The 576716-nt window shown below is 44.5% G+C and overlaps 7 protein-coding genes across 14 annotated transcripts; 3 read left to right on the top strand and 4 right to left on the bottom strand.

Annotated features, from left to right (window-relative positions):
• Nucleotides 1-34786: 34786 nt before the first annotated feature.
• LOC134359679 (torsin-4A-B-like) lies at nucleotides 34787-70882 on the bottom strand. 7 transcript variants are annotated; one of them, XM_063073181.1, is made up of 3 exons: nucleotides 49430-49460; nucleotides 40740-40861; nucleotides 34787-36473 (listed from the first exon to the last, which is right to left on the bottom strand). In XM_063073181.1, exons 1-3 carry the CDS (start codon nucleotides 49443-49445, stop codon nucleotides 35196-35198), a joined length of 1416 nt encoding a protein of 471 aa, XP_062929251.1. In that variant the 5' UTR covers nucleotides 49446-49460; the 3' UTR covers nucleotides 34787-35195. The 7 variants fall into 7 exon arrangements, with proteins under 7 accessions (XP_062929251.1, XP_062929257.1, XP_062929254.1 ...); XM_063073187.1 differs by lacking the exon at nucleotides 49430-49460 and adding an exon at nucleotides 70766-70876 and having other exon boundaries at nucleotides 34790-36473; XM_063073183.1 differs by lacking the exon at nucleotides 49430-49460 and adding an exon at nucleotides 70766-70882 and having other exon boundaries at nucleotides 34791-36477.
• Nucleotides 70883-229226: 158344 nt separating this feature from the next.
• LOC134360093 (tetratricopeptide repeat protein 28-like) lies at nucleotides 229227-305446 on the top strand. Its single transcript, XM_063074173.1, has 13 exons — nucleotides 229227-229272; nucleotides 246510-246616; nucleotides 253129-253338; nucleotides 255016-255196; nucleotides 260416-260666; nucleotides 262021-262145; nucleotides 268203-268374; nucleotides 271166-272239; nucleotides 275047-275232; nucleotides 293751-293910; nucleotides 297583-297749; nucleotides 303921-304140; nucleotides 305385-305446. The coding sequence occupies exons 2-13, from the start codon at nucleotides 246524-246526 to the stop codon at nucleotides 305444-305446; spliced, it is 2901 nt and encodes a 966-aa protein (XP_062930243.1). The 5' UTR covers nucleotides 229227-229272; nucleotides 246510-246523.
• Nucleotides 305447-310495: 5049 nt separating this feature from the next.
• LOC134360091 (tetratricopeptide repeat protein 28-like) lies at nucleotides 310496-521416 on the top strand. The gene is made up of 10 exons (XM_063074172.1): nucleotides 310496-312695; nucleotides 443130-443277; nucleotides 445677-445843; nucleotides 447463-447606; nucleotides 455672-455938; nucleotides 491055-491140; nucleotides 494442-494599; nucleotides 503897-504686; nucleotides 513542-513733; nucleotides 521034-521416. The coding sequence occupies exons 1-10, from the start codon at nucleotides 312398-312400 to the stop codon at nucleotides 521262-521264; spliced, it is 2481 nt and encodes an 826-aa protein (XP_062930242.1). The 5' UTR covers nucleotides 310496-312397; the 3' UTR covers nucleotides 521265-521416.
• On the bottom strand, nucleotides 312561-332058 carry LOC134359678 (RING finger protein 224-like). The gene is made up of 2 exons (XM_063073180.1): nucleotides 331618-332058; nucleotides 312561-315364 (listed from the first exon to the last, which is right to left on the bottom strand). Exon 2 carries the CDS (start codon nucleotides 315362-315364, stop codon nucleotides 314855-314857), a length of 510 nt encoding a protein of 169 aa, XP_062929250.1. The 5' UTR covers nucleotides 331618-332058; the 3' UTR covers nucleotides 312561-314854.
• On the top strand, nucleotides 422022-424747 carry rnf208 (ring finger protein 208). The gene has a single exon (XM_063073179.1). It carries the CDS (start codon nucleotides 423044-423046, stop codon nucleotides 423779-423781), a length of 738 nt encoding a protein of 245 aa, XP_062929249.1. The 5' UTR covers nucleotides 422022-423043; the 3' UTR covers nucleotides 423782-424747.
• LOC134359676 (uncharacterized) lies at nucleotides 434266-436292 on the bottom strand. Its single transcript, XM_063073178.1, has one exon. The coding sequence runs from the start codon at nucleotides 436264-436266 to the stop codon at nucleotides 434707-434709; it is 1560 nt and encodes a 519-aa protein (XP_062929248.1). The 5' UTR covers nucleotides 436267-436292; the 3' UTR covers nucleotides 434266-434706.
• A 4533-nt stretch (nucleotides 521417-525949) lies between the features above and the next one.
• Nucleotides 525950-574650, bottom strand: zgc:92275 (cholesterol 7-desaturase nvd). 2 transcript variants are annotated; one of them, XM_063073177.1, is made up of 7 exons: nucleotides 574278-574650; nucleotides 552922-553110; nucleotides 552387-552565; nucleotides 550562-550687; nucleotides 545659-545778; nucleotides 540427-540603; nucleotides 525950-526350 (listed from the first exon to the last, which is right to left on the bottom strand). In XM_063073177.1, exons 1-7 carry the CDS (start codon nucleotides 574627-574629, stop codon nucleotides 526291-526293), a joined length of 1203 nt encoding a protein of 400 aa, XP_062929247.1. In that variant the 5' UTR covers nucleotides 574630-574650; the 3' UTR covers nucleotides 525950-526290. The 2 variants fall into 2 exon arrangements, with proteins under 2 accessions (XP_062929247.1, XP_062929246.1); XM_063073176.1 differs by lacking the exon at nucleotides 525950-526350 and adding an exon at nucleotides 536993-537459.
• Nucleotides 574651-576716: the final 2066 nt, after the last annotated feature.

Here is a 576716-nt window from a genome sequence, read left to right as displayed (position 1 = left end):
GACAGCTTACCGGTAGTTTGAAAGCAAAGGAACCCAATTAAAACTATTACTAATAACACTTTTTTTTTGGAGCAAATTGTGGTAAACTGTCACTGCAAACATTGAGAAGGTGAGAAATGGTGGGCCGAGTTCGGGAGACGTGCCCTGCTGGTGCGCTGCAAAATCGTCACACTTGAAGTTGGAGCCGCGCTGGTTGGAGTAAATGATTCGGAGGGGAAAAGCTGAGGCGGAGAAGCTCCGATGCCTCTCTACCGAAACCGAGCACGAGGGTAGATCACTCTAAGCACTAAGCTGATTTGGGGAGGTCAACGAAGGCTCCTTCGGCAGCAAAATCTAGGCCCGGGAATCGCTGGGTGGCATGTTCTAGGCCAGGAGCGATTTGCCGCAGGTGGAACCCGGGTCCTAACATGAGGCACGATTCACTGCTTGGACAGTTTAAACATGGGAAAGGCAGGGTGTCAAGAGTCCGCTGAGGTTGGATTGCTCTGGGTGCTGAGCCAATTTGGAGAGGTCAAGAACAGCTTCGGCAGCAAAATCTAGGCTGGAGCGATTCACTGCAGTGGGGCCTGGGTCCTAACGTGAGGTACTGTCCACTGTTCAGACAATTTAAATGCTGGCCCAGATAGAATTGGGTCCTCTCTCCATGACGCAAAGGCGGTGAGACTACCCCCGACTGCTGTGCTTCGTGTCTGTGAATCTTGCAGCGATTTACCCCGCTAACATGATGAACTGCATACTGAGGCCTTGGACCTACTCCGGGCTGCTCCAGGGATTTGGATCTCAGGACTCAATTTAGTTCGGAATGTTGTTGCCGTTGCTCCCTTCTACTATTTGCAAGATTTGTGTGTCTTTTTCTTTCTCTGTGCACATTGGGGGTTGGTCTTTTTTTATATAATTGGGCTCTTTCAGGTTTCTTGTTTTGTGGCTGCCTGTAAGTAAAAAAAATCTCAAGGTTGTGTAATTTATACATTCTTTAATATACTTTGATCTTGATGGTGATCTTTACTTCCTCATAAATTTGCGTAGGTTATGTCAATGCACTGTGGAGAGTATCCTGACTGCTTGTATCACAGCCTGGTTTCTAATTCCCTTAAACGTAAAAACCTACAAAAAAATAATAGATACGGCCCAGTCCATCACAGGTGAAGCCCTCCCCACCATTGAGCACATCTACATAAAAATCTGTTGCTGGAAAGCAGCATCCATCATCAGGGACCCTCATCTCTCTCTTCTCACTGCTGTCCTCAAGAAGATGGTACAGGAGCTTCAGGACTCACACTACCAGGTTCAGGAACAGTTGTCACCATCTTGAACCAAAGGGAATGACTTTACTCAATTTCGCTTGCCGCATCATTGAAATGTTCCCTTCAACCAATGGACTCACTTCCAAGGACTCTTAATCTTATATTCTCGATATTTATTGCTTATTTATTTATTATTATTATTTCTTTTTATATTTGCACAGTTTGTTGAGCTTTGCACACTGATTGTCCACCGTGTTGGTATGGTCTTTCATTGATTCTGTTATGGTTATTATTATTTCAATTTATTGAGTACACCAACAAGAAAGTGACTCTCAGGGTTGTATATACTGACATAAACAGTACGTACTTTGACAATAAATTTACTTTGAACCTGTATTGTAGCACATGATTTGAAGTCACAGAGTTGAGTGTAATATATTGTTAAGGATAGGGAATGGCTAACTAACAGAAGTTCAGGATGAATAGATCATTTTTGTATTGTATTACTGACTAGAGGCATATCACAGGGAACAGTGCTGGGGCCACAACTACTTACAATCTGTATCAATCACTGGGATGGAAGAACCAATGCACTGTAGCCACATTTGCTGACGATGCGATGATAGATAGGTTGTTAAGCTATGAAGAGCACTAGGAAAGCCTGGAAAGGTATATAAAAAGGCCAGCGAAAGGGCAAGAAATTGGTAAGCGGAGTACAATGTGGAAAAATATCATGCTGTCCACCTTGCTAGAAAAAAAGGAAAGCAACTTACTGTTTCAACAGGTTTGAACTGTGAAATGTTGCAGTGCATAGGGGATTATTGGTTCTATTACATGAAACAAAAAGTTAGCTTGCAGGTACAGCAAGTAATTCAGAAAACCAATGGAATGTTGACTGTTATTGGAAGGGGTTCGGAACGTCAATGTCGGGAAATATCGATGCATACTTATCGGCTGCTGGTGAGAATGTGTTTGTACAGTTTTGGTTTCCAGGTTTAAGGTGCTTACATTGGAGGCAGTGCAGAGAGGTTTCACTGGATTGATCCCTGGGTGAAAGGGTAAATATATGAAGAAAGAGTGGGTGAGTTGGTCTTGTACTCATGGAAGTGTAAATGTTTCTGAGGAGTTTCACAGGATGGATGCTGAGAGCAGGTTTTCCTAATCATAGTAAAAGACCATAAGATATAGGAGCAGAATTTGGCCATTTGACCCATCGAGTCTGCTCCGCCATTTCATCGTGGCTGATCCAATTTTCCTCTCAGCCCCAGTCTCCTGCCTTCTCCCCGTATCCCTACATGCCCTGATCAATCAAGAATCTATTAACCTCTGCCTTAAATATCCAAGGGGTGATTGATAAGTTCGTGGCCTATGGCCTAAGGTAGAAGGAGTCAATTTTAAAAAACCTAGCACATTTATTTTTCAACATAGTCCCCTCCTACATTTACACATTTAGTCTCATGTTCGTGGAGCATACAGATCCCTTCTTTGTAGAAGTGGTTCACAGCAGGGGTGATTGATAAGTTCGTGGCCTAAGGTAGAAGGAGATGAGTTATACGGCTCTCATTACATGCACGTGCAGTTCAACTCTTTGAGTGAAAATGCAGAAAGTTTGAAATTTCTCCTCATCTCCTTCTACTTTAGGCCATGAACCTATCAATCACCCCTGCTGTGGACCACTTTCTGGAGGTCCAAGACGCTGACTTCTACAAAGAAGGGATCCGTATGCTCCACGACCGCTGGACTAAGTGTGTAAATGTAAGAGGGGACTATGTTGAAAAATAAATGTGCTAGGTTTTCTAAAATTCACTCCTTCTACTTTAGGCCATGAACTTATCAATCACCCCTCGTACATAAAGAGTTGGCCTCCACAGCTACCTGTTGCAAAGAATTCCACAGATTCACCACTCTCTGGCTAAAGAAATTCCTCTTCATCTTCGTTCTAAAAGGACACCCCTCTATTCTGAAGCTGTCCCCTCTGGTCTTAGACTCTCCCACCATAGGCAACATCCTCTCCATGTCCACTCTATCAAGGCCTTTCACCTTTCAATAGGTTTCAATGAGGTCATCCCTCATTCTTCTGAATTTCAGTAAGTACAAGCCGAAAGCCATCAAATGCTTTTCATATGACAACCCATTTAATCTTGGAATCATTTTCGTGAACCTCCTTTGAACCCTCTCCCATTTCAGAGCATTCTTTCAAAGGCCCGAAACTTCTCTCAGTACTCCAAGTGAGGCCTCATCCGTGCTTTATAAAGTCTCAACATTACATCCTTGCTTTTTTTTCTAGTCCTTTTGAAATGAATGCTAACATTGCATTTGCCTTCATTACCATAGACTCAACCTGCAAATTAACCTTTAGGGAATCCTGCACAAGGACTCCCAAGTATCTGTAACTCGGGGGCACATTTCAAAATAAGTATTCACTAATTTATAAGAAAAATGTGGAGAAATTTATTGTGAATCTTCGGCATGTTGGACCCCAGAGAGCTTTGTTGTGATTGAACATGTTCAAGGCAGAGACCGACAATAGCCCCATGAGGGAGTCAGGGATCTGGAGAGAAAGGGAAAGTAGTGTTGAGGCCAACAATGAATCAGCAATGACTTTATTGATTGATAGACCAGGCATGTGGGTACAATGGGCCAACTCTCTCTCCTCATTCTTCCATTCTTAAGTGGGAGAGTGGGATAAGGCCTTGGTGAGTTTAAACAGACAGTCATTCAGTGCAAGTAAAATGGTAAATAATCAAGCTGTAGTAGTATTTTAAGTATATTCTCTGTTAGGTTAGTTAATTGAATGGATCATGGTCTGACTGCTTATCTTATCCTGTGGAATCACATCTTGCATTTGTGTGACTTCAGGATGTTTGCCATGTCACGGAAAACCCAGGAGCAGGAATTGTTGTCTCAAACTTTGGCACTGGAACTTGAGCACTGATGTCACTGCTCCATCCAGGAGGATGTGCATTTCCTCAATAGGATATTTCAAGCCTATCACTGCTAAACCCATCTATGTTAACACTGGCTGAGTTTTGAACTGAGTTCAACAAGAGACTGACCAATAGATCTATCATTTGATGACAAACCAAAATATTAGCCTGATGATGTACATAGATTTGTGTTGATAGATAACAATAGTAGCTGTCAATCCAACTTCAGAAAGTGTCTCTGCCCAAGTCACAGCCTTAATCCCTACAATTCATTGCCGTCCTGGAGATCAGTAAAACACAGGGATGAAGAGATGAGATCTTTTCCATAGTAGTCATAGTCATACTTTATTGATCCCAGGGGAAATTGGTTTCCATTACAGTTGCACCATAAATAATAAATAGTAATAAAACAATAACTAGTAATATGTAAATTATGCCAGGAAATAAGTCCAAGACTAGCCTACCTATTGGCTCAGGGAGTCTGACCCTCCAAGAGAAGAGTTGTGAAGTTTGATGGCCACAGGCAGGAATGACTTCCTATGACGCTCTGTGTTGCATCACAGTGGAATGAGTCTCTGGCTGAATGTACTCCTGTGCCCAACCAGTACATTATGTAGTGGATGGGAGACATTGTCCAAGATGGCATGCAACTTGGACAGCATCCTCTTTTCAGACACCACCGTCAGAGAGTCCAATCCCATCCCCACAACATCACTGGCCTTACAAATTAGTTTGTTGATTCTGTTGGTGTCTGCTGCCCCAGCACACAACAGCAAACATGACAGCACTGGCCACCACAGACTCGTAGAACATCCTCAGCATCGTCCGGCAGATGTTAAAGGACCTCAGTCTCCTCAGGAAATAGAGACGACTCTGACCCTTCTTGTAGGCAGCCTCAGTGTTCTTAGACCAGTCCAGTTTATTGTCAATTCATATCCCCAGGTATTTGTAATCCTCCACCATGTCCACACTGACCCCTTGGATGGAAACAGGGGTCACCGGTACCTTAGCTCTCCTCAGGTCTACCACCAGCTCCTTAGTCTTTTTCACATTAAGCTGCAGATAATTCTGCTTACACCATGTGACAAAGTTTCCTACCGTAGCCCTGTACTCAGCCTCATCTCCCTTGCTGATGCATCCAACTATGGCAGAGCCATCAGAAAACTTCTGAAGATGACGAGACTCTGTGCAGTAGTTGAAGTCCGAGGTGTAAATACTTGAAAGGAACAGGAAAGCAAAGAAGAAATCAGACCTTGAAGATGTAATCTCCTTATTGCTTCCAGTGCCAAGTGCCGGTGAGCATAGAAACAAAAGATATATATCTATAAGTGCGCACACACACGCAAAAGAAAAAAACGCAATGGAATACTCTTTAATTCACTTCATCCCTTGCTAAATACATTCAGTAGTGTTTAAAAAAATATTGCCACCCATACAATCTTTTGTTGTTTCACAGGTTTCCCCACTAGACCCAACTCCTCAATAACCAATGGAGGAAAGAGCCCAGACTGGTCCTTCTCCACAGAACGCTCGCATTGGCTGCAGTATGCTTCAGTGCATCGCCCAAGCAGTTCTCCTGCAGCCGGCTGCAAGTAACCGTTCTGCTGGAAGACCAAAGGAGGTCTCTCACCGGGCTGGCGACCTTGCAGCAGCTCTTGATGTCTGTCTGGCTGGCTGGCTCAGTGTGTATCCCTGTGAACATTCCACAGATCAGATAGCTGTACCCTGTAGACCTGTAGTTCTGTTGTGAGGCTGCATTGGTGTGATGTGATGCTTGCATCCATCTCTACATCCTCAACAAATCCAGGATTTTCCTCTTCAATGCAGTTGCCCTGAAGATAGTATGCCTGTAGAGTCCTTGTCCCATAGCATCTGCAGGATATTCCGTAGTAACCACTGATTGATGGACTTGTGGTTAAGGGCATTTGCCTGGAGAAGCATGAGAAGCAGATAGTATGGCAACGCCCACCTGACCCGGGGCATCGCATGGCAATGGGACCAGACCTATCTCCTGCAACACCAGGGACAAGTAGAATCCCAGTATGTAGTGATGCTCAGTGCCCACATACTTTGGTTCCATGCACAGTCTAATGCAGCCACACCACACAAAGTGGTAATCAGGTTATGGGCAATATTGGTTATATTTTTGCCACCATTGTCTGGGGATTTGTTCAGTTTGGTCCATCAGATCTGTTCCGTCTTGGATTCCCAGATGAACTGGAAGATGATCCAAGTGATTTTTTTTTTTTGGTGTGTGCCTGCGTGCATGCGAGTCTGTGCGGCTGTGTGTGCGTGCGTCCGTGATGATGTCTTTTTCATAGCTTTTTACAAGGCGCGGAACGAGAGAGAGAGACTGTGTGGCACACCACTCCTCATACAGACATTTTCCCAGTAATTTCCCTTTATTTTACGAGGTCGAGTCGCGATCTCGACACTCAACCCGGCAGGGATGGAAAGCGTACTCGGGAGTGGGCGTGACTGGTTTCGAACCCAGGAACCTCTGCTTCCGGGTCCGGCACCGATGTCATTGCGCCACCAGCCGGCCGATCCAAGTGATTTCTAAAGGTGGGGTAGTGGGGGACAGACCACAGATGCACCAGATACAGCAGCCTCGAGAGCATCTCACACCAAGTTCTTCCCAGTTATGGAGAGGGAAATCTGCTTCCATAGTACCAGCTTTGGTTTGACTTTTCACATCTGCTCTAGCCAAAACTTCTTGCATACCTTGGCCCCTCTAAACCAGATCCGCAGTTCTTTCAGGTAGTCAGACCTAGCGGTGTAGGAGGCATTTGATGAATAGTGTGACCTCACTCTCCCTGCAGTCGCTTAGGCCATCAATGCCCACTCAAAATAGTTACAGATGGCGATCAGTCTGTGAACTGATTGTGGATCTGAGCAGAAGATGGCTATGTAGTCCATATACAGGGAAGGTTTGTCCTGGATGCCTCCTCTGCCTGACAATGTCACCCCTCTTATGTTCTCATCCTTCCTGATGGAGAAGGGGAACATTTCTGGGGGAGGTGGGATCCTGACAGGCCTGACAGATTATATGTCAGCAAAACTGGAACCACTGCCATCACATAGAGTTTTATTAGTACTGTGGTGGGAGGTTTAAACTCCTTTGGGTGCAAGAATGTGACATTAACAAACAGGGAATAAATAGCACCAGAGCGGGAAATAGAAATCTGTGGATTGCAAACGCCAGGAAATCTGCAGATGCTGGAATTTTAAGCAACACATAAAAATTGCTGGTGAACGCAGCAGGCCAGGCAGCATCTATAGGAAGAGGTACAGTCGACGCTTCGAGCTATAGATCCTATAGATGCTGCCTGGCCTGCAGCATTCACCTGCAATTTTTATTTAAGTATGTGGATTGGTTGTGAAGAGAGAGCACAAGAAAGTCAAGAGAACACAAGGGCAAATTTCTTACTGATTGCTAGAATGGAACAACCTGGGAGATATAGGGATAGTTCATCAAAGGCTAAAAGGGTGATGAAGAACACACAGGACTCCATTTTAATAATAGAAGCATGGAGTGCAAAAGCAGGGGTAGACCTGTACAAAACAAGAGTGTTTTCTCCAGCACATTTCAGCAAGTATGTGAAGGCTTTGGAGGTGGTCTTTCAAGAGATTTACCAAAATGATTCAGGGATGAGGGGCTTTAGTTGTGTGGACAGACTGAAGAGCTGGGATTGTCATCCTCAGAACAGAGGAGGTTGTGAGATGATGTGATAAAGGAGTTTAAATGTATTAACAATACAGGTAACGTAGAGATAGATTCCCCCAATTCTTGACCCTTGGTGGATACAAGGGTTACACAATGAAAGGAATTGGCAAGAGAACTGACACTAACACAGACCAGCATCGGTAATTAACATCACATTCGGAAGATAGCTGGCCAAGTACATGAAAGGAAAGAATCAGAAGACCATGGGGCGAGGTGTACAGGGAGTGGTGTGTTTGAGCTGGACTGCTCTCAGAATCAGTGTTCGAGTCTCTACTAGCTCTGTTTGATGTTTCTGCCAACTGTGATAGTTATTCACCAAGACAACTATAGTATTCCAGATCCTAACCTTAGTTGCATAAAAATTTCCTCAAATAGTTTTAGTGCTGTAACTGAACTGTGTTCCCTACTGTCAAGAAAGACAGCAGGTGTATGCAATACCATAACCTGTAAGATTAGCCCTTGACCATTTCCCCCAAATCACACATCATCATCACGGAGTCTAAATCCTGAAACCTAACAAAACCAGAAAATCTACACATCAGTCTCCTTACCAAGGGCACTTAGGAATAGACAATATACAAAGTGAAATATAACAAATGCTGTCCCCTGTAACAGATTGAAGTTGTACCCTGGCATTGGATGCAGTTTGTATTGAGAGTCAGAATTCAAAATGAATGTGTTTATTAAATCATTCTGACTTTGATGTACCAACTGTCATGTCACAAAACTTCCTGTGTCAATGTATTTTGTCCTGTTATTGAGCAACTCGGAATGTTTTTGTCTGTAGCTTTTTACATTTGCTCCAGCTGAGAATTTGATACACAGACACGGTTTAAATTACAAAAACAGATTGCACAAACTAGGATAGTAATCCTTGGAATTTTACTGGTTCAATTCTGATTTAATTAAAGTTCTCAAATTAATGCTTTAATTATAGTTCTTTAAGTTCTCAAAATTGTGAGGAGCTGTTGCCAGTGCTGGGATTCTGCGAGTAGGGACGCTCGTACAACAGTGCTTGACCTCTTGGGAATGGTCAGGGTCAGCGCCATATGCTAAGTGAGGGGTTATTCGATCGGTCTTTTCTCACAATAACGGAGAGAGAAGATTTCTGATAAACATCAGCATTCAGTTATTGCAAGCAAAAGCCGTGCAGCCAGAACTAGGTCACAGTCAGCTGTAATCTCACTGAATATCGGGACAGACTTGATGGAGTGGGCAGGCTACATATGTCCCTGTGAGTGCGGATGCAACATTCAGCAAAGTTCTGCTTATAAATGACAATGACGTGAGAGGTTTGTGGTTGCAGAGAGACGATAAACTATATTCTCCAGATTGCAATGTTTACATCATTTTCAGTGGTGTGGTGAGATTGAAGGGCACTCGGCCTGGGTTCAAATACCCAAGTCAGTGCCCTCAGGCTCACGAATGCAGCGCTGGGTGCGGGCTCCAGGAGGGTTCCAGATACGACCTCGCATGTTCAAGTGGATGCCCCCACACCCACCCTGCCAGTCCCCAGTCTGGATTCCCTGTATGGTCTTCCTCAGTGAGGTTTCTGCCACAGAGCTGACGACATCATCACTTGCTCTTTTCTGTTTTGGCTGAGAAGGAACCACCCAGAGAATGGAGTGAGTGGTGAAAGGTCTTCGTCCAGCACAAGCAGATCTTTTGTTTATTTCAATAAAAAATTCATTCATAAAAATAGATGCAGGGGGTACAAAAGCAATGCAAGGCTCTCTTTACATTCCACTTCATACATTCCAAATGTCCTTGGTGTTGTACACTTGTACTGTGAGCACTCTGTGTACAGAGCCCCATTATCACCCACAGGACCCTTCCTCTCTCCCACAGGCCAGCAAACCCTTCTGGGCTGACCACTACCTGATGGACTTGTGGTCAAAATTGTTCTCCAGAAAGAACTTCCCCCGGGAAGGTCACATAGTGCTGCAATGTCTAACGAAGTGATGGGCGGGAGGAGAAGATGGCGGCGTGATGCAGCGCGCACGGCCTCTCCGGTGAAATGATATCATATTTGTTAAATGGGGAGTTGTGCACCATTCTGATTTGATGGAGACGGATGTGAGAAGCACTGAGGAACATCTGGAGAAACTTCTGAAACGCCTGGTTCGCTGCCGCTGCTACTGTGCAATCAAGAATTTCCGGAGGGAAGGCCCCAAATTCTTGGCTTTTCCTGTTGCTGGCGGCCGGGGCTGGTGTCGAAGCGCTCGGCAGAGATGGTGCTCGGTGTCGGAGGGCTGGTCGGAGGCTCGAAGTTTTCAGATGACTCAGAGTCGGACTGTGGTCGGGTGCTTCCAGGATGCTGCATCGGCAAGTTTGCGGCGCTGGAAGCTCATGGCAGGAGGAGAGTTTTCTTCCTTCTCCCATCTACGTGAGATGATGGGACTTTCGAGAGACTTTGAACTTTTTTTTTTTACTGTGCCCATGGCCTGTTCTTCATCAAGTTACGGTGTTGCTTGCACTGCAGTAACTATATGTTATAATTATGTGGTTTTTGTCAGTTTTTCAGTCTTGCTCTGTCTTGTGTTTCTGTGATATCACACCGGAGGAACATTGTATCATTTCTTAATGCATGCATTACTAAATGACAATAAAAGAGAACTGCGCGTCCTCATAATCTAATAATCTAATCTAAATGGGACATTGTGTGGCAATGTGGACAGGCCCATCCCTTGTAACACTGGGGACCAGCTGGAAGCTCTGCCTGTCTACTTTGCTTCTATACACAGCTTGATGTAACCACATGCAAAGTGGGAGAATCTTTCAGCTGAATCTCACTGAGCTCAAAATGCATTGATTTTTATATTCTATACTCTTAAGAGCAGCCATAACTGTCAAATACAAGTTACAATGCATTATTCTGAATAGTCCCATTGAATTGCATATTCACAATTGGAGCACATTGTAACCAACAAGACATCTCTGAATATTCACACATCTTTGCTGGGACAAACTAACTTACAGTACAAGGCTGGTCTGAAAGCTTCTGGGTCAGCACTATGCACAAAGTGAGGAGAAATTTGATTGCTCTCTGAAATTAGTTTAACTTTGAATACAGACTTACCCCCAATTGATGAACAATGAAATAGATGTGCCTATGACCATGATTTGATGAGACAAATGACCGCTCACCATGACCTTTATCACAAAGGTGCAAAATATTTCAGCTGAAGGTGCCTGTTTTAATGAAGGCCAGTTAACACATTACCTGTCTGTTTAGACATATGGTCACATCAGCTTTCAAAGTAAAACACACAAAATGCTAGAGGAATGCAACAGACCTAGCAGCATCTATGGAAATGAATTAACAGTTGACGTTTTGGGTCGAGATCTATCTTCAGGACTGAAAAGGAAGGGGGATGACTCCAGATTAAAAAGGTAGAGGGACTAGCTGGAAGGTGATAGGTGAAGCCAGGTGCTTAAGAAAGATAGAAGGAGGAATCTGGTGGAACATAGCACATCTCTTAAGCAGCCTCCTGATGTGAGCCAGGAGTCTTCAGACAGTACTGTACTGTCTGTTTACGTAAAGCCATCCTATTAATTTAAACAGTTAGTACGGCTTGTGGTTTAGATTTTGAAATGTTTCACAGTGACTGTTTCCTGTTTGTATCAACAAGTTTGAAGATGACATCACAGTAATGGGCCGGATCGCAAACAAACCAGAGAAGGAGATGGAGAGCCTGCACACTGTCAAGACAACAATCTTTCCCTCAATGTCAGCAAAACTAAAAAAAACTGGACATTGACTTCAGAAAATGAAGTGCATCAATGATACTGAGATGTAGCTGGTTGAGAACTTCGAGTTCCTGACTCCAGATATTACCAACAATTTGTCCTGGACCAGTCACATGGATACTATGGCCAAGAATGTCACAAAGGGGTGCTGGGAACAGACCCAAATGCCAGACACAAACACTGAAGTACAAGGAACAGGACTTGGCTAGAGTAGGGACATGAAAGGATTCAGACCAGGAGCAGGGACAAGAGCGCAAACTTGGGCTAGGGAAAGCGGGACCAGGACTAGGAACCATGGACTAGGAGACAAGGCTTGGACTCTGAGCTCAAGACTGGACAAGGACCCAGAACCTGGGTCTTGCCTCGGCCTCCAGAACCAGGCAAGGACATGACATGGATGCAGGACAGGACATGGCTGGGGTCTAGAGGCCTAAGCTTGGCTTGAGGCTGGGGTCTTGGGTCTTGGGTCTTGAGCTTGGCTTGAGGCTGGGATCTTGGGTCTTGAGCTTGGCTTGAGGCTGGGATCTTGGGTCTTGAGCTTGGCTTGAGGCTGGGATCTTGGGTCTTGAGCTTGGCTTGAGGCTGGGATCTTGGGTCTTGAGCATGGCTTGAGGCTGGGATCTTGGGTCTTGAGCTTGGCTTGAGGCTGGGATCTTGGGTCTTGAGCTTGGCTTGAGGCTGGGATCTTGGGTCTTGAGCTTGGCTTGAGGCTGGGATCTTGGGTCTTGAGCTTGGCTTGAGGCTGAGGTCTTGGGTCTTGAGCTTGACTTGAGGCTGGGATCTTGAGCTTGACTTGAGGCTGGGATCTTGGGTCTTGAGCTTGACTTGAGGCGGGGGTCTTGGGTCTTGAGCTTGGCTTGAGGCTGGGATCTTGGGTCTTGAGCTTGACTTGAGGCTGGGATCTTGGGTCTTGAGCTTGACTTGAGGCGGGGGTCTTGGATCTTGAGCTTGGCTTGAGGCTGGGGTCTTGGGTCTTGGGCTTGGCTTGAGGCTGGGGTCTTGGGTCTTGGGCTTGGCTTGAGGCTGGGGTCTTGGGTCTTGGGCTTGGCTTGAGGCTGGGGCCTTGGGTCTTGGGCTTGGCTTGAGATCCTTGAGGCTTGGAATGCAGAGGCTGATAACTCGGAGGCTGGAGCTCGGAGACAGACTGGGAACTCTACATCAACAGAGAGCCGGGACTTATCCTTCAAAAAGCTGGGACTCTCTTTAAATCAAAACTAACACGAGACTGGACAGTACATAGACATAGAGCTGGGACTCATCCATAGACAAGCCGGGACTCAACCTCATCTCCACACCAACGTGGGACAGGTCTCTCTATCAGGTAATGGCAGAACGGCCAGACTTACCCAACAGAGGCAAGGACAAAACAAGACAGTTCCCTCTGCAGGGCAACAGCAAAACGGCCTGACTGACCCCACAGAGGCGAAGACAAGACAAGACAGGACCCCCCCCCCCCCCCGCAGGGCAACAGCAAAGTGGCCTAACTTACTCCACAGAGGCGAGGACAAGAAGAGAGAAACACCAAAGAACAATGGACAGCTCCATCTCTGCTCCAGGGTAGCTCCAAGTCTCAGTTCAGCCAGCAACCTCAGCTGGCTACAGAAACAGTCAGATCCCTACCTAGCTCAGAGTGGCTGGCAGCCACTCAGCTGGCCCAGGAAACAGCCGAATCCATACCACAAAAACTACTCCAACAAGTGGCAACAAGGCTCCATAAAGCAGTGGTCCTCCAACCAGGCCTAGAGATCACAAATGGTTTCACTAGCCTTCCATCAGCAGGTTGCTCCAAGGGGGACTGACAAGACAAATCAGCAGCCCACACTCAACCCCAAAGCTACTTATATTCCAAGCCCCAAGATGGGAATCAGGTGCCTATGATTAACTCAATCAAGGGACAGCTGAAAGACCTGGAGTCCTGAGTCCACGGACCAGACCGTGAACTGGAATGCGGATGTCACAGACCGGACCATGACAAAGAAAGCCTGTTGACAGCTCTACTTCCTCAGGAAATTTGGCTCAGATAATTCTTACCAATTTTTAGAGATGCACCATTGTAAGTATGCTCTTTGGAGGCATGACTGCTTGGTATAGTGACTGCTCTGTCTGAGAATGCAAGGTCTTGTGAACAAACCCTATGCAAACCATGTTCTCTCCTGTGACTCTATCTATTCCTGACACTGTTTGTGGAAGGCTGCTAACATTATCAAATATCCCACTACCCCAGACCTTCTCCCCCCTTTCATCGAGCAGATAATACAAAAGTTTAAGGGCACATACCTTCAGACTCAAGTACAGCTTTTGTTCTACTGTTATCAAACTCTTGAATGGACTTCACTAAAAGCTGAACTCCAACTCTTAATCTTCCAATCCACCTCAATATGCCCTTTGCACTTTATTTATCTTACCTATCTTGTTGCCCCTCCTTGAACAGCTGAGTTATAGGGAAAGGCTCGGACTTTATTCCCAGGGTGTAGGAGAATGCGGGGAGATTTGAGAGAAGTATACAGAATTATGAAGGGTATAGATTGGAAAAAGCCTGTTTGCATTTATCCTTTGAGGTTGGGTGAGACGAGAACTAGAGGTCATGAGATAAGGGTGAAAGGTCAAATGTTTATGGGGAACTTTTTCATTAGAGGATGGTGAGAGTGTAGAACAAGCTACCAGAGAAAGTGGTGAATGTAGATTCAATTCCAACATTTAAGAGAAGTTTGGATAAGTACATGGATGGGAGGGGTACAGAGGGCTATAGGACAGATGCATGTAAATGGGAATTAGGGAGAATAATGGTTTGGCACAGACTAGATGGGCTGAAGGGCCTGTATCTGTACTGCAGTACTCTATGACTATGACTTCTCTGTAACTGTTGCACTAAATTCTGCATTTTGTTTCCTTTTATAACCTCTGAAATGGAAATGGCCCGATAGTGAATCAAACTCAGGTCGCTGGGTTGAAAGCCCAGCACTCCGCCACAGTGGATTATGAGTGAACCCAACTGCAGAAACCACGATGCAGGCGGTAGTTGATGTGCAGATTCAAAACCAAGTTTGAATTTCTTTTAGCCAAGATGGAAAAAAAAAACACAGGCTTGGTGAAAAACAGGCAAAGAGTCCAACTCTTGTATCATTTCTTAATGCACGTATGCATTTCTCAATGTTGGTAAAAGAGGACTGAGTGTTCTCATAATCTAATCAAAAATGCAGTGGTCCAACACAAATTCAGTAATCTAAGATCTTGAGGCGCAAGTAGGATCCAGAAATGACAGACTGTAAGCAGACATAAAAAACACTTAGAAAAGACCACACACATACACCAAGGTACAGGAAGCAGGGTTCAAATACACAGTTGTTAAATGCTCAATGATCAATAACAAGAGAGTCTGAACAGTTCTGAAAAACCCTGAGGGAACTATGTCTGCCCCTGCTGGCCAACACCGGAATAGAGCGGCACCCGAACAACCTCAGAGTTATGTATTATTATTATTGCAACATGTCCAAGGTACAATGTTAATCTAGCCTTGCATATGGTCCACACAGTCAATTTATGACAACAGTGCACTGAGGCAGTACAAGGCAAAGCCATAACAAAGTGCAGGGTAAACTGTTGCAGCACAGAGAAAGTGCAGCACCTAGTAAGTACCCAGTCGGCAAGGTACAATGTCTCAACGAGATAGATTGTGCAGTCAAATCTTAATCTTGTCATTCTAGTGAACGACTTCTTATAACTGTCGTATAAGAGCAGGGTAGAAGCTGCCCTTTGAGCTGGTCTCTCATGTTTTCAGGCTTTTGTACCTTCTGTCCTATGGTGGAGGGGAGAAGAGAGAATGTCTGGTGTGGTTAAGTCTGTGATTAAGCTTGTTGCTTTACTGAGGCAACGGGAAGTGCGAGGAGAATCAAAGGAGGGGAATAATCTGCCCGGATTGAGCATGAGAAGTCTTCACTGTATCTTGGTACACGTGATGATAATAAACCAATAAGCAAAAGGATACTCTATCTTAAACTTTGCAGTTTGATTATGGCTGCTCTGATCTATCAACAATGTTGAACCGAAATTCCAGATGACCTCCATGTTATAGAGGGGTTGCTTTCCCAGAAAACTGTCCATATTGTGATTTTTCATAATTCTATGATATACGTGGAGATGAATTTGGGTATTTATATATATATATATATAAAGCTATTTTATTGGCAATGACAAAGTGACGCACTGTGTTATTTAACAGCTGAGGCCAACATTAGACTCAGTGGCGAGGTGGGGGCAGAGCAGGGATAAAGCACAAGGCTCCAGGATTAGGGAATTTAAGAAACAGGGATATCAGAGAAAAGGATGACTGAGATTCACAGGGCAAAAGGCGGTGGGGAAGGACTTTGGTGGTGGTGGGGGGGTAATGGGTTAAAAAACGGTGACTTAGTAGAGGTGCACTAAAGGTCGAGGGATCACTCTGAGGAGTTAGCCATGGCCACTGTGGCTTCCCACAATGCAGCGCTGTAGAGAAAGTGCCCTGCAGATGAAGCGCGTGGCCGCTCTATACTCCAAGACATCTATTCACACGTCGACTGGAGGGGTGTGGTAAAGGAGGATTTTGGTTTTCATGCTGCGATGTTATATCCAGATTTTATTACCTAAAGCTGCTGAGTAACAAAAAAAAAAGCAGACAAAAATTGCTTTTTCTATTTCATTTTGTGTTTATTTCTTTCTACATAAAATTTCATTCTACATCTCAATTTTTTGGGGTGCGAGTTGTGAATTCCTTAAGGGCAAACTGCCAGTATCGATGGGGGTCGCCCGCAGTCCACGGATCATAAAATCAAAGAAAGGAACATTCCCATATCCATCACCAGAGGGTGGGAATTACTGGTGGTTTATCACTGTTGGAGCCTCTGTCAAACTCACTTAAATTGCTCGGTGTTGATACAGGAACTTCATGGCGTGCTGCATATGTTTCCTGGATTACAGCAACATTTATACCCGATGCCTGCTTGGTAGGTCAGCCTTTACCCAGCAGTAACTTGCCCCATCACTGAAACGTTCTCACAACCTATGGACTAACTTTCAAGGACTCTTCATCTCATGTCCTCGATATTTATTGCTTTTTTTTGCAACTGCGCAGTTTATTATCTTTTGCACACTGGTTGTAAACTCAGCTGGTGCAGTCTTCCGTTGATTCTAATATGGTTATTGGATTTATTGAGGATGTCTGCGAGAAAAAAATGTCAGGGGTGTATATAGCGACATATATGTACCTTGCTAATAAATTTGCTTTGAACTTTGAACGTGGGCTTGGTGGTCATCTGTTAATGGTGGGAGGGCTCATACGTACCAGATCTGGCTGCTTTCCACCAGCCTCTCCTTCATCTCTATGGCAGCCTTTCCTCCAGCAGGTACGTAGCTGCCTGGGAGTGGAGTTCTTTTAACGTCATAACATCTCCCCAGCAACAACTGCCAGCAGAAATTGCCCAATGTCCAGCTCCCACTTCAGTGTTCCCTCTCACATAGCTTTGAGCAACTTTGCAATTATTTTGCAATTAATCACAGAGCGCACGTTTTCATTGCAGGGTTTTGTGAATAGTGGCCATCGATAGGCACAAATGGATGTCTGTACCCAGTTAGTTCCTCCAGCAACTTGTTTGTTGCTCCGTATTCCTCTATCTGCAGTCTCTTGAGTTTCTAGATGTAGGTTGGGTTCAACCATTTATTGTGAGGTAATCTCAGCTACACTGATCCCAGGATATAAACTGGAGATGACATTACAGCTCTGGACTGCACCGTGCCCTCAGGCCCACTCCTTGCTCCCTGTAGTACCACAGCCCTCTTGTCACAGTCCTCCCGCTGTAGTGGCCCTGTCCTGCAACCCAGATTGCTAGAATGGGGCAAGGACTGGGCTGGAGGCAGCTTCTCAATCCTGGAGATTAAAGGTGCTCAAAGTGGCACCAAGGGGTACTTCTGAAAGGCACACAAACATGGGCCCTTTATAGAGTGAGCCTGCTGTAGAAACCACTCACCATGTTAAGAAACCTTAACAAAAATATCATTTTGAAAAGGAGTTCAAAGATTCTAAGTGCATTTTTTTAAATCAAATTACGGACGCAGTATACAACTGTGAGGTTTGTCTTCCACACAGACAGAAATTAAACAAAGAAAAATAAAAATGGAAACAACAGGAATTCTGCAGATGCTGGAAATTCAAGCAACATACATCAAAGTTGCTGGTGAACGCAGCAGGCCAAGCAGCATCTATAGGAAGAGGCGCAGTCGACGTTTCAGGCCGAGACAATCAGAAGGGTCTTGGCCTGAAACGTCGACTGTGCCTCTTCCTAAAATAAAAATGGAACCCATTCAAATCAAAAGATCAACCTACTCCACCATCCATCCTGCATACAAAGAAACAACTTGCGCAAATGGCAACAAAAAAAAAGTGTGAAACACAGAATATAAAACACCAAGCCACAAAGTTCTTCGAAAGAGTCCAGGCATATTTTGGTTCAGTTTAAGTCCATCTTATCTAAGGGAAAAGTATATATTGTGTGGGGTGAATATGTGAAGTAGGTAGGGTGGCCTATGGCCGAACATGTAATGGATGGGAAATATAATAGACTGAATAAAGAGCAGGGTGTAAACACGAGAGATTCTGTAGAATTCCTTGTGTTTAAGATCCTGTAGATGCTGGCAATCCAGAGCAACACACACAAAATACTGGAGGAACCCAGCAGGTCAGGTAACGTTAATGGAGAGGAATAAAAGATTGTCGTTTCAGGCTGAGACCCTTCTTCAGGACTGGTAAGGAAGGGGGAAGATGCCAGAATAAGAAGATGGAGGGAAGGGAAGGAGTATAAGCTAGAAGCTGATAAGTGAAGACAAGTGAGTGGGGCAGGGGGAATGAAGTAAGAAGTTGGGAGGTGATAGGTGGAAAAGGGAAAGGAGAGGAGAAAAAGAAATCTGACAGGAGAGGACAGTGACCACTGGGAGAAAAGGAAGGAGGAGGGTCACCAGGCAGGTGAGGAGAAGAGGAGAGAGAGAGTGGGGGGGGGGGAGCTAGAACGCGGAATTGAAAAAGAGAAAAGGGGAAGGGGGAAACATTACTGGAAGTCGGAGAAATTGATGCTCATGCCAACCAGACGGAATATGAGGTGATGTTGTTCCACTCTGAGAATGGTCTCATCTTAGAAGGAGAGGAAACCATGGACTGACATGATGGAATGGCAATGAGGATTGGAATTAAAACAATTGGCCTCTGGAAAATTCTGCCCTTTGCCAATGGAGCAAGAGTGCTCGGCAAAGTGGTCCCCCAGTCTGCATCCAGTGTAGAGACGGCTGCATTGGGGGCATTGGATACAATAGATTCATAGGTGAAGTGTTGCCACACCAGGAAGGACTGTTTGGGACCTGGACTGGAGGCGAATGGGCACCTCTTCTGCTTGCAGGGAGACTCGAGGGGCGGGAGGAATAGACAAGGGAATCACAGAGGGAGTGATCCCTGCAGAAAGTAGAGAGGGGGGTAGGTAAAGATATGTTTGGCGGTAGGGTCCCATTGAAGACGTTGGAAGTTACAGAGAATGATGTGTTGGACACAGAGGCTCATTGGGTGGTAGGTGAGGACAAGAGGAACTCTATCCCTGTTGAGGCACCTGAAAGATGGAGTGAGCAATGACGTCTGGGAAATGGGGACCATGTGGGACAGGCATCAATGGTGAGGAAGAGAAACCCTTTTCTTTGAAGAAGGAGGACACCTTTGATGTCCTGGAAAGGAAAGTCCTATCCTCTGAACAGATGTGGTGGACACAAAGGAACTGAGAGGGAGGGTATAAATTGGGGAACAAGTAAAGCAGGTCTGGTGTATAATGGGGAGGTGAGTAATGAGTTGTATGTATAATGGATAGGTGAGTAATGGGCTGGGTGTGTAATCGGTTGTATGTATAATGGATAAGTGAGTAATGGGCCGGGTGTGTAATGGGTTGTATGTATAATGGATAAGTGAGTAATGGGCCGGGTGTGTAATGGGTTGTTTGTATAATGGATAAGTGAGTAATGGGCTGGGTGTGTAATGAGTTGAATGTATAATGGGTGGTTTGTATAAGGGGCTGGTGCTATTGGGTAAGACTTATAATAAGTGATATGGGTGGGATGGAAAATGGGCAGAGTGTGTAACACTTACAGATGATATGATAGGATGTTATGTATAAGAGGTACAGTATATATAACAGCGAGGACGAGTAATGTGGGCAGCCATGTAATGGGTGAGGTACATAAAAGGTAGATGCATCATGTTAGTGTCTAACAATAGGCAGGATGTATAATGAGTGGTGCATATACTGACTGACAATGGATTGATTGAAACTGTGTATGTGTACGTGAGATGGTGTGCATAATGACTGGAGAATATAACATCGGAAGCTGAGTGCAGTGTATGGAAAACACTTGTAGTTGCACGTGTACGCTGGGTCATCATCAGCCTGCTCTCTGAGGTACCTGAGAGTATGGACCTTAGACTCTGTGCAGGCCCTTTACCAATCTGCTCCTAGTGCACAACACCACCCTCCAAAAAAGAAAGATTCACAATGAGACCATGGAATAACAGACCACATCCCATTTTTTAAAAAAGGAGGGAGAGAGAAACCGGGGAATTATAGACCGGTTAGCCTAACGTCGGTGGTGGGGAAACTGCTGGAGTCACTTATCAAGGATATGATAACAGCACATTTGGAAAGTGGTGAAATGATCGGACAAAGTCAGCATGGATTTGTGAAAGGAAAACCATGTCTGACGAATCTCATAGAATTTTTTGAGGATGTAGCTAGTAGAGTGGATAGGGGAGAACCAGTGGATGTGGTATATTTGGATTTTCAAAAGGCTTTTGACAAGGTCCCACACAGGAGATTAGTGTGCAAACTTAAAGCACACGGTATTGGGGGTAAGGTATTGGTGTGGGTGGAGAATTGGTTAGCAGACAGGAAGCAAAGAGTGGGAATAAACGAGACCTTTTCAGAATGGCAGGCGGTGACTAGTGGGGTACCGCAAGGCTCAGTGCTGGGACCCCAGTTGTTTACAATATATATTAATGACTTGGATGAGGGAATTAAATGCAGCATCTCCAAGTTTGCAGATGACACGAAGCTGGGTGGCAGGGTTAGCTGTGAGGAGGATGCTAAGAGGATGCAGGGTGACTTGGATAGGTTGGGTGAGTGGGCAAATTCATGGCAGATGCAATTTAATGTGGATAAATGTGAAGTTATCCACTTTGGTGGCAAAAATAGGAAAACAGATTATTATCTGAATGGTGGCCGATTAGGAAAAGGGGAGGTGCAATGAGACCTGGGTGTCATTATACACCAGTCATTGAAAGTGGGCATGCAGGTACAGCAGGCGGTGAAAAAGGCAAATAGTATGCTGGCATTTATAGCGAGAGGATTCGAGTACAGGAGCAGGGAGGTACTACTGCAGTTGTACAAGGCCTTGGTGCGACCACACCTGGAGTATTGTGTGCAGTTTTGGTCCCCTAATCTGAGGAAAGACATCCTTGCCATAGAGGGAGTACAAAGAAGGTTCACCAGATTGATTCCTGGGATGGCAGGACTTTCATATGAAGAAAGACTGGATGAACTGAGCTTGTACTCGTTGGAATTTAGAAGATTGAGGGGGAATCTGATTGAAACGTATAAGATCCTAAAGGGATTGGACAGGCTAGATGCAGGAAGATTGTTCCCGATGTTGGGGAAGTCCAGAACAAGGGGCCACAGTTTGAGGATAGAGGGGAAGCCTTTTAGGACAGAGATTAGGAAAAACTTCTTCACACAGAGAGTGGTGAATCTGTGGAATTCTCTGCCACAGGAAACAGTTGAGGCCAGTTCATTGGCTATATTTAAGAGGGAGTTAGATATGGCCCTTATGGCTACGGGGGTCAGGGGGTATGGAGGGAAGGCTGGGGCGGGATTCTGAGTTGGATGATCAGCCATGATCATAATAAATGGCGATGCAGGCTCGAAGGGCCGAATGGCCTACTCCTGCACCTATTTTCTATGTTTCTTTTTTTTTATATATAATTTTTATTAAATTTTCAAAAAGAATACATGAAAAGATAAAATCTACCCACCCCCCTCCCCTTAACCCTCCCCCCCCCCATATATATATTCCTACCTAAAAGAAAGAAAGAGAAAAAAAAAAGAGCCGCCTGGGTATTGGAAGGTTTCCACATGCTCCATGGGATTCAAAATAAATTTGGTATAATTATTCGTTATTTTCCCCAAGTAACCAAATTCTTTGTCGGAGCACTTAAATATGACATCCTATCTTTTGTAAATAAGGGCGCCAAATATTCAAGAATGTTACATAATTATCTCTTAAATTATAAGTAATTTTTTCAAGTGGAATAGAACTAGCCATTTCATTATTCCAACGATCCATACTTAAATACGAATCAGATTTCCAAGTAACTGCTATAGTCTTCTTAGTTACTACCAATGCAATTTTTATAAATTCTTTCTGATATTTATTCCATTTAAGTTTCAGTTTTATCCCTTCAATATCACCTAATAGAAATAATACAGGGTTATGTGGAAGTTGAATTCCAGTAATTTGTTCCAATAAGACTCTTAAATTTATCCAAAAGGGTTGAATTTTAAAACAAGTCCAAGTAGAATGTAAAAAAGTACCAATTTCTTGATTACACCAAAAACATTTATCAGATAGATTTGAATTTAATCTATTTATTTTTTTGTGGTGTAATATATAACTGGTGTAAAAAATTATATTGTACTAATCTAAGTCGAACATTTATTGTATTTGTCATACTGACCAGACATTTTTTCTATGTTTCTATGTTTCTATGTTTCTATATCTCAGGAGACACCTCTTGGTGAAGGAAGAGAATGGAGAACCTTGAGTCAGTTTAGGAAGAGTCAAGCAACTCAGGACCAGAGTAGAAGGAAGTCATCCTTAATCTCAGTGTTATCATGGGCCAAGTGGGATCTATGATAGGTGGGCTACATGATTGGTGCAACACATTTTGGAATTAGAAGGATGTTTAATTTGAGGCGTCTATTAAAGGAGAGGTTGCATGAAGAGCTGTTTTTATTACTGGCAAGGTAAACTGGGCTAATTACATCAGCTGAGTATATATTAGGTGGACCTCTCACAGGCTGTGTTTTTAACTTGTGGAGTGTAAAGCGTGTGTTGTGTTTAAAGGATGATGTTTATAAAGGACAGTAGGTTTAGTGGTGGAGTATACAATGGATTTGAACTATAGATGAGATATGGAATAGGTGTTTGGAATATTGAACAGGTGTATAACATGTGAGTTTTTAACAAGAAAAGTATATGTGGGCAGGAGATATACAGAATTTGTACTGACTGTGTGGTGTGACATGTCAGCCCCCACCAATACCTACTCTTTGCCCTTAAACCGGTGATTATACTCACTGGAACGGAGAAGGATAAGGTGGTAAGGAATGGAAATATTTTTAAAGAGTAGATTCTGTGGTTGGGAAATCAATAAAGGAGTTAACAGCTAAAACAAGTGCAGTCAGGAGAAGCTTGTGGAGGACACCTTCAAAAGACAATCCCTCAGAAAGGTGGCATCCATCATTAAGGACTCTCATCACCCAGGACTGCCCTCTTCTCATTGCTACCATCAAGAAGGAGGTACTAGAGCCTGAAACCATACACTGAACATTTCAAAAGCAGCTTCTTCCCCTCCACCATCAGATTTCTGAATGGACAATGAACCCACGAATACTACCTCACTACTTATTTTTGCTCTCTTTCTGCACTGCCTATTGAAGTCAGTGTGGGCACGTGGCCAAGTGGTTAAGGCTTTGGACTAGCGAACTGAAGGTTGTGAGTTCGAGCTCCAGCCAAGGTAACGTGTTGTGTCCTTGAGCAAGGCACTTAATCACACAGTGCTCTGCGACGACACTGGTGCCAAGCTGTATGGGTCCTAATGCCCTTCCCTTGGACAACGTTGGTATCATGGAGAGGGGAGACTTGCAGCATGGGCAACTGCTGGTCTTCCATACAACCTTGCCCAGGCCTGCGCCCTGGAGAGTGAAGGCTTTCCAGGCACTGATCCATGGTCTTGCAAAACTAACGGGTGCCTTTAAATTTAAGTTAATTTTTATACATTCATAATTTATATTTTTTTATTATGTATTGCAGTGTACAGCTGCTGCAAAACAACAAATTTCATGACATGTGCCAGTGATAATAAACCTGATTCTGATTCTGAGAACGAAAGTGACTAACGTGGTGAATAACGTCAAGAGAAGGGACTATGTAATTTTATTTTCTTAAAATGACACATCGGAAACCATGTGGCCCATTCTGTCTAAACCAAGTCTTTACTCACATCCCTCCTGCTGTTCTGCCAAGACCTTAGACATTTTTGCTTGTCAGTTATACAACCTTAGCTGTCTGCGTTGCTGTTGGGAGACGGTATAGTGGATTCACTAATCTCCCATTGTGCTGGAAATGTCGATGAATTTAAGGTTATTTGTTTAGCAGGAGGTTGTGTTACGCTTCGTCAGACTCTGATCCGAGTGAATGAATTTACTGGTCAAACAATCAATGTATTAATGTTGCCAGTCCCCAGCAGAGCTTGTACCAGGAACTGTGAAAGCACGGCCTCAAACTGGTGATAAACCGTGGTATATATTTCAAGTTATGCCTAGCACTCTCACAGAGCGATTGTAATGAGCATGACAGGTTTACGAGAAGACGTACAGTGCTTGCTTCCCCTTTTGCATTAAACATCCTGCGGGTCTGAATTTGATCCTGTTCTGAGTCACCGTTCCTTCAATACTCAGACTGTAACATTTTGTTGAGAAATTGCATCTCAGTCATTTCTTAACGTGCTATAGGGGGGCTGGGTTAGGCTGAAAAAAAAAGAGTGGGGGACACACGTGAAACATTGGTGAAATTAACAAAAAAAAGGTTTGCCCCATCTTCCTTCAATGAGGCACTGTCAATGTGCCCATGACTTTCCCATCAGCAACCGTGCATGGCTGAAGGGGATAGAAGGCTGGCTGGTGAAATAAAGTTACAGCGTGAGAGTTCTGTACCTGATGATAAGCTGGGACTATCAGTTCTCCCAGTGGTATTCATTGGACTTTCCAGGAATTCTGTTCCAGAGTTGTGACTGTGAATTACTGGTCCACCTCCGGCTGACTGCTCACCCTTCTCTGAGGGCAGGAATGAGAGAAGTTAAATCCGGCGGCAGGCTGGAGTGAGCAAGTATCCGCTTCACACACAGGTGAGAAACGGTCACCAGCACAGGGAGAGTGGAAGAGTTGGCCTGCTGAACACTCAGCGCCCACTTCCACTGAACCAGTTGGACTTTAGAGGTCCAATTTCCAGAACGTCCAGCCAGCAAATCAAGAGTTTAATTTTGTTTTCCCTCTTTCATTTCCTACAACGTCCGTGCTTACCAGAGACAGTTTGGCTCCTGGGATCTTCACTTTTATACAGAGTTTGTCTGGTCCTACTCACAATGAACCAAGGCCACAACAAGCTGAGAACACAGGCCCAGCCTGTGTGCATACATATTTGTGAACCTTCTTGACTTCTGTGTTGAACCCTGATGCTGAATCCTGTTTCTCCGTGTGTACCACCATGTGCACCTTGCGTGTACCATCGAGTCTGATTGAATCTGTGGCATGTCTGAAAGTGGCACCACCAGTAGAGAGGGTAATAAAGAAGACATAAGGCATACTTGACTCCATTGGTCAGGATGTCGAGTGTAACAATTGGGAAGTCACATTGCACCTGTATACAGTGGAGCTAGAAAGTTTGTGAACCCTGTAGAATTTCCTCTATTTCTGCAAAAATATGACCTAAACCATGATCAGATCTTCATGCAAGTCCTAAAACTAGATAAGGAGAACCCAATTAAATAAACAACACAGAAAAACATTATACTTGTTCATTTATTTCTTGAGAAAAATGATCCAATATTTCATGTATTTATTGGGGAAGTATGTAAACCTCTGGGGTATTGCCCTCTACAAAAGCTATTTGGAGTCAGGAGTTCCAGTCAATCAGATGAGATTGGAGGTGTGGGTTGTTGAGGTGCCCCACCCTATTAAAAAGATACACAAGGTCAGGTTACTGACAGAGCCTGATCTTCTCAAGGAAGATCTGTTTATGTGCACCACACCTTGATCAAAACAACTTTAAGAGGACCTTAGAAGAAGAATTGTAGAAATGCATGAAGCTGGAAAAGGTACACAAGCATTTCTAAAGACCACATTAAGAGAAATTGTCTACAACTGGAGGAAACTCAGTACTGTTGCTACTCTCCTTGGGATTAGGCATTCTGCAAAGATCACACCAAGTCCACAGTGTGCAGTGCTGAAGGGAGTGAAAAAAAACCCCAAGGGTTAACAGCAAAAGGCCCGCAGAAATCTCTAGAACTTGCTAAGGTCTCTGTTCATGTGTCTACTATAAGAAAAACACTAAACACAAATGGTGTTCATGGAAGGACTCCATGGAGGAAACCACTGCTCTCCAAAAACAAAACATTGCTGTACATCTCAAGTTTGAAAAAGTCCACCTGGATGTTCTACAACGCTTCTGGGACAATGATCTGTGGACAGATGAGACAAAAGTTGAACTTTCTGGCAGAAATGAATATTGCTATGTTTGGAGGAAAAAGGGCACAGCACACCAACACCAAAACCTCATCCCAACTGTGAAGTATGGTGGAAGGAGCATCATGGTTTGAAGCTGCTTTGCTGCCTCAGGGCCTGGGCAGTTTACAATCGCTGAAGGGAACAATGAATTCAAAATTGTATCAAGACGTTTTACAGGAGGATGTCAGGGTAGCAGTCCATCACTTAAAGCTTAATAGAAGTTGGCTAAGGCAACAAGGCAATGATCCGAAAGACAAGAGTAAATCAACAATAGAATAGTTCAAGAAGAAAAAGATTTGTGTTTTCGAATGGCCGGGTCAAAGTCCTGACCTTAAACCTATAGAAATGTTATGGAAGGACCTGAAGCAAGGAAGCACACCAACATCCCAGAGGTGAAGCAGATTTGTAAGGAGGAATAGCCTAAAATTCCTCCAAGCTGATGTGCAGGACTGATCAACAGTTACTGGAAATATTTGGTTGAAGTTATTGCCGTACAGGGTTGTGTGGGGGGGGTGGGGGGTGGGGTTCATACCAGTTACTGAAAACAAAGGTTCACATATTTTTTTCCAACAAATACATGTAATATGGGAACATTTTTCTCAATAAATAAATTAACAAGTATAAGGTTTTTGTGTTATTTATTTAATTGGGTTCTCTTTATACAGTGTAAGGACTTGTGTGAAGATCTGATCACATTTTAGGTCATGTTTATGCAGAAACAGGGGAAAATCTGCAGGCTTCACAAACATTCTAGCACCTCTGTACAACTTTGGCTGGAGCACATCTGGTATATTGTCTGCTGTTCTGGTTTTTACATTACAGGCAGGATGTGGAAGATTTGGAGAGGGTGCCAAGGAGCTTTGCCAGGATGTTGCCTGGATTAGATAGTATTAGCTCTAAGGAGTGGTTGGGCCAACTAGGATTGTTTAGTCAGAAGTTTTGAAGGCTGTGAGGAAACAGTCAGAGTCTTTATCCAAAGTTAGAAATGTCAAATACTAGAGGACATAGCTTTTAAGGTGAAGGAAGAAAGTTTAAAGGAGATTTATGAGGCAATCCTTTTACAGAAAGGGTGGTAGGGGCCTGGAATGAGCTGCCAGGGCAAGTGATAACAATATTTAAGAGACATTTAGACAGACACACGAACAGGCATGGATTGGGGAGATAGGGACCTTATGCAGGAAGATGGCATTAGTTTGGACTGGAATCATGGTTAGAACAGAGACCATTTGGTATACTCTTTTGTTGTACTGGGCTAGTCCATGAATCCTGTGCTCCCATGTGTACTAGGGTCTGTGCGACACCTGCCTGGGAGTATCGGCCTGAGACCCACGTACCAACCTTGTGCCTGAGTTCTATGTTCCTCTGACTGAAGAGCCTGAATCCTGCATTACCACTGTATTGACCCTTGTCCCTTAGTCATCTCCTGTGTATCCCTGTGTGATTGTACTTTAGGTTTCTGTATGGACCAGTTCCTTAGCCAGAATCCTGTAAGAAACAGAAGCAGAGGGGGACAATGTGGCCTGCTCGTGACTGCTCCCCCTTCTGTGATCTTATATCCCTGCACTAACTCCATACCCCTTGTTTCTCTCCAGAGTCAAAGATCCGTTAGGTTTTCCTTCAGTATCCTCAGCGCCTGAGCCCCAGCACCCACTGAGTTTGTTCACAACTCTCGGGGAGAAGAATATCTTCCCGAACACTTCCTGAGGCTGTGACCAGTGCCTTGGGACACCCTGCCCAAGTGAAACTTCTTCCCTGTTAACCAAGTTTTTTAAGAAGGGCTGACAAATATACCTGAACCCATGGGTCCTGTACGTTTCAGTCTATACTTGAACCACCTGCTCCTGACTGGATTGATTCCTGTCATCCTGGTAGCAGGAGCTGAAAACGTCCTCTGTTCCTTAAATCGACCAGCCTCTGAGACCGCACCCTGTGTATCTGGGTGCACTGCCCTTATATATAAATCCAGTCTTCCCAATTGCAGAGGTACCCGGCATTGACCATGGAACGCTGCATTGACCGTGGAACCCCTGTATAAACTAGTTAATATCTGGAAGCATGTGCTTTAATCCTGACCCCAGCTAACCGTTCCTGAGACTGCCTGGGGCAGAAAGCTGGAAAACTTGCATCGACTGAGAAGCAGCAGAGATTGTATCAATAAACAGGATCTATTTATAGGCCTGAGGGCTGCTGAGCAGACTATCAGCCCGATCTGTTGAGGCTAAACGGAGCAGCTCTGTGTATGTTAGCTGCAAAATCCAATACTACATAGCTGGGTAATTTGATCTCTTTCCCTCAGAACCCCTCAGTCACTCCTCTCCCAGAAACCCTTCACCCTCCCCTCCAGAACCTCTCACAACTATTCCCACAGAATTCCTCATCTTCTCCTCCCGCAGAACCCACTCACCCTATCTTCCCTCAGAGCTCTCCCACTCCTTCCTCCCTCAGAACCCATACCCTGATACCCCCCATGCTCTCCTCCCTCAGAACTGCAGACCCTCAGAGACCCCACCCTCTCTTCCCTCAGTACTCCCTTATCTTCTCCTCAGAAGCTTCTCACCCTCTCCTCTCTCAGAACACCCTCATCCCCTTCTCCCTCAGAAACCCCTTACATTTTCTTCCTTCAGAATCCACTCACCATAACACCATAAGACATAGGAGCGGGATTAGGCCACTTGGCTCTCTGCCTGTCTTTTCCATCATTCTATTATGACTGATTTATTATCCCTCTCAACCCTATTCTTCTGCTTTCTCCCTGTAGCCTTTGACGCCTGCTTTAAATAACCTCTGCTTTAAATATTCCTAATGACTTGGCCTCCACGATCATCCATGGCGATGAACTCCACAGATTCACTAGCTCAAGAAATTCCTCCTCATCTTTGTTCTAAGTAGACATCCCTCTGTTTTGAGAATGTGCTCACAAGTGTTACTTCCTCTGAATCACCTCACCTTTTCCTCCATCTAAACCATCTCATCCTGTCCTCCTTCAAAATCTCTCACACCCTGAGAAACCCCTCACTTTCTCTTCCCTCAGAGCCCCCTCATCCCATCCTCCCTCAAAACCCCTCATCCGCAGAACACTGCCTCGCAGAAACCTTTTACCCTCTCTTCCCTCAGAGTCCCTCATCCTATCCTCCTTCAAAGCCCTTCACACCCTCAAGACATTGCCCTTCAGAAACGCCTCATCCTCTCTTCCCTCAAAATCCACTCACCTCTCCTCCCTTAGAAAACCCTCTCCTTCCCTCAGATCCCTCATCACGTCCTCCCTTGAACGCCCCCCTCTCGATTCTGGCCCCCACCCCGTTTCCTCGTCTTGGCCTCTCCTGCCCACCCATCACTTCCTCCCAATCCCTTCCTGACACATACTCCCATTTCCCGGTCCCTTTGAATACTCATCTTGGACCTGCCTTCACCTTCTTCTCCTTGACACAAGTGTCCGTCTCCCCTCCATCTTCCACTCTCAGCACCCACCCCTCTACAATCCACATTGCCCTTCTGCTCTTCTGCTCCTCCGCTCCCTGCACTCCCTGTCCCCCCTCCACCCTCCACACTGACTGTATCCTGTATTCACTGAACTCTCCCCACCATTACACTGGCCATTCTCTCTACACTTCCCCTCTCCCTTCCACTCCTCTGCCCACTTTTCCATTTATCATTGGTGGCAATTCAGCCCATCGAGTTAGTGCCAGCCCACTGAGTAGTCCCAGGCCCCACTAATTTTCCCTGTAACTTATTCCCATTAGCTCCCCCCACATTCAAACCCTCATCTGCACGTTAAGGGCAATTTACAGTGGCCAGTTAGCCTACCGATTGGCATGATTTTTGGGACATGGAAGAAAATGGGCATCTGGAGAAAACCTACAGGGAGAACATGCAGACTCCACATAGACAGCATCTCTGGTCAGGATTGAACCCAGGGAGCTGAATCTGTGAGGCAGCAGCCCACAAAACACCTCCTCCCCACTGCCACCTCACCTTCCCCTTCCTTCCTCCCTCCTCTCCACTCACTCCTCCCTCATCACTCTTACAACTTCATTGTTACAAAAATTAATTTAAGTTCAACGTATCTCCAGGGTTAATGTCCTTGTACTGCAAGGTAGACCTGTTTCCGAGGCACAACGGAACATTACACACAGAATGCTTAGGGCAAAGGAGATGGCTGTCAGCTTTTCATTTCAAAGTCCAGATAGGGTTTGGCAGCACTGATAGATTTAATTACAGACAGTTTAATCCCCGATTGACCATCTACGTCCAGTTCAGCAAAGCCTCAGGACCTGCACTGACACAGGGGCAGCTGCTGTTAAACAGTGCGGACACTATCGCTGTGTTGGGGCAATACCCCCTCCCATAGCAGAGCAGGGAAGGGGATGTGGACCTATGGGATGTCTACCCCAGTAGCAGGCCTCTACACCTGCCAGAAGCAAAGAGAAACTTTATAAATTAAACCTCCAGGAGGACCACAACCTCGACATTGGGTTTTGAGGCTTGCATGCCTCACTGACCTGGAGAGCTATGTTGGCTGGTGTCAGGGCTTTATGCTTTGGCTCTTGGTAGGGTCACCCATGTCAAACAGGGCAAAGAGTAGAGGCCAACCTAAGAGTGGTCCATCGGTCCTTCAGGTTTGGGGGTTCAGCTCAGAGCTAACAACCCTGACTGGTAAAACAAAATAGTTACAGAAACAGCAATGAAGAATCCTTCTACATCTGACTGTGTCGGTATTCCTGAGTCTCCACCCAGGACTTGCACGACTGACAGTAGTGAAAACTGAGAGGAAGCTACTGACACGGTGAAGGAAGCCCTGAACACCGCCAGAGATGGAGGACCTTCATTGCTGCCCGAAACACCAATGGCATAACGAGCAGTAGGTAAGTTATAATGTAAAGCCTGAAACACATACCACCAGGCTTAACAACACTTCTAACCCATTGTTATCAGCCTACTGAACGGTCCCCTAGAATGATAAGGTGGACTCGAGACTTCACATTTGCCTAACTGCAGTGCACTTTCTCTGTAATTGTAACACTTTATTCTGCACTCTGTTGCTGTTTTGCCTTGTATTACCCCACTGCTCTGTGCAATGAATTGATCTGTATTGATGGTATTCAAAACAGGTTTTTTGCAGGACATTGCTATATGTGATGATAATAAACCAATTTACTACTTTACTGCTTAAATATTTACCCATCATAGAGCTAATTCGTGTTCAGCACTACCTGGGGTTAACTTCCTTGTACTGTAGAGTGGACCATGGCAGACACAACACTTACTGTGGGATTGGCACTTGTCCAGAGGGGAAAGGAGGATGGCCAACTATTCCCTTATTCCCTCCCCCTCCCATCTCCCTCACCCTTCAGAATGGTTTTGGCAGCTGGGGTGGTGGTCTAGCCTTAGTTAAACCAAAGTGGCCAGTGACAACAGTTTCATAAAGGGGCAAGACGGCAAGTTGATAGGGACCTGGGGCAGCTCCGTAGAGTTCCTCACTCAGTCACAGGAGAACATACAAGCTCCTTACGGGCAGCGGCGGGAATTGAATCTAGGGCCGCTGGGTTGTGTACTGTAAAGTGTTGTGCTAACCACCACACTACCGAGCCACCCGAGTGAGGGTCAATAGTATTTGCATTTCTTTAAACACAGTGAGCGCTGCCTGTGGTAACTGGCCCTAGGGAGACACAAATCTGGGTAGGAAGTCAGACATTTCAGGAATTTGCATTCTAGGCAAATGGGCCTCTGCTTTTCCATTATTCACTCTCAAAGAGCATTGCAAACGTGAAGTCGCACCTCACATACAGCAGCAACGTTCACTGGCCCAGTGAAACGGAAGAGATGAGAAGCGTGGTAAAGTTTCCCAGTGGCTCACTGGTGTATACTGCGGCCTTACTCACTCCAGAGCTGGTGCACAGAACAGTTGAGAGGAATGACAATTTTCATTTTAAAACCAAAGAGGGCTCTGCAGCACCAGCAAATTTAACCCCAGACAATTCTATCCCTGATTGACCATCCACGTTAAGTTCAGAAAATTTAACCCCAGACAATTCTATCCCTGATTGACCATCCACGTTAAGTTCAGAAAATTTAACCCCAGACAATTCTATCCCTGATTGACCATCCACGTTAAGTTCAGCAAAGGCTCGGCCTCAGCTCAGCACCGTTGTACATTTCAGCACGTATTCAGTAACACCCGACCAGACACGGTGTAGAGTTCAGTACAGACACTAACACCCGACCAGACACGGTGTAGAGTTCAGTACAGACACTAACACCAGACCAGACACGCTGTAGAGTTCAGTACAGACACTAACACCAGACCAGACACGCTGTAGAGTTCAGTACAGACACTAACACCCGACCAGACACGGTGTAGAGTTCAGTACAGACACTAACACCCGACCAGACACGGTGTAGAGTTCAGTACAGACACTAACACCAGACCAGACACGGTGTAGAGTTCAGTACAGACACTAACACCCGACCAGACACGGTGTAGAGTTCAGTACAGACACTAACACCAGACCAGACACGGTGTAGAGTTCAGTACAGACACTAACACCCGACCAGACACGGTGTAGAGTTCAGTACAGACACTAACACCCGACCAGACACGGTGTAGAGTTCAGTACAGACACTAACACCAGACCAGACACGGTGTAGAGTTCAGTACAGACACTAACACCCGACCAGACACGGTGTAGAGTTCAGTACAGACACTAACACCAGACCAGACACGGTGTAGAGTTCAGTACAGACACTAACACCCGACCAGACACGGTGTAGAGTTCAGTACAGACACTAACACCAGACCAGTCACGGTGTAGAGTTCAGTACAGACACTAACACCAGACCAGACACGGTGTAGAGTTCAGTACAGACACTAACACCAGACCAGTCACGGTGTAGAGTTCAGTACAGACACTAACACCCGACCAGACACGGTGTAGAGTTCAGTACAGACACTAACACCCGACCAGACACGGTGTAGAGTTCAGTACAGACACTAACACCAGACCAGTCACGGTGTAGAGTTCAGTACAGACACTAACACCAGACCAGTCACGGTGTAGAGTTCAGTACAGACACTAACACCAGACCAGACACGCTGTAGAGTTCAGTACAGACACTAACACCAGACCAGACACGGTGTAGAGTTCAGTACAGACACTAACACCAGACCAGACACGGTGTAGAGTTCAGTACAGACACTAACACCAGACCAGACACGGTGTAGAGTTCAGTACAGACACTAACACCAGACCAGACACGGTGTAGAGTTCAGTACAGACACTAACACCTGACCAGACACGGTGTAGAGTTCAGTACAGACACTAACACCCGACCAGACACGGTGTCGAGTTCAGTACAGACACTAACACCAGACCAGACACGGTGTAGAGTTCAGTACAGACACTAACACCAGACCAGTCACGGTGTAGAGTTCAGTACAGACACTAACACCAAACCAGACACGGTGTAGAGTTCAGTACAGACACTAACACCAGACCAGACACGGTGTAGAGTTCAGTACAGACACTAACACCAGACCAGACACGGTGTAGAGTTCAGTACAGACACTAACACCAGACCAGTCATGGTGTAGAGTTCAGTACAGACACTAACACCCGACCAGACACGGTGTAGAGTTCAGTACAGACACTAACACCAAACCAGACACGGTGTAGAGTTCAGTACAGACACTAACACCTGACCAGACACGGTGTAGAGTTCAGTACAGACACTAACACCAGACCAGACACGGTGTAGAGTTCAGTACAGACACTAACACCAGACCAGACACGGAGTAGAGTTCAGTACAGACACTAACACCAGACCAGACACGGTGTAGAGTTCAGTACAGACACTAACACCCGACCAGACACGGTGTAGAGTTCAGTACAGACACTAACACCCGACCAGACACGGTGTAGAGTTCAGTACAGACTCAGTACAGACACTAACACCAGACCAGACACGGTGTAGAGTTCAGTACAGACACTAACACCAAACCAGACACGGTGTAGAGTTCAGTACAGACACTAACACCCGACCAGACACGGTGTAGAGTTCAGTACAGACACTAACACCCGACCAGACACGGTGTAGAGTTCAGTACAGACACTAACACCAGACCAGACACGGTGTAGAGTTCAGTACAGACACTAACACCAGACCAGACACGGTGTAGAGTTCAGTACAGACACTAACACCCGACCAGACACGGTGTAGAGTTCAGTACAGACACTAACACCCGACCAGACACGGTGTAGAGTTCAGTACAGACACTAACACCAGACCAGACACGGTGTAGAGTTCAGTACAGACACTAACACCCGACCAGACACGGTGTAGAGTTCAGTACAGACACTAACACCCGACCAGACACGGTGTAGAGTTCAGTACAGACACTAACACCCGACCAGACACGGTGTAGAGTTCAGTACAGACACTAACACCCGACCAGACACGGTGTAGAGTTCAGTACAGACACTAACACCAGACCAGACACGGTGTAGAGTTCAGTACAGACTCAGTACAGACACTAACACCAGACCAGACACGGTGTAGAGTTCAGTACAGACCCAGTACAGACACTGGTCTGAGGCACAATATTCACATCCACTCACTTTGTTTTTGAAATGGTTACTTCATTTTAGTATCATCAAATATTTTCCTTGACAGAAATTTTACAGTGGACAGAAACCTCGCAGACTGTCCCGCCCTTCCCACAGAGATAATCAAAGTCCATTGCGTAGTCCGGTCAGAACTGCTGCAGAGAGCGAGTAACCAAACCCTCTGCCCCGTCGACCATTTCTCCCAGTAAATGTACACACGGGGTGACCAGAGAGAACAGACTGAATGTTCTCACAGACTGACCCAGTGACACGTGGTGTTTTCACTGATCCCTGACAGACTGCATGTTATTGTTGAGCATCAGACTTGGCCGTCAGTGCAACAAGTTTACTTTGGCGTCTACATGCTTGCAGCCGTTTACAGAGTACTGGTGCTCTCCAACAGAGTAATAATTCAGCTCGCTGGACAGCTTGTCCAGGTGGGCCGTGTCTGGGTAGTACCCTTCTGTCATCATCTTTTCTAAAAAACACTCCAAAATGTGGTCCCTCTCCAGCAAGGAGAACGGGACGATGTTGGCGTGATTCCACAGTGGGTGGATTTCTACCAGCAAGGACTGGACGCTAAACAGGAGGTCCTCGGATTTGGCCAGCTGCCTCGCCACTCCGCTGGAAGCGTTGTGGAGAATGAACTTGGTGATCTCGCCCTGGCCGTAGTTGCTGATTAAGATGTACACCACATTGAGGAACTCGTTGGTCTGGTTGGACTGGAAGTAGCCGTGCAGGATGTCCAAGAGGGCCGGCTGCATGAACTCCACCTCGTCAAAGATGAGCACGGGGATCTTCTCCTCCTCCTCGGCCCGGTTCACCATCTGGGAGATGCCGAGCGCCAGCTCCTGCTGGCAGCTGGTGACGTTGTCCTCGGCCGGGCAGTGGTGCAGCACGAAATACTGGTACACCAGGTCATCGCTCAGCACCGAGCGGAAGTGCTTGGCCAGCAGTCGCCCCACCAGGCTCTTCCCAACACCGATGGGGCCGTTGAGAGACAGGACCAGGGGCTTGTTGTGGATGTGAGTGGCCAGGTAGTCCTTCAGCAGATCCATCACACTGTCAATGGCAACTGTCTGGCCAAAGACCTCCCGCTTCAGTGTTTTCTCCAGCCCCATCAAGTCGTACTTGAGCACATTATCATCTAGATTCTCGATGGCGTTGTATATTTGGAAGAAGACGATGATGCTCAGCAGTAAGAGGCAGTTCTTCGCCTTGCTTTTCTTTTCTTCAGGCAGGTACTTCCTGCCACCGTTTGGGTAGAGCACTTTGCACTTCTTGTTCGAGCGGCGCCTCCGCGAGGACTTGACGGGGACCTTCTCGAAGGTGAAATACTCGGCCGCCTTGGCCCTGCTCCTGACTCCGCAGCCGGGGGGCTCCTGGCTCTTGCCCGGTAGCCTGCTCTCGCCCGCCGCCCCCGGCCTCTCCCCGTCCCTGGCCTCCCGCTGCTCGGCACTGACCCGCCTCTTCTTCAGAACGAGATACTTGTGGCGGATGCGGCAGGCCGCCCTCAGCGGGGAGGCGACTACCGATATCCTTTGCTTGTGCTCCGGCTCCATCGGAGGTCTTCTTACTTCCTCAACCCCCCCTCGGAATTGGTCACCGAGCTGCCTGAAACAAGCACAAGAACAAGGGCTTAAACAACACTGCAAATCCATCCCACAACACTTAAAGGACACAGAGTATAACCGGGCAGCACCAGGGCAGGCATTAGGGTGAGTGACCAGCAGCATGGCTAAAATGGTACGGAGGAGACAGGAGGAGGGCTGAGGAGCTGAGGGAAGGTAAGGCAGGGTCGAGGGCAGGGGTACAGGCGGGGTACCTATAAGCACTAGGCTAAGTAATCCCACAGCTCTGGAGTCAGGCTGCAAATACAACTCCTGCAGGATGAGGCAAGAAAAGGCCCACTGGATGTGCCTGGCCAACGCTCACCCTCCAAAGCACGGGCTCAGCCCCAAATGCCGTCCCAGCGAAGGGTTCCGGGCGCTTCTTTAAGCACAGCCAGCCACCGCTGAGAAGCCGTATACTGTCCACACAATATCAGGAAGTCCTGTTGCAGAGAGCTGCTTCTGCTCTTCGGAGGGCTGGCTCCTCCCCCTTCCCCCTCCAGCACGCACTTTAGTGCACAGCAGCAGCGACGTGCTGGGCGGCTGAAACTGCAGAGGCTGCAGTTCTCACTGACCAGGGGTGTCCAGACGCAGGAGGGAGAGGGCTGTACCATTGCACCTCCCTCCAGTGCAGCCACCTGCTCTGGCCTCTGGGACCCAGTGGACAAGTCACTCCAGAATGTGAGACAGCCAATTCATTATCTGAAAGCTTCTTACTTAGCACCATGCCATGCTATTTTAGAAAACAGGTTATATTTCACAAAGGGCTTTCATATTTCACAACTTCAGGATAAAGTGCTTTTAAAATAAGTGAAGAACTTTCAAAGTTCTAATATTAGTCATCTGATAAAACCTTGGGAGGCACTTCACCAGCATGAGACAATTTGCTGCGGACATTTGCTTTAATTCATGGGCTCAGAAAAAGTTCAACTTTTAAGTATTTATCTCCCCGCCCCCCCTGTAAAAGTTATTATTGAATCTCTTCCCAGTGACAGTGCATTCTGGACCACTATATCTTTCTGGGGTAACTCTCATCTACCACATGAACACAAAATCCTGCTGGAATTCGGAAATAATAGGAATATGTTTTGGAACTACTTGGGTGGATTAACCAGTATTTGTGGAAAGGGGAACTATGGACGCTCTTCAGCTCCAAGTTGCACAGAGTCCTGACTTGGAAGTAGTTGTCTGCTCCTCCCGCATTGCCGTATGTCCAGCCTAGAACTTCCAGCCCACTAACACCACAGCAGTACGAACAGACTTCAGCAGGTTCACGGAGGTAGCTCAACGAGCAGAGTTAGGGATGGGAAATGAATGCTGGACATGCCAGTGACAGCAGACCCTGTTAATGGATTATCAGATCTATAACCTTTTACCAGGAGGAACTGGATCTACTGAATACCTCTCCCTCTGTTTTGGAGCTTTGGTCCGTTATGTTAAGCCTGCGCCCTTCACTACTAACTTTTCTGTCCGTCTCACTATCCTCCCTCCAATATCAGAACCCCAGAATCTTGAGCTCTTTTTAAAGAATCTCCCCCCTCGGCGCTTACATTACAGTCCCACCCTCCCTCATTGCTCCACACAAACAAGCCGCACAGAGATGGGCCGAATGTTCCACTGGGTTAAGCAACCATTCCTCTTACACCAATCGTATTTCATTACCATCAACCCCATCCAGATTCCACCACTGTCCTACACACCAGAGCCAACTTACAGTGGCCAATTAACCTACTAACTGCATGTCTTTTGAGATCTGAGAGAAAACCAGAGCACCTGTTCCCACACAGTCATAGGGGAGCTCAAAAATTCCACTCTGACAGCACCCAAGTCAGGACTGAACCGGGTTCCCAGGATCTGTGAGGCAACACCTCTGCTAACTGAATCACTCCATCCCCATTACTGACACCTTGGTGTATGGTTCTGGTGTCTACATAACACAGGATTATGAAAGCAGTAAAGATAACAAGTAAAAGGTTTATTTGATAACACTTAAGGAGAAAGGTTGTCACTTGCCAGGAGAACGGATAAGGTGAGCTGTTACGGAAAAGTGAAGAGTGAGAGGTGAGGAGATTTTGAAGAGATATGGCAGAGTTTCTGTTTGTGAGGGAATCAAAAAGTAAAGGTTAAAGTTTTGAATTTGAAAGAAACTTCATGCAGAGCACAGTTAGAATATGGAAGAAGTTGTCAGGAAGAGTGTTATATGTTCAGGGAACTAAAATAAAATCAGGAAGGGAAGAATACAAGTACCTATGTAAATTAATGTGGTTGATTAGCCACAGTGAGAATGTGAAGGGGGCCAGTTTGAGAGATTTGACATTGTTGTGGGGCAGAGTATCACAGTGGTCATCTAACTCGAGGTTCTGTCTTATCACTAAGGGAGGTCACAGGACATAATGGTGCTCAGCTCATTCACCTCTCTCTGCACGTGACCGCTGCCTGTCTGGGGCCGTGCCAACCCACTAGTGATTCAGCGGACTTCCTGTAGTGTGGGAGCACCGTCTTGCTCCAGCTCCTGGTCCTGTTCTGTCTAGTATGTGTGGACTATAACTCCACCTTCACTGGTGTTATGGCCCAAGCTTGGGGCACTGGCGAGACATGGCGACGTTTCGCAGGCAGTAAACGAAGCCACTAACTATTTTACTGCAATCTGCAGCCTGTAATTTCCCTTTGGGAGCTGTGCTTTTGAACCTACTGTACGACCTGCCGTTTTTGCGGTATCCTGAAGGATTCATTGAACTGGACACTCAAGAATGCAAGTATGGCGGCGATGGCCAGTGCTGGAGGAGACTGGGGGCTGGATCGAAGTGGTGGGGCCAGGGCCCAGCAGTGCAAAACAAACCCATGTTTAACTGATTTTAGCACCAAGGCAGATTAAGAAGATAAAGGCATGGAGGCCAGGGGCAAAGGACACACCGGTGTTCAACTGAATACTCAGTGAGGCCTTGCTCGCTTCAGCACCGAACTGGCTCTGTGGCCGTGGCCTGCAGCAAACGGACTTCTGGACCGGCTGTGCGCTGAACTAGCTCTGTGGCCGTGGCCTACAGCAAACGGACTTCTGGACCGGCTGTGCACTGAACTGGCTCTGTGGCCGTGGCCTACAGCAAACGGACTTCTGGACCGGCTGTGCACTGAACTAGCTCTGTGGCCGTGGCCTACAGCAAATGGACTTCTGGACCGGCTGTGCACTGAACTGGCTCTGTGGCTGTAGCCTGCAGCAAACAGACTTCTGGACCGGCTGTACACTGAGCTGGCTCTGTGGCTGTGGCCTCGCTTTCGGGGTTCTGCAGTTCATATTCTGTGTGTTCCTTATTTACTTTTTTATTGTTTGCGCGATTTGTTCTTTCTTTCACACTAGGTCTTTATCATATGGGGTTTTTCATGGATTCTATAGCATTTCTTGTTTCGAGGCTGCCTGCAAGAAGACGAATCTCAAGGTTGTATTTGGGATACATACTTTGATAATATATCTATTTGGAACCTGAACACACACACACACACACACACACCTTGTCCATAAATCTCAGCTAGAGTGGGGAGATTCGGAGCCCCGGGGTCTGGCACCGTCTGTACAGTGGATGTAACCAAAGCCAGCCAGCCCAATACCAAGTGAACTGAGATTTTACTCCAGTAACATTGGGTAACATCAGCTCAGGCAACACCACCCCACCCTCCCCTTCCAAACGGGGAACTGCAACTATGGCAGGAAGCCATCAGTATGCACCCCACACACGTACCCCCTTCTCTCTCAGGATTCAGCTTCTTTCCTCATAAAGTCCCTCAGCTTTCCATCACTGCTCCTCTCCGGCCGCTGGAACGCAACTCCAGGACTTCCTCTCTAATCATCCTTTCTCTGCTCAGCCCTTCAGTCTTTTCATTAATAGACCACAGCCTCCGAACTACATCTTCTGCTGCACAATAAGAATCTCTTTCTCTCTCTTCACTTGGAACTTTTGTTAAAGTCTCCCTTACGTGCTTGAACCCTGAAGCCTGCAGTGTCGCCTCCAACACTGTGAAATGACATAAGTAAGAGGCCCCTGTTTGACTGCAGTCCAGCTGTGGAACATCTGTTGCTGGCACACCCAAAGACTAATTTGCTTCCAATCGGGAGGTACCAAGTGTGGCATAACGAAAGGAATCATTCTCGTATACCCCTGACATATGAGCTGTGACTCTACGGGTCAGAGCTGATGCCTGCTTACATGTTTGACTGACAGCGCTCCCCATAAAACCGCACGTCCCTCTACATCCCTTACACCTTACACCTACCTTACCAGCACAGGCAAGCACCCGTACTTTGACAAGTTGCTTTGCGGCCACCCCCCGTGCACCAGTCCGACCGTAGCTCCCGTAGCCTCCGTTAACACGACAGCCTGAGCTTAATACAGCCACTGCGTGCAGAAAGAAGATGCAGAGTCATAGAAGCTTAGAAGTAAAACCACTTCCTCTCCCTAGAGCCCTTTCTCAGTGCACTGTGACTGCTGAGCACCAAACATATGTGTTGACTGAGTGACTGCTAACATATCACAGTCACTCCCTCGGACACTGTATTGGGTTAATCACTAACAGCTAGCCGCCTACAATTCAACAACATGCAGGGTCCAATTTAGTTAGGAATAAGTATACATTGATCCACGCACTGGCAGGTGTTCACTGAGATGCCATCCAACTTATTCACAGAACCGCACCTGAAGGAGACCATTCAGCCCATTCAGCCTCTGCCAGCTCTCGGGGCACTTGCGTCAGTCCCTCTCCTCAGTTGCTTCCCCTCTTCACCTCCTTCCCTGCCCCCGCTTATATCAGTTCACCCACAGAACGCGCACGTCTTTGGGATGGTGGGAGGAAGCCAGATCATCTGGAGGAAACCCACGTGGCCACAGGGAGGACATGCAAACGCCACACCGACAACCCTGGGGTCAGGACCCACACTACGTCGCAGAGCAGGGAAAGAGGCCGTTCGGCCAGGTGGATCATCCTGTCCCCTATGGATTGCACTCCACATAAGCCACCATTTCAGTCTGCTTCCCCTCACACTACCACTCCCCACTCCCTACTACTGCATGCTCATTTCACTCCCCAGTCCTGCGCAATGATTGTCCCATGAGATCAAAGTTCTAATCACTGGCTGGATAAGAAACTTCCCCTATTTTATTTCTGGTATCATCTTGTGTTTAGTTAAGGGACCTCAGTTTAGTCCATAGATATTTATAGATATTGAAGAGATCTCTGTTTTATCAAAACAGCCCCACTTGCCTTATCTGCTCTGTTAATCTGTCTGCTACCATTGGCCATTTGTGTCAATTACACACCCCATCTGCTAGAGCCTATTTAGGTTCTTACATTCCAAGAAATAGGCGGTGTTGTCAATTCTTACAAAGTAGACAAATTCATGCTATTTTGTCTGTTACCCACCCATTCTGTGAGGTTATCACTACAGTCCTTCTCAAAGCAACACCACAATGCCAGTTGCCATGTTTTATAAATCATGAAAATATGTTTCCGGCTTCCAAGTCTCCTAAAATGTGATTAATGAACAATAGTAATTCCAAAAGTAAATAAAATCCTGCAGCTGCTGGAAATGGTAATAGAGACTAGTCAAAATATTCAGAGGGTGGGGTCAGGGTTGCTGTGGGGATAAGTTGACTGTGTTCTTAGATCCTGCACAATTCAGTGGGCGTGGGTATTTGCTGATATTTTTAACCTCTTACTATTTAATTCTGATGCTCCACCTGCTTTAAATAGACCACAATCATCCCGGGACCTGAGAAAAAACAGGTAATGTGTCTTCCATCTGGAGGCTCTGACGTCCATCATTGTGAAGTGCTTTGGGAGGCTGAATGTGGCAGGTTTGACAGGTGGGGCTACAACTGGAGGTCATGGGTTAAGGGTGAAAGGTGAAACGTTTAAAGGGAATATGAGAGGAAACTTTTTCACTCAGAGGCTCGCGGGAGTGCGGAACGAGCTGCCAGCACAAGTGGTGCATACGAGCTCGATTTCGATGTTTAAGAGAAGTTTGGATGGGTACATGGATGGTAGGGGTATGGAGGGCTGTGGTCCTGGTGCAGGTCAATGGGAGTAGGCAGTTTAAATGGTTTCAGCATGGACTCGATGGGCCGAAGGGCCTGTTTCTGTGCTGCACTTTTTTATGACTACCTTCAGCCTTGACCCACTAAAATTTGAAAGCCACTGAAACTGGTCTATGGTAGATGCCATTTCCCTGGCTCTACACTCATCTCTGGAGCAACTGAACTGTAAAGCCACCCACGTCAGACCTTTATTTATTGACTTCAATACAATAGCTCCAAGCAAACTCCGAGACCTGAGACTCAACACATCCCTCTGCAACTAGATCCTTGACTTCCTGACCATCAGACTGCAATCAGTAAGGACAGATAGTAACACCTCTGCCTTGATTATTCCGAACACTGGAGTTCCTGAAGGTTGAGTCCTCAGTCCCCTACTCTACCCCCTGTACAATCATAACCACCTGGACAGACTCTGCTCTAACGCCATTTATTGTAGTAGTGTCATCTGCAAATAATGTCATGTCAGAGTTCAGGAAGGAGATAGAAAGCCGAGGGGTACAATGTCATGAGAACAATCTCCTTCCCCCAATGTCAGCAAAACAAATGAGCAGATCATTGGCTTCAGGAAAGGGGGGCGGTGCACATTCTCCTGTCTACATCAATGGTGTTGAGAGCTTTAAGTTCCTACGAGAGGACATCACCAATAGTCCGTGTTGTTCCAACCACATTAGACCAGAAGGCAGGCAGGGTGCTGGGACCGAAGGCAAGGGTCTACTCTCCGTGACGCTGAGGCTGTGATACTGCTCCTGCTGCTACGTGCTTCATGTCTGTGATCTTCGCCGTGGCTTGATGAACTTGAGACTGAGGCTTTGGGCCTACTCTGGCTGTTCCAGGGATTCGGGTCTATGGACTCAATTTGGTTCGGAATGCTGTTGTTTGCTTCTATTGTTTGCATGATTTGTGGTTTTTTTCCTCTTTCATTACTCATTAGGTGTCAGGCTTTCTTTTTATTAACTGGGTTCTTTCGGGTTTCTTGTTTTGTGGCTGCCTGTAAGTAGACAAATCTCAAGGTTGTATAATTTATACATACTTTGATAATAAATGTACTTTGAATATTTGATATAGGAGCAATATTAGGCCACTTGGCTCATCGAGTCTGCTCTGCCATTTCATTATGCCTGATCCATTTTCCCTCTCAGCCCCAATTGAAGCTCAAAGGAAGCTCATTAAGAAAGTTCTTTCACCTTATTGTTCACCTGCACTACGGGCTTGCACAAGGCCTGTCACCTTATCGTCCACCTGCCCAAGGCCTGTCACCTTATTCTCTACCTGCACTCCAAGACCTTTCACATTATTGTGGACCTGCACAAGACCTTTTTCATTGTACTACCTCAATGCACTGTTGTAATGGATTCATCTGTATGTGTATAATGCAAGTTGTTCCTTGTAGCTCAGTACATGAGACAATAATAAAGCAATTTACAAGCTTACCACTGTGCTGAGTTATTGATGTAACAACTGGTTGATGGATTAATTAAGACAGTTAAGCAGAGATAACACAAAGATAATTTATAGAAAAACATAGAATGAGGGTGGTTAGAGGGAGAAAACACAAACAAATGTAAAGCTATAGAATGCAGATCTATATGCCTCTAGGAAAAGAATCTCAGGGTTGTATGCAGTGACCGGTATGTACCCTGATAAAGAATTTTAATTTGAACTTTGAGAAGCACCTCAGGCATATCAGGCCAGGTTAATGGAAAAAGAAACACAGAGCCCATATTATCAATGGATTCCCTACCACAGAAATAGTAATTTATGGTTTAAACAGGGAGAATTTGTTTAAAGTTGCAGAATTCAGCATTGGGTTCAGATGACTGTAACATGCCTAGGAGGAAGATGTGGTTACCTTTTCTTTATTCCAGCAGTGCAAGAACCACAGGTGGATAGGTCACGGAGGGAATAGCTTGGAGAATTAAAGGGGAAGGCCACAGGAGTTCTGAGAATTGGCTTTCTGAACTGAATGCAGTCGCTTTGCCAAAGTTTTACTTAATCTGCATTTGCTTTCTCCAGTGCAGAGGACAGCACATTGTGAGCACCAAATGCATGCCGCTAGATTGGTAGAAATGTAAGTGAATGGGAGCTTCATCTGGAAAGATAGTTAGGCTCATTGAGTAGAAAGATGACTCATTGAACGCGAAGGCTCCTGTGGTGCAAGTTCCAGACCAGGGCAATCTCTGTTCTTGTTCTCTTTATGAGGAGAAGGGAGAGATATAGTAAAGGGCGTTGATGCACGATGGTGGAGAGGAAGCCATTTCCAAGGGAGGAGGATATTTCAGATGTATCTGCATCAACATTAGAGAACACATGGTGGTGCTGTCACAACCACGGACTCTGCTGTAGGTTCTACGCATACCCACAGGCGGGCTGCACAGCAGGTTCAGCCATTACACTCATGAACGTGCACGTTTCATTATGGCGGTATTTAACTCCTTTCTTTTCACTGGAGTCTTGTCAAGACTTGAGCAAAGCTCAGCAACCTTACGCTTGCCTGCTTACATTTGGCCTGGCCTGAGGAAATGGACTATCGGGTGGACTGACGCTGGAGACTACATTCTATATTTAGATACTCCTTTCAGCCGCGGTGTTCGCACCTAGTTTACCATGTGAGAGTTTTAGTTAACGGCCCTGTTTGGCCTAGCGTTTATTGTTTTTCATTCCAGTAAAATCCTGTTCACATTAAAGTCTGTGAACTATCGACCTCAGTGTCACTTTGTCCGCACTTGGGCAGTGTCCGAAGGCCTTGACACAGGCACAGGAAGTGCAGAATGGAACAGGTTCCTCGCAGGAGGTCGTGTGGGAGGATAAAAAGTCGAGGTATCTGTGTGTTTGTAATGGATGATTGTCACTAGCCTAGTCTCTGAGGGAGAGGCACAGAGATCTAGAAAGGAAAGTGAAGTATCGGGTGAACTGTTTACTTGGCAACTCTCCAGTCTGTTCTTCTCTCTGCACCAACCACAACTCTTAATGCAGCATTTCCCCATGCAACCACAGGCAATGCAACACCTGCCCTTTTAGTTCTTCACTTCTCCACATTCATAGCCCCAAGCACTCTTTCCATTTGAAGCTGCAATTCACATGTACTACTTCCAGTCTAATGTACTGTGTTCAGTGTTTATAATGCGGTCTTTTCAACGCTGGAGAAACCAAATGCTGCTTTGTATAACGTGTGCGTTCAGTCTGACTGGTTGACTCTGAGCTTCCACTTGTTACTTCACTTTTTCATCTTACTCTTATCTGGTACCATATAACCCATATAACCATAACAGCACTGAAACAGGCCATCTCGGCTCTTCTAGTCCATGCTGAACTCTTACTCTCACCTAATCCCACCGACCTGCATTCAGCCCATAAACCTCCATTCCTTTCCTGTCCATATAGCTGTCCAATTTAATTTTAAACGACAACATCGAACCTGCCTCGACCACTTCTGCTGGAAGCTCGTTCCATACAGCTACCACTCTCTGAGAAAAGAAGTTCCCCCTCATGTTACCCCTAAACTTTTGCCCTTTAACTCTCAACTCACGTCCCCTTGTTTGAATCTCCCCCACTCTCAATGGAAAAAGCCTATCCACATCAACTCTATCTATCCCTCTCATAATTTTAAATACCTCTATCAAGTCCCCCCTCAACCTTCTACGTTCCAAAGAATAAAGACCCAACTTGTTCAACCTCTCTCTGTAATTTAGGTGATGAAACCCAGGTAACATTCTAGTAAATCTTCTCTGTACTCTCTCTATTTTGTTGACATCTTTCCTATAATTTGGTGACCAAAACTGCACAATACTCCAAATTTGGCCTTACCAATGCCTTGTACAATTTCAACATTACATCCAACTCCTATACTCAATGCTTTGATTTATAAAGGCCAGCATACCAAAAGCTTTCTTCACCACCCTATCCACATGAGATTCCACCTTTAGGGAACTATGCACTATTATTCCTATATCCCTCTGTTCTACTGCATTCTTCAATGCCCTACCATTTACCATGTATGTCCTATTTTGATTAGTCCTACCAAAATGTAGCACCTCACATTTATCAGTATTAAACTCCATCTGCCATATTTCAGCCCACTCTTCTAAATGGCCTAAATCTCTCTGCAAGCTTTGAAAACCTACCTCATTATCCACAACTCCACCTGTCTTAGTATCATCTGTGTACTTACTCATCCAATTTACCAGTCCATCATCCAGATCATTAATGTATATGACACCACTAGTCACCAGCCTCCATTCTGACAGTTATCCACCACCACTCTCTGGTGTCTCCCATCCAGCCACTGCTGAATCCGTTTTACTACTTCAATATTAATACCTAACGATTGAATCTTCCTAACCAACCTTCTGTGTGGGACCTTGTCAAAGGCCTTACTGAAGTCCATATAGACAAACATGACCTTCCACGCACAAATCCATGTTGACTGTTCCTAATCAGACCCTGTCTATCCAGTTAACTATATATAGCATCTATAAGAATACATTCCATCAATTTACCCACCACTGACAACGAACTCACAGGCCGATAATTGCTAGGTTTACCCTTAGAATCTTTTTTAAATAATGGAACAACATGAGCAATACACCAATCCTCCAGCACCATCCCCGTTTCTAATGGCATTTGAAATATTTCTGTCAGAGCCCCTGATATTTCCACACAAACTTCCCACAAGGTCCTAGGGAATATCCTGTCATGACCCAGAGACTTATCCACTTTTATATTCCTTAAAAGCTCCAGTACTTCCTCTTCTTTAATCATCATAGTTTCCGTAACTTCCCTACTTGTTTCCCTTATCTTACACAATTCAATATCCTTCTCCTTCGTGAATACCGAAGGAAAAAAAGTTGTTCAGAAGTTCCCCCATCTCCTTTGGCTCCACACATAGCCGTCCACTCTGATTCACTAAGGGACCAATTTTGTCCCTCATTATCATTTTGCTATTAATATAACGGCAAAAACCCTTGGGATTTATTTTCACCTTACTTGCCAAAGCAACCTCATATCTTCTTTTAGCGTTTCTAATTTCTTTCTTAAGATTCTTTTTACATTCTTTATATTCCTTGAGCACCTCATTTACTCAATGCTGCCCATATTTATTGTAGATATCTTTTTTTTTCCGAACCAAGTTTCCAATATCCCTTGAAAACCATGGCTCTCTCAAACGTTTAACCTTTCCTTTCAACCTAACAGGAACATAAAGATTCTGTACTCTCAAAATTTCACCTTTAAATGACCTCCATTTCTCTATTACATTCTTCCCATAAAACAAATTGTCCCAATCCACTCTAAATCCTTTCACATCTCCTCAAAGTTAGCCTTTCTCCAATCAGAACTCTCAACCCTGGGTCCAGACCTATCCTTCTCCATAATTATATTGAAACTAATAGCATTGTGATCACTAGACCTGAAGTGCTCCCCAACACAAACCTTTGTCACCTGACCCATCTCATTCCCTAACAGGAGATCCAACACTGCCCCTTCTCTAGTCGGTACCTCTATGTATTGCTGCAAAAAACTATCCTGTACACATTTTACAAACTCCAAACCATCCAGCCCTTTTACAGTATTTGCTTCCCAGTCTATGTGTGGAAAATTAATATCTCCCACAATCACAACCTTGTGCTTACTACAAATATCTGCTATCCACTTACAAATTTGCTCCTCCAATTCTCACTCTCCATTTCAGTTACTACACCTTTCCCATTCCTCAATTCCACCCAAATAGCCTCCCTAGACAGGCCCTCTAACCTATCCTGCCAGAGCACCGCTGTAATATTTTCTCTGCCGAGCAAGGCAACACCTCCCCCTCTTGTCCCTCCAATTCTATCACACCTGAAGCAATTAAATCCAGGAATATTTAGTTGCCAATCACACCCCTCTTGTAACCACGTTTCACTAATAGTTACCACATCATACTTACAGGTATCAATCCATGCTTTAAGCTCATCTTATAATCTATTTATTTTCTTATAATTAAAATAAATGCATTTAAGAAATTTTGCACCTCTTTCTCTCTCTCTGTTTATCACTAACGGTGCAAACAACGTGACCTTCTGCTACAGTGAGACTCAATGCAAGCTTGAGGAGCACCATCTTGTCCTTCTGGGCACACTGCAGCCTCAGTATCAAATTCAACACCTTCTCTGCATGCATCGCAGCTGATCACTTCCACTGCGCACACCGACCTGCGAATTTAACCCAGTTTTTACTCACCAGTCTCTGAGGTGCTCTGACTTGGTTAATTAGAGCACAGATTTTGAGTGGATAGAGGCATTTCCTGCTGCTCTGTGTTTCATAACTTTTCTTTGTGTCTTCTCTCTTTAACTTCACTCATTAGCGCACCAAGGAAGGGTGGGAGTTTCTATAACACTTCTTCAAAACACTTTCTTATAAATAAAGGAACCTTTCACTCCAACCTTCCAGTATATTCCACACCACACCCTAATCTCTATTTTTTAATGAAAAAAAACTTCCACTAAATTCCATTTGGTACAGTAGATTGTACTGCATACTGTGCAAACTATTCTCTTAAATGTTCAGGTGTAACTAATTTCTAATATATGTCATTCCATTTACAAATGAGCAGAATTGGAAGAGACACAAGAGTTTGGAGATGTTGGGATCTAGAGCAACAAACAATCTGCAAGGGAAACTTAGCATTTGTGGTGGGAAAGGGATTGTTGATGTTTTGGGACGAAACTTCACAGTCTTGATGATTGAGCCAAAACGTCAACAATTTCTTTTCCTTCCCACAGATGCTGCCTGACCCACTGAATTCCTCCAGCAGATTGTTGTTGCAACTGAGTCTACAAAATGTAAATCCAGTCTGTATGTTAAGTTCTGTAGCACGATGCAATACTTCAATTAGCTTACCTCTGTTCTGCAACATATAAACTACACAAGCCTCTCTCCCATCACCAACAATTTACAATGTGACTCGAGGCTCTCCAACATTTCCATCTCCAGACTTTAACCTCATTAGGTTTGTCATTAACAGAATCAGAATCAGGTTTAATATCATCATGAAATTCATTAACTTAGCAGCAGCGGTATAATGCAATACATGATAATATAGAAAACAATCAATTACAGTAAGTATTTTTATAGTAAGTAAAATCAAGTACAGTAAGTACCTACAGAAAGTAATGCATATTAAATAGTTAAATCAAAAAAAAGAGCGAAAACAGAAATAATTTTAAAAAAGTGAGTTAGTGTTCATGGGTTCAGTGTCCATTTTGGAATCAATGGCAGAGGGGAAGAAGCTGTTCCTGAATTTCTGAGTGTGTGCCTCCTTCCTGATGGTAACAATGAGAAGAGGGCATCCCTGGGGTGAAGGGGGTCCTTAATAATGGACGCTGCCTTTCTGAGGCATCAGTCCTCGAAGATGTCTTGGATGCTACAGATACTAGTACCCATGATCGAGCTGACTAATTTTACAACTTTCTGTGGTTTCTTTCAATCCTGTGCAGTAGCCCTTGCACCCCCACCCCCAGCTACCCTTACCAGATGGTGATATGGTGATGCAGCCAGTTAGAATGCTCCCCACGGTACACCTGTAGAACTTTCCAGTATTTTAGGTGTCAAATCAAATCTCCTCAAACTCCGAGTAAAATATAGCCAGCCATATTATAACCCACTCACCGGTATCTCCTGTTGAATATATAAACTATCTTCATCTACAGTTCAGGTTCTAGACTGTACCCCACTCCATTGTGCCTGTGGATAAACTAACTAATTTTAGCCAGAAGCTCTGTACTTTTTTAATACATAAACTGTTCATACCTCGTATATATCCATAATTGGACATCCTGCTCGAAGTAGTTCATAGATATCTGCAATGCAGTGCATGTCACTTGAACACTAAATGAGATTACAAGATAGAACATATTTCTAGAGTTCTGGTATTTCAGGAGCAATTCACACAAAGCCAGATTAAATCATACCTTCTAATTGATCACTACAGACTGCTTATTTCTATAGAAGGTGAAAGAAACAGTCCTGTCCTGATCTTTCCATGTGTTAAACCCTGAACTTCTCAATTGGATTTCAGCCCTCAATACAAATGAACCAATAGAAAACCTGGATTAAATAACTCATTCCAATCTATTTTTCTATGCATAAACCTTTAAGGTGCATTTCAGCTGTGCTGTAGGATATCTGTACAGTGCAGAGGATCAGAAGGATCTGTAATTACAAGTGTACCAAATTCCAAAACTTGTCTGGCAGCGAAATGAGGCACACTGGGTGCTTGTGGTTATTCCTTAACAATGGTCTCCAGGCAACAAGAATTGAATAGCAGGGAATTATTCTAAACCCCGATTGACCACTGATTAAACCACAATGGATGCTCTATTCTGGCAGATCTATGGCAGAAGAAAAATGAGGCTTGTAAAGATGGGCACAAAATGTTAAGCTGACATCTCTCAGCGAAGAGGAGAGCTGGGGTTGGCTTCCTGTTATTACTTTTCAACCATTAGGCTCCAAAACCACTAGAGTTTACTTCACTCACCTCAAAACTGAACTGATTCCCTAACCTACTGGCCCACTTTCAAGAACTCTACAAATTGTGTTCTCCGCCCTATTTATTTATATAACTATTTATTATTTTTTTGCATTTGCATTGTTTGTCTTTTGCATTTTGATTGTCAGTCTTTGTGTGCAGTTTTTCATTGATTCTGTTGTATTTCTTCATTCTACAGTGAATGCCTGCAAGAAAATGAATCTCAGGGTAGAGTATGGTGACACACTGTGAAGTACTTCGATGATAAATTTACTTTGAACTTTCAATTTCATCGAAAAGCAAAGTCTGTGAAGTGGTCCAATGGGGAGTTTTGAAATGATGGAAGGTTTTGATAGGGAAAGGGAGAGTGCTACCATTTGCATACAAAAGCAAAACTACAAACGATTAACTTCACCAGGAATTCAGAAGTCAAACAATGCAGTAGAAGAAAGAATGAATATGGATCTCACCACCGAGAGGATATTGAAATGAATCATAAAACTGCATAGAAGGGGAAGCAAATGATGGAGAGTGTCAAGGAAATGAGTGGGTATTAAGGAGATTGAAACAGTGATGGGGCTATGGGCCTGTAATGGTGCTAGTGTCCTGGGCATTAATTGCCACAGGATTTGAATGCAGACTGATTTGATGGGGACTGGTGGTGATGGGTGTGATGTAAATATAATTATGGATGGGATGCTGAGTTTTTCTAAGCTACTACAACATGTCTCCTGAAGGACTCTGACTGTGCTCTTTGTGGTGAGTTCCATGATTTTGATGAGATGAAGATGAAGGAACATTGATGGACACCCAATGCAGGATGGTGTTTTACTGGGAGAGAAGTGAAAGCAGTGGTGTTGGTAAATGCCGATCCTATTTTCTCTGGCCTTGGATTCGGTAGGTGTTGCTGAAGACATTGAGGTGACCTGCTTGAACACCCACTTGCAGTGATTATCTTGTGGAGGGCATATCGGTTGGTACGTACACTCTGTGAACTTGTGCCTGTCTCCATCTCTCACTGGAAGCTGAACAGTTTGATGGAAACATTTGCTGACCTTCCTACCATTCACTTCTAGGCAAAGAGGGTCCTGCACCATGTAACGGAGCACATTATGAATCTCACAACCCTTGAGAGGGCTGGCTGTCTGCTCTTGTAGTGATACAGGTTCTGCCGAAAACTCTCTATGCAGCAAACTGTTGGATAGTGTGGTTCCTGAATTAGTGGGAGTGCCTTTTGAACCCGGACAAAGAGGATTCTGCAAAAGAGTTGCTTTCAATATTATAAATGTGACGTACGCCAAGGACAAAATGTTAAAAATGGGTTGGGCGATTGACGTTTAAAGAAACACACATAAAAGTTGCTGGTGAACGCGGCAGGCATTTAAACGTTTAAAGACGTTTAAAGAACTATTGCAATAAATATTGTAATTTCTTGAGCAGTGTTACAACTGTCTGAAACTTGACAACTTTACAAAATCTGTGTACACAGGGATGGGTAGGTGTAGGAGCTTGGGTGGAGAGAGAAATTATTGTACTAGACCTTGTCTAAATGTCATATCTTATTTATACATTTAGCGATACATCGTGGAGTTGGCCCTTCATCCTTACAAACCACACCATTCCATCAACCTCACAACCCCTATTAATCTTAACCTAGTCGCAGGACAAATTACAATGACTAATTACCCTACCCTGTACATCTTTGGACTGTGGAAGGAAGCTGGGGTACCCAGGGAAAGCCCGTGTATTCCACGGGGAGGATAAACAGAGGCTCCTTACAGATTGGTGCCAGAATTAAACCCCAAACTCCGGAATACCCCAAGCTGTAATATCGCCGTGCTAAATGTTTCATTACCATGGTGCCCCAAGCCCATCTTGGGAGCTAATGTTTCCTCTTGGATAATCATAATTTATTAGAATAGTATATCAATGAGTGAATTAGATTAGATTATGAGAACACTCAGTCTTTTATTGTCATTTAGAAATGCATACATGCATTAAGAAATGATCCAATGTTTCTCAGGAGTGATATCACAGAAAACAGGACAAACCAAAGACTAACACTGACAGAACCACATAATTATAACATATAGTTACAGCAGTGCAAAGCAATACCATAATTTGATGAAGAACAAACCATGGGCACGGTAAATAAAGTCTCAAAAGTCCCCGAGTCAATCGACTCCCAAGTCTCTGATAGCAGGCGGCAAAAGGGAGAAACTCCCTGCCATAAACCTCCAGGCACCGTCAGCTTGCCGATGCCTTGGAAGCAGTCGACCACAGCCGACATTGAATCCATCCGTCCGAAAACTCCGAGCTTCCGACAGGCCTCTCCGATATTGCCTCCCGAGCACCTTCGACCTCGCACCGGCCACCAAAACAAGCAAAGCCGAGGATTTTGGGGCCTTCTGTTCCGGAGATTCCAGTCACCACACAGTAGCAGCGGCAGCAAAGCGGGCATTTCAGAAGTTTTAATCAATAATATTATAAAGGTAGACATGGAATTCAACTGAACATGCAATGTGATAGAGTTCTCTGTGGATTTAAAATTCTTCATTGGGCAGGTTCCCCCCCACCCCCCACCCCTGGTCTTGTTCTTCTTTGATGAACTCAGGATGGTGTATGGAGAAATATTCCTATGAACACCCTTTGGGATACTTTTAAAGCTTATCTTCATGGTCAGATCATCTCGTATTCTGCTGCTTTGAGGAAGAGGTTGAAGGAGGAGGAGCTGGTTATTGTGGACAAGATTAAGGAAATTGATAAGAAATATGCTACAGCTCCTTCTGAGAAGTTGTACAAACAAAGAACTGAACTTCAAATGGAACACAGTTTATTACTTTCGTCCTCTATTGCAAATCAATTAATGAAAACAAGAAGTGAATTTTATATACATAGTGACAAAGTTGGTAAACTGTTGGCTAATCAGTTGAAGACTAATTATACTAAATTTCAAATTAATCAGATTTATAATCAAAAAGATCAACTGATACTTGATCGAGCTGAGATTAATCAATCCTTCTTTGACTTTTATTCCTCCTTATATCAATTAGAGTCTCCACGAGACTCTAAACATATGTATGACTTTTTAGATAACCTAGACTTCCCTAAGATTTCACATGATATATCTTCTATGTTAGACACTTCCTTTACCACTGATGAGATTAAGAATGTTATTTTTTCTATGAAGCCGGGGAAAGCTCCTGGTCCTGATGGGTTTAGCGCGGAATTTTATGAATTTTTTGCATCCTCATTAATTCCTTGGTTATTCAGGGTTCTGGAGGCCTCATTAAAACTTGGTAAACTTCCCGAATCCTTTTATAGAGCATCGATCTCTTTAATATTAAAGAAGGATAAAGATCCTGCTCAATGTGCATCTTATAGACCAATATCCTTATTAAATGTTGACTCTAAAATTTTTTCTAAATTATTAGCAAACAGATTAGAAAAAGCACTTCCTTATATTATTTCGGAAGACCAAACGGGTTTTATTAAAGGTCGTTACTCATTTTATAATATTCGTATACTGTTAAACATTGTCTATACCCCGTCACAAAATGATCCTGAGTGCATCATTTCCCCAGACGCTGAAAAAGCCTTCGACAGAGTCGAATGGCCTTACTTATTTAAGGTGCTTGAAATGTTTAATGTCAGACCGAAATTTATATCCTGGATCAAATTGTTATATCATTCTCCTATGGCCTCAATTCGTACTAACTCTTTAAACTCACCTTTTTTTCCTCTTTTTCGAGGTACCAGACAAGGTTGTCCTCTTAGTCCTTTATTATTTGAAATTGCATTAGAACCTCTTGCAATTGCTATTCGAGAATCTCCAAATATATTGGTATAACTCATGGTTTAAAGTCTCATAAAGTTTCACTTTATGCTAATGACTTACTTTTATATATTTCTAATCCTCAAAAATCTATTCCTGCTGCTTTAGATTTATTAGCACAATATAGTCTTTTTTCAGGTTATAATTTAAATCTCAGTAAGAGTGAACTTTTCCCGATTAATAAGCAAGTTCCCTTATATCAGAACCTCCCGTTTAAATTGGCTAATAACCATTTTTCATATCTTGGGATTAAAGTTACCTGTAAACGTAAGGATTTATTTAAGACTAATTTCCTACCCTTAATTGATCACATTACTCAACTTTCATTTAAATGCTCTCCACTTTATTTAACTTTGATTGGTCGTATTAATGCTGTTAAGATGTTTATTCTGCCAAAATTTTTATATGTATTTCAGGCACTACCGATTTTTGTTCCAAAATCCTTTTTTGACAAAGTTGACTCTAAAATTTCTTCATTTATTTGGCAAAATAAAAACCCGAGATTGGGTAGAATACATCTACAGAAAGCTAAGAGAGATGGAGATTTGGCATTACCTAACTTTAGATTCTGTTATTGGGCAATTAATATTCGACACATGAAATTTTGGTTATTTGACCAAGATACACTATCCATTCCTAAATGGGTAGTATTGGAATTACAATCTGCTCAAGGTTATGCACTTGGCTCCATTTTATGTTCTTCTCTTCCTTTCGATTTGAAACGCCACAAACAGGTTTGTAACCTGATAGTTAAATATACCTTACGTATTTGGTTTCAATTCCAAAAATTTTTCGATCTTAATCAATTTGGGCTTGTGATTCCTATTTTAGGCAACATATTCTTTCCCCCCCCCTTCCATGGACCGTGCCTTTCAAATTTGGAAGACTAATGGTATATCACAGTTTTTGTATTTATTTTTAGATGGCTCCCTTTTGTCTTTTGAACAATTATCCAACAAATATAACTTACCAAGAATACATTTTTTTAGATATCTCCAAGTTAGAAATTTCCCAAGTACTATACTCTCTTCCTTTCCGACGTTACCTCCTACATATATTTTAGATACTGTAATTAACCTTAACCCATGTCAGAAAGGTGTAACGGCTATTATTTGTAATACTACCATGAAACTTCGGAAAGCTCCATTCGATAAGATTAGGTCAGATTGGGAAAAGGGATTGGGTTTTATTATTTCGGCGGGTGACTGGGCACGTATTTTACAATTCGTCAATACTTCCTCTATCTGTTCCAAACATTCCCTAATTCAATTTAAAGTTGTTCATAGAGCACATATGTCTAAAGATAAATTAGCTCATTTTTATTCTCATATTAACCCTCTTTGTGACAGTTGTTATGGGGAGATAGCTTCCTTAACTCATATGTTTTGGTCCTTTCCTACTTTGGAAACTTTTTGGAAAGACATTTTTAATATTATTTCAAAGGTATTGGATGTAGACATTTCTCCCCATCCTATTACTGCTATCTTTGGATTACCTAAAATTTCCAGTAATCTTTCCCCTTCAGCTCGTAGAATGATTGCATTTCTTACTTTCTCTTTGCCCATATTTACATTCCCTTCTTGCTTTTTAACTGTTTTTAATAGAGGTCGGGTTTGAGGACATGATTGTTTTAAGTTGTTTAAGTCTACTTGATACCTAGTTAGCCCATTGCTTTGCTTTGCTTTTTAGATTAGTTGCACGGTGGGTTTTTTTTGGGGGGGGTTTGGGTTTTTCCTCCTCTTTATTGATATGTATGGAAAATTAGTATACTATTATATTACCTTGTTATTTTATATCTAAACTGCACTGTTTGTACTAACTTTTTTTGTGTATTAATATCTCTTGTAAATTTATATTGCAACGGTGTATTAGTGTCTACATGGTTTACCTTTTGTGTACTAATTCAATAAAAAGATTTAAAAAGAAAGAAAGAAAAGAGAAATATTCCATAGAAATATGCAGTGGTGTATTTAGTAGAGCTGCTGCCTCTCAGCTCCGATGGCCCTGGACCAGTCCCAACTTCGGGCGTTCTCCGCGGAGTTTTACACATTCTCCCCGTGACCACATGGATTTCCCCTGGGTGCTCCGGGTTCATCCCACATTGAAAGATGTGCAGGTTGATAGGCTAATTTGTCACGGTAAGTTCCCCCCCCCCCAATGCGCAGGTGAGGGGTAGAATCTGTCGGAGTTGGAGTAGTCAGGAAGACTTAAGAGTGGGATTGGTGCAATTGGGAGGTTGATGGTCGGCACAGACTCAGGGGGCCGAATGGCCTGTATCTCTCTATTACTAGGGTACCATTTTCAAGTAGATCATCATCAACTGAGCATCATACCCTGGGTGAGATCCCTCTGCCAGATTTACCCACAACTCTGCAATCAGCACACTCTCTGTCTTGGCTGCAAATTCGAACACTACCCACTGCTGTCATAAATTATTTCAACACTATACCATCTCGCTTGAACGCTCCACACTGAAAATAATTTACAAAGCTTGGTGGTGTTCCCTATCAAACACTTTAAAAGCACTCTTGGCAAAGGGTCCTGAGAGGAACAGAAACGGCCCAAAGTAACAGTTTATGCAGTGTTCCCCTTAGCACCCCTCACCTGCTTCGGGGCAAGCTGCCTGTTCTCAAGCATTTCTACCTGAAGCTCATCCTAGTTCATATGAGTCTGGCATCGGAGAAGTCCAAAATACATAAACATGGACACCGAAAGCCACATAGGAAATGATGGTTTTAAAGTTCTGGTAGCAGGAGTTTACTCTAATCATTACAATGACAAAGCATTTTCACTGAACTCTGTTGCGACTGCTAGTTGGTCCAAAATCAGTGACAACAGCAGAATATTTGCAATATAAATAGATAAGGAAACAGGAGCCAGATAAAAGGCAGAGGAAGGGCTTATTCCAAATAGGAACATAAATTGCATTCATTTCCTCTTCATTATTAACTGTCAGGGTACAGCTTTTAACTTGTCAGCTGTTTCAGTTTATGTTGAATGTTTTTAGACCAGTTTCCAATGGATAAATATTAAAAAAATCTTCTCTGAATAATTCTGGCAAATATTTTATTCCCACATATTTTTATACAGGAGATTCAGGGGGTCAAACCTTGCTGTGAAGACAAAATCCTGTCTTTTATGGAGTGGGGATTTTATGTCGACATCACCAGTGTATAACATGACCTGTCTTGTGACTCCTGCTCGCTGTCGGACTGCACTAACGATTGGAGACTGGTGCGGAGGTCACCACGGGGCCAGGCTGTTGAAACCACATGGCTCATTGACAGCTACCTGCTGGTGTGTGCCTTGGTGCACGGAGACAGTGAGTGGTGACTGGTGAGCAGTGTTGTTTCAGTCGAGTCCTGAGTGGGAAGGCACTCGTCAGACAGGGGTATCACCCAGACCTTACAGAGAAGGCACGATGATTCCACTGACAATGGTTGGACTCTTGGCCGTGCTCATGATCACAGAGTGGATACAGCATGGAAGGAGGCCTTTCAGCCCATTGATCTTCAGTCTGTCCCTCAATACTTACACCTGCAGCATGGACCAAGCAGTCGGCAGCGTTCCCTCACAGACATCTCACGGTGCGGGTGTGTGCAAATGTCTGGAGCTTGGTGCATCCAGTGCCAAGGCTCTGTGGGGAAGGACCACAGTTTAGGCTTCTTCTTCTACCACACAAGGAGGGGCAGGGATTGGGTGGGGAATCCTCCTGAACGTTGAAAGCAGGATCTCACCGCAGGGGGCCAAATTGTGGAAATTATGTTTGTTCGTGCTGTTTTTCTCTCTCTCTTACACGACATAATGTATCAACTGAGAATGTAAAGGTTTTTGCACTGTTTGTTTCCTCTTGTATATATTTTTCATCATGACTAAAGTTTATTTTTGAAATTGTAAAGATTGATCCATTGAGTCCACAAGAGAATGATCAAGGACTCCCACTCCTTCTCTGCATAGCCCCGCAAACTCCTTCCTTTCAGGCCATCACCCAGACCCACACAACTATCCCCTTCCACACCAGAACCACGCACCACATTAAAAACATCTTACCTGGGCCACACTTGTTCTGTGTGGCCTGTTTCCTGACCACCAGTGGGAACAATTTCTGTCCACACCTGCCTTAACCCTTCCTGGTTTTAAATACTCTTACACCAGATCTGCTCGCAACCTTCTCTGTTCCAAGGGGAGCAATCCCAGCCTCTCCAGCTTATGAAATCCCACCCCATCCATTCCAGCACTCAAGCAGGAAATATGGGAGGTGCTTAGCAAGTCAAACAGCAACCAAGGACAGATGGGGTTATTGTTTCAGGTCAATTGAACCATAAAAGCAGAACAATCACATTTCAATGCAGAGAGTAAGTTGCAGACTCCATGCTGAGTCTGTAGATGTTTGAACCATTTTGGCCAGTGCCTCTTCAATATCCTCCCATTCCCCCGACGGCATCTCTGGATGTATCCCACTTTAAGTATAGCTGGCCTTTCCAGCACGTCCTCTTTATCAATGTATCTCAACTGCTTCTTCCTCCTGCAGCATCTCCCTCTCTGTTGAAAACCTGGTGTAACCAGTTCACTTAGCAGCCGTGCGAGTAAGGAAAGGGAACAACTGAGAAGGAAATCCACAAATCAGCAGAGGGCAGGGCTAGGGAAATAAACAAGCATCTCACACCAATCTGGGAAATTGCAACCGTCACATTCTTGTTCAAAAAGAAGTGCAGGGATAAACACAGTGGACAGTCCAACCTTGGTGGTGGCGGGGGGGGGGAAGTTCTAGAAGCAGTCATCAGGGCAGACACAGCAGTCACTGTGACAAAGTTGAAGAAAAAGATGGCGGCGGGACGACAGCGTGTGCAGCCTCTCCGGTGATGAATATCTGTTATCTGTCAAGTAGGGGACAGTGCACAATCCTGATCTGATGGAGACAAACGTGAGTGCATTGTGGAACATCTGGAAAATTTCTGAAATGTCTGCTTTGCTACCGCTGCTACTGTGTGGTAACCGGAATCTCTGGAACTGAAGGCCTCAAAATCCTCGGCTTTGCGTGTTTCAGTGGCCGGGCAGAGGTCGAAGGCGCTCGGCAGAGGATGGCACTCGGGAGGCTGTATCAGAGAGGCTGCTCAGAAGCTCGGAGTTTTCGGACGGATGGACTCAGTGTCGGCTGTGGTAGGCGGCTTCCAAGGCATTGGCAAGTTGACGGTGCCTGGAGGTTTATGGCAGGGAGTTTCTCCCTTTTGCCGCCGCTATCGGGGACTCGGGAATCGATCAACTCGGGACTTTGAGACTATTTTTTTTTACTGTACCTATGGACTGTTCTTCATCAAATTATGGTATTGCTTTGCACTGCTGTAACTGTATGTTATAATTATGTGGTTCTGTCAGTGTTAGTCTTTGGTCTGTCTTGTTTTCTGTGATATCACTCCGGAGAAACATTGTATCATTTCTTAATGCATGTATGCATTTCTAAATGACAATAAAAGAGGACTGAGCGTTCTCTTAATCTAAAATGATGTCCAGGGCAGTTATTCTTGCCTCCCTCCTGAATCCATCGCTTATGGCCAGGTTGGGTAGAACAATCTGTTCTGGTGGCATTTCTGAAGGAACCACACTGGGCTATTAGTGGGAGGCTCTTTGTAGCCGTGTCAGTGGTCAGTTTCAGGACTTTGCTGAGAGCAGAGTGAGGGTACAGCACCTGGTCTGGCGGTGTTGTCCTGATTTTCGTGCACAGGATGTGTCTGAGCTATTACCAAAGTGGTCGGAGAGATCCTGCGTCACAGCCTGACTGAAACAGGAGAGCTGAGGACCTGGACCTCGGGGTGCGGCCAGCGTCCATCTGTGCTCCCAGCCCATTCCAGCTGGAGCCGTTTCAGTGGGTGAAAGACTCAGGCGCCGGAAAGCCAACTCTGCTGAAGACATGAGGAATCTGAGCAGGAGGAGGCCATTCGGCCCTTGGGCCTGCTGCACCATCAACAAGATCACGGCTGAATTACTTGTGCTCTGGGACACTTTCCTGGACAACTCCTTGATTCCCTTCAGACCCAAAATTCTACCCAGCTCCATCTCGAACATAGTAACTGAGCATCCAGAACCCTCATAAGTAGAACATTCCAAATATTCCATCAGTGGAGAAGTTTCTTCATTCTTTATACTAAGTAGCTGACCTTTTACTTTGCGGCTATGATCCCCCAGTTCCAAACAGGGGAAGTATTTGCCTTCTGAGAAATGTAGTACTTCTCAAAAAGGCCCTCTCACTTTCTCCTACATTGAGAGATCAGGCCAACCTGCACAAGTTCTTCTCAAATGGCAGCCCCACCCTCCCAGCCCAGAAAGTAGTCTGACGAACCACTGCTGTGGGGAGAGGGGAAAGTCTATCCATCCTGAGGTGGGGGGGACCAAACTCTGCACAATGTTCTAGACCAAGTCCATTCAAGGATCTTCATAACTGACCAAAATGTCCTGCCTGAAAATCTTCTTGCAATAAAAGCCAGCGTATGGTGCCTGATCTAGTATTGCTACCTTCCTCATAGTCTTCTGTACCTGTGCATCTGCTTTCAGTAATTTGTATATGGGAATGCACAGGTTTCTCTGAATACCAACACTTCACAATCTCTCACCATTTCAAAAGCGCTCCATGTAGATGACTGAGCAGTTAATTTCAGACTTTTCTCCACTTCGTTGCACCTGCCCTGCCCTTGCACAAGAATGTAGCCAGTCAATAACCCCTTGAGTTCTCCCTGCAGTCCACACTATAACCTAGCTATGTATATTAGTGGGTGTGGATATTTACATTTCATTTCCTCATCCAAATCATTAATCTGGATGAGACCAGCTGGGGCCCCAGCACTGACCTCTGCGTCACCGCACAAGTCACAGTTCCTAACAAAAATTACTCATTTATTCCTTTCTTTCTTTCCTCTCCATTAGCTAATACCTAATCCACACTGATATATTATCCTTGATTATGTTGTGAACTAATTTTGCTTAATGTGCAGCATTGTATGAAAAAAATCCATCTGTACTCCATCCACAGCTCACTGCCCCATCCAAAGACCTTGAGTAAACCTTCTGTTAATTGCAGTCTCTGAAAACTCCAGCATTCTTGTCAAACTGGCTTCCTCTTCCTTACATTCATATTGACTCTTCCTTGTTTTATTGTCATTTTCTAATTGCCCTGATAACTCTTCAAGTTGATATACTTCTATGACAGAGGTTCCCTACCTTTGCGCCATGGGCCAATACCATTAAGCAAGGACCCCACGTTGGGCAGCCCTGTTCTATACGGTCACTCTTCAGCCTCCAATGATCCAAAGAAAACAAACTAAGTTGTTCTACCTCTCCATGAAGGTATCTCTCTCTAATTTAGGCAACATCTTGGTGAACTTCATCTGTACTCTCTCCAAAACCACCACGTCTTCCCTGTAGTGTGAGGACTAGAACTGCACACAATACTCCAAGTGAAAATGATTTGCCAACGTTTATATTCAGTGCCACAACCAGTGAAGGCAGGCTTTGTTACTGCATTGTCTACTTCTGTCGCAATTTTCAGGAGCTGTGTACTTGCACGACAAGTGATCCCTCTGCACATCAGTGCTCCAGATGGTCCTACCATTGTTGTTGCGACGACACTGAGCTGCAGAATCCGTTGAGTTCCTGAGTCAGTCTTAGTTGTAATGATGGCTTTGGGGACAGGGAGATGAGTTAGGGTTTAGGGACAGTGATGTGAGGAGTTAGAGGTCAGGTTACGGTTTAGGGACTGGGATGTGCAGGAGTTAGTTCGAAGTTCAAAGTAAAATTCATTACTGTATCAGAGTATATACATGTCACCACAGGTTTCCTCTAACTCCTCACATCACTGCGGGCATACTTAGAACAGTACTGTAAACAGGATCAATGCATAACAAACTGTGCAAATGCAAATATAAAGCAATAAATACCAAGTATGAAATAAGAGCATGAAGTATCGAGATAAAGAGTCTTTAAATTGGGGGGAACATCGACTCAGACCATGAGAGGCCTGTGTCGGGCATTTTCATGCCTTACAAGGTGCAGATTGGAAGTCTGTGTGGGGCGCCACTCCTCGCACAGACTAGATCAATGTGTGATTAAGTGCCTTGCTCAAGAGCACAAACACGCTGCCACAGCTGGGGCTCGAACCAGTGACCTTGAGATAACTAGACGAATGCCTTAACCACTTGGCCACGTGCCCAACATGTGAAAATTGAGACCACCTGAAAACTCTTCAAGACACCCAACACTTCCTCTGTGGCTCAACATCCAACTCTGTACTGTCTGTGCAGAAGAAAACTCATTCTCCTTGATACCAACATACCCTAGAATGTCAATATACCCCTCCCTGATATCACTATCCTCTACGTCCTTCTTGGTGAAGATTGGTGTGAAATACTCAATAGGAGCTCACTTCTAGCCTCTGACTCCAGTCACAAAGTCCTTCCTTTGACCCGAATGGTTTTGCCCTATCCCTAGTTACCCTTTCATTTTTAATGCATTTACAAATTGCTTTGGGATGTTCTTTATTCTAACCCATTAGGGACATTTCATTGCATCTTTTAGGCCTCCCTGATTCCCTTTTGACATTCTCTCCTGCTTCCTTTATGTTCCTCAAGGATTTCAGCTTCCTAGACATTCCATATGCTTCCAGATTCAGTTTTATTGAACACATGCATACATTGAAATGTACAGTGAAACACGCTATTTGCATTAACAACCAACACAGCCCGCAAGGGTCGCCACACATTCAGGTGCCAACAATACACAGCAGAACACAGAACATGACAAAATGGAACACACCAAACAACAAAGCAACAACAGCAAAATAAGCCCCATTCCTCCCTCCCCTGTGCACATACACGGCCCTCTAAGCCCAGGAGAGGCCTTCTTTGTCCTCCAGTGGACTCATGGATTTGCAGACATTGGCCTTTGGCCTCCCCAGCAGACTTGCAGAGATCTACAGATTCGGGGCTCCATCCGCTTTTCTTTCTCCTTTTTCCCTTCCTGACTAGATCACGTCTATTGGTATCCAAGGTTCCTGAACCTTGCCATCCCTGTCTTTCTTCCTCACAGGAACTTGTTGGTCCTGAATTCTGACCAGGTGGCCTTTAAATGACTCCTACATGTCAGATATGGGATCAGAGCCCACAGATATGTGGTCAGATCCCAATAATAGCTGCTCTCAGTTCCCATAAGGTCCTTGGCATGAGTCATATCTCAGTCCCACTGATTTCTCCAACACTCTATTCCCACCAGTGCTAATTTCTTCGAGCTCCAACTTCACTCTCGATCTGTATTTCCCCAATGTTTCTGATGCATTTTCTTTCATGAAGATAGATACAAAATATTGGTTCAATGTTTCTGCCACGTCTTTATCTCCAATATAATTCCTTCTGTCTCAGCTTGGACCCATTTTAACTCAAGCAGATCTGTTCCTTCTACATATCAATAGAAGCTTTTACAATCAGTGTATGCTTTTCACATTTCCATGTTCACTTTTCCCTTTCTTAGTTCTCTTTAGTCGAATTCCAAAATATTCCCCATTGTCAGGATAATTGCTTTTATTACTGACGATGTAAGCCAGTGCTCCCAACCTTTTTCATGCCATAGATCCCTATCATTAACCGAGGGGTCAGTGGACCCTAGCTCGGGAACCCCCGTTGTAAACCCTTTCCCGTAATTTAACATTACCCTTAATTTTGCGTTTCCTTTCCATTTTTCCTTGCATTGTTCATATGTTATGAATTAGTTCCCTAAATGTTAGCCATTATTCACTTACATCATGTTTCCCAATCAGATTAGCCATCTTACATCTCATACCTTTGGAGCTTGCTTTATTCAGACTAGGCCTTGGTTTCACATTGAGCTAAATCACTTTCATTTCTTGGATCAAATTTTGTCTTTCAGAGATAATATTTTACCAGTACATAAGTATATTGTGGAGTTTTAGCCTTTATGGATGTCATAGAACGAGCTCCAGGGGGTTCTCAATGTAAGGAGAAGACTTAGTCTCCAGCACATCAAACAGTGAATGCTTTTTTTAATACTGTTGAGGAGAGAAGTACCTGTGATTGCCTGGGACATTTACCTCTTACCTTCTGCTGCAGACCCAATATCTTTCTGCCAGGCCTTGAGTTAGAGGCTGGAAGGTTGGGATTGTATTCCCTGGAGCAAAGGAGGCTGATGGCTAAACTTATAAAAGTTTTTAAAATCATGGGGGCATAGAAAAGGTAGGTCTTTTCCCCAGTGCAGGGGAGGTTAAAACTAGAGGATCTAGATGTAAGATGAGAGGGGAATAATTTAAACTGGAACTGAGGTGCAAGATTCCATACAGAACGTGATAGGTATGTAGAACATACTGCCAGATGAAGTGGTTGCGGGGTCAGTTGCAATGCTTAAAGATACTTGGGCAGGTATAAGGATAGCTACTGGCTTCTTGTTGTCACGTATTCTGAGGTACAGTGAAAATCTTGTTTGCATATCATCTAGACGTATCATTGCATGCTTAAATACATCAAGCGAATACAAAGCAAAAAGCACAGAGTGCAGAGTATAGTGTTATAGCAACAGAGAAGGTGCTGTGAAGATAAGTAGATAATGTGCTGGGGTCATGCTCGTGTTAACTGAGATATTAAGAGTTCATCTTTTTCATATGAGAGGCCTGTTCAAGAGTTGCATAACTGGATAGAAGCTGTCCTTGAGCTTGATAGATTCCCTCTGAGGTTTTTATATCTTTTTGTCCAGTGGGAAAGAGGAGAAGAGGCAATAACCTTGTCAGGAAGGATCCTTGATCGGAGAGGAAAAGTTTCAAGGGATGTGGGCCAAAGGCAAGTGGGACAAGCCCTAGTCAGCAGCTTGGACAATGTGGACAAGCTGGGTGGGACAGTCTGTTTTCATGTTGTGTATAATAATCTATCATTCCGTGACTCTGTCAAGCAGATTAATGAGCAATGAACTGTTGTACGTGGTGTCACAGAGTCTCAGAGAGATACAGCACAGAAACGGGCCCTTTGGCCCAGTGGGTCTGCACTGAGCATCAACCAGACATTTACACTGATCCCATTTACACTCACCGTACTCCTCTCAATTCTCCTCTGATTACTCCACTCATGTAGTAGGTGAGTGGGTATTCACTGAGTGGACACGGTGTTGGAGTGAGTGTGCAAGATGTGAACCTGGTGCTGAGAAAGTGTGGGTGAGGTGATGTTTGCCCAGTACCACTGTGTGCTGGTTTTTCAATAGTGTACTCCTAATTTCCTAAACAGGAAAGGTTTGGGCTCAGCGATTTGGAGAACAGTCTTTCCCACTGACAGCTTGGAGTTGGGAATCGTTTGCAAATACTCAATTGGCTGAATGGTCTTATTCTACAGTATATTGTAAGGACTATGGGAACGTGTCCCTGCTCTCTCACCAGTTTCTTCAGAGGTGAAGTAATAAGGGAATCAAGCCAAAGAAAATCCATGATCCTGCCGTATTAGAACATGGCGGCGGAAGACTGGAGGGAGATGGTAGCAAGACAGAGGTGAGGTGTGTGAGGATGATGTAACCCACCACTTCAATAGAAACCTCAGCCTGCCTTTCTGAAGGATCTGATCCAGCATACATTCCTTCCCGAGACCTTACTTGTTAGTAACACCCAGCTCCGGGCTGTCAGCGGGGAAGAAGGATCATTCTCCAAATTCTTCAGCACAAAGCTTGCCCGTTTCAGAAATGCAACAGCAAGTAAAGAGAGGGCAGCTGTTACAGACCCAACACAAACACTGCACTCACTGACACCCAGGAAACCCTCTCAACACAGTGTCCACATACTGCACACCCTTTGAATGCACACTCACCATTGCGTGTGTACTCACAGCTGGACACACACACACTCCTGTATCTCCTTCATGATGATAACAATGAGGAAAGAGCATGTCCTGCATGGTGGGGGTCGTTAATGATGGACGCCGCCTTCCTAAGGCACCGCTCCGCTCCTTGAAGATGTCTTGGATACTATGAAGGCTGGTACTGATGATGGAGCTGACTAATTTTACATGCTTTTGCAACTGACTTTGATCCTGTGCAGTAGCACCACATCCCCCGCCTCCCCACCAGACAGTGATGCAGTCAGTCAGAACGCTCTCCACGGTACATTTGTAGAAGCTTTCAAGTGTTTTTGTTGACAAACCAAATCTCCTCAAACTCCAAATGAAATCTAGTCACTGTAGTGCAGGGAGTTGGTGGACAAAAGTCAGATTTTGCAGTGAGAATCCAATTCAGGTCTCCCCAGTCCTTCAGGTCAATTTTTAGAAATAAACTTTTTCACAATATACTGTATGTGGTAAATACATTGAAAACTTATCAGATATCCCCATTCATTGTATCAAACAATCCAATACTTCTCCTACAATATATGAACCCCACTAGTCTTTTACCAAACACTGCCCCAGTGAAAGGGCTGAGAATCTGTTGCAGAGAGCCCAGTCTCCTGATCTCACGCTGGGTGTCAAACAAGTGTCCAGGGAGAAAAGGAAGCAGATCTGTTGGGCCGTGGGCAGAGTCTGATGTGCATGAGAGGGGGGACTAGGTTGAGACGTGAGGTTGCCCGGAGAGGGGAGGGATTTAAAAGACAAACAGCGTGCCTGCCTGAGACAAGAAGTTCGTGCAGATTCCACAGGCAGCCAGGAGAATGAGAACAAAAAGAAACTGTGGATGCTGGTTGTCTGTGGAGAGGCTAAAACAGTTAATGCTTCAGCTTGCAGGCTCTCGCTCAGCCCTGCAACATTAAATCGTTTAAAGGATGTTGCCTAATCTGCTAAGTGTTTCTAACACTTCCTGTGTCTATTGCACTTTAAGAAGAAACTGGAAAAGTACATAAGAGAGAAAGTCAACAACAGATATTGATAGGGTTAGATAAGGAACGGGAAGGTGGGGCAAAGTGGTGAGAATCATCATAGCTCTGGTAACAACCTGTTGAAAGGAATGCAGATCTGAGCTGCAAGTGCTGCAATCTTATCTAATTTGTGTGTGGATAACAGGATACAACATTAATTATTGACAGAATTAAGTTTGTAGTCATTAGAACCATAGAAACCATAGAAACTACAGCACAGAAACAGGCCCTTTGGTCCTTCTTGGCTGTGCCGAACCATTTTCTGCCTAGTCCCACTGACTTGCACACGGACCATATCCCTCCATACACCTCCCATCCATGTATCTGTCCAATTTATTCTTAAATGTTAAAAAAGAACCCGCATTTACCACCCTCGTCTCGCAGCTCATTCCATACTCCCACCACTCTCTGTGTGAAGAAGCCCCCCCTAATGTTCCCTTTAAACTTTTCCCCCCTCACCCTTAACCCATGTCCTCTGGTTTTTTTCTCCCCTTGCCTCAGTGGAAAAAGCCTGCTTGCATTCACTCTATCTATACCCATCATAATTTTATATACCTCTATCAAATCTCCCCTCATTCTTCTACGCTTCAGGGAATAAAGTCCTAACCTATTCAACCTTTCTCTGTAACTGAGTTTCTCAAGTCCCGGCAACATCCTTGTAAACCTTCTCTGCACTCTTTCAACCTTATTTATATCCTTCCTGTAATTTGGTGACCAAAACTGAACACAATACTCCAGATTCAGCCTCACCAATGCCTTATACAACCTCATCATAACATTCCAGCTCTTATACTCAATACTTCGATTAATAAAGGCCAATGTACCAAAAGCTTTCTTTACGACCCTATCTACCTGTGACGACACTTTTAGGGAACTTTGTATCTGTATTCCCAGATCCCTCTGTTCCACTGCACTCCTCAGTGCCTTACCATTAACCCTGTATGTTCTACGTTGGTTTGTTCTTCCAACATGCAATACCTCACATTTGTCAGTATTAAACTCCATCTGCCATTTTTCAGCCCATTTTTCCAGCTGGTCCAAGTCCCTCTGCAGGCTCTGAAAACCTTCCTCACTGTCTACTACACCTCCAATCTTTGTATCGTCAGCAAACTTGCTGATCCAATTTACCACATTATCATCCAGATCATTGATATAGATGACAAATAACAATGGACCCAGCACTGATCCCTGTGGCACACCACTAGTCACAGGCCTCCACTCAGAGAAGCAATTCTCTACCACCACTCTCTGGCTTCTTCCATCAAGCCAATGTCTAATCCAATTTACCACCTCTCCATGTATACCTAGCGACTGAATTTTCCTAACTAACCTCCCATGCGGGACCTTGTCAAAGGCCTTACTGAAGTCCACGTAGACAATATCCACTGCCTTCCCTTCATCCACTTTCCTGGTGACCTCCTCAAAAAATTCCAACAGATTGGTCAAACATGACCTACCACACACGAAGCCATGTTGACTCTCCTGAATAAGCCCCTGTCTATCCAAATGCTTGCAGATTCTGTCTCTTAGTACGGCCTCCAATAACTTACCTACTACTGACGTTAAACTCACCGGCCTATAATTTCCTGGATTACTTTTCGATCCTTTTTTAAACAACGGAACAACATGAGCCACTCTCCAATCCTCCGGCACTTCACCCGTAGACAGCGACATTTTAAATATTTCTGCCAGGGCCCCCGCAATTTCAACACTAGTCTCCTTCAAGGTCCGAGGGAACTCTCTGTCAGGTCCTGGGGATTTATCCACTTTAATTTTCCTCAAGACAGCAAGCACCTCCTCCTTTTCAATCTGTACAGTTTCCATGGTCTCACTACTTGATTCCCTCAATTCCATAGATTTCATGCCAGCTTCCTTAGTAAATATAGACGCAAAAAACCTATTTAAGATCTCCCCCATTTCCTTTGGTTCCACACAAACCCTACCACTCTGATCTTCAAGAGGACCAGTTTTATCCTTTACAATCCTTTTGCTCTTAATATACTTATAAAAGCTCTTTGGATTATCCTTCACTTTGACTGCCAAGGCAACCTCATGTCTTCTTTTAGCCCTCCTGATTTCTTTCTTAAGTATTTTCTTGCACTTCTTATACTCCTCAAGCACCTGATTTACCCCCTGTTTCCTATACATTTCATACAACTCCCTCTTCTTCTTTATCAGAGTTGCAATATCCCTTGAGAACCAAGGTTCCTTATTCCTATTCAATTTGCCTTTAATCCTGATAGGAACATACAAACTCTGCACTCTCAAAATTTCTCCTTTGAAGGCTTCCCACCTACCAATCACATCTTTGCCAGAGAACAACCTGTCCCAATCCACGCTTTTTAGATCCTTTCTCATTTCTTCAAATTTGGCCTTCTTCCAGTTCAGAACCTCAACCCTAGGACCAGATCTATCCTTGTCCATGATCAAATTGAAACTAATGGTGTTATGATCACTGGAACCAAAGTGCTCCCCTACACAGACTTCTGTCACTTGCTCTTATTCGTTACCTAACAGGAGATCCAATATTGCATCCCCTCTAGTTGGTCCCTGTATATATTGATTTAGAAAACTTTCCTGAACACATTTTACAAACTCTAAACCATCTAGACCCCTAACAGTATGGGAGTCCCAATCAATGTATGGAAAATTAAAATCCCCTACCACCACAACTTTATGTTTCCTGCAGTTGCCTGCTATCTCTCTGATTACGACATTAACATTCCTCTTTGCTGGTATTAATTATCGACAGGCTTGCAGTATTATAAACCACTTCAATTGCAGTTACAGGGAGAATGCATATAAACCAGGAGCAGCCAATGCACACTGACTATTACAAAGTGCTATATGCCCACTGACCCTGAGTATCCCACTGAAGCTGTGTTTTTTGATGCTGTTGCACCCCAATCAGAGCCTGCCTGCCTGAGTCAAAAGGTTCACGCAGATTCCACAGGCAGCAATGGCTGAATCTCAAATGTACCACTTAAAACAAAACTCTACCTCTTTTTTTTCCAACAGGAGGCTGGAGCCGGGGTTCCGATGGAGGATCTGGTCTTGCTGCCACTGTAATCACCTCTCCATTAGTTGAGACAAAAAGGTGCAGCCTCCACTTCCAACAGAACTAGAACAAAATGCAAATGAGCTCCCCTGCACAAAGCTTTTCTCAGTGCTATTTTCTGACTAGTCAAGACACGTTTCCCTCTCGCTGGAATAGATCAGCCCACTTCCTGGAATTGCTGATGGAAATTGTTTTACTCTACAAAACATTTCAGTGTCTCTAATTTCTGCAGTGTTTTGCATTTAATTTGCCTGAGCTGATCTAGTCTTAAACTGCATGTCCACAGTCCGCAGGGGAGATGCTTGGGAGGTTTGTCCATTTAACTATTCCATGCAGCTATAGTAACAGTTCAGGAGTTAAATGGCAGTACTGCCATAGAGTGTTACAGTACAAAAATGGGCTCTTCAGCCTTTGAGCTATCCAAACCAAAAAGTATCTAGTTACACTTTTACACTGGTATACCGTTACACTTTGACACTGGTGTGGAGGCCTCAATGCCCAAGATTAAAAGAGGCTGCAGAGATTGTAACCTCATCCAGGTCTATCATGGACGCTAGCCTCCACACCCTCGAGCTCATCTGCAGAGAGGAAGTGCCTCAAAAGGGCAGGATCCATTCTGAAGGACCCTCATCATTCGGGACATGCCCTCTTCTAATCAAGAAGGAGGTGCAGGAGCCCAAATACGTACACTCAACATTTTAGAAACAGTTTCTTCTCCTTGGCCACCAGATTTGTGAATGGACCATGAATCAATGAATGGCGCCTCACTATTCCTCCCTTGCCTTTCATATTTATTTATGTTTGTTATTGTAACTTACATTTTTTTTATGTATTGCACTGTACTGCTGCCACAAAACAACAAATTTCATGGCGTATCAGTGATAATAAACCTGACTTTGACTCTAATCTATTTTATTCTGCCAAAATCCCCATCAAGTCGCCCCCACACACCCACAAAGTGGCAAATTAATCCACCTACCTACGTGCCTTTGGAATGGAGACGGAAACCTGAGTGTGGGAGAACATGCAAACACCACACGGACAACGCCTAAGGTCAGGATTGAACGTTGATCTCTGGAGCTGAGAGGCGTAGTTGCACCAGGTTGGCCTTCATTACGGGAGACTGGCATCCAGGAGAGGGATGATCTTGCTGAGAACGTGTGTGGTACTCTGGGCAGGTTCACTCTCTGTACCCACAGACCTGAGGGTCAGCACATTATAATGAGCACGGCTGGTTCCTGGGAGGAGGCGGGGCCAGCTGATAAGCTGGTAAAGAAAGTTGACCTACCCACTCTGCGGGTTAGAAGAATCTCATCATCTGAAGGAAGGAGGGATAATTATATCTGAGGAAGACTGGACAATAATATGGAGGTATCAATGGAAGTGTACCAATTCACAGAAATAGAGGGAGTTCGGGTGGAAAAACTTGATAAGATATTTTATTACACCCTCTCAGAAATCCCATTATGATAGTAACCCCCCTGTTTGCTGGAGAAATTGTGGAAATCAAAATGCAAACCATTACCATATTTTCTGGGGTTGCCCCGTTATCGAAGACTATTGGAGTGGGATACAAAATGTCCTACAAGACATCTTCAAATGTGAAATACCCTTAGAGAGTAAGATCATATATTTTAGGTGTATACCTCAAAAATGGTTGAAAAGAGATAAATGTTTAATGAATGTACTACTGGTGGCTGGTAAAAAGACACTTACCAGGAAATGGTTATCACAGGCTAGCCCAACTTTAAATGTATGAATGGAAATTATAATGGATATTTACAAAATGGAGAAAATAACAGCATCTGTTAATCATAAGTTGGAACAATTTGATTCATAGACATAGACATAGAATAGTACAGCACAGTACAGGCCCTTCGGCCCACAATGTTGCGCTGACCCTCAAACCCTGCCTCCCATATAAGCCCCCACCTTAAGTTCCTCCATATACCTGTCTAGTAGTCTCTTAAACTTCACTAGTGTATCTGCCTCCACCACTGACTCAGGCAGTGGATTCCACGCACCAACCACTCTCTGAGTAAAAAACCTTCCTCTAATATCCCCCTTGAACTTCCCACCCCTTACCTTAAAGCCATGTCCTCTTGTATTGAGCTCTGGTGCCCTGGGGAAGAGGCACTGGCTATCCACTCTACCTATTCCTCTTATTATCTTGTACACCTCTATCATGTCTCCTCTCATCCTCCTTCTCTCCAAAGAGTAAAGCCCTAGCTCCCTTAATCTCTTAATCTCTGAATTCATACTGGAAAAATGGTTTAACTACATAACATTTTATAGGCCTGATTTTATTCTCACAATCAATGAATATGTTTTTTTAAAAAAATCACTCCCTACTCTGTACATAGTTTTCTTCTTTTGATTATTCTTCCTTTCCTCTCCTTTCTATAAGTGTATATCTCAGATAAATATTATGTGGAGATTTGTGACAAATCTGATTAAATGATTTATTTGCACCGTATCTGAAATACATCTTATGGAAATGTTTATTTGATGATGAAATTCAATAAAAAATAAATTACAAAAAAAAGAAAAATCTCATCAACTGATGGGAGATGCTAAGAGGAGTGGATAGGTAGAGTCTGATCTATCCCATTGAGTCCCCAAACTCTGGAGCAAACCTCAGACCAAAGGGAACCGCCATTTTGGACTGAGATCAGGAGACGTTCCCTGAGGCAGAGGGTTGTAAGTCCTTGGAATTCTCACGTAAAGACTCATTTGTCTTTTGTATTATGAGTAAGTTTGCATAAAACACCAAAATTGGTGGTGCTGTAGTCAACAAACAAGGTTGTCCAAGGGTTTGGATTAGCTAGAAAGTTGATAGGAGTGTTGGCAGGCAAGTGTGAAGTGAGGCACTCTGGGAAGTCTGATAGAGGTAGGACATGTGCAGTGAATGGTAAGAACATCGATAACAGAGGGACCGTGCAGCTTTAGTCCGTAGTTCCCTGGATAGATGGTGTGGTTGACTATGCAGGCACGTGGCATAATTGCTTTCAAAGGTCAGGGTACAGAGCGTAAGAGTTGAGATGTAGTGTTACAAACACCAGTTAGACTGTACAGGGTATTTCGGTCACCCCTGCTTGCCACACTGTAGGAAGGAGAATGGTGCTGAAATACAAGGAGATCCACCAGGCTGTCACCTGGATAGGAGGACTTAGTCTGAGTAAGATGGGATTGTTTTCCCTGGAGTGAAGGAATCTGAGGGGAGACCTAAGACAGGTGCATAAGATTATTGGAGGCAGAGATAGGGTTGATAGGGTCTTTTTTTCCATGGAAACTGATTGTTGTTCGGAGCTCGCCTCCAGAGCAGGTGGTGGAATCAAACACAATCACGAAGTTCAGGTGACATTTAGACAGGCACTTAAATTGGAAAGTCATCGCGGGATGTGGTCGTGGTGCAGGCACAGGAGTAGATCGATGTGGATGGATGTCGTGGGCTAAAGAGCCTGTGTTTGTGCTGTACAGACGTGTGACTCCTTGATGGTAGATTTCTGGAATCAGAGGATACAATGATCAGACAAAATACTGGCTTTAAGGTACCAAGTCAACCATGGTCTCCCCGAGTGCGAGGCAGGATAAAACCTCCTGTTTCCTGTCTCTATACTTAGTCCCAAACAATCCCTCACTGTTGAGAGGAGACGGTCAGCAATGAATAGCCAGATTGTCATGGGTGAGGGACAAGATGATGACAGGAGTGCTAAGGAGAATTAGGTGGTGAGATGGGAGCATGCTGGGTCCATCACCAGAGGCCAATGGATTGAAACCATCCTCTGTGGTGCTTTGGCTGAATACTTCACAATGGTGCTGACTGGTTGCAAGATGAGGGATGCACTGAAGATGGGTGCAGCCAATCCAAAGTCCTCCGTTTCCAGATACGATCGTTTCTCTGCAGTGAACCCAGCACCCAGGCAAGGGTGGACACACACCAGGTTCCCGCCGACCGTGCCTTTCCACCCTGTGCGTCTATGGCCCGGTACTTCCCACCGACTTGTGAGACACGCACGGCTTCCAGGGTCTTGTTACCTCGGGTGTCATGTGTGTGTCCTGCCTTAGCGAACCTGTCCCTTTTTATCCCCCTGCTGGGATGTCGCCTGTCCATCACTTCAAACAGTTCGGGGTTCAAAGGGGGAGCCGATCTTGACAGCTCTCCTTCCTTCATTAACATCTCCAAATGCTGCTCCATTGTTTTCCTTATCTCTCTCTCTCCTGAAGACAGGTGGCAGACCAACTGCTGATTCCACTGGTGCCAGCCCAGGCCAGCTACATCTTAATCTATGTGTATTCTTGTCACACTTCCCCCCTTTAAGGATTTTTACCGGGGGTAAAAATTACAAACATGAATACATTATTTGATACACACAAATATACATCTTTATCAGCTATTTGGCTAATACAGCGAATTTGAAGTTGTCAACACCTGGACGCAAAGTGTCCGACTTTCCCGCAATTATAACAGACGACCCCAGGAGACTTCCTACCAGACTGCTCCCGGTCTACCTTATCCTTCTCACTAGTCCCCAGTTTACTTTCTGACTTTTCCGGCGGACTCTCCCCGCCGTCCTGACTACCATTCTGGTAGCCTTTACTCGGGGCAAACTTCATTTTATGCGTCAACGCATACTCATCCGCTAACTTAGCAGTTGCGGCTAACATGGCTGCCTCTTTCTCATCTAGGTAGGGTCTCATACCCTCAGGGACACAACCTTTAAACTGCTCAATCAGGATCAATTGTAGCAGTCTGTCATAATCCCCCTCTACCCCCTTTGAGGCGCACCAACGCTCACAATATGTTTGCATCTCACGGGCAAACTCCAAATATGTGCAGTCCCACTGCTTCCTCGCATTCCGGAACCTCTGTCGGTATGCCTCCGGGACCAACTCATAAATCCTGAGGATGGCCTCTTTCACCACCTCATACCTCTGGGCATCTTCCGCGGACAAAGCTGAGTAAGCTTGTTGGGCTTTCCCTTTCAGTACACTCTGAAGCAAAACAGCCCACTTATCCCTCAGCCAGTCCTGACTTGTAGCAACTTTTTCGAAATGGAGAAAGTACCGATCCACGTCGGTATCGTCAAATGGGGGAACCAGCCTAACCTCCTGGGTCGCCTGGAACCCTCCACCTTGGTTCGGCACGGGCCCCTGCTCTGCCCTTATCTTTAACTTCTCCAGCTCAAATTCCCTTTCCCTCTGTTTCTCCAACTGCCTCTTTTCTCGCTCCAACTGTCTCTCTCTCTCTCCTACCTTTCCAACTTTCACTCTTCGTGTTCGTGTTCTAACTGCCGTACCCGGAACTCATACTCGAGTCTCAATTTTTCAAGCTGCACCTGTACCGCGTCTCCAGCAGGTTTTTCAATAGGCACCACCTCCAGCTCCCCTTGGGGAAACACACCTTTAGATACATAGTGCTCTACGATAGCTCTGTGTATCTCCTCTCTCCTCATTGTCGATTTCCACTTAGCAAGATTCAACCGTTTGGCCACAGCTGCCAATTCCGCTTTCCTGGCATCCTCTAATGCCTCCAAGGTCGGCACCTTTATAAATTCCTCAACCTCCTTTTCTGCTGTTTGTCTTTTCTTTCTTTCGGGAATTTTAACCCAATCAATTTACTCCGTCCTAAATTTAGCGTTCAAAATCCCGGACGAGCCCCCACTTATGTTATGTACCCCGTAACTGGGTTGCGAAACCAGCAGAAATGGATCACTCAGTTGGAGTCTGGATTACTAGAACTTTTATTAAAGAAACAAGCAACACAGTACTCTAATCAAAAGGATAGTAAATGCAACAGTTCAGCAATGATAAACACACATGTACACAGAATTAGGATAATAGGATCAATCAAGCTCTATCGTCGTCTAGGGGTAAATGACCAGTTTCAAGGTGACGCAAAGTTTAGTTCAATTGAATTCAGTTCAGTTCGCAGTAATCACTGCCGTGGGAGATGGACAGTGGGGGAAAGGAGAGAGAGAGCAAAACGAATGAATATTCAAACGACTTCCACACAGACCTTCGATATTCTTCGCAGTCAGCTTTCGGGCGAGCCCTTTGTGATGTCTTCTGAGGTCACCGACCGTGACCCTTCCATTTCCAGATACGATCGTTTCTCTGCGGTGAGCCTGGCACCCGGGCAAGGGCGGACACACACACCAGGTTCCCGCCGATCGTGCCTTTCCACCCTGTGCATCTATGGCTTGGTCCCATGACCAGCCCTCCAAAACTTCCCACCGACTTATGGGAGGCGCACCGCTTCCAGGGTCTAGTTACCTCGTGGTGTCGTGTGTGTCTTGCCTTAGCGAACCTGTCCCTTTTTGTCCCCCTGCTGGGGTATCGCCTGTCCATCACTTCAAACAGTTCAGGGTTCAAAGGGGGAGCCGATCTTGACAGCTCTCCTTCCGTTAAACTCTCCCGTCACTTCATTAACATCTCCAAATGCTGCTTCATTGTTTTCCTTATCTCTCTTTCTCCTGAAGACAGGTGGCAGACCAACTGCTGATCCCACTGGTGCCAGCACAGGCCAGCTAACATCTTAATCTATGTGTATTCTCGTCACAATACCAACACTCCTTGTGTACAGAACCAGTTACACTGACCTATTGACCAAATGACAACCGAAAGAATGTACTTTTAAACTGTGTTCTTCTTTTGCATACATTTATTATATTGTGAATAAAGTATAATTTTGAAATTAAATAAAATCTCTCTACAACATCTCACATGCTGTTTACATCTGGCTGGGGGGACAGAGACAGTGTCCTGTTAACTTCCCTCGAAAGGACAACAATGCCACGTTGTCTAACTACTGGCTTGGTGTATTGGTCTGGATTACATGCTCTGGTATCTGCAGTGTGTCTTGAACCCTCAACCTGCTGGTTAGGTGGTGAGTAAAGTCCGTATTGATCTACCTGTGACTGACACGTACAGAGTTTCAGTCCATGGACAGAATCATAGAACATAGAACAGCACAGAATAGTACAGGCACTTTGGCCCATGATGTTGTACCAACCTAAAACATCCTATGCCATGATCAATCTAACCCTTCCCTCTAACACAGCCCATAACCCTCTATTTTCCTTTCATTCATGTGCCTACCCAAGATTCTCTTAAATGTTCCTATTGTATCATCCCTCTACCTTCCTGGCATTCCAGGCATCTCCCACTCCTTGGGTTAAAAAATTACATCTGGCATCTCCCCCCACCTTAAGTGGATGTCCTCTGGTGTTGACCGTTTTTGAAATGGGAAAAGACACTGCTTGCCCACTCTATTTGTGCTAAAATTCAGCAGATTTAGCAGGTAACTACAAGGCAGATAGATGTTCCTTATTTACTCGGGAATAAGGAAGGATGGAGCTGGAGTCAGAACATACAAAGCCCCAAACTTACACTGGCGGAGTCCTTGGAACGGCATGAGATGCAGCTGGTGGTTGCAGCCCTGGTCACCGGAACAGGGCGGGCTTTAACCACTTGTCCTTGAGTGTGCACAAGGGCAGAGACCCTCACTGACTCGTTCCCTCGACCCTGCTGCCACTCACAGCACCACTGCCATCTCACTGACAGCAGACAAAGGGACTCGACACACAACATCGAATGCCCGTTTTCCTCCGCGGATGCCGCTTGATCCACAGAGCTCCTCCAGTAGCTTGTGTGTCGCTCCAGCTTCCAGCACCTAACGCTTCCTGCGTCTCCAAGCTGCAGCCGATGCTGAAATCGGTGCATCAGCTCACATGGCTCCAGGCAACAAGCAGGCTGAGCACGATGGGTCTTCCAGAGAGCAGGGATAGAAACATAGAAACATAGAAAACCTGCAGCACAATACAGGCCCTTCGGCCCACAATGCTGTGCTGAACATGTACTTACTTTAGAAATTGCCTCTATTTTTGTAAGCTCCATGCATCTATCCAGGGGTCCCTTAAAAGACCCTATCGTATCCGCCTCCACCATCATCGCCAGCAGCTTATTCCACGCACTCACCACTCTCTGTGTAAAAAACTTACCCCTGACAACTCCTCTGTACCTGCTTCCAAGCACCTTAAAACTGTGCCCTCTGACTATCCACGCGATCAATACCTCTCATCATCTTGTACCCCCCTATCAGGAATAATGGGCCCAATAGTCTCCCTCATGCCCTGCAATATTCTGTGACCTCTCACCCTAGGGCTGGCCTTGCTCCTGCACACACAGCACGAACGTCACCTGTCAGCATAGGAACCAATCCCTTGCCTGCAGGGTGGTCCAATAAGATGGCAAGTTAAAACAGAGCACATTGCACATCGCCTGGTCCTATATGACATTATTATGAGAACACCAGGGCCACCTGATCTCTCTTTCCCAAGCCTCCCATCGGAAGCCCATTCCTGAGGCCCCTCCCCTCCCACCCCACGGCCCATTAGCAAGCACTATGATCTATGACCCACCCAGAAAGACCCCGGAACACTCTGGCAGAGCTGGGCACACAGGTTGTGGGATCGCTGCTTTCTAGGAAATTCCCATTGATGCAAGTCCACTTGCTCTCGTCTCGAGCCACTCATGTCCCTCCTGCAGCCTCAACTCTTGCCTTTCCCATCACCTACCACCTCGTTCTCTGCTTGCCTCCCTGCTCACAGGGTGGGGACTGCTGTCGGGAAGAAGACGGGGGCTGGGTGCAGGGTGTCAGAGGGTTCACTCTGTGGATGGGGAGTATTAATGTTTCGTAACTGCAAAACGTAAAATCTAATTGAAAGGAAAACAAGGGAGCCAGGAGATAATTCAAATATATTCAATTTTACTTTAAGGAAGGTGCCCACTTGTCACGTGGTATCATCATGACATATATAATTCACATATTTTTCACATATAACCATAAAAATATTATTTAAACAAATAAAGAATGCTTACTCATACAATATATTTATGTTACTTAAATATTAATGAAATGTTAAATATTATAACTCCTCCCTGTGTAAATTCCAACTCAATAGAGAATGAATCTCCACTATGTACACAGAATGCCACATAATTCTACTGTATACAGATATCCACCACATAATAAATTTGAAATTGTCCCATTCAGGCAAACAGATTTAATCGCTGTGGAGGATTTCTTACTTTTGTGGGATAACATATTTCCTAACAAGGGGGATCACTCTGCTTGGCAGTTGAGACTTGTGGCGGTGAAAAATTCTCAGGTTCTGGGTCCTCCTTTGTGGTGGTTGTAGGAGTTGACTCTGGGGCTGCAGGAAGTGGTTCTGACAGCTCTGAATACCACAAATTCTCTTGAATATGTAGAACATAATGTGTGAGTACAGTGCCCTGACACCACCATTTCCTTTGCCTTTCAGAAAGCCAGTTCACACTGCTTTGTCCATTACCACTTCTTCCCAATCTGTACAGGTGGAACATAGTAGCCAGGTTTGGCAGGGACCTGTTATAGTAATTAGCAAATCATACAAAGGACTGCAACTCTGATATGTCTTTTGGCCTTGGGGAATCACCCACTACTTGAATTTCTCAGCGCACTTGTGTGACGCTCATGTGTCAATGGACCACAGTAACTGATACTTATTTAAAGAATTCACACTTGATGCTTTGTGGTCTGAGCCCACAATCTTCTAATCTCTTGTCCTTCCTGGTAACAATGAGGTCATCCAGGCAACATTGAGCACCTGGATAGTCTTGCAGCACCTGCTCCATAGTTTCTGCCAGAGCGCAGGTGCACCGCTACTACAAAAGTAATCCTATTATAGCAATATGGTGAGAAACAGTTCGGACTTTTCTTCCATCTCCATCTGTAGGTTGGCCTCAGCTAAGTCCACTTTGCTGAAGCGTTTCCCTCCAGGAAGGTTTGCAATGATATCCTCTAACCTGGGCAGAGGCTATTGATCTACTTTCAGTACTGTGTTAATGGTGACCTTAAAATCACCACTGATCCATTTTACTTATCTACTGGAACCATTGGCATTGTCCAAGGGCTCCATTCAACCTTGGAAAGAATTCCTTCAGCCTCCATGCGATCTAGCTCACTGCCTATTTTAACACAGATGGTATAAGAAACTGGACAGGCTTTGCAAAACTTGCATGTGGCACTTTCATTCTGCACTATTTTACCCTTGATATGTTTGAGTTGTCCAATGCTATCTTTAAGCAGTGCCGTGGAATCATCCAGTATCATTTATTATTTGCTTTCAGTTGACTCTGTTACAGGGGATGTGACATGCAAATGGTGGACAGATCTGCGATCAAGTCATAATTGTCTGAGCCAATCATACCTCCACAATGCTGATACTTCTGCTTTCAGCGCATACAAGCCCAATGTGGCTTGTTGATTGATGTATTTCGACGTTATGAATGTCATTCGCACAGGAGTTCTCTTTTCTTCAGTGTGAGTAAATAGAATACCTGCCATTCAAATTCATTTTGTATAATGACTGAAATGGCCAAGCCAGTATCCAAATCAATTTCAATTAATTTGCCGTTCACTTCTGGTGTAAGCCATATTGCTTGTCTCCTGTTAGTTTTCTCAAGACTGCACAGTCCTGTGCCACTCTCATCATGATCAGATTTTTCATCAACAGCATGCAGACTAGTGCTTTTTTGAAACAGCAATGACTTTTTATCTTGTTTTTTTTTCCCCTGCGCAGTCCATTTATTTCGTCAGCCCAACATGCTCTTTGTATGTGTCCTACTTTGTTTTATTGTCTGCAAGTTTCGGCCTTTAAACCTGCATTGGTCTGGGTTATGTGAGCGCCTGCCACAATGGTAACATGGTTATTTCAGTCAGGTCAGCTTCTCTTTAGATGCTGCAATTTTGTTCATGCTCGCTTTCATTTCTAACGGCAATGCAATTGCGTCTCTGTCTGCTGTCACCATTGATGCAGCGATTTCAACTGGTCTTTTAAATGTGTTGTGTTTTTTGAATGCTTTCCACAAACTAAATGATCTATTTCTGCATCAGTAAGCTAATTACTAAATTGACAATGCTCAGATAACTTTCTCAATTCAGTCGCGTACACTGAAATGGACTCCCTTTCCTTTTCATTCCGCTTATGAAACCTAGACCTTTCTGCAATCAACAGTGGTTTCAGTTCTAAATATTTCTGCATTACTTTCACACTGTCAGCAAAGCTCATTTCGGCTGGTTTGGTTGGAGCAGTTAGATTTCTAAGGAAGCTATATGCTTTTAAATCCAATGCACTGAGCAAAATTGGCACTGGCTTCTGATTGGATTTTTAATTTGCTTCAAATACTACTGAATTTGCTCAGTGTACAATACCCAGTTATCTCATATACAATTGAACACGTCAATCTTTCTGATATTTATCATTATTATTAACCAGTTCTCACTGTTTATGAACTTGTCTGTTTTCAGCCTTTATTTAAATTGGACGTCTTCTCTCTCTCCTTCTGAAGAGACATGTGCTGCTCTGCTTTTCTTAAACTCGAATGTCTTGTGCTTTAACAGGTAGGTAGTTGTCCTGAGTTCATTTTAAAAATACCCCGTCACCACCATTAGGCTTTGAAACTCCAAAACATAAAAAGACTAATTGAAAGGGAAATAAGGGAGCTGGAAGATAATTCCCATATGTTTATTTTTACTTTAAACAAGGCAAGCACTTATTGTGTGGTAGTATCATAACATATGCAAATCATATATTATTACATGCAACACATAATTAATTATTTAAACAAAATAAGAATGCTTACTCAAACAATACATTTACAACATTAATCAAGTATTACTGAAATATTAAATACACAACAGGGAGTGTTGTAACAACTCACTGAGGTGAGGGAAGAGGGCATGAGGGTTGGGTGAAGCAACAATAGTGTGGTACAGACCATGGAGAAGTGGGGCAGTGTGGGTTAATGGTGTTTGTGTGGGGAGGGGTGAGTCTGAGGAAGTGGAGGTTAGCTTGGGCAATGGGACGGTGTGAGAGTCAGTATCTGGGGGCTGGAGTGGAGTGGGGTCAGCATGGAGGACTGGGGTGTGTGAGTATTGGTACAGTGAGAGGGACGGGTGATGGACAGAAGGGCATCACTGGGGAGCTGCCGGGGTCCAGGTTTCTGTTTGGGGTTGTCAGCTTCCCACCTGAAAGGTTGATCTGGGGCACTGGGGTGGGGACAGTGACTGTGGGATTCCCATCTTGCCGGGAACTGAAAGAAAAGCCTTGCTCAGCACTTCGAGACTGGGCTGCACTTCCTCCTGCTCTGTGGGGCCCGTCACTTAAAGGTACAATGACCCTCTCCCATCCTCTGCCCTGCCCAGGGCAGGCTCTGGGATGCCCACAACAAGCATTCACACATGTCACCAATTTCAGATCCAGCTCTGACCACAGAACTGAACAAAGAACAAGATTTGCTCGAGATCTCCCTATCTTGTTCTGTCCTCTGCCGATGAAAAGAATACTTGGATACGTCGAGAATTCGGAGCCGTGGCTGGCTGCTCTTTCATCTGCAGGACAAGGGCAAGCATTGCCCTCAACAAATCCTTCCTCCTGTCTTTGATGGGATTTTATAAGAAACTGTTGGCATTTGGCAGGAAAAGGGAAATGCACAGGACGTCCTGTTGTTGTCACTTCTGGAAATGTGTCTTACAGAAAATCTGGGAAAGATTCACCGCGGCCGGACACCTAGCTAGCATCTCTGGAAAGGAAAACAGTTGGCGCAGGCCTGGGCAAGGTTGTATGGAAGACCGGCAGTTGCCCATACTGCAAGTCTTCCCTCTCCACAACACCGATGTTGTCCAAGGGAAGGGCAAAGGTCGATACAGCTTGGCACCGGTGTTGTCGCAGGAGTTGCCAGAACGAGGTTGAAGGCAACGTCGGACTGCCTAAGGGACTCCAGCTCCGGATTTGTCCTCAGGGTTTACTCCCGAAGCCTTTCCCATGAGTGGGTATGGCCGCAAGGCAGCGGTGGTTTGAAATCAGAGTTTTCCCTCTCCTAGATAGACTGCCTTCCCAGGCTGACAAGCTCCATCTACCTGAGGCGATTTATAGAGGTTTATAAAATCATGAGGGGCACAGATAAGGTGGATGGTCATAGTACTTTTCCCCAGGGTGGGGGAGCCTAAACCTAGAGGACACAGAGAGAGAAGGCTTAAGGAATGAGCTGCCAGAGGTGGTCACTGTCTCCTCTGAGCTGCACAGATGCACAGCCGCTCAGTAACCAAAATGCCCCCGCGCACATAGCCTTTGTTGCCACGCAGCTTGAATTTTATTTATATAATGTTTTATTAAAGTGCCATGCAGTTTCTATTTATTTATTTATTGAGATACAGTGTCCCTTTGAGCCACGCTGACCAGAAATCCCCCAATGTAATCCTAGCCTAATCACGGAACAATTCACAATGACCAATTAACCTACCAACCGGCAGGTCTTTGGTCTGTGGGAGAAAACCCACGCAGCCACGGGGATAACATACAAACTCCTTACAGGCAGCAGCGGAAATTGAACCCGGGTCGCTGGTACTGTAAAGCATTGTGCTAACCACTAACGTGCTGCCCCAAATAGAGCCATGTAAAAACTTCCTGCTCAGAGCAGTGGTTGGCCTGTGGAGTCGTAAAATTAATTAAAGGCAAATGTTGGAGGAGGTGTTAGATACAGGTACGACTAAAACATCTAAAAGATATTTGGACGGGTACATGGACGGGAAATGTTTAGGGGGATAAGCAGGCAAATGGGGGCAGCTTAGGCGACCGCCTTGTTCAGCAAGGATGAGCAGGGCCAAAAGGGTAGTTTTTGTTTTAATTCTATGATTACTTCTGCATAAGGTTCCTCAGAGGCTCTGAGAGAATTCCAATTACTGCTCAGTATTCGTCTGTTCACCCTGGTGCCTTGGGCACCCGCATGTGGCATTTTGGTCATTGAACTGGTAGCTGGCACCAGGGTCAAGGAGAGAATCGAGAGAGCGATCCTAATCCCACAGCGAGTGAGCAGGTAGCAGTGTTCTGGCAAGGAGGTTTTCCATCGAATGAAATGCCAAGTAATTACAAACTGTGATTGACACAGGGAAAGTCAAGGCTGCCTGTCTCAGGGACGGTGTTTGGATAGAACGCATCCTGAGCTATAATCTGGCTCCGTGCAGTAAGAAGAAAATATTTTAGGAAACTTGGTGGTCCATTATGGTGCTAAACCTTGTGCTCTATTTTCATGGTCATCATGAGCAAAGAATCAATACTATCGGCGTTAACTGAGGAATAACTATTGATTAGGTCACTGGTCAGGGTTGCAAAAGCAAAATGATGCAGATACTGCAAATCAGAAATAACAATAATAGAAAATGCTAGGAATACTCAGTAGGTCAGGCAGCAAATGTGAAGAGAGAAACAAAGTTTCAGGTAACCTGCACCCTGTGTTCCTTTCTTTCCCCTGATAACCCAGGTTCTCTCGTTGTGTCCACTCCAACCTTTCCAACCAATCCCCAGCCAGCCTCTCATTACCCAGTGTAAGGAAAGAATTAAATTTAATACGTGCTAAAATACGTGTAACACAAAATGGAGGTTTATGAAACAAATGGTGTTAGTCTGGAACATGGGAATGGTTTGAGGAAATATAAAGGGACCAGTCCACAACAAATGTGTTAAGAACTAGCATGAGTACTCGTCTACCGCCCTGAGAGCAGATAATGGTGGAAAACATGTTTGTCTGGGAAGGGGAGGATGATTAGACTATAAGACCACAAGACAGAGGAGCAGCATTAGGCCATCCAACCTATCAAGTCTGCTTTGCCATTCAATTATAATTGATTTATTTACCCTCTTAATCCACTCTCCTGCCTTCTTCCCAAAACCTTTGGTGCCTTTACTAATCGAGAACCTATCAACTTCCAGTTAAAAAATACCCTGGTGCAGGTACCAGCTGCTTCTGTCCCATGGTAAAGCACCAGGTTAAGGGGATCTGAAAGGGATTAAAATGGAAAAAGACTTTGTGCATGTGAGAATCTTCTCTACGAGGGGTGATTGATAAGTTTGTGGCCTAAGGTAGAAGGAGTCAGTTTTAGAAAACCTAGCACATTTAGTTTTCAACATAGTCCCCTCCTACATTTACACATTTAGTCCAGCGGTCGTGGAGCATACGGATCCCTTCTTTGTAGAAGTGGTCCACAGCAGGGGTGATTGATAAATTCGTGGCTCAAGGTAGAAGGAGTCAATTTTAGAAAACCTAGAACATTTATTTTTCCTACATTTACACACTTAGTCCAGCGGTCGTGGAGCATACGGATCCCTTCTTTGTAGAAGTCGGCATCTTGGACCTCCAGGTGGTCCACAGCAGGGGTGCTTGATAAGTTCGTGGCCTAAGGTAGAAGGAGATGAGTTATACAGCTCTTGTTACATGCAAGTGCAGTTCAACTCTTTGAGTGAAAAAGCAGAAAGCATGAAGTTAATAACTCATCTCCTGGAGGTCCAAGACGCCAACTTCTACAAAGAAGGGATCCGTATGCTCCACGACCACTGGACTAAGTGTGTAAATGTAGGAACAGTAAATGTGCTAGGTTTTCTAAGATTGACTCCTTCTACTTAGGCCACGAACTTATCAATCACCCCTCGTAAGTCTGGATAGAGATAGAGGCGAGACAGCGGAAGAGAGGGAAAGACAGACAGGAAAAGCTGTAGCACACTTGTGCTTCCTTCCAGCAGTGCAAATGTATCGTGGCTTAGCAACTGGTTATAAGTTTTATTTCATTTCATTCACTACCTTATTGACTATTTTTCGTTATATTACTCTAATTATGTAATCCCTTACAACTTTGAATATGTGCAATGTCTCTTTTGTTCATAGACATCTCTTGCTCCTGAATCAGAAATAATAATAATTAAATAAAAACATTTTTGTTGCACCCAGTTTAGTTCCAAGCCCCCCACCCCCACAGGTTCCATCTGCCCACTGTCCCTCCTTTATCTGGTCCCACTCATTACTTTCCAGCTTCTTCCTCTCTCTCCACCCTCCCCTACCCCAGAGGACTCCATCTGCCCATCACCCCCACCCTTGTCATCTGTTCCTACCTCTCATCTGCAAGCATCTGCCTCGCCCCTCCCTTGTTACTCTGCCCATCTCCTTTCTGCCCTCCCTGTCCTAATGCAGGGGCTCAACCTGAAACAGCAGCCATCTCTCTGCCTCCATAGATGCTGTCTGATCCGCTGAGTTCCTAGAGCTGGCTGTTTGCTGCTTCTACATTCCAGGTTATGAGTTTCCTCAGAGCCAGAGAAAGACATTGACTTGAAGCATTAACTCTGTGTCTCTCTCCACAGATGCTGCCTGACCCGCTGACCATCCCCAGCGTCACTGATGAAAAATCCACAAGATCCCTCTTCCAGTCCTGCTGCAGAATCCTTTATATACCCCTGGGCGAACAGACGAGGCTTCACTTGATGGAAAGGTGACCCAATTGGTATAGTTCCACATTCTGTGAATGCTGCATTGGAGCACTCCCTTGGATTACAAGTGCAAACCCTAGGAGTTGAACTTGAATCTGTGACCTTCTGAGTTAGGGAACTTCTGACAGATCCTCATAAACAAAAGCTTACACAGAATATTCAGTTAGTCCTGACGCAGGGTCTCTGCCCGAAATGTCGACTGTACCTCTTCCTAGAGATGCTGCCTGGCCTGCTGCGTTCACCAGCAATTTTTATGTGTGTTGCTTGAAATTCCAGCATCTGCAGATTTCCTCGTGTTTACAGAATATTCAGAGCCTTGTTATGAACCAGCAACAATAGATATGAAATTGAGTCAGATTTTTATGAATAAACAACAAAATTTATTAACCTCTACTCCAAAAACATAGAAAACTAAACAAACAACTAACTTAAATGGAAGTTAACAGTGTTATGTGTCTTTAGTTATCACAGTCGAACTTAAAGGCAATTCTTAACAGATCTTACTCAAACACAGTCTTAAGGTGGTAGTTCAAAGAGTCCAAGTGATTTATGAAATAAGTGACAGGAGAGACTTCCCGAACCAGTGATGAAGAAAAGACGAAACTGCGGACGCAGATCCCAGCCGAGAAATGCCTTGTCCGAAGAGATCACGAAGAATAAGATTTCTCACAGTAACTGACCTTTCGCCGGAGGTGTTCACCACACAACCCCCGAGACCATGCAGGGGTTAACTAAAAGTGTGTGCCACAATACCCGTACGGGCCATACCAAATGTCAACCACAGAACGCCGTTGATTTCTTGGGTTCGTACGAAGCTGGTAATTCTTCACTCTCTCTTTCTCTCCTTCCACGATTACGTAACCACTGACTGTGACTCCCCAACAAAACAACTATGCAACAAACTGCGGTCTTCCCTTATACCAGTTGGAATATGCCGTCACATGACATCACATCATCCCAATATCAGAGACAATTACATCATGCCAGTATCACAAGACAATTACATCATGTTTACGAGATACTCATGGGACAGGTAACAGTCTATGAATAGGACAAAGAATCTATCCTACACCCAACATTTATACCCTGGCTGACCTGTCGGGGTTATATTGTTTCACTCAGCAATAGGATGCCCTGAGAGATCTGCGGAATGTGTCACAGCAATTCCTGCCCAAAAATGACTTTGAAAGTCTGCATTAGTCATGATATATTTGGACAACTTTCTCCTCACGTATTGTTTCAGCAGTTCTCTGCATTCTTTCACAATGCGTCAATGTCCCTGATTTCACCACCTTACGCGATGCACCCATGAAGTGTCTGAGAAACTGACACACGGGGCTCTGCCCTCAGTACCCGTGAGTTTAGATTGTGGTCCTTTCCTGTGGAGTCTTTGGGGTGGCTGTGCCAAACTTCAGTGCGTCCCTCAGCACGTCCTCCTGCACTTTGTGGACTTCTCCTTACACTGGGCGGCCAGTAAGCTTTGGGCAAATCAGAGAGTGTCCCCTCACCACAGCGGATCCGACACACACGTGCTATCCTGTCCCTTCGCGACAGGGAGTCACGGTCCATGCTGGGCACAGGTGGTGGTTGTGATGATGGCGACGGACTATGAAAGCCCACGGGTCCAGTTGTCAGATTGGCTCTCATGGGGGAGGAGCAATGGCTTTCTGTCAGTCACTGGATCCTGTTCTCCGAAGTTTACCCAAATGTTCCCATATCTACCACATCTCCCCGGTGCGTGAGCCGATCCAAGCCTGCGTCCTGATGCCGCTGTCTCAGCACCATCCTGTTCTTCAATTGGTCCCGTTCCTGACCTCTTGCATCAGACACCAGAGGTGCTGCTTGTTTTCCACAGCCAGAAATATTACATGTAGATCAGACCCCAGGCCATACAACTTATTGAGAGCATGCTGGAACTTTGACAGACAAAACAGCCCCAAGGCCCTCATCTTTCCTAACACTTAATTCGTTTGCAGATGACATTAAAAATTGCAGAAGCTATGGAGAGTGAAGAATGCTGTCAAAGGAATACCAGATGGACTTTAATCCAGACAAGTGTGATGCATTGCACTTTAGGAGGTCAAATGTAAGATAAATATAGTAAATTATTAAGTTTAGCTTTATTTGTCACATGTACGTTGAAACATCGAAAGATACAGTGAAGTGTTTTGTTTTTGTGTCAACGAACGATATAGTCCAAGGATGCTGTTCGATCAGCCTGCTATTGTCAACATAGCACGCCCACAACTTACTAACTGTTACTAATTGTTAAATGTCTGGACCCTTTGGAGCACTGATGTACAGAGAGATCTTGAGGTGCAAGTCGATAGCTCCCTGATAGAGGTGTATAAGATGATGAGAGACATTGATCATGTGGATAGTCAGAGGCTTTTTCCCAGGGCTGAAATGGCTAACACAAGAGGGCACAGTTTTAAGGTGCTTAGAAGCAGGTACAGAGGAGATGTCAGGGGTAGGTTTTTTACACTGAGAGTGGTGAGTGCGTGGAATGGGCTGCCAGCAACGGTGGTGGAAGTGGATACGACAGGGTTTTTTAAGAGACTCCTGGACAGCTACATGTAGCTCAGAAAAATAGAGGGCTATGGGTAAAGCTAGATAACTTCTCAGGTAAGGACAAGTTCAGCACAGCTTTGTGGGCCGAAGGGCTTGTATTGTGCTGTAGGTTTTCAACGTTTTTCTATGTTTCCCTGAAAGTAGACTGTCTGGTGTATGTTTGCTTGCCTTTATAAGTGAGGGTAGTGAGTTTAAAAGTCTATAAGTCATGATGGGCCACAATTGTGCACAGTTCTGGTTTGCCATATTACAGGAAGAAGTTGGAGGCTTTGGAGTGGGAACAAAAGAGGTTCATTAGGATGCTCCCTGGATTAGAGAGTATGAGCTGTAAGAAGGAGCAGAAGTGTTTGCTGCAAAACTGTGGAGGTGGCCATATAGAAGTGTCGAAAATTATGACAGGCTCACTGTAGATAGGGCAGGTGGGTAATGTAAAGAAGATTTACAAGGAAGATTTTTACACAGCAAGTGGCAGATACTTGGAACATGCTGCCAGGAGAAGGGGACTGAATTGGATATAATAGTATCATTTAGACAGATACAGGAATGGGCAGGGAATTGGGGGAGGGATACATACCACGGGTAGCCACATGGTGAGTGGAGGAACCTGCTCCTGTTCAGCCATGTTAAGTGTTTATCACCTCTCCAATCCCTTACCTCCAACAGGTTACTTAGGCCATATGACCATAAGGCACAGTGTTGTGTTCTTTATACGTATCGTGGGTTACTAAGAACAAACCATATTCTGGAAGAATTAAAACTAGAACTTTTATTTACAACAGCAACAGCAACCACATTTTTCACATACAAGTTTCTAGATCATTCTGTCATTTCTGCACATGCTCCGAACTCTGTCCAATCACGTTCTTACACGTGACACGTGATATCACCACATCTTCCTTTCCTTAAAAAGAAAAACAATTAGCAACATTAATCAAAACAAATGCACAATTTAACATGTCTCTATCAGTCTCTCTGGGGGTTTACTAACACCAGTAGACCTTCTAAGTGGTTTGCACAGTTCTTGTGTTTCGTTGTTATTTTCATGTTTTATCTGGTCTGCATCAGTTAACTGAAACTCTGAAGTTGGCTCTTTCTTAAGGTCTTTGCGATTTCTTCTTAACACTGCTCCTTCTTCAGTTTGGACCATATATGATCTGGGTTGTACTTCTTCTTAATTCCTTCACTTCCTTTTCAAATCTTTGTATTATTATTATCCAAAATTATCACTAGTACATGGAAGTATGCAACACTTACAATGTCTCAAGAAAAAAAATTAATTTAAAGATTGAAAAAATATTGGTGATTAAAAAAACCCCTACTAAGCAAGAAAAAGTAGGGAAAAAACCCATTAGGTGTTCAACCCCGGAGCCATGCATCATACAAAAAGCTTCTAAAGATAAACATCAAACCGCCAGCAAGAAAAAAAAATGTACCAAAAATTTACAATTAGATCATGGAGGAAATCTATCAATTAACTCAAATGATAATAACGAGCAAATAACCAGCATCTTTTCTCAAAATCAAACATAGGTTCAAAGGTTTGACTTCTAATTTTCTCCAAACTAAGGCATAGCATCACTTGAGAGAACCATTGTGACAAAATGGGAGCCGATGTATCCTTCCACTTCAACAAAATGGCCCTCCTAGCTATCAATGTAACAAGTGCAATAACATGTTGGTCAGACACAGAAATACCACAGATATTTTGAGGAATTTTTCCAAAAAGCACAGTTAATTTGTTAGGTTGTAATTTAATTTTAAGCGCTTTAGAAATTGTCGAAAAAACTGACTTCCAGGACTGTTCCAGTATAGAACAAGACCAAAACGTGTGTCAGTGTAGCTGTCTCAGATTTACATCTATCACAATAACTATCAACATTAGTGAATATTTTACACAATCTCTCCTTCGTCAAATGGTAACGATGTACAATTTTAAATTGAATCAGTGAATGACTAGCACAGATCGAAGAAGAGTTAACCAGCTTCAGAATCTGCGTCCAATCCTCCATCATAAAAGTCAAATTGAGTTCCTTTTCCCAATCTTGTTTAAACTTAAATATAGGTCACTTATCCCATTGTAATAGTAGACTTTGAATTGAAAGCTGCGAAGCAGTTTTATTTAACCTTGTTATTGGGAGCTGCTTTACCTATACAATTAGCTAAAGTTGCCAATTTAAACTTATACCCTGTGATTAAGAATTCTTTACAAACATGGCTCCAGTTCTGCAATTTTTTTAATCTTAAAAAATTTAAACTTTGTAGTTTAATTTATCGAAATTACTTTTTTAAGCCTTCTTTGAGTGATCCAATTTTTTTACTTTGGAAAAATAGAGGTATTAATTCTTTTTTGGATTTACTTAAAGAAGATAGATTGATGTCTTTTGAACAATTAGTTGATAAATATTCTCTTTCATACTGACACTTTTCACAATACCTTCAAGTTAGACATTTCTTACAAAAATATTTAAGTAATTTTCCTTACATGTTGGATGCTGACCTGTTAGATACTATTATGAGTATGAACCCTTCGATGAAGGATTCCATTGGAAGAATTTATAATTCCTTCACTTCCATTTGTAATGAAATACGAATCTTCTTTTCTTCATCTAATTCATTCATTAACTGTGTAATCTCTTTTTTATGCTGAGACTTCATCATTCCAATAAAACTTCTCAATTCCTTCACTTGTGCTTTCAATTCTTCAATTGGATCCTGACTCTTGTCACTCTCCAAGACTAAAACCCTTTTCACCAAATTTAATCTCTCACAGGCAGATAAACCAAGTATTGACTGTACATTTTTGGCACCAGCACAAATGAAAGTGTGTGCACCATATTTTTGTGTGATACTTCTGCCACACATGTTCCTTTAACTGGAATGTCTGCACCTGAATACCTAGTCACTTTTATATTTGTCTGATGCAACTTTGGTCTTGGCTTTAATGCATTAAACTCAGATTCTGCAAGAACATTTATTTGTGCTCCAGTATCAAGTTTAAACAGAATATTATTTTGATTCACTTGCAATGGAATAGCCCAATCATTCTTATTTTGTTTGTTTTCACAAAGCACATCTATATAAAACTCCTTGCGTTCATTTTCAAGCACTGCATTTACATGTTTTATTTTCTTTCTACTTCTGCAACAGCTTGAAAAATGATTACTCTTACCACAGGTGTTGCACATTTTCTGATACGCTGGACACTTTTTTAGATGATGTTGCCACCCACAGCGATCACATAGTTTTTTTTCTTTCAGATGACGTCTTGCTCTCTGTTGGTTTCATTGTCACTGCATTATGTTTTCTAATATGTTCGCGTTTTACAGCATCTATGCAACAGTTCTTAATAAAAAGCTCTTTAGCCTGTGACATCATGGTCTTAGAAGCTTTGCAGAGTGCCACAGCTTTTTCCAAATTCAAATCTCGTTCTAACAGTCTTTCTCTGAGACCATTATCCAGAATGCCGCAAACAATTCTGTCTTTAATGAGAGAGTCTGTAAGCCCTGCAAACTCGCATCTTATACTGTGGTTTCTCAACTCCGTAACAAATTGATCAATCATTTGACCAGGTCTCTGCCAACATTTGAAAAATTTATAGCGCTCATATGTCACATTACGCTTCGGCATACAACATGCATCAAATTTGTCAATTATCGCCTTTAGATTCAAAGTATCTCCATTTTCAAAAGTAAAATGGTTATATACCTCAATTGCATCATCCCCTATCAAGTGGAGTAGAACTGCAGCTTTTGTTTTCTCCATTTTATTATCTGCTCCAATCACAGACAAATAAATTTCAAAACATTGTTTAAATCTTTTCCAGTTTTCAGCTATGTTTCCAGTCAGCTGTAGTATTGATGGGGGTTGCAAAACTTCTATTTTTAAAGCTGTTAGCAAACAGCAAAAAAGTTTGCGTTCTTTTTATCGCTTATCTTCACTTCTCCCTTGTTAGCGAAACCAATTATTCTCCCAGACCGACTTCTGACACCATGTTGTGTTCTTTATACGTACCGTGGGTTACTAAGAACAAACCATATTCTGGAAGAATTAAAACTAGAACTTTTATTTACAACAGCAACAGCAACCATGTTTTTAACATAAAAGTTTCTAGATCATTCTGTCATTTCTGCGCATGCTCCGAACTCTGTCCAATCACGTTCTTACACGTGACACGTGATATCACCACACACAGGAACAGAATTAGGCCATTTGGCCCATTGAGTCTGCTCCACCATTCAATCATGGCTGAACTATTATGCATCTCAACCCCATTCTCCTGCCTCAGCTTACTTTTCTCATTTTTTAGCTTTCACCTTCCCTTCAGACTCCTGCATGTCACACCTAGCAGATCACCTTTCCTTTGCCCGTGACAGGTTTATATAATGAATTGAACTTGACAGATCAAACAACATGTCACACCCAGAGTGGTTTTATTAGGACTGGTGCATCTACTGGACAAATTTCCCAGGGGCCCCACTAGTCAGGTCTGCTGGAATCCATTCCACCCCCCCCCCCTTGACAGTGGGGAGCTGCTGCTGGGGTTTGGGGTAAGGGGAAAACACCCCAGTAAGTCATTTGCACCATCATCCCAGTGGTTATCACAATAAGCAATTTGTAGGTTGTCCTGACGAAGGATTCCGGCCCGAAAAGTCGACTGATCGTTTCCACGGATTCTGCCCGACCTGCTGAGTTCCTCCAGCGTGTTGTGAGCGTTGCTTTGACCCCACCATCTGCAGATTATTTTCTGTAAGCAATTTGTAGTTAGCCTGACCTCTGGCTTTGAACATTATGCTCCACCCTGGCGTTACTGTCCATGTCATATGATGTGGGCGATCTGAGAAGTTATGATAAGCTCTTAGAAACTTTTCACAAACTAGAGGAAATCTGCAGATGCTGGAAATCCAAGCAGCACACACAAAATTCTGAAGGCCAAGCAGCATCTATGGAAAAGAGTACTGTATTGTCAATGTTTCAGGCCAAAACACTTCGGCAAGACTGGAGAAAAAAAATACTGAGGAGTAGATTTAAAAGGTGGGGGGAGGGGGGAGGGAGGAACACCAAGTGATTGGTGAAACCTGAAGAGGGAGGGATGAAGTAAAGAGCTGGGAAGTTGATAGGTGAAAGAGACAGAAGGCCATGGAAGAAAGAAAAAGGGGGGAGGAGCATCAGAAGGAGTCGGGTGGGCAAGGAGATAAGGTGAGACAGGGAAAAGGGGATGGGGAATGGTTTGGGGGGGGGCATTTCTGGAAGTCTGAGAAATCGATGTTTGTGCCATCAGGTTGGAGGCTACCAAAACGGAATATAAGGTGTTTTTCCTCCAACGTAAGTGTGGCCTCATCACGACAATAGACAATAGGTGCAGAAGTAGACCATTCGGCCCTTCGAGCCTGCACCGCCATTCTGAGATCATGGCTGATCATCTACTATCAATACCCGGTTCCTGCCTTGTCCCCATAACCCTTGATTTCTCTATCCGTAAGATACCTATCTAGCTCCTTCTTGAAAGTATCCAGAGAATTGGCCTCCACTGCCTTCTGAGGCAGCGCGTTCCACACCTCCACAACTCTCTGGGAGAAGAAGTTCCTCCTCAACTCTGTCCTAAATGACCTACCCCTTATTCTTAAACCATGCCCTCTGGTACTGGACTCTCCCAGCATCTGGAACATATTTCCTACCTCTATCTTGTCCAATCCCTTAATAATCTTACATGTCTTAATCAGATCCCCCTTCAATCTCCTTAATTCCAGTGTGTACAAGCCCAGTCTCTCTAACCTCTCTACGTAAGACAGTCCGGACATCCCAGAAATTAACCTAGTGAACCTACGCTGCACGTCCTCCACAGCCAGGATGTCCTTCCTTAACCCTGAAGACCAAAACTGCACACAATACTCCAGGTGTGGACTCACCAGGGCCCTGTACAAATGCAAAAGGATTTCCTTGCTCTTGTATTCAATTCCCTTTGTAATAAAGGCCAACATTCCATTAGCCTTCTTCACTGCCTGCTGCACTTGCTCATTCACCTTCAGAGACTGACGAAAAAGTACTTCTAGATTGCTTTGTATTTCTCCCTTACCTAACTCCACACCGTTCAGATAATTATCTGCCTTCCTGTTCTTGCTCCCAAAGTGAATAACCTCACACTTATTCACATTAAACGCCATCTGCCAAGTTTCTGCCCACTCACCCAGCCTATCAAAGTCACCTTGAATTCTCCTAACATCCTCATCACATGTCACACTGCCACCCAGCTTAGTATCATCAGCAAACTTGCTGATGTTATTCACAATGCCTTCCTCTAAATCATTGACGTAAATCGTAAACAGCTGTGGTCCCAATACCGAGCCCTGGGCACCCCTCTAGTCACCACCTGCCATTCCGAGAAACACCCATTCACTGCTACCCTTTGCTTTCTATCTGCCAACCAGTTTTCTATCCATGTCAATATCCTCCCCCCAATGCCATGAGCTCTGATTTTACCCACCAATCTACTATGTGGTACCTTATCAAATGCCTTCTGAAAGTCAAGGCACATCACATCCACTGGATCTCCCGCATCTATCTTCCCGGTTACATCCTTGAAAAGCTCCAATAGATTAGTCAAGCATGATTTGCCCTTTGTAAATCCATGCTGGCTCGGCCCAATCTTATCACTGCTATCAAGATATGCCGCTATTTCATCTTTAATAATGGACTCTAGCATCTTCCCCACTACTGATGTTAGGCTAACAGGGCGATAGTTCTCTGTTTTCTCCCTCCCTCCTTTCTTAAAAAGTGGGATAACATTAGCCATTCGTCAATCCTCAGGAACTGATCCTGAATCCAAGGAACATTGGAAAATGATCACCAATGCATCCGCAATTTCCAGAGCCACCTCCTTTAGTACCCTAGGATGCAGATCATCTGGACCTGGGGATTTGTTAGCCTTCAGTCCCATCAGTCTACTCATCACCATTTCCTTCCTAATGTCAATCTGTTTCAGTTCCTCTGTTATCCTATGTCCTTGGCCCATCCATACATCTGGGAGATTGCTTGTGTCTTCCTTAGTGAAGACAGATCCAAAGTACTTATTAAATTCGTCTGCCATTTCTCTGTTTCCCATAAAAATTTCTCCCAGTTCATTCTTCAAGGGCCCAACATTGTTCTTAACTATCTTCCTTCTCTTCCCATACCTAAAAAAACTTTTGCTATCCTCCTTTATATTCCTAGCTAGCTTGCGTTCATACCTCTTTTAAGCTCCTTAAAAATTTCCCAATCATCTGTCTTCCCACTCACCTTAGCTCTGTTATACTTCTTTTTAATGCTATGCTATCTCTGACTTCCTTTGTCAACCACTGTGGCCACTTTCGCCCCTTTGAATCCTTCCTTCTCCGGGGGATGAACTGATTTTGCACCTTGTGCATTATTCCCAAGAATACTGCCATTGCTGTTCCACTGTCTTTTCTGCTAGGATATCCGACCAGTCAACTTTGGCCAGCTCCTCCCTCATGGCTCCATAGTCTCCTTTGTTCAACTGCAATACTGACACTTCTGATCTGCCCTTATCCCTCTCAACTTGCAGATAAAAACTTATCATATTATGGTCACTACTTCCTAATGGCTCCTTTACTTCAAGATCACTTATCAAATCCTGTTCATTGCACAACACTAAATCCAGAATAGTCTTATCCCTGGTCGGCACTCGTACAAGCTGCTGCAAAAATGCATCCCATAGGCACTCTACAAATTCCCTATCCTGGGGTCCAGTACCAACCTGATTTTCCCAGTTCACCTGCATGTTGAAATCCCCCATAACTACTGCGACATTTCCTTTGCTATATTCCATTGTTAACTCCTTATTCAACTTGCACCCAATACCCATGCTACTGTTTGGGTGGACAAGGCCATGGATAGGCATATCGGAATGGGAACGGGAAGTGGAATTGAAACTTTTGCCTGTCCATCCCTTGATGCAACACGTGAATATCATGCACTGTCAACCACAACTGTTTCTTCCATCAGTTTTTCCCATCACTGCAAGATGTTCGAGCTTCTCTTTCCTCAGGCCATATCCCAGAAACTGCAGCTGCCATTTCCAAATTGACTTGTTTGCTAAAAAAAAATCTTCGCAGCCTACTTAAAAATATTTATTGTTTGCATGAGAGGGATGAATTAATTAATGAGGGAGCAGATATTCCTACAGGTGAAAATGTAGCAGGCAACCTTCCCCCTTTCGTGGATTAGGCAGCCCATCTGTACACCCACAGAGAGCTGCTGATGCAGGCTGAAGTTACCCAGGTTCTTTCCTGACATCCGGTGCCTTCTGTGCCGAGATTTCACCTCTCCCTGTGACTGAGTGGGTTTCCTCTGGGTTCTCCCGTATCTTCCCATATCCCAAAGAAGTGCAAGCTGGCAGGTGAATTGGTCAATTGCCCCTAGTGTGTAGGTCAGCAGTACAATCCGGAGTGGATGAATGGGATAGTGTGGGATAGTGTAGGTTAGTGTAAATGGGTGGTTGATGATTGATTTGGACTCGTCAGCCTATATTGTCTGTTCCGTGCTCTGTGATTCTAAGAAAATGCAAAACTTTACTATAAAAAAGGAAACTAGCCAGAACTCTACTTCCTACTGCTCAGTGTACTGGATAACCCTGCACTACTGAGAGGAGTGAAATCTGCTGCATGGTCCAGTAGCAATGAGCGGCTCATGTCCGAGTGCCCAGGGAACACTGGACAGTGCTCCTTATGGAGGAAAGCCCATTAAACTGGGAATTAGGAGCACTGATCCTTTCTTGACAGTCCAGTAATACTGGGGGCAGTTAGCGTTGCTCTCTATCCTGGATAATCTAACTATGCGGGGAATTTTGAACCAGCGTTGACCAATAAACTAGGAATTGTCAGGACTGATGCCTGACTTGACAGTGGCTGTGGAAATTGTTCCCTCTCTGGTTACTCAGAAACGTTGGGAATCATTACCACTGCTTTCTGTCTTGACAGCGTAATTCTAGGAATAATGAATCTGAACCCCTGAGTAGATAACCGTGCAATGGTGGGAGTTGTGAACAGTTTTACACTGCCCTGAATGTTTGAGTGATGCTGGGTACAGTGAACACTGCCTTCTGACTTGATGACCCTGTCAAGCTGGACAGAGTGAACGAGTTTGTTCTCAGTAGTATACAGTAATGCACCAAACACTGCCCCCTATCTGAAAAAATCGGTAATGCTGGGAAAAGCTAGCACTGCTTTCAATGCTGGAATACCACCAATACAGGGAATAACAAACTCACTCCTTTGTTCCTTATGTTGGGCACAGTGAAGTGCCTTTTATCACATCTGAATGTCTCCAGAACAAGGGAAGGACACAGGATTCACATCCTTGTGGCTCCATGTCACAATGAACTGAATAGAGCAGGACAGGAATGTGAACCGTTGGCTTTCATTTTAGCAAAGTTGGTCGGAGCACGACTTGGTGGCCAGTGAGAGGCACAAGGAAAGTTGGGTCTCAATGTGCTTGAATAGTTAGATTGTCTTCCTCAGTTAAAATATATTCCTGTTATAAATATGGAAGCATTTACCCACACTCAAAATATTGAAGTAGGTTATGTAACTGTGACAACTGAAATTGTATTTAATCATCTAATGATTCTAACAAGTATAAATATGAGGTGATTTGAGCTCAGGGAGGTTTCTCCCAGCAGATCTCCTCTGAATGTACTCAGTAAATTCCTGAATCAGATCCTGTCTCGTTCCCTGTCACATCAGGGCGAATGAAGAATGCGTGGGCCTGCACCTCGCCATCACAGACCTCCTGAACTCCCGGGCTCACTAATCAGCACAGCTATGGCAATAGCGAACTCAAGGAGCCCGGGAATTCAAGGAACGAAAGGTCTGGAAGCTGACACAGGAGAAAGCCCATAAATCAAACTATGCTTCCACTGGCGAAACCTAACACTAGATGTGACTTCAGAGTCAGCAGCCAGCGTTAGGGTATTTTGTTTCATTTCTTCACACATTGGTGTGACGCTGCCTTCATTTATTCCCCTTTCCTAATTGTCCCTGCGGAGCCAACTGCATGGGGGGAGTCAAGGGTAAATGATAAAGGCCGGAGAGTCCCTTTCCGCTGAAGAACATTGGGGTGGGGGGGTGAGCCTCACTGCAATCCAAATACTGAAATGAAGGTGAAACTCCTCATGCCAGGAACGGAGGGGACACCGTGTGATCTACTTACAAGTACAAGTCTTGGGGGCAAATGGGACGGAAGGAGACGTCGGTGATTTTCACTCTGGGATCTGTAACATCGCTGAATAACTGAACTCTGAGAGCTCGCACTTGTTCCTCATTCACACTTTATTCACTTGTGCGCAAGGAGAGCATTATAGCCCCTGCCACCACACTGCTCTGATGTTTGAACAAAGAAACGCCACTTTTATATGGAAATTGACCAGCTGTGTACAAATATTGATCCAGCAGAAACTCTGCGCACTTCTGAATCCCATCATTTGCACATACAAGTACCAATCGTAATACATATCTCAGGTTTTATTAGCCAAATAAATCTAAGTGTTAAAGACCAAGAATACTTGAGAATTAGTAAAATAATTGCCCATTAGTAAGAGCTGTCCGGGAATCCTTGGTCCTGTCTTGCTCTGCTTGGTGGGCTTGGTTCCTAGGCACGAACAGAAAGACTGTGCAAGAGTCTGACTTCCAAGGTTCAGTGTTCATGACTGCACATGTCTGTCACTGACAGTTTATCATCCTGACTGTTGCCTTGGTGAACTTTCACACAGAGAAAGGCTGTACAAAGTGACCGCCCTCTCCTCAGTTTACATATACTTTAACCACAGCAGGAAACGTGTAGGCAGCCATTTTCTGGGAACCTCACTCCATGAGGAAACTCAGCTTGCCCGAGACCCACCCTCTGGGCAGGTTAGTTCCGTCTACCCACATCCTTTAAAGAGTTTCACCTACCATAGCGTTGCTTTTAAGGGTTATTTTATTTGTCCAGCATATTCCTCTGCTCTCAAACCACTGTCCAGCAGCAACCCCCCCCCAAGACCTTCACCCCAGGATCCACTTGTATACTAGCTCCCCCCCACACCAAACTCTCCCCCACTCACTAACCCCACACTGAGTCTCTCCTCACACACTGATCCCTTCCCCACCACACACCTTCCCTTTCCTCATTGTCTCCTCTCCCACACTCACTCCTCCCTGCCTCACCCCCACCCCAACCCAGGCTCCTTTTCATCGACTACAGCTCTGCCTTTAATACCATCATTCCAAATAAACTGATTCATAAGCTCCGGAACCTGGGCCTTAGCACTCAGATCTGCAGCTGGATCTTCAATGTCCTCACAGACAGGACCCAGGCTGTAAAAATAGGAGACAGGCTCTCCTGTACAATCACTCTGAGCACCGGTGCCCCACAAGGCTGTGTACTCAGCCCCCTGCTGTACTCACTGTACACCCATGATTGTGTAGCCAAGTTTCCATCAAACTCAATATATAAGTTTGCTGATGACACAACAATTGTAGACCGTATCTCAGGTAATGATGAGTTTGAGTACAGAGAGGAAGATAAGAACCTGGTGGCATGGTGCGAAGACAACAACCTATCCCTCAACGTCAGCAAGACGAAGGAATTGGTTGTTGACTTCCAAAGGAGTAGCGGACCACACGACCCAATTTACATTGGTGGTGCGCAAGAGGAACAGGTCAAAAGCTATAAGTTCCTCGGGGTCAATATCACAAATTACCTGACTTGGTCCAACCAAGTAGAGTCCACTGCCAAGAAGACCCACCAGTGCCTTTACTTCCTGAGAAAACTAAAGTAATTTGGCCTGTCCCCTAAAACCCTCATTAATTTTTATAGATGTATCGTTGAAAGCATTCTTCTAGGGTGCATCACAACCTGGTATGGAAGTTGTCCTGTCCAAGACCAGAAAAAGCTGCAGAAGATCATGAACACGGCGCAGCACATCACACAATCCAATCTTCCGTCCGTGGACTCACTTTACAGCGCACGCTGTCGGAGCAGTGCTGCCAGGATAATCAAGGACACGACCCACCCAGCCAACAAACTTTTCGTCCCTCGTCCCTCCAGGAGAAGGCTCAGGAGCTTGAAGACTCATACGGCCAGATTTGGAAACAGCTTCTTTCCAACTGTGATAGACTGCTGAACGGAGCCTGACCCAGATCTGGGCCATACCATCCAAATATCCGGACCTGCCTCTCGGTTTTTTTGCACTACCTTACTTTCCATTTTTCTATTTTCTATTCATGACTTATAATTTAAATTTTTAATATTTACTAATTTTTTACTATTTTTAATATTTAATATGTGTAATCCAGGGAGTGGGAAGTGCAGAATCAAATATTGCTGTGATGATTGTACATTCTAGTATCAATTGTTTGCTGACAATAAAGTATAAAGTAAGTAAGTAAAGTAAAGTAAGTAAGTTAGCCCCAACAATAGAAATAGCTCCCACACCCTCCTCTCCCCCCACACTAATTCCCCCCTCCTCCTCCCCTCTCTCCCCAACCTCCTGCTCCCTCCACCTCAACACCAGCCCCTTCCCCAGTCTAAATGTCCTCACTGGTGCTGCCCCCCCCCGATGCCCCTCAGCCATAACTCCTCACCTCTGTAAATATATGTTGCCCGTGTGCCCATTCCCCCACTACCAACCACGGACCCCTGTGCTATTTCCTTTCGTCAATCCTCGCTCCAGTTCCATCTCACTGACTCCTCCCCCCCCCGCCCCACCCTCTCACAGATCTCTCCGTCCCACATCACACCCCAGATCCACCCTATGCTCTGGCACAGCCAATCCTTCAATTAAACTTGCCCACGTACAACTGTGCCGAGGTCCGAGGCAAGTGGAGAACTTGCGTCACAGTTGGTCGAGGTGGGTGTGGACCTTGTCACCCACAAGATAGGAAATGCCATTTGGCCAATCGTGTTTACACTCCAGTTATATTCTCCCATCTGAACTCTCTAATTCCATCACCAGAACTTCCAGATTCATTCCCTATCCGATTCCTGGCTTATTTTCTTGAAAATTTATCAACCCTTTGCCATGAAAGTGAATCCTGCATTCTAACCATGCTCAGGGTGAAAATAGGTCTTTTTTTCCTATTCATCCTACTGATTTCATTTTATGGCCTGTTCATGCTTTCCCCATCCTGTCCCGCATTCCAGATCTAATCCCAATTCACATCCTTTTCTGCTCACTGGCCAACAAATTATGTCCGCGTTCCACTGCCTCCTTCCCAGAGCTCACAGTGCCAGAGGCTCTCCTATCCATGCTCTCTGCCCCATCTCATCCTAATGCTGCCAGTCTCAGAGTACCCATGTGCCACCCCAGCTGGCAAAGGTTAACAGCGACAGCATGGATATTTGTAGTGTTAGCCAAGCCTTTGCTATTTCTGTGCATTGTAAGGAAACACAAGCCAAGTTATATCACGGCACAAACATCCGCGTTGTCTCTCCTCCCGGCTTATCAGTCCCTTTCAGAAGTCTGTTGTTCAGTAGATTGCTGCCCAAACCATAGGCAACGCAGAGTGTTTATTCCAGACCAACCGTATCCGGGGAATCCAGGAGATGTCAAACGAAGGACGCGAGAAGCTCCTGTTAATACTCGGGCAAAATCTGCAGTGCCAGGTTTCGCACGTGGGTGCAGGCCTCTGGTCAGGAAGGAGGGTATTTGCTGGCAGGAGTGGCCAATGTCATTTATCTGATGGCAGATTATGCAAACTCCTGATGCACTGCGCTATCCGTCCTGTCCCGAGGAGCTCACGGGAATGTTTTTCACTTGGTAAATCGCTATCATTAGACTGGGGGCAGGGGCCTGGTGTTAGGGAGAAAAGCAAGAACTCTCTCTCCATCCCCTCTCACTCGCAAGGCACAGACAAGCGATACACTTTGCACGGTGAGCTCTGATAACGTGGCTTGAACAAGCGGCGAGGGCAGCGTCTGCCAGAACCTGTGGAACAGCACTGGATACACAGCGTGCAGGGCTGGCCGGGAGGACGCAGGAGGATGGGACCAAGTCTGCCACAAGGTAAAAGTGGGCAGAATGGCCTTCTTTTCTGCTTTATCCTCTGTGAATCCAGTGAACTCAGAGACTGCCTGCTGGGGAAAGATTCGGGCTCTTGTCACATTCACTAAGAAGTAAGCATCTGCAGCAAATATCCAGCAGAAGGGCGTTTGGTCCATGAACCAGTTCCATTAGATCAGAGCTAGTTTTTTTTTACTGTGGACTCCATGCCCCCTGCCCTGTTCCTGTAAGTGTTTATACTCTTGCTCTCAGCACCAATCAGCTTCAGCATTTTAGTCCAGCCCCTGGGTTCAATCTGTGGGAGTGACCTTCAGAGTATGTACTTCCCAAAATCAACACCCAGTCTAACTTTGCTAGGGCACCTTGTGGATGGGCTCACTCCACCTGGGACATTGCTTCATCATCATCATCATCAGGTGCCGTGCCCAGCTTGAGCTTTGACTGCCATGGCCCACACACTCCTGTTTCGGGTCAAGTGGATCAATTCATTCGTATTCATTTCCGATTCTCTGGCTGCTGTCTCCATCATCATTTGTCTTTGTCTTCCTCTTGCTTTCTTCCCTTCAATCTTTCCCATAATTACCGTGCATTTTAACTCCTCTTTCCTAATCACATGTCCAATGAAGTTATGTTGCCTTTTCATAATCTCATACATTGTCTCATCATACATCTCATACATCTCATACATCATCTCGTACAATGATAAGACTGCTGAACGGATCCTGACCTGGATCTGGGCCGTACCCTCCAAATATCCGGACCTGCCTCTCGGTTTTTTTGCACTACCTTACTTCCCCTCTCTCTCTTTAAATCTTTTTATTGAATAAGTATACAAAAAGGTAAGCCATAAAGGCACTAATACACTGTTAGAATATAATAAAATTACAGGAGATATTAATACAGAAAAAATGATACAAACAATGTAATTTAAACATAACATAAAGGTAACATAATAGTATACTAATTTATATATATATATATATATCAATAGAGAAAAGGAAAAAAAAAACCCCAAAAAACCCACCGTGCAACTAAACTAAAAGCAAAGCAAAGCAATGGGCTAACTTGGAACCAAGTAGAGTTAAAGAACTTAAAATCACGTCCTCAAACCCGACCTCCATTAAAAACAGTAAAAAAAAACAAGAAGAGTATATAAATATGGAACAAAAAAGAGAAGAAAAAAAAGTACATTAAATGAAAATATTGAATAAAAGATCTCCAGGTCTGTTCAAATTTAAGTGAGGAATCATAAAGATTGCTTCTAATTTTCTCCAAATTCAAGCATAATATCGTCTGAGAAAACCAAAAAAAGGTATTTGGAGCATTAAGCTCTTTCCAATGTTGTAAGATACATCTTTTCGCCATTAAAGTAAGAAATGCAATCATTCTACGGGCTGAAGGAGAAAGATTACTGGAAATTTTAGGTAATCCAAAGATAGCAGTAATAGGGTGAGGAGAGATATCTATATTCAATACCTTTGAGATAATATTAAAAATGTCTCTCCAAAATGTTTCCAGAGTAGGACAAGGCCAAAACATATGAGTTAAAGAGGCTATCTGCCCCGCACATCTATCACAAAAAGGATTAATATGAGAATAAAAGCGAGCTAATTTATCTTTGGACATATGTGCTCTATGAACAACTTTAAATTGAATTAGGGAATGTTTAGCACAGATAGAGGAAGTATTAACTAATTGTAAAATCTGCCTCCAGTCATCCACGGAAATGATAGAACCCAATTCCTGTTCCCAATCTACCCTAATCTTATCAAATGGAGCTTTCCTAAGTTTCATAATAATATTATAAATCATAGCCGATGCACCTTTCTGACATGGATTAAGATTAATTATAGTATCTAAAATGTATGTAGGAGGAAGCATTGGAAAGGAAGAAAGTATAGTACTTAGGAAATTTCTAACTTGTAGATATCTAAAAAAATGTATTCTTGATAAATTATATTTATTAGATAATTGTTCAAAAGACATAAGGGAACCATCTAAAAATAAATCCAAAAACCGTGAAATACCCTTAGTCTTCCAAATTTGAAAAGCACGATCCGTAAAAGAGGGAGGAAAAAATATGTTACCTAAAATAGGAATCGCTAGCCCAAATTGATTAAGATCAAAATATTTTCTGAATTGAAACCAAGTACGTAAGGTATATTTAACTATCGGGTTAGAGACCTGTTTGAGGCGTTTCAAATCAAAAGGAAGAGAGGAACCTAAAATAGAGCCAAATGTATAGCCCTGAACAGATTGTAATTCCAATGCTACCCATTTAGGAATGGATAGTATATCCTGGTCAAGTAACCAAAATTTCATATGTCGAATATTAATTGCCCAATAATAGAATCTAAAGTTAGGTAATGCTAAACCTCCATCTCTCTTAGTTTTCTGTAAATGTATTTTACCCAGTCTCGGGTTTTGCCAAATAAATGAAGAAATTTTTGAGTCAACTTTATCAAAAAAAGATTTTGGAACAAAAATCGGTAATGCCTGAAATATATATAAAAATTTTGGCAGAAAAAACATCTTAACTGCATTAATACGACCAATCAAAGTTAAATATAATGGAAACCATTTAGATGAAAGTTGAATAATATGGTCAATTAAGGGTAAAAAGTTAATCTTAAATAAATCTTTGTGTTTACAAGTAATTTTAATCCCAAGATATGAAAAATAATTATTAATCAATTTAAACGGAAAGTTATGATATAAGAGAAGTTGTTTATTAATCGGGAAAAGTTCACTCTTACTAAGATTTAATTTATAACCTTAAAAAAGACTAAATTGTGCTAATAACTCTAAAACAGCAGGGATGGATTTTTGAGGATTAGAAATATATAAAAGTAAGTCATCAGCATAGAGTGATATTTTATGGGACTTTAAGCCCCGAGTTATCCCAGTAATATTTGGAGATTCTCGAAAGGCAATTGCAAGAGGTTCTAATTCAATATCAAATAATAAAGGACTAAGAGGACAACCTTGTCGAGTACCTCGAAAAAGAGGGAAAAAAGGTGAGCTTAAAGAGTTAGTATGGACCGAGGCCACAGGAGAATGATATAACAGTTTGATCCAGGATATAAATTTCGAGCTAAAATTAAACATTTCAAGCACCTTAAATAAGTAAGGCCATTCTACTCTATTAAAAGCTTTCTCAGCATCTAAAGAGATAACACACTCAGGAACATTTTGTGAGGGGGTATAAACAATATTTAACAGTGTGCGAATATTATAAAAAGAGTAACGACCTTTAATAAAACCCGTTTGGTCTTCCGAAATAATAAAAGGAAGTACTTTTTCTAATCTGTTTGCTAATAACTTAGAAAAAATTTTAGAATCAACATTTAATAAAGATATTGGTCTATAAGATGCACATTGAGCAGGATCTTTATCCTTCTTTAATATTAGAGAGATTGACACTCTATTGAAAGATTCGGGAAGTTTACCAAGTTTTAATGAAGCCTCGAAAACCCTACAGAACCAAGGGATTAATGAAGGTGCAAAACATTTATAAAATTCTGCGGTAAACCCATCGGGGCCAGGAGCTTTCCCCCAGTTCATAGAGGAAATAACATTCTTAATCTCATCAATGGTAATGGGAGTATCTAGCATAGAAGACATATCCTGTGAAATGTCAGGGAAGTCTAGGTTATCTAAAAAATCATTCATATATTTAGAGTCTTGAGGAGACTCTGATTGATATAAGGAAGAATAAAAATCAAAGAAGGTTTGATTAATCCCCCCATGATCAAGTATCAGTCGATCATTTTGATTATAAATCTGATTAATTTGAGATTTAGCATAATTAGACTTCAATTGGTTAATTACTTCCCATTTTTCTATTTTCTATTTATGATTTATAATTTAAAATTTTAATATTTATTAATTTTAACTATTTTTAATATTTAATATTTGTAATCCAGGGAGTGTGAAGTGCAGAATCAGATATCGCTGTGATGATTGTACGTTCTAGTACCAATTGTTTGGCGACAATAAAGTATAAAGTATAAAGTATTTCTCTTTTTGTGTTTGCTCTGTTCATGACATCCTCGTTAGATATTTGTTTTGTCCATGATATTCTTTGCATCCTCCTCAAAAACCACATCTCTGCTGCTTCAAGCAACGCACACAAAATGCTGGTGAACGCAGCAGGCTAGACTGCATCTATAGGAAGAAGTACAATTGGCGTTCCAGGTCAAGGGTCTCGAACCGAAACGTCGATTGTACTTCTTCCTATAGATGCGGCCTGGCCTACTGCGTTCACCAACATTTTGTGTGTGTTGCTTGAATTTCCAGCATCTGCAGATTTCCTCGTCTCTGCTGCTTCAATTCGTTTCCTCATATTACTAGATATTGTCCAACATTCTGAGCCATAGAACATACGTAACTGGATAAACGTAACATTTCAGTGCTCTGAGGCAGGTTGTCATGCCTAGTTTAGTATTGGTCAGTATACTCTTCATTCTCATAAAGGTGTCTTTTGCCATCCCTATTCTTCTTTTGGTGTCCATGTCGCACCTGCCATCTGATGTCACCCAGCTTCCTAAGTAGCAAAAGTTCTGTACGTGTTTTATGTCTTCCCCATTTATTCTCAGCCTGAAGATAGGATTCTCCTTCTTTTTGGATATCACCATACATTCTGTCTTTTTGCAATTGATGGGTAGACCCATTTTTGCACTTTCTTCAACAACTATATCAATTAAGTTTTGTAGTTCTTCCTCCGACATTGCTTATCTCTATTAAATCCATCAATAACTGTAATCAGCTGGAAAAGTTGCAGCCCTCTCCCCTCCTGTGACCCTCCCACTTTGCCCCCCACCACCCCCACTCTGCCCCATTGCCACCATTCCCAGTCCAGAGAACCTGTAAAAACATTACGGCAAAAGACTGAGTGGCGAGACAAAGTTGCAGAGTTGCAGAGTTGCAGAGCTCCATCCCCCAGCCACAGACAGAACTGAGAGCTGCCAGTAGGGCTGGTTGCTAGGATTAACCTTGAACCTTTGCCAGGCACATTTTTCAACTCCAAACAAGATTGTTACAACTAATAAATTAAGTTGTCCAAAGAAAATAACAAAAGAACAGAGAATCCTCAATGCTCCAGTGACCGGAGATCAATTCTGAATTCCCAGAACCACCTGGACAGGGCCCATGACATTATTATACTCAGTCTGAGGTAACATGGGGTTTGTCAAGGAGACGCTCATTTATATTCAAGGCTGCTTTCAGCTGAAAGAGGATTATGCTGCGTTACTGTGACTTGATTTACAATCAGATTGCCGGTTTGATATGACATCAAGGGCCTGCAGGCATTACTTGAGTAATTTTATGACCTGACTTACTGCGCACAAAGTTTTGATTGTACAGTTAACAGTCTGGCAGGGTAGTTTGTGGTGAAGTCCCATCCAGTGACATCCTAATTCACCTGGAAGGGGTACAGATACTAAGAGACACGTTGGCTCCAGAATAGAAGCAAGACAGCATCTACAACCACGATTCCACTTAGCTAGAGTTTCTAGACAAGACAGAGCTTGTGATCATAAAGTTGGACTGAGCTTTGCGTGGCAACAGGAGTGGGAAGCTAGGGGGGAGGGGAACGACGACTCAGACCATGAGAGGCCTGCGTCGGGCATTTTCATGCCTTACAAGGTGCAGATTGGAAGTCTGTGTGGGGCGCCACTCCTCGCACAGACTAGACAATGTGTGATTAAGTGCCTTGCTCAAGGGCACAAACATGCTGCCACAGCTGAGGCTCAACCTAGTGACCTTGAGATAACTAGACAAATACCTCAACCACTTGGCCACGTGCCCAACACTAGGGAAACGAGGTGTAGGGATAATGGCTGTGATCAGGGCAGGCGTAGGGGAAATAACTATCAACAGGGGCAGGAAAAGGGCCAAAGACTGGAAGCAGGAGCAGGGACTGTTTTCTGGTTAAGATGGCGCTGCCGAACGCATGCCAAATACTACCAGACTGGTAGCTCAAAGGGCAAGAAATTACACTAAAAATATCACTAAAAACACTTTTTCTGGGGTAAGTTATCACTGCAAACAGTGAGGGAGCAAGCGATGGCGAGGCGGGTTCGGGAGATGAGCTGGGCTGCTGGGCTGCTGGGCTGCTGTGCTGCAGAATTGTTGCAGGTGGAGTGAACCATTGGGAGAGGGAAGTCGGGGCCGGGTCAGAGGAGTTCTGATGCCTGTACAACTGGCCTGGGTGTGAGGTTGGATTGCTCTGAGTGCTGAGCTGATCTGAAGAGCTTGAGAGTGCCTTCGGGCCGAGTGACGAAATCTGGGCCTGGAGCGAGTCGCTGGGCAGGGTGGTCTAGGCCCTGAGCACTTCGCAGTGACCGGGTCCGAGTGCAAGGCAAGATCCACTCTTTAGACAGCTTAAACGCTGGCCCAGATCAGGGAAGAAGGCCAACTTTGCTTGCTGTCCTCAATGTTCACTCCTCTTTGCTGGGCACCAGAGCCTTTCACTGCAGTGGCTCCCTGGAACAATGCAAAATACGATCCATTGTTTGGTCAGTTCAAAAGCCGGCCCAGATAGACTGAAAAGGCAAGGTGTCAGGATATGTGCTGAGAGATGAATTTGCTCACTCTCTGCGTTGGTCACTTGCCTCTCCATGGCACTGAAGCTATGAAGACTGCTGCGCTCCATGCCCGCTAATCTGATGAACTGATAAGCGAGGCTTTGGGCCTACTCCGGCTACTCCAGGGTTTGGATCTCAGGACTCAATTTGCTTCTGAATGTTGTTGTTTGCTTCAATTGTTTGCATGATTTGTACTTCCCCCCCTTTCTCTTGCACATCAGGTCTATTTTTTTATTATTTCTTTAATTGGGTTCTTTCAGGTTTCTTGCTTTGTGGTTACCTATAAGCAAACAAATTTCAAGGTTGTATAACTTATACATTCTTTGATAATAAATGTACTTTGAATCTTTGAATCTTGGCCAGGGTAAGAACCAGGGGCAACAGCAAGAAGCATGGGTGGGGGAGAAATAGGGTCAGGGGCAGAGCCAGGAGCAAGGCAGGAACCAGGGGTAGAGGCAGCAGCTGGTCCCTTGGTATAAAGTGGAGAGGGACGGGACGAAGTATAATCACACAACAAGTTTAAGTGGTGAGTTGGCTGCCAGTCAAGCTGCCTGGTTTGTCCTGGCTCGTTTTGAACTCCTTGACCTCTTTCTGAACTAGATTTATCTAAGCCAGTAAAGAGTGTCTGATCTCACTCCTAACTTGTTCCTCATTGATAGCAGGAAGGCACTGAGAGGCCAGGAGGTGAGTCACTTGCTGCAGGGCACGCAGTTCCTTGTCTGCTCTTGTTTTATATGGCTGGGAAGTACTGAGTCCCAGGATGCTAATGCTAGGGAAATTGTTGGTGGTGGTAATGCCACAGAATATCAAGGCAACATAGTCAGGTGCCCACTTGTTAGAGATAATTATTGCTTGGCACTTTCATGACACAAACGATGAAGTTATAGAGCAGGGAAACAGGTCCCGTGGCCCAACTTATTAATGCTAACCAAAATGCCTCTCTAAACTAATCCTATTTACCTGTGTTTGACCATATTCCCCTAAACCATTCTTAGCCATGTACCTGTCCAAGAGTATTTTAAACGTCATAATTGTACCTCTCTCTATCGCCTTTACTGAATTCTTGTTTCATATCCTCTGTGTGGAAAAATTGTCCTTCAGGTGCCTTTTAAATCTTTCCCCTTACCTTATTCCTGTCATCTAACACCATATGGACCATATTTAGGCTACTTGGCTTATCGAGTTGTCAACCATTTCACATTGGCTGATCCATTTCCCTCTCAGCCCTAATTTCCGGCCCTCTTCCTGTATCCCTTCATTCCCTAACTGATCAAGAATCTAACAACCTCTGCCTTAAATATAATGTGTTGGCCTCCATAGCTGCCTGTGGCAATGAATTCCACAGATTCACTGCTCTGTGGCTAAAATAATTTCAATCCTGGAATCATTTTTGTGAACCTCCTTTGAACCTTTTCCAATGTCAGCACATTCTTTCTTAGAAAAAGGGCCCAAAACTGCTCACAATTCACGATTGATGCCTCAGCAGCACCTTATAAAACCTGAATATTACATACTTGCTTTTATATTCTAGTCCACTTGAAATGAACGCTCACATCACATTTGCCTTTCTCACCACAGAGTCAACCTGCAAATTCACCTTAAGGGAATCCTGCACAAGGACTCCCTAGTCCCTATGCACCTCAGAATTTTGAATTTTCTTTCAATTGAGAAAATTGTCTGCACCTTTATTCCTTCTATCAAAGTACACACACTTCCCTACACTGTATTCCATCTGGAAATTCTTTACCCATTTTCCCAATCTAAGTCCTTCTGCCACCGCCCTGCTTCCTTAACAGTACCTGCCCCCTCCAGCTAACTTCATGTTATAGAAACATAGAAACATAGAAAACCGACAGCACAATACAGGCCCTTCAGCCCACAGATTTGTGCCAAACATGTCCCTACCTTAGAAATCACTAGGCTTACCCATAGCCCTCTATTTTTCTAAGCTCCATGTACCTATCCAAAAGTCTCTTAAAAGATCCTATCGTTTCCGCCTCCACCTCCATTGCTGGCAGCCCATTCCATGCACTCACCAATCTTTGCGTGAAAAACTTATCCCTGACATCTCCTCTGTGCCTACTCCCCAGCACCTTTAACCTGTGTCCTCTTGTGGCAACCATTTCAGCCCTGGGAAAAAGCCTCTGACTATCCACACGATCAATGCCTCTCATTATATTGCACACCTCTATCAAGTCACCTCTCATCCTCCGTCGCTCCAAGAAGAAAAGGCCGTGATCACTCAACCTGTTTTCTTAAGGCATGCTCCCCAATCCAGGCAACATCTTTGTAAATCTCCTCTGTACTCTTTCTACGGTTTCCACATCCTTCCTGTAGTGAGGCGACCAGAACTGAGCACAGTACTCCAATTGGGGTCTGACCAGGGTCCTATATAGCTGCAACATTACCTCTCGGCTCCTAAATTCAATTCCACGATTAACGAAGGCCAATACACCGCATGCCTTCTTAACCACAGAGTCAACCTGCGCAGCTGCTTTGAGCGTCCTATGGACTCAAACCCCAAGACCCCTCTGATCCTCCACACTGCCAAGAGTCTTATCATTAATACTATATTCTGTCATCATATTTGACCTACCAAAATGAACCACTTCACACATCTGGGTTGAACTCCATCTGCCACTTCTCAGCCCAGTTTTGCATCCTATCAATTTCCCGCTGTAACCTCTGACAGCCCTCCACACTATCCACAACACCTCCAACCTTTGTGTCATCAGCAAACTTACTAACCCATCCCTCCACTTCCTCATCCAGGTCATTTATAAAAATTACTAACAGTAAGGGTCCCAGAACAGATCCCTGAGGCACTCAACCTGTTTTCATAAGTCACCGACCTCCATGCAGAATATGACCCGTCTACAACCACTCTTTGCCTGCTGTGGGCATGCCAGTTCTGAATCCACAATGCAATGTCCCCTCGGATCCCATGCCTCCTTCCTTTCTCAATAACCCTTGCAAGGGATACCTTATCAAATGCCTTGCTGAAATCCATATACACTATATCCACTGCTCTTCCTTCATCAATGTGTTTAGTCACATCCTCAAAAAGTTCAATCAGGCTCGCAAGGCACAACCTGCCTTTGACAACGCCATGCTGACTATTCCTAATCATATTATACTTCTCCAAATGTTCATAAATCCTGCCTCTCAGGATCTTTTGCATCAACTTACTAAAACACTGAAGTAAGACTCACTGGTGTATAATTTCCTAGGCTATCTCTAGTCCCTTTCTTGAATAAAGGAACAACATCCGTAAGCCTCCAATCCTCCAGAACCTCTCCCATCCCCATTGATGATTCAAAGATCATCGCCAGAGGCTCAGCAATCTCCTCTCTCGCCTCCCACAGTAGCCTGGGGTACATCTCATCCGGTACCGGTGACCTATCCAACTTGATGCTTTCCAAAAGCTCCAGAACATCCTCTTAATATCTACACGCTCAAGCTTTTCAGTCTGCTGCAAGTCAGCACTACAATCACCAAGATCCTTTTTCATAGTGAATACTGAAGTAAAGTATTCATTAAGAACCTTTGCTATTTCTTCCAGTTCCATACACATTTTCCCACTGTCACGCTTGATATGTCCTATTCTTTCACGTCCTATCCTCTTGCTCTTCACATACTTGTAGAATGTCTTGGGGTTTTCCTTAATCCTGCTGGCCAAGGCCTTCTCATGGACCCTTCTGGCTCTCCTAATTTCCTTTTTAAACTCCTTCCTGTTAGCCTTATGATCTTCTAGATCATTAACATTACTTAGCTCTCTGAACCTTTTGTAAGCTTTTCTTTTCTTCTTGACTAGATTTATTACAGCCTTTGTACACCACAGTTTCTGTACCCAACCATAACTTCCTTGTCTCATTGGAATGTACCTATGCAGAACTCCACACAAATATCCCCTGAACATTTGCCACATTTCTTCCGTACTTTTCCCTGAGAACATCTGTTCCCAAATTAAGCATCCAATTTCCTGCCTGATAGCCTCATAATTCCCATTACTCCAATTAAACACTTTTCTAACTTGTCTGTTCCTTTCTTTCTCCAATGCTATTGTGAATGAGATAGAATTATGATCACTATCTCTCTCCCACTGAGAGATCTGACACCTGACCAGGTTCATTTCTCAATACCAAATCAAGTACAGTCTCCCCTCTTGTCAGTTTATCTGCATATTGTGTCAAGAAACCTTCCTGAATACACCTAATAAACTCCACTCCATCTAAACCCCTCGCTCTAGGGTGAAGCCAATCGATATTTGGGAAATTAAAATCTCCCATCACAACAACTCTGTTATTATTACACCTTTCCAGGATCTGTTTCCCTATCTGCTCCTTGATATCCCTGTTACTATTGGGCGGCCTATAAAAAACACCCAATAAAGTTATTGACCCCCTCCTGTTCCTGACCTCCACCAACAGAGACTCCATAGACAATCCCTCCATGACATCCACCTTTTCTGCAGCCGTGACACTATCTCTGATCAACCGTGCCACGCCCCCACCTAGTTTTCCTCCTTCCCTGTCCTTTCTGAAACATCTAAAACTCAGCACTTGAAGTAACCATTCCTGTCCCTGAGCCATCCAAGTCTTTGTAATGGCCACCACATCACAGCTCCAAGTGCTGATCCACACTCTAAGCTCATCTGTTTTGTTCACAATACTCCTTGCGTTAAAATAGACACATCTCAAACCGTCAGTCTGAGCGCATCCCTTCTCTATCACCTGACTAACCTCCCTCACACACTGTCTCCAAGCTTTATCTATTTGTGAGCCAACCGCCTCTTCCCCAGTCTCTTCAGTTCAGTTCCCACCCCCCAACAATTCTAGTTTAAACTCTCCCCAGTAGCCTTAGCAAACTTCCCCGCCGGATATTGGTCCCCCTGGGATTCAAGTGCAACCCATCCTTTTTGTACAGGTCACACCTGCCCCAAAGAGGTCCCAATGATCCAAAAATCTGAATCCTTGCCCCCTGCTCCAATCACTCAGCCATTCACTTATCCTCCACCTCATTCTATTCCTATACTTGCTGTCACATGGCACAGGCAGTAATCCTGAGATTACTACCTTTGTGGTCCTGCTTCTTAACTTCTTTCCTAACTCCCTGTAGTCTGTTTTCAGGATCTCTTCTCTTTTCCTACCTATGTCATTGGTACCAATATGTACCACGACCTCTGGCTGTTCTCCCTCCCACTGCAGGATATCGTGCACGCGATCTGAAACATCCTGGACCCTGGCACCTGGGAGGCAAACTACCATCTGAGTTTCTTTCCTGCGTCCACAGAATAGCCTGTCTGACTCCCTAACTAAAGAGTCAGTCCCCTATCACTACTGCCTTCTTCTTCCTTTCCCTATCCTTCTGAGCCACAGAGCTAGACTCTGTGCCAGAGGCACGGCCACTGGTGCTTCCTCCGGGTTGGCTATCCCCCTTAACAGTACTCAAACAGGAGTACTTATTGTCAAGGGGTACTCTCTAGTACCTGACTCTTCCCCTTCCCCCTCTTGACTGTAACCCACTTGTCTGCCTCCCATGGCCCCGGTGTGACCACCTGCCTATAACTCCTTTCTATCACCTCCTCGCTCTCCCTGACCAGACGAAGGTCATCGAGCTGCATCTCCAGTTCCCTAATGAGGTCCCTTAGGAGCTGCAGCTCAACACATCGGGTGCAGATATGGCCGTCCGGGAGGCTGGGAGACAAAATTAGCCACAAAGCCATCAATTCCGTCATCCAAATCTTTGATAAATAATGTGAAAAGCTGGATTCCTAATACCGACCCCTGGGGCTGAGATAAACATACTCCAAAATCTATTTTCTAAATGTGAAGAAAATTCGAAAATCAGAGGTGCAGAGGGACTTGTGTGTCTTTGTGCAGGATTCTGCAAAGGTTATCTTTCAGTTTGAGTTGGTGGTAAGGAAGGCAAATACAATATTCACATTCATTTTGAGTAGACTAGAAAATAACAGCAAGGATTAATGCCAAGGCTTTATAAGATGTTGGGAGCAGTTATAGGCTCCTTATCAAAGAAAAGACGGGCTGGCATTGAAGAGGGTCTAGAGGAAGTTCACAAGAATGAATCCAGGAATGAAATGGTTAACATGTGAGGGGAACTTGATGGCTTTGGACCTCTGCTTGAGGGGAGATCTCACTGAACCTATTGAATATTGATAGAGTGGATGTGGAGAAAATGTTTCCTGGAGTGGGTGAGCCTAGGACCAGAGGGCACAGATTCAGTATAGCGGAACGTCCATTTAGAATAGTGATAAGGAGGAATTTCTTTTGCCAGAGGGTGGTGAATCTGTGGAACTCACTGCCTCAGATGGCTGTGGAGGTCATTGAGTATATTTAAGTATATCAAACATCGGAGGTGCAAAGGGACTTGGGAGTTATTGCGGAAGACTCCCAGAAGGTTAACTCTCACGTTGAGTCTGTGGTAAAGAAGGCAAATCCAATGTTGCCATTTATTTCAAGGGGCATAGAATATAAAAACAAGGAGATAATGCTGAAGCTTTGTAAACACTGATCAGGCTGCACGTGGAGTATGGTCGACAGTTTTAGGCCTCTTAATTCAGAAAGAATGTGTTGTCATTGGAGAGAGTCCAGAGGAGGTCTACGATGATGATTCTGAGAATGAAGGCATTAACATATGAGGAGCGTTTAGCAGCTTTGTACTCACTGGATTTTAGAAGAATGCATGGGGATCTCAGCGAAACCTACCGAATGTTGAAAGAACAAAAGATAAGGTGGATGTGGAGGGGATGTTTCCTCTGGTGGGGGTAACCAGAACTAGAGGACATAGCCTCAAAATTCAGGGCCGACCTTTTAGAACAGAAGTTAGGAGGAATCTTTTTTAGCCAAAGAGTGGTGAACCTGTGGACGTCTGCCACAGACTGTGATGGAGACCAAGTCCATGGGTATATTTAAAGTGGGAGTTTATAGATCACAAACAAGAGAAAATCTGAAGATTCTGGAAATCCAAGGTAACACACACGAAATGTTGGAGGAACTCTGCAGGCCAGGCAGCATCTATGCAAAAGGGTACAGTTGACATTTCAGACCAAGAGCCTGATCGGTCAGGGCATCAAGGGATATGGTGAGAGGACAGGTGTATGGGGTTGGATGGGATTTGGGGTCAGCCATGATGAAATAGCAGAGAGGACTTGGTAGGTGAATGGCCTAATTCTGCTCCTATGAATAATGGTCTTATGGTCTTATATTTAAAGTGGAGGTTGATAGGTTCTTGATTAGACAGGATGTTAAAAGTTGCAGGGAGAAGGCAGGAGAATTGAATTGAATTGACTTTATTTATTTTATCACATACATGAGGAATAAAAATCTTTACGTTACATCTCTGTCTAAATGTGCAATGTACAAACATATTAATTTATAATAATTTATAGTAAATAGAACAGTCAATGTAACATAGAATACATTCAAATCAGCGTGAGTTAATCAGTCTGATGGCCTGGTGGAAGAAGCTGTCCCGGAGCCTGCTGGTGCTGGCATTTATGCTGCAGTGCCATTTCCCAGATGGTAGCAGCTGGAATAGATTGTGGTTGGGGTGGCTCGGGTCCCCAATGATCCTCATACCTGTCTTTGTAAGTGTCCTGAATCTTGGGAAGTTCACAACTACAGATGCGCTGGGCTGTCCGCACCACTCTCTGCAGAGTCCTGTGAGTCCTGTGATTGCGGGAAGTACAATCCCCATACCAGGCAGTGATGCAGCTAGTCAGGATGTCAGTAGGGGTTAGCCCATCTCCATTCCTCCTGTAGTCCATAACCAGCTCCTTTATTTTTGAACGCAAACAACAGGAATTCTGCAGATGCTGGAAATTCAAGCAACACACATAAAAGTTGCTGGTGAACGCAGCAGGCCAGGCAGCATCTCTAGGAAGAGGTGCAGTCAACGTTTCAGGCCGAGACCCTTCGTCAGGACGAACTGAAGGAAGAGTGAGTAAGGAATTTGAAAGTGGGAGGGGGAGGGGGAGATCCAAAATGATAGGAGAAGACAGGAGGGGGAGGGATAGAGCCAAGAGCTGGACAGGTGATAGGCAAAAGGGATACGAGAGGATCATGGGACAGGAGGTCCAGGAAGAAAGACAAGGCGGGGCGGGGGGGACCCAGAGGATGGGCAAGGGGTATATTCAGAGGGACAGAGGGAGAAAAAGGAGAGTGAGAGAAAGAATATGTGTATAAAAATAAGTAACAGATGGGCTACGAGGGGGAGGTGGGGCATTAGCGGAAGTTAGAGAAGTCGATGTTCATGCCATCAGGTTGGAGGCTACCCAGACGGAATATAAGGTGTTGTTCCTCCAACCTGAGCGTGGCTTCATCTTTACAGTAGAGGAGGCCGTGGATAGACATGTCAGAATGGGAATGAGATGTGGAATTAAAATGTGTGGCCACTGGGAGATCCTGATTTCTCTGGCGGACAGAGCGTAGGTGTTCAGCAAAGCGGTTTCCCAGTCTGCGTCAGGTCTCGCCAATATATAAAAGGCCACATCGGGAGCACCGGACGCAGTATATCGCCCCAGCCGACTCACAGGTGAAGTGTTGCCTCACCTGGAGGGACTGTTTGGGGCCCTGAATGGTGGTGAGGGAGGAAGTGTAAGGGCATGTGTAGCATTTGTTCCGCTTACACGGATAAGTGCCAGGAGGGAGATCAGTGGGGAGGGATGGGGGGGACAAATGGACAAGGGAGTCGCGTAGGGAGCAATCCCTACGGAATGCAGAGAGAGGGGGGGAGGGAAAGATGTGCTTAGTGGTGGGATCCCGTTGGAGGTGGCGGAAGTTACGGAGAATAATATGTTGGACCCGGAGGCTGGTGGTGTGGTAGGGGAGGACCAGGGGAACACTATTCCTAGTGGGGTGGCGGGAGGATGGAGTGAGAGCAGATGTACGTGAAATGGGGGAGATGCGTTTAAGAGCAGAGATGATAGTGGAGGAAGGGAAGCCCCTTTCTTTAAAAAAGGAGGACATCTCCCTCGTCCTAGAATGAAAAGCCTCATCGTGAGAGCAGATGCGGTGGAGATGGAGGAATTGTGAGAAGGGGTTGGCGTTTTTGCAAGAGACAGGGTGAGAAGAGGAATAGTCCAGATAGCTGTGAGAGTCAGTAGGCTTATAGTAGACATCAGTGGATAAGCTGTCTCCAGAGACAGAGACAGAAAGATTTAGAAAGGGGAGGAAGGTGTCGGAAATGGACCAGGTAAACTTGAGGGCAGGGTGAAAGTTGGAGGCAAAGTTAATAAAATCAACGAGCTCTGCATGCGTGCAGGAAGCAGCGCCAATGCAGTCGTCGATGTAGCGAAGGAAAAGTGGGGGACAGATACCAGAATAGGCACGGAACATAGATTGTTCCACAAAGCCAACAAAAAGGCAGGCATAGCTAGGACCCATACGGGTGCCCATAGCTACACCTTTAGTTTGGAGGAAGTGGGAGGAGCCAAAGGAGAAATTATTAAGAGTAAGGACTAATTCCGCTAGACGGAGCAGAGTGGTGGTAGAGGGGAACTGATTAGGTCTGGAATCCAAAAAGAAGCGTAGAGCTTTGAGACCTTCCTGATGGGGGATGGAAGTGGCCACACATTTTAATTCCACATCCCATTCCCACTCTGACATGTCTATCCACGGCCTCCTCTACTGTAAAGATGAAGCCACACTCAGGTTGGAGGAACAACACCTTATATTCCCTCTGGGTAGCCTCCAACCTGATGGCATGAACATCGACTTCTCTAACTTCCGCTAATGCCCCACCTCCCCCTCGTATCCCATCTGTTACTTATTTTTATACACACATTCTTTCTCTCACTCTCCTTTTTCTCCCTCTGTCCCTCTGAATATACCCCTTGCCCATCCTCTGGGTCCCACCCCTTGTCTTTCTTCCCGGACCTCCTGTCCCATGATCCTCTCGTATCCCTTTTGCCTATCACCTGTCCAGCTCTCGGCTCTATCCCTCCCCCTCCTGTCTTCTCCTATCATTTTGGATCTCCCCCTCCCCCTCCCACTTTCAAATCCCTTACTCACTCTTCCTTCAGTTAGTCCTGACGAAGGGTCTCGGCCTGAAACATCGACTGCACCTCTTCCTAGAGATGCTGCCTGGCCTGCTGCGTTCACCAGCAACTTTTATGTGTGTTGCCTTTATTTTTGTGATATTGAGGGAGAGTTTGTTTTCTTGAGGCCACAGTGTCAGAGAGATGACTTCTTCCCTGGAGCACACCTCGCTATTATTTGAGATAAGGCCAATCAATGTAGCAGATTAGAGCTGTGGGTGGGATTGAGAGGGATAATAAATCAGACATGATGGAACAGTGGAGCAAAGCATGTGCTACCAGGCCTGCGAGGAAACGATATGATTTGGCGATATGAAATGATATGAATCAGCTGCACCTTTCCTCATTCCCTGTCACGCACTGTTGAACTTGAACACCCACCCACTGTCGGCCAGTCCGCAAGAATATTGTCAATATTAAACCGGTCTGCGGTGCAAAAACGGTTGGGGACCCCTGGGCTAAGTGGCTTAATTCTGCTCCTATCCTGATGTTCTTATGGTAGTCCCTAAGTCAAGAGGGTTTTGGAAGAATACGGAGACCAAAGAGCCTGAAAATACTGTAATATGGGGCAACAAAACAAATTGCAGGAGGAATTCAGTAGATCAGGAAGCATCTGTGGAGAAAAACAGATAGTGATGCTTCAATGGAGACGATTGTTCAGTCTCAGCCTAAAATGTCAAACATCCCTTTGATCCCACAGACGCTGTCTCACACACTGACACACTCCAGCAGTTTTTATTGCTCTGGAGGAGTAAGCTTACGGAATAGATTAATGGTCACAAGGCCAGACTAAACTGTGGAGTTCGAGAAGGGAGGCGAGATGACTCAAGGCATTGAGTGTGCTATAACCAAATGGATATCGCTGGGAAAAGACTCTAAAGACCAGAGTCACACCTTGCACAGAGGAAGGTGGCTGTGGATGTTAGAGTATATTTATCTCAGCCCCAAGACGTCGGACAGAATCCCTCAAAGTAGTGTACGAGCCTAACCGGATTCAATGACCTTCCTTCCATCACGAGGTCAGAATGGGGATGTTCACTGATGACTTTGTAATATTTCATCCCACTTACAGCTCCTCAGCAAATGAAGAAGCCCACAGGTACATCCGCCAATGCCTGCTCGCCATTCAGCTATCGGCTGACACCATCTACAAAGTACGTTGCAGTAACTTCGTTCAGCCTCTCAGACAGCACCTCCCAGCCATGACCTCTACCACTGAGGAGGAAAAGGGCGGCCAGCCCACAAGAATACCACCAGCTGCAGCTTCCCCTCCAAGTCACACGCCATCACGACTTGGAAATACGTCGCCAGGCTTTCACTAGTTCTAAATCCTCTCCGACAGCCCAAAGGCACTGTAGGATCACTTTCACCAGGACTATAGTGGCTTACCGTCTGCTTCCTGAGGGCACTTAGGGATGTACAACAAATGCTAGTTGTGCCAGTGATGTCCAGAAATGGAGAAATGATTAAAAACAAAAACAGACAGCCTCAATCTTCAGGACCACAGGAGCCAAAGCAACCTATAGCTCTTAAACCAATCAATCTCTCACAGGGTGGTGCATGTATATGCTGTTATTCTGTCCTACTGAAGAATACATTGATTTCCAGACAATAACTTCCTACCTCATTGAACACTTCTGCACCATTTCCACCAGTGTTGACCCTTGAAAACCCTACATAAGGCAGTGGATTTGGCCCAGTACATCACGGGTAAAGGCCTCCCAACCATTGAGCACATCTACATAAAACATTGCCGTAGAAAAGCAGCATCCACCATCAGAGATCCTCACCACCCAGGCCATGCTCTCTTCTCGTTGCTGCCATCAGATATAAGATACAGGAGCCTCAGGACTTGCACCACCAGGTTCAAGAACAGTTACTACCCCTCAACCATCAGACTCTTGAACAAAAGGGGATAACTACACTCATTCTACTTCTGGTGTTCCCACAAACAATTATGTCATTTTGAAGGCTCTTCACCTTGTTATTTCATGCTCTTCTTATTTATTGCTGTTTATTTATATTTCCATTTGCACTGTTTGTTGTTCCTTGATCCTGTTTACAGTTCCTGTTCTATAGATTTGCTAAGTATGACAGCAGGAAAAGACTCTCAGGGTTGTATGTGGTGACGTGTATGAACTCTGATAACACATTTTACTTTGAACTTTTGAACTTTGAACTTTGATGCAGTCTTCCATTCAGTTGCATAAGTATGTGTATGCATGAGTTACACTGAGAAATTTACATGTAGCAAAATCACAGACACATGGCATCATATAAGGAACATTCACAAGAATGCCATAAACATAAAAAGACAGGTTGTTTTTTTTAATGAGAAAACACAATTAAAACAAACGAAGTCCAAAAGTGATCAGAGTGTTCACAGTCACGAGAAAATCTGCAGATGCTGGAGAAATAGTAACACACACAAAATGCTGGAGGAACTCAGCAGGTCAGGCAGCATCTATGGAAGAGAGTAAACAGTCGACATTTCGGGCTGAGACCCTTCTTCAGGACTGGAAAGGAAGGGAATTATGATTATGACACGTAGTCCTCTTTTATTGTCATTTAGTAATGCATGCATTAAGAAATGATATATTATTTCCTCCCGTGTGATATCACAAAACACAGGACAAACCAAGACTGAAAAAACTGACAAAACCACATAATTATAACATATAGTTACAAACAGTGCACAATACCATAACTTGATGAAGAAGTCCGTGAGCACAGTAAAGTTCAAAGTTTCTCAAATGTCCCACATCTCACGCAGACGGGAGAAGGAAGAAAAACTCTCCCTATCATACCCAACCACGGGCCGACTCTGAGTCATCCGAAAACTTCGAGCTCTGATCAGCTCTCCGACACCGAGTATTGAGCGCCATCTCTGTCCGAATGATTCGACCTCCTTCTCGGTCGCCAAAAGCAGGCAAGGCCGGGGATTTTGAGGCCTACCCTCCGAAAGATTCACGACCACGCAGTAACAACAGCAGCGAACGAGCGTTTCAGAAACTTCTCCAGAAGTTCCTCTGTGCTTTCACGTCCATCTCCATCAAATCAGAATTGTCCACAGCCCCTATTTAACAGATACAATATCATTTGCACCAGAGAGCTGCGCACGCGCGGCGCGTCGCCATCTTCTCCTCCCGCCTGAGTCAGAGAAGGAAGGCTAAAGAAGGTCTTAGCCTGAAACATTGACTGTTTATTCTTTTCCCCAGAGGCTGCCTGGCCTGCTGAGTTCCTCCAGCATTTTGTGTGTGTTACAAAGTGTTCATAGTGATGTTGAACTATAGCGACTAGGGCTATGCCTGTTGGTTCCAGAGGCAAACGGTTGGGGGGAAGTAGTTGTTCTTGAACCTGGTCAAGGCTGCATCATTATAGAATCATAGGGTCATAAAATCTGGAAACATGCCCTGCCCCGCACTGAATCTGCACTAACCACTGATCACCCATTTACACCGATCCCATTTTACTCCCCCAAGTCCTCACCCTCACCTGCACACTGGGACACCTGGCAGAGGCCAGTTAACCTACCAACCCGCCTGTCTTTGGGTTGAGGGAGGAAACCAGAGCCCCTAGGAGAAACCCCCTCAGTCACAGGGAAAGCATGCAACGCTCACGAAGGCTGCACTGGCGTTCAAGGCTGAGCCCATGTCTCTGGAAATTTGAATGGAGCTGCTCTAAAACCTGCACCACTGTGCCGGCTTTGTGAAGGGGAAATGTTTCCGGCTATCTGAAGCAAATAATTTCCCACTTCCCATTCTCTGTAGCATGAATTGCAACCGACAATTCTATTCTCAATGCCAAGAGCCCTTCTTTATTAATTTGGAGCTGGACAATATTCTCTAGCCTAGACATTTGTACTCCATCACCAATGAACCTGGATGCTTGTTAAGGTATTTGCAAAGGAATAAACCACACTAGTGTGGGCTTGGGGGCTGTGATAGTAATTTTGGTATCAATTAAAGGAGTCACAATTTTAATTTTTTTAATTTTTATTTTATTTAGAGATACAGTACAGAATAAACCTGCCAGCCCTTCAACAACCCACCAATTCAAACCCAGCCCAATTACGGGACAATTTACAATGACCATTTAACCTCCTAACTGGAATGTCTTTGGATTCAGGAAAATTTCTTCCCCTCTGCCATCCAATCCCTGAATGGACTTTGAAGCTTTGGACACTACCTCTCTTTTTAAAATATACAGTATTTCTGTTTTTGCACATTTTTTAATAATCTATTCAATGTACGTAATTGATTTACTTGTTTATTTATTATTATGTTTTATTTTATTTATTTTTTTTCTCTCTCTCTGCTAGATTATGTATTGCATTGAACAGCTGCTGCTAAGTTAACAAATTTCACGTCACGTGCCGGTGATAATAAACCTGATTCTGATTCTGATTCTGACTGTGCGAAAGAACCACAGGGAGCATATACAAACTCCTTACATACAACATCAGGATTGAACTCAGGACTGATGTCCCGAGCTGTGAGAGCATTATGCCGGGAGATGGGGGTTATCTGGAAGATAGTGGATAATTTGCCTGGCAGTAATCCATTGCCTTACAAGTAACCTGTGTTGGCACGTGGCCAAGCGGTTAAGGCGTTCGTCTAGTGATTTGAAGGTCGCTAGTTCGAGCCTTGGCTGAGGCAGCGTGTTGTGTCCTTGAGCAAGGCACTTAACCATACATTGCTCTGCGATGACATCAGTGCCAAGCTGTATGGGTCCTAATGCCCTTCCCTTGGACAACATCGGTGGCGTGGAGAGGGGAGACTTGCAGCATGGGCAACTGCCAGTCTTCCATACAACCTTGCCCAGGCCTGCGCCCTGGAAACTTTCCAAGGCACAAATCCATGGTCTCATGAGACTAACATGCCTATAGAACAAGTAACCTCTATCCCTCGACATTATTTCATTATATTCCCTTTTATTTAATTTCCCTGTAAAGTGAATACAGTTTCCATAATCTTTGTAAATAATAATTGCTTACTTCAGAATTGTCACCCCTTTTAAGTCAGTACATGTGACTAACTGCTCCTGTACTGAAAGCACAGGAATGCTAGGAACTGAGAGACATGGTAGGGGTTGGGGCACGATTCTACACTTCCTGAAAGTGGCGACACAGGTAGACAGGGAGGTGAAGAGGGCACGTGGCATTCTTGCCTTCGTCAGACAGGGGAGTGAGTACAAAGGTGAATGTTACAGCTATAGGAGACAGTGGTGAGAACACGCCGAGATTATCTGTTTGACTTGTTATAGGAAAGATGAGATTAAGCTTGAGAGAGTGCAGAAAAGATTCATAGGGATGTTGCGAGGACTGGAGGACTTGAGTTGCAAGGACGAACTGGATAGGGTGGGCTGTTTTCCCTGGCGTGAAGGAGGTGACCTTATCGAGGTTTATAAGATCATGACGGTCATCAATAAAGAGGATGGGTCACAGTCTTTCCCCCAGGGGAGTCTAAAACCAGAGGCACGGGTTTGAGGTGAGGGTGGAAAGATTTAAAAGAGGAGCAACCTGCCCCTGAGTGCGAGGAGCAGCTTTTCACACTGAGAGCTACTGGTATATGGAAAGAACTGCCAGAGGAAGTGGTAGAGAGGAGTGCAATTATGATGTTTAAAAAAAAATATTTCGCCCAAATGCAGGCAAATGTGGGTAGCTCAGGTGGACACCTTGGTCGGCATGTAAGAGTTGGGCTGGAGGGCCTGTGTCCATGCTGTATAATTCTATAATTCTATTCAGTTTAAACACCTAACCATAGCTGTGGCTATTCGATTTCCTAAATCACTGGCCCTAGCTCTCTTCAAGTAAATTCCGTTCAAGTAGCACAGCTCTCTTTCCCCATTAACCGGAACCCTTTTCACCAATCATAGAGCCTCAGATCAATAACACAAACACAAGGAATTCTGCAGATGCTGGAAATTCAAGCACATAAAGTTGCTGGCGTCGGCCGGAAACGTCGACTGTACCTCTTCCTAGAGATGCTGCCTGGCCTGCTGCGTTCACCAGCAACTTTGATGTGTGTTGTTCAGATCAATAAGTTCAATCTTTTATCTCATTGACCTGAGCCAGTTTTTTAGATGATTCAGAGTAATCCACTGATTGCTGTCTTTTAATTTGGGCTCAAGTTCTCCCCTCTGAGTCACTGGATGTTTCCGTCCCCTCTCCAAACCACTTTGGATACTGTTGCGGGGGGCTACCCGGGAGAAACAGCAGCAAGCAGGTCTCTGGCACTTGATCTGTGGCTCAGCAGGGAAGGGGGGAAAGAGGCAAGCTGTAGAGACAGGGGGTTTGTTGGTTAGGGGAATGGAAAGGAGGTTCTGTGGACAAGAATGAGATTCCCAGATGGGTTGTTGCCTCCTGGCTGCCAGGATCAGGGACATCTCGGATCAAGTCCACAGTATTCTTAAATCAAGAGTAAGCAGTCAAAGGTTGTGGTCCACGCCGGTACCAAGGACATAGGTAGGTGTGGTGATGAGGTCCTGCAAAGCGAGGCCAGGGAGTTGAGTGCTAAGTTAAAGGACAGGAGTGTCAGGAGGAGGGGGAAAAGCTTTCTGCCTACATTTTTTGGCTGGAGAGGCAGCTAAATTGTTTTTAGAGGGGCCATTCTGAAGTGGATCAATTAAGACAGCTGAGGTGGATCAATTAAGAATGGACCAAATAGCAAAAGGCACCCAGTCCCAGAACCTGATCACTTGGGGTCTCAAACTGTCTCGTAAGACGTGCCCCCCTCCCTTGTTTGTTGAGCAAGTGCACTAGGATTCTTTCAGTTCAAAAGGAAGACCCAGGGTATATCGGCAGCTCCTGCGACCTTCCAGCATGTCATGGAGAAAATGGTGGGGAATATAAACTTGCTTCAGGTATTGGTGTATCTGGATGACCTCATTGCATTTGGGTCCACCTTGGAGGAACATGAAACAAGGCTACTGAAGGTGCTGGGCCACCTGAAAGTTGAAGGGTTAAAACTTTCCCTGCACAAGTGCCAGTTCTGCAAGATGTCTGTCAGCTACGTTGGGCACACAATCTCACAAATGGAATAGCTGTAGACCCATCTAAGATAGGCAGTGACCACATACCAAGGCCCCAGACTGTGAGTGCTTTGCATTCATTCCTTGGGTTCTGTCGTTACTATCAGAGGTTCATGAAGGGGTAGGTGAAAGTGAGTCACTCTTTAAATCAGCTTATGTGTGGTTACCCTCCCTTGGGGAAGAAAGGGAGGAGGACAGAAGGAGAGGAGGGTAAAGAGTATCTTAGCCCTTCGGAGCCTTTTGAAGCGAGGTGGGATGGAAATGTGAAGAGGCCTTTCAGTCGCTGAAGAAGTTGCTGATATAGGCACCTGTGCTGGCTTTTGCAGATTGCCGTATGTACTGCATTTGAATGCCAGCAGAGAGGACTTAGTGGGTGTCCTGTTTCAGGATCAGGGCACCGGATTGAGACGCGTTGTGTTTGTCAGTTAGAGTCTGTCGCCCTCTGAGAAAAACTATCCCACGCACAAGTTGGAGTTCCTGGCATTGAAATGGGCTGTGGTGGACAAGTTGAGTGACTACCTCTATGGTGTCAAGTTTAAGGTGAGGACGGACAACAATTCCCTAACTTCTATCCTGACCTCGGCGAAACTAGAGCCACAGGTCATCGTGGTTGGCGGTGTTATCTGCCTATGATTTCAGCCTGAAGTATCGGCCAGGAAGTAGGGACATTGATGCTTGATGCTTTGTCCTGACATGAGCATGAAGGGCTGGACAGGGACAAAGAGTGGGCGAGCGTTCCTGCCCTGGGAGTGAAAGCCATATGCCATCACGGTGAAGGCAGAGGGAAGGCAAGGGCAGGATCGAACGGTAGATCAATTGAGAGCTTCTGATGACACCACTCCACAAGCTTAGTGTAACCTGACTGCTCTGGAGACAAGCCAGTTACCACAATTGAGTCCTGGGGAAGTGGCAGCTGCTCAGAGAGATGACCAAGGCATTGATACCAATTGGTCAGCAGTCGAAAAGGGAGACAGGCCCCAAATGGAAAAGATGAAACATGATGTGGTGTCTCCATTACTGAGAGAATGGCCCAGATTGGAGTTGAGGAACCAGATCCTATACTGGGTCACATCCCCTCCGGACTGACCTCGGTGTTCGCAGCTGGTTCTGCCACAGAAGTATCGGAGGATTATGCTGAAGTCACTTCATGATGATTCTGGACATTTGCGGGTTGAAAAGACCTATGAATTGCTCAGAGGCCGGTTTCACTGGCCCTGAATGAAGCCAGAGGTCAAAGAATACTGCAAGTCATGCATTCGATGCATATGGAGGAAGATGATGCCTATGAGGGCCGTTCCGTTGTCTCACTTGCAGATTGCGGGGCCCCTTGACCTGGTGTATATGGATTTCCTGTCAATAGAGCCAGATGCCAGCAACATGGCGAGTGTCTAGGTCATCACAGATCACTACACCAGATATGCGCAGGCTTTCCCTACCAAGGATCAGAGGGCACCTATGGTGGTCAAAGTGCTATGGGAGAAGTATTTTATTTATTATGGCCTCCTCAGGTGGCTCCATAGTGATCAGGGATGGGATTTCGAGAGTAGGCTCATCCATGAGTTACTGGGCATGCTTGGAGTCGAGAAGTCGAGGACTATGTCTTATCATCCACAGGTTTAATCAGACCTTGCTAGACATTTTCAGAACCTTGGAAATCAGCAAGAACAAGTGGACTCAACATACTGGACATCTGGTCCACTGCTACAACCGTACACGAAATGAAGCTACCAGGTACTCGCCATATTATCTGATGTTTGGGCGCAAGGTGAGGTTGCCATTGACCTTTGTTTTGGGACTGGCGAAGAAGACTTACCACCGAAGACTTATCTGAGTATGGTGTCTGATATGAGAAGGGAGCTGAAGAGGGCTTATGTATTAGCTGAGGTTGCAGCCGCCAAGCAAAATCAAGGAAATAAGAGGAGGTATGATCAAAAGGTTAGGTTCTCCCAACTCCTGCCAGGAGACCGAATCCTCATAAGGAATTTGGGGCTACCTGGGAAGCACAAGTTGGCTGACCGCTGGGCAGCTACACCCTGTGTAATGGAGAGTCAGATGCCAAACGTACCAGTTTTCTGGGTGAAATCAGAGAATGGGAATGGGCCTGTCAAGATTCTCCATTGGAACCACCTTCTGCCTCTGGGAGAAGAGGTGCGGGTTGACCCAGCACCCGACCTGGAACCTACACCTAGAAAGAGGACTCTGCGACAAAGTGGAGCAACTGAAGGATCAACAGCTGGAGGGGTTAGGCCGGGCCCCACCTCTGAATGGGATACGGACTCGGAGGATGAGGAAATGGGGGTGTAGTACATGCTGCCTTTTGCTAACTCCCACTGATTAAGGAAGAGATTCGCAACTCTTCTCATGCTGAGTCAGGTGAACTCGGGGAGACTATCTGTGGACAGACTGGGTTTCAGCAGGACCATGAAAGGGATGAAGCGGGGCTCAGTCAAGGGACATAGCAGTCCAAGTTGCAGGAGGGCATGAGTGATAAACCAGGGGCGGCCTCGTCATGTAGACCAGAAGTATCCCAAGGAGTGTCTGAACCTGAAGGAGTAAATGATGGGGTAAGGAGATCTCAAAGAACCAGGAGACCAGCAGGTAGGCTGGCCTATGTAGCACCAGGGGAACAGAGTGTGGCCCCTATCCCCTTAGTGAGCTATGCCACTGCCATTTACACCTGGGTTGGACTTACATGCTTTGTATGAAGGGGTGGCAAGTTATCTCAATGTCATGAGGACATGGCCAATTTGGGTGGGGGGAGAGTGTAACACTCTGGGAAAGGTTTCACTGCTAATGCAATGATCTTTCTGTAGAAGCAGTGTTTGGGTTATGGTTAGAGATAACGGGTGCCTTGGAATGTGATCCATCCAATGAAGGGAGTGTGTTTTCGTGTTGTGTGCCTGACACCGGGGTGAGCTGGGTCGTCAGTTTGGCAGGAGGTGAAGAGAGGAGACGCTGGAGAGAAGTGATCGTAGGAGCCATGATTTGACGAAGCCCAGAGAGATCAAAAGAGGATTGGCGAAAGGGAAACTGTGAGCTCCAACTTGTGCACATCAGACTGTTTCATTAAAATGGGCCCTTTTCTTTTTTTTTTGCTTTTTCTTTACCAACCCTTTAGTCAAATTAATAACTATAAAGCTAAATTGTTTAATTGTCTGCAGTGTACTGCCTGTTATTTTGTGGCCCTTATTTGTAACAGGGTAATGAATCACGCAGCGTCCACACAAACAGGAGGTTCGGGCTGGGCTCGCGCCTCGAGCTCACATTTAGCGGGGCCGGAGATTGCCTTCCCCAGACTTACACAGCCGACGGAACCGGAGTGTTCCAATTGTGGGAATATCATCTGGGATCTAGTGTTTCGGAGTTGGTCTGAGTATACAGATGCATAATTCCTTGATATTTTCGTAAAGAAACCTTCTGGCACATTGTATCGAGTACAGGAGTTGGGATGTTATGATGAAATTGTGTGAGATGTTGGTGAGGTCTAATTTGGAGTATTGTGTGTCATTCTGGTCACATACCTGCAGGAAAGATGTATATACAATTGAACTTTACAAGGGGTTGCTGGGACTTGAAGACCTGACTTTTTGGGAAAGGTTGAAAAGGTTAAAACTTTTTTCCCTGGAAACTAGAGGATTGAGGGGAGATTTGATAGAGGTATACAAAGTTGTGAGGGGTATAAATAGGGTAAATGCAAGCAAACTTTTTCCACTGAGGTTGGGTGAAACGATATGGGTTAAGGGTGAAAGGTGAATTATTTAGAAGGACCCCGAGGGGGATCTTCTTCACTCAGAGGACGGTGAGAGTGTGGATCGAGCTGCCAGCACTAGTGCATGTAGGGATAATTCCAAATTTTAAGAGAAATTTGGATATGTATATTGATAAGAGGGGTACGAAGGGCTATTATCCAGGTGCAGGTCAATGGGACTAACCAGATTAATAGTTTAGCACAGACTAGATGGGCCAAAAGGCCTGTTTCTGTACTGTAGTGTTCTACGACTCTATGACTGAGTTTTAAATGTCTATTAAGAACTATTAGTCTAAATTTGTATTATTTCAAAAACTGTGTTTAAACTACTTTGTTAGCTGGAAGTATGGGTTCCCTGTCATGGAGGAGATACTTCCAGCAGTAGGTATTGGCAGCTAGACCTTGCTGCAAAGACTAGAGAGGGAAGTAAACTGTCTTTGAAGAGCAAGTTGATACAGTATAACCTCCTTATATTAAGTTTACCTGTTGTTATCTATATTGGGTAGGGCTTAAAGTCTCCTTTTGGGCTTAGGGCTTTGTGGACAATGAAACCAATATCATCATAGAATACCACAGACTGTACCCAGGAGAGGAGACCAGTCCATCACTACGAGAGGATTAGTACCATCACTGCTGTGTCTGTCTGTGCTATTGGACTGCTGGAGATCACAGCTATCAGAGTTGAAGGGTCATCAAGAGGTGTTTTGACTCGAAGGCATGGCTGTAGCTTTAAGTTTGCACCTCTTTAAATTGAGTTGTTCTCTGGGTCTGTGTGGTAGTGAGCAGAAGATTTCTGAAGTTATCTCTCAAACTTACGCATGATTGCACAATGGTGCTGTGTTGCACTCCTGCTGTGTGAAACTATTCATCTCCTCCCCAACAGGGTGACCCAAAGAAGCCAGCCATGGGGATGGAGCCAAAGTCAGCTCAGAACCTCAGGAACACAAGGGAAGTGAGCCAGCCGAGACATAGATTGTGGACTTCAAATGCGAGAGATTACCGACCAAACACAATACATACACCAGCAGGTTAGGGACTCAACATGAAATTGTTAAAACATTTGGTACCTAATTGGAATGCATGGAATAGATCTTTCTGGTCAAGGATACTTCAGAGCAAACTTGAGCCAAAGAGAGTGATAATGCATCCATTTGGGGGCTGACCTTCCAGTGAATATGGGCCCAGATATTTTTACCACATAAATTAATCCATGTCAGCTTTCCCCTACTCAATGCTCAGTTCATCAAAACTCTTGCAATGCTGTATACACATATCAATTTTGGAACTTATAAATTTAAACCAATCTCAAATTCACTGTGGAATTAAAGAACCTACTGCCTTCTTCCATGCCATCTCCCCACAGATGTTGTTGGACCTGCTAAGTTCCTCCCACTGATCGTTCGTCGATAATGCTTCCAGACAGCTTGGTCTCAGTCAACTCATGAAATGGTCATAACATGGAAAGAAGGCCATTTGGCGTGGCATGTCCATACTTGTCCCTCTCCTCACAGTGCTGAACTTTATCTCAATTCAGATACCTATTCAGTTTTATTATTGTTACAACTGGACTGCCTCCTATCCTCCCCAGTGGTTGATTCCAGACCCAAACACATGCTACATAAAAATGAACTTGGCTCTTTTGCCAATCACCTTCATTCCACATCACCCAGTCCTAACTCTCCAATGATAGTCGCAGGTTCTCTCTGTATGCTCTCCTTAAAACCTTTGTGATTTTAAACCCCTCTTCATTCTCCTTGCAACCTCCTCTGTTCCAAGGAGAACTGCCCCACGACATCTCCTCTCCACTCATAACCAAATCCCCTCAGGTTTGGTAACTCTCTTCTGCACCTTCTCCCAAGCCTTCACAGCTTTCCTAAAGTGCTCTGTCAGAACTGGGCCCAGCACTCGAGTGAAGTCAAGCCAGTGTTTCATCAACATTCATCAATACCTCCTTGTTCTTGTGCTCCATCACTCGATTTACGAAGCCCAGGACCTCAAACATTCTTTAACCATTTCTCAATCTGTCCTCCCACTTTCAAAGGATATTGAACCTTGTTTATAATTTTGTCTCCAGTTTACATTTCCTCGTTTCCCTTCCTTGCAAGTATGTAATACTTCACATTTCTCAGCATTTCATCTGCCTCCCTAATGCTCATCCCACTAGTCTGTCTATTCAATCCTAGTGGATTGCTATCCACCTGCCAGTGCATGGCATCTCCATGTTTCATATGTGGCCTCTTTGCCAATAAACGTAGTCAGCCTAAGGTCAGCAGTAGACATTTGACTATGCTGGGGCACTTCAGCTGCCACAAATATCATGTCTAAAACTGCCAGGGATCTAATGAGCATCAAGAGGCAGACTTGCATGTGTCTACTGTGAGCAAAACAGCCCATAAATGGCAGCACCTCCTGCAGCAGTAGAGGCTGGTAGCAAATGCTCACTCTTGAGTTGAAATAGATATTTGTGCTGTGCAATGCACTCAGCTAGGACACACTCTGAGCCCAGCCGCACCATGTCCAGGAGCCTGGAGACTAAAAACCCTCACTGAAATTCTAGACTGATGTCTCAACCTTGTGCTCTCCGAGAGGAAGACAAGGATGCTGCATATGATTCTACACCAGCACATGAGAGACCAGGGGCAAGCAGGGTAAAGGGTAAAGCTGAGAAAGTACAAGATGGAAAGAAAACATAAGAGAAGCAGAATGCTTTGCTGCACGCTTGAGTGCTCGGTGGAGGGTGTAGATGCTTTTTTGCTAGTGGGGAGGGGGGGTTTGTCACTTTGTTGCTGCTTATGCATGGGAGGGGGGAGCTGGGGGGCTTTGGGGTTCTAACATTTAACTGCCATTCATTCTTTAGGGCACTCCTCTGTTTTCATGGATGTTTGCAAAGAAAAAGAATTTCAAGATGTATATTGTCTTCAGTTCTCTGACATTAAATGTATCTATTGAAACCTCGACCCAGGCTAAAGGTAGAAGACAAGCTTTCTCTGTTTTTTGGAAACCAGAGCTTCTGAGCAACTGAAGCAGACGGTGAATGATTCCCTCCCTGGAAAGGAAGGACCAGTTATTGATGTCAGAATTGTGCCCAGTAACAAATTTGGTTCTCCCAGACTTAAAACTGCGCACCGGATAGATTTGGACCTCAGTGGGAGCAAACTGTTGAAGCGTAAACTCAGTGCAGGAAATCAGGCAGTAGGAGAGTAGGGTAAAAGAAGACCGAGGCATTGTATAACATTGTTTTTTAACAAGCTTCCACAGGAGTGATGCAGGATTGTTTCAAAGACATTTTTATTGCTACTCGCCTCAGGATACTTGTCACGGGAACACAAGGCATTCTTTATGTTGCACTTGGAAGCAAAGAGGCTGCAGAAAAATAGTGATAAAGAAGCAGGGTACTGAGGTCAAGGTCATGGTTCACTCCCCTGGCAGAAGTTATTCAATACAAAATGGTGATCTAATGAGACTAATCCCTGTTATGTTTTGTAACTCCAAGACACAAAACTAGTTGCAAGAAAAACAAGGGAACTCAAGAGATGTGTGTCTTAGTTTTGGCTTTACTTTAAGTGAGTTCTGTACTTATGACGCAGTGGTGTGATGATGTATGACACATATAATCATAGCATATTATATAAATAACAAAGAATGCTCAATCAAACAATATATTTACGACATTACTTAAATATTAAATACATGACACTGCTTACCCTTGTGAGATAATGTTTTTCCTGACAAGGGGTATCAATCTGCTTGGCAGGTGAGATTTGAGGCTGTAAAACAGTCCTAGGTTCTGGGACCTCCTCTGTGGTGGTCGTGGGAGTTGACACTGGGGTTGCAGGAAGCAGTTCTGATGCTCTGGACAACTTTCTTCTGGATGTACATGGCAAGCTTCACTGGACGATGTGCGACTACAGTGTCTGACGTCACAATGCTGGCTCTCCTGTTTTTACCACATAAAAACTCAATGTGGCTTGTTGGATTTTTCATTTCTTTGTTACAAATGTCATTCCCACAGAAATTATCTTTACTCCAGTTTAAGTTCTCAGTTAGATATCTGCAGGCCTCAGTTCATTATCCTTGAAATGCCATTTAAACTGATTTTGTGTATCAGCCGAGTTAGTGTCCAATTCCATTTTAATTAATTTGCCAATCACTTCTGGTGTAAGCCATATTACTTAGCTATTGTTAGTTTTCATATCTTAAATATTAAGGCTTCTTAGTCTTGTATCACATTCAGCATTATCAAATTTTTCATCATCAGCATGCAGATGAGTGCTCTTTTTGAAACTGCAATAACTTTTTATCTTTATCCCTTTCCTGTGCTGTCCATTTAGTTTTGTTGACCCAACATGCACTTTGTATGTGTCCTACTTTGCTGCATTTTTGGCAAGTTTTATCTTTAAATCAGCCTTGGTCTGGTGTATGTGAGCTCCTGCCACAATGCTAACACAATTTTCTTGGCCAGGCAGGTTTCTGTTTAGAAGTTGAAATTTTGTTCACACTCATTTTCGGTCCTGACTGCAACTCAGTAAATTCTCTGTCTGCTGTTTCCATTGATACAGTTATTTCAACTTCTCTTTTAAATGTAAGTATTGTCTCAGTTAGGAGTCACTTTAGAATGCTTTTTTTTAAGATTCCATAAACTAACTGATCTCTCAGTGCATCATTAAGCTCATCATTGAATTAACAAATTTCAAACAGCTTCTTCAATTCAGCCATGCATGCTGACATGGACTCCATTTTCTTTTGATTATGCTTATGAAATCTAAAGTGTTCTGCAATCAACAATGGTTTTGGTTCTAAATGTTCCTGCATTACTTTCATGATACCAACAAAGCTCATTTCAGCTGGTTTGGTTAGAGCAGCCAAACATCTAAGCAAACTGTATGCCTTTAAACCCAATGCATTCAGCAAAACTAGCACTTGCTTTTTATTGGCTATTTCACTTGCTTTAAAATACCGGTTAATTCACTTCGTCTGCATATACATTTATCTTTTTTCTGCAATTGAACATGTGCTTTCTTCTGATGTAGCCAGCAATTTCTACTTAAAAAAATGTATGATTATTATCCCCCAGTAATCATTGTTTAGGAACCCGTGAATTTGTCCATTTTCTGCCTTTCTTTTTAACTAGACTGTGTCTGTCCCTTCCCAAAGTGCGGCACTGTTTTTTAACTTGAGTGTTAAACTCGATCTTCTCACTACGTTTTAACAGGTAGGTAATTATCTTAGGTTTATTAAAAAATTTCTTGTCATTACTATTTTGTTTTGTAATTCCAAAAAATAAGAACTAATGAAGAGAAAAAGACAGGAGCCTGAGAAATGTGTGCCTTAGTTTCATTTTTACTTTAAGCGAGGCACGCATGATGCAGTGGCCTGGTGACATATGCCATTTACGTACTTCATACTTTCAACCAGAATGAATTATATATACAAACAAAGAATGCTTACTCAAACAGTGTATTTACAACATTACAAATATTACTGAGTTATTAAATACACAACAACCCCCAATACTGAGTGCTGATTCATTCTGCTGCAGGAATTTGGCTGCCCTTGTAAAATCAGAAGTTACTAGCTTGGATGTCATCCTTGATTCAGACGTCAATTTTAAATCTCACATAAAGAAACAAACCAGGGCAGCATTTCTACACTTCCAAAATATTGCAAAGGCATGGGCCTTTCTGCCACATAATGATACTGAAAAACTAATTCATGTCTTTATATTGAATAGACTAGATTACTGCAATGTACTTTTCACTGGCCTTCCAAAGCAATCTATTGAAAACTTCAACTCATTCAGAACGCTGCTGCTAGACTTTTAACCAAAACCAGGATGAGGGAACATATCACTCCCATCCTAAGTATAAATTTGCTACCTGTATCTTTTAGACTGGATTTTAAAGTTCTCTTGTTTGTTTTTAAAGCTCTCAATGGTCTGGGACTGGAATGCATCAGAAAATCGCTTTTGTATTATTACGCTGCTCGAGCTCTCAGGTCTTCTTCTGCCAGGCTCTTAAATTTAAACAACCTCCCTCAAAAGATAACTGGCTGCACATACAAAGTGCTGAAGGAACTCAGCGGGTCTCTCTGTCTCGATCCCTGGATTTGATTATTTGATTATCATTGTCTATTGTCTATTGTCTATTGACAGTTTATCTACTGATATCTTTTACAAACCCACTGATTCTCACAGCTACCTGGACTATACCTCTTCCGACCCTGTCACTGGTGAAAATGTCATTCCCTTCTCTCAGTTAGTCTGTCTTCACTGCATCTGCTCTCAGGATGAGGTTTTTCATCCTAGAGCGAATGAAATGTCCTTCTTCAAGTACAGAGGCTTCCCTTCCTCCACCATCAATGCTGTCTTCAACCACATCTCTTCCATTTCATGCAAGTCTGGCCTCACCCCATTCTCCCGCCACCCCAGAGGGTTCCTCTTGTCCTCACCTACCACCCTACCAGCCTCCGCACCCAGCACATAATTCTCTGTAACTTCCATTATCTCCAATGGGATCTCACCACCAAGCACATCTTTCTATCTCTCCTCCTTTCTGCTTTCCAAAGACATTGCTCCCTACATGATTCCCTTGTCCATTCATCCCTTTTGATACTTATACTTGCAAGCAGAACAAGTGCTACACCTGCCCCTACACCACCTCCCTCACTAACATTCAGGGTCCCAAACAGTCCTTCAAGGGGAGGTGACACTTCACCCGTGAGAGCCTGTTGGGGTCACCTACTGTATTCACAGCCTCCGGTGTGGCCTCCTGTATATCGGTGAGACCTGACATAGATTGGGAGACCGCTTCACCAACCCGGAAAAAAACAGGATCATCCAGTGACCACCCACTTCAGTTCTACTTCCCATTCCCATATGTCAGTCTATGACCTCCTCCACTGCTGTGATGAGGCCATACTCAGGGTGAAGGAGCAATACCTTATATTCTGTCTGGGTAGCTTCCAACCTGATAGTTTGAACATCAATTTCTCAAACTTTCAGCAATTCCCCTCCTCCACCCCCCCCCCCACTTCATCATTCCCATTCCCATTTCCCTTTCTCATCTCATCGCCTTACCTGCCCATCACCTCCCTCTGGTTCTCCTCCCCTTCCCTTTCTTCCATGGTCTTTTACTCTCTCCGATCAGATTCCCAGCCCCCCTTCTCCAGCCCTTTATCTCTTTCACCAATCAACTTCCCAGCTCTTTACTTCAACCCTCCCTCTCTCCCAGTTTCACCTATCACCTACTGTCTCGTACTTCTTCCTCCCCATCCCCCACCTTCTAGCTCTAACTTCTGATCAATTTATCCAGTCACGATGAAGTGTCTCAGCCTCACACCTCGTCTGTTTACTCTTTTCCACAGATGCTGCCTGGCCTGCTGTGTTCCTCCAGCATTTTGTGTGTGTTGCTCAGATTTCCAGCATCTGCTCATTTTCTTGTCTGTGAGCTAATTGGCAAGTCAGCTTTTTTGAACTACACCCCTGAACTGTTGAATTCAATACCTAAAATCATAAGGGATGAAAACTCAGTTGACACTTTTAAACGCCAGCTCAAAACCTATTCGCTTAACTTTGTTTTTACTTACATCTTTTTGTCTTTTTTCATGTTTACTTTTATTTTTAATTTTTAGTTTATTCTTATGTGTGTACTTTTAACCCATTGTAAAGCACTTTGAACTATATCATCTGTATGAAAAGTGTTCTATAAATAGTTATTATCCTCTGTCGATATTCTGAACAATAAACCCAAAGGGAAAACAGAAATGATCTGCAATTGTTCTTTGTCAAAGCGACACTGCAGGATTACTGTAGTAGAGCAGTAGCTGGTCTGTGAGAATGGAGAGCCTTGGGTGAGGATGTCTTTCTCACAATTTAAAGTAGATTTCCCCTTTCTATTCAGGGTGGCCTGGCATTTGTCCTGTTTTATTCGGACTTTCATGACCTTGCCTATCTATATCCCCCTCACAGCCCAGACTACCATCCAGTCTTGCGTCAACAAAAAACCTAGATTATATCACGATATCAGCTTTGTAATCACTGAAACAGACTTTAAACAGCTTGGACCCAGCACGGATCCTTCCAATTCCCAACCAAAACATTGCTTGTTTGTTTCTATTTCCTGTTTCCCCAATCCATGCCAATGAAAATCCACTTTTATTGAATCCAGTTATTGAACAGGATCCAAGAATGAAAAGCCTGCAAAGCAGATGCCACGATTCATGCATATTATGTTACAAGAATGCAGTTGCACAGCGGATGATGATGCCTTTGGTTGTTCTTGGCAGTTTGATGTTGGACAGCCTGGTCCAATTCGATCGTGATCATGCAATTCATAGAAAACTTATACAAAGGTGATTTGTGCAAATGAGAGAGAGAGATAGAAGATTGAAGATGCCAGTTACATTCCAAATACATGTTTGAGAAGGGCGTTATTGGCCAATATGAGGATTCAGAGGAAGATACAACAAAGGTCCAGTGAGACTCTGGGGAATGTCGAGGAGGGTGAGAGGATGGGTGGTGGAGGTCTAAGGATCAGGCAGACTACACCAACCTTCATACAGAAGTTTAAGGAAATGCCAAGACTCATAAAATGGTTAAAACTGTAATTAGAGTTGCAAAATATGGACACATTGAGCCTGCTTCTCACTGACACACTGGCACACATACAGTAACCAAACAACCTGTCTAACCTAATATCTGTGGGAAATGGGGGGAGCACCCCGAGGAAACCTGTGTGATTCCAGGGAGAACATACAAACTCCACATAGAGAGTTTAGAATTGAACGTGAGTCACGGGAACTGTAAGGCAGTGGCTTCACTAGCTGTGCCAGTGAATAATATTGTGTGAATGCTCTTCTAATTTTGCTTCCCCTTTCAAAACAAGTTGTGGCGTGTTCAGTTTTACAGAACCTGTGGCTTTAAGGATGCTACTTCATTAGGTACAGAAGTATTAGATCAATTGTTGTCAGGCGAGCATCACTTTCCACAGGGATTTGTTGAACTAATCTGGAGAATCCCTTGAAACAAACATTGTGTGTTGAGCCTTAGGTCCTAGTCCCTCACCTACAGTGTTTTCCAAAGAACCCAGCGCACGCGGTTAGCCTCAGAATTTCCATGGTAAAGAGGTAGAGCTTCATCTTTAAAATTCACTCCTCATCAAAATGTGTGGAATTATTGTCATTCTGAACAAGATATATTCCCACCGGATTAGGCAGCTCAAAATTAACCAACCAATGGGTTACAAATGAAGGAAATCTTGAGCAACACACACAAAATGTTGGAGGAACTCAGCAGGTCAGGCAGCATCTATGGAGGGAAACAAGCAGTTGGTATTTTGGGTCAAGTTCCTCCAGCAGATTGCTTGCTGAATGCAGGGCAAAGTGCACGAATGGTCATCATTCGCCACTGCTTTCATCCAGAAATCCACCTTGTCTCTCTTGGCAGGGCCTCCGACTAGCACTGGAACTAAGCTTCAGCCAATTCAACAGATTCAATGGAGCAATGGAAACAACAAAGGCTGTGGGACTGGGTAACATCCCAGCCATAGCGCTGATGACCTGTGCCTCAGAACAAGCTACACTTCTTGCAAAGCTTCTATGGTACAAAACCCCCGTCAACCCCACCAAGTGGAAGATTGTCCAGGTATGTACTGTTGTTAGTACAAAAAAAGTCTAGTCTTCCTTAGTAATATCCAATCAGGCTACACCAAGTAATCACCAAAGGATGGAGGGTGTCTTTGATAGTGTCAACAAGCTCGACTTACTCAGCTGGATCAAGAGCTTTACTGGGGTTCCGGAACTCATCACATCCTTGATCCAAACACAAACCAAAGAACTGAATTCCTGAGGTAAGGCCTGCCTCGATATTAGTCAGGAGTGAGATGGAATTCTCTCCATTGGCAGGATGAGTAGAGCACCGATGATGTTTAAGCCCAACTCCATTGTGGAGAAAGCAGCGCTGCCAGCACGTGCCCCTCCATCATCCTACACATTAGATCCTCAGCAGTAGGTGCAGTATTCAATATGCACAATAGTTATCCCCCAAAATCTGCTCTGACAGCACCTCCCAAGCTACATCTTCTGTGGCTAAGGATGACGGCAGCAGACACGTAGTGGTTTAAGAGGAAGGCTTATCATTCTCTGTTAATGGCAATGGGAATATTCAACAAATACTAGCCTTGTTGGCTAGTCTCCATAAATAAATGAAGAAAGAGAAGGCCAGTCTGCCTTAATAAATACCAGGTGCTTATCATAGGCCCAGAATTCAGATAGACGGCATTTTTCAACAGGCCCAACCCTGACAGTGTGTCTGATCTGATACTGACTTTCCTTGTGCTGGACTGTCCCAGTGTAGAGATCCAAACGAGTAGCCTAATGGTGCCTTACGTTTTTACGAGATTCTCTCTGATTGGATCTGTCCTGCTGAAGGGTCTCAGCCCGAAACGTTGACTGCACTCTTTTCCATAGATGCTGCCTGGCCTGCCTAGTTCCTCCGACATTTTGTGTGTGTTACTTGGGTTTCCAGCACCTGCAGATTTTCTCTTGTTTGAGCTCGGATTGGATGACTTGGGATGGTTCACATCATGAACCACACCTGGGCTTAAGCAGAAACAAAAAGCTGCTTCCCAGAAGACTAGGCGGTTCTAGATGATAAGAGGGGTTGTCTAAGCATTTATAGGTTGGTCAGCGCGGTATCATTACTGGCAAATAATCAGCAAAAAAATTCTGGGGGAGCAGTGGAAATGTACAAAAAAGTATAAAGCTGAAGTAAGCCATTCAGTCCCTCAAGCCTGTTTTGTTATTCGAGGTGAGCAACTCCTTCCTGCACTAAGCCACACATATCTTGATTATTCAATATCTAAAAGTGTATCAGTTTTCATCTTGACTATTATCCAGGTTGGAACCTCCATTGTGCCCTTGGGAAGACGGTCCCAAAAATTTACTACCTTCTCGATGAATTTACCTCTGTCCTGAGTGAACAAGCATTTGTTTTGAGATGGCAGCATCTGGTTTTGTACAGAGGAAGCATCATCCTTGCATCTACCCTCCCAAGCCCGTTAAGAATCTTGCATGTTTTAAGCCGATCAACACTCATTGATCCAATCTCTCGATATTATAGAGCCAGTTTGTTAATCTGTCTCCATTTGACAAAGGCATCCCTGACCCGGGAATCAACTGGTGAACTTTCATTCCACTCCCTCTACTTGCAATAAAGCATAAGTTAGGGATAGAGACCGCACTCCTATAACAATATCCAGTTTCACCAGATGCTATGCAATGCTCATAAGATATCGTTAATCTTGCATTCAATTCTCTCACAGAATAGGCCAACGTACTATTTGCCTTCCAGTCCTGAACAACCGTCTCAGCCCAAAATGTCGACTATTTATTCATTTCCATTAATGCTGCCTGTCCTGCTGAGTTTCTGCGGCATTTTGTGTGTGTTGCTGTGCCTGCAGGTTAGTGACTCCCAGTCACCAGCACCTTTCATTATCTCACCACTTAAAGATAATCTGCCTTTCAATTTTCACCATCACACTGAATAGTTTCACACTTTCCATATTGCACTCCACTTTCCATGACTTCATCCAAGCATTTTGTCTGTTCACAATCTCTGGAGGCTCTCTGCAATCTTCTTAAAATTCACATTACCAGCCAGCTACATTTCATCCGCAGACTTAGATATTTTATTCTCCATTCCCTCATTTAGGTTGTAAACAACTGGGGTGCCAGCACAGAAACCTGGGCCAAATCACAGGTCACAGCTCCCATCCCTAGAATAACCCATTTCTTCCTCCTCTCCATCAGTTAATCACCAGTCAACACAACGACTGTACATCAGCCCCAATCTCATGTGCTCTAATTTTAATTTAATAAACTCTGCTTGAAGATATTGCATTTAGAAAGGTGGTCTAATTAAGGATTTGTTTGAGAATGTTCACTTTGGATTAACTTGAATAAATAGTTTGTGGAACCAACAGGGGAAGTGAATTAATTTATTATATTTGATACATCTGAGGCAGTGGGGTTTGAGAAAGTCACTGCGGACGATAGTAAAAGCCCGTGGGAACCAAGGTGGATTCCTAATTAGCCAAGGGGTAGAAAGTAAGGAATAGCCACTGAGTGCTTGCCATCGAGATTCCTGAGGTTCAGTGACAGGACCCTTGCTGCTCCTGGCACTGTTGAAAGACCTGGGACCTGGATTATAAAAACTGTAATTTGATTTTGTTTACTTTGGTCGCTTGTCCTGGGATACAATGAAAAGCTTTGATTTGCATTCTATCTGACAGATCATTGCTGAAGTAAATACACTGAGGCAGAGCAAACAGGAAACAAATAGTGTGCGGAGTAGAGTGTTACAGTTACAGAAATCATACAGTTCAAGTAGGCAAATGAAGTTCAAGGCTGTGCTGAGGTAGATCTGCTGGACAGTGGGGGAATCTCATCCACTGCATACAACTCCTGTGGGGAAGCGAATCTGCCATTATTATAAGACCATAAGGCAAGCAGCAGAATTGGGCCATTCAGCCCATCATGTCTGATCTGCCACTCGATTAATTTACCCTCTCAACACCATTCTCCTGCCTTTTCCACGTAACCTTTGACATGGCTACTAATTAAGAACCTATCAATCTCTACCAACATGGTACCGGGACCCTCTACAGCTACGCTGACAATCCTCTGTACACTGCACAGCGGATTGCCAATGTTGGTCATGTGCTTCAAAAAACTAGAGGCATTGTCTCATCGAGTTGATTGGAGACCAAATTTGTGAAATGGCTTTGCTAATCCAGTCTTGGACTGCACAATGGTTGGTTGTTTGTGTGTCTGGTCTCATACTGGATTGTGTCACTCTGGCAGAGCTGTATCTGGACAGGAAGCTGTGGGTGTGCCAAATGGTTCAAAACCTAGGATGTTTTCCAGTCTCTCCAACTAAAAGCTGCCGTGACATCAGGCCAAGACTCGATCACAGGCTGCACTTGACGATACTCACAACTCTCTCCCGACACATCCCCCCCAGTCACATCACTAACTTGTGAGCCACATACTCTCCAGCAGGACGTTTGGATAGTACTGTGGAGTCTGCAGGCATTCTCCTGTTCACCGTCACATATGTGTCGGTGCAGCAGGGTGAGTACTAAACTAACACTCTGCAAGTTCCAGAGTGAAGCTAGTAAACATCATCGTTAGGGGTTATTGGAGAAACATTTCCTGCTGGGAAAAGAGGAAGGGAGAGGGGGGGAGAGGAAAGGAGAGAGAGAGGGGGGAAGAGGAAGTGAAAGAGAGGAGAGGGAGAGAGAGAGAGGGGGAGGAGGAAGAGAGAGGGTGGGCCTGTACTCACTGGAGTTTAGAAGAATGGGGGGGGTGGGGGAGTCTCATTGAAATCTACTGAATAATAAAAGGCCTAGATAGAATTGATGTGGAGAGGATATTTCCAGCAGTGGGTGAACCTAAGACCAGAGGGCACAACCTCAGAAGAGAAGGGCAGAGATGATGAGGAATTTCTTTGCCGGACAGTAAATCCATGGATTCACTGTCACAGATAGTTGTGGAAGCTATGTCATTGGGTATATTTAAAGCAGAGGTTGGTAGGTTCTCGATTTGTAAGGGTGTCAAAGGTTGCAGGGAGAGGCAAGAGAATGAGGTTGAGATGGAAAATAGTCAGTCATGATCGAATGGCAAGCAGTCTTCATGGGCTGAGTTTTGCTCCTATATTTTATGATCTTATGGCCTTATAATATGTCTCATGATGTCAATTGAGGGATAAATGTTGACTGAGGAAACCTCCCCTGCTCTTTTCCCAGTGGTATCTGGAGATCCATTCCATCCACCTCAGAGGGCCGAAGGAACCTTGGTTTAAAATCTTCTTTTAAGGCCAGTGAATTTGTCAGTGCAGTAATTCTGCATCCCAAAAACTTCATTCACTTCTTCAAATTATTCCATACTCCTTACATTCTGTAACACAAGAGATTCCACAGATGTTGGAGATCTTGAGCAACACACACACACAAAATGCTGGAGGAACTCAACAAGCCAAGCAGCAACTATGAAAGGGAATAAAGAATCAGCATTTAGGCAGAGTCCCTACTGGAGTATCTCAGCCCAAAAAGTCAACTGGTTATTCCTCTCCGTAGATACTGCCCGATTTGTTGTGTCCCTCCTGCATTATTGTGGGTTTGCTACTTCCACTCTATATAATTTCAAGATACAGTAAACTCCAAAATCCTAGTCCTTAATTGTTGAAAAATACTAATGATTTGGAATCAGGATCACTCATTAGTCTACATTATGAGCCTGGACTCCGAACTTTGAGGAGCTTGGGATCTGAATTACAGAATGGGTAAGTAGCTGGATTCACGATCAGGGTTGGGGTCAAGAAAACTAGGAGTCAGGACTATGTCTAAGGTGCTTGCAAGTTTCAGCTTGGTTTGACCAATTTAAACTTGATGGGATCCATTTCCTGTCCACTTTGAACTTACCGGGCTCATTGAAAAATTCATTATTCTTTAGTGGAACACGCAAAGCAAAAACTGCTTCTGTGCTTTATAACCTTATGACTCCAAGGCATTGTGTAGAGTTTGGCTCTTCTTCCCTAAAGAAACAGTACAGCGTTGATTAATTGGACTCACTCCTGGAGTGAGGGTTATCTCACATGGGAAGTCTTCAACTCATTCCCATCCAGAAGGATGAGAATTATTGAAATTCTGAGAGGGATTGGAAGGGATTGGAAGGCTGCTTCCACAGGCTGGAGACTTCAGAACTCAGCAGCAGAATCTCTGAACAAAAAATTCCTGTTAGACCCTTGACCTAAATATATTTCTTCACTTGGAGACGAGCAAGATTTTAGAATATTTTAGCAGTCACTTAGAATACAAGGTAGATTTATTCAATGTGGAGGACATACCTTTGGCACTCATTTTTGGGATTGAGAGGTAGAAAAGGGAAGTCAAAGACTCAGAGAAACACACACAAAATGCTGGAAGGACTCAGCAGGCCAGGCAGCATCTTTGGAAAAGAGTAAACATTGAAGTTTCAGGCCAAGACCCTTCATTAGGACACTTAAAGAATACTCAGTCTTTTTCAGTTCAAACCTTTGATTTAGAAGTAAGGAAGACTTACTGCATTGTACAAGAGGACTGTGGACATTGTACAAGGCTTTGGTGGACTGTACCTAGAGTACGGTGGACATTGTACAAGGCTTTGGTAGGACTGTACCAAGTGGACTGTGGATATTTATTCTTTCCTTACATAAAAGGACATGTTCATCATGGCAGGCGTGCACTAGTTCCAGGGAAAATGGCTATGTTCTATAGGGAGAGAATGAGTAACTGGGACAATGTTCTTCAAATCTTTGAAGAATGATAAGAAATTTCTTCAAGGCACACAAAATTCTTACAGGGGTTGACAGGCTGGATGCAGGGTGGGTGTTCCCCAACTCAGGGTCTAGGATAATGTAAAGAGTCTCAGGATAAGGGCAGGCCATTTCAGATTGAGGGGAGGAGAAGTTTCCATCTTGTCCCATTTCATCCATGCCAACCATGAAGCCTATCTGTAGTAATGCAATTTTTTCACAACAAGTCTTTGTCATTCCTATCTGAGTACCTTTCCAAATGCTTGCTAAACATTGCATTTGTATCTGCCTCCATCACCTCCTCTGGCAGCTTGCTCCAGATATTCATTAACCTCTGTTTGTAAAATTTACACCTTGATCTCCTTTCACTTTCAACCTGTGCCCTCTATTTCTGGACTCTTGAGCCTTGAAAGACAGATTCAAATTATATCCTATTTATGCCTCTCATAATTTTTATAAACTCTGTAAGGTCGTCCCGCAACCTACTATGTCCCGATGAGAATAAACCCAACCTATCCAATCTCTCCTTATAACTATAGCCTTCCATTCCAGGCAACACGCTGGCAAATCTCTTTTACATTCTCTCGAGTGCTACCTCATCCTTCCCGTAGGGTGGTGACCAGAACTGTACATAATGCTGTAACTGCAGCCTAACCAATGCTTTGTATAGCTGCAACAAGATACCCAAGTCTTACACTCGATGCCTCAGAGTATGAAAACAAGCACACCAAACATCTCCTCTTTACCCTATCTACTTGCATTACCATCAAAGAGCTATGGGTTTGCATCAGGGAACTATGTACTGTTTCTTGTAATCCAGCATCTCTTCCCCCACCCCCCACCTTCCCACCTATATAAAGACCAAGATACTTTGTTTTTTTTAGTCCATTGTGTTTTACATGTTGATGTCTACTGATCTGTACATCACATTTCCTAGTCCCTCATCATTTTAAGGATATTCCAGTTGTGTTCCTCTGACAACGGCAAATAACCTTATGTTTTCTTACATACTTTAAAACTTTGAGTTTTGTCCCCATGCACCTAAATGTTTCAAATTAACAGAGAACTTTGGCTAGAAATTGGAGCCATTTGCTCCATTTTTATAGGTGGATTATGTAGAGAAACAATACTTTATTCCAGTTTTGCTTGCTTGCTCCCATTTACTGCTAACCAAGAAATCATACTGAGCGTTTCCGATCTGAATGAAATTGCTAATCCACACCCCCCCCACCTCGCCATTTGTTGTGCATGTTATTCTGTCATCACAATGCATTGGACCATTGGATGCAGTTAATTATCAACGTTCATAACCTACATACAGGTTATTTTTTAAACTTCCAATAAAACAAGAAGTATAATATGCCTCCCTGACAGTCATACATCAAACACGTACTCATGGGAGCATAGAAACATATGAAGTAAAAGCGGGTAAAGACCATACAGTCCTTTGTAGCTGCTTTCCAAAGTCGATAGAATCCCAGTGCTCTTTGAGCTCAGCACCACTTTTCTGCACAATTCCTTGATTGCCTTAATATCTAAAACCCTACCTAATCTCAGATTGTTTGTGTAATTTGTCAGTTTCCTGAACGCAATCATTTTATTTTGTTAAAAAAAAATTGATGGCTGCACTGAGTGCAGATGGAAGCTGTTGAGTCTTGCTATCAGCAGGTCACAGTAGCTCCACTGGTTTCTGTCCAAGGGGAACTGTAAATGAAGCTCCGTGTCCCAGAGCTGGTCTCAATCTGGAGACCTGTATCACATTACCTAGTTACTCCCACCTCCCAACATCTATCCCCTCCATTTTATACTCATTTCCAAGGTAACTGTAGAGAATAACATGGCAGCCGCCTGCTTAATTGACTTGGCAGTTTCCAAATGAAAAGAACCGTGCTAATTATCTAAAAGCAAATCCAACTTTGCCATTCTTTTGGTGAGCCTGATTTAACACCAAGACAAAAGATAGCGACTGCTAATTGCACCAAAACTGGCTAAATATATTTTTAGGCATTTTTGTCAATATATTTGTACTCCCAACCAGCTGTTTATTTCTGGCAAACTTGAGTACTATGCATTCCATCAGCTTTTCTAATTCATTTATATAGGTCTATAAATATTTGACTGCGGCTTCCCTGGTAACATGAAAATAAAAGTCATGCAACTCCAGATGCTAGAAATTTGAAATTAACACTCAGCATTGACCTTCCATCAGAAGTCAACTTTGACGTAAAATGCTTTCTACATACAAATTATCCAGTTTTCCTCCCGGTATGTTCTCTGTCCTTTAATCATTCCTCTATACACATTAATGAACTCCCATAAACCCTAATTTTAGATAACCATTCCACGTGCACTGGCATTGAAATTTCTTTAATGCTCAACTGGAAAATGTTTGCTTTGTGTTTTGAAACACAATGACGACTGTTTCTGGGTTGCTTCATCTCTGCAGAGATATCACAGCACACCATGATGTAAGTCACCCCCGTGCAGCCAATGCAGTTTCTAAATCAGGGGTACATGAGATCATATCATATTGTATGCAACATTCCTTTTGAAGTATGGCAGTAAAGTGTCACAACTTAACTAGATTTTCATAATGATTAGTACTGCGGAAATTAATGGGACTGAAAACTGATAAATCCCACAGCACCTGATGATCTGTAACCTACAGTTTTGAGGGAGGTGCCCGTGAAGGTGGTCTTTCAGAGTTCCATGGATCATAGAACAGCTCCTGTAAATTGGAAGGCAGCAATATCCATTCCACTGCTTATGTGGGGAGTGAGAAAATACAGGGAACTACAGGCCAGTTAGCCTGATGCCAGTGGGAGGGAAAATGTTGGAATTTATTGTGAAAACTATACAAAAACTATTGTTTAGTGTCTTCATCACTTAGGCGGTGGTTCCCAACCTGTGATGTATTATACACTGCAGGGGTGAGGCAGTGGTGAATGCAGGTACTTGTGATTTTCATGATACAGTATTAAAGTAAAGTTCACAGAAAAAAAACCTGACTGAATAGTTCAGTTTGCCATCTGATTCAGTCATACTGCTGCTCACAGTTCCTGAAAGCTCTTTGTCAACTGTCTAAGCATGTTGTAGCCCTTGGGATTCAACATTGAGTCCAACTATTTCAGATCACCTGCTTCTTCAGAATAGGTCTGAACTGACAGTTCTGCTGTGAGTTCATCCACCTGGTGACATTAATTCTGTTTTCCTCTCCCTATTGTCGTTTCCTGATCAGCTAAGTTTTACCAGCATGTCATGCTTTTTTCCCCTCATTTGCCATTTTTCTCTCTCATCTGCTCTCTCTCTGTCTGCAATCCATCCACTCAGATTAGCTGCCAGTACAACCCTTCACCCTTTCTCTGTCATGAAGCATGCTGGCAAATGACTGTGTGGCTAGGTATAGCTCAAATACCATCTATAAATTTGCTGATGATACAACCATGTAGAATCTCCCCATAAGGAGCAGCCTGAAAAGGTAAGCCTATTTCTCTCTCTCCTGATGCCGCCTGACCTGCTGAACATTTTCTGTCATCTGTATGGACACAGGCCTCAACATTGCATTTCAGAGCGTCCCCTCCCAAAACTGGGCATCCCTGTGAAGAGATTGACAACAACCCGTGGGAACTACTGGGTAGATCAGATGATTCATTGTGGAGCCTACCACACATTACCCCAAGGCAATTTGCAAAAGAAGCATAAAATTTTCCTTGGGGTGGTAATCCCAAAGGGATTCCCACCAGCCAAAAGTTCTGTTAGTTTTAAGAACCTTCATAACATACAGCACTGACAGTCCAAGAAGCTCAGTACACCAACTGATAACCTGGTGAAGAGTTGCAATAACAAAAAGTTCAAGGCACACTGAGCATGGCTAAGAGTGAGAGGCACTACAACCCTGGAAGAGGGTGTTTGCAGACACAAGTTAAATGATACACCCCAAGAGAATTGTAGATTCAGCCTCCAAGCAACTGAGTCCACGTCGAGGTATCTGAGCCAGGCAACCTGTCTGCTGGAGCGGAATAACAATACCTCTCTCTACAGGCCTTTCCAACCCAAGGTGTAACAGATTCATCAAGTCCTCAATAATGAAAAAGAGGAGTGTGTGAAACAGTAAACACAAGAGATTCTATAGATGTTGGAAATCCAGACCAACACTGGCAACTTGTAAGAGGAACTCAGCAGGTCAGGCAGCATCTATGGAAAGGAATAGACAGTCGATGTTCCAGGCCAAGACCAAGGTTTATTCCTTTCCATAGATGTTGCCTGGCCTGCTGAGTTCCTCCGGCATTTTGTTAGTGGGATAAACAGAATGTGCTTAGTAAATACGAAGGAGTGGATTGAAACTTACATCCATTGCAAGTCCTCATGTAGAGCATCAGCAAGAGTATGATAAAGACACTGCAGCTCAAAAGTCCAAAGTAAATTTATTATCAAAGCACATATATATCACTATATGCAACCCTGAAATTCATTTTCTTGTGGGAATAAACAGTAAATCCATGAAATCCAATAGAATTAATGAAAACCATACCCAATAAGATGGACAGACAACTAATATACAAAGGACAAAAAACTCTGCAAATAGAAAGTAATAATAAATACATGAGCAATAAATATCAAGAACATGAGATGAAGAGCTCTTGAAATTGAGTTCAAAGGTTGTGGGGACAGTTAAGTGATGGGACAAGTGGAGTTCAGTGAAGTTATCCCCTCCGGTTCAAGGGTACTAACTGTTTTTGAACCGGGTGGTATGAGTCCTGAGGCTCCCGTACCTTCTTCCTGATGGCAGCAGTGAGAAGAGAGCATGGCCTGGGTGATGGTGGTCCTTAATACTTTTCTGTAACTGCTTCATGTATATATGTTCATTGATCGGAAGAGCTTTACTCGTGATAAATTGGGCCATCACTACTGCTTTTTGTAGGATTTTCCATTCAAGGGCCATGAGCGACCAGTCAATATATGCTCCACCATGCATCTATGGAAGTTTGTCATAGTTTTAGATGACATGTTGAATTTTCTCAAACTTCTATGGAAGTAGAGATGCTGCCGTGCTTTCTTCATAATGGCACTTACAAGCTAGGCCCAGATCAGTTCGTTTGAAATTATAACAATGAGGAATTTAACGTTGCTGACCCTCTCCACCTCTGATTCCCCAATGAAGACTGGCTTATAGATCTCCAGTTTCCTCCTCCTGTAGTCAATCATCAGCTCCTTGATCTTGCTCACATTGAGTGAGAGGTTGTTGTTGTGACACCACCACCCAGCCAGATTTTTAATCTCCCTCCTATATGCTGATTCATCACCACTTTTGATTTGCCCAATGAAAGTACTGTCATCGGCAAACCTGAATACGGCATTTGAGCCGTGCTTACCATCACAGTCATAAGTTTCAAGCGAGAAGAGCAGGAAGGCTAAGCACACAGTCTTGTGGGGCACCTGTGCTTAAGGAGATTAAAGGGGAGAAGACTTTGCCAGTCCAAACTGCAAGTGAGGAAATCGAGGACCCAATTGCACAAGGAGGTATTGAGGCCAAGGTCTTGAAGCTCATTGATTAGTTTTGAGGGGGTAATAGTATTGAATGCCAGGCTGTAGTTGATAAAGAGCATCCTGATGTACGTATCGTCACTGTCTAGAAGTTCCAGGGTTGAGTGAATGAAAAGGCATCTGCTATGGACATATTATGATGATAGACAGATTGGAGTGGATTCAAGTCACTTCTCTGGCAGGAGTTGATATGTTTCATCGCCAGCCTTTCAAAGCACTTCATCACTATGGATTAAGTGGTCCTGGATGATACCCATCGAAGCAGGTTACCATGTTCTTCTTAGACACTGGAGTAATTGAAGCAAGTGAGCACTCCAAACTGCCAAAGGGAGAGCTTAGAGATATCACTGATATTGGTTGACCAGCACAGATCTTTAGTACGCAATCAGGTACACTCTATCTAGGCTGGATACTTTCTCTGGACTCACACTCCTGAAGGATGTTTTCACATCAAACTCAGAAACTGAAATCACAGGGTCAATGGTGACTGAGGGAGTTGGAGAAGATTCCTTCATGTTTTGCCAGTCAAAGCAAATGTTGAAGGCGATAAGCTCATCTGGAAGTGAAGCCCTGTTGTCACTGACAGCACTTGATTTCACTGTAAGTAGTAGTAGCATTCAAGCCCAGTAACACAGCTGCCAAGCTTCCTTCATTGATTTAAGTTTAGTCTGGAATTACCATTTCGCCCTTAAGATGGCTTTCCAGAGAATGTACCTGGATCTCTTGTATCTTAATTGGTCACCAGACCTGAATGGCTTTGATCTGGTCCTCAGCAGATTGTGGATCTCCTGCTTCATCCAGGGTTTCCAGTTGGGGAAGGCTGAATGAATTTATGAGAACATGTTCATCTACAACATTTTTTTTTATAAAGTCCGTGATATTCACATCCACTGATGGATCCTTTAATATTGCCCAGTCCACTGACTTGGAGCAATCCCATATTTGCCCTAATGCCCCCTCAACCACCTCTTTGTTGGCCTAATCTCTGGAGCCTTGCACTTTAGCCTCTGCCAGTATGCAGGTCGGAAAAGGACAGCCAAGTGATCAGATTTTCTGAAACGCGGTCTAGGCAAAGAATGGTAGGCATTCCTAATCATAGTATAGCAGTGGTTTAGTGTGTTGGGACTTCTGTGCTTCAGGATGATAACTGGGCAGAAATTTCTTCAAACAAGCCTAACTGAAGTCCTCAACTAAGGTTTGAAAGGTGTCGGTAGGCAGTTTCTTGTTTGATGGTGGCAGCATTCAATATCTCGAGTGTCTGATTAACACGGCTTTTGGCAGTGTGTAAACAGTAGTCAGGATCACAGAGGAGAACTCTTGGTTGCACTTAATCATTTGATGTTCCAGTCAGGGGAATAAGAGTGCGAAAAGACCACTGTGTCCAAGCACCTCAAAGAGTTTATGAGACACAGACCCCACCTTTTGCCTCTCCGAATCAGCAGTCCAATCCATCCTGTGCATCAAGAAGCCCTCGGGTCTTACTGACATATCCAGTGTGTCCAAAGTGAGCCATATCTCCATGAAACACTGAATGCAGCAATTCCTCATTTCTCTCCAATACAGCATCATGTCTTTAGTCCTCAGTCTTGTTCTCCAGTAACTGTACATTTGCCAACAAGATGCCGGGTAGAGGAAATTTCATTTCTCAGCATTTCAGTCAGGCTAGGAGTTCTCCCTTCCTTCCTCTCCTTCGGCCATAATGTTGTACCTTCGTCCGTTTAAAGGTTGCATACTCGCACGCTTGAGAGTTAAATCTATTGAGTCCTTCAGAAGATCGTCAAATTGTTAGTTCATTAAGACAGTTCAAAAATATAGTGAGATTAGTTCTGAAGAAGTGTATTTAGAAGTTTTGAAGGCAGCCTGCAACTCGTCATCATCTTGCCTTGAAGCTAGACAGTTCAATCTGCCCAACCAACTGTATCCTGAAAGCCATATCTGTTCATGATGTCTCCAATCCATGCTTGGCCTCTCAGCTGGGTTGAAGCCTCACTCCTTGACCATAAGACAATAAGACATAGGAGCAGAATTGGGCTTTCGGCCAGAGGCTGCTCTGCCATTTCATCATGGCTGATCCCCGATCCCATTCAACCCCATTCACCTGCCCTCTCACCATATCCCTTGATTCCCTAACCAATCAGGAATCTATCAACTTCCACTTTGAATATACCCACGGACTTTGCCTCCACCGCAGTCTGTGGGAGAGCATTCCACAGATTCACCACTCTAGCTACAAAAATTACTCCTTACTTCTGTTCTAAAAGGTCACTCCTCAGTTTTGAGCCTGTGCCCTCTAGGTCAGGATACCCCTACCAGAGGGAACATCCTCTCCACATCCACCCTAGCTAGTCCTTTCAACATTCGATAGGTTTCAATGAGATGCCCAACCAATCTTCTAAATTCCAGTGAGTACAGGCCCAAAGCTGCCAAACACTACTTACATGTTAACCCCGCATTCCCCGAATCATCCTCATGAACCTCCTCTAGACTCTCTCCAATGACAATATATCCTTTGAGATAAGGAGCCCAATACTATTGACAATACTCCAAGTGCAGTTTGACTCATCTCTTAAAGTTTCAGCTGTATCTCCTTGTTTGTTTTCTATTCCCCTTGAAATAAATGCCAACATTACATTTGCCTTCTTTACCACAGATTCAACCTGTGAATTAACCTTCTGGCAGTCTTCCACGTGGACTCCCATGTCCCTTTGCACCTCTGATGTTTGAACCTTCTCCCCATTTAAATAATAGTCTGCACTATTGTTCCTTTTGCCAGAAAGCATTATCATACATTTCCGAGCACTTATTCTATCTGCCACTTTTTTGCCCACTCTTCCAACTCGTCCAAGTCCTGCTGCAATCACATTGCTTCCTCAGCACTACCTACCCTCCACCTATTTTCTCATCCTCTGCAAACTTTGCCACAAGGCCATCAATTCCACTGTTTAAATCATTGACAAACAATGCGAAAAGTAGTAACCCCTGAGGAACACCACAAGTCACCAGCAGCCAACCAGAAAAGGCTCCCTTTATTCTCACTTGCTGCCTCCTGCCTGTCAGCCATTCCTCTATCCATGCTCGTATAGTTCCTGTAACACCATAGGATTTTATCTTGTTAAGCAGCCTCATGTGAGGCACCTTTTCAAATGCCTGCTGAAGATCCAAGTAATTGACATCCACTGCCTCTCCTTTGTCCACCCTGCTTGTTACTTCCTTGAAGAATTCTAACAGATTTTAAGGCAAGATTTCCCTTTACAGAAACCATGCTGACTTTGACTTATTTTATCATTAGTCTCCAAGAATCTTAATAATGGACTCCAGCACTTACCCAACCACTGAGGTTAGGCTAACTGGCCTATAATTTCCTCTCTGTTGTCTTCCTCCTTTCTTAAAGAGTGAAGTGACATTTGCAATTTTCCAGTCCTTCGGGACCATGCCAGAATCAAGTTTTTCTTGAAAGTTCATAACCAATGTTTCAGTTATTTCTTCAGCAATCTCTTTCAGGACTCTGGGATGTAGTCCATCTGGTCCAGGTGACTTATTCACTTAAGACCTTTCAGTTTGCCTGGCACATTTTCCTTTGTAGTATTAATGGCACTCACAGACCTCTGGTACACTGCTAGTGTCTTCCACAGAGAAGACTGAAGCAAAGTACTTATTAAGTCCATCTGCCATCTTTCCCCCATTACTACCTCACCAGCATCATTTTCCGGTGGCCCAATGTCAACTCTCACCTCTCTTTTATTCGTTATATAACTGAAAAAAACCTTAGCATCCTGCTTTATATTATCAGCTAGTTTGCTCTCATATTTCATCTTTTCCCTTCTTATAGCTTTTTAGTTGCTTTTTGTTGGATTTTAATAGCTTCCCAATCATCCAACTTCCCACTCACTTTTGCTACCTTATATGCCCTTTCCTTAGCTTTTATGCAGTCTGTAACTTCCTTATCAGCTACGGTTGCCTACCCGTGCCATTTGAGAACAACTTCTTCTGTGGGACATACCTATCCTGCATCTTGTGAAATAGTCCAAGAAACTTTAGCCATCTCTTCTGCCCCACCAGTCCACCTGGGCAAGCCCTCTCCCATGCCTCTGTAATTCCCTTTATTCTTTTGTGATACTAATACACATGACTTATGCTTCTCCTTCTCAAATTGCAGTATAGATTCAATCACTGCCTCCTAAGGTTTCTTTACAATAAGCTGACTAATAAAATCTGGGTTATTACACAACACCCAATCTAAGATAGTCTTTCCCCTCTAAGGCTTGAGCACGAGCTGCTCTGAAAAGCCACCTCGTAGGCATTCAACAAATTCCCTCTCTTGTGGTTTTCCCAATCCCCTTGCACTCCTGACAGACCCTGGTGAGTGGAGATTTGAATATAACCTGTGCCCTTTCAAAAAAAAATGCCCTCCTGTGTATTCTTTCCAGAAACACATTCGCAGATGGTTAGGTCTTGATTACCCTTGTTAGTATGCTTTGAATACTGGCTTTACACCCAGATGATATCCTTGCTCACTCGACACTTCCCGTAACATCTCCCACATATTCCTCGCCTGCTCACATGCTCCAAATTAAGAGGGTCTCTTTTGGACTTCAGTCTGTCTGGAAGGCAATGTGACAATAAAACCTATGACAATCAAACCTGCCTCAAAGTCAATAGGAAACCTCATTATCTGCTTTTCTCCAGTCAATTATTTTACAATCCCTTGTGTGAGACTATAGATAGGATTACAAAAATTAGACAAATGGAAGTCTTCATTAATGTGTTTAATTATTTTGTGTTAATCTCTATAATTGACATGCCATTGTCAGCCCTCAGACCACTTCAGTGAGATATAGGAAGAAACAGGAGATTGCCCCAGAGGTGGTGATGAAATTAGGGAGAGAAATTTCAGAAAAAGGTATTGGCAGATGTTCAGTGAATGAGAATGCTGGCCTTGAGCAGCTGTTGCATAAATGTAATTAAACTTAAATACATATTATACGTATTTACCTTCTGTCCTCTAAATACTTGCAGAGGGTGTGTGTTTGAAAGAAATGATGATTGCAGTGACACCAACAATAGATAAGGGGCAGTGAGAAGTAGCTAGAATGGGCCAGTGGTCAGCCTCACGCACACCCTATGTGTGCTGTGTCCCTCTCTCAATTTGGTACCATGTTCCTCTTTTACAGCGCCGTGATCCTCCTCAAAGGCATTCTAGAGAAATAGGAGCATAGCGAGAAATGCAAGTGTACACTTGCAGCTACTTGTATCTTCAGCATAGGTATTTCAATAAGCCTGCTTTCATTTCATTCTGTCTTAAATATTCCAGAGTAACACTTACAAACATTACTTTTATATTTGCTGCCATTCTGTTCTCCTTGACTCACTGTCATTCTCTCTCTGCCTCATCTCCACCATGCGTACTGGCCAATGGGTGGGTACAGCTGCTAGTAGTTCACGGAATGCAAGATCTATTCAGTCCTGACCCCTACATTGGTTCATCCTGTGTTTAGGGGGTTCTCTGTCCTGCTACCAGTTTACTCCAAAAATAAAATACTGCCTGAGAAAAGCTTATCAGACAGTGAGAGACAGCAGCCAAACACATCGCACAGTGTGATCCAACTACATCAGTCAGTACATCAAGACTGTGCTTCAGTCTTCACCCAGCCATGCACTTTTGGGCAGAGGGATATCATCATTTTTACAGATTAATTCCATTAATCCACCTCCCTATAAACAGAACACAATCTATTTGCCCTGCTGTACTTTCCAACCCTTTGTTCACAGGCCCACTTTTCCTCATCTCTTGGGATTTACCTGCGAACTGCTCCCAGGGAATGAGAAGTCTGGAATCAGGGAATTCCTGGTAACCTGACTCGGTGCTAAAGAGTTAAGGGGTTTTGAAGACTTCACTAAATGACCTACTGCTTTGTGAAGTATAATTACCTGACAATACCTCACAGAGAGAGGCAGGGCACTGTTGCTTAGCAACACTAGCTACATCTAAACAGTGCGTTGCTGCACTGATCCTGATAAGGAGTAGAGAGACACATTTCGGACATGCACCATTATTCAGAGAATGCTGAAATAGCCAATAACAATGATTAGGGGCAAGAGAGACTGCAGATGCTGTATTCCCGAGTGAGAAACAAGCTGTTGAAGGACACATGAGATTCTGCAGATGCTGGAGTTCTTGAGCAATACACACACACAAAATGCTGGAGGAACTGAGCAGGTCAGGCAGCATCAATGGAGGGGAATAAACAGTCGACGTTTCGGACCAAGCTCCTTCGGCGTGACTAGAAAGCAAGGGGGCAGTGTAAGAAGGTGAGGGGAGGGGGAGGAATAGAAGCTGGCAACTAAAAGGCAAGACCAGGAGAGGGGGAAGGTAGGGAGTGATGTGAGAAGGAAGGGTGGGGGGGGTGTTGGTGAATGAAATAAAGGGCTGAAGAGAGAATCCTTTAGGAAAAAACAGTTGACCATGGAATAAAAGGATGGAAGTGAGAACCAGAGAGAGGCAACAGGCAGGTCATGAGGATGGGGGAGGAGAAGAGAAGGGGTGAGAGGGCCAGCAGAAGTATTGGAGGAACTCAGCAGTTCGAGCAGCATCTGTGGGCAGAAAAGGAATTGGTGGCTTTTCAGGCCAAGTAACTCACAAGACCACCTGAGTGAGATTGTTCAGGAGGATCCATCCAACACACACTGCTGACATCCATGGGAACTGGTGATTCTGATGCAACTGGACCAGTTTCTGAGAGGCTTTTCTGTCAGTAGATAGAGGTCAGGATGGTTCTGATGATGGTGCATTGGGTCATGCAGTTATCCATGCCAGTGGACAGGACTTGGAGTGGGCCTAGTGCCCTGGCCGAACAGCCCGGTATTTAGAAGCACCCTCGGGTTTCCAAGGAAAACAGTAATCAGGTTTGCATCTCTGAGCATAAAAAAATGGATGTGTGACTGAGGGGTTACACCAATTAAATCTTAAGTAAGCTGAAATGCCGTGATTAGATCACATTATAATCATCCATCATCACCCTCCTCTGTCTGGCAGAACTGGTCTTCACCCTCAATTTCTCCTCCAGGTCCTCATAATTTCTCCAGACTCAAGGGTAGGCATGGGCACCCACACGGGCCTCAGCTAAGCCTGGCTTTTTGCTGGTTATGTGGAACTGTCCATGATCCAATCCTTCCCTGGAAATGCTTCCAACTCTTTCTGCACTACATTGACAACTGTATTGGTGCTACTTCATACACCCATGATAAGCTCATCAATTTCATCCAGCTTTCACCCTGCCCTTAAATGCACATGGTCCATTTCTGACAGCTCTCTCCCTTTCTCGATCTCTTGAGACAAACTGTTTATGACATCTTCAATAAACCTACTGATTCCCGTGGCTATCTTGACTATGCCTCTTCCCACCCTGTCTCCTGTGAAAATGCCATTCCCTTTTCTCAGTTCCTTCATCTCCACCGCATAGGTTCCAAGGATGAGGTTTGCGTATTTATTAACATAATACTTGAGCACTCTTATTTCAATGATGCATTGTGGATTATTAGTAAAAGTGCATAAATGATATACATCAGCATGCCACCACATGATATGTGCATGCCTCACTGGAAATAAAAATGAACTACGACTCACATATTTTGGCTCCCTTGTTTTTCTTCCAATTAATTTCTTTATGTTTCGGAATTACAAAACAAAATAGTGATGACAAGGAAGTTTTAAGTAAACCTCAGGCGACTACCTACCTGTCGAAGTGTAACTTTGCGCTTGAGTTACAAAAAAAGCAAGTGAGAAACGGCCGAGTGAAAAAAAACAGCACAGCACGTTTCTTTTGGAGGGGCAGAAACCGTCAAGTTTTTAAAAAAGCAGAAAACAGAAAAACTCACGGGTACGTAAACAGTGAGTACAGGGTGAAAATAATTATAAATTTTTTTTTAAAATAGAAATTGCTAGCTACATCAGAAAGACTGACATGTTTTGTTGCTCAAAGGACAACTGGTTCATGTGTACTTAGCTAACTGAGCAGCATCTTGAAGCAAATGAAAAAGCCATTGAGAAGCAAATGCCAATTTTGTCTAGTACATTGAGTGTGAAGGACACAGTTTGCTTACCAACCAAACCAGCCAAAGTGAGCTTTGCTGATATCATGAAAGTAATGTAGGAACATTTAGAACGAAAATCATTGTTGATTATGGAATACTTTAGATTTCATAATCGGAATCAGACGGAAGGGGAAGATATTTCAGCGTGCACGGCTCAACTGAAGAAGTTCTCTGAGCATTGTCATTTCAGTGATGGGCTTAATGTTGTACTGAGAGATCATTCAGTTTGTTGTAATCTTACAAGGAAATGTTCAAAGACGGCTCCTAACTGAGCACAACTTGCATTTAAATGTATCAATGGAAATAGCAGTGAGAGATGCAACTGAGTTGCAGTCAGGAACGAAAGTAAGTGTGAACAAAACTCCAATGTCTAAACATAAACCAGTCTGACCAAACAAATTATGTTACCGTTGCATCAAGGGCTCACATACACCAGTGCAATGCACATAAAAGGTGAAACTTGCAGAAAATGCAACAAAGTAGGACACATACAAAGAGCATGTCAAGCAGACAAGAGTAAATGGACTGCACAGAGAGGGGTAAAATTAAAATCTGTTGCAGTTTCAAACAGAACACTAATCTTCATGCTGTTGATGAAAAATCTGATGATGATGATGAGAGTGACAGAACTGAGAAGCCTTGAGATTTGCAAAGTGAAAATTAACAGACAAACAATATAGCTTACACCAGAAGAGAACAGCAAATTAATTAAAATGGAATTGGACACTGGCTTAGCTGTTTCAGTCATTCCACAAAATAAGTTTGAATGGCATTTCAAAAGCACCAAATTGAAACCTACAGATATCCATCTAAGAACTTATACTAGAGAAAAGATCCCGCTGTGGGAATGACATTAGAAATGGTGAAATACAAAAACCAACAAGCCACATTCAGCTTATGTGTGGTAAAAACAGGAGGTTCAGCATCATGGAGATGTGAGTGGCTGAGACAATTACAACCTGACTGGAGATCCATCCACCATTTGCATGCCACATCCTCTGCAAAAGAGTCAACTGAAAGTGAATTAAGAAAGGTGCTGGATGATGCCACAGCAGTATTTAAGGATGGCATTGGGAAACTCAAACATATCAAGGAGAAAAACATGTTAAATTAAAATACCACACCCAGGTTTTACAAAACTTGTCCAGTTGCTTATATTATTTGTGATAAATTAGCCAGTGAACGCGATTGCATGGAGTGGAGCCCATGAATAATGACGTTAGTCCCAGTAGCCAGGATGAATGGGTCTGTCAGAACTTGTGGTGTAATTAAGGCCACCATCAACCCAGTACTGAAAGAAGTTCAATGCCCTCTGCCCAGGATAGAGGATATCTTTGAAAACCTTTCTGGAGGGAAACACTTCAGCAAGGTGGGCTTAGCTGAGGTCTACCTACAGATGGAGATGGAAGTGTCCAGGATTTTTCTCAACATTCACAAACGACTTTATCGGTATAGTAGGCTTATTTTTGGAGTTACATCTGCATCTGCACCCTGGCAGAAAGCTATGGACCAGATACTGCAGGGCTACGCAGGCACTCAGTGTTACCTGGATGACATCATTGTTACTGGTAAGAACAACAAGGAACATCTCCAAAATTTCAAGACGTTGTTTAAAAAGATTAGAAGATTATGGGCTCAGAGCAGAACGCAACTTGCGAATTGTTTAAACCAAGCATGACTTACTGTGGTCACACACCACTGACACACAAGCATTACACAAGTGTGCTGAGAAACTTTAAGCAGTGGTGGATACACCAAGGCCAAAGAATGTGTCACAGTTGCAGTCTTTTTTAGGATTTGCCAATTACTGCCAAACCTGGCTACAGTGCTCCACCCCTTGAACTCATTATAACAGATTGGCAAGAAGTGGTAGTGGACAAAGCAGTGTGAAGTGGTTTTCCAAAAGGCAAAGGAAATGGTGACATCAGACACTGTACTCACACGTTACGATCCATGTTGTCCAGTGAAGCTTAACAGAGATGGAGTTCCACTTGTCCTCACCTTCCATCCTAAGCCTCTGCATCCAACACATCATTCTCTCCAATGGGATCCTACCACCCACTCCACTTTTCACAGGGATTGCTCCCTCCGTGATTCACTTGTCCACTTGTCCCTCCTGATTAATCTCCCTCCTGGTATGTAACCCTGCAAGTGAGAGAAATGCTACACCTGCCCATTCACCTCCTCCCTCACTTCTATTCAGGGCCCCAAACAGTCTTTCCAGGTGTGGCAACACTTTGCCCGCAAATCTTCTGGGGCCGTCTATCGTACCCTGTATTCCCGAGGTGGCCTCCTCTACATTGGCGAGACCCATGGTAAATTGGGCGACTATTTTGTCAAGCTTCTCTGCTCCATCTGCCAAAAACAGGATTTCCTGATGGCCAACCAATTTAATTCCTATCCCCATTCTCTTTCCAACATGTCAGTCCATGACTTCCTCCTCTGCCACAATGAGATCACTCTGAGGGTGGAGCAGCAACATCTCTTATTCCATCGATATAGGCTCCAAACTGATAGACATGAACATTGATTTCTCCTTCTGGTAATTTTCTTCCTCTCCCTTTCTTTTCTTTTGCCTCTTTTTCTATTCCCCACTCTCGTTTCTTTCCTCTTCTCACCAGCCTTTCATCTTCCCCAGGTGCCCTTCCTTCTTCCCTTTCTCTCATGGTCCACTCTGCTCTCCCATCAGATTCCTTCTTTTCCAGCCCTTTACCTTTCCCACTCACCTGACTTCACCTATCACCTTTTAGCTTGTCCTCCTTCCCCTCCTCCCATCTTTTAACTTTAATGTTTTCCCCCTTCCTTTCAAGTCCTGATGAAGGATTTTGGCCCAATACATCAACTGTTTATTCATTTCTGTAGATGCTGCCTGACCTGCTGAGCTCCTCCAGCATTGTGTGTGTATTGTGCCATTTGCTGTGCCTGTTTCAGACAATCGAATTTCCCAAGTTAACCTTTACTCTTCTAGTGAAACTTCTTCGCTCTTTTCACCTTCTGGTGTTACAGGAGATATCAAGTGCTAGCCGAGCTGCCAATATTTGAGTTCAAATAGCCTAATCTCAGGAATCTGTCTGATAAACAAACTGCTGAGGGCATAGAGAGTACAGATAGCACGAAACATTTCTCTGAGACAGTGTGTCTGGAGTGAGAGGGCACAGGTTTAGGGGTAAAGGGTAAATGAGCAGGGGTTTACAATCTTTAAAGCTTTAAGTTCCTCGGCATAAACATCACCGAGGATCTCAAATGGCCTGTACATACCGGCTGTGTGGTGAAAAAGGCACAACAGCACCTCTTTCACCTCAGACGGTTGAAGAAGTTTGGTATGGGCCCCCAAATCCTAAGAACTTTCTATAGGGGCACAATTGAGAGCATTCTGAGCTGCATCACTGCCTGGTATGGGAACTGTACTTCCCTTAATCGCAGGATTCTGCAGAGTGGTGTGGACAGCTCAGTGTGTCTGTAGATATGAACAATCACTATTCAGGACACTTACAAAGACAGGTGCGTAAAAAGGACCCGAAGGATCATTGGGACCCGAGTCACCCCAACCACAAACTGTTCCAGCTGCTTCCATCCGGGAAATGGTACCGCGGTATACCACCAGGAAACCATAGAAACCATAGAAAAACTACAGCACAGGCCTTTTGGCCCTTCTTGGCTGTGCTGAACCATTTTCTGCCTAGTCCCACTGACCTGCACACAGACCATATCCCTCCATACACCTCCCATCCATGTATCTGTCCAATTTATTCTTAAATGTTAAAAAAGAACCCGCATTTACCACCTCGTCTGGCAGTTCATTCCACACTCCCACCACTCTCTGTGTGAAGAAGCCCCCCCAATGTTCCTTATAAACTTTTCCCCCATCACCCTTAACCCATGTCCTCTGGATTTTTTCTCCCCTTGCCTCAGTGGAAAAAGCCTGCTTGCATTCACTCTATCTATACCCATCATAATTTTATATACCTCTATCAAATCTTCCCTCATTCTTCTACGTTCCAGGGAATAAAGTCCTAACCTATTCAACCTCTCTCTGTAACTGAGTTCCTCAAGTCCCGGCAACACCCTTGTAAACCTTCTCTGCACTCTTTCAACCTTACTAATATCCCTCCTGTAATCTGGTGACCAAAACTGAACACAATACTCGAGATTCGGCCTCACCAATGCCTTATACAACCTCAACATAACATTCCAGCTTTTATACTCAATACTTTGATTAATAAAGGCCAATGTACCAAAAGCTCTCTTTACGACCCTATCTACCTGTGACACCACTTTTAGGGAATTTTGTATCTGTATTCCCAGATCCCTCTGTTCTACTGCACTCCTCAGTGCCTTACCATTTACCCTATATGTTCTACCTTGGTTTGTCCTTCCAAAGTGCAATACCTCACACTTGTCTGTATTAAACTCCATCTGCCATTTTTCAGCCCATTTTTCAGCTGGTCCAAGTCCCTCTGCAAGCTTTGAAAACCTTCCTCACTGTCCACTACACCTCCAATCTTTGTATCATCAGCAAATTTGCTGATCCAATTTACCACATTATCATCCAGATCATTGATATAGATGACAAATAACAATGGACCCAGCACTGATCCCTGTGGCACACCACTAGTCACAGGCCTCCACTCGGAGAAGCAATCCTCTACTACCACTCTTTGGCTTCTTCCATTGAGCCAATATCTAATCCAATTTACCACCTCTCCATGTATACCTAACGACTGAATTTTCCTAACTAACTTCCCATGCGAGACCTTGTCAAAGGTCTTACTGAAGTCCATGTAGACAACATCCACTGCCTTCCCTTCATCGACTTTCCTGGTAACCTCCTCGAAAAACTCCAATAGATTGGTCAAACATGATCTACCACGCACAAAGCCATGTTGATTCTCCCTAATAAGTCCCTGTCTATCCAAATACTTGTAGATTCTGTCTCTTAGTACTCCCTCCAATAACTTACCCACTACTGACGTCAAACTTACTGGCCTATAATTTCCTGGATTACTTTTTGATCCTTTTTTAAACAATGGAACAACATGAGCCATTCTCCAATCCTCCGGCACCTCACCCGTAGACACCGACATTTTAAATATATCTGCCAGGGCCCCTGCAATTTCAACATTAGTCTCCTTCAAGGTCCGAGGGAATACTCTGTCAGGTCCTGGGGATTTATCCACTTTAATTTGCCTCAAGATAGCAAGCACCTCCTCCTTTTCAATCTGTACAGTTTCCATGATCTCACTACTTGTTTCCCTTAATTCAATAGACTTCATGCCAGTTTCCTTAGTAAATACAGACGCAAAACCCATTTAAGATCTCCCCCATTTCTTTTGGTTTCGCACATAGCCGACCACTCTGATCTTCAAGAGGACCAATTTTATCCCTTACAATCCTTTTACTCTTAATATACCTGTAAAAGCTCTTTGGATTATCCTTCACTTTGACTGTCAAGGCAACCTCATGTCTTCTCCTGATTTCCTTCTTAAGTATTTTCTTGCACTTTTTATACTCCTCAAGCACCTTATTTACTCCCTGTTTCCTATACATGTCATAAACCCTCTCTTCTTATCAGAGTTGCAATATCCCTTGAGAACCAAGGTTCCTTATTCCTATTCACTTTGCCTTTAATCCTGACAGGAACATACAAGCTCTGCACTCTCAGAATTTCTCCTTTGAAGGCTTCCCACTTACCGATCACATCCTTGCCAGAGAACAACCTGTCCCAATCCATGCTTTTTAGATCCTTTCTCATTTCTTCAAATTTGGCCTTCTTCCAGTTCAGAACCTCAACCCTAGGACCAGATCTATCCTTGTCCATGATCAAGTTGAAACTAATGGTGTTATGATCACTGGAAACAAAGTGCTCCCCTACATACACTTCCGTCACTTGTCCTAACTCGTTTCCTAACAGGAGATCCAATATTCCATCCCCTTTAGTTGGTACCTCTATATACCAATTTAGGAAACTTTCCTGAACACATTTTACAAACTCTAAACCATCTAGGCCCCTAACAGTATGGGAGTCCCAATCAATATGTGGAAAATTAAAATCCCCTACCACCACAACTTGATGTTTCCTGCAGTTGCCTGCTATCTCTCTGCAGATTTGCTCCTCCAATTCTCGCTGACTATTCGGTGGTCTATAATACAACCCCACTAATGTGGCCATACCTTTCCTGTTTCTCAGCTCCACCCATAAGGACTCAGTAGACAAGCCCTCCAATCTGTCCTGCCTGAGCACCACTGTAACATTTTCCCTGACAAGCAACAGGCTCCGGGACAGCTTCTTCCACCAGGCCACCAGACTGATTCATTCATGCTGATGCAACTGTATTTCGAAGTTATATTGACTACCCTGTTGTACATAATATTTATTATAAATTACTATAAATTGCACATTGCACATTTAGACAGAGACGTAACAAAGATTTTTACTCCTCGTGTATATGAAGGTTGTAAGTAATAAAGTTAATTCAATTCAATGTGGAGCACTCTGTCTGAGTGGCAGAAACAAATCCTTTCAGGAAAACCCTTTTATAAAGCTTTAGTATTTGGACAGGCACTGAATCACAAAGGCATAGAAGGCTATGGACCAAATGCAGGTACATGGGATTAACACTGATGAGCAATTGCTGACTAGTATGGAGATCGTGGGCTGAAGGGCCTGGTTATGTGCTGTGGGTCTCGACAACCCATTGGTAATACAAGACTGGAACGTCAGGTACACAGCATTGTTTTCAGAAACTGATTTTTTTTTAATGGGTAGAGCACAACTTTGAGTCTCTCAGAAAATTGCTTCCTTTCATCTGTTGCCCTCATGACAGTGTGAGATGACATAATTCACCAGGCGATCTTTCGAATATTCTTTGGGCAAACTGAACCACACTGCTCGAAGAGCTGGAATGCCTGACCTTACATGGTTAGCTCCTGAAAACCAACCTAGGCCACCCATGGTTAGGTGCTATACTTGACTAACTGCCTAGTACCCTCCCCTGCATTAAAACCAGCCTTCATCCTCCCTCACAACGCCTGATCTCCAGGCAACACCCTATCCCATCTTTGGGCCTCTGGTCTTTGCACCTCCTCCAATTCCCAGCCTCCCGACACTTTCACACCCAATACAACGTTGCCAATGCAGTTATATCCCTCTTCACACCTTCCTCATCACCCTCCTACACCACCAGGGACCCTCCTCCATCCTCACACGCCATCCATGAGGCCAGAATAGCAAGTCAGATCTGGAGCTCCCCACTGTGAGCAGATTTAGAGAACCAAAGACAAAAAGGGGACTCTCATGTGTGACTCTCTGAGCTTAATCTAATATTAGCATATAGGCCCACCAGAGATTAAATTAAAATGGAAACAAAGAAACCAAAATGAAGGAAACAAATCCTAAAGTGTTTAAAAAGCCTTTTACCTGCCTCATTGATTCTCCATCTTTCTAATGCTATCCATCTTCTGCAGCATCCTGTTGAGGCCTGGGGTTGGGGAGCAACACTTCATCTTCTGCCTGGGTATGGTGCAGCCCCATCATTGTTGGATTGGACAGTGTTAGATGGTTTGCTTTCTCGATTTGTGTCAGAGCTGACCATTCCTGTCTCAGATTCTCCATCGGTAGTGTTGGCCTGGATTTCCTCTCTCCATTAATACAGCACAACCTGCTTAGTATCAGCAACTATTTCTTCCTTGAGCTTTTACGGCACTTGGCATCCACACTGTTGCATTACTGCCAACTACAGGATTTATTGTCCCTCATTGCCCATTCACTTTAAAGCCGTCTTTCCAGTCCCGTCGCCCTTAAAAAACTGAACAACCATTTCCTCCCCTGATCACTCTCCCCACATTCCAATAAACCTTTAACACTGTTCTCTACCAGTCCTATTTTGCGTAATTGTAACATTTGTTGTCTTTTCTGTGCAAATTTCCTGCGTGAAATAAGGATATGCTCTACTGTTTCAGTCTCCTGACATAGATCGCAGAAACCTGTTGATGTTTATTTATGATGGCCAGAGTACAATTAAGGTTGCTGTGCCCAATTCTCAGTCTACTTATAATTACTTGCTCTTTCCGCTTTACTCCCCTACTTCTTCCCATATCTACTCTGTTCTGAATTGAATGTAAATGTCTTCCTTTTATTGCTCTGTCCCAATGCTGCTGCCACTGTTGATTTATCCTTCTCCACACTATGCTCTTCCCCTCTGATTTTGATAGTTTAATATTGACCTCTATAGATCCTTTTTTGACGGCTACTTTTGCCAGCCTATCTGCTGTCTCATTTCCCATAATACCCGAATGTGCTGGAACCCACATGAACGCGATATTTTTGCCTTGTCTAGCCAGTCTTGAATTTGCAAACAGGATTTCATAAAGCAGATCCTGGTGACCTCTAGCTGTACCCGCCTTAATGCTTGCAAGGGCCAATACAGAATTGCTACATATCACAATATTATTACAATCAACCTGCTCACTCCATTCTAATGCTAACAATATGGCAAACATTTCAACTGCATATACACTCGAGCAATCAGGCGTTCTCTTGCTAATTTCCACTTGATCACTTGGCACAGCAATTGCAGACCCTGTTGCACCTGTTTCTGGATCCTTTGATCCATCTGTAAAAACCTGTATGTCTTTATATTTAAATTCCCTATAACTATGATATTCACTGAGTATACCAGCCATCTTATTACTGTGTTTAATCTTAAGCAATTCCGAATCTACAGAGGGATTTCCTAATACCCAAAAAGGTCTGACAGGCCACACCACACTTGGACAAAACCCTTTATCGCATACACCCATATCTTTTGCTGTTTGAAACATAGAAACATAGAAACATAGAAAATAGGTGCAGGTGTAAGCCATTCGGCCCTTCGAGCCTGCACCACCATTCAGTATGATCATGGCTGATCATCCAACTCAGAACCCTGTACCAGCCTTCCCTCCATACCCCCTGATCCCTTTAGCCACAAGGGCCATATCTAACTCCCTCTTAAATATAGCCAATGAACTGGCCTCAACTGTTTCCTGTGGCAGAGAATTCCACAGATTCACCACTCTCTGGGTGAAGAAGTTTTTCCTAATCTTGGTTCTAAAAGGCTTCCCCTTTATCCTCAAACTGTGACCCCTCGTTCCAGACTTCCCCAACATTGGGAACAATCTTCCTGCATCTAGCCTGTCCAATCCCTTTAGGATTTTATACGTTTCAATAAGATCTCCCCTCAATCTTCTAAATTCCAATGAATGTAAGCCTAGTCGATCCAGTCTTTCCTCATATGAAAGTCCTGCCATCCCAGGAATCAATCTGGTGAACCTTCTTTGTACTCCCTCTATGGCAAGGATGTCTTTCCTCAGATTAGGGGACCAAAACTGCACACAATACTCCAGGTGTGGTCTCTCCAAGGCCTTGTACAACTGCAGTAGTACCTCCCTGCTCCTGTACTCGAATCCTCTCGCTATAAATGCCAGCATACCATTCGCCTTTTTCACCGCCTGCTGTACCTGCATGCCCACTTTCAATGACTGGTGTATAATGACACCCAGGTCTCGTTGCACCTCCCCTTTTCCTAATCGGCCACCATTCACATAATAATCTGTTTTCATATTTTTGCCACCAAAGCAGATAACTTCACATTTATCCACATTAAATTGCATCTGCCATGAATTTGCCCACTCACCTAGCCTATCCAAGTCACCCTGCATCCTCTTAGCATCCTCCTCACAGCTAACACTGCCACCCAGCTTCGTGTCATCCACAAACTTGGAGATGCTGCATTTAATTCCCTCATCTAATATTCCCTCATATATATTGTAAACAACTGGGGTTCCATCACTGAGCCTTGCGGTACCCCACTAGTCACCGCCTGCCATTCTGAAAAGGTTCCGTTTATTCCCACTCTTTGCTTCCTGTCTGCCAACCAATTCTCTATCCACATCAATACCTTGCCCCTAATACCGTGTGCTTTAAGTTTGCACACTAATCTCCTGTGTGGGACCTTGTCAAAAGCCTTTTGAAAATCCAAATATACCACATCTACTGGTTCTCCCCTATCCACTCTATTAGTTACGTCCTCAAAAAATTCTATGAGATTCGTCAGACATGATTTTCCTTTCACAAATCCATGCTGACTTTGTCCGACGATTTTGCCGCTTTCCAAATGTGCTGTTATCACATCTTTGATAACTGACTCTAGCAGTTTCCCCACAACCGATGTTAGGCTAACTGGTCTATAATTCCTCAGTTTCTCTCTCCCTCCTTTTTTAAAAAGCAGGGTTACATTAGCCACCCTCCAATCCTCAGGAACTACTCCATAATCTAAAGAGTTTTGAAAAATTATCACTAATGCATCCACTATTTCTTGGGCTACTTCCTTAAGCACTCTGGGATGCAGACCATCCGGCCCTGGGGATTTATCTGCCTTTAATCCCTTCAATTTACCTAACACCACTTCCCTACTAACATGTATTTCCCTCAGTTCCTCCATCTCACTGGACCCATGGTCCCATACTATTTCCAGAAGATTATTTATGTCCTCCTTAGTGAAGACAGAACCAAAGTAGTTATTCAATTGGTCTGCCATGTCCTTGTTCCACATAATTAATTCACCTGTTTCTGTCTGTAGGGGACCTACATTTGTCTTAACCAATCTTTTTCTTTTCACATACCTATAAAAGCTTTTACAGTCAGTTTTTATGTTCCCTGCCAGTTTTCTCTCATAATCTTTTTTCCCTTTCCTAATTAAGCCCTTTGTCCTCCTCTGCTGGACTCTGAATTTCTCCCAGTCCTCAGGTGAGCCACTTTCTCTGGCTAATTTGTATGCTTCTTCTTTGGAATTGATACTATCCCTAATTTCTCTTGTCAGCCACGGGTGCACGACCTTCCCTGATTTATTCTTTTGCCAAACTGGGATGAACAATTGTTGTAGTTCATCCATGCGATCTTTAAATGCTTGCCATCGCATATCCACCGTCAACCCTTTAAGTATCATTTGCCGGTCTATCTTAGCTAATTCACGTCTCATACCTTCAAAGTTACCCTTCTTTAAGTTCAGAACCTTTGTTTCTGAATTAACTATGTCACTCTCCATCTTAATGAAGAATTCCACCATATTATGGTCACTCTTACCCAAGGGGCCTCTCACGACAAGATTGCTAATTAACCCTTCCTCATTGCTCAATACCCAGTATTGAATAGCCTGCTCTCTAGTTGGTTCCTCGACATGTTGGTTCAAAAAGCCATCCTGCATACATTCCAAGAAATCCTCTTCCTCAGCACCCTTACCAATTTGGTTCACCCAATCTATATGTAGATTGAAGTCACCCATTATAACTGCTGTTCCTTTATTGCACACATTTCTAATTTCCTGTTTAATGCCATCCCCAACCTCACTACTACTGTTAGGTGGCCTGTACACAACTCCCACCAACGTTTTCTGCCCGTTAGTGTTATGCAGCTCTACCCATATCGATTCCACATCCTCCCGGCTAATGTCCTTCCTTTCTATTGCGTTAATCTCCTCTCTAACCAGCAATGCTACCCCACCTCCTTTTCTTTCATGTCTATCCCTCCTGAATATTGAATATCCCTGATTGTTGAGCTCCCATCCTTGGTCACCCTGGAGCCATGTCTCTGTGATCCCAACTATATCATATTCATTAATAACAATCTGCACTTTTAATTCATCCACCTTATTGCGAATGCTCCTTGCATTGACACACAAAGCCTTCAGGCTTGCTTTTACAACACTCTTGGCCCTTATACAATTATGCTGAAAAGTGGCCCTTTTTGATTTTTGCCCTGGATTTGCCAGCCTGCCACTTTTACTTTTCACCTTACTACTTTTTGCTTCTACCCTCATTTTACACCCCTCTGTCTCTCTGCACTTGTTCCCATCCCCCTGTTGTAAACTAACCTCCTCTCTTCTAGTCTCTTTAATTTGATTCCCACCCCCCAACCATCCTAGTTTAAAGTCACCCCAGTAGCCCTCGCAAATCTCCCCGCCAGGATATTGGTTCTCCTAGGATTCAAGTGTAACCTGTCCTTTTTGTACAGGTCACACCTGCACCAAAAGAGGTCCCAATGATCCAAAAATTTGAATCCCTGCCCCCTGCTCCAATCCCTCAGCCACGCATTTATCCTCCACCTCATTGCATTCCTACTCTCACTGTCGAGTGGCACAGGCAGTAATCCCGAGATTACTACCTTTGCGGTCCTTTATCTCAACTCCCTTCCTAACTCCCTATATTCTCCTTTCAGGACCCCTTCCCTTTTCCTACCTATGTCATTGGTACCTATACGTACCACAACCTCTGGCTCCTCACCCTCCCACTTTGCTCTCCTGTCCAGCCAAAACTTTCTTTTTGTGTCCTCTCCTTCTCCCAGCATGTCTGCAACACCCTTTCTGTAGGATGGCTATCACCATGCCCCCTTAAATTAATCCAGTAATTGGCCTCCAGCTGATTACGCCGCAGCCCCAATGGCACTTCATTTGCTTCAACTTGGAGTGCATACATTGGGGAAGTTCTAACTGCTCCCAAACACAGCCTTAGGCCCCGAGCTTGCACGATATCCAGTTCTGCTAGCACAGATTTTGCTGCTGACCCGTATACAATACTTCCATAGTCTAATCTTGATCTTATTAACGCTACATAAATATACTTCAGTGATGCAAAATCAGCACCCCATTCCAATCCAGCAAGACACCTCATGACATTTACCACATTTTACATTTAGTAACTACATAACTAACATGTTCTCTCCATGTTAATCTCAAGTCAAAGTGCACTCCCAAAAACCGAAAACTTTCAACTCTCTCCAGGTTACTTCCATACAGATTCAAATTAAGTCCCCTGAGCTTTTTCTTTGTAAAGGACATGGCTTTTGTCTTCTCCACTGAAAATTTAACACCCCACTTTGTCCCCCACTCTTCAACTTGATTAATTCCATCTTGCACTTTCGTAAATATATGTTCAATATTTCTCCCTCTTTTCCACAAAGCCCCGTCATCAGCAAACAATGACCTCCCCACTTCCATTGGAATGTTTACGAATATATCATTTATCAAAATGGAGAATAAAGTTGGACTCACTACACTCCCCGGAGGCGTCCCATTTTCTACAACATACTGGCTTGATAGCTCTGATCCTATCTTCACCTGAATAGTTCTCCCGTTCAAAAAGTCCTTAACCCAATTGAACATCGCCCCCCCCCGCCGATTCCCATTAAATGTAGTTTGATTAGGAGCCCCTCTTTCCATAACATATCATAAGCTTTCCCAACACATCAAAAAAAAATGCAACCACTTTCTCTGTATTTACTTGAGCTTTTCTTATTTTGTCCTCTAGACACAACACTGGATCCATAGTATTCCTTCCTTTCCTGAATCCACTTTGATACGTAGCCACCATACCTCTACTTTCCAAGAGGTACACTAACCTCTCATTTATCATACGTTTCATAAGTTTACATACATGTGATGTCAAGGCAATTGGCCTGTAGTTTCCTGGCCTGTTGGCATCTTTTCCAGGTTTCCTTATTGGAATAATTATTGCCTTTTTCCAGCTCCCTTCAATTCTCCCTTCCTAACAGATAGTGAGGTCAATATTCCCACAGAATGTCCCCCACAACACCCCACGCCAGCCGCAGCCCTCTTCCCAGCACCAGAACCGAGAGCCGCACCCTCCCGCCCACCAACCCTCCATCAGCAACTACTCTGCATTTCACAGCCTTTATATTCCATTGCTTGTGCTTTCTCTCAAACTAATCTCATTGGCTCATTAACCAATAAGTTAATGAGTCAATGAATTTGTGGAATTTATTACTACAGGCAGCTGCGGAGGCCAGGTCATTGGGTGTATTTAAGGCAGAGCTTGATCAGTTCTTGATTGAACACTGCATCAAAGGTTACAGGGAGAAGGCTAGGGAGTGGGGTTGAGTGGGTTGGGGGGGGGGAGAAAAAAGAAGGATCAGCCATGATTGAATGGCAGAGCAGATTCGATGGGCCAAATGGCCTAACTCTGCTCGTACATCTTATGGTATTATGGTCTAACTTCATTGGCAATACCCACACTGGCCCTGGCCCTGGCAATTGGAGATATTTCCTTTGTCCTGTTCATTCCTCTGTGCAACTTGAGACTGGCTTGTTTTCTCTCTTTCCCTGTTCTGGCAAGAGGTCTTTAACATGGGATGTTTCTCTTTTCACATATGCTGCTTAAATTTCCAAGCATTTCCAGTGATTTATGTTTGTCTTTTAGAGGCATTTTGAAATTTATATTTAGCATTACTGTTCATTTCTCATGCTTTATAAGTACTTGGAATTCAGAAAGAGATATGTAGAATACAGTACACAAAATGGTTTTGCACTCTTGTTATAGTAACAGATGGCCATGATAATCTTTCAGAATGGGTCGGTGATTGTAAATGAACTGAAATGGAAAATTATGAATTGCAACATATCATAAGAGGCGAGAAAACCACCTACTTCTTGGAAAGTAAGAATTTAAACAGTGTAGCATATGGACTGGGTGTATAAGTTACACAACTGGCCAATGGTGGCAGATAGATCGACAGAGCCAGTGGGGTGGAAGGATTCATTGAAGAGGGGTGGTATTGAACAGCAGAGATCTCTTCAATATCTATCAAACCTTCACAGAATTTGAAAGAGATTATCTATCATATGTTTATGGAAAATGATAAAAAGACACGACAGAATCTGCAAAGAAGCTTTATCAAGCGGGGTCTATAACTATCAGGAAGGATAGAAGAGACTGGTGTTCTTCAGTTCTAATAAGAGGGGCTGCAGACACACAACCTCTATCCATGCAGAGACTAAAGTGAAGATTGTTTCAGAAATAATCCGAGAAGCTTTTTATCCAGCCAGTGATTAGAACTTTGATCTCATGGAGCTTGTCCAAGGCAATAATCACTGGCGTAGTGAGATGAGGGGTTGAGGGGGAGGGCAGTAGAATTGCTGATAGTGTGAGGGGAAGCGGAGTGTGAAGGTGGCTAGTAGTGAGCCCATTCCACAGGGGAAAATCCACTGGGCCAAGTGGCCTCCTCTGCTCTAAATGGATGCCACTGTGTAGTGTAGCTTCCACATTGCCCCAGTGATGTAGTTTCAATCACAGGGAAACAGCTGGAAGAATGGATTTGATAGGACTGTTCTGAGAATTTGCACAGACTCAATGGGCCAAATGATCTCCTATGTCAGAGAAAGAGTAAGAGGATAACAATGAATAGGGCAATTCGGGACCTAAACAGTAACCTGTGTTACTTGTGCCTGAAGGCATATATTAGTCAGGTTCTTCATAAAAGCATTGAGACTGAGTTCACAAAAGGGTATTGAGAGACTTCGGATAACAAAGCACATAAAGAGGACGTACTGGAGGGTGTTCAGCATGTTTGCATATAGTCATAGTCATAGTCATACTTTATTGATCCCAGGGGAAATTGGTTTTCGTTACAGTTGCACCACAAATAATAAATAGTAATGTGGATACTTTGCCAGGTCGGGTGAAATATATCCTAAACCATTAACAGAAACAAGGGAGTTTTGAGTATAAATTCCCAGTCACCGCGGCAACAGAATTGCTGCCACAAGTCTGGAGAATTGCTGAAGTTTGACAGTTGTTTAAAAAGGAAGGAATGAACAATATTAGTACAGACCAGTTGATTTTAACTGGTTGTAGGCAAATTATTGTAACCTGTTTTAAGGATGGTATAAACTTGCTTTTTGAAGGAGAATTGGCACAGATTAATTAAAGGAAGGTTGTACCTGACTGACTGAACAGAACACCTGCCTTCAGTTCACTCCAATTCACTATCCCATACCCATTCCTGTTCTGAACTCCCTGTCTGTGGCCTCCAGCACCATTACATCATTGCTGATACAAGTTCAGGAACTCAACTTTGCCTTCCATCTGAACATGTCGAACACAGAAGAGTACAGCACAGAAAATTGTTGTAGGGCTCAAAACCAAATCCTTGAGTTGTAGGTAACTTATTTTTCCCTTCTGTCTGTTTCATGTTTGACTTTCATGGTAATGGTCAAGTTTTGGTTATTCTATACCTATAGTCTAGTCAAGTGTTTCCCCCGCCTTTCTTAGCCCAACGACCCCCTAAAGCACTTCATACTTGGCATTGCCCCTCTTAGGCACAATATACTTTCTGGCACCCCCATATGTAAAAACCTGTCTACCATATGCTAATATGAGAAAAATTATTCTACTTTCAATTTTTATTTGTCTTTAAACCTAGCTTACACAGTACCTGTGTGCTGTACAGCAGCTTCACTATCAATGTGATCCTTGAGCTTGATGGTTTTTTGCAAGAGTTGAAATACTTGGTTCAAGTTGTCACAGCAAAAGCCTTAAGTCCCCTCATGTAACAATGTCCAAGCAATCTCCAAACTGATGGCATGAACATTGACTTCTCAAACTTCCGCTAATGCCCCACGTCCCCCTCGTACCACATCCATTATTTATTTATATACACACATTCTTTTTCTCTCTCTCCTTTTTTCTCCCTCTGTCCCTCTCACTATACCCCTTACCCATCCTCTGGGCTTTCCCTCCCCCCCCCGCCTTTTTCTTTCTCCCTAGGCCTCCTGTCCCATGATCCTCTCATATCCCTTTTGTCAATCAACCGTCCAGCTCTTGGCTCCATCCCTCCCTCTCCTGTCTTCTTCTATCATTTTGGATCTCCCCCTCCCCCTCCCACTTTCAAATCTCTTACTAGCTCTTCTTTCAGTTAGTCCTGACGAAGGGTCTCAGCCCAAAACATCGACTGTACCTCTTCCTAGAGATGCTGCCTGGCCTGCTGCATTCACCAGCAACTTTTTTTGTTGCTTGAAATTCCAGCATCTGCAGATTTCCTCATGAATGTCCAAGCAGTTTCTGTTTTTTTGTGAATATGTGGTTCACTGCATTGAAGCCTCTTTCAACAAGGTAGGAGGATGGAAGCACAACAAAGACCAGTTTGGTTCTTCTACAAAGACCAGAAAACTTTGTATGGCGGTGTAGCCATATACTACAAAAGCCAACATTTTTGAAAAACATTTTGCTTCTTCATCATTCAGAATTTCGATAATTTCTTCTTGCAAGCTCTCTTCCTGTTCTTCCACCTTGCAAAGAAATGGGTTAATTACCCAATCTGAAATTTCCAGATCGTTCAAATCCTTGAATCAATTCTGAAAATCTTTCTTCAGTGACTGCAGATGTAAGCAGTACTCTTGCAAATCACCTTCTGTGAAAGAGAACGCCATACTTTCCATGCAAGGAAACTGTGAGAACATTCATGTCCCAATGTTTTGCTTATATATTTCCAATTTTCCAATAAAAGTGCACTTTTTGCCAGAATTAAATTGAAATTCTCACCTGGCAGTTTCATATTTAGAATGTTCATTTTGTCGTACAGGTAGGCTATGTATGCCACAACTCCACATACAAGTTCAATCTTGTTTCCCAAGCTCTTGTCGACTTTGAACAAAAATTCAACCATAGTGCCAAAAAGATAAAGGAAACTTTTTAAGCTACAGCCTTTTGACAGCTAACACACTAAGTGTGAAGAAGCAAGCATTCATCATTATCTTGGCATAACTGGCAAATATTCTGTTATTTAATGGATAAACTATAATTTTGTTGATAGCAGGTATTGCATGAGTCATGCTTGAGAAAATCCACTGGCTGAGCTTTCTGGCTGCAAGACATTGATGATAAATTACAGAATGCATTGCAAGCAGACTTGGAATTTCTTTTTTCATGAACCAACATGGCGACCTGTCATATATGGTGCTCCATCTGTCACACAAGAAATCATGTTCCTAATTGGAATGCTTTTATCCTCCGTATATATTTTGAGCTTGTTGTAGATTGATTCTCCATTGATCTTTGTTTTTAACCTTTTACAAAAGAGAATCTCTTCATAAACTTTTCCATTTTTGATAAACAATACATATGCCATTTGTAATGCCTCATTGTCTCTCTCAGTTGATCCATCCAATTGTATCCTAAATTCTGTTTTCTGTAGCTCTGTGCATAGTTGATACTTGATGCCTTCACTTATTTCTCAATAGAACAAGCAACAGTGTTATTACTCAGAGGGGTTGATTTTAACGGCCGATGTGAGGAAAACTCTATGCAGGGTCAACCCACGGAAGGCTGCTGGACTAGACAATATTCCTGGCAGAGTGCTCAGAGGATGTGCAGACCAGCTGGCAGATGTTCTCACTGACATCTTCAACATCTCCCTGATCAGCACCATAATTCCTATGTGCTTCAAGGTTGCCACCATTGTACCCGTGCCAAAGAACTCTTCAGTGTCCTGCCTCAACGACTACCGTCCCGTTGCTCTCACATCGGAATGTTTCGAGAGGCTCGTCATGAGGCACATCAAGACCCTGCTGCCCCCCTCACTGGTCCCCTGCAGTTTGCATGTCGTTCCAACCGTTCAACAGATGACGCCATCGCCACCACCCTCCACCTGGCCCTCACCCACCTGGACAAAAGACACACACGTTCGAACGCTGTTCATAGACTTCAGTTCAGCATTCAATATAATGATTCCTCAGCACCTGATTGGAAAGCTGAAACTGCTGGGCCAGAACACCTCCCTCTGCAACTGGATCCTAGACTTCCTGACTGGGAGACCTCAGTCAGTCTGGATCGGGAGCAGCATCTCCAACACCATCACATTGAGCACAGGGCCCCCCAGGGCTGTGTGCTCAGTCCACTGCTGTTCACTCTGCTGACCTACGACTGTACTGCAACACACAGCTCGAATCACATCATCAAGTTCGCTGATGACATGACCGTGGTGGATCTCATCAGCAAGAACTACGAGTCAGCATACAGAGAGGAGGTGAAGCGGCTAATAGACTGGTGCAGAAGCTACAAACTGTCTCTGAATGTGAACAAAACAAAAGAGATGGTTGCTGACTTCAGGAGGACATGGAGCAACCACTCTCTGCTGAACATTGACGGATCCTCCGTTGAGATCGTTAAGAGCACCAAATTTCTTGGTGTTCACTTGACGGAGAATCTCACCTGCTCCCTCAACACCAGCTCCATAGCCAAAAAAGCCCAGCAGCGTCTCCACTTTCTGCGAAGGCTGAGAAAAGTCCATCTCCCACCGCCCCCCCCCATCCTCACCACATTCTACAGAGTTTGTATCGCGAGCATTCTGAGCAGCTGCATTACTGCCTGGTTCAGGAATTGCACCGTCTCAGATCGCAAGACCCTGCAGCAGATAGTGAGGTCAGCTGAGAAGATCATCGGGGTCTCTCTTCCTGCTATTACAGACATTTACACCACACGCTGCACCCGCAAAGCTAACTGTATTGTGAAGGACCCCATGCACCCCTCATACAAACTCTTCTCCCTCCTGCCATCTGGCAAAAGGTACCGAAGGATTCGGGCCCTCACGAACAGACTGTGCAACAGTTTCTTCCCCCAAGCCATCAGACTCCTCAATACTCAGAGTCTAGACTACATCATTTATTATTATATTGTAATTTGTCCTCTACTGTGCCTATTGTCCTGTTTATTAATTATTGTACTGCTCTGCACTGTTTTTCGCACTTTATGTAGTCCTGTGCAGGTTTGTAGTCTAGTGCAGTTTTTATGTTGTTTTACGTAGTCTAGTGTAGCCTTGTGCTGTCTCACATAGTCTAGTGTAGTTTTGTGTTGCTTCATGTAGCACCAAGGTCCTGGAGGAACGTTGTTTTGTTTTTACTGTGTACTATACCAGCAGCTTATGGTTGAAATGAAAATAAAGTTGACTTGACTTGACTTAAAATTCTGGTACCAATTTTGAGAACAATGGTGAGCACTCCTGATGCAGCAGGCATTATTAACCTTTCACCAATTGTATGAGATTTTCCACACTCTGCTATCATTTTGGAAATGTTATAAGAAGCAATGAGACCACTATGGTCATTTTTAGCTTTCTTGGCGAATGACTCAGCGTGTACAGTGTGTTTCAAGTGCTTCTTTCATCTTCAAGTGTCTTTTACGGAAGTGTTCCTACAATCTTCATTAGACAGTACAATATTACAAGTAAGACACATGGGGCATCGTTGATCAGAGGGGAATGGAATAAAAACCATACTCCAGGTGTGTCACATTGAATTAGATTAGATTAGATTATGAGGACACGCAGTCCTCTTTTATTGTCATTTAGTAATGCATGCATTAAGAAATGATATAATGTTTTTCCAGAATGCTATCACAGAAACACATGACAAACCGACTTAAAAACTAACAAAAACCACATAATTATAACATATAGTTCCAACAGTGCAAAGTAATACCGTAATTTGATAAGAACGTACCATGGCACGGTAAAAGTCTCAAAGTTTCTCGAAAGTCCCATCATCTCACGCAGATGGTGAACCTCCAGAGCCACCAACTTGCCGATGCAGCATACTGGAAGCATCAACTCTGAATCCGCCCGAAAACTCCGAGCCTCCAACCAGTTCTCTGACACCGAGCACCATCTCTGCTGAGTGCTTCGACCCCGGCCCCGGCAACAGGCAATAGGCAAAGCCGAGGATTTGGGGCTTTCCCCTCCGCAGATTCTCGATCACACAGTAGCAGCGGTAGCGAAGCAGGCATTTCAGAAGTTACTCCAGGTGTTCCTCCTTGCTTCTCACGGCTGTCTCCATCAAATCAGGATTGTGCACGGCCCCCTAGTTAACACATATCGATAGCAATTCGGAATGGCCACACGCGCTGTATTACGCCGCCATCTTCTCCTCCCCGACTATTGACGCACTTTCTGCAGTTTCTGTTTCTTAGCATGATTAGAATTCAAGGTTTCACCACCTTCAGACTCATCAAGATCATATGCATTTATCCATCATTAACAGGGCTAAATTAAAATAAAAAATGAACACAAACTGGGAATGCCTCTCGGATGTTGATGATGGCAGCAAGTAGTCACGGTCAGTCAGGTCTCGTGCATCAGGTTAAGGTGCTGCTTACCATCCCCTCCCCCCAAGAATATTGAATGCCCCCCCCCCAAAGACTTCTATTTCCCCTAATACCTCTTAGGACACATAATCACCCCACTTTAGGAACTACTGGTCTAGCCTGTTAGGCATATCCCACACTCTTACTAATTCAACATGTTACACTGCCTTTCTAGCTCAATATGCTGGTAACTTCCCTCCTTAGCCCATTTGATCTCACCCTATCTGAGGTACCTTTTCTACCCATCCCTTCCCCATTATCTCTATCACTGAAAGCAAATCTGTTTTTTTCCCCAAGTTCAAATGAAGGGTCCGGATTTGAAATATAAACTGTCTCTCTCCCGTAGATGCTACCTGACCTATTGAGACTTTCCAGCATTACACACACAGAATACTGGAGGAACTCAGCAAGTTAGGCAGCATCTGTGAAAAGGAATAAACAGTCAACCTCTCAGGCTGACACTTGAAACATCGACCGTTTATTCTTCTCCATAGGTGTTTCCTGTCCTACTGAGCCCCTCCAGCATTTCATATGTGTTACTCTGGATTTCCAGCATCTGCAGAATCTCGTGTTTATAGTTTCCAGAATTTCCTATTTTTTATTCAGATTATTCAGTCTGCATATTCTTGATTTTCTTGTATCGGATTTAAAATTGGCTTCCTAGTGGCACGCACAGGATTATGATGGACTTGTGTTCTAAGACCAGATGGTCTGGGGTCCTTTGTAACATACAGTGGATTCCAGTAATTGGGACATGGGGACCAGTACATTTTGGCACCTGCCCCAAAAGTTTCATGAAAATAGTTTAAAAAATATTAAAAGGACAAACTATCATTTAACTGAGTAACAAATTATTCATTTAAATGAAATATAGAATAAATCAGAACACTACCAATTTTATTAGTGGATGTCCGTCACATCCGACTATGACAGGAAACTGTGTGGGAGAGTTTTAAAGTGGAAAAGCCATTTCACTGGGGCAGTTCCACTCTCTTCACCTCAGAAGTCCAGGTCCAGTGGTGTGAGTACACATCACATCTGGGTCTTTCCTGTTTGCAGTGGAGGACCGTGACTTCTTCTATACCTCATCATGCCCTTCGCTCTCCACGGAGCATTGCAGAACCACCTTCCTGATCATAAGACAGCCATATCCTTATATATCCTTATCTCTCCAGGATATGAGACCTGCCGGCTACCCTCACCTGCTTTAGCCAGCCTGTTGAAGCAGGTATGGCTGCTGTCGCATAAACAAACAGCTACTTGGAACCACAGGTGAAAGCTGAGTGTCCAGTGGGGTCCACAAGTAACATTCAAAATAATTGTCGATACTTTCAAATACTTTGTAGTTCCCAACTTGTTAAAGTAGTGAAATCATTTCATTCTCACTCCTGTCCATTTCTGACATTTCCAAGCCTGAATGTTTGAAACTGCAGTGAACAAAATAGTTTGAATTGTCTTACTGCTTATTTTTTGTCAACTGTCAGTGACAAATATCATTGTTTTTTTTAACACAAACACACACTATTTAAAAACTGTTTGCTTTCAGCATGGTGCAGTGTCTAGCAGCCACACAAGCACATGAGACTGATGCTAGTTAAGCTGTTCAGCGACAGTCTCCTGTCTCAATTAAGTGGCACCATGTCCCAAATAAATGAAGAGAATCCCGGCTATTTTCCCAATTAGTTTTCATTCTTTAAAAGTTGTCCCAAATGAATTTTTGGACAATGTTCTGATGGCCAATTAATCAGAATCCACTGAATATATTAATGATTTATGTAAAGTTTATTAAAAAAGATAGCAAATCATACAAGATAACACGTTCAGGGAAGCCTGGCTGACAAGTCATATCAAAGTTTTGATAAGGGAAAAGTAGGAAGTGTACGTTGTGTTAAGGCAGTTAGGTATGAATGATATTTTACACTGGTGAATATAAAAAGTTTAAGACCAGGCTTAAGAGGGAAATCAGGCAGGGAAAAAGAGGCTATGAGGTGGATTCAGCAGGCAGGGTTAAAATTAAAGTGGGAGGAGGTATTTGCAGCCTTGGAGTGCATTAAGGTGGGCAAATCCCCTGAGCTTCACCAAATGCACCCTCCAACCTGAAAGGAAGACAGGAAAGAAATTACAAAGACTCCTAGAGAGATAATTGCTTCATTAGCCACTGATGAAGTTGCAGAAGACTGGAGGGTGGCTAATGTTATTCCATTGTTCAAGAAAAGTAGCAAGAACAGGCCAAGGAAACATAAGCCGATGAATCTGACTTCAGTTGTAGGGAAAAGTTACTGGAAGGAATGCTTAGGGACAAGATTTAGTGTCATTTGGATAATCCAGGAATAGTCAGTATGGTTTAGGTGTGAGAACTCATGTCTAATGAACTCTCTGGAGTTTTTCAAAGAGGTAACTAAGGGGATAGGTGAAGGATGTTGTCTATGTGGACCATTCAGTGAAGGCTTGGCAGATTGATCTGGATAGTTAGCTCAAATGGGATTCAGGGTAAGTTAGCATGGTGGATTCAGAATTGGCTGAACAATAGGAAACAGAGGATGATGGTTGAAGGTCAGTTGGCTGACTGAAGGCCTGTGAGTAGTGAGGTGCTAGAGTGGTCAGTGTTGGGACCTCTGTTGTTCATTAGTTGCGTAAATGACTTGGATATGAATGTGCATGGCATGATCAGCAAGTTAGCTGGTGGTACTAGATAAGGGGGTCTTGTTAAGAATGAAGCAAGTTACAGTGAATTGTGAAGAGATCATGATCAGTTAGGGAGATGAGCTGAGGAATGGAAAATTGATTTCAACTTAGATAAGTGTGAGGTGATGCCTTTTGGACAAACAAATCAGGGTGGGACCTATACAATAAATGGCAGGTTATGATAAGTGTTGTGGAAGAGAGGAGCCCAGGTGTACAAGCGCACATTTTGCCGAATGTGGCCACGTAAGAAGACAGGGTGATGAAGAAGGGGTTTAGCATGCTGGCCTTCATCAGTTAATGCTGGAGAGGCTGCACTCAAATTATAGTGTACAGTTTTGGTCACCCAGGCTGAAGAGGGTGCAGAAGAGATTTACAGGAATGCTACCCACACTATAAGGCCTGAGTTAGAGGGAGAAGTTGGCCACCCTGGATCATTAATCCCTGAAGAACAGAAGAATGAGGGGCAAATGCACAGAAGTTTATAGAATTATGACGGAAATAGATAAGGTGATCATCATTGACTTTTCCCCGGGGTTGGTGAGTTCAAAACGAGAGAGCGCAGATACAATAGAAGCCCCAGGGGTAACTTCACACAGAGGGTTGTGAGTATCTGGAAGAAGCTGCCCGAGCAAGTGGATACAATTGCAGCATTTAAGAGGCTTGTGGCTAGGTACTTGGAAGGGGAAGGGGTTGGAAGGACTGGGGCCAAACAGAGGCGACTGGGACTAGCATGGACCATCAGGCCAAAGGGCCTGTTTCTGTGCAGTATTAATCTGTGACTCTAGGCTGTGTCAGAGGAGAGAAATTTTAGACTGCAGGAATGTACAGGTGACTGCAAGAACTTAGGGGTAATCAGCTCAGTTGGGGAAAAAGTGGCAAATGGATTTTAGTCCAGAGAGGTTTGCAATGCAGCAAGGTAACAGAATGTGGCATTGGGAGGCACAGTGACTAAAATATCAGAGGGTACACCCAAGAATGGAATTTACACCCAGTAACCATAGTGCATTTGCTGTGGGAGAAGAGAGACAATGAAGTTCTTTACATTCCGGGTGAGGCAAACATCAGAGAAGTTTCCCTTTGATTGTGCTTTGTGATGCAGTCCCAGGCAGATTTGCGGAGTAAAAGGGTGGGAATTGTTAGCTCACAGTTGCCTAAACATGTTAAAAATAGCTACAAAGGAGAGTGAGCTTTTTCTTAACCTGCACTTTTTCCATATCAGATGAACACTAGCCCAGTCCTTTCCCCGTTCCATGAGGCACTGGCTGTTGAGTTCTGGGTTTGACAAATATTAACAACTAGAAGAAAGAATTGAAGCCTTCCTGCCTTAAGCATGGCATGCCATATGATAAAATTACAGTGGATCCTGCTTCTCTTTCCTGCAGGTCCCACCGCCTGATTCTATGGATGTCCAAACGGTTAGCAATTCTCAGTGAGTGAGGGTCCTTAGTTTCCAAGATAAAGTAAATCAAAAACTAACAACATTCTGCACAGCTCCTCAACTCACACAGCTACCTTGACTACACCTCTCCCACCTTACCACTGACAAGGACACTGTCCCTTATTTTCTGTGTCCCTCCCATCTGATTTCAAGATGAGGCATCTCCTCAGGGTCATCACCTGTGGTGCTCTCCTTTTCTCAGCCAACAAACCTTTCTCCACTGTTATTGATGGAGCTGTCACCCAAATCTCTATTTTCTAGGTCCAGCACCAACCCCTCAGGAAGTACAGGGATAGAGCTTCCTTTGCCCTCACCTGCCACCCCAGCAGCCTACACATCCAGCATATCATTCTTTGCGTCTTCCACCACGTACAACAGCATCCCAGCACCAACTCCACTCTCTGTGAGGATCACTCGCTCTGTGACTCCTTGATCCGCTCGTTTCTCCCCTCTCCCCTCCCTGGGAACTCTGTAACACCATGTGGTGAAACACCCTGCCCTACACTTCCTCCCCCACCACTATCCAGGGCAGGGCAGGCCAGGACATCCCTTCCAAGTGAAGCAGTCTTTCACATACAATTCCCCTGGAGCTGTTTATTGCATCCAGAGCTCCTGTCATGGTCTCTTGTAAATCGACGAGGCCAGATGCAGATTGGGAGATTGTTTCACTGAGCACTTTTCCTTGGTCCATCAAAACTGCCTAGATCTCCGTGTTGCCCGTCACTTTACTTCCCCCCATTCCCGCACCAACCTGTGCCATCTTCAGCCTCCCTGAGCGAGGGCACCTCCCCATCCCATGTAACCATCAACCTAGCAGCATGAACAATGAGTTCTCAAATTTCTAGAAACTTCTCCTCCTCCATCTCTCTCCTCCAGATCACCTTGCCCACCGCCCCTTCCATGACCATGTTTCTTTCCACACCTCCACCCTCTCCATCTCTGCCCTCCCCACTGGTCTGCTCTGCCCTCCACATCTCCCTCCATTTACTCCATGCTTCTTCTTCCATTCATTTTCAGGATGAGAACATCACAGACAATGTCAGTACTTTTTCTCCATCCTTAACTGCACCTAAATCGAGAAGAGCATTAATAGTGAACTATGTTGGTGGGTCAGGACTGAGTGGGTTTCCTTGACTGAAAGAAATGAATGAACCAGATGAGATTTTACAACAATCTTATGGCTTCATGTTTATAGTTACTGAGATCTGCTTGTTAATGTTATCCCAGAGTTGCTGAATTTCCTGAATTTAGTTTCCATTAAATGTCTCTTGCTCAAAGGTGCAAGTCATTGGTTTCTACTCCACTAAAACTTACCCACTTCACTGATCAAACAGGGTATCTTCAAGTAATGGTCCCTCTTTTAGTGCCTTTACTCAGACCATACAGATCCCCAGCTCTGGAACAAAAAACTGCAGATCCAGAGATACAGTACTGAACAAGTCCTTCTAGCCCAATGAAACACTCTGCACAGCAACCCATCTAATTAACCCTAGCCTAATCACAGGACAATTAACCACGATCAATTAACTGACTAACCAAAACATATTTGGATTGTAGGAGGAAACCGGAGCTCCCAGAGGAACCCCACATGCTCATGGGAAGGGTGTACAAACTTCTTGAAGATAACATTATAACTGAACTCTGAACTCAGACGCCCCAAGCTGTCATAGTCTCACGCTAACTTCTACGCAGCCGTGGTGCCCCACTTGACGCTGGATATCTGAAACAAAACCAGAAGCTGCCAAAAGGACACAGCGGGTCAGGCAGCATTAGTGGAGAGAGAAATTGATGCAATGTTTTGGATTAAGGATCCTTCACCAGACTTGAAAAAGTGCGAAAAGAAGCATGCCCAAGTTTCAGAAAGGGTAAGTGATGACGAGAGTAAAAGGAATGTTTTGTGATGGATTAGGGATCAATGTTGTTATCAGAACAGTGGGTAATTAGAGATGCGTCAGAAAGCAGGAGACAAATTGAAGTTGATACATGCGTAGGAAGAAAACAGGTCGCTACCTGAAATCGCTGAACTTAATACTCAGCCTGAGGCTACAACAAGATAAAGTGCTGTTCCTCAAGCCAACAATGAGCATCAGTGCAGCAATGAAGGAGACTGAACACAGATTCTGAAGTGGGAATAGAGCAGAGAATTAAAGTTACAGATGAGTGGGAGCTTAAGGTCATTCTTGTGGACTGAGCAGAGGTGCTGTGCAAAACAGTCATCCAACCCGAATTTAGTTTCTCCAGTGAGGAGGAGGTCTCACCATGAATACTGCAGCAGGTCACCAGATCACCTGGAAGCAGGGATTGGGCCATGGATGGTAGGAATGGGGCAGAAAAGTTTATTTTTGATTACTTAATATGGTTGCTAAACTTTCTTTTTAACTGCTTCATTTCTCTCTTTTTCCCAGGGGATTCTGGGTGGTTACTTCCTTATTGTCATTTTACGTATTTCCTTTGTGGCCTTAAATTTTGTAGTTTTTTTTAAATCTATTTTGTTTTGTAGGTTTTTATAACTAGTTTATGTTAATAATCTTATTTCTTTTTTGTTGTTCTGTTTATTCATGGGTCTGGGGTTTATTGCGGTTCTTTTTTCATATATTTTCTGGCTTTTATTCTGTTATGTGTTTATTTTAATTGAGTTATCTTTTTTTATTCTTTTACTGTTTTATAATCAGCTGATCTTTTTTATATTTACACTTTTTTTTTTAGGGAGCGTATACCGGAAGTCATGGGGGTAGTTTTAGTGCTTGCTTCTTTCGGGCTGGTCTGCGTTAGACTTAGCTTTCGGGACATGGGGTGGGGGGTGGTGGGAGGGGCTTCACTTTTTAGTTTCTTTTTTCTTGGGCTATATACATTATTGAAGTATGGGTTGTGTTCTTCTCCCCGGTATCTCTTGTATGTTCTGTTCCCTCTCCGGGTTCGTGGGTCGAGCCTATCGTCAATCCTCCTTGTTGTGGGTTGACTTTAGGGTTTATGGAGTCTATTATTAATTTTGTCTCCTGGAATACTAATGGTCTTAATCATCCTATTAAAAGGAAAAAAGTTTTTAAAGTGTTCCGGAGACTTAAAGCACAAATTTTATTCTTACAAGAGACCCATGTGCGGAGGGGGGACAGACTACTTTTTTTTAAATTCTGGAAGGAATAACAGTTTCATTCGAACTCCAATGCTAAGATTCGAGGCGTCTCTATTTTTATAGACTCCTCGGTTACTTTTATACAACATGATATTATTTCTGATCCGAATGGTAGATTTTTATTGGTTAGTGGTTTACTATTTAATAAAAAAGTAGTTTTGGTTAATGTTTATGCTCCTAATATGGATTGCCCGGAATTTTATAAATCATTATTTAATCAGTTTCCGAATTTGAATGAGTTTTCATTGATCTGGGGCGGAGATCTTAATACCTGTTTGTCTCCAGCTTTGGACCGTTCGGCTCCTTTACGGACCTTACCTAATAAATCTGCAACTTTGATTAATTCATTTCTTTCTGATTCTGGGTCGACGGACATTTGGCACTTTTTGCATCCTCAGGAAAAAGATTTTTCTTTTTTTTCAAATGTTCATCATTCCTATTCAAGAATTGATTATTTCTTTATTGATTCTCGTTTTATTCCCTCAGTGATTAAATGTGATTATGATTCTATAACCATTTCGGATCATGCTCCACTTAAGCTTTCTATCAAAATTCTGGCCAATATACAAAATAATAGACAATGGCGTTTTAATTCGTTGTTGCTTCAGGACTCGGACTTTGTTAACTTTATGAATGAACAGATTGATCTTTTTTTTACAATTAACCATACAGAGGATATTTCTGTTAACACTCTTTGGGATACTTTTAAAGCTTATATTCGTGGTCAGATTATTTCGTATTCTTTTGCTTTGAGGAAGAAGCAGAAGCAGGAGGAGTTGGTAATTGTGGACAAGATTAAGGAAATTGATAAGAAATATGTTATAGCTCCTTCTGAGGAGTTATATAAACAAAGAACTGAACTTCAAATGGAACACAGTTTATTACTCTCGTCCTCGATTGTAAACCAATTAAAGAAAACAAGAAGTGAATTTTATGTACACAGTGACAAAATTGGTAAACTGTTGGCTAATCAATTGAAGTCTAAGTATGCTAAATCTCAAATTAATCAGATTTATAACCAAAATGATCGACTAATATTTGATCATGTGGGGATTAATCAAACCTTCTGTGATTTTTACTCTTCCTTATATCAATCAGAGTCTCCTCGAGATTCTAAATATATGAATGATTTTTTAGATAATTTAGACTTCCCTGAGATTTCACAGGATATGGCTTCTATGTTAGATACTTCTATTACCATGGATGAGATTAAGAATGTTATTTTCTCTATGAATTTGGGGAAAGCTCCTGGCCCTGATGGGTTTACCGTAGAATTTTATAAATGTTTTGCTCCTTCATTAATCCCTTGGCTCTGTAGGGTTTTTGAGGCTTCATTGAAACTTTGTAAACTTCCTGAATCTTTTAATAGAGCGTCAATCTCTTTAATATTAAAGAAGGATAAAGATCCTGCTCAATGTGCATCTTATAGACCAATATCTTTATTAAATGTTGATTCTAAAGTTTTTTCTAAGTTATTAGCAAATAGATTAGAAAAAGTACTTCCCTCTATTATTTCGGAAGACCAAACGGGTTTTATTAAAGGTCGTTACTCTTTTTATAATATTCGTACACTGTTAAATATCGTTTATACTCCCTCACAAAATGTTCCTGAGTATGTTATCTCTTTAGATGCCGAGAAAGCTTTTGATAGAGTAGAATGGCCTTATTTATTTAAGGTGCTTGAAAGGTTTAATTTCAGCTTGAAATTTATATCTTGGATTAAACTCTTATATTATTCTCCTGTGGCCTCGGTCCGTACTAACTCTTTAAGTTCACCTTTTTTCCCTCTTTTTCGAGGTACTCGACAAGGCTGTCCTCTTAGTCCCTTATTATTTGATATTGCATTAGAACCTCTTGCAATTGCCATTCGAGAATCTCCAAATATTACTGGGATAACTCGGGGCTTAAAGTCCCATAAATTATCACTCTATGCTGATGATTTACTTTTACATATTTCTAATCCTCAAAAATCCATCCCGGCTGTTTTAGAGTTATTAGCACAATTTGGTCTTTTTTCAGGTTATAAATTAAATCTTAGTAAGAGTGAACTCTTTCCAATTAATAAACAACTTCCCTTATATTATAAATTTCCATTTAAATTGATTAATAATTATTTTTCAGATCTTGGGATTAAAATTACTTGTAAATACAAAGATTTATTTAAGACTAACTTTTTACCATTAATAGACCATATTATTCAACTTTCATCTAAATGGCTTCCTTTGTATTTAACTTTGATTGGTCGTATTAACGCAGTTAAGATGTTTTTTTGCCAAAAATTTTATATATATTTCAGGCGTTACCAATCTTTGTTCCAAAATCTTTTTTTGACAAAGTTGACTCTAAAATTTCTTCATTTATTTGGCAGAACAAAAACCCGAGACTGGGTAAAATACATTTGCAGAAAGCTAAGAGAGATGGAGGCTTAGCATTACCTAACTTTAGATTTTATTATTGGGCAACTAATATTTGACATATGAAATTCTGGTTACTGGACCAGGATATACAATCCATTCCTAAATGGGTAGTACTGGAATTACAATCTGTTCAGGGTTTTACACTTGGCTCCATTTTAGGTTCCTTTCTTCCTTTTGATTGGAAACGCCTTAAACAGGTGTCTAACCCGATAGTTAAATATACCTGCGTATTTGGTTTCAATTCAGAAAATTTTTTGATCTTAATCAATTTGGGTTAGCGATTCCTATATTAGGTAACATATTTTTTCCTCCCTCTTTTACGGATCGTGCTTTTCAAATTTGGAAGACTAAGGGTATTTCACGGTTTTTGGATTTATTTTTAGATGGTTCCCTTATGTCTTTTGAACAATTATCTAATAAATATAACTTATCAAGAATACATTTTTTTAGATATTTACAAGTTAGAAGTTTTCTAAGTACTATACTTTCTTCCTTTCCAATGCTCCCTCCTACATACATTTTAGATACTATAATCAACCTTAATCCATGTCAGAAAGGTGCATCGGCTATGATTTATAATATTATTATGAAACTTAGGAAAGCTCCATTTGATAAGATTAGGGTAGATTGGGAACAGGAATTGGGGTTTACCATTTCTGTGGATGACTGGGGGCAGATTTTACAATTAGTCAATACTTCCTCTATCTGTGCTGAACATTCCCTAATTCAATTTAAAGTTGTTCATAGAGCACATATGTCCAAAGATAAGTTAGCGCGCTTTTATTCTCATATTAATCCTTTTTGTGATAGATGTGCGGGGCAGATAGCCTCTTTAACTCATATGTTTTGGTCTTTCCCTACTTTGGAAACTTTTTGGAGAGACATTTTTAATATTATCTCCAAGGTATTGAATATAGATATCTCTCCTCACCCTATTACTGCTATCTTTGGACTACCTAAAATTTCCAGTAATCTCTCCCCTTCAGCCCGTAGAATGATTGCATTTCTTACTTTAATGGCGAAAAGATGTATCTTACAACATTGGAAAGAGCTTAATGCTCCAACTACCTTTTTTTGGTTTTCTCAGACGATATTATGCTTGAACTTGGAGAAAATTAGAAGCAATCTTTATGACTCCTCTTTTAAATTTGAACAGACTTGGAGATCTTTTATTCAATATTTTCATTTAATGTAATATATACCCATCTTGTTTTTTTCACTGTTTTTAATGGAGGTCGGGATTGAGGACGTGATTTTAAGTTTAACTCTGTTTGGTTTCAAGTTAGCCCATTGCTTTGCGTTGCTTTTAGTTAGTTGCACGGTGGGTTTTTTTTGCGGTTTTTTTTCTTTTTCTCTATTGATATATATATAAAATTAGTATACTATTATGTTACCTTGGTATATTATGTTTAAATTACATTGTTTGTAGTTTTTTTTTGTATTAATATCTTCTGTAATTTTATTATATTTTAACAATGTATTAGTGTCTATATGGCTTACCTTTTTGTATACTTACTTAATAAAAAGATTTAAAAAGAAAGGATGGTAGGAATGGAAGAGGGGAAAGCACAGGTCCTCACGTGGACTGTGTGGTGATCACTTCTACCAAGATTAGCGTGGACAGGTGCAGCTGCTATAGGTGGATTGGTGAGGATGCGGTCAGGTAGGTTTGTCCCTCATGTTGGTTCACTTGCCCCCTGCTGCAGACTGAGCCTTGTGCTTATGTCCTTCAACCTCAACCAGTGCGGTCTGTGAGTTAGTTACCACATCCCAGTATGTGTGGGTCTTGTTCTTTCCTACAACGCTTTCCAGTCTCAAAGGCTATTGATTCATGGAGGGGTGGGGAGGGGGATGTCCCTGATAAGTTAAAACCAGGGTGACACAAGAGACTGCAGATGCTGGAATCTGGAGCAAAAATCAAACTGCTGGAGGAACTCAGCGGGTTCGGCGGGATCTGTGGAGGAAAATGGACAGGTGAAACCCTCCACCTGGACTGAAAGAAGGAAGGTTGTTAGCATAAAGAAGTGAGGGGAAAGGGATGAGGTGTTATCTGGAAAAAAATAGGCGGATCCAGGTGAGGAGGGGAAATAGCCAGATGGAGGAAGGAAGTGTGGAAAATTCACCTGATTCTGCAAGGTGACAGGTGGAGGCAACAACGGGCTGCTGATGATGGAATCTGTTGGAAGGTGGAGCATGGAACCAAATAACGGAGGTGGGGTGAGGAAATGCAAACAGCGGGGGAAATGCGGTTCATGGGTGGATAGATTAATAGGAAGAGGAAAGAAACAGGGCATTTGGGGGCTGGGGAGGGAGTGGAAGAATTGGGCAGATCAGGAGAGAAATGGACAGCAGGGAGCAGGTTACCTGAAATTGGGGAAGACAGGGTTATTATGGAGTTAAACACTCAACACTCAATGATTCAGGAACAACTTCTTCCCCTCTGCCATCCAATTTCTGAAAAAATATTGAACCCATGAATACTACCTCACTACTTTTTTAAATTTTTACACTATTTATTTAACTATTTAAAATGTATATACATACTTAATGTAATTCAGTTTTTTGCTCTGTTACTATGTATTGCATTGCACTGCTGCTGCAAAGATAACAAATTTTACAACATATGCCAGTGATATTAAACCTGACTCTGAACTAAAAATAAGTGTATTTGGTCAATGAGTGAATGGGAGCAGTTAGAGCGTGAGAACATGGACAGAATAATGTAGAAGATATGAAGTGCAGAGCCGGAAGTAATGCTCAGCAGGTTGGTTTGGCTGGTCCTCCACTCCCAGAGAAAGGAAAAGAAACAAGCTGATGTAAATTCATGAATGACAAATTCAGACAGAGCCATTAATTCACCTAAAATCGGTACCTACTATTTATCCGACCTATCCACCTCATGATATTGTTCACCTCTATTAGATCCCCTCAGCCTATTCCACTCTATGAAAAGCAAACCCAGCCTATCTTCATAAATGAAACCTTCTATCCCAGACAACGTCCTGGTGCCATCCCTCTGTACCCTCTCCAGTGGAATCCTATCCTTCATAAAGCATGGTAACCAGAACTGTATATAATTCTATCCCTTACAATCCTTTTGCTCATTACATATCTGTAGAAGCCCTTAGAATTCTGCTTCACTTTGTCTGCTAGAGCAACCTCATGCCTCCTTTTTGCCCTCCTGATATGGCAGTTCCTTCTCAGCCCTGCTCACCAGACCTGGAAATTCTGGCAGTCAAATTTCATCCTTTTTTATCTACTGAGGGAGTTTTCCACCATCATCCTGGTAGTAGTAGACATTCCACCTCAGGTTAATGTCAGGCAGACACTGGAGGAGCTAAGCATCATAATCAGCTGGCACGAAACAGCGCACCCTGATGCCTTCCCTATTTTTGCAGGGTCTTCAACCAGGCCAGCTTGAAGAAGCCTCTGAACAACTACCATCAACACATCACCTGTGGAACCAGAGAAGCCAACGCACTTGACCACTGTTATACCACCGTCAAGAATTCTTACCATGCCATCCAATGCCAACACTTTGGAAAGTCCAGTCGCCTGGTTGTACTTCTACTCCCAGCATATAAGCCAAAACTAAGGACTGCAGCACCAGTGGTGAGGACCAAGAAGGTATGGTGTGGATGAGTGCTTACAGGACTACTTTGAGTTGGTGCATTGAGCAATGTTCAGGAATTCATCTTCAAACCTGAATGAATATGCCACAGTTGTCACCAACTTCATCAGGACCTGTATGGATAAGTGTATACCTTCAAGAACATACCAAATCAGAAGCCGGGGATGGGATGAACCAGGAGGTTCATAGTCTGCTGAGGGCCAGATCTGTGACATTCAAGACCAGTGTTGTGGATCTATACAAGCAATCCAGGTATGACCTACCAAAGGCTATTTTAAGAGTGAAAAAGCAATTACAATTGAGGTTAGAGACAGAATAGGATGCATGTCAGCTCTGGCAGAGTTTGCAGGCCATTACCTCCTCCAAGGCAAAATCTAACATCATGAATGGCTGTGATGCTTCACTCCCAGATGAGCTCAACACCTCTTAAGCACGCTTTGAAAGGGGGAATAAAACTACACCAGTGCTAACTGCTGCAGCATCTGGTGACCCTGTGATCTCTGTCTCAGAGGCCAACATAAAACATCTTTCAAGAGGGTAAACCCTCACAAGGTGTCAGGCCCTGATGGTGTACTTGGTAAGGCTCCAAAATGCTGCACCAACCAGTTGGGAGTGTACAAGAACATCTCCAGTCTCTCACTGCTGCAGTCAGAGGTTACCACCTGCTTCAAAAGAGTGACAATCATACCAGTGCCCAAGAAGAGCAGGGTGAACTGCCTCAATAACTGCCTTCCAGTGGCACTCACATCTACATACTATGATGAAGTGTTTTAAAAGGTTGGTCATGACCAGAATCAACTCCTGCTTAAGCAAGGATCTGAACCCACTGTAATTTGCCTATCCCCACTATAGGTCTACAGCAGATACAATCTACCTATTGTCCTCTCAGCTTTAGATCACCCGGACAGTAGCATACCTACATCAGGGCTGCTGTTTATTGATTACAGCTCAGCAATCAACACAATCATACTCTCAGTTCTAATCAACAAGCTCCAAGGCGTACCCTCCAAATATACGGATCTACCTCTCGGTTTTTTGCACTACCTTACTTCCCATTTTTCTATTTTCTATTTATGAGTTATAATTTAATTTTTTAATATTTAATAATTTAAACTATTTTTAATATCTTTCATACTTAATATTTGTAATCCAGTGAGTGTGAAGCACAGAATCAAATATCGCTGTGATGATTGTACGTTCTAGTACCAATTGTTTGGCGACAATAAAGTATAAAGTATATAGAAGTATATTTCATATGTAATAAGCTGCCAGTGGAAGTGACAATAACAATTACAACTTATAAAGGCATTTTGTAAGCTCTCCATCTGCCAAAAGCAGAATTTCTCAGTGGCCAGCCATTTTAATTCCTATCCAATTCCTGTCTTGACATGTCGGTCCATAGCTTCTTCTTCTGCCACGATGAGGCCACTGCTAGTGTGGAGGAACAACATTTCATTTTCTGTCTCAGTATACCCCAATTGGATGGCATGAAAATTGATTTCTCCTTCCAGTAATTTTTTCCCTTCCCCTTCCCTCTTTTTCTATTCATCAGTCTGGCTCCTTACCTCTTCCCCTCACCTGCCTATCATCTCCCCCTGGTGCCCCTCCTTCTTCCCTTTCTCCTGTGGTCCACTCTCCTCTCTTATCAGATCTCTTCTTCTCCAAACTTTACCTTTTCCACACACCTGGCTTCAACTATCATCTTCTAGCTAGCCCTCCTTCCCCTCACTCATCTTTTTATTCTGGCATCTTCCTCTTTCCTTTCCAGAACTGAAGAAGGGTCTCGACCCAAAACATCGACTGTTCATTCATTTCCATAGCTGCCTGAACTACTGGGTTCCTCCAGTACTTTGTATGTGTTACAAAGCATTTGGACAGGCACTTAGTTCAGAAGAGAGTTGGATACGAACCAAATGCAGGTAAATAGGATTTGCATAGGTAGTCATCACAGTCGGCATGGATGCTGGGCCAAAAGGCATATTTCTACACCGTACAGCTCTGTGATCCTATGACACTTCATTGTTGGATGAGGCAGCACATGCAGTAGTTAGGCTTATCACTATCAAGTTCCCAGATTATTCAATTGTAATGGTGGTGTACTAATCTAAGACTAAACAGCATATACAGCACAAACACGAGGAATTCTGCAGATGCTGGAAATTCAAGCAACACACATCAAAGTTGCTGGTGAACGCAGCAGGCCAGACAGCATCTCTAGGAAGAGGTCCAGTCGACGTTTCGGGCCGAGACCCTTCGTCAGGACTAACTGAAAGAAGAGCTAGTAAGAGATTTGAAAGTGGGAGGGGGAGAGGGAGATCCAAAATGATAGGAGAAGACAGGTGGGGGAGGGATGGAGCCAAGAGCTGGACAGGTTATTGGCAAAACGGATATGAGAGGATCATGCAACAGGAGGCCCGGGGAGAAGGAAGGGGGGGAGGGACCCAGAAGATGGGCAAGGGGTATATTCAGAGGGACAGAAGGAGAAAAAGGAGAGAGAGAGAAAGAATGTGTGTATATGAATAAATAACGGATCAGGTACGAGGGAGAGGTGGGGCATTAGCGGAAGTTGGAGAAGTCAATGTTCATGCCATCAGTTTGGAGGCTACCCAGACGGAATATAGGGTGTTGTTCCTCCATCCTGAGTGTGGCTTCATCTTTACAGCAGAGGAGGCCGTGGATAGACGTATCAAAATGGGAATGGGATGTTGAATTAAAATGTGTGGCCACTGGGAGATCCTGCTTTCTCTGGCGGACAGACCAGTCTGTGTCGGGTCTCGCCAATATATAGAAGGCCACATCGGGAGCACCGGACGCAGTATATGGCCCTCTACCTTTGGATTCCAGACCTAATCAGTTCCCCTCTACCACCACTCTGCTCCGTCTAGCGGAATTAGTCCTTACTCTTAATCATTTCTCCTTTGGCTCCTCCCACTTCCTCCAAACTAAAGGAGTAGCTATGGGCACCCGTATAGGTCCTAGCTATGCCTGCCTTTTTGTTGGCTTTGTGGAACAATCTATGTTCCAAACCTATTCTGGTATCTGTCCCCCACTTTTCCTTCGCTACATCGACGACTGCATTGGCGCCGCTTCCTGCACGCATGCTGAGCTCGTTGACTACATTAACTTTGCCTCCAACTTTCACCCTGCCCTCAAGTTTACCTGGTCCATTTCCGACACCTCCCTCCCCTTTCTAGATCTTTCTGTCTCTATCTCTGGAGACAGTTTATCCACTGATGTCTACTATAAGCCTACTGACTCTCACAGCTACCTGGACTATTCCTCTTCTCACCCTGTCTCTTGCAAAAATGCCATCCCCTTCTCGCAATTCCTCTGTCTCCGCCACATCTGCTCTCAGGATGAGGCTTTTCATTCCAGGACGAGGGAGATGTCCTCCTTTTTTAAAGAAAGGGGCTTCCCTTCCTCCACCATCAACTCTGCTCTCAAACGCTTCTCCCCCATTTCGCACACATCTGCTCTCACTCCATCCTCCCGTCACCCCACTAGGAATAGGATTCCCCTGGTCCTCACCTACCACCCTACCAGCCTCCGGGTCCAACATATTATTCTCCGTAACTTCTGCCACCTCCAACAGGATCCCACCACTAAGCACATCTTTCCCTCCCCCCCCCCGTTCTCCACAGGGATCACTCCCTACGCGACTCCCTTGTCCATTCGTCCCCCCCATCCCTCCCCACTGATCTCCCTCCTGGCACTTATCCTTGTAAGCGGAACAAGTGCTATACATCCCCTTACACTTCCTCCCTTACCACCATTCAGGGCCCCAGACAGTCCTTCCAGGTGAGGCGACACTTCACCTGTGAGTCGGCTGGGGTGATATACTGCGTCCGGTGCTCCCGATGTGGCCTTCTATATATTGGCGAGACCCAACGCAGACTGGGAGATCGTTTTGCTGAACACCTACGCTCTGTCCGCCAGAGAAAGCAGGATCTCCCAGTGGCCACACATTTTAATTCCACATCCCATTCCCATTCTGATATGTCTATCCACGGCCTCTTCTACTATAAAGATGAAGCCACACTCAGGTTGAAGGAACAACACCTTATATTCCGTCTGGATAGCCTCCAACCTGATGGCATTAACATCGACTTCTCTAAATTCCGCTAATGCCCCACCTCCCCTTCGTACCCCATCCATTATTTATTTATATACACACATTCTTTCTCTCTCTCTCCTTTTTCTCCCTCTGTCCCTCTGACTATACCCCTTGCCCATCCTCTGGGTTTTCCCCCCTCCCCCTTTTCCTTCTCCCTGGGCCTCCTGTCCCATGATCCTCTCATATCCCTTTTGCCAATCACCTGTCCAGCTCTTGGCTCCATCCCTCCCCCTCCTGTCTTCTTCTATCATTTTGGATCTCCCCCTCCTCCTCCCACTTTCAAATCTCTTACTAGCTCTTCCTTCAGTTAGTCCTGACGAAAGGTCTCGGCCCGAAACATCGACTGTACCTCTTCCTAGAGATGCTGTCTGGCCTGCTGCGTTCACCAGCAACTTTGATGTGTGTAGCATATACAGCAATGACTTTTCAAGATAACAATCTCTTCTTCTAAGATTTACAGAAGATATTGTAGGATACAGTGCTCATGGGGAACTCCTGTTTGAAAGGTCTATGTTTCAATTATGACACTGTGTTAACTGCAAGTACAGAGGAAGAAATACAAAACCTAATTGATATAGTTGTTGAAAAAAGTGCAAAAATGGGTCTACCTATCAATCGCAAAAAGGCAGATTGTAGGGTGATATCCAAAAAGAAGGAGAATCCTATCTGCAGGCTGAAAATAAATGGGGACAACATAAAACAAGTACAGAACTTTTGCTACTTAGGAAGCTAGGTGACATCACATGGCATGTGCGACATTGACATCAAAAGAAGAATAGGGATGGCAAAAGACACTTTTACGAGAATTAAGGGTATACTGACGAACACTAAACTAGGCATGACAACCCGCCTCAGAGTACAGAAATGTTATGTTTATCCAGTTATGTTGTATGGATCAGAATGTTGGACAATATCCAGTAACATGAGGAAACGAATTGAAGCAGCAGAGATGTGGTCTTTGAGGAGGATGCAAAGAATATCATGGACGAAACGAATATCTAATGAGGATGTCATGAATAGAGCAAATACAAAAAGAGAAATAATGTATGAGATCATGAAAAGGCAGTGTGACTTCATTGGGAATGTGATTAGGAAAGAGGAGTTAGAATGCACAATAATTATGGGAAAGATTGAAGGGAAGAAAGCAAGAGGAAGAAGAAGACAAATGATGGTAGAGACAGCAGCCAGAGAACTGGAAATAAATACCAATGAATTGATCCACTTGACCTGAAACCGGAGTGTGTGGGCCATGGCAGTTAAAGCTAGGCACCTGATGATGATGATGATGTTTCGATTCTTGCTTAACTACATAAAAGCTCTGTTTCTGATGGTAATTTGTTGAAAAGCTATATGTGACAAGGTATTGTTGCATCCCTCAGAGTTTGTGCTGAACTAATTAAGCTGATAACAAATAATTAAACTAATTCCTTCTGGTTGCATTTGATCCATACATCTCCATTCTCTGCACATTCATGTGTCTATCCGAGTCCCTCTTAAATGACAGGCTCTTAAATCATATCTGTTTCTACCAACACCCTTGGCATGCATTCCAGGCACCCATCACTCCCTGTGTTAAAAGAAATCCTGCCCCATACATTTCCTTTGAATATAGCCCCCTCACCTTAAATTCATGCCCTGTTATTGAACATTTCAACGCTGGGTAAAAGATACCAGCTGTCTACTCAGTCTAAGGCTCTCATAATTGTATTAACTTGTATCTTGCGTCTTTCACTCCAGAGAAAACAATTCAAGTTTGTTCAACCTCTCTTTATTGCACATGCCCTCAAATCCAGCGAGCATCTTGGTAAACCTCTTCCAGATCATTTTAGGTATTGAGTTCTACAGTTTAGGAGCATAGTTAAATCAAAAATGACCTGCCAATTTTCTCTTGAGGCAGATTGTTCAAATTTAAGAGATGAGTGGAAGAAGACCGAAGATCTCGAGCTGGATTATAAAACAAAAGCATTTCCGTGATGTACTCCAGTCCCAGAACATAGAGACCTTTAAATACAAGTAAGAGAACTTTAAAATAAATTGTAAGAGATACACGAAGCCAATGTAAGGTACTTAGGACAGAATTTATCCTGACTTTAGCAGTATTCTGAATGAGTTGAGGTTTATTAATACATTGCTTTGGAAGGCCAATAAAAAGCACATTTCAGAGTCTGCAGTAGTCTATTTGATACAAGGGCATGAATTAATTTTTCTGCGTTATTACATGACAGAAACAGACATACCTTTGCAATATTTCTTGCGTAGAAATGCTGCTCTGGTATTGAAATTTAAATTTGAATCAAGGATAACACCCAGGCTTCTTTCTTCTACTTTTACAAGGGGAGCCAATTTCCCAAGTTTATCAAGAAATTATCTCTTTTGGCTTTAGGACCAATTAAAAGTATTTCAGTTTAAACTTTATTTGATTTTCGGAAGTTATTGGGTTGGCCAGAAAGAACTAGAATCTGCAAATCAGCTAATAGGAATGAGGCAAGGCCAGTGGAAACAGACAACGCAAAAGTCTTTGTTCTTGCATATGGTTGCAGTGATGAAAGCAGCCATTTTGTGAGACTGTCTTTGCAGCTGCCATTTTGTGAACTGCTTGGTGAACTGGTTCTTGGTCAGGGATAGATGAATTGGAGCAACTGAATGGGGACACAACGAGTTTCTGCTAATGATCTATTAAACCTCAGACCGTTTTCAGCTAAGAAGCTATTTATTATGTACAATAACAGGCTTGTAGAAGGAACAACCTGTGATCTGGTTATCTCAGTTCAATGCTTGGCTGACCTGGTTGGACTGGTTTGAACTGGACTGTGTTGGAAAGAACCAAAGACATGACCTAGGGCACAAGTCTGGAGGAAACAGCCATAAAGCAATACTGCTTGTAGCCTTGGGCCACATTCAATCAGAAGCACACTGGGCCACATGTCAAATGAGCTTCAGCAAACAAAATTGAAATATTATAGATTGATCTAATAAGGAAAAGAATAAGAATGGAGAATTTCAGGAGAACAGGCAACAACAACTCTGTGGGGACCAACCATCACTGAAGTGGATGACCCACATAAAAAATCTGAAGATTATGTCAGAATCAAGGAGAATGCCTGGCCAGTGTAGATTTCTTTTCCTGGGTATTACCTTTTCTCTTCTTTGACTGTTCATAGAGGGTCAAGGACACCTAGTGGATGTGCACACAAGTATCTAGTTTTGTAAATTCATGTGTTTGTTAATTGAGACAATAAAGGTACTTGTCAGTAAATACAGATTCTCCCTGTGCCTAACTGATCATTATTATTGAGGGTTAATACTTGCAACGATTGCACATCCATTTGTTTATTGCAGCCACATGAGAAGTCAGAGAAAATAGGGTGTTATCATCATCAGGCTTGACCAAGATATACAACTGTGTGTCATCTGCATAACTGTGGGAATCAGGTTTATGCTCTCTAATGGGGAACATGTATAAGGAGAAGAGTAGTCGATCAAGACAGCTTCCCTGAACAACACCAAAAGTACATCATATCTCTTAGCAAAATGGTTTCTAAGACAGACAAAAAAACTTCCCTCTGAGATATGCGGGTAAAACCAATTAAGGGCATTACCAAAGAGGCCTACCTGGTTCTCAAGGTGATCTAGGGGAATGTTGTGTTCAATTGTGTCAAAGGCAGTACTTAGATTTAGGAGAATTAGACTCGAGACCTTTTGGCATCAGTGCTGAGCATAATGTCGCTGACAATTTTGGTAAGGACTGTCTCCCGTCCCTTAGAATCCTTTCCAATAACTTCCCCAATACAGATTCAGGCTGACTGGCCTGTAAAGGATATCTCCTGTCCTTTCCATCGCTATCTTAAAACTAATAGAATTTTGGTCACAAGAGCCAAATGCTCTCTGATTGCTTATTCCTTTCCCCATCTTAAAACTTAGAGTTGCGATCAATTGTTTCACAATGTTGCCCCACTGTAAGGTCAGTCACCGAGCATACTCATTTCTGACTACAAGTTCTAGCATGGCCTGCTACATCTGTTTTAAGAAACTCTCTTGTTCATACCTAACAAATTCTATCTCATCTAGCTCTCTTGCACTAAGGAGGCCCCAAGTTATATTGGGGAAGTTGAAGTCACACACTACAACAACCCAGTTGTTTTTGCATCTTTCCCTAAACTGCCTGCATATTTGTTATCTGCTCCTCACTGTCTAGTGGCTATAGCTGTGGCAGTGGGGAGTCTGTAGTATAACCCCATCAGAGTGATTCCACCTTTCTAGTCCTTGAGTTCTATTCATATGGACTCAGTGGATGAGCCTCTCATTTTGTCTCCTCTGAGTCATCTGTGATAATGTTGCTGATTCATCATGAAAATTCTCTTTTATTATTTTTATCTCTCTCTGTATCTCCTCTATACATCAAAACCCTGGAATATTAAGCGTCCAGTGCTGCCCTTCTCTCAGTCAAGCCTCTGTAATTGCGACATCTTCTTAATTTATCTTGGACTATTGAACCATTCTCTACGTCAAAGGTTACCAACCTGGGGTCCATGGTCCCCCTCAGTTAATGGTGGAGGCCTTTGGCATTAAAAGAAGTTTGAAACCCTGCTCTAAGTTTACCTCCCTTATGGACACTGTACATGATCTCGTCCCTCTTTCTACCAATGTCATTGGTGCCAATGTGTACCACAACCTCTGGCTGTTCTCTCTCCTTGAGAATACTCTGCGGCCATTCTGAGGCAACCTTGACCCTGGCATCTGGGACACAACACACTATCCTGGCATCCCTTTTGCAGTCACAGAATCTCCTACCTGGCCGCCTAACTAAAGAATCTTCTCTAATTATTGGCCTGACTCCTCCTTTCCTCACTGAACCTCAGAACATGCCACCATGTCGCCAACCTGGTTGCTGCTGCTCTGCCCTGAAAGGTCTTCCCAACAACCAGCAGTATCCAAAGGGGTGTACCTATCGCTGAGGGGAATGGCCACTGGAAAACTCTGCACCACCTGCCCTTACCTTTTTATCCTCCCGGGGCGCCACGTTAGCACAACACTTTACAGTACAGGCACCCTGGGTTCAATTCCTGCCGCTGCCTGTAAGGAGTTTGTACGTCCTCCCCGTGACTGCGTGGGTTTCCTCTGGGTGCTCCCACATTCTAAAGACGTACCAGTTGGTAGGTTAATTGGTCATTGTAAATTGTCCTGTGATAAGATTAGAATTAAATCGGGGGATTGCTGGGTGGCTTGAAGGGCTGGTAGGGCCAATACCATGCTGAATCTCAATAAATAAATAAAGTAGTCACTCAACTACCTGTCATATCTAAATGTTGCTATAAACTTGTGTATCTCATCGTTAAAATACTGCTTTGATCTTGAGTTTTGATGTTAGTTGTTGGTTGATGGCTGTAGGCACTCCCAGACAGAGGGACTATTAATGTGGCATGTATTAGCACTTTGCCATGGTAAGAATATGGAGAGACCCGCGAGGACTGAAACTATATTTATGGCTGATCTCTACATGGCTTGTGTAAATGTAATACAACTGAGGGATCCGTAATCCACAATGAAAACCACAGGCTACAACATACGGTACAACTACGTCATAACAACAAATCCTGGTGTCTTGCACCCATATATATCCATTCAAGTGTAGTGATGACCAGCAAGGCTGTGACAGAGAATAAGTTGCTGGGCTACATGGAAATGAAGGGAGATTAATAGGGATAGCATAAACCTGATGGGCTGAATGGCCCCTTGTGTGTATAGGGAAGTCTGAAAATTATTTCTACAGTTTTAAACAATTGTGTATTTAAAACTATTTTCAATACTTAGCTATAATTCTTTAGCATTATTTCTCTCTAACATTCAAAATTTCCTCTTTTCAATCGATCTAAAAAATTCCACAGAGATGAATTCTGGAAACAACTCAGAAAATGTGGAATTAATTCTATCTTAATTTTTTTCAAAATCAGTTCCTCGATGGACTTTTTGTGTGGCACCAGTTTTAAAACATTACGTAGTTTGAAGTCTGAGAAAGCCCTGATCTTTCCAGTTTACTCCACCCACATACAATGTTGTTTCCAATGTATCTGGGAGGTAGTTCCAAAACTGTTCTGTCATGAAGAAGACTACATTCTCCAAATTCCAGGACCATTTACCTCTGGGTACAAGAGCTACCTGGAATCGAATTAGAACTCCAGTGTCACATTTCAGCTGTGCAAATGCCAAAAGATAATAAGCTCATTATTTGCTTCTTCCAACTAAACCTCCGCACACCTCCGTGCAGCACGTTTGCAATGTCTGAGCTTTGTACACGTGTTTGTGGGTGAGTGAATGGAACAGGAATAATATGTATACTACGATGCTCTTTACTCTTTCCTTTGTCCTTGCAAATATGCAAGCCCAAAGAAAACACAGCACAATTCAACACTGCCGTTTGCTTGCTAACTCATCTATTATTGTTAGCTAAATGCTACAGCTGTTTCCTCTAATATATTACTCATAGAGAAGGGGTTAAGTGGATATTTGACTATAATGTGGATGTAAACGATAACAGTAATAGTTTCCATCAACTTGATGTGACCACAATACTCATGCTGGGTCAGTCCAACAGCAAGCAAAGTTGAGTGGTTTGTTTGCAATAGCTACTGCATGATGATAATATTTGTTAAGTATGCATACAACTGAAGCCTATTTATCTGCACAGTATTTTGTTCCATTGAGATTAGTGGCAATGACTAAAGCTCTGTTGACATAGCTACCTCTGTGATTGTCCATGGTTTCTGTTGTTAATATTGACCTACAGCTCTGTCACTCCTCTGGCCAGCGAACTACCTCATTTTGCTTGCGATCAGTTGCTTCTTTGGCAATTTTCATTCTTTTCCGGCCAGAAATATTTGTTTTAAAATTGAATAATGGCTATTAAGTCACAAAACTATAAACCCAGTAATCTATGATAGGAAATCAATTTGCATTATCATGACTTTTGGTACATCACAATCAATTGGCATTTTTGACACATTGCCACTACTGTAATTAGACAGCCTCTAGCAAATGAGGAGGACTTTCTTCCACTCCAGTTCTGAAATGTTTAACGAAGGGACCATAGACTCTTCCACAGATGGGGCTGGGGGTACTGATGGAGTGGGTGAATGAGTGAGTAGTTAGGCAGGTGGATCAGTTCCTCTGCTATTTGCGCTCAGATATTCCATGTGCTCTCTGTCCTCAAGGGATCTGCATTCAGTGTCTTCTGGGTTCTCTTGCTGCTTTTTGAATGGTCATCGACCTGGAATTTCCAATAAAAGGTTACTGTTTTTCAAGAAGGCTTTGAGAAAATTCTGGAATCTCCTCTGTCCACTCAAAAATCTCTTGCTGTGACAGAGCTCAGGACACAATATTTGTTTCTGGTGCCTGGTATGGTGGCCAGTGAATTCCAGCTTTCAGAGCTAATAGAGTGTAATTACAGCCTCATTTCTGGGGATATTGGCTTAGGAGAGGGCATTAATATTTTGTTTAATTATTCTGCTAGTGAATTTGAAGGATCTTGCAGTGATATTGTTGCAAAGTGTTGAGGTTCCATATCTCTGAAGAGTACAGAAGGGCAGAAATTCTTACAGACCAGTAGACCATGAGTTGGGTTTTAAATACTGATATTTGAAAGCCCCTTCCCTCAGATGGCCAAAGGCTGTAATGGTGCACTGAAAGTTTCCTGATACTAACTAGACAGTCGGTCAAGATAGTGAAGAAGGCATACAGCATGCTTTCATCAGCCAAGATATCAAGTACAAGATCTGAAATGTCATGTTACAGCAGTAAAGGATGCTGGTAGCTCTGTGGCAGTGGACTCACTTTCTGGGACGTTGCAACTCATGTTAGCTGTATTATTTTCTTTTTTTTATTGTTTGCATGGTTTGTTCTTTTATCGCATGGATGTTTGAAGGTCTTTGTTGTGAAAGGTATTTTGGGGATTCTATTGCGTTTCTTCTTTTGTGGCTGCCTACAAGTAGATGAATCTCGAAGCTGTATATGGTATACATACTGTTACGTACCCCGTAACTGGGTTGCCAAACCAGCAGAAATGGACCACTCAGTTGGAGTCTGGATTACTGGAACTAAGAAAGTTTTATTAAAGAAATAAGCAACACAGGACTCTAATCAAAAGGATAATAAATGCAACAGTTCAGCAATGATAAACACACATGTACACAGAACTAGGATAGTAGGATCAATCAAGCTCTATTGTCGTCTAGGGGTAAATGACCAGTTTCAAAGTGACGCAAAGCTCAGTTCAATTGAGTTCAGTTCAGTTCACAGTAATCACTGCCATGCCGGTGGACAGGGGGGGCGGGGGGGGGAAAGAGAGAGAGAGCAAAAGCGAATGAATATTCAAAACGGCTTCCACACAGACCTTCGATATTCCTCGCAGTCAGCTTTAAAACGGCTTCCACACAGACCTTCGATATTCCTCGCAGTCAGCTTTCGGGCAAGCCCTTTGTAATGTCTCCTGAGGTCACCGACTGTGACCCCTCCGTTTCAGATATGATGGTTCCTCTGCAGTGAACCTGGCACCCAGGCAAGAGCGGACACACACCAGGTTCCCGCCGATGGTACCTCTCCACCCTGTGCGTCTATGGCTTGGTCCCGCGACCAGCACTCCAAAACTCCCACCGACTTGTGGGAGGCGCACCGCTTCCAGGGTCTCGTTACCTTGTGGTGTTGTGTGTGTCCTGCCTTAGCGAACCTGTCCCTTTTTATCCCCCTGCTGGGGTATCGCCTGTCCATCACACTTCAAACAGTTCAGGGTTCGAAAAGGAGCCGATCTTGACAGTTCTCAGACCGGTGTCTCCTTCTGTTAAACTCTCTTGTCTCTTCATTAACATTTCCAAATGCTGCTCCATTGTCTTCCTTATCTCTCTTTCTCCTGAAGACAGGTGGCAGATCAACTGCTGATCCCACTGGTGCCAGCACAGGACAGTTAACATCTTAGTCTATGTGTACTTTTTGTAACCCTCTTTCGTCACAATACTTAGATAATAAAGTTACTTTGAACTTTGATAAAGGTCACACATGGAATATTAAATGCAGTTCTAGTCACCTAGTTATAGGCAAGGTATCATTAAAATTTGAAGAGTGTAGAAAAGATTTTCAAGGATGTTGTTGGAACTAGAGGGCTTGAGTAAAAAGGAGTTGTGATAGGCCAGGATAATTTTTTTTTCCCCTGGAGTGATGGAAGCTGAGAAGTAACATTATAGAAGTATTTAAAATCATAATGCACATAGATAAGGAGAAAGCCACAGCCTTTTTCCAAGGGTATGGGAGTCTAAAACTAGAGGGCAAAGATTTGTGAGAAGGGAAAGATTTAAAGAGGACCCAAGAAGCAGGTTTTTCCACACAGAGGCTGATGGTCATATGAATGGAATTGTCAAAGGAGGTGGTAGTTCAGGTACAATTACAACATTTAAAAGGCATTTGGACAAGTTCATAAATTGGAAAGGTTGGGAGGAAAATGGACCAAACTAGCTCACACAGGTAACTTATTCGGCATGGACAAGATGGGCTGAAGGGCTGTTTCAATGCTGTGTAACTCCATAAAAGAAATGATAGATTTGATCATCAATCCTTCATTACTGAGAGGTGGCTCCTGAGATATGGAGCCTGATCCAGGTATTCCAAAGTCATTGGTAGGTTGGTGCTGTGCAGTGGGAACAGGTAGAAAGAGAACCTTTATTTTACACATATTTCAGGTAAAGCACGTCCTCTCATAAGCATCAGTGAACAAGTCAGTAAATTAGAACTTGGCCTCCAAGTATGAACGTACACAACTATCATCCGTGTCCACAACTCAGTGACTGAAGTTGGATATCTATGGTTCTGGAATGGAGGTGAGAAAGATATCTGCTTGCCACGTCGGTTATTCGGACTCCATTGGTGTTGGAGCTGAGTTGAATTTGGCAAGGAAGACTGAGCAGAGGTTTGTGGCAATAAGTTAGCCTTGTTTTACCTGGGATTAGATCTGCAGATAGATCACAGCTAGAATACTGAGGACTTTCTGAAAGCAGCAGATTTCAGAAGGATTATCAACAACATTTCTCAGTTGCTAGGGTCAAAGGCTTCAAAAAGATCCAAAAAAAAGATAGTAGTTGATACTGCGCTCCTCATGTCTGCTGGAGATATGAAAATGTGGCAGTCCACAGTTAGCAGTGGGAGAATAATCAGATAAAAATTTTCACTAATATTGGCTGAAGGACAAATAATCACCAGGCAATAATCTTCGCCCTAGTTTTTCTTCTTGGGTGGTGAGGTGGAGTCTCTACCAAGGAAGTGTAAGGCACTCCCTCATTCCGTTAGCCTGGAGGTCACCCTTGAGCAAGGTGTATCACCTGCTTATCCCCCTCCGATCAGGGCCATGTGAAGCCACAGGAACAGGTGGTGGGTTGCATATCACAAGTCCTGGTTATGCAATCACATATGCCAGCAGGCAGTCTCTGGAGAGTACTGATAATGGCTGGGATCAGCAATCCTGTAAAGACACTGCCCAGAAGGAAGCAATGGCAAACCACTTCTGTTGAAAAATTTGCCAAGAACAATCATGCTCATGGACCTTGATCACCCCTGTGAGATGCCACAGCACATAATGATGATGACGATTTTTTTCTTCAAATAGAGCACTATGAGTGAAGTCTCGGGAATCTGTGACCTTTTGAGAAAATAGTTTCAGATACACTGATGACAGAAGTCTCAGTCTCTGAGGTTCTATTTCTCTATCTAGTGATGCTCATCAGTGGAGCTACTTATGGCAAGTTAGTTCTTTGTTTATTTGTCATGTATACATTGATAATCATACTTGTGTAAAGGAACAATGTGATCTTTTTTAGATCAGAATGTGGTGAGAAAGAATTTAATCCCTGCACAATCCGAATAAACAGAACATTAATACCATATGTATATCTGACAATATCATCTGGCATTACTCTATTTGACTAACTGAGTGGCAACTCTACTAATGCCATCAAATAAGGAGATAACGTCTGTGCTCTCTCTAACAGCATGTTCTGCGTTGCTCTACAAATATTCTTCTTAAAAGGAAGTAGTGAATTCCCTTTTGAAAAATGATTATTAGTTGGCATTTACCATCCTTTTGGACAGCATATTCCCTATCACAACTCAATACTAACCAACTTTGTTCTCCTTGGATTGCCAGATCACAACGCCAGGTCAAGGTTCCCTGTCTCTGAGGTCCCACAATGAGATGTCATAACGTTTTAGGAAGATACAACACCAAAACGGTCCCTTTGACCCACTGAATCTGTACTTAATATCAACTACCAACTTTTACACTGATCCATTTTGCTCTCTCCACATTCCCATCAAGTCCTTCCCAGATCTTACTACTCACCTCCATACATTCTAGGGACAATTTACAGTTAACCCATTCACCTTCCTATTTTGCGACCTGGGTGGAAAGCCACAGCGTCACACAGGGAACACACAAACTCCTCATAGACAGACTAGTGTTCAGGATTGAAATGCGATGCTGAAACCATAAGGCAGAGCTTTACCAGCTACACAACTACATCAGTGAAGGTGTGAAATGAAAATGTCAGACCAGCTGTACTTTCTGGCCTACAATGAACTGGAAGCATATTTGGAAAAGAAGGAAATGACTAAAATATGAAGAAAGAGGAAGAAAATAAGTGAATCCAACCAACTACCTTTCAAAGAGTCAGTGTAAGAATGATGGGCTGGATGGCTTTCTTTTCGGATGTAATATTTTGACTCTGTTGTACAGGTGCAGGGCCTTTGGGGTGAGGAGCAGAAAATGATCTCTGAATTAGTGCACATCTATCCTTCGCTATTTGGCTCCCTCCAAGGGAAGGCCTGATGGCACCTGGAATTAGTAAAGAAAATCTATTATTGTTAAAAAAAAGAGATTCATTTTCTTGTAGGCATTCACAGTAAATTTCAAAAGAACAGGATAGAATCAATGAAAATTCACACACAAGACAAACGAACAACCAATGCGCAAAAGACAACAAACTATGCAAATACGAAAATAGATAACAATTATAATAACATCCTGTAGCATTTTAACTCAATTTGATCACTTAAACTAGCACAGTAAAATGGCAAATATCCTTTATCAAAATCTTTCTTTATAATACAAACTCATAAAAGAAATCACACCCTACTATAAATACAAACCAGATCCAGTTTTAGAGTCAGAATACCACAATTTATATTATGCCCAATCAGCTATTACAGCTAGGACAATGCATAATAACCGTCCAGATATAATAATACAGGATAAACAAGCAAGAGCAGCTTATTTAATAGATATAACTATTCCAAATACACATAACTTACAGAAATCAACATGTGAAAAATGCCAGGAATATGCTGAATTAAAAGAGGAAAGTGAAAGACTTTGGAACATGAACAAGGTATACATTGTCCCGAAAGTAATATATACAACTGGTGTTATCCCAAAGTCACTACACAATAGCATTAAACAATTAGGGCTACACAGTAATAACTGTGTAAATCTTCAGAAAGCTACAATGCTAAACATCACTAGAATAGTCTGAAAGCTCTTAGCAACTGAGAAATGAGAGTGCTTGGCTATGCCTGTACCTTAGGTTTTATCAGCTTGAGCTGAGAAAATATAAATAATCATAATAATCAAGGAAAAACTTTCGACACAATTTACTTTAAGGCTTAAGAAAATCTGCCAAACAGAGCTCAACAGTAAAAATTTAACAAAGGCAATACGCACTTTTTCTATACCCATATTAACGTATTCTTTTGGCATAAAGTCTTGGTCTGAAACCAATCTGGAAACTTTACAAAGAAAAATAAGAACTGAAATGATAAATTTTAGAAAACGCTATGTACACTTGAAAGTACTTAGATTAACATTACATAGGATAGAAGGATGAAGAGGAATAACAGACAAAAAAATTACACAACATTCAGATAAAATTTCCAAGGATACAGTTTCATCAATGGAAACAGGATTCAGCACACCTCATAAGTATATGCAATTCTCATAAGAAGCACACACCACTAAACTTAAATAAAAACACAACCCAGAAAAATTAAGAAATTATCACTACAGAAGAAAAGAAACAGTGGTAGAGCATGACCCTCCTCGGAAGATATTCCCATGACCTGAGCAAACTAGATGGTGACAAGGAAGCATCGAACACCTAGCTCGGAGTTGGAGACCTCTTCCTGTGGCAATACAGGACCAGGTGGTTAACACAACAAATGATCAAAAATACATAATAAAAGACCAACAAATTCAAGACAATAAATGCATAAAATCCCAAGAGAAACCAGAAAGAATCCCACACATTACCGATCCTGCAGCAGTTTAACTCAATCTGATTACTTACACAGGCACAAACAAGTGACAAACATCATTCACCAAAATTTTGCTTTTTCTCAGCTTGAGTATAAAAAAAAGTAAAAATAAAAATAATAATAATAAATACATAAGCTGCAAATATCAAGAGTATGAGATGAAGAGTCCTTGAAAGTGAGTCCATACATTGTGGGGACAATTCAGTGTTGGGGTAAGTGAAGTTGAAAGAACTTATGCCCTCTGGTTCAAGAGCCTGATGGCTGAGGAGGAATAATAATTACACAAGAAAATGGCTGGTTCTTTGAGATGCCAGAACATTATCAATACCTATAGGATTATTTTGACCACCCTCCCCTATGACTCCAGTTGAAATGTTGCTTATTCTGGGCATGAAGAAATGTCTCCACATATCAGACTTAAATTTTGAGTTGGAGGTTAAGTTATCAAATTATGAGTGCAGATTGTCTGAATTTACACTATTTTTTTCCTGAACTTCAAAGACTGAAGAAGCATTATTTATATTAAAAGAAAGCAGACATAAAGGATCTATTTCTTTGATGGTGGAATTAAGAACATGGGGGTATTACCTTCTGAGAAGAGGTGGACCATTTAAGTGTGAAATCAGGAAATAATGTTCCACACAATGTGCAGTAGAAATTCAAAATGCTCTTCCTCAAAAGGCCAAAAATTGGGATTTAGATGGAAGTTTCAAGACAGATCATTAACTCTTTTATTGAGTTAGCAAACCAGGACACGTGAAACAAAGGCTTGTAAGGAGAAATGAATTACAAATTATCTGTGAGCGGATTGAATAGTGAATCAGAGTCAAGGAGATCCTGCTTCTATAAATCTCTGCCTCCTTGATCTCATTACCTTATTTATTGCCTTTCTACTTTCCACACCTCTGTGATATCACCTTAGTGGTTCCCTATAAAGAAAGAAGCCTTCAGTTCTCAATGGGCTCTCCAATGAATGGAGCTATGTGAGCCTTTGAACAGGAACTCTTTAATTAGATGAGAAGATGGTGTAAGGAGAAGATAAAGATCAGGTGGACTGTCTTACTTTTGATTTATTGAACCGTAAAATTTACTGCTGGTCAAGATGGATCATCTGATCAGCAATTATTTCTGAAGTAGCTGTAAATACTTTAATCCTCACTTTTGCATTCATTCACTGAGCTCCACCATGGTTACAGGGTCGGAACGTTTATGAGAAATCCTTCTGCTGGAATTTAGTGTTGCAGAAAAGTCAAATAGTTCTTCCAGCCCAGAACATCATTTAATTAGATCAATGCTGATCAGAACTATAGTTACATTTATCCTGAATACTTCTACATCCCTCAACATTTCAACAAAAAATGTGACACTCGGGCTTTAAGTACTCAACTCCAATATCATGAGCCTGTTTTTGGAAGAGAGATTTTCATATCTCCATGGGCCTTTGTCTGACGTGCACTGAGTGCAGATATCAGACATTCTACATTGTGGAGAAACAGTAATCCTCATACTGAGTCAGTGAGCTACAGGGAGATTGGTAGCTTCCTAGTCACACCATGCCAGCCTGGCTTTCATTCATAATGATTAACTGATCTCTGAAACTCTCAGCAAAAGAGTATGATACCATTGTGCAATGTGGTAGCCTACCCCTGGATATAGTGATTGGGAGAGGGATCTTGGGGTGTAATTTATTTTCCAGATCTGATAATACTAGAAAAGTTTTGAGGAATTTCACAATGGCTTTGATCCCTTATTTACAAAAACCCACTTGCCCAGAGTCATTCAACATCAGCTTCATGAGTGTTGGGGGCCCCAGCTGGATCTGACTCAACTGAGAGCCCACAAGCCTAGAATGAACAACTCAAACTCCATAGTTTCAAAATACAACAGCCCAAGGCCCATTAACTAAAAGTCCACCAATGTAGGTCTGGGAACTCAGAGGGATACAGAGTGACAGAGTCTATGTTAAGAGATGTGGACTGATACAATGAGAGGTTAAGAAAATAGAGGGGGTAATAGAAGATGGATAAATAGCTAGACTGAGAATGCAATGAGAGAAATAGATAGGAATCAATGTAAAGGAAACTGCATAAGCATCAGAGCAATATAGTAGATTGAAAGATTACTAGTGTGCAATTGATAGCCCCCTGTCCTGTTATGGTAGAGGGAAAAGCATGGTCACAGAAAAGGAAAACTACTTCAGGACATTGGTTTGGAAAACATCATCAAAGCAGTTAAATGGAGATGGAGAAAATGAGAGAATGGAACGTTCTTACAGGAAGCAGAGTGGGCGAAGGTGTAATTGAGATACTGATGGAATACGGTGGGTTAATAATGAATGTTACATCACAGAATCAAGAATAATTCAAGAAATAGGCTTTTTAGCCCATGTGTCTATGCTGACTTTTACACTAGACCCATTTACCAGCACTTGGACTGTAACCTTTTGTTCTTGGTAACTGAAATACTCATGTTGATACTTCTTAAATGTTATGAGATTTCCTGCATTTGACACCATCTACATTCCAAATTCCAAATAACCTTTGAGTGAATAAAGTCTCTCAGAGCCCTCTAAACCACTACCCTTATCGTAAACCTCTGCCCTTTCGTTTTAGACATCTCTGTTATGGGGGAAGAGTTGCCTGCTAACCACTCTATCCATTCCCCTTTTAGGGTCCATCCCTTCTTCTTTGCTTCAAGGAAAACAAATCATCCAACGTCCTAGGGAAATTCCTGTACACTCTTCTGTGAAATCACATTCTTTTTGTAATTTGGCAACTGTAACTGCTCACAGTACTCCAGCTGTGGTCTAACCAATGTTTTAGAAGGTTTTACTATAAGACCATAAGACATAGGAACAGAATCAGGCTATGTGGCCCATCAAGTCTACTCCACCATTCAATCATGGCTGATATTTTTTTTCTCCTCCTCAGTCTCACGCCCCGACCTTCTCCCAATAACCCTTGATGCCATGGCCAATCAAGAACCTATCGATCTCCGTCTTAAGTACACCCAACGAACTGGCCTCCACAGTTGCATGCGGTAACCACCCTTGGCTAAATAAATTTCTCTACATCTCTGTTTTAAATGAAGACCCTCAATCCTGAGGCTGTGGCCTCATGTCCTAGACTCACCCACTATGGGAAACATCCTTTCCACATCTACTCTGTCTCGGCCTTTCAACATTCAGAAGGTTTCAATGAGATCCCCCCTCATCCTTCTAAATTCCAGAGAGTACAGGCCCAGAGCCATCAAACGTTCTTCATTTGATAACCCTTTTATTCCTGGAATCATCCTTGTGAACCTCCTCCGAATCCTCTCCAATGTCAGTACATCTTTTCTTTGATGAGGAGCCCAAAACTGTTCACAATACTCAAGGTGAGGCTTCACCAGTGCCCTGTAAACCCTTAGAATCACATCTCTCCTCTTGTATTCTAGACCTCTTGAAATGAATGCATTTGCCTTCCTCACCATCAACTGTACCTGCAAATTAACCTTTAGGGTGTTTTGCACAAGGACTCCCAAGTCCCTTTGCATCTCAGATTTTTGGATTTTCCTCCCACTTAGAAAATAGTCTGCACATTTATTTCTTCTACCAAAGTGCATGACCATGCACCTTCCAACGTTGTATTTCATTTGACTCTTTCTTGTCCATTCTTCTAATTAAAGTACTTCTGCAGCCTTCCTGTTTCTTCAATACTATCTGCCCCTCCAACAATCTTCATATCACTTGAAAACTTGGCAACAAAACCATTTACTCCATCATCTAAGTCATTGATAAACAGCATAAAAAGAAACGGCCCCTGCAGAACACCACTAATCACTGTCATCCAACCAGAAAAGGATCCTTTTATTCCCACTCGCTGCTCCTATCAATCAGCCAATGCTCTAATCATGCTAGTAACTTCTCTGTAATACCAAGGACTCTTAACTTGGAGTGGCACCTTGTCAAAGGCCTTCTGAAAATCCAAATATACAACATCCACTACATCCCCTTTATCCATCCTACTTGTAATCTCCTCAAAGAATTCCAACAGATTTGTCAGGCAAGATTTTTCCTTTAAAAAACTGTGCAGTCTTTGTCCTATCTTGTCCTTTGTCACCAAGTACTCCATAACCTCATCCTTAACAATTGACTTCAACATCTTCCCAAACACTGACGTCAGGCTAACTGGTCTATAATTTCCTTTCCACTACCTCCCTCGTTTCTTACAGAGTGGAGTGATACTTGCAATTTTCCAGTCCTCCAGAACCATGCCAGAATCTAATGATTCTTGAACGATCATTTCTAATGCCTCCATAATCTCTACTGTTATCTCTTTCAGAACCCTAGGGTGTAGTTCATCTGGCCTGGGTGACTTATGTACCTTTAAGTCTTTCAGCTCTGTGAGCACCTTCTCCCTTGTAATAGTAACTGCACTCACTTCTCTTCCCTTACACCTTTCTACACATGACACACTGCTAGTATCTTCCACAGTGAGGACTGATGGAAAATACTCGTTTAGTTCAACTGCCATCTCCTTGTCCCCCGTTATTGTTTCTCTGGGCTCATTTGCTGACAGTCCTATATCCACTCACATCTCTTTAATTTTTTATATGAAAAAACTTTTTCTATCCATTTCGATATCGTTTGCTAGCTTATTTTCATATTTCATCTTTCGCCTTTTCTGTTTCCTGTTGTAATATGTGGTCCACATCCCAGCTACTGTTTGGAGGCCTGTATATAACTGCCATCAGGGTCCTTTTTTTTACCCTTTCAGTTTCTTAACTCAATCCACAAGGATTCAACATCTTCCAATCCTATGTCACATCTTTCTAATGATTTGGTGCCATTTTTATCACCCCCTCTGCCTACCTTCCTATCTCTCAATACAATGTGTAGCCGTGGACATTCAGCTTCCAACTACAACCATCCTTCAGCCACGTTCAGTGATGTCCACAGCATCATACCTGACTATCTGTAAAAGTGCAACGAGATCATCCACCTTATTTCTTATACAGTACTCTGGGCTTTGAGATATAACACTCTGAGTACTGTACTTGCTACCCTTTTTGATTCTGCATCCCTAATGCACTGATACTCAGTTGCTGGCTGCAATTTTGTCCTGTCATCTGCCTGCCCCTTCTGACAGTCTGACTGCATGCTATCCTTGCTTTTTAACCATCCATCCTACCCTGAGTCCCCTCACACTGGTTCACATCCCCCCACCAAATTAGTTTAAACCCTTCCCAACAGCTCTAACAAATCTGCCCATGAGAATATTGGGCCCCCTTGCATTCAGGAGCAACCTGTCCCTTTTGTACAGGTCATACCTGCCCCAAAAGAGATCCCAATGATACCATAACCTCCCTGCTTTTACATTCCATGTCACAACTAAGGAAGGAAAGAATCCCATATGCCTTCTTCGCCACCTTCTTATAACAATCATTACAGCTTTTCCATTTATTATGTATTCTTAGGCTTATTAGTCCTCCTGGAGTGCATCACCTCACTCTTATCAGTATTAAATTCAATCTACCATTGCTTTGCCCATTCTACTAACTTATCAATATCTTCCTATAACCTATGACTACTTTCTTTACTGTCAAAACACCACTAAATTTTGTGTTATCTGCAACTTAGTAAATTCATCTTGAACATTCAGATTCAGATTCATTCATCAGATGTACATACAGAGAAATTACTTTTGCCTTTACAACCCAAGCGTGTGCTGGGGTCAGGCTGCAAGCAAAGGTATATATTCCAGTGGCATGTATCAGAATTGTCAATGGTAATAACAAATAGCAAAGGTCCCAGCACTGATCCCCATGGTGCACTCCAAGTCACAGGCTTCCAATCACAATACAACATCCGACATCACTCTCTACCTCTACCACCACCCTTGGCAGGGCATTCAAACCACTCAGCACTTCTTTGTAAAAGACTTTGCTTACACATCTCCTTTGAACTTACCCCCCTTATCTTAAATACATGTCCTCTGCTATTCAACATTTCAACCTCCAGATAAAAAAGATACTGGCTATCTACTTTATCTATGCCTCTCATAATCATATAAATCTCTATCAGATCTCCCTACATCCTTTGCTACTCTGGAGAAAACAACACAAGCTTGCCCAACCTCTTATAGTAAATGCACTCTAATTCAAGCGTCATTCTGGTAAATCGTTTCTGCACCCTCTCCAAACCCTTCCTATAACTGAGTGACCATAACTGAATGCAATACTCCAGATGCAGCCTGTTACCTCTTTGAAAAATTCATTCAATTTGATTTTACAGGGCCTCCTCCTATAATAGGAATGGAGACTTTCCAAATGCACTATCCTCCTGTCCCTCAGAATTTTTTTCTAATAACTTCCCTGGCAGTAGACCCACTGTCCAGAATTCCCACCTTATCTCTGCTGCCCTTCTTGAACAAGGTTAAAGATTTGTTGTCTTCTTCACTGCCCTGTGAGCCTCTGCATCCTCTTTTTGTCCTTTCATCTTTCCAGCTCTAGTCCTGGTATTATTCATGGCTGCTTTCTTCTGCCTCCTCACTTCAATCTTGTGCAACATTTTAGCTGAGATCCATTCTTCCTGCTGGTTCTTTTTGGCACCTAGTTCTATTATGAAAAAAACCTTCAACAGTATAGGCAGAGAGACCCTGTGGAGAATCCTATGGCACTATGGAGTATCAGGCAAGATGGCCAGGCTAATCAAGAATTCATACGAGGGAATGTCCTGCACAGTCAACCGCAGCAGATAGTTCACCAGCAGCTTTCAGGTTAAAATCGGAGGCAGACAAGGGTGCCTCATGTTCCCTTTCCTGCTGCTTTAGGTAATAAAATAGATCATGAAGACATCTACACCACGGAAAAGGAATGGGATCTCATAGACCCTGTGGAAACAGCTGGATGGCCTGGACCTCTGGTGATACAGCTCTCCTGTCCCATAACCACAAACAGATGCAGGAAAAAGCAACAGACCTGGCAACCAAATCAGTGCAAGTTGGCCTTAACATCCACAAAGGGAAAACTAAACTCCCCAAGATCAACTTAACCTGTGTTGACCCAGTCACCCTCGAGGGAGGTTGACTTGAGGAGGTAGAAGCATTTACCTACCTGGGTGGTGTCATTGACAGACAGGGCACCATTATGGATGCCAAGGCAAGGATCGGCAAAGCTGGGGCAGCCTTCATTCAAGTCAAGAACATCTGGTGCCCCGAGGGGCTGTCACAACACACTAAGATCAGGCTGCTCAACTCCAACATGAAGTCAGTTCTTCTGCACAGGTCACAGACTTGGAGGACAACAAAGACTATCAGCAGGAAAGTGCAGACTTTATTAATAGCTGTCTGAGAAAAACCCTCTGGATCTGCTGACCAAAAGTATCAGCAACACTGATCTATGGCAGAGAACAAACCAGCTATCAGCAGAAGAAGAATTAAAGAAAAGATGAGGATGAATATGGCACATGTTGCTTAAGCAAAGTACCAATGTCACTAGGCAAGTGATAATGTGGAATCCCCAGGGAAAGTGGAAGTGAGGCTGGCCAAAGAACACCTGATGACACACCTTGAAGCTGACACCAAGAAGATGGGCTGCATCTCAGGACAATTTGAAAGACTGGTCCAGAACAGAGGACCGTAGTGAGCTACTGTCAGTGGCCTATGCCCTAGTAGGGTAATGGACTAACTAACTAACTATAGATCAATTACAGATATGGATAGGGAAGTGGAAGATGGAGTTCAATCTGGGCAAATGTGAGGTGTTACACTTTGAAAAATCAAATGAAAGGAGAAAGTACACAATTAATAGTAGGCTCCTTAATAGCATTCAGGTACTGAGGATTTTTGGATTCCAGGTTCATAGGTCACTGAAAGTAGTTAAACAAGCAGATACGCGGGTAAAGAAGGTGTAAGGAACCCCTGCCTTCACTGGTAGGGGGTGTTGTGAGGGATATGGATGATACACAGCAAGACATTTAGTATTAATTGGCACTGAGTGGCATAACAATACAGACTGAGAGGCTGGCCCAGTGCTGTACTGTTCTATGTTCTTATCCAGGACACACACATCCATTGAACAGGACACATGTAACCCCCAGGTACTGCTGAGGAAACCAGTGGCCCACTTGTCCCTGAACCACAACTGTGATACACAAATCCTGAGCGTACCTGTGGCCAACTCATTGCTGAGGATTTCCATGGTCTATTGATTCCCGAGGATATCTGCAGTCTGATTGGATCATGGTTTAAGAAAATGCAAAGGGTCTGGTAAAAGTCCTGCTGCAGACATACTGAAAGAGAGATTCCTGTGACTGGGTATCTTCAAATTGGCTAATAGATTTGGGAAAATGAGAAGTTTAAGGATGTGGCTCATGTAGAAGGGTTTCCATACATAGATTTATGTAACAGAGATGGCCAGTTGGCCGAAATACATAGATTCTTTACTATCCAAATGAACCCTCTGCTATAATATCATTTTGACCTATCAACTTTACTGTCTGATCCTTTCTCCCTCATGTGTTTATCTAATTGCCTTATACATATCCGCTTATTTTCCTCAACCATTCCAGGGATAAATACCATATTCTCACCACTGATCCATTGGGATTGTCATGTTGCAGATCAAGGGAAAAGATTAAATGAGCTGTGCAGGGCAAGACAAGTCACACACCAGAGTAAGCATAGGCCTAGACTTTAGTCACAGTTCAAGAACTTCCTCTAAATAATTTTAAGCCAAGGCCTCATTTGAGCTCCTTGGGGAATATGAAAGATTCCACAGCAGTATTGGAAATGATCCCAATGTCCTGGCCAATATTTAATTCTCAATCAATCCCTAAAACAATCAACAGGTCAATCTTCGGGAGATTTCTATGTTCTAATATCTAACTAGTACAATAGTGGAAAGTTGGTAGAAGATCTTTATCTCATGGATATTGATAATAAGGCCTGTCCTCTAATATGCTTTAGTGAACGAGTATACACACTACTGAAAATCTCGTGGCAAAACGCTGGAAAATGTGAACTACTTCTCATATCTTAGAAATCACCTCTCAGCAAAGGTAGACATTGATGATGAAGTTCATTTTCACTTTCAGAGCACTAGTGCAGCCTTTGACTGATTGAGGAAAAGATCAGGTCCCCAAGCCTGATCATTCAAAGAGGACTTGTAGTGCCTGAGAGATGTCTGACATTTTGGTTTGAGACACTGTACATCAGGGTCTCAACCGAATAATTTACTAGCCCTGTACCTCCACAGATACTGCCCGACCTGCTGAGTTCCTGCAGCAGTTTATTGCTCCAGTGTCTAGAATCTGTAGTATCTTGTGTCTCCACTCCAAGTAGATTTTGGAATTCACAGAAATGGAAAGAGTGCAAATCAGTTGAATCCTCAATCCCAAAGCATTGCCTACAAAGAGGATTTCACAAACACACACAGTGTTTTTGCACTGATTCACGTATTAATTGCTTCAACTACATATATTAACAGATCATGCTGGAGTCCTCCACCATCTTTTCTTCTTTAGTATTGTAAACTTAACTTGTAAACTTAGCACAGTCAGACATACAGGGCAATTGCTCCATCTCCTGGCCATTATCTGTGTCTTCATACAAGTTACCACTGAAAGAATGCTGGGGAGAAATTGGACTGCACTGGTGAAACATATAATGGATTTAGGCTTTGATTCCCTGTATCCATTTGATGTGGGGCATTATATCCACCTAACTCAGAATTAAAACTGTCAGCAGATATTTTGTTATCTGAAAAGAATATGATCATTTTATTGAGAAAACCAACTCCATCTCTTCCACGAGGAAATCTGCAGATGCTGTGATTTCAAACAACACACATAAAAGTTGCTGGTGAACGCAGCAGGCCAGACAGCATCTCTAGAAAGAGGTACAGTCGACGTTTCGGGCCGAGACCCTTCATCAGGCCGAAACGTCGACTGTACCTCTTCCTCGAGATGCTGCATTCACCAGCAACTTTTATGTGTGTTGCTCCATCTCTTCCATTAACTTTGCATAAAACCTTCCTGGCTCTATTCCTGCTGCTATGATAATGACTTTGACATATCACTGAGGTCAATATGATCCACCAAAGCCTTTATCAAGAATACAAGATTTCCTTTTACTGGAGACACAAGGAAGACTGTTGATGCTTCAAATCTGAGCAACATGCAACACCGGAGGAACTCAGTGGTTTGGACAGAATCTATAGGAGGATTTTTATTTCTGTACTTCAAAATGAAATTTTATTCATAATAAAAACATATACTAAAGAAAAGAACAGTAGCATTGGCAGCATCAAGAGGTAGTGCATTCCTCAGCACATACTCCTGCAGTCCGGATTGGAAGCAGCATCTCCAACACCATCACACTGCACATGGGGCCCAGCAGGGCTGTGTGCTCATCCACTGCTGTTCACTCTGCTGACCCACAACTGTGCTGCAACGCACAGCTCAAACCACATCATCAAGTTCGCCGATGACACGACCGTGGTGGGTCTCATCAACAAGAACGATGAGTCAGCAAACAGAGAGGAGGTGCAGCAGGTAACGGACTGGTACAGAGTCAACAACCTGTCTCTGAATGTGAACAAAATAAAAGAGATGGTTGTTGACTTCAGGAGGACACTGAGCGACCACTCTGTGCTGAACATCAATGACTCCTCCGTAGAGATCGTTAACAGCACCAAATTTCTTGGTGTTCACCTGGCAGAGAATCTCACCTGGTCCCTCAACACCAGCTCCATAGCAAAGAAAGCCCAGCAGCGTCTCTACTTTCCGCGAAGGCTGAGAGAAGTCCATCTCCCACACCCATCCTCACCACATTCTACAGAGGTTGTACTGAGAGCATCTTGAGCAGCTGCATCATTGCCTGGTTCGGAAATTGCACCATCTCGATCGCAAGACCCTGCAGGGGATAGTGAGGTCAGCTGAGACGATCATTGGGGTCTCTCTTCTCGCCATTAGAGACATTTACACCACACGCTGCATCCGTAAAGCAAACAGCATTATGAAGGACCCCACGCACCCCTCATACAAACCCTTCTCCCTCCTGTCATCTGGCAAAAGGCACCGAAGTCTCACGACCAGACTATGTAACAGTTTCTTCCCTCAAGTCATCAGACTCCTCAATACCCAGAGTCTGGACTGATACCAACCTACCACCCTCTACTGGGCATATTGTCTTGTTTATTATTTATTGTAATACCTGCACTGTTTTGTGCACTTTATGCAGTCCTGGGTAGGTCTGTAGTCTAGTGTAGTTTTGTGTTGTTTTACATATTTCAGTGTAGTTGTTGTATTGTTTCAGGTAGCATCATGGTCCTGAAAAATGTACTTCAGTGTGAGGCACCTGCACACGCCAGGTAATTCCCAGGATGCGCTGAAGGCAGCTTATGTGGAAGCGCTCCAAGGACTTGATGTGACGGCTATAGGTTACCCAAGCTTCACAACTATAAAGGAGGGTGGTGACACAGACCGCTTGGTATACGGCGACCTTTGTGGAGGGATGAAGGCTCCTGTTCTGAAAGACTCTACGCTGAAGTCTCCCAAAGGCAGCTGATGCCTGTTTAATGCGGCCCTGGATGTTGTTGTCAATGCCGCTATTCTCAGAGAGAATGCTCCCCAGATATTTGAAAGATGGCACTCCTGACAGCTTTTCATCACCAACAGTGAAGGCAGGTAGAGTGGGTGGGACACTGGTACTCCATTGGCAAACCACTTCTGTCTTGGTGGTATTGACAGTCAGCCTCATCCTGCTGTATGCTCTCACCGCCACAGCAAGGACAGTCTGAAGATCCTCTGGAGTATGGGCCACAAGAGCACAGTTGTCTGCATACTGCAGCTCCAGGACCCGCTCTCTACGGAGTTTGGTGGTTGCGTGGAGCCTCCTGATGTCAAAGAGGTTGCCATCTAATCTGTTGTCCACTGCCACACCAGTGCTGTCTTCAATCTTGTTGTGGAGAAGCTTGGTAACACACAAGAGGAAGATGTTAAAGAGCACTGGGGCTAGTACACACCCCTGCCTCACCCCTGTGCATACAAAGAAGGGCTCAGACTCTTGTCCTCCTATGTGTCACCCGAGCAGTCATCCCATCGTGGAACTGGCGGAGGGTGTTAACAAATTTATTGGGACAGCCAAACCTAAGGAGGACATCCAATAAGAGCTCTCTTTGCACAGTGTCGAATGCTTTGGAGAGGTCGACAAAGGCCATACACAGGTCCTGATGTTGCTCCCGGCACTTTTCCTGAAGCTGCCGGGCTGTAAAGATCATGTTGATCATGCTCCTGTTCTTCCTAAATCCACACTGCAATTCAGAAAGCATTGACTCAGTGATGTTGCTAATAAGTCTCTGAAGCATCACCTTAGCCAGGACCTTTCCAGCAATAGGAAGGAGTGATATGCCCCTACTATTGCCGCCCTTGCTTTTATAAATGACAATGATGTTTGCATTTCTCCATTGCTGTGGGATGTTCTCATCAGTCCAGGCCTTGGTGATGTACTGGTAGAGGGTGTGCATACACATGTACCCTCCATTCTTCAGTAACTCAGCAGGGATATTGTCAGTGCCAGGGGACTTGTTGTTCTTAAGGGAATGGACAGCTGATAGAACCTCCTGGAAGGTTGGTGGTAGACTGAGGTCATGGATAGGAGGAAGTTCAGGCAGTTCGTCCAGGATGGTGGGGTTTGCGTCAGAGTCCTGATTACGCAGGGTGTTAAAATGCTCAGCCCACCTCAGCAGAAAGGTATTCTGATTCTTCAGAAGTGTAAGACCATCTGCTGTTTTCAGGGGAGTAACGCAGGGACAGGGCAGCAAAACCAGGGACAGGTAAACAAACGTAGTGACAATTGGTGCCCATGTATTTTGGGTCCACATATCAACTGATAGAGCCACGGGTGAAGGTGAGCATCATCATGAAGACATGTTGATATACTTTAGATGAGAACGCACATTTTGGGAACAGTTTCTACCATGCCACCATCAGATATCTGATCCTATGAACATTACTTCACTATTTTGCTCTCTTTTCGCACTATTTATTTTTTATATACTTCTTGTAACTTACAGTATTATAATGTATTGCACTGTACTGCTGCAGCAAAACAAATTTCATGACACATGTCAGAGATAATTTTGTCTGGAAACTTATGCATTGTGATCTGCTTAGTCTTCACAGACGTCTACGAGAAATAGAAGAACCCAAAAGAATGAAGCAGCAGCAGAGCATCAACACATCAACCTCCCCCACAAAAGAGCGTCAGCACCCACCACCCTCCAAGCAATAGCAAAGCACCCAAAAAGAGACCATGATCTGCAACAGAAACTATTGATCACTCGACAGTTGGACTAACAAGAGACAGAGAGATGTCCCCCATTTCACAGTGAAAAGGGAGACTAATGGTCACTATTATGATATTACAGTCTGCCGTGTCACTTTTCGTTCCGAGATTCTCTGACTTGAGAATCGGCAGTAAACTCTCCCCACCAGAGAAAGAGAGAGCGTGGGATTGCTTGACTAGAGACCTCCGTCTGTAGATTCGAGACAGTGAATCCTGATGTTCCTTCTCCCGCAATGTCTAAAGGCTGATTTATACTTCTGAGTAGTCTCTATGCTGTTGCCTACGCAAATGGCCCACGCCGTTGTGAGCACTTATACTTGTGCGTTGGTGTGTCCGCATCGCTCTGCAATCCACCGCCAAAACGCTAGTTGGCGGTGGGGTTTCCATGCCACTGTGTTGAGTTTCTTTGTGTACTTCAAACAATGGCGACTGAAACTGAGCGCATCACGTTGGAGTTGGAGCTAATAAATGTTGAACAATAGTTACTTTTATTGAAATTACTGCAACGCAGAAAAGAGGGAAGACATTGGAGGAGATACTGTGTACGACCATTGAACGGATTGAGGCAGAAGGAGGGTGAATTTTCTGTGCTTGTCCGGCCACTGAGAGACATGGACGAGGAAATGCATTTCAAATATTTTTGGATGTCGACAGGTAGATATGACAATTTGATGAGAAGAAGCAACCGGAAATGCGTAGGAGGAAATGCGATGCTACCAAGCGGACCAATCACAGCTGTTGCAGTCTGTGTCGCCACAACATGTAGTTACATTTTTGGGGAGGTGCGTGTCAGGCTACGGGGTAGGGTACGCGGCTATGGCGTAGATTTGATGCAGAAGTATAAATTGGCCTTAAGTCAGCAACACCGGCCTGGAATTGGTCGTTCACAGGGAGGAGTCATCTTCCAAGTTGTGCCAGGAGAATGTCGGAAAATGATCAGCCATCGAGCTCCAGAAGCGGGAAGCTTATCTGCTGTAAAAAAAAATGCAGTTTGAGTGCCAGTGGAGATCAGGACCTCGATAGAACCCCAGCCACCTTGAAAAGGAAACAAAGAGATATTAAAGATAGGATTTAAGCTGTTTCTGCAGATGAGCTCAAAGAGGTAGCCACCTGGCACCATCTTAACTCTCTCCAGAAATCATCTAACCTAACATAGCTAAAAAGTTAGGCAGACAGTTCAAAGTACGTACACTATCAAAGTATGAATACCATATACTGTACAATTTTGAGACTTGTCTCATTACAAGTAGCCACAAAACAAAGAAATTGTGCAAGCAATAAAAGTAAGCAAATAACATTCATTACTGAAGTTCATGAAAATGAGTCCACAGCCTCAAAGTCAGTCATCATTGCAGCCAATCCAGAAGCCCGTTAGTTGCAGGCCACAGCCTCATTTCAGCGCAAAAACGAGTAAACCTTGTGGAGCATTGAGCTAAACAATGGCCCATCCCTCTCCTCCAGCCCCAACCCCCTGATCTTTTCAATCTGGCTCGTTGCTTCAATGAGCCAAACCTTGTCCTCAGACCCGGGCCCTGTTGCTTCAATTTACTCACGGTCCCGGGCCTCAAAGTACCTGACCTTTCCAATCTGGCCTGACACTTAAAAGGTGTTGACATTTTGGACTGAGACGCTTCATCAGGACAGGAAAGAAAGAGGAGAGAAGCCAGTAAGGTGAGGGGGTGGAGAAAGAGCTGTTGGGTGATAGGTGTATCCAGGTGAGAATTAGGCAGGTAGGGTTGGGGGGTGGTTAGTAGGAATGATTATATTAGTTGGGACATGATAAGTAGCAGTGGCAAAGCCTTAAGAAGATGGAATCTGAAAGGAGAGGACAGTAGACCATGGAATATGGGAAAGGAGGTGGGAGATGGGTCGATTGAGAGGGGGAGGAGGGGAAATAGATTGGGTGAAGGCAAACAGGCAGACTGAACTGCCTGATTCTTGCACAATCTTTAAATATGGGAAATCAGCTAACATAACATACTGTAGTTAAAAAGTCAGAAAATTTTAAAAAAAGCTATTGAATTTGTAGAAGCATATTTTTACTTCTTTGATCAATTTATCATCAGTTTGTCAAGCATGATGCTAAAGACCACATAAGCTACATCAAATTAACTATCCACATCAACGAGCTCGCTTTAATTTTCCGTTCATTGGCTGTGATCAGAGGCTGAAATGATCAATGAGATAAAATGGTGCAATAAGGATCTTTTCTACAAATATATTTACTGTTGCGCGATGCCTCTCAACCCTACGTCCCCATCATGAAAGGTGGCAATGGGTAAGAGTTTGGGCAAGGCTGGCCAACAGGGCTATGGTGAAATTGTACAGGTGAATCCCCTGTCCAGTGGATACAATGGAATGCAGAAACATCGATGAACTCCAACCATATCATCAACTTTGGATGATGGAGAAGGGAGGTTGTCAATGGCCTATGCTCCACTAGGAGCTAAGGGCCCAAGAAGAAGAAGTGGAATGCAGTAGACATTTAATGTCCATCCCTATTTGTTCAAGAGAAAATTATGAATCCTTTTCTTGCACTGCAGCCCTGGTGAATACACTTACTGAAGAGTGTACAGTGTGAAATTCCAGACATTAGACCAAGCCTTTTGTTAGAATGATGTTCTATTTCCCAGTCAGATCAATGCACAATTTGGAAGGGAACCTTTAGACACAAGATCCTTCTTGAGATTTGGCAGCCCAAATCCTTCTGGCTGACAAGAGATTCTGAGTATGAAAAATGCTCCTTAGGAAATGTTGGCATGGACTTCAGTGTACTCTGTACTTGGTGCACACTTAAGCCATGGTACACTGGTGGAGTGGCTAGGAACGATGGAAAACGTGCCACTTAAGTAGGCTGTGGTGTCTTAAATGGCATCTTGGATATTGAAGAAGTGTACTGCAGTTCCATCATGGGCCACATCCCTCCCGGCCAGAGGTCATCGTCAGGTGGTGATGCCTCAAGAAGGCAGCATCCACCATTAAAGACCCTTACAATCCAGGAAATGCCCCATGTTGCTACTATCAGGGAAGCGAAACTTGGGCCTGAAGACCCACTCAACATTTCAGACATTGTTTCTTCCCCTCCATCAGATTTCTGAACACTCCCTGAACCCATCAACACTACCTTATTGTTCAAGTTTGCACTATTTATTCTATGTGTAACTTATAATTTTTGTATTGCACTGTACTGCTGCCACAACACAACTAATTTCACAATATTAGTGATAGCAAGCCTGCCTCTGATTATGAAAAGCAGTATGTCACAATCTTAGCTTGTACTTTATAGTGAAAAGGGTCTGTAGGGTGCATACTTGCCATAGAATGCAGAGTTCTTGCTGGTATTTATGTGCCTGGTGTAGTTAACTTTATGTTCAATACTGCTCCACAAGGAATAAGTCTCTTTTTGACTTCTTTCTCTTGTTGACTTTTCATAACCACTGTTGATGCCTTCAGAAGTGGCTTCCACCTCAAGGGCTGCTCTCATCTCTGGGCGTGGGCAAAAACCTTGTGTGCTCGTGTCAGGGTGCCTCTGTGTGCATTTAAGGAGCTCCCTCAAAGTGAGTGTTGAGGAGGGAGGGGTTGGGATATTGAGAGCGGATTCGGGGACAGGAGTTTAAAGGGATGATGAAGGAGGAGATTCGGGAACAAAGGGAATTGACGCTGAGAAGGGTCGGTGAGCTGTAATAAAAATGATGGTCTCCAATCGCTGCGTAAAATGTAATACTAGTCTGGATTAAGGCAATAACCTACGACTGGGCGGCTAGCGTTTAACCTCAGCTCATTCCCCTTCGGTGTCCTCACCACTTTCGCTTCGCGCGCTCAATTCCAGCCATCTCCCGCCGCCGCACAAACGTGCTCACTGATTGGACAACGTTCCGAGCGCTCGTCTTATTCTCGACGCCCACCGGTGACGTCACCGCGTTTCTGCCCTCAAACGTTATCGCCGGTTGCCCTGGCGACGAGGCCGCCGCGTCCGCCGCGTCCGCACGAGTGTGAGGCCACAGGTGGAGAGCGGTGAAGCCTCAGGTGAGGCAGGGTCCGGGAAGCGCTACTCCCACTCTTTACATCGATCCTTAAAATCAACTGTACCTGTTTAGTCTTTTGGGTGATATAATAGAAATAAATCCTTGGCAGTGGTTTGTCAGGCAATTTTGATTTTACTAGGCTTGGGTTTGCATGAACTGAGTGGTCGATTGCAAAGTGGGTGAATGCTTTGTAATTGAAAAACATTGGATGTGATGGCGCACCTTTTCTTCGGTTAGGTATAGGAAGAGGCCGTTTGCATCGGTTTTACTCCGCTGATTATAACCTCAGGGCATTCCCATCCACTTGCAGTAACCTTTCACCTTCTTTGTTAAGTTTCTATCTTTGCCTTAAAATGTTCAAATGTTCTGTTTTTACTGCCCTTTGAGGTGGGGTATTCCAAACAGTCACGACTTTGAAAAAATAGATAAGGGTTTATCACTTTCTTAATTAAAAACGGGACGGGATGTATCCCAGTTTACTACAGGAAGCGCGGGGAGCGATTACTGCGTCTTTGCAATGATCTTTGAGTCCTCACTGTCCGCAGGACTAGTTTCTTGGAGGATGGCAAATATTATTCATTTATTTCATGAAAGGTTAATAGGGAAATATTGACTAGTGAGTTTTGCATCAGTGGTAGACAAACTATTAGAAAGAGTTCTTAGAATCAACGTTTAGAAGCATTTGGAGAAACATAATCTGAAGGGATAGACAGCATGGCTTTGTGAGGGGCGGGTCATGCTTCACGAGCCGGATTGACATTTTTGAGGAAGCGACAAAACAAATTGATGAAGGTAGAGCAGTGTATGTGGTATATATGGATATCAGTCAGACGTTTGACAAGATTCTCTATGGCAGGCAGAAAGTCAGGAGGTAGGGGGTTCATGGAAACTTGGCTGCGTGGGTGTCAGAACTAGTTTACCCATTTGTCCCTAATAAGGAAGGCAAATGCAATGTTAGAATGCATTTTGAGAGGACTCGAGTATAAAAGTAAAGACGTAATGCTGAGGTTTTATAAGTCATTGGTCAGACCAGGCTTGGAGTTTTGTGAGCAGTCTTGGACTTCTTAACTAAGAAAGGATATCTTTGCTTTGGAGAGTGTCCATAGCAGGTTCATGAGAATGAGCCCAGAAATGAAAGGGTTAACGTATAAGGAGCATTTGTTGGCTGTTTCCCACTGGAGTTCAGAAAAATGATAGGGGATATCATTGAAACCTATCGAATATTGATAGAGTGGATGTGGAGAGGATGTTTCCTGTAGTGTGTGGATCTAGAACCAGAGGCTACATCCTCAGAGTAGAAGAACCACCTCTTTTGAACAGATTTCTTCAGCCAGGGGATGGTGAATCTGTGGAATTCATTGCCACAGATGGCTGTATAGGCCAAGTCATTGGATATCTTTTAAAGCGGAGGTTGATAGGTTCTTGATTAGTAAGAACATCAGCATTTCTGGGGAGAAGACAGGAGAATGAAGTTGAGAGGGATAATAATCAGCCATAATGGCTGAGCAGACTCGATTGGCTAGATGGCAGAGAGGTTGTATTGATGGAGAGTATTCTGCCTGGAGGTTGGTGCCAGTGGTGTTCCACAGGAATCTGTTCTGGGACTCATGCTCTGTGTGATTTTTATAAATGACTTGGATGAGGAAGTGGAAGGATGGGTTAATAAGTCTGCAGATGATACGAAGGTTAGTGGAGTTGTGCATAGGGTTGTCGTAGGTTACAACAAGATATTGACAGGATGCATAGCTGGGCTTAGAAATGGCAGATGGAATTCAATCTGGAAAAGTATGACATGATACATGTTTGGAGGTTGAATTTGAAGGCAAAGTACAAGGTTAATGGCAGATTCTTAGCAATGTTGAGGAACAGAGGGATCTTGGGGTCCCAGTCTATGGCTTCAGTTGCCATACAAATTGATGGGGTGGGGGAGTTAAGAAGGCAGGTGGTGCGTTGGTCTTTGTTAGTTGGGGATTGAATTCAAAAACCACAAGGTAATGTTGCAGCTCTTTAAAACTCTGGCTAAACTACACTTGGAGTATTGTGTTCATTTCTGGTCGCCTCATTATAGAAAGAATATGGAAGCTTTAGAGAGGGTGCAGAGGAGATTTACCAGGATGCTGCCTGGATTAGAGAGCATGTCTTTTGAGGAAAGCTTGAGTAAACTGAGGCTTTTCTTTTTGGAGCAAATGATTATGAGTGGTGACTTGATAGAGATGTACAGGATGATAAGAGACACATTTAACACCTTTTTCTAGTATTGTAATGACTAATACAAGAGGGCATATTTTTAAGGTAATTGGAGGGAAGTATGGGCAGATGTCAGAGGTCGGTTTTTTACACAGAGAATGACAGTTACATAAAACCCACTGCTGGGTTTTGGTAGAGGCAGATACAACAGGTATATTTAAGAGATTCTTAAATAGGCACACGGATGAAGGAAATATGGAGGGCTATGTTGGAGGGAAGGGCTAGATTGATCTTGGAGTAGGTTGAAAGGTTTGTACAACATTGTGAGCTGAAGGGTCTGTACAGTGCTGTACTGTTCTATGTTCTATAAGTAACATTTGAGGGATGCATCATGGCTTGGTATGGCAACTACTATGTCTGTAACTACAAGAAATTACAGGCAGTTGTAGACACAGCTCAACACATCATGGAAATCATCCTCCCCTCCATGGACTCTGTCTAATGCTTCTTCCTGCCTTGGCAAAGCAGCCAACATGATCAAAAATTCCACCCACCCCAGATACTTCTTTTCTACCTGGATGTGGGTGTAGAAGGGTGGGTTGGCAAGTTTGCAGACAACACAAAGGTTGGTGGTGTTGTAGATAGTGTAGAAGATTGTCAAAGATTGCAAAGAGACAGTGATAGGATGCAGGAGTGGGCTGAGAGGGGGCAGATGGAGTTCAACCCGGAGAAGTGTGAGGTGGTACACTTTGGAAGGATAAACTCCAAGGCAGAGTACAAAGTAAATGGCAGGATACTTGGTAGTGTGGAAGAGCAGCGGGATCTTGGGGTACATGTCCACAGATCCCTGAAAGTTGCCTCACAGGTGGATAGGGTAGTTAAGGAAGCTTATGGGGTGTTAGCTTTCATAAGTCGAGGGATAGAGTTTAAGAGTCACGATGTAATGATGCAGCTGTATAAAACTCTGGATAGGCCACACTTGGAGTACTGTGTCCAGTTCTGGTCACCTCACTATAGGAAGGATGTGGAAGCATTGGAAAGGGTACAGAGGAGATTTACCAGGATGCTGCCTGGTTTAGAAAGTATGCATTATGATCAGAGATTAAGGGAGCTAGGCCTTTACTCTTTGGAGAGGAGGAGGATGAGAGGAGACATGCTAGAGGTGTACAAGATAATAAGAGGAATAGATAGAGCACCTCTATAACCAGCACCTCTTCCCCAGGGCACCACTGCTCAATACAAGAGGACATGGCTTTAAGGTAAGGGGTGGGAAGTTCAAGGGGGATATTAGAGGAAGGTTTTTTACTCAGAGAGTGGTTGGTGCATGGAATGCACTGCCTGAGTCAGTGGTGGAGGCAGATACACTAGTGAAGTTTAAGAGACCACTAGACAGGTACATGGAGGAATTTAAGGTGGGAGCTTATATGGGAGGCAGGGTTTGAGGGTCGGCACAACATTGTGGGTCGAAGGGCCTATACTGTGCTGTACTATTCTATGTTCCCCATGCCTTACTGGGCACAAGATAGAAAAAAGCCTAAAAGCACATGTCACCTGGCTCAAGGGGAATTTCTATCCAGCTGATATAAGAATGGTTTCCTTGAAGGAAAAGGTGGGCTCTAGACCTTACAATCTACCTTACATTTCATTGAAGTCACTCCTCACTCTTTCTAACTGCAGTGAATACAAGTCTAGCCTGTCCATTCATTCCTGATAAGACATCGCCTTCTCTTGTCATTCCAGCTTTATGTCGGGTGAACCTTCTTTTTACTGACAGTTTAACATCCTTCCCTAAAGTAAGCAGATGAATACTGCAGAGGTCTCATCCATACCTTACATAGTGAAAACATAATCCTATTTTTATAATCAATCTTCTTAACCCAGATGGCCTGCCTCACAGCATGGACAATAAAATGTAATAACCTTTTTTCTTGTGCATTTTGTCAGATTGCTGTGACAGCAGTGATAGAATATAGAAAAATATGAGCAGCAGTTGGCTGTTCTGGCCTGCTCAGCTATTCAATATAATTGCAACCAATCCTTTATCTCAGTACCACATTCCTATTGCTCCCTCTTTGTGGCCAGAAATCAATCTATCTTTAAATATAAACAATAGGAATTCTGCAGATGCTGGAAATTCAAGCAACACACATCAAAGTTGCTGGTGAACGCAGCAGGCCAAGCAGCATCTGTAAGAAAAGGTGCAGTCGACGTTTCAGGCCGAGACCCTTCGTCAGGACTGACGAAGGGTCTCGGCCTGAAACGTCGACTGCACCTCTTCCTACAGATGCTGCTTGGCCTGCTGCGTTCACCAGCAACTTTGATGTGTGTTGCTATCTTTAAATATATTCAGTGACCTAGCCCGCACAACTATCAGTGAAAGACAATTACACAGGTTCGTCACCTTTAAGTGAAGAAATGTATCCCCGTTGCAGTCTTAGATGTCTTGTGCCATATCCTCAAATACTGACACCTAATTCTCATTGTCCCAGTCAGGGAAATGTCCTCTTCTGTATGTTGAGTCCAGTCAGAATGTTTTACGATCCAGTGAGAGCTCCTCTCATTCCTCTACTTTCTCAGTGAATACCAGCTGTTGACCTAAAATTAATATATAAAACATTGCTGGTCACCCAACACGGGGGGCCATCTGGGTCTGTACAAATGTCTCACCATCCTGGCTATCAGTCAGTGAACCTTCCTGATGAGTACTGTATAATATCTTTCCTTATGTACGGAGACCAAAGCTACACAAGTATGCTGGACTTGGTCTCCCTAAGGCCCTGAACAACTTTAGCAAGATAATCTTGATCCTCTACTCATCATCTCATGCAATGAGTGGAGTGTCAACATGCCATTTCACTTTTTAACTACTTGCTGCACTCATTAAACTTGTATAAATCACCTTGATACTCTTTGTATCCTCCTCACAACTCTCAATTCCTCCCATTTTATGTCATCAGCAAAATTAGAATCATTACATTTGTTACCCTCGTTGATAAAAATTGTGAACAGCTAGGACCCAAGCCCTAATCATGAGGTACATCACTGGTTTCCTGTCTGCTGACCAGTTTTTAAACCATGCCATACATTACCTCTGTGGGACATTATCAAAGGCCGCCTGATAATCCAAATTCACCACAGCCACTTGTTCTCTCCTATTTATTCTATCAGTTAAATCCTTCCAAAAGCTCTGATTGACTTGACACAGTACTTTCTTTCTGTAAATTCATGTTGATTTGTCTAATCCCATTGATAGTTTTTGTGTCCTGTTATCATCTCATATGAGGAATAGATATGCAGGCAGATTAAGGAAAAGTGTAAAAGGTTGTTGTCATGGGCAACTTCCCCTAATCTATACTGGGACTTTCAAGAGGTTTAGACGAGGCAGAATTTGTTAGGTGCATCCAGGAGGTTATTTAAGTCAATTTGTAGGTTGTCCAACAAGAGGAGGGGTGGCATTAGACCTGGTGTTGGGTAATAGTCATAGTCATAGTCATACTTTATCGATCCCGAGCGAAATTGGTTTTCGTTACAGTTGCACCAACCAAGAATAGAGTATAAATAAGGCAATATAAAACCATAAATAATTAAATAGTGATATGTAAATGCCAGGAAATAAGTCCAGGACCAGCCTATTGGCTCAGGGTGTCTGACCCTCCAAGGGAGGAGTTGTAAAGTTTGATGGCCACAGGCAGGAATGACTTTCTATGACGCTCAGTGTTGCATCTCGGTGGAATGAGTCTCTGGCTGAATGTATTCCTGTGCCCAACCAGTACATTATGTAGTGGGTGGGAGACATTGTCCAAGATGGCATGCAACTTAGACAGCATCCTCTTTTCAGACCCCACCATCAGAGAGTCCAGTTCCATCCCCACAACATCACTGGCCTTATGAATGGGTTTGTTGATTCTGTTGGTGTCTGCTACCCTCATCCTGCTGCCCCAGCACACAACAGCAACATGATCGCACTGGCCACCACAGACTCGTAGAACATCCTCAGCATCGTTTGGCAGATGTTAAAGGACCTCAGTCTCCTCAGGAAATAGAGACGGCTCTTACCCTTCTTGTCGACAGCCTCAGTGTTTTTTGACCAGTCTGCTCAGGTGATCAACTTTTCAACGGTGAGCAGTTAAGGGAACAGTGACCACAGCTCCTGAAGTTTAAAGATAGCAAGAGATAAGGATAAGTATGAAGCTTAAACTGGAGCAGGGCAAGTTACAAGCGCATTAAGCATGAACTAGGGAGAGTTAATTGGGAACTGCTGTTTTCAGGCAAGTCCACATGGGACAAGTTGAGGGTGTTTGAAGACCAGCTGCACAGAGCGCAGGACAGGTGTGTTCCAGTCAGAATGAAGGACAACGATGGCAAGGTAAGAGAAGCTTGGATGTCGAGAGAGGTGATGAAGTTAGTCAAGTAGAAAAAGGAAAAGTATAAAAAGCGTAGGAAACTAGAGTGTAACAGAACTCTTGAGGAATATAAAGAAGTCAGAAAAGAACTCAAGAAAAGAATTAGGAAAGTCAGGATGGGGCATGAAAACTCCTTGTCAAGTCAGATTAAAGAGAATCCCAACTTGTTCTATATATACATCAAGAGCAAGAAGATATCTAAGAGATGGGGTAGGACCACTCAAGGATAAAAGGGGGGGGAATCATTTACTCTGATGGAGAGGATGTGGGTTAAGTCTTTAATTAATTCTTTTCATCGGTACTTACCAAAGAGAAGGACATGGAAAATAGGGAGATCAGTGCCCAGCATGTTAATATACGAGGGCATTTTGAGGTAATGGAGGAGGTACTGTTGTGTCTGTCAAAGAACATTAAGGTGGATAAGTCCCCAGGGGCTGATGAGATGTACCCCAGGTTATTGAGACAGGTAAAGGATAAAATTGCTGGGGCCTTAACCAATATCTTCATGTCTTCTCTAGTCACAGTTAAAGTTCCCGAAGACTGGCAAGTAGCTAATGTGGTTCTATTATTCAAGAAGGGAAGCATGGAAAACTTGGAAACTATAGACTGGGTGAGACTTACATCATTAGTAGGGACGTTAATAGAGAGAATTCTTAGGGATAGGATTTATTAGCATTTGGAAAACCATGGGCTGAGTTGGGAGAGCAAGCATGGATTTGTGTGAGGCAAATCGTGTCTTACTAACTTGATTGAATTTTTTGACGAGGTGATGAGGGTGGTTGATGAAAGTAAAAGGGTGGATGTTGTCTGCATTGATTTCAGTAAGGCTTTTGACAAGCTCTCCCACAGGAGGCTCATCCAGAAAATCAAGATGCATGGGATCCATGGTTAATTGGCCGTTTGGATTCAGAACTTCGATCAGTGATCGAAGAGACTTATTCGAGCTGGAGGTCTGTGGTTAGTGGTGTTCTGCAGGGATCTGTGCTGGGACCTCTGCTGTTTGTGATGTATATAAATCACCTGGATGAAAATGTAGATGGTTGGGTTAGTAAATTTGCAGATTGGTGGTGCTGTGAATATCATAGAAGACTAGCAAAGAATCATCATCATCAGGTGCCATGCCCAGTTTGAGCTTTGACTGCCATGGCCCACACACTCCTGCTTCAGGTCAAGTGGATCAATTCATTGGTATTTATTTCCAATTCTCTGGCTGCTGTCTCCATCGTTGTTTGTCTTTGTCTGCTTCTTGCTTTCTTCCCTTCAATCTTTCCCATAATTACCGTGCATTCTAACTCCTCTTTCCTAATCACATGTCCAATGAAGTTACATTGCCTTTTCATGATCTCATACATTATTTCTCTTTTTGTGTTTGCTCTGTTCATGACATCCTTGTTAGATATTCATTTCCTCCATGATATTCTTTGCATCCTCCTAAAAAACCACATCTCTGCTGCTTCAGTTTGTTTCTTCATGTTACTAGATATTGTCCAACATTCTGAGCCATATAACATAACTGGACAAACATAACATTTTAGTACTCTGAGGCAGGTTGTCATGCCTAGTTTAGTATTAGTCAGTATACTCTTCATTCTCATAAAGGTGTCTTTTACCATCCCTATTCTTCTTTTGATGTCCAAGTCTCACCTGCCATCTGATGTCACCCAGTTCCCTAAGTAGCAAAAGTTCTGTACTTGTTTTATGTCTTCCCCGTTTATTCTCAGCCTGCAGATAGGATTCTCCTTCCTTTTGGATATCACCATACATTCTGTCTTTTTGCAATTGATAGGTAGACCCATTTTTGCACTTTCTTCAACAATTATATCAATTAAGTTTTTTAGTTCTTCCTCTGTACTTGCAATTAACACAGTGTCATCTGCATATCTGAAATTATTGATGTTTTCATGGCCAACTTTGATACCCAAGATGCCTCTTATTTTTTGTAATATTGTTTCACTGTACACATTAAATAAATCGGGGAGAAAAGACACCCTTGTCTAACGCCTCTCTTGATTTTCGTAAACTGACTCACTTCTCCATCTATTCTTACAGCGGCAGTTTGTTCCCAGTACAGATTTCTGATTAGGCAGAGGTCTTTCGAATCTATATCGAGAGCTTTCTGTAATATTTCAAATAACTTATTGTGCTTCACTTTATCAAATGCTTTTGTGCAGTCGATAAAACAAACAAAGCTTTTTGCACTTGAATAGCTCATTCTGATGGTATCCTTAACATCAATATTGCGTTTCTTGTACCTTTGTCTTTCACAAAACCACATTGTTCTTTGCCTATTTCAGCTTGTATCTTACTTTTAGCTCTTGTCATCAAAATTCTTAGAAGTATCTTGGTGATATGACTCATTAAACTTATGGTTCTATGTAATTCACATTCTATTGCTCCAGGTTTCTTAGGAAGAGTGATAAATACTGATTTTTTTCATCTCTTCTGGTATTATTCCAGTCTCATAAATGTCATTGATTAAATCAGTAAGTTTTTCGATTCCATAATCTTCAAGGGCGATAATTTGTTCTATTATTAATTCATCAGGACCTGTTGCCTTTCCTTTCTTCATCTTATTTATTGCATTACGAACTTCAGGTTTTAAAATACTTGGACCTTCAATGTTTTTCTTAATTTCTGGTTTTTCGCCTCAATCGTCTTCAAACAATTCCTGAATATACTCAGTCCATCTGTTCATAATCTCATTTTTTTCCATGTTAATGGTACCATCCTTTGCTTTCAAACATCCACCTGAAGAACAGAGGAGCTTTTTACCAGTGATATTCTTGATTTCTTGATGTAACCTTTTTGGATCAGTAATAGGGATTCTTTCTATTTGCTCACATTCCTGGTTTAACCATTCTTCTTTGGCTTTTTGACATAAGCTTTTAACTTTTTTATCTAAGGACTTATATTCTATAGGATTTGCTTTCTTCTGTCTCCTTTCTTCCATTAGATTTTTGATTTCATCTGTCATCCATTTATTCTTTATACTTTTTTCTTTTTTAGGAATCACTGATTTTGCTGATTCTACCAAGGCATCCTTTAGAGAGTTAAATTTCATTTCTACATGATTGCTATCATTTTCAACAGATTCTATTTCTAGACTTTGAAATCTATTCCTTACTTCAATTGTAAATTTTTGTCTTAAGTTTTCTTCTTTAATTAATTGAAAGTAGTCAAGGGTTGCAGTTTAGAGTCATACCCAGGACTATAGCAAAGAATACAACGGGATATTGATCAGTTGCAGATAAGGGCAGAGAAATGGTAGATAGAGCTTAACCTGACCAAATGTGAAGTGTTGCACCTTGTAGGTCAAATGAAAGAAGACAGCACACTGTTAAGGTCAAGACCCTAAACAGTGTTGAATGACAGTGGGATCCTGGGGTACAAGTTCATAGCTCCCTAAAAGTGGCTACACAGATTGATAGGGTGGTTAAGAAGGCAAATGGCACGATTGTCTTTACTAGTCATGGCACGTTGATTTTAAAAGTCAGAAAGTTGTGTTGCAGCTTTATAAAGCCCTAGTTAGGCTACATATGGAGTATTGCATACAGTTCTGTTCACTCCATGATAGAATGGATTCATGTAAAAGAGGTTTACCATGCTCTGTATTAGAGGGCATGTGCTTTAGAGAGAGGTTGGACAAACTTGAGTTGTTTTCTCTGGAGTGGCAGGTGCTGAGGGGTGATCTGATAGAGGTTTGTAGGATTATTAGAGACATAGATAGAGTAGAAAGACATTTTTTTGCCAGGGTTGGAATGTCTAATACCAGAGACCATACATTTAAGGTGAGAGGCAGTAAGTTCAAGGGGCATTGTTCTTACACAGAGGGTGGTGGGTGGTAGAAGCAGATACATTAAGGACTTTTCATAGACCTTTAGATAGGCATATGAATGTGAGGGAAATGGACATTGTGTAGGCAGAAGGGATTAGTTTAGTTATCCATTGATGACCAATTTGATTTCTTTGGCACAATATTGTGGACTAAAAGGCCTCTTCCTGTGCTGTACTGTTCTATGCTCTATATTCTTTATTACATCTTCCTCACTACCATTCGTCTTTCTGGTCTGTAGCTCTCTGTTTTCTAAATAGAGAGTGTACATTTGGCATCCTTCAACATGTAGGACCTGTTTTACTAATTGTATAATTTTGGAATATGGTAACTAATAACCCATTATATCTATGTTTATTTATTTGAGTACGTACAAATTATCAGGTCATGGGGATTTATCAGATTTTAAAGCCATTAATTTCTCCAGCACTCTCCTTTAATTCCTCCTGTTTCCCCAGCATTTCTCTTATCTGTGTTCTCTTCTGTGAAGATCAAACCAAAGTATTTGTTTAATTGCTTTGACATTTTTTCCCATTTCCTCCCAGTTCAAAATTCAAAGATCAAATTAATTTTACTATTACAGTATGTCTGTGTCACCATATACTATGCTGAGATTCATTTTTGCACGCATTCAAGGTAGAATAAAGAAATACAATAGAATCAATGAAAAACTACTCACAAAGACTGACAAACAACCAAAGTGCTAAAGAAGTCAAACTGCAAATACAGAAAAAAACCCACCAAAAATAATAAATAAATACATAGATATTAGTGAGAATATGAGTTGTATGTGGGCACGTGGCCAAGTGGTTAAGGCGTTGGACTAGCGACCTGAAGGTCGTGAGTTCGAGCCCCAGCCGAGGGAACGTGTTGTGTCCTTGAGCAAAGCACTTAACCACATGGTGCTCTGCGACGACACTGGTACCAAGCTGTATTGGCCCTTGCCCTTCCCTTGGGCAACATTGGTGTCGTGGAGAGGGGAGACTCGCAGCATGGGCAACTGCTGGTCTTCCATACAACCTTGCCCAGGCCTGCGCCCTGGAGAGTGAAGACTTTCCAGGTGCAGATCCATGGTCTCGCAAGGCTAACGGATGCCTTTACTTTTATGAGTTGTATAGTCCTTGAAAGTGAGCTCATAGGTTATGGCAACACACATCAAAGTTGCTGATGAACGCAGCAGGCCAGGCAGCATCTGTAGGAAGAGGTGCAGTCAACGTTTCAGGCCGAGACCCTTCGTCAGGACTAACATAGGTATGGAATCAGTTCACTGTTGAGGTGAATGCAGTTGTCCATGCAGGTTAAGGAACCTGATGGTTGAAGTTCCTGAACTTAAGGCTCCTGTACCTTCTCAATGGCAGCAGTGAGAACAGTGTTCTGGCTGGTGGGGGTGGTTGATGATAGATGCTGCTTTCTTGTGGTAGTCCTTTTGTAGATGTGCTGAATGGTGGGGAGGGCTTTTCCTGCTCTGACTATAAGGGACGTACATATGCCTTCGCATTTTATTTTTAGGAACTTAGAGAAGCTTTTACAGTCTAATATTCTTTTCAAGTTTACTGGGTTTTTTTTATAGCTCTCTTTGCCAATCTCTTGGTCCTATTTTGTTTTATCCTAAAATGCTTCCGATCTCAAGCTCGATTTTTTCTGGTAACCTTCTAACTCCTTTTCAGATCTGGTCCAACCCTTATTGTGTTCTGTTAGTCGTGTTTGAATAATCATTCCTTTTGTGTTAGAAAGGAAATACATTTACTTTAGTCCTTAAGTGATAACATTGTCTGGTGACCTTCATGTCTTTCAATGTGCTGTAGCTCTACAAACTATCAGACCAACCAACTGACTGCACAGACTTTCCTAATTTCCTTTGTTTAGATTTTGGATCCTAGTTTCAGATCGAAACACTCCAATTAAGTCTTAATGAAGAATTCTCTCATGTTGTAGTCACTCTTTTCTAAAGGACCTGAGACAGCAAGATGACTAATCAACCCTTCTCGTTGCACAATACTCAATCTAGGATCATCTGTGGCCTAAGTGGCTACCATAGGTATTGGTCTAAAACAAACATCCTATTCACATTCCAGAACTTTATCCTGTACAGTATTGTTACTAATTAGATTGACAAGTAGAATCAACCATGGTTACTTTTGTTACACACAACTCAAATTTCTATTTTCATTCCATTTTCTTCTGTCTGGAAGCCTAAAGTCAGTTTTCTCTGCAATTGTTCCATTCAATTCTAATTCAGAATAAAAATAAACTAGTTAAGCAACAAATGAATTGATTTCAAGTGCAAGGTTCTATTTAATGTAATTGACGCATTTGCCCAGATTTTGTGTTTTTTTTTAATACTGTCCCATAATATACAGAGCTGTTCAAAAGTCATAGGCGCATATATGTAGCTAGGGTGCTTAAGACTTTTGCACAGTGCTCTATTTGTCAATGTGGAGAGGAGAGCTAGTTTGTAAGTCTGGCAAGAGCAACAGATGCTGGGAATGGCGAGGGATGGGTGTGGGATAGGTGGTAGAGAAGGAGTGCCAGGGATGAGAGGTGGCACGGGTACAGATACACTCAGCCTTGAGACATCAGGTAAGGTCATTGGATTCCAAACACTTGGTTTATTGAACATTGCAGAATCTCTCTTCAGTGCTTCTCGGTCCTACCCCTCTCCCTCCCCCTTTTATCCAACCATGATTCCCCTCTCCCTGCCCCCTTCCCATGCTCAGTCCACAACAGAGACCCACATCAGTATCTGGTTTATTATCACTCACATATGTCATGAATTTTGTATTTTTTTGCAGCAGCAGTACAATGCAATGCTAATAATTAACTGTGCAAAAGTCTTCGGTACCCATGTAGGGATGGAGCAGGTAGAACTTTTGATCGGAAATTGGTATCTGAATTTGGAAAGGCAACTGGAATTTGGAAATTTATGGGGATTAGCTCTGCAGTTAAGAACAATGTTCATCGTGACCCAACAGAGATCTCTGGATGATACTACCTCCCCTTTCACCTTGGAAATGAAGCTCATCCTCAAATCAAAGCATGCCTTGGCTGCAAGCAATGTTCCTCTAATTTGTAATGACTAGAGTGCGCAAAAATCTTCTACTGTGCAATTTTTTGCTCAGTGACAACAACATGTGCATACTGAATTTTGTATAGAGAGGTATTCATTTTAACAGCTAGCAATACCTGTCAATAAGAATTTTGATCTCTGGGTTTGATTATTTTAGCTCTTGTTCATCTGCACTTTCACAAAGCATACATAGCAGGCCTGTAGAGGGTAGTGAAGGATTTTCTCACCAGAGCTTTTGCACACCATCCATATGTGATTTGCTAGCTAAACGATGCTTTAAAAAGTCAAGTTTCCAAATGTCACTCCACTTCTCCCCACTTGAAAATTCTCCTGCAACTTTTGCATCGCAACAATATATGCAGGTAACACCAGTTTCTCTATTATGCATAAATATTCCTTGCAGCTGCACGCTCCTGACCTCATGAGCTTTCGGTGTCACAGTGTCTACTCTTTCATCAAGCCATTCTGTTTTAAATGAACTAACAGTTCTTTTGCGCTTCATACCCTTTGCTTTTTTGAAATTCAACGTAGTGAATCAATAATTTCTTCAAAAAAAACAGTATAGAGAAGCCAGTTCCAAAATCCACAGAAAAACCTTTTTTGTCAAAACTGTCCGCATCAGAAACCGGAAGAGGAAATGTGATTGTACATGATCGTGAAATATACTTAACATGCCAACAAAGTAGAAGGTGACAACCTTTTGTTCACAGTTTTAATTCCTTTGTGCGCTAGTAGCAAAAGATGTGTGCGTGTGCACATGCGTGCACTTTAGAGGGAACATTGGCTGCAAGGTGATGGGTACCCATAATGTATACAAAGTGACCTAATTCCTTTATACAAGGTTGGAAACAGTATCAGATGCAAGGAAAATAGCTAATTTTTGCAAACATTTCCATCAAGTACTCATATTATTTGGGCTATATTTATTTCCAATCCACAACTGCTTTGAGAGTACGATTGTTTTAGGCTTTTTCCCTAAATAATACAGTATTCCATTAGATAACGCATGATCAGTTTCTTATAGGTTGTCATAGCCGGGGGAGGTAATGGAGATAAGCTCCACTACCCATTAAATGCTCACAATGGTGTGCGTCTCTAATAGCCTCTGACAACCAGTCCAGCTCTTGGACTTCATGTGTGACTTAGCTACTAAGCCCAGTGGAACTGTTTCTACTGTCAGGAGAAGGGGCAAAGGCATGTTTCCGGTGCCTTAAGAACAGTTGCTTCAGTCAGATGGAGCTTATCAACCATGGTTGGCAGCTCATCTAGGAGAAGGAAATTTCTGATCTCAAACGTCCACTCTTGTACTGTATAAGATAATTTGGCTCCCACCAGAAAGCCAAGAAAATCTTCCAATTTTAACAAGAAGGGAATGTGCTAGTTCTCATGCACTTAGTTCCATTTCCTTTTAAGACCTAGATAAAATTTTCATAACTTATTTTTATAAATTTTAACACGTTTTTAGGCAAGCCTTGAATTTCAACCATGAAAGAGAACGAAATAAATTCAAAGAGTAATTGTACATGTAAGTCAATGAAATAAGTAAACTAAAGCCCTTATGTACATAGTTAATTTCAGTCATATCTATCTCTCTCTCACACACACACACACACACACACACCTCCAACCACCCACCCCTCTTTATTTCCCTCTCCCTCGCTTTCTCTCGCCCTCTCTATCTCCCCCTCCTTCTCTATCTCCCTTTCTAGCTCCCTCTCCCTCTCCGTCCCCCCTCTCCATCTCCGTCCCCTGCCTCTCCGTTTCCCCACCCCCCCCATCTCCCTCTCTCCCTCTATTTTCTCTCTCTCTCTTTCTCTGTTAGGCCTTCAATCCCCAGCAATGAGATTCCTAACTTTCAGTGTTCTATCACTTCCACGTTCAACTATTATTCTGGCATTTTATGTATACCAGATGCCCATCACCTCTTTCCATGCAATAGGTGCATGCTTTATGTGTTGCAAGAAATGACATACTCTTCAATATATTCTATTTCTTTGCATTGTTGCTCAAAGCTCAAATTTCAAAATACATTTATTATTAAAGTATGTAGGTATACAACCTTGAGATTCATCTTCTTGCAGGCAGCTACAAAACAAAGAAACACAGCAGAACCCACTAAAAAAACCCACACAGCAAATACTTAATGTGAGAAAAAAAGTTCAAATTATGCAAACAATTAAAAAAAATAATACACAGAACATGAACTGCACAGTCATCAAAAGTGAGTCCACAGCCACAAGGCCAGTTCAGCACTGCAGATTGTCAAGGAGCAAATGGCTGCAGGCAACATCCACAGAGCCAGTTCAGCACTGAGGTGAGTAAAGCCTCTCAGAGTAGTGAGCAGAACACTGGTTCATCTTCAGCAGACTAAACATAGTTTGTAGTCTATTTTCGGGACACTTTTGTTCTGTTGCATCTGTAAATGTGATCTTGAGCTCCCAAACCATACCATAATGCTGCATAGAAGTTGGATCATACACCTTTGTTTTATTGTAGTACCATGAGGTCAGTATCGATGTAATCTGGTGTAAATTGCATTCGCAGTCACTTCCTGCTGAAGCTACAAGACTGAACAAGGAATTTCCTGGCAGGGTTCACACTATGGTAGCCAAAATTTTCCTAGTGTCAGACACACACCTAGTGATGTCAAACATCTTCCAATGTATGTTTGAGCCTTTATGACTTAAACTGGAGCCCAAGTCCAGAAAATGACAGTCACAAGAAACAAGGAGCACAATTCATTGAGTTATTCATTTAAACACCATTTAAAATGCCACTGGCTTCACAATGGAACATTCACAAGGCAGCCCCAAAGATCACTGAAGTGTGTTTACATGCCTCCAAAAGAGCTACGATTGTTCAATCTATCAAAGAGAGTTTACTCTTGGATGTTATTGCAGAAGGGTCTTGGATCTGAAATGTTTGCTGTTTCATTTTCTGCCTGACCTATAGAGTGGTTTCAATATTTTCTGTTTTCAGTGCGTACAATATTTTGCATTCATTAAAAAAAATACAAATTCTGGGCAAAAGTCTTCTGCCACTTTGTAATCTGACCACAGTCTTTGCTTCGAAGACCAGCCTAAATTTCAAAATTTTATCCTCCTGATCATCAGTATACAAACTTCTGCTGTGGGAATTTAATGAATACCATTTTCACCTTGTCATCCCCTTCCATATTAGGCTTGTGTCTTCCTTTTTACCTGTCCAACTCACCCCTTGGAAATAATCTTTCTGTTACTCACATGTAACTCATCTGCTTATAAGTTTTGTGATTAGATATTGTGCACCTCATTTGTTCATTCCTATAAAAATACCTGCATTTCTCCCAGTTTCCACCCTTACAAACTTAAAGTATCTTTTAATATTATAATTCTTGTATTTTCTTCTATGTACAATCAATACCATTCTTTTATGTTAATATTTATTGTACATAAAAACAGAAAATGCAGGGATTACTTATCCTAGTCTAAGTATGTAACAATACATGTCTTGGAAGCAGCTTAATATATAACGTATAGACAGCATTATAGTGAGGCCATATACAGTCTGGTTGTTGAAAAGAAATCATGAGATGTGGACTAACAATACCCTGTTGTCTCTTGCACAAACTTGCATCTCCAAGCATACTAAGCCTTTGAGCATACTGCCCCGTACTCTTGTAAATGCTGGCGATGCTGAGGACAGGAGTTGAAAACATGAGGTGTATCTTCTCAGAATTCTGCGATTGAACTTGTTTTTTGATCCCACAGACCCATGAGTGGGGATGATTGTGACTGTTGACCAGACCAATATGCTAATGGATGCTCCCCATAGTCAAGACTTGCCTTCTGGAAGCACAATCACAGACTCTCAAAAGGTAGGTATCATATATTATTCCATTAAATGACAGGACTAATTGGATTTGTCCTCAATGTTGCGTGTTTAATAAAATCAGGTATGGACATAATAGGATTAATTTTGCACACTGTGTGGTTTCAATCTTGTGTCAGGCCTCTGGGACATAGTATTGGAAACACTAAGTGACCCAGTGACATGTTGCAATCAGTTGATGAGTCTATCTGAGAAATGTTAGCTGGTGGGAAAGGAGCCAGGAATCACTTATTGCTTGCTTCAGTTGCAGAATCACAGAGTCAGAGAGTTAGAGCACAGAAATGGGCCCTGCAGCTTAGAGTCTGAACTACCATCAAGCGTCCATTTAACTCTTTCCAAGCCATTTTATTGTCCACACGTTTCTACCAGCACTCCCGAATTTCTACCACTTTACAGAGGCCAGTTGCTGTACCTAGTTTGTAATATGGAGGGGGGAAACTGGGGGATTTTGCTGTGTTCATGAGGAGAATGTGCAAATTCCACATCAACAGTACCAAAAGTCAGGACTGAACTGGGCTTGTAAGGGACCATTCCAGCATTAACTAGATATCAATGGATCTCTCTACTCATACTGACATCCATTATCCTTTCCAACTACTGAATGTGACATAAGCTTGATGTACAAACTTCTAGTCGCACATTAATAATTGTTTCTTGTAAGCAACTTGCTTTTCTTCTCCCTGTCTCTTGTCAGAACCTGATCACACCATTTTTGTCAGTTACTATTTCGATTCAGTTTTATCTTTTTCTTATGTATAGTCTAGCCTGCTGAACATTCCCCACAACAACAAAGCGTAATGTGTTGTTACTAATCTGATCCTATCAGTCAGTCTACTGCTACATTTACTCATTTAATTTCACCCTGAAATAAATATTCACTTCCAGTCATCCTTCCACCATTTACTTTGCTGCTGAAAGCAAACTTGTTTTCTGATTAAGAGTCCTGGACCTGAAACATTAACTGTTTCTCTTGGCTCAGATGCTGTCTGACCTGCAAGTGTTTCCAGCATTTTCTGTTCTTATTTCGAACTTCTGGCATCTGCAGGTTTTAATTTTCTTTCCTTACATTGCCCTACAGCAGCAGCAACAACAGTTAATACACAAAGATTTATATTTACACAGCACTTTTCATTATCTTAGGATAACCCAAGTGCTTTGCAGCCAGATAAATGCCTTTGAAGTAGAAACATAATACCCAATTTAAATATAAAGGAAGACCTCGTTAGAAACTAGCAAATTCCTTGGTTTATGAATGTTGACTGAAGCATAAGTATTGGCCAGGACACTTTGAAAGTTAATTTGCTCTTCTTTGTTTCATGCTCTTGGATTTTTCCCGTCTACTTGAATGGGCAAACTGGACATTGGTTTAATATCTGGTCTAAAAGATAAGTGCAACATTGGATTAGTCCTATACTGGATGTATACTGGATGCAGGCTCAAGTCTCAGGAGGAATTTGATCACACAGCCTTCTAATTTTGAGCTGTAATGATTCCATCTGTGTCTCAACTAACTCTAATCAATTAAAGACACTATCACTTGATGGTTTCTTATCCTCCTATGCCATCTAGGACCATTGATAATCTTCTTACGGATTGTGATTTTTTTGGAGTCTGTTTTCAAATAAAAGATCAAAGGTTCAAAGGGATCTCCAACAAAAGTCGTTTAACCTTTAACCTGCCAAATTAGATTAAAGATTCTTTCAGTCAGAAATAGCAAAACTAACAGTTATTGTAAGTTTTAGTGACTGGGGATTTGGATGCAGTGGCTTTTCCTGGCACATTAGGACAAGACCCTTTGCGAATAAACTCTTCTCGGGCATCCAGCCAGGTACAGGTATTGCTTACGACAGACGTTTCGATGACAAACTCCACCATCTTCATAAGGAATGAAGGTGGAGTTTGTCATCGAAACATTGGTTATAATAGATACCTGTACTTGGCTGGAAGCCTGAGAAGAGTTTATTCGTCATATACACAGGGAAAACAATAGATCCTTTTTCAAGACCCTTTGCCTTTCCTGGTATTAATAAATTATTTGGATTCAAATATCTGGGTGATGATTAAGAAGTTTGCTGATGCTTCAGTAATTGGCAGTATGGTTGAAAGTTAAAGTTCTTGGCTGCAGGAGCACATCAATGGACAACCACAAGGCAATGAGCAAAGAACTTGGAAAATGCACTGAATGGCATATTTCTGAGTTAAAATTACAGTTTTTTCCAAATAAGCAGTGTTTAAGCCCAAGGAATCAATATAACATTCAAAATGCAGGAATAAGAGAGCTATCAGTAGGTGGCATATTGATGGCTATATGTAAGCAATCATCACATGGCAGGAGCAACGCTGAGAGATCACACTTTCTATGATTTTCTGAGTTCTTTTTTTAGTGAGCGTTCAACTGACCTTACTTATCCTGGAATTGGTGTACAACAGTTACCAATAAAACCCTACATTAGATATAGAATAGTACAGCACAGTGCAGGCCCTTCGGCCCACAATGTTATGCTGACCCTCAAACCCTGCCTCCCATAAAACGCCCCATCTTAAATTCCTCCATGTACCTGTCTAGTAGTCTCTTAAACTTCACTAGTGTATCTGCCTCCACCACTGACTCAGGCAGTGCATTCCACGCACCAACCACTCTCTGAGTAAAAAACCTTCCTCTAATATCCCCCTTGAACTTCCCACCCCTTACCTTAAAGCCATGTCCTCTTGTACTGTGTAGTGGTGCCCTGGGGAAGAGGCACTGGCTATCCACTCTATCTATTCCTCTTATCATCTTGTACACCTCTATCATGTCTCCTCTCATCCTCCTTCTCTCCAAAGAGTAAAGCCCTAGCTCCCTTAATCTCAATGCATACTGCATACTTTCTAAACCAGGCAGCATCCTGGTAAATCTCCTCTGTACCCTTTCCAATGCTTCCACATCCTTCCTATAGTGAGGTGACCAGAACTGGACACAGTACTCCAAGTGTGGCCTAACCAGAGTTTTATAGAGCTGCATCATTACATCGCGACTCTTAAATTCTATCCCTCGACTTATGAAAGCTAACACCCCATAAGCTTTCTTAAGTACCCTATCCACCTGTGAGGCAACTTTCAGGGATCTGTCTACATGTACCCCCAGATCCCTCTGCTCCTCCACACTACCAAGTATCCTGCCATTTACTTTGTACCCTGCCTTGGAGTTTGTCCTTCCAAAGTGTACCACCTCACACTTTCCTTTCTTTCTCTTCGTGAACTTTTTCCAACTTTGAACTTTTTCCAACTTTGAACTTTTTTTAATCTTCATAGTCACTACTTACTGCTGACTATTCCAGCATTTTCTATTTTTGTGTCCAATTTCCAGCATCCATTTATTTTTCTATAAAATAGACTATATAATTATATTCATACTGCTCTTTACTGTATGTGAACTGACTGTGGGAATTTTGGCTTCCAGCTTTATAGTAACACTTACAGTTCAAAAGTATTCTGGAAGGTACAAAGTACTTTGGCATATCATCAGGTTGTGGAAGTTTCTGTTTCATAGAAATCATTCACTCACTGATGTTATCAGTCGAAATACTGAATTGGTTAGATCATATTACTTGTTTGAATAACAAACTAAAAGAAAATTTTGATGTAAAAGCAAGTTTGAGAATGTGAATTTTGAATCACAATCTCTCTCAGAAGTGTGCCAGGTCCTACATAAGAACCCATGATTTTCAATGGATTTAATAGATCAATTAGTTTTTTTGTCACATGTACATCAAAACATTGAAACCCGCAGTGAAACGTGTCATTTGTGCCAAATCAAATTGGTGAGGATTGTACTGGGAGCAGCCCACAAGTGTTGCTATGCTTCTGGCTCCAACATAGCACGCCCACAACTTACTAACCCTAACCCTAACCATACATCTTTGGAATCTGGGAGGAAACCAGAGCACCCAGAGGAAACCCACGCAGACATGGGGAGAATGTGCAAACTCCTTCCAGACAGTGGCATGAACAAAATCTCAATCGGTGATTGCTGGCAATGTAAAGTGATTGCACTAACCGCTACACTAATATGCCTGCCTCCCACATTTCAAGTCAATTATAAAGGCTCTCTACCTGAAAAAAGTATGAAGACTAAATAAACACAGAACAATTACCACATGAAGGAGGGCACTTAGGACCTCTAGTTGGATTTTACTCCATGCCCTTTTTTCCAGTCCTTGTAGGGGTTTTTTCTTTTGATCCTTGTCCAGTACCCTTTGAACGCTACAATTGAATGGGCCTCCACTCCTTGTAGACGTGCATTCCACACCCTAGCCACTGTAATAAAGTTGCCTCCTGACACTTGTGGTTCTCTTGCAACTTGACCTGTTGTCTAGTTCTTTACCCTTCTGCCAAGAGATAAGTCTCTCACAATCTACTCAATCTCAATCTGCTGCTACTTCAGAAATATTTCAGTCTGCTCTGCTACTGACAGTGTCAATGCACATATCTCCCCAGATCTCTATCTTCTTTTACAAAATGTAATACTTCACCTTTCTCAGGATTAAGTTTCAAATGTCATCCATTCTATCAGCTTGTCAATTTCTCCTTGAAGTTTATGACTAAGCTCCTCACAGTTCAGTGCACCTTCAAGTTTGTGTTCTCTGTAAATCTGGAAAACATGTCATGTACACACAGGTTGATGTCAAATATATAGCTGAAGAAAGTAAATGTTTCTTTTACTGTGGTCTAGGGAATTCAGTACACACATTCTTTCAGTTTGAAAAACAATCTTTTGCCTCTGCTTCTGCTCAGTGGCCACTTCATTAGTTACACCTGTACACCTGGTCACTAATGCAAATATCTAATCAGCCAATCATGTGGCAACAACTCAATGCATAAAGGAATGCAGAAATGGTCAAGGGATTGGTTGTGGTTTAGACCAAACTTCAGAATGGGGAAGAAATGTTATCTAAGTGACCTTGACCATGGAATGATTATTAGTGCCAGATAGGATGGGTTGATTATCCCAGGAAATGCTGATCTCTTGGGATTTTCCTGCACAACAGTCTCTAGGTTTTACAGAGAATGGTGCGAAAAACAAAAGCATCCAGTGAGTGGCGGTTCTGTGGGTGAAAACACCTTGTTAATAAGAGAGGTCAGAGGAGAATGACCAGACGGGTTCAAACTGACTGGAAGACAACAGTAACTCAAATAACCACATTACAACAGTGGTGTGCAGAAGAGCATCTCTGAACACACAACATATTGAAAAACACACTGGGTTCCACTCCTGTACCTAAGAAAGTAACCACTGAGTGTATGTTCCTGTTATATAGTTAATTTTCTACTCAAGTTTTTAGAGCTCATGGTCTTCAATCTTGATGACAAGCCTGTTCTCTATCAATTCATCACATCTTTTGAAGTACATACAGTATATGATACATTAATGTTACTCATTAACTCTTTCAATAACTTCATCAAAAAATTGTATCAACAGATGCACTTTGTCTTTAACAAACTCATGCCGGCTTTTTCTAATCGATCCACACTTACCTAAATGACTGATATTTAACATTGTAAATCAGCGAGTCGTTTGTTATGTCTCCCCTCTCGCTGTGAAATGGGGACACCCCTTTTTCCCTTATTAGAGAGAGCCAGTGGTATGTCGAGCTGCTGGGTGATCAAGTAGTTTTTGGAGTACTGCAAGTCTGTGTGTTTTTATTGCTGCTCGCTGCACGCTTGAGTGCTCGGTGGAGAGCGCTGATGCCTATTTGCTGGTGGGGTGGGGGGAGCTCATTGCCCTCTGCGTGGGAGGGGGAGTGGTGGGGGGGGCTTTGGGGTTCTAACATTTTAACTGTCATTCATTCTTTGGAGCACTCCTCTGTTTTCGTGGATGTCTGTAAAGAAAAAGCATTTTAGGATCTATATATCGTATATATTTCTCTGACATTAAAACCTATTTTTTCCCGAAAATTATTTCTAGAATTTTCCCCGCTACCAAGGTTAAATGACTGATGTGTACATTTCCACAGTGTTTATTTAAGATGTGCCAGTGCTTGTTTGTCACTACCTTAGCTAAAAAATGGTCCCATATGTTCCTTTCAGATCTGCTGTGCTCTAATCAGTGATCTGTAAAAGAGTTGCCTGCAGAAAATGAAATCACTTATTTCAACTTTTGTTCCTGCAGAGCATGTGTGTGTACCTTTCTAACACAGCAAGATCAGTGAGCTGCTGGCAGCCCAAGCCTGAGACTGACTGCTTGTGTATTTTTTAGGGTGCGGATATGGTGTGTGCTTGAAGTGTATCTGATATTTGGAATGTGTTGTCATGTTTTCCTTGATTTTTTGGCTCGAATATTATATAATAACCTCTTTTCATGAGCAGTACAGTTTAATTATTGTATATACTCTGTGTAGGGGCTGGTGTCCTTCAGCAGGACATGAAGGTTGTTTGTAAACAGTTGGTCCTCCAGCCTTTGGCCAGAGATTTTGCAAGTCTTCTGCTGAATACCTGTTGCTAACCATGTGTTTGTTGCAGGTTGCATGCCTGCAGGTGCAGGGAGATGAAGCGTTGAAGAAGGCAAGTTACCAGGAGGCAGTGCATAGCTACACCCAGGGTCTCATGTTGGATCCGAAGAACTGTGAGCTATTATCCTGCCGGGCAGTGGCATTCATCCAGGTGAAGCAATATGAGGATGCAAGATCTGATGGAGAAATCCTGATTCAAATCCAGCCTGACGTTCCACAGGTAAAGCTTGTGGGAAAACCCACCCATGCAATCCAGCCAACTCAATACTGGGGGGGGGGGGGGGGAGAAGTCTACTAATAATACTGAGTGTGCAGAAAGAAAAAAACACATTTATTTCTCTTATATCTTGGACTTAAAAGATCTGTCTACATGTCTAATTATTTACCAGTACAAGGAGATTGCAGTTATTTGTAGCAAACCACATCCACAATGCCATCAACAGAGTGGTCATGGGTTTGGAAATTTAACTGCCCCTATAAACATGCACTCTAATAAAAGAATGTTCGGGATTCTCACAGTCTTTTCCAATGCCATTAGTGTATGATGTTTGTACTGCTGTATACTCAGTCGGTACCAATCGTGTTGGTAACCATTAACTGCAAATAATCTATAAAGGTCAGCACAGCTGTTGAAGTTGACCCTAGCTAACTGACAACATGCCAGTAACCTTTGAAGTAGAAGTGACGACTGAATCCTACCACTGCTCGAGGAGAAATGGCGACAACAATGGAGATACAGAAGCAGGCATCCCATTTCACCGTTGTCAACCTCAGCATCTGCTGCAAGTGGTAGGCATCAGAGACAGGACCTCAATATTCGGGAACTCAAATAACCACCAAAAGATAAAATGAACATCAAAGAAGAGCACGTACTAGAAATCTGACTGAAGTTCTGGATTAGATAGGATAGAAAATGATTTCATGATTGTTTCATGAAGTACACTGAAATGATCAGTTGCAGAAAGGCAGTGTATCACAATTATCAATAAGAGATTCTGCTGAAATATCAGCATTTGCTACTCAGTCCTAATAAGGCTGCTGAGGCATTCACTTACTGACCTGTTACAGTAATTATAGTGAGGATTTGCTGACATTATGTGGACTGGTCAATGTAAGAAATGAACACACACACCCATACAGGAAAGGGAACTAAAATATAATAGATGCTGGAATCTGAAAGCATTCAGAAAGAAAAACTGAGATTGATAATGTTACTGGCCAGTTCTAATATACACTCACTAGCCACTTTATTAGGTACATCCATACACCTGCTCCTTAATGCAGTGGTGTGCAGAAGGGCATCTCTGAATGCATGATACATCAATCCTTGAAGTGGATGGGCTGTAGCAGCAGAAGACCACAAAACATACACTCAGGAGGTACAGGGAGCACCTAATAAAGTTCCACTAAGTGTAAAATATCAAGGCTTGTTATCTTAATTGTTGACTTCCATATTACGTCCCAAGGGCTGCAAGCTAATTTTGCTTAATTTTCGGGATCTACCTGTCATCAACATAGCCGGCATTCATTACTCAGCCCCTTTCGCCACTTCCACTTTATTCCAGTGCTGAAGGGGGAACTTCTGCCTGATCCCTCAGACCAAAGGGCCTGAGAAAACCAGCTGCAAAGCACACACAGACCACAAAGGTATTTGCTTCCATTCTTGCAGAAGACCTCCAAAAGTTCTTTTAAATCCTTTGCCTTATTTTTTAAGTATTTGGTGTTTCGCAACTTGGCTCATTAAAAATCTGAGGACTGCACATTGGGAAGGCGAGGAGGAAAACAGGTTTAAGTAACAATGAGAAGATCTCTGTAGTTGAAGACGGGGCAGTTAAATGAATAGTGAAATTCATTGTGCTTTGTTGTGCTAAAAATTGATGATTTTATTCCATTACAGAATTATTATTTGTTATCTCTGGCTAATGGGTGCCTTGGTAATTTCCATAAGGCTTTCTGGTCCATGCTTCATTGTCTGGAACGTGATCCAGTGCATCAGAATGATCTTGTAAAAGAACTTTACAAGATCACCAAGAAACTATGTAACGATGAATCAGAGGAGAATTACTGTGATGACAAAGGTACTCCATTTCCAAACTCCTGTTCTAAAGAGCCCTTAAAGCCAGAATCTTTCACTTAGTTTTCCACTCTCTGCCTAAATTTACAAAAGGTTGGCAATTGACTTATTTGTGCAAAAGTCTCGACCAGTGGTGCAATGAACAGCAAGAGACCAGTATTTACCTACCTGTGGTGCTATACCTTTATTTCAGATTGAACAATTACAGTACCCTAATGGAGCAGCTGGCAACATCTTTCTTTCTCTCCCTACCACTCTATGCAATGAGATGAGCAGAGACACAGCAGTGTTTCTATGGTATCTCATTGTTTGCATGCTTAAATGCTCCTCTAGTGATGTTTCACTGAATAGACTTTGATTATTACCATCTCCAAAGGCTTTGACAATAAAGACCACATATCTGAAGCTACAGAGTGTCAGAGAAGTAAAGACATGATTAAAATTACAGCTCTCTCGTTTCAAGTCTATTGTCATAGGAAGCATACAAAGAGGATAAATATTTTGACAATTTTTTTGCAGTAGCAGCACAGTACATTATTAATATGACAAACATGATTTAATATAAACTTAAGTTAACATAAATTTTACGTAACTTTCATGACAAAATAATCATAACATTAGTGTAAGTTTAACATGCTGGCATATTAAACTTTCAGTCAATAGTCACATTCAGAACATATTGGCCACCGACTGCTTTCTCTGTACAGTTACCAGGTCCTGATAATATAGGTACAGATAGAATTCTTTCCTACAGGTATGTCTGGCCACAACAATGCTTTCAACATGTAATGGTACAAGGACAAAATTAAAGACAATATCTAGCAGAATATTGAGGTTAGGTTTTACTGCTCAACTCTGCAGCACCAGAAATAAATTTTCACTGTCTATGAAGGATTGTTCAATATTTTCAATATGGAAAGATTTGTCTTTGAACTGAGAAAATATCCTTCTGTTTTAAATTTCATTGTAATTAGTTTACTGTAAAGGGTTCACTGTTGTGCCCAGAAATCACATTGCATGGCACCATATTCTTTAGCACCATGCCACTGAATTTCAGTGAAGCAAAAAAGAAAATCAAAGGTTTACTCCTACTGCTCCAGGTGCAAGATTTTTGTTCTAGATCAATGGTACCTGTGATGGAGTAATCGTACATGGTAGTGTCGGCAGACATGCTTTACACACTGGGATAGAGTACTACTTTGGCATTTTTGTGTACCGATGCATGAGTTACTCATACCGGCACAAGGCTTACGGGTTCTGCTTCATCCTTATTGACAGTGGGCCTATCTGAGCAGATCTTGCCTGGAAACCTTCCTCAGCTGAGTACATTTATGTTGTACTTACCTGTGTTTCTATTAGATACTCCACTGTCTGTATCATACCATTCGATCAATTCTCAGTATAGTTTTTTTCTGACTTCCCTATTAACTAACTGAGCAGAATTTCATCCTGATCCCTGTTCCAAATCCTCTACTGATATCCCAGCCTGACCCCATTTCCAGTCCTAGCCTGACCTTGCCTTACCATTCCAGCCTGTTGTCTCCATTTCAACCTGACAATCCCAGTTGCTCATCCCCTTGTCCACCCCAGTCTGATGTTCTTTCATTCTCTCTAGCCAATGTCGTTAACACGTTTCCTCACCTAATCCAACCCCAAATCACCTTGCGTAATCTGCTGTCTTCTTACTTATTCTAGTCCATAATTTTACCCATCCCTAGCTCAACCATCAAGGCATATTCTCTGCAATCCTTTCTCTCCTAATGGAAATGTTCCCCTTCTACTGTAATTCTTTGATTCCATCTAGAGATGGAGAAAGGGTTGCATCTCTACAAGAGACAGGGTGGAAAGAGGTGCTGTCTAGTGCCTGTGGGAGTACGTGGGCTTATAGTAAATGTTAATGGATAGTTTGTCTCCTGAGATGAACTCAGAGAGATCCAGAAAAGGGAGAGAAGTGTCAGAAATGGTAGTAATGAAGATAATAAGATTGGCAAGTTCTGAATGGGTGTAGGAAGTGGTGCCAATTATTATACACCTTACTGTTTCCCAACTCCACCCTTACCCCACTCTTCACTTAGCAGCAACTGTTTCTTCCCTCCTCTGTTCACCTGGCACCCACCAGACCCCGTCTCATCTCTCCCCCTCTCTTCTTTATACTGGCTGTCTTCCCTCTCCCCTCTCAGTCCTGAAGCAGGATCTTGACCCAAAATGTTGACAGTTCTCTCTCGCCACAGATGCTGTTTGACGCTCTGAATTCCGCCAGCGGTTTGTTATTTTGTAAATTTATTTACACAATTAAATTATGCAGCTGGTTAATACTTATATTATTATAGGTTTCCAAATTCAAACAATATAACAATTCGATCTTTTGATATCTTTGCTGCAAGCTGTGCATGATGTTCCTAAAACGGCCTCTCCAAGCTCTAGTAATTCAAATGGATCACTTTTCTAGTTCAGTCTCATGCACATTTAGCCTTGCCTTCTGATTTTCAATTGTTGCTTACATATAATTACCTTATGATTTTAAGTACACTATACTCATTCTTCCTAATCACTATCTTCTCAGCTACTTGTATTCTGTTACAAAATCAGCCTCTTTGACTTTTTTTTGTAATTGTTTAAGTCTGTCATGTCTCACACTTTGGCAAGGCTGAATAGTCTCTGTTTTATTATTTTCTACTTTATTGTTGCACACTATTGCAAATTATTGCTCATTGGTAAATTATTATTATGTATATTGTTATTCTGTTCTTTATTATTAAAGTCTACACACTGCTAAGTGTGTTTTTAAATGTTGCTTCTGTGATGAAAGAATTTCCCACTCGGAATCACTCGGAATTATTATTATTAGGTTGATATGAATAGCTCTAATGCCAGCCAATTAATGGATAGCATAGATTTAGAGAGATGTGGGCTAAATGAAGGAAATTGGGGGTTAGATTAAATAAACATCTAGTTTGGTATGGATAAGTTGTACCCACAGGCCTGTTTCTCTGCTATATATCTCTCTGAATCTATAATCCTTCAGAGGATCGTCAGAGTTTTGGTTATGACCTCACAATTCAAGGCTGCTCCCTCTTAAAGCACTCAACTTAATGTGTCAAAGTTGCTGGTGAACGCAGCAGGCCAGGCAGCATCTCTAGGAAGAGGTACAGTCGACGTTTCAGGCCAAGACCCTTCGTCAGGACTAACTGAAGGAAGAGTTAGTAAGAGATTTGAAAGATCTGGATAGCCTCCAACCTGATGGCATGAACATCGACTTCTCTAACTTCCGCTAATGCCCCACCTCCCCCTCGTACCTCATCCATTATTTATTTTTATACACACATTCTTTCTCTCACTCTCCTTTTTCTCCCTCTGTCCCTCTGACTATACCCCTTGCCCATCCTCTGGGTTCCCCCCCCACTTGTCTTTTTCCCCAGACCTCCTGTCCCATGATCCTCTCATATCCCCTTTACCAATCACCTGTCTAGCTCTTGGCTCCATCCCTCCCCCTCCTGTCTTCTCCTATCATTTTGGATATTCCCCTCCCCCTCCCACTTTCAAATCTCTTACTAACTCTTCCTTCAGTTAGTCCTGACGAAGGGTCTCGGCCTGAAACGTCGACTGTACCTCTTCCTAGAGATGCTGCCTGGCCTGCTGTGTTCACCAGCAACTTTGATGTGTGTTGCTTGAATTTTCAACATCTGCAGAATTCCTGTTGTTTGCGCAACTTAATGTGTGTTTGATTCAATAATTCTGTTAATAACAAGGGTCATGTAGATTGTGAATTGTTCACTAGAACTTGTGAGAATATTCGCTCTTTTTACATGAGATTCCTATTTGTATTTCATGTCTTTAATCACCATCCAATATCTGATTGGCCCTACTACCAGCAACAAAATCACATATTACCCCATTTTCCTGTTCTGTGTCCTTCTCCAGGAATCAATGATGTCACTTCCTCCTATGAAAATTTCCATTCTTTTCACATAAAGGGCATAAGTAAATGGGCTAGACTGCTTGCAATGTTCACCTCAAGCCATTGTCATTTCTTTATCTAAAGAACCCCATTCTCTATTTTCTTTGTACTTCCTCGAGAAAAATTATTGCATCTTCATCGTCCATGTACTATCTATAAATTTCTTTCTGTTGCTAGTTGTATAAGCAAATAAATAGAGGTAGAACAATAAACAGAAGGTAGTTAGTCTCAGCAACCTAGGGTCGAGTGTTACCCATGGAAGAAAAACTCATTCTAAGTATTGGTTCCTCTTTGTAAAGGGAAGCCACAGGGAACTGTGGAGGGGGAAAAAACTAACCTTAACCAAGAAAATTGTTTCTTCCCTATTCCTTTGATCTGGAATGTTAATATTCCCAAAAGAAAAAGTGAACAGAGGCTATAGAAATGGGTCAGATCTCCAGGCTAACTACAACTAAAAGGAATAGTTGAAGACATTATCAATCATTTACAAATGTAAGAATCCAACTAGGATGCTATGAAAACTACGACTGAAATCGAAGGAGGGGTGGCTTTTGCTATTGCCTCCCATGACCCTCTCTACCCCACATTTCCTATGCCCACTTGGGTACACCTTTGGGAACACGTCAGGCCTGGCCCCAGGGATCAGACTAGGCTTGGTTCCTAAGAGAAGACTGGATCTTGCTTCTCCAGTCCGTCCGGGTCTCTATCCTGGGAACATGCTTGGCTGATTCTGGGAACCTGACGTGTATGTTATTTTGAAGGATTCTCTGATAAAGCTGATACTTCAAAGTACAGTCACTCAAGATAGACCGGGAAGAAATTCCTATGAGAGATCAGTAGAATTGTACAAAATTTTGAGACAGATACAGTCTGTTGGATAGATAGTAAGAATTTTTTTCTCTCTCGTGGTTGGAATGCCTAAAATAAGAGATAAGAGGGAGGCAGTTTAGTGAGAATCAGAGAGAATGTTTTCACAGAAAGGCTAGTTGGAAGATGTTACCTGATAAGATTCTATAAGAGTCATTTGAATTTCCAAAACAAATGAGAAACAATCTTTTCAAAAAGTATTCTTTCATTCATGAAACGCCTAATTCTGATACCTGGAGCACTAATTCTGTTTCTCTATAGATGCTGCTTGACCTGATGAGTGTATCCAGTACCTTCTGTTTTTATTTTAGATTTCCAGCTTAGCAATTTTTTGTTTTGAAACTTTTGAATTACGACAGTCTTGACGTTGTTAAGGTAACCATATATCTACTGTTTAGGATTGGATGAGATGCTTCTCAAGATTGGGACACTGCTGTTTGATGCATCATTGTATGATCTCTGCATTCAGTTGGCCAGCTCAGCCATCCAGCTTTATAATTCAACAATGAGCGATTCGATCAGAATGCAGTTCTACCTGATCCATGCTAATTCTTATTCAGCACTCAATGAAAACAACATGACCAAAACAGCCTATGAAAACTGTCTAAAATTAGCAACGAAGCTGAGCAGCACTGAAGTAAAAGTCAAGGTACAAAACAAGGCAATGTCGGCCTTCAGTTTTTCCTCCTGATTTATCATGGGATGCAGTAACATAGGGAAGGGCAGGACCCAGCATTGTAGCCAAAAAGCACGTATTCACTGCCAAGGTCATCTAGCCAAACTAGATCAGTTGTGAATTTCTATTCCCAGGAATTGTGATCATGCCAATTGGCAAGAATGTTTCTTGTATACAGTACTGTAATAGATGTAGTAAAATTAATCAGCAAGAGCTGCACAATTATTATACCATATTGTTTTAGCCTTCACTGGTGTTCTGAGGAGAATGTCTGATGTTCTGTCACTTCCAGGTAGGCAAGTCCACAGTTACCTGGGCTGGTTGTTGGTGCAGGGTGTGCTGTGTAACACTTGAACTCTGATCCATTGCTGGACCATATAGAGTCCAACAATAGAGCCTGTGCAGAGTGGAGTCCTATCTCAGAACAGAGACTCCTGGCGTAGAGATTAGGAGGAAAAATTGTTAATCTATTGCTAACTAATTTATCTTTAGATTTTAATCATTAAATTATTTCTAATTTTAATGCTTTTACTCATTTTCAGTAATTTTAATAGGTTTTTAATGCCCTAAAATTAAAGGCATATAAAAACTGTAAAAATGTTAAAAAATACCCTGGAGATTTTAGAGTCTCCAAGTTTTTACCTCCAGTTTTGCTTCCTATTGAGGACATCTGGATGCTCCACCAGCAGGGGCTGAGGCCTTGCTATACCTTGATGGAATTCTCCCAACAGTAAAGGGTCAACTTGATTAGTCTCTGCACCTGGCACAAGGGACCTGCCAGGTTGGGATGGTGAGCCACATCCAGTTCAACCAGCACAATGTCTTACATTCAAGTAACCATTAGATAACAGTAGTATTCTAAAATGTATTTATTATGAGATGGCAGAGGACCAATTATAACAGAGATGCACCGAAGGAGAATGTAGGGATTACACAAATATTCTGACAGTGCAGAAAGGAGAATATGTATCATCCTTAAAATGGACACCTGGAGATCAAGTCCCAATGCTTGGTGTTTCAGTATATCACATTCAATGTAACAGCATTGCTTTACATCTCACATGATGTAGCACACCAGGATGGCTCTTCGCCCATAATAAACCAGAAAATGCTGGAAATAGTTGCAGGTCAGATTGCATCTTGTTTCAGACTTCTGCAGTTCTATTGATTTATATATTAGTCCAATAAATAGACACTTTAGTTAGTGTACAACAATGAATTTCCCCATGCTACCTTCCCAAGTTGAAACCTATTCTGGTCTTAAATATTAAAGTTTTTGTTTGAAATTGAAGAGTTGTGGAAGATGTTGCTTGGGTTGTCATTGCAGTGCTGTGAAGGTCTGGCAGAGCTACATAGGAAAATTGGATGTCCTGAAGAAGTCATCCGGTACCTCCTTGAACTACTAGCGATTTGGGAGCAAAGTGAACAACAACCAGATAACTATCAATCCAGGTATGAAAGGCAACCTTTATCTACAAGGTAAATCATTGAAGATTCCTCATTGGATTAAAGGCAGGCAAGTAGATATAGAAATAATTAATACAGATCGAGTACCCCTCATCTGAAAATCCAAAATCCAAAAACCTCCAAAATCTAAAAATTTATTTGAACGCTGACATGACATTACAACTAGAAAATTCTACAAGGAGTAGAGAACATTCTAATAAGTTTGCTGATGACGGGTTAGTAAGTTTTCTGACGACACAAAGGTTGGAGGTGTTATGGATAGTGTGGAAGACTGTCAGAGGTTACAGCGGGACATCGATAGGATGCAAAACTGGGCTGAGAAGTGGCAGATGGAGTTCAACCCAGATAAGTATGAAATGGTTCATTCTGGTAGGTCAAATATAATGGCAGACTATAGTATTAATTGTAAGACTCTTGGCCGTAAGGGATCTTGGGGTCCGAGTCCATAGGACACTCAAAGCAGCTGCGCAGATTGACTCTGTGGTTAAGAAGGCGTATGGTGTATTGGCCTTCATCAATCGCGGAACTGAATTTAGGAGCCGGGAGGTAATGTTGCAGCTATATAGGACCCTGGTCAGACCCCATTGGAGTACTGTGCTCAGTTCTGGTTGCCTCACTAGAGGAAGGATGTGGAAACCATAGAAAGGGTGCAGAGGAGATTTACAAGGATGTTGCCTGGATTGGGGAGTATGCCTTATGAGAATAGGTTAAGTGAACTTGGCCTTTTCTCCTTGGAGCAACAGAGGATGAGAGGTACCTGACAGAGGTGTATAAGATGATGAGAGGCATTGATCATGTGGATAGTAAGAGGCTTTTTCCCAGGGCTGAAATGGTTGCCACAAGAAGACACAGGTTTAAGGTGCTGGGGAGTAGGTACAGAGGAGATGTCAGGGGTAAGTTTTTTTACGCAGAGAGTGGTGAGTACGTGGAATGGGCTGCCGGCAACAGTGGTAGAGGCAGATATGATAGGGTCTTTTAAGAGACTTTTGGATAGGTACATGGAGCTTAGAAAAATAGAGGGCTATGGGTAAACCTAGTAATTTCTAAGGTAGAGACATGTTCGGCACAAGTTTGTAGGCCATAGGGCCTGTATTGTGCTGCAGGTTTTCTATGTTCCAAGCGATGTGCAAGTCTCTGCACACTACAGACAGTTCAGAGAAGTAACCTCACATATGTGATGAATAGAAGTTAATGAAAATAAAGCACGGCATAAACTGAAAAAATGAAGATCTTACTCATGTATTGAAAGAGTGGATTTGTCAGCACTGGAGTGAACACATGATGCTTAACAGTATGCTGATCATGAAACACACAAAGTTTATCATGATTAACTGAAAATTGAAGATACTATGATTGTAGGCTGGTTGCATAAATTTCAAAAAAGGCCCGGCATTAAATTTTTAAAGTGTCTGCTGATCAAAAATCAGCAGAGAAGTTCACTGAGTTTATCAAGATCATTGCTGATGAAAATCTAACATCAAAACAAGTCTGCAATGCTGACTGATTTTATATCTTACATAAAAACTAAAAAGTGTAAAATACGAATACAGTTTACCGGAACCTTTTAATCAAAACATGGCAAGTTGGGTAGAGACTGAAAGTCTGCTGTTGTTTGTTGTTATTCGACAGCTGATTGGGGTATTCTCCTGATGCTGCTGTGCTCATTCTGTTACCCTGCACACATTATATTCTCATTATATTAATGGTATGTAATAGTTTTTACTGTTAAGTACATATGTGTGACGGCAAGTGTAAGACAAAGATTGCTAAAATCAGTGTCAGAAATGATGGTGATCTCAAGCTATCTCATTATATATTCCAAAATCTGAAATGCAAAACACTTCCATCCCCAAGCATTTCTGACAAGGTGTACTCAACTTGTACTGTACATTTTTATCTTCACTGCATTCAATCTTTAACACCAATGTCTTTCCTTTGTCTTTCCATTTGTACGAAAGTCTTTCCTTTAACTCCATTGTGTGTCCTTGCCCCAACTGCAGCATGCTTCCTTTAACAGACTGCAACCTTGGCTTGCTTGCAATGTCCACTCTTACTCTCATTGCATTGTGTGTCCTTGTTTTGACTGACATGATTGTTTGTCTAGGTGAAGCTCATGCCCTTCGTATTCCTGCCATTTGCTTCACTATCTTTAGCTTTTGCTTTTCACTTCACAATAACATGTAACGTCCATGGTACTGTACCTAACCCTTTCCAAAATGTAAGGATCCATTTCCCCCTCTTGACACTGGTCTATCAATGAGAGCATGAATTTAGATAGATAGATAGATAGATATACTTTATTGATCCCGAAGGAAATTGGGTTTCATTACAGCCGCACCAACCAAGAATAGAGCATAAATATAGCAATACAAAAACCACAAACAATCAAACAACAAAATACAAACTATGCCAGATGGAAAATAAGTCCAGGACCAGTCTATTAGCTCAGGGTGTCTGACCCTCCACAGGAGGAGCTGCAAGTTTGATGGCCACAGGCAGGAACGACCTCCCGTGCCGCCTTGTGTTGTATCTCGGTGGAATGTGGCCGAACTCCAACAGTAAAAAGTTCAATATCCGGTCTACAAACACGTTCTTCGATCGTAATATGACCTGGATTTAAGTTAAAAGCTGTAAGGATTAAATGAAAGTAAAACTAAAAATTATTTCACATAAAGATTGGTGTAATTTGGAAGACAACTTATGGGGATTGAAACTCTCTTCAGGTATGAGAAGTGTTTTAATGAGCTTTTTACGTGCTGCAACATACGAGGGGTGATTGATAGGTCCGTGGCCTAAGGTAGAAGGAGTCAATTTTAGAAAACCTAGCTCATTTATTTTTCAATATAGTCCCTTCCTACATTTACACACTTAGTCCAGCGGTCGTGGAGCATACGGATCCCTTCTTTGTAGAAGTGGTCCACAGCAGGGGTGATTGATAAGTTTGTGGCCTAAGGTAGAAGGAGGTGAGTTATACAGCTCTTGTTACACGCACGTGCAGTTCAACTAAGTTTGAAGTTTCTCCTCATCTCCTTCTACCTTAGGTCACGACTTATCAATCACCCCTGCTGTGGACCACTTCTGGAGGTCCAAGACACTGACTTCTACAAAGAAGAGATCCGTACGCTCCACGACCGCTGGACTAAGTGTGTAAATGTAGCAAAAACTAAATATGCTAGGTTTTCTAAAATTGACTCCTTCTACCTTAGGCCATGAACTTATCAATCACCCCTTGTACAAGCTATTGACCAGGAGTTTACAAGTGTGATCAGCCTGAATATTGCTCTTTGTTTCTTCAAACTGTCAGTTGAATCTACTTCTGTGTTGAATTTCTAAAAAATTCTGTAGGAATTTTGTTAACTGAAGGTTCAGGATCATAATCAGGTTTAGTATCACTGGCATATGTCATGAAATTTGTTACGCAGCAGCTGTACTTTGCAATACATAGTAATAAAGATTGCGAATTACAGTAATTAAGTAGGTCGTGCAAAAAAGTGAGTTAGTGCTCATGGATTCAATGTCCATTCCGAAATCGAATGGCAGAGTGGCAGAAACTATTCTTTAATTGTTGAGTGTGTGCCTCCTCCCTGATGGTAGCAATGAAAAGAGGGCATGTCCTGGATAATGGGGATCCTTCGTGATGGATACTGCCTTTTTGAGGCATCGCTCCTTGAAGCTGTCCTGGATGCTGGGAAGGCTAATGCCCAAGTTGAAGCTGACTGAGATTACAACCTTCTGCAGGTTGGGGGAATTTAGGAAGGTAGGTGTATGACATCTGATCCCTGGTTAGCTCAGAGCGTATTGAACGACAGAACAGAATCAAGAGTACCACAGTGGTGTAGTTGGCAAATCCACTGCCTTACAGCCCCAGAGAACCAAGTTCAATCCTGTCCTTGGCTACTGTCTGTGTGGTGTTGCACCTTCACCCTATAATTGAGTGGGTTTCCTCTGGCTACTCTGGTTTCCTCCCATATCCCAAAGACACGTAGGTTGGTAGACTAATAGGACTACTGTAAAGTGTGCCTGATGTTCAGATGAGTCAAAGTATCTGGGGGAATTGATGAGAGTGTGGCAGGAATAGAAATGGGATTCATATATTTAATATTATTAACTGCATCAATAGATCATAATATAATAATATGTAGTTACAGTTAATAACATTAATATCTAGTTCATAATAAATTAGTGTAATTAGGTGACACTTTCAGTTTCCGCCCTCACCCCATCCTCCCGCAACCACAACAGGGACAGAGTTCCCCTTGTCCTTACCTACCACCCCACCAGCCTCCGGATCCAGAACATTATCCTCCGCAACTTCCGCCACCTTCAACAGGACCCCACCACTAAGCATATCTTTCCCTCTCCACCCCTCGCCACTTTCTGCAGGGATCAGTCCCTCCGTGACTCCCTTATCCACACGTCCATCCCCACGGATCTCCCACCCGGCACTTATCCCTGTAAGCGTAAGTGCTGCACCTGTCCCTACACCTCATCTCTTTCAACAATTCAGGACCCCAAACAGTCCTTCCAGGTGAGACAACACTTCACTGTTGGGGTCACCTATTGCATCCAGTGCTCCCGGTGCGGCCTCCTCTACATCGGTGAAACCCGACACAGACTGGGGGACCGCTTCGTCGAGCACCTCCACTCCGTCTGCCACAACAGACAGGATCTCCCGGTAGCTACCCACTTCAACTCTGCTTCCCATTCCCATTCAGATATGTCCATACATGGCCTCCTCTACTGCCATGATGAGGCTAAACTCAGATTGGAGGAGCAACACCTCATATACCGTCTAGGTAGTCTCCAGCCCCTTGGTATGAACATAGAATTCTCCAGCTTTGGGTAATTTCCTCCCCCTCCCTTTCTCTATCCCTATTTCACTCTACCCCCTCCCCCAGCTCCCTCATGGTTCCACCTCCTTCTGCTACCCATTGTTTCCAGGGCTATGACATCAATGCTTCCCCTCCCCCACCCCTTTGTCTTTCAAATTACTGTCTTTCAACTGAAGCTACAAGCATTCTTCAAATCCTTCCCCATCTTTCATTCTTCAGTCCTGACGAAGGGTTCCGGCCCGAAACGTCGACTCATCATTTCTAACTGATGCTGCCCGACCTGCTGAGTTCATCCAGCGTACTGAAAGTGTTGCTTTGATCACAGCATCTGCAGATTACTTAGTGTAATTAGGTGGTTGGCGGTTAGCACAGTAGGCCTAAGGCCTTTTTCTGTGCTATGTGCCTCTATGAGAAGCTAAATGGTCGGCTGGCTGGCAGCGCAATGACATCAGCGCCGGACCCCGGAACGAAGGTTCCCGGGTTCGAATCCAGTGGGGTCCACTCCCGAGTACGCTTTCCATCCATGCCGGGTTGAGTGTCGAGATCGCAACTTGACCTCGTAAAATAAAGGGAAAAAAAACTGCGAAATGTCTGTGGGAGGAGTGGCGCGCCACAGTCTTTCTCTCTCGCTACGTGCCTTGTAAAGGCATGAGAAAAGACATCGTACCGCCAACATCGCACACTCACGCACGCAGATGCACACACACGCACACGCCAAAAAAAAAAGAGAAGCTAAATGGTCTACACCTGTTCCTAAGTTCCCATGTCAGTCACTTTTACAGATGGTGGAAGTGTTACATAGGGTTGGATATTTTTGTTCCAGAGACCAAATTTCTCTGGTGCACTGTGAAAACCTCCTTGCTTCTAAGACTTGCCCCCCTCCCAGAAGTACACTAATATGTCAGCCATGCTTTGTGAGCTCAGGATCTGGAGAGGGGCTGAGGAGCTTTGCACCCCCCCCCACCCGACTCAAAATGAGCATACAACAAACTGAGCCAAGCTGTACTCATTCTTTTATGAATTAAATGACTTATGTAATTGTGGAATACTGAAGTTATCCAATGGTAAGATGCTCTTGATATTCAGTTGTAATGCTTGGCTACCACATCAACCTTAGTTACTCTTGAGTCTACGGTTTTTTTCCTAATGAGTTATGTCATTGCAATAAATCAGTGTGATGCTGACTTGCCCTGTTGTTTCCGAGCTGCAGAGAGTTCTGGAATTCAGAGAGCAAAAAGGCTGTCTACTTGAACCTGACCGAAGCCTATTGCGTTATTCATCAATACCAGAAAGCACTGATATTTGCGAAGAAGTACCTGGAACACTTACTAGGGGGACCACCTAGTGACTGCAGACAGGCTATTACACATGCTTATTATCAGGTGGGTAGATTTTTAATGGAAAATATTTACTCATTGTTGTAATGTAATGGCTCCATCTGTCTAAGTAGACAGTGGATGCGCCCAGTTTAGGACTCAGTTTGGTTTTGCTGCTTAATAGCAGCACCGGAATAAACCCTCTGGGGCGCCGACCTGGGCGATGAATATGAAGATCCTGGGCTGCCCAGACATCAAGATCCCCCTCTCGGCCTCGCAGATGTGATCCAAAGGAATGCGAAGCAGTACATTTGGCATCAGTTTGGCTGCAGGAGCTGCCGGGAGGTGACGTGATACATCATCCAACCGCCTTAGGGGCTCCACTCCGGATTTATGTAGGGTTTACTCCTTAGCCCTCTCTTCTCCCAAAGATACTCACAAGGCGGTGGGATTTGTAACCCTGGATAGGGGCCCAAACCGGGTACTGTCAGCCGGAGCCAGCTGAGCCCGGGACTCGTGTAAGGAAGGGTCATCACACCCTGTAGTAGTGACATATGGAGCCACTACCCACTACCCACACTCATTGTTGAGGACTGAGAATAATCTAAACACTGCAAGATATACAGGCCCACCCTCGTTCGTGTGTCGTTGAGCCACAAGTGGTTGAAATTCCTGCTGTGGGAATACAATCAACTTCAGTCACAGGAGTTTCCTGCAGAAGGTTACATGGTGGAGCTCAAAATAGTTAACAGGAATTGCTAAAGAAGGGTTAAATGTTAAACCAATGTAAATGCTTTTAAAAGCAGGGAACAAACAATATCCTGTGGGTAATACGAGGAATTCTGCAGATGCTGAAAATTCAAGCAACACACATCAAAGTTACTGGTGAATGCAGCAGGCCAGGCAGCATCTCTAGGAAGAGGTGCAGTCGATGTTTCAGGCCGAGACCCTTCGTCAGGACTAACTGAAGGAAGAGCTAGTAAGAGATTTGAAAGTGGGAGAGGGAGGTGGAAGGGGAGATCCAAAATGATAGGAGAAGATAGGAGAAGACAGGAGGGGGAGGGATGGAGCCAAGAGCTGGACAGGTGATAGGCAAAAGGGATACGAGAGGATCATGAGACAGGAGGTCCGGGAAGAAAGACAAAGTGGGGGGGGTACCCAGAGGATGGGCAAGGGGTATATTCAGAGGGACAGAGGGAGAAAAAGGAGAGAGAGAGAGAAAGAATGTGTGTATAAAAATAAGTAACAGATGGGGTACGAGGGGGAGGTGGGGCATTAGCGGAAGTTAGAGAAGTCGATGTTCATGCCATCAGATTGGAGGCTACCCAGACGGAATATAAGGTGTTATTCCTCCAACCTGAGTGTGGCTTCATCTTTACAGTAGAGGAGGCCGTGGATAGACATATCAGAATGGGAATGGGACATAGAATTAAATTGTGTGGCCACTGGGAGATCCTGCTTTCTCTGGCGGACAGACCGTAGATGTTCAGCGAAACGATCTCCCAGTCTGCATCGGGTCTCGCCAATATATAGAAGGCCACATCGGGAGCACCGGACGCAGTATATCACCCCAGCCAACTCACAGATGAAGTGTCGCCTCACCTGGAAGGACTGTCTGGGGCCCTGAATGGTGGTGAGGGAGGAAGTACACTTCACCTGTGAGTCGGCTGGGGTGATATACTGCGTCCGGTGCTCCCAATGTGGCCTTCTATATATCGGCGAGACCTGACGCAGACTGGGAGATCGTTTCGCTGAACATCTACGCTCTGTCCGCCAGAGAAAGCAGGATCTCCCAGTGGCCACACATTTTAATTCCATGTCCCATTCCCATTCTGATATGTCCATCCACGGCCTCCTCTACTATAAAGATGAAGCCACACTCAGGTTGGAGGAACAAAACCTTATATTCCATTTGGGTAGCCCCCAACCTGATGGCATGAACATTGACTTCTCAAACTTCCGCTAATGCCCCACCTCCCCCTCGTACCCCATCCGTTATTTATTTCTATACACACGTTCTTTTTCTCTCTCTCCTTTTTCTCCCTCTGTCCCGCCACTATACCCCTTGCCCATCCTCTGGGCTTTTCTCCCCGCTGCCCCTTTTCTTTCTCCCTAGGCCTCCTGTCCCATGATCTTCTCATATCCCTTTTGCCAATCAACTGTCCAGCTCTTGGCTCCATTCCTCCCCCTCCTGTCTTCTCCTATCATTTCGGATCTCCTCCTCCCCCTCTCACTTTCAAATATCTTACTAGCTTTTCTTTCAGTTAGTTCTGACGAAGGGTCTCGGCCCGAAACTTCGACTGTACCTCTTCTAGAGATGCTGCCTGGCCTGCTGCGTTCACCAGCAACTTTTATGTGTGTTCCTTTACAATGATGTTTCTTATTTCATTAATATCTCCAGCCCACAAAACCCTCAAGTCTTTGCCCCTCCAGTTCTAGCCTCCTGCACATCCAAGTGCTACACTGTCTACACTTCAGTCAAAAATGGTCTATTCCCCTTAAGTTATTGCCTCTTCACATTTTTTCCTTTCTTTCCTCCTTACAATCTGTTCCTCTCTGGAGTTTTATCTTAATTTCTGCTTAAGTGGATTGGCGTCAAAATGTACTTGCCAACATTTTAGTGAAATGCTTTGGACATTTTACTACAATAAAAAACTAGAACTGCTAACTGTTACTCTCAAATCTTGGGTACACAATAAGGATATAGAGGAGGTTTTGTGGGACTGCAAGCCATTCTCGAGTTAGGTTTTTGATGATGCAAAAAATCTTTCCAATTTTTCCATTGCTATTGGTTTTCAAATTAGATTGGAGGTAGGTGGGAGTGTCAGTGTGATAATTCACTGTGTTTGTCTTGCAGGTTGCCAAACTACAAGAGAAGCTGGGGCTTTACAATGAGTCTGTGAACAATTACCAGCAGTATTGTGATTTAAGCAAGGTACTGGGCAACAGCATAGCTGCAGCTGAGGCCCATGGAGCAATGGGTTCAATTCATGCAGCACTTGGAAATTATGATCTTGCCATGAGTAATGCTCTCCAGGGCCTCAATTTGTCCAGAGCTGTCGGAGACCGACAACTTCAATTAGCAGCACTAATTAGACTTGGCAACGTAAAGAGGATGATGGAGAGTTTTGAGGAGGCAACAAGTTGGTATGAACAAGCATGGGATCACAACAGGATGGGAGATGAGCCCAAACTGAAGTGTCGGACTGCACTAGGTTTAGCGGAGGTTTACGAAGGGACAGGTCTTTGTCAGCATGCCTTGTACTTCTATGAGCAGGCACTGGAGGCTGCAGAGGAGATTCATGAAGATGAGCAGATCTACAAATGTAAATTCAAAATTGCATGTCGCTGTCAGTTTTCCTACTCAGAAAGGGAACTGAAGAAAGGATATGAAGCCTTTAAGGATGTGATAACGCATTACCATTGGCTTAGTAGGAAATACAGAGTGGAAGGAAATGTGCTACCTGAAGAAATCACTGATGTTCTTCTGGAGAGTTATGATGGGATCCAGGCAATCCTTGAAAAAATGGGTGACCATTTAAGGGCACTACAGTATGCAGAGGCCGGGAGGAGACACAGATTTCTAATGTATACATTCATGAAAGAGGAACACTCAGCAGGGAATGGTGTGATGGATCAGACATTGTTATCAGCCATCCCAAGCCTGGAGGAACTTTACAGCATCCTGGATGCCATCTCTGGATCTGTGTTGTGCTACTCATTGGTGGAAACAGGCCTCTTTGTCTGGATGCTGAAGGCAAAGGAAGGACTAGTTTATTTTCATGCTACCAACAGCGCTGTGTCAGAAGCTGTCCATGAGCAGATCTGCCAGTTCCTACACCTACTGAAGAACAAGTCACTGCTTTATGAGACTGAAGCCAGGAATATCCCAAAAAGGCTGAAGCAAAATACTATTGACAAACAAAGCAAGGTAATCTTGCATTGGAGTGTGCACTGTGGCCAACTGGATATGTGTTTCTTGTCCTTTATTGGCTATCACTGTCAACCCTATATCAGAAAGCTATAGTTCAGTGTCCTTCCAGGGACTTGTGTATACAATTTAGGAAGACATTTGAGTGTATCATGACAATTTTCTGTCTGAATCTTAGTGCGGCCTTGTAACCGCCTGTTACGTTGCTGGCTTTTAGGCCAGCAGTGAAGGTCCTCCATCTCTGTCTGTCCATACCATCACACACAGATATAGAAGGATCCTTCATTGCTGTTTCCATAACAATTTTTTAACTAGTCAGGGTTGAACCTGACTAGTAAAAGCTGAACCTCAGGATCTGGAGGACCAGTCGGCCACTCTTAGTTTGTCCTCTACCTTTTGACCTGTTTGGCATGGATGACCCTATCACGAGCCAAAGCACAATGCCCTGACTTCAGCCAACATAGCTCTCCAGGTCATTGAGGCACACAAGCCTCCAAACCCTACAACAATTTTGTTGTCCTCTTGGAGGTTAGTGCAGTCTTATAGATAACATATTGAGCCAAGACCATGCCTGACCTTTCAGGCATCTATAAAATATCCAATGACACTATTTCAAAGTAAAATGGGGAGTTCCCCTGCATCTTCATTGGTGCTTGTTCCTTATGTGACTTCACTGAAACAGGTAGTTGTCTCATTATCTCACTGCTGTTTGTGGAACTTTATTGTGCACAAATGGACTTTATTCAATCCTGATACGGGATGACACAGGCCAAGGCAAGCATTGCCTGATTGCACTTGACAACATTCGGGATTGATACACCACCTTGTAGAGCTGCTGCTGTGGTTTTGGAACAAGTGATGATAGGGATGTACTTCAGGTTCACGAAGGTGTGTTATTTGGAAGTGAGCTTGCAGGTTATGTCTCTACACTTTATTAACTTTGTTGATCTGGATGATACAGCTGAAATATCTGGGGAATACTTAGTGAGTTGTGGCCATACATTTTGCTGATGGTGCAAGACATGCTGAAAAAGGAAGTGGATCTTTAAGCTGACGGTAACACAAGACACTGCAAATGCTGGAATCTGGAGTGAAAAACAAACTGTTGGAGGAACTCAGCAGTATCTACAGGAGGAAATGGACAATTGACGTTTTGTGTTGAGATGCTTCATCTGGACTGAATGTAGAGGGGAGGGGGCTGTTATAAAGGGGTGAGGGAAACGGTTAGCGTAAGACCTCAACATGGATTCAGGTGAGGAGGAAGGAAAGGTGGAACTAGTGGCAAATACTGGGAGGAGAAAGGTGGAGGCAGATGGTGGAATCTGGTGAGGAAAGAAGCTGCAGCATGAATCCAAATAATGGTGAGTAGATGGAACAGTGAGGGAGAGGACTGATTGGGAGGGATATGTGGATGATTGGCAGGTAGATGGCTGGAGGAAGAAAAACAGATTGGTTAGTATGGGGCTAGGGGTGAGGGCTTGTGTATGGGGATCTGGGTAGACCAGAAGGAGAGAGAGAGAGAGAGGGAGCAGGTTACTTGAAATGATGATGGATGGATTGGCTATAAAGTGGACTGCTTTGTCTAGTCAATATTGAGCTTGTTGATGTCATTACAGCTGTTCTCATTCAGGCAAGTGGAAGGTATGACTGGATCCAGACTTCTCAACTAGTGGTAGCTGTGGGGAGTTAAAATGTACGTCAATTATCAACCTCAGAGTTGTTCTTGCAGCCGTAATGTGGAAGTTGATGGTGAAAATAACGATAACACAAATGAATATCGAGGTAAAGTAGTTATACTCTCTCTTGCTGGCAGGTGAGTACTGAAGTTAAAGCAGTAGAGTTCTCGTTAACCCAAAATAGTTTGAAGTGTTCCAGAGGAGTATGAAAATTGTATTGCAAGTTAGTATAATGAAGTGTCCAATGGTCACTAGCATAATTAGTTACTAAGTGTGCTAATGAGCTATGTTGTTAGGGCTGACCAGAATTTCCTTGGGCTTGAGAGAAGTACGAGCACTCAAGATTTTTATTTCCAATTGATCCAAAATGCATAGGCCTGTATTTGCTGAACGAAGCCTAGCATGGGCACTATAGATAGTCACTTAAAAAAACAGAATTGTATTTACAAAATCATAAATTGCATTATGAATCTCTCCTCTACGACTCTGCATTTTCCCAAGAAATAGTTTAGCTTTTATCAGGCGTCTTTTTCTAGTAGTTTGAAAGTGAAATCTCAAGATAAATTTTGTGTAGTGTTTAAATTGGATGTCTATTCTGGGTGATCCTATACAAATCCCATTCCACCTCAACACATTGGGACATTGGGAGATAATGATGAATGTACACCTGTTGAAATTAGAGATATGTGGTCATTTAGCATGGAACCAGGATATGCCAACCACCTCTGCACCAATCCCATTTTACTCTCCCCCACATTCCCCTCAACTCCCCCCTACCCTCCCAATTCTCAACTCCACACCAGGATCAATTTGCAGTGACCAATCAGCCCACCAACCTACATTTCTTTGGGATTTGGGAGGAAACTCAGTGAACCCAGGGGAACAGAGAGGGCATGCAAACTCCACACAGACAGCACCGGTGGTCGGGACTGGACCCCGGCTTTTGGAGCTGTGAGACAACAGCTGTACTAACTAAGCCTGTGCCACCCAGATAAGGAGGAACTTGAATAAAAGTAATGCATTCGTAAATTAGACTATGGAATGTGAATAGTTTTAAATTCAGAGCTGATGCCTGCATCTAATGATGATTAAATCTCACTCATCTCATACTCTGATGTCCTTTTGCTGCAGAGGCTGTGGATTTCCCATTCATCACGTAAGAATCCTGGGGCAACCTGCAGACTGCCAGAGGATGAGGAAGAGACTGAACTCTGGAAGCAGATGTACCTGCTGCTGTTTGGACCTGTGAATGAGTTGCTGGATGATTTGCAACAAGGCGGCACCATTTTGATTATACCAGACAAGAATCTCATCCAGGTGGGTTTGAGCAAGGTGGGGCTGTTGAAATGTTGGAGCAGATGGGATTATTTGAAATTGTAATCAGGAGATTCTATAATAAAATATCTCTGAAAGTTATGATATTGTTGGAGAGGGGATTATGAAGGGCATACACAAATTAGGAACCTATATAAATATCTGAAAGGAAAAATGTGAAAGTATATGGGTGAAGAATGGGACTCGCAAATTTGCTCCTGCGCTGAGCTGACATACAATGAACTGAATGGCCACCACCCAGCTGGATTATTCTGTGATTTTGTAGCTGAGGAATCACATGGAAGTAATGCACACAATACAGTGAGTATCTGCTAAATAGAATAGCGATGGAAATTTAGTGGGAATGGGAATTCAAAGCGAAGATGGAAGGGTAGGCAGTGCACTTGAAACCAAGGGGCAGCAATAAACATGAACACAATCAAAGTTATTTGGATGTATAAAACAAGCATTAAAATAGAGTAAGAAGATGGAATATTTAAACGATCAATACTGAATTAAACAAAAAAAGTATATGTACATAAATAGAAAAATAAGAGATTTTGGGATACTAAAATTAAAGCATATGCCAAATAAGATTTTAAGCATTAAGTGAGCAGCTGACTATAATCATTCAGGATCCTTCAGTTTTCCTGGGAAACTGAAGCACATTATTTCAAAGTTCAAAGTAAATTTATTATCAAAGTACATAAGCAACCCTGAGATTTGTTTTCTTGCAGGCATACTCAGTAAGTCCAAGAACCATAATAGAAACAATGAATCCTAAAGGATACGTAGGAAATGCCTTGAGTTACTTAATCTCAGACTCAGGTTTCTGAGTTTAAGAAGCAATAAGAAATGGAGCAAATCATATGGGAAGCTGGAGACATCTTGATTCTGGTCACATAGAAGAGTTCAAATGAACATTATTTAATGTAGATAGCAGGATACAAAGAGACACCTAGCACAGAAATCCCCCAAAACTGCAGTACTCTGATAATAATTATGGGTGCTAAAGCTGACAGCAGTTTGAGCAGAGTGCAGTCTTAAGTATGTTGATAGTACTGTGGAACAATGACTGTACAGATAAGCACAGTGCAGAAATATGGTGATTACAGAGTACTTTAGAACAGGGTGACAGGCACTCATTGATACAATTCCCACATTAGTTCAAAGTTCAAAGTAAATTTATTATCAAAGTATGCAAATGTCACCATATACTACCCTGAGATTCATTTTCTTGCAGAAATACTCATAAATCCAAGAACCACAATAGAATCTATGAAAGATTGCACCCAGCAGAACAAAATAACAGTGTGCAAAAGACAACATATTATTCAAATTTAAAAAAAACATAATAATAAATAAATAAGCAATAAATACCGAGAACATTTTAGCCAGAGGGTCGTGGATTTATGGAATTCATTGCCACATACAGCTGTGGAGGCCGGATCATTGAGGGTGTTTAAGGAAGAGATTGATAGGTATCTATTTAGTCAGGGTATCAAGGGATATGGGGAAAAAGCCGGAAATTGGAACTAGATGGGAGAATAGTTTAGCTCATGGTGGAATGGTGGAGCAGACTCGATGGGCCGAAGGGCCTAATTCTGCTCCTTTGTCTTGTGATCTTGTGAACATGAGAGAACTTGAAAGTGAGTCCACAGGTTGTGGGAACAGTTCAGTGATGGGGCAAGTAAAATTGAGTGAAGTTATCCCCATTGGTTCAAGAACCAGATGGTTGAGGGGTAATAACTGTCCTTGAATTTGGTGGCGTGAGTCCTGAGGCTCCTGTACCACCTTCTTGATAACAGCAGCAAGAAGAGAGCATGACCTGGGTGGTGGGTGTCCCTGATGATGGATGTTGCTTTCCTGCGATAGCGCTCCATGTAGTTGTGCTCAATGGTGGGATTGGGCTTCACCCATGAAGAGTCCATCACCTACTACTTTTTGTAGGACTTTCTGTTCAAGAGCATTGGCGTTTCCATACCCTGCCCTGATGCAGCGAACCAATAGATTCTCCACCACACATCTATAGAAGTTTGTCAAAGTTGTAGATGTCATGCCAAATCTTCACAAACAAAAGTAGACACGCTGCTGTGCTTTCTTCATAATTGATCTTATGTGCAGGTTCTCTGAAATGAAATCTCTGAGAAATTTAAAGATGTTGTTTCGCTGACACCAAGATCTAAACTGTCGGGTAGAGGGAGCAGATGTTTTAAGAAGGGTAAAAACAACAGGGAGAAAAACTCTGTATTCTGTAGGGAAATAAATCATTTGGAGGGAATTTCAGGAGCTTTAAGGGCTGACTCAATGTGCTATATCTGATAAATTTAGGAACGGTAAGGTAAAGTTGGTTAACAAGCAGAAATGATACAGGAAAGAGAAATTTCTGGCTTCAATGTTTCAAGCAACCATTAGATGTTCTGTACTGATAGTGCAAATAGTTCTTTAGAGAAAAGTAATTATTATCTGATCGATTTTCCCTGTAATTAGAGGCAATTCAGTCAGAATCTTGAACAAAGACAAAATCAAGTATGAAGGTGTAAACTTAAATTTAAAAAAATAGAATATACGTTTGTAGATATTGCTAAAAATTCCACAGTGGTTAAGATAAATTTAGATTAATAAAAGGAACTTATAGTGTTGCCAAAGGTCAGAGTAGAGAATAGGGAGAGTTACAGGAACTGACAATGATTAACCAAAACAATTGGTAAATTGGGAGATAGTTTGTTATCAGAATACATTAGTAAGAACACAAGAGCTTCCACAGCTTTGGAAAAATGAGAAGAGTAACAAAATTAATTTATCTATCTAGCTATTTATATTTTTACTTTTTTTTGCATTGCACAGTTTGTCTTATTTTGCACATTGGTTGTTTGTCAGTCTATGTATGGTTTTCATCGATTCTGCTTAATTTCTATGTTCTACTGTGAATGCCTGCAAAAATGAATTTCAGGGTAGTGTATGGTGATGTAAATATGTACTTTGATAATAAATTTACTTTGAACTTTGAATTATTATGGGGCACAAAGAAAAAACAAATATTAAATATTTTATACCACACTTTACAGCAGAGGGCAGTATTGTTGCATACCAGCTGATTCTGCAATCTCTCAGCTCCAGTGGCCCACATTTGTTCCTGACTGATGCTGTCTGTCTGTGTAGAGTTTACACATTCTTGTGACTACGTAGATTTCCCCTGGGTGCTCTACTTTGATCTGCATGAACAGCATTTAAGACAGGCCTTTCACTGTATGTCAGTACATGTGACAATACCCAATTCCAAGTCAAATTTAATGGAAGGTTACTGTAAATTATCCCTTGTTATGTAGGTGGGTATTAGGAGGATCAGGAGAGAGTTAGTGGGAATATGCGAAAGAATAAGTTACAGGCAAATCAGGGGAAAAGTTATTAAGATAGATTTGTTCTGATAGTCAGCACGGATTTGACAGGCCAAATGCTACTTTCCATGTCATAAGACAATATGGAAATGGAACATAATAAATGGTACACTAAAGAAGGTAAAGCAAAGGTCTGATAGTACTAGTGAAATGAAGAAAATTGATATTGCTAAAATAAAATGGAAAATACAAGCAACTGAAGCCCATTAAATAACGCAAATTCCATTTTCACACATCCCGTAATTATGAAAGAAATAGCTACAGAGATGGCAAATGCATTAGTAACTATCTCTCAACAACTTATTAGATGTTATGAGAGACCCAGCAAATTGGAAGGTAGTGAATATAACACTACTACATAAAAATGAAGAGAAAAAATATAAAACTGGGCTAGTCATCCTGTCATTGGTTGAAAAAATGCTGTAATCTACCCTTAAGAACATAGAAACAAGGCATTTAAGTTTTATAATAATGATTAGAAAGGGTTTTTCTGAAAGGAATATCATGTTTCCCAAATTTTATAGTTACTTAATTATATAGCTAAACAGGTGGGCAATCATTTGAGGCATTATATGAATTTTCAAAAGATATTTGATAAGATATTAAATAAATTATGTCATTTCAAAAGAATCCTAAATGCTTCCAAATGACTAAATAGATTAAGAAAAATGAATTTGGTGCACAGTTAATTCAAACTACAATGATGAGGAAAGAGGAAATCGAAAGATAGAGGTCTCAAGATGAAGATAGATTTGGAGATGAGACAGAAATAGGAAGATCATTACAAGTGTAATGCAGCAGAAACTAGGCTGAATATTGAAAATACAGAGGCAATATAAAATAGAGAATAAAAGAGCAAAAAGCCATATTTGATAATGAATTTGTTGTCAGCATTGAATGGAATTGGAGAAAGATAATCAGGTGAAGGATTTACCAATTGGAAAATCTTCTTGTAGAGGCAGAGGGCATAGCTATCCAACTAAATGAGCACTTTTCATTACTTTCTATTAAAGGTGTTGCTAATGTTGCATAAAGTAAGAGGCATTTGTCAAATTGTACAAGGTAGAAATAGATCTAGAAAAGGTACTTGAAAGGTTGGTAATCCTTAAACTTGAAAGGTTGGTAATCCTTAAAGTAGGAAATTTCCTGGGTCCAAAGGGGATGCATCGAAAGTTGCCTAGTGTGGAAATCTTGGGAGCTTTGGCCACGATTTCACAATTTTTCCTGGATATAGAGGTAGGGCCAATGAAATGGTAAGTAAAGGCATCCGTTAGTCTTGCAAGACCATGGATCTACGCCTGGAAAGTCCTCACTCTCCAGGGTGCAGGCCTGGGCAAGGTTGTATGAAAGACCAGCAGTTGCCCATGCTATAAGTCTCCCTTCTCCAAAACACCAATGTTGTCCAAGGGAAGAGTGTTGTTGCAGAGCAATGTATGATTAAGTGCCTTGCTCAAGGACACAAAACGTTGCCTTGGTTGGGGCTCGAACTCACGACCTTCAGGTCGCTAGTCCAATGCCTTAACCACTTGGCCACATGCCCATATGGTAGATTTGAAATATTACATGCCTGCTTAAAAAGAAATGAAAGATGATCCTGCTTAATGTCAATAGTAGGGAGCTTTTAGAGAACGATTTGAGGTAAAATAACTGGCTTATTATAATAATTGTTCAAGTCCCATTTGTCTTAGTGGTGATGGAGGACTTTAATAATGTAATTAAACACACTGATTTTCAATATAGTGATACAAGCTCAAACATTTTTGAGAAAGTGCCGCTTAATAGACTTTTTGGTAAAATTAAAAGGCAGTGGCAACTTGGATGCAAAAGTTGCTAAGCTTTAGAAAGTGAGCTGTTGATTTGCTAAAGATTTGTTCTTTCTTGGTTGGAAGATAGTGTATAGCAGTATTTTGTGGGGTTCCTGTTGGAAGATATATAACAACAACTTGTATTACCACTCTTTAAGAAGGGAGGGAGGCAAAGGAAAGGAAATTATAGGCAGATTAATCTAACCTCAGTGGTTGGTAAGATTTTAGTGTTCATTACTAAGGAAGACATTTTGGGTTACATGATAAAATAAACAGAAGTCAGCATGGTTTCTTTAACGGAGATCTTGCCTGATACTGGTTTCTGGTGTTTAAAACCAAAATTGTTTTAGAAGTCAGGAACAAGGCACAAAACTTGTTGCTTCATGATCATTTTATACGAGTTGAAAGAATAAAGATAACAGGTGGTCTTGCTACTTGAAGAAGAGAGGATCTAAAGAAGGCGCTTAGCATAAAATAACTACTTTTATAACTCAAAAGGTAAGAAAATTCCATAGATAAGAGACAACCAATTAGAATATACTTATTCAATCCTGAATTAAAAGGTTAACCAATGAGAAAAACACTTATTTACTTAGTGGTACAAAGCTTACAGGATTATATTTTATATAGCCACTAGAGGCATGTGGAACTGATATATATAAACACGAAGAAATCTGCAGATGCTGGAAATTCAAGCAACGCACATAAAAAATGCTGGTGAACGCAGCAGGCCAGGCAGCATCTATAGGAAGAGGTACAGTCGACGTTTCGGGACAAGACCCTTCGTCAGGACTAACTGAAAGAAGAGATAGTAAGAGATTTGAGAGGTGGGTGGGAAGATCCTAAGTGATAGGAGAAGACAGGATTGGGAGGGATGGAGCTAAGAGCTGGAAAGTTGATTGGCAAAAGGGATATGAGGCTGGAGAAGGGAGAGGATCATGGGACGGGAGGTCTAGGGAGAAGGAAGTGGGGGGGGAGCCCAGAGGATGGGCAAGGAGTTATAGAGAGAGGGACAGAGGGAGAAAAAAAACGGGAAAAGAAAATAATAAATAAATAAATACATACATACATACATACATACATACATACATACATAAGGGATGGGGTACAAAGGGGCGGTAGGGCATTAACAGAAGTTAGAGAAGTCAATGTTCATGCCATCAGGTTGGAGGCTACCCAGACGGAATATAAGGTGTTGTTCCTCCAACCTGAGTGTGGCTTCATCTTGACAAATGTGTGGCCACACATATTAATTCCACGTCCCATTCCCATTCTGGTATGTCTATCCACGGCCTCCTCTACTGTCAAGATGAAGCCACACTCGCGTTGGAGGAACAACACCTTATATTCCATCTGGGTAGCCTCCAACCTGATGACATCAAAACTGACTTCTTTAACTTCCGTTAATGCCCCACCTCCCCTTTGTACCCCATCACTTATTTATTTATTTATTTATTGATTATTTTTTCTCTTTTCCCTTTTTTTCTCTCTTTTTCTCCCTCTGTCCCTCTCACTATACTCCTTTCCCATCCTCTGTGCTTCCCCCCCCCACCTTTCTTTCTCCCTAGGCCTCCCGTCCCATGACCCTCTCCCTTCTCCAGCCTCGTATCCCTTTTCCAATCAACTTTCCAGCTCTTGGCTCCATCACTCCCCCTCCTGTCTTCTCCTATCATTTTGGATCCCCCCTTCCCCCTCCCCCTCCCACTTTCAAATCTCTTACTCACTCTTCCTTCAGTTAGTCTTGACGAAGGGTCTCGGCCCGAAACGTCGACTGTACCTCTTCCTAGAGATGCTGCCTGGCCTGCTGCGTTCACCAGCACTTTTTATGTGTGTTGCATATATATATATATATGGACTGCTTAAAATACAAGCAGACAGCTGATTGCCAAGCTGCAAAGAAAATGTTAATTAAAATTAAACAGTCAGGTCCAACACCGACAAATCTGTTGGAATTCTTTGAGGAAATAACAAGCAGGATAGAGTATGTGGATGTTGTTTACTTGGTTTTTTCAAAAGGTCTTTGACAAGGTACTGCACACAAGGATGCTAAGCAAGACAGGAGTCCGTAAGTACTAAAGAAAAGGTACTAGCATGGAAGGAAGATCGACTGATTGGCAGAAGGCAGAGAGTGCAATAAAGGGGACCTTGTCTTCTATTCCGCCAGTGACTTGTGGTGTTCTGCAGCGGTTGGTGTTGGGTTTGCTATTTTTCACACTATATACTAATGATCTGGATGATGAAGTTGATGGCTTAGTGGCCAGGTTTGCCAATGGTACAGCGATAGGTGGAGGGGTAGGTAGTGTTGAATAAGCAGCGAATTTGGAGAAGGACCTATACAGATTGAGACAACGGGCAAAAAAGGAGCAGATGGAAAACGGTCTAGGGAAGTGCACCCACCCTGCTCATGGATCATCTGCTGCATTTCCATCAGGAACATCCACACCAGGACCACAACAGTTACTTCCCTCAAGCTGTCAGACTGATCAACTCATCCACCCACTAACCCATCCCACCACACTCCCCGCCACCACTACTCTATCGTTTCCTGTCAGAGTCACCATATGTACAACCACTCCTGTACTTAGCATCACTTTATGTACATAAAATAAGCTAATCTTATGTATGTATATTATTGTGTTCTTTATGCTTATTGTACTTGTTTATGCTGCATCATGTCTGGAGTAACAATCCTTTTCTTTTACACTTGTGTCCTAAAGTATACCAATAAACAATCTTGAATCTTGAATCCCCATCAAATCCCTTCAGATCAGGGGTTCCCAGCATTTTCATGGCATGGACCAACACCATTAAGCAAAGGATTTGTGGACCTCAAGTTGGGAACCCCTAGTCTAGATTCTATCACTCTAATAGTGGTAATTTACAGTGGCCAACTTGCCTTCAAACGCACATCACATTGGCATGTGTGAGGAAACCAGAGCACCTGGAGGAAACCCACGGGATCGCAGGAAGAATTTTCAAATTCCACGCAGACAGCACACAAGGTCAGGTTTGAATCTGGAACTCTGCACCTCTGTTCTGCCCATAATTGTAGCAGGTATTTTTGTGTGTATAACACATTAGCACATAGAGGTTGCTCAGTACGTACAATAATGTTTAGTGCCATACACCATTCATTAAAGGTCACTTGTGAAATTCTGTGACAAACATCTGGCACAGAAAGGGGCAGGCCTTGACACTGAATCAAATCTTAATTGAGGATGAGGTCTGCTTTGACCTGATCTAGGTCAGGCATCCGAGGAGTTCCAGATAAATGTGTTTTGTAACTTCTCTCCCCTTTAAATCAGATTCCTCTTACCCTCTTAGTTGTTGATGGCCTTGGAGCATGCCCTTATCACTTACATGCATTGCAACCAACATAATTAATACGCAATAGATAGAGTTAAACAATTCCATAACTGATAGATCAGTTTAAAGCTCTCTGGCCCTGCCCAGCCACATCTAGCCAAAAGTGGTGAAGGACCATTAACCAGATTAAGGGAGAAGGAGCTGAGAATTACTGACCTTGATATTAAGGCAGTATTTGATCAACTGTCGAATCAGGAGTAGCTTGAACTGAAATCCATGGATAATAAGGAGAAAGCACTCCATATCTGGAGTAATTCTGTGCAAAAAAGAAGTTGGTTGTGATTGCTGAAAGTCATTCATTACTAATGATCTTGGAATTGAAAAGGTTAGCCTATAACATTTGATGACTCTGGGCCTATACTCACTGAAATTTAGAAGAATATTGGGGGAGGGGAGTTCTCATTGAAACCTATCGAATATTGAAAGGCCTAGACAAAGTGGGCGTGAAGAAGATGTTTCCTATAGAGGGGGAGTCTAAGACTACTAGGCATAGCCTCAGAATACAAGCACATCCCTTAGAACAGAGATAAGGAGGAGTTTCTTTAGCCAGACAGTGGTGAACTTGTAGAATTCACTGTCACGGACGGCTGTGAAGGCCAAATCATTGGGAATGTTTAAAGCGGATAGGTTCTTGATTAGTAAGGATGTCAAGGGGTGCAGGGGGAAGGAAGGAGAGTGGGGTTGAGAGGTATAATAAATCAGCCATGATGAAATGACAGAGCATAGGCCAAATGCTGAATGGTCTAATTCTGCTCCAATGTCTTAGTCTTATGGTTTAAGGCATTACCATGTAAGTTCTTCAGAATTTGTCATAGACACAAGTTTCAGCTGCTTCATTGGTGGCCTTCCCTGAATAAATTCAGAATTGGAATGTTTATTGTAGATGGCTCAGTATTTGTTCCATTCAGAACTCTTCAGCAAATGAAACAAGCAGCAAGACCAAGACAACATTGAGCCAGGGGCTGATAAGTGGCAAGTAACATTTATATAACATATAACCATATAACAATTACAGCACAGAAACAGGCCATCTCGGCCCTTCCAGTCCATGCCAAACTCTTACTCTCACCTAGTCCCACCGACCTGCACTCAGCCCATAACCCTCCATTCCTTTCCTGTCCATATATCTATCCAATTTAACTTTAAACGACAACATCGAACCTGACTCAACCACTTCTCCTGGAAGCTCATTCCACACTGTCTGAGTAAAGAAGTTCCCCCTCATATTACCCCTAAACTTTTGCCCTTTAACTCTCAACTCATGTCCTCTTGTTTGAATCTCCCCCATGTTACAAAATCATGTTACAAATTCATGTTACAAAAATATCAGGCAGTGACCTTCTCTAACAAGTGAGAGTCTAAATATCCATGCCTGATATTCAATGGCATTACTATTGCCCAGTCCTTCACCAGCAATGTCCTCCTGATCAATATGACCAGAAACCAAGTGGGCCCACTGTATTTATATGGCTACCCTGATGCTCCAAAGCTTTTCCACTACTTGTCCTTGTTTCAAGTCGTTGAGACCCTCAACAGCCCATCCCTGAATATGATCCAGATCTTACTGCATGTGGCCATGGTTGCTTCATTTTCTCTTGAGTTGTAAATGGACCTGAATTTTCAGCAATTATCAGTATGTATCACATTCATAAACCAATGGAAGGGAGGCCACTGATGGAGCAGTTGAAGATTTTGGGCCTCGGATACTGCACAATAAGTTCTTGCAACAGTCCAGAGATTGAGATGATTGACCTCCAATAAGCACAATATTTTCCTTTGTGTGATTGGCCAGGTTAGATGTGTTACTTTATGTGGATGGAGTACACCTGAAATTCTTCCACACTGTTGGGTTCTACCAGTGTTGTCACTTTAATTGTACAACTTAACAAAGTTTGCTGGAATACAAAACATACTTCCAGGATAAGTTGCCTCTCTGATGCTAAGGTCAAGGATATCATTGAGTGGCCAAGAACATTTTGGAGGAGTGGGAAGGGTGAACAGATTATGTCCATTTCAGCTCTAAGAACATAAGTTAAAAAAAAGGAAATTGTCTTTTGAACTCATGAGAGAGCATAGGCCATCAACTTTTTGCTGTTGATGTTTCTGTAGCAGGCAATTTATTTTTTACAAGGTCGAGTTGCTAGCTCGACGCTCAACCCAGCATAGATGGAAAGCGTGCCTGGGGAGCCGGCTGGGTTCGAACTTGGGAGCCTTCGCTCCAAAGTCCAGCACTGATGCCACTATGCCACCAGCCGGCCTAAGAACATAAGTAAAAAGGGTAAAATTCTGCAGGCAGATTTTAAGGAGTTAGGAAAAGGATTAAGAAGCAGGAGCCCAAATATAATAATAATAATAGGCATCCATTAGTCTTGTGAGACCATGGATTTGCGCCTTGGAAGGTTTACAGGGTGCAGGCCTGGGCAAGGTTGTATGGAAGACTGGCAGTTGCCCATGCTGCAAGTCTCCTCTCTCCACGCCATCGATGTCGTCCAAGGGAAGGCCACTAGGGCCGATACAGCTTGGCACCAGTGTCGTCGCAGAGCAATGTGTGGTTAAGTGCCTTGCTCAAGGAAACAACATGCAGCCTCAACTGAGGCTCGAACTAGCGACCTTCAGATCACTTAACCACTTGGCCACACGCCAGCATATAATAATATAATATAATAATCTTCATATTATTCCCAATGCCACACTTCAGTCAGTATAGAAGCAGGAGTATAATTTAAGATGAGTGTATGTCTGGGGAGATAATACAGGAAGAGGAGCTTGAGGTTCCTGGGGCATTGGGACCAGTTCTGGGGGAGCTGGGACCTGCAATACAGACAAGATGAACCTCCAGAGGGCTGGGACCAATGTTCCTATGGGCAGCTTTGCTAGTGCTATTATAACAGTGTGTTGGAAATAATTTGAGGTCAATCTTCTATTAGACTGATAAATAGATTAACAGCTTCTGTAATTTTTTGTTTCCCACATTTTCTAGGGTGTTTGGAGAGGATTTGTAGGGACAGGGGCAATCAAAAGCTGAGTAAAGATTAGGAAAGGAGACAAGCAGAACTGGAAAAGAAAGGCAGAATATTGGTGAGGAATGCAAAGAAAATTAAGGTTAGGAAATGGACAGAAACATAATCTGGCTGTGCTAAATTGTGCACGTACACCAAACAGCTAATGGGTATTAATTCATGATTATGTTTTTTTTTATTTCATTTCAGATTTCCAGCATCTAGAATGTTTCTGATCTTCATTTTCTGATAAATAATGCAGTTGAGCTGAAGGCACTGATGTACCAAATGAAGAGTGATATTTTAACTGCTGCCAAAATATGTCCTAAAGAAAGGCAGGAGGGCTAGCTTAATGTTTCTGGTTATGAGGCTCTCAGATGAGATAAAGACTAGGAGATAAAAGAAATATCAGATTGGCTGAAGGAACAATCACAAGTAACCCGAAGGGAAAAAGTGCTCTGTCCTGCTGACAGATTTTAAATAGTTAAAAATTAATATTTGCAGGTATGCTTGAATAGTTAAAGTAAAAGAACAATAGAGTGGCATGGCAGTGTTGAAGTGTGCTATTAGTGTCCAAACACTCCTATGGTGGTAAAAGAGTAGGTCTCTTATGAATATTTCTGACAATAGCCAAGGCACTAGGGTATGAATCACAGAAAGTTTTTAATTATCCTCAAATCAGCTGGGTTAGTAAGTTGAGAATTCTCGACAATGGCGATGTGGAGAAGACATTTCTTTAATGGGTGAATGTAGAACTAAGTGTCACTGTTTAATCAACACACAAGAGATGCTGGAGGAACTCAGCAGGCCAGGCAGCATCTACGGAAAAGGGTACAGTTGATGTTTAGTCTGAGACCCTTCTGCGGGACGTCCTGATGAAGGGTCTCGGCCCGAAATGTCGACTGTACCTCTTCCTAGAGAAGTTGCCTGGCCTGCTGCGTTCACCAGCAACTTTGATGTGTGTTGCTTTCTTTTCTATAGATGCTGCCTGGCCTGCTGAGTTCCTCCAGCACTTTGTGTGTGTTGCTTGGATTTCCAGCATCTCTTGTTTGTCACTGTTTAATACTTCAGAGATTAGGTGAATTATTTTCTTTCAGATAGTTATAAATTTTTGGAGATCCCTTGCTCAAAAGTGGTTGAGGCAGTGTTTTTCAACCCTGTGACACTGTTTCTCTCATTTCAGAAAACTGACTTCCTAAGTAAAGGTTGGGTTTATGTCTGAGTAAGTGCATGAATGACAAGTGGTCCTCAGATCTGGAGACCGGTTCATAGGGGCCCAAAATAAACCACATGGTGACATAGCTGGGATGTACGAAAGTTGTAGGTTTTAGAAAGTATGACACGTTGCATTTGCAAAGTTGTAAAAGCATGGTAAATCAAAAGGTGTTCCTTAGAGCTAGAACATGATTGGCACACAGAAAAATAAAATGGAAGATCAACACAGGAGGCAGAAACAGCACAAGTGGGATATGTTGGAAAGCCTGGGGGACTGTGCAAGAGGCACATAGCATTTATGTGGCACTTGTACATACTTTTCAAAGCTAAAAATATTATAGATGCTATCAGTGACAATCTTGCAGAATAAAGTATCTGTGAGCAGAAGGCAGCCATTTTATAAGAAGTGGGCATTGACACTTGCGTAATGTTAGCAAACTTGTTATCACTATTGAGTGTGATGAGATGTCCCTTTTGATAAAATTATTGCAAAACTAAAGTACACCAGCAGCAATTAAGGTATTTCAGAATGATGTTACACATAACCAGATGCCATAGTAGGTATCTGGGGATTACAATGTCTGAAGGACTCCTGTGAACAGTTTAATTTTTAGAAAATTCTTGAGCTACAGGCTAGATTAGTATGTGAGCCAAGTGACAAAAGAAACTCCAAACCTGTTTATGTGTAGAAGGTGATGAAAACTGTGATTTTGATGGAAATGTATCTGAGAAAGAGTTTGGGAAACTCGTAGTGGAGATGTGAAGTTATCAGGCACAGCTAAGAGGCTGTAACGTTGACAACTACCTTGTCTTTTCCACCTGGACCTGCTTACATGGATGATAAGAACAATTTTGATGGGAACAACAGGTTAACCAATAGATGTTGTTACTCCTCTAGTTATACAGGGAGGTTTTATGGGAAGTGGATGACTTACATTGGACATTTTGTCTCAGAGGGAGCAGTCCCTTCAGATTGCTTACAGGGAAGCTTAACGGTGGGACAGGTATATTTGGAAAATTTTAAGTCAATGACATTTCATCATTGATGACCTAATATTGTCCTTGCTATTTCAGTAGTAGTAGTAGTCGTAGTAGTAGTCATACTTTATTGATCCCGGGGGAAATTGGTTTTCGTTACAGTTGCACCATAAATAATTAAATTGTAATAAAACCATAAATAGTTAAATAGTAATACGTAAATTATGCCAGGAAATAAGTCCAGGACTAGCCTATTGGCTCAGGGTGTCTGAACCTCCAAGGGAGGAGTTGTAAAGTTTGATGGCCACAGGCAGGAATGACTTCCTATGATGCTCTATGTTGCATCTCGGTGGAATGAGTCTCTGGCTAAATGTACTCCTGTGCCCAACCAGTACATTGTGTAGTGGATGGGAGACATTGTCCAAGATGGCATGCAACTTGACAGCATCCTCTTTTCAGACACCACCGTCAGAGAGTCCGGTTCCATCCCCACAACATCACTGGCCTTATGAATGAGTTTGTTGATTCTGTTGGTGTCTGCTACCCTCAGCCTGCTGCCCCAGCACACAACAACAAACATGATCTCACTGGCCACCACAGACTCGTAAAACATCCTCAGCATCGTTTGGCAGATGTTAAAGGACCTCAGTCTCCTCAGGAAATAGAGACGGCTCTGCCCCTTCTTGTAGACAGCCTCAGTGTTCTTTGACCAGTCCAGTTTATTGTCAATTCATATCCCCAGGTATTTGTAATCCTCCACCATGTCCACACTGACCCCCTGGATGGAAACAGGGGTCACCAGTACCTTAGCTCTCCTCAGGTCTACCACCAGCTCCTTAGTCTTTTTCACATTAAGCTGCAGATAATTCTGCTCACACCATGTGACAAAGTTTCCTACCGTAGCCCTGCACTCAGCCTCATCTCCCTTGCTGATGCATCCAACTATGGCAGAGTAATCAGAAAACTTCATGTGGTAACTAGTAAATATTAGAGAGATCCAGACTGAAATCATCTCCTTGATTTGATTCAATATCCCATCTTACTGGGCATTTATCCGCTGAGCAATTGGAATAATAGCTTTGCATTCCTAAAACCCAAATAACATATAAAACCATATAACCATATAACAATTACAGCATGAAAACAGGCCATCTCGGCCCTTCTAGTCCGTGCCGAACTCTTACTCTCACCTAGTCCCACCGACCTGCACTCAGCCCATAACCCTCCGTTCCTTTCCTGTCCATATAGCTGTCCAATTTAACTTTAAACGACAACATCAAACCTGCCTGAACCACTTCTGCTGGAAGCTCATTCCACACAGCTACCCCTCATTCCCCCTCATGTTACCCCTAAACTTTTGCCCTTTAACTCTCCACTCATGTCTTCTTGTTTGAATCTCCCCCACTCTCAATGGAAAAAGCCTATCCACGTCAACTCTATCTATCCCCCTCATAATTTTAAATACCTCTATTAAGTCCCCCCTCAACCTTCTACGTTCCAAAGAATAAAACCCAACTCGTTCAGCCTTTCTCTGTAACATTCTAGTAAATCTTCTCTGTACTCTCTCTATTTTGTTGACATCTTTCCTATAATTTGGTGACCAAAACTGTACACAATACCCCAAATTTGGCCTCACCAATGCCTTCTACAATTTCAACATTACATCCCAACTCCTATACTCAATGCTCGGATTTATAAAGGCCAGCATACCAAAAGCTTTCTTCACCACCCTATCCACATGAGATTCCACCTTCAGGGAACTATGCACCATTATTCCTAGATCATTCTGTTCTACTGCATTCTTCAATGCCCTACCATTTACCATGTATGTCCTATTTTGATTAGTCCTACCAAAATGTAGCACCTCACATTTATCAGCATTAAACTTCATCTGCCATCTTTCAGCCCACTCTTCTAAATGGCCTAAATCTCTCTGCAAGCTTTGAAAACCTACTTCATTATCCACAACTCCACCTATCTTAGTATCATCTGCATACTTACTCATCCAATTTACCACCCATCATCCAGATCATTAATGAATATGACAAACAACACTGGACCCAGTACAGATCCCTGAGGCACACCACTAGTCACCGGCCTCCAATGTGACAAACAGTTATCCATCACTACTCTCTGGCGTCTCCCATCCAGCCACTGCTGAATCCATTTTACTACTTCAATATTAATACCTAACGATTGAACCTTCCTAACTAGCCTTCCATGTGGGACCTTGTCAAACGCCTTACTGAAGTCCATATAGACAACATCCACTGCTTTACCCTCGTCAACTTTCCTAGTAACCTCTTCAAAAAATTCAATAAGGTTTGTCAAACATGACCTTCCAAGCACAAATCCATGTTGTCTGTTCCCAATCAGACCCTGTCTATCCAGATAATTATATTTACCATTTCTAAGAATACTTTCCATCAGTTTGCCCACCACTGACATCAAACTCACAGGCCGATAATTGCTAGGTTTACTCTTGGAACCCTTTTTAAACAATGGAACAACATGAGCAATACGCCAATCCTCCAGCACCATCCCCGTTTCTAATCACATTTGAAATATTTCTGTCAGAGCCCCTGCTATTTCCACACTCTACTTCCCTCAAGATCCTAGGGAATATCCTGTCAGGACCTGGAGACTTATCCACTTTTATATTCCTTAAAAGCTCCAGTACTTCCTCTTCTTTAATCATCATAGTTTCCATAACTTCCCTACCTGTTTCCCTTATCTTACACAATTCAATATCCTTCTCCTTAGTGAATACCGAAGGGACCAATTTTATCCCTCACTATCGTTTTGCTATTAATATAACTGTAGAAACCCTTGGGTTTTATTTCCACCTTACTTGCCAAAGCAACCTCATATCTTTTTTTAGCTTTTCTAATTTCTTTCTTAAGATTCTTTTTACATTCTTTATATTCCTCGAGCACCTCATTTACTCCATGCTTCCTATATTTATTGCAGATATCTCTCCCTCTTTTTCCGAACCAAGTTTCCAATACCCCTTGAAAACCATGGCTCTCTCAAACTTTTAATCTTTCCTTTCAACCTAACAGGAACATAAAGGTTTTGTACCCTCAAAATTTCACCTTTAAATGACCTCCATTTCTCTATTACATTCTTCCCATAAAACAAATTGCCCCAATCCACTCCTTCTAACTCCTCTTGCATCTCCTCAAAGTTAGCCTTTCTCCAATCTAAAATCTCAACCCTGGGTCCAGACCTATCCTTCTCCATAATTATATTGAAACTAATGGCATTGTGATCACTGGACCCGAAGTGCTCCCCAACATAAACCTCCATCACCTGACCTATCTCATTCCCTAACAAGAGATCCAAGACTGCCCCTTCTGTAGTTGGTACCTCTATGTATTGCTGCAAAACACTATCCTGCACACATTTTGCAAACTCCAAACCATCCAGCCCTTTTACAGTATGGGCTTCCCAGTCTATGTGTGGAAAATTAGTATCTCCCACAATCACAACATTGTGCTTACTACAAATATCTGCTATCTCCTTACAAATTTTCTCCTCCAATTCTCACTCCCCATTTGGTGGTCTATAATACACCCCCTTAAGTGTTACTACACCTTTCCCATTCCTCAAATCCACCCAAATAGCCTCCCTAGACAAGCCCTCTAATCTATCCTGCCAGAGCACCACTGTACTATTTTCTCTGACAAGCAATGCAACACCTCCCCTCTTGTCCCTCCGATTCTATCACACCTGAAGCAATTAAATCCAGGAATATTTAGTTGTCAATCACACCCCTCCTGTAACCATGTTTCACTAATAGCTACCACATCATACTTCCAGGTATCAATCCATGCTTTAAGCTCATCCACCTTTCTTATAGTGCTCCTAGCATTAAAATAAATGCATTTAAGAAATTTTCCACCTCTTACTCTCTGTTTATCACTAATGGTGCAAACAACTTTAATATTTTCTTTATCTTCCTTCTCCCCTACACCTGTTCCTACACTCTGTTTCCCCTCCCCCTTGTATCTAGTTTAAATCTATCGGAGCCTCTCTAGCAAACCTACCTGCAAGAATATTTGTCCGCCTCCAGTTCAGTTGTAAACCGTCCCACCAGAAAAGGTCCCACCTTCCCTGGAAAACTGCCCAATTTTCTATAAATCTGAAGCCCTTCCTCCTGCACCATGTCTTCAGCCACGTGTTGATCTGCGCTATCTTACTATTTCTAAATCCGCCTGCACGTGGCACTGGTAGCAATCCTCAGAATGCTATCCTGGAGATCCTGTCCTTCAACTTGGCACGTAACTCCCTAAACTCACCTTTTAGGACCTCCTCATACTAACAGAAACTAAACTTGGTTAAAACATAGCAACACACACAAAATGCTGGTGGAACTCAGCAGGCCAGGCACCATCTATGGAAAAGAGTACAGATGACTGTGTCCTGCTAAAGGCTCTTGGGCCGAAATGTTAAATGTACTCTTTTCCATAGATGCTGCCTGGCCTGCTGAGTTCCACCAGCATTTTGTGTGTATTACTTGGATTTCCAGCATCAGCAGATTTTCTCTTATTTGTGATTGGTTAAAACATACTAAACTCTAAATATAGCACCCTTTATAAGTTACAGTCAAATGTTGCGCATTCTGCAGAATCTGTCAGTTCATTTTCAGTTGGTGAGTTTACCCTGCAATAGAGGTTATTATAGCTTTGCTTGTTTTTATCTAGCTCCCTTACTTCCTGCTTTCTAAATCTGATGGAAATCTTTTTTTTTAATCCAAGATTCCCTTTGCAAACCTGCCGGATTTGAAGAATAAAACGCTGGGAGAGAAGTTTTGGATTACCCTTGCACCATCACTGTTTGCTGTTGAAGTTATAGCTAATTTAGTTGAAGTTTCGAAGAATAAAACAAAAAGTAAATTTACTTCAGATGTAAGATCAGGTAATTAATTTCTTTATGCAACAGTTCCAATACCTTATATCACACTTCATTTAATATATTACATTTCATTTATTTGGCTTGAGAATACTAAATTATGTCTCTCCCAAATATCACTGATTATACCTCCAAGAAAACACATCTCTTCCATTGTAAATGTCATAAACACATTCAAAAGACATATTTGTCACGGCTCAGTGGCAGCTCACCTGTTTCAAAGTCAAAGAGGGACATTTTTTATGACAAATGTTATAAGTTGGTCTCTGATGCAAACAAGCATATTAATGGGGCAAGTTGTGCTACAGAATTCATTAATCAGGGCCAACAGGTGGTCAACTGCTGCCCATTGGAAATCTGGGCAGTTGCAGATTCTGGTGCCAATAAATGTAGGTGACATTGTTAACACTGGATTGATTTAACAGAGAAGGACGCCACTCACTCCATTAAATTGGTACTATTTCTTTGGAAGATAGTTCCTGTTACTCTCTCCCTGTCTATCACTTCAACATTTCTTCCTCAATCACTTATCCAATTCCCTTTTGATATCTGATATTGAATCTGTATTCCCTATCCTATCAGTCACTGAACTCCAAATTCCATATTTCACAATAAAGTAATTCTTTATATCACCTCTGATTCCATTGTCCACCTGTGCTTTCTGATTGTGAACCCTTTGGTTATTGGGATGTGGTATTCCTTACTCAATTTATCAAAACATGACACAACTTGAAGGGCATAGCTTTAAGGAAAGTGGGGCAAAGTTTAAAGGACACGTGCAGGGCAAGTTCTTACAAAGAGTGGTGAAACCTGCTGACAGAAGATGCTGGTGGAAGTAAATAGAATTGGATAATGGTTTTCAGATAGGCAGAAGAATATGTAGTGAATGGAGGTATATGGTCATGTGCAGGCAGAAGGGGTTAGATTAATTTGGCATCTTGTTCAGCACAAACCTCATGGGCTGAAGGGCTTTTTCTTATTTGTCTTTAATGAGCACAATCCCAGTTTCCACAGACAATCTACATCACAAAAAAATCATCTTGAGAGCCGTTCTAGTTAGCCTTTCATAGACTCTACAAAGATCTACTTTATGCTAACAGTATACTAACCAGGCCAAACTTGAAAATTTTAAAGAGGTCTGAAGGTTGATGCCTGAGGGGAGCTGACATAGAAACAGGTCCTCAGAGGGAACAACCACGATCATAATGAATGGGGCAGGCTTAAGGGGCAAGATGCGACCTTTTTCCTAGCTTCTTGTGTTCAATTCTCGTTTGTTTAACAGCAGATATCTTATTTGATTCATTGATTGCTTTATTAATCTGCCTTGCTTCCTTCAATAATGTGAGCAAGGTACCCCCATTGAAATAGATCCATTTAACACGTATTAACATAGGAATGCTGTTCTGCAGAGCATCTTGAGCAGTACATAATTGAATTTTATCAATACAATATTGGCTACATCATTCAGTTTAGTTTGGTATTTTATGCCTAAGGCATACAAGTTATAAAATACTTGATTTATGCAGCAAAGAAATGGCCCTTTCAATCCATTTCATACACGCCAATCATGATGCCTATCTAGACTCTGCAGTTGAACAAATGTTTTGTACAGCTTCAATATAATATCCTACCTCTTATTCTCAATACCTTGGCCTATTAAAAGTAACATTGATGTAAGGCTCTCAGTTTGTAGTCTACAGGCTTATCTCTACTGCTTTCATTGAATAGGGGGGCATTAGTGATCTTTCAGTGCATCATCCATGGCTAGCAAAGATGTAAAAATCTCTTTCAGAGCCCCAGTAATCTCCTCTTTTGCTTCCCTAAGCAAAATAGAATAGATCCTGAGCAATGCACACAAAATGATGGGGACAAGAAACACACATCAAAGTTGCTGGTGAACACAGCAGGCCAGGCAGCATCTCTAGGAAGAGGTACAGTCAACGTTTCGGGCCAAGACCCTTCATCAGGACTAACTGAAGGAAGAGATAGTAAGAGATTTGAAAGTGGGAGGGGGAGGAGGAGATCCAAAATGACAGGAGAAGACAGGAGGGGGAGGGATGGAGCCAAGAGCTGGGGGAACTCAGCAGGTCAGGCAGCATATATGGAGGGGAATAAACAGTTGATGTTATGTGCCAAGATCCTTCCCAAGCATTTTGTGTATGTTGCTCAGGCTTTCTGGCATCAGCAGAATTTTGTGTTTATGTCTGGGATGTATTCTGTAAGGCCCTGGAAACTTTCCACCCAAATGTGCTCCAGAATTTCTCTTCCTGCTTACCATCAGTTAGGAGTACAGAAGCCTGAAGGCACACACTCAGCGATTCAGGAACAGCTTCTTCCCCTCTGCCATCTGATTCCTAAATGGACATTGAACCCTTGGACACTACCTCACTTTTTTTTAATATACAGTATTTCTGTTCTTGCAGGATTTTTAATCTATTCAATATACGTATACTGTAATTGATTTACTTATTTATTTACTATTTTTTTCTTCTATATTATGAATTGCATTGAACTGCTGCTGCTAAGTTAACAAATTTCACGTCACATGCCGGTGATAATAAACCTGATTCTGATCTGATTCTGATTCTGATGTACTCAGGAATATGAATGTGCCCCCCCACCCCGCTTAACTCCCCAGCCTGCCCATCCTTCTCCCTGGTGAATGCTGACATGACCATTCATTCAGTACATTATTTACATCTCCTGGCTGCACACATAGATTACCTCTCTGGTCTATCAGGGGACGTGTTCTTTCTTTAACAACCCTCTTGCATCTAATATACTTTTTAAAGATTTTTGGATTTTTCTGAGTACTAATTGGCTAGGTCATTTTGCCCTCCTTTTTTCTTTCTTACATTCTCTCCTATATTCCCGATAAACCTCAAAGGACTCATTTGATACGAATTTTCAATACGTGATGCAACGATTTTTTCTTTTCCCCTGATCAAATGTTCAATATACTTTGTTAACCAAGGTCCCCTAATCTTACCACCTTTGTTTCTTACTCTTACAGGGACATGTTGACTCTGAACTCTTTGTACCTTGCTTTTAAATGCCTCCCACATAATGAACACACATAAAAGTTGCTGGTGAACGCAGCAGGCCAGGCACCATCTATGGGAAGAGGTACAGTCAACGTTTCGGGCTGAGACCCTTCGTCAGCACTAACTGAAAGAAATCTCTTACTATCTCTTCTTTCAGTTAGTCCTGACGAAGAGTCTCGGCCCGAAACGTCGACTGTACCTCTTCCTATAGATGCTGCCTGGCCTGCTGCGTTCACCAGCAACTTTTACGTGTGTTGCTTGAAATTCCAGCATCTGCAGATTTCCTTGTGTTTGCCCACTTAATGAATGTTGTTTCCCCTCCAGCAGCATGTCCCAGTCTACATCCATAAGGTTCTGTATAACACTTTTGAAATCCACATTTATGCAAAGGCCACTGTACATGCATAGTGATGTTAATTACTGAGCCAATAAGTCTTTGTCACGGCCGTATTGTGATCAATTTTAATGAAAATTAATAGAAGTTTTGGACAAGTGTGCTTTGCATGTTTTGAATCATGCTCTCCATCTTGAGGACAGACTCCTGTCAGCTTTAAAACACTAAGCTTTGCTGCCGAAGTTAAATCCTTCATTTGCTTCCAGTTTTCCAGGATTTCTCTTTTTTTCTGTGATTTAGGGTCTGTTTCAACAATGACTATGTTGGAACATATGGGTGGTTCTCAGCAGGAACTTTGTGGTTTGCAGAAGGTGGGACTCATGGACACTGTGAGTCACCTGGTTCACTGCACGTCCACCAACACAATTGTTGCCAGCTCACCATACATCATTCTTCCATTCAAGCAGGCAAGTATGTGAACAGAGGCTGTATTACCTTTTAGTCTGGTTCTTGATATTAACCCAGTAAAGTATTGTTCAACATTGAATGAAATTTGGTTTTTATTTAGAAAAAGTTGTATTTAGACTATTTTACAATCACATTCTGTGCAGACTATACTTTAAATAGCAAACCTTAAACCTCACATAAAATAACAACAGTTTTGGAGAGAATGGGGAACGGTAATAAATTAGAATTAGTAAGAAAAGAGAGTTGGAAAAGTGAATTGATTTGAATGCCAACTAATCCCCAGGATCTGCAAAATGACAAGTTCAAGTTCAGTTTATTGTCATTCATCTGTACACATATATACCTCCAAAGGAAACAACATTCCTCCGGACCAAGGTGCACAACTCAGTACGTATAACTTACACACATAACGCATTCAATAATGTTACCACTAGTAAACTAACAAATAATAAAGTGCATTTATGACACAAGCTTCAGAAGTAAACAGTATCATTGTACTGGTTCTGAGTCCTGGGCAGCGGTAGAGCGTTCAACAGTCTTATGGCATGGGAGAAGAAGCTGTTTCCCATTCTAACAGTTCTTGTACTAATGCTATGGAACCTTCTGCCTGAAGGTAGGGGAGTCAAAGATATTGTTGGACCTATGGGAGGGATCATTGACAAAGCTAAGGACTGTGCGTATGCAGCACTCCTGATACACCATGGTAGCGTAACAGTTGGCACATCACTATGACAGCTCAGGTCATTCCGGACTTTGGAGTTCAATTCTGAAGCTCCCTGTAAGGAGTTTGTACGTTCTCCCTGTGAGTGCATGGGTTTCGTCCGAGCGCTCCGATTTCCTCCCACAGTCCAATGACGTACCAGTTGGTAGGTTAACTAATCATTGTAAATTGTCCTGTCCTGTGATTAGGCTGGTGTTAAATATAGATGGGCTGCTGGATGGTGCATCTCGTTGGGCCAGAAGGACCTGTTCTGTACAGTATATCTAAATAAATAAATATCTCTGATGGGAAGATGAGAGACTCCGATAATCCTCTCAGCAGTTTGGAAATACTTTGTAGGGACTTGCGGGTCAGACGCCTTGCAACTCCGGTACCAGATGGTGATGTAGCCAGTCAGAACATGCAGTTATGAAAGATTTGGCAATTAGATAAAAAGCTGAAGATGCTGGAAGTCTGAAATATAAAATGCTGGGGAAACTCAGCAGAATAGGCAGCATCTGTGAAAAAAGGAATAGATAACAATTCAGGTGCGAAGAGTAGCAGAAAAGATGATGGATGCACTTGCTGTCATCTTCCAAAATGCAGATGAAATGCTGAATGGAATGTGTATTCCCTACAACCTGAATATGATAAGGCTTCTAGCAAGAAAATTTATCCACAGATCTAGAAGCTGTTTGCATTTGTAAAGGACAAAGGCTCCAAGACCAGAACATAGAAGTAGGAGCAGGACATCTGCCCTTCATGCTCCTGCAATAAGATCATTGTTGATCTTTCACTACAGTGTCATTTTCCTACAACAATCTCCTATGCCCTCAGCACATCCTTGGGTATGTTGGTTGTAAATGCAAACTCTGCATTTCTCTGTATGTTTCGATTTACTTGTGAGGGATAAATGAATACGAATCTGATTTAACATCTAACTATTTTTACAACAATCAGAGGTAGGGAAGCTATTTGTAGGATTCTTGGGACTGTATGAGCCTTTAGAAAGCCATGCCCTAATTAGGAACAGTTAGCATAGCTTTTGTGCAGGGCAAGGAGATTAATGAAGGTACTGTTGTGGATGTCGTCTACAAGAAATTTAGTAATCCCTGATGAGAGGTTTATCCAGAAGATTATGATGTATGGGATCCACTACTGTGAATTGGCCATTGGCCATTCAGATTCAGAGCTGGCTTACTCATTGGGAGACAGAGGGTAGGGTCGATGGGACTTTTTCTAGCTGGAGATCTGTGACTAGTGGTTTTCCACAGAGATCTGTAGTGGCACTTCTGCTGATTGTGATAGATATACAGTTGAAGTCAGAAGTTTACATACACCTTAGCCAAATACATTTAAATGCAGTTTTTCACAATTCCTGACATTTAAGCCTAGAAAACATTCCCTGTCTTAGGTCAGTTAGGATAGCTGCTTTTATTTTAAGAATGTGAAATGTCAGAATAATAGTAGAGAGAATGACTTATTCTGGAGGTCTGGAGGAATGGAACAAAATTCCAGCAACTTGCTGTGAGAAGCTTGTGGAAGGCTACCCAAAATGTTTGACCCAAGTTAAACAATTTAAAGGCAATGCTACCAAATACTAACAAAGTGTATGTAAACTTCTGACCCACTGGAAAAGTGATGAAAGAAATAAAAGTTGAAATAACTCATTCTCTCTACTATTATTCTGACATTTCTCATTCTTAAAATAGTGATCCTAACTGACCTAAGACAGGGAATGGTTTCTAGGCTTAAATGTCAGGAATTGTGAAAAACTGAGTTTAAATGTATTTGGCTAAGGTGTATGTAAACTTCTGACTTCAACTGCAAATAATTGAGGTGAAAATATAGATGGGTGGGTTAGTGAATTTGCAGGTAATATGAAGATTGATGGTGTTGTAGATGGCTAAGAATACAGGCAAAGGATACAGTGGGATATAGATCATTTGTAGATATTGGTGGAGAAATAGCAGATGGAGTTTAACCTGGCCAAATGTGAAGAGTTGTACTTTGGGAGATAAAGTGATAAGACCCTTATCTGTGTTGACATGCAAAGAGATCGTGGTTGCAAGTCCAGTGCTCCCTGAAAGTGGCTACACAGGTTGGTAAAGAAGGCTCAGGATGGTAAAGAAGGCATACAGCATTTAGTCAATAAAAGGAGTTCAAGAGTCAGGAAGTTAAGTTAAAGCTTTATAAAATTCTAGTTAGCTTGCATCAGGAGTTCAAGTTTAATTGGCATCAACCATATATGTGTATACAGCTAAATGAAAAACTAGAGTACATACAGAACACAGCACATATAGTTATGATAGCAGATGTAGTCACAGAATTATATTAGTACAACTCCCTGAGTGGTTTGGCCTGAAGCCATGTTTCTGCAAGAACAAGCAAGCAGCAGTTCTTCAGCTTGTGCTGGGTCAGCTTCAGACAAGGGCAATGCAGCTTGTCTTCCAGGAAGCGAGTATTAAAAGGCAGTACCGACAGGAGAGCCGGCCTGCAGGGACCAGCCCCAACCCAGCACGGATTCCAGCGCACCCGCAACGCCTCTGTTGTCTCCCACACCACCTCCCCTGGGCAGCTGTAAGACATGATGCCGCTGCATGAGGGTTTGGTCATTCAACAACCAAAGCCACGCAGCTCCCCCGAGTGTTGGTCTCGACAATGAACCAATGAACTGGACTTGCGATATTTTGTATTACCAATGTCCAATAGGATCTTACGATCAAAAGAAAAACATTTAAGACAAACTTCTGTACCACTTGTTGGATCCAGTCGTCCCATTATGGGAAGCTTTGGAGAGGGTGCAGAAGAGCTTTACCAGGTTGAGGCCTGGATTGCAGGACATGTGCTATAAAGAGATGGGACAAATTGGGTTGTTTTCTGTGGAGTGACAGTAGCTGAGGGGAGATCTGATAGAGGTTCATAAAATTATGAGAAGTATAGAGTAGACAGCTGGTTTCTTTAACCCAGGGTTGAAAAGTCTAATACCAGAGAGTTTGCATTTAAGCTGAGAGGGGGTAACTTCAAAGGAAGCATGCAGGTCAAGTTTTTTTTACACAGAGTGATGGGTGGCTGGAAATCAGGGCTGGTGGTGGAGGCAAATACTAGGCTTCATATGAACGTGCAGGAAAATGGAAGGATATATTTGGGAATTAATTACTAATTTAATTACTTTGGCACAACATTGTGGACCAAAGGGACTGACCCCGCATTGTACTGTTCTGGGTTCTTATCAACATATACTGTAGACAGGTTATCTGCTCATTGCTTGTAGAGGGACTTTGCTGTGTATAATTGGCTACTGCTATTTCATGTGTTAGTTGTGATTACACTGTAAGAAATTTTATTTGCTGTAAAGTGGTTTGGAACATCATAAGTTTGAAGGGTGCTATAAACATCCAAAAGCAAAATACTGTGGATGCTGAAAATATGAATTAAGTGCCAAAATAATGCATAAATACTTGGGTAATCAAGTTCAAGTTTAATTATCATTCAACCATACATGTAAGCATGAACACAGCCAAACAAAACATCATTCCTCCGCGGCCGCAGTACAAAACACTGTACAGTCACACACAGCATAAGGCACAGATAGCACATATTACAGGCATCCGTTACTCTCGTGAGACCATGGATTTGCGCCTTGGAAGGTTTCCAGGATGCAGGGCGGGGCAAAGTTGTATGGAAGACCAGCAGTGGCCCATGCAGCAAGCCTCCCCTCTCCATGCCACCGATGTTATCCGAGGGAAGGGCATGAGGACCCATACAGCTTGGCACCGGTGTCGTCGCAGAGCAATGTGTGGTTAAGTGCCTTGCTCAAGGACGCACACGCTGCCTCAGCCAAGGCTCGAACTAGCGAACTAGCACATATAAAATAGCAAGTAAACATAGAGTCACACAAAAAATATATATGCGTGACAGGCATGATCTATGAAGAGAGAAGCAGAGTGATCATTTCAGTTGTTAGTATTTTATCTGAATTTACCTTACAAATGGTCATTGATCTGAAACTGACCAAATTCTCTCTCCACAGACTCCGCCTGAAATTTTCTGCTTTATGTATACACAAATCTCATTATTGCCTTCCTTCAGTAAAAGCTGAACAGACATATCTGATTGGGATTGAAGGTTATTGACGTCCAATTTACTGATTGGAAATCTGTTGCAGTAATGAAATCTGGTGCAGTAATAATAATGTTTGACAGAAAGCTCTTTCTCTGATAAACCTTAAATAGCTTTAAATTCTTTGGCATTAGCGTATCCAAAGACCTCTTCTGGGACCAAATGCTAAAAAGAAGGCATGGCAGCTCCTCTTATTTCCTAGAAGTTTGCATAGATTTGGCATAGCCCCTAAAATTTTGACTAACTTGGATAGATGCACAGTGGAGAGTATCCTAACTGGTTGCATTATGACCTAGTATGGAAACACCAGTGCCCAGGAATGGAAAGATCTACAGAATGTGGAGGATTACAGCTCAGTCCATCACAGAAAATGCCCTCCCTACCATTGAGCATGTTTACATATAGTGCTGCCACAAAAAATCAGCATTCATCATCAAGGAACCTCACCATCCTCTCTTCATGCTACTACCATCAGGCAGAAGGTACAGGAGTCTTTGGTCCCACTTCGCCAGGTTAAGGAACAGTTATTACCCTACAACTATCAAGCTTTTCAACCAGTGTGGATAACTTCACTCACCACAACTCTGAATTGATTCCATAACCTAAAGGTTTGCTTTCAAGGACCCTACAATTCATATTAGACCATACAAAATGATCAACCTCCACTTTAACTATACCTAGTGATTTTGCCTCCATAGGTATCTGTGGCAATGAATTCTACAGATTCCTCTGGCAAAATGAACTCCTCTTTATCTCTGTTCTAAAGGAACATCTATGTATTCTGAAGTTGTGCCCTGCAGGAGGACTCCCAAGTTCCTTTGCACCTTTGATTTCTGAATTTTCTCTTTGTTTTGAAAATAGTCCGCACCTTTATTCCTTCTACTGAAGTGCATGACCATACATTTCCCTACACTGTATTCCACCTGCTGCATATTTGCCCATTTTCCTAATCTGTCTAAGTCCTTCTGCAGACTCCCTGCTTCCTCAACACTTTCTCCCCCTCCACTTATCTTTGTATCGTCCGCAAACTTGGGCACAAAGCCACCAATTCCATCATCAAATCAATGATATATAATATGAAAAGAAATGGTCCCAACACAAACCCCCGCAGAACACCACTAGCCACCGGCAGCCATCCAGATGTTCACAGTATTATTTGTTTTCATTTTCAGAATTTGTCTTCTTTTTCATGTTGCTTGTTCGTCAGTCTTTGTTTATGTATAGTTTTCATAAATTCTATTGCATTTCTTTAGTTTCTTGTAAATGCCTGCAAGAAAATGAATCTTAAGGTAGTATAGGGTAACATAAATGGACTTTGATATTAAACTTACTTTGACTTTCTGTTCAGGTGTTTGGGAGATCTCAGGCTCTGGTTGTGGGAAGTCCACATTTCCCTTCAGCTTTGTCCTTGTGGGGAAGCACTTGGAAACCCTGGGGCCCATTAGTTGGAGCTCAGAAGGAAGTTATCAAAGTGGCCGAGTACCTGCAAGCAGAGGCTGTCATGGGTGAACAAGCTAATAAGAAACGTGTTCTCAGCGAACTTCCACGGCTGACTGTGGTGCATATTGGTAAGTGGGCTTTCTGTTGTGCTGGGGCAAATCACAAAACTGGTTTGTACATATTGTGTTGACAATCAGATGGTGACCTGTATATGATTTGGTGGGTTTGACTCCTTTGCTAACTGATATCAAAATTCACTCAGGACTAATATCTATGCTTGTGCCCTGGATAAAAATACTTCTGTTTTTGCTCAGTACAGCACCTCAGGAGCTGTTTGAATGATGTTGCAAAGATGGTAATAGAGTCATAGAAAAGTACAGCACAGAAACAGGCTCTTCAGCCCATCTAAGCTATGGCATATAATCATATAACAATTACAGCACGGAAACAGGCCATCTTGGCCCTTCTAGTCCGTGCCAAACTCTGACTCTCACCTAGTCCCACCGACCTGCACTCAGCCCATAACCCTCCATTCCTTTCCTGTCCATATATCTATCCGATTTAACTTTAAATGACAACATCGAACCTGCCTCAACCACTTCTGCTGGAAGCTCGTTCCACACAGCTACCACTCTCTGAGTAAAGAAGTTCCCCCTCATGTTACCCCTAAACTTTTGCCCTTTAACTCTCAACTCATGTCCTCTTGTTTGAATCTCCCCCACTCTCAATGGAAAAGGCCTATCCACGTCAACTCTATCTATACCCCTCATAATTTTAAATACCTCTATCAAGTCCCCCCTCAACCTTCTACGCTCCAAAGAATAAAGACCTAACTTGTTCAACCTTTCTCTGTAACTTAGGAGATGAAACCCAGGCAACATTTTAGTAAATCTCCTCTGTACTCTCTCAATTTTATTGATATCTTTCCTATAATTCGGTGACCAGAACTGTACACAATATTCCAAATTTGGCCTCACCAATGCCTTATACAATTTCAACATTACATCCCAACTCCTATACTCAATGCTCTGATTTATAAAGGCCAGCATACCAAAAGCTTTCTTTACCAGCCTATCCACATGAGATTCCAACCATTTAAACTGCCTAGTCCCATCGACTTGCTTCTGGACCATAACCCTCCATATCCCTGCCATCCATGTACCTATCCAAACTTCTCTTAATTGTTGAAATCTAGTTCTAGGTTTAGACTGACACAGTGTTAGAATGGAGTGGAGTGATTGTAATGCTTGTTCCAGGGAGATAAAGACCAAGAAAGGAACAAGTGTTTAGTTACTAATGGAGCATCCACAGCAAACAAACTAACATTACTAGTTGGTCTCCTAATATGAGATGTGTGCATATTTGTTGTCAGAGTACACAAAAGGGGTTCTTGGGGATCTTGTCGCTGTGATCACTGGAATTGTAACGGATTGACTGCTTTGTCAACAGCTGAGAAGTGGGAGGGTTAGAGCTAATAAAGAGAATTTATTAATAACCTGTGAAAGGATGGAGTTAACGAAAAACTGAATTAGTAGACAGTGTTAGGTCAACTAAGGGAGAGTTATTTGCAGTTGAACTGTCTGCAGGAGGTAAACATAGGGAGATGATCTGGATAGAGAAACTTGCTTAACATTTAATTCACCATTCTGTTCCCATTCTGATTTTTATGCCATTGATCTCTTAGCTTGTTCTAATGAATCCTAATTTAAGCCTAAAGAACAGCATCTTAACTTACATCTGGAAATGTAATAGTCCATGGGACTAATTTAATTTAACAATATCAGACAATAAGCCTTTCCAATTTGTGTGAGAATGGGCTAATGCCTCTGATCTAAAGTTATCAGCCTCAAATGTCAGTTGTTTCTCTTTCAATAGGTGCTGGTTTACTTGTTGCGTATTTATAGCATTTTCTCTTGTTATTGTCCGGGACTGTTTTAGGCTTCTTGTGTTTAGTTGGAACTGCACTTTCAGAAAGAGCTGTGTATCGGTTGCGTTCCTGACATACTAACATATGAATTACTCACGTAAGTAAAGCACTTGTCTCTTTGAGGCTACTCCACCATTTGATTACATCATGGTTGATCTCATTGCAACCTCAAATACTGTAAGTAGTATGCAAGATATTCTAAAAAAATTCTGAGGAAGTGGGTTAATAATCATTTAGGAAGCAGGGACTACTCAGAGCAGCCAACATAACTTTGTGAAAGGCAAATTAGATTGAATTCTTTAAAAAGGTAACAAAGCGTATTGATGAAGTCAGCACCGTAGATGTTGTTTTTGCAATTTGATGCCCATGACTACTGGTGTCCCATAAGATTCAGTGCTGTTACCCTTGTTGCTTGTAATCTTTCTGAATGACTTGGATGTGAGTGTGGGAAGCAAGATCAGCAAATTTGTTAATGACACAGAACGCCAGAGTAGTTGACTGTGTGGGTTGCAGAGTGATATCAATATATTGCTGAAACAGGCAGAAAAGAGGCGGATTGAGTTGAATCCATGTGTGAGGTATTGCATTTTGAAAGCACTGATGAGGCCAGGGCGTACACCAGGAATGATAGAGCCTTAGGGAGTATTAAGGAACAGGAGAGCATGAAGATTCTAACACGTTTATATAATATGGTTAAGAAAGCACATGGGATACTGGCTTTCATGAGGTTACGCTACAACTTTATTAAACCTTGGTCAGACCTCAGCTAGGTTTGTCCTTCCTGGACCAAAGGAAGTTAAGAGACAACATGTCTGAAACACATAGATTTTTGAGGGGAAAAGATAGATAAACTGCAGGAAACACCCCATATCATGGGCACATGAACCTAGAGAACATAGGTTTAGGGAAAGTGGAAAGGAGGTGAGAAGAGAGTTGAACGGGACCTACTTGACTCAGAGAGTGGCAAGTATCTGGAACACACTACTCGAAGAGAGTGACTGAAACTGTATCGCTGACAGTATTTGACAAGTGTTTAGATGAGCACTTCAATTGGGAAGTCATGGAACACTATAGACCAAGTTCTGGGTTGGGATTCAAGTGGAAGAGTGCCCACGGGTTGATGTGGATGACCTGGACCTAATTGTTCCACACTGAGTGATTTTATGAACATCTGAATCCTGTCTACCCAAAATAATCTTCCATCATCTTACTCACCAAGAATCGTTCCACCTTTGCCTTATAAATATTCAGAGACCTTGATTCTACTACTCTCTAAGGAAGTGAGCTCCAAACACTCATGACCCACTGAGAGAGAAAAACTGCTTATATTTATTAAAATAGTGGCCTCTAATTCTAGAGAAACATTAAACATAGAAACATAGAAAAACTACAGCACAATACAGGCCCTTTGGCCCACAATGCTGTGCCAAACATGTACTTACTTAAGAAAATACCTAGAGTTACCCATAGCCCTCTATTTTTCTAAGCTCCATGTACCTTTCCAGGAGTCTCTATCATATCCGCCTCCACCATCATCACCAGAAGCCCATTCCACGCGCTCACCACTCTCTGCCTAAAAAACTTAAGCCTGATATCTCCTCCGTACCTACTTTCAAGTACCTTAAAACTGTGCCCTCTCGTAATTGCCATTTCAGCCCTGGGGAAAAGTCTCTGACTATCCACACGATCAATGCCTCTCATCATCTTATACACCTCTCTCAGGTCACCTCTCATCCTCCGTCGCTCCAAGGAGAAAAAGCTGAGTTCACTCAACCTATTCTCATAAGGCATGCTCCTCAATCGAGGCAATATCCTTGTAAATCTCCTCTGCACCCTTTCTATAGTTTCCACATCCTTCCTGTAGTGAGGTGACCAGAACAGAGCACAGTACTCCAAGTGGGATTTGACCAGAGTCCTATATAGCTGTAACATTACCTCTCAGCTCTTGAACTCAGTCCCACAGTTGATGAAGCTCAATGCACCTTATGCCTTCTTAACCACAGAGGCAACCTGCGCAGCAGCTTTGAGTGTCCTATGGACTCGGACCCCAAGATCCCTCTGATCCTCCACACTGCCAAAAGTCTTACCATTAATACTATATTCTGCCATCATATTTGACCTACCAAAATGAACCACCCCACATTTATCTGGGTTGAACTCCATCTGCCATTCTCAGCCCAGTTTTGCATCCTATCAATGTCCCGCTGTAACCTCTGACAGCCCTCCACACTATCCAAAACACCCCCCAACCTTTGTTTCATCAGCAAGTTTACTAACCCATCCCTCCACTTCCTCATCCTTTATAAAATTAAGGGAAACATTATTCCATATCGCCTTGTCAAAACCCCTTATGATCCTATAAGACAAACAGATCAATCGTGGATGCCTTTTCCATCACTCTCCACATTGTACTGGAACATCTGACGCATAAGGATACCTAGACCAGAATGCTTTTTATCAACTACAGTTGCCTTCAACACCATACACTCCAACAACTTGACCGTTAAACTACACAATATGGCACTGAATAAGTCAATTCACTCTGGATTCTGGACTTTCAGACCATCACGTGGAGCAATCGACATGATCTTCACAATGCGACAACTACAAGAAAAATGCTGTGAACAACTTCAACCTTTGTACATGGCATTCATTGACCTCACCAAAGCCTTTGACTCGGTATCAAGGGAAGTCCTATGGGATGTCCTATCCACCTATGGATGCCCTGAAAAGTACATTCAAATCCTGAGACTCCTCCATGATGGCATGCTTGCCACAGTCATGGTCAGCAACAGTAACTGTGAGCCTTTTCAAGTTAGATCAGGAGTAAAACAGGGATGCGTGATTGCCCCAACTTTGTTCACCATCTTCATTGTGACAATCATCCACATTATCAAGGACGACCTACCCCAGGGATCAAAATTGTCTGCAGAACAGATGGCAGACTTTTCAGTCTTGCCCCTCTCAAGTCCAAAACAAAGACATCCACGAGTTCCCTCATCGAGTTCCAATACGCAGATGACAACAGTGTTGTAGCTCTTTCAGAAAACCACCTACAACAGATTCTGACTGCCATCAACTGTGCATACACGAAACTTGGACTTACCATCAATTCCAAGAAGACTCAGATCATCTATCAACCATCACCAATTGAGACAAATTGGATAGAACCATCAATTCAACTTGGCGAAACAACCCTGGAAAACGTGGACCACTTTCCATATCTTGGAAGTCATCTCTCCTCCAATGTCAACCTTAATGACGAGATCCAACATTGTCTTAAATGCGCTGGAACAGCTTTTGGATGTCTCTGAACAAGAGTCTTTCATGATCGTGACATCCGAACAGACACCAAAATGTTAGTGTACAAAGCAGTGGTAATCCCAATGCTCCTGTATGCATCAGAAACCTGGACAACATACCGATGACATCTGAAGGCACTTGAAAAGTTCCATCAACGCTGTCTTCGAAACATCTTAAATATCAGCTGGGAAGATAGAAGAACCAACGTCAGTGTGCTAAATGAAGCAAAAACAATCAGCATTGAAGCCTACATCATCAAGAACCAACTAAGATGGAGCGGTCATGTTGTTCGGATGAAAGATGAACGTCTGCCGAAACAAATCTTCTACTCCCAGCTTAAAGAAGGCAAACGTAAAAGAGGCGGACAACAGAAGAGATTCAAAGACATCTTAAAAGCCAACATGAAGAAATGTAACATCGACATCAACAATTGGGAAACCAATGCCAAGGACAGGAAATTCTGGCGAGCCATCATCCAAGAAGGAACAGCAACTTTCGAAGCCAACAGATGTGCAGAATTAGAAGAAAAGAGAAGAAAATGGAAAGAAAGGCAGCAACAACCAAAGCCCGATCTGCCATCTGGAACTACCTGTCCTGAATGCGGAAGAACTTTCAAAGCCAAGATTGGACTCATAAGCCACTTGGGAGCCCATAAGTAGATCAACAGAACGAAAACCATCATCCTCGACCTCGAGGGATAGCCACGACGATGACAAATTGAATCGCCAGTATGTTGTTTTGCACTGAATGGAGTAGCACTGTAATCTTGTTGTCCTCAGCAATGACAATAAAGCTCTAACTAACTAGCTAATTTACTTTCTTTATCTACGTACTTGCCTTTTGTGAACCAGGCACTAGGCTAGTCGGTTCCACCAGCATCTTAGAGCTTTGCAGTCCCTTTCCATTTAAGTAATGTTTTATTCTATATTTCCTGTCAAATTGGGCTATTTCGTAATTTCCATTATTCTCTCACACCTTTTCGTTAGCATGGAGATGTCAGAAGGTAAATCATTTGGCACAAAAGATCCTTAGTCTAGTGTTCACTTGTAGTGTGGTGCATGTGGTTGTCCCAGCAATGGTGCCAATTAATATTAAAACTTCTGTACAGAGTTCAGTGATAGAGAATCAGCAATAATGAATTATATCAAAAAAGAGACCATTTAATTCCAAAAACAGTCCTTTTCAAAAAGTGAAACAATTTTAGAAATGAGGAATCTTACAAATGTTTCCTGCTGGTTTTCATCACTGCTTTTATTGCCTAATAGAGTCTGTTGTTGATAATTGAAAATGATTTTGATGTGCGGGAACTCTGTTATAGTTCGGGTAACTCTCAGGATGTGAAATGGATAGATTTTTTCTTCATCTAATGTTTTTCACCTCTACAAGAGCTTAATGGAACACATTTCACTTGTATCTCCAACAACACTCGATCCCATCCAAGCGAGATAGTCTGCTGGTCTGGCATACCATCTACCTGGTCTTTAGTCATTCACCATCTTCTGAAAGGCAATCAGAGATGGACAGTAAACGCTGGATTGCCATAATACACACATGTCTGAATATGTTTAAAAACATTCATTTTTGCTTATAATGCATCTCTATTACAAATCTCAACTATCAGAAAGTGAGAAACAATTAAAGGAATAATTTTGTTTTGGTTTACTGAGCATTTGACAATGCCAATATATTCTATTACCTTCTTTACATCTTCTTTGATAGCTACCATCACCATTATACTGTCCCTTTATCTAGTCCACTCTGTGTGCTCTCTCCAGATGTTCTGATGTCTAGAGATATCGGGCATGGGTCCACCCAACCAAGCTTTGTTAGCCGCAGACTGTGCTGCTTGAAATTAACAAACCAAAGATGCACAAATTACTAAAGCAAGAATTGGCCAACTTTCTGAGGTTTGTTGAGATATGTTTATCCTCCACATTGCAATTAGGTCTGCCTGTATTTCTGAAGTGGTACAGATTTATTAGTAAACAAGGCCAGCCGATCTGTTCTCAGCAATATCTACTAGCAGTCCCATCTCACTTACTGGATTATTAAGGAGATTGATTCAGGAAATTGTTCATCCAGTCCTATCAGATGCACATTAACCACAAATTTAATTCCAGTTATGTCTTCTTACCCAATCAAGGTACTCACAAGTTGGTAATTAACTAACAAATCTGATATTGAGCCCCATAACTGGCCAGGGATAGATGATTTTTCCATGGGCATACACATTTGATCTTAAACGCAGGGTACAAATTGTTTAAAAATAAAACTCTTTACTCACAATCACTCAAGCTAATCACAGACAGCTTCATTCAAGTTTTTGAATAAGTGACTGAAATAATTTACCCCAATCCTGTACTGCATACTAGGGTTACATTCTTCTCCAGGCACTAAAATTCACTTCTAAGCCATCTCCAGTTGGAACATCTAATTCATTATCATACTACCATAAACCTCACCTTCCTTGCTAAGATTTTCACATGTAATGATTACACCTTCCAAGCTAATGCCCTGATACCTAATAATGGCCTATAATAATCCCATTAACTTCATTATTGTTGGCCAAAGGAAATGAATCTTAAACTTGAGTACTCCTAGGCACAAATCCCCATCCCTCACCCTTAAACAACCACCAACATCCTGATCATAGCAAAGGCACATATGTCTCTGTGCAAACAAGTAAATGTGTGTGAATTCACTCACAGTTTCTTGCTTCACTGTTACCCAAAACAACATGATCCCTAACTGGAGGTGTGTGCCATGATCTCCTAATCAGCTCAAATAGTAATTTCAAGTCATATAATTTCCTAGACATCAAGATGTAATATTGTGTCCTTCAATCTACTTAACACAGATCCGGATCCTTGTGTGAGTGACTTAGTAAAAATATGTTGCAATAGTACAGCTGGTTCATGGGCTCAAAGTGACAGACTGGTATAGTCTGTAAAGAAATGGATAGAAATTGGAAGTTCTAAGTTACTGGGCAATTCCATCACCCCAGTGAAAATAAAATACTCCACTATTGTACAGTGCAGAGAGATCTTTATTGTGTATCTATCTTGTGCAGTACCTATATTGATAGAGGGTAGAGCAAGCCTTACTCTGTATCGAACCTGTGCTGTACAAGACCCTGGGAGTGCTTGATAGGACAGATGCTTTTTATCAATATAAAGGATATTTCAACAGTGAAAAGGCAACCTGCAATGATGAACTTTTCTGACTTTGCAGCAACTTATGGTAGCTGGGAAGAAGGTGTTTTGCTCTTTACTCCTCATCCATATCCAGCTGCCGGAGAACTTGTGGAGGAGCGTTCCTATTTACTGACCATTCCTGAGATCCTTGAGTTGAACCTGAAGGCCAAGGTTGTAGTCCTGTCTAGCTGTGGAGATGGAGGTTCTTCCCAGGATTCTGTGCCACCTCTGATACTGCCCACTGCCTTCCTTAGAGCAGGTAAGCGTATGTTACTTGGCTGACATTTCAAAATTAAAGCCAACTTACGAGTTGACATCTGCAATTGCCGCAGTAGGGTGGGAATTCTAAAGTGATCTAGACCTCTGTGTGGAGTGTGGAGTGCTGAGTGGATGTCTTTGATGTGAAAAGAAATACAGACTCTGTGGGACAAAACGCACAAGGTAACTATATGTCAAAAATTTGTGACATATTATTCCTGGATCTCATGCAAAAATGCACAGTAGGATTGGAGACCACATTCTTAATCTGAACAAGGTTACTGGACTAATAAATATTATACCAAGGTACAGGACAAATATAGGATAAACCGTGGAGTCTGCAGGCTGAAGGCTAGTCCTGGAGCTGGAGGACAATCCATGTAGGTAGGTGGCTGGGAAGGAAGAAAGGGACTTGTTTTGTTGCTTATTTCTTTCTTTTGTGCTGTGGTCTGTATTGTTCTTCCAAGCATTGTTTGCATGCCGTGTTGGCACCGGAATATGTGGCAATGCTTGAAGGCTGCCCCCAGTACAACACGAGGTTGTGTTGGTTGTTAACGCAAATGGCCAATCTCACTATGTGTTTTGACATACATGTGATAAGTAATTCTGAATCTGAATTCCATTTCATTTTAGTCCTGCAAACTTGAAGTTTTGTTATTTATATACATTAGCACAATATCAGTGATTTATTAATGATTACTAGACAGTAAAAGGATTCCAGACAAAGGTGCTCATTTATCAGGTTGTCGCAGGAAATTAAGATTAAAGTGTTTTAAATTATGAAGAATATGTCAATGGAGAAAATTGGTTTAGCAAAAGTAGTGAATATAAATGTGGTAAAGCAAACATACAGTCTATCTGGAGAAATATAAAACTATGGGGATGTCAGAGTATCTACTGGTGCTGGGAGGACTGAAAATTTAGTGTGATTATTTAAATATCTTGCATCTGAGGCCCACTCTAACCTGCAATTTTGCACAAATTGCCCATCAACAATATCAAGTCTGTTCCACACAGGATCAGATTGTATAGCCAACTCCCACTTCGCAGCTTTCTGACCTCTCTCTGCACCCCTGCTGGGTTGCTGGGTGTGCACACCATCCAATTTCTGTACTGTACAACTCTACGACTCTAATGGTTAAAGGTTGTAAAGCCATCTCATCACCTGTGTTTGAAATTATCCACCAACTCCACGGCTCTTACCAGCATTTTCAACTACCCATCCAACATCAAGATTTACTTGAGTCAAGATTTTTGGGAACTTGATCCCAAACTCTTGAAGCTCCCACAAATACCTGAAGACTTTTGATCCTGCACAGTCTAAAGCTTGAATCAGACATCTAGCACATTGGCATACCAGATCAGATTCTTTCCCTCAACCAATCCATCACTGCTTTCTTTCAGCACTATAACAGTCCCTAGCACTGTTCCTATCTTGATACTAATATAGTGAACCTATCACCTCTTCTTTGCAGTGACTTCCCAATCATATCTTCGTTAGGGTCCCAAATTCCACCATTCAAACACCACTAATCATTTGACTGCTATGGCACCATTCTTATTGACAGTGACGCTCACATCGTGATCGTCTTTGTTATTGCTGGGGTATGCTCTTCCACATATTCATGTGCCTTACTCACGAGATTTCTAAAGGTGAAGTGTACTCTGTACAGAACCACACTCCAAATCACGTTTCCAGTGGAGGAATCCAAGTACAATTGATACTCCCAAAGTAGAAATTCTCCCTCCAATTGACACTCCCAGAGAGAATCACACACTGAGAAAAATACCCATCATGTTGAAGAGTATAATGAAGTTTGCATTAGTTTACATTAATTGTTTTTTTTTACTATATTGTTTTCAAAAACCAGTGCAATTCAATATTGTTATACTGTCCATTACTTAGCAATAATGACAGGTGCCAGTGTAACACACTGTTACGCTCACCCAAATCCCCTTATAACACACAATCTAGTACGTGGAGTCCCCTTTGTGGCACACTGTCCATTTATAATGCTTCTGGATATCCATTTGTATTGACGTCAGATAAGGGACAGTGTGATGTGTAGCTTTCAGTGATGCATTGTGGTGACCATCCGAAGTTATGTTGGTTTCCTCTGTTCACGTCCATCGATTACCGTATTCTCACGAGCAAACACGTTAGCCACAGCAGCAGCCCGCACACCAAGTACAGCAGGGACTTCTGGAAAAGTGAGGTTCTTGTGGGGTGTCTTGACATAGAGCTGCAGGCTGCTCAGTGATAATCTGTGAGCCGAACTGCCCTTTGGATTTATGTTGTAAATCCGTGTCAGGTCTCAATGCTGTTTTTACCGACTCTGTTTCTGCTTTAAGAACCAAAAAAATGCCCAAGTCTAGTTCAAGCATGACGACACCACCACGAGGGCATGGGGTATTCTGACGGCACTGAGGGCATGGGATCCATTTCTGCCCATTTAACATGGTATCTAGTCTCTGCAGGCAGGCCTGGCAGAAGGTATGCCCGCAATAAAGCTTCCGAGGCAACCTGTCAGTTAGGTTATAGATAGAGTAGCAGATAATGCATTCGGGATTCTTATGGTGAGTTGGAATACAGCCTGATAAATCCCCGTCCGTGGTGTGACTCGTATCCTTATGGTGGGTAGCCTCAGCTAGATCCTTCCTACAGAACATCTGAAGAGAGGTTAGAAAGACACAAATCATTAACTTTGAAACAAAATAGGTCTCGAGTTACATAGCCACTTTTCTGATCCAATTAAGTAGTTTAGAATAGGCAAATACAGCAGCTAATTCTGCCCATGGCAAACTCTCAGAGGGATAATAATTAGGTAATTTGTTTTTGGTGATATGCACTGAGGAATAAATATTGGCAAGGATTACAGTGACAACATCTCTACCCTTGTTCAAAGTGCTGCCCTGGGAATTTTTATATTTCTCTCAGAAGGCAAAGGTTTTACTAATTGAAGGTACCTACAACTTTACTGTGGTGCTCAGCATATGGTCATGTCCCTGAACACAATATACATACATGGATAACATACAACATGGGCTTTTCAGGTGAACTATTGAATGGTTTATTGTATATATTTATTTTTGAATAAAGTATATTTTGAAATAAAAAAAATTTAGATCAGAGAGTGAAATGGAACTTGTGGAAATAAAACTTAATACCATAATTGCTATACTATACTTCTGCTCAATAATTAGAGCACTCTACAGCAGGGGTCCCCAACCTTTTTTGCTCCGCGGACTGGTTTAATATTGACAATATTCTTGTGGACCAGCTGACCGGGTGGGGGAGGGGGTGGTGTTCAAGTAGGGTTAAACTCAGTGGGAGTCAGCTGGGGTGATATACTGCGTCCGATGCTCCCGATGTTCCTCCTATATATTGGCGAGACCCGACGCAGACTGGGAGATCGTTTCACTGAACACCTACGCTCTGTCCGCCAGAGAAAGCAGGATCTCCCAGTGGCCACACATTTTAATTTCACGTCCCATTCCCATTCTGATATGTCTATCCACGGCCTCCTCTACTATAAAGATGAAGCCACACTCAGGTTGGAGGAACAACACCTTATATTCCGTCTGGGTAGACTCCAACCTGATGGCACGTACATTGACATCTCAAACTTCCGCTAATGCCCCACCTCCCCCTCATACCCCATCCATTATTTATTTATGTACACACATTCTTTTTCTCTCTCTCCTTTTTCTCCCTCTGTCCCTCTCACTATACCCCTTGCCCATCCACTGAGCTTTTTTCCCCCCTCCCCCTTTTCTTTCTCCCTAGGCCTCCTGTCCCATGATCCTCTCATATCCCTTTTGCCAATCAACTGTCCAGCTCTTGGCTCCATCCCTCCCCCTCCTGTCTTCTCCTATCATTTCGGATCTCCCCCTCCCCCTCCCACTTTCAAATCTCTTACTAGCTCTTCTTTCAGTTAGTCCTGACGAAGGGTCTCGGCCCGAAACGTTGACTGTACCTCTTCCTAGAGATGCTGCCTGGCCTGCTGCGTTCACCAGCAACTTTGATGTGTGTTGCTTGAATTTAAAGCATCTGCAGAATTCCTCATAGTTATGCCTTTTACAGTTAGGGTTGCCAACTTTCTCACTCCCAAATAAGGGAGAAAAGTAGCAGTCAAATCTCGGGACACTTTACCCCAGGAAAGACTACCATGACCATGAAGCCTTGCACGGGCACCTGTGTGCGCATGCGCGTATGTGCTGGTCCCACAAATCGGTTTTGCCTTCATCTTCCCGACTACACTGTACACACATTATTTCTACTTTATATAGGCTGTGTATTTATCATATCATTCCTGCTTTTACTATATGTTAGAGTTATTTATTTTTAGTTTTATTTGTTATTTGGTATGATTTGTTCGGTTATTTTTTGGGTCTGGGAACACTCAAAAATTTTTCCCATATAAATTAATGGTAATTGCTTCTTCGCTTTACGCCATTTCGGCACGAAAGGTTTCATAGGAACGCTCTACCTTAGTGGGGGAAATACGGGACAAGGGCGGTCCCATATGGGACAAACCAATTTAGCCCAATATACGGGATGTCCCGGCAAATATGGGACAGTTGGCAACCCTATGTTCAAGTTCAACAGTGCGTGACAGGGAATGAGGAAAGGTACAGCTGACTCCTATTGTTTCCTCACGGCCCGGTAGCACATGCTTTGCGGCCCGGTGGTTGGGGACCGCTGCTCTACAGCACATTTTCCTAGTACAAATTTGTCTTGATTTCCTCAGGCAAATAGCTCAGACCCATTGTACTGGCAGTGACAAGTCATGGGTGGTCTGAGAGGCTTTTTCTGGAGAGGTTCAATGGTTTCCAACCTAGGGGCCACATAACTAATGGTATTGGTCCATGGCATAAAAAAGATTGGGGAACCCCTGTGTGAAAATAAAATTTGATGAAAATAGAATTAGATTGATGGGGAGTCAGGTTCATCAAAGTCATGTAAGTTTTTAAAACACAAAGCTGCATTGAAAAGCTTTGTTCAGGCTTAGAGGAGTGATAGACAGGAGGGCTATTGATTTGTTCGAAGTGAACTAGGGTTACTGATTTGCACAGTCTTTTTATTTAATATTTTTATGCAAAATCAAGATGTGCTTCCTGAACAAATTGAGCTGAATCCTGTTTATATATCAATTTGTTCTGAAACAATGCAGCTCAGTTGTTCATAAATGGCTTGTCTTACCATTATTTAGTGACACAGTGTGGAGTAGGCCCTTCTGGCCCTTCAAGACATGCTGTCTCAGCAATCCCCAACAAACCCAAATAATTCTAACCTAATCATGGGATAATTTACCTGGTATGTCCTTAGACTGTGGGAGGAAATCGGAGAACCTGGAGAAATCCCACACATCCCATTGGGAGGACACACAGAGACTCCTTACATAATGGTGCAATCTCTGAGATAACACATTGGCAATGGTCTCACCAATAGCCCATATATCTGAACAAAGCCTCCCTAGTATTATATTCGGTTCCTTTAACAATAAACAACAGCATTATGTTTGTTCTCCTAAATCTTAGCTGCACCTGAATACTAGTCTTTATTGAATCAGGCTCTTGAACTCTCAGATCCTTCTGCATTTCAGAACTCTGCAATTTCTACCCATATTGACAGTATACTTCTATTTTTCTGTCCAAGTGGCTATTTTCACATATTCATACATTATACTGTGTTTGCCAGATCTTTGCCCAATCACTTAACCTATCAATATCCCTTTCTAACCTCCTCATGTCCTCTTCACAATTTGCTGTCCATCATTGGCAGATTTAGCATCCATATCATCAATGCCTTCACCCAATTCATTTATCCCAACACCAAACTCTACACCATTCATTATATCTAGCAACCATTCCCTGTTAGCCAGACTATCTCCTCTTCACGCCAATGTACACTCTGCTTTTATTTTCTGCCATAATCTTTGATACAGCAGTTAATCAAATGCTGACTGGAATTCTAAGTATCATACATCCATCCCTCCAACAAATTGGTGATACATTATTATCTTTTCACAAAATCACTCTGACTTTGCTTGATTATCTTGCATTTCTTAGTGTTTTTCTAATATTATCTAAAACAACATGTTAAGCTAACCGCTTTTAGCTCCCTGCTTTCCTTTGTGAATAAAGGATTGCATTTTTTATTTTCTAACATAATGTGACGACTAACCAAGTTATCAGAAGATTGATGCTGATGAGAAAGAGATAAGGGAGACAATGGAGGAACGTTCAAAATGTTAATGAGAGAGAAGAGAGAGATAACAGAAAAGAAACACAGTTCAGAATATTGACAGACCAGTTGCTTTGAACCTGAACTGTTTGAAGTTTGATGGACAGGCGATACCCCAGCAGGGGGATAAAAAGAACAGGTTCGCTAAGGCACGACACACACCACGAGATCACGAGACAACGAGACCCTGGAAGAGCGGTGTGCCCCCACAAGTTGGTGGCAGTTTGGAGGTCAGGTTCGAGGGAACCGACCATAGGCTCACAGGGTGAAAAGGTACGATCGACGGGAACCTGGTGTGTGTGTCCGCCCTTGTCTGGGTGCCGGGTTCACTGCGGAAGAACAGTCGTATCCGGAACGGAGAGGTCACAGTCGGTGACCACAGAAGACATAAAAAGGGTCCGCCCGAAAACCAACTGCGAAGAACATCAAAGGTCTGCTGAATCAGATTTGCATATCTCTCTCTCTCTCTCTCTCTCTCTCTCCAACGGCACAACAGCGATTACTGCGAACTGTACTAAGCTGAACTGAACTCTGCGTCATTTGAGACTGATCATTTTATCCCTAGACTGCGATAGAGCTTGATTGATTCCTATTATCCTAGTTCTGTGTACATGTGTGTTTCATCGTTGCTAACCTGTTGCATTTATATCCTTACAATTAGAGTACTGTGTTACTTATTTCTTTAATAAAACTTTATTAGTTTCTGTTAAACCAGACTCCAATTAAGTGGTCCATTTCTGCTGGTTTGGCAACCCAGTTACGGGGTACATAACAATAATTAATCTTAACTATTTGATGAGGTGTCATTGACCTGAAATACTAACTCTGTTTCTCTTCCTTCCAATGCTGCTTGACCTGCTGTATATTTACACCACTTCCTGTTTTCAGTATCTACAGATTTCCAGTATCTACAGTTTTTCTCTTGAATTTCATCAGCAAGCCTTTAGGTCTCTTCTTTTCACACCAGGAGATGCGTAAAGCCCCCAGCTCCAATGATTTGTTTGGTATCACTTGTTTAATGATTATAATTTTCCTGAGTTTCTTCCTCCCTTCCAATTCCCAGTTCACAGCTGTTTAGTGCTTTACAGCATGGAAAAAGTTCCTTCAGCCCAGCTGGTCCATTCCGGACTAATATGCCTTGTCCAAGCTCATCCTATTTGTCCGTGTTTTGGCCCATAACCTTATAAACCTTTCCAATTTATGTACCTATCCGAGTGTCCCTTGAAGGTTGTTATTGAACCTTCCTCAATCACTTCCTCTAGCAGTTCATTCCACATAGATACCACACTTTGTGTTAAAAAAAAAGTTCCTGAAGTTCCTATTAAATCTTTCCCTTCTGACCTTAAACCTATGCTCATTAGCTATTGATTCCCCAGCTCTGGATACAAAACACTGGGTGCATTCATCCTACCTATGCTCCTTGTGATCTTTTAGAGGTGCATAAAATCATCTCTCAGCTCTCTTTCCAGACTGTTACTTGTATCCTCTGTAGTGAAGACTGATGCAAAATAATGTTGAATTGGACAATAAGACATCGGACTAATATTAAGCCATTTGGCCCAATAAATCTGCTTTGCCATTCCATCATGGCCAGTTTATTATTTCTATCAATCCCATTATCCTGCCTTCTTTCCATAACCTTTGACGTTCTTACCAATCAAGAATCTATCAACCCCCACTTTAAATATACCCAATGAATTTACCCTGTGGCAATGAATTTCATAGATTTCCCACTCTCTTGCTAAGGAAATTCTTCCTAATCTCTGTTCTAAAAGGAAGATCTTCTATTCTGAGGCAGTGCTCTCTGGTCCTAGACTCCCTTACCATAGGAAACTATGTTTTGTTAGAGCTGTTGGGAAGGGTTTAAACTAATTTGGTAGAGTGAAGGGTTTCAGGATAGGACAGATGGTAAAAAAGCAAAGATAGCATGTAGTCAGACTGTTAGGGAGGGCAGGCAGATGATGGAACATAATTGCAGCCAGCAGGGTGAGTATCAGTGCATTAGGGATGTAGAATCAAAAAGTGTAGCAAATACGGTACTCAAAGTGTTATATCTCAATGCAGGGAGTATAACAAATAAGGCGGATGATCTTGTTGCACTATTACAAATTGTCAGCCATCACTGAATCGTGGCTGAAGGATGGATGTAGTTGGGAGCTTAATGTACAAGGTCACACTTTGTATCGGAGGGATAGGAAGGTAGGCAGAGGGCTGGCGTGGCTCTGCTGGTAAAGAATGGCATCGAATCAGTGGAAAGATGTGACATAGGATCAGAAGATGTTGAATCCTTGTGGATTGAGTTAAAAAACTGCAAAGGTAAAAGGACCCTGCTGGTAGTTATATACAGGCCTCCCAACAGTAGCTGGGATGTGGACCACAGATTACAACAGGAAATAAAAAAGGCATGTCAAAAAGGCTCCCATAGTCATGGCAGATTTCAACATGCAGGTCGATTGGGAAAAGCAGGTTGAAAATGGATCTCAAGAGAACAAGTTTGTTGAATGCCTAAGTGATGGCTTTTTAGAGCAGTTCGTCATTGAGCCTACTACGGGTCATCTATACTGGATTGGGTGTTCTGTAATGAACAGTGGGGGTGTGATTTGTGATAAGGTAAAAGAACCCTTAGGAAACAGTGAGCACAGTACGATTGTGTTCAACTTGAAATTTGATAGGGAGAAAGAAAAGTCTGACATAGCAGTATTTCAGTGGAGTAAAGGAAATTACAGTGGTATGAGACAGGAGTTGGCTAAAGTAAATTGGAAGGAGATGCTGGCAGGTATGACAGTAGAGCAACAATGGTATGAGTTTCAAGGAAAAATGAGGAAGGTGCAAGATAGATGTATTCCAAAAACAAAGAAATACTGAATGGCAAAATTGTACAACCGTGGCTTTTAAAACCCTACAGATAGCAACTAGAAGAATCAATAGAAGGGAAAAGATGAAATATGAAAGCAAGCTAGCAAACAATATCGAAGTGGAGAGTGAAAGCTTTTTCAAGTATGTAAAAAATAAAAGAGAGATGAGAGTGGATGTAGGACGTGACAAAATGGGGCCAGAGAAATAATAACAGGAGCAAGAAGATGGCAGATAGACTAAATGAGTATTTTGCATCAGTCTTCATTGTGGAAGACAGTAGCAGTGTGCCAGATGTTGAAGGTTGTGAGGAAAGAGAAGTGAGTGCACTTACTATTACAAGGAGAAGGTGCTCAAAAGGCTGAGACCTAAGGGTACACAAGTCACCCAGACCAGATGAACTGCACCCTAGGATTCTGAAAGAGATAGCAGCAGAGATTGTGGAGGCATTAGTAATGATCTTTCAAAAATCATTGGACTCTGTCATGGTGCCAGAGCACTGAAAAATTGCAAATATCCCTCCACTCTTTAAGAACGGAGGAAGGCGGCAGAAAGGAAATTATAGACCAGTTAGTCTGATCTCAGTGGTTGGGAAGATGTTGGTGTCAATGTTTAAGGATGAGGTTATGGACTACTTGATGACACAGGACAAGATAGGACAAAGTCAGCATGGTTTCCTTAAGGGAAAATCTTGCCTGACAAACCTGTTGGAATTATTTGAGGAGATTACATGTAGGATAGATAAAGGGGATGTAGTGGATGTTGTATATTTGGACTCACAGAAGGCCTTTGACAAGGTACCATACATGAGGCTGCTTACCAAGTTAAGAGCCCATGGTATTACAGGAAAGTTACTAACATGGTTGGAGCATTGGCTGATTGGTAAGGGGCAGCAAATGTGAATAAAAGGATCCTTTTCTGGTTGGCTGCCAGTGACCAGTGGTGTTCCGCAGGGGTCTGTGTTGGGATCACTTCTTCTTATGCTGTATTTCAATGATTTAGATGATGGAATAAATGGCTTTGTTGCCAAGTTTATGGATGATATGAACATTGGTGGAGGAGCAGGTAGTGTTGAGGAAACAAGTAGAGCATGGAAGGACTTAGACAGATTAGTAGAATGGGCAAGAAAGTGGCAAATGAAATACAATGTTGGAAAATCCATGGTCTTGCACTTAGGTAGTAGAAATAAATGTGCGGACTATTTTCTAAACGGGGAGAAAATCCAAAAATCTGAGGTGCAAAGGGACTTGGAAGTCCTCGTGCAGAATAACCTAAAGGTTAACTTGCAGGTAGAGTCGGAGGTGAGGAAGGCAAATGCAATGTTAGCATTCATTTCAAGAGGACTAGAATACAAGATCAGGGATGTGATGCTGAGGCTTTATAAGGCACTGGTGAGGCCTCACCTTGAGTGCTGTGAACAGTTTTTGACTCCTCATCTAAGAAAAGATGTGCTGGCATTGGAGAGGGTTCAGAGGAGGTTCACAAGGATGATTCTGGGAATGAAAGGGTTATCATATGAGGAACGTTTAATAGCTCTGGGTCTGCTTTTGCTGGAATTTAAAAGGATGAGGGGGGATCTCATTGAAACCTTACAAATGTTGAAAGGCCCAGACAGCTGATGTGGAAAGGATGTTTCCCATGATAGGGGAAGTCTAGGACAAGAGGGCACAGCCTCAGGATAGAGGGGTGTCTATTTAAAACAGATATGCAATGAAATTTCTTCAGCCAGAGGGTGGTGAATTTGTGGAATTTATTACCACAGGCAGCTGTGAAGGCCAGTTCATTCAGTGTATTTAAGGCAGAGCTTAATAGGTTCTTGAATGGACACGGCATCAAAGGTTACGGGGAGAAGGCCAGGGAGTGGGGCTGAGGAGGGGAGAAAAGGATCAGCCATGATTGAATGGAGGAACAAACTCAATGGGCCAAATGGCCTAATTCTGCTCCTATGTCTCTGGTCTCAGGGAAACATTCTCTCCATGATCCTACAATATTTGATGGGTTTCAATGAGATCCCACCAATTCATCTAAACTCCAGTGAGTATAGGCACAGAGCCATCAAACGCTCCTCAGATGTTAACCCTTTCATTGCCGGGATTATTGTTGTAAACCTTCTTTGGACCCTCTCCAATAGCTGCACAAACTTTCTGAGATAAGGGGACCAAAACTACTCACAATATTCCAAGTGCAGTCTGACCAGTGCCTTATGAAATCTTAGCATTACATCCTTGCTTTTATATTCTAGTCCTCTAGAGATGAATGCTAACATTGCATTCATGTCAGCACTAGACTTGTATCCTCTTACTCCTTTCCTCTCTAATGCTTTGTAATGTGTTTGTTCCGTGCATTCTGACAGATCCTTCTTATACATTAGCTACTGCATCTTAACTAGATTACCAGATGAGGGGTCTTGACTAGAAATATTAACTATCCATTTCTTTCCATGGATGCTGCCTGACCTCCAGCATCTTGGGTGTTACATCAATTAAATAGTGATTGCTGCTCTCCAAGGCTGGTTTGACAAGGAGGTCATTAGAAAGTCCAGTATTGCTCTGCGTAATCAAGTCTAGTATAGCCTGGTTTCCAGTTGGATCTAAGAAGCTATCCCAAAAATTTACCATGAACTCCTCTTTTAGGCTTTCACTATTTCACTTTTGATATCACGGTGATATAAATCTTCACAAATTCATTGGAATGACACTTGTTTTCATGTAATGCACAATCTCTCTGTCTCCCCTGTGGATTGTTTCACATATATCCGAAGTGGGCCATGCACAGAAAATTGGGTCTAACCAAAAAAGGAGAAGTGTTCTCTAGCTATTTAAAGGGATTATAAATTACTTGCAGCTTTGCCATGATAGGTTTATGTAAACATTAGTAACTGCAGCACATCTTAAAATTGTGAGTATTTTGGAAGAGAAGCCTTAATGTTTGCTTGCTAAAATGAGCACTTTAATCATGGGCTTATCAGATTGACACAAACAGGAAAGGGAGGAGAAGAGCCAAGATGCCTCTTTAGCAAAGGAGTATAAAGAAAAGGAGATATGCTCTGACCAAAGGCATCTTTATATTTGGTTCTCGCTCTTTCCAAGATGCAATGCATCCAGAAACTACTTTCTATGCTGATGGTGGCAGAGGTTTGCCACCTTTTACAGGCAGAGCTCCAGCTGCATAGTGGGGGTTAGGTTCTCAGCAGGGTTCTCAAGTATGCAGGACTTCTATCAGGGTGCCCATTCCTGGACTTGTTTGGCTTTTTCAAATGCTCTCTGAGCTGCACAACTACTTCCAGGAGCGAATGCTACAAATACCAACCTCCCTTTTAAAGGCCGCAGAGACACTACCTCTAATATAATATACTATAGATGGAGCATAATTAGATCATTTGGCCCACTAAGTCTGCTCTGGCATTCAGTCATGGCTGCTTTTCTTTACCCTATTCTCTCATATTCTTCCTGTAACCCTTAGCCCACTGTCAATCAAGAACTTATCTGTCTGTGCCTCAAGTAAATTAAGTGACTTGCTCTGTGGCAATGAATTCCACAGATTCACCACCCTTTTGACTTGAGGGTGGGCACGTGACTAAGTGGTTAAGGCGTTCGTCTAGTGATCTGAAGGTCGCTAGTTCGAGCCTCAGCTGTGGCAGCGTGTTTGTGTCCTTGAGCAAGGCATTTAATCACACATTGGAAAGCAAAGAGTGTCTGTGTCTGTGCGAGGCGTGGCGCCCCACACAGACTTCCAATCTGCGCCTTGTAAGGCATGAAAATGTCCGACACAGGCCTCTCATGGTCTAAGTCGACGTTCCCCTTCCCTCTGACTTAAGGGATTTCTAATCTGCTCAGCTTTAAAGGGACATCTCTTTATTCGGAGATTCTAGAGTTGTCTACCAATGAAAACATTCTCTTCACATCTACTTTATTGAAGCCTTTAAGTTTTTGATAGGTTTCATTGAGATTCCCTCCCCCCTCATCTTTCTGAACACCATTAAGTATAGGCCCAGAGATGTCAAGTGCTTTTTATATTTTAAGCATTGCATTCCTGGGATCATCCCTGTGAACTTCCACTGAACTGTCTCCAGCCCAGCAGATCCTCCCTAGATACAGGGACCAAACTTGCCAGTTTCCCAAATGGGATATGACCAATGCCTTAGAAAGCCTCAGTAGTACATCATTGCCTTTATATTCTAGTCTTCTTGAAATTAAAGCTAACGTTGCATTTGCCTTCTTTATTACCAACTCAAACTGCAAGCTAACCTTGAAAGAATGCTGAACCAGGGCTTTCAAAAGTTTTTGCATCTTTGATTTCCAAATCCTATCCCCATTTAGAAAATAGTCTACACCTTTATTCTTCCTACCAAAGTGCATAACCCCATACTTCCCTACATTTTATCCCATCCGTCATTTCTTTGCCCATTCTCCTAATCTGTCAAAGTCCTTCAGTACACTTCCTGCCTTGTGACTCTGTTTCTCCACCTATCATGATAGTGTCTACAAACCTGATGATAAAGCCATCAATTCTGCCATCTAGATCATTAACATATAAAGTGAAAAGTAGTGGACCGAACGCCAACCCTGGAAACCTCCACTAGTCAAGGCAGCCATCCTGAAAATGTCCATATCATATCCACTCTTTGCTTTCCACTATCAATGCTGATACTTATGCTGTAATACCATGGGCTCCTATATTATTTAGCAGCTGTGTGTGAGATATGTTATCAAAGGTCCTGTGAAAATCCAAGAAAATAACATCCACTGACTCTTCTTTCTCTAACCACCTCCTCAAAGAATTTTAACAAATATTTCAAGCTAGATCTCCCTTTGATGAAACTGTGCTGACTTCATCATATTTTCCATGTACTTCCAAGTACCCAAAAGTTTCAGCCTTAATAATGACACTAAAATCTTACCAACCACTGAGGTCAGGCTAACTGGCCATTAATTTCTTGTCTTTTCCCTCCCTCACTTCTTCAACAATGGTGTCACGTTTCTGATTTTTTGCTCCTCCGGCACTATACATGATTCCAGTGATTCTTGGAAGTCCACAATCCTTTCAGCAACTTATTTCAGGACTCTAGGATGTTGTCAATCTGGTCCAAGTGATTCATACACCTTCAGGCCTTTCAGATCCCTCAGCACCTTCTCCTTAGTAATGGCTCCTACATTTCCCTCTGCCCCCAGCTCTCTTGAATTTACTCGTGTCCTCCAGTGTGAAGACTGATGTAAACTACTTACTTAGCTCCTCCACCATTTCCCAGTTCCCTATTACTAGTTCGTCAGTTACATTTTCAAGCAGTCCAATATCCACTCTTGCCTCTCTCTTACACTTTCTGTATCTGAATACATTTATGGAATTTCCTTTATATTATTGTCTTATTTACCCTTGTATTTCATCTTCCCCTTCATTGTAGTGTTTTTACTTGTCCTCTGTTGGCTTTTAAAAGCTTCCTAATCTTTCAGCTTCGCACTAGTCTGTCCCATATTATATGCTCTCTTTGTTTATGGTGACCCTGCCTTCCTTGTCAGTCATGGTTGCCTCCTCTTCCCCCATGTGCTTTTTCTTCATTGGAATGAAATTCTACTGTGCCTCCTGAAGCTCCTGCCATTGCTGATCCACTGTCTTCCCTGCTAGGGTCCCTTTCCAGTCAACTTTGGCCAGTTTCTCTCTCATGCCTCTATAGTTACCTTTACTCAATTGCAATACCATTACATCAGATTTCAGCTTCTCTTCTCAAACTGCAGGTTGGATTCTACCAGATTATGGTCACTGCCTCCCAAGGATTCCTTCACCTTAAGCTCCCTGATCAAGTCTGCCTTATTATACAACACCAAATTCAGAACTGCCTGTTCCTCAGTGAGCTCTACCTCAAGCTGCTCGAAAAATGTATGTGCCTCTTTAAATGATCGGGCAAGTCATACACTGTGGCACTGGAGGAAACTGCCTGGATCCACTGCTTCAAACTGTTTCAGCTCATCCAAAAAGCCAATTGATTTCCAGGTCCACCTGTCAGATACTCAGTCCATATTTATGAATCTTTATCACTACTGTACACAAGAGTATATTCAGAATATAACTCTAAAGCTGTAATGGTTACATCAGTCACAATGTTTATCACTTAATTATTTATTTTGTTTTTACTTAGAAGTACTGAGTGGAATAGGCCTCTTCCGGTTCTTTGAGCCGCACTGCCCTGCAACGTCCAGCTAAGCATAACATAATCACGAGACATTTTATAATGACCAGTTAACCTACCCCGTATGTCTTTGGAGTGTGGGGGGAAACCGGAGGACCCAAGGAAAACCCACACATTTCACATCGAGGACGTTCAGAGACTCCTTACAGAGGACACCAGAATAGAACTCCAATGCCCCAAGCTGTAATAGTGCCACACTAACCGCTACACTACCATGATAGAGTAGTAAGGATTTGTTTAGACTTTAGTTGTCAATACTTGCCAGTAGCAAGCAGATAACTGTAAACTTTTTACAAAGTTTGTAAGTTAAAGACACATCTTTGACAATAGAAGATTTAGTTTCTTGTTGACAGTTGTGCAAGGTCTGAAAGTATTCTGCATTAATAATTCAAAAATGCACTTGCATAAAAAATTAATATGCAGCCATATGGTAACTTTAGAGAAATGTTATCTTGAACTACAGCTATTAATGTAGCTTTAACAATGGTATGAAGTTGGAAATTCTAGGACCTTTACCCTGTGATGATAATGGAAAACTAATGTATATTCATGTCAAGAACTAGTACAATTCTATTGCCTAAGATCTCTGGGGTGGGGAAGGTTTCTAGTTTGGAAGGTCTGATTGCAGCAGTTCTGTAGATAATATGGGATTAGAATAAGCACTAGAAAGTTTTGAATGTGTTACCCTAGTTCATAAAGGATGGAAGGCAAAAGCAAAGGCGACTTTAGGTCAGTAATGTCTAATGTCCATTATTGGGAATTGTCAGAATTGACTATTAAAGAAGATAATTGAACATTTGGAAAGTAACAATCTGATCAAATAGGTCAACATGGCTTCATGAAGGGGAATTGATGGCAAGATGGCGCTATTTGTTGTTTTATTCGTGCATTGGGTGTTTGGTGTTTTCTTGAATGGGTTCCATGGCATTTCTTTGTTTCATGGCTGTCTGCAGAAGAACGAATCTCAGACTTGTATTCCATATACATACTTTGATAACAAGTGTACTCTGAATCTGTAAAGCTTGACAAATTTATTTGAATTCTGTGAAGAAATATTAATGGGAATTGTGGAAGTGGTAGATGTAATATAAATGGATTTTCAAAAGGCATTGAACAAATTGCCACATATAGACAACTTTGAAGGATATGAGCACATAGTGAAGGAGGTAATCCAGTAATATGGATGGAAAATTAGCTAGGTAGCAGGAAACAATAAGTAGAAACAAGAAGATCACACATGCAAAATGTTGGAGGAACAAACAGTTGATGTTTTGGGCCAAGATCCTTTTATGAATCACTTTAGGTTTGCCTGTGGGAGGTCACAAACTGTAGCCACTTGTAATAAATATGAGTGATTTTGTAAAATGAAGCAAATATACTGTAACCAATTTTGCAGATGGTATTAAAGTGGGGGGAAGGTAATCTGAGAGAAAAATATTGAATGATACAATCAGCCGAATGGCCAGATTCTGCCCCTTTTGTTTTATGTTCTTGTAGACAGAAGTTGACAAATGGAACATAATTTGAGAAAATGGCTTACTTTGGAAGAAAAAAAGACAGATTATTAGATAAAGAAAAAACTAAGGGATTTGGAGACTCATGAAGCATAGACCTGTCTGTGTGCTAGGTCTTCATGGTGTTGGAGGCAGTCTGAACACTGCCGGTGTGAGACCCAGTGCAATAATACCTCATAATTGCCTGGGTAGTCGCCAATTCAATGGAATGAACATTGAATTTTCCAATTACAGATAACAGATGTAACTCCTGCCCCCTGGAAGCAGGAGCACCAGTGGAGAAATGGGGAAGAGTAAACAGAGAAGGGAAAATGAAAGAATAGGAGGGTAGTTGGGACAGAAAGAATAAGGGAAAGGGGAGAGGGAGAAAGAAAAAGAGAGTCAGAGAAGATGTATTGCCCTCTTTTCCTTTCCATTCTCCTTTCTTCTTGTCCTTTCCCCCATGTCTTGGAACCATAGACCACTGCAGCACAGAAAATAAGAGTCTTAATGAGAGTATTTTCCTTTTACACTAATCAAAAATATTGGGGCATTCATTATAATTAAAAATGCAAGTGAAATGGCAATTAAGTTAACTTTGTAAATGTTATTTTTATAAAAGCAACATATTTTATTGATTTGACAGTCCTAATTATGTTTTAAGGATGTTAAAGAAGTTAGCTTTTGTTGAAATATTAGCATCTGAGACAATGTTTTTGCAGATAACTATTGCTGCAGTTTTATATTTTTACTATTTTTATACCATTATTTTGTTATTGTTATAATCTGTTTAAAGAGTTGGAAACCATGCATAAAGTTGAGAAAATTCTTGTGTAAGGTTTGGCATCTGCTGCACTGCTGCTCATTGTGAACCAGCAAGAGAATGCTAGGTATGCATACAGATTTTGCCCAGGGTTTCATTCCTGAGAACTGTTCAAACCTGAAATACAGCCATCTAGTAATATATATGAATAAAATAAGCCAACCAAGGGCAACATGTACCATTTAATAATTATTCATATTTCTTTGAAAGATGCAATGATATTGTCATAAACTGAATTAATGCGTGGCAGAAGATGGCTGCAGCTCCACACAACATGCAAATCTATCTGGCTGGTCTCCCAAATAATTGTTCTTATATACGGACTGTTCATGAATTGTCCCTGTTTGTAACCTGGAGAGAATATGTGTTGATAGGAATGAGGTACTGGGGGCTGTTTCATCACTACAGGTCTGTACCTAGGTTCATGAGGTGAGATGCATGGATGTTAAAACAACTGGGCAACTAAATCCTACATGGACACTCTGCTGTGCAATTGTGATGCCTTGATGATTGTATTCACTTTAATGAGGTTTTTCATTGACATTGAATGAACAATGGCCCACAAAGATGCCCTATGAATTGCAGTTAGAGAGTGTTTCTAATTTGGATGAGGGCCAAAGAGTTTCTCAAATGGATGCTGAACCAAGGCAATGTGATTGAAGTGTATTGGTGTATTGGAAGGAGGCAGTAATATGAGAGTGATAGAGGTAAAAAATATCATCGCTTTGGCACCAGTCACTAACAGCAATTGCACCCTGTGCCTGAAAGTTTGCACCTGTTTTGGTTGGAAGGAAAATGATGTTAAACTATCCAGGAAAGGCAGCCTGAGGCAGGTTTAGAACTAGCCAGTTTATTAATACACCCTGCCAGCCTCCACACCCGTAAACACACACACAGTGTATTCATAACTGAACTGTTTTAAATTTATTAAGTTGGAAACAATTAACCCATGCACCTTTCCAATAGTCTATGTCTACACCTTCAGCAAATGTAGGAGGGAGCTAATTTTCAGAACAAAATGGGAAGTTGTTCAACCTACACTGTAGAACTAATGTTACCAAACCAAAGTGTTTGAGCTGCAGAAGGACAATCAGTCACAGTACAGTTTTCATTATATAAACTCCAGTATTTAACACTTTAACATTGTGATTACTCTTGAGTAGCCTGCCTGTTTGAATTACACAATTATAGAATAAAAATTGAAGCATATGGGACTGTAAGACAGTAAACCATTCATACTCTTTCTGGTCCTGAACTTCACCACCTTTACCTCTGAGTAATGTATTTCCTTCTGCCACTGCTCAGAATGTGGGTGATACTCACTCCTTTGCACCTTATCTTCAACGCTTGTTACTGTTGTGTGGCTCATCACAAGATGCAATTCACATGGACTATACGGCTGCCGGCTGTACAGTTTTACTCTCGGTGTAATTGCAACAGTCAAGGCTTGCAGACAAACTTCACGGTCGCACATTAGAAGTAGTCACCAGCATTTGCCATTATGTGTGATCCAAGAAACTAATATTTTGTAATAATTCAGCCCTTGGAACGTGGCACTCAGCATTCATGGTTCTAGTACCAAAGTGGAACCTCTCAATCTGTAAATCCTGTTATAACCATGGCAAAGTAGAAGTTAGTTCCAATCGTGAGCATTATCGGAGAAACACTCTTCGAAATGTGATCATATCGCAGTTTATAAACTAATGCTCTAGTTAGAAAGCAATGATTCTGATCCAGCTTGCCAGCAGGAGTGCATTCATCTATTTACATTCTCTATCTATGCCTTTGTGCCCCTTTTTGTCTCTCAGAGATAAGGGTTTCAAGTTTCTTTTTAACTGTCTTTTGTACCATTGTTCCCCAGCAGCCGATCATGGATTCCTGGTGTTGGATAACAGCCCTTATTACATCAACAGCAGAGAGCCAAATGCATTGGAAAGAAAATACTGTGACTCTGGGTTAAGGAGGAGTATAGTATTCATTATGTTAACTTCAGTGTTTAACCCTTTAACGTCATGATTACTCTTGAGTGGCCTGCCTGTTTGAATTACACAATCATAGAGTATTTACAGCACAGCAGCTGTACACAAAAATAATCCACCTAGTCACTTTCCTTGGTATTCACCCCTTAGCCCTGCAATTTCTTTCAGGCTTTAATTATACTGGTGTCCAAGAAGAAAGTGGTAACCTGCCTCAGTGGCTATCGCCCAGTAGCAATTACATCCACGGTGATGACGTGCTTTGAGAGGTTAGCGATGAAACATATCAACTCCTGCCTAATGAGCATCTTGGATCTGCTACAATTTGCCTACCGTCACAACAGGTCAAAATCAGATGTCATTTCATTGGCTCTTCACTCATCCCTGGAACATCTGGACAGCGAAGACACATACATCAGGATGTGCATTGACGACAGCTCTGCATTCAACACTATCATCCCCTCACAACTAATCAATAAGCTCCTAGAGCTAGGCCTCAATACCTCCTTGTGCAACTGTATCCTCAATTGCAGACCCCAGTCAGTTCAGATTGGCAACAACATCTCCTCCACAATCACCATCAGCACAGGTTCACCACAAGGCTGTGTGCTTAACTCCTTGCTCTACTTGCTTTTTACTTATGACCGTACAGTTCCAAAGCTATATATATGTTTCCCAACAACACCACTGTTGTTGGCCAAATCAAAGGTGGTGACAAATGCAGTAGCTAAGAAGGCTATAGCAGTTACTTGGAAATCTGATTCGTATTTAAGTATGAATCGTTGGAACAATGAAATGGCTAGTTCTAGTCCACTCGAAAAAATTACTTATAATTTAAGAGATAAATATGAAACATTTTTGAATATTTGGCGCCCTTATTTACAAAAGATAGGATGGCATATGTAGTTGCTCCGATGATAAAGATCTTGGTCCCTTGGGGAAAGTAACGAATAAATATACTAAATTTATTTTGAATCCCATGGAGCATGTGGAAACCTTCCAATATCCAGGCGGTTCTTCTTTTTTTTCTTCTTTCTTTCTTTTCTTTTTTAAGTAGGAGTATATATGGGGGGCGAGGGTTAAGGGGAGGGGGGAGGGTAAATATTATCTTTCCATGTATTCACTTTGAAAACTTAATAAAAATTATATTATAATAAAAAGGTGGTGACAAATCAGCATATAGGAGGGAGATTGAAAATCTGGCTGAATGGTGCCACAATAACAACCTCTCACTCAATGTCAGCAAAACCAAAGATTGATTATTGACTAAAGGAAGAGGAAACCAGAGGTCCATGAGGCAGTCCTCATCAGGGGATCAGAGGTGGAGAGGGTCAGCAAATTTAAATTCCTCAGCATTATAATTTCAGAGGAGATGTCCTGGGACCAGCATGTATCTGCCATTACAAAGAAGGCATCACAGCACTTCTACTTTCTTAGAAGTTTGCAAAGATTTGGCATGTCACCTAAAATTCTGACAAACATCTGTAGATGTACATTGGAGAATATGCTACTGTCTTTGCAGCAGCAGTGCAATGCAATACATAATAATTGAGAAAAACTGTGAATTGCAGCAGTGGTAGCATGGTGCGAAGAAAATAACCTATCCCTCAATGTCAGCAAGATGAAGGAATTGGTTGTTGACTTCAGAAGGAGTAGCGGATTGCACGACCCCATTTACATCAGTGGTGCGCAAGTGGAACAGGTCAAAAGCTTTAAGTTCCTCAGGGTCAATATCACAAATGACCAGACTTGGTCCAACCAAGCAGAGTTCACTGCCAAGAAGGCCCACCAGCACCTTTACTTCCTGAGAAAACTAAAGAAATTTGGCCTGTCCCCTAAAACCCTCACTAATTTTTATAGCTGCACCGTGGAAAGCATTCTTATGGGGTGCATCACAACCTGGTATGGAAGTTGTCCTGTCCAAGACCGGAAGAAGCTGCAGAAGATCATGAACACGGCGCAGCACATCACACAAACTAATCTTCCATCCTTGGACTCACTTTACACCACAACACTGTCGGAGCAGTGCTGCCAGGATAATTAAGGACACGACCCACCCAGCCAACACACTTTTCGTCCCTCTTCCCTCCGAGAGAAGGCTCAGGAGCTTGAAGACACATACGGCCAGATTTGGGAACAGCTTCTTTCCAACTGTGATAAGACTGCTGAATGGATCCTGACCCGGATCTGGGCCGTACCCTCCAAACATCTGGATCTACCTCTCGGTTTTTTTGCACTACCTTACTTTCCATTTTTCTATTTTCTATTTATGATTTATAATTTCAGTTTTTAATATTTACTATCAATTTGTACTCCAGGGAGCACGAAGAGCAGAATCAAATATCGCTGTGATGATTGTACGCTCTAGTATCAATTGTTTGGCAACAATAAAGTATAAAGTATATATAAAATAGATAAGTTAAATAAGTAGTGCAAAAATAAAAATTTAAAAAGTAGTAAGGTAGTATTCATGAGTTCAATGTCCATTCAGAAATTGGATGGCAGAGGGGAAGAAGCTATTCCTTAATCATTGAGTGTGTGCCTTCAGGCTCCTGTACCTGCTCCCTGACAGTAGTAATGAGAAGAGGGCATGTTCTGGGTGATGGGGGTCCTTAATGATGGATGCTGCCTTTCTGAGGCTTCACTCCTTGAAGGTGTCCTGGATCCTATGGAGGATAGTGCCCATGATGAAGGTAACTAACTTCACAACTTTCTGCAGCTTCTTTCGATCCCGTACAGTAGCCCCCCCCCCCCATACCAGACACTGATGCAGTCAGTCAGAATGTATCAATCTATATCAACCAAGAATTTGAGTAATTCAATTAGATCTCCATACAGCCTCACACATCAAAGTTGCTGGTGAACGCAGCAGGCCAGGCAGCATCTGTAGGAAGAGGTGCAGTTGACGTTTCAGGCCGAGACCCGTTGTCAGGACTAGTTAGTGCTGACGAAGGGTCTCGGCCTGAAACGTCGACTGCACCTCTGACGAAGGTTCTCGGCCTGAAACGTCGACTGCACCTCTGACGAAGGGTCTCGGCCTGAAACGTCGACTGCACCTCTTCCTACAGATGCTGCCTGGCCTGCTGCGTTCACCAGCAACTTTGATGTGTGTTGCTTGAATTTCCAGCATCTGCAGAATTCCTGTTGTTTCCATACAGCCTCTTTTTTTTTTCCAAAGGAGAACAACCTCAGCTTCTCCCGTGCATCTCAGAACTAAGGTTCTTCATCCCAGATAGTTTTTCTCTGCAACTTCTCTGAAGACTTTAATCCTTCCTAAATTGCAGTTCACAGTACTGGTCAGGAGATGCCAGATGTGTCCAAATCAGTGCTATACAAAGTTTCATCACGACTTCCTTGCTTTTGTATTTGCTTCTGTTTACAAGTTCCAAGATCCTGTGTGCATTTTAACCACTTTCTCAACTTGGCCTGCTAAGGAATATGCATAAATGTGTCCCAAATCTCTTTTCTTGTACTTTTTTTTCAGAATTGTGCTGTCAGGTTTATATTGCTGCTTCTCATCCTTCCACCAAAATGTAATCCTTCACATTTCTCAGAATGAAATTTCATCTGTCACCCAAGCTCCCACTCCACCCGCCTTCATTCCTTTCCTAAATATTTTATTGCAATCATCCTCTCTGTTCACTATTTTTGTGTCATCATCAAACTGGAAATTGTGCGTTGTACATCCAAGCCCACATAATTATGTATGGAGAAAAGTATTGGTCCTTGTATCAATCCCTAAAGATTTCTAGCATACACTTTCCCTCTAGTGCTAAAAAAGCCTTATACTGCTGACCTGTATTTCTTGATATGTAGGTAGTTTTTTTTTCCTTGCTATGTGACTCTCTCATTCATTCCATGGTCATCAGTTTTAGAGGATACCAAAAGGCCTTTTGGAAGTCCAATTATGCTACATCAACAGAATTTCTCTCATCAATTCTCTCTGTTATTTCATCAAGAAGCCCCATCTATGAAAGGCAGGGGTGCCCAGATCCCTTGGTTAAAGGTAGGAGTCCATGGCATTAAAAATGATTGGGAACCCCGATCTATAGCTAGCCATGATGTGCCTGTTTTCTCTAATCAATGCACTGTCCAACTGACTGCTATTTCTCCATCACAAGACAGAACTGACAGGACTTATCCCTATTTGTTCCTATGGTTGTCATTAGAATGGACATAGTCAGAGTGGAGATCTTAAGGCTTTGGCTCTTGGAGGTTTCAGTAAAGTGGGGATTCACTCAGAGAAAGCAAAGGAAAGAAAAGCTCAAGTATTTTTTTCCCTTCTCTTCTTTATATCTGCACAGCTCGGACAGTAGAGATGCCAGGCAGGATAGTGAAATGCTCCCCTTACGGGATGTGGGAAGGCAGGGAAATCTCCAGTGTCCCTGATGACTACAACTGCGAGAAGTGCATCCAGCTTCAGCTTCTAACAAACCATGTTAAGAAGTTGCAGCTGGAACTGGATGAACTCCGGATCATTTGGGAGGCTGAGGGGGTGTTAGGTAGGACATATAGAAATCAATTACGCCCAAGGTGCAGGACACAGGAAACTGAGTGACAGTCAGGAAGGAGAAAGGGGTTAAGGAGCCATTGCAGAGTACCCCTGTGGCCATCTCCCTCAATAACAGTTATATTCCTTTGGATGCTATTTGGGGGGGGGGGCGGGTGGTGACCATAGTCTGCCTCTGTGACTTAGAAAGGAAAGGGGGAGAAGATGCATGCTGTGCTGATAGGGGATTCATTAGTTAGTGGAACAGACAGGAGGTTTCTGTGGGCGAGAACAAAATTCTCAGATGGTATGTTGCCTCCCAGGTGCCAGGGTCAGGGATATCTCAGATCAAGTCCTCAGCATTCTTAAGTGGGAGGGTTATGGTCCATGTAGGTACCATTGACATGGGTAGGATGAGTGATGAGGTTCTGCATAGGGACTTCAGAGAGATAGACATAGAAAACATAGAAAACCTACAGCACAATACAGGCCCTTCGGCCCACAAAGTTGTGCCTAACATGTCCCTACCTTAGAAATTACTGAGGTTACCCATAGCCCTCTATTTTTCTAAGCTCCATGTACCTATCCAAAAGTCTCTTAAAAGACCCTATCGTATCCGCCTCCCCCACCTTTCCTGGCAGCCCATTCCACGCACTCACCACTCTCTGCATAAAAACACTTACCCCTGACATCTCCTCTGTACCTACTCCCAAGCACCTTAAACCTGTGCCCTCTTGTGGCAGCCATTTCAGCATCTGACTATCCACACAATCAATGCCTCTCATCATCTTATACACCTCTATCAGGTCACCTCTCATCCTCCATGGCTCCAAGGAGAAAAGGCCGAGTTCACTCAACCTTTTCTCATAGGGCATGCTCCACAATCCAGGCAACATCCTTGTAAATCTCCTCTGCACCCTTTCTATGGTTTCCACATCCTTCCTGTAGTGAGTCAACCAGAACTGAGCACAGTACTCCAAGTGGGATCTGACCAGGGTCCTATATAGCTGCAAAATTACCTCTCGGCTCCTAAGTTTAATTCCAATTCAATTAAGTGCTAAGTTAAAGGGCAGAACCTCCAGGGTTGTGATTTCATGATTGCCACCAGTGCCAAATGCTAGTAAGCCCAGAACTAGGAAGATTATACAGTTTAATATGCTGCTAAGGAGTTGGTGTAGGAGATAAGATTTTTGAATCATTGGGCTCTCTTCCAGGAAAGGAGGAATCTGTACAGAAGGGACAGTTTGCACCTGAACTGGAGGGGGACTAATATCCCAGTGGGAAGGTTTGTTAATGCTGCACCGTGGGGTTTAAACTGGAGTTGCAGGGGGTGGGAACCAGAGAGCCGGAACAGGCAGTGGAAAGGTTGTGGAGGCAGATGTTGATAAGACCTCAGACAAAGTTAGGAATCAAAAGGTTGAGCATGGTGCGATACTGAGCAGCCTGTATTTCAATGCAAGAAGCATTGAAAGAAAGGTGGATGATATTGATGAAGATGAGGTTGATGGTTTACAAACAGAGGCAATGTGTAGTGAGGAGAGGATGCTGATAGGGCAAAATTGCAGTCAACAGGATGAATTACAATATACAAGGCGGACAAAATCAAAGAGGGTGAATACAAGACTGAAGTTTTGTATTTGAATGTGCGCAATTTACGGAATAAGGTAGATGAACTTGCAGCACAATTAAAGATTGGCAGGTATGATGTTATAGGCATCTTGGGAAACTGAAAGGTCTGAAGGAATGCAAGTCAACTGGACCAGATGGTGTACACCCCAGGCTTCTGAAAGAGGTGGCTGAAGAGATTCTGGAGGCATTAGTAATGATTGTTCAAGAATCACTAGATTCCGGAATGGTTCTGGAAGACTGGAAAATTGCAAATGTTACTCCACTCTTCAAGAAGAGAGAGAGGCCAAAGAAAGGAAATTATAGGCCAGTTAGTCTGACCTGAGTGACTGGAAAGATGTTGAAGTCAGTCATTAAGGATGAAGTCTCAAGGTACTTGGAGGCACATGATAAAATAGGCCGTAGTCAGCATGGTCTCCCCAAGAGAAAATCTTGTCTGACAAATCTGTTAGAATTCTTTGAAGAAATATTAACCGAAAATCGGCTGATGTTGTGTACAGTACTTGGATTTTCAGAAGGTCTTTGACAAGCTGCCACACATGAGGCTGCTTAACAAGCTACGAGCCCATGGTATTACAGGAAAGATCCTTGCATGGATAAAGTAGTGGCTGATTGGCAGGAGGCAAACAGTAGGAATAAAGGGAGCCTTTTCTGACTGGCTGCCGGTGACTAGTGGTATTCCACAGGGGTCTGTGTTGGGGCCAATTTTTTTTACTTTATATGTCAGTAGTTTGGATGATGGAATTGATGGCTTTGTTACGGTTTGTAGACTATATGAAGGTAGGTGGGGGGCCAGGTAGCTTTGAGGACATAAAGAGACTACAGAAGGACTTAGATTAGGAGAATGGGCAAAGAAATGGCAGATGGAACGCAGTGTCATGAAGTATATGGTCATGCACTTTGGTAAAAGTAATGAAACAATTGACTATTTTCTAAGTGGAGAGAAAATACAAAAACTGAGGTGTAAAGGGACTTGGGAATGCTTGTGCAACATTCCCTAAAGGTTAATTTGCAAGTTGAGTCTGTGGTAAGGAAGGCAAATGCAATGTTAGCATTCATTTCAAGAGGACTAGAATATAAAAGCAAGGATGTAATGTTGTATTGTGAGCAAATTTGGGCCCCTTAGAAAGGATGTGCTGAAACTGGAGAGCATTCAAAGGAGGTTCACGAAAATGTTTCCAGGATTGAATGGCCTGTCATATAAAGAGCATTTGATGGCCCTGAGCCTGTAGATTTCAGAAGATGAAAGGTGATCTCATTGAAACCTGTCAAATGCTGATGAAAGACCTTGATAGAGTAGGTGTGGAGAGGATGTTTCCTATGGTGGGAGAGTCTAACACCAGAGGACACAGTCTCAGAATAGAATGGTGTCTTTTTAGAACTGATATGAGGAGGAATTTCTTTAGCCAGAGGGTGGTGAATCTGTGGAATTCTTTGCCACAGGCAATTGAGGAGGTCAAGTCTTTATGTATATTTAAGGCTGCAGTTGATAGATACTTGATTGGTCAGGGCATGTAGGGATACGGGGAGAAGACAGGAGATTGGGGCTGAAAGAAAATTGGATCAGCCAAGGTGAAATAGTGGAGCAGACTTGATGGGCCAACTGGCCTAATTCTGCTCCTGTATCTTATGGTCTCGTGTTTTTTTTCGAACAAAGATGTAACATCTGCAATTTTCCATTCCCCAGCATAATTTGCTCCATTGCTTTCCTCAGTAACCAGGGGGTTTTATTCACTCTATGCGTAGCTAGCCTTTCTAGTACCTTTTCTTTGTTGATTTTAGCCCATCCAGAATTCTCCTTTGTTAGAACTCCAGAATCAGCCTCTTGTTGAAAATTGAGCAAATATCGCAGCCACATCTTTGTCTCCATGTGTACCTGGCCTCATAGCCTTGATGGTTTCCAACCAAACAGGCTGTGTTTGCTTTCCTTGGAGCAGAGAAGATTGAAGGGAGAACCGATATAGATGTACAAAATTATGAGAATCTAAGATAGGCTAGATATTAAAAAATTATACCCCTAACAGACCAAGCAACAGAGGTTTAAGGTGAGGAGCCAAAGATTTAGAGGAGATCTGAGGAATAATTATTTCACTCAGAGGATATTTGCAGGCTAGAACACAGTGCTTAAGAAAGCAGGTTCCTTAAGAAGCTTCTGGACAAGCACTTGAATCATACTAATTGTGGACCAAGAGTTGGTAAATAGGATTAGTACAGCTAAGTACTTGACGTCAACATGGACAGTAGGCTGAAGGATCTGTTTGTGTGCTACATGACGCTATGTCTCTATAAGTTGATTCTGGGAACTAGGGACTTCTTTGGAGAAGTTACGGTGATTGAATGTAGTGTTATGCAGTGACCTTCCTGTCATTCACTGACCTTACTGCCAGTGTTTGCTTGTCTGTGCTTAGCACGTTGCTCTGTCTGCCACTCAGTACCATTGTCTGTCACACCACTACCTTTACTACTCATTTATTCGCTGCATTTCATTGAACTTCTTCCAGTGTTTTCTCTTTCTTACAATCGGTGATGAAAAACCAGCATATGTCGTGTCAAACTCACTGCCCATCCCGCTGGTCTACACATTGAGCGTCTTTCACTATCTATTAATCAATGTATGTATTGTCTGTCATGCACTAGCCTTACTGCCGATGTTTGCTTGATCTATTGCACACTGTTCTTCCTGTTAGTATATGTACCATTAAGAGTCATAGGGTCATACAGTAAGGAAACAGGCTAATTGGCCCAACTCACCCATGTCGACCTAAGTGCCTATCTGAGCTAGTCCTATCTGCATTTCGCCTGTATTCCTTAAAAACCTTTCTTATCCATGAGCCTGTCCTAATGTTATAATTGTACCTCCGTCTGCCATTTCCTCTTGTTCCACATACCCACCACCCTTTGTGTGAAGTACCTGCTTCTCAGGTCTCCTTTATATCTGTCCCCTTTCAGCTTAACCCTAAGCCCTTGGTTTTAAATTCTGGGAGAAAGAATGTGACCATACACATTATCTTTGCACCTCATGAAGGACATCATTGCTCAGACTCCTAGGCAAAACAGCTGCAGCCTATCCTCTTTCTCCTCATAATCCAAGTCATTCAGTCCTTCTAACATCCTTGGGAATCTTTTCTACACCCTTTCCATCTGGAAAAACATTCTTCCTACAGCCAAATGACCAGAACTGCATGCAATACTTCAAGTCCAGTTCCTTAATCTGGTCTCCCTCACAAGTGGAAGTATGTTCTGTATAACTACTTGTGTTTTATTTGTCAGTTGGTGAAACTAGTGTGGTCCCATATTCAAGTCCCATTTGAAAGATTTGAACACAAATCCTCAGTGAAGGCTCCTGTGCAGTACTAAGGGAATGCTGCAAGTTGATGCAAATTGCCCTGTGAAACTGCCTTGAAAAGAAGTGAAGTTGAAGTTGAAATTCATTGTACTAATTATCAAAAGGTAACAGGTTCTGCTAAGAAGTAGCAGGAGTTGCCTGTACTTCATGGTTGATGTAGATTCAGGAGGCTGGTCCCTTGTGACGTGAGAGCTGTACTTTACAAATGATTGCTCAATGAACTGGAATGAGCATCAGAGAAAAGGCTCATTGTAATATGCAGTTCATCAAGTGAGAATCAGACAACTCCACTCTAGCATCAGTTATAAGGTGCAGATCCCAAGACTTATGCTTAAATCATCCATTTTCCCACATGTCTGAATCATAAGATACAGGAGCAGAATTTGGCCATTTGACCCATCAAGTCTGCTCCACCATTTCATCATGGCTGATCTATTTTCCCTCTCAGCCTCAATCTCCTGCCTGCTCCCCGTCTCCCTTCATATCCTGACTAATCAAGAATCTATCAATCTCTGCCTTAAATATATCCTGTGATTTGGCCTCCACAGCCACTTGTGGTGATGAATTACACAAATTTACCACTCTCTGGCTTAAAAAATTCCTCCTGACCTCCATTCTAAAAGGATGCCCCTCTATCTGAGGCAGTGTCCTTTGGTCTTAGGAAGCACCCCACAATGGGAAACATCCTCTCCACAGCCACTCTATTGAGGCCTTTCAATATTCAATAGGTCTCAATGTCAGCCCTCATTCTTCTGTATTCCAGTGAGTACAGGCCCAGAGCCATCAAACACTGTTCATATGACAAGCCTTTCAATCCCAAAATCAATTTTGTGAACCTCCTGTGAATGCTCTCCAATGTCAACATGTAAAGGGCTCTAAACTGCTCATAGTTCTCCAAGTGAGACCTCATCAGTGCTTCATAAAGTCTCAACATTACATCCTTGCTTTTATATTCTAGTCCTCTTAAAATGAATGCTAATATCACATTTGCCTTTCTCACCAACTCAACCTGCAAATTAACCTTTAAGGAATCCTGTACAAGGAATCCCAAGGCCCTTTGCACCTCGGACTTTTGAATTTTCTCTCCATTTAGAAAATAGTCTACCCTTTTATTTCTGCTAGTAAAGTACATGACCATACACTTTCTGACACTGTATTTCATCTGCCACTTCTTTGTCCATTCCCCTAATCTATCTAAATCCTTCTGTTGCCTCTCTACTTCCTCAAAACTACCTGCCCTTCTACCTATCTTCATATTGTCTGCAAACTTTGCCACAAAGCCATCACTTCCATCATCCAAGTCATTGGCAAAAAGAAACGGTCCCAGCACAGGCCCCTACGGAATACCGCTAGTCATTGGCAGCCAACCAGAAAAGGCTCCCTTTATTCTCACTCTTTGTCTCCTGCCAATCAGCTATTGTTTTATCCATGCCAATATTTTTCCTGTAGAACCATGGGCTCTTAACTTGTTAAGCAGCCTCATGTGTGGCACCTTTCCAAAAGCTTTCTGAAAATCCAGGTACACAACATCTACTGATTCTCCTTTGTCCATCCCACTTGTTATTTCTTCAAAGAATTCCAACAGATTTGTCAGCCAAGGTTTTCCCTTGGGGAAACCGTGCGAACTATCTTCTTTTATCATATGCCTACAAGTACCCCAAAAACACATTCTTAACTATCAACTTCAACATCTTCCCAACCACTGAGGTCAGACTAACTAGCCTATAATTTCATTTCTTCTGCCTCTCTCCCTTCTTGAAGAGTGGAGTGACACTTGCAATTTTCCATTCGTCTGGAATCATGCCAGAATCAATTGATTTTTGAAAGATCATTACTACTGCCTCCACAATCTCTTCATCCATCTCTTTCAGGACCTTAGGGTATATATCATCTGGTCCAGATGACTTACCTACTTTCAGACCTTTCAGACCAAGAACTTTCTCCCTAGTAACAGCAACTTCATACACTCTGCGCCCTGACACGCTTGAACTTCTGGCTCACTGCTCGTGTCTTCCATACTGAAAATTGATGCAAAATACTTATTCACTTTGTCCGTCATTTCCTTGCCCCCCCATTACCTCCACTCCAGCATCATTTTTCAGTGGTCTGATACCCACTCTCACCTCTCTTTTACACTTTATGTATCTGAAGAAACTTCTGGTATCCTCTTTAACATTATTGGTTAGCCTACCTTCATATTTTATCTTTTCCTTCTTAATAATTTTTTAATTTTCCTTCTGTTGGTTTTTAAAAGCTTCCCAGTCCTCTAAACTTCCCACTAAGAGAGGGTCTATTATATGCCCTCTCTTTGGTTTTTATGCTGGCTTCGACTTCTCTCGTTAGCTGCGGTTCTGTCACCTTGCTGTTCTTCCTCTTTGGGATGTATATATCCTGCACCTTACAAATTGCTTCCAGAAATTCCAGTCATTGCTGCTCTGCCATAATCCCTGCCAGTGTTCTTTTTAATCAGTTTTGGCCAGCTCCTCTCTCATGTCTCAGTAATTCCTTTACTCCACTGTAATACTGATACATCTGACTTTAGCTTCTCCTTCTCAAATTGCAGGGTGAATTCTATCATATTATGATCGCTGCCCCCACAAAAGGGTCCCTTTATCTTGTGCTCTCTAATCAATTACAGTTCATTGCACAACACCCCAGCTGATTCCCTATTGGGCTCAACCACATGCTGCTCTAAAAGCCATCTCGTAGGCATTCTAAAAATTTCCCCTATTGAGATCCAGCGCCAACCTGATTTTCCCAATCTACCTGCATATTGAAGTCCCCTATGACTATTGTAATATCGCCCTTATGGCAAGTATTTTCTATCTCCCATTGTAATTTGTAGACCTTATCCTTTCTATTGTGTGGGGGTCTGTATATAACTCCCATCAGGGTACGTTTAACCTTGCAGTTCCTCAGCTCTACCCACAATGATTCAACACCTTCCAGCCCTTTATCACCTCTTTCTAATGGTTTGATTTCATTTTTTACCAGCAGAGCCACACCACTCCCTCTGCCTACCTGCCTATTCTTTCAATACAATGTGTATCCATGGATGTTAAGCCCCTAGATTCAGTGATGCCCACAATGTCATCCATGCCAATCTGTAACTGTGCTACAAGTCCACCTACCTTTCTCCGTATACTGGACACATTCAAATGCCTTCAGTCCTGTATTCACCCTTTTCAAATTTGTCTACCTTTTACATTCCAACTCATCCTGTTGACTACGATTCAGCCCTATCATCAGCTACTCCTTGCTAGCGGTCTCACTACACACTGCCACTGTTTGTAAACCAACTACATCATCCTCAGCACTATCACTACAATTCTCATCTCCCTGCCTAATTAGTATAAGCCCTCCCAAACAGCTTATGCAAACTTTCCTACAACTACATTGGTCCCCCTCATGTTCAGGTGTAACCCATTGCCTTTGCTGAGGTCGTACCTTCTCCAGAAGAGATCCCAATGATCCATAAATTTGAACCCCTGCCCCTTGCACCAGTTCCTCAGCCATGCATTCACCTGCCAATTTATGCCATTCTTACCCTCACTGGCATGTAACACAGGCAGCAAGATTATTACCCTGGAGGACCCATTTTCAGCTTTCTACCTAACTCCTTTAAATATCTCTCCAGGACCTCCTCACTTCTCCTACCTATGTCATTAATGCCAATATGTACCAAGACTTTCTGGCTGCTCACCCTCCCCCTTTAGAATACCATGGACCCAATCCAAGACATCCCTGACCCTGGCACCTGGGAGGCAACACACCATCCAGGTGTCTCTATCGTGTCCACAGGAACTTGTCTCTGTTCACCTGAGTATGGAATCTCCTATCACCACTGCCATCCTCTTCATCTCTCTTCTGAGCCACATCACCAGACTTAGTGGCAGAGACCCAGTCACTGCGGCAACACCCCCTCCCCTCCCCAGCGGTAGGTTGTCCACACTCAACAGTATTTAAAAGTTGTACACTTATTATTGAGGTGAATGGCCACAGGGATACTCTGCACTGTCTGTGCATTTCCCATTCTTCTCCTGACAGTCACCCAGTTACTTGTCTCCTGTTACCTAGTAGTGACTACCTCCTTGTAGCTCCTCTCTGTCACCTCCTCATTCTCCCGTATGAGCCAAAGGTCATCGGGCTGCATTCCAGTTTCTTAATACGTTCTCACGGAGCTGCAGCTCAGTGCACCTGGTGCAAATGTGTTTATCTGAAGGACCGGAGACTTCCCACAACTCACACAGTACAAAACACTGCCCCTGGAGCCATCCTCAGGATACTACTAGGCCCTGACAGAAGAGGAATAAAGAATTAAGAACAAAAAGAGGGATTTACCAGATACTTTACCTCACCCAAGCCTGATGAGCTAAAGCCACTCCAAACACTGACCCACTCATAACGATGGCCAATCTGCTTGCACGATCATTATTTTTGTTTGTCCTTTCCAATTAATCCTGCTCGGTGATTGGTCGCAGTCCAACTCAAGTTGATCACTTGCAGAATAAATCTGCCGTGCACTTTGAAACTTCTCATACATTCCAGATATGTTATAACGCTCAAGGTATTGAAGAAAGGTTTACTATTGGTCTGTGTATGATCAATCATTTTAGTTGTAGCTTGGATTTGAGAAGGGTTTAGTCAGAATAAAAATCAGCAGTGTGCATTTATCATATGTGTGTAAGTCATTGATACTTATGTCAGTGGTGAGGTGATCATTATGATTGCTGTCTGCAGATTAGGTGTTTGAGAACTTCTCCTTTAGAATAGAATGGCCATTTTCGCTGAAGCTACCTGTTGATTATTCATGTGTCCTTGTGCTGCCAGTCCTTACTTAATTGTTTTAATTTATTCATTACAGAATGTAGACAATTTTGGCAATCCCAGCATTTATTGTCCACCTCTAGCTGCCCCTGAATTATTAAGAGTCAATCACACTGAAAACAGCAAGTGTACTGAAGTGTATTGAGGTAATAAAAAGAACACCTTATAATTGCAAACTGTTTTATTATGTTAAGCCCTTCCATTAAACCGGATCTGGATCAGATCAACTGTGGGCCATCTCTGGTTTTGTTTTTGATATTGGTGAAAATTGGAAAAGGAAATTTGAGACCCTTGTGCCAGAAATCATATTCCTGATATAAAATTCTGAGCCTTGCAGTGAATGATTTCATAAGACTATAACACATAGGAGCAGAATTAGCCATTTTGCCCATCGACTCTGCTCTGCACTTTGATCACGGCTGATTTATTTTCCTTCTCAATCCCATTCTCTTGTCTTCTCCCTGTAACCTTTGACACCCTTAAATCAATTACTATCGACCTCTGCTTTAAATATACCCAATGATTTGGCCTCCACAGCCATTGGTGGCAATAAATTGCACAGATTCACCACCCTCTAGCTAAAAAAATTCCTCCTCATCCTTGTTCTGGAGGGAATGTCCTTGTATTATGAGGCTGTTGCTCTGGTCCTCAACTCTCCCATTACTGAAAACATCCTCTCCATTTCCACTTTCATCTTCATGTATCCAAGCCTTTCAATATTCAGTGAATTTCAATGAGATTCCTGTTGATATTTCTAAACTCCAGCAAAGTACAGGAACAGAGCCATCAAACCCGCCTCAAACATTAACTCTTTCATTCATGGGATCATTCTTGTAAACCTTCTCTGGACCCGATCAAGTGCCAATACATCCTTCCTTAGACACAAGGCCCAAAATTTTTCACATTGTTTCACATGTAATCTGACCAATGCCTTATAAAGCCTCAGCATTACAACCTTGCTTCGATCCCCTTGAAATGAATGCGAACATCACATTTGCCTTCCTTACTACCGACTCAACCTGCTAGTTAACCTTTGGCACTAGTACTTCCAAGTCACTTTGAACCTCTGATTTTTCTTCCTATTTAGAAAATAGTTAATGCTTTGATTCCTTCTACCAAAGTTGCAAGATCATACAATTCCCTATGCTCTTTCCATCTGCCACTTCACCCTAATCTCTCTGAGCCCTTCTGCAAATTCCTTGATTCCTCAGTACTACTTGCTCCTCCTTCTTTGTATCATCTGAAAACCTGACCAGAAAGCCATCAATTCTGTCGCTCAGATTATTAACCTAAAACATAACGTAACGGACCCAACACCAACCCCAGTGGAACACCACTTGTCACTGATAGCCTACCAGAAGAGTCTCACTTCATTTCCACTCTTTGCCTCCCGCCAGTCAGCCAATCTTCTAGCCATACCAGTACTTTTTTCTGTAATACCATGGGCTCTTATCTTGTTTAGCCATCTCATGTGTGGCTCCTTTTCAAACGTCTTCTGCAAATCCAAGCAAGCAACATCCACTGACTCTCCTTTGTCTATCCTGCCTGTTACTTCCTCAAAGAATTCCAGCGGATTTGTTAGGCAAGATTTTCCTTTCAGGAAACTATGTTGACTTTGGTCTATTTTATCATGTGCCTCCATGTACCCTGAAACCTCATCCTGAATAACGGACCCTAACATCTTACCAAATACTGAAATGAGGCTAACTAGCCTACAATTTCCTGTATTTTGCCTCTCTCCTTTGTTAAAGGGAGGAGTGACATTTGCAGTTTTCCAGTCCTTTGGAACTACAGGTATTCCATAATATAATAATTTTTGAAAGATCACCACGAATACCTCCACAATCACTTCAGCTATTTCTTTAATAACCCTGGGTTGTAGTCCACCTGATCCAGGTGCCTTGCCTACCTACAGACCTTTCAGCTTCTCAAGCTCCTTTTTCTTAGTAATAGTGACTACATTTATTTCTACCCCATGACTCTCTTGAGCTTCTGGCATATTGTTGCTGTCTTCCATAGTAAGGACTGATGCAAAATGTTTATTCAATTTTTCTGCCATTTCTTTATTCTCCATTACCAGCTCTCCACCATCATTTTCTGGCAACCTGATGTCCACTCTTGCCTCTCTTTTACTCTTTATATCTCTTTATGAAAACAAAACTTTTGGTGTCCTCTTTTATATTATTGGCTAACTGACCTTCATATTTCATTTTTCCTCCCTGTATTGCTTTTTTAGTTGTTTTCTGTTGGTTTTTAAACTTCTCAATCCTCTAGCATCCTACTAATTTTTTTGCTATACTGTATTATATGCCCTCTCTTTAGCATTTATATTGTTTTTTTCAATTCTCTGATCAGCCATTCTCTCTTTAGAATGCTTTTTTTTGGGGGATGAACTGATCTTACATCTTTATACTTCATTGTCGCCAAACAATTGATACTAGAACGTACAATCATCACAGCGATATTTGATTCTGCGCTTCCCGCTCCCTGGATTACGAATCAATAGTAAATACTAAAAATTTAAATCATAAATCATAAATAGAAAATAGAGAAATGGAAAGTAAGGTAGTGCAAAAAAACCGAGAGGCAGGTCTGAATATTTGGAGGGTACGGCCCAGATCCGGGTCAGGATCTGATTTACTCCAAGAAGCTTTGGCCACTGCTGCCCTATGTCAATCCTGCTAGTGTCCCCTTCCAATCAACTTTGGCCAGCTCCTCTCTTGTGTCTCTGTAGCTACCTTTATTGAACTGTGATATTGATACACCCCGTTTTAGCTTCTCCCTCTCAAACCACAGGGTGAATTCTATCATAGTACGACCACTACCTCCTATGGGTTCCTTTACTTTAAATTCCCTAGTTTAATCTGGTTCATTGTGCAACACCTATTCCAGAATTGCCTTTTCTCTAGTGGGTTCGACCACAATCTGCTCTAAAATGTCATCTCATAGGCATTCTACAAATTTTTTCACTTGGGATCCAGCCTGATTTTCCCAATCTACCTGCATACTGAAATCCTCCAAACTTTTGCAAATTTGCCCTTTTTATATGCCTTTTCTATCTCATGTAGTAATTTGTACTCCACATTCTGGCTACTTGTTTCGATGCCTGTATATAGCTCCCATCAGTGTCTTTTTACCCTTGCGGTTTCTTAACTCCACCCACAAGGATTCTACATCTGACCCGATGTGACCTCTTTCTAAGGATATGATTTCATTTTTTATTTACCAGCAGAGCCACCCAGCCTTTCTAACCACTTGCCTGTCCTTTCAATAGAATTTTTAATGCTTGGATGTTTAGCTCCCACCTATGATCTTTCAACCCCAGCTCTGTGATGTCTCCGTCATACCAGCCAATGTCTAGCTCTCTATAAGGTTATCTACCTTGCTTCATGTATTACGTGTATTCAGATATAACAACTTCAACCCTGTGTTCACCAACCTTTTTTTCAATTTTATCTCCCTGTTGCCTGAAGTTAAATTCTTATACCTTTCTAAATTTAGGGTTGTACTTCTTATTCAGTAACCTCTTCTGCACTCTCCTTCCAGTTCACTTTATCCGTATGTTCCCAAGATGTTGAACCTACCCTCTACTATTTAATATACACAAACACGAGGAAATTTGCAGATGCTGGAATTTCAAGCAACACACATAAAAGTTGCTGGTGAACGCAGCAGGCCAGGCAGCAACTTTTATGTGTGTTACTATTTAATATACATGCCTTACAGGCCTATTTATGCAATTCATTAGGACCCTGGTCCCAGCATGGAGCACAACCATCAGGACGGCTCCCTCTTTCCCCAATACTGGAGCCAAAGTTCCACAAATTCAAGCCCACTTTTCCCACACCAGACTTTGAGCCACACATTTAAGCCTTTGATTTCATTAACGTTGTGCCAATATGCATGTAGCACAGGTAACAATACAGAGATTAATCCCAATAAACAACACACATAAAAGTTGCTGGTGAACGTAGCAGGCCAGGCAGCATCTATTGGAAGAGGTACAGTCGACATTTCGGGCCGAGACCCTTCATCAGGACTAACTGAAGGAAGAGCTAGTAAAAGATTTGAAAGTGGGAGGGGGAGGGGGAGATCCAAAATGATAGGAGAAGACAGGAGGGGGAGGGATGGAGCCAAGAGCTGGACAGTTGATCGGCAAAAGGGATATGAGAGGATCATGGGACAGGAGGCCTAGAGAGAAAAGGGGGCAGGGGAGAAAAGCCCAGAGGATGGGCAAGGGGTATAGTAAGAGGCACAGAGGGAGAAAAAGGAGAGAGAGAAAAAGAATGTGTGTATATAAATAAATAACTAATGGGGTACGAGGGGGAGGTGGGGCATTAGCAGAAGTTTGAGAAGTCGATGTTCATGCCATCAGGTTGGAGGCTACCCAGACGGAATATAAGGTGTTGTTCCTCCAACCTGAGTGTGGCTTCATCTTTACAGTAGAGGAGGCCGTGGATAGGCATATCAGAATGGGAATGGGACGTGAAGTTAAAATGTGTGGCCACTGGGAGATCCTGCTTTCTCTGGCAGACAGAGCGTAGGTGTTCAGCAAAACGATCTCCCAGTCTGCGTCGGGTCTCACCATTATGTAGAAGGCCACATCGGGAGAACCGGAGGCAGTATACCACCCCAGCCGACTCACAGGTGAAGTGTCGCCTCACCTGGAAGGACTGTCTGGGGCCCTGAATGGTGGTGAGGGAGGAAGTGTAAGGGCATGTGTAGCACTTGTTCCGCTTACAAGGATAAGTGCTGGGAGGGAGATTGGTGGGAAGGGATGGGAGGGACGAATGGAGTCACATAGGGAGCGATCCCTGCAGAAAGCAGAGAGAGGGGGGATGGAAAGAAGTGCTTAGTGGTGGGATCCCGTTGGAGGTGGCGGAAGTTACGGAGAATAATATGTTGGACCCGGAGGCTGGTAGGGTGGTAGGTGAGGACAAGGGGAACCCTATTGCTTGTGGGGTGGCGGGAGGATGGAGTGAAACCAGATGTGCGTGAAATGGGGGAGATGCGTTTGAGAGCAGAGTTGATGGTGGAGGAAGGGAAGCCCCTTTCTTTAAAAAAGGAGGACTTCTCCCCCGCCCTGGAATGAAAAGCCTCATCCTGAGAGCAGATGCGGCGGAGACGGAGGAATTGCGAGAAGGGGATGGCATTTTTGCAAGAGACAAGGTGAGAAGAGGAATAGTCCAGATAGCTGTGAGAGTCAGTAGGCTTATAGTAGACATCAGTGGATAAGCTGTCTCCAGAGAGAGACAGAAAGCTCTAGAAAGGGGAGGGAGGAGTCGGAAATGGACCAGGTAAACTTGAGGGCAGGGTGAAAGTTGGAGGCAAAGTTAATGAAGTCAACGAGGTCAGCATGCGTGCAGGAAGCAGCGCCGATGCAGTCGTCGATGTAGCGAAGGAAAAGTGGGGGACAGATACTAGAATAGGGTTGGAATATAGATTGTTCCACAAAGCCAACAAAAAGGCAGACATAGCTAGGACCCAGACGGGTGCCCATAGCTACACCTTTAGTTTGGAGGAAGTGGGAGGAGCCAAAGGAGAAATTATTAAGAGTAAGGACTAATTCCGCTAGATGGAGCAGAGTGGTGGTAGAGGGGAACTGGTTAGGTCTGGAATCCAAAAAGAAGCGGAGAGCTTTGAGACTTTCCTGATGGGGGATGGAAGTATATAGGGACTGGACATCCATGGTGAAAATAAAGCAGTGGGGACCAGGGAACTTAGAATCATCGAAAAGTTTCAGAACGTGAGGAGTGTCACGAACATAGGTGGGAAGGGATTGAACAAGGCGGGATAAAACCGTGTCGAGGTATGCAGAAATGAGTTCAGTTGTGCAGGAGCAAGCTGAGACAATTTTCCCCCCCTCCTCCTTTTCTTTCACCCTAGGCCTCCTGTCCCATGATCCTCTCATATCCCTTTTGCCAATCAACTGTCCAGCTCTTGGCTCCAACCCTCCCCCTCCTGTCTTCTCCTATCATTTCAGATCTCCCCTCCCCCCACTTTCAAATCTCTTACTAGCTCTTCTTTCTGTTAGTCCTGACGAAGGGTCTCAGCCCAAAATGTCGACTGTACCTCTTCCAATAGATACTGCCTGGCCTGCTGCGTTTGCCAGCAACTTTTATGTGTGTTGCTTGAAATTCCAGCATCTGCAGATTTCCTCGTGTTTGCGTTAATCCCAATAAATGTAATTCTTTCTGTTGAGACTGCTATAACTCTTTGGTCTTGCTAATGAAGTAATAAAGCTCCCATTCAGTACTGATCATTTTACTGCCATTTGCAGGTGCTTGCTGTTAACTACAGACTTTACTAATAGGCTACTCTCAGAATCAGACTGACATGTGTCAACAAATTGTTGTCTGTGCTATTGTTTCTGCTGTTGCTATGGAATTCAGCCTGCTAGTACCACGGATTTATTCTGCTGTTCAGCTCACAAACAAGATATTTGGAAAAAGACAATGCAGGCTTCCAGTCTGCAGGGACAGCAAACCAGTGCAGCAGGTTATGCTGGCCTCTCACAAATCCAGTGTCCTGTTTTCATCCCGTCCTGTCTGTGTGGAGTTTGTATCACCTTCCTGTGATTGAATGGGTTTCTCCTGGTTTGAGGACTGAATGTTGAGGGAAGCTAACCAGTAATGAGGTGAGAGTGAGGGGTGAGACTGGGCCGAGATGAGGTGGGAAATGATTTGCAGATGGAGCCAGGTGGGTGGTAAGTGGAAATGAATGAAGGAAACAAGAAGCAAGCAGATGGAGACAGATTGTGAGAACAGGAGGTGGAAGGTAGGGACAGAGGCCGGAAGGTGATAGGTGGAATCAGATGATGGAGGAAATGGGAAAGGTAGCCAAGGGAGAAGAAATCCAGGTGGATTAGTTTCTTCCAGTATCCTGTTCTTTTGTTGGTCAAATTTGGCCAAAGTAACATGCTCCCAATGTGTGAGTGAACAGAGGGAGCATCAAGTGTGAGACCATGAGCATATAAGGAAGAATAAGATACAGGGATATAAGCAAGGGAATGGAACTGATAGCTGAGAATTGGCAGAGATTTGATGGGAAGAATGGCTTCCTATGAAAAATTAATGAGAATATGACCCTGAGCTTCCAAGTTGCCTGTCACTTGAATTCCCCATCCATTCCCAGTCTGACCTATCAGTCTGTAGTCTCCTTCGCTTTTCCAATGAGGCACAATGTAAGCTTGAAAAACAGCACCTCCTCTTCTATCTGGGCATGGGAGTCTTCAGGACTCCGTTTAGTAATTTCAGGTAGCTGGATTTTTCAGAACTGACCAATGTTGCTGTAAGTTATCCATCCTTATCTTCAAAAATTCTTAGAAGCATTAAGGGAATGTTTGTTGGCAATGAGCTGTTCACATGCATTGTTCAAAAATCAGTGGCAGCCAATGCAGCAGTAACTTTAAGAGGAAAATGTGCCGTGAAAATTGCAGGACCATGGGGGAAGTAGTCAGGATTGTGGCACCAATTGAATCACCTTGTTAAATAGCCAGCACAAGCATGCATGTCCCCTCGTTCTATGCCTGAGTTGATAGAATTCCCTCATTAGTTCACCAAATAAAAAAATTATTGACTAAATATATATTCTTTTTAAACATATACTATGGTTTTATGTAATTCCCTCACAGCCAATATGTGCACGTGTTTTTAAAATTTATCCTTACATTTTTCCTTGTTATTTAACTGATGGAATGCTGCACCAATGGAGATGACAACAACATGATGTCACGGTAAATGGAAAATCACAAATGAGGAAATTCCCACAGTGCCCTAGTTAATGTTCATCCCTCAATCAATGTGATTGAATCAAATTATCTGGTTACTCATCCTGTTGTTCATAAGACAATAAATTCTGACAAGAAATCAGAAAATGCTGCAAGTACCTAGCCTACCAAAACAAAGTCATTAGCCCTCAATGAACTTTCAAGCTCTCACAGCATGCTGGAGGAACTCAGCAGGTTGGGCAGCATCCGTGGAAACGATCAGTCAATGTATCGGGCCGGAACCCTTCGCCCGAAACTTTGATCGTTTCCACGGATGCTGCCTGACCTGCTGAGTTCCTCCAGCGTGTTGTGAGTGTTGCTTTGACCCCAGCATCTGCAGAGTATTTTGTGTTAACTTACAAGCTCTGTCCATTCCTATGTGATAACTAAAACTGTCAGAAACAATAGTTCACCAGTTAAATTATATTTTGCTCTGTGGTAGTGGATGGACCCAGACCTGCTGGAAGTGTTGAGTATTATGTTTTTGCTGACAGCATGTCAGAATCCAAAAGGGCATCATCACCTTTATCTACCAGCAGGAGAAAGAGAGGGAAGAGATTGAAAATAATGAATCTACCCAGTCAAGACTGGCATCATACCTGGGCAAGAGTATACTTAACTCAATTGGCAATGGCATTTAATGAATTTTCTTCTGATTTCTGATCTTTTCCTTTCTGCCACTACTTGTGCTGTTCCAGGGACATGATCATTTATTATGGGACAGAAGATGAATTAAATGCTGATCTTTCAGGGAGGGAATCCATAATTGGATATAACAACTTTACACAGGTATCAGTAGTCCAAGTTAACAGGTGGGAAATGGAAAGATTTTCAAGTCAGACAATATTTCCCACTCTCCGGTCTTGTCTGTGTTGCAGCAAGCATTTTGCTGAATCCGTTAGGAAAGACATGAATGCACAAGGTGTAAAGTTTCCAACAAGTGAAGGCATTTCTGTCAAAGCCTCCCTGTACAAGGCAATATTGCTGTCTTCTGCCTGGACCAAGAGTTAGCCCTGGTCAGCATCTGTGACCCTCAAGGAATTAAAGTAATTTCATCAGAAGCAACTGAACCAACCAGTCATCTGTTCCTTTCCATCGGGTCTGATCACCTATGGATGCTGGAAGCTGAGTGCACACCAGGAATAGGCTCGTGAGTAACCCCGGTGAAAAGGTTAAGAATGTGGGCTCAGCACTCCTCCTCAATGGCAAGCAAGAACCTGATCAGATGCACTTGGTATTCATACATATAGGGCACACGTAGTCCATACCCCTCTCAAACTTCCATTTCATCTGGAGATCCAAAACAGATCATGAGTATCGGGACATGTAAAGATCTCTAGGGAAAAAGGGGAAAGACTTGTATCCAACAAATCCCTTATCCTGATGGCCACTTCTGTGTGTAGCTATAGAGCCTAGGTATGCAAACACCCAAGTGTCACTATGTGCCCCCCTCTCTCTCACTCAGCTGAACCATCATACCTTCCTTACACTACTGCAACCCTACCATATACTCCCCTCAAACTGAGAAGGGTCATCCACCTCCAGTATACTGTATGTTTGCCAAGGTCAGGTAGGGGTCTTTGTTGAGGTTCACCAGAGCAGCTGTGTAAAACAGGACTGCTCCAAGGGACATGCATGGAGGCAAATCTTGACTGCTGCTGGAATACCATTAGCTTTTGTCTGCTGAAACTTGGTTATCTTTCCTGGATATGCTGGAGCCTATGCTGAGAGATGCATTGAAGCACAATGCAGTCACTGTTTTGTTGGAAAAGACCATAGTTTGAGTCCTGCCACTATTGGACAGCAAAGGTCTGGACCCTGTGCACCAGCTTCGGAAACCCATCACTGATGCAATATTAATGACGTAGACATATTGTAGGTGAATGTACTGAACTGCTTGATGCTGCAAATGAAGCTAATGACACACTGCATATACACAATATTTTCTGAAAAAGATTACATGAAGGAACTTTCCACTCAAACATTTCCATGTCTCCAGCAGCTGCACTTACTGGCCAGCTAAAACTGCCTGATCATTTCTTGGTAATTCTTTGGTGTCAAGCCCTAATGGCAGATAGGGTTTGAATCTCTTCATTTTTATGGACATAGGGGTGACCTCATTGAAACCTATTGAATGTTGAAAGGCCTTGATAGAGAGGATGTTTCTTACAGTGGGGGAGTCTAAGAGCCTCAGAATAGAGGGGCATCCTTTAAAAAAAAATCCTCCTTTTCTCCTTTTTAAAGCCAGAGAATGGTGAATCTATGGAACTCATTGCCACAGGTGCCTGTGGAGGCAAAGTAATTGGGTATATTGATAGATATACTATCAATTGATAGATTCTTGATTGGTCAGGGAATGAAGGGATACAGGGAGAAGGCAGGAGATTGCAGCTGAGAGGGAAAATGAATCAGCCAAGATGAAATTGCAGAGGAGACTCAATGGGCCAAATGGCCTAATTCTGCTCCTGTATCCACAAAATAATCTGCAGATGCTGGGATCAAAGCAACACAAACAATACACTGGAGGAACTCAGCAGGTCGGGCAGCATCAGTGGAAACGATGAGCTGACGTTTCCACTGATGCTGCCTGACCTGCTGAGTTCCTCCAGCGTACTGTGAGTGTTGCTCTGCTCCTGTATCTTATGGTCTTAAACTACTGCACCAAAAAATACTGATTTCAAAGAAATGACTGATTAACCTTTGTTGGAATTACATTCTATATGGCATTATATGTTAAGTACATGATTTTATAAAAAAGTATCAATCCTATCAGTGGCCTATGGAACAATTTTTTTGTAGCTCAGGAAAAACTCAGACTGCAGACTACAGTAGACTACTTGAATGTGCACATTTTATTTTACAGTATTAACAGTTTAGTTGCATTAAAACTAAAGTTAATTAATTTGCTTTTTTTTAAGTATTTCAAAATATCTGACAAAAGCAAAATTACAGTACTCAGAAACTGAACCAACAAAAAAAAAAGTGAAAATAATTCAGGCACTGTGTCTCGTCTCCCAAGTTAAGTCGCTGTGAAAGATAGATTCCAGAAACTTGGGCACCTCACACAAGCTGATATTTCAGTGCAGTCCTCAGGGCCTCTTGGCTTTTAGGTGAGGTGCAGTATTGAGAGACATCTGTACTGTGGGGAGTACTGTTTGTCAGATTAAGTGATAATCCAAGGGGTCAAATGAGATGATAAATTTAATGCATCATTACCTTCTCAGACAGATGCAATGGAATCTCACAGTGCTGTTCAAAGTAGGGGATTCACCCAAAGACCTAGCTGATATTTTGCCCAAAACCAACTTCAGGGAAACTTTTTTTTCCCAGTATTGTCATGTTGCTGTTTCAGTGGAAGCTTGTTGCCTCATTCCATGCAACAGTAACAGGCCACAGGTTCTTAGTGGGGAGCGCCACAGTAGTATAGTGGTTAGTGCAACACGATTACAGCTCAGGGTGTCAGAGTTCAAGCCCGGAGTCTCTGTAAGTCCTCCCTGTAGAATGCATGGGTTCTCTCCACAGTCCTGAGACGTACTGGGTAGGTTAAATGGTCATTGCAAATTGGCCTGTGATTAGGTCAGGGTTAAAGCGCGGTTGTCAGGGATTGCAGAGCAGAGCAGCTCGAAGGGCTGGTAGGGCATATTCCGCACAGCAACTCCAAATCAAAATAAAATAAAAAGACTAGATTAATTTTTAGTTTGCACACTATGGATGCAAGTCCTTCCTCTAAATCTGGACAAAGTTTGGCAAATTAAGAGACTTTATTAGCATACAAAGGGAGCAGTACAAATCAAGGTGAAAGTCAGTAGTGATCTGCTTGAAAGGTGGAGAGCCCCACTCCACTTCCAACACCTCTCCCCCTAAATATCAGTTATCACAGACTTAATTTTTATTCTTAACCACCCCCCCCCCCCATTTCAGAATGATTCACATTGTGCCTATGTTATTCTGGTTGTTCCTGCCACTCCTTCATTCTCAAAATTCCTTACACATTTTCCCAACAGAGGCTATTTTAACTCATTGACTCTATGCTGACAGTCACATCCATCCCATTTCACTCCCCCCCCCCCCAGTTTCCCTAAATTGTTCTTCCAACCACATCACTTTTCTCTCCCCCACCCTCCTCTTCATGCCGGGCCCAGACTAAGCAGGATAAGGCGCAAGATGGTGCTGCAGTTCAAGGAGCTCTCCTTCACTTACACAATCCACCTTGGACAGGGGTCAGTATAGGATGCTGGGATCTTCACTGCCAGGTTCAGGGGCTTTTGTAGCAACTTCTCAGCTTCTGCGGTGAGAAGCCGGTCATCGCCTGCTTCCTAATGAACGAGGCTGGAGTTTGGGAGGGGGCGGTCTGATCTAGGAGGTTAGATTGAATGGGCTGACAAATCCGAAGGTTCTCTGACCAGAAACTCATAGCCTGAGCTTACAATTCTGTTATAATCTTAAAACAGCGGTTCCGTTACAGAAATAGGACCATAATTGTCAAGTCTCACATTCATTATTATGAGCATGGATTGGGCAGTTACAACAAACCGATCAATTCAGACTATTTGATCGGAACACACATGCCACCTTATGGCTGTCGGCAACTCCAACACCGACAGGGAAGTAGTCATCAGAGGCGACTTCTTTTAAAACCGGGCCAAGAGCCAACTTAAACTCGATGGGCCAAATGGCCTCACTCCGCGCTATTGAAAATGAGACAAGGGTGAACAATGCTTGTCTGAATGCTTGCAGAAAATGGTTGTACACAGCACAACGTAAGATTAAGACGAAGGGCGCCATCTTTACTCACAGTGCTATTGGCACCATAAACACCGTGGTTCAAAGTTTAACAGGCATAAGACGACCATCTTCGAAGAGCAGCGTGTAGACGGGTTTAATGGGGCCGGTTAGTCTGTGCAGTCGGGTAAAGTTGAGAACGGCGGGGCAGGGAATGTCCGAGGCAAGCACCCGCCGCTTCATCCCGACCTCGTTGTGCCCCGCTTCAACTACTGTACACTGTCCGCAACCAATCCCTTGCCCCATCAATTCAACACGACCTGTAGCCTCGACCTCTTCTGGCCGAAGTTGGGAATCGGGTTCCGAAGGGAGGCAGCGCCGAGCCGCTCAGGAGATGAGGCAGTGTCGGAAGCAGGAACAGCATCCGCCGCGCCGACAGCACGCCAGCGGGCACCGGCCGGAGTCCTCCTCTTCCACCACCTGCGTGGAGCCGTCCGCCGAGCGGTAGATGGAACCGTAGGGGTTGGCGACTGACACCGGCCGCGCCTTCGTCGCAGCCCCGTTCTGCTGGCTGGGAACTTTCTCCTTCAGTTCGCTGTTGGTGGTCAACCCAGAGTCAGCGTCGTGTTCAAACCCCTCGTTGGAAAAGTAAGGCTTGACCGAGAGGTTTACGTCCGAGTAAGGGTTCTGCACGCTCATAGCTCCGGCAGTCCCTGAGAGAAGATATTAGTCGGTGCCCACACCCATCTGAGTCGTCCGATCAAGATATCATTTACTGTGGCCCAGCCACCTGTTCTAGTTTTGACTTATCTTCTTGCTGTAAGTAACACGCACGATAGCAAGATCTCAATACCACACACATCCACTGAAATAGCCAAATTATTTCCAGGTGTTATATAAACTTTTAGGAGTGCTGGACACGCCCATTGGTGCCTGCCCTTCGTTCTCACACGACTTTGAGTCAGTAGCAGGAATTTGTATTTAAGGTGACTGGATTTGTCCCAGGTGCCGTCCACGGCGCGCCCAGCCCTATCTCATAAACTCCAGTAGTACTAACACCGGGTGCAGCTGTCAGTCTGTATTCCTACCTTTACCTGGGGAGAAATTAGTAGAGAGAGGGGGTGTAATTTGCACTTTGGGTCAGATTAACTCAGGTAAGAAAAGTAATGTATGGAGCATATACACCTGCGCACACCTGTTGATCCTGTTCCCTTAATGTAAATACAAAGCTCTTCACTGCCCTCTCAGGCGTTAGAGCCCCAGATGCACAACTGGGATTTGTTCCTGGTTGGGGTTTGACTTAAAACTTGGTCTTTACGGCATTGGGTGAAATTTGACGTCGGCAACATTAGCTTTGTACAGCGGTTTATTCTGATTTCTGGTGTGAAAAGGAAAGGGTTCACCAATCGCTGATCTCCTACAGTACAACAGTTTTGTTGTAGCTGTTGTAGCAGCTGCAGCAGCCGATTCAAGCACACAAGTTCCTCTAAACAGCAATTTGATGAACTCCACCTAATTTGTTTATTTGTGATGATAATTGAGAATAAATATTGTCCACCTTAGCACCTCTGTGGAGTTGAAACTAAACTACGAAATGTGCAAGAATGGTAGATTTCACAGCTGACTCCATATTTAACACTTCTATTTGCCAGCAAATGCCAAGAATCTATTAACACATCCAATGCAGTCTATTATGCACCATCTACCTTCAATGCAACAAACCCTCTAAGTTCTTGGTCTTTATTTAATGTTTATTTTATTAAGCGATACAGCGCAGAACAGGCCCTTGGCAACCCACCAATTAACCCTAGTCTAATCACAGGGCCATTTACAATGACCAATTAACCTACTAAATGGTATGTCTTTGGACTGTGGGAGGAGAGTGGAGCACCCAGAGATGTCCCTTGCTATAATAGTGTTGCGCTAACTGCTACACTACCATGCCTCTGCCCCCCCCACCCCCCAGGACTTGTTCTACCTAGGGAAGGAATGGGAGGAGCCTCTGTTTGCTTAAAGTGGTTCCTGATGCTGATGGTGAGTGGGCCCTTTCATCTTGATTTGGTTAAAAGATTATTCTCACTCTGACCCATCCACTGAAGTTTCTTTAAACGCAAACAACAGGAATTCTGCAGATGCTGGAAATTCAAGCAACACACATCAAAGTTGCTGGTGAACGCAGCAGGCCAGGCAGCATCTATAGGAAGAGGCACAGTCGACGTTTCAGGCCGAGACCCTCGGCTTGAAACGTCGACTGTGCCTCTTCCTATAGATGCTGCCTGGCCTGCTGCGTTCACCAGCAACTTTGATGTGTGTCACTGAAGTTTCTTGCCCTCCACTCATTCCATTATGGACTCTGGTTTCCCCCCCCCGACAAAGATCCTCCTCCTATCACCACTCCATTAACCTCCCTTGTCTTCACTTGAATCCCATCTTCCTGAATCAGCCTTTCGAATCACGGGTGCAGTTGACTGGATCTGAGTGGAGTGTCAAGCAGATGGGAAACAGAATGTCTCAGCCTGAATGAATGAGCCTCAGATATGAGTCAAGTCCAGGAAGGGCTGGGAGAGGCTAGAGAGAAGTCATTGGCTATATTTAAGAGGGAATTAGATATGGCCCTTGTGGCTAAAGGGATCAGGGGTATGGAGAGAAGGCAGGTACAGGGTTCTGAATTGGATGATCAGCCATGATCGCACTGAATGGCAGTGCAGACTCGAAGGGCCGAATGGCCTACTCCACCTTTTTTCGATGTTTCTATGAAGTCCTGTTGGCTCCTAGTGACAGGGTCAAATTAACCTTCATTAAAGACTGAACGAGGAGCTTGTGAGTTTGGGCAGTATCAGATAACTTGCTGGTCCCTGTGAGATCCCTGATCGATCTATTGCGTAACTCGGTCACACAGTAGTGCAGCTAGTTAGAGTCAGTGCCCCTCAATGCCAGAGATTCAGGTTTAAATCTGTGTGAAATTTCCACTCTCCCCCTGTGATCATGTGGTCCAATTTCCTCCCACATCTCAAAGATGTGCTCGTTGGTTGGTTAGTTGGCCACTGTAGATGGGTGGGAGAATCTGGGAAGAATTGATAAGAATATGGGGAGATCTTTTTAAAAATGGATTAATGTAGGAATAGTAGAAATTGATGGCCAATGCAGATCCTGTGAGCCAAACGAACTGTTTTTGTGATCTATTTCTCTGTGCTAATGTGAGAAAACCATTAACTCACATCCTGGTCAGCTTGTAACAAATCCAATATGGACTCTTGCCAGTTTTAACCATATAATTAGTACAAGGCTTTTCAAGTTATGCCAGGGAGCACTTTTCACTGATTGCAATGGAAATTTGTATTTACATCAAAGTTCAACTTAAAGTTTAATTATTATTCAACCATACATGAATATAGCCAAACGAAACAGCGTCCTCCAAGGCCAAGGTACAAAACACATTACCAACAGCACATGGAACATAGCACAAATAGTTATGAAGTGGAAAAACACATAGTCAAAAAATTATTTATATATATATATATATATATATATATATATATATCGCCCGTCTCCAAGTGGCATGGCATGTAGATTGATGGTAAATTGTCCTGGACTAGCTTGCTCTTAAACTGAGTGAACACCGGAGGGCAGCAGCAGTGGGAGTGGTCAGCCCCCAAACCAGTACAGATTCCAGCACACCCAGAGGCCCCTGTTCTCTCCCACACTGCCACTGTCGTCTCCTTCCCTGGACAGCTGCAACAGGCAACCCTGCTGCATGAGGGCCTGGTCTTCGCCACATCCAAGGTCTCGCGAATGAACCAGTGAGCCAGACTTGCAATATTCTACATCGCCAATGTCCAACGTGGTCTTGTGGTCACAATAAAAACATCCAAGACAATCATTCGCACCGCATTAACATAACAGCAGAATGCAAAAAGTCCATCTCCATCACTATCAAGCGACTTGCTGATGTTAAAGTCCTGCAGCACTTGATGTTCCTAGTTTCCATCAGTGTCTTGCAATTGTAAAAAAGATGTAAAACATGAACTATGGATTGGGCCTGTAGTGGCAGCTGCATCTGAATGCACTGCCATCGTACCAGAACAGACTACATTAGTGTTTCTCTGTTTCAGTTCCACTCCAATTTGCCTATTGGCACAACAAGTTCGCGGCAGATGCCAATTCACTGGCTGATCACTCAGCCCTGGAACATCTGGACAGCAAAGATGCATACATTAGGATGCTCTTTATCAACTACAGCTCGGCATTCAGTACTTTCATCCCCTCGAAACTAACTAATAAGCTTCAAGACCGTGGTCTCAATACCTCCTTATGCAATTGGATCCTCGATTTCCCAGTCAGTTTGGATTGGCAACAACATCTTTTCTATCAGCATAGGTGCACCACAAGGCTTCACCACCTGCTCTACTCACTTTATACTTACGACTGTGTAGCTAAGGACAGCTCTAATGCCATACAGTGCTGATGACACCACCGTTGTTGGTCAAATCAGTTTATAGAAGGGAGATTGAAAATCTGGCTGAGTGTTGCCAGAACAACCTCTCACTTAACGTCAACAAGACAAAGGAGCTGATTATTAACTTCAAGAGGAGGAAACCAGAGGTACGGGAGCCAGTCCTCATCAGGGAATCAAAGGTGGAGAGAGCCAGCAACTTTAAATCCCTTGATGTTATGATTTCAAAGGACCTGTTCTGGGCCTACCACATAACTGCAATTATGAAGAAAGCACAGTGGTACCTCTACTTGCTTAGAAGTTTGTGAAGATTAGGCATGACATTTTATAACTTGACACATTTTTTATAGATGTGTGGTGGAGAGTATATTGGGATGTTTGCAACACAGTTAGGTATGGAAACACCAATGCCCTTGAATAGAAAACCTACAAGACAGTAATGGATAAGGCCCAGTCCATCACAGCTAAAGCCCTCCCATCCATTGAGCACATCTACACAGAACACTATTTTAGGAAAGCAGCATCCATCATCAGGGACCTCCCCACCACCCAGGACATGCTGTCTTCTCACTGTTGCCAGCAGAAAGAAGGCATAAGAGCCTCAGGACTCACACCACCAGGTTCAGGAACAATTATTACTTCTCAACCATCAGACCCTTGAACCAGTGGGGATAACTTCATTCAACTTCACTTGCCCCATCACTGAACTGTTCCCACAATCTATGGACTCACTTTCAAGGACTTTTCATCTCATATTCTTGAAAATTATTGATTATTTATTTATTTATTTATATTCACATTCTCTCTTCTTATTTGCACAGTTTGTTGTCTTTTGCACATTGGTTGTTTGTCCATCCTGTTGGATGTGGTCTCCCGTTGATTCTATTATAGCTCTTAGGTTTACTGAGTATGCCCACAAGAAAACGAATCTCAAGGTTGTATACTGTGACATATGTACTTCAGTAATAAATTTGCTTTGAACTTTGAGTGACTTACAGTTTTTTAAACTACAAGATTGTCTGACTCTTGTAAGTAAGCACAAGATATAGGCAGATAGCAGCGTTATGGGGCTGTTGTGATTTGTCAAGGTATTTGGTCAAATTTAGGCCCTGTCCATCATCTTACACCGATACCACAGCACTACCTGAAGACAAGCAGCGGAGTACTCCCCAGTCAATATTTATTCTTCAGTCCGCATAAGCTCTGCAGATTACTTAGTTGTTACCACATTGCTTTTTCTATTTTAATTTTACTTATATTTATAATTTTACTTATTTTGTTTAGAGCTACAGCACAGAACAGGCTCTTCCGGCTCACTGAGCCACCTCATCCAGCAACCCACCTATTTAATCCTAGCCTAATCACAGGACAAATTACAATGACCAATTAACCTACCAACCGGTATGTCTTTGGACTGTGGGAGGAAACCAGAGCACCCGGAGGAAACCCACCCGTTCACCGGGAGAACATACAAACCCCTTACACACAGCACTAGAATTAAACTCCGAAGTCTGATACCCCAGGCCATAATAGCATCTTGCCAACCACTATGCTACCCCGGCACCCCCAATTGTTTGTATTTGCTGCCATATTTAAATCCAGGACAACTATATCTACCCTTCAGAAACAGTTGGTTGAACGTGAAGATTTTTTTTGGATATTGTAAAAACATGCCTGGAATTGTAAAACATGCAAGTATTCCCTTCAACTTAAAGAAACTTGCAACAATGAAGATTAGCACTGAGTCGCATCATGAAAAGGGCAGGAGAGCATCAGGGACTTGAAACAATCTATCCAAGACATTTTCTGGCACCGATAGAACAACTGGTCATTTTCTTTGTCTTGTGCAATAAACTGATCAGGGCTCCCTCTTGGTCATGATAACCTGACCATAACTCTGAGATATAATACGTTACTAGAGAGTCTATCTAGTAAACTTATTATATGTGTCTTCCTTGCAGCTGCCATACCAAATGATCATTTACCTGCACTGCACTCTTCCGGTAGTTTTTGCAATTTATTCTGTATTGATATTGTTTTACCTCATTCTAGCTCAGTATACTGTGTAATGATTTGATTTGTATGAGCAGTATGCAAGACAACTCTGCTCGCTCTTCCACAATGTTCACTCCTCCTTCATGGCACTGAGGCTGTGTGACTGCTCCGGCTGCCACACACTTCGTGTCAGTGAGATTTGTCGTGATTTCCTCCGCTGTGTGATGAACGGAGACCGAAGCTATGGGCCTAATCCGGTTGCTACAGGCGCTGCGTCTATGAACTCAGTGAGGTTCAGAATGCTGTTGCTTGCTTTCATTGTTTTCATGATTTGTGTTTTTTTTTCTCTTTCTCTGTGCATTAGGTGTTGGTCTTTTTTAACTGGGTTCTTTCGGGTTTCTTATTCTGTGGCTGCCTTTAAGCAGGTGAATCTCAAAGTTGTATAATTTATACATTCTTTGACACTAAGTGTACTTTGAAACCTTTGAATCCAGTACCAATGTACTAGTGCCAATGTAATCAGGTAGCTTTTAGTTTATTAAGGAAAAGAGTATTTGAAAATCAAGACCTTAAATGATGATCCTTGCCTGAGACCTGGACTACATACAGAAGGTATCTCAGGCACTTGAAAAATGCCACCAACACTATCGCCACACAGTCTTCCAAATTTGCAGGTAGGGTAAGTGAACCAACATCAGTCTGTGCTCACAGGTTATGGCAACACCCATTCAGGTGCTTTGAGCAGGCCTTGTCATTACCAAGACAATGACAGGGCTTGGAATACACAATCCTGAAGCAGACACTGTATGTTAAGCTATGTCATGGGAAGAGGTTATCATGCATACAGAGAAAAATGTTCAAGGATGAGCTCATGGCCTCTTTGAAGAAATACAGTGGCTCTACTGACTTCCTGGGAATCTCTGGCCTAGAGTGGAGAAGGAGACTTGGATGGTATTGAAGACCCTGAGGCCAAGTGTGGTACCTCCCGCTCCATCTGTGGAAGACTCTGCAGTTTCCACATTAGCCTGATTGTCCACTTCAGAGCATGCAAAATTGGAATGATAATGTTATCCCTGATTCCAAGGCACCGCCAAGAAAGAAGAATCAATACATGTCAGTGTGAAGCGGTCATTAATCTGCTGCGTGTTGCTTGCAGCATTGCCAGTGGTCACTCTATGAAGAATTAAGCTCAGGAGACCAGTTTGCTTGCATTGAGCGAGGAACTCATGATTCTAATGTGGCCTCGGAGGCAGCAGTATTGTCTAATAGATGGAGTAGTGGACGACATATGTGGAGCTGGGGCATCTTCCAGTATTTCCAGTGGATCTCTGGTATTGTTAATGAAGGGCAAGAGGGTCATTCAGTTTATTTAAAGAAGATTTTTTGTTCATTCCTGGAATTTAGACTGCCGTTTATTGTCCATCCCTAATTGCCTTTGAATTGACTAGCTTGAGAGGTTATTTCAGAGTGCATTTGAGGATCAGTCACGTACACAACTATGGCTCTGGGCCCACAGTAGGCCAATCGAACAAAGGACAGTAGATTACCTTTTCTGAAGAACTTAAGTGACACAGATGGGTTTTTAAGAAAGAACTGGAACAGGAGTGGGCGCCTGGGACCTCTTCCATCAGCTCTGTGGGGTAGAGAATTCCAAAGACATAACCTTCTCAGTGAAGAGCATCCTCCTCACTGTCTAAAATGGGTGAGCTGTGCCGCCGCTGGGCAACTCCACAAGGGGAAATTTCCACTCAGCCCTTAACTTGTCAAGTCCCCTTAAGAACCTTACACTTTTCAGCCCTACTAGATATTACTTAATTCCAAATTGTTTAAATATTTAAACTTAAATTCCACAGTTCCCTGATGGATGTGAACCCATTTTTCTGTATTGTTGAACCAGGCTTCAGCCTACTGCTGTACGGGACCATGGGCTCAGTCATTTTGATGCTCTCTGTGATCTGGCTTGATATAATTTGCTGGCGATTGGCAGCTAGTAGGTGTAGTAGGACACTTTGTCTTGCTTTGTAGAGTTTGATTGTTGCTTGGGCGTGGCCTGGTTCATATTGACACATGCTGGAGCAAGGGGAATGGTTCAGTTTGATGTGAACTTTCACTGGGGTGTGGCTTGTGTTTTGCCTTCTTGTTTTTATGGATACGCCACCGGTTGTCATGCAGCTGATAAAATCAAGCACTATTGTTGGGGGAGGGGTCAGATGATTAAACAAGGAAAATGCCGAGCAGCTTAGAAATCAATGTAAGCAGGTGGTTATGATTTTTTTAACCAACTCTGGAAGCAATTAAATGAAAGCTTACTAAGCCTAGAATGGGTGGATTCACTTCAGAGAAAGGTTGGACAGGTGAGGTTGAATCCTTTACAATGTGGCTTTTCAATGAGTACACTGTGGCTTGAATTAAAACCAAATGGGATGTTGACTGAGTAGATGTGAAGAAAATGTTTCCTATGGAAGAATGTAAAATTAGGGGTCTCTATTTAAAAATTAAAGGTCATTGGTTTCAGATAGAGATGAGACAAGATTTTATTTCTCAGCAGGTTATGTTGTTTGAACTTTCTTTTCCAAAGGGTGGTAGAAGTCTTTGAATATTGTTAAGGCTGGATAGATAGATTCTTGATAGATTTGTGAAAAATTACAGCAGGCATATAGGTTTTCAGAGTTGAGGTTGCAGTTAGATCAGCTATGATCTTATAAAGTAGTGGAGTAGCCTTGAGAGGCAAACTCCTGCTCCTAATTCGTAGGTTTGTATGTATGTGTGTTATGTTAAAAGCTGAATACAGGGCAATTCTTCCTCAGCTTCAGCTGGGCCTCGTCTCTGTCCTGGCTTCCACCTCAGGTCCAACCACAGAAGCACATCCTGAGTTTTATCATTCTGCTGTGGAGATTGTGTGGTGTTTGCATCGTGACCATAACACTACAAAGGTCTGTGCTGTGTGCAGTTAAATGTCGTGCATTGTGCCTTGGCAGATATGTCTTTGACCTCCCTCTCACCTTGCTTAAACACGTCATGTTTACAGCCAACAATGTAAGTAAGAAGCTTATTTCCAAAGTCACCAGGGTGGTATACCAAGGTAAACAAGTAAATATCTACTGTTTAAACTATGACAATCTGATTTATATCAATAACATCAATGGAGCCAACAGTATTATGAACTATGTTATTTTGGTACAAGAACCACTTCATATATATTAATGACTTGGACTTCAGGGTGTAAACAGCATCATTTTCATGTTTGCAATTGACTCAGAACTTGTAACCATTGGAGGATAATGATAGACTTCAAAAATTCAAGTTTGTCTGTGGAACAATGGGTAGCAGATGACATTTAGTGCTGAACATTATGACGTACTACATTCTGAAAGGAGAAACAAAGGGTGATTGTGAAAAGGAATCCTGAAAAAGCAGTTCCAAGTGAAGTTAGAGATGCACACCAGCTAAGGTTTGTAAGCTATTATTTCATACAGGGTGAAATATAACATCATAAATGGTCATGATACTTCATCCCCAATGGTCTAACCATCTTTTATTCACATTTTGAAAAAAGTAGAATAAAGCTGTAGCTGGGTGAATCCTTGCAGCATCTGGCCACCCTGTGATATCTGTCAAAAAGGCCAATGTCAGAACTTCTTACAAGAGGGTAAGCCCTTAAAAGATGTCAGGCCCTGATGGTGTACCTGGTAGGGTATTGAAAGCCTGTGTCAACCAACTGACTGATGTTCAAGAACATCTTTAACTCTCACTGCTGCGCTCAGAGGTTCCCACCATATCAACCATACCGGTGCCCATCAAGGGTAGGGTGAGCTGCCTGAACGACTGTTACCCAGTAGCATCCACATCTACCGTGATGAAGTGCTTTGAGAGGTTAGTCATGGCTAGAGTTAACTCCTGCCTAAGCAAGGACCTACTCCTGCTACAATTTGCTTACCACCACAATAGGTCTACAGTGAAGCAATCTTTCTGGCTCAACGCCCAGCCGTAGATCACCTGGACGACAGCAATACTTACATCAGGCTGCTGCTTATTGATTACAGCTCAGTGATTAACACATCTCCTCAGTATTAAGCAACATGCTTCAAAACCTGGACCTCTGTACCCCCCTCTGCAACTGAATCCTTGACTTCCTCATCAAGAGACCACAGCCAGTGCAGATTGGAAATAACATCTCCTCCTCGCTGATGATCAACACAGGCGCTCCTCAAGAATCTGTGCTTAGTCTGCTACTCTTCTCTCTCTCTCGCTACGTCCATAACACAGCACAAACACCATCACTGAAACAACAGTTCTCAGCAGAATCTCACATAGTGATGAGGAGGCATACAGGAATGAGGTATATCGGCTGTTTAGGTGGTGGTGCAACAACAACCTTGCCTTCAACATCAAATTCAGGAAACTGTAGACTTCAGGAAGGGGAAGTTCTTAGAGCACACACCAGTCCTATCAATGGGTCAGCAGTGGAAAGGGTGAACAATTTCAAGTTCTTGGTTGTCAAAATCTCTGAAGATTTTTCCTGGGCCCAGCATATTGATACAATTATAAAGCAGGCACACCAGTGGCTATATTTCATTAGGAATTCAAGGAGATTTGGTATGTCAGAAAGAGCAGTAAATTTTGGAAGATGTATCATGAAGAGCATTTTAACTGGTTGCACAACCGACTGTTATGGAGGCACTAATGCACAGGATTGGGAAAAGCTGCAGAGGATTGTAAACCCAGCTAGCTCCATCATGGGCAGTAGCCTTCCCACTGTCAAGGACAGCTTCAAAAGGTGATGCATCAGAAAGGCACCATCCATCATTAGGGACCTCCACCACCCAGGACATGCATTACCATTAGCAGGGAGGTATGGGAGCTTGAAGACACACGTTCAAAGTTTTAGGAACAGCTCCTTCCCCTCAGATTTCTGAGCAGTCCATGAACCGATGAATATTATCTATCTAACTTGCTCTCATTTTGCACTGTATTTTAATATATTTTTATTGTAACATAGCTTTTTATGTATTGCACTGTACTGCTACAGCAGAACAAATTTCACGACTTACAGTATGTCAGTGATAGTAATTCTGATTCTGAAAAGAGAATACAAGGGGACAGGAGTAGAGGCATTTGCAGTACATACTCAGTGGCCTCTCTATTAGGTAAACCTATACACCTACTCATTAATACAAATATCTAATCAGCCAATCATGTGGCGGCAACTCAATGTATAAAAGCACACAGACATGGTCAATAGGTTCAGTAGTTCAGACCAAACATCAGAATGGGGAAGAAATGTGATCCGAGTGTCTTTGACTGTGGAATGATTGTTGGTGCCAGACAGGGTGGTTTGAGTATCACAGAGACTGCTGAACTCATGGCATTTTCACACATGTCTCTAGATTTTACAGAAAATGGTGTGAAAACCAAAAAAAAAGACATCCAGTGAGCAGCAGTTCTGTGGGCATTGTGAGAGATCAGAGGAGAATGGCCAGACTGGTTCAAGCTGACAGGAACTCAAATACCCGTGTGTTATACAGTGGTGTGCAGCAGTGATTCTCTGAATGCAAAACATGTCAAATCTTGTAGTGGATGGGCTACAGCAGCAGAAGACCATGCATATACAGAAATTCCACGTCTATGTGCGAAGTTCATTGACAACGGCAGGGAAGATTGAGAAAACTTAAAATGCACATCCTGGGCTTCATAAATGCAGACATAAAGCACAACAGCAAGAAAAATGATGAATTTTTATAAACCTCTGGTTTTGTCATTGCTGGAGTACTGTGTCCTTTTCTAGGCAGTGCACTTAGAAAAGATGTGATGGCATTGGACTGGCTACAGAGCCGAGTCCAAGCAGAGTCAAGGTGGCAGGGCCCAGGCCTGAAAGTGAAGAACCAGCCGGTATTTGTCTGATTCAGGCGCTGGATCAGATTGGGAAGGTCGGGGTCGGGCCAAATTGAGGCAGCAAGGCGGGGCCCAAGAGCGTGTCGAGCAGCAGGGCCCAGGTCCGAAAGCAGGGAATGAGCCGAGGTTTGGTCGATTTAAGCACTGGGCCAGATTGAAAAGGTTGGGGTGTCAGGGCTAGAGGCAAGATGGGCCGGTGTTCAGTTTGCTCCTCAGTGAGGTTCACACGTCTCTACGCAGAACTGAGGCTGTGGCCTGCAACTAATGGGCTCCTGCACCGGCTGCAGTGATGACTGGCTTTGTGGCTGTGAACTCACTTTCGTGAACTTCTGTTCTGAATTTTAATTGCTTATTTTTTATTTTTTGCCAGATTTGGGGTTTTTTATTTGGCTCTTTAGGTGTTTATACTTTGATAATAAATGTACTTTGATCTTTGAAGATTTATTAGGACAATTCAGGGATGATGGATCCTAGCATTCTGGACAGACTGGAGAAGCTGGGGCTGTGGAGGATGTGAGGGGAAATGGGATAAAACTGTAAATTCATGAATGATATAGGCAGAGCAGTTATAGAGAAACTTCCCGTTGGTGAATAAATGAAAATATTGTTGGGGGGGGCGGCGGTGAATGAAGGTGATTGATCAAGAAGCAAAAGTAACAAGAGGAAAGATGGTTGGGTTCTGGAATGCCCTCCTGGGGAATGCTGGACACAAATGAAGTTATAGCAGTTGAAGGGAACCGTGTCCATATCAGAGAGGCCATAATTTTCAGAGCAATGGAGGGAGGGAGGATGAAGGTAGGAAGTCATGGGATTGCTATTTTATAGAGTCAGTATGGAGTGAGCATGAAGAAAGGCCTTCCTTCAAGCTGTAACCATAGTGTGATACTGTGATGTGCTACTTACTAATAACCAACTATCTAATTTTCACCAACACATCTCTGCCTCAGGCCTCATTACAGTGCTGGTTGGAACTTGGACAAAATGGCTGAATTCCTGAAGTGAGATGAGAGTGACTTTGAGATTATATTTGACTGGTTGTAGCTGCGAGGGCTCTTACTAAAATTGAAGCCAATGAACAATAAGGGGGAAACTTTCCTTTAAAGTCAACATGAAGGAAGATGATTTATTTTCACCTCAGTCCCAGGGTAGACAAATGGCAAAAGCTCAGGCATCTTCAGCTGGTTTGATCATGACCTTGAATTGGGGATGTTAGCTGATGATTATACAGAAGTAATAGACCAAGGGCCTTCTGCTGGGCTGTAGAGAGGGAGTTTTGTTATCACCCTGTGGTTTTCAAAGGCATTACTATCTCTGAAACTGTACAACTAACATCTTTGCCACATCTAGATCAGCTACTCTACTGTGGTTAGGTATCACAAAGACTTCTCACTATCTACAAGTCTCCACTTGGCTCCTAGGTGAATACAGTCAAGAAGCTCAATGTCATTCAAGAAAAATCAGAATGTTTTTACTGGTATTTCTTCCCGCACACTTAACGTTTTGTTCCTCCACTGTTCTTGCAGAGGACATTAACTACTCCAAGGCTTCGTCAGCAGCACCTCCCAACATCTGACCTCTGGCTCCGAGAAAGATAGACGCAGTAGATGCATGGGACCTCTGCCACCCTGCCCTTCCGTACCTACTCCTCCTTCCACACTTCTCTTCAAATCACATGCAACCCTGGCTTGGGAATATACTCTTTTCCTTGGTTAAGTGTATGCACTGGAATTCCCTTTGCAACCAGACTGCAGATACATCTTCACCGCATGGATTGTATCACTTTAAGGATGCAGTCATGATCACCTCATCAACAGCAACTGTTAAGTAATAAATGCAACCTTTGTCAGCAAGACTCACATCCTGAGACCACATGTTTAAGCGGATACAGTCGATGTGTGAATTTTACAAAGCTGAAAATGTAACATGACAAAGGCTTGACTCTATTACAACCACTGCCTTAAAGATTCACTCAGTCAATGCACTCTCCACTGGCTGGAAACAGAGTGGAACAACTTCACTTGTTGCAGTTGATGTTCTGCTGAAAACAACAGCTTCCCATGTCTGTGTAACAAAGGTAATGCAATTGAGTGTCCACTAACTCCATTCCATTGTCACACAACCAATGCACGTACTCACATATGCACGTACTCCCAATTCTTGGTCACCTAGTCAGTACTGTCCTGTGTACACAGTCCCTGTTCTCCACTGTCGCACCGTGTGCATAGCCCCTGCTCACCAGAGTCACAAGGCTGTGCCTTCTTGTACAAACTCCCTTTGTTGTACAAACACGCTTATGGTGGTTTCTTTTTACAGCCCCGTTCCACATCACGAAGGTGGTCTTCTCATGTACACATAATCCCTGCTACATACAGTATACACAAGCAGTCTGTATGCCCAGTACCTGATTGTTGTTGCACAAACCTGCCGTTCTTTAGTTAGAGTCGCCTTTCCAACGAAGTATAACCGGTATATCTTATAATACACTATACAGACAGAACAATGAGCGTACTCTAGCACACACCTCATATGTACTTGCTTTCCTGCACACACAGGCCTTAGTTCAGTGTTACCCAGGTAGAGTTTCCTAGCACATATAGCCACCATCATCAGCAGCAGCGGTACTTCTGTTTTATGTTACCAGGCTATAAATACAGATCTAGAGACATGGGTTCAAAATCCCACCATGGAAGTTAAGATATTTAAGTGTAAAAATGAATAATGTAATAAAATACTAATAGCAATAATGGTGACTTTGAAAATATCAGATCTTATCCATAAAAAAGCTGGTTCTATGGTACACATCAGGAGAGGAATTCTGAGGCCCTAGGTCTGTATGTGACACTAACTCCATAGCAACATGGTTAACTGTTAACTGTCCCAGTGGTTTGTAAAGAATGGTTTCTTGTTCCGATTTCTGCAATTGCATGTTCAAACATGGAAAGCAGACAAGGATGAGAGGTCTGATGTATCTAATCTCTCACTTAATCTTGAGTCTCTTAAGATTTTCTTTACATAGCAGGCTCTATTTCTAGAAGTATTGTCTTCTGTATCTGAATTGAAAGCCTTTCAAGTTCTGAATTTGTGCATTTATTAAAGGGTACATTTCTTCAAACTAAAAACTCAGACAATCGGACATTAACTTGGAGCATTAATATTGTAGAGCTAATAAAGGCAGAATGAGCATTGGACTTGGCCAGACAGACTGCAGGTCATACAGACCTCCTCAGGGAAGAAGCTGTTTTCTTTTTCAGTGGGAAATGCAGCTTTTGTATAGCTCTGCTAGTGTAGGGTTTTTTGTTGTCTGTTTAATACATCAGTAATATTTGACTAATATTGTAAATATATTGTTTGATTAAGCATTCTTTGTTGTTTAAATAATTAATTACGGTTATACTGTATGTACAAAGTACGTGAGTGGCATACGTCATCACGCCATCGCATCAAACGTGCGCACCTCACTTGAAGTTAGATTTGCATTTCGGACTCTCCATCTTTTCCTTTACATTATTTTTTTTTATGTTTTGGAGTTACAAACCATAACAGTGGAAATGAGGTATTTTTAAAATGAACCGAGATGACTACCTGCCAGGTTGAAGCGCAGCGAGACATTCAAATTAAGAAGAAATCGAGCAGAATTCTCAAGTAAAAAAAGCATCGTAGCATGTGTCTCTTTAGAAAAGGAGACAGAGTTGATGGAGTTAAAGGAAATGCAGAAAATGGAAGAATTGACAGGCTCATAAACAGTGAGTACTGGGTGATAGTAAACATAAAAAAAGAGAAGAAGTGGCTGGCTACATCACAAAGATTGACACGTTTGATTACACAACAGATAATGTATACTGAACTAATTGAGCATTATTTTGAAGCGAATGAAGTAGCTCATGAGAAGTGAGAGTCGGTTTTGCTGAGTGCATTGGGTTTAAAGGCACACAGTTTGCTCAGGGGTTTAACTGTTCCAACCAAACCAGCTTTGCTGATATCGTGAAAGTAACACGGGAACATTCAGAACCAAAACTATGGTTGATTGCAGACAGTTTGGGTTTCATAAGTGGAACCAAAAGGAAGAAGAGTCCATTTCAACATACATGGCTGAATTGAAGAGATTATCTGAGCATTGGCAGGCCCACTTGGCCAAAAAAATGATGTTACCATTGTGGCAGGGGCTCACATACACCAGACAAATGCAGATTTCAAAGCAAAATTTGCAGAAAATGCAACAAAGTAGGACACATGCAAAGATATATTGGGCAGACAATATACTGCACAAGGTAGAGAAAAAGATAAAAAGTTAAGCTGGAGTTTCAAAGAGCACTAAACTGCACGCTGTTGATGAAAAGAATCTGATGATGAGAGTGGCACAGGAATGAATTGACTTTATTTCTTACATCCTTCACGTACATGAGGAGTAAAAATCTTTATGTAACATCTCCATCTAAATGTGCAATGTGGAACCATAGTAATTTATAATAAATAGAACAGTCAATGTAACATTGAAATATACTCAAATCAGCCTGAGTTAATCAGTTTGATGGCCTGGTAGAAGAAGGTATTAATGGAGATACAAAAACAGAGGATTCACCAGAAGATATTGTGGATGAGGAAACTAAGAGGAGAAATCAGATTGTGAAGGGAACAATAGAAGGATTAATAAGAGAATATCCAGTGAACTAAATGCCCCTCCGCAAGATCAAGATGCACATCCTAGAAAGAAGAAAAAGGAAAAGAAATTAAGAAGGGTAAGAAAGAAGAGGATGACATGGTAAAGGGGATCTAATTTCTCAAGAAATTAGTGAATTCATAGATACTCGAATTCACTAATTTCTTGAAGAAACTAGAAGAAGAAAAAGGAGGGTGAGAAAAAGAAAGATACGTAGGAAAGGAAGGAAGCGAGGATTGAAGTAGATCCAGAGAGAAAAGCCGAGAAAAGGAGAAGAAAGGTGTTCAGAGCTGATAGAACCACTTCCTGCAGTCAACTCCTACAACCACCATGGAGGAGCTGCCAGAACCTGAGATTGTTCTCACAGCTGCAAGTCTCACCGGCCGAGCAGTGATCCCCCTTGTCAGGAAAGATGTTATACCACAACGGTAAAAAATCCTCCACAGCAATCACATCTTTAGGCCTGAGTGGGGCAATTTGACATTTACTATACTGTGGATGTCTATATGGTAGTTGTATTATTTAGTATACTATATATATAGTTGATAGGTATTCTATATTAAGTTGGAATTTATAGCTAAGCAGGGAGGAATGTTGTGTATTTAATATATGTAATATTTGAGTTATATTGTAAATATATTGTTTGATTAAGCATTCTTTTCATTTAAATGATTTGTGTACGAAGTATGTATTACGAAGTATGTGAATGGCATATGCCATCACGCCACCACTTCCTACATGTATGCTTTGCTTAAAGTAAAACTAAGTTAGACCCACATTTTAGACTCTCAGTCTTTTTTTAAATTAGTTCTTATGTTTTGGAGTTACAAAATGTAACAGTTTTATTATCATGAAAGGACTCTGAAGACCTGGTCTGGTAATCCAGCGAATATGATTAAAGCTTGTCACTCCCGAACTAATTACTTTTAAACAATCTATATAAATAATTGATATGATTAATGATGGCCATGAAGCTATTTTTGGACTGTTGTGACAAACCCAATGTATTCATCGCTGTATTTGGGGGAAACATCCAATTGCTGCCTTCATCTGGTTGTCCTCTTTGTAACTTTGGTCTCATGCCAAATGTGGCTTCTTCGCATGACTTATGAAGTGGCGTAGCAAGTTATTTAATGATATTACCCAAGGCATTAAGTGTTACTGCTACACTCACATCTCAAAGATAAAATGATGTTCTTTGACTTAGACACAAAGAAGTGCAAATTCAAATGTTGTACAGCTTTCTACAGCCTCTCCCTAATCTTGAAAGCAGTGAAATAAAACGTACCAGTAGAACACATGCTGCAGCCAATATTATTCTGTCCAACCTGTTTTGCCAAGAATGATTGATTAATGTTGTGGTCCAATGGAGTTCAAGCCAAGGAGCCAACCAGAGTCTCTGGATGACTACTTAACCCTTTTGCTGGTCAGAAATGTCCTTTCTCTTGCAGGCCCTGTGCATTATGTCAGATTACACTTCCAAACTGGTGTTTTCAGGATCCAACTAATATAAAATGGGTCCATACGAGTGCAGATCATAATGACTGTTTTCAAAAAACTACCCTAATTCAGCTTCAGTACATGGACTTATCTTTACCAATGACTTTTGAGCAGGTATAACTCTATTGTTTGAAAAGCACTGATGTGCATTCCGACACATTCCCTAATTCACACACAGAGCACTAGCAGTCGTACCAGCATCTACTGTATCAAGGCCTTGCATTAACATTTGTTTAGTTAGTAGTGACTGTACTTTGGAAGTACTTTTGTGGCAGCATGGCATACAGAAATGACCAGCACTTGTGGAAGATACTTTAGGATTGCAGATTATTTTTCATAATACCCTGTCCATAACATGCTATGTCCTGAAATCTGTTTTCTCTAGTGCTGGCTTTCTTCTCCCTAATCACATAATTTTGTACACAACTATAATTACCCCTTTGTTCATCAACCCATCCCAGAAAAAATGATCTGACCATTAACCTCATCCTGCTCCTGAGGCTTTGGTTAAAAGTTTGTTGTAGATGCAGTGATTTATAAAGACTGGGGAATCACATTACTTTACGTGCAAGAAATATGATTTTAGTGCAAAACATTGATAAACTATTTATACACTCATGGCTGCATGGACACAGTCTGCTCTAAATCCATCTATAAGTTTGCAGTATCTAGCACTGGGGTGTATCTCAAATTATGATGAGTCAGAGTACAGGAAAGAGATAAAGAACTTAGTAACATGGTGTCATGACAACAAGCTTTCCCACATTGTCAATAAAACAAAAGAGCTTATCATTGATTTCAGGAAGGGGGTGGTGCACATGCTCCTGTTTGTATCATTGGTGTTGAGGTTGAAAGGGTTGAGAGTTTCTAATTCCTAGTGGTGAACATCACCAATACACTGTCTTGGTCCAAAAATGTAAATTTCAAGCCAAGAAAGATCGCCAACACCTTTACTTCTTTAGGAGTTTAAAAACGTTTGGCTTGTCCCTATCAGCCCATAACTAAGTTTTAACAGTGCACCATCCTATATGGATGCATAACAGTTTGCTGAGCAACTGCTCTACAACAGCTCAGAGTTGTGGATACTGTTGTGACTGAATGAAACCACTGGGAGACATTGAATCTGGTGGACATAGAAGTCTTTATTCAGCAGAACAAGCAGGCATCATACTGGAGACCCTCTGAGAAGAGGCCTCCCTGATCCCATATTACATGACATTTCTATATGCTGAAGGTCAAAGATAATGACAGGACAATTCTATAGTTACAATTCCTTTTAATCACATATATTTTTCAAACTCCTAGATATTCACACCAACACTCTAGATACCCAAGATGAATGCTAATCACTGTTGTTACAGAGTTGCATTCATACATATGCAGACATCTCAGGATCAATGAGTGTTTCTTGGTTTGCAATCAATGCCACTCTGCAACTCCCAAAAGACCATTGTCCTGAGCTGCATTTTAAACTTAATCTACAATCCACATTCAGATCTGAAGACTGGTTGCTGTTGAAATTAAATTTGCTATATTCCATAACTCCAGAATACACCCTAACAGTCCTTCCACTTTGCCCTCCCGGACAAAGGTAAATTTGATACAGGAAAGGCTAAACTTTAGGGAGGATCTAATCAAGCAACAAAAATGCCCTGTAATTCTGACCCCCTTCCCCATTTATCTATCATAACCCTACATATATCTACATCTACACTATCATCCCTAATGGCTACCTACAAGACTCTAAGCAGAGATTGTTCCAGAAATTTGACCAACGGTCTTTAAAATGCAGCTTTGTCATTTGTATGCCTGTTGCCTAGATCCCAGCTGGCCGATTGCAGTTTAATCACATTCTTTATCTTCACCCCTTCATTCTCTGGGTTAAAACTCAGCAGTGGCTATCAGTGGTAACTGTCTGGTCAGGGACACCAGCAAGGTAACTGTATCAGGTTCACAGACAACAATTCACACTCCATGCCATGACAAAAGATCATCAGAATGATGTGACAAACTAGCCTCTCAGATACCTTCATTGATGTGGGAAGGGTTGAGGTGGTCTCTGTTTGAATGGCTGTAAGGACATCACCCCCTTCTGGACTGTCCATTCGATCACTGGCCCAATTACTGAAAGGGCCCAGCTCATTTGTATTCACTTCCCATGCAGGCTGGGGTGACTGCCTTCAGACGCTGTGTGCAATTTCTTCTCTTTCTCAGTCTGCCATGCCATCAAAGTTGTGGAACTGATGTCTCTGCTGTAACTTGGATCCCTTCCCATCTATTTTCCCCAATATCTTTCTGTTCTAACCTATACAACTAATCATTTACCTTCAGGAACCACCCTTCATTACAGAATACAGTTGCCGTTACTCCAGCACGCTGTCCTTGGCTTGCTGTCACACTCCCTTGGTGCCCTCTACCTTTGTGTTTGTTGTGGGTCCTCTTGCATCAGAACTGATGCAGCCAGTTAGGTTCTCTCCAGTGACATTGTCACCGGCTACACTTGATCTCTCGTTCTATCATTGACGGAGGTGAGAAGGTGAGTCGTACAGTTTAATCCATGTCCAGTGTTTCCATTGGCTACCTCGCCAGGTCCCAACACCAATTCAGGAGATATTCATCCAGAGCACCACCTGTGGTCCTATCCATCTGTGAGCAAAACCTGTCTTTTCAGGCAGCTCCCTTACCATGACGAGATCACCCGACACCGGAAAGTCTGTCTCCTCTCCTTCTGGCTCTCTGATCAGCAATGTCTTGTTGCTGTTTTGCCCTGATTACAAACGTCCTTCACATCTCCATATGGTCTTACTAAATTGTCATTTGCAGTTCCTTGCTGTACACTTGTCTCCTGTTCTTCCACTGCCCTCCTCGCACTGAGGTCCGCCCACTTGTTCCATTTCTGGCGACCCTTTAATTTAATCACTGCTACCTCTGCAGGCAGCTACACTACTTCTAACAGTTCCTGACTGTGCTTGACCCTTACCCTTGAAACCTATTGACACGATTCCCACATGTTGCCCTCCCTGCCTGTGGCTGCTGTCGTTCTGTGGGCTATGTTAGCTGCTCTGTGGGTCACACATGTTTGCTGTACCTGTCTTGTCCATGTTATTTCTCCTTTTCTTGAGTCTATGATAATGCCTGCCTTACTTAGTGTGTCTATTCCCAGGATGGTATCTTCAATGTTTGGGCACACCCAGAAATCTATAGGAAGCTGCACTCCCTCAAACTCAAGTACCCAGGGCTGACTTCTCTCCATCTTCATTGCTTCACCTCCTGCACTGGTAATGTAAATCGTCTCTCCGGTCATGGGCAAGGGTTGATCAGTTATCAATCCTGATGACCCTGTCCACTAATATTCCACATTGCTGGCCCCCTAGTAAGCCTCTTCTGTTCATCTGTGGATGACCACCACTGGCAATAGAGGTGGCCGTCGGCCATTTGTCTGACCTCACCAGCTCTGTAATCTGGTCAGCAGCTAAATTGGAAACAGAGGGCGCTGCAGTGGATTCTGCCTGCTTTGGTGGGTGATTTTCACACCTTCCTCTCTTTTTAGGACACTGCCTCCAACCATGGCCCAAGTAGCTGCAGCTGTAACAAATCTTCCCCTTTACCCTTCCACACCTATTCCAGCAGTTCCTTGCTAGGTGCCTTGGTTGTTGACACACAGAGCAAGTCCTCTGTGATGTTACAACAGCTACACCCCACTACAACTACTTTATGACCTCTCTTCAACTCCCCTGGTCCATCTCACTGGCCCATGATACTTTCATAGAGTAGGGATCACCACTATCCCCAAATCTAAAACTTCCAGGTGGGCTGAGCTCAGGCGTTTCTTCAGTATTTTCAGGAAGCCTAGGTTATCTAGGCTAGGTCATCACGTCTGAATGGAGGGAGGAGAAGATGGCAGAGCGATGCAGCTCACAGCGGCCACTCCGGTGGTGATGTCTGTTATCTGTCAAGTAGGGTGCCGTGCACAATCCTGATTTGATGGAGACAGATGTGAGAACACGTAGGAACATCTGGTGAAACTTCTGAAATACCTGCTTCACTGCTGCTGCTACTGTGTGATCCAGAATCTCCGGCGGGGAAGGCCCCAAGTCCTTGGCTTTGCTTGTTGCTCGTGGGCCGGGGCGGGGTCGAAGTGCTCATCAGAGGATGGTGCTCGCTGCCTGGTGTCGGAGGGCTGGTCGGAGGCTCGAAGTTTTTGGACGGACTCAGAGTCCGCTGTGGCAGGGTGCTTCCAATGGTGCTGCATCAGCAGGTTTGCAGCGCTTGGAGGTTCATGGCAGGGAGAGTTTCTCCCTTCTACCATCTGTGTGAGATGATGAGGCTATCGGGACTTTGAGACTTTTTTTTACCGTGCCCATGGTCTGCTCTTTATCAAGTTACGGTATTGCTTTGCACTGTTGTAACTATATGTTATAATTATGTGTTTTTGTCAGTTTTAGTCTTGGTTTGTCCTGTGTTTCTTGTGATATCATTCTGGAGGAACATTGTATCATTTTTAATGCATGCATTTCTAAATGACAATAAACAAGGACTGAGTGTTCTCATAATCTAATCTTCCCTGGATTATCCAACCCTGAATACTCCTCATACATCGATATTTATGTTTTGCATAATCCATGGCAGGCTCATCAGCTCGTTGAACCACTGGCATGATCGTTCCCCCAGTTACTCTTACCTCCCCCACCCCCGTCACAGCCTCACTTCCCTTTTAAAGAAGCAATATCTCTCTTCATTGCTGGCTGTTGCCCATGTACCATCCTGCACCCCTGGGCCGTACTGTCCCACGTATTCCTCGGGCACTTCACTTTTACCAACACATGTATACCTTTGGGGTGTATCTGGTGAATTTCAGTCATTTCCTCGAGTTAATCCAGAATTCTACATTCCTGTAGGCGACTTTAAGTGAGGGCAGTTCTGACAAAATGCTTCTCCCTAAGGGTGAAGGGCTGATAGATGGCCATAAACAAGGTCAAGAGCTGGCTCGAGTTGTCAGGATTCTTGACCTGACATTGCCTGACTTCAATAGATGCCATGACGGATATATCTGGGTATAACCTCTCCCTCAATTATCTCCACACTAATTCCCACGCTACGCAAAATATAAGTGATGGATAAAAATTAAACAGTACATACTTAGAACCGCAGATTCTGTACTCTTCAAACTGCCACTTATGTGTGTCTGAAGTCATAATGCCTGTTGTATTCCTTTGCATTTAAAAAACTGTTACACCAAAGTTACAGACATTTTTAAAACACACAAACACACTCATAAACGAGTCTGCTACCATACAGTTCCCCAAATGAGTACACACACACCCCACTGGCATCCTGAACAGTCAGTAATCACTCTTCATAACTGGTGGCCCTGTCTCACCAAATTACCAAAAATGTCTAGTCTCTTACATAAACACACATGCACGCAAACACCATACTACCTTTATACTGTATCTACCAGTTCAGCTCTCCACCGTGTTTGTGATACCTCGTGATCCCATGATCACTGACCCAAACAGATCCAAGTGTGAGTGCTAGTATTTAAAATACTCACCCACTTAGACTGCTGAGGTCGCTTGCCACACAATGGATCACGAATCTATCCCGGACAAGCCCCAAATGTGTCTGTGAATGAAGCCACCAGGAGACACTGAAGCTGGTGGACATAGAAGTCTTTATTCAGCAGAACAAGCGGTATCATACTGGAGACACTCTTAGAAGAGGCCTTCCTTATCCAATATTACATGACATATTTAAATGCTGAAGATCAAAGGTCATGGCAGGACAATTCTATAGTTACAATGTATCTACAATGCTTCCTTTGAATTACGTATAACTGTTGAATACCTAAATCTTCGCATCAATGCTCCAGACACCCAAAATGAGTGCTATTTACCATTATCTCTGAGGTGCATTCATACATATACAGACATCTCAGGTCAATGAGTGTTTCTTGGTTTGCAGCAGTTCTTGCAGCTCCAAGAACTGTTCTGAGCTGCATTTTAAACTCAATCTACAATCCACATTCAGACCTGAAGATTGATTTTTGTTCAAATTAATATTTACTATATTCCACAACTCTGAAATATGCCCTAACAGACACAACTCACCAATCACAGAAATCAGTCTCCCTTTCATTAACTCTGTCTAAATTTCTCACTGCATCAGTAAAGCAGCCAGCTTAGTCAAAGACCCCACCCACCCTGGCATTCTTGCTTTTCCCCTCTTCCATTGAGCAGGAGATACAAAAGCCTGAAAGCATATCCCACCTACCTCAAGGGCAGCTTTTAGACTGCTGTTAAAGGATTAATAAACAGTTCATAGCATGATAAATTGATTTTTGACCTCACAATCTATCACATTATGATCTTGGTCCTTATTGTTTACTTGCCCGGCCCTTTCTCTGTAGCTGGTATAATTTATTCTGCATTGTTTTTATTTTACCTTGTTCTACCTTAGAGCACTGTGAAATGATCTGATCTGTGTTAACAGTGTGCAAAACAGGTTTTTCACTGTATCTCGGTACAGGAGACAATAATAATTCAATTCCAGTTCGAAGGTAGAAGTTCATTCATGACCTTATTGAAAGGTTTTTTTTTATTAAGCGCAGTCGTGAACAATTGCCAGATCAGAAATGCTGATCAAGTCAATTAGTTCCCAAAGAGAACTCTGATAGGCCAATCAGATGGTTCACTGCTGCTCAGCGATAACAGGCACAAGGGTCGCTAGCCCCTGTACCCCAGAAACACACCTGAGCGGTGCGGCGGAGGTATGTGCTATGCATGACCTGATCTGAAAGCATCATGTTGACTCATAACAGATAGTGTTCACGGTGGAACAGCTTAGTCAAGGATGGGGTGATCAACACAGATGGACAAATTATACCTCCACTACCCCTGTAAAGGTGGTGCAAGGAATGAGATTTCTATGACCTGCTCCTTTTGCTGTTTCTTATTTTCCTATATATTTTTGCAGCTGAGATTGATCTGTGTGTTGGCTAATCTGTCATAGATGATAGCATTCTGGATGTTATATCCAGTCAACTACCTGAAATTTATTCTCTGTCATTATTTGAGGTCAATCAGATGTTATTTTCACCCCGGAGCAGGTTCTTTGAAACGAGTGGTAAGTTGTTAGAATAAAAATGGAATACTGGACTGACAGTATTTGTGTTGTCCTTCAGTACAGAAACAGTGAGAAACAGTTTAACATTTCTAATCACTCCTCCTAATCTTTTTCCGCCTTCCCTTCCTTTTACCCATTCCCCATCCCCTACCCCCATCTCTATATTGCTTCACATCTCAAGGGAATTCCTGGTTTCCTTCTCAATCTTAACATAATTTTTATGTAGCTGAAAATTTATACTTGTGTGTCAGATGTACAGTACCTTATTATACAGCTGTGTTCATCAGCGGACCTCCTGCAGTGTGGATTAGCAAGTTGGCTGAAAGGAACAGTAAAGTTACAGATGCTATTAACAGAAAATGTTGAGCTTAATCAGCAGGCCAGGTAGCATCTGTGGAGAGAGAAAGAGTTCATGTTCTTCCAATTTAAGTTGGCACTACTGAAGGCAAGTGACAACTTACTGGTAGTTCAAAAGACAGAAATTCCGCTAAAAGCATTATTAATAACACCTTTTCTGAAGTAAATTGTAGTAAACTATTACCGCAAACAATGAAGACGTGAGCAAAGGTGAAGCAAATTTGAGAGATAAACCATGCTGGTGCATTGCAAAATTCACACAGATGGAGTTGAGTGAGCGATTCGGGGAGAAGTCAAGGCAGGGGAGTTTCAGTGTCCATCCAACTAACCCAGGTGTGAGGCTGGATTGCTCTAAGCATGGAGCCGATTTGGAGAGATTGAGAATGGATTCAGGCTGAGTGACGTGGTCAAGGCCAGGAGTGTTTTGCTGCAGCGGGGCCCAGGTATTAATGTGAGGCACAATCTGCTGTTTGGACAATTCAAAAGCTGGCCCAGATAGACTGGAAAGGCAGGGTACTGGGACTGAAGGCAAGAGTCAGGCTAATTTTGAGGCTGTGAGTCTGCACCAGTTGCTATGCTTCCTGTCTGCAAGCCTCATGGCGATTTGCCCTGCTAATATGATAAACTGAGCCCAAGACTTGGGCCTATTGTGGGCTGCTCCAGGGATTCAGATCTAAGGACTCAATTTGGTTCGGAAATGCTGTTGTTCACTTCTATTGTAGGAATGATTTGTGTATTTTTCTCTTTCTCTTTGCATTGGGTGTTGGTCTTTCTTTTTTAATTGGGTTCTTTGGGGTTTCTTGCTTTGTGGCTGCCTGTAAGCAGACAAATCTCAAGGTTGTATAATTTATATATTCTTTGATAATAAATGTACTTTGAATCTGTGTTTCAAGTCACTGAGGCTTCATCAGAAATGAACAAGTGAGAAATAAATGTGCAGACTGAGAAAGTGAGAAAGAAAGCTGGAGAGGAAGCGATGGACGGAGACACTAAGGGAAAGGGCAGGATGACCCTTGGTTCAACACATGGTCCGAAGTGTTAGAGCCAAAGTATCAGAAACTAGAATGGTGTTCTGAGGAAGAAACATTGCACTTTGCCAGAGAATCCAAGTGACAAATGTGAGAGTGAAACAGGGATTACTCTAACATTCCCGACGTGACTGTTTCTGGGTATGGGAACAGTTACTTTCACTGCACCGTCGAGTGATTGGTGTCCTTCAGTACAACTTGAGAAACACCAAGTCTAGCCCCTTTTAAAAATTAGAGTGCTTTAACAATGAAATCAAGATTGAAAAGGCTGGAAACACTCAGAAGTTCAGGCTGCATCAATGGAGAGAGAAAAAAAACAGAATGAATGTTTCAGGTTGACGACCTTTCATCAGAATTGGAAAAGGGAGAGCATGGTTGTGGCGAGCAGTAGGGTGAAAGTAGGAGTGGGATGAGGAGAATACAGGGGAAGTCTTTGACAGAATGGAAACCAGGATTGTCTGAGTAATATAAATTATGTGGTGTGGATGACATTCAAGAGAGCTTGGTGAATGGTTGCTAATTGCAGTTGATCTGTCTGGAGGAGGTGCAAGCAAAGGGAGATGAATGAAAGCAGAGGAATGAAAAACACAATGTTGGAACTGTGAGATGCAGAACACAGTCATTGCTAGAAATCTGAAATAACAGAGAAATGCTAGAAACAACAAAAAGATAACATCTGCCCAAAAAGAAAAATTAAGTTGACATTGTCTGAAACTTGGCTGGCTGGTTGTTCAGTGCAGTAGTGAGTCAAGCACTGAAATGTGATTACAGCTTACATTGGGCTTTGTTGAAAAGGTGTAGGAGGCAAATGCAGAGCGGTCTGAGTGGGGGTGAGATGGAAAATTGATGTGGTAGGTGACAGGAAGTTCAAGGTCACTATTAGAGATGGAACAAATGTACCCGACAAAGTGGTTGCTCAGTCTACGTTTAATTTCCATGAGACAAAGGAGTAGAATTAGGCCATTCAATCTATCGAGTCTGCTCTCTAGTGTAAAGGAGACCACATCATGAGCTCTGAACACACTAACTCCAAAATAGGGCAGGTTAGTTGCTGCTTCACCTGGAAGACTACTTGTCTCGCCGGATAGTGGGAAGGGAAGAGGTAAATTCACAAATGTTGTTTCTCCAGAAAAAGCATATGAGTAATGGAGTGGGTGGTGAGAGATTCACTAAAGGAAGAGTCTCTTCAGAATGCTGAAAGGATATGAGAGGGGGAAGTACCTTTCCTGACTCCTCGTACAATTCCACCTGCTCTGCCTTTGGGGGTCAGACACTGCCAACTGTTGGAACATCAAGGACCCTCCCTGACCGGCAGTTCTGCAGTTCAGGTTGTCCTCCGGCCGATGCCGTGGACAGACATGTCGGTGTGGGAACGGCACATGGAATTCAAATGGATGTCCACCGAGAGATCCTGACTGTTGAGGCGGACAAAGCAGAGGTGCCTGACAAAGTGGTCTCGCAATCTGCATCGCACCTCACTGATGTAGAGGAGGCCGCACCAGAAATACCAGATATTATAAATGACCCCAACAGATTTACTGGTAAAGTACCACCTCTCCTGGAAGGACTGCTTGGGGCTCTGAATGGTGGTGAGGGAGCAGTTTTAGGGGCAGGTGGAACACTTAGCACATTGCCAGGATAAGTGCTGAGAGGGAGATCAGTGGGGAGGGATGAGTGGACAAGTGAGTCGATGAGAGTCACAATTCTTGTGGAAAGCGGAGAGGTGAGGTCAGGGAAAAAGAGCCCTGGTGATTGGACACTGTTAGAGATGGTTGAAGTTGAAAGGAATGATGTGTTGGACGCAGAGGCTCATGGGGTGGTAGGTGAGGACAAGTGGAACCTTTTCTCTGTGATATTGTGGCGGGGGCGGGGGGGGGAATGCGGTGAGGTTAGATGTGCAGGAAATGAAGGAGATACAGATGAGGCCAGCATTGATAGTGAAGGAAGTGAAACCCTGCATTCTGAAATCTTGGATGTCCTGGAATGGACAGCCTCATGCTAAGAACAGATGTGGCAGAGGTGGAGGAACTGAGAGAAAGGAATAACATTTTTATAAGTGGTATGGTGGGAAGAAGTATAGTGCAGGTAACTGTGAGTCAGTGGACTTGTTAAAGTTGTCAGTAGATAATATGTCTCTGGAAACGGAGACAGAGCCATCAAAAAAGGGGAGAGATGGACCAACTGAATTCGAGGGCAGGGTTGAAGTTGGAGGCAAAGTTGATGAAATTGACAAACTCAGCATGGGTGCAGGAAGCAGCACCGGTTCAGTCATCAGTGTTGTGGGAAAAGAGTTGGGGAACATTGCTGATGTAGACAAGGAACATAGATTTTCCAGCAACACACATCAAAGTTGCTGGTGAACACAGCAGGCCAAGCAGCATCTATAGGAAGAGGCGCAGTCGACGTTTCAGGCCGAGACTAGTCCTGACGAAGGGTCTCGGCCTGAAACGTCGACTGCGCCTCTTCCTATAGATGCTGCTTGGCCTGCTGCGTTCACCAGCAACTTTGATGTGTGTTGCTTGAATTTCCAGCATCTGCAGAATTCCTGTTGTTTGCACATAGATTTTCCATGTAGGCGAAGAAAAGGCAGGCGTAGCTGGGACCCATCTGGGTGCTCATTCCTACACCTTTGGTCTGGAGAAATCTCCTCCCACTAACCTAGTAAGCCCTATTTGCCACTATCCTGCCCGTTTGTTTAATTCGCATTTATCCCTATGCAGACTCTGAATACTCCCCATATTTCACTCTCTTTGTATCATTTGCAAACCAGAATATACCACCAAATTTGTGGAAGTCTGAAACCCCAGTACTATTTCCTGTGGCAAACACTAGTGACAGTCTCCCAATCTGGAAAAAAATTTTATTCTTGCAAATTGTTTTTCTTTTTTCAGATTAGGATGTTCATCCATGACATTCTGCATCTAGTATCTGATCATATCTCCTCTCATTCTCCTAATCTTTAATGGAAATAAACCAATTTTAATACTTCCTCATGGAAGCATACCCTCATCACAAGAATCAATTTAGTGAATCTGCACTGTATCATACAAACACACTCAAACCTTTGAGATTGTTCCACCGTTCAACAAAACTATAGCTGATCGTCAACTTCCCATTCCCACCAACATCAGGTAACCTTTTATCCTTTTGTTTATCAAGAATCTATTCACTTCTGCCTTACAAACACTTTACACGCTATCCTTTGAGGAAGAGAAATCCAAAGATTCACAGCAAATTGAGAGTTAAAAAACGCCTTGTTGCTCACTCTTAAATGGATAACCCATATTATTTTGGCAGTGACAGTTCTTAACACTCCCACAAGAGAAGCATTCTCTCTGCATCCATGTTGTGAAAACTTCTTAAGAACTTGTGATTCAAACAAGAAACTTAAACTTCAGTGGATATAAGCCCAGCCTCTCCAGCCTATTTCCTCATAAGCCAAATTTCCCATTCCAGGAATCAGTCTAGTAGTCATTGTAAAGAACAGTTCAGTTCACATATTTAGTAGCCTGAAGTAGTTCCATTCACACCCTTACTGAGACTGCCTTTTATTACAGGTTTGGTTAATTGATTTTAAATTTCCCAATTCACAATAGTTGGGATGACGCCAATTCTCATCATTCAAGTGAAACTGCAAAACTGCAATTTTACCTGCCTCTGAGCCAATGCGTCACATCCGTGACTCTAATTTCACACATCATCTATGTAAAATCTTGCTGTATTGGGCATATTGGGCTCAGGGTTCATTGGAGGGGCCCTATATTGACTGTGAGGAGCTTTGGAATGTCTTGAGTGGAGAAGGGAGTTGGAGAGATCCCTTTTGGGATACTGTAATGTACACTGGCATTATTGATCTGATGCTGGTATACGCACTAGTATTTAGCTTATATGTATGTGTGCACAGGGAGGAGCATTAGTGGGATGTGTAAGGTTTCACTGATGGTTATGTGATTCCTTGCTGAGCTCAGTCAGAAGCAGGGGCAGGGAAGTGTATGAGCTGTGGTTAAGATAACACATCAGAACCACTAGGCGTGAAGAATTGTCACCCTCTATATTCTACAGTATGTCAGCAAGTCTCAGACTCTCAAGATCTTCAGAGTGTCGATGTGTATGTTTCTTTCTCCTTCTCTCCCTGAGTCCATTTCCTGTGAATGTGGGACTCGTTTGTAGTTCTGTGTGTGCCTATGTATGTCTGCATGTTTGTGAGTGAGTGTGTGTGTGTGTGTGTGTTACACACAAAGGCGAATGTTTCCAATCTTAACTAAATCTGCTCACATACTGCTTGCCATCTTGAGGACAAGCAGCACTTGCTTGTTAGCATTCTGCTTTACATGAAGTGGCGCACCTCCATCGATAACTTTCTCACCATTTAAAAATGCAGTTTTACAGTTCTTCCTAACCCCCCATTTCCCACACTGTCCTCCCCCCACTCCTTGTTCATATGGTTAACTTTTCTAAATACCTGCACAGACATCTCACTTGTTACATCTCACTTTTCCCACCTGGCTTTGTATCACTTCCAAACATGAATGTGTAATACTTTCTATGTACAAAGTAAGTCATTATGTTGTACGTAGCACAGCCCATTTCCAATTCTAGTCATTTCTTAGAAAACGTTACTAATGCATCTGCAATCTCTGCAGTCATCTACTTTAGAATTCCAAATGCAAGTTATCAGATACAAGGAACTTTGTTCCTTTCAATTTCCTTAATTTCTCCAGCAATTTTTCTTCAGTGATTGTAGGGACTGTAAGTTAATAACATTAGATTTCTGGTTCTCCATTTAGTTCTGCTATTTTTACGATATTTGCTACCATGAAGACATACAAATTACTTGTTTGGTATCCGTGCCTTTTGTAAATGCCCCATTAAATTTCTTCCTGTCTTTGCAGCTCAGAGGTACTTCGTTTCTGTTACCCCCTGCCTTTCCTAAGGCATAATTGTTCATTTAATTGAGCTAAGTTGTTCTCTATCTGAATTCTATCTTCTCCCTCTGAACTGTTTGATCACTCATTACTGTTTTAAATGCCGCACATTTTCATTTTTAGGTTTGCAAATCTTTTTGGAAATGGTTGTTTGTAGGGTTGTTTGCCGAGCCTGGAGAGTAGGCCACGAACGTTTCACCAGTCGAGATGACATCATCAGTGCACGATTAAGTCCTGTTTCTGCAGAGTGCTTGCATTTATATTGGTCCGACTGGCCGCCAGTCTCCGCTGGGTCCCACCCAGCCGGATAGCTGAGTGATATTTTCACTGGCCTGTATCCCTGGTTATCAGTCATCGTGAGTGTTGTTTCCTCAGGCGTCTTCTTGGAGATACTGTAAGGCCTTTCCTTCATTGAAATATGTTACCAGATTGTAGTATATACACTGGATGGTGTTGATGCATTCTGGAATGTGCACTGAAAGTTATTGATCTGATACTGAAACATTAACCAACTCAGTTTGATCCTTTGTACCACACTTACTGATCCAATATGGAAAATTATTCTTACTGCTTTTAGTGTGCTGCAACTATGAATATCAATGGCTATTTATCTGGAATTGATATATAAACTGATTCCCAGTAATCCTTTCCAGGAATATAAGCTGACTGCTATTGATCCCATATCATAATATACACTTACATTATTGATCTGATACTGGCATATACACTGGTGTTTATCTTATATTAGAATAAACATTGGTTGCTATTGACCTGAATCGTTGGTCACAGAAGGAAATCATTTGTCACATTTCATAAGTACGTCATACACTGGCTGGGCAGGATACAAGGATATACTGAGACTAAATAACTTTTCATGCACGTCACCTTCCCACCTGATCTTGTGCACATTACCCCGCCTATTGGATGAATGAAGATTGCAAGTAATTGCAATTTCCTGATAGAAAAAGTGGATTTAATGATTTGCAAGGCATTTCTTCAACATGTGGGTTATCCTCAATGTAATTGTGATTGAGACTGTTTAAATGAGCATATAATGTTACACTACTGAGTGTTACTTTTGAGTCAGGTTGTAAGTAAATCTTCTATCACTCTATCATTTAATTATTATGATATAACATTTGATGGTTAAAGAAGACTAACGCTTGAATTGTTTCTGCAAAACCTGTCTGTCTAGATGCTTCCTGTTGTAGCAGTGGAAAGAATTTGCATTGTTTATATGTTTTACTGCTTGCCAAGGGAGGGCCTTGTATTGCCCAACCTCACTTGCAACAATGACAAGTGAAGATCCTGCCTTTGTCGTTTTGCAGCAGAAAAATCTGCTTATGCTGCTTTCTTTTCCCTTGAAAGAGAAGGCTGACTGGTGGCCCACCAGAAGCCTGCAATACCAGCTAAAGATTAAAAAAAATAATCCTCTCGCGGCCAAGTCCAAGCTGGGTGCTGTGAGTTATAGTTATAACACAGCTATTAAAATATTGAATAAGGTATTCAGAATAAGCTTACTTATCCAGAAGGTTAAAAAAAACAGAAATTAGTGCACACAGAGCACATAGGTGAATAGGGTTGATGCAGGTAAGAGGAAGCTTGAACAATACACAGGGGAGAAAGTGCACTGCAATTAATTCTGCTGTCTCGCAGCTCCCGTGATCCAGGTTCAATCGTCACCCAAGGTGCTGTTTGTGTGGAGTTCGCATGTTCTCCCTACGACTGTGTGGGTTTCTTCTGGATAGGCCTTCCTTCTACATCTTAAAGATGTGCAGGTTTCTATGTTATTTGACCATTATAGTTTACCCCTCGGATAATATGAGAAGCTGCAGGGGAGGTGAGGGGGCAGGTGAGAGAGGTTAGAGTATAGAAAAATCAATGCGGGATGGTGGGATAGCTCAGGGGCCGTCTATAGACTCGATGGGTACATGATCTCTTTTGTAATGAAGTCTGAAATGTAACAAGGCAGCAAGCATATATGAACACCACCTTCGCAGTTTCCCTCCCAGGTTACACACCATACTTGGAAGTGTGTTGCTAATGCTCTATTATCTAGAACTTCACTTGTTCCATTCACAGATCATTAGATTACCACCTGAACCACATTCAGTCCACTTACAAAACCATCGCTATTTGATTCTGTGTAAGTATGCTACAACATAAGCACATTTTTGGTGGCACAAGCTATGCGTAAGCAGTTTGGATTTTGAAAATTACTCTGAGCTCTACATTCTGTGGCTAGGCAGAAGTCAGAGTAAGGCTTCAGTCCTTCAAGACACACTCCCCATGGTTGGTTGGCATCCATTTGTCATGAAGGACAATGGGTGATGGTGATCATCATCACAAGCCTGGGCGGAAGGTATGGAGATCCTGAGATGCCCAGATGTCAAGATCCCCCTCTCGGCCTCACCAGAGTAGTCCAAAGGAAAGTTTATGAAGCAATACGTTTGGCCCCAGCTTGACTGCAGGAGCTGCCGGAAGGATGTTCAATGACGGCCAGCCTCCTTAGGGGCTCCACTCTGAATTTGCTGTCTGGGTTTCCTCCCAGAGCCTTCGTCTCTCCCGAGGCTGCCCATGAGACAGTGGGGCTAGTTACCCATAGCTGGGGATCTGGTTCATGAGCACCAGGGCGTGTCCACACACCGGTGGACCTGCGTGCTATGTTTGCAGGGGCCAGACTTCCTCCCCATCCTCTGTAGTTCATCCTGAGTCTAAAAGGAGCTCAGTTTCTGTGTGTCACCAGCGAGGAGGTGCTACATGAAGCTTGCTGTTGGAGAGGCTACGTACTGGCAGGCAGAGACTTACACATTCAGCTCTCCTTTTCGCAAGACTGCTAGCTAGTGGTGGAAGCTGAAAGTGAGCGCAACAAGCACTACCCACTACACTACCACACTAACCACACTAGACGCATCACAACAACCATTTTGACACCCCCATGGTGAGCAGACAGGAACATCACACATTATAGAGACCCCAGAGGAGGAAGGAGTTTTAGGGGAATGGGAGGGTCCATAGTTCTACAGAGGAAGATCGATTGATGAGGTCAATGCTGGAACGGAGGTATTGCACGCAGAACTAGTGGGAGGAGCAGGAGCAAGAAACCATTCAGGGTTAGCATGAGAAGATGACAAGAGTAGGCTGAGATTCTCATCTGCAGAAGTGACACACCAAGGTGCATGGAGGCAGGTAGAGAGATCCACAAGCAGTGTTGGAGGAAGCTCAGTCCTTGAGCCTGTCTGACAGGTCTAAGGTTCTTATTCCCTGTGAGGATGGGAGTGGGGACTGTAGGAATGATGAGCAACGGAACCGTGGCGTTGTGGTTCAGGAAGGTGGAGAGAAGGGAAATGTATTTGTAATTGCTGACAGCAGAGTCAGTGGAATAAACACAATCCTCTGTCGAATGGATCAAGAGCCCTGAAGGCTATGTTGCCTTCCTGATGCCCAGATTTAGGACATCTCCTCTGACCTGCAGAGGAATTTGGAGTAGCAGGGGAAAGATCTAGTTGTCATGGTCCATGTGGGTACAACGATGTAGGAAGAACAAGAGATTCCGCTGAAGGAATTCTTGGGGCATTGGCACCAGTATTAAGGAAGAAGATTCAAAGCACTTTTATTATCAAAGTATGTATGCAGTATACAACCCTGAGATTCGTCTTCCCACAGACAGTCACGAAACAAAGAAAACCATGGAATCCGTTCAAAGAAAAACATCAAACACTCAACGTGCAAAAAAAGAACGAATCAGGCAAATAATGAGCGATAAACACAGAATAGAAAACATCAAACCGCTAAGACGTCAAAACAGTGCAGGAATGTTCAGTTTCAGTTCAACCTATGCTGTGTTGTTTGTTGACTGCAGACTGCAGAGCCAATCTGCCCCGATCAAAATCCCACAAATTAGCAAAGAGAAAAGGAGCAACCAGAAACACATCCTAAGATGAACTACAGAGTCCGATCTACAAGCCGCATCCGTTAAACCTTCCCCAAGAACCAAAACTCCAGCAGCAACAAGCGAGAGAGAGAGAGGGAGAGACTGATCAAACACAGCCACCTACCTCTGGGAGCCGCGAGAGAGAGACCAGTCACTTGCAGGGAGGCGCCTCCGAACACTCGCTCACCTTCCGCTCTCGTCCTCATTGACTTCAATCTTCCTCGATGCTTTAATCAGCGGGATCAACAAGAAATGGAGTTGATTGCCGGCTTATGCTCGGTCTCCGGGGTTCTTGGCATCCAGGTCACACAGTTTGCTTGAAACTTCACCGAACTCCCTAGGAGACGGCAAAGCTCCAGGCTGCAGTATCGGCTGAAAAAATCCCTCAAAAATGTAGATCACAGGCTCCACTAGTAGCTGAGTCATATTGGAAAAAAGAAGTAAAGGAGGTAAAAGAAGTAGCTCCGTGAACCGTCTGAAGGACGTCGCCCTTGTCCACATTGTTTGCTTGCGCCAGCCTTATAACCTCTCCTTTATTTTTACTTTATCCATATATTTACAACATGTGGATAAAGTAAAAGGGAAGGTGTGTGCAGGAGAGGTTACTGAAGTCTCCAGAATAAAGAATTAGACTGAAACTTTAGAAAGGGATAAAAACTTAACTACAGAGAACATGGAGACAGAATTGAGAAGGTTGGTGAATACAGGACGGAAGGTGTTATAAGGTTGATGAGTTTATATCACAGCTAGAAATTGGCAGGAATAACGTGGGCATCACGAGTCGTGGTTGAAAGAAGGTCACAGCTGGGAACCAGACTCCAAAGATATACAGTACCTGCTATCAAAAAGACAGGCAGGTGGGCAGAGGTGGGTGGAGTAGCTCTGATGGTAAAAAAATAAATTACATCCTTAGTAACATAAGATTTGAAGATGTAGAATTCTTATGGACAGAGTTAAGAAACTGCAAAGGTAAAAAGAACCTCGTGGGAGGTATATAACTAAAGATGGCCCTGGTAACTGGCGACTCTGTGCGTGCTCTCCCGAGCAAACTGTCCTCTACACTATCCTATACCTGAGAAACCTTTCTAAACCTCCAATCTGCTCTATTTATGATTTATAATTAAAATTTTTAATATTTACTATCGATTTGTACTCCAGGGAGCGGGAAGCGCAGAATCAAATATCGCTGTGATGATTGTACATTCTAGTATCAATTGTTTGGCGACAATAAAGTATAAAGTATATACAGGCCTCCGAATAGTAGCCACAAATTACAATGGGATACAGAAAAAAGCATATAAAAAGGGCAATGTTACAATGGTCATGGGGGATTTCAATATGCAGGTAGAAAACCAAGTTGGTACTGGATCCCAGGAGAAGGAATATGTAGAATGCTTATGAGATGACTTTTTAGAGCAGTTTGTGGTTGAGCCTACTAGAGAAAAAGCAACTCAGGACTTAGTACACTAGAAGGGATGATGGTAGAACAGCAATAGCTGGAGTTTCTGGGGCTAATTCAGAAGCCACGTGATCAGTTCTTCCAAAGAAGAAGAAGCATTCTAAAGGACGAAGCATTCTTGGCTGACAAATGAAGTTGAAACCATCACAAAAGCAAAAGAGATGGCATGTACTCAATGGCCACTTTATAAGATAAACCCGTACACCAGCTCATTAATGCAAATATCTAATCAACCAATCGTGTGACAGCAACTCAATGCATAAAAGCATGCAGAAATGGTCAAGCGGTTCAGTTGTTGAGACCAAAGATCAAAATGGGGAAGAAATGTGATCTAAGTGACCTTGACCCTGGAATGATTGTTGGGGCCAGATGGGTGGTTTGAGTATCCCGGAAAATGCTGATCTCCTGGGATTTTCACACAAAACAGTCTCTAGAGTTTACAAAAAATGGTATGAGAAACTAAAACCATCTCTGAACTGCAGTTCTGTGAGTGAAAACGCCTTGTTAATGAGAGAGGTCAAAGGAGAATGGCCAGACTGGCTCAAGCTGACAAGAAGTCGGCAGTAACTCAGATAACCATGCGTTACAACAATGGTGTGCAGAAGAGCTTCTCTGAGCACACAACATGTCCCACCTTGAAGTAGATGAGCTACAGCAGCAAGAGACCACAAACATCCACTCCATGGCCACTTTATTAGGTAAAGGAAGTATCTAATAAAGTGGCTATTGAGTGTACATTAGTGGGGAGCTGGAGGATTGGGGAGCTTTTAAAAAACCAACAGAAGACAAATAAAAAGCATTAAGGAGAGAAAGGAGAAATGTGCAAGTAAGCTACCCAATAATATAAAAGAGGATACCAAAAGTATTTTTCAGATATATAGAGTAAAAGAGGTGAGAGTGGACATCAGACCGCTGGACAATGATGCTAGAGTGGTAGTAATAGGAAAAAAGAAATGATGGACAAACTGAATAAGTATTTTGCGTCAGTCTTCACTGTGGAAGACACCAACAATATGCCAGAAATTCAAGCAAGTCAGGGGCAGAAGTGAGTGTAGTCATTATTACTGTTTGGGAAGCTGAAAGGTCTGATGGTATACAGTACTGTGCAAGAGTCTTAGGCACCATAACTATATATATGTGCCTAAGACTTTTGCACAGTATTGTAGTAATGTTATGTATTGCACTGTGCTGCTGTCACAACAAAATAAAAAGCAACCTTCATGATATTTGTGAGTGAACATGAGGTTTCAAAATACTTTGAGACATGATAAAATAGGCTGAAGTCAGCATGGTTTCCTTCAGAGAAAACCTTGCTTGACAAATCTGTTGGAATTCTTTGAGGAGGTACCAGGCCGAATAGCCAAGGGAAAATCAGTGGATATGGTTTACTTGGATTTTCAGAAGGCCTTTGACAAGGTACCACACATGAGGTTGCTAAGCAGATAGGAGCTCATAGTATTATAGGAAACATACTAGCATGGATAGAAAATTGGCTGAATGGTAGAAGACAAAGAGTGAAAATAAAAGGAGACCTTTCAAGTTTGCTACCAGTCACTAATGGTGTTCTGCAGGGGTTGGTGTTGGGTCTGCTGTTTTTCGTGTTATATGTCAATGATTTGGATGATGGAATTGACGGCTTTTTGGCCAGGTTTGTGGATAGGCGGAGGGGCAGGTATTGTTGAGGAAACAGAGGCTGCAGAAGGACTTGAACAGATTATGAGAAAGGGCAAGGAAGTGACAGACGGAATAGTGTAGAGAAGTGTATGGTGCACTTTCGTAGAAGAATAAAGGCAGGAAGTCTTTTCTAAATGGGGAGTGAGTTCAGAAATCAGAGGTGAAAAGGTACTTGAGAATCCTAGTGTAGGATTCCTTAAAGGTTAACCTACATTTTCAGTTAGTATAAGGGGAGGCAAAAGCAAAGTCAGCATTTATTTTGAGAGAACTAGAATATAAAAGCAAGGATGTAATACTGAGGTTTTATAAGGTGTTGGTCAGAAACACACCTGGAATATTTTGAGCAGTTTTGGGCCCCATATCTAAGGAAGGATATAGTGACATTGGTGAGGGTCCAGAGGAAGTTTACAAAAATAACCCCAGGAATGAAAGGATTAACATATGAGGAGCATTTGATGCTTCTGGGCCTGTACTTGCTGGAGTTTATTAGATTGAGGGGGAACTCATTGAAACCTATTGAATATTGAAAGGCCTGGATGGAGCCAACATGGAGAAGCTGTTTCTAATATTGGTAGAGCCGAGGAGCAGAGGACACAGCCTCAGAATAGAAGGACATCCCTTTAGAACAGAGCTGAGGAGGAATTTCTTAACCCAGAGAATGGTGAATCCGTGGAATTCATTGACACAGACAGCTGCGGAGGCTTTGGTTATACTTAAAGGGGAAGTTGATAGGTTCCTGATGAATAAGGGTATGAAACGTTATGAGGAGGCAGGAAAATAGGGTTGAAAGGGAAAATAAATCAGCCATGATCAAATGGCGGAGCAAATGGATCAAATAACCTAATTCTGCTCCTACATCTTATGGTCCTGAAATTGACAATAAGAAGAACAAGAAATAAGGATGTAAGTTCTAATAGTTCCATTAACAATAGTCTAATATTTAACAAAACATCAGTCATTGCTCACTGCAGCCTTAACAATCCAAAGTGATACCGTATCATACTGAGTACTGCCTTGGTGAACCAATCCATAGATAAGTTGATTTAAAATGTGATCAGGTGCTGGATTCCACAACCCAGTGTCGATCACTTTCCATACATAAGTCAATTAGCCACTGATGTAAACAAGGCCATAGACTTTAACTAGTAAGTTAAGCAACTTACTCTGCTCGAGACTCTGCCCTGCCTGAAGCATGAAAGGCCATATGTTGATAGGTTATCAAAAACGTTATAATGATTGAGAGAAAATTTAATTTTCTCCAAATCGCATTATTGCCATTGTTTTTGTTTGCGTGTATGACATTGAATTGCACATTGGAAATTGTGAGATTTCTTGATTTGATAATGATTATTTTGTGTGGTGTGACATTTTCTTTTCTTGAGCTGCGCTACATGAAACAATTACACTGTAATTTTTCAACCCACTCAACAAGACTTCAACAGTTGTTTTTTTATTGTTAAATAGGGCATAGGCAGCTTTCAATCTGTATACTCTTCAGTGCTGAACCATTAGCTTTGATGCTGGATTAAAGTCCATCCCTACTCCAGAGTAAGAAGAATCATTTGATTGGACAGTAAAAGCTGATGGTTGATCTCCTTGCCACAGTGATCTCCATCACCCGCCTTTACACTTCGTGCCCTGGGAACTCCAGGTTCCCTGCAGAGGTAGTACTTCTCAGCTCCTCCACTCCAGTATTGGAAATCCAGGGAACATGCCTTGCCGGGGAGTGATTGATAGCTTGCATGAGTTATGAAACTCTGGATAGGCCATATCTAGAACACTGCATTCAGTTCCAATCGCCCCATTATAGGAAGTGTGTAGAAGCTTTGGAGAGGACGCAGAAGAGGTTTACCAGGATGGTGACTGGTTTAGAAGGCACATGCTATAAGGAGAGGTTGAATAAAGTTAGGCTGTTTGTTCTGGAAATGTGGAGGCTAAAGGGAAGTCTGATAAAAGTTTATAAGATTATGAAAATCATAGATAGAGTAGAGAGCTGGTATATTTTTTCCTGGGTCAAAATTCTAATACTAGAAGGCATATATTTAAATTAAGAAGTGGGTAGCAGAGGCAAATACAAAAGAGGCATCTGAAAGGCTCTTAGATGGGCACATGAATGGAGAGATATGGACATTGTGAAGGCAGAAGAGATTAGTCTAGCTAGGCATTTAATTACTCTTTTAATTAACTTAATTTGGCCCAACATTATGAGCCAAAGGACTGGTTTCTGCGTTATACAGTTCTATGTTCTATGCCCTTTCTACTCATGAATGCCTCCGGTTGTGATTTATCCTATTTGGCTTTTTCTACTCCCATACTAATGCTGTGCAGTATTTGGAACCAGTCCCTGTGCAAAATGCTCTATTTGTTGGTACTTAAAGCATCAGATGCTATGAGTCCAGGTAACCTCTTGCTTCTTACACCCACATATAGTCTTTGGCTTTTACATAACCCGCTGGTTTCTGAATGAGCCCACTTTAGTGTCCACATGATGCAGCTCGAAAGAAGACCATGTAGCTGTTACCATTTATACTTTATACCTTATACTTTATTGTTGCCAAACAATTAATACTAGAATGTACAATCATCACAGCGACTTTAACCAGGGCTACCTCAGAAAGGCGCTGCCAAAGTTATACCAACATGTCTCCTGCCCCACTAGAGGCCCGAATATACTTGACCACTGCTATACAGCAGTCAAGAATGCCTACTGTTCCGTCCCACGACCTCACTTCGGAAAATCGGACCATCAGGCCGTACCCCTCCTCCCGGCTTACAAACAGAAACTGAAGTGGGAGGTCACAGTGTCAAAAGTAGTGTCACGTTGGACGGAGGAAACGGATGAGGTCCTCCGTGACTGCTTCGAATTTCTGGTTGTCCATTCAGAGCTTGCATCTTGGAATCATGCGCAGAACAAAATTATGCCAAATTTTCATGAACCATCTTCATTATGATTATTGTTCTAAATACACCTTTCAAATGTTGGTTCCAGCATGTTAAGCAGTTTAGTTTGAGTTCTGTGGTTTGCCAAACCCAAATGACCTCGTAGCATCCAATCTAAGAAGGTCTGAAAATTGCATCTTTTATCTTAGCAACAGATAACAGGGATGGAACTACTAAATAAACAGGTTTTATTAAAATCAGACAGCACCAGTATCACTTGTAGCTGGTACAACATTGTTTCAAAATTCATCTATTTCACTTTGTGCAAAGGATTGCCAAACACTTTCAATATATCCCTTCTCAGTGATAAGAAGCAATCTCTGCTTAATATTTGAACCCTCACCTACACCAACCAAATGTGTAAAATCACTGAAGGTATGAATAATCTATCCTTTCTAAACATTTATAATGCCCCTGAATAACAGGCTATTTCCTGTACAATACTCAGTCCTGCACTCTTTGTTGTGTCCATGAATGATTTGGACCAGGGGTTCCATGGGTCCCTTGCTTAATGGTATTGGTCCAAGCATAAAGAAGGTCAGGAACGCCCGATTTAGAATTAAATATAGGAGGCTGATAAAAAAGTTTCCTTGAAAGGCCAGTGGTTGACAGTGAAGAGGAAAGATTTAGGCTGTAGGATCTAATCCCAGGTTTGTAGTGTTCATAAACATCAATCTATGAGATGTCCCTGGCCTTCTGTCAGCTACAGTGCAGCTTCCGCTTTTCATGTAGGACAATGTTTCACTGTCCTGATCCCCCTCCCATGACAATGTTCACTCTCAGGAACATCTCCAACTATTCCATGTGTGGAACAATGGCCGAGTTGGCTCAGGATTCTGCTGTATTCACTGCCTAACAGCATCATCAGCCCGCCTACAGAGCCCCATTCTCTTTGCCACATGCTTCATTACTTTCACTACTTTCTCATCAGAAGATCTCAAACTTGTAGCTTATGTAACCATGGGATCTTCCATTTCCTGCTTTGTAAGGGATGGAACAAGCATGTCAATTAGCAAACGTTCTTTATTAAAGCAAATGCTCAACACCAATAGCCAGTGCATCTTAAGACATACCACGTGCTACTTGTACGAACACACTCTATGTTTTGTCTCGTTGACAAATAATAGGTAAGGATTGACTGGTGTTTTGTAGATGAAAGGCTGTTTCCAGTGGATTCCCACAGAGACTTCTTAAGTACTTTCTGGTATATATTAATAATTTAGACATAAATACAGGGAGCATGATGAAGAAGATAATGCAGCAAATAGCCATGTTGTTGATAGCAAGGAGGAAAGCTTTGGACTGGTGAAGGAAGTTTCTTATATTTAGGGAAGGTTCAGTTGGATGGGAAGCTGTAACTCCTTTATTGAAAAGGGGAGGGAGACAGAGAGCAGGAATCTACAGGCCAGTAACAGCACCTTTAGTAAGGAAAATATCAGGAGCTATTTACTAATGACAGGAAGCTTCAAAAAAGTTGAGAGTCATCAGACAAATCTAACATGGTTTTGTGAAACAAGAATTATGTTTATCAGTTTGTTAATGTTATTTTAAGTAGTAACAGACTGTGGATAAATGGGACAGGTGTATGTAACATATTTAGATATTGTGAAGCCATTTGATAACATGCCATATCAAAGGTATTGTGAAAATTGAAAGATCATGATCTTAAAAGTAACATTTGGTTGGGGAGAGGAATGACTGGCTGACGCTGAACAGGAGGTTGAGATAAATGGACCCTTTGCTAGTTTTACAATTATCTTGTACAAGGAATTGTATTGCGCCTTGTAAGGCATGAAAATGCCCGACGCAGGCCTCTCATGGTCTGAGTTGACATTCCCCACCCCTCCCCTGTACAGAAACATAGTTCCCTAAAAGTGAGCAGTAGAGTAGAGAGGATGGCGAAGAAGGCATGTAATATGCTTCATCGATCAGGGTATAGAATACAAGAGTTGGGACGTGATGTTACAGCTGTACAAGGTGTTAGTGAGAAAGAACTTGGATATTGTGTGTGGTTTGATCATTACAGTATTTGACCGGGAGGATATCATTAGGCTGAGAAGGAGGTGCAGAAAAGATTCACAAGGGGACTGAAGGACTTGAGTTATAAGGAGAGACTGGAAAGGCTGGAACCATTTTCCTTAGAGCGAGGGAGGCTTAGGGTGACTTTATCAAAGTTTATAAAATCATGGGCCATAGATAAGGTGGGTGGTTATGGTCTTTTTAAGGAGGGTAAAGTCTAGTTTTAGACTTCCATGGTACAGAGTCTAAGACACAGAGGACAAATGCTTAAGGTGAGGTGGGGAAGATTTAAAGGGAATCCGAGGGCAAGATTTCACACAGGGTGATTGATATATTGAATAAGTTTCCAAAGGCAGAGTTGCTAGAGGCAGGCACAATCACAATACATTACTTTTAGATATTTAGACACGTATATGGCTCAGAAAAGCAGTTTAGACACTTGGAGGTTTGAGCCAAAGGGCCTTTTTCTGTGCTGCATAACTCAGTGACTCTGTGAAAAATAGCATAAATAAAGCAACTGAAATTCCTCTTGCTAAATTTGCTGAGGACACAAAAATAATTGAATGTAAGTTGGCAAGAGGTATATGAAGGCTACCAAAAAGAGGTTAAGTTAGAGGGCAAATTGCTGGTAAATGGAGTATAATGTGAGAAAAAGATGTTGCCCACTGTGCAAGAAAAATCAAATGGAAGCATGTTATATCAACGCTAAGGGATTGCAGAGCTTCAGGTTGAATTTCAGGTTGTATATTGTGCACAATCTCTGATGTTAAACAGAACTATTGAACTACTGAACTATTGAACTTTGAGATGTAGGAGGATCTGGGCACTCTGGTGCATGATTCATAAAAGGCCAGTTTTTCAATACATTGTGCATGATTAGTTAAGCCAGCATTTATTGCTCATTTGTAATTCCCCTCTAGAAGGTGGTGGTGAGTCACCATCTTGAACTGCCGTAGTCTTTCTGGGGAAGGAGTTTCCATGGTACTGTTGAGTAGGGAATTCCAGGCGTTAGACCCAGTGATGATGAATGGTCGGCAATATATTTCCAAGTCAGAAGAGTATGCAGCTTAGAGGGAGCATGCAACTTTCACACCACCCAACCTTCAGCGTTCTTGATTGTAGACATTACATGCTTAGTGGATGTCAGGGTAGTCAATAATTCCAATGCGTGTGCACTAGTGATGGAGAGAATGAATGTTCAGGGTAGGTTATGGACTGCTTCATCCTCAAAGTCGTGAGTTTCTTGAGACTTGTTATAACTGCTCTTATCAGGACAACGGAGAATATGCCAACACACTCCAAACTGTTGCCATACACTATACATGGTAAAGTGCTTAGAGGTGTCAGGAGATGAGTTATTAGTTGCAGGATACCCAACCCCCAACTAAAGTTTGTAGGCATAGTATTTGTGTCTGGTCAAGTTGAGCTTCTCATCATCTGTGATGCCCAGGATACTGGTGGTGGGGGATTCAGTGATGCCTATTGTCAATACTCAATTATTTGATTTCTTGGCAGGGATAGTCACTGTCGTAGTGCAAATGTTGCTTACCAGAGGTGGTCCATGTCTTTGATAAGTCTTGCTGCATGGGCTGCTTCCTTTCCTGAGGAACTGCAAAAGGAATTGAATATTGTGCAGTCATCATCTTCCATCTGTGATCTATAACTTTAAGCTGTTGTATTTCCTCACTGACTTCACTTCTACAGAACTCCTTGATATCAAGGCCAGGCTCCCTATCTTACTTCCAGAATTAAATTGTCTGGTCTAGTAAAACCAAAACAAGATACCTAGATGCCTCCTTACCTCACTGTCAAAGACAGTTTGCATGATTTTGCTAATTATTTACAGCTCATTGTTTATCCAGTAATTTTCCAGACTGGGTTTGTCCTATGAACATACCTGAGCCATTTTTCATAATATGAGGTAGGCGCCAAAGCTGTACTGGGCCAGATAGATTAAAGGAACAGCAAGTTCTGGAGCATAGCGCCAACTTTGTTTAGCCTAATAGCCTTTGCTTTATTCAGCACTCTCAACCATTTCATGATTGAGGCTTTATAAGGCGCTGGTGAGGATTCACTTGGAGTATTGTGAGCAGTTTAGGGCCCCTTGTCTAAGGAAGGATGTGCTGACTTTGGAGAGGATTCAAAGGAAGTTCACAAAAAATGGTTCAGAGATTGAAAGGGATCATGTGAGGAATGTCTGATGACTCTGGGCCTCTACTCACTGGAATTCAGAAGAATGAGGGAAGAATCTCATTGAAACCTATTGAATGTTGAAAATCCTCGATAGAGTGGATGTGGAGAGGATGTTTCTTATGGTGGGGGAATCTAAGACGAGAGGGCATGGCCTCAGAATAGAGGGACGTCCTTTTAGAATGGAAATGAGGAGGAATTTCTTCCACCAGAGAGTGGTGAATCTGTGGAATTCGTTGCCACATGCGGCTGTAGAGGCCAAGTCATTGGGTATATTTAAGGCAGAAGTTGACAGACTCTTCATTAGTCAGGACATGAAGAGATATGGGCAGAAGGCGGGAGATTAGGACTGAGTGGAAAAATGGATCAGCCATGGTGAAATGATGGAGCAGATTCAATGGGCCAAATGGCCTAATTCTGTTCCTATATCTTACAGTCTTTTAACAGCGATGGTGGGGCAGAGCGAAGGGTATGACAATGTTAATATCTTTGGTTTGGTAAAACAGTGTGGTAGTTAAGGAGCAGGTAAGATCTGATAAAACTTCTTTACCTCAATGAAATGTTGATAGTGTTGTCTGTTCAGTGTTGTGCAATTTGGCCTACTGAGGCATGCCTCATCCAGACCATTATAAATAAAAGTGATGGCAGCCAAAAATGGCCAGTAGTCATTCAATAAAAAGAAAGAACAAATTTTCAGAAGTTGGAGAAATGGGTGGGTGGAAGACTGAGATGTGCCCAGATGGAAGGTGAGGTACTGTCTCCTAACCTACTATTGTGCCTCATAAGCAGAGCGGTCCAAAGGGATAGTGAAGTAAAGTGGGAGAGAAGCTGGAGCTCAGGTGCTCAGCAAAACAAGCATCCGATCTGTGTTTGTTTTTGCCTGTGTAGAGCAGACTATATTATGAACACCAAATGCAGTACCATAGTTTGCAAAGAGTGCTTCACCTGTGTAGTCTGTTAGGGTCTCTGGGTGGTGGGAAAAGAAGTGAAGGAACCAGTGGTTCTTCTTGTGTGATTACATGGGAAAGTACAGTGATTGGGCAATAGTAGATGAAGATAGAAGAACGGACCAGGGAGTTGCAGAATGTACAGCCCTTTTGAAATTCTTGAAGATGGGAGGGGAAGAAGAGGAAGAAGAACATGGAGGAGAAGATGGCAGCGCAACGCAGCACGCGCGGCTGTTCCGAATGATATCGTATTTGTGAAGTAGGATGCCGTGCACAATCCTGATTTGATGGAGACAGACATAAAGAAGCATGGAGGAACACCTGGAGAAACTTCTGAAATGCCTGCTTCACTGCTGCTGCTACTGTGCGATCCAGAATCTCTGGAGATGAAGGCCCAAAGACCTCGGCTTTGCCTATTGCCTGTTGCTGGGGCCGGGGTCAAAGCGCTTGGCAGAGATGGTGCTCAGTGCTCGGTGTCGGAGAGCTGGTTGGAGGCTCGGAGTTTTCGGACGGACTCGGAGTCAGACTGTGGTCGGATGCTTCCGGGATGCGGCATTGGCAAGTTGGCGGTGCTGGAGGTTCACCGTCTGCGTGAGATGATAGGACTTTCGAGAGACTTTAAGACTTTTACCGTGGCCATGGTGTGTTCTTATCAAATTACAGTATTGCTTTGCACTGTTGTAACTATATGTTATAATTATGTGGTTTTGTCAGTTTTTAAGTCGGTTTGTCCTGTGTATCTTTGATATCATTCTGGAAAAACATTGTATCATTTCTTAATGCATGCATTACTAAATGACAATAAAAGAGGACTGCGTGTCCTCATAATCTAATCTAATCTAAGAGGGAAATATGCATCCAGTGGTGGAAACTTGTAGCCTGAAAGGGTGTTAAAGGCTGAAGCTGTGGTTAAAGACTAGGCACCCTTGATCAGTCCATCTTTGGACAGTGCTGAAGGTGGCAATCTTTCTGAGAGGCACAGACACACAGACTCTTTCTACATCATATGTTTTCTATGAGTTGTAGAAGTGTTTTACAGATACAGCTCAGAGAGTCTTAGAAGCTGTGGCTGTGGTGTATACCATCTACAAAGCACACTAAAATTACTTGCCTTGGCAATTGAAACAACATCGCCTAGACTCTGATTTTCACTACTTAGGACAAGGTAGTAGATGTATGGGAACACCATCTCCTGCATATTCCCCTCCAAATCACACCCTGTCCTAACTTCAAAAAATTTGCTGGTCCTTAGTCATCAGAAGGGTTAAACCTGGAACTCATCCTCCCCCACCTAAGCACTGTTAAGCACTTTCACCAGAAAGACTTGGAGCAGTTCAAGAAGTTGGGTCACCACCACTACCTTTTTCAAGAGCAATTAGAAATGGAAAACAAATGGGAAATAAATTTTGATGTCACAATGTGCACTGGCAGTGTTGGAAACCAAGTGCAGAGGAAAGACAGACTCCGATGTAGAGACAATGACCAAAGTTTATTCCTAAGAATTGCAACAGAACATCAGTGACTCAGCTGAGCGATACATAACATTCTCAAAACTAGGACACGGTAATTAGTGCTAATCCGGCATCTGCTTAAGTAATACAAGTAACACGGAATCCCCAAGCCTGTCAAAATAAACTTAACAAGTTTAAACAAAAAAACACCAGGAAAATGTATTACAAAGAGTGAGTCGCTCAAGAAAAACACAAGGGACTCTAAACGATTAACTGCTATCGTTAAACAACAATTAACCATTTCAGGGGCTCTGAATACCTCAAGCCCACTGCTGTTCAGCTCCCTGCACAGGCCTGAAGGGCTCATTACACCTGAAGAAGGTATAAATAAAGCAACGTTGGTGTAATGTTTTCCATATTTATTCCTAACTGTTTCTGTTTGGTGTCCTGCCCAGAAATTAGACCCATTTGCATGTGTTCATAAGTCATGCATGGGAAGGAAAATTTACTTGACCCCAAATACCAAGATGAAGATGTAGCACACAAATAAGAAAGCGAATTTTTATTATGAAAATATGAGATTGCAGGATTAAATTGTATAACACCTTGAAGAGTGCGCACCTGGAGTACAAGGTGTCCTTAACTGAAAAATGATATGCTTGTCTAAGAAGGAGTCCAATAAACCTTCAATAGAATAGTTCCAGACGTGATGGGTTTATCGTAAAAGAGGAGATTGAGTTGAATGGGAATGTACTCCATATCATTGACAGGGCTTTACCAGGATGGAGATAGGGAGGATGTTTCCACTGGCTGTCTTCAATCACAAGTTACAGAATAAGGGAGAATTTATTTAGGACTGAAATTGTTTTAGGAGATTTTTCCACATAGAGGATGGTGAATCTTTGGAATTTTCTACTCTGAGGGACTGTGGATATTCAGTCACTGAGTTCACAGATTAATGCAATTCTGGATTTAAAGAGCTCACGAGAATTAGGGTTAGTGTAGAAAAATAGTTTTGAGGTAGCTCACATGTGATTTTGATGAACTGTGGACAGGTTTTTACGGCCAATGCCCTACTCCAAGTCCTATTTCCTAACTTTATCCTAATGAAGGTTTCAATTGTCCATCACATTAGAACATAGAACGTAGAACTGTCGAGCACAGAAAGAGGCCCTTCAGCCCATAGTGTCCATGCTAAGTAGATACAAAGTTAAACTAATTCTTTCTGCTTGTACATGATCCATATTGCCCATTTATGACAATATCACACATCTCTATGGATTATTTTATTCATTTGGTGACGAAATTAGAACGATAAGTCATAACCTATAGACTTCATTATTCACCCAACGTAAAACACCATAGAAATCCTGAATTATGCATAATCCTAAAGTGTCTCTCAGAGATGTAATTTTATGTTTAAAGAAATCCTCCCTTAAAATTGTTGTCAGTAAAAGATTGGAGCCAGCTCCCTTGAATAAAGATGGAAGATTCTGATAATGGGTGTGTAGTTCTTAGGTCCCTCGGTTTGAGTCTGATGCTGCTGATGATTGTGGAGGTTCTAGGGGCCACCTGGAGTCTTGGCATCCAATGGGCCTGCTTCTCTGTCAAGGGTCACAACCCCTCTTACCTCCCCCATTTCCCTCTCCTTCAGTTTTCCTGAACCCTCCCAAATGTTCTTTGAGAGTAATAAAAACACTGACCTACTTTCCACAGGTCAAGTTCTAACACTCTTAAATGAGAACAAAATGACTAAACAATTTTTAATGCAAAGTATCGATTTCATTTCTTTTTGTGATTTCAGATTATATGCAACCCCCAAGCACCCAGTGTCCAAATTCCACAGATGTTGTCTCTGAAAATCCATGAGAACATCTGGATCTCATTTGGTTAGGTTGTTCATTCTTTAATCTGGTGGATCTAAAGGTGTACATCTTTTCATAATTAATCCTTTGCATTCCAGTCTACCCGCAGTAACTTTTCAACTCTTTGCTTATCACAAACTTGTCTATCTCCGCCTTACCAGGTTCACATTAACTGACTGTGTCCATACTAATTTTCAGTGATGTCTGGTGGTTTCATTCTGGTTTGTCATTCAGCCACTACTCATTTTATTGAATTGGCTCATTGTTTATATGTTTGATTCTAATTGATCAATAGTGTAGCTTCTCTATACATGATTATCATTGGTTCACTGGATATACAACTAGTTTTCATTACATCAGAGGTATAATTATAAATTATGAGTATTCTCTTGTTTTAAGCTGTATCAATTACTCCCCCGTTCATCACACACACATACACACACACAATCTGAAAGGTATATTTAGTACTCAATAGCTTATTAAAACTCAACACAATACAGCTACAGTAGCAATAAATACGGTTATGCTTTTGCCATCACCTATCTTCTTGAAAGGTGGATGAAAGACCTCTAATTAAGAGGTCACTGCAAACCAAATGGTTTATTTTGCAGGACATTTATGAATGAATAGAACACCATTTTTCACAAGTGAAAATTGATTTACTATCACTCCTCAAATCCTCCTATTAGTGGAAGTACAGTATTTGACTTCCTCAGCTATGAGCTAAGTGCAATTTACAAATGACCTCCCATCTGAACAATCCCTAACCTTATGATGCAAACGGAAAGCCCTGCATTTGTAGAACACCATGCAAACCTCTCTCGCCGCCTCAGAGCCCTGGAAAATCTTTCTGAAGGATTACCATTGTTGCAGTGCAGATGCAACAATCAGTGCATTCACCAATGCAGACTCATATACTCAGAAAGCTCAAAGTCCACATTTCAAAGTAAATTTATTATCGGTACTGTACCTATATGTCACCATTCCATTTTCTTGCAGGCATTCACAGTAGATCAGAGAAAAACAACAGAATCAATGAAAACAACACACAAACACTGACAAACAATGAACCTGCAAAAGAAGACAAACTGTGCAAATAGTAAATAAACAAATAATTAATGCCAAGAACAAGGGGTATAGTCCTTGAAAATGAGCTGGAATAAGGTTTGAACCTGTATCTTTACAGAAGGGGCAGCTGCCAGGGCAAGAATAATTTAACCTTTCTACTCGAGACTCTGGGCTGACCAGGGCGACACTCCTTTTACTGTGCAGGCTCTACTGATGTTGCTGGTGTACAATATAAGTCACAAGAGATGCTGCACTTGGAGTACTGTGTACAGTTTTGGCCACCTTAGTCCAAAGTTAAACCTTCAAAGTTCAAAGTAAATTTATTATCAAAGTACAAAGGCTGTTGTAAATCCAGTCAAGAAGAAAGAAGAGCTTGCGAAAGGTTCAAAAAACTAGGTAATGATAGAGATCTAGAAGATTATAAGGCTAGCAGGAAGGAGCTTAAGAAAGAAATTAGGAGAGCCATTAGAAGGCCTTGGCGGACAGGATTAAGGAAAACCCCAAGGCATTCTACAAATATATGAAGAACAAGAGGATAAGACATGAGAGAATAGGACCAATCAAGTGTGACAGTGGAAATGTGTGTATGGAACTGGAGGAGATAGCAGAGGTACTTAATGAGTACTTTGTTTCAGTATTCACTACGGAAAAGGATCTTGGCGTTTGTAGGGATGACTTTCAGCAGACTGGAAAGCTTGAGCATGTAGATATTAAGAAAGAGGATGTGCTGGAGCTTTTGGAAAGCATCAAGTTGTCTAAATCACCAGGAACGGACGAGATGTACCCCAGGTTACTGTGAGAGGCAAGGGAGAAGACTGCTGATCCTCTGGCGATGATCTTTGCATCATCAATGGGGACGGGAGAGGTTCTGGAGGATTGGAGGGTTGTGGATGTTGTTCCATTATTCAAGAAAGGGAGTAGAGATAGCCCAGGAAATCATAGACCAGTGAGTCTTACTTCAATGGTTGGTAAGTTGATGGAGAAGATCCTGAGAGGCAGGATTTATGAACATTTGGAGAGGTGTAATATGATTAGGAATAGTCAGCATGGCTTTGTGAAAGATGCTTGGAAGTAGGTACAAAGGAGATGTCAGGGGTAAGTTTTTTTTTCGCTGAGACTGGTGAGTGCGTGGAATGGGCTGCCGGCAATGGCGATGGAGGTGGATATGATAGAGTTTTTAAGAGACTCCTGGACGGACATATGGAGCTCAGAAAAATAGAGGGCTATGGGTAACCCTAGGTAATTTCTAAGGTAAGGACGTGTTCAGCACAGCCTTGTGGGCCGAAGGGCCTGTATTGTCCTGTAGGTTTTCTATGTTTCTATGTTACATCCATATATATATCTATATATAATAAAAATCTATATTAGAATAATAACCAGAGTAGAATCAATGAAAGACTGCACAACTTGGACGTTCAATCAGTGTGCAAAAGACAACAAACTGTGCAAGTACAAAAAGAAATAATAATAATAATAAATAAAGAAGCCATAAATATCAAGAATATGAGACGAAGAGTCCTTGAAACTGAGTCCATATGTTGTGGGAAGATTTCAGTAATTGGGTGAGTGAAGTTGAATGAAGTTATCCCCTTTGATTCAAAAGTCTGATGGTTCATGAGTAATAACTGTTCCTGAACCTGGTGGTGTGAGTCTTGAGGCTCCTGTATTTTCTTTCTGACAGCAGCAGTGAGAAGAGAGCATGCCCTGGGTGGTGCAGATCCCTGGTGATGGTTCAGTGGTTCCATTTAATATTGGAGAATGTATACAGTATACAACCTGAAATTCCTGCTCTTCACAGACATCCATGAAAACAGAAGAGTACCCCAAAGAATGAATGAAATAAAAGGTTAGAACCCTAAAGCACCCTCTCCCCTCCCACATAGAAGCAACAGCAAAGCATCAACCCTTCCCCTCCCCACTTATTTCAGCAGGAAGCTTCAGTGCTCACCACTCGCCAAACAAGCAATAGCAAAATCCCCAGAGGGAGCCCATGATCTGCAATTCTACAAAGACTAGTTGTTCACTCAGGACAGAGAAGTGTCGCCCCTTTTCCACAGTGAGACGAAAGACCAACAAAACGAAACAGCTCGCTGATTATGATGTTACAGTCTGCCGTGTCGCTTTTATTCCGGGTTCTCCAGCTCAAGAATCGGCAGCAAACTCTCCCCCACCATCGGGAGAGAGATCACCTGAGTACAGAGGCCTGCAACAACCGATCCACTGTTAGCAGTGTTCCATTTCTCCCACGATTCCTCAGTCGGCAACACTGGCATGGAATTGGTTTGTCACAGGGCCTTACTCAGAAGGCACGCATCTTCCAGGCTGCATCCTGAAGATATCGATAAATGGCTGGATGGCAAGCTCCAGAAGTGCCATAAAGAACCGCAGTTTGAGTGCAGCTGTAAATCACGGGCTCTGACAGAAGGACGCTGCTTTCCTGCGACAACACTTCGTGTAGATGTGCTTTGTGGTGGGGAGTGCTTTGCCCTTGTTGGACTGGGCCGTACTCACTACTTTCTGCTGTAGGATTTTCCATTCAAAGGCATTATTATTTCCATATTATAATGTCAATATACTCTCCACTACACATCTATAGAAATTTGTCAGAGTTTTAGATGTCGTGCCAAATCTTCGCAATCTCCGAAAGAAGCAGAGGTGCTGCCGTGCTTCCTTTGTAATTGAACTTGTGTGCTGGGCCCAGGGCATAACAGCCAGTTATAAAAAAACGAGTAGAGCAGGGGGCGAAGTACACAGCCTCGAGGTGCACCTGTGCTGATGGATATTGTGGAGATGTTGTTGCCAATCTGTACTGACTGGTGTCTGCAAATGAGGAAATCAAGGGGACCTAAGTTTAGGGTGAGACGAAAGATTTAAAGGGGACCTGAGGGGCATCTTTTTCACACACAGGGTGGTGAGTATTTAGAACAAGCTACCAGAGGATTGGGGAGGCCTGGAGGGACATAGGTCAAACACTAGCTTATGGGCACCATTCTCACATGAACTGGTTGTAATGAAGAGCCTGTATCTGTGTGGTACTGATCTATGATTCTACATCTTCTAAAAAAGGAAATCCAAACCTTCGCTGCCAATTGTTTCTTACCACCTCTGTCACCGAGTTATCAAGCAATGCTTTCTTCTTAAATGACATCCAACCCCTACCCCCACATCCTGTGGTTTGTCAGCATAGGTAATTATATTTACATTTATCTGAATGCTCTCTGTGTAACATTCAACACTGAAGGTGCAGGCATATCCACTAATCAGATCATTTGTCCCAAAACACCTCCAAAAGCTGAGCTAGAGTACTCCCTTGGGAACAAAATCTAATTTCACAATTGTATCATAATGAACTGTAAATTTAGCCAAAGGTCCTGTCAAGAGCAAATACTGCTGGTAAAAATATCAAGATGTCTATATCCAATTTGTGCAGCTGTATTCCTGAGCGTAGTAATGATTGGTTCTATCACCCAGTCAGAGTCAGAATCGGTACACAAAAATCTGAAAGAGGTCAACATGAACTACAACCCAATCCATAAATCTCAAAATTTTGTTAACATATCCGAGAGCATTGGGACCCAGTGGCTACTCCAAGGGCAGTAACACAAACCAGCAGCCTCTCCGAGGGTAGTGACTCCAACCAGCAGCCTCTCTGAGGGCAGTGACATGAACTTGCAGCCCCTCCAGCGGCCTCTGCGAAATCCACTCACTCTCCTCTGCATCTGGCTTGATGTTTCAACCTTCCTCAACGCTTTAGCCGGCATGAAATGTAGTCGATCATGGTCCCTTGTTTCGCTCCGAGCTTCTCCTCGAGGTAGCTCGTGCTCGCACTTCTCTCCTGGAGTCTTCTCAGGGACAGCAGAGCGCTGGCTCACTTGATCAAACTACAGACTGTAAGTCACAGTCACCAACAGTTTCAAAAACAAAATAAAAAGATAAAGAGAGTAAGTAGAAGACTTAGAATAGCTGAAATGATTGACTATCTGGAAGGTGTTGCCCGAGGAATAGTTGATCGCTTGACCCAGAACCAGTTCTTTATTGCCTCAGAGTATTCTGTATTTGGTTCTCATTGGCATGATGTTTTAATCCCCAGTTCGGGAAGGGTAAGATGAGGGAACACAAACCAATCTTCATACAGGGATCAGAAGTGGAGAGAGTGAGAAATTTCAAATTCCTGGGTGTCAGTATCTCTGAGGACCTAACCTGGATGCAACATATTAATGCAGCTACAAAGAAGGCAAGACAGTGGCTATATTTCATTAGGGGTTTGAGGAGATTTAGTTTATCAACTAAAACACTCGGAAACTTCTACAAATATACACGGAGAGCATTCTGACTGGCGGCATCTCTCTTGGGCATGGTGGGGGTGGGGGGAGGCTACTGCCCAAGATCGAAATCAGTTCCAGAAACTTGTAAAATGAGTCAGCTGCATCATGGATACCAGCCTCCATAGTTTCCAAGACATCTTCAAGGAGCAATGCCTTTGGAAGGTGGTGTCCATCATGATTTCCCACTAGCCAGGACATGCCCTCTTCACGCTGTTATCATCAGTAAGGAGGTACAGAAGCTTGAAGGCACACACTCAAATAATTCAGGAACAGTTTCTTCCCCTCTGCTATCCAATCTCTAAATGGGCATTGAACCTAGGAACACTACCTCACTACTTTATTTACTTCTGTTAGTTTTGCATTACTTAATTTAACTTATTTAATAGACATGTATATATTTAATGAAAGCAATGCACACAAGATGTTGGAGGAACTCAGCAGGCCAGGCAGCATCTATGGAAAGAGTAAGGTTGATGTTTCAGGCTGAACCCCTTCAGCAGGACTGGAGAAAAGAAAAGATGAGGGGTAGACTTAAAAGCCAAGGGGATGGGAGAGAGAAACACAAAATGACAGGTGAAAGCGGGAGGGGGAGAGGTGAAGTAAAGAGCTGGGAAGTCGATTGGTGAAAGAGATACAGGGCTGGAGAAGGGGGAGTCTGATAGGAGAGGACAGGAGCCATGGAAGAAAGAAAAGGGGGGAGGAGCACCAGAGGGAGGTGTTGGACAGGCAAGGAGATAAGATGAGAGAAGGAAAAGGGGATGAGAAATGGTGAAGGAGGTGGGGGCCATTACCGGAAGTTTGAGAAATCGATGTTCATGCCATCAGGTTGGAGGCTACCCAGACAGAATATAAGGTGTTGTTCCTCCAACCTGAGTGTGGCCTCATCGCGACAGTAAAGGAGACCATAGACTGACATATCGGATTGGGAATGAGAAGTGGAATTAAAATGGTTGGCCACTGGGAGATCCCGCTTTTTCTGACAGAAAAATACCTAATGTAACTCAGTTTTTTCTCTATTTATTTATTTATGATGAATTTAATTTTACTGCTGCTATTAAGTTAATAAATTTTATGACATATGCCGGTGATATTAAATCTGATTCTGATTTGATTCATTGGGCCTTTGAGTACGTTAGTTTATTATGGCTTCTTATATTCTTTTTTGTTAAATTTTTGTTCCTCGTCATTCTCGTTATTTTAATTATGTATCTTTGGGGATTTGTAAAGCACTGGATGTGACATGGCAATACAACACTGAAGATTTGCATCTAATAATTCAAGTTACATACAGGGCATAGCTCTCTCTACACAGTGTCACAAGGCATCTTTAGCTCAGCTTGGGTTATTGTCCTTTGTCATCTTCACTGTTTTATCAGCGATTCTCAGTTCAGCCTGAAATGAATACTACTGTAGCCCTTCTAGCAGCACTTCCCAAAATACCAGTATCATACATTGTATATCTTCTGGATACCGACTAATATGATAATTTTCTGTTCAAAGCCAAATTACCAAATTATGCCAGTTTACAAGTACTCTTGTGTAGCACTCAAAGTTCAAAGTAAATTTATTATCAAAGTACTACATATATGTCACCATATACAACCCTGAGATTTATTTTCTTGCAGGCATTCAGAGTACAAGAAACACAATAGAATCAGTGGAAAACTGCCCACAGTAGGATGGACAAACAATAAGCATGCAAAAGACAACAAACTGTGCAAATACATAAAGTAAAAAAGAAATAATAATAATAATAACCGATAGAAGAGCATGACCCTCCATGGAAGACATCCCCACGATCAAAATTGGAGACCTCTTCCCAGAATCAGAGGGGTTCCCTGTAGCAATACAGGACCAGGTGGTTAACATAACAGAATTACCAAAAACATATAATTAAAAATCAACAAAATGAAGACGATAAATGCAGAAAATGCCAGGTGAAACCGGAAACAATCCAACACATAACAGGATCCTGCAGCAGTTTAACTCAATCTGATTACTTACACAGGCACAAGCAAGTGGGAAGCATTGTTCATCAAAATTGTGCTTTAAAATACAAACTCATAACAGACACCCCATACCTAACTATAAATACAAGCCTGATCCAGTTTTAGAGACAGAGTCCTACAAATTATCTTATGGCTGATCCATATTACAAATAGGACAATCCATAATAACTGTCCAGATATAATATTACAAGACAAACAAGCAAAAACAAATTATTTATTAGATATAACCATTCCAAACACACATAACATTCAGAAACCAATAAGTGAAAGCCATCAGAAATATGCTAAATTAAAAGAGGAAATTGAGAGATTATGAAACATGAACATTGTCCTGATAGTAATATTTACAACTGGTATCATCACAAATTCACTTAACAATAGCATTAACATGATAATAAATAAATAAGCAATACATTTAAGGAACACGAGACAAAGAGTCCTCTAAAGTAAGTTCATAGGTTATGGGAACAGTGCAGTGATGAGGCCAGTGAATTTAGCCCCTCTGTTTCAAGAGCCTGATGGCTGACGGATTCATAACTGTTCCTGAACCTGGTGGTGTGACTCTGTGTAGATGTACTCAATGGTAGGGAGGGCTTTACAAGCTTTTCCATTCAAGGGCATTGGTGTTTCCATATGAGGCCATGATGCAAACAGACAATATACTCTCCACAATACTTCGATAGAAACTTGTCAAAGTTTTTGGTGGCAAGCTGAATCTTCACAAACTTCTAAGGAAGTTAGTGCCCTGCCATGTTTTCTCCGTAATGGCCCTTGCACACCGGACCCAGAACAAATCCTCTGAGCTGATTTAAATTTGCTAACCCTCTCCACATAAGATCCCCTGATGAAGACTGACTCAAGGATCTCCAGTTTCATCTTCCTGAAATCCCTAATCAGCTCCTTGGTCTTGCTGACATTGACTTAGAGGTTGTTGTTGTGGCACCATTCAGCCAAATTTTCAATCTCCCTCGTATATGCTGATTTCTCACCACCTTTGAAGCGGCCAATGCCAGTGATGTCATCAGCAGATTTAAATATGGCATTGGAGCTGGGCGTAACCACACAGTCATTCGTGTAAATCAAGTAGAGCAGGGGGCTGGGCACATGGGCATGTGGTGCACCTGTGCTCATGAAGGTTGTTGAGGAGATGTTGCTGCCAATCTGAACTGACTGGGGTCCGCAAACATAGAAACATAGAAAACCTACAGCACAATACAGGCCCTTCAGCCCACAAAGTTGTGCCGAACATGTCCCGACCTTAGAAATTACTAGGCTTACCCATAGCCCTCTATTTTTCTAAGCTCCATCTACCAATCCAAAAGTCTCTTAAAAAACGCTATTTTATCCGCCTCCACCACCATTGCTGGCAGCCCATTCCACGCACTCACCACTCTCTGCGTAAAAAACTTACCCCTGACATCTCCTCTGTACCTACTCTCCAGCACCTTAATCCTGTGTCCTCTTGTGGCAACCATTTCAGCCCTGGGGAAAAGCCTCTGACTATCCACACAATCTATGCCTCTCATCATCTTATACACCTCTATCAGGTCACCTCTCGTTCTGTGTCGCTTCAGGGAGAAAAGGCCGAGTTCACTCATAAAGCATGCTCCCCAATCCAGGCAACATCCTTGTAAATCTCCTCTGCACCCTTTCTATAGTTTCCACATCATTCCTGGATTGAGGTGACCAGAACTGAGCACAGTACTCCAAGTGAAGTCTGACCAGGGTTCTGCATAGCTGCAACATTACCTCTCGGCTCCTAAATTCAATTCCATGATTGATGAAGGACAATACACCGGATGCCTTCTTAACCACAGAGTCAACCTGCGCAGCTGCTTTAAGTGTCCTATGGACTCGGACCCCAATATCCCTCTGATCCTCCACACTGCCAGGAGTCTTACCATTAATACTATATTTTGCCATCGTATTTGACCTACCAAAATGAACCACTTCACACATCTGGGTTGAACTCCATCTACCACTTCTCAGCCCAGTTTTGCATCCTATCAATGTCCTGCTGTAACCTCTGACAGTCCTCCACACTATCCATAACACCTCCAACCTTTGTGTCATCAGCAAACTTACTAACTCATCTCTCCACTTCCTCAACAAGGTCATTTATAAAAATCATGACGAGTAAGGGTCCCAGAACAGATCCCTGAGGCACACCACTGGTCACCAACCTCCATGCAGAATATGACCCTTCTACAACCACTCTTTGCCTTCTGTGGGCAAGCCAGTTCTGGATCCACAAAGCAATGTTCCCTTGGATCTCATGCCTCCTTCCTTTCTCAATAAGCCTTGAATGGGGTACCTTATCAAATGCCTTGCTGAAATACATATACACTACATCTACTGTTCTTCCTTCATCAATGTGTTTAGTCACATTCTCTAAAAATTCAATCAGGCTCGTAAGGCACGACCTGCCCTTGGCAAAGCCATGCTGACTATTCCTAATTATATTATTCCTCTCATTTCAAACGTTTTTATTGTGGAAGCAACATCAGCTTAACCACAACCGACAATGTCCTAAAGTATAATGCTTCTTTTTTCTTTTCTTTCTTATAACAACATAATGAACATCAAATGAATGTATGTGTAGTAAACAAGCAAAAAGCAAAGGAAACCCTACCACCCCGTCTCCTTTCCCCTTCCCAGTCCTACCCTCCCTCACCCCTCCCGTATGTGCTGTTTAGGTCCTACCACCCCCCGCACTTAGTTCAGCTGTCGGTCTCTTCTAGATACAACAGTAATGGTTGCCAGATTTTTTCAAATTCCTTGAATCTGTCCTTGATAATGTATCTTATCCTGTCTAGATGCAGAGTATCCATTAAAGCAGCCAGCCATTGTCTGAGTGATGAAGTTTCCTCCTTTTTCCAGAACATCAGTATGAGTTTCTTTCCATTAAGTATGCCATAGGTCAGGAGTTGTTGTTAGGTAGCTTGGAATTTATATGACCTCGCAGAAGTTCCAAGAATTATTAAAATGGGGTCTGGTGTTATCTGAACCTTTAGTACCTTCGAAAGGACCTCAAATATTTGCTTCCAATACTCTTGTATCCTGGGACATAAAGCATAACTATGTAACAAATTTGCCTCCGAGGACTTGCATTTCTCACACATTGGGGACACCTCTGGGAATATTTTATGAATCCTTACTTTAGAGTAATGTAGTCCATGTAGGATTTTAAATTGTATTAAACAATGCCTGGCATTGATGGAACAGGAGTTAACATACTCCAAAGCCTCATTCCATATAACCTCCTCTATCTCTGTACCCAACTCCTTTTCCCACTCTTTTTTAATACTATCCATTGTTGTATGACACTTGTATGGCATCATACAGATAGGCCATTATGTGTTCTGTCCCTAAACATGATCTTAAATGATTATCTAATTTATCAGGTTCTGCCTTCTCAAAACCAGAAAGATGTGATCTTATATAGTGTCTTAGCTGGAGATACCTGAAAAAATGACACTTTTGCAATCCGAATTTGTCCTGAAGCTGCCAAAATGATGCAAAATCCCTTATATGTATATTATACTGTTCCAGATGTTCATAAATCCTATCTCTCTGAATCTTCTCCATCAACTTACCAACCACTGAGGTAAGACTCACTGGTCTATAATTTCCTGGGCTATCTCTACTCCCTTTCTTGAATAAAGGAACAACATCCGCAACCCTCCAATCCTCCGGAACCTCTCCCGTCCCCATTGATGATACAAAGATCATCGCCAGAGGCTCAGCAATCTCCTCACTCGCCTCCCACAGTAGCCTGGGGTACATCTCATCCGGTCCCAGTGACTTATCCAACTTGATGCTTTCCAAAAGCTCCAGCACATCCTCTTTCTTAATATCTACATGCTCAAGCTTTTCGGTCTGCTGCAAGTGAGGAAATTAAGGATCCAATTGCATAAGGAGGTATTGAGGCCAAAGTCTTGAAGCTTATGGATTAGTTTTGAGGGGATGATATCATTGAATACTGAACTGTAGTCGATGAAGAGCATTCTGATGTATGCATCATCGCTGTCTAGAAGTTCTAGGGTTGAGTGAAAAACCAACGAAATGGCATTAACTGTTGACCTGTTATGACGGTAGGCAAACTGGAATGGATCCAAGTCACTTCGAAAGCAGGAGTTGATATGTTTCCTCACCAACCCTTCAAAGCACTTCATCACAGTGGATGTGGATGTACGTGCTACTGGATGAGAGTCATTGAGGCAGACTATCACTTTCTTCTTAGGAGCCCCTATAATTGAAGCCTGCTTGAAGCAATTGGCTACCATTGAAGCGAGAGGTCAAAGATATCAGTGAACAGTCCAGCCTGTTGAATAGCACAGGTCTTTAGTACTTGGCCAGGTACCCCATCTGTCCTCTCACCTCTCTCACTAACAAGGTGCTTTTGCCCACAGAACTGTCGCTCACTTGGTATTTTTCAAACCATTCTCTGCAAACTCTAGAGACTGTTGTGCATTAAAATCCTAGGAGTTCGGCAGTTTCTCTGATACTCAAACCACTCTGTCTGGCACCAACAATCATTCCACAGTCAAAGTTACTTGGATCACATTTCTTACCCATTCTGATGTTGGTCTCAACTACTGAACCTCTTGACCATGTCTGCGTGTTTCTATACATAGAGTTGCTGCCATATGATCGGCTGATTAGATATTTTGCATTAACCAGCAGGTGTACAGGTGTACCTAATATAGTGGTCACTGAGTGCTTGTGTCTCAGATTTGTTCTTATTGGCCCAAACCTCTGTCTTATTGAACCGAAGGGCATGTTTCCATGTCTGAGGGCCTCAGCTGTAGGGCGCTACTAAACTTAGTCAATCTTTCATTCATGTTATGATGTAAGTGTTTGAAACATGCTTAGAGTTCAGCTTCACAGATTCTCTACCTACCTTTGTTTATTCTGCTGATCTTTGAAAACCATGGCCCTTCTTTCCCTCTCAATGAATTACTGTTTGCTTTTATTTCTCTTTGTAGTACTCACGGGATTACACCACTTCAAGCCCATTACATTTGAAATTCTAATGTTCACAAATGCTCAGTAAACGTCATTGTGTCAGGAAATTTTGAGTGTAAAATACGTCAATCAGTCTGACTTCTAAGGTGCCTGGGAACAAATATACTGTCTTTTCACAATTGCCTGTTACCAGAAGCTGAGATAGTGTGTGTGCCAGGAGAAAGCAATAAACACTGAACACAGAGGAGAATGGAGGGGTTAAGTGCGAACTATCCAGAGGTGACCTCGCAGACGAGGAGGGTGTGAAGTGCTCGGGGGAATAGCTGGTGCTGCTTTCTCTTGCAGTAACAGCACCGAGCCACTGTGACTCAGGAAGGAAATGGCAACAGCATCATCCTCTGCTTTCTCAGCATTGATTGCACCACAGCAAGAGCTCTTTGAAGGTTAGACAGATGAATGAAAAGGCAAGCCACAGAGGTTTGCTTCAGCTGCAGAGCTAGCCTGTGCAGGAGGACTGGGGCCTGAATCCCTCGCACGGTGCTGAGTGAGAGAAATGTGAGCTCGCTGCAGTGCTGCGGTGCTGCTGCAGACAACACTGCCATCCGAGGTAAACAGAGGGCTCGGAGAGACAGAGCCGGAGCAAGGAAGCAAACTGCAGAGCAGCCACTGCCCTTACTGTCAGCACGGAGACACGCACCTCGCTGGAGGAGAGGAGGCTGGGCTCAGCTCAGAGCTGGAAGCGGCGGACGGTCGCCGAGTGCAGGTAATGTGATTCGAGCAAAGCACCTCCAGGCTCCCTGCTCCCTGCCCGAGCAATTCCTTCAGTGGGAGAGCGTTACTCGTTCAGTGCTGTCACACAGGCTTCATCTGGAATATGCTTGCACTGCGTGCTCCATATTGCAGCACTCGCTGCCATTAGGAGGGCGAGAGAAAGAGAAGTCAGACTTAGCTGTCGTGAGGTTGACACTGACAGCACCTGTCAGCCAGACCCGGTAAACATCAGAGCGTTTGGAACTGATGAAGGCTGTGCAGAAGGTTCGCGATGCTTCCTGCTGACTGTGTTGCAGCCTGACTCTGTTGAATGGAAAGCGCGAGGTGCTGGAGAACAGAGGAACGCTGCCAAGGTGCAGACATGGGTAGACGGTGCGGTGAGTGCAGCCCCAGCCTGTGAATCAGGCCACCCAGCTGCAGCGCGGACCTTCACCTCCTCCCCTATGGCGTGCCTGAAGCAGCAGCAGGCCGCCATCAAGATGGAGGCCGTGAAGATCGCGCCGGCGGAGAAGTTTGCAGATTGCCCGACCTCGCAGGCCCGCTACGGGCCCTCGCAGTGCACCCGGGACCCCCCGCTCGTTGGCAAGTGTGCCTGGCCCCTGGAGTCGGAGATCATCGCCAACCAGGCCTGCGCCGAGGTGTCGGCACTGGAGAAGTCGCGGAGCCCCAGCGGGTTGGCCAGGACGCCGCCGCGCACCGAGAAGTTTAGCCAAGGCCACCGCAAGGCCAGCGCTGAGATGTGCTTCCACCGCCAGACACCTTCGGACGAGGTCATCGTCAACCAGTACGTGCTCCACCAGTCGGCCACCGCAGAGCCTCTGGAATGCCCCACCTGCGGTCACGTGTACAACCCCACCAACAAGCGCCCGCGGATCCTCTCCTGCCTGCACTCGGTGTGCGAAGAGTGCCTGCAGATCCTCTACGAGTCCTGCCCCAAGTACAAGTTCATCTCCTGCCCCACCTGCCGCCGGGAGACCGTCCTCTTCACCGACTATGGCCTGGCCGCTCTGGCCGTTAACACCAGCATCCTAGCCCGACTGCCGGCCGAGGCCCTGACCGCCAACCCGGGCCAGTGGGGCGGAGAGGCGGACCGCAGCTGCTACCAGACCTTCCAGCAATACTGTGGGGCAGCCTGCAGCTGCCAGCTCCGGAATCCACTCTCCTCCTGTACCATCATGTAGAAGGCCTCACTCCCAGAGTAGCACTGACAACCCATGGGAGAAGGATTACTCCAAGACTGAACAACTTGCTGTGTTTTCTCAGCACCTTTATGGTAAATTACCTATGACTGAATTATCTCATCTGGGAATTTCTGTGTTTTCTGTGAAATCAAAGATATCCAATTCAGACTGGCAAGTATTATGCGGTCCTGATAATTTTGCTTGAGAGCAGCATTGCTAAGCTACCTGCACAAACTTGACTCTGACCTCAGAACTGCTTTCTCCACCCCAGTATTATACAATGCCTAAAACCATCGCCAAAGCATCGTCTTAAAATGATGCCTGCTACTGTTCAGTAAAGCTTAATATGTTCTAGGTCCATGCTTCAGTATTCAGACCCATTCCAGCCCAGGCTCAGCCCTGTGTGCTTAATCCTTAACCAGGATGCCAAGTCTGCAAGGGCACTTTTTAATCTAAATTTTAGATTTTGATCTTTAGATGGAGAGGAAAGGGTTTCACACCACTTAATTTTAACTGCAGACGTCCTGTCTAAGCCACAAGCTTGTGGCTAACGTCCCTGACGTCAAAAGCACGTTGTAAGCTTTTTTTGTAGTTTCAGCCCAAAGTCGCACCATGGGTGAGCCCGCCCAGCAGCCTATGGCTCTGGCGGTGCCAAGCAGCAAAGGGTTAACGTCTATTTGTTTCCAGATCAGCCATCAGTCAGAGTATCCAGATAATGAAGTCAGCTTTCACCAGAGGACTGTGATTATTTTAACTCCTTCCCCCACTCCAAACGTCTGGTCCTTGACTCCATGCCACCACTGACACATCTAGGGCACAACATGATGGACAGGTCTTTGTTTTTATCATTAACCAATGTGTATGGAGCACCTGCTGCCAAAGGTAACAGTGCTTGGAGTAACCATGAACAGCACTAGGAACATAAAGAATGTTTCTTTATTGATTGTATTCTGTGAATAAACTATATCAGACCTTCTTACTTGTATTCATACTACTTAAGTGATAATGCGAGTTAAGTAGACAATGCTGGCAAATCTTCTGGCAAAGGATTAAACTTGTGGCAATGACTGGTGTACACTGGTGGGATACACTTACACGGCAACATGGTGGGATATCTAAGGGGTCCTCACTCCCTGCTCCTGTTTCACACCGCATGCCAAATAATCATTGGGAATTGTGTTACACAAATGTTGCTGTGTGGTAGAACGCAAAAGATACTGCTTAAAGTCCGGGGGTTGTGGTGGGGGGGCAGGACAGGAGATTCGGGCTAAACATTGGAGAAAGCATGGTGAACATCACAGGCACTGGGGTGAGAGCCAATAATCATTGGTTCTGTAATGCAGGCCACACTCGGGATACCACAGATACATTTCACAGTGTGCTGGTTGAGCCTTGCAAGATACAACTACTTCTTCAGGGTTTATCATGCAGGATGGGAATGGCAGGGTAAAGCTTAGAGTGTGGTTTAAATGTTTCTGAACATTGTTTCAGTATCTCAGGATGTTGTTTGATCACTTTCGGATATGGTGGGGCATTGTAAGGCTTCATTTGAATATTCGTGTTGTAGAATGCATATTAAGAGAGCAGGATGACCACCAAATGGACCAAGAAGGTGCCTCAGGGTGAGAAAAGCAGGACACCGTACAAGCACTGTGGGTACCAACTAATAATACAAGATGCAAGTTGTGTGGAAATAGTTGAGAATGCTAGCCAAACAGTACAGGAAGTAGGAAAAAAACTTCAGAGCGCAGTTTGATTTATGTCGGGCAGAAAGTACCCCGATATAAGTCATTCGATATTTAATTGGAATTTTTCAGAATACAGTCCGAGTACTTCAGGGACATTAAATAAGAGCTGGAATATTTCTGGGTGCAATTTCAGAATATTATCGAGAACTTCAAAACAGCTTAATTATTGTCAGGTTTGGGTTTGCTCCTTTAAGATGTAATTCAGTAATTCAGCGTAAAGTTTAAATCCATTTCGAGTTTGTCAAAACACTTTTCAATATTTGAGGAGGTAGATTGGGTCAATAAGGTAAAGGCAAGTATTACAAAGTGCAGGTTAAATATTGCAAGGTCTAAGCTGTGTATCAGGAGAAGGAGGGTAAGCTTAGCATGATACGGTTTGAGCATTTCAGAAGACATTATGCACTTTTCATGTTGCATGTTGGGAACCTTAGAGTGCACACAGTATTTCAGAGGCTTAACAAAATTCAGGATGATATTTGACTATTTTGGAGTGTCGCTTGAGGACTTCAGGATAGAAGTTGAGTATGTTAGGATTTTCTTTGAGTGTTATAAAGCTAGGCTTCTGGCATTCAACATGTGGTTTCAGTATTTTAGGGTAGAATCTGAATGTTTCAGCATTTGTTGAATATTCTAGACGGGAGTTTAATTATTGTGGAATTAAACTTCAATATTTCAGGATGCAGTCCAGAGATTAGTTTGCAATGTGTAGTCGGGTATATCAAAGTACTATTGAAGTATTTAAGTTTTTCATATGTGGGTGATTACTCTAAAGGTAGCTTTTAGTACTTCAGTGGTTTAATGTTTCAAGATGTAATTTGGGGTTTTTTTTAGGTATTTATTGCAGTTTGAATATTTTATGGTTCACCCTAAGTATTGTAAAATATGAAATAAAACCAGAAATGCTATAAATATTCAGGATGTCAGGTAGTGCATGCAGAATCTTTAACAAGAGTTTGACTGAAGTTACTTCTAAGAAAAAGTTACAGAATTCCCATTACCTCAGAATTCTTCTGGAGATGCAGCCTGACCTCCTGAGTATTTCCAGTTTTTATTTCAGATTAACACCATCTCAGTGTATTTTGCTTTTCGGTTATAAGAAATTGGGAGTTTTTCCCATATTGTTTGTGTTTAGTCTGGTATTTAGTGTAGTCTGGTTTGTGTTTAGTGTATTTAAATTGTTTCTGCTTTTCATATAGTATCTTAGGCTGAGAAATGTCTCATGGAGTTTGAGCATTTCAAAACCTATCCTGAATTCTCAGAGCTGCAGTTTCAATATTATAGGGTGCAGTTGATACTGCAGTATATAATATTGCAAGTCACTGATGTGTTCTGTGGGTGTACAATAAATATGGCAGAGTATAGCTGTATACGTCCGGTGCTCCCGATGTGGCCTTTTATATATTGGCGAGACCCGACGCAGACTGGGAGACTGCTTTGCTGAACATCTACGCTCTGTCCGCCAGAGAAAGCAGGATCTCCCAGTGGCCACACATTTTAATTCCACATCCCATTCCCATTCTGACATGTCTATCCACAACCTCCTCTACTGTAAAGATGAAGCCACACTCAGGTTGGAGGAACAACACCTTATATTCCGTCTGGGTAGCCTCCAACCTGATGGCATGAACATCGACTTCTCTAACTTCCTCTAGGCCCCACCTCCTCCTCGTACCCCATCTGTTACTTATTTTTATGCACACATTCTTCCTCTCACTCTCCTTTTTCTCCCTCTGTCCCTCTGAATATACCTCTTGCCCATCCTCTGGGTCCCCGCCCCCTCTCCTTATCTTTCTTCCCGGACCTCCTGTCCCATGATCCTCTCATATCCCCTTTGCCAATCACCTGTCCAGCTCTTGGCTCTATCCCTCCCCCTCCTGTCTTCTCCTATCATTTTGGATCTCCCCCTCCCCCTCCAACTTTCAAATCCCTTACTCACTCTTCCTTCAGTTAGTCCTGACGAAGGGTCTCGGCCTGAAACGTCGACTGCACCTCTTCCTACAGATGCTGCCTGGCCTGCTGCATTCACCAGTAACTTTGATGTGTGTTACTTGAATTTCCAGCATCTGCAGAATTCCTGTTGTTTGCAGAGTATAGCTGACAGGTTTTATATTCAAATTGAAAAGTTAATATTATTTTTAAAAATCAGAAAATGTAAACTAACTAAAAGTAAAATTAGTTTAAAAGCTTAAAGACATTAGGCTAAAATTATGTAAAATCTATCTAACAACTTTTCCCTTGTTCCCTAATTTGATGCTATAAACACCACTGAAGTGAAAATGGTCTTAATGTCGTATCTGACATGGACCCCAGGAGTTATTGTCTAGTGCAATGCCAGTGAATCCCAGCAAGACTGAGCTCTCGTGCAAGACTCCATAGGGAATGGATCAGACATCACCAACAACAGAGCAAGCTGACAGATTCACTCCCACTCTGCTAGTAGGTGCCACACTTCAATGTGTCACAGCACACACAAAACTACTGAAGCTTAATAGCTCTGTGCCAGCTGTTCCTGTTGGTGAATTTCAGCATATCTCGTCCTGGTTTTGAAGAATCCTTAAATATTTAAGGGACATCTAAATCTTTAAGTGAGCTGATATTTCTGAGCACATCCGGCAATTCAGGGATCATTCAGCATTTTTTTTTAGAATTTGAGTATTTCAGTGTGTACTGTATACCCAATACTGTGTAGTGTAATTAGAGGATTATTGTGCAGATTGAATATTAGGGACTCCTAAGTTATGAGGGAAGCTGAAAATTCAGAAGTCATCCAGCAATTCAGGGATAATTCAGTATTTTGGTTTAAAGTATACTCAGCACTGGGTACTGGAATTCTGCAGGTGGAATATTTCAAGGGTAGTTCTACAGAACACAGGAAGAATATTACAGAGTGTGGTCTGATTATTACAGCATGCAATTGTGTTTTCCAATGTTAATTTTCATTATTTAATGAAAAAGTGTACTTCAGGAAACATTGGGCGGGGCTATACTGGGGCCTGCCTGCTGTCTATATCCACTACCTGCTGTGCCCACCCAACCACACTAACCCATCTGCAGATGAGCAGGCCGGGCTTAAAGTCATCTTGCAAAGTAGAGGTGAATACTAGGCCCCAGCTCACCAGTGTCAGCAGCCTTTGAAATGCTTATTTAATAAACACGAGGAAGTCTGCAGATGCTGAAATCCAAAGCAACACACTGGCATCTTCCCACTTCCTTCTCAGGCCTGAAAAAGGTCTCAGCTCAAAACGTTGCCTGTTTATTAATATCCATAGATACCCCCTAGCCTGCTGAGTTCCTCCAGCATTGTGTCTGTACTGCTCATTTATTACATCTGATATTTTAAAAAGTCATAGGTGAATAGAGAATTGATTCATTCAGGACAGAAAAAGTCCATTTGGCCCTTCACGCCCAGGTCAGCTATCAAGTACTCATCTGTACTAATCCTATGTACTGCATAAAGCTTAAATAATAAAAACATATAAAATGGTATTTCCTTGCAACACAAAAGGAGGAGATTTAGCCCTAAAGGGAGTGCCCAAATCCCCGTTAGATGCTGTAGTTAGAAAATTTCTAGAGTTCCCACAGCATTTACGGTACAATTGAACCATGTGCTGCCCAGCACAAAACTTGGATCACGTAACACAAAGTTTCTGTGCAATGGCCATGTGATGCGATTTCGGTGGTGATTCAAACTTTAAAGGCATCAGAGCAGTTAGATTGCCATCAGATGATCATGGGCTCCTCTGCAGAGGTGAGGTACTAAACATAGAGCCCTGGCAATGACCACTGGTGACCAATGCCAATGCCATCATGTTCGGTGGAGAACATCTGGCCTACACATCTGCAGATCTCACAGGCCTGGGAAGACTGCATCTTCATAACTTTAAGGGATCTCTCTGAGCACGAGCTAACAAACTACTTCCAGTAAATAGATCAAAATTTGCAAGAAGGATTTTCTTTTAAATAACATGGCGCAGCTGTGTAAACAAGGATCATTCTGTAGGACAGTGCACTGCAGTGAGCCACTTGACGTAAGTAGTCTGGAAACTGGTCACCATATTAATACCGACAATGACTACTTACTCAATGTATACAGGCATATATACCTCTACGCTTTGAGTCACCGACAAACTAGAAAAAAATATTTGCAATGGGGACCGAAAGCAAATGATCATATAGATCTGTGGAAAGTAATAAGCAGAAAACAAGGACTTAGCGTATACATTACCCAGAATACTGACCTCCATCCCCCATCCACAACGCCCAAACCTTTCGTTTGCAAACCACAGCAGCCCATTTCCCAACATCCGACCACAACCACTGAGTCAATGACTCCCACCTCCCAGCACTCAATAACTGCCCATGTCACCTTCCTTGGCTGACTGCTACACCCACCAAAGCCCCTCCACCAGTTTCAGAAATTAGCCCCTAGCCCAGCCTAAATGCCAGCTCCTCTCTGCAACTGCAGGGGCAAAACCCCACGTCTCCAGTCCCACTGTGCTATGTAGTTACCTAACTTTCGCTGTATGACCTGTATGAATGGCAGAGCACCCGGTAGCGCGGTAGCCAGTTTGTGGCACTGACCTCTCCATAAGCAGGTTCCCAAAATCTCATGGTGCTTTTTGTGTATTTTAGGATGTGGTCTGTGTATATGAGGGAGCAGTTTGTATTTTTCTAGTTGCCTTGCCCACCTTCTTCTCTTCAGACGCATCAATATTCTTCTCAAAGTCTCTGCCTCCCCTTCGTGGTGAGACAAGAGGCTGTATTCCTTTGCACGCTTGCTATGTAGTCCCCAGATATGGTGAGAAAGAGACTGACAAATTCTACATTTTGTGTACACGTGAGCCAGGAGGTTCCTGCCAGTGCCGTTTCTCCATGTCTTGCACAGACGTGCCTCACCTGCGTGCTCTGGAGACAGAACAATACCAATACCATCCCCATTCAAGCTCGCAATTCTAGGCGCTGTTTTGAAATCTAGCTCTAGTGTATTTGGAAGCACGAGTAAATACAATCAGTGGCCACTTTATTTGGCACACCTGTACACCTGCTCGTTATGTAAATATCTAATCAGCCAATCATGTGACAGCAACTCAATGCATAAAAGTATGCAGGCATGGTCAAGGGTTTCACTTATTGTTCAGACCAAACAACAGAATGGAGGCGAAGTGTAATCGAAATGACTTTGACTGTGGAATGATTGTTGGTGCCAGAGTGTTTTGAGTATCTCAGAAACTGCTGATCTCCTAGGACTTTCATGCACAGCAGTCTTTAGAGTTTATAAAGGATGGTGTGAGAAACTAAAAAACATTCAGTGAGTGGTAGTTCTGTGGGTAAAGATGCCTTGCTAATGATGAAGGTCAGAGGAGAACGGCCGGACTCGTCCAAGCTGACAGGAAGGTAACTCAGATAACCATCCATTACAACAGTGGTAGGTATAAGAGCATCTCTGTGTGCACAACATGTTGAACCTTGAAGTGGAGAGGCTACAGCAACAGAAGACCACAAATATACACTCAAAGGCCACTTTATTAGATCAGGGAGGTACTGACTGTGGAAAAACAGTCCCATGGCATAAGGTTTAGAACGTCTAAACTGACGGCCACACATTGGCTGAGGGAGTGTGCGATAATATATCATCTCCCTTGCCACAGGGTGCGTATGCAGGGATCAAACTTCGGAAGATTTTTCAGTTACAGGACTGAAATTGTTTGATAAAACTTATGTGATCTCATTAAATTATAAGTTGACTAATTGAAATGGCATTAACAATCAAGCAACGCTGCATTACTAACAGAGCTAACATGCTGCAAAAGAAGAGCCTTTTGTTGTTCACACCTGCATTTTCCTCATTTTCCTCATTTTTACCTATAACTGTGACAGTTTTGTTAACCATTCAGAGTAGGTGTCAAATATACTTTACAGCCAGCCAATAACTCCCCAATCCGAGTGATGTTGCCTCCATTCTCTTCACCAGTGTGAACACACACAAAATGTCAGAGCAACTCAGCAGGTCAGGCAGCAACTACAGAGGAAATAACCATTTAATGTTAGGGCTGAGATAGTTCACCTAATTATGAGCTGCTGAGTTCCCCTATTTTATGTGTGTTGATCCAGATTTACAGCATCTGCAGTCTCTGAGCCCTTCGTCTCTGTGGTGCGTTCTATATCTCTGGCTCTTTATAGTGGTATCATATAACTCACTTAGACCGGGAGGGTGGCAAACATCTGTTTATTATGACAGTCAGACAGGACACCTGTACTGCAAGATCACTGTGTGACATAGTCATGAGAGGAGAGGGGCACACCAACCTTCAGTTACCCAATTACTGGTGCCGCAGTCCAATAACACACCAACTCAGTTTTGTACTGTTGTTGCTCTCAAAGCTTGATAAACTGAATATTTCACTAATAAAAAATAATAAAGGAAAATCTTCAGATCTTGGAGTTCTAAAATAAGATTAGAAAATCTCAGGAAATATTCAGCAGGTCAGGCAAATCTAATGAAAGATCATTAGCCTGGAATGATAACTTCCTTGCTCTTTTCACAGATGACTATTTTTGGCATTTTCTCTTCTTTTATTATAGACATTTATGTTCAGTTATGCTATATTATGGATTAATGTTAAGGTACCAGCTAATGAGAAACAACAGTAGTCGCGCAGGTCAGAGCATGAGGGGAAAGGTGCACACGGATTGCCAGGAGATTGTCCCAGACCATGGCCTAGTGCAGGAGGTGTCTCCGGAGACTGAGTGTGGGTAAGAAATAGAGAGTGAGTCTGACAAGTTCTCATTCCTACTTGTGGAGTATGAGGATAAGTGTGCTCCAGACCTCCCGAGTACCTTCTTTTGAATCCACAGCACCAGACAAATCTGACATAGTCCTGGGATTGTGGGTTTCTCAGTGAGCTGGTGAATCAGTGTCATTACAGCACAGAATGAGGTCTTCTGGCCAACTGATTCCATAATGTGCTTCTATACAGCAACCAGACTCCCGTCCTTCATCCGTGGCCCTGCAAGTTCTGATCCAATTTCATTTTGACATTATTGATCATCTTTCATCACCCTCATAGACAGTGAGACCCAGGTCATCACAGCTCACCACGTAAACAGCTTCTTCTTCACATAAGTATGCTAGTCAAGCCTTGAAAGGATTGGGGTTAATTAATATATTGGCATGGGAAGTGAAGGGGAGGGGTAACTGACAGACTATAGAGTGCCAGGGTCAATTGCTTGTTTTTGGATTGGCACTAAGTTAGCGCCAGACTTTGACTATTTATATTCCATGTTCATCACTCGACTGAAGAGGCTCAGTCACACATTAGGGAGAAAGCCTCACCGTGCCTGTGCCGGCCATCAAATGCTGATCTATACTAATCGCATTTACTTCCGTTTGGTCCATACTTCTCAATACCTTGGCATTTCAAGTGCTTGCCTAGATACATCTGAAATGTTGTGAGGGTACCAGCTTCCTCCACCCATTCAGCCAATAATACAACCATCCTCTGGGTGGAATGGTTCTAGCTCAGATTCCCACCAACCCCTCTACACTTTACCCTAGCTCTGTGCCCTTTAGTTGTAAACACGTCCGCGATGCAGAACAGTTTCTATTACCTTCCCTGTCAACGTCTCTCACATTACCATAAGTTTATAGACATCTACCAGCCCCTGCCCTCACGCTATGCTGTTCCAGTGAAAACAAACCCAGCCTATCCACTCTGTCTACATAACTGAAACATTTTATCCTCGGGTATATATTAGTGATTCTCCTCTGTACCCTCTCCCATGCAACCTCATCCTTCCAATAGTGTGGTAGCCAGTACTACACTCAGAACGCATTCTTCACTACCTTATCCCCAGTGCTTCTGGCATCCTTGAGCTTGTATACTTAGCTCCCTCTTTTTCCTCCCGTAACCCCACCTTGCCCACTCTATCCCATAACACCCCTTCCACCCACTCCATCCCATAACCCCTCTTGTCCACTCTGTCCAATAACACCACCACCCATTCCATCCCATAAAATGTATTGACCTACGCATTTCATCCTCTGTTCTCTGCACACCAAATCCTGCTAACATTCCCTAAGTTTGCCGACTCCGACTATCATTCAATTCCTATACACTCCTTCTAAGCCAGCACACTCCTTCACAACCCAGCTATTAACATAAACAGCACCAAAATTCCCCAACCTAACCCATGACATCAATCTGTAAACACGAGGAATTCTGCAGATGCTGGAAATTCAAGCAACACACATCAAAGTTGCTGGTGAACGCAGCAGGCCAGGCAGCATCTCTAGGAAGAGGTACAGTCACGTGTTGGGCCAAGACCTGACAAGTCCTGACGAAGGGGCTCAGCCCGAAACGTCGACTGTACCTCTTCCTAGAGATGCTGCCTGGCCTGCTGCGTTCACCAGCAACTTTGATGTGTGTTACATCAATCTGTCCTTGTTTCAAGGCTCATTTATTAACAAAATGTTTATGCCATATACAACTCTGAGATTCATCTTCTCCAGGTAGCCACAAAACAACAAAAACCATGGAAGTTAGTTCAAAGAGATACAGTAAAGCCACCCACCACACACAAAAAAAGGCAACACCATCATCACCTGCCCCCCCGAAACTCCCTCCCTCCACAGAAAATGTAACAACATTGGCCCTTAAATCCTCCTCCCCTGCACAAAACACAACAAGAAGATTGACCCCCAAACCCTCCCTCCCCTGCATAAAACCCGACAAGAACATCAATCCCAAACCCCCTTCTCCCCACATAAAACAACGAGAAAGAACGAGCAAAAGCACAGAATATAAAAACCAATAGACGAGTTCATAGTAAATAATCCAAATCCATAAGCACAGAATCTCAGCGACACCATCGAAGGAGAGAGACGCTGAGGCCTATCCTCCAAGTTCAGCGATGGGCCACACAGGCTCCTTCCCCGGCAGCAGAGGGATCCCATCAGTGATCAAAAGGCAGGTAGTCAGCTCACTTGCCTTCTATATTCCCCAGATTCGAATCCATCCACCAGAGGAGCTGGCCTCGCCTACCACCATGGCACTCCTGTGATTTCCAGTGTTTCTCTGGTCCAGCATTCCTGTGCCATGACTGAATTCCAGCACAGCATCACTTCATTGCCAAGGTGTTAAGTACAAGAGTGCAGATGTGCTGGCCGTGGCCCAGGCCTCACTCTTTGCCCAACAAGGTGAAGAGCAAAACGAGTACGATCACAGGGGTGAAGATGAGAGACAGGCAGAGTAGTTCCAGCCCATACAGGAGGAGGATGGAGCACAGGTAGCAGCACGAGCAGCTTTGATCACATCGTGCCAGTGCATTCACGAGCCACAGTGGGTAACGTAGACACGGCAAGTAGCCACAGCGCCGCGTGGTCCGCAGCCTCTGTTGGAGGCCCTGCTCCAGCCAGCTGCACAGCCCCCTCTGGGATGCGGCGTGCGCTGGCACCTCGACCAGCCCGTCAGCTCTGCCTGCCTGTGACTGGCTCAAGAATGTCATCTCCTCCTGAAGCTGGCGGATCTCCCACTCGGGCATCGGGGTTCGCTGGCGGCACACAGGGCACCGAATCTGGCTACTGCTCCTCGCGGCTGCTTTCTCCATAATGGTCTTCACGCAGCTGTCACAGAAGCTGTGGTTGCAGTTCAGCTGGGCCTGTTTGTGAGCATCCGTGTCAAACGGCTCGGTGCAGACGGGGCATTCCCGCTCCATGTCACCACCGCCAGCGGTTGGGGCCACGACAGATGCATTGCAGCCCAGCTCATCATTCCCTGCCCGGAGATCACCGTTTGCCACCCAGACCTCTGCCTGTCCTCTTCCAGCAGCGAGGCCCACCTCTCCAGCCAAGGACACCTCACAGTCAATGACAGAGAACTCTCGCAGGTCTTTCCCCATGGCAGGCAACAGGGCTGTATCATCAGGGTCCATGAGGCACTCTCTTGAGCCAGCTGCATTCCTTTCCTGCCATCCCCTCTCATTTGTTGTGGGATTAGACTGGAAAGAAAAGAAGCCCTGGCCCTGGTTTTCCACTGACAATGCGCTGATTAGAGTATCTTCCTCACCAGCCTGTTTCTCTATAAGGTAGCCCGCACTGGAGGGGATAGTTATATTTACTGTTGGCAGTGTGTAGACATCTCTTTCGATGGCATTGTCTCTGTACCTCTCGGATACACAGATACGTTGGGCTTTCTCTTTCTCTCGAGCGTCATTCTGCTTGGCTTCAAATCCACGTACCTTGGTGGTTTGTCTCATTGCCTCGTGGTCCCTACTTGGTGCAACGATCCACCTCCTTAATTCCTGTTTCTCAGGAGGGTCTGGCTGGTGTGAAGGTACTGCTTCTTCCTCAGTCCTCTTTGGATAAATCCATTCCTTAAATATTGTACTCCCCTCTCCTTCACTGTTAGATCCAGTCGCTTCTGCATGTGTGTTGGAAGTCGTATCGTTGTGCACTCCTGTATTCCGGTGAGCCCCTGCGATGTCAGCTTTCACCAGGGCTCCTTCCTTCTGATCCAGAGACTGGCTCACAGCTCCGGCTCGCCCAGCCCTTCTCATGTCAGCCCCTGGCCTCGGACCCTCAGTGTCCTTCGACCCATTGCAACCTGTTGTATTCACGGTCCCTCTCAGCAAGCTGGCCTCATTTCCAGACTCACCAAGGATCTCAGCGCTCGCCTGTGTCACTGGGTAGCCGCCGTCGGTCAGGGTCTCGCTGTTAAAGCTCGAGGACTCATTGTGCATTGCATCTTCGAATATAATCAGCTCGTCCATTGTTACAAACTGTCTCCTCGTGGAATAAACTTATGTTCAGTTCACCAGGCTTTGGCTGTATTAGCTGACTCCGTGGTGTGGCTGTGACTCAAAGACCCTGTGCCTACTCGTGCTTTGTCCTAGATAAGCAGCATTCCTCAATCCTTGATAACAAGCACCACAGCAAATCACAGCACGAAGGCGCTTCTCAGCAGCCAATGGAGAGAGGCCCAGGGCCTGAGTGTGCTGAGACTGAGCGAGCGACCGATTGTGTCAACAGGTTTGGTGCACTGTGCAGCTCTGCATTTCCATTAACTCTTAAAGTCGCGCACTCCCTTACCGTTCCACGTGCAGAACTCAGCAATGGGGACCCTTAAAGTAGATGCAAGGACAAAAATGGTAGTGCAACAGGACCCTGCTGTATATGAGACTCCCAGTACCAGCCCGTAGCATTAGCAAGAAACCATCACACTTCATGGAGGAACAGCACCTGAAGAGCTAGAGCCTTACTGAGATAATGGCAGAGCTACTGTGAGTTACTTTGTCAGGGGAGCTGTTACTAGTAGGATAATAAAGAGTCAGGGCTTATTGAGTAACAGTACTTGGGGAGCTCACTCTACTGTTGGAGATCTAGTAGTTAGAAACATAGGAAACCTACAGCACAATACAGGCCCTTCAGCCCACAAAGCTGTGCCGATCTTGTCCTTACCTTAGAAATTACCTAGAGCTACCCAAAGGCTCTATTTTTCTGAGCTCCATGCACCTATCCAAGAGTCTCTTAAAAGACCCTATCATTTCCACCTCCACCACCGTTGTCGGCAGCCCATTCCATGCACTCACCAATCTCTGTGTAAAGAACTTACCCCTGACATCTCCTCTGTACCTGCTCCCCAGCACCTTAAACCTGTGCCCTCTCATGCTAGCCATTTCGGCCCTGGGAAAAAGCCTCTGACTGTTCACACGATCAATGCCTCCCATCATCTTATACACCTCTATCAGGTCACCTCTCATCCTCCTTTGCTCCAAGGAAAAAAGGCCCAGTTCATTCAACCTATTCTCATAAGACATGCTCCCCAATCCAAGCAACATCCTTGTAAATCTCCTCTGCACCTTTTCTATGGTTTCCACATCCTTCCTGTAGTGAGACAACCAGAACTGAGCACGGTACTCCAAGTGGGGTCTGACCAGGGTCCTATATAACTGCAACATTACCTCTCAGCTCCTAAGCTCAATGATTGATTAAGGCTGTATGCTTTCTTAACCACAGAGTCAACCTGCACAGCACCTTTGAATGTCCTATGGACTCGGACCCCAAGATCCCTTTGATCCTCCACACTGCTAAGAGTCTTACCCCTAATACTATATTCTGCCATCATATTTGACCTACCAAGATGAACCACCTCACACTTATCTGTGTTGAACTCCATCTGCTACTTCTCAGCCCAATTTTGCAGCCTATCAATGTCCCGCTGTAACCTCTGACAGTCCTCCACACTATCCACAACACCCCTGACCTTTGTATCTTCAGCAAATTTACTAACCTGTCCCTCCACTTCCCCATCCAGGTCATGTATAAAAATCACGAAGAGTAAGGGACCAAGAAGCACACCACTGGTCACCGACCTCCATGCAGAATATCCTGTCCCTAAGAATTTCCTCCAGCAATTTCCCTACAACTGACGTGAGACTCACACGTCTGTAGTTCCCAGGATTTTCCTTTGCTCCCTTCCTAAATAGAGGCACATTAGCCACTGGGCAGTCCTTCAGGACCTCACCTGTGGCTGGAGAGGACACAAAGATACTGGTCAAGGGCCCAGCAATCTCATCTCTTGCCTCCTTCAATAACCTGAGGTTAATCCTATCAGACCCTGGGGACTTAACAACCCTAAATACTCATTAGGAGACCCAACACTTCCTCCTTGACATCTAAACGCCCTATTTACTTATACACTCAGTACTGATCTCCTGGTCCTCCACATCCTTTTCCTCAGTCAGTACTGAAGCAAAGTACTCATTAAGTACTTCACTCACATTCTCTGCATCCAAGCAAATGTCCTCCCCCTCCTTTATCCTTGAGTGGTCCCACCCTCTCCCTATTTATCCTCTTTCTCTTGATGTATGTATGCAATAGTTTAGGATTCACCTTAATCCTACTTGCCAAGGCCTTTTCATGGCCTCTCCTGATTTTCCTAATTCTTTTCTTTAGCTCTTTTCTGGCTTCTTTATATACCTCATGTGCTTTGTTTGATCCTGATTTCCGAAGCTTTACCTTTTTCTTCTTGACTATATTCATCACCTCCCTGGACACCCAAGACTCTCATATCTTTCCATCCCAGTCCCTCCTTCTAACAGGGTCATACCTTTGCTGTACTCTGTGCAATTGATATTTAAACACCTTTCTTAGAAAAATAGAGGGCTATGGGTAACCCTAGGCAATCTCCAAGGCAAGGACACGCTCAGCACAGCTCCGTGGGCCTTCCATGCCTCTATGTTTCTATGTCTGATGCAGACTTGCCAGAGAAAAGGTGTTCCAAATTAACGCTTCTTAGTTCCTGCCTAATGCTCTCGTAATTTGCCCTACTCCAATTTAAAATCTCCCACAAAGACCATACCTCTCCTTATCTGTTACATAGAAACATAGAAAACCCACAGCACAACACAGGCCCCTCAGCCCACAAAGCTGCACTGAACACATCCTCACCCGAGAAATCACCCAGGGCCACCCATAGCCCTCTATCTTTCTGAGCTTCACTGTGTAATGATTCAGGAGAGCCTGTACCTAGTGGGATGATAATAAAAACAGTTGCTGGGTTGCTGGCACCTTGGTAATAAGAGGATATGGGCAGAGAAAAGGCCGATGGAATGCAACCTGGCCAAATGAGAAGTGGTCCACCTTGGTAGGTCAAATTTAAAGAGAAGAGCAGGAGGATCCTGGAGTCCAAGTTCATAGCTCCCTGAAAGTCACTTCACAGCTTGATAGGGAGGTTAAGAAGGCATGTGGCATGCCTACCTTTATTAGTCGAGGCATTGAGCTTAAACGTCAGGAAGTTATGTTGCAGCTTTATAAAACTCTAGTTAGGCCGCACGTGGAGTATTGCATACAGTTCTGATCACCCCATTATAGGAAGGATGTCGAGGCTTTGCAGAGGCTGCAGTAGAGGTTTACAAGGATAGCGACTGGATTAGAGGGCACGTGCCAAAACAAGAGGTTGAACACACTTGGGTTATTTTCTCTGGAGCGGTGAAGGCTGAGGGAGATCTGATAGAGATTATGAGAGGCATAGGTAGAGTACACAGACAGTATCTTTTTCCCAGGGTTGAAATATCTAATACCAGAGGGCGATACATTTAAGTTGAGAGGGGGTAAGTTTAAAGGAGGTGTGAGGGGCAGTTTTTTTTACACTGAGAGTAGTGGGGGCCTGGGGTGGTGGTCAAGGCAGATACATTAGGGACTTTTAAGAGACTTTTAGATGGGTACATGAATGTGAGGGAAATTGAAGGATATGGACATCGTGTAGGCACAGGGGATTCGTTTAGTTGGCCATTTAATTACTAATTTAATTTGTTCAGCACAATATTGTGGGCTATGGGGCCTGCTCCTGTGTTGTACTATGTTCTGTACTCTAGGATCTAGTACATCACTGAAGGGAGTACAGGAGTTAGTAAACTTGTAACAAGAGGAGCTGGTACTGAGGAACCATACCTGGAGATCAGGTTCTTAACTGGAGTAATTAATATATTAGAAAACTGATATTTCACTGAGGTACAAAGCAAGGGAGCTAGTCCTTGAATGACATAGAAACAGAGGTTCTAATGCCTTACTGGGGTGGTAACAGGGAAGCCAGTGATTTATTGAGGTATCAGAGTACTGTACAAGAGGTGATAATGGGTACAGCATCAGGCGAGCTCATACTTGGAAGTACAACACCAGTGAACCTAGTACTTTGAGGAACAATAGTAATGCCTCCTGCCTACTGATACTCGATAGCAGAAGAGTTAGTACCTCACTGGGACACATAGTCGGTTGGTGTTTGGTACTCAATGGGATAACGGGATAATGACCTACAGGAGCACAAACTCAAAATAAAAACTGCAGATGCTGAAAATCTGAATTAAAAAACACATTCACCCGGGGATTGCCTGGGATGGAACACTTCATGTTACGAGGAGAGACTGGATCAGCTGGGTTTGTTTTACTTTGAATGCAGGACACATATCAACCAACAATGCAACAGATAAACACTTGGACAAAGTTGTTAGCTCCTTTGGAACTGTACTCCAGTAAACTTCCAGAAACTGCTGTGGTAAACAGTCAACTCCTGTAACAAAAGACGCTGGAGAGGGCAGCCTGGTGGCGGTGTATACAATTATGGAGGGCACAATAAGATAGGTAGTAGGAAACCTTTCCCTTAGCATCTAAAACTACAGGGCGTATGTTCAGAGGTGATCTGAGCAAGTATTTTTATTTTTACCCATAAGGTGGTTGCAATCCCGATTCCTGCTGCCTGAAAGGTGGTGAAAGATACTCTCACAACATCATGTATCCAGACAACAACTGAATCACCAGGGTGGGGAGGTTATGGATAGGGTGCTGATAAATGGCATGAATTTAGATGGGTACTTGATGGTTGGCACGGACATGATCTGCTGTATAACTCGTAAGTCAAGCAGCATCCATGGAGAGAGAGGAACAGAGTTAAAGTTTAGGGTCAACGACTTTTCGTCAGGAGAGGAGCAGTTATGTTTTAAGTTGCAGAGAGGGAAGAGGGAAAGAGAGAACAAACAAAATGTCTGCAATAAGGTAGGGACCAAGATCATCTGGGTGGTTGCGCCCTCTAAGAGAAGGCAATAAATGCTCATTAATTACTGCAATCTGTCTGGAGGAGCTGTGGAGTGAGGGAGACAAATGTACAAGAGTAAAAAAAGAACAGTGTTGGAACAGTGAGATAAAATACATAATAGTTCCTGGAAAACTGAAATAAGAGAATTCATCTGGGTAATCTTGGTCTCCATCCTGATCATAGACTTCCCCTTTGTTCTCTCCACCCTCCTCCTCTCTTTCAAGTTACAATATGCTTGTTTCCACACTTCCCCAGATCTGATCAGAGATCATCAGTCAGAAATGTTAACTGTTTCTCTCACCACAGATGCTGCCTAACCTGCCTAATCTTTCCAGCATTTTCTGTTTTTATCCTGTATTTTCGGCTCTCCAGCGTCTGTTTGCTACAGAAGGTGACTATTTACCACATGCCATAACTTCTGGCAGCTTAATGAAATCCCGTTCCACAAGAGCTATCAATGTTGCCTAAGAGTTTGCCTGCTGTGGGTTGATATGTGTACAGAAGTTTCTCAATTACAGTGAATGACTCTGTTTCGGTCACTGAATGACACGCTGCCTGACACAGAAAGAGACTTGATTGAGACATTCAATGATTATAGCTTCCTGTCAGGCCATTTCATTGGATTTGTTCCCAGAGGAGGTCTTAGAAAACAAAATATTAAATTAGTAACAGAGGTAGGTCAACCAAGGGTTCTGTGAGGGGACATGAGCTGGGCAATTTGCCAGTCAACATCCGTGTACCAGGCGTACGGTATATTACAACAGAATCTATCAGAAACACTCAGCAGGTCAGGGAGGAGAGAGGAACTGATACCTTAGACATGGACTGGGCTGTTTTGATGGTGAAACCACAGTTTTAATGAGGGGCATATCATCCCAAGTATTCTCTGATACAGCATTTTACAAGTTTAATACTTACAAACTCACCTTTCAAGGTGAAAGGTTACTAAATTTATGCTGGAGGTATTACATGTGTGCACCCATCCCACGTTAATGGAGGAGTGTTGTGAGAAGGCACATCAGAAACATGCACATGAAAGCAGGGCAAATCCTTAAAAAGAGAGAAATGCAAGGGTGTCAGGAAAAGTTGGGAGAGCAGAAATGATTGGAGAGACAATTCCTACTGCAGCCATGAAGCAGAGTGGGACTGGTTAGGTCCATTGATCATTCACTGGTAAAATGCAGCAGATCCCTTCTGTAATCTCCAACTGCATAAAGGTGGGGCCACAGTTGCACCACATTTCACCCTGCTGTCCAAGTGGAACAAATTAAGTCTCAGGACGATGGAAACAATTGTCCCATCCACACTCTTTATGTCACCGTCCCATCTTCAAAGGCAAGGGGACAATCCTGGATGATCTCCAGAATTCCACTTGCTGTTTTGCCAAGCATCATGGAACCTGGTCTCCAGGAGTAGGTAGTGTGCTGTTTTATGCTTCCTGTATTTCTTATGAGGCATTAATTGTCCAAGGTTTAAAATCAACAAAAGGTTATAATCATTAACCTGAGTGCAGCCCAAGTACAGAGAGGCCATTGTGAGATAGGAGAGTGTTTCTGCTTATGCCAACCCTCATGAGCACATTTGTTGTTCAAGTGGGAACAAATTAAGTTCCAGGACGATGGAAGCCCAGATATATGAAAGCCCCTATGCCGCAAAGAAAGAACGTTCCATTCACTCACATTTCCAATGCGATATCATGTACTTATTGCCCCTCCTAAACCAGGACATCCAGGCAGACTGACCATCCTGAGTGACTAGATTGTCCGTGGATGAATACCCTGCTGATTATTTCTAGGGCCAAGGAAATGTTTATCCAGACTGTTTCTTCAGCAGCATAAGTGGGTGGAATGCAGTAGGCAATAGGCAGGTGGTAGTCTGTGTGAGAGATAGAGCTTTGACGATCTGGGAGACTTTCTAATGTGGTCTGTTTACTTAGTGCCCTTTCCTGTAATAAGCCAGTCAGCTGGTGTAGGCAGGTGTTGTACATTAAAGACTTCTCTTCTCTTTCTACAGGAGCCTCGACTGTGCTGATGCAGATTAAATCAGTTCCTCTGCAGGCTTCTCTCACCTTCTATCACCACTTCTACGTTGCCCTTTGGTATGGCTCTTTGGTCAGTTATGCAGTGGAATATGCAAAGCACCAGATGCAGAACGATGACAGGTACATAAGATCTGCACCTTAACCAGATCCCAATCACTGGTCCAGTTGGAACAGTATGAGGCCCAAGAATAGCTACAGTCCTGGCATCAGGGACCCATTGTCACACTGAGGTTCTTTAATAGGGAGACCTTCAACAGCAATCATCCCAGTAGCCGTCAACCTGCTCTGTGTCCAAAGCACACCTGTGGTGGCGCATACTGAAGGATGTGATCATAGAACATCCAGGAAGAATAACAGGGGAGAGTCATTTTCTGAAATCATGTTCACCAGTATCTCAGAGATCTTTCATTATGTGACCAGGATACGAGGTTTCTAGATTCTCAAAAAGCTTTCAGTCAGGTCACACACAGGGGGGCTGTCAACAAGTTTAGACCACGTAGGATTGGGAGTGATATAGTACTTGCATGAAACGAGATATAGTTAATAGGCAAAAATCAAAGAGTTGGAAGTAAACAGGACTTTCCCTGGTCTTTGCAGGCTGTGATTAGTGGAGCACTAGAGGGATTGGTGCTTGGATCCCAGCTGTTTACAAACCATTTCCTTGAATTGCAGGAGGAGACCAAGTGTCATACTTATATAGTATTGATGATACAGATTCCAATGAGGTTGTTAGTAGGGAAGATGTAAAGAGCAGATATAGACAAACTAAGTGTGAAGGAGCACCTGACAGATTAAACATAAGGTGAAAAAATGTGTCATGCACTTTGGTGCAGAAAACAGAAAAACAATTTTTTATACAGTGATTGATTAAGAAATGTTGATATTCAAAGGGATGAAATTGTCCTTGTACACAAGACATTGGAAGATAATGTGTCGGTATAGTAAGCAGCTGGCTCCAAGGTCATGGCTATTCCAACCTTGACCTCGGCATCACCTTGCCACAGTTTCCCATACCCCTTGTAGTTTAACCATCTGCTGGTCTACACCTTCAAACTGTTCATTGACTTTGCCTCCACCTTTCTCTTGGGTAGAGTTTCAAGATCATGAGTGAAGATATTACTCTTCATCCCTGTCCCAAATGGATGACCCCTTATTGTGAAGTGATGCTACTGGGTTCTAGACAAGCTTTCAAGAGGAACTATCCTCTCATCATCCATGCTGTCACTTTCCCTTCATAAAATATTCTTCAATAATTAACCTAATTTTTCTTAACTCCAATGAGTAAAGGTCTAACCTATTTCAAAGCTTCTTAATAGTACAAGCCTTTCATTGCAATAATCAGGCATTTGTGCACTGCCTCTCATGCAACTACAGGAATATCCTCTCCTAAATGTGGAGGTTAGAACTCTAGTTATAGTCAAGGTATCACCCTGTAAGGTCCACTTCCCATCCATACCCATTTCCTTTATCATGCTAAGCTGCAGTTCATCAGGACCAAAAAAATCTGTTGTCTTTTAGGGCTGTCAGTTTTCCTGACAATTCTTCTTTAGTTCTTTTCTACCCTGCTCGATTATCTATTATTGGAACATTTCTAGCGTGGAGCAAGTTGACCATACTCAGCCCTTGAACCTATGCATCAGCAACTTGCCATTCCCTGCTTCCGTCACTGACTCATGGGACAGTGTAGGGCAATGTGGAATGCACTGGGCAGTGCTCTTCCAAATCTGATCCTCCATGATCCTTCTAAATTTGATGTCTGCTGCCCAGTCTGGAAGTCCCTTGATGAAACATCTCCCATCCCAAAAGAAATAAGCTTTGCAAAGTAAGTTAATGCAAGAAAGGGGGAGAAGTGGAAGGATTACAGGATGGAGTTTCATCACTTTGGACTTCGACAGCTGAAGTAAGCGAAGTGTGAGAATGGAGGTTTGCGGGTATCGTAAAAATTCCAAGTGAAACACTGCAGGTGTGGCCTCCGGTATATTGGTGAGACCCAACATAAATTGAGAGAACCTACACTCTGCCCAATAGAAAAAGTAGGATCTCCAAGCAGCCACCCATTTTAGCTCTACTTCCCATTCCCATTCTGACACGTCAGACCGTGGCCTCCTCTACATTGATTTTTCAAACCGGGCAATTCCCACCCCCCCCCCACCTTCACCATTCCCCATTCCTGTTTCCCTCTCTCACCTTATCTCCTTACCTGCCCATTACCTCCCTCTGGTGTTCCTAATCCTTCCCTTTCTTCCATAGTCTTCTCTCCTCCCCTATCAGATTCCCCTTTCTCCAGCCCCTTATCTCTTTCACCAATCAACTTCCCAGCTTTCTACTTCACCCCCTCCCCCTTCCCTTTCACCTACCACCTCCCTCCTTCATCGCCTCCCCCAACATTCAGTTGAGAACCATGCCTGTTCTCTCCACACATCTGCCAAAGCTGCTGAATGCTTGCTGCACTCTCTGCCTGTGTTGCTGTTTCCTAGGACTGTGTTCTGCTGGTTGAGTGAGTGTTTGTGTCTCCGCAGATTCAGGAAGCACTGGAGTAGCTTTGTGCTACTTGGATTGGATGCATTTGTCAGTTTGCAGGACATTAAACATGACATGTTGCACCAGAACGTGGAGAATGCAGAGCAGGAAGTGGCTCGAACAGATAAAAAGGACTGGCTGAATCCTACACCATATGTGCCTCCAGGTAAGCAGGTCCAATTTAGAGCAGAGCAAGTTAAAATGAACATTGACTTCTCTAACTTCCGCTAATGCCCCACCTCCCCCTCATACCCCATCCGTTATTTATTTATATACACAAATTCTTTCTCTCTCTCTCCTTTTTCTCCCTCTGTCCCTCTGACTATATCCCTTGCCCATCCTCTGGGTTTTTCCCCACCTCCCCCTTTTCCTTCTCCCTGGGCCTCCTGTCCCATGATCCTCTCATATCCCTTTTGCCAATCAACTGTCCAGTTCTTGGCTCCATCCCTCCCCCTCCTGTCTTCTCCTACCATTTTGGATCTCCCCCTCCCCCTCCCACTTTCAAATCTCTTACTAGCTCTTCCTTCAGTTAGTCCTGACGAAGGGTCTCGGCCCGAAACGTCGACTGTACCTCTTCCTAGAGATGCCGCCTGGCCTGCTGCGTTCACCAGCAACTTTGATGTGTGTTGCGTGAAAATCATTTGTACTATTAATGGAAGAAGCATGGGAAACTCCTTCCAGTGACGGAATTGTCAGTGAGGAGAGTTGACATATTAAAGTCATTGGTAGATGAACCAGAAGTGAGCCCAGAATAATTTTTAACAGGAATGCACAGCCTGAAAGGGTGGTGGAGGCGTATGCAACAATCCCATTGAAAAGATAAAAGCCCCCAGAACCATGGCAGCACAGAACAGGTGATCCAACCTGCAGAGTCCATGTCATCATGACGCTGAATTCCAGATTATGGTTAGTTGATGTGGCTTTCTGTCTTTCTTTCCGCCACTTTTGGTCTTTTAGCCAACCCACATCCTCTGGCTTTCAACTCATCTCACTAGTTTGGACCCTTCCTGACTTTGTACGATTTCTATCCAACTACTTCCCAAGCTTTATGCCGTGGTGATCCGGTGCAGGTAGCACCAGGTAGCTCAGGACCATTCGGGTAAACCCCTCCTGCACCATTCTACGGTTAGGGTATTACCTCTGGAGTGCAGTGCCCCGTTTGCACACTGTTCACTCCCACAGTAGCTGATTTGCGTCTTTATTGATGTTCTTTATTGTAATCTCTTTGCATTTGTTATTTTATGCTTAAAGTTATAAAACAATAATCCCATTACGATCTCTAACTGCTTCCTCAACCTGTCCTGCTATCTTTAAAATATTCTGTATATATCTGCTTGGAGCATTCTGTTCCTGCAGATTATTTAAAATTGCACCATATGGCCTCTGTTTATTTTTCCGGTTTGGCCAGTTTATTGCATATCTATGGGGAAGAACAAGGAAACGAGACTAAAGAGCTATATTAGCATGATATAACGTACACCCTGAGACAAGTTACTGCAACATACAATGAGACAACATGTTCAACCTGTGCATTGGCAGCCACACTGAATGAGGCACATGACTTGCTCAAATGCAGAATAAGGAGACTGAGCGTTTTACTGAATTTATATGGTACAGATTGAGGCTGAGCACCTGACCTGCTTAAACACAAGAACTGGCTGAGATATGGCATCCAGCCTAGTTGTAATCAGCAGAGACTAAGGATTGACACCAGGTCTGCATGTAGCCACCTATAGTGAAGAACTCTCCACAGCAGCTGAACTAACAAGGTCTCTGCTACTTCAGTTCCAGATCTGGAGGAACTCTCTATAAAGATGCAAAAAAGTGTAGAAGAACTCCTTGTGAATCAAGGCGCTGTCACAGCATTATTAAAGCTGCTTCAACTCCTGATTGGTGAAGCAGCCATGCGACTCTCTAACACTAACACAGGTAGGTGGTTTTGCAGCTATCCTCTGACACCAGAAGCCATCTTTGGTTCAAATCACAGAGGCAACTTGTTTGAGGTGTGGCTGCTGACCTTTTTTACTCCTTGTTGAACCATAGTTGTATCCCTGCCCCAGCATTGAAAGTGACGGAAGGGATATGACAGATCTTTACTGCTGCTGATAATCCAGAGAGTTCATACAGACCTCATGGACGGCCAGTCTCAAGCTGCCAGATCTACACTGAGTCCACCCCATATATATGATTAACATGAGAGTATCCTTGTTGTGGCAACAGCACTCTGTCTCCACCGGAACTGTGCAGTGGTTACTTTATTATTATGGATAGCCATTTGCCACAGGTAAATTGGTAAGGATAAGATCAATCTTTTATCCCAAATGTCACGCCATTTCCTGTTCAACATCCTCCAATGTCCCACCACCCCATTCTACTGTTGACATGATCCACCCAGCTCTCTAACAGAAAAATGCAGCCCTCCAATTTCCCCAGATCCAGCTGGGACTTTGGGTAACCTCCCCTGTCCACCCCTGGGAGATGATGGCCAGGTAGCACTATTTTTGACTGTAAAATAGGTAAAGTCCAATAATTTCCAGCTGATACCAAAACAATCATTGTTCCTCATTGTTCCAAAACAATCATTTTGTGAATGCAAGCAGGCTTTTTGTGAATGCATGCAGGCTTTTTCCATTGAGGCAAGGGGAGAAAAACACCAGAGGACATGGGTTAAGGGTGAGGGGGGAAAAGTTTAAAGGGAACATTAGGGGAGGCTTCTTCACACAGAGAGTGGTGGGAGTGTGGAATGAGCTGCCAGACGAGGTGGTAAATGCGGGTTTTTTAACATTTAAGAATAAATTGGACAGATACATGGATGGGAGATGTATGGAGGGGTATGGTCTGTGTGCAGGTCGGTGGGACTAGGCAGAAAATGGTCTGGCACAGCCAAGAAGGGCCAAAAGGCCTATTTCTGTGCTGTAGTTTTTCTATGGTTTCTATGGTTCCACCTCAGCTTCACCAGTCCTCTAGAGAGCACCCAAATATATCCAGCAGAGCAGCAATGGTTGGAGTTTCTGGGTGCAATTCAGAAGGTACAGGATAAATACTGTACATCCCGAAGAAGTGTTCTTAAACAGAGGATGAGGCAACCGTGGCTGAGGGAAGTCAAAGACAGCATAGAAGCAAAACCCAAGGCATATAATATGACAAAAAACAGTGGGAAGCTTTTCAAAACCAACTGAAGGCAACTAAAAGTTCAATAAGGAGAGAAAGGTTACAACATGAAGGTAATCTAGCCAATAATATAAAAGAGACTATGAAAAGTTTTTTCAGATATATGCAAAGAGTAAAAGAGATGTAAGAGTGGATATCGGACCACTGGAAAATGACGCTGGAGAGGTAGTAATAGGAGACAAAGAAATGGCAGATGAACTTAATAAATATTTTGCACCTGTCTTCAATATGGAAGATACCAGCAGTATGCCAAAAAATTGAGAGTGTAATGGGGTAGAGGTGAGTGTAGTTGCTATTACTGAGGAGAAGATGCTTGGGAAGCGAATGGACCACACCCAAGGGTTCTGAAAGAGGTGGCTGAAAAAATTGTGGATGCATTAGTAGTGATCTTTCAAGAATCACTAGATTCTGGAATGGTTACAGAGGACTGGAAAATCACAAAGGTCACTCCACTCTTTAAGAAGGGCGAGAGGAAAAAGACAGGAAATTATAGGCCACTTAGCCTGACTTCAGTGGTTGGTAAGATATTAGAGTCCATTATTAAGGATGAGGTTTCGGTGTACTTAGTGGCACATAATAGAATAGGCTGAAGTGGAAATCTGGCCTAACAAATCAGGAACTCTTTGAGGAAGTGGCATGCAGGGTAGACAACAGAAAGTATACAATGGTGTATGCTTAAATTTTCAGAAGGCCTTGGACAGGATGCCACACATGAGGCTGCTAAACAAGGTAAGAGCCCATGGTATTACAGGAAAGATACTAGCATGGGTAGAAGACTGGCTGACTGGCAGGAGGCAAAGAGTGGAAATCAAGGAGATCTCTTCTGTTTGGCTGTCAGTGGCCAGTGGTGTTCCTCAGGGCCCACTTTCAGAACCGCTTCTTTCCATGTTACATGTTAATGATGTGGATGGTGGCAAATCTGTGGAATTTGTTGCCACTGTTGGCCGAGGAGGGCAAGTCATTGGGTTTATTATACTTTATACTTTATTGTCGCCAAACAATTGACGCTAGAGCATACAATCATCACAGTGATATTTGACTCTGCTCTTCGTGCTCCCTGGAGTACAAATCGATAGTAAATATTAAAAACTTAAATTATAAATCATAAATAGAAAATAGAAAAGGGAAAGTAAGGTAGTGCAAAAAAAAAACTGAGAGTCAGGTCCGGATATTTGGAGGGTACGGCCCAGATCCGGGTCAGGATCCGTTCAGCAGTCTTATCACAGTTGGAAAGAAGCTGTTCCCAAATCTGGCCGTACGAGTCTTCAAGCTCCTGAGCCTTCTCCCGGAGGGAAGAGGGACGAGAAGTGTGTTGGCTGGGTGGGCCGTGTCCTTGATTATCCTGGCAGCACTGCTCCGACAGCGTGCGGTGTAAAGTGAGTCCAAGGACGGAAGATTGGTTTGTGTGATGTGCTGCGCCGTGTTCACGATCTTCTGCAGCTTCTTCCGGTCTTGGACAGGACAACTTCCATACCAGGTTGTGATACACCCTGGAAGAATGCTTTCTACGGTGCATCTATAAAAATTAGTGAGGGTTTTATGGGACAGGCCAAATTTCCTTAGCTTGCTGGGTTGATAGATTCTTGATTAGTAAGGGTGTCAAAGATTAGAGGGAGGTCAGGAGAATGGGGTTGAGAAGGATAATAAATCAGCCATGATGGAATGGCGGAGCAGACTCAATGGGCTGAATGGCCTAATTCTGCTCCTGTGTCTTAGGCACAATTGTGTCAAACCCTTACCCTGTTGAATAATAAAGGATGTGCATTATCATAAACTGTCCTCTTTAACCAAGTGATATCAGAGATGGGTGGCGGGGTGGATGTATGTCTTTGCCAGAGGAAGTGTAAATCGTTCCATTCATCTGCTAGCCTGCAGGTCGCCCTTGGGCAAAGTGTAGCTTCTGCTTAGCACCCACCAGTTAGGACCACATGAAGCCAGGGAAGCAGGTGGTGGATGATCGTATGAACAGCTGGTACATATCGCATGTTCTGGTTACCATGTACGACTGGTGTCAGACCGACACTCTCTGAAGAGTATTGATAATGGCTGGGGTCACCCATCTTGAAAAGACACTGCCCAGAAGAAGGCAATGGCAAACCACTTCTGGAGAACAACTTGCCAAGAACAATCATGATCATGAGACCATGGTCACCCAATGCCATATGACACCACACATAATGATGGTGATGGCTATCAGAAAGTTACAAACCCTATGCTCGTGAGTAATTCTGACTGGTGGCCAGCTGGCAGCACAGTGACATCAGCGCCAGACTCCAGAGCGAAGGTTCCGGAGTTCAAATCCAGTCGGGCCGCTCCCGGGCGCGCTTTCCACCCGTGCCAGGTTGAGTGTTGAGCCTCGTAAAAAAAACTGCGCTGTGAGAAGGACATGAGGAACCACTCACAGAATCTTTCCTCCAAGACAACCACTTGAAAAAGTGGTCGCCGAGGCTCTGGCAGAGTATGACACACAAAAAAAAAGTACAGTGAGGACACCCTCGCCTTTGCTCAGCAGAATAAACTGTAAAATTCTGCAAATACACTGTGAGTAACCTTTACCTAGCTGAAGTTGCAAAGGATGCAACTCATTCTCCATGGCATAAACAGTGAGCCAACCAGCTTTTCCATTCGGATATGCCACCAGGCATTCAGCAGCATTCTCACTTAGAAGGTCCCAGAGGTTAGATGCCATGCATTGTAACCCCACTATGGCCCTTTGGAGTAACGATGTTTTCTCCTGCCTTTCTACGTTATAATGGGCCGGTGTGGAAGTCCTGACATGGAATTTAACAATTGACAAGAGACCAGAATTCCTCATTGATGAAAACCCCTTACTTGAAGCTGAGAGATTACAGTAATCTTAATGTGACACTACAGTATCTTTCCCTTGGTCTCAATGCATCTATTCACAAGTGTGTTGGGATCAGTCTGCTGACAACCCAAACAGGCACGACTTCTGATGATTGGCTCTGTCATTCTTCCCTGAAGGCAGTACCCACATGGGTGAGAAGTTTCACTTTTAAGATGATGATGAATTGACTTTATTACGTACACCCTTCAAATACATGAGTAAAAATCTTTACGTTACATCCCTGTTCAAATGTGCAATCATAGTAATTTATAATAAATATTATGTACAACAGGATAGTCAATATAACATAGAAATACAGTTGTGGCAGCATGAATTAATCAGTCTGATGGCCTGGTGGAAGAAGCTGTCCCGGAGCATGTTGGTCCTGGCTTTTATGCTGCGATACCGTTTCCCGGATGGTAGCAGCTGGAACAGTTTGTGGTTGGGGTGACTCGGGTCCCCAATGATCCTTCGGGCCCTTTTTACACACCTGTCTTTGTAAACGTTCTGATTAGTGGGATGCGCTGGGCTGTCCGCACCACTCTCTGCAGAGTCCTGCGATTGAGGGAAGTACAGTTTCCATACCAGGCAGTGCTGCAGCCAGCCAGGATGCTCTCAATTGTGCCCCTATAGAAAGAATCCGGGGGGGGGTGGGGGGCATACCAAACTTCTTCAACTGTCTGAGGTGAAAGAGGTGCTGTTGTGCTTTTTTCACCACACAGCCGGTATGTACAGACCACGTGAGATCCTCAGTGATGTTTATGCAGAGGATCTTAAAGCTGCTCACCCTCTCAACCCCAGATCTATTGATGTCTATAGGGGTTAGCCTGTCTCCATTCCTCCTGAAATCCACAATCATTTCCTTTGTTTTTGAGATTTTGAGGGAAAGCTTGTTTTCTTGACACCACTGTGTCAGGGTAATGACTGCCTCTCTGTAGGCTGCCTCATTATTATTTGAGATTAGGCCAATCAGTGTAGTGTCATCAGCAAATTTAATTAGCAGATTGGAGCTGTGGGTGGTGATACAGTCATGGGTATACAGAGAGTAAAGGAGGGGACTCAGTACGCAGCCCTGAGGTCAAAGAGACAGAGGTGAGGGAGCCCACTCTTACCACCTGCCAGTGAGCTGACAGGAAGTCCAGGATCCAGCTACACAAAGCAGGACGAAGGCTGAGATCTCTGAGCTCCTTCTCGAGCCTGGAGGGAATTATAGTGTTGAATGCTGAACTATACTCCAAGAACAGCATTCTCACATAAGCATCCTTCTCCAGATGTGTAAGGATGGTGTGTAGAGATGTGGCTATTGCATCTTCTGTCGATCGGTTGTGTCAGTAGGCGAATTATAGGGGTCCAGTGTGGATGGTAGCATGCTGCAGATGTAGTCCATGACTAGCCTCTCAAACCATTTGCTTATTATTGAGGTGAGTGCGACAGGACGACAGTCATTCAGACATGTTACCTTGGTCTTAAGGAACAAGGATAATGGTGGATAAAACAATGTTAGTCATTAGCAGTTCACATTGCAGTTTTCCCTCTAAACTAACACTGTTTCACACTCTCCCCTCCCACTTCCTGCCCAAGCCAATAGGGGCTGAAGCTCTTTCCCTTCTATCTGCTGCACTCTGTTCCTCCTGTACGTAGTAACGGTGGCCACTGAGTCTATGTTCATGGTGCTCTGCAGCTGTAGCCCATCCATTTCAAGGTTCAACATATGTGCTCAGGGATACTCTTCTGTGTATCACTGTTGTAACACGTAGTTATTTGTGTTACTGTCACCTTCTTGTCAGCTTGAACCACTGGCCATTCTCGTCTTCTAAGCTCTTCATTAACAAGGCATTTTCACCCACAGAACTGCCACTCACTGGATGATTTTGTTTTGTTTTTTGCATCATTCTTTGTAAATAATAGAGACTGCTGTGTGTGAAAATCCCAGGGGATCAGCAGTTTGTGAGACACTCAAACCATCCTGTCTGGCACCAACAATCATTCCATGGCCAAAGTCACTTTAATCACATTTCTTTCCCTCCATTCTGATATTTGGTCTGAACAACAGCCCTGCCTGCATGCTTTTATCCACCGAGTTGCTGCCACATGATTGGCTGATTAGATATTTGCATTAACGACCTGGTACACAGGTGCACCTAATAGAGTGGCCCTTGAGTGTAATTACACTAATTTATGTCGACGGCACTGGTTATGGACTTAGGTGTTTATCCACAAACTGCATTTGGATATCTTTCATATTGTGGCCACCACTCCCTTGGGGATTTTTACCCATAGGGTACCTATTAATCAGTCCTCATTCTGAAAGATCAAATCAAAATAGCTTGTTCCTGGGCAGGTTGCACAATGTACTGCTCCCTGATGTAATCCACAAATTCTTCTACTACCATACCCTTGTTATGTTGGTTCATCCAATCTCCCATGGCTTTTGTCAGTTTTCTTCAAACATGCCCTTGATATTTCCCCATTTATGTTCTGAGCTAGCAAGTGATCTCATTTTGGGCATCTTTGGGCTACTCCCACCGGTGTCTACCGTCCCCTGCCGTTCTTGGTTTCAACACAAACCAGTTTCACATCACTCTCCACTGCCTTCATATTACAACTCAGCACTTTCCTCGACTAAAATCACCATCCCACCTCCTCAAACACGAGAAAGCATGCTGGAAATCCAAAGCAACACACACAAGATGCTGGAGGAACTCAGCAGGCCAGGAAACGAATAAACATCTATGGAAACGAATAAACAGTCGATGTTTCAGGCTGCGACCCTTCTTCAGGACTGAAAAAGAAGGGGGAAGATGCCAGAATAAATAGGTGGAGGAAGGGGAATGAGAATAGCTAGAAGGTGATGGGTGAAGCCAGGTGGGTTGAAAAAATAAAGGGCTGGAGAAGAAGGAATCTGATAGGAGAGGAGAGTGGACAATAGGAGAATGGGAAGGAGGAGGGGACCCGGGGAGCTGATAGGCAGGTGAAAAGAGGTAAGAGGCCAAAGTGGGAAATAGAAGAAGGGGGGAGCAGGAGTGAAAATATTTCTTTACAAGAAGGAGAAATCGATATTTATGCCATCAGGTTGGAGGCAACCCAGACAGAATATAAGATATTACTCCTCAACCCTAACAGTGCCCTCATCGAGGTACAAGAGGGGGCCATGGACCGACATGTCGGAATTGGAATTAAAATATTTGGCCACTGGGAAGTTCTGCTTTTGGCAGGTGTAGCAGAGGTGCTTGACACCTGTCTCCTTTGGTCTGTCTTTTGGAATAATGTGTAACCTGGAAAATTGAGCTCCATGTCCTGGTCACTCTGCAATTACGTGACGGTATTTCACTTCACTTCTTACTCTTATTCTGTCATCTGTGCTGTCAACTAATTTACCTTATCGCAAATGTTACGTACATTCAAAAAAGAATAATAGGCTTTGATTTTTTACAGATATTTACAGCTCTGAATTTTTTCTGTATAGCATGGTTTTGTTTACATCTTCTTCCCTGGACTGTCACACAATGGTTGTCATTTCCCCCCTCATTATCTGGTGCCTCTGCTCTTTTACTTCCTCCTGAGTTATTTAACTTACCTTCCCCTTCCCAGTTAGTTTGTAGTCCTACCCTGTTCCAGTTGTCCGTGTCTAAAAGGCCTTTGTCTAAAGGCCAGTGAGACAGTCCAGCGTAGAATAGTGGCAGCCACACAAATGCAGTGTGTGTGTGTGTGTGTGTGTGTGTGTACGATGCACAGGGTGATCCCAAGGCAAGGGTCGAGCATGAAAGGCTCCGTCATTCTACAGCTACAGAGTGGTTTCCCTACAGCAAAAAGGGTGAGGGGTAGGGAGTGGGGGGCAGTGAGGAAATAGCAGCAATTGAATACTATTGATTGTGGGTGAGTTTGTGACTCACAGTTTGATCAGTGAAATGTGAACAGGTAATACTGGTTAATCTGATGCAGGTTCTGATTTTGTCATCTTTTTGTCCCCCACAGATCGCTGCACAGTGAAGTTGACGACAAATATAATCAGCATTCCAGGAATATATTCCATGCTCCAGTTACTGGGATTTCACTTCCAGCCATTCCCATCACTCCCACCCAAAGTGAACAAGCTGACCGGGAGAAAGGCAGCGAATGCTGATGTTGTGAAGGAACGTGCACCAACCTTTTCCCATGCCAGTCCGCTGGCCATTCTCTTCCCACACTGGAATCCAGACAGGCTGATTCAAACTGCACAACAAGTCATTGCCGCCCTTATTGGTCAGTCCCACATCAACCATGCTCAATTCTCAGCAAATCTGATGTAGGCTCTAACAACACATTACCGGTTGAACTAATCAGTCACCAACACCCTCTCTCCCTCCATCACACCAACACCATCTCTGCATTCATCACACCCACACCCTCTCTGCATTCATCACACCCACACCCTCTCTCCATTCATCACACCAACACTATCTCTCCATTCATCACACCCACACCCTCCCTCCCTCCATAACACCCACACTCCCTCTCCCTCCATCACACCAACACCCTCCCTCCCTCCATCACACCCACACCCTCTCTCCATCCATCACACCCACACTCTCTCTCCCTCCATCACACCCACACCCTCTCTCCCTCCATCACACCCACACCCTCTCTCCATTCATCACACCCACACTCTCTCTCCCTCCATCACACCCACACCCTCTCTCCCTCCATCACACCCACACCCTCTCTCCCTCCATCACACCCACACTCCCTCTCCCTCCATCACACCAACACCCTCCCTCCCTCCATCACACCCACACCATCTCTCCATTCATCACACCCACACTCTCTCTCCCTCCATCACACCCACACCCTCTCTCCCTCCATCACACCCACACCCTCTCTCCCTCCATCACACCCACACCCTCTCTCCATTCATCACACCCACACTCTCTCTCCCTCCATCACACCCACACTCCCTCTCCCTCCATCACACCCACACCCTCCCTCCCTCCATCACACCCACACCCTCTCTCCCTTCATCACACCCACACTCTCTCTCCCTCCATCACACCCACACTCTCTCTCCATTCATCACACCCACACTCCCTCTCCCTCCATCACACCCACACTCTCTCTCCCTCCATCACACCCACACCATCTCTCCATTCATCACACCCACACTCTCTCTCCCTCCATCACACCCACACTCCCTCTCCCTCCATCACACCCACACTCTCTCCCCCTCCATCACACCCACACTCTCTCCCCCTCCATCACACCCACACTCCCTCTCCCTCCATCACACCCACACTCTCTCCCCCTCCATCACACCCACACTCTCTCTCCCTCCATCACACCCACACTCCCCCTCCCTCCATCACACCCACACTCTCTCTCCCTCCATCACACCCACACCCTCTCTCCCTCCATCACACCCACACCCTCTCTCCCTCCATCACACCCACACTCTCTCTCCCTCCATCACACCCACACTCTCTCTCCCTCCATCACACCCACACTCCCTCTCCCTCCATCACACCCACACTCTCTCCCTCCATCACACCCACACCCTCTCTCCCTCCATAACACCCAACACTCCCTCTCCCTCCATCACACCCACACTCCCTCTCCCTCCATCACACCCACACTCTCTCCCCCTCCATCACACCCACACCCTCTCTCCCTCCATCACACCCACACCCTCTCTCCCTCCATCACACCCACACCCTCTCTCCCTCCATCACACCAACACCCTCTCTCCCTCCATCACACCCACACCCTCTCTCCCTCCATCACACCCACACTCTCTCTCCCTCCATCACACCCACACTCTCTCCCCCTCCATCACACCCACACCCTCTCTCCCTCCATCACACCCACACACTCTCTCCCTCCATCACACCCACACTCTCTCTCCCTCCATCACACCCACACCCTCTCTCCCTCCATCACACCCACACCCTCTCTCCCTCCATCACACCCACACCCTCTCCCCCTCCATCACACCCACACTCTCTCTCCCTCCATCACACCCACACCCTCTCTCCCTCCATCACACCCACACCCTCTCTCCCTCCATCACACCCACACCCTCTCCCTCCATCACACCCACACTCTCTCTCCCTCCATCACACCCACACTCTCTCTCCCTCCATCACACCCACACCCTCTCTCCCTCCATCACACCCACACTCTCTCTCCCTCCATCACACCCACACCCTCTCTCCCTCCATCACACCCACACTCTCTCTCCCTCCATCACACCCACACTCTCTCCCTCCATCACACCCACACCCTCTCTCCCTCCATCACACCCACACTCTCTCCCTCCATCACACCCACACCCTCTCTCCCTCCATCACACCCACACCCTCTCTCCCTCCATCACACCCACACCCTCTCTCCCTCCATCACACCCACACTCTCTCCCTCCATCACACCCACACCCTCTCTCCCTCCATCACACCCACACTCCCTCTCCCTCCATCACACCCACACTCTCTCTCCCTCCATCACACCCACACTCTCTCTCCCTCCATCACACCAACACCCTCTCTCCCTCCATCACACCCACACTCTCTCTCCCTCCATCACACCCACACTCCCTCTCCCTCCATCACACCCACACCCTCTCTCCCTCCATCACACCAACACCCTCTCTCCCTCCATCACACCCACACCCTCTCTCCCTCCATCACACCCACACTCTCTCTCCCTCCATCACACCCACACTCTCTCCCTCCATCACACCAACACTCCCTCTCCCTCCATCACACCCACACCCTCTCTCCCTCCATCACACCCACACTCTCTCTCCCTCCATCACACCCACACTCTCTCTCCCTCCATCACACCCACACCCTCTCTCCCTCCATCACACCCACACCCTCTCTCCCTCCATCACACCCACACTCTCTCTCCCTCCATCACACCCACACCCTCTCTCCCTCCATCACACCAACACTCCCTCTCCCTCCATCACACCCACACCCTCTCTCCCTCCATCACACCCACACCCTCTCCCCCTCCATCACACCCACACACTCTCTCCCTCCATCACACCCACACCCTCTCTCCCTCCATCACACCCACACCCTCTCTCCCTCCATCACACCCACACCCTCTCTCCCTCCATCACACCCACACCCTCTCTCCCTCCATCACACCCACACTCTCTCTCCCTCCATCACACCCACACTCTCTCTCCCTCCATCACACCCACACCCTCTCTCCCTCCATCACACCCACACTCTCTCCCTCCATCACACCCACACTCTCTCTCCCTCCATCACACCCACACTCTCTCTCCCTCCATCACACCCACACTCCCTCTCCCTCCATCACACCCACACCCTCTCTCCCTCCATCACACCCACACCCTCTCTCCCTCCATCACACCCACACCCTCTCTCCCTCCATCACACCCACACCCTCTCTCCCTCCATCACACCAACACTATCTCTCCATTCATCACACCCACACTCTCTCCCTCCATCACACCAACACTATCTCTCCATTCATCACACCCACACCCTCTCTCCCTCCATCACACCCACACTCTCTCTCCCTCCATCACACCAACACTATCTCTCCCTCCATCACACCCACACTCCCTCTCCCTCCATCACACCCACACTCTCTCTCCCTCCATCACACCCACACTCTCTCCCCCTCCATCACACCCACACTCCCTCTCCCTCCATCACACCCACACCCTCTCTCCCTCCATCACACCCACACCCTCTCTCCCTCCATCACACCCACACTCTCTCTCCCTCCATCACACCCACACTCTCTCTCCCTCCATCACACCCACACCCTCTCTCCCTCCATCACACCCACACTCTCTCTCCCTCCATCACACCCACACTCTCTCTCCCTCCATCACACCCACACTCTCTCTCCCTCCATCACACCCACACCCTCTCTCCCTCCATCACACCCACACTCTCTCTCCCTCCATCACACCCACACTCTCTCTCCCTCCATCACACCCACACTCTCTCTCCCTCCATCACACCCACACCCTCTCTCCCTCCATCACACCCACACCCTCTCTCCCTCCATCACACCCACACTCTCTCCCCCTCCATCACACCCACACTCTCTCTCCCTCCATCACACCCACACCCTCTCTCCCTCCATCACACCCACACCCTCTCTCCCTCCATCACACCCACACCCTCTCTCCCTCCATCACACCCACACCCTCTCTCCCTCCATCACACCCACACTCTCTCTCCCTCCATCACACCCACACCCTCTCTCCCTCCATCACACCCACACCCTCTCCCTCCATCACACCCACACTCTCTCTCCCTCCATCACACCCACACACTCTCTCCCTCCATCACACCCACACCCTCTCTCCCTCCATCACACCCACACACTCTCTCCCTCCATCACACCCACACTCTCTCTCCCTCCATCACACCCACACCCTCTCTCCCTCCATCACACCAACACTCCCTCTCCCTCCATCACACCCACACCCTCTCTCCCTCCATCACACCCACACCCTCTCTCCCTCCATCACACCCACACCCTCTCTCCCTCCATCACACCCACACTCTCTCTCCCTCCATCACACCCACACTCTCTCTCCCTCCATCACACCAACACTCTCTCTCCCTCCATCACACCCACACCCTCTCTCCCTCCATCACACCCACACCCTCTCTCCCTCCATCACACCCACACTCTCTCTCCCTCCATCACACCCACACTCTCTCTCCCTCCATCACACCCACACCCTCTCTCCCTCCATCACACCCACACTCTCTCCCTCCATCACACCCACACTCTCTCTCCCTCCATCACACCCACACTCTCTCTCCCTCCATCACACCCACACTCCCTCTCCCTCCATCACACCCACACCCTCTCTCCCTCCATCACACCCACACTCTCTCCCTCCATCACACCCACACTCTCTCTCCCTCCATCACACCCACACTCTCTCTCCCTCCATCACACCCACACTCTCTCCCCCTCCATCACACCCACACTCTCTCTCCCTCCATCACACCCACCCCCTCTCCCTCCATCACACCCACACCCTCTCTCCCTCCATCACACCCACACCCTCTCTCCCTCCATCACACCCACACTCTCTCTCCCTCCATCACACCCACACCCTCTCTCCCTCCATCACACCCACACTCTCTCCCTCCATCACACCCACACCCTCTCTCCCTCCATCACACCCACACCCTCTCTCCCTCCATCACACCCACACCCTCTCTCCCTCCATCACACCCACACACTCTCTCCCTCCATCACACCCACACTCTCTCTCCCTCCATCACACCAACACTCTCTCTCCCTCCATCACACCCACACCCTCTCTCCCTCCATCACACCCACACCCTCTCTCCCTCCATCACACCCACACTCTCTCTCCCTCCATCACACCCACACTCTCTCTCCCTCCATCACACCCACACCCTCTCTCCCTCCATCACACCCACACTCTCTCCCTCCATCACACCCACACTCTCTCTCCCTCCATCACACCCACACTCTCTCTCCCTCCATCACACCCACACTCCCTCTCCCTCCATCACACCCACACCCTCTCTCCCTCCATCACACCCACACCCTCTCTCCCTCCATCACACCCACACCCTCTCTCCCTCCATCACACCCACACCCTCTCTCCCTCCATCACACCAACACTATCTCTCCCTCCATCACACCCACACTCTCTCCCTCCATCACACCAACACTATCTCTCCCTCCATCACACCCACACCCTCTCTCCCTCCATCACACCCACACTCTCTCTCCCTCCATCACACCAACACTCTCTCTCCCTCCATCACACCCACACTCCCTCTCCCTCCATCACACCCACACTCTCTCCCTCCATCACACCCACACTCTCTCTCCCTCCATCACACCCACACTCTCTCCCCCTCCATCACACCCACACTCTCTCTCCCTCCATCACACCCACACACTCTCTCCCTCCATCACACCCACACACTCTCTCCCTCCATCACACCCACACCCTCTCTCCCTCCATCACACCCACACCCTCTCTCCCTCCATCACACCCACACACTCTCTCCCTCCATCACACCCACACCCTCTCTCCCTCCATCACACCCACACTCTCTCTCCCTCCATCACACCCACACTCTCTCTCCCTCCATCACACCCACACCCTCTCTCCCTCCATCACACCCACACCCTCTCCCCCTCCATCACACCCACACCCTCTCCCCCTCCATCACACCCACACCCTCTCTCCCTCCATCACACCCACACCCCCTCTCCCTCCATCACACCCACACTCTCTCTCCCTCCATCACACCCACACCCTCTCTCCCTCCATCACACCCACACTCTCTCTCCCTCCATCACACCCACACCCTCTCTCCCTCCATCACACCCACACCCTCTCTCCCTCCATCACACCCTCACCCTCCCTCCCTCCATCACACCCACACTCTCTCTCCCTCCATCACACCCACACCCTCTCTCCCTCCATCACACCCACACCCTCTCTCCCTCCATCACACCCACACACTCTCTCCCTCCATCACACCCACACCCTCTCTCCCTCCATCACACCCACACACTCTCTCCCTCCATCACACCAACACCCTCTCTCCCTCCATCACACCCACACTCTCTCTCCCTCCATCACACCCACACCCTCTCTCCCTCCATCACACCCACACTCTCTCTCCCTCCATCACACCCACACTCTCTCTCCCTCCATCACACCCACACCCTCTCTCCCTCCATCACACCCACACCCTCTCTCCCTCCATCACACCCACACTCTCTCTCCCTCCATCACACCCACACCCTCTCTCCCTCCATCACACCCACACCCTCTCTCCCTCCATCACACCCACACCCTCTCTCCCTCCATCACACCCACATCCTCTCTCCCTCCATCACACCCACACCCTCTCTCCCTCCATCACACCCACACCCTCTCTCCCTCCATCACACCCACACTCTCTCTCCCTCCATCACACCCACACCCTCTCTCCCTCCATCACACCCACACTCTCTCTCCCTCCATCACACCCACACTCTCTCTCCCTCCATCACACCCACACCCTCTCTCCCTCCATCACACCCACACTCTCTCCCTCCATCACACCCACACTCCCTCTCCCTCCATCACACCCACACTCTCTCTCCATTCATCACACCCACACTCTCTCTCCCTCCATCACACCCACACTCTCTCCCTCCATCACACCCACACCCTCTCTCCCTCCATCACACCCACACCCTCTCCCCTCCATCACACCCACACTCTCTCCCCCTCCATCACACCCACACTCTCTCTCCCTCCATCACACCCACCCCCTCTCCCTCCATCACACCCACACCCTCTCTCCCTCCATCACACCCACACCCTCTCTCCCTCCATCACACCCACACTCTCTCCCCCTCCATCACACCCACACTCTCTCTCCCTCCATCACACCCACACCCTCTCTCCCTCCATCACACCCACACTCTCTCTCCCTCCATCACACCCACACCCTCTCTCCCTCCATCACACCCACACTCTCTCTCCCTCCATCACACCCACACCCTCTCTCCCTCCATCACACCCACACTCTCTCTCCCTCCATCACACCCACACTCTCTCTCCCTCCATCACACCCACACTCTCTCTCCCTCCATCACACCCACACCCTCTCTCCCTCCATCACACCCACACTCTCTCTCCCTCCATCACACCCACACTCTCTCCCTCCATCACACCCACACTCTCTCTCCCTCCATCACACCCACACCCTCTCTCCCTCCATCACACCCACACCCTCTCTCCCTCCATCACACCCACACTCTCTCCCTCCATCACACCCACACCCTCTCTCCCTCCATCACACCCACACTCCCTCTCCCTCCATCACACCCACACTCTCTCCCTCCATCACACCAACACCCTCTCTCCCTCCATCACACCCACACTCTCTCTCCCTCCATCACACCCACACTCCCTCTCCCTCCATCACACCCACTCCCTCTCCCTCCATCACACCCACACTCCCTCTCCCTCCATCACACCCACACTCCCTCTCCCTCCATCACACCCACACCCTCTCTCCCTCCATCACACCCACACCCTCTCTCCCTCCATAACACCCACACCCTCTCTCCCTCCATCACACCCACACCCTCTCTCCCTCCATCACACCCACACTCCCTCTCCCTCCATCACACCCACACCCTCTCTCCCTCCATCACACCCACACTCTCTCTCCCTCCATCACACCCAACACTCCCTCTCCCTCCATCACACCCACACTCTCTCCCTCCATCACACCCAACAATCCCTCTCCCTCCATCACACCCACACCCTCTCTCCCTCCATCACACCAACACCCTCTCTCCCTCCATCACACCCACACTCTCTCTCCCTCCATCACACCCACACTCTCTCTCCCTCCATCACACCCACTCTCTCTCCCTACATAACTCCCACACTCTCTCTCCCTCCATCACACCCACACCCTCTCTCCCTCCATCACACCCACACTCCCTCTCCCTCCATCACACCCACACCCTCTCTCCCTCCATCACACCCACACCCTCTCTCCCTCCATCACACCCACACCCTCTCTCCCTCCATCACACCCACACTCTCTCTCCCTCCATCACACCCACACCCTCTCTCCCTCCATCACACCCACACTCTCTCTCCCTCCATCACACCCACACTCCCTCCCTCCATCACACCCACACTCTCTCTCCCTCCATCACACCCACACTCCCTCTCCCTCCATCACACCCACACCCTCTCTCCCTCCATCACACCCACACTCTCTCTCCCTCCATCACACCCACACCCTCTCTCCCTCCATCACACCCACACACTCTCTCCCTCCATCACACCCACACCCTCTCTCCCTCCATCACACCCAACACTCCCTCTCCCTCCATCACACCCACACTCTCTCTCCCTCCATCACACCCACACTCCCTCTCCCTCCATCACACCCACACCCTCTCTCCCTCCATCACACCCACACACTCTCTCCCTCCATCACACCCACACTCTCTCTCTCCCATCACACCCACACCCTCTCTCCCTCCATCACATACCACACCCTCCCTCCCTCCATCACACCCACACTCTCTCCCCCTCCATCACACCCACACCCTCTCTCCCTCCATCACACCCACACCCTCTCTCCCTCCATCACACCCACACTCTCTCTCCATCACACCCACACCCTCTCTCCCTCCATCACACCCACACCCTCTCTCCCTCCATCACACCCACACCCTCTCTCCCTCCATCACACCCACACCCTCTCTCCCTCCATCACACCCACACTCTCTCTCCCTCCATCACACCCACACTCCCTCTCCCTCCATCACACCCACACTCTCTCTCCATCACACCCACACTCTCTCTCCCTCCATCACACCCACACCCTCTCTCCCTCCATCACACCCACACTCTCTCTCCCTCCATCACACCCACACCCTCTCTCCCTCCATCACACCCACACCCTCTCCCTCCATCACACCCACACTCCCTCTCCCTCCATCACACCCACACCCTCTCTCCCTCCATCACACCCACACTCTCTCTCCCTCCATCACACCCACACTCTCTCTCCCTCCATCACACCCACACTCTCTCTCCCTCCATCACACCCACACCCTCTCTCCCTCCATCACACCCACACTCTCTCTCCCTCCATCACACCCACACTCTCTCCCTCCATCACACCCACACTCTCTCTCCCTCCATCACACCCACACCCTCTCTCCCTCCATCACACCCACACTCTCTCTCCCTCCATCACACCCACACTCTCTCCCTCCATCACACCCACACCCTCTCTCCCTCCATCACACCCACACTCTCTCTCCCTCCATCACACCCACACTCTCTCCCTCCATCACACCCACACTCTCTCTCCCTCCATCACACCCACACTCTCTCTCCCTCCATCACACCCACACTCTCTCTCCCTCCATCACACCCACACTCTCTCTCCCTCCATCACACCCACACCCTCTCTCCCTCCATCACACCCACACCCTCTCTCCCTCCATCACACCCACACCCTCTCTCCCTCCATCACACCCACACTCTCTCTCCCTCCATCACACCCACACTCTCTCTCCCTCCATCACACCCACACTCTCTCTCCCTCCATCACACCCACACCCTCTCTCCCTCCATCACACCCACACTCTCTCCCCCTCCATCACACCCACACTCTCTCTCCCTCCATCACACCCACACCCTCTCTCCCTCCATCACACCCACACTCTCTCTCCCTCCATCACACCCACACTCTCTCTCCCTCCATCACACCCACACTCTCTCTCCCTCCATCACACCCACACTCTCTCTCCCTCCATCACACCCACACCCTCTCTCCCTCCATCACACCCACACTCTCTCCCTCCATCACACCCACACTCTCTCTCCCTCCATCACACCCACACTCTCTCTCCCTCCATCACACCCACACTCTCTCTCCATTCATCACACCCTCACTCTCTCTCCCTCCATCACACCCACACCCTCTCTCCCTCCATCACACCCACACTCTCTCTCCCTCCATCACACCCACACCCTCTCTCCCTCCATCACACCCAACACTCCCTCTCCCTCCATCACACCCACACTCTCTCTCCCTCCATCACACCCACACTCTCTCCCTCCATCACACCCACACTCTCTCTCCCTCCATCACACCCACACTCTCTCCCTCCATCACACCCACACTCTCTCTCCCTCCATCACACCCACACCCTCTCCCCCTCCATCACACCAACACTCTCTCCCTCCATCACACCCACACTCTCTCTCCCTCCATCACACCCACTCCCTCTCTCCCTCCATCACACCCACACTCTCTCTCCCTCCATCACACCCACACTCTCTCCCTCCATCACACCCACACTCTCTCTCCCTCCATCACACCCACACCCTCTCTCCCTCCATCACACCCACACTCTCTCTCCCTCCATCACACCCACACTCTCTCCCTCCATCACACCCACACTCTCTCTCCCTCCATCACACCCACACTCTCTCCCTCCATCACACCCACACTCTCTCTCCCTCCATCACACCCACACTCTCTCTCCCTCCATCACACCCACACTCTCTCTCCATCCATCACACCCTCACTCTCTCTCCCTCCATCACACCCACACCCTCTCTCCCTCCATCACACCCACACTCTCTCTCCCTCCATCACACCCACACCCTCTCTCCCTCCATCACACCCACACCCTCTCTCCCTCCATCACACCCACACTCTCTCTCCCTCCATCACACCCACACTCTCTCTCCCTCCATCACACCCACACTCTCTCTCCCTCCATCACACCCACACTCTCTCTCCCTCCATCACACCCACACCCTCTCTCCCTCCATCACACCCACACCCTCTCCCCCTCCATCACACCCACACTCTCTCTCCCTCCATCACACCCACACTCTCTCCCTCCATCACACCCACACCCTCTCTCCCTCCATCACACCCACACCATCTCTCCATCCATCACACCCACACCCTCTCTCCCTATCACACCCACACCCTCTCTCCCTCCATCACACCCACACTCTCTCTCCCTCCATCACACCCACACCCTCTCTCCCATCACACCCACACCCTCTCTCCCTATCACACCCACACCCTCTCCCCCTCCATCACACCCACACCCTCTCTCCCTCCATCACACCCACACTCTCTCTCCCTCCATCACACCCACACCCTCTCTCCCTCCATCACACCCACACCCTCTCCCCTCCATCACACCCACACCTCTCTCTCCCTCCATCACACCCACACCCTCTCTCCCTCCATCACACCCACACCCTCTCTCCCTCCATCACACCCACACCCTCTCTCCCTCCATCACACCCACACTCTCTCTCCCTCCATCACACCCACACCCTCTCTCCCTCCATCACACCCACACTCTCTCTCCCTCCATCACACCCACACCCTCTCTCCCTCCATCACACCCACACCTCTCTCCCTCCATCACACCCACACTCTCTCTCCCTCCATCACACCCACATCCTCTCTCCCTCCATCACACCCACACTCTCTCTCCCTCCATCACACCCACACCCTCTCTCCCTCCATCACACCCACATCCTCTCTCCCTCCATCACACCAACACTCTCTCTCCCTCCATAACACCCACACTCTCCCTCCATCACACCCACACCCTCTCTCCCTCCATCACACCCACACTCTCTCTCCCTCCATCACACCAACACTCTCTCTCCCTCCATCACACCCACACTCTCTCTCCCTCCATCACACCCACACTCTCTCTCCCTCCATCACACCCACACTCTCTCTCCCTCCATCACACCCACACTCTCTCTCCCTCCATCACACCCACACTCTCTCTCCCTCCATCACACCCACACTCTCTCTCCCTCCATCACACCCACACCCTCTCTCCCTCCATCACACCCACACCCTCTCTCCCTCCATCACACCCACACCCTCTCTCCCTCCATCACACCCACACCCTCTCTCCCTCCATCACACCCACACTCCTCTCTCCCTCCATCACACCCACACCCTCTCTCCATCACACCCACACTCCTCTCCCTCCATCACACCCACACTCTCTCTCCCTCCATCACACCCACACTCTCTCTCTCCATCACACCCACACTCTCTCCCCTCCATCACACCCACACCCTCTCTCCCTCCATCACACCCACACCCTCTCTCCCTCCATCACACCAACACCCTCTCTCCCTCCATCACACCCACACCCTCTCTCCCTCCATCACACCCACACTCTCTCTCCCTCCATCACACCCACACCCTCTCTCCCTCCATCACACCCACACCCTCTCTCCCTCCATCACACCCACACTCTCCCTCCATCACACCCACACTCTCTCCCCTCCATCACACCCACACCCTCTCTCCCTCCATCACACCCACACCCTCTCTCCCTCCATCACACCCACACTCTCTCTCCCTCCATCACACCCACACCCTCTCTCCCTCCATCACACCCACACCCTCTCTCCCTCCATCACACCCACACACCCTCTCCCTCCATCACACCCACACTCTCTCTCCCTCCATCACACCCACACTCTCTCTCCCTCCATCACACCCACACCCTCTCTCCCTCCATCACACCCACACCCTCCCCTCCATCCACCCCACTCTCTCCCTCCATCACACCCACACCTCTCTCTCCTCCATCCACCACCTCTCTCTCCATCACACCCACACTCCTCCCCCATCACACCCACACCCTCTCTCCCTCCCTCACACCCACACCCTCTCTCCCTCCCTCACACCCACACTCTCTCTCCCTCCATCACACCCACACCCTCTCTCCCTCCATCACACCCACACCCTCTCTCCCTCCATCACACCCACACTCTCTCTCCCTCCATCACACCCACACTCTCTCTCCCTCCATCACACCCACACCCTCTCTCCCTCCATCACACCCACATCACACCCACACTCTCTCCCTCCATCACACCCACACCCTCTCTCCCTCCATCACACCCACACCCTCTCTCCCTCCATCACACCCACACTCTCTCTCCCTCCATCACACCCACACCCTCTCTCCCTCCATCACACCCACACTCCCTCTCCCTCCATCACACCCACACCCTCTCTCCCTCCATCACACCCACACCCTCTCTCCCTCCATCACACCAACACCCTCTCTCCCTCCATCACACCCACACCCTCTCTCCCTCCATCACACCCACACTCTCTCTCCCTCCATCACACCCACACTCTCTCTCCCTCCATCACACCCACACTCTCTCCCTCCATCACACCCACACTCTCTCTCCCTCCATCACACCCACACTCTCTCCCTCCATCACACCCACACCCTCTCTCCCTCCATCACACCCACACCTCTCTCTCCCTCCATCACACCCACACTCTCTCTCCCCTCCATCACACCCACACTCTCTCTCCCTCCATCACACCCACACTCTCTCTCCCTCCATCACACCCACACTCTCTCTCCCTCCATCACACCCACACCCTCTCTCCCTCCATCACACCCACACCCTCTCTCCCTCCATCACACCCACACTCTCTCTCCCTCCATCACACCCACACCCTCTCTCCCTCCATCACACCCACACTCTCTCTCCCTCCATCACACCCACACTCCCTCTCCCTCCATCACACCCACACTCCCTCTCCCTCCATCACACACACACACTCTCTCCCTCCATCACACCCACACCCTCTCTCCCTCCATCACACCCACACTCTCTCTCCCTCCATCACACCACACTCTCTCTCCCTCCATCACACCCACACTCTCTCCCTCCATCACACCCACACCCTCTCTCCCTCCATCACACCCACACCCTCTCTCCCTCCATCACACCCACACTCTCTCCCCTCCATCACACCCACACTCTCTCTCCCTCCATCACACCCACACCCTCTCTCCCTCCATCACACCCACACCCTCTCTCCCTCCATCACACCCACACCCTCTCTCCCTCCATCACACCCACACTCCCTCTCCCTCCATCACACCCACACCCTCTCTCCCTCCATCACACCCACACCCTCTCTCCCTCCATCACACCCACACCCTCTCTCCCTCCATCACACCCACACTCTCTCCCTCCATCACACCCACACTCTCTCCCTCCATCACACCCACACCCTCTCTCCCTCCATCACACCCACACCCTCTCTCCCTCCATCACACCCACACTCTCTCTCCCTCCATCACACCCACACCCTCTCTCCCTCCATCACACCCACACCCTCTCCTCCATCACACCCACACCCTCTCTCCCTCCATCACACCCACACCCTCTCCCTCCATCACACCCACACTCTCTCCCTCCATCACACCCACACCCTCTCTCCCTCCATCACACCCACACCCTCTCTCCCTCCATCACACCCACACTCTCTCTCCCTCCATCACACCCACACTCTCTCTCCCTCCATCACACCAACACTCTCTCTCCCTCCATCACACCCACACCCTCTCTCCCTCCATCACACCCACACTCTCTCTCCCTCCATCACACCCACACTCTCTCTCCCTCCATCACACCCACACTCTCTCCCTCCATCACACCCACACCCTCTCTCCCTCCATCACACCCACACTCTCTCTCCCTCCATCACACCAACACCCTCTCCCTCCATCACACCCACACCCTCTCTCCCTCCATCACACCCACACTCTCTCTCCATTCATCACACCCACACTCTCTCTCCCTCCATCACACCCACACTCTCTCCCTCCATCACACCCACACTCTCTCCCTCCATCACACCCACACCCTCTCTCCCTCCATCACACCCACACTCTCTCTCCCTCCATCACACCCACACCCTCTCTCCCTCCATCACACCCACACCCTCTCTCCCTCCATCACACCCACACCCTCTCCCCCTCCATCACACCCACACCCTCTCTCCCTCCATCACACCCACACCCTCTCTCCCTCCATCACACCCACTCTCTCTCCCTCCATCACACCCACACCCTCTCTCCCTCCATCACACCCACACCCTCTCTCCCTCCATCACACCCACACTCTCTCCCTCCATCACACCCACACCCTCCCTCCCTCCATCACACCCACACTCTCTCTCCCTCCATCACACCCACACTCTCTCTCCCTCCATCACACCCACACCCTCTCTCCCTCCATCACACCCACACTCTCTCTCCCTCCATCACACCAACACCCTCTCTCCCTCCATCACACCCACACTCTCTCTCCCTCCATCACACCCACACTCTCTCCCTCCATCACACCCACACCCTCTCTCCCTCCATCACACCCACACTCTCTCTCCCTCCATCACACCCACACTCACTCTCTCCCTCCATCACACCCACACTCTCTCTCCCTCCATCACACCCACACTCTCTCTCCCTCCATCACACCCACACTCTCTCCCTCCATCACACCCACACTCTCTCCCTCCATCACACCCACACTCTCTCTCCCTCCATCACACCCACACCCTCTCTCCCTCCATCACACCCACACCCTCTCTCCCTCCATCACACCCACACTCTCTCCCTCCATCACACCCACACTCTCTCTCCCTCCATCACACCCACACTCTCTCTCCCTCCATCACACCCACACCCTCTCTCCCTCCATCACACCCACACCCTCTCTCCCTCCATCACACCCACACTCTCTCTCCCTCCATCACACCCACACTCTCTCTCCCTCCATCACACCCACACCCTCTCTCCCTCCATCACACCCACACTCTCTCTCCCTCCATCACACCCACACCCTCTCTCCCTCCATCACACCCACACTCTCTCCCTCCATCACACCCACACCCTCTCTCCCTCCATCACACCCACACCCTCTCTCCCTCCATCACACCCACACCCTCTCTCCCTCCATCACACCCACACTCTCTCTCCCTCCATCACACCCACACCCTCTCTCCCTCCATCACACCCACACTCTCTCCCTCCATCACACCCACACTCTCTCTCCCTCCATCACACCCACACCCTCTCTCCCTCCATCACACCCACACTCTCTCTCCCTCCATCACACCAACACCCTCCCTCCATCACACCAACACTCCCTCTCCCTCCATCACACCCACACTCTCTCTCCCTCCATCACACCCACACCCTCTCTCCCTCCATCACACCCACACCCTCTCCCTCCATCACACCCACACTCTCTCTCCCTCCATCACACCCACACTCTCTCTCCCTCCATCACACCCACACTCTCTCTCCCTCCATCACACCCACACTCTCTCCCTCCATCACACCCACACTCTCTCTCCCTCCATCACACCCACACCCTCTCTCCCTCCATCACACCCACACTCCCTCTCCCTCCATCACACCCACACTCTCTCCCTCCATCACACCCACACTCTCTCTCTCCATCACACCCACACCCTCTCCCTCCATCACACCCACACCCTCTCTCCCTCCATCACACCCACACTCTCTCTCCCTCCATCACACCCTCACTCTCTCTCCCTCCATCACACCCACACTCCCTCTCCCTCCATCACACCCACACTCTCTCTCCCTCCATCACACCCACACTCTCTCTCCCTCCATCACACCCACACTCTCTCTCCATTCATCACACCCACACCCTCTCTCCCTCCATCACACCCACACTCTCTCTCCCTCCATCACACCCACACCCTCTCTCCCTCCATCACACCCACACTCTCTCCCTCCATCACACCCACACCCTCTCTCCCTCCATCACACCCACACTCTCTCTCCCTCCATCACACCCACACTCCCTCTCCCTCCATCACACCCACACTCTCTCTCCCTCCATCACACCCACACCCTCTCTCCCTCCATCACACCCACACTCCCTCTCCCTCCATCACACCCACACTCTCTCTCCCTCCATCACACCCACACCCTCCCTCCCTCCATCACACCCACACTCTCTCTCCCTCCATCACACCCACACTCTCTCTCCCTCCATCACACCCACACCCTCTCTCCCTCCATCACACCCACACCCTCTCTCCCTCCATCACACCCACACCCTCTCTCCCTCCATCACACCCACACTCCCTCTCCCTCCATCACACCCACACCCTCTCTCCCTCCATCACACCCACACCCTCCCTCCCTCCATCACACCCACACTCTCTCCCTCCATCACACCAACACTCTCTCCCTCCATCACACCCTCACCCTCTCTCCCTCCATCACACCCACACTCTCTCCCTCCATCACACCCTCACCCTCTCTCCCTCCATCACACCCACACCCTCTCTCCCTCCATCACACCCACACCCTCTCTCCCTCCATCACACCCTCACCCTCTCTCCCTCCATCACACCCACACCCTCCCTCCCTCCATCACACCCACACTCTCTCTCCCTCCATCACACCCACACCCTCTCTCCCTCCATCACACCCACACTCCCTCTCCCTCCATCACACCCACACTCTCTCTCCATTCATCACACCCACACTCTCTCTCCCTCCATCACACCCACACCCTCTCTCCCTCCATCACACCCACACTCTCTCTCCCTCCATCACACCCACACCCTCTCTCCCTCCATCACACCCACACCCTCTCTCCCTCCATCACACCCACACTCCCTCTCCCTCCATCACACCCACACTCCCTCTCCCTCCATCACACCCACACTCTCTCCCTCCATCACACCCACACCCTCTCTCCCTCCATCACACCCACACCCTCTCTCCCTCCATCACACCCACACTCCCTCTCCCTCCATCACACCCACACTCCCTCTCTCCCTCCATCACACCCACACCCTCTCTCCCTCCATCACACCCACACCCTCTCTCCCTCCATCACACCCACACTCTCTCTCCCTCCATCACATACCACACTCTCTCTCCCTCCATCACACCCACACTCTCTCCCCCTCCATAACACCCACTCTCTCTCCCTCCATCACACCCACACCCTCTCTCTCCATCACACCCACACCCTCTCTCCCTCCATCACACCCACACTCTCTCCCCCTCCATCACACCCACACTCTCTCCCTCCATCACACCCACACCCTCTCTCCCTCCATCACACCCACACCCTCTCTCCCTCCATCACACCCACACTCTCTCTCCCTCCATCACACCCACACCCTCTCTCCCTCCATCACACCCACACCCTCTCTCTCCATCACACCAACACTCTCTCCCTCCATCACACCCACACCCTCTCTCCCTCCATCACACCCACACCCTCTCTCCCTCCATCACACCCACACTCCCTCTCCATTCATCACACCAACACCATCTTTCCCTTCATCACACCCACACTCTCTCTCCCTCCATCACACCCACACTCCCTCTCCCTCCATCACATACCACACTCTCTCCCTCCATCACACCCACACCCTCTCTCCATTCATCACACCCACACTCTCTCTCCCTCCATCACACCCACACCCTCTCTCCCTCCATCACACCCACACTCTCTCTCCCTCCATCACACCCACACCCTCTCTCCCTCCATCACACCCACACCCTCTCTCCCTCCATCACACCCACACTCTCTCCCCCTCCATCACACCCACACTCCCTCTCCCTCCATCACACCCACACTATCTCTCCCTCCATCACACCCACACTCCCTCTCCCTCCATCACACCCACACTCTCTCCCCCTCCATCACACCCACACCCTCTCTCCCTCCATCACACCCACACCCTCTCTCCCTCCATCACACCCACACCCTCTCTCCCTCCATCACACCCACACTCTCTCCCTCCATCACACCCACACTCTCTCCCCCTCCATCACACCCACACTCTCTCCCTCCATCACACCCACACCCTCTCTCCCTCCATCACACCCACACTCTCTCTCCCTCCATCACACCCTCACTCTCTCTCCCTCCATCACACCCACACTCCCTCTCCCTCCATCACACCCACACTCTCTCCCCCTCCATCACACCAACACTCTCTCTCCCTCCATCACACCCACACTCTCTCTCCATTCATCACACCCACACCCTCTCTCCCTCCATCACACCCACACACTCTCTCCCTCCATCACACCCACACCCTCTCTCCCTCCATCACACCCACACTCTCTCTCCCTCCATCACACCCACACCCTCTCTCCCTCCATCACACCCACACTCTCTCTCCCTCCATCACACCCACACCCTCTCTCCCTCCATCACACCCACACTCTCTCTCCCTCCATCACACCCACACCCTCTCTCCCTCCATCACACCCACACCCTCTCTCCCTCCATCACACCCACACTCTCTCTCCCTCCATCACACCCACACACTCTCTCCCTCCATCACACCCACACTCTCTCTCCCTCCATCACACCCACACTCTCTCTCCCTCCATCACACCCACACCCTCTCTCCCTCCATCACACCCACACCCTCTCTCCCTCCATCACATACCACACCCTCTCTCCCTCCATCACACCCACACTCCCTCTCCCTCCATCACACCCACACCCTCCCTCCCTCCATCACACCCACACCCTCCCTCCCTCCATCACACCCACACTCTCTCCCTCCATCACACCAACACTCTCTCCCTCCATCACTCCCTCACCCTCTCTCCCTCCATCACACCCACACTCTCTCCCTCCATCACACCCACACCCTCCCTCCCTCCATCACACCCACACCCTCTCTCCCTCCATCACACCCACACTCTCTCCCTCCATCACACCCTCACCCTCTCTCCCTCCATCACACCCACACCCTCCCTCCCTCCATCACACCCACACTCTCTCTCCCTCCATCACACCCACACCCTCTCTCCCTCCATAACACCCACACTCCCTCTCCCTCCATCACACCCACACTCTCTCTCCATTCATCACACCCACACTCTCTCTCCCTCCATCACACCCACACCCTCTCTCCCTCCATCACACCCACACTCCCTCTCCCTCCATCACACCCACACCCTCTCTCCCTCCATCACACCCACACCCTCTCTCCCTCCATCACACCCACACTCCCTCTCCCTCCATCACACCCACACTCCCTCTCCCTCCATCACACCCACACTCTCTCCCTCCATCACACCCACACCCTCTCTCCCTCCATCACACCCACACCCTCTCTCCCTCCATCACACCCACACTCCCTCTCCCTCCATCACACCCACACTCCCTCTCTCCCTCCATCACATACCACACCCTCTCTCCCTCCATCACACCAACACCCTCTCTCCCTCCATCACACCCACACTCTCTCTCCCTCCATCACACCCACACTCTCTCTCCCTCCATCACACCCACACTCTCTCCCCCTCCATAACACCCACTCTCTCTCCCTCCATCACACCCACACCCTCTCTCTCCATCACACCCACACCCTCTCTCCCTCCATCACACCCACACTCTCTCCCCCTCCATCACACCCACACTCTCTCCCTCCATCACACCCACACCATCTCTCCCTCCATCACACCCACACCCTCTCTCCCTCCATCACACCCACACTATCTCTCCCTCCATCACACCCACACCCTCTCTCCCTCCATCACACCCACACCCTCTCTCTCCATCACACCAACACTCTCTCCCTCCATCACACCCACACCCTCTCTCCCTCCATCACACCCACACCCTCTCTCCCTCCATCACACCCACACTCCCTCTCCATTCATCACACCAACACCATCTTTCCCTTCATCACACCCACACTCTCTTTCCCTTCATCACACCCACACTCCCTCTCCCTCCATCACATACCACACTCTCTCCCTCCATCACACCCACACCCTCTCTCCATTCATCACACCCACACTCTCTCTCCCTCCATCACACCCACACCCTCTCTCCCTCCATCACACCCACACTCTCTCTCCCTCCATCACACCCACACTCTCTCCCTCCATCACACCCACACCCTCTCTCCCTCCATCACACCCACACTCTCTCCCCCTCCATCACACCCACACTCCCTCTCCCTCCATCACACCCACACTCTCTCTCCCTCCATCACACCCACACTCCCTCTCCCTCCATAACACCCACACTCTCTCCCCCTCCATCACACCCACACCCTCTCTCCCTCCATCACACCCACACTCTCTCCCTCCATCACACCCACACCCTCTCTCCCTCCATCACACCCACACTATCTCTCCCTCCATCACACCCACACTCTCTCTCCCTCCATCACACCCACACTCTCTCCCTCCATCACACCCACACCCTCTCTCCCTCCATCACACCCACACTCTCTCTCCCTCCATCACACCCACACCCTCTCTCCCTCCATCACACCCACACCCTCTCTCCCTCCATCACACCCACACTCTCTCTCCCTCCATCACACCCACACTCTCTCCATTCATCACAACCACACCCTCTCTCCCTCCATCACACCCACACTCTCTCTCCCTCCATCACACCCACACTATCTCTCCCTCCATCACACCCACACTCCCTCTCCTCCATCACACCCACACCCTCTCTCCCTCCATCACACCCACACTCTCTCTCCCTCCATCACACCAACACTCTCTCTCCCTCCATCACACCCACACCATCTCTCCCTCCATCACACCCACACCCTCTCTCCCTCCATCACACCCACACTATCTCTCCCTCCATCACACCCACACTCCCTCTCCCTCCATCACACCCACACCCTCTCTCCCTCCATCACACCCACACCCTCTCTCCCTCCATCACACCCACACCCTCTCTCCCTCCATCACACCCACACTCCCTCTCCATTCATCACACCAACACCATCTTTCCCTTCATCACACCCACACTCTCTCTCCCTCCATCACACCCACACCCTCTCTCCCTCCATCACACCCACACTATCTCTCCCTCCATCACACCCACACTCCCTCTCCTCCATCACACCAACACTCTCTCCCTCCATCACACCCACACCCTCTCTCCCTCCATCACACCCACACTCCCTCTCCATTCATCACACCAACACCATCTTTCCCTTCATCACACCCACACTCTCTCTCCCTCCATCACACCCACACTCCCTCTCCCTCCATCACATACCACACTCTCTCCCTCCATCACACCAACACCCTCCCTCCATCACACCAACACTCCCTCTCCCTCCATCACACCCACACCCTCTCTCCCTCCATCACACCCACACCCTCTCTCCCTCCATCACACCCACACCCTCTCTCCCTCCATCACACCCACACCCTCTCTCCCTCCATCACACCCACACCCTCTCTCCCTCCATCACACCCACACCCTCTCTCCCTCCATCACACCCACACTCCCTCTCCCTCCATCACACCCACACTCCCTCTCTCCCTCCATCACACCCACACCCTCTCTCCCTCCATCACACCCACACCCTCTCTCCCTCCATCACACCCACACTCTCTCCCCCTCCATAACACCCACACTCTCTCCCTCCATCACACCCACACTCTCTCTCCCTCCATCACACCCACACCCTCTCTCTCCATCACACCCACACCCTCTCTCCATTCATCACACCCACACTCTCTCTCCCTCCATAACACCCACACTCTCTCCCTCCATCACACCCACACTCTCTCTCCCTCCATCACACCCACACCCTCTCTCCCTCCATAACACCCAACACTCCCTCTCCCTCCATTACACCCACACTCCCTCTCCCTCCATCACACCCACACTCCCTCTCCCTCCATCACACCCACACCCTCTCTCCCTCCATCACACCCACACACTCTCTCCCTCCATCACACCCACACTCTCTCCCTCCATCACACCCACACCCTCTCTCCCTCCATCACATACCACACCCTCCCTCCCTCCATCACACCCACACTCTCTCCCCCTCCATCACACCCACACCCTCTCTCCCTCCATCACACCCACACCCTCTCTCCCTCCATCACACCCACACTCTCTCCCTCCATCACACCCACACTCTCTCCCTCCATCACACCCACACCCTCTCTCCCTCCATCACACCCACACCCTCTCTCCCTCCATCACACCCACACTCTCTCCCTCCATCACACCCACACTCTCTCCTTCCATCACACCCACACCCTCTCTCCCTCCATCACACCCACACTCTCTCCCTCCATCACACCCACACTCTCTCTCCCTCCATCACACCCACACTCTCTCTCCCTCCATCACACCCACACTCTCTCTCCCTCCATCACACCCACACTCTCTCTCCCTCCATCACACCCACACTCTCTCCCTCCATCACACCCACACCCTCTCTCCCTCCATCACACCCACACCCTCTCTCCCTCCATCACACCCACACCCTCTCTCCCTCCATCACACCCACACTCTCTCTCCCTCCATCACATACCACACTCTCTCTCCCTCCATCACACCCACACTCTCTCCCCCTCCATAACACCCACACTCTCTCCCTCCATCACACCCACACTCTCTCTCCCTCCATCACACCCACACCCTCTCTCCCTCCATCACACCCACACCCTCTCTCCCTCCATCACACCCACACTCTCTCTCCCTCCATCACACCCACACTCCCTCTCCCTCCATCACACCCACACTCTCTCCCTCCATCACACCCACACTCTCTCCCCCTCCATCACACCCACACTCTCTCCCTCCATCACACCCACACCATCTCTCCCTCCATCACACCCACACCCTCTCTCCCTCCATCACACCCACACTATCTCTCCCTCCATCACACCCACACCCTCTCTCCCTCCATCACACCCACACCCTCTCTCTCCATCACACCAACACTCTCTCCCTCCATCACACCCACACCCTCTCTCCCTCCATCACACCCACACCCTCTCTCCCTCCATCACACCAACACCCTCTCTCCCTCCATCACACCCACACCCTCTCTCCCTCCATCACACCCACACTCTCTCTCCCTCCATCACACCAACACCCTCTCTCCCTCCATCACACCCACACCCTCTCTCCCACCATCACACCCACACCCTCTCTCCCTCCATCACACCCACACCCTCTCTCCCTCCATCACACCCACACTCTCTCTCCCTCCATCACACCCACACCCTCTCTCCCTCCATCACACCCACACCCTCTCTCCCTCCATCACACCCACACCCTCTCTCCCTCCATCACACCCACACCCTCTCTCCCTCCATCACACCCACACCCTCTCTCCCTCCATCACACCCACACTCTCTCTCCCTCCATCACACCCACACCCTCTCTCCCTCCATCACACCCACACCCTCTCCCTCCATAACACCCACACTCTCTCTCCCTACATAACACCGACACCCTCTCCCTCCATCACACCCACACCCTCTCTCCCTCCATCACACCCACACCCTCTCTCCCTCCATCACACCCACACCCTCTCTCCCTCCATCACACCCACACCCTCTCCCTCCATAACACCCACACTCTCTCTCCCTACATAACACCGACACCCTCTCCCTCCATCACACCCACACCCTCTCTCCCTCCATCACACCCACACTCTCTCCCTCCATCACACCCACACTCTCTCTCCCTCCATCACACCCACACTCTCTCCCTCCATCACACCCACACTCTCTCTCCCTCCATCACACCCACACTCTCTCTCCCTCCATCACACCCACACTCTCTCCCTCCATCACACCCACACTCTCTCTCCCTCCATCACACCCACACCCTCTCCCTCCATCACACCCACACCCTCTCTCCCTCCATCACACCCACACTCTCTCTCCCTCCATCACACCCACACTCTCTCCCTCCATCACACCCACACTCTCTCTCCCTCCATCACACCCACACCCTCTCCCTCCATCACACCCACACCCTCTCTCCCTCCATCACACCCACACCCTCTCTCCCTCCATCACACCCACACCCTCTCTCCCTCCATCACACCCACACTCTCTCTCCCTCCATCACACCAACACCCTCTCTCCCTCCATCACACCCACACCCTCTCTCCCTCCATCACACCCACACTCTCTCTCCCTCCATCACACCCTCACTCTCTCTCCCTCCATCACACCCTCACCCTCTCTCCCTCCATCACACCCACACCCTCTCTCCCTCCATCACACCCACACTCTCTCTCCCTCCATCACACCCACACCCTCTCTCCCTCCATCACACCCACACCCTCTCTCTCCATCACACCAACACTCTCTCCCCCTCCATCACACCCACACTCTCTCCCTCCATCACACCCACACCCTCTCCCTCCATCACACCCACACCCTCTCTCCCTCCATCACACCCACACTCTCTCCCTCCATCACACCCACACCCTCTCCCTCCATCACACCCACACCCTCTCTCCCTCCATCACACCCACACTCTCTCCCTCCATCACACCCACACTCTCTCCCTCCATCACACCCACACCCTCTCTCCCTCCATCACACCCACACTCTCTCCCTCCATCACACCCACACCCTCTCTCCCTCCATCACACCCACACTCTCTCTCCCTCCATCACACCCACACTCTCTCTCCCTCCATCACACCCACACTCTCTCTCCCTCCATCACACCCACACCCTCTCTCCCTCCATCACATACCACACTCTCTCTCCCTCCATCACACCCACACCCTCTCTCCCTCCATCACACCCACACTCTCTCTCCCTCCATCACACCCACTCTCTCTCCCTCCATCACACCCACACTCTCTCTCCCTCCATCACACCCTCACCCTCTCTCCCTCCATCACACCCACACTCTCTCCCTCCATCACACCCACACTCTCTCTCCCTCCATCACACCCACACCCTCTCTCCCTCCATCACACCCACACTCTCTCCCTCCATCACACCCTCACCCTCTCTCCTTCCATCACACCCACACCCTCTCCCCCTCCATCACACCCACACTCTCTCTCCCTCCATCACACCCACACTCCCTCTCCCTCCATCACACCCACACTCTCTCTCCCTCCATCACACCCACACTCCCTCTCCCTCCATCACACCCACACCCTCTCTCCCTCCATCACACCCACACTCTCTCCCCCTCCATCACACCCACACCCTCTCTCCCTCCATCACACCCACACTCTCTCCCCCTCCATCACACCCTCACCCTCTCTCCTTCCATCACACCCACACTCTCTCTCCCTCCATCACACCCACACTCTCTCTCCCTCCATCACACCCACTCTCTCTCCCTCCATCACACCCACACTCTCTCTCCCTCCATCACACCCACACCCTCTCTCCCTCCATCACACCCACACCCTCTCTCCCTCCATCACACCCACACCCTCTCTCCCTCCATCACACCCACACCCTCTCTCCCTCCATCACACCCACACCCTCTCTCCCTCCATCACACCCTCACTCTCTCTCCCTCCATCACACCCACACTCTCTCTCCCTCCATCACACCCAACACCCTCTCTCCCTCCATCACACCCACACCCTCTCTCCCTCCATCACACCCACACCCTCTCTCCCTCCATCACACCCACACCCTCTCTCCCTCCATCACACCCACACCCTCTCTCCCTCCATCACACCCACACCCTCTCTCCCTCCATCACACCCACACCCTCTCTCCCTCCATCACACCCACACCCTCTCTCCCTCCATCACACCCACACTCTCTCTCCCTCCATCACACCCACACCCTCTCTCCCTCCATCACACCCACACTCTCTCTCCCTCCATCACACCCACACTCTCTCTCCCTCCATCACACCCACACTCTCTCCCTCCATCACACCCACACCCTCTCTCCCTCCATCACACCCACACTCCCTCTCCCTCCATCACACCCACACCCTCTCTCCCTCCATCACACCCACACTCTCTCCCTCCATCACACCCACACCCTCTCTCCCTCCATCACACCCACACTCCCTCTCCCTCCATCACACCCACACCCTCTCTCCCTCCATCACACCCACACCCTCTCTCCCTCCATCACACCCACACTCTCTCCCTCCATCACACCCACACCCTCTCTCCCTCCATCACACCCACACTCCCTCTCCCTCCATCACACCCACACCCTCTCTCCCTCCATCACACCCACACCCTCTCTCCCTCCATCACACCCACACCCTCTCTCCCTCCATCACACCAACACCCTCTCTCCCTATCACACCCACACTCTCTCTCCATTCATCACACTCACACCCTCTCTCCCTCCATCACACCCACACACTCTCTCCCTCCATCACACCCACACTCTCTCCCTCCATCACACCCACACTCTCTCCTTCCATCACACCCTCACCCTCTCTCCCTCCATCACACCAACACCCTCTCTCCCTCCATCACACCCTCACCCTCTCTCCTTCCATCACACCCACACCCTCTCTCCCTCCATCACACCCACACCCTCTCTCCCTCCATCACACCCTCACCCTCTCTCCTTCCATCACACCCACACCCTCTCTCCCTCCATCACACCCACACCCTCTCTCCCTCCATCACACCCACACTCTCTCCCTCCATCACACCCACACCCTCTCTCCCTCCATCACACCCACACTCTCTCTCCCTCCATCACACCCACACTCCTCTCTCCCTCCATCACACCCACACTCTCTCTCCCTCCATCACACCAACACTATCTCTCCCTCCATCACACCCACACCCTCTCTCCCTCCATCACACCCACACTCTCTCTCCCTCCATCACACCCACACTCTCTCTCCCTCCATCACACCCACACTCTCTCTCCCTCCATCACACCCACACCCTCTCTCCTTCCATCACACCCACATCCTCTCTCCCTCCATCACACCCACACCCTCTCTCCCTCCATCACACCCTCACTCTCTCCCTCCATCACACCCACATCCTCTCTCCCTCCATCACACCCACACTCTCTCCCTCCATCACACCCACACTCTCTCCCTCCATCACACCCACACTCTCTCTCCCTCCATCACACCCACACTCTCTCTCCCTCCATCACACCCACACTCTCTCTCCCTCCATCACACCCACACTCTCTCTCCCTCCATCACACCCACACTCTCTCCCTCCATCACACCCACACTCTCTCCCTCCATCACACCCACACTCTCTCCCTCCATCACACCCACACTCTCTCCCTCCATCACACCCTCACTCTCTCCCTCCATCACACCCACACCCTCTCTCCCTCCATCACACCCACACCCTCTCTCCCTCCATCACACCCACACTCTCTCTCCCTCCATCACACCCACACCCTCTCTCCCTCCATCACACCCACACCCTCTCTCCCTCCATCACACCCACCCTCTCTCCCTCCATCACACCCACACCCTCTCTCCCTCCATCACACCCACACTCTCTCTCCCTCCATCACACCCACACTCCCTCTCCCTCCATCACACCCACACCCTCTCTCCCTCCATCACACCCACACACTCTCTCCCTCCATCACACCCACACCCTCTCTCCCTCCATCACACCCACACTCCCTCTCCCTCCATCACACCCACACCCTCTCTCCCTCCATCACACCCACACCCTCTCTCCCTCCATCACACCCACACTCTCTCCCTCCATCACACCCACACTCTCTCCCTCCATCACACCCACACCCTCTCTCCCTCCATCACACCAACACTCCCTCTCCCTCCATCACACCCACACTCTCTCTCCCTCCATCACACCCACACCCTCTCTCCCTCCATCACACCCACACTCTCTCTCCCTCCATCACACCCACACTCTCTCTCCCTCCATCACACCCACACTCTCTCTCCCTCCATCACACCCACACTCTCTCCCTCCATCACACCCACACTCTCTCCCTCCATCACACCCACACCCTCTCTCCCTCCATCACACCCACACCCTCTCTCCCTCCATCACACCCACACTCTCTCCCTCCATCACACCCACACTCTCTCTCCCTCCATCACACCCACACTCTCTCCCCCTCCATCACACCCACACTCTCTCTCCCTCCATCACACCCACACTCTCTCTCCCTCCATCACACCCACACCCTCTCTCCCTCCATCACACCCACACCCTCTCTCCCTCCATCACACCCACACCCTCTCTCCCTCCATCACACCCACACCCTCTCTCCCTCCATCACACCCACACCTCTCCCTCCATCACACCCACACTCTCTCTCCCTCCATCACACCCACACTCTCTCCCTCCATCACACCCACACTCTCTCTCCCTCCATCACACCCACACCCTCTCTCCCTCCATCACACCCACACTCTCTCTCCCTCCATCACACCCACACTCTCTCCCTCCATCACACCCACACCCTCTCTCCCTCCATCACACCCACACCCTCTCTCCCTCCATCACACCCACACCCTCTCTCCCTCCATCACACCCACACTCTCTCCCTCCATCACACCCACACCCTCTCTCCCTCCATCACACCCACACTCTCTCTCCCTCCATCACACCCACACCCTCTCTCCCTCCATCACACCCACACCCTCTCTCCCTCCATCACACCCACACTCTCTCTCCCTCCATCACACCCACACCCTCTCTCCCTCCATCACACCCACACTCTCTCTCCCTCCATCACACCCACACCCTCTCTCCCTCCATCACACCCACACTCTCTCTCCCTCCATCACACCCACACCTCTCTCCCTCCATCACACCCACACCTCTCTCCCTCCATCACACCCACACTCTCTCTCCCTCCATCACACCCACACCCTCTCTCCCTCCATCACACCCACACCCTCTCTCCCTCCATCACACCCACACTCTCTCCCTCCATCACACCCACACCCTCTCTCCCTCCATCACACCCACACTCTCTCTCCCTCCATCACACCCACACCCTCTCTCCCTCCATCACACCCACACCCTCTCTCCCTCCATCACACCCACACCCTCTCTCCCTCCATCACACCCACACCCTCTCTCCCTCCATCACACCCACACTCTCTCTCCCTCCATCACACCCACACCCTCTCTCCCTCCATCACACCCACACCCTCTCTCCCTCCATCACACCCACACCCTCTCTCCCTCCATCACACCCACACTCTCTCTCCCTCCATCACACCCACACCCTCTCTCCCTCCATCACACCCACACCCTCTCTCCCTCCATCACACCCACACTCTCTCTCCCTCCATCACACCCACACCCTCTCTCCCTCCATCACACCCACACCCTCTCTCCCTCCATCACACCCACACCCTCTCTCCCTCCATCACACCCACACCCTCTCTCCCTCCATCACACCCACACCCTCTCTCCCTCCATCACACCCACACTCTCTCTCCCTCCATCACACCCACACCCTCTCTCCCTCCATCACACCCACACTCTCTCTCCCTCCATCACACCCACACCCTCTCTCCCTCCATCACACCCACACTCTCTCTCCCTCCATCACACCCACACCCTCTCTCCCTCCATCACACCCACACCCTCTCTCCCTCCATCACACCCACACTCCCTCTCTCCCTCCATCACACCCACACCCTCTCTCCCTCCATCACACCCACACCCTCTCTCCCTCCATCACACCCACACTCTCTCTCCCTCCATCACACCCACACCCTCTCTCCCTCCATCACACCCACACCCTCTCTCCCTCCATCACACCCACACCCTCTCTCCCTCCATCACACCCACACCCTCTCTCCCTCCATCACACCCACACCCTCTCTCCCTCCATCACACCCACACTCTCTCTCTCCCTCCATCACACCCACACTCTCTCTCCCTCCATCACACCCACACCCTCTCTCCCTCCATCACACCCACACCCTCTCTCCCTCCATCACACCCACACCCTCTCTCCCTCCATCACACCCACACTCTCTCTCCCTCCATCACACCCACACTCTCTCTCCCTCCATCACACCCACACTCTCTCTCCCTCCATCACACCCACACCCTCTCTCCCTCCATCACACCCACACTCTCTCTCCCTCCATCACACCCACACCCTCTCTCCCTCCATCACACCCACACCCTCTCTCCCTCCATCACACCCACACCCTCTCTCCCTCCATCACACCCACACTCTCTCCCTCCATCACACCCACACCCTCTCTCCCTCCATCACACCCACACCCTCTCTCCCTCCATCACACCCACACTCTCTCTCCCTCCATCACACCCACACCCTCTCTCCCTCCATCACACCCACACTCTCTCTCCCTCCATCACACCCACACTCTCTCTCCCTCCATCACACCCACACTCTCTCTCCCTCCATCACACCCACACTCTCTCTCCCTCCATCACACCCACACCCTCTCTCCCTCCATCACACCCACACCCTCTCTCCCTCCATCACACCCACACTCCTCTCTCCCTCCATCACACCCACACTCTCTCTCCCTCCATCACACCCACACCCTCTCTCCCTCCATCACACCCACACTCTCTCTCCCTCCATCACACCCACACTCTCTCTCCCTCCATCACACCCACACCCTCTCTCCCTCCATCACACCCACACCCTCTCTCCCTCCATCACACCCACACCCTCTCTCCCTCCATCACACCCACACTCTCTCTCCCTCCATCACACCCACACTCTCTCCCCCTCCATCACACCCACACTCCCTCTCCCTCCATCACACCCACACTCTCTCCCCCTCCATCACACCCACACCCTCTCTCCCTCCATCACACCCACACCCTCTCTCCCTCCATCACACCCACACCCTCTCTCCCTCCATCACACCCACACTCCCTCTCCCTCCATCACACCCACACCCTCTCCCTCCATCACACCAACACCCTCTCTCCCTCCATCACACCAACACCCTCTCTCCCTCCATCACACCCACACTCTCTCTCCCTCCATCACACCCACACTCTCTCTCCCTCCATCACACCCACACTCCCTCTCCCTCCATCACACCCACACCCTCTCTCCCTCCATCACACCCACACTCTCTCTCCCTCCATCACACCCACACCCTCTCTCCCTCCATCACACCCACACTCTCTCCCTCCATCACACCCACACCCTCTCCCTCCATCACACCCACACCCTCTCTCCCTCCATCACACCCACACTCTCTCTCCCTCCATCACACCCACACCCTCTCTCCCTCCATCACACCCACACCCTCTCTCCCTCCATCACACCCACACCCTCTCTCCCTCCATCACACCCACACTCCCTCTCCCTCCATCACACCCACACCCTCTCTCCCTCCATCACACCCACACCCTCTCTCCCTCCATCACACCCACACCCTCTCTCCCTCCATCACACCCACACTCTCTCTCCCTCCATCACACCCACACCCTCTCTCCCTCCATCACACCCACACTCTCTCCTTCATCCTACACCGGTGCTTCCGTATGCTCACTGCCACACATCAGAAACATGATGCTGTCTGCCAAGTTGTACTGTTAACCTATTAACTGAGGTTGAATATCTGCTTTGAACACAATCGCCAATTCATGACCCAGTTGCACAAAAATTATGCTAATCTGATATCTTTTGTTAAGTTTCTTCTCAAAGACTATTTTCATATTTTAGAAAATAACATTCCTCATGAGCTAATGTTTTAATATGTATTTCTTTTTTAATTTCTCAGAAAATTTGATCAATTAAACAATGTTTGATTAATCTAGTTTTAGTTAACATAATTGCAGTTTCAGTTGCTGCAACATGCATTTTCTATTGAACATAATTTTAAATGACGGAGAATAACCTTTCAACATATTCAGAATCATATTGAATTCCAGTCAGAACTTAAAAAATCTAAAAGTATTTATGTTTAGAAGTGTATAAATCCTGTCTCTATGTCCGTTCAGCAAGCTTGAAGCCCCACAGACTGGAACAAAATATTGCTGAACGTCAGTTTACTCTGAAAGTACTTTGTGCTCTAAGTTTTAGGATCTCACGTAGAGTCTCATCAAGCCAGGCATCAGGCTCAATGTACCTCAGTGTTACCTGTGACTAATTTGAACACCCTCCCTCAGTGTTACCTGTGACTAATTTGCATGCACTCCCTCAGTGTTACCAGTGACCAGTTAACACACTCCCTCAGTGTTACCTGTGACTGGTTAGCACACTCCCTCAGTGTTAGCTGTGACCGGTAAACACACACTCCCTCAGTGTTACCTGTGACCGGTTAACACACTCCCTCAGTGTTACCTGTGACCGGTTAGCACACTCCCTCAGTGTTAGCTGTGACCGGTAAACACACACTCCCTCAGTGTTACCTGTGACCGGTTAACACACTCCCTCAGTGTTACCTGTGACCGGTTAGCACACTCCCTCAGTGTTAGCTGTGACCGGTAAACACACACTCCCTCAGTGTTACCTGTGACCGGTTAACACACTCCCTCAGTGTTACCTGTGACCGGTTAGCACACTCCCTCAGTGTTAGCTGTGACCGGTAAACACACACTCCCTCAGTGTTACCTGTGACCGGTTAACACACTCCCTCAGTGTTACCTGTGACTGGTTTGCACACACTCCCTCAGTGTTACCTGTGACCGATTTGCACACACTCCCTCAGTGTTACCTGTGACCAGTTAACACACTCCCTCAGTGTTACCTGTGACCAGTTTGCACACACTCCCTCAGTGTTACCTGTGACCGGTTAACACACTCACTCGGTTTTACCTGTGACTAGTTTGCACACACTCCCTCAGTGTTACCTGTGACCAGTTAACACACTCCCTCAGTGTTACCTGTGACTGGTTAACACACTCCCTCAGTGTTACCTGTGACCGGTTAGCACACTCCCTCAGTGTTAGCTGTGACCGGTAAACACACACTCCCTCAGTGTTACCTGTGACCGGTTAACACACTCCCTCAGTGTTACCTGTGACCGGTTAGCACACTCCCTCAGTGTTAGCTGTGACCGGTAAACACACACTCCCTCAGTGTTACCTGTGACCGGTTAACACACTCCCTCAGTGTTACCTGTGACTGGTTTGCACACACTCCCTCAGTGTTACCTGTGACCGATTTGCACACACTCCCTCAGTGTTACCTGTGACCAGTTAACACACTCCCTCAGTGTTACCTGTGACCAGTTTGCACACACTCCCTCAGTGTTACCTGTGACCGGTTAACACACTCACTCGGTTTTACCTGTGACTAGTTTGCACACACTCCCTCAGTGTTACCTGTGACCAGTTAACACACTCCCTCAGTGTTACCTGTGACTGGTTAACACACTCCCTCAGTGTTACCTGTACCAGTTTGCACACACTCCCTCAGTGTTACCTGTGACTAATTTGCACACAGTCCCTCAGTATTACCTGTGACTAGTTAACACACTCCCTCAGTGTTACCTGTGACTGGTTAACACACTCCCTCAGTGTTACCTGTGACCAATTTGCACACACTCCCTCAGTGTTACCTGTCACCGGTTTGAACACACTCCCTGGGACCCCAGGGTTCTGCAGTTTCTTCCCACTTCCCAAATATTTGTGGGCTGTTACATTAATTGGCCACTGTAAATTACCCCTCGTGTGTGTGGGTGGCAGTATCTGGAGTGGGTTGATGGGATTGTGGAGAAAATAAACTGGGATTAGTGTAGGATAGTGTAACTGAGTAATTGATGGCTGGTGTAGACTTAGTGGCCTGAAGGTCCTGGACCTCTCTGTGAATATAATAGATGAACAGTTTTTACACAAATTCAGAGTTGCAGATTGCAAGGGAAGAAGAATTAAAGGGATGCTCTGTTGCAGTGCTGAGGGCTGGCGTGATTAAGTACAAACAAAATGAATGTGCACAGAAAGAGATGGATAAAGAAAATGTAGAAAGAATGAAAATCTCTCTGGATTGATTTTTAAAGTGCTCATATTCCAATTTTGCATGTGTGTGTCACATCACTGCAGCATTCCATTTGGAGCTGTCAGCTTTCTCATTTTTCAGGATATGGTTCCTACACCCTGTCCTGCAATGGAGAACTTTACGAGGCTGGTATGTTGATATATGATTTGAAAAGCATATTAAAGTGACATTTAAAAAGGCCTGGCAGGGGGAGATGCGATGTACCAAACACTGGTGATTGAAAAATGCAGATGATGGAAGATTTTCTTCATCTGATTCATGCCTTTGTATGATTTCAGAGCTCAGTGCCAGTAATCAGTGTATCAATGCGTTAATTTGGATCCTTCCCCTGACCTGGGACGTATTAGAGCAGCTCATCACTTTGGTATGTGTGATTTCACCTCTTGTTTCTTTGAAAGATTCTTCAAGACCCTCGCTCTTTGTTCCAGCCTGTCACTGGGACACAGTCTAATTTTAGCCTTCAATGTTGTCTTTCAACCATTTCCCCTTTACTCTTGACCATTCTTCTTTCATTTTGCATTCCTGCCCGATAGACTCTGTTACCATTACCAATTATACCACCCTGCATTAGTTTTCTAAATTTCCTCTCACCAGAACCCTCCCCACCATTCTTTAGTTTAAAATTTCACCTATAGCATTAGTTTGTTTGGGTTGGAAAGACATTGGTCGAGTCATATTAAGCCGAAGCCCACCCTGTAACCAGAGCAGACGTAATGGGCTGAATCACCTCGTTCTGTTCCTACATACTATGGTCTGGGAAACAGCTCCCTCTTTCCCCAGCACTGCATAAAAATCTGAAGTGCTGCTTGTTTCAAGGAGGAATCATGATGAACACTGTTAGATTTCCCAGTATTGTATTACCACCGCAAAGTTCAGGTTAGCACTGCACAGCATTGCTTTTTAAAGTGTTTGTGAGGATGGTGTCGTGACTGCCTTGCAAAGGTGGCATTTCCCTCCTGAGTACACGTTCCAAAAGTGGGCAGTAGTAAAGAGTTAATTTTGTTATCAACGATCATGAATCCTCACATATACAGGACACCCTTGGACACAAGTTTTGCAGGCACTTTAGTTTTTTTTTGGGATGGTTAATTCTGAGAGTAAAATGAACAGGCTAAGTGGTGCTGGTCTCAAAAGTTTTACATAATACATGTACTTGTTTGTAGGTGAGCTCTGCCACGTGTAAACTCATCTACAAACACAAGGCAATAGATTTCACATGTCTGCTTAGCACACAGTCTCCCAGAAACAATTAGGTTTTATTCCAAACTGCCTTCAGAATGTTTCATATTGCACTGCAGGAATGATTTTGGCAGGTTTGAAGATGCGAGTGTTGCACTAATATTTATATGATAGGAGGAAGAGGAGAAAAAAGGAAACTTTATACAATTAGCCTGACAACTTTTTTCATCAAAATGCAAGAATCCATCATTATGAACTTGAGAACAGAGCAGTAAAATAATTAAATTATTATTAAGCAAAGTCAACATGAGCTTACAAAGGGAAAATCATGTTTGGTAAATCTACTGTGCAAAAGTTGTAGGCACATATACGGTGCCTTGAAAAAGTATTCAGGCCCCAAGCCATTGTTCACATAACTGAGATTACAACCAAGGATTTTGATCAATTTAACTGAGATTTTTTTTAATGTGTGAATCAGATGCTCCTTTTTTCACAGAAGAGCCCAAAAAACAGGGAAAATTGTTAAGCATGAAAAACTAAAAATTCAAGAACTGAAATGTTAATAGTTCAAAAGTATTCATTCCCCTTTGCTCAGTACTTGGTTGAACCATCTCTCGCAGCTATCACAGCCATTTGTCTTTTTGGATAAGTATCTATTAGCTTTGCACAACATGATGGAGCAGGATTTGCCCATTACTCCTTGCAAAATTGCTCAAGCCGTGCCAGGTTAGTTGGAGAGCAGCGGTGGACATCAGTCTTGAGGTCTTGCCAGAGATGTTCGATTGGGTTAAGGTCAAGGCTCTGACTGGGCCACTCAAGGACATCAATTTTCTTTATTTCAAGCCACTTCATGGTTGCTCTGGCAGTGTGTTCCGGGTTGTTGCCCTGCTAAAAGACAAACTTCCTCCCTAGTTTAAGCTTTCTAGCAAATGCTAGCAGGTTTTTATCCAGGATCTCTCTGTATTTAGCAGCATTCATGGTCCCATCATTCCTGAGCAGATTTCCAGCACTGCTGCTGACAAGAATCCCCATAGCATGATCCCTCCACCACAGGGATGATAGGGATGCTGTAAACTGGATGATGCACAGTATTATATTTAAGCCATATGTATGCTTAGTGTTGACTCCAAAAAGTTCCTCTTCAGTCTCATCCAACCACAAGACTTTCTCCAACATCTTTACAGTATCTGCAAAGTAACACTTTGCAAAGTCTTTACAGATAAGAATATGTTTTTTTAGAAAATACTCTTTTTATCTTCATTTTGGTTTGATCTGTTGAAAATCTACCACACTTTTGGACCTTCCAGAGAGAGGGTGTATTTATTCTTATGAATTGATCGAAAGCAGATAATCCTCCAATTTTCAACATTAACAAATTGGGTAAGTTGATAAGATAGAGAAGCTAGCATAGTAATTACAAAGGGGATGAATACTTTTTCAGTCTCACAATTTTGGTTTTTAATTTTTAGTAAATTGTTGACAGGATTTGGAATTTTTCTTTTGATTTGACAATGTTTTGTAGATTAGCTCAAAAATCTAGCTTCAATATATTTACATTTTAAAAATGAGACAGTAAAATGTGAAAATAGTTGTGGAGGGTGAATACTTTTCAAGGCACTGTATTTAGCTAGGGTGCCAAAGACTTTTGCACAGTACTCTAGTAATTTTATGTATTGTTGTTCTCATATAGGTCTCTATTGTGGATTGAGAGTGGCAGGGAGAAGGGAATCATGGCTGGGAAAATGGGAAGGGAGAGGGGAGGGAGCAGGAAGCACCAGAGAGACATTCTGTAATGATCAATAAACCAGTTGTTTGCAATCAAATGACTTTGTCTGATGTCTCAGGGCTGGATGTGTCTGCACCCACATCAATCCCATCCCTGGCACTCCTTCTCTGTCACCTGTCTCACACCTCACACCCCTCCCACGATGCTCCACTCTTGCCATTCCCAGAATCCTTTGCTCCTGTCAGAATTACTGCTCTACATTGACAACTACAATACTATGCAAAAGTCTTAGGTGCCCTAGCTTTTTATAGGCCTAAGACTTTTGCACAGTCCTGTAAGTGTTTTTTTTTTGCCAATAAGAGTCAGAAGATTGCTTTACCGCGATCTTGAGGAGAGTGTACAATGCCAGGGTATTAGACCAGGATAGGCTGAGCCAATTAGGAGTCAGGCAGGAGTTTCTTTATGTAAGGGAGTTGTAGGTCTTTGGAATTATTTTCCTCAAAGGGCTGTGGAAACTCAGTTGTTGAAAAGACTTAAAGTTGATAAATTGATGCTTGAATAGTAGGTAAATTGGGATTTAGGGCTAGCCAAGAAAGTGAACTGGAGACAGAATCAAATGTAGTTTTATTGAATGGTGGAACTGGCTCAATGCAACTAATCCTGTTTCTTAAGTTCTTACAGAAGAATGTGGATGTCACTCAGTAGGTTTGTGGTTTTGCTCCCTCTCCCTTGATCTCTTCTGTCTTTTGTTCTGTTACAGCTGGAAAACTCTCAGTCGTCCACCATGATGTGTCCTAAACTGACGGAGAAGGGAGTTGCTGCACTTTGGAACCAGCCGCACCTCAGAGACTTTTTGCAGGTCATTGGATATGAACAGGCTGGACTCTCCTTGGTCCACAACCCTAGGACCCCAAACAAGTGCGTACACTGCAGGAGAGAACCCTACATTATACTGATTAACTCACTGAGTACTGAAGGAGCCAGCTTCCTAAGCTGCTATTCCATCACGGCCTTTGGAGCATTTGGTTTAAGTCAGTGTCATTGCAAGATTGAGACACACTTGTTTCTCTCCTCATACGATCAGCATGATTTGTGTTGCCAGGAGCAGAAAATCCTGGAGGTCTCCCTACACTATCAGTTAGTGTTTCTTTTCACAAAACCTTATCTATTGATGAACCTGCAGTTAACGTTTCCCATTGAATGCTCCTGATATAATGCAAAGGGAGAAGGTGTTGAATGCCTGCAAAGGGAGATACTATGCACCAAACACAAAGGGAGGGTCTTACTTGAATCTAAATAGAAGCATCTATTTCCACTCGTCCCAACAGTGGTAGGAGCAGATAGGTACTCAGTGACTGTGCACAAAGGTTTTCCGGAGTGATCACACACTTAGTGATGTGAGCCCCGGCAGGGGCTACAGCCTTCAACTGGGACTGAACCCATGATAATCAGATAACTTCTTTTTCCCATGTCGGGAAGGTAAGAGAAATGGCAGCACGGTGACATAACAGCACAACGCTATTACTGTGGCTGCAACCTGCCTTCAGTTCCGCTGCTGTCTGTAAGGAGTTTGTACGTTCTCCCCGTGACCATGTGAGTTTCCTCCAGGTGCTCTGGTTTCCTCCCACAGTCCAAAGACGTACCGTTTAGTAGGTTAGTTCATTGTATGCATGTAATTGGTGGCATGGGGTCGCTGGGCCGTGCTGTATCTCTAAATGAAATATAATAAGAAATCTCTCCAGGATAGGGTACATACACATTTCCCAGTCCAGTAGCCCTTTCCTGGATAGGATACGCACATTCCAATGGCCCTTGACCATGAAAAGGCATGCAGTGCTATAAAGATTAGTAGCAAATGTCTAAATAAAATAGTTATATGAGAGGAAACTAGCAAGAAATATAAAACCAGGCAGTCAGAGGATGAGAGTGGCTGATGCACATGCTGACCCTTTCAAGGTTGATGAGGGGAAATTGATCATTGAAAATAAGGAAATAGCAAAGACTTTGAACAAATATTCTGTTTTCTCAATAAAAGGAAGTAAAGGTGTTCATAATGTCATAGAAAAGTACAGCATAGAAACAGGCCATTTGGGCTGTCTAGTCCATGCTGAACCACTTAAATTGCCTAGTGCCATCGACCTGCACCCGGACCAAAGCCCTCCATGTCCCTCTCATCCATGTACCTATCCCAACTTCTCTTAATTGAGATTGAGTTTGCATGCGCCACTTGCACTGGCAGCTCATTCCACACTCTCACGAACCTCTGAGTGAAGAAGTTAACTCATGTTCCAGTTAAACTTTTCACTTTTCACCCTTTCATTCCAATTATAGTAGAAATTTTGGGGCTAAAAGAGAGGGAAGAACTTGAAACAATTATAGTCAACAGAGGAAAGGCAGCAAGCACATGACTGGAGCTCAAGAATGGCATCCCTTGCACCTGATGGCCCACAACGGAGGTCTTAAGAGAAGCATTTGCAAAGGTAGAGGACACATTGGCTGTGAACTTACAAAATTCTATAATTCTTGGAAAATGTACTAGCGAATTAGAAAATCACAAGAGGTTCAAGAAAGGAGGCCAGAAAGCCAGAAACTATAAGTCAATTCATCTTGCATCAATCACCAGGAAACTGATTAAAATGTAAAAGCGGAGAATTTAGCACAACACAATCAAGCAGAGTCACTGTGGCTTTATAAAAAAGAAATGGTGTTTCACAAACTTTCGAGGATGTCACAAGCATGGTGGTGAGAGGGGGACCAGGAAGTAAATTGTATTTGGATTTCCAGAAGACTTTGGAGATAGCACACCATAAGAAGTAGCAGAATTAGACCATAGCAACAGCTTTTCTGAATTTCTTGATTCGAAGAAGGGGTCTGAGAGTCTGAGTGGGAGTGCCGAGAAAGACATTTTTGAAATTTTCGTTATTTTTTTTTCTCCAACGGCTTTCTGAGAGGCGGGACCGCGCAGGCGTGTGACGTCGGGCAGTGCAGCGCGGCAGATTTAAAAGGGCAGACATCCTGCTTCGGGTTTGATTCGAAGAAGGAGTCTGAGAGTCTGAGTGGGAGTGCCGAGAAAGACATTTTTGAAATTTTCATTTTTATTTTTCTCCAACGGCTTTCTGAGAGGCGGGACTGCGCAGGCGTGTGACGTCGGGCAGTGCAGCGCGGCAGATTTAAAAGGAACAGAGCTTCATAGAGCGGGCAGCGTAGATTGCGGGCTGCAGAGTGAGCCGGGAGCAGAGTGAAGACTTAAGGGCTTTGGCTCAACGGGCTTAGGCGGAAACGGGCGAGGCGAGGAAGGTTTGGCATTCATTTTCTGTTGTTATTTGAGGAGAGGGGCAGTATGAGTGTGAGGGCAGTTTACTGTTCTCGGTGTCGGATGGGGGAGGCCCTGGAGTCTCCAAGCCTCCCGGACGTCTACATCTGCGCCAAGTGCATCGAGATGCAGCTCCTAAGGGACCGCGTTACGGAACTGGAGCTGCAGCTCGATGACCTTCGTCTGGTCAGGGAGAGCGAGGAGGTGATAGAGAGGAGTGGAAGGCAGGTGGTCACGCCGGGGCCACGAGAGGCAGACAAGTGGGTCACGGTTAGGAGGGGGAAGGGGAAAAGTCAGGTGATGGGGAGTACCCCGGTGGCTGTGCCCCTTAACAACAGGTACTCCTGTTTGAGTACTGTTGGGGGGGACAGCTTACCCGGGGGAAGCAACAGTGGCCGTGCCTCCGGCACAGAGTCTGGCCCTGTAGCTCAGAAGGGTAGGGCAAGGAAGAGGAGGGCAGTTGTGATAGGGGACTCGATAGTAAGGGGGTCAGATAGGCGATTCTGTGGACACAGTCCAGAGACCCGGATGGTAGTTTGCCTCCCTGGTGCCAGGTTCCGGGATATTTCTGATCGTGTCCAAGATATCCTGAAGTGGGAGGGTGAGGAGCCAGAGGTCGTGGTACATATAGGTACCAATGACATAGGTAGGAAAAGGGATGAGGTCCTGAAAGGAGAATATAGGGAGCTAGGAAGGGAGTTGAGAAAAAGGACCGCAAAGGTAGTAATCTCGGGATTACTGCCTGTGCCACGCGACAGTGAGAGTAGGAATGCGATGAGGTGGAGGACAAATGTGTGGCTGAGGGATTGGAGCAGGGGGCAGGGATTCAAGTTTTTGGATCATTGGGACCTCTTTTGGCGCAGGCGTGACCTGTACAAAAAGGATGGGTTACACTTGAATCCTAGGGGGACCAATATCCTGGCAGGGAGATTAGCGGGGGCTACTGAGGTGACTTTAAACTAGAATGGTTGGGGGATGGGAATCAAATTAAAGAGGCTAGACGTGAGGAGGTTAGTTCACAACAGAGGGATGGGAACCAGTGCAGAAAGACAGAGGGGTGTAAAGTGAGGGTAGAAGCAAAAAGTACAAAGGAGAAAAGTAAAAGTGGCAGGCCGACAAATCCAGGGCAAGCATTAAAAAGGGTCACTTTTCAACATAATTGTATAAGGGCTAAGAGAGTTGTAAAAGAGCGCCTGAAGGCTTTATGTGTGAATGCAAGGAGCATTCGTAATACGGTGGATGAATTGAAAGTGCAGATTGTTATTAATGATTATGATATAGTTGGGATCACAGAGACATGGCTCCAGGGTGACCAGGGATGGGAGCTCAACGTTCAGGGATATTCAATATTCAGGAGGGATGGACATGAAGGAAGGAGAGGTGGGGTGGCGTTGCTGGTTAAAGAAGAGATTAACGCAATAGAAAGGAAGGACATAAGCCGGGAAGATGTGGAATCGATATGGGTAGAGCTGCGTAACACCAAGGGGCAGAAGACGCTGGTGGGAGTTGTGTACAGGCCACCTAACAGTAGTAGTGAGGTCGGAGATGGTATTAAACAGGAAATTAGAAATGTGTGCAATAAAGGAACAGCAGTTATAATGGGTGACTTCAATCTACATGTAGACTGGGTGAACCCAATTGGTAAAGGTACTGAGGAAGAGGATTTCTTGGAATGTATGAGGGATGGTTTTTTGAACCAACATGTCGAGGAACCAACCAGAGAGCAGGCTATTCTGGACTGGGTTTTGAGCAATGAGGAAGGGTTAATTAGCGATCTTATCGTGAGAGGCCCCTTGGGTAAGAGTGACCATAATATGGTGGAATTCTTCATTAAGATGGAGAGTGACATAGTTAATTCAGAAACAAAGGTTCTGAACTTAAAGAGGGGTAACTTTGAAGGTATCAGACATGAATTAGCTAAGATAAACTGGCAAATGACACTTAAAGGATTGACGGTGGATATGCAATGGCAAGCATTTAAAGGTTGCATGGATGAACTACAAAAATTGTTCATCCCAGTTTGGCAAAAGAATAAATCAAAGAAGGTAGTGCACCCGTGGCTGACAAGAGAAATTAGGGATAGTATCAATTCCAAAGAAGAAGCATACAAATTAGCCAGAGAAAGTGGCTCACCTGAGGACTGGGAGAAATTCAGAGTTCAGCAGAGGAGGACAAAGGGCTTAATTAGGAAGGGGAAAAAAGATTATGAGAGAAAACTGGCAGGGAACATAAAAACGGACTGTAAAAGCTTTTATAGATATGTAAAAAGGAAAAGACTGGTAAAGACAAATGTAGGTCCCCTGCAGACAGAAACAGGTGAATTGATTATGGGGAGCAAGGACATGGCAGACCAATTGAATAATTACTTTGGTTCTGTCTTCACTAAGGAGGACATAAATAATCTTCCAGAAATAGTAAGGGACAGAGGGTTCAGTGAGATGGAGGAACTGAGCGAAATACATGTTAGTAGGGAAGTGGTGTTAGGTAAATTGAAGGGATTGAAGGCAGATAAATCCCCAGGGCCAGATGGTCTGCATCCTAGAGTGCTTAAAGAAGTAGCCCAAGAAATAGTGGATGCATTAGTGATAATTTTTCAAAACTCGTTAGATGCTGGACTAGTTCCTGAGGATTGGAGGTTGGCTAATGTAACCCCACTTTTTAAAAAAGGAGGGAGAGAGAAACCGGGGAATTATAGACCGGTTAGCCTAACGTCGGTGGTGGGGAAACTGCTGGAGTCGGTTATCAAGGATGTGATAACAGCACATTTGGAAAGCGGTGAAATGATCGGACGAAGTCAGCATGGATTTGTGAAAGGAAAATCATGTCTGACGAATCTCATAGAATTTTTTGAGGATGTAACTAGTAGAGTGGATAGGGGAGAACCAGTGGATGTGGTATATTTGGATTTTCAAAAGGCTTTGGACAAGGTCCCACACAGGAGATTAGTGTGCAAACTTAAAGCACATGGTATTGGGGTAAGGTATTGGTGTGGGTGGAGAATTGGTTAGCAGACAGGAAGCAAAGAGTGGGAATAAACGGGACCTTTTCAGAATGGCAGGCAGTGACTAGTGGGGTACCGCAAGGCTCAGTGCTGGGACCCCAGTTGTTTACAATATATATTAATGACTTGGATGAGGGAATTAAATGCAGCATCTCCAAGTTTGCGGATGACACGAAGCTGGGTGGCAGTGTTAGCAGTGAGGAGGATGCTAAGAGGATGCAGAGTGACTTGGATAGGTTGGGTGAGTGGGCAAATTCATGGCAGATGCAATTTAATGTGGATAAATGTGAAGTTATCCACTTTGGTGGCAAAAATAGGAAAACAGATTATTATCTGAATGGTGGCCGATTAGGAAAAGGGGAGGTGCAACGAGACCTGGGTGTCATTATACACCAGTCATTGAAAGTGGGCATGCAGGTACAGCAGGCAGTGAAAAAGGCGAATGGTATGCTGGCATTTATAGCGAGAGGATTCGAGTACAGGAGCAGGGAGGTACTACTGCAGTTGTACAAGCCCTTGGTGAGACCACACCTGGAGTATTGTGTGCAGTTTTGGTCCCCTAATCTGAGGAAAGACATCCTTGCCATAGAGGGAGTACAAAGAAGGTTCACCAGATTGATTCCTGGGATGACAGGACTTTCATATGAAGAAAGACTGGATGAACTGGGCTTGTACTCGTTGGAATTTAGAAGATTGAGGGGGGATCTGATTGAAACGTATAAAATCCTAAAGGGATTGGACAGGCTAGATGCAGGAAGATTGTTCCCGATGTTGGGGAAGTCCAGAACGAGGGGCCACAGTTTGAGGATAGAGGGGAAGCCTTTTAGGACCGAGATTAGGAAAAACTTCTTCACACAGAGAGTGGTGAATCTGTGGAATTCTCTGCCACAGGAAACAGTTGAGGCCAGTTCATTGGCTATATTTAAGAGAGAGTTAGATATGGCCCTTGTGGCTACGGGGGTCAGGGGGTATGGAGGGAAGGCTGGGGCGGGGTTCTGAGTTGGATGATCAGCCATGATCATAATAAATGGCGGTGCAGGCTCGAAGGGCCGAATGGCCTACTCCTGCACCTATTTTCTATGTTTCTATGAATTTACTTTTATGAAAGAGTCGAGTATATTAAGCCAGAGTGCTACTAGTACAAAGGAAGACGAGAAAGCGGGTTGTAGAAAAACCACCAAAGGGTTGGCAAGGAGTACAATGTCAGCCATCTTGCATTCCATGCAACTAGACCCTGACACTGATCTGTCAAAGTCCATGTGGTTTCAACCGCCCCACATTAAACAAAGTCACACACAGGCATTCTCCGTTAAAGATTAAATATGTGGATCCCTGATTGGCCTCTACAGCCACCTGGAGACCCCCTGTAGACAACCCCTTAGGAGAACATCGTACTCGACTAAAGTGATTTCACTACTACTTCGATGTCAGCAGGTGTAAGGCCATCCACTTTCCAAGAATAGAAAGGCAGAATATTGTTTGAGTAGGACCTGCTGCACGGAGGAATCTGAGGGTCTTCACACATAACTGCACAGGCAGCAAGTAATTATTGAGGTAAATGAAACCGAAAAGAGAATGAAGTACAAAAATAAGGAAGAGTTGATACGTGCACTTGATGTTGGTGAAGCCAACCTGCAGTACTGCATAAAGCTTCAGTCTCTTTATTTAAGGAGGGAAATGTTTATGTAGGAGAGAGAGCTGCAGAGGTTCACTAGGGGTTGGTTTGGGTGCTGGGATGCCTTATAGGAGGTGGTTTAGCGATTGGGTCTGTTTGCAGATTAGAAGAACAAGAGGAGACTTTCTTCACGCTGAGGGGCATTGGCGGTGCAGATGCTGAGGGGATGTACCCCTTCGGGCAAATCTAAAACTGGGAGGGGTACATTCAGAACAAGGCCACAAACATGAGAGAAACTACAGATGCTGGAACTCCAAGCAACACACACAAGATGCTGGAGGAACTCAGCAGGCCAGGCAGCATCTGTGGAAATGAATAAACAGTTGACTTTTCGGGCCAAGATCCCTCATCAGTCCTGATGAAGCGTCTCTGCCCGAAACGTCAACTACTCACTCTTAAAACAGGTCACTCTTGCAGTAGGTCAGATTTACTTCTGGAAGCTCTTCAAACTTTACTTCACATTCAAAGTATTGGTCTACATGTCTCTGCTTATGGGTGTGTATAACACATAGAGGTGTTGAGGGGAACGAGCCAGTTGATTGTTTGGCCAAAGAAGCTGTTAAAAGTTCATCTGTGGATATGGACCTTCCACTTAGCAAATCAGAAGCTAAGGGGTTGGTGGGGCGAAGAATTAGGGGATTGTGGCAAGACCTGTGGGGTAATGGGTATAAGGGGAGACACCTTTACAGAATACACAAAACTGTTGGATTGATGGGAGAAGGGGGTAAGACAACAAGGGGAGGAATTATATTGACTCAACTTAGAACTGGCATATACTATGCTTAATTATTCCCTATATTGTGTTGGAAAACATCACTCTGGGGTGTGCAGGTTTTGTCATCATTATGAAACAGTTGAACACATTCCATTACAATGTGAAGCACACAAGGTTGAAAGAAAGCAAATGCAGGCTGCACTACTAGCTTTGGGGTTTTTAAGTTTTCATTTTAAAAATTAATTTATGGAAGTGACTTTAACTTAATTCACAATATTGTCTTTCATTATTTAAAATTTATAGGCTTTTTGGGGTAATTTAGTTTTCATTTGATAAAGAACAAATGGGGTTTATTTCCAACTCTCCACACCACACTCCAGTCCAGTTGGTGGTGGTAATGCATTTTAAGCTGGAATGCCGACCGCCATTAGAAGTCAGAAGAAGAAACCAGAGCGGGGAATAAAAGAAGAGGAGAGGGGGGAGGGATTTTTATTTTAACCAGAAGGAGAAATCGACATTCATGCCATCAGGTTGGAGGCTACCCAGACGGAATATAAAGTGTTGCTCCTCCATCCTGAGTGTGGCCTCATCGTGACACAAGAGGAGGCCGTGGACCAACATGTCGGAACGGGAATGAGAATCGGAATTGAAATATTCGGCCACCGGGAAGCTCTGATTTTCGCGGATGGAGTGGAGGTGCTTGACGAAGCAGTCCACAATTTACAGTGGGTCTCCGGAGTGTAGAGAAGCCCACGTCAGGAACCCCAGCAGCTTCACAGCTGGAAGGACTGTTTGGGGCCTGGAATGGAGGCGAGGGAGGAGGTGAATGGGCAGGTGTAGCACTTTGGCCACTTGCATGGATAAGTGCCTTCTCATTCCTTCTGCGGACACTGGAGATTTCCAGGCACCTGGCACAGAGAATGCCCTGCCAGGGGAGGTGGTGGAAGCAGTTAGAATAGCAACATTTAGGAGACATTTATACAGACAGGCGGTGGAGGGATGTAAACCACATGCAGGAAGATACAGTCTAAATTTAAAATGGCTGTGTGGTCAGCACATTCTTCACAGGCTGTAGTGTCTGTTCCTGTGCTGTGTTGTTCTATAATCGATGTAAGAAAGGCCATTAATCTAACAGCTGAATAAGGTCGACTCCAGGACTCTGGGATGAGTGTTTTTCAACAACTTTAAATGTATGACCTCAATCACTGAGTATTTCCCCTTAATTCCCATTGATTTTAGTTGTTTCAAAGCACTTTGATAGTATACGCTGTCAAATTCTTCCTGGATTCAAGAGCTGTCACACTCACTTGATCTGGCAAAACCCACAGTGAGCATTTGGGAGCAGGTTATTGATAAATAAGTACTGCTTCATAGCATTGTCGACTCCTCTCATCCTGCTGTTTCAGCTAAACTGACTAGATTGGGCAGTAAATTAGCTGGATGAGATTTTGCAGTTGCAGATGGGACAAAGTATCAGTTTATCATCACAGAAACTTTCCTCTATTCCACAGGTCGTTGCTACTGGGGAGTCTCAAACTGTTCCTAGCCCTACACCCACAGTCTCCACGTAGATGCTCTGAGGTGGGCCCTCAGGATTGTTCTTCAACTGCTGTGAGAGTACAAGAGTTTACACAAGTTTCACAGGAAACTCCAGCGCTGAGAGAAGATCAGTCCGCACAGAGTTCCCAGGAAACTTCCTCACTGAAGAAGGATCAAACCACACAAGGCCTTCTGGAAACTTCAGCGCTAAGAGCAGACTGGTCCGTACAGAGTCCTCAGGAAACTTTGGCTCGGAGAGAGGATCAGTCCACACAGGGTTCCCAGGATAGTTTGGCACAAAGTGAGGATCTGTACCCGCAGGGTTCTCAGGGAACCTGGACATTGACATATGAACAAATGAAGCAGGGTTCTCAGGGAAGTTTGTTACCAGCAGATGAAAAGTCTAGTCTAAGATCTCAGAAAAGCCCGGCACTAAGGGAGGAACAATCTTTCTTGAGAGGCAAGAAGGGTGGAATAGGCTCACAGGACACCCCTTTTGAGAGGACCAGGAAAGACAGACAGGGTCCTCGGGAAGCCACTGGAGACACTGTAAGAGACAAGAAAACCAAACAAGATCCTCAGGAACCTGCTGCAAGAAAAAACATGAGGAACAGACACAGTCCAACAGAAACTTCACTGGCAAGTGATAAACCATCTGAACAGGAAGCTCAGCAATTGACAGGAAACGCTGAGAGAAAGGCATCTGGAAGCTCAAAGGTCTGCCTAAACACTCTGAAACCACTGCTAGTACTGAGGCACCAGGTAATGATCAACCCACCAGAGAAAAGAACAGTATTTGGGCTATTCTGCAATCCCAACATAGGCACGATCATTAGACATGGATAGATGTCAATAACTACAGGAATATAATAGTAACTATGGATAACTACCTCCAAATGAGACAGGAAGAGGGGATAATGAAAGAGAAAAGAAGAATTCTTTACAGCATGCAGAAGGTTTCTTACTTAGCTTATCCTTAAGAAACCCGAGAGAAAAGGGAAGAATCTGATAGCAGGAAGTCAAGAAGCATGGATCAGTGGTTGGGGGTGGTGAGAAACAACTTGGAAATACCAGCCACAGTATTGGAAACAATTACTTAGCAGTTACTTAGGTAGTCAGATATAACTGGTAACTTGGTAATTACTGTCAGTAGAGGTTGAACCAGTACTTGGAAGTTTCATTGTATCTACGGAAAGGGTATTGCACGTAACACTCAGTGTCAGGTTGAGGGAACCCTGGTTGACAAGAGATGTGGATCATCTAGTCCAGAGGAATAAAGAAGTTTACTTAATGTTTACGAAGCAAGAATCAGAGGTGTATGCTTTGTCGGGCTTCATTAGTCAGAGGATTGAGTTCAAGAGTGCAAGGTAATGTTACAGCTCTATAAATCGCTGGTTAGACCACACTTGAATGTTGTGTTCGGTTCTGGTCGCCTCATTATAGGAAGGATGTGGAAGCTTTAGATAAGGTGCAGAGGAAATTTACCAGGACGCTACCTGGATTAGGGGGCATGTATCATGAAGATAGATTGAATAAATTAGTGCTTTTCTCTTTGGAGTGAAGGAGGATGAGAGGTGACGGTAGAGGTGTACAGGATGATCAGAGGTGTAAATCAAGTGGATAGCCAGAGACTTTTTCCCAGGCAGAAATGGCCAATTCGAGGGGGCATAATTTTAAGGTGATTGGAGGATAGGGGCACATCGGAGGTAACTCTTTACACAGAGAGTGGTGAGTGTGTGGAATGCCTTACCGGGGTGGTGGTAGGGGCTGAAATACTGGGGGCATTTTAGAAACTCTTAGGTAGGTAAATGGACGATAGAAAAGTAGAGGGCTATGTAAGAAGAAAAGGAAAAAATACATCCTCGTTTTCCATGACTACCTTAGGAAGTAGAACATGGATCATGGGAATTTATTGCTGATCAGTGCCACTAACTTGTCAAACACTATTTTCCTACAAATATTAATTTCCTTCAGATTCTCACCTTTATAAGATACCTGGTTTCCTTACAACTTTTGAAGAATTGCTCAGGTCCTCCTTTGTGAATACAGAACCTGTGTATTTGTTTGCTTACTCTGCTATTTCCCTCATCCTCTTCATCATGTTTCCATTTCTGCCTGTAGGGGACCACTCCTGATTTCACTAATCTCTTTTTTACATATATGCAGAAGCTATTGTCCACTTTTACCTTGATTGCAAGCTTCCACTCAGACTTTATTTTTGCTGCCTTTATCTGAAATCTAAACTGTCCCCAACCCTCAGGCCTGTTACTTTATCTGGCAGCCATGTATTTGGTCGTCTATCTCCCTCTGACTGTTTGGGTGCTCAAAGAGAGCCTCCTCTTTATGTTTCTTATACGACAATCATTTCTGGAGCACCATTGGTACCAGGCACCGGTGAGTTCAGAAATAGGAGGATAATTGAGATCACAACAGAGAGGTTTAGATTCCTGGTGGATCTGGGCCAGACCTGGGGAAGGTGGGACTTAGGCAGGTCAGAGGTTTGTACGTCAATCGTCCCCGGAGAAATGCAGGAAGGGATTCTTGACTTGGTTGTGAGGGGGAACTAAATGGACAAGTGGAAAGTGAAGCTGATGGTATTTTTAGGGCAAAGCTGGATGTAGATGATGGCTCAGTTAATGAGCCTGGGAGGCAAAGGAATCAAAGGCTAGGAGAAAGAAAATAAATTTAATGACAACTTTATTCTGTACTCTTCAATGGTCTTGGAGATAAAGACAATGACAACAGAGAGAGAGAGAGAGAGAGGTTAACAAAGGAGGCCATTGGGACTCAACTGAGAAACAAATATGGGGCAATTACATTTCTGGGAGTGTACTGTAGCTGTCCAAATATTCAGAGGAAGATAAAAGATCAAATATAGAAGCAGGTTCTGAGAAGTTTACTAAAGAGTTGCCTGGGTTTCATCTCCTAAGTTACAGAGAAAAGTTGAACAAGTTAAGTCTTTATTCTTTGGAGCGTAGAAGGTTGAGGGGGGACTTGATAAAGGTGTTTAAAATTATGAGGGGGATTGATAGAGTTTACGTGGTTAGACTTTTTCTATTGAGAGTGGGGAAGATTCAAACAAGAGGACATGGGTTGAGAATTAGAGGACTAAAATTTAGGGGTACGATGAGGGGGAACTTCTTTACTCAGAGAGTGGTAGCTGTGTGGAACGAGCTTCCAGCAGAAGTGGTTGAGGCAGGTTCAATGTTGTCATTTAAAGTTAAGTTGGACAGCTATATGGACAGGAAAGGAATGGAGAATTACATGGGCTGAGTACAGGTCGGTGGGACTAGGTGAGAGTAAGAGTCCGGCACAGACTAGAAGGGCTGAGATGGCCTGTTTCCATGCTGTAATTGTTATATGGTTATAAGTTTCAACTAGCAATTCAATAATTGTAATTTTACAAGGTGCAGAAATCTAAGTATTTCAAGAAAATTTTTTAATGTAATCATCAAGCCCATTGAGGGAGGGGAACATAATTAATTGTAGGAAATTAGTTTAGGCATATTGAAGATATTTTGGATATAATTGAGTTGGATTTAGTATAGTTATGGGAAAGAGGTAGATCTAGAAGCAAACTGGGCTAGAGTCAATTCTACCAGGTCATTTTATAAAGCAGAAAATGCTGGAAATCCTCAGTAGGTCAAGCAGCACCTATGGAAAGAGAAGCAATTACTTGTTTAGGTTAAAGACTCTTTATCAAAGAGAAACCAAGTTAGTTTTAAGTAGCGGCATTCAGGAAGGGCAATGGGTGAAACAGAGGGATGCAGCCATTAAATAGGCAGTTATCTCATCTGTGTTGCTAATGTGAAGTTTGGCTGATGTTGTATGGTCTGATTTTCTAGGAACTGTGAAACAGACTAGGGATCTGGAAGTGCATCTTCAGTGATCCCTGAAAGTAGTGGACTCGACAGATAAAATGATTAAGAAGCAATATGGGAGAAACTGTAGGGTATGCGAACATTTAAGAATATTAAAATGCACAGTCAACAGAGCTATGTGAAAGTGGGCCCAGGTAGACCAGAGGATAACTCGTAAACAGCAGAATTTAGTACAGTATATGCAATTCAGTGTAAACAGTGCCATGTCAGATACGAAGGGAGACAGGCAACAGTCAAACTCACAGAGCACCTCAGGATTATTGCAAGAGAAACCAGAACAGACCTGTTAAGATATATCCAGCAGCATGGGATCCAGTCTTTAGAGATCCTGGGCCTAGAAACTAAGATGAAATGGTCAAAACTTCAAAGAAAAAGAGCAGAGAGGAAATAGATTGAAACATTACAAACTTACTCCCCAAACAGCCTAAGTGAAGCTTAATAACTAGGCTTAAAAACAAATCCTACTCCCCAAATGGTCTAATGAGGCCTACAAATACTGATTGGATCTATAAAACTGGAACATTGAGAATAGGATGGCACGTTCCCTGTTAATTTAATCCAGACTGGGGCCTCCCACACACACACACACACACACACACACACACACAGATACAATAGCGATCACCAAACACTACACAAAGCAGGGAAAGTATGTCTTCTTTGAGCTCACCTACAGCCCGTACATCCCCCATTACAGATCCACCCCAGGCAGACCAAGGGTCACCCACCCCATCCCGCAGAAAGATACACAGCAATATGGTGCTCTGGAACAACCACTCTCCAAGCACGCCAGGCAAAAACCTCTGCCAGGTCCCAACTTTCTTCCCACCGTGCCCCCACTCTCTCTCCCCTCCAGCCTCTCATCTCCATCCACCAACCCTACCCATAACCCTAACCTCAACAACCCCACAAACCCTAGCCTGGCCAGGCTCCCCCCTCTCTCCCCACCAGAACCCCTCTCCCCTTCAGGCCTTCATCTCCATCCTCCAACTCTACCCCTAACCCTAACCTCCACACCTTTCTACCGACCCACATCCCCACAACCCATCCCACCAGTTCCTCCTCTCCCTTCCAGGCCCTCACCTCTATCCTCCAGCCCTACCCCTATCTCTAACCGTAACCTCCGCACCCCCAGACACCCGGACCCACACCCCACAAAAACCCAAGCACATATTCCCTACAATTCATCCCCCAACGCGTCTTTCTATGCAACTTCTGCCACCTCCAAAGGGATCCTACCTCCAAACACATCTTTACATCCCTACCTCTCTCCACTTTCCACAGGGGTTGCTCCCTCCTTGATTCCCTTGTCCATTCATCCTTCCCTACAAATCTCCCTCCAGACACTTAGCCCTGCAAGGGGCCAAAGTGCTACACCTGCCAATCCACCTCCTCCCTCGCCTCCATTCAGGGCCCCAAACAGTCCTTCCAGGTGAGGCAACACTTCACCTGTGAATCTGCTGGGGTCACCTATTGTGTCTGGGGCTCCCCAGGCAGCCTGCTCTGCGTTAGTGAGACCTGTCATAAATTGGGGAACTGCTTCGTCAAACACCTCTGCTCCATCTGACAAAAGTGGAATTTCCCAATGGCCAAACATTTTAATTCCTCTTCCCATTCCCATTCTGACATTTCAGTCCATGGCCGCCTCTTGTGCCATGATGAGGAAATCCTCAGCATGGAGAAGGAACACCTGAAACTCCATCAGAGTACCTGCTGGGATAAATATTGATTTCTCCTTCTGGTAAAAAAAATTCCTTCCCTTTCCTCTCGTCTTCTGTTCCCCACTCTGGCCTCTTACCTCTTCTCACCTCCCCTGGGTCCCCTCCTCCTTCCCTTTCTCCTGTGGTCCACCCTCCTCTTTTATCAGATTCCTTCCTCTCCAGACCGTTATCTTTCCAACCCACCTGGCTTCCCCTATCACCTTCTGGCTAACCTCCTTCCTCTCCTCCCACCTTTTTATTCTGGCATCTTTCCCCTTCCTTTCATGTCCTGAAGAGGGGTCTCAGCACAAAATATCGACCATTTATTCACTCCCACAGAAGCTGCCTGACCTACTGAGTTCCTCCAGCTCGGGAGTCTCGGCATCTGCAGAATGTCTCGTGTTTAATATGGGATAAGTGCCTTTACTGAGTGCTGAATACAGGAGCAGAAAGGTCCAGAGGGACCTGTATAAAACAGCAAGAACACCAGAATCGAACATGAGGCTGCATAGAGGAAGTGTATGGGGATGTTGCCAAGCTTGGAGAATTATAATTATGAGTGATGATCTATACTAGGATTATTTTCTTTGCAACATGAGAGACTGATTGAGAGTGTAACCAGTGTGAAAGACAATGATAAGCTTGATCAGTATAGACAGGAAGGACCTCTTTCCCTTGAGAAACAAGGCCTTAAAGCTGAGGGGGAAATTGATGAGACTATTTTTTTTCACCCAAAGGAGTGATGGATCCAGACCTCACTGCCTGCAAGGGTAGTGGAGATGGAACCTCACATTCAACAGGTACCTGGATAAGGTCCTGCCTGAGGCAGTGGGTAACACACACAAAATACTGGAGGAACTCAGCATTGTCCCATTAAATTAGGGAAAGGATGGTAGGGTACTTTAATGTAGAAAATCTAGGTGTGGACTATCTAGTCAAAAAGAATAAAGAAGTTTACTCCAGGTTTAAGAAACAAGGATCAGAGAGGACTCCAGGGAGTTACAGGGAAGCCAGGAAGGAGCTTAGGATCGGATGTTGGAGAGCTAGGAGGAGGCTTCAGAGGCCTTAGCGAGTAGGATTAAGGAAAACCCCAAGGCGTATGTGAAGAAAAGGAGGATGACGAGAGTGAGATAGGACTGATCATGGATAGAAGCGGGAACATGTGCCTGGAGTATGAGGAGGTAGGGGAGGTCCTTAATGAATACTTTGCTTCCATATTCACCTGTGAGAGGGACCTTGACATTTGTGAGAACATCGTAAAGCAGGCTGATGTGCTAGGACATGTCAACCTTAAGAAAGAGGATGTGCTGGAAGGTTTGTAAAATATTAAATTAGATAAGACCCTGGAGACAGATGGGATATATCCCAGGTTACTACGGGAAGCAAGGGAAAAGACTACTGCATCTTTGATGATGATCTTCGTGTTCTCACTGGTCTCAAGCATATTGCCAGATGATTGGAAGGTGGCAATGTTTAGTGTTCAAGAAAGGGAGTAGTGATAACCCTGGGAATTATAGACCACTGAGTCTTACTTCAATGTTAGGCACATTATTGAAAAGATTCTTTGAGACGGGATCTATGAGCCTACAGAGGAGGATAGTCTGATTAGGGACAGACAACCTGGCTTTGTGAGGGGCAGATCATGCCTCACAAGCCTGATAGAATTCTTTGAGGATGTGACAAAACACATTGACAAAGGTAGAGTGGTGGATTTAGTGGATATAGATTTTAGTAAGGCGTTTGATAAGCTTCCCCATGGTAGACTCATTTAGAAAGTCAGGAGGCATGGGGTACAGGGAAAATTGACTGTGAAAACTTAAAACTGGTGTGCCCTTAGGAGGCAGAGGGTGGTTGTAGAGGGAGTGTATTCTGCCTGGTGGTCAGTGACCAGTGATGTCTGTTCTGGGACTGCTGCTCTTTGAGATTTTTATAAGTTACTTGGATGGGGAAGTGGAAAGGTGTGTTAGTAACTTTGCAGATGACACGAAGGTTGGTGGTGCTGTGGACAGTGCTGGTGGTTATCAAGAGTTACAACGGGCTGGACTGAGAAGTGGTAGAGTGAGCTCAGCCTGCAAAAGAGCGAAGTGATACACTTTGGAAGGTCGAATATGAAAGCAGAATATAGGGTTAAGGGCAGGATTCTTGGCAGTGTGGAGGAACAGAGTAGTTTTGGGGGTCCACCACCATAGTTCCCTCAAAGTTGCCATGCAAGTTGATAGGGTTGTTAAGGTGTACAGTGTGTTGGCCTTCATTAGTCAGGGGATTGAGTTCAAGAGCCACAAAGTAATGATGCTGCTCTCCAAAACCCTGGTTAGACCACACTTGAAATACTGTGAACACAAGAAAATCTACAGATGCCAGACATCCAAGCAACACACACAAAATGCTGGAGGAACTCGGCAGGCCAGGCAGCACCTATGGAAAAGAGTGAACAGCCGACACTTCGAGACAAGGTCCTTCATCAGGACTGGAAAGGAAGGAGAAAGGTCAGAGTAAGAAGGTAGGGGGAGGCGAGGAAGAAGTACAAGGTGGCAGGTGACAGGTGAAACTGGGAGGGGGAGGGTGTGAAATAAAGAGCTGGGAGGTCGATTGGTGAAGGAGATAAAGGGATGGAGAAGGGAGAGTCTGATAGGAGAGGACAGAAGACCATGGAAGAAAGGGTAGAGTGAGGAGCACCAGAGGGAGGTGAAGGGCAGGCAAGGGAAAAGGTGAGAGAGGGAAAAGGGGAATGGTGAAGGAGTGGTGGAGGCTACCGAGACGGTATATAGGTGTTGTTCCTCAACCTGAGCGTGGCCTCATCGCAGTGGTAGAGGAAGCCAGGGGCTGACAAGACAGAATGGGAGCAGAAAGTAGAATTCAAATGTGTGGCACTGTGGAGATCAAACTTTTTGTGGCAGACGGACCAAAGATGCTCGGTGAAACAATCACCTAATCTACATCGGGTCGCACTGATATACAGGAGGCCACATCAGGAGCACCAGATACAGTAGTTGACCCTGATAGACTCATAGCTGAAGTGCTGCCTCACCTGGAAGGACTGTTTGAGACCCTGAATGGTAGTGAGGGAGGAAGTGTAGGGGCAGGTGTAGCACTTGCTCTGCTTGCAGGGGCACTCCGCTTAAAATATTGTGTTCATTTTGGGTCGCCTCATTTATAGGAAGGATGTGGAAGCGTTAGACAGAATGCAGAGGAGATTTACCAGGACGCTGCCTGGGATGAAGAGCTTGTCTTATGGCGATAGGCTGAGCGAGCTAGGGCTTTGCTGTCTGGGATGGAGGAGGATAGGAAGTGACTGGACAGAGGTGTTCAAGGTGATGAGACGCATAGATCATGTGGGCAGCCAGAGACATTTTCTCAGAGCGGAAATGATTAATACGAGGTGGCATGATTTTGAGTTGATCGGAGGAAAGTCTCAGGGGTGAAGTCAGAGTAAAGTTGTTTACACAGAGTGGTGGGTGCATGGAACCTGCTGCCAGGGATGGTGGACAGATGCATTAGGGACATTTAAAAGACTCTTAGAGAGCCACATGGATAGTAAGAAATTGAGCACTACATGGGAGGGTTGGGTTAGATTGACATTAGAGTAGGTTAGAAGGTCAGCACGTCGTGTAGCGAATGGCCTGTACCATGCTGTAATGGTCTATGTTCTACGTTCTATAAGCTGGCAGGAAATAGCTGAGTCCAGATAAGGGGGGGTGGGCAGTCCTGCCTTTTTATTCTTATTTCTGCCTTGTTCCATTCTTGTCTTGATGAATGGTCTCAGCCCAAAACATAGGCTGTTTATTTTGCTCCATGGAGGGTGCCTGACCTGCTGAGTTCCTCCAGCATCTTGGGTGTGTTGCTGAAGATTTCCAGCAGAATCTCTTGTGTCGCCGACAAGGCAATGGATAGCCCACAGAACCAATCCCCTGTGGTAACGGGCCTGGATCAGGCGCCTCGCTCCAGTAACACAGATGCAGTAGCTGTGCGAGAGTTGGAAGTGGGTTGTGGTGTTGAACACACTGTTCTGAATTTCCCGTTCATCTGTCTCCCACAGATCATGATGCAGGCTCCGTGGTTAACTGTCAGAGCTACTGCAGAGGAAGTGCAAGTTAAGCGTGGTCTGGCACACAGGTTAACTTCTCTACGGTCACAACAGCAAGCTCACATACGTAACATGGAACTGTGGCACAAGAAAATTCTGGAGGACCTGCAGTGTAAACCAGAAGAGAGACGAAACAAGACTCAGGTACCAAAAGAAAATAATTCATCACAGTCATTCTATTTTGGATACCATGTGTCCACTATCAACCACAGTAACACCCATGATAAACGAGATAAACCCAGCTATAGCTGCCCGATGAACTAGATAAACCCAGCTATAGCAGCCTGCATACAAGAAAGTGAGACGGTCATCATCATGAGTGATTGTTTCATTGTTATACAGTGTGACCATAGGATTTCTGCATCTCAGTATGACGTAGCAAGAGGTCATTTTCAGCTCGTTGACTCCATGAAGATCTCAGGGACAATAGACAATAGGTGCAGGAGTAGGCCATTCGGCCCTTCGAGCCAGCACCGCCATTCACTGTGATCATGGTTGATCATCCACCATCAGTATCCAGTTCCTGCCTTATCCCCATAATCTTTGATTCCACTATCTTTAAGAGCTCTATCCATTTCTTTCTTGAAAGCATCCAGAGACTTGGCCTCCACAGCCTTCTGGGGCAGAGCATTCCATATATCCACCACTCTCTGGGTGAAAAAGTTTTTCCTCAACTCCGTTCTAAATGACCTACCCCTTATTCTTAAACTGTGGCCTCTGGTTCTGGACTCACCCATTAGCGGGAACATGCTTCCTGCCTCCAGCGTGTCCAATCCCTTAATAATCTTATATGTTTCAGTAAGATCCCCTGTCAGCCTTCTAAATTCCAGAGTATACAAGCCCAGTCACTCCAATCTTTCAACATATGACAGTCCCATCAACCTGGGAATTAACCTTGTGAACCTACACTGCACTCCCTCAATAGCAAGAATGTCCTTCCTCAAACTTGGAGACCAAAACTGCTCACAATACTCCAGGTGTGGTCTCACCAGGGCCCTGTACAGCTGCAGAAGGACCTCTTTGCTCTTATACTCAATTCCCCCCGTTATGAAGGCCAGCATGCCATTAGCTTTCTTCACCGCCTGCTGTACTTGCATGCTTGCTTTAAGAGCAATCCCATTCTCCCACTCAGTTCTCTGGAACCTATTCTCCCTCCAGATTCTACCACCTAAGCAACATTAGGACTAATTTATAGTAGTCAGTTAGCCTACCGGCTCATCTTTGGGATGGGGGATGAACTGGAGTGAAACCCAGGCAGACACAGGGAGAACGTGCAAATGCACATATTCACCACTGGAGGGCAGGAACGTACCTGGGTTACTGTGAAGCAGCGGCTTCACCGACTGCACCATGCAGTGTTGTGCCTATCACTACCACTAGGTGGCACTGCTAGTCCAGCCGCAAAAGCAGAATTATCCCTCTTCTTCTGTGCCCGACTCTGGCCTTTTACCTCTTCTCACCTGCCTACCACCTCCCTCTCATTCCCCTCCTTCTTCCCTTTCTCCTATGGTCCACTCTCCTCTCTTATCAGATTCCTTCTTCTCCAGCCCTTTACCTTTCCCACTCACCTGGCCTCACCTGTCACTTTCTAGTCATCTTCCTTCCTCCCCCACCACCAGACCTTTTTATTCTGGCGTCTTCCCCCTTCCTTTCCAGTACTGAAGGAAGGTCTTGGCCCAAAACGTCGACTGTTTATTCATTTCCATAGAGGCCACCTGACCTCCTGAGTTCCTCCAGCATTTTGTGTATGTTGCTTTGGATTTTCAGCATCTGCAGAATTTCTTGTGTGTAAGTGTCACTGCTGCTGGATCTATCACTGCCACCGGATATCACTGTTACTGGGATGTCACTGCCACTGGATATCACTGTTACTGGGATATCACTGTTACTGGGATATCACTGCCACCGGATATCACTGCCACAGGATATCACTGTTACTGGGATATCACTGCCACAGGATATCACTGCCACCGGATATCACTGTTACTGGGATATCACTGCCACCGGATATCACTGCCACTGGATATCACTGTTACTGGGATATCACTGCCACAGGATATCACTGTTACTGGGATATCACTGTTACTGGGATATCACTGCCACCGGATATCACTGCCACAGGATATCACTGTTACTGGGATATCACTGCCACAGGATATCACTGCCACCGGATATCACTGTTACTGGGATATCACTGCCACCGGATATCACTGTTACTGGGATATCACTGTTACTGGGATATCACTGCCACCAGATATCACTGCTACTGGGATATCACTGCCACCGGATATCACTGCCACCGGATATCACTGCCACTGGATATCACTGTTACTGGGATATCACTGCCACAGGATATCACTGCCACCGGATATCACTGTTACTGGGATATCACTGCCACCGGATATCACTGTTACTGGGATATCACTGCCACTGGATATCACTGTTACTGGGATATCACTGCCACAGGATATCACTGCCACCGGATATCACTGTTACTGGGATATCACTGCCACCGGATATCACTGCCACTGGATATCACTGTTACTGGGCCATCACTGCCACCGGATATCACTGTTACTGGGATATCACTGCCACAGGATATCGCTGCCACCGGATATCACTGCCACCGGATATTACTGTTACTGGGATATCACTGCCACCGGATATCACTGCCACTGGATAACACTGCCACCGGATATCACTGTTACTGGGATATCACTGTTACTGGGATATCACTGCCACCGGATATCACTGCTACTGGGATATCACTGCCACAGGATATCACTGTTACTGGGATATCACTGCCACCGGATATCACTGCCACAGGATATCACTGTTACTGGGATATCACTGCCACAGGATATCACTGCCACCGGATATCACTGTTACTGGGATATCACTGCCACCGGATATCACTGCCACTGGATATCACTGTTACTGGGATATCACTGCCACAGGATATCACTGTTACTGGGATATCACTGTTACTGGGATATCACTGCCACCGGATATCACTGCCACAGGATATCACTGTTACTGGGATATCACTGCCACAGGATATCACTGCCACCGGATATCACTGTTACTGGGATATCACTGCCACCGGATATCACTGTTACTGGGATATCACTGTTACTGGGATATCACTGCCACCGGATATCACTGCTACTGGGATATCACTGCCACAGGATATCACTGCCACTGGATATCACTGTTACTGGGATATCACTGCCACCGGATATCACTGTTACTGGGATATCACTGCCACTGGATATCACTGCCACTGGATATCACTGCCACTGGATATCACTGTTACTGGGCCATCACTGCCACCGGATATCACTGTTACTGGGATATCACTGCCACAGGATATCGCTGCCACCGGATATCACTGCCACCGGATATCACTGTTACTGGGATATCACTGCCACCGGATATCACTGCCACTGGATATCACTGCCACCGGATATCACTGTTACTGGGATATCACTGTTACTGGGATATCACTGCCACCGGATATCACTGCTACTGGGATATCACTGCCACAGGATATCACTGTTACTGGGATATCACTGTTACTGGGATATCACTGCCACCGGATATCACTGTTACTGGGATATCACTGCCACTGGATATCACTGTTACTGGGATATCACTGCCACAGGATATCACTGTTACTGGGATATCACTGCCACAGGATATCACTGCCACTGGATATCACTGTTACTGGGATATCACTGTTACTGGGATATCACTGCCACAGGATATCACTGTTACTGGGATATCACTGCCACAGGATATCACTGCCACTGGATATCACTGCCACTGGATATCACTGTTACTGGGATATCACTGCCACCGGATATCACTGTTACTGGGATATCACTGCCACTGGATATCACTGTTACTGGGCCATCACTGCCACCGGATATCACTGTTACTGGGATATCACTGCCACCGGATATCACTGTTACTGGGATATCACTGCCACTGGATATCACTGCCACTGGATATCACTGCCACTGGATATCACTGTTACTGGGCCATCACTGCCACCGGATATCACTGTTACTGGGATATCACTGCCACAGGATATCGCTGCCACCGGATATCACTGCCACCGGATATCACTGTTACTGGGATATCACTGCCACCGGATATCACTGCCACTGGATATCACTGCCACCGGATATCACTGTTACTGGGATATCACTGTTACTGGGATATCACTGCCACCGGATATCACTGCTACTGGGATATCACTGCCACAGGATATCACTGTTACTGGGATATCACTGTTACTGGGATATCACTGCCACCGGATATCACTGTTACTGGGATATCACTGCCACAGGATATCACTGCCACCAGATATCACTGTTACTGGGATATCACTGCCACAGGATATCACTGTTACTGGGATATCACTGCCACAGGATATCACTGCCACTGGATATCACTGTTACTGGGATATCACTGTTACTGGGATATCACTGCCACAGGATATCACTGTTACTGGGATATCACTGCCACAGGATATCACTGCCACTGGATATCACTGCCACTGGATATCACTGTTACTGGGATATCACTGCCACCGGATATCACTGTTACTGGGATATCACTGCCACAGGATATCACTGCCACCGGATATCACTGTTACTGGGCCATCACTGCCACCGGATATCACTGTTACTGGGATATCACTGCCACTGGATATCACTGTTACTGGGATATCACTGCCACAGGATATCACTGTTACTGGGATATCACTGTTACTGGGATATCACTGCCACCGGATATCACTGCCACCGGATATCACTGTTACTGGGATATCACTGCCACAGGATATCACTGCCACCGGATATCACTGCCACAGGATATCACTGCCACCGGATATCACTGTTACTGGGATACCACTGCCACCAGATATCACTGTTACTGGGATATCACTGCCACCGGATATCACTGTTACTGGGATATCACTGCCGCCAGATATCACTGTTACTGGGATATCACTGCCACCGGATATCACTGTTACTGGGATATCACTGCCACCAGATATCACTGTTACTGGGACATGACTGCCACTAGAAGGATTGATTATAGCTGGAATCAGAGAAGTACAGGTTCACTAAACTACCCTTATCTAGCTTCAAACAAAACTCCCAAAAATTGTAGCTTTTGGAAATCTGAAACAAAAGCAGGAAATGTTAGAAACACTCAGCAGGTCAGGCAGCACCTGTGGGGAAAGAAATGATTAATGTCTGAGACTGAAGAATCCTTCTTAGAATTTGGAAAGAGGAAACTGGTTACACAGAGTATGGGAGGGTGGATGGCACAGGGAAAGTAACTTAGCTTGGTTGTAGCCAGGGTTACCATGGTGATAGCTTTTGAATGTTTCTGGCTCAGAAGTTAGTGAGGAATATTAAGGCGAGAATGAACTACAAAGGAACATGAAAGGTGTAAAGTACAGAGCTGAACAAAATAGCTAGTGGAGAAAAAGAAAAAAAATACAACATTGCAAATAGATAACCTGCTCTAATGCAGAGGGAACAAGATGCCTGCAGTTGATAAGTTCTCTACTGGGGCTGGAAGGCTGCAAAGTGCCCAGATGGAAGATGTGCCTACATTGGGCCTGATTATGACAGGGGAGGAGGCCACAGGCAGATAGGCCAGAGTGAGAATGGAACGGAGGTAGGGAGGCAGCGATCACTCCTGTGGACTGAATACAGCAGCTCTGCAAAGCTGTCGCCCAGTGTGTGTTCACTTTCTCCAACGCAGGGCAGACTGGACTGGAAGAATTGCCAGTCAATCGCTGCCTCATCTGGAACATAGGGTGTCTGGAGTTGGGAAGGAAAGAGGCGAAAGGGCAGGCGTTGGATCTGCTGGAAATATGCCATGAGAAGGGAATCGATTGTAGAAAGGAAAAGGACCAAATCACCATGAAAGAATGGTCCCTTGGGAATGCTGAAAGTGGGGAGGAGGAGAGGTGTGTCTAATTGTGGAGTGTGATGATGTAAACTCTAGAGTATGCTGTTAAATGTGGAGACTGGGGGATGAAAGTGAGTATCTGGGGAACTCTAACCCCTCCACCCCACTCTAGCCCAAAAGCGAGAGAGGAAAAGTGCAGGAAAGAGATGATGTGCGGACAAGAGCTCAGTTCACCTTTATAGACGAGAAGCCAGAGCCGAGAAGAAAATACCTCATCATCAGTGTAGATATGTTGGAGGCAGAGGAACTGGGACAACAGGCAACTGAAGATCTGGAGTAAACCTTCATATTGTTTTAGTCGTTATCCTCCAGATTATTTACACACCGATTGATTTAACACTCCTGTCACATGCAACCAATTGATCCTTAAAAGTGTGGGGCAGTGGAAGTGATAGCACGCAATATTGCTGGAGGTTTTCTTTCCCTGCCTTCAGTACAAAATAGTTACTGTCTTTGCTCATAAGCATCGGTGAGAAGGCCAAGCAGTTTGGTTCAAAACATCCCAGAATGAAGTGCAGAAACTCCACGTTATGGGAACTGCTGCCTGTGCTTAAAGAGATGCAGCAAGCTACTGTGCAGAATAGTAATAAGGGTAGGGGAAACACTCAGCAGGTCAGGCAGCATCTGTGGAGAAAGAATGAGTTAATATTTCAAATGTAAGAATCAGAGTTCAATGAACTTTCAACAGGCTATGCAGGTTTTTTTCTGCTTTGGATTTGATGACAGATAAAATTTCAGTAAATTACCCATTCTGGAATGCATTAGGTCTTGCATTTGTCGGGTAGATAGTTCTCATGTTTCAAAGACACTCCACCTTTTTTTTGACAAATGGGCCATTATCAAATTGACAAATGCTCCCCCCATCTTTATATTAGCTTAAAATTTACCAATTTTATTTAGAACAGTAAATTATTGTAAAATGGAATATATTTACAGAAAGCAGACTCAATGATAATTATGGAAAGAAAATCATATAAATGCTTAAAAAGGGGATTTTTGTCGCACTGAGGTAAAAGCAGAGAATTGAACAGATTGGAAAAGTTTGTCACTGAACAGATTATGGCTGATGGGCCAAATGGTCTACTCCTGATTCTTTAACTTCATTCCTAACCATAAGGCCACATTACTTCTTTGGAAGCTCATTTTAATTTAATAAAAAAAACAACCTGACATTTGGAGCTCCCCCCCAAAAAACTAAGAGCAGTTCTCCTGCACCCCCACCCCAAAGCATGGAGACAGTCCTGATCCAGAGTTTCAATCCAAAATGTTGATGTTCCTTCCCCCACTCCCTTTCCCCTCCTCTCAACATGCTGCTTGACCCGCCAAGTTCCTCGAAGAGTTTCTTTTTGCTCCCAAACCACGCCTCGGTGCAGCCCTGACACATGACTGAGATTGCTCCCGTCACCGCCCTGCTAACGCTCGGCTGACGCGTGCTCCTTTGTCTCCACAGGCCTGCAAGGTGAAGAAGGTGAAAGTGAAAGGGCCCAGCACCCCGAGCTCCAACCGCACCCCCTTAGATGCGCCCGCACCGGTTTCGCAGACTGTCGCACACAACCTTGCTCTGCGTTCGGCAGCTCGCGAGGTCATAAAGGAACGAGAGGCGAGCGTGCGGCATCGACACCGAGCTGAAGTCGGCAACCTTTTCCTGCCTTTTGTTGATGCAGTGCATGACAGCGTGTGACCGCGTGCGTGCATACCACCTAGTGCTGCCTACACATTACTACACATTACATTGTCTTTAAGCAAGGAAATACAGACTGCCTCGTTTGATGAATACTCGTCCAAATGAGTGCCCAGCATGTCACAGACACGGACTTAAAATCATTTGACTATTCGAATAAACTCAGCCTGCCCGTGTGATTAATGAGTAGTTACCGTGCACGGGGACCAGGGTATGGCGTAGATACTTATACTGTATAATTCATTGTCACCAAACAGTTGATACTAGAGCATACAATCATCACAGTGATATTTGATTCTGCGCTTCCCGCTCCCTGGATTACAAATCAATAGTAAATATTAAAAATCTAAATTATAATTCATAAATAGAAAATAGAAAAATGGGAAGTAAGGTAGTGCAAAAAAACCGAGAGGCAGGTCTGGGTATTTGGAGGGTACGGCCCAGATCCGGGTCAGGGATGGGTTTGTTATTGTCGTACGCACAGAGGTACAGTGAAAAGCTTAGTTCTGCATATTTGCATACCATCCATGCAGGCCATTTCTTCCCATCAGTATATTGAGGGAAAATCAATATGTTTTAGAGTTATTAGACTACCAAAGGAGGGGTGGGATGGGGGGAGGACAAATGAGGGGTGGAGAGGAGGAGAAAGAGGGGAGGGGAAAGGAAGGAAGGGAGAGTTGAGGGGAGGCAAGATGAGAGGAGAGGAGAGGAAGGGAGTAAAGGAAAGTTGTGAAGGGAGGAGAGGGAAGGGGAGAGGAAGGTGTGGTGGTAAGTGGAGGGGAGATACAGCCTATCACTTGGCTTCCTAATGGCTTTGAGGAACTCTGTACCCCTCATACAGAAGCTGAGAAGGGTTTGGTAATGCGACGTACGCCCTGAAGGTGTGTGCCCAAGGGCCTCACCTCCCTGCTTGTCCTGCTGGAAGGGTGGTTGTACCTATGGGAGAGGGCGGGCTTGGCTTTCCTGCTGCAGCTCAAACAGACCGGACTGTTCACTGTTTAACTTTTACCAAGCAGTTGAGGGTGAGGAGAGGGACGTGAGGCAGTGACTCCAGCAGGCGAGCCTGTGCCTGGCAATGGTGCTGCAAGGTACCCGGCACATTGGGTTCGCACCACCACCTCACAGCTCCGGTGGCCCCACTTCAATCCCGACCTTGGGCACTGTCCGTGTGGAGTCTGCAGGCACTCTCCCTGAGGCCATGTGAGTTTTCTCCCATGCCCCGAAGACAGGTGGTTTGGTAGGCTGACTGGCCTTCGGAAAGTGACCCCAGTGTGTGAGAGTGAAGGTAGAGTCCGGGGGAGTGGATCGGAGTGTGGAGAGAGTAAAATGGGAGAAGTGTAGGATTGGTGTAAACGAGTGAGTGATGGTTAACATGGACTGCGCCCAATCAGTGAACGAGAGCATGAGAGGAAGCAGTGTTTCCACTTAAGTCCATGGTTGAAGATTTAACAGGCAGCACCTTGCAGCAGCTTTTGGAGTGGGACTGCGCCCAATCAGTAAATGGGACAGATAAAAATAAGCCAGGGGCAAGCGGAGTGGCCATTGTGTGAGTGGACCAGTGTCGGAGTGGCTTTGGCTCATCAGGCTTCAGCGAGATCAGGCTTGGGCCACGTAAATACCTGGTTTCTTCTTCTTTATTCTCATCTGTTAGGACACAGAGCAGTGATGTGGCTTTGGTGGTGATGTAAAAGTTCTGGGAGACCTCCAGCCTCTCCGATAACCACATCTGCACCAGGTTCACTGAGCTGCAGCCTGTAAGAGGTCGTGTTAAGGACCTGGAGCTGCAGCGTGATGACATTCAGCTCATATGGGAGACTGAGGTAGTGCTAGATAGGAACTACCTATCAACATGAGAGAGGTCTGGAGGGGGATGAGGACCATCACTGGGTTCCGGCAAACTAGCAACAGAGGATCTGAAGGCAGTGTGGACAGGGCCAATGAACTTCACCTGTTCTTTAACAGATTTGACATTGTGACCCCTGCCCATCCCCCACATGAGTCATCTGTTGTCGGCCCCCCATCAACACATATTCCACTCTGCCCTCCTACCCCTCCTCACAGTCCCCCACCCTGCTGTCATGACTATACCCCTTCCCCACACAAAACCACCACGGTGGGCTTCACAGCTGAACAGGTGAGAAGACAGCTGAAACGTCTCAACCCAAGCAAGGCTGCAGGACCGGATGGTGTCAGTACCAGGGTGCTCAAAGCCTGTGCCCCTCAGCTATGTGGAGTACTTCGCCATGTATTCAACCTGAGCCTGAGGCTCCAGAGGGTTCCTGTACTGTGGAAAGCGTCCTGCCTCGTCCCTGTGCTGAAGACGCCGTGCCCCAGCGGCCTCAATGACTGCAGACCGGTGACATTGACCTCCCACATCATGAAGACCCTGGAGAGACTTGTTCTGGAGTTGCTCCGGCCTATGGTCAGGCCACACTTAGATCCCCTCCGGTTCACCTACCAGCCCTGACTAGGATTTGAGGATGCCATCGTCTACCAGCTGAACCATGTCTACGCCCACCTGGACAAGCCAGCGAGCACTGTGAGGGTCATGTTTTTTGACTTCTCCAGTACGTTCAACACCATCCGCCCTGCTCTGCTGGGGGAGAAGCTGACAGCGATGCTGGTGGATGCTTCCCTGGTATCATGGATTCTTGATTACCTGACTGGCAGACCACAGTACGTGTGCTTGCAACACTGTGTGTCCGACAGAGTAATCAGCAGCACTGGGGCTCCACAGGGGACTGTCTTGTCTTCCTTTCTCTTCACCATTTACACCTCGGACTTCAACTACTGCACAGAGTCTTGTCATCTTCAGAAGTTTTCTGATGTCTCTGCCATAGTTGGATGCATCAGCAAGGGAGATGAGGCTGAGTACAGGGCTACGGTAGGAAACTTTGTCACATGGTGTGAGCAGAATTATCTGAAGCTTAATGTGAAAAAGACTAAGGAGCTAGTGGTAGACCTGAGGAGAGCTAGGGTACCGGTGACCCCTGTTTCCATCCAGGGGGTCAGTGTGGACATGGTCGAGGATTACAAATACCAGGGGATACGAATTGACAATAAACTGGACTGGTCAAAGAACACTGAGGCTGTCTACAAGAAGGGTCAGAGCCATCTCTATTTTCTGAGGAGACTGAGGTCCTTTAACATCTGCCGGACGATGCTGAGGATGTTCTATGAGGCTGTGGTGGCCAGTGCTATCATGTTTGCTGTTGTGTGCTGGGGCAGCAGGCTGAGGGTAGCAGACACCAACAGAATCAACAAACTCATTCATAAGGCCAGTGATGTTGTAGGGATGGAACTGGACTCTCTGACGGTGGTGTCTGAAAAGAGGATGCTGTCCAAGTTGTGTGCCATCTTGGACAATGTCTCCCATCCACTACATAATGTACTGGTTAGGCACAGGAATACATTCAGCCAGAGACTCATTCCACCGAGATGCAACACAGAGCGTCATAGGAAGTCATTCCTGCCTGTGGCTATCAAACTTTACAACTCCTCCCTTGGAGGGTCAGACACCCTGAGCCAATAGGCTGGTCCTGGACTTATTTCCTGGCACAATTTACATATTACCATTTAACTATTTATGATTTTATTACTATTTATTATTTATGGTGCAACTGTAACAAAAACCAATTTCCCCCGGGATCAATAAAGTATGACTATGACTACAGGAAGGTAATCACCCCTAGGCTAGAGGAGGCAGACAACTGGGTGACTGTCAGGAGAAGGAAGGGAAATGGACATCTAGTGCAGAGTACCCCTGTGGCTGTTCTCCTCAATTATAAGTGGACCACACTGGATTCTGTGGAGAGGGCACAACCTGCTGGGGTGAGCCACAAGGATGGGGTCTCTGGCACTGAGTCTGACGCTGTGGCTCAGAAGGGAAGAGAGGTGAAAGAGGGCTGCAGTGGTGATAGGAGGTTCACAGCTGTTTTGGGCCCCCTATCTAAGAAAGGATGTGCTGACATTGGGGAGGATTCAAAGGAGGCTTACGAAAATGTTTCTGACATTGAAAGGTTTATCATTGGAGGAGCATTTGATGGCTCCAGCCCCAGGGCCTGGAATTAAGAAGAATGAGGTGGAATCTCATTGAAGCCTATCGAATGTTGAAAGGCTTCGATAGAATAGATGTGGAGAGGATATTCCCTGTGGGGGGGGATTATAAAGCCAGAGGACACGGCCTCAGAATAGAGGGTCATCCATTTAGAAATGAGATGAGGAGGAATTTCTTTAGCCAGAGGGCTGTGAATCTGTGGAATTCTTTATCACAGGCAGCTATGGAGACTGTCTTTATGTGTGCTTAAGGCAGAGGTTGATAGATTCTTGATTAGGGCAGGAGATTGGGACTGAGAGGGAAGAGGATCAGCCATGATGAAATGATGGGCCAGACGCGACGGGTCAAGTGGCCCAAATTATGGCAATATCCGGTCAGGATGGAGACAGCGAACAATACTACCTCATGCAACTTCTTCCAGATAGTCCACAAAACTGTTTCTTTCACCACTTCCCCAACTTCATTTTATTTTAAATGTGTTTCTGGTATTGTTGGAGCCTGTGATCTCCAGTATGAAGGTGTCTTTTTGGGCCAGATGAACGACCTGGAATCTTGCTGTCTCTGAGAAGATTCCAGGAGGTGAGCGACTCTATTTCTCGCCGATAAAGGGTTGTGGAAGACTGGAGTGTCAAGGCGAGTGCGGATGGAGGGTGGATATTCAACGCCATTTACTAGCCTCTCGCTCGCTGCTGCTGGTGGAAGGTGTCTGTGTGTGACGGTCTCCTGCTCGCTGCTCCTGGGGGAAGGCCCCTGCTTTCGAATGTTCTCTCTCCCCCAGTGCTGTGAGATGATGGTACCGAAGTCCTGAGTCAGTGATTGGACTGTAGTTCACTTAGATTCTTCCACTTTTATATTTTTAATATTCTGATTTTCACCCGTTCTTTCTTGTTGCTGTTTACATGATTTGTTGTTTTTTTTTTGTGCATGGGGGTTGGGTTCTTGTTGCCATTTGCACGATTTGTTTCTTCTTCATGGGTGAGGTTGATGTTTTTCTTTCGAATGGCTTCCATGGTTTTGTTCCGTGGCTGCCTGGAAAAGATGAACCTGAGGTTATAGAAACATAGAAACATAGAAAATAGGTGCAGGAGTAGGCCATTCGGCCCTTTGAGCCTGCACCGCCATTTATTATGATCATGCCTGATCATCCAACTCAGAACCCCGCCCCAGCCTTCCCTCCATACCCCCTGACCCCCATAGCCACAAGGGCCATATCTAACTCCCTCTTAAATATAGCCAATGAACTGGCCTCAACAGTTTCCTGTGGCAGAGAATTCCACAGATTCACCACTCTCTGTGTGAAATTATATACTGCATGCACACAGCACTTTGATAATAAATACACCTGGACTCTTGAACCTTATGACGTGGATGGGGTGAGCTGAAGGAACAGTTTCTGCCCCGTGTGGGGAACGGCTGGACTGGACTCCCACTCCTCCATGGAAACACAAAGTGAGAGGAGGGCAGTGTGGGTGGCCACAGCTGCTGGGCCCAACCCACCCTGTGCCCCAGTCCTTACGACTGCTCTGCATATGACCACAAGAAATTGCAGAGAGTCACGGACACAGCTCAGCACATCACAGAAACCAGCCTCCTCTCCATGTCTACACTTCTCACTGCCTCAGTAAAGCAGCCAGCGTAATCAAAGATACCATCCACCCAGACTTTCTTCCCCTCTCTTCACTCAGGCAAAAGCTATCAAGGCCTAAGTGCACATACCATTCGATCAAACCCAGCTTCTACCCCACTTAACAGACTTTTAAATGGTACCTTAGAATGATAAGGCAAACTATTGACCTTACAATCTACCTCATTATGACCGTGTAACTTATTGTCTGCCTGTACTGCTCTTTCTCTGTAGCTACCACACTTTATTCAGCACTCTCCTATTGTTCATAGAAATCTGGTCATTACAACAGTGTAGAGAATTGATCTGTATGAAGAGTATGCGAGACAAGCTTTTCACTGTACCTCAGCACACGTGACAATAATAATCCAATTCTAGTTCCTGACGGGCAGCTGCTCCAGACCGTGAGGCCCCACGGGACACAGATCCCTTCCAAATGGCACTGGCCTTTGCCACCCAGTGGGCCCTCACCCAGTTTCCCTGGATTACAGAGCCCCCAGTCCCTAGTCACTGCCCCATGACAGCAACTCCAAGGAGGGAGGACTGGTTTGGCTCAGTGTTCAGGGTCCGTGAGGTAACGTTGCAGGTTTATAAACCTCTGGTTTGATCACGCTTGGAGTGTTATGTCCAGTTCTGGTCACCTCAGTTCAGGAAAGATGTGAAAGAGGGTACAGAGGAGATTAACCAGGATGCTGCCTGGATTTCAGAACATGTCTTATGAGGAGAGGTTGAGTGAGCGCTTTGGAGTGAAGGAGGATGAGAGGTGACTTGACAGAGGTGTAAAAGATGACAAGAAGTATAAATAGAGTTGAAAGTCTGTGACTTTTCCCCAGGGTGCACATAGCTAACATGAGAGTGCATAATTTTAATAAGATTGGAGGGGGATGTCAGTAATTTTTTTTAATCTAGAGAGTGGTGGATGCATGGAACACCCTGCTGGGGTGCTGATAGAGGCAGATACATTGGGGACATTTAGTAGAATCTTAGACAGGCACATGAATGAAAGCAAAATGGAGGGCTATGTGGGAGAGAAGGGTTAGATTGATCTTATATTTTGCTAAAAGATTGGCACAACTTCATGGGCCATAACCCTGTACTGTGCTGTATTGATCTATGTTCTACTGTATATTTCTCCTCAGCCAGGGCTAACACCAATGGTCTTTCCTCATCTGTGTGACCAACAACTCAGCCCCACACCCGGAAAGTCCAGGACTTCAGCATGCACAACATGGACCCTGCCTCTATCCCTCTGCACCACTTCAAGTGGGCACACTGGTACTCACCCTCCAATCCACCCACGCTCAAGTCAATTAATCGGTACACGGAAGGTCCCTCCCATTCAAATCTCAGACGACAATCCACCAGTAAATTTAAGGAGCTCCCTCCCATTGTTCTGAGTTCCTGTTGTTTCCCCTGTGCCCTGTTAATGAGCTCTCTGCAGCAAAACGTAACCATGTGTGAGGCAGCTCCTCTCTGAGCCTGGAGAATACAGCCTACAGCCTCCACAGGATCCGCCACCCCAAGGTCCGGCCTGTGGAAAGCACCCACTGGCACAGCCCACAGGCTTTGCTGGGACTGGCCCAGGTCTGGCTGTGTTGCCTGGTTTACCCGAGAAAGAACTCATTCCTGCCTGTGGGACGAGGCAAGAGGTGCGGAATGAGTTGTATTGGGATTTGACCCAAACGGATTGGGATGTTTAGTCCGGGGAATACTGTACACGTCATTTCAGTAACATCCACATCCTGTGAACTAATGAATCAAAGCTGCAAAGCAGGTGGTAACCGAACCACCGAGGGGATGTTCCTGGGGGAAGGTTGCCTGGATACAGTCACACAAGAGAGGTAAGGGCACGGGACACAAGCTCACTGGATGGGAGATATCTCTGCAGGGTTTCCATTGAGTTCTGCTGTTGTTCTCAGCCTGTTTCCCCCCAGAAACCTACAGAAAAGACAGATTTCTAGTTTCAATCCCACTTCCAGCCGTTTCCACCTCCTAAATATATCACCTCTCTCAATACTAAGCATCTTGTAACAATGATAAAAATATATGCTAAAATATTTAAAACCTGTTCAATATTTAAAAATTACTTGTGTATAAATGAAACGGCGATTATTTCCAGTTTAAAACTGAGTTAAATGGCATAGTGAGCCACCCATCACAAATGATGAACTTCTTGTGAAAATATACAATAAAATTGTGCCAGATTGTTCCCTTGAATGCATTATGCAGAATATTTAATATATGGAGAAAATTTATACTCAAAGTGGTGTCTGATTATTCTGTCGGCTTGAAGTTTCGATTGTACAAATAAATTTGATTGGAAACTTAATCCATAACTTCACCATGGAAAACAAATGCAGTTTTTGCCCAAATTGGCTCTGCACCCAGAGCGGGAATTCCCAACTTTGGCTGATTCAAACGCAACTCCAAACACAGTCAATGAGATCCAACTTAAAGGGGGGGAGGCAGGGGGAACGACAGTTAGAAGAATAGAATTAGAGGGGCAGTTGGAAAATTTCAGCTTAGATCAGCAATTAAAATGGGCTGCAGCAGTGTTTTGTGAATGTATAAATAGTTTGTTTCAGATGATTAATAGCAGAAGCAACATATAGAGTCAAGCGATCCCACATTCCATAAATTCGATCCTGGTGTATACCGTCATGATGAAGGTGTACAATTAAACAATTCACGGGAGGACGATGCACCTCCCATCACATTACTGACCTTTGTAGATATTGGAAAGGCTTTGAGGAGACAGGAAGGGATTCATTGGCCATAAAATACCAGTCCATGACCTTCTCTTGGGAGTTGATGGTGGGTGTTTTGATGATGGCAATACTACTGAATGTTATGGAGACTTGATTGGATTTCCTTATGCTTAACGGCCTAGATAAAATGGAAATGGAACGGGTGAGTCTAGGACTAGAGAGGACACCTCAGAATACATCCCTTTAGAACAGAGGTGAGAAGGAATTTCTTTAGCCAGAAGGTAATGAATCATTGCCACATGACGGCTGTGGAGGCCAACTCATTTGTATATTTAAAGCGGAGATTGCCGAAGGGTCTCGGCCCGAAAGGTCGACTGCACTTTTTTCCCCACAGATGCTGCCTGGCCTGCCGAGTTCCTCCAGCATTTCGTGTGCGTTGCTTGGATTTCCAGCATCTGCAGATTCTCCCTTGTTTGTGAGTTGGTAGGTTTTTGATTGGTAAGGGTGTGAAAGGTTGTGGGGAGAAGGCAGGAGGATGGGGTTAAGAGGGAAAGTTAATCAGCCATGATAAAATGGCGGAGCTGGCTCGATGAGCCAAATGGTCTAATTCTGCTCCTGTGTCTTAAGGAGATGGTCATTGCCTGGCATTCACTGTTATCACTCATCAGTCCATGTGTGAAAGTTGTCCAAACCTTGCTCTGTGAAGACTGGGACTGCTGGGGAGCTGTGAAAACAAGTACACATTGGGCAAGTATCAGCCTCCACTTCTGACCTTATGGAAGGAAGCTCATTGATGAAGCAGCTGAGCAGGTCAGGTTCAGCATACCATCTCGAAGAACTCCCAGAGCCATGTCCAGGGACTGGGATGATTTATAACATGGTTTTCAATTTACTGGGCCCAAACTTGGTCAAGTGTGGTCTAATATCTGAGGCTGTCACTCTCACCTCACCTTGGGAAGTCAGCTGTCAGAGATGTAATCTCTGTGTTGGCAGAACCTGCAGAATTTGTATCTGCTTGATAACCGTGCCAACGTCACTTCTTTCATGTTGCTGATAACTTCAAGGAGACTGCAAGGTGCTAAGTGACCACAAAGAAATAGACGTATTTTGTGAGGACATTCTCAGCCCAATCAGCAATGCTTTGTTTCCAGCACATTGGTAGACAGGCAGACAGCAGAGGGCAGTGTTGGACCAGATCACACACACCCTACCCAGGCACTGGGTCCAGTCCACTAATAATTCCACTCTATCGCCCAACTAAAATATGAAATATCCTATTTTTTAAGTCTCAAAAAGATGATCATGCTACCTGCATCCACAGTCACATGCCCATGTTAAAAAAATTCTGTAAAGTGAAGATGTTTTCAAAATAATGAAATGAAAAGTTTCTATCAAAAACAATAAAGAGTGGTAAACAGTAAAAAAAATTTAAATCAAATCAATATTTAGAGTCACCACTCTTTGCCTTTAAAACTGCTTCAATTCTTTTAGGTATACAGTCCTGTAGGTTTATAAGAAAATCAGCTGGGAGGTTGTTCCAAGCATCTTGGAGAACTTGCCATGGTTCTTCTGCAGACTTTGACTGTCTCCCTTGTTTCTGTGTCTCCAGGTGATCCCTGACAGCTTCAGCAATGTTGAGATCGGGGCTCTGTTGCAGAACACCTTGTTCTTCTTTTTGCTGAAGAAAGTTCCTTCTGGCCTTGGCCATGTGTTTGGGGTCATTGTCCTGCTGCAGAATGAAGTTAGGATTGATCAGACGCCTCCCTGAAGGTATTGTGTGATGGATGAGAATTTGCTTGCACTTCTCAGCATTGAGCAATCCATTAATTTAGACCAGATCACCAACTCCATTTGCAGGAATACAGCCCAAATCTTTGCCGTCATTCACTGTTGGTTGCAGACACTCATCCATGTAGTGCTCTCTAGTTCTTCTACAGACAATCTGTCTCCTGCTTGAGCGAAAAATTTCAAATTTAGACTCGTCAGTCCAGAGGACTTACTGCCATTGTTCAGAACTCCAGTCCTTGTGTTTTTGTGCACACGAGTCTCTCGGCTTTGTTTCTACTTCGGGGGAATGGCTTTTTGGCAGTAACTCGTCCACAAAGACCACTTCTGACTTCGGACTGGAGGGGTGTACTTGGGTTCCAGTGGTTTCTGTGAGTTCAGAGCAGATAGCAGTGCTGGATTTGCTCAGATTTAGAAGGGACGTCAGTTTGATGTATCTCTTATCTGCTGGATTTCTTGTCCTAAACTTTGCCCATTTCTTTGTGCTTCTTCAGAAGACCTTGTACTGCACATCCCGTCTGCCATGAAATTTCTGCTTGAGAGAGACCTTGCTGATGCAGGGTGACCACCTTGTGTCTTGTCACTATGCCCACTCTTGCTATGGTGTAAGAATTGATTTATTTTTAAATTAAATTGTCACATCTGTCACACCCTTACCCTTTAGTTTGGTCATTCTTCATCCGATTTGATCCTTCTACACCCGTTTCTATTTTAGCTAATCAGTTTTGTTCATTTGACTCATTATGTCATTGATCATTAGCAATCTGTTTGTTTCCTTTGTTTAATCATCCACTGGGCTGTATACTACAAATAAGGCTTTTATTTGAAAAGTGATTTATTACTTAATATGTTACATTTTGAAATACAAAAAAAATTCTCTGTAATAGTTAATTTTTTGGAAAATAAATGTTTCAAAATCTAAAATTTGCTCTTTTCTACTAACACACTAATACAGAAGACAAAAAAAAATCTAAAACAAAATTTATATTAAAAATCTGCAGTTCTTAAGACTTTAACACAGTACTGTACAAATCATTATTCAGTATTATAAACAAGAAGGGCCCCAGCACCAATCCCTGTAGAACGCCATTAGTAATAGGTATCCCATTTCCAAAACAACCCTCCACCGTAACCTTCTGTCTCCTGTTGCCAAGCCAATTCTGGATCCAATCTGACTTTCCCTGGGTCCCAGAGGTCCTCACCTTTTGGACCAATCTTTGCTTTGCAGCTTCTGCCTCTCACCAGTTCTGAGGTCCGTACTTGATTTCCACCGCTGTCTGTGAAGAGTTTGTAAGTTCTCCCTATGATAATGTGGATTTCCTCCCACATTCCAAGGATTAGTGTTAGTGAGCTGTGGGCTTACAAGGTTGGTTCTGGAAGCAACAGGTCCGAGCTGCCCAACACAACCCTCGCTGATTGAAGCGTATAACATATTTCACTGGATGTTTCAATGTACATGTGACAAATAAAGCTATTCTTTCTATCTTTACCTCCATGCTGGTAATTGCATCTCCTCCATAGGTCCCTTTGCTTCAACCTGCCCAGCCCTGGTTCCATTCTTTCTCCCCAGGTCCAGTCATTTCCCATTTAACAGCCTCCTTGTTGGTTTCCAATTTACTGGTTGACTTAGTGGTCAATTTACCAGTTGACTTAGCTTCACCATCCAACCCAAACCAGGAGGATCTTTCACTTCTCCTTGAACTGAGGCCCAGCCAGTCCCCCTCCTGCACCACCCCTTCCCCAGACTGACCGCGTTCTCATGGTGAATCCGATCTTCGACTCCACTTATTTTTACCAACAAAGGTGCAGCTTTGGGAACCCATCTGGGCCTCCACAGTGTCCCTCTCTGTTTGGGTGGCACGGTAGTGTAGTGCTTAGCAAAACACTTTACAATGCCAGCGACCTAGGTTCAGTTCCTGCCTCTGCCTGTAAGGAGTTTGTATGTTCTCCCACCGTGACTGTCTGGGTTTCCTTTGGGTGCTCCAGTTTCTCCCACAGTCCAAAGATGTACTGATCGGTAGGTGAATTGATCACTATAAATTGTCCCGTGATTAGACTAGGGTTAAATCGGGGGTTGCTGGGCAGTGTGGCTCGAAGGGCCGGAATGGCCCATCTCACTGTATCTCAATAAATTTTTTACAAACGTTTGTAGAAATATGCCTAACAGTCCTTGCTCCAGGCCAGTTCAAGCTTCTTCATTCTCCATCACACTGACAGCTTCACGAGTTCTGCTTCCTGCACCTGTAGAACCCTGAAACGTCATCAACACTGCCGTCGTCCCACTGTGCCCTCACTTACGCACGGTCCATTTTGGAATCTTCTCTTCCTTGTATCACTTCAAGGAATGACCTTATGGAGGTGCATAAAATTATAAGGCAATAGATAGGATTGAAGCACACAACCTTTTTCCCAGGGCTGGAGAATCAAAAACCAGAGGGGAGATTTGGAAGTGACTTGAGGGGCAATTTCTTCATACAGATACTGGTGGATACGTGGCAGCTCGTTCTACAGAAAGGAGTTGATGCAGGTACAATAATATTCAAAAGCACTTGGACTAGTAGATGGATAGGAAAGGTTTAAAGGAATATGGGTCAAACACAGGCAAATAGGTCTGGTTTAGATGGTCAGCTTGGTAAGTATGGACAATTCTGGCCAAAGAGCCTGTTTCCACACCAGTAGTTCCAGATCTCTTCCTATTTCCTTAACCGAGGCCTCCTCTCCACGTTAGTCGGTGTGACTCTCCATCACATCAATTCTACCTCCAGCTCTTTTGCTCTCCGAACCTGTCCCCCAGCCTGAGACAGAACAACCCCCTCTCCCATCCATCCACTCGCCCCCAACACCAGGTCACACCTTCGACCGCCCTTCGCCTCTGCATTCCAAATGGGCCTTTCCTTTCCACGATTCCAGAGTTTGCCCTTCCATCCCTAGCAACACGTCTACCTGTTGTTGCTTTTCCATGTCACCACAGGACATGCAGCACCTCTTCCCTTCCCGCTGTCCCGTGGCCCAAACATCCTTCCAGAGGAAGCAGGAACTTGCCTGCATGTCAAGCATTGTTGGGAGTGGGACGTTGTTGAAAGCTATCCCTGTGGTGATCGTTACACAGTCAGGCTCTCTGTACACAGGGAACGAGGCAGCACAGATTGTCCCCTGACCTCAGCCAGCCCACTGCCACCACCAGTCAGAGTTCTCCCTCCCACGACCATTCCCATTGCATGCTCTGCATCTGGAGACTAGGAGCTTGTTCTCCAGCTGCAGAGGAACACCAGGAGAGGTTCTGATGGAGAACCCTCTCCAGTTGGACAACTCAGCATGGTAAATCATCCAGCTAGTGTCCTGGGGTCTGATCGAGATAAACCACGGTTGCGTGGTGATGGGAGATGAGGGTTACAGGAGAAAGGAGATGGCAAGGGGCACAGTGACATCATCAGAAGGTGGTGATCAGGGTCTGTTCCAATTTAGTAACAGTAACTGGCAACGTACGGCGGCCAGTCTGTGAGATGTGGGAGGAAACTGCAGCACCCAATCAGCCACAGGGAGAACCTGCGTACTCCACACAGACAGCACGCGAAGCCACCATTGTCCCCGGCTCTGTGAAGCTGCGAGGCAACAGCACTACTTGCCGCACCACCGTGCCACCCACCAGAGCTGTTACCTCAGACCTCCCAAACTCTGACCCAGCCCCAGGGGCAAGGATCCTTATCTATCAGTGGCACCTCCTCCTACCCGTGGTGGGAGTGATCACAACTACGTGTGGAGCCTCACCAATGATTACTGCACTACCCCCCACAGGACCACTGAAGGTGCTGCTGCTTTCCAAAGGTCCCGGAGTCTATCTCATGATAACCCATCTAATTGTCCTGAGGCAGGAAGGAGGCTGATGGGCCAGCTGCTCTGATTTCTATGTAAGTCACACAGTATTAAAGTTTATTCTAATTCAATGATAAAAACAATTTTGATGCAGGAATTTAAAAAAATAATGATCTGGATCTCTGTCGGAGAGTTGGCTGGAGCCAAGGCACGCACTGTCGGCTCTGGCTGCTTGGTGCAGGCTTGTGCAACAAGCTGGCGATGTCCCTGGGCAGAACCACAGGCAGCCAGGTTCCTCTGGGGGCACAGGATGGGCATACGAGCACAGCCCCTCACCGCAGCACACACTGCCGCTACAGGTCAAAACCAACTAACCCTCCCTCCCTCCCCCACCATGCACGTGCGCGCACACACACACACAAAGACACACACACACAGACACACACACACACACACACACACACACACACACACAGACACACACACACACACACAGACACACAGACACACACACAGACACACACACAAAGACACACACACAGACACACACACACAAAGACACACACACACACACACACAAAGACACACACACACAAAGACACACACACACACAGACACACACACACAAAGACACACACACACACAAAGACACACACACACAGACACACAGACACACACACAGACACACACACAAAGACACACACAAAGACACAAAGACACACACACACACAAGACACACACACACAGACACACACACACACACACACACACACACAGACACACACACACAAAGACACACACACACACACACAGACACACACACACAAAGACACACACACACACACACACAGACACACACAAAGACACACACACACACACAGACACACACAAAGACACACACACAGACACACACAGACACACACACACACACACACACAGACACACACACAAAGACACACACACACACACACACAGACACACACACAGACACACACACAAAGACACACACAAAGACACAAAGACACACACACACACAAAGACACACACACACAGACACACACACACACACAAAGACACACACACACAAAGACACACACACACAAAGACACACACACACACACAGACACACACACACAAAGACACACACACACACACACAGACACACACAAAGACACACACACAGACACACACACACAAAGACACACACACACAAAGACACACACACACACACACACAAACACACACACACACACACACACAGACACACACACACACAGACACACACAGACACACACACAAAGACACACACACACACACACACAAAGACACACACACACACACAGACACACACACAGACACACACACACGGACACACACACAGACACACACAAAGACACACACACACACACAGACACACACAAAGACACACACACAGACACACACACACAGACACACACAAAGACACACACACAAAGACACACACACAAAGACACACACACAAAGACACACACACACACACAAAGACACGCAAGTGCACAAACACAGACACGTAAAGACACACAGACACCCACAGACACACACAGAATCCGACCTCACCCCATACAGCTGCAGAAGCGACTTCCGGATGCCTGTGTAACAGCCCCTGCCCTCCCCCAATCGGTCACAACCTCCGGCCCCTTCCCCCTCCCCCCAACAGGAGTCACAACCTCCGGCCCCCGCCACACCACCGCCCCAGGAGGCTTCAGCCCGCCCAGTTCCACTCTCCAGCAGAGGCCCTTCCCTGGGTCGCAGCAGCCCCACCAGTCAGTAAGTCTGTCCCCCTGCTCCGGCCCGTGCTAGGAAAGGTGACTCAAGCCTCTGTGTATACAGTGCAGGTAAATACAAGTCCTAGAAAACTTCTTGTGAAGATGCAGATGGAATCACTCCCCCGAGAAGAGTGGGGAAGCCCCATCTGCGGTGAGTGCGGAGATCTGAGTTTGCCTTAAAACCCGGAGATAGGAGAGTCGCTGCGCCCTCAGCAATCTCTACTTCAGTCTGCCCCTGCCCTCACCAGTCCAGGCCATCCTTTTGGGCTGAGAACCGGGGGCTGTTCTGCGTGTAGAACTGGGCGTACCAGCGGCGGTGGCGGACGATGGCCACGTCCTCCTTCACCAGCAGAGGTTTCGACACATACTTCTTGTTGTTCCAGATCATGACATCCCGTTCAAACTGCAAGAGGAAGCAAGGGAATTCATCCATCTCGACAACGGGCTGCCCTCGCTCTGTGACCTCCCACCGCCTTAATCCAGCCGATATTCCGTTCCCAGCCAGTACTGCCCCTCGCTCTTACCAGGTGCCACGCCCTTCAACAAAATATTCTATCCTCGCAGGAGGGAAGAGCTTAAGGGAAGGACCAGCCAAAGCCTCTCCCTTCCTATAAGCAGCACTTTGAAACCTTCTAACCAGTCACCCCGGTCAGCACCCCTGTAAAATTTCGTTTTAAAATCACCCCATTGGTAAATTTTGTGTGCAAGTGATCCCACTGAGATAAGGGAACGTGCTTATTGGCTGCGTTAGTTTGGTGCGGAAATTGGCCAAAGGTTTTGTTCCCCGTCATACTGTGCTTAGGAAGAATAGCAAATATTGTCCAAAGTGGAGCAGGGGACAGAGAGGAGAGCAAGTTGGATTGGGAGGAATTGGCAGGGGGTGGGGTGTGGGAGAGCTGGAGAGTAGTGGGGTGAAGTGAACTGCTCGATGCTTCAAGCATGTCCTGTCAGGGAGTGGCTGTAGCAGTGGGCAGCGACGGCAGATAACTCCGATCTGGGAGACCGGGTTGGTTTATTAAATTTCCCCAGTTGAGCAGCTGGTTCAAGTTCAGAGTAAGCGGTCCAGCCATTGCAATGCACAGTAACACAAGAGGCTGTAAAGAGTGGCCCGGTTTAATATGGGCACACCACTGACAGCATCTACAAGAGATGTCTCAGGAAGGCAGTATCTATCTTCGAAGGTTCCCACTATCCAGGGCGTGCCCTCTTTTCCCTGCCAACATTGGGCAGGAGGCGCAGAATCCTGAAGTCCCACACCACCGGGTTCAGAAACAGCTACTTTCCTACAGCTACCAGGTTCTTGAACTAAACAGCACACCTAATTCTACATCCACAATGGTACACCTCCAGCACCAGCATAGACTTGTCTCTGATTGTGATTTTCTTGTACTTATGTTCTAATTTGAACTTTTTTAAAGTTTACTGTCGTGTTTAATTTATGTACAATTTATATTGTGTGTGTGATGTCTTTGCCTGTGGCATTGGTGCAATCATTGTACCTGGACCAGCATAGTACCAGCCATTAATTTTCATGGTACCTGGACCTCACCGTACTTGTGCAGATGGCAGTAAATCTGACTTGATATTCAGGGAACCAGGGTGATGAGGATGGTGCAGAAAGTGCTGCCGAGGGAAGTCAGCCAGAGGGGGGTTGCGAGACCGATCAGTGATGGTATTCCACAAAGACTATTACGATCATTGTAACTTTTATCAATGATTTAGGTGTAAATCTGCCAACATCCTGTTGAAACACAGGCTGAGCAAGTGTTAGGGCTGAAGACAGTATTTGCTTCAGCTGGGTTTCTCAATCAACACCTAATACTGGAGAAACCGTCCTGAAGAAGGGTCTTGGCCCAAAACATCAACTGCCTATTCATTTCCATTGATGCTACCTAACCTGCTGGGATCCTCCCACATCTTGTGTGTGTTTGCTTTGGATTTCCAGCATCTGCAGACTTTCTTGTGTTTAGGGTCTCTCAATATCCTGAGCTGGTGCTGGGCAAACCGCTGCTCAATTTGAGCAGTGCAAACACTGAACTCTCATCCACTGTGGGGTGGGGGGAGAGAGGGGAAGAGTTCTCCGTGACACCCACCCCTCCCGGACAACGATGGGGTAGATTGTGCTCTTGGTGACAGTTCCTCCTAATTGAGTGGGCTGGGAAAGACCAGAGGGTTGAATTTAGGTTGGGTTAGACGTCAGGGAATGGTTCTGGTGTCAGCAACAGGAGTCTCTCACAGACGGTGGACGTTGATGCTGACAATATGTTGGTTATCAAGCAAAGGCTCAGGCTGGGCACTGGTAGGCTATGGACCCCAGTAGGCAGCACAGGGAGACAGACCTCAACACAGTCTGTTTCCATGACCATCAAGCCCCGTGATGCCGCCAACATCCCAGCCCCACAACTGAAGACAGAGGATTTTCAAGCAGCGCTTTCACCATGGTCAATGGTCCCCAAGTGTTTCAGAACCAAGGAAGAGCTGTTGCCATCAGAACCAGAGGCAGGAAATAGGAAAAATTGCACAAGAAGATCCAACTAATAGCAATGCAATATTGGAGAAGAGAGACTGAAGCCAAGAAGGAGGAACTCAGCAGGTCGCAAGGCGACATGGATTATGAACATTTCAATTTGAGACCTTTCACCTGAACTGAAAGACAGAGGGGAGGTGGCCAGAATGAGGAGGTGAGGGAAGGGGTGGAGCAAGAGCTGGCAAGCGATAGGTGCATCCAGGTGAGGAGGGGAGATAAGTGGATGGAGAAGGGATAAGTGGGCATTGTGACAGAGACTGGGAGGTGACCGAGGTCTGCCATTGGCGGAAAGTGGAGATAGAGCACGGAACGAAGATGGACAACATAATAATACTTGCTAATCAGTGAGTTTGATGATATCCATTGAGGTATACGTGGGCTGGAACACCACCTACCAACCAACAAAGCACCTTTCACTCCTCCCACCATCTCATCCGAAATATTCTGTCTCCGTCTCTGGCCAGTTCATGCAGTGCTCACATCCAAATTACTGAGGGGATTCAGCCCACAATTCCTGACTCAGTGAGTGTTGGTTCCTGTCCTCACTATTAACCCACCCCGCTCCCGACCCACAGCACAGGAGCTGAGTGACAGTGGTTGGAGGGGAGCACTCGCCCTTGAGTAGGAACTTGGGGACAATGGCGGAGATGTTGCTCCGGTAGATAGGAAGGGAGCACTCACCTGGATTTACACTCGCCCTTCAGTAGGAACTTGGGGACAATGGCGGAGATGTTGCTCCAGTAGATAGGAAGGGAGCACTCACCTGGATACACTCGCCCTTGAGTAGGAACTTGGGGATGATGGCGGGGATGTTGCTCCGGTAGATAGGAAGGGAGCACTCACCTGGATACACTCGCCCTTGAGTAGGAACTTGGGGATGATGGCGGGGATGTTGCTCTGGTAGTAGATGCAATGGCTGACGCGTTGCAGCAGGGGTTCCACAGGGGTCACGCAGTGCAGGATGACTCCTCGGCCCAGGAACGAGTGGTTGAACAGCAAGTAGACCAGACCAGGCCCCACCTTCAACAAGACACAGAGACGGTGAGAGCTTAGCGAGAATGTGGCCATGGGGGAAGAGGGCGAGTGTGCTGGGGAGGGGAGCACAGGGTACAAGAGGTGAACTGAAAACACAGGTTCGGCAGCCATCTCGTCAGTGGTATTAGCCCCGGAGAAACAGCCACCATTTCGGGACATAGAATGAACTCTGTCTATTGGCCAGAATGATGGTACAACCCAACAAGTGAGCCACTGATGTCACAGGACCTTCAGTTCCCTGAGATAGATCTCCAGGCACACAGACAACCCAGAATGGGAGATGGGAGGTTCATAGACACAGGATGGGAGTCCAGAGGCTTTGTAAAGAAAATACAAAGAGATAACGTGTTCCTTCTTGCAAGAATTGTGTACAATTTATATTTTTTGTGAATATTGTGCATCTGATGCTCTGTGCCGTGATGCTACATGTAGCTTTCCACTGCTCCTGTGCACACGTACTTGTGCACGTGGCATTGAACTCAACTTGACTGGAAGGGCGGTGGTCCGCACACAAGGAAGAGATCCATTCACCTTTACAGACACCGTGCAGGAAGGGTGGTCTGATCAGCAGTTTGTTAGGGTGAGTTTGCAGAGGGTGCATGAGAAAGAGAAAATGTGATGTCCAGTGTTGCTGGTGGGCAAGGAGATGCAGGAATGTCTTGTCACAAGACACTCCCCACAGTCACTGAAAGCATCCAACGTTCCTGACCCAGCTTCTCTCATTAACATCAATCAGCCATCTTCTCAAACACCCTCATCTTCCTGATCCAACCCACCCCAAACACATTACCCAATTCTTCCCCACCCCCTTGTCTCCCCAACATACCCCAACAGCTGCAATCCACTCTCATCTCCCCACCCACCATCACCCGCCCCTTACACAAACCCATCACTCCACCCAACCTAACCCATCCCTGTCCATTAACCTCAGACACAGACTCCTCCACATCCCAAATACTCCAATTCCATCTCACCTACTTTTCCTTCAAATCCTCCCCATATTGCAATCAGATGAAACAACTGTTAATAACATGAAATAAAAACTATTGCCAGCACCATGATATCCAGGAAACCCAGGCTCCCAGGCATCTGTTCTGGAATTCCTCTCTGCCCTTCACTTTATCCCACCAGCTCTCAGACAAGGAAGTTCACCTTAAGTAGACGCCAAGGTCTTGAACACTGGCTTCTCAGAATGGGATTGGGTTGAGCAGCATTTATGTCAAGAATTTGGGAACTGGGAGATCAGAGAAGTTTCAAAGAGTAACAACTGAGAAGCTGGACAGATTGTTTTGAATGCGAGAAATGTCAGTAATCAGAGAACATCCAGAATCCGAGAAAGCTAAAGAACCCCGTTCATCACTGGTTGCAGTTACCTGGATATACAGCCTGAAATGGGGGCGGGGGGGGAGGAAGGGTGGAAAGATGATTCATTAGAAATTCAGATACTCAAAGACAATGAAGGCCCAGGGTTCTGGGCAAAGCGGGGAGAGTGAGTCTGACAAGATCTCTAGCCAGCCTGTGACTCTGATCAGTTCTCCTTCTAACTATCTCAGGACCTAATCAGGCAGTGGCTACACCAGCCGGGCTCAGTAACCTGCCTCTTCGTCAGTGAGCTGGACTCTTCCCACTCTGGCTCCGTCTCATCGGCCGCACAGGCCACCCAGGATGGGTGGTTGCAGCTCCATAAAAGAGTGACATTGGGAAATTTCAGCATTGACTGAATGCCCATGAAGTCTCTTGAGATGGGACAGGAAACTTTTCCCTGAAAACTACTATCATCTTCTCTCAGCTGATGAGGGAAGATGTTGGACAACACTTGGAAGAAAGTAGCAAGGACACTTCTGGGTGGGGGAGCTCCATCAGCTAAAATGGATTGGTAGCCCCACGACTGAAGGACAGAGCTGCCAGACAGGGTCAACAGTGGGCAGAGAGCAAAACAACACCAGGAACAAACGTGCCTCACCACATCCTCACCAACGCCCATGACCACACTGCAGTCAAGATCAGGACACACTCTTTGAATAACAAACAGCCCGTTGGAAGAATTCGACGAGTAAAAGCACCATCTGTGTGGGGGGAGAAAGACTGGTCAACGGTTTGGCTGGAAGCCCTGCATCAGACATCTCCTCACAGATGCTGTTCGAACCAAAAAGTTCCTCCAGCCACTTGTTTGTTGCTCCAGATTCCAGTATCTGTAGTGTCTTTTGACTTGATTTATGAATGACATGGTTCAGCCAGAAAGCAAGATCGCAGTGGATCTCAGTGGGCTAATGGACTCCTGTGCTGTGTGATGGTGAGAGTTGGGTGAGGGATCTCCTCCACAATGGATACTTCACCATGCTCCCTCAAGTAATGTGTGAGGAAGTGGTTTTTGAAGTCAGCCCAGATTCACCGTGGCTGGCCCTACCAAATCCTCCAATGTATTCCCATTAATGAGATTGCCCTTTGATCTGTGGAAAAGAGAAGAAATTTCTTACAAGCAAAGGCTGAACGAGCTAGAGCTTTTTCTCTTTTGAGTGAAGGAGGATATGAGGCGGCTTGATAGAGGTGTATAAGATGCCAAGAGGCATAGTGGCTTTTCCTCAGCACGGCAATGGTTAAGATCAGAGGATATTCTTTTAAGGTGGGTGGAGGAAGGTTTAGGGGAGATGTCAGAGGCAAGTTTTTTTCACCCCTGGAATGCACTGACAGGGGTGCTGGTAGAGGCTGATTCATTGGTGACATTTAAGAGACTCTTAGATAGGCACATGGATGAAAGGAAAATGGAGGGCTATGGGCTTTGCAACACTCACAAAATGCTGGGAGAACTCAGCAGGCCAGGCAGCATCTATGGAAAAGAGAACAGTCGATGTTTCGGGCTGAAACCCTCAGCAGGACTGGAGGAAAAAAAAGAGTAGATTTAAAAGGTGGGGGGTGGGGAGGGAGAAACACAAGGTGATAGGTGAAACTGGGAGGGGGAGTGGTGAAGTAAAGAGCTGGGAGGTTGATTGGTGAAAGAGATACAGGGCTGGAGAAGGGAGAGCCTGATAGAAGAGGACAGATGTTCATGGAAGAAAGAAAAAGGGGGGAGGAGAAACACCAGAGGGAGACGATGGGCAGGCAAAGAGATAAGGTGAGAGAGGGATAGCGGGATGGTAAATGGTGAAGGGGGGGGGGGGAGTGGAGCGCATTACCGGAAGCTTGAGAAATCGATGTTCATATCATCAGGTTGGAGACTACCCAGATGGAACATAAGGTGTTGTTCCTCCAACCTGAGTGTGACCTCGTCACGACAGTAGGAACCATGGATTGACATACTGGAATGGGAATGGGGAGTGGAGTTAAAATGGATGGCCACTGAGAGATCCCACTTCTTCTGGTGGACGAAGCGCTGGTGCTCAGCGAAGGGCTCTCCCAATCTACATCAGGTCTCACCGATATACAGGAGGCCACACCGGCAGCACCAGACACAGTATATGACTCCAACAGACTCACAGAAAGGACTGTTTGTGGCCCTGAGTGGTAGAGAGGGAGGAGGTGTAGCACTTGTTCTGCTTGCAAAGTTAAGTGCCAGGAGGGAGATCAGTGGAGAGGGACGAATGGATAAGGGAGTCGTGCAGGGAGCAATCCCTGCAGAATGCAGAAAGTGGTGGGGGGGGGCGCGGGGGGAGGAAGATATGCTTGGTGGTGGGATCTTGTTGGGGATGGCAGAAGTTCCAGAGAATTATGTCCTGGACATGGAGGCTGGTTGGGTGGTAGGTGAGGACAAGAGGAAGGTGGTAGGTGGGGTGGCAGGAGGATGGGGTGAGAGCAGACAAGCGTGAAATGGAAGAGATGTGGTTGAGGGCAGCGTTGATGGTGGAGGAAGGGAAGCTCCTGTCTTTGAGAAAGGATGATACGTCCTTCATTCTAGAATGAAAAGCCTCATCCTGAGAGCAAATGCAGCTGAGACAGAGGAATTGAGAAAAGGGAATGACGTTTTTACAAGTAACAGGGTGGGAAGAGGTATAGTCCAGACAGCTGTGAGAGTCTGTAGGTTTATAACAGACATCAGTAGGTAAGCTGTCTCCAGAGATAGAAACAGCGAGATTGAGAAAGGGGAGGGAGGTGTCAGAAATGGACCAGGTAAATTTGAGGGCAAGGTGGAAGTTGGAGGCAAAGTTTATGTAGTCAATGAGCTCTGCATGGTTGCAGAAAATAGCACCAGTGCAGTCATCAATGTAGCGTAGGAAAAGTGAGGGACAGGCACCAGTGTAGGCTTGGAACAAAGACTGGGACCCATGTGAATACCCATGGCTCCACCTTTTGTTTGAAGGAAGTGGGCGGAGCCAATGGAGAAATTATTGAGAGTGAGGACAAACTCTGCTAGGCGGAGAATGGTGGTGGAGGGGAACTGGTTGGGCCTGGTATCCAGAAAGAAACAGAGAGCTTTTAGGCCTTCCTGGTGGGGGATGGAGGTATATAGAGACTGGGCATCCATAGTGAAAATAAGATGATAGGGGCCAGGGTACTTGAAATCATTGAAAAGATCAAGAGTGTGTGAAGTGTCACAGATGTAGGTAGGAAGGGACTGAACCGGGGGGGGGATAAAACAGAGTCAAGGTATGCAGATATTAGTTCAGTGGGGCAAGAACAAGATGAAACAATGGGTCTACCTGGACAAGCAGGTTTGTAGACCTTGGGTAGGAGGTAGAAACGGGAGGTGCGGGGTGTGGGATCTATGAGGTTGGTGGCACTGGATGGGAGATCTCTAGAGCTAATAAGGTCAGTGATGGTGTGGGAGACAATGGCCTGGTGCACCTTAGTGGGGTCCTGTTCGAGGGGCAAGTAAGAGGAGTTGTCTGAGAGTGGGTTTTGGGCTCTGTAGGAGAGAAAGTTTAGGTTGATCATGGGGTCAGCACATCATGGGCCAAAGGACCTGTACTGTGCACTACTGTTCTATGTTCAAAATTAGGTTATAGTTCCATAGAGTTTTAATTCTGGATTAAATTCTGGATCTGTTCAGAGAGTGCCCATTTCACCGATGTGGCTCCCCCTGCAGCTCATCAGGTTAGTGCGTACCTGTCTGGCAGTAACGTGCAGGTCCAGCAGGGGGCAGTGCCAGCCCAGGATGTGCAGAGCATGGTTCACCAGCATCCGTGAGCAGTGTTTGTCAGGCTCGGCCTCGGGGCTCCACTGCACCTGCAGACGGGTAGCAACAGTGTCAGTAAAGCTGTCGGGCACCCCCTTGGGCTGCCCTCCCTACCGCCATCATCCACGTCCCTGTGCAGAAGAGGCGTACACACCTTCGGTACTGGGCAACCTGTTCCTATTCCTGGAAACAATGTGAGAGAGAGGTCAAGCTTTTTTTTAAATATGCCGGCAATCGAACCGTTCCCTGTCTAGCCCCACTCCCCCCCCCCCCACCTATGCTGGCTCCCTTCAAAGTTCAAAGTAAACTTATTTTCAAAGTACATATATTTTCTTGCAGGCATTTACAGTAGAAATAATGAAATACAATGAAATCAATGAAAAAACTACACACAAAGATTGACAAACAACCGATGAGCAAAAGACAATCTACACAATACAAAAATTATAATTAATAAATAGATAGTATTGAGAACTTTGAATTGTAGTCCTTGGAAAGTGAGTCCATAGCTTGTGGAATTAGTTCAGTGTTAAGGTGAGTGAAGTTATCCACGCTGGCTCAGGAGCCTGACGGTTGAAGGGTAATAACTATTCTTGAATAAGGGGGTGTGCAACCTTAGGCTTTTGTACTTTCTTCCCAATGACGTCAATGAGAAGAGAACATGGCGTGGGTGGTAAGGGTCCTCGATGATGGATGCTGCTTTCTTGTGGCTTTGCTCCTTGCAGATGTGCTCAATGGTAGGGAGGGCTTTACCTGTGATCCACTGGGCTGTCACAAACAAGAGAAGATCTGGACATGCTGGAAATCCAGGCAACACACACATACACACAAAATGCTGGAGGAACTCAGCAGGCCAGGCAGTATCTATGGAAAAGAGTATAGTCAATATTTCGTTCCTGAAACATTGACTATACTCTTTTCTGTAAATGCTGCCTGGCCTACTGAGTTCCTCCAGCATTTTGTATGAGGTGGGCTGTATCCACTACTTTTGTATGATTTTCTGTTCATGGACATTCCCAGTCAGGATACTCTCTCCACTGTGCATCTATGGATGTTTGCCACAACTTTAGACGACATGCTAAATCTATACAAACGTCTAAGAAAGTAGAAACACTGTCGTCTTCTCAATCCCAACTTGCAATTTCTGCTCCAAACTCACTGCTCTTTCACGTGTTCCAACCCATTCCTGAAAACATTCAGCAAACATCATTCTTCCTCCCCCAACCCCGTCCCTTTTACTAAGCTGCTGATGGAAGAGATTTGTTCTTGTTCGTGAAAGGAAGAGGTTTCATCATTCTGAACCTGCCCATTCACTGGAAACCTCCATCCCCTGGAATTAGAATGTCACCACGCGGCACCCAGAACTGAAGGGAACTGGCGTAGCATCCGTGTTACTGAGTGCCTGATGGTCAGCAGGGACTCAGAGGACCGAAGGGCCTTTCTCCATGGTACTTGACTCTGTGGCTAAGTGATACCACATCCCGTGCTCTTCAAAGGTTTACACATATTCCATTCCCTCCTAGCAGAATCATAAAGCCAGAATTGGCAATGTCTGACATTCCGTCTGGGTAGCCTCCAGCCTGATGATATGAATATTGATTTCTCCTTCCAGTATTCCCCCCTCTCAATTCCCCACTGACCTTTTACCTTTTCTCACCTGTCCATTACTTCCCCTGGGCCTCCTCCTCCTCCCTTTCTCCTATGGTTGACTTTCCTCCCCTATCAGATTCCTTCTTCTCCAGCCCTTTACCTTTCCCACCCACCTGGCTTCACCTGTCACCTTCCAACTATCCTCCTCCTCCTTCCACACCTTTTTTATTCTGGCATCTTCCCCCTTCTTTCTCGATCCTGAAGAAGGGTCTCAACCCAAAATGTCGACAGGTCTATCCACTTCCAAAGGTGCTGCCTGACCTGCTGATTTAGTTCCTCCAGTATTTTGTGTGTGTAGTAATGTCCAGTAATTCCCCATGTTTATTATTGATAGAGACACTCTGCCATTATGCCCAGGAGTCAGACAGTCACAACCGCACAGCACAGGAACAGGCTCTTCAGCCCTTCACATCCTTGCTAGCCCATCTACATCAATTCTATTTGCCTGCTCCAAGTCTGTATCCCTTTTTGCTCTGCTTATTCAGGCATCATTCAAGGGCCTCTTAATCATGGTATTTATCTATGATTCCACCTCCCTCTCTGACAGCAAGCTACAGGTAACTTATCGCTCTGTTTCTTCTTCTCACTTTCAACCAATGCCCTCTTGTTTTAAACACTTCTACTACGGGCAACCTGTAGCTCAAGGACCATTTCTATACCACTGTTATAAGGTTCTTCATCAGACCTCTTGTACAATAAAGATGAACTCTTGAACTCAATCTGCCTTGCACATTATTTGTCTCCCTGTATGGCACGATTTGTTTATTTGTTTATAGAGATACAGTGCGGAACGAGCCCTTCCAGCCCAACAAGTTGCACCGCACAGCAACCCACCTCAACAGGTACACTTAATGTCAGAGAAATATATACAATATACATCCTGAAATTCCACAAAAACAGAGGAGTGCCGCAAAGAACGAATGACAGTTAAAAGTTAGAATCCCAAAGGCACCCCAGCTCCCCTCCCAAGCATCAACAGCAGCGAAGCAATGACCCCCCACCCCACCAGCAAAAAAAAGCATCGTCCCCCCCACTGAGCACTCAAGAGTGCAGCAAAGCATCAATAAAGACACAGACTTGCAGTACCCCAAAAACTACTCGTTCACCCAGTATTCGACATACCACAGGCTCTCTCTCTCCCTAATAAGGGAAAAAGAGGTGTCCTCGTTTCACAGCGAGAGGGGACACCTAACAAAACAACTTGCTGATTTGTAGTGTTCAAAGTCTGTTTTCTGAGCTCTGTGCCCAAAGAACTCAGATCTCTGGGCACACAGCCAGCTGCCAGATTGCTGCTTTTGACCTTCCTTGTACTCCCACAACACTCTTTAACCCTAGCCTAATCACAGGACAATTTACGGTGACCAATTAATCTACTAACCAGCACATTGTTAGACTGTAGGGGAAACCCATGCAGTCACACGGGCAGAACGTACAAACTCCTTACAGACGGTTGTGTTGATGGGGGTGTTGTCATTGGACAGCGTCCAGAGGAGGTTTACAAGAATAATTCCGGGAGTGAAGGGGTTAACATGTGAGGAGCATTTGGCAGCTTTGGGCCTGTACTCACTGGAATTTAGAAGAATGCAGGGGGATCTCATTGAAACCTACCGAATGTTGAAAGGACTAGATGAGGTGGATGTGGAGAGGATGTTTCATATGGTGGGGGTATCCAGAACTAGAGGACACAGCCTCAAAATTGAGGGAAGATCCTTTAGAACAGAGGTAAGGAGGAGCTTTTTTAGCCAGAAAGCAGTGGATTTGTGGAGTGGTCTTTCGCAGACTGTGGTGGAGGCCAAGTCCATGGGTATACCCAAGGCTGAAGTTGATCGATTCCTGATCGGTCAGGGCATAAAAGGATATGGCGAGAAGGCAGGTTTATGGGGTTCCGCGGAATCCAGTATCAGTCTTTAGGAACGGCGGAGCAGACTTGATGGGCTGGATGGCCTAATTATGCTCCTATGTCTTATGGTGTCAGAATTGAATTCCAAACTCCGGAATATTCCAAGCTGTAAGAGCATCACTCTAATTGCTACGCTACCTCGGCACCTCTCTTCAGACGGTAACACGATGTTCTACATTGTCACTTCCTTCCCCTTGCACTACCTTGATGTGCTTATGTTTGGAATGACGGTATGCAGAACATTGCTTATCACTCTATCTCAGTACATGTGACAATCATAGACCAGTTACCAATTACTCCCTCAGCCCCTTTCACTCCTGTGAAACAACAAGCCCAGGCTGTCAAATAGAGATTTAATGAGAAATTACAAAACATGCTTCTCTCAACCCATTCACACTCTAGAATGCAGCAGTCTTGTGAAAGCTAAATAAATGGTATTTTTCACCATTTTGTGTCCTGCCTTCAGCTGGTCCCAAGGATTTCTGATCATTTATACCTGCCTGGATGTTCAGCTCACTGCAAGGGTTCATAAACACAAGAGGTTCTGCAGATGCTGGAAATCCAGAGCAACACACAGAGGCTGCCGGAGGAACTCAGTAGGTCTACGGAAATTAATAAACAGTTGACATTTTGGGCTGAGTCCTACTGAAGGGTCTCGGCCCGAGACATCGACCGTTTGTTGCTCTCCATAGATGTTGCCCGGCCTGCTGAGTTCAGCGTTTCATTACTCCCTAAGCAGAGGGGGAGTGAACAAGATTTGACATGAACCTATGTAGCTTCTTGCATTTTATACCATGGTGGTCTCCTTCCCACAGCACCACTGTGAGGAAAGGAAAGGCTTTAAGGACCAATTCAGCCCACTTTATGGTGCTTTTAGTTAAGCAAGGTATATTGTAACCTACATTGGTCTGCCTGCAAGTTTGGCTTCTTTCTATCTGTATCTCATCTGGAGCTGCGGATTTGACAGAAAATGAAGTCTGAAACAGACAACAGAGCCTGTTCCCACTTGCAGATGAGTGCTGGCACAGGCCGTTTGCCCCCAGCACAGAGAGACTGTGATTAACTCCAACTATCAGACGGGTGGAGGACCATACGACGTTCCTTGAAGTTGTAGCTTTCCATTTGCTACACAAAGCTCAATGTTACTTTAACAGTCCTCTCTCGCCCTAGAGGGTCTGAAACCTCTCCGCAGCCAGGAATATCAGTCGAGATCACAGTACCCCCACCGCCCCCCGCCTCCCTGGGACTTTGAGGGTCCGCAGCTAGGTACCAACACTTCTCACCTTCCAGTCATGCTGCACGAAGCCCCAGAGCTTGGTCCTGGTGTTCCGGAGGTCGGTCCCGCTCAGGATAGCTGGGCTGTGGAGATGTGTGAGGTGGGCCACGTCCGCTGCGTTCTCGGGGATCTCCTGCGACGCAAACACAGTGAGGACACGTCAGCGGAGGCAGGGGCAGATGAGGGAATGGCTGAAGGCTACTCAGCTCAAACTGCAGCCCAAATGCTCACCCACCAGGGCCCTAGAGACTGGGAAATGTTTCTGCACTTCAGCATTATTGGAACATGGTTGCACAGAATACATTGTAGTATCCAACATCTATACCGTATGGAAGTGTGTATTAATACAGTGTACTGCACGATATTCAGAATCAGAATCAGGTTTAATATCATCGTCATATGTCATGAAATTGGTTAACTTTGTGTCAGCAGTACAATGAAATACATAAATATACAGAAAAAAGTTACAGTAGGTAGATATGTATATTAAAATAGTTCGGTTAAAATAAGTGGCGCAAAAAAACAAATAATAAAAAAAAGTAGTGAAATGTTCATGGGTTCAGTGTCCATTTAGAAATTGGATGGCAGAGGGGAAGAAGCTGTTCCTGAATCGCTGAGTGTGTGTGCCTTCAGGTTTCTGTACCTCCGTCCTGACATTAACAATAGAAAGAGGGCATGTCCTGGGTGACAGGGGTCCTTAGTGATGGACGCTGCCTTCCTGAGGCACTGCTCCTTGAAGATCTCTTGGATACTACAGGAGCTTGTACCATGATGGAGCTAATTTTCCAACTTTCTGCAACTTTGATCCTGCACAGAAGCATCCCCCCACCATACCAAACGGTGATGCAGCCTGTCAGAATGCTCTCCACAGTACACCTGTACAAGTTATCAAGTGATTTAGGTAACAAACCAAATCTCCTCAAACTCCAAATGTAGTATAGCCGCTGTCTTGCCTTCTTTATAACTGCATCGATATGTTGTGGCTAGGTTAGGTCCTCAAAGATATTGACACCCAGGAACTCGAAATTGCTCACCCTTCTCTATGAGGATTCTGTAATATTGTCCATAGAATACCGTATTATACTATGGTACACTCTAACTACATCCATAGTATACTGTCTTATGCCCTCTGAAACATGTGCTATAGTATAATTTCATCTGTATTGTAGTTTACAGTAATATCATTTAGAGTTTTCAGTTTCATCAGTATGTATTGTAATACTCTATAGTGTAATATAGTTTATCAGCAATGTATTGTAACACTATCTGTAGTTTACAGTAATCTTATTTGTATTATACTGTAATTCCTTTGTAGTAAACTGTTATCTTGTTGACAAGAGAATGCATAATCTTCTCTGAGTCATTCTGATCCAGGGATGCTGACAGAGCGAAGATGATATTGAAGGTATGAGAAGGTTGGAGGGAAGGGGGCGTGGAGGTGAGGGTGGGGTGGAGTTTGTCAATGCTCTAATGTTCTGGCAAGGATGTACTATCTGAAGGATGACAGGACTTCCTTACAGTTTGTAAACCAAAGCTACCTGACTGAGGCTGGGACCTTCCTGCCTGCAGAAGGGGACGGTGGGAAGCTCCAGCCAAGCTGCTGCATACTCTTCCTGAGGACACGCACACCCACCGGGGGCCATAGTTACACACTGGGATCAGGTCGTATCAGCAGAGGAAACTTCCAGGAGCAGTGCTGACAGACCGTTCTTCTGCTGCTGGTCAACATACGGTGTTGGTGGATCACTGGTCCCCACCAGGTCTCCTGCTATACAGATTGGCGCCCCCCTTCCCCGTGCCACTCTCCGTTACTCAGCAGGCCGCACCCTTACCTGAATGTGGCAGTTGATGTAATGCTCCGTGAAGCCACGGAACACCCACTCTCCGGACTGGATCTCGTTCTGTACCGGGATGTTCCAGCTAGGGTCCAGGCTGTCACAGTGATACCACACGTACACCGCCCCATTCAGCTCGCAGCAGGGCCACGTCTTAATCTTGGCAAAGTCCGGCACTGGGGAGGGGGAGAGGAGGCACTCCCCAGTCACCAGGATCACATCACCACCCCCTCATTTTACTCTATCCCTGTGCCCAGCAACAGACCCACTTCCCGATGCCCCTGCCCATCCCACAATGCCCACCCCTGCCCATTCTGATGCCCCTACCCATCCCCAGTGCCCACCCTGCCCTTCTCAAATCATCCTGCCCATCCTGCAATGCCCAGCCCTGCCCATTCTGATGCCTTTGCCCATTTCCTGCTATACCCTGCCCATCCCGATTTCCACCCCTGCCCATTCCGATGCCCCTGTCCATTCCCTGCTGCACTCTGCTCATCCCCTGATTTCCACCCCCTGCCCATCCCTCGCATACCTTTCTCTACATATGGTATCTCCGTGCACTTCCCGTCCTCACCACGGAATTGCCAGCCGTGGAATGGACATTCGATGCAGTTGCCAATCACCCGGCCCCCCACAGCCAGGTTGGCGCCCAGGTGGGGGCAATATGCATCGACCACGTAAGCTGTCCCGTCCTGGCCCCGGTAAACAGCCACCTGCTCACCTGCAAGAAGACAAGTATAGAAGAAGGTGGTCACCAGACTTTGTTCCATAATCCTGGGTGGATAACTCACATCAAGACTCCTGTTTATCGACTACTGCTCCTTCTTCAACACCGTAATTCCAAACAAACTCGCTGCCAACCTCCGAGATACAAGGTTCAGCAGCTCCCTTTGACTTCTTAAACAACTGACTGTTAGTAAGGATGGGCAGCAACACCTCCACCTCAATACGAATGCCACTTTATTCCTGATATACTCACGTATCTGTGGCCAGATTCGGTTCTAACTCTATGTTTACTGTTTGTGATGATACCACTGTAATGGGCCAGTTCTCAAACAACAATGAGATGGCGTACAGGATAGAGATCAGAATCAGATTTAATACGTCATGAAATTTGTTGTCTTTTTGCGGCAGCAGTACAACGTAATACATAATAATAGAAAAACATGAATTACAGTAAATATTATATGTATATTAAATAGTTAAATTAAATTTATTGAATTGAATTGACTTTATTACTTACATCTTTCACACACGAGTAAAAATCTTCATGTTACGTCTGTCTAAATGTGCAATGTACAATTTATAGTTATTTGTAATAAATAGTATGTACAACAGGACAGTCAATATAACATAGAAGTACAATTGTATTAGCATGAACTAATCAGTCTGATGGCCTGGCGGAAGATGCTGTCCCGGAGCCTGTTGTTGGTCCTGGCTTTAATGCTGCGATACCGTTTCCCCCAATGATCCTTCAGGCCCTTTTCATGCACCTGTTTCTGTAAATGGCCTGAATAGTGGGAAGTTCACATGTACAGATGCACTGGGCTGTCCGCACCACTCTCTGCAGAGTCCTGCGATTGAGGGAAGTACAGTTCCCAGACCAGACAGTGATGCAGTCAATCAGGATGCTCGCAGTTGTGCCCCTGAAGAAAGTTCCTAGGATCTGGGGGCCCATACCAAACTTCCTCAACCATCTGAGGTGAAAGAGGTGCTGTTGTGCTTTTTTCACCACACAGCCGGTATGTACAGACCACATGAGATCCTCGGTGATGTGTATGCCAAGGAACTTAAAGCTGTTCACCCTCTCAACCCCAGATCCATTGATGTCAACCTGTCTCCATTTCTCCTGTAGTCCACAACCAGCTCCTCTGTTTTTGTGACATTGAGGGTGAGTTTGTTTTTTTGGCACCAAAAAGAGACCAAAAGTAGTGCAAAAAGAGAAATAAGAAAGTATTGAGGTGGTGTTCATAGATTCAATGTCCATTCAGAAATCAGATGGTAGAGAGGAAGAAGCTATTCCTGAAATGCTGAGTGTGTGTCTTCAGGCTTCCGTACCTTCTTCCTGACAAGGCATGTCCTGGGTAACGAGAGTCTTTAATGATGGATGCTGCTTCTTTGAGGCATCGCTCCTTGAAAATGTCCTGGATACTACAGAGGCTATCGCCCATGATGGAGTTGACTGAGTTCACAACTCTCTGCAGCTTACTATGATCCTGTACAGTAGCCCTTTCCCCCTCCCCACCACCGTACCAGATGGTGATGCAACCAGTTAGACTGCACTCCACAGCACACCTTGTACAGGTCCACAATCCCTTATCTGAAATCCTTGGGGCCAGTTGCATTTCGGAATTCAGACTTTTTCGGATTTCAGATCCCACCCCCCCAATACCAAAAAACGCGTATGCTCAAGTCCCTTATTTAACCTGGTTCAGTGCAGTGGACTTTAGGACCCAGCGCCGCACCAAACCTACGCCCATCCTCCCGTATACAGTATTTTAAATCATCTCTAGATTACTTATAATACATAATACAATGTAAATGCTATGTAAATAATTGTTATACTGTATTGTTTAGGGAATAATGACAAGAAGAAATTTTATTTCCAACAAAAACATTCAATATAACATAAAAATATACAGCTTCAAACGAACCGAATCAAACACATGGTAAATGACTTCATGGAATAAATGTAGAACATCACTGTCACTGTCAGTATAAAACGTCAGTAACTTGACTTTCTGTTTATTTAAATCATATACAGTGGTAGTTCCGACACTATTTTCTTCAGTAAGAATCCGCACAGACACACCACGATCAAGCTTCTGCAATAACTCCACTTCCTGCGTTATTGATAGAGAAGATTCCTTCTCTTTTTCTCATTGTTACCCGTAGGGGTACCTGCAGCTCTTTTTGACATTTTCACAGTGAAATTAAACACAAAGTCAACAGTGAACACAAAATATCAGTGAACAGCAAATGCATGTGTAACCAGTACCAGCGCTGAGCCACAACTGACGTCAGGCGGCCTCTGTTAGTGCTGCCACGTCACACCTGAGTGACGTCAGCTGTTGGCGAAGAAAACTTCGGTTTTCCGAGCTTTTTGGATTTCAGAATTTCGGACAGATTTCGGAATGTGTACCTGTAGGAATTTGCGAATGCCTTCAGTGACATACCGAACCTCCTCAAACTCCTAATGAAATATCGCCACTGTCGTGCCTCCTTTGTAACTGCATCGATATGTTGGGCCCAGAATAGATCCTCAGAGATATCGACACTGAGGAACTTGAAATTGCTCTCCCTTTCCACTGCTGACCCCTCTATGGGGACCACTTAACAGAGTTTAGAAGACTGTTAAGTGGACTTCTTATACGATAAAGGTGAACTCTTAACCTCTCAATCCACCTCATCGTGGCTCTTGCACCTAATTTGTCTCCCTGCACTGCACTTTCTCTGTAAATGGAGCAGATGGCAATGCAAACAACAACTTTTCACGGTACCCCAGTCCACCTGACAATAATAAAACCAATTACAAGCATATTTGTTATGACAAGCTCAGAAAAATCATCCACACAAGTCAACCAATTGCCAATTTCCCTGCCCGTCCTACATCACAGGCCTATGCTCTGTCAGGAACTTTTCGTTTGCTTCTTTTTTTGCTATAAAATAACATTATTTTGAACAATGACACGCAAAACGTTTTCTTTGTCCTGGTTACACTCCTGCACCTGCAGCGCCCATCGGTCCCACAAAGACTTCAGCAAGCCAGCAGACACCGCGTGCTCCCTCTCCACGGCCAAACCCAACCTTGGAAGAGGGGCAGGCAGTCAGTTCAAGTGGCCTATTGCTTGGACCTATGAATGGGAACTTGGGCCCAGCTCATGAACAACCTCCTGAGGAGATCCCCCAATTAACGCCACACTGAGTGCCCAACAATCAGGAGCTGAGGGCAGAACTGGAAGAAAAACTCGAGGGGCAGCTCATTCAAATACCTAAAGGGGAGCCGTTGCTCAAGTTCTTCTTCCATTTCAGCCCTCACACATTACACACAGAACACCGGCTGTTCCAGGGCATAGAAATGACAGAGACTGTGTACAAACTACAAACCTGCTGTTCAGGACAGTTTTGCACAGCTTTCTCACCTGGTGTACCCAATGTAGAATCTGAGGACTCACGTATAGAGAGACCTCCCTCACTGCCAGGCGTGTCTGGATGGGAGACAAGGGCAAGGAAGCGGAGGGTGTGCAAGAGTATAGAATACAGGAGTCTGGCATGAAATGGTACAGAGGACGCATCCAAAAAAAAAATCACAACTTGCTTGGGAGCTGAGGAAGGGTTTAAAGTAGAAAGCCAAGACATTATTAAACTGTTAGAGGTTGGTTGGTACTCAAAGAGACCAGAGTTATTGAGGGTTAGTGTGCAGGTACAACAAGCAATGAGGAGGCAAAACATATGCTGGCTTTGGCTGCAGAGGAATTTAAGTTCAAAATTGGAGATGATTTTACCAATTATGTATGGCCACATCTGTGTACACGTCAGAGCTCCCTACCTGAGGAAGGAGATAGTTGTCCAATCACAAACAACGGAAAATCTGCAGATGCTGGAAATCCAAGCAACACACACGAAATGCTGGAAGAACTCAGCAGGCCAGGCAGCATCTATGCAAAAAAGTACAGTCGACATTTTGGGCTGAAACCCTTAGGCAGGACTGTCATAATGAGGCCGTACTCAGGTTGAAGGAACAATACCTCATATTCCACCTGGCTAGCTTCCAACCTGATAGCATGAACATCAATTTCTTGAAAATCTGGTAATGTCCCCCCCTTCACTATTCTCTCACCTTATCTCCTTGCTTGTCCATCGCCTTCCTTTGGTGTTCCTCCCCCCTTTTCTTTCTTCCATGGCCTTCTGTCCTCTCCTATTAGATTCCACCTTCTCCAGCCCTGTATCTCTTTCACCAATCAACATCAACTTCCCAGATCTTAGCTTCGTCCCTCCCCCTCCCTGTTTCACCTACCACCTTGTGTTTCTCACTCCTCTCCCCCAACCCCTTATATCTACTCCTTTTTTTCTCCTGTCCTGCCAAAGGGTCTCTGCCTGAAACGTCGACTGTACTTTTTTCCATAGATGCTGCCTGGCCTGCTGAGTTCCTCCAGCATTTTGTGGGTGATGCAAGGAGAAAGTTGTGATGGGAGTGAGTTGTGATGGGAGTGAGAAGGTTCACTAGACGAAGTCTGGGGTCAATGGATTTGTTGTAGGGTAGAGATCTAGAAAAGAGGGTCAGTACTTGACAGAGTGGATAAGAATAATGGTTCATTGAGTGTAAAACCAGAGGCCACAGTCTCAACATAATTGGTGAATTATTGTCACGTGCAGCAAGATAAAGTGAAAAACTTTGTTTTGCATTCCATCCATACTGATCAATTCATCACATCAGTACTTAGAGGTAGTACAGTGGAATGAATAACAGTGTTATGATGACAGAGAGAGTGCAGACAGACAGCAAAGTGCAAGGGCACTCATGGGTTCAACCGTGAGGTCAAGATTTCATCTGATTGTACAAGGGGCGTAATTAGGGTATAATGAGAAGAAGATAATTTTTTTCATGCAGAGTACGTGAATCTTTGGAATTCCTTGCCTTGGACAGCTGTGTTGGCTCAGGATTCAGAACATTCAAGACAGAAGAGTGGAGTTTTGTCCACTGAGGGAATTGGAGATTGGGATAAGTGCTGATCTTATTGAATACCCAGCCCTCTTTGCATTTCTTATGCTCTCCTGTTGTTATAATATCCAAGACAGGGACCAGGTAATCTGCTGTAGGGATATAGTGGGGAAAAAGACCAAAAGGAATGAGATGTTTTTGTTTCACCAGTCTACATCTCGTGGGCAGTGTCCATCATTGCACTGAGAATGGCAGCTTTCTCATCCGTTCAAACCCCGATGCGACTAAACCGAGGTGGACACCAGTTCCAATTCACTGGAGTTAGGACACATGCTGTGTGCCAATTATTGACCTGGACAATCCAACACTAAGCCGATTGTCAGGGTGGCCTCCTCGTCCTGATGAAAGAAGGGAGAGGCAGTGAAAGAGGAGGGTGGGAGGAGAGGAAGTGGTGGGGGTGGTGGAATGAGGTGGAGCGGATGGCTGGGTGGCTCAGAGGACAGGGAGATTGGGGTGATGATGACTGCATTTTCTCCTCCCCTGGTTACCAGGCTGCATTCAGATAAAACATGGCAGGTACATTGAGCACGAGCAGCTACGCACACAAATACCACTGAGTCGTAGGCAATGACTGACCAGTTTTTCCAGGACTGCCTGGGATACTGGTGGTGCCCACAACACACCCGATGAACTGCTTCCACCCAAAAGCACGCCCAGCTCCAGCCTGAGCCCACGGCTCCAAGCAGTGCGCCTGTCCCACTGAGCAGCCGAGGGTGGCACTCACGGAGAACGGAGTCTCCATGCCCCAGATCAGGTGCAGCACTGAGGGGACGTGGTTCGAACCCAGGCCGGGGCTCCCAAAATTGAGGGGGTCAGTCTGGAGAGCAGTAATGGGGGAGGGAGTAGAAAGAGGAAGATGGTGAGGGTGGTAGTGAGTGAGAGGAGAGTTCTGGGGTGGGCACACACGAGGGGAAAGTGAGGTATGAGGGATCGAGGTGGTGTAAATGGTTAATTGTCGGCTCCGCGTGTAAAGATACTGCAGAATTTCTCACATTACAGCAAGTGACTGCGCCACACAAGCAAATTTCTGCTGGGGAAGAGAATCCAGTCTTGATCATCCAATCAACCTCAGCAAACCTTAGCTGGAGGACAGAGGCTGAAGGCCAACAACCTGAATGTGCAGGTGGTTTGGGATTGTTGTGCATCGCCTCAGGACTGGGTGTAAATCAGATCCCTTAGCGAGTGGGATTCTGTGCATGGTACACTGAGAATGTGGACTAGGAACATCAGTCCTGTGGTCAGATCAGGGGCTGCAGGTTGCCCAAATGCTACTGAAAGAGTGGATATCAATCACAAATTTACCCACAGTACCAGGCATCACACACTATCGGAAAGAGACCCCAGTCAATCTGCACAGAGTTCCGGTCAGCAGGCGCCTGACCCCATGTGGTCACGAGGCCTGGGGCCAGTGCAAGGCCTCACTAGCTGCCTCAGTACTGGGGAATTGATGGTATTATAGCCAAGTTTGCAAACAATACGAAGATAGGTGGAGGGGCAGATAGTGTTGAGGAAGTGAGGAGGCTGCAGAAGGACTTGGACAGATTAGGAGATGGGACAAAGAAGTGGCAAATGGAATACAGTGTCAAGTAGTATATGGTCATGTACTTTGGTAGAAAGAATAAAATCATAGACTGCTTTCAAAAAGAGGAGAAATTTCAAAAATCAGAGGTGCAAAGGGACCTGGGAGTCCTCGTGCAGGGTTCCCTGAAGGTTAATTTGCAGGTTGAGTCAGTGGTGAGCAAGGCAAACACAATGTTAGCATTCATTTCAGAAGACGATTAGAATATTAAGGCAAGGATGTAATGTTGAGGCTTTATAAGGCAATGGTGAGGCCTCATTTGGAGTATTGCGAGCAGTTTTGATCCCCTTACTTAAGGAGAGGATGAGCTGACAGTGGAGAGAGTTCATAGGAGGTGCACAAGAATCATTCCAGGAATGAAAGGCATATCGTATGAGGAGCGTTTGATGCCACTGGGCCTGTACTTGCTGGAACTTGAAGAATGATGGAGGATCTCATTGAAACCTATTGAATACTGGAAGGCCCAGATAGAGTGGGTGTGTAGAGGATGTTTCCTGTGGTGGGGGGAGTCTAGGACCAGAGGGCACAGCCTCAGACTAGAGGGAACAGAGATGAGGAGGAATTTCATTAGCCAGAAGGTGGTGAATCCATGGAATTCATTGCCACAGGCAGCTATGGAGGCCAGGTCATTGGGTGTATTTAATGAGGAGGTTGATAGGTTCTTGATTAGTCAGGACATGAAAAGTTACGGGGAGAAGGTAAGAGAATGGGGTTGAGAGGGAAATGGGATCAGCCATGGTGAAATGGTGAAGCAGACAACAGGCCGAATCGCCCAATCTGCTCCTACTCTATGTCCTGAGAAACTGAGTTGCTGATGATACTGAGACGATTACTTGTATCTGATTGCACAATGTTTCAGATCTGGCTCCTGGGCTCTGGAGTGCAGTCCCGCCCAGCACAGCCATTAATCTGCCTAGACGGCACATCCAGTTCTTGGTTAGACAATCCCATCACTCAGAAAACCCTCCACTCCTGCAGCCACAGCAGTAACTAGCTGAGAGTGAGGTGTGACTGTGGCCACTCTCCTTCCCAGCACCATCGATGTGCACTCCAGCTCCAACCTGACTAACGTCAGGTCCCCACCCAACTCTATGAACAAACCAATTGTAATTGAGTTTCAAGAGCTCACTCTCCCTGGTGTGCGAGTCCGGAACACTGAAGCTCACTGTGGCACTGAGGGTGTAAGGCCATGGGGCAGCTCCCCTCTGATATGAACTCCAACATCCCATCCTAGATCAAAAGCTTCTTCCCTTTACCCACCAATATTTAGCCCCTTCAGATTACCACGAAGAACGGAAGTGTTGTGAGAAATTGGATCTGTGTGTCCAGAGGTTCAGCAGTTGTTGAAACTCTTCAAAGGACAGTGAAAGCAGTCCCTGAATGTTTTTAAGGCAGTTACTAAATGGCTGTGGGAGTGAGGGAAGAACCCACAGGCAGAATGTGAGTTTGAGGTTACAATCAGACCAGCCAGGAATCACCCTGATAGATTGTTTCCCATTGACCCAAACTCTGTCACTGACCAATCAAAACATGCGTTGCATCTTGTTTATGAAGGACATCATCAAGATGCCATGCTTATTTTGATTGGTCAGTGACAGAAGATGGGTGATTAGCTCACAACCTACAACCTTCAAAGTTTCCTCGGTAAAATGAGGGGAACTGGTGACCTACTCGGAGATCACCGCAATATCACAGTCATATTTTCAAACCACCTAAACTTTCCTTTAAACTTCATAACATCTTGTTTGTTCACTGTGATTTCCCCCTCCCGCCCCTCCACCGACTCTGCTCACGGCCCAATTGAACTGCTCAGAGCTGCGTGGCATTAACGTTTCCCTAATCATCCTTCCCCCAACACCGTTTTCCCCATATGAACCCCCCTCCCCATTTACATCATCTCTAGGGCAGTGCCCGAGGAATGGCCAGCCTGGCTTTAAACAGCGCAGGAGGGAGAGAAGGGCAGCGGACAAACTGAGGGGAACCTGGGAGATACTGGGGCAGTGGGTGTCTCTGCTTTAAACTACACGCCAAACACCGGCTGCAAAACGTTGCGACCGGTCCCGAGCCGCCTCTCTGCAACTGAACAATGAAGGTACGATTGAAGAACGCTTAGCTCACTCCTTAAAAATGCAGAGCGATTGTGAAAGAAAAGTCCCTGCGTGAGTTGTGGCATGTCAGGAACAGGCAGTGTAATCCACTTTATCTGGGACACCAAGGGCGATGTTAGGGAGGGCTCGGAGGGCAGCTGTTTACTAACACACTGCCTGCTTAGCGCTCACTGCAGCTTTCCCCGCCAGAGAACGGTTTGTGGAGCTCTATGCACGGTCACGGGCTGCCTTTCTAGACACTCACTGCGCAAAGTCAAGGGCAAAAGTCGAGTGTATTGTCACATGCACGAGAACAAGTAGACAGTGGAAAAACCTGGCAGCAGCGTATCAGGCACTTAGTAAAAGCTTGATAGCACAGTGAAACTTTGCTCATGGACAGACAGATGCTGAAACCGCCGCAGGGAACGGCATCAGGTTTGTTAGAGATATGTTTACACAACCCACTGGAATAAATTGTCAGCAGTAGCTTCCGAAAAAGGGAATAGAATATTCAGCATCGTACCTACTGATCTGTAATTTGTGAACAGAGTCACAGAGAGATACAGCATGGAAACAGGCCCTTCAACCCATCGAGTCCATGCTGACCATTTGCGCCAGTTTACATCAATCCTATTTATTCAGTTAGAGATACAGTGCGGAATAGGCCCTTCCAGCCACACCGCCCAACAACCCTGAATTAACCCCTAACCTAATCACGGGACAATTTACGAACACCGGTTAACCTACCGGGTACGTCTTTGGACTGTGGGAGGAAAGCGGGGCGCCCGGAGAAAGCCCACGCATTCCGTGCACAGAGCCGCCTTACAGAGGATGCTGGGGCTGAACTCTGAACTCCGAACTCCGATGATCCTGCTCTATAGCAACGTCCCGCCGCCAAGGCGCCCAATTCTCCCCGCATTCCCAATCACTCCCCCAAGATTCTACCCCTCACCAACATACTAGGGGATATACGTAGCATACTGACCTGCATGTTGAAGGAAACTAGGGCACCTGGAGGAAACCCGTGTGCCCACAGGGAGAACATGCAAACTCTGTACAGATAGGAGGGGAGGTCAGGATTGAACTTGGGCCCCTGGCACTACCAGCTGAGCCACTCTGTTACCCAAAAACTGTCTCCCTAGTTACTGTGCTAACTTGAAATATGTGGTAACATCAGAAACAGTGAATTATACAGCACAGAAGATATGGAGGGATGGGTCACAGCGCAGGCTGTTGCTTCCACAACTGCCTGTTTTAGCACGTTGCATAGCAGCTTCGCGGGGTAGGGGAGTCGGGGGGCATTGAAGGGGCAGATCACTGCACTTCCACTCTCTCCCAGCCTGAGGTCTGGTCCCACTCAAGGCCCTGCCCCATTTGCACTTACTAACACAACCTCCTTTGGGCGCCAAGGCAGCACAGCAGTTAGTACAATGCTATTACAGCTCTGGGTGTTCCAGAAATCAGAGGTCAATTCTGCATTGTATTGCTAAATACATAAATAATATATTTGAATATCTTTATTGTCATTGTTGTGGAGCAATGAAACACAGTTTAGCAGCTCAACGTTTTGCAGCATGACAAAGAATATATACATAAAATCTCCTATACTCCAGACATGATGCACCCACACTTCTGAGGCCCAACCCAGTCTTACTCCAGAACAAGCCCATTTCCTCACCCTGTCCCAGAATCCATGACATTCCCCTTCACTTTCCAATGCCTTTCCACATGTGCACACTAAAACTGTTTCATGCAACCTCACGATTTCCTTCCTATCTTTTCATTACTGTATTCTCCCCATAACCCATTACACATCAATGTGGCCAGTTCTCAGTTTACTCTCCACACCCCCCCCCCCCGGTGCCAGCAGTCAACCTGGACTCTCTACACTCTGTCCCTTCATCCAAGTCACTGGTACATGAACACTCAGAACTCTCTCCATTCCACACTGCCCAGAAATATCAGCGGCCACTGACCAAACTGGATGATAATTCTAAACAGCAATCCAAGAGTACGAAAATCCCTAACCAACCTTCGCGCAACTATAAATAAATGCCAGAGCTGTACCTACATTTAGAATCGGGGCAACATGAAGCTGGACCCAACAGGTTGCAGAGGTAACCCTCTCCGCACCAGGAGACTTATTCAGAAGTGGTGACGAAGGTTAAACCCACTTGAAGGGGCAACGAGAGGAGGTGGGGGTAAGGGGAGGATCACATGACTCGAGCCTGCTCCTGAACCTGCGCTCTCGTCACCTGCCGCTCCCCTGACCCTCACAGGACTGTCCCCCATCCCCGGAATCATCACACATATTTGTGCACATCATTCCCTAGACGGTGCAGGTTTTCGGGAAGAGGACATTCTTTCCTCCAGTGCTGTCCTTTTCCTGTGCACTAGGAGGTTGCCTATCCCTACAACCAGAACCACAGGTCCCCAAGGAGCACACAGGACACCATCCACTCACCAGCCTATCCACCACCATCACCACTCCCAGCTCCAGAGACAACAGCTGCCCCCACTGTTCCCATGTCACTCCCACCCAACCCTGGGTCTGGTTCCACTCTGTACCCACTCCCCTTCTCCGCCCTCAGATGGAAGGTCCAGTCCTATTCCCACACACTAACCCATCCATTCTCACACTAGTCCATGGTTAGTCTAGGCCTAAGGTTGTACCATGCCAAATCAAGGGTCCAACCTTCCCTCGTGGACCACAGCTGCCTCCATAACCATCACCTCCACTTGTAATCTGCTCTTACTCCCATCTCTGACTCCATCCCAGTTCACACCCTCCATTCTCCCTAAACCACCACCCATCTCCACCTTGCCCCCCCCACAACCACGACCCACCCACCTGGTTCCTGGTCAAGATCCCTGTCCCACTTGCACCTCATCCAAGCTCTACAAGACAAAACCCCATATCACTCCCATTTCCTTACGAGAACCTAGATCCTAATCCGACACTCCAATACTCCATGAAAAGGTCTGGTCCCACACGTTCCTTCCACACCCACTCAGACCCACTATCCAAACCCCTGTCCCACACCACCCAGCTCAAGGTACAAACCATCCACTCCCCTCTCCATTGCTGGTAGTACTCGCACTGTCTCCCTCCACTGTCCCAGAGTCTGGTACAGCCTCTACTCTGAAAGTTCTCACAGCTCTTTCTCTCACCCTGGACTACATTCCCACTTTCCCAGCATCATCCTTAATAGAAGACAAGCTACTTACAATGGGCTAAACTCCGAACCCCAAAGTATTCACCACCCTGCAGATAGGAAATGTGGGGCAAATGGGAGCAAGCAAAGTCCCAATGGGCTGAATGGCCAAGGAATATCACAAGGAATAAGAGAAAATATTAACTGAGAACCAGGAAAGAGGTATTGGAGAGATCAGGTTGCTGAGAAGTCAGCAGAGCCACTCTGAAACAGTCAACAGGACAGAACTCAAGTGGTACCTTCAGCCACAGCAGACCGGACGGAAAACCCCCAGCAGAAGGAAGGAGATGGAAGCTACAGGCACAAGGATGAATTTATCACAGGGGCTCAGGAATGGTACCTAATGGGCCCCACAGATCCACTGCTGGCAGTTAAATCGTTTGGAATAATTAAAGACTCACAGCAAAATCAAAATGTTGGGATTAGGGAGACGAGTGATAACGTGTTTCTTTCTGTGCTCCATCACCTTTAACCCATCTTTAATTTTCAGTATTATTCATCCCTCCTCCCCAAAATACTGACCTTGCCTCTCCCTCACACCACCCATCCAGTCCTTCCCTCATCCCTCATTCCCCCACCCCACCCCCCCAAACTACCCATTCCCTACCTGGTTCCAAGTCCGCAGTATCAGCCTTAGAACTAACTGTAGAAATGTTTCAATCATCGTTTTAACTACCCTGACCCTGGCTGATATCTATAACCAATATTATTACCTTTTTTTGTTAGTACAAATTGGCCATCACAGTTCCCAGGTTATAATAGTAATTAAACTTCAATAATATGTTAGCAGGTTCCAAAGAAAGTTTGAGAGGGTGCGGCTATAGCAAATTACAGTAGGAATGTACATCTTCCTTTCCTTTTATAATGAATAAAATTGGTTTATTATTGTCATATTAACGGTGAAAATTTGCCTTTTGCCTTGCATATATTTCCTACAAATCAATTCATTGCATCAAGGCAGGACAAGGTAAATGATAGGAATGCAGGATTAAGTGTTACAGTACAGAGAAAATGCAGTGCAGGGAGGCAGCAAGATGTGAGGCCATAAGAAGGTAGAATACGAAGTCCAAAGTCCATCTTATCACAACAGTTTTTAACAAAATAGAAGCTTTGACTTTCTACCATCAGACAGGAAACTACAATGCATAAAAGCAAGGATGATCAGGATGGGAGACAATTTCTTCCTCCAGGCCATTAGGCTTCTGAACTCCCAGCTGCATCATTTTCTGCCCCGTAGCTTACAATATTTAATATTAATGCACTTTAGTTTGTTATTTATGTGTGATTCGCCTGTAGATTTTATCCATACCTTAATAAGTTATGGTGTGTTATGTGTATTACTGTGCTTTACACCCTGGTTCGAAGAAACCTTGTCTCGTTTCTATGTACATTATATGGTCGTACACATGTATGTAGTTAAATGACAATAAACTTCACTTGACTTGAAGCTGTCCTTGAGTCTAGTGGTATATGCTTTCAGGTATTTGTATCAATGGAAGAGGGGAGAAGAGTGAAAGAGATAATATCCAATAATGATCAATCGAGAATCTATCAACCTCTGCCTTAAATATACATAAAGATGTCCTCCACAGCTGCCTGTGGCAAAGAATTCCACAGATTCACCACTCTCGAGCTAAAGAAGTTCCTGCTCATCTTCATTCTAAAAAGGTACCCTCTGTTCTGAAGCTGTGTCCTCTGGTCTTAGACTCTCCCATTATTGGAAACATCCACTCTGTCAAGGCCTTTCACCATTCAATAGGTTTCAATGAGGTCACCCCTCATTCTTCTGAATTCCAGCGAGTACAGGCCCAGTGCCATCAAACACTCTTCAGATGATAAGCTGTTCAATCCTGGAATCATTTTCGTGAATGATAAAAATTTCATAAATTATATAAAAGAAAATCCCATCTGGGCAGCAACAAAGGCAATGTGCTTAGTACATTTCAATTGCTGTGCGCAATGCAAAGTGTCAAGGAGTCCATGGAGGAGAGGTCAGTTTTCATGATGCGTAAAGTCGGTGAACTCCCTTGTCCTTGGCATGTTGAGGTTGGCCCAGCACAGGCTACGGGTGATGTTTGTTCCAAGGAACATGAAACTCTCAACACTCTCTACCTCAGGAGCGTTGATGTGGACAGGACTATGTGCACTACCCCTTTCCTGAAGTCAATGAGCAGCTCTTTCGTTTTGATGACATTGAGGGACAGATTGCTGTCATGACACCATGCCAGCAGGCTCTCTATCTCCTTCCTGTACTCATTGTCATTTGAGATGCAGCCCCAGCTGCAAACTTGCCCAGTGCCATCAAACATTCTTCAGATGATAAGCTGTTCAATCCTGGAATCATTTTCGTAAATTATATAAATTTCATAAATTATATAAAAGAAAATCCCATCTGGGCAGCAACAAAGGCAATGTGCTTAGTACATTTCAATTGCTGTGCGCAATGCAAAGTGTCGAGAAGTCCATGGAGGAGAGGTCAGTTTTCATGATGCGTAAAGTCAGTGAGCTCCCTTGTCCTTGGCATGTTGAGGTTGGCCCAGCACAGCTGCAAACTTGCAGATGGGGTTAGAACAGAACCTGCCCATGCAGTTTCAAGTGTACAGGGAGTAGAACAGGAGCTGAGGAGACAGCATTGTGGGGCACCAGTATTGAGAATAATCGAGGCAGAGCTCCAGCTGCCTACCTTTACCAATTGCAGTCTGGTGGCCAGGATGTCAAGGATCCAGTTGCAAAGGTGTTGAGTCCCAGATTCAGGAGTTTGGAATTTAGTTTTGAAGGCAGTGCTGTGGCCCATAAACATTTGTCTAACATAGGTGTCTTTACGGTCCAAATGTTTCAGAAATGAGTGTAGGGCAAGGGAAAAGGCTTCTACTGTAGACCCGTTTTGGCAGTGGGTTGAGGTTTTCTGACATGATGGTGGATGTCAAAGCTACTGGGCAGTGGTTGTTTAGGCACAGCATCTTGATATGCTTAAATATAGGGATGATAGTGATCTTCTAAAAGCATGTAGGAAGCTGAGATTGAAGGAGGGAGAAGTTTAGAATATGTGCAATTACCCTCGCCAGTTATCTGGGCAGGATCTGAGGATATCACCAGGGACGCCATCCAGGTTAGATGTTTTCTGCGGGTTCACTTTCCAGAAGATTGAATGCGTCTGCAATGATAACTATGGGGTTCAGAGGCGCTGGAGGCAGTTAGGATGGGTGGTGATAGTCCAAACCCCTTCTTTTCAAAATGCACATAGAATGCATTAAGCTCATTGCAAAGGGGTGTGTTGCTGCCTGATTTTGTTTTGTACCCTGTTACAGCACACGAGTCCTGCCACAACTGATAGCTGGTCTGGGATTTTATCTTGTACTGGTATTGCCTCTTAGCATCTTTGATAGCTTTATGGAAATCCTGTCTCGAATTCATGTACAGATCAGGGTCACCTGGTTTAAATTCTGCCGTCCTGGACTTCAGAAGAGTGTAGATCTCCAAGTTCATCTATGGTTTCTGGTTTAGGATCACCTGGGTTGTCCTCCACACATTTAAAGTCCATGACAGAAGTGATATATTTATCTAGGCTGGCTGTTAAGTCTTTGGACATAGACTAGTCTACTGACTCAAAGCAGTCACATAGAAACTCATCTGTTTCGTCAGACCAGCTCTGAATGACTTTCTGTATCAAATCTTCGCGTTTCAACTTCTGTTTGTTGGTAGGGAGAAGATCAGCCTGGTGGTCTGATTTGCCAAAGATGAGGAGGGGATGGCTCAGTAGGCATCTTTAATAGTTGCGTAGCAAAGGCGCTTGGGTTCCTGGTGGGACAGGAAGGTGCTGGTAATAGTCTGGTAACACACTCTTGAAGTTGGCCTGGTTGATGTCACAGCAATGACGGACAGAGCCTCAGGGTTTCCCGTTTCAAGGAGCATAGTTCATTGAGTGCAGGCTTCGTGTCTGCCGGGGGTGAGATGTAGGCTGCCATCAGAATAGCCAAAGTGAACTCCGATGGCATGTCATGTGGGCAACGCTTCACCATTAGATGAGTGAGCAGAAACTTGCCAGGACCATGATTAGGAAGCAGACTCCTGCACCTCGAACTTTGCCTGAGTATGCTGTATGATCCCATCTGGTGAACTGAGAAGCCATCAGGTTGCATTGGAGCAACCAGGCAAAACAACCAAACAGCAAATATTGGGAAATAGGTCTTTAAAGAAAAACAGAAAATGTTAGAAGCACTCAGTAGAACAGACAGCATCTGTGGAAAGAGATGTTGCTTGACTAGATGAGTGTTTCCAGCAAGTACACAACCAAAAGTGGATCGTAATAATATGGGAGCTTCTAAGTTTATTGGAAGCAAGAGCTTTTGAGAATGCATCTATAGATACAAACACAGGACCACAGTCAGCCACTGAAGGCTGGAGAAAAATAACCCACTCAGAATTATCCAAGGCAGGTACAGAAAGGGAAACTGGAAGACCAGGCCCGGGGAAGGTTTCCTGCTCTGTGGTGGCACGCAGGTATTCGTCACGGCTCAGTCAGCAGAATTTCAGAGGCTTGAGCACATAAAAATCAAAACTGACACAGTGCTGCAATGCAGGAGATACTGGTTTTCGGATCGGACGTTAAATCTGCTCTTTTAGGTGGCCGTGAGGAGAGCTGTCAAGCCTGTGTCTTCACTCTGCTATAGGTATTTGGGTCACTATCAAGTGATGCTTTGGTGGGGGACATAGTTTATGGTAGCTATCGATAGCCATCACTAAAGGTGTCAGACTACAGCTTCAAGTTCAAGGTCTGACCACGGTCACCGTCACCCACATGTTCACACGATGTGCGATCAGGAAGTGATAACAGACAGAACATCAGTACCCTTTCTCTCCCTCCTCCCATTCACGTCTGTGGGTCAATGCAGGCCAATGACAGGCTCGAGCTTGTGGCAAATTGCATGTCTGACTCGCAGATTCAAGAAATGAGTAATTGCTGTAACCCTTGTATCCCTGCTCCACCTCCTGATACCTGCTCCATAGGAGCACGCAAAGCTTGTGAGCTTGTTGATAAAACTGTCAAAAGCAAGAATGTGCATAATCATTGTATGTGCCAATTAATCTGATTATGAAATCTGATAATGAATACACAAATTGTATTCATCACCAGTGGGAGTGCTGTGAAACATTTTCCTTTAATGCACCCCAAACCCCTGATACCTCCCCCCTCTCCAACTGTTCCCTCTGATCTGCGCGGGTCGTGGCCGCACAGTAACTAAAATGTACCAAGCACATTGCCTTTATTGCTGCCCAGATAGAATTTTCTTTTATATAAGTTATGAAATTTATATCATAGAAACATAGAAAATCTACAGCACAATACAGGCCCTTTGGCCCACAAAGCTGGGCCGAACATGTCCTTACCTTAGAACTACCTAGGCTTACCCATAGCCCTTTATTTTTCTAAGCTCCATGTACCTATCCAGGAGTCTCTTAAAAGACCCTATCATTTCCGCCTCCACCACTGCCGCCAGCAGCCCACATCACTTACGAAAATGATTTCAGGATTGAACAGCTTCTCATATGAATAGCCTTTGATGGCTCTGGGCCTGTATTCACTGGAATTCAGAAGAATGAGGGGTGACCTCATTGAAACCTGTCGAATGGTGAAAGGCCTTAACAGGGTGCATGTTTCCAATAATGGGAGAGTCTAAGACCAGAGGACACAGCCTCAGAATAGAGGGTGCCCTTTTAAAATGGAGATGAGCAGGAATTTCTTTAGTCCAAGAGTGGTGAATCTGTGGAAGTCTTTGCCACAGGCAGCTATGGAGGACTTCTTTATGTATATTTAAGGCAGATTCTTGACTGGTCAGGGCATGAAGGGATACGGGGAGAAGGCAGGAGATTGGGGCTGAGAGGAAAATTGAATCAGTCTTGATGCCGGAGCAGACTCGATGGGCCAAGTGACCTAATTCTACTCCTATATCTTATGGTCTTATAATGTTAATACAAAGTGCGTGCAGTTTTCAGACTATGTAAAAATTTTCCACTCAGAGTAATGGTTGTGCAGCTATAAAAATAAATTAGAAGGAACATTGTTGGCCCCAGTGCAGCCACACCAATGTCTATGCATATTGCCATAAGCATGTCTGCACTATATACATACGCTCCCACACCCATGCACCCCAGCATACACACCCACTCTAACTGTTCCATTCACCATACCTGCACATTGACTTCACCGGCCCTTTGCACCACTGCCGGTCGCATGTCTGATTGCACAGGTCACCACTGTGCAAACTTGGTCTTGTCTTCCCTCAACGTTCGTGAACATGAGCATCTGCAAACAAACACAGCTGATCCCCTCTCCCCAAAGCCGGCTTATCCTCAGGGGGGCCCCCAGAAATAACCAAGGTGCTGCCGCCATGAATCTATCTGGGATCAGGTGATGGCAGAGGTCTGGAATGGACTACGACCCAGGAGGAACGTACAGCTGGAGCAACAAACAGTCTGCTGGAGGAACACAGCAGGTTGAGAAGCAATGCGGATGATACAAGATTTTGAAGTTTCAGGACTTTATGGTAGGTTTCAACTCAAAATGTCAACATTTCCTTCCCCCCCCACATAGATATTGTTTGATCTGTTGAATTCCTCCACCAAATTTTTTGTTGGACCGATTAGATTGACCCAGATCTTCATTGATACATTAGTTCCCTCCTCTATTTAACAGTCTCAGCCTCAGACCTTAAGCTAACATTACTGGCAAAATCATTGGGGAAATCATCATTTAAAACATTTATATTCAGATTGTTGAAGAACAAATCAGCTTCGGTCTTTTCTAAATTAATATCAGAGTCCTCTCCCTCATGATCAAAACCATCAGTGCACTTGAATTGAAAATCCTTCCTTATCTACAAGATACTACTACTTTCATAAGGGGTGTTGTTACCAGCATTCAGCTTTATTAGTGACATATCTGAATGGTAGTGAGATATTCACATATCCTGACACCTTACAATCACTAAAGAAAGCCAGCAGGATGAATCCCCTCTCCCCCACCCACCAACCTTCCCCCTCACCTGGTCTCACCGATCATCTGCCATCTTGTATTTCTTCCTGTCTCCAATCAGATCTCATCACGTATGATGCACCAGTAGCGCTATACTGTTTATGTTTAAATTTGCATTGTAATGCACCTTATTATTCGTTAATTTATTTGGGGTAATATTTCTTTATGCGTTATGTGTGTGATTTATATGTACTGTGTTGTGCACCTTGGTCCAGTGGAACGTTGTTTTGTTTGGCACTATACATGTGTACAGTTGAATGACAATAAACTTGAACTCTTCCCCACCTTCTTATTCTGGTTTCTGCCCCCTTCCTTTCCAGTCCGGATGGAGGGTCTGACCCAAAGTGTTGACGGTTTATTCCCTTCTATAGATGCTGCCTGACCTGCTGAGTTCCTCCAACATTTTGTGGTGGTCAAGACTTCCAACATCTGCAGAATCTTTTGTGTTCAAGGTGACCATCAGCCTTGCAACTTGCTCAAATGTCCATAAATTGTGTTGGTAGTTGCAGAAACACATTAGGTACATAATTACAATAAAATGCAATTATGGAACACAGTTTTTAGAACATGCTTCCAAAAATAACTGAACCCATGTCAATAAGGAGTGTTACAATATATGCCAAGTAAAAGCCTCGACTATAAAGAAACTAAGATTTCTGTGTTAACTCAGAATTGAGTGATGCTCAGGCATTTCTTGACTTAAGTCATAAATGTTCGAGGGAACACATCTACGGAAAGAAAGTTGCGATGAAAGATGGAAATGAAACGAGAAGGAGGCTTGTAGGGAGCTGGTGGGGTTGAGAGCAGTGACATGCAGTTAGTCATTGCTTCTCCTGTCTAATACCTTGATGTATTTATGTTTTGCCTAATGTACATATTATTTCTCTGGATAGTTTGCAAAACAAAGATTGTCACTGTATCTTGGTACTTATGACAAAAATTACCAATTCCAGTTAATACAGATAACACTGATATTAAAGTCACAATAATTCCTTTACAAAAAGGAACAATATTGATGGTCATAAACATATAAACATGCCTATCCAACATCACCCTGGACCGATTCTCCCTCCCTGGAGCCCATTGATTTTCCATTTCTCGCCGAAGTGTTGCCTGTTGCACAATAAGCTTGATTTTCTGCAATAATCTTTGACATGACACTTCAATCGAGCACCTTTTGGAAATAGCATCACTGCTCCAAATCCTAAACCACCCCCTTCCACTACTGTAGGTCAGACCCCTCTGCACTGAGAGAAGTTCCTGGTCATGAAAAACGGGGGTGCTGCATTAAGATGGTTACTCCCGGCTCCATTTCAGGAAGCAATAACATTCCCTTCACAATCTGGCCCTTTCACAAATCACAGCAGTGGCAATGGCATTACTATAATTATTGATATTCCATCCAGCAACATGATCTAAACGCCACATTGTGTATCGCCATGACAACAGTTTCCCATTCCTAACAGAACGAAACTTCAGGAGGAGGTCACTCAATAAGTGAAACCCAATCATTCATGGATTCCACAAACCATCTCTACCCAACACAGCACAAACCTCCAATGCTTTGCCATCCTCCACTGTTCTCCTGAAGCCCCCCACACGTATTTCTGTTTCCAGTTTACATGCAACGCCAGCTTGGAGGCCAAACAACACCAGCAGGCCACTGACACAGCGCTCTCCACCGTCCCACAGGCATCAGCCCCGTCTTACTCTTTATTTTCCCCACCACGCGTACTTCAGCCCTATCAATGTCCCGACACCCAAATCCAGCTCCCCAAAAATTTTCACCCCACTGAGGCTGGGTGAGACTAGAACGAGAGGTTAATTGTGAAAGATGAAATGCTTATGGGGAACGTGGGAGGGAACGCCTTCACTCAGAGGGTGAAACGAACTGCCAGTGGAAGCGGCAGGTGGTAGATTTCAACATTTAAAGGAGTTTTGTTTAGCTACTTGAACGGGAGGGATATGGAGCGAAAAATAGTTCAGCACGAACTAGACGGGCCGAAGGGCCTGTTTCTGTGCAGTAGTGGTCTATAATTCTATACCCCACCTTTCACCTATTGCACATCGTCCTGATTGACCTTCCCCTTTTTGCCCTCGAACCCAACCCCTTTCACCGCCAAATGGGTGGGTAGTCGATGGGCCGAATGGCCCACTACTGCGCTCGATGACTACCCCCACCTTCCTCAGGCCCACTCCATCCCTCTTTTACCCGACTCCCCCTCTCTCCCCATACGCCTCCCTCTCCTTACCGAAGATGGTGACATTTTTCACATGAGCAACCGGCAGCTGGCGGGAGTCCAGGAGTCGGTACCAGCCATTCGGGTAGACCGGGGGTAGCTCTCCTCGCTTGCGCCTCCGCCTCACTTCGTTGGCCTTGTGGCGGCGACTAACGCCGGGGTCGGGGGTGTAGCCTACATCGTGCAGCTCCCGGAAGAGCTCCAGGGGAACGAAGAGAAGGCGGTATAACCAGATCAGGACGAACAGCAGCGGCAACAGGAGCAGCAGCGGGAGCGGCGACAGCGGTTCCTCTGACAGGAGCAGCAGGGGCAGGAGCAGCAGGAGTCCTGAGGCAGGCAGCCAGCAGCTCCCGGCCCACTCCATATCCACCGCAATACGCTCTCTGTCACCCAGTTTAGCCCCAGCTCAGATAAACCACGGGCACCTGCCCCGCCCCCCCGCACATGGTTGCCCCGCCCCCGCACATGTTTGCCACGCCCCTCGCATCTGTCTGCCACGCCCCCGCACCTGCCTCAGCACCACACCTGTAAGCCCCGCCTCTACACCTTTTAGTCCCGCCACCACACCTACCCCTTTCCGTTTCCCGCACCTGCTTCAGCTCATTTCCCATAACGGTACCTGTATCTGCCCGGTAACATCACATCTCCACCCTCCCCCACCCAGCGCAGCCACGGGCAGGAATGAGGATCATAAACTTCCAACCCGATTCCACCTTCGGACATAATTTCCAAATGCACTGCCTTGTACCATTCACACAGGACTAAGGCTGCGGTTGTGAATGTTGGATTTGTTACATGGAAGGCACTCCTGTTTCCCGGCATTAACAACTTGAAGGGCCAAACCTGTATTCCAGGTTGTCAAATTGTGCGAAGTAAATCCACTGTCAACCTCCCCAGCATGTTCTGTTTTTAAATCGATCTAAAGAAATCTCACGGCAAATTACAAGGGCTCAATAAAGAATACCGCGTTTCACCAATTTATTGGACCCATAGAATCATTATCAGCACGAAAAGCGGGCCGTTCGCTCCATCGATTCCGCACCGATCACCAAACTTCCATCCACGCTATTGGCATGTTCCGTTCTCCCCATGTTCCGTATACTCCACATCGATCGATAGCATCCGTGCCCCGAAGGACAATGCATGACGTCACTGCAGTGACCTCTCCAGGGCACAGGCATGGGCGGAAGATAACGGAGATCCTGGGATGCCCAGTGGTCAAGATCCCCCTCTCGGCCTCACCAGTGCGGTCGAAAGGAAAGGGAAGCAATACGTTTGGCCCCAGCTTGGCTGCAGGAGCAGCCGGAAGCATGTTCAGTGTCATCCAGCCGCCTTAGGGCCTCCGCTCCGGATTTGCAATCTGCGTTTACTCCCGTAGCCTTCGTCTCTCCCGAAGCTGCCCACAAGGCCGTGGGGCTTTTTACCCATAACTGTGGTTTATAAATCGTAAACAACCCTAGTTCCTACCGCTCACCGGCAAGCTAGAAACCAACCCAAACATCGTTGGGACGTGGGGGTGGGGCGGAGGACCCAGGGAAACCAAGATCGTCAGCCAGCACCCGAGATCAGGATCGAACTCGTGTCTCCGGAGCCGCGAGGCAGCAATTCCACCAGTTGCCGCATTGTACCACCCAAGAGGAGAGCAGTTCGTTTAAAACGGGCCATGGAATTTAAAAATTGCATTCAATTGAGTGTTGAGTTTGAACTCATATCGTTGAGAGAAAGTTACTGACATTAACTAGATTTTCATTCTTTTTTCTGAAGCCGTAATGCAGGAGAACAATCTGTCCCGAATAATGGACAGATTTTAACTCAGAACGCAAAATATATATTTTGTCTTGTTAGTCTCACCTCTCTGCCTCTTTATTGGGGAAAGAGGGAGCCTGCGGCATGTCGAATTGTCGGTTGAACGATTAGTTTTTGTTGTACTGCAGACCTTGGTCTTTAGTGGGGGATTTGCAATTGTTTGTTTGGTGGGTGGAGAGTGCTGATGCCTTTGTGTTGAAGTAAGTGGGGGATGGGGGGGAGGTGCTTTGCTGCTGCTTGTGCGTGGAAGGAGGGAGTGGGGAGGGAGTGAATTTGAGGTTCTAATGTTTCTCCTGCCACTCATTCTTAGGGACACTCTTCTGTTCCAGTGGATGTCTGCGTAGAACAAGAATTTCAGGTTGCATATTGTTTACATTATCTGATATTAAATGAAGCTATTGAAGATATTATAATATCAGAAAATTTGTTTGCGAATTGGTCCACCGAGGAAAAACAAGTGGAGAAATTCTCAAGATACGGGAGAGAGCAGGTGCTGAAATACAGAGCACATGCCAAACAAGGCAGTGCTGGAGGAACTCGGCAGGTCAGGCAACAGCTCTGGTGAAAACGGACAGTCGACATTATGGTCGAGATCTGCATCTGGCCTTGGCTTCTCAGCACTGCCGTTCTGGGGCAAACAAAGCT

Source organism: Mobula hypostoma, chromosome 21 (assembly GCF_963921235.1).
Source record: "Mobula hypostoma chromosome 21, sMobHyp1.1, whole genome shotgun sequence".
Classification (NCBI taxonomy): domain Eukaryota; kingdom Metazoa; phylum Chordata; class Chondrichthyes; order Myliobatiformes; family Myliobatidae; genus Mobula; species Mobula hypostoma.
This window is presented reverse-complemented; position numbering and strand designations above follow the sequence as displayed.

Excerpts from the sequence above, each read along its gene's own strand:
- LOC134359679 (XM_063073181.1), bottom strand. Across the intron at positions 36,474-40,739 it reads TGCTTGCCTGTGCTGGTAAG|CTCGGTGACCAATTCCGAGG; the intron begins GTAGGTGTAAGG and ends TGTTTCAGGCAG.
- LOC134360093 (XM_063074173.1), top strand. The coding sequence starts at position 246,524 with ATGATTGTGACTGTTGACCAGACCAATATGCTAATGGATGCTCCCCAT. Across the intron at positions 246,617-253,128 it reads CAATCACAGACTCTCAAAAG|GTTGCATGCCTGCAGGTGCA; the intron begins GTAGGTATCATA and ends TGTTTGTTGCAG. Across the intron at positions 253,339-255,015 it reads TCCAGCCTGACGTTCCACAG|AATTATTATTTGTTATCTCT; the intron begins GTAAAGCTTGTG and ends ATTCCATTACAG.
- LOC134360091 (XM_063074172.1), top strand. The coding sequence starts at position 312,398 with ATGCTTTTTATCAATATAAAGGATATTTCAACAGTGAAAAGGCAACCT. Across the intron at positions 447,607-455,671 it reads ACTCTCTAACACTAACACAG|ATCGCTGCACAGTGAAGTTG; the intron begins GTAGGTGGTTTT and ends TGTCCCCCACAG. Across the intron at positions 513,734-521,033 it reads AGAGACGAAACAAGACTCAG|GCCTGCAAGGTGAAGAAGGT; the intron begins GTACCAAAAGAA and ends TTGTCTCCACAG.
- LOC134359678 (XM_063073180.1), bottom strand. The coding sequence starts at position 315,364 with ATGTTCTGTAGGAAGGATCTAGCTGAGGCTACCCACCATAAGGATACG.
- rnf208 (XM_063073179.1), top strand. The coding sequence starts at position 423,044 with ATGGCGTGCCTGAAGCAGCAGCAGGCCGCCATCAAGATGGAGGCCGTG.
- LOC134359676 (XM_063073178.1), bottom strand. The coding sequence starts at position 436,266 with ATGCACAATGAGTCCTCGAGCTTTAACAGCGAGACCCTGACCGACGGC.
- zgc:92275 (XM_063073176.1), bottom strand. The coding sequence starts at position 574,629 with ATGGAGTGGGCCGGGAGCTGCTGGCTGCCTGCCTCAGGACTCCTGCTG. Across the intron at positions 545,779-550,561 it reads TCGTGCAGCATGACTGGAAG|GTGCAGTGGAGCCCCGAGGC; the intron begins GTGAGAAGTGTT and ends ACCCGTCTGCAG. Across the intron at positions 537,460-540,426 it reads TCAAGGGCGAGTGTATCCAG|TTTGAACGGGATGTCATGAT; the intron begins GTGAGTGCTCCC and ends TTCCTCTTGCAG.